The sequence below is a fragment of the Saccopteryx leptura genome, chromosome 6, assembly GCF_036850995.1.
Source record: "Saccopteryx leptura isolate mSacLep1 chromosome 6, mSacLep1_pri_phased_curated, whole genome shotgun sequence".
NCBI classification, from domain to species: Eukaryota; Metazoa; Chordata; class Mammalia; order Chiroptera; family Emballonuridae; genus Saccopteryx; species Saccopteryx leptura.
In genome coordinates, this window is record NC_089508.1 from 102,289,624 (window position 1) to 102,812,563 (window position 522,940).

The 522,940-nt window shown below is 39.5% G+C and overlaps 3 protein-coding genes, 1 non-coding gene and 3 pseudogenes across 5 annotated transcripts; 3 read left to right on the forward strand and 4 right to left on the reverse strand.

Annotated features, from left to right (window-relative positions):
• Positions 1–3,211: 3,211 nt before the first annotated feature.
• DTD2 (D-aminoacyl-tRNA deacylase 2) lies at positions 3,212–16,629 on the reverse strand. The gene is made up of 3 exons (XM_066343014.1): positions 16,445–16,629; positions 10,367–10,436; positions 3,212–5,672 (listed from the first exon to the last, which is right to left on the reverse strand). Exons 1-3 carry the CDS (start codon positions 16,553–16,555, stop codon positions 5,347–5,349), a joined length of 507 nt encoding a protein of 168 aa, XP_066199111.1. The 5' UTR covers positions 16,556–16,629; the 3' UTR covers positions 3,212–5,346.
• A 25,033-nt stretch (positions 16,630–41,662) lies between these two features.
• GPR33 (G protein-coupled receptor 33) lies at positions 41,663–48,846 on the reverse strand. The gene is made up of 2 exons (XM_066344001.1): positions 48,740–48,846; positions 41,663–42,706 (listed from the first exon to the last, which is right to left on the reverse strand). The coding sequence occupies exon 2, from the start codon at positions 42,683–42,685 to the stop codon at positions 41,663–41,665; it is 1,023 nt and encodes a 340-aa protein (XP_066200098.1). The 5' UTR covers positions 42,686–42,706; positions 48,740–48,846.
• A 64,044-nt stretch (positions 48,847–112,890) lies between these two features.
• Positions 112,891–372,994, forward strand: NUBPL (NUBP iron-sulfur cluster assembly factor, mitochondrial). Of its 2 annotated transcripts, XM_066343576.1 has the most exons (11): positions 112,891–113,033; positions 113,570–113,717; positions 117,506–117,540; positions 163,131–163,221; positions 196,477–196,516; positions 196,607–196,697; positions 307,584–307,677; positions 337,880–337,965; positions 361,468–361,588; positions 365,005–365,087; positions 371,252–372,994. In XM_066343576.1, the coding sequence occupies exons 1-11, from the start codon at positions 112,926–112,928 to the stop codon at positions 371,312–371,314; spliced, it is 960 nt and encodes a 319-aa protein (XP_066199673.1). In that variant the 5' UTR covers positions 112,891–112,925; the 3' UTR covers positions 371,315–372,994. The 2 variants fall into 2 exon arrangements, with proteins under 2 accessions (XP_066199673.1, XP_066199674.1); XM_066343577.1 differs by lacking the exons at positions 112,891–113,033; positions 163,131–163,221 and having other exon boundaries at positions 113,618–113,717.
• LOC136377806 (U6 spliceosomal RNA) lies at positions 162,802–162,908 on the forward strand. The gene has a single exon (XR_010746436.1). It is a non-coding gene; the product is annotated as a U6 spliceosomal RNA (small nuclear RNA).
• On the forward strand, positions 269,517–270,081 carry LOC136375938 (coiled-coil domain-containing protein 121-like; annotated as a pseudogene).
• Positions 283,484–284,022, reverse strand: LOC136377352 (cell division cycle-associated protein 3 pseudogene; annotated as a pseudogene).
• Positions 295,158–295,924, reverse strand: LOC136375944 (heterogeneous nuclear ribonucleoprotein A1-like; annotated as a pseudogene).
• Positions 372,995–522,940: the final 149,946 nt, after the last annotated feature.

Sequence of the window (522,940 nt, forward strand, 5' to 3'; positions counted from 1 at the left end):
TGGCTGAGAGAGCCATAAAAGACATATATTTTAAAATGTAATTCCATGAGAGCCATACAACAACCCGTGTACGTTACGCATTATCCAATAAAAATTTGGTGTTGTCCCGGAGGACAGCTGTAATTGGCTCCAGCCACTCACAACCATGAACATGAGTGGTAGGAAATGAATGAATTGTAATACATAAGAATGTTTTATATTTTTAACGTTATTATTTTTTTATTATTAAAGATTTGTCTGCGAGCCAGATGCAGCAATCAAAAGAGCCACATCTGGCTTGTGAGCCATAGGTTCCCGACCCTGGACTAAGGGATGGGTAATGTACATAGCTTAGATACGGCTGGACAAAGATGATTTATGTCCCAGGTGGAATGAAGTGGATGGCATGAAGTTTCATCATACTACTGAGAATGGCATGAATTTAAAACTTATAAATTGCTTATTTCTGAAATTTTCCATTTAATGTTTTTGGACTGCCCTTGATTGCGGGTAAGTAAAACAGTGGAAAGCTAAACTGTGGATAAGGGGACAACTGTAGTGTCCTCTGGCTTCTCATATGTTGCCCTTCCTTTATGTTTTCCCCAAATTCTGACTTTGGTCTTCTATAGTTCTCCCTGCAGGATTTCATTCACTCTTGGAGTATTGAGAAACTACATGCCAACCTCAGAAGTTTAGACTTTGCCCTGTAGATAAAAAAAAGAGTTCCAAGTTTCTGGACAGTGGAATATCACAGGGAAAGGAATGTCCTAGGACCATTATCTTAAAGAAGGTCTGCAAAAAAGGATTAGAGATAGGAGAAATAGGAGGAAGAATAATTAGGGAATTATCAAAATGGACATTTAAGGTCATCAAGGTGTGACTTCAGAATGAAAATACTACTTTTATAGTTCTTCAGAAACTACATAATCTTATTTTAATAAATAGGTAAGGCACTCCTAGATATATTATTTTCATCATGTGGGTTTTTTCGTAAGTTTAAATATAACATAACAAATCAGTTCCTCTGCAATGTTAATGATAGATAGTAAAATTTTGACATGCCATCGTTCTTTTACAACAACAATGTGAGTTCTTAATCTCCAAAACAGTGGCATGGGATTCTATACTTAATCCTTATATTTGATAAGTTTAGTTTTTTCATTATGGAGTCAATGAATCATTATACTACAAGCATTACTCATAAATGGCAAACCTTCTATTGACTGGAACTAATGAATGAATGGTAAGAGTGTGTTTGATTTTTACTTTTTATCAGTCTAGTAAAGAAAGATATGGCCCTGGCCGGTTGGCTCAGTGGTAGAGCGTCGGCCTGGCGTGCGGGGGACCCGGGTTAAATTCCCGGCCAGGGCACATAGGAGAAGCGCCCATTTGCTTCTCCACCCCCACCTCCTTCCTCTCTGTCTCTCTCTTCCCCTCTCGCAGCTGAGGCTCCATTGGAGCAAAGATGGCCTGGGCGCTGGGGATGGCTCGTTGGCCTCTGCCCCAGGCGCTAGAGTGGCTCTGGTCGCGGCAGAGCGACGCCCCGGAGGGGCAGAGCATCGCCCTCTGGTGGGCAGAGCTTCACCCCTGGTGGGCGTGCCGGGTGGATCCCGGTCGGGTGCATGCGGGAGTCTGTCTGTCTCTCCCCGTTTCCAGCTTAAAAAAAAAAAAAAAAAAAAAAAGAAAGATATAAAACCACCTCATTGGTAGTCTGTCTTATACACAGTGTTTTCTATAATGAAATCCATTAAATCTCTATATGGACAGATAAAATAGTATTTAGAAGTGAGGCCTGGCCACGTTGCTCAGTTGGTTAGATACGCCAACGCTGCGGGTTCGATCCCCCAGTCAGGGCACATACGAGAGTCAACCAATGAATGCATAAATAAGTAGAACACCAAATCCATGTTTCTCTCTCTCCCTCTTTCTCTAAAATCAATCAGTAAAAAATTAAAAAACAAGCTTGTATTCAGAAATAAATGATATTCTAATTGAAAATATCTAGAATCTTAGAAAAACAGAGGCAGAAGACATCTAAATTAAGTGCAACCCTACCATTACCTAATTTATTTTTTTTATTTTAAAATTATAGTTGACATACAGTATTATATTAGTTTCAGCTGCACAATAGTGATTGGACATTTATATACCTTAGAAAGTGTTCACCATGATTAAGTTTAGTACACACCTGACACTATACATAGTTACAGTATTATTAACTTGACTATATTCTATATGCTACAGGTTACATCCCTGTGACTTATTTCATAACTCTTACCTAATTTAGTAAATAAACCAATTTATTGACTAGTCTTTATCAAATGATCAATACAAAGAGATGCTAAACTTCTATTAAGATCAGTTTCAACAACTCTTATTACAAGAAAATTCAGGAAGATGGAAATTATTCCTTCTTACTGTGTGATCTTCGTAAAATTATTTAAGCATTGCCTTACTTTCAACAGCACTATTCTCACTATATATTGGGAAGATAAAATGAGATATTTATTGAAAATTTTTTGAGCATCTTGGACCAGAAGAGCTACAGAAAGCCAAGGTGTAGCTATTTCCACATCCCCTATTTCTCTTGCCTTTTGCTTCTTGTTTTAGTGATGAAACCAAGTTGGCCATCACTTCTTGCTTAATAACCCTTCATGTGGTTCAAATTGCCATTCTCAAGCAAGAAAAAATTTTTTTAAAGAATTGTCTGAACTATAAAATAGCAGTCAAGGGCTGTGAGTCAGCATTTCACTTACACAGGAAATCAAAATGATTTAAAATAGGAAACAGAATCTTTTTCAAAGACATACCATATAGACCTCCTTGGAAAAGCTTTGAGAAAATTGGAGTTTGCAAGCTTATGAATAATTTATTACATTTCAATAAGTGTATTATGAATCAATAAAGCAGAAATTAAGGACAAAAGCTCATCAAGCCAGTTATTGATTCTCAACTTCCAAAATATAATAGTACAGGAAGAATATAGAGAAAATAGAATTTTTTGTGTGATAAAAATTTTAAGTATCTTAGGAACACAGACCTAAAGAACTTATAAGACTTAAGCAGCTACTTAAGGTTATTCAAGTTAATTTCTTCATCTTCTTGATACTTAGAATTATTTGGTTTTTTACATTTTACTCAAATATCTTTTTAAATTACGAGAGGAGTTTGCAAAAACTGAGTACTGCATTTTATTCATTTATGCATTCATTTTCTTTTTTTTAAGTGAGAGCAGGGGAGATAGAGGGACAGACTCCCATATGTGCCACAACTGGGATCCACCTGGCAACCCCCGTCTGGGGCTGATGCTCAAACCAACCGAACTATCCTTAGGGCCAAGGGCCAATGCTAAAAACAATGGAGCCAGCAGTGCCTGACCAGGCGGTGGTGCAGTGGATAGAGCATCAGCCTGGGATGCTGAAGATCCAGGTTTGAAACCCCGAGGTCATTGGCTTAAGCGTGGGCTCATCTGTTTTGAGCGCAGGGTCACTGGCTTGAGCTTGGGATTGTAGACTTGACCCCACGGTCACTGGCTTGAGCAAGGGGTCACTGGCACAGCTAGATCCCCCTGGTCAAGGCACATATGAGAAAGCAATCAATGAACAACTAAGGTGCCACACTATGAGTTGATGCTTCTCATCTCTCTCCCTTCCTGTCTGCTCCTATCCCCCCCCACACACACACACAAAAAATTTGAGGAGAAGAGAAATAGAAGGATGGGTGCTTCTCCTGTGTGCCCTGACCAGGTATCAAACCTGGGACGTCTGCACGCCAGGCTGACGCTCTATCCACTGGCCAGGGCCTTCTTTCAGTTTCTTGTATAGCTTCCTCTCTTGCTTTTGAAAAGTCTACTTGATTAACTGCCTCTATTATGTCACTGTCTTAGCTTGAGTTATAACAAAATACTATAGACTGGGTGGCTTAAACAGAAATCTATTTCCTTACAGTTCTGTAGGTGAGCAGTAGAGATCAAGGTGGCAGCACAGTCAGTTGCTGGGAAGGGCTCTCTTCCTGGCTTCTCACTGCCTCCTCACATGGTGGGGAGACAGGAACCAGCTCTTGAGTGTCACTGCTTATGAGGGTGCTAATCCTGTCATGAAGGCTCCCCTCTCATGACCTCATTAATCCTAAGTACTCCCAAATGGCCCCATCTCCAAATACAGTACCATCATACTGGGGAACTTCAACATACACATTTTGCAGGGTGGGGAGGGGGAGAGGACAAAGACATTCATTAATAGAAAATATTACACTGGCTTCAAATCATTAAGTAGATAATATGAAAATGAACAAGTGAACTTGTTTTCAAATAATTCCAGTAAAAAGCTTCCCCTTTTTTTTTCCTTTCATAGCAATTTTAATTCAACAAGGCAGGAACTTCCTAAAACATATAAACTAACAGTAGTTCCATGAAGCAGTGACTTTTAAAAATAAAAGATAAAAAAAGACATACACTATTTTCGTAAAAAATTTGAGTATTGTTACATTAAATAAAAACCACCTCTATCTTCCCCGGTCTGCATCCCAGAAGCCCTTCTCAATCACTTCTCTGTCTCTTTTCTATCACTCTTGTTTTCTCCTCCTAAATATATATTTACTCAACTGTTTTCTTTCCTTTCCTTTTCCCTTTTTTCTCTGTCTCTCTCAGTCACCCTTAAATGCCCATGAAAAGGAATTCAGCTGTATTCTTACTGCTTGTTGAGTAGAAGAGAGTTTTAGGCTTTAGTTTTAAAAATTGTTGATCAAAAAACCTTTAATCCCCCTATCTTGTTCCTGTATCAACTAAAGACTTAAAATAACATAAAAAAACTTGGCTATTCTTGGAAATTAGTATAATACACAGTAACATTTCTATATTACATTTTTATAAATAGTAAAAGGAACAGTAAATTATAATTCTTTTATTCAAAATGTAGAAAACTGAATAGTAAAACAAATTGGCAAAATTATAATTGGTTTGTGCTGAATTCTATCCAATTTTAATATAGTTATTGTTATTACGTACTACATAAATTCGAGGATATGAGAAGTATATTTTTCTTGACTGCACAGAACTTGTCGCTGCAAAATACTTAAACACAGCTATCTAAGAACATTTCCACAATGACCAGAAAATGAATAGAAAGCATTTCTCAAAATTTCAAGTCAAGTTGCAGGGAAAGCAGAATGAAAAGTGACTGAGAGCCAGAGTTTAGGTGACTGGCAAGATCATTCCATTAGCTGTCTGCAGTGTTATGGATAGGACCTAGGATTTCCTTGTCTAAAAATGGTGCAGATTAGTATAGTCAAGAAAAAAAGGGGGGGGGATTTAATTACAGTCTAGAATTTTGTACCAGAAAACAATTGTAGTAACGAACACTTAATTTTTCAAAACTCAATCAGGTGTGTGTATGGCCCGTTGGTCTCCAGCTCTAACACCTGCCTGTTCCCGTAAGTGCCGTGTTCTACCACAACACCCGCTTCAGCACACTTGCTGTTGGCAGCTAATTCTTTTTCACACAGAGTCACAAATTGGGAATAAAGTTCTAATCCCTCTTCTTTTCCAGAGTTAGAGTGATACTGCATGCTTCTTCCTTTTACTTTCCCTCCAAGGGAGGCTTGAGGGATGATAAGAATACTGCCAGGGAGATCCAATATGGAGACGAGCTTGCCATTTTCTGTTTCACTTAATTTCACATTTAACAGTGTATTAACTGGGTGGGGAAGAAAGGGAAAACATTTCAAGTGAAAAACAAAGGAAAAAAAAATAAAGAAAACCAACAATTTTCTAGTCAGCAAATCTCATAGTTAAAACCCAGTTTGTCAGCTCATGTTTTTAACCAAAGTCTCTATTTAAATTTTGAAAACTGCTTCACTAAGCTGAATGATGGAAGTATGAAAGACAAGGCAAATTTCATGCAGAAAATGGTATAATGCTTTAAATGTGACTTGGCAGTCAAGATCTCCTAACAATAAATTCATCCAGAAAGGACTAAATTACTAAAACCTCAAAATATTTGTTGCCCAAGGGGATGCATGAGAAGAGTTTGCCTTCCGTTCTTTTTTACATTTCATAGGCAAAAACCATCATAAATCCTCCTCACACCAAATTCTGCTTTATAACAAAGAATATTAAAAAGAAATCTTAATGCATTTATTATATATTTTAAACTTAGTTGCCTAGAGTTCTAAACTGAGACAAAAGTACCAGGTTCAAGCCCATTATAAACCAGCCTATTTTACAATTTCATAATCTTATAGGCATTATTAATCACGTTACAAATACAACTCATGGGAGAAGAGTGAATGTGAAAGCAGGAATCATCAGAAATTGATACAGCTGAAAAAGTAAATTGAAAGTTTTAGAGTTACTGGCATTATCTTCATATTCATATAAGACAATAGGCTATTATTTTTATGGCACTTATGAAATTAATACTCATAGCTAAGAAGGATCAAATCACCATAAATATTGATGTGTACCAAAAAATATAAACTTAGAAAACCTTTACATCTCAACATTAGCCATTTTCAAAACAATAAACAAAAGAAATGTTTACTACAAATAGCCTTAAGGTCTCCCTACCTCTATAGATAGCTTCTGCTTATAAATAATAATCCTGAGAGGACAAATGGTAAAATAAACTTTACACTTCTGCCCAATAATTAGGCTTGAAAACATGTGCTTTCTGGTGGACTAGTCAATGGTTTCAATGATCACAGGGTTTGCAGTAAATATTAGCAAGGATTCAGTATGATTGCCCCACCCTACAGATCAGGGAATTAACTTGGTAAAAACATGCCAATGTGACCCTCTGAATGAATTCCTAAGTTATGCATTAAGCATTATCAATTTTCACTTAACTAGCACCTTTTTAAATATCTCTAATATTCTCTATTACAAATAGGACTTTGCTATAAAGCCAGCAGTTCTTACTGTTTCTAAGGAAACATTCCTCAGAGCACTTCATTCCAATGGAACTTATGATCTAGCCAACCAAGCCTCAGGCTAGTAACAAAGTATGGAGGTAATTTGGAATGACAGCCCAGAAAGGTAAGTACAATTTATTATATTTCACATACCTCCTGCTATAGGCCATAATTGAAAATTCAATTAATGCTACTGGTATACAAATATCAGTACGCAGAAGTAAATATAAATACAAATTGTCGGTAAGTAGAACTTGAAACAAGATAATGAATTAATGGCATGTTGGAAAGTCAAAGATTCTAAGACAGGTTATCAATCAATTATCTCTAATGATGTATACAGAAAGTTTTGACAGGTCCCTGGATCTCAGTTCAATTATACTGAAGATGAATTGAGGAAGATTCTGTACCTCTCTATGTTAGCCATCTATTTCAGACTTGATGGATATAACTGTTATTTTCCCAAGGGCACATGATTTGATTGGAAAGGTCTAAATTCATGTAATAAGCATGAGGTGGGGTTTAAGAGAATCCCATCACACTGGCTTACTCTGCCTCCTGGAATAGAGGGAGTACAAGCTAATGCTATCCATAATACATGGCCTTATTGTGCTTGTACCTGACACCAGCAGAATGTGATTCTTAAAAGTTCTTTACTGGAAATCACGATATATAAAACTTTGTGTTAAATTATCACAAAAAGAGTTAAGGCAAACCTCATTGTTTTAATTTTATTTATTTTTAATTTTTATTTTTTAGCAAGAGAGAGACAGACATGAAGGGAGAGATGAGATGCATCGACCAGTAGTTGTGGCACTTTAGTTGTTCACTGGTGGCTTTCTTATATGTGCCTTGACCAGGGGGCTCCAGCTCAAGCCAGCGACCTTACTCAAGCCAGAGACCATGGGGTCAGGTCTATGATCCCATGCTCAAGCCGGATGAGCCTGCGCTCAAACCAGAGACCTGGGGGTTTTGAACCTGGGTCCTCAGTGTCCCAAGTTGATACTCGAACCACTGTGCAACCACCTGGTCAGGCTCCTCATTGTTTGTTGTTATTTTTATCTATCTATTTATCTATCTATCTATCCATTTATCTATCATCTATCTATGTATCTATCTATCTACCTATCTATCTGAAGTGAGAAGTAGAGGGCAGCAGACAGACTCCCACATGTGCCCAACCAGGATCCACCCACAATGCCCACTAGGAGGCGAGGCTTGGCCCATCTGGGGTGTTGCTCCACTGCAACCGGAGCCATTCTAGCACCTGAGATGGAAGCCATCCCCAGCGCCCGGGCCAACTTGCTCCAATGGAGCCTTGGCTGTGGAAGGGGAACAGAGAGACAGAGAGGAAAGGGAGGAGGAAGGGTGGAGAAGCAGATTGACGCTTCTCCTGTGTGCCATGGCAGGGAATCGAATCTGGGACTTCCACATGCCAGGCCGACGCTCTACCACTGAGCCAACCAGCCAGGGCCTCCTCATTGTTTTTAATTCAACACAATTTATACATGTATTCAAAGTGAACTCAGGAAGACATTTTTGGAAGCACACAGGGTTTAATTCTATAAAAAAAAACAGCTTGGATGTGGTCAGTTCATTTCATCCTATGATTAAGATCCATTTGAAGATATAAAAAAAACAAATTTAGGAAGTCAATCTTATATCATAATGACAAAAATTCTTTTCCCGTTATTGATGATTTCTAGTATACCTCTTAAGGTTAATAAAGATTTAATTCGCCTGACCAGGCAGTGGTGCAATGGATAGAGCGTCGGACTGGGACACGGAAGACCCAGGTTCGAGATTCAGAGGTCACCAGCTTGAGCGCGAGCTCATCTGGTTTGAGCAAGGCTCAACAGCTTGAGCCCAAGGTCGCTGGCTTGAACAAGGCATCATTCAGTCTGCTGTAGCCCCCCAGTCAAGGCACATATGAGAAATCAATCAATGAACAACTAAGGAACCACAACGAAGAATTGATGTTTCTCATCTCTCTCCCTTCCTGTCTGTCTGTCCCTCTCTCTGACTCTCTCTGTCTCTGCCACAAAAAAACAAAAAAACAGGAGCCCTCATTTCACTTTTCTAAGCTCCTTGTTATCTTCTAGATACAAATTTTAAACCATTACAGTTACTGGCTTTCTGGCCTCACCTATCATAGGTCCCTTATTAAGTCTAATTTTTATCCTCAAATTGTCAAATATGTTCGATGTCTCAGTATTAAATGCTCTCTAGGAGTTTTAACCGTTAGTCCAAGGTGTTCTCCATTGAGCTATGCACCCTTGAGTTCCACTACTTGAAGGTCTTTGAGGTTAACCTCTGCATGCTTCAACTACTCATTTGTCTAATTTATATCTTATTAATCAAACTAATATTGTTGTCTTTTACTAATAAAGAGAATATACATATTAATAATTGGTCCCCAAACTTAGGGAGAGCACCATTATTTTAGGCTTCTTGTGGAACATAATTATTATATCAAATACTGCCATGAGACAGCTTATGATTTAATATGGTATATCTGAACCTATGTAGTCATCACAAGGAATGCGTGGTGCTAGGGACTAACAATACACGGGAAGGCTGCAGGCAGGTATGATATTATTCAGAGATGCTTGACCACTGACTCTGTTTTCTCTGCCCCTGGAAGAGGTATGGATGTGATGACACTGAGCTTGGTTCAAGAATCAGGAAGAATCTTAGATTTATACACATTCCCTACACAGAAATGCATAAAGGGTTAATGTAAATTCTTCCATAATAATGATGCCAACCTGAGCAGTTCAGATTTGAATGGGCCCACATCTGGTACATCCAGTGTCACCGCCATCCCCTGTTAGGGACTCTGGGAGATAAGGAAACATATTAAGAAATGCAGCATCTGTTTCTCCCTATGTGGCCACCCTGCTTCCAACAAGTTTCTGTATCCTTGGTTCAATTTTGGTGTGCTGTCTGTGTGTGTGTGTGTGTGTGTGTGTGTGTGTACACTCTTCTAAACCATTCTATAAGCAATCTGAAATACTGCAGACTTTTTAATTTTTTATTTATTCATTTTTAGAGAGGATAGAGAGAGGGAGAGAGAGACGCAGAGAGGGAGAGAGAGGAGAGAGAGACAGAGAGAGAGAAGGGGGGAGGAGCTGGAAGCATCAACTCCCATATGTGCCTTGACCAGGCAAGCCCAGGGTTTCGAACTGGCGACCTCAGCATTTCCAGGTCGACACTTTATCCACTGCGCCACCACAGGTCAGGCTACTGCATACTTTTTAAAAGAATTCTATCACACTTGTTTACTTTAAGATTTGGAATAGGCAAATTGCTAAAGTCAACAACAGTACAAAGTTAAGTCACTTACAACTTACTTACCAGCAAATTTAAGATTGTACCTTTAAAAAAAAAAAAAAAAGATTGTGCCTTTTGCCCCTTCTTAAAACTTACCTAGTGCTACACATTCTCACTCAAAAAAGAAACAACATCAAACACATACCCATTTTTGGAGGAAGTTCTTTATCAGCTCCTTTGAAAAAGCACACGTAGATCACTAATCCTCTCTGAACCTATGATAAAGTACCACAACAGTACATTCAGATTAAAGAAACTTCTATGTACAGATACAGAGGTAAATGAATAAAATTTCTCAACTGCTATAGATGTAAAGGCTAAAGACAATGGAAGAAAATTAAGTTTTTACAATATTATTTTCTTAAATATGTGAGAAAACAAAATCTGTTTCAATATTCAATCTCCTCAATTATTTTTTTTAAATAAAAGTTTAAAACACAGCCAACAGCAGTAAAGACAAGTTATACCTTCAAACATTTACTTCTAACAAAATCATTAGACTATGAAAACCCCTTTCCCGGTAAGTAAGGCTGACAGACTTAAGACACACTTAGTTTGCAGAGCCCCATTTATTTAACACCACATCTCATCTGGCTGATGACATCATCACTTTTTATTCTTCCTAATCCATTTACCTGGATATCATGAAAATAAGGGTTTGATTTTATTTTCATAAACTCCAAGAAACCTTCCAATTATTTCCCATTAGCCTTGAAAATTGCATTTATGATATGAGGTTCTACATCACAAGGTTGTCTGTTACCAAGAACGTAAGCATATTTATTTTATATAACGACATGGGTATTAATTTATTAGCTCTTGTAGAATAGGGACTATATGGAAAAGAGACACTTGGTAAATGAGTTTGATTTTGCTGTTGAGTAAATCATTACTTTTTTTTTTTTTTTTTTTTACAGAGGCAGAGATAGACAGGGACAGACAGACAGGAACGGAGAGAGATGAGACGCATCAATCATTAGTTTCTCGTTGCGCGTTGCGACTTCTTAGTTGTTCATTGATTGCTTTCTCATATGTGTCTTGACCGTGGGCCTTCAGCAGACCGAGTAACCCCTTGCTGGAGCCAGCGACCTTGGGCCCAAGCCGGTAAACTTGTTCAAACCAGATGAGCCCGCGCTCAAGCTGGCGACCTTGGGGTCTCGAACCTGGATCCTTCCGCATCCCAGTCCGACGCTCTATCCACTGCGCCACCGCCTGGTCAGGCAATCATTATATTTTTTATTCTGTAGATTAACCCTCTTGAATCCAAGAGCTATTATGACGATTAAATGAGTTAGTACTTGTAAGGTGCTTAAAACAGTGCCTGGTTCATAGTAAGAACTATGTAAATGTTCATTAAATGAGTATGTAAAAATAAATTTAAGGGCTGGAACACAATTTATTTTACATCTTAACTCCCAGAGCATTTTACAGACTGTTTTGTATATAATAGTTGATAGATATGTGAATTCCAAACTGTCCTCTTGATGTTCCGCTTATCTGTCAGACCTCACCCTTACTGGACTATTGCCCCTGAGACAGAGGAATTCCAAGAAGCTGGCAAGCTCCCCAAGGAGAAGCATTCTGGACATACCAGAACTTTTGCCTCAGTATCCCCTCAGGCTCTCCCAAACACTATATAACTCGCCTCTAGTCTGTAACCTGCGCTCATCACCCCCCCCCCCCAAGAAGTGCCCAGCAGGGTTCCTTTCTTCCTTTCTTTTTTTTTATTTTTTATTTATTTATTTATTTTTCCTTTCTTCCTTTCAATAAAGCCTGTTACTCTGGTCTTTCGGACTCCCATGGATTCCAACAATAGTGTTGGGCAAATGAGTTTATAAAATTTGTGTTTTTTGAGTTTGCTCTTTTATTGTTAAAAATAGCGCTGGTCTGTGAAATTGCTAACTATCTTCCTGCTTGGGAAGGACCATTGTTATGCTAATGTTTACTGGAGGAGGGGTTTTCATGCCAAAATTTTGAAAAAAGGAGGAGGAGGAGAGGAGAAGGAAGCCATATTTTTGCAGAGTTTGTGCAGAGAGAAGGAAGTGTGCTAAGAAGAAGGAAGTCAGAATGGCAGGGTGCTGAAGGAGAAGCCAGTTTGTGCATAGAAGAGAAGGGAGAAGGTGTGCAGATGGGGAACCAGAGGTGACTGAGACTGGTGGGGCCTTTGGTTCTAGGAAAAACCAGATGTGTCAGTAGTTTTGTGAGCTCTGAGTGAAAGGGTAGCATTTTCTTTCTGTGTGTTTTACTAGTTGGCTGGTGCGAGGCTAGAATAAAGGAATGGCCCATCATTTTTTGGCTCCACTGTTTCTTTGCTGTCTGCCCGAAACTAATGGGAACCTGCACGTGCCTGGCAGAGACCGCAGCGGCTACTGGCCGTACAAATAGGAACTCAGTTTATCTGTTGATTGCATTTATGTTCCACTGTATCTTACAGGATCTATGTGTTATCTAAATTGTCTTCTATGAAATATAAATGCAATTCTACTCTCACACCTGATTTATCTGGAAAAGAAGTAATTTTTTAAAAGTGCAACTTTGCTTATGGAATAAGCACAGGCCTCCAAAGCACAGTTCTAATAAGAAGCTGGCAGGTTGAATACAGTTATCTGCACCATTGTCACAGACAGTTATCTGCACCCTCTCTACTGGGATTGTTTCAGCATGAGACATAATTTCAAGCTTATTCATATTTGGACACTTGCAATGTCAGAATTAAGTACTTGATTATTTTTAGAAATACACACTTGTTCTTTCTACTCTCCACACTTCCTTATCATTAGGGTATTTTCTTTTAGTATATTCCAATAAATAGATCTTAAATGGTGACCTACAAATTCCTTTCTTCAAGTCAGAAGGGCACTTTCCTAGTACCTTCTTTTGGGGAAAAACCGTATCAAATATATAGAAATGTACAGATAATTCTCACTGTCGCTTTAAAAAGTTCACCTTCCAAGAAGAAAAATATAATCTTGTGATAGCAAAGTTCTAAATGAATAAAACTAAAACATACAAAACTGGTGTCGGGCAAATGAGTTTGTAAAATTTGTATTTTTTGAGTTTGCTCACTTTTATTGCCCAAAATGGCACATGTGTGCTTGCCCTCAGAGCAGGGCAGTTGATTGCAAATTGCAGATTGCATTCCTGCTTCGCAGGGCCATTGTTTTGCTAATATTTGCAGGAGGAGGGGTCTTTGTGGGCCCAGGTAGTTTTGCAGGAAGAGCAGAGAGAATGCGGAGTGCTGAAGAAGACGGCAGTTTTGCTGAGAGAGAGAAGGTGTGCAGATGGAGAACCAGAGGTGAGGGGCTTTGTAAGCTCCACTGAGACTGGTGAGGCCTTTGATTCTAGGAGGAACCAGAGAAGATGCTCCTGGTTGTGGAACTGAAGAATGCGTCAGGGCTTTGGAAGCTCTGAATGAAAGGGAAGCGGTTTTCCCTATGTGTTTGCTCGTCTGCCAGTGTGAGACTTGAATAAAGAAATGGCCCACCATTTTTTGGCTCCACTGTTTCTTTACCGTCTGCTGGAATCCAGCGAGAACCTGCATGGCTACAACTGAGGCCATTAACAGTTTGAAATGTACTGCTCCATGAGGCAACTATAAAAATAGGCACTTCTCTGGATAAATAGGCACTTCTCTGGCAAATATAACAAGAATAAAATTTCAATATATGGAAGAGGAATCAAGATCTCAAAAAATAAAAGGCCATAACAAATATAAGAAATAAAAAACAAATTATTGAGAAAGAAAAGGGGAGGGGAAAATACAGGAATGTGTATGCTTCTATTTCCAAGTTAGCAGGGCATAACAGATTCTGATTTAAGAATAATCACCCACATAGCATAGTATAAAGCCAGTAGCCAGGGCTACCATCACAGCAGTCCCGCCCATGCAGATTCGCATTGGATTCTTCGGACAGTTGGTCAAGAAACAATGGACGGCCCTGGCTGGTTGGCTCAGCGGTAGAGCGTCGGCCTGGCGTGCGGGGGACCCAGGTTCGATTCCTGGCCAGGGCACATAGGAGAAGAGCCCATTTGCTTCTCCACCCCACCCCCTCCTTCCTCTCTGTCTCTCTCTTCCCCTCCCGCAGAAAAGGCTCCATTGGAGCAAAGATGGCCCAGGTGCTGGGGATGGCTCCTTGGCCTCTGCCCCAGGCGCTAGAGTGGCTCTGGTCACGGCAGAGCGACGCCCCGGAGGGGCAGAGCATCGCCCCCTGGTGGGCAGAGCGTCACCCCCTGGTGGGCGTGCCAGGTGGATCCCGGTCGGGCGCATGCGGGAGTCTGTCTGACTGTCTCTCCCCGTTTCCAGCTTCAGAAAATAAAAGAAAAAAAAAAAAAAAGAAACAATGGAGCCAAAAACTGATGAGACATCATCTTTAATCCTAGCTTGCACCCAGCAGGCAAGTAAAAACACACACTGGGCTCCAAAACCAACTCACATTCAGTGCTCACAAAGCTACTGACTTATCCAAGTTTCCTAGAATCAAAGGTTTCTAACTCACCAGACTTATTCACCTCTATTCCCCATCTCCTTTCTTCTCTCTGCACAAACTCTGGCTTTCCCTTCAGCACTCCACCATCTTGGCTGCTTATCCTGGCCTTCTCCACGTGGCCTATCTCTGCTCTCCCCTCTAATGCTAATCTCAGGAACCGAGAGAGCAAGCTCCCATTCTGCCCCCATTTTATAGTACAGAAATAGAAATCAAAACCTTTAATCCAATATACAAAATAGGGAAGTCTCTACAAAGTCACTTATCTGAGGCATGATGAGATTGTATCACCCCACATCAAAAAGTGTGGAAAAGGCTTAGTCCTAAAACCAAGCCCCGGCCCTGGCCAGTTGGCTCAGTGGCAGAGCGTTGGCCTGGTGTGCAGGAGTCTCAGGTTCGATTCCTGGCCAGGGCACACAGGAGAAGCGCCCATCTGCTTCTCTACCCCTCCCCCTCTCCTTCCTCTCTGTCTCTCTCTTCCCCTCCCACAGCCAAGGCTCCATTGGAGCAAAGTTGGCCTGGGCACTGAGGATGGCTCTGTGGCCTCTGCCTCAGGTGCTAGAATGGCTCTGGTTGCAACAGAGCAACGCCCCAGATGGGCAGAGAATCACCCCCTGGTAGGCGTGCCGGGTGGATCCCGCTCCGGTGCATGCGGGAGTCTGTCTGACTGCCTCCCGGTTTCCAACTTCAGAAAAATACAAAAAAAAACAAAAAAAAATCCAAGCCCCAGGCTACAAGGATCCTGCCTGCCCACAGTCCGCCCCCAACACACATTAACATCACCTGGGTGACGGGCCTCCACGTGGGCAGCACCACCTTTAACAAACTGCGCATAATATATTTTATCTGCCAACACATAGCATATGGGTATTATTTAAATTGACTGATTATGTTAAGGAATGCTAGATCTGGGACCAAATTCAGCAGGTAAGATGAGTGAATGAGATGCTCCTACATTAAACTTTCTGAGTACTTCCTAAAGTCTTAATTATTTCCAAAAATAAGTCAGGGGCCCCAAAGTATATTTCATTTACTTTTGCAAGGAGTGCGGGCAGGCTGTCTTTAAAAAGCAAATATACAAGTAAAAGGAAATCATATTGGTGTAAATGTTTTTAATTCTCTGGATGAAATGTGCTTAATAACAAGGCACTTATAAAATTATATCATTTTATATGTAATTATATAAGTAGTAACCTTTGTTTCTATTTGAAAATAAATCAAACTTTTAAAAGTTTTGATTCTTGGAAAATCTCATTTACATGCTGACCCTGCTGCAGTCGACACAAGGAAATCAAGTCAAAACAGACCTTGAACGTGTGCAACAAATCTAACCAACAAGCTCAAACCATCCCAGGACAGCAATGCAAAGGGCGTGGCAGGGCCTTTAGGCTCTTTTACAGCAAGAGGTCTGAGGCAATTAGGTCTAAAAGTCCACCTTGCTCAGGTGGGCGGTTGGCGAGTGAGCGGTCAGATTACCGCGGTCCTAGGGAGGGGACATGCTCCCTCGGAAAGGGAAGGAGCCGGGGCAGGTGATGCGGAGGCTTATACACAGGCGAAGCAAGCCAGGCCACCGTGGGCAGTTTTGGGCACACCCACCGGAAGTTCCGGGTGACCCATAGCACGTGCTAGGCGCCACGTGGCCGGCTCCGAGGAAGCCGCGCGGGGACAAGTCACCCAGACAACACGGAAAGAACCGCCTCTGCGCGCCCGGGTAACGGGAGCCGCAGGGCCGACGTTACCTCCACCGACTGGGCCGCAGAATCCCCCTCGGCGGGGCGTACTTGCAGCCGGGCGTGCAGGCACTGCTGCAGGAGCGCGCGGGCCTGAGGAGTCCGGCCGCTTTCAGCCATGGCTGAGGCTCCCACGGCGACGCCACGGGTTCAAGCCGCGCCGCGCAAGTTCGGGCCTCTGCGCGCTGGGAAGGCGGGGCTTCGTGATCGCTCGTGGCCCCGCCCTGGGGCGGGGCCTCTGCCTGGCTCTCGGGTGGCCTGGCTCTCAGGTGACCTGGCTGAGCCCTCTTCAAAGACGAGTTCCAACACCTGTGCAGAACCTACCTACCTCTGTAGAAGGTGCTGTGTATATTTTAAACGAGTGAAAAGACATTGGATCTGCTTCCTACACACCTTTTAAAGAAACATTTTTCATCTCAGAAAGCTTAAATTTCTAGATGTCGAAAACATTTTAATCTGTTTAAGACCATATTATGCCCATTATGACTATAAGTAAATAGAATGAATCACTCGAATCACAAAATGTAAACGAAGATAAAAACAAAAGCTATAATGCTTTCAAAAATTTCTTACCCCCCAAAATAAAATAATGCTGCCTCCTCTATCACGAATGCTATAAATCATTCTGACCCTACAGTGTGGAAAGGTTTGGGTATGCTAACTGAATACACATTTGGAAATCAATCTTTTAGAAAACATCCTCGCTAAAAATATCCTTATCCATGAAAATGTGTGATTGCTAATAATCTTTTAAACCTGCTATTAATAAAAAAATAAAATGACATAACATATTATGATGCAAACGATATTAAATTCTGTGATATATTTCCTATATGTAGATACTAGAATGTAAATAAAATTAAACAAGGGCTTGATTTTTCTTTCCCACATAACATATTCCTTGAACATCCATCAGATTAGCATTATTTTTCTATGGGCTTGTAGGATTTGGATGAGGAATAATAGTGTTACCCTGATTGCATTACCCAGGTCATTGATTTGGGCTGTTTGGCACAATATGCCTATACTTTCGGATCTGTTGTTTTGGAAGATGACATCACTGACAGTGTTGCTATCCATACAAAGTAGTGTGACCAAAGAAAACAATCCATGCATAATCAACAGTCCTTTCTACACAAAATTGAAGCTGCCTGTTTGCTGGTTATCTTGCAGCTGCTTTATACTTTTTGTAAAAACGAAAAGCAAAATCTCACATTATGTCTGATTGCTGCATTGCAGGGGTTGACATTTGTAAACATGTATTGACATTTGAAATGCACAGACAAGTTGCATTGTCTGCACCTTTATGTCAGATAACTATTGAGTCTTTTTTCTTTTTCACTCCCAGACTCAAGTTTTACAGGATAGGAAGGAACTTTGACATAGAGGCCCTTAGCATTGACCTGGAATAAGAGAGGACTTTGATGTCCTTTTGTATATGGGTGCAGGAGTTAGGGAGGCCTTCTGAAAATAGGGTATATAGTTCCCAGAGATCTTTCCATAGTGAAGGGACTGTAGCAAATTGTTAAATAGTTTCTGTGAATAGAGGGAGTATGGTTGATAATGGTTAGCATATTAAAGATCGCCAACTACTTTAAATATTCCTTCCCGATAGGTAGCAATCTCCTGGATACTATTACAGGCAGTACAGTAATAAATTGTGGCTCACTTATTCTTTCCTTCTTCCTGAAGAGAGCAGTAGAGATTAGGCACTAAAGAGAAGGCATTTCTTTTCTGTATTTTATTTATTTATTTATTTATTCATTCATTCATTCATTTATATATATAGAGAGAAACAGACTGGAAAGGAGGGAGATGAGAAGCATCAACTCACAGCTGTGTCACATTAGTTGTTTATTGATTGTTTCTCATATGTGCCTGGTCAGGCATTTTATTTATCTTTTGACATCTAGCCTCATTCCACAAGAATTTAAGAAGGCAAGACATAAAAGCACTAAAATAATAAAATGTTAGGAATATACAAAATAGAATTTGGTCAATAAGTCTCAATGGGTGAGATAAAAAACAGTTAAGACTGGTTTTTTATTAGAGTGCTGAGATGATATAGTATGTAGCAAAGTTTTCACTACAAAGTTTTTACTACTATTTAAAGAAATATAACTTTAATTTTTGTTACAAAACATTGTGTCCATCATATGTAATGTCTAGATGTATTGTAAAATTTCCTTAAGTTAGAAATCAAGTTAGATGTCAAAGAAGTGGTTCACTAGAACATAGAGAGCTTTGCCTCATGAGTATACAAGAAATCTCTGGGCAGGAATAGTTCCTACAGCTCCACAATGCTGAAAGGGGACCATATGGATGTGGTTCATTATGGATGCATTCTAGGCCCTCTGAGATGGCACAATAACTTATTTAGAATTGTTTTAAGTTGTTTAATTAATTCAAGTTTGCTGTCCCAAATTTTAATATTCAAAAGTATTTCACAAATACGAAAAATTTGAGAGCCATTCTAAGGGATCCTTTACAATTGATGCTGAGCTTACCGATTGTAAAGAGGAAAGGAAAAAGGAAGGAACTATATTCTGTTTCATAGTCCCCAAAATAAGCAGAGCTTTTCCTATGATTGAGCTCTAAAATGAGCCCCTCACCTGAGACCTTATATAGGGGTATGTCTATCAGTAGAAGTACTACTGGAAGAGGTAGATGATTTATTTTAGGGAAGACTGGGAGCAATCTAGCCCCCCACTTCAAAACTCAGAGATTTATTTATTTTTTCAGTGCTTAGGGAGGTGATCAGGTTCTGAGAGATTAGTTCACACTAACTAAAATGCACATAAATTGGGATTGAACCAAAATGCTAATTTATTCATTTGTAATAAGAAATGTTGCTGTGTCTGAAGTAGAAATTCTCACATATGGTGTGATCAGCACATTTCCCCCTGTGGTTAAGCATGAAATACTAGATCATATTTAGAAGTCTCTTTACTAATTTACTATGAGAGAGAGACACTCTTTTGCCAAGGCATCCAACACTGACGTGTGAAAGACCCATGTGAATTCTGGCTTGAAGACACTTGCCACATGCATTTAGGCTGAGGAAAACCTGACTGGTGGTGACACAGTGGATAGAGCATCGACCTGGACACTGAGAGGTTGCTGGCTTGAGCATAGGCTCATCAACATAATCCTGAGGTCAATGGCTTGAGCCCAAAGGTTGTTGGCTTGAGCTCAGAGGTCGCTGGCTTGAGCCCAAAGGTCACTGGTTTGAGCAAGGGGTCACTGGCTCACCCTGAGCCTTCTGGTCAAGTATGAGAAGCAATTGATGAAAATATAAAGTGATGCAGCTACAAGTTGTTGCTTCTCATCCCTCTCCCTTCTTCTTCCTCTCCTTTCCCTTCTCTTTCCCTTCCTCTCTATCTCAAAAAGAAAAAGAATTAAGAAAAGACTGAGGGAAAAGGAAACAAGAAGATTTAAATAAGAGCCTGAAGCAAAAAGTATAAGGGCAAATGCTCAAAACCACATCCATATATTTTGTCATGAAGCCTCTTCTTATTGAGGCATAAACAGACCACAAGGCTTAATCCAGTTGAAGCCCCTTCATACAGAAGTGTGAGGTCTGGGAAGATGACAGTCTCCCCTAAGGGCTGAGTCTATCTTTAGCATGAATACTTTGTATAATATAACTAGGTAGTGGATGGAATTTGGCTTGGAACTTTGTATTGATTCTTCTTTTGTTCAATTTGCTTTTTAAAAATTCTTATTTTACTACTGCAACATTTGCTAGTGTGTTGCCTAGGTAACAATATAGCAAGTGCTTTTTACTCTAAGGCAATGATGTATATATATCTTTGGCAGACTTTAAGACTTCCTCATTTTGGCTGATGAATTATCTTGATTTTGGGGTTATTTTTCAGTTCATATTATTGTGATAACTTAGCAAAGTGTTGCACAACCTTTTGAATATTTGTCTACTTTTGTTGGCTGTTTTGTCAAGTCAGGCCATCCTGTTGTAAGAGCTTTTTATAGTTTTAACATTTGCATGCTTTGTAAGAAAATATTTTGAAATGGGCAGGAGGTTTCTAGATATACTCTTTTTTTTTTTTTTTTGTATTTTTCTGAAGTTGGAAACAGGGAGGCAGTCAGACAGACTCCCGCATGCGCCCAGCCAGGATCCACCCGGCATGCCCACCAGGGGGCGATGTTCTGCCCATCTGGAGCGTTGCTCTGTTGCAACTAGAGCCATCCTAGCGCCTGAGGCAGAGGCTATGGAGCCATCCTCAGAGCCCGGGCCAACTTTGCTCCAATGGAGCCTTGGCTGCGGGAGGGGAAGAGAGAGACAGAGAGGAAGGAGAGGGGTAGGGGTGGAGAAGCAGATGGGCGCCTCTCCTGGGTGCCCTGGCCGGGAATCAAACCCGGGACTCCTGCACGCCAGGCCAATGCTCCACCACTGAGCTAACCGGCCTGGGCCTACATATTCTTCTAATGGAATGCTAAAGACTGGGGATCACTGGGTCATATAGGGCTATATGGGATTTGCCTTTGACTAAGCTGTCTTATAACTCTGAAGAAATAGAAATTAATTTTTTTTTAAGTGAGAGGAAGGGAGATAGTGAGACAGACTCTCCCATGTGCCCTGACTGGGATTTACCCAACAACCCATCTAGGGCCAATGCTGGAATCAACTGAGCTATTTTTAGTGCCTGAGGCTGATGCACTTGGACCAGCTGAGCTATACTCAGCACCCAGGGCCAATGCTTGGACCAATTGAGCCACTGGCTGCAGGAGGGGAAGAGGGAAAGAAAGGGAAGAGAGAGGGGGAGAAAAGCAGATGGTTGCTTCTCATATGTGCCCTGACTGGGAATCAAACCAGGATGTTCATACGGTGGGCCAACACTTAATTCACTGAGCCAACCAGCCAGGGCCAGAAGTTAATTTTTTAAACACTGATAGTAAGAAACTTATTCTTGTTCATAAAAAAATGTAAAATTTGATTATTATCCAGTGCATATTGACCAGTTTTGCCAGTTTTTAATTTATTTGTAAATTCATTTCAGCATTCTTTTCTTGACTGTAAATAAACAGCACCTTGAGTTCTCTCTTTCTCTCATTTTAAATACAGTTTAAATTTTAGCTAGATTGAGATTTACAGAAAAGTTACAAAGACAGTAGAGACTTTCCATACCCCTCACCTGATTTTCCTGTTCTTACCATCTCAATCTCCTCTGGTATGTGTTTGTCACAACTAAGGAACCAACACTGGAACATTCATTAAACTCCATAATTTTTTCAGGTTTCATTAGTTTTTCTCTAAAAAAGTTTTTTTTCTGCATCCCATCCAGAATACCATATTACATTTAGTCATCGTTTTTCCTTAGACTGTGATAATTTCTCAGACTTTCCTTCTTTTTAATGACCTTGACAGTTTTGAGGAGTATTGGTCAGGTATATTTTAGGATGTCCCTTCATTGGAATTTGAGGTTTTTCTCATGATTAGCCTGAAGGGAGGAAGGGATGGGGTCTGGAATCCAGAGGTAGAGACTTATATAGACCCTTAAGAGAAGGCATCGGTTTGCCAAGAAGTACAGCCAATTCCAGGTGACCCGATAGGACGGGAGCTAGGGAAATAAACACCTGGCCCCATCCTCCATCTTCATTCCATGTTCTGCCAGAGTTCCTCATTGGCTAAAGCCAACCAGAAGCCGGGAAACATGCCCCAACCTACAGGGCAGAAAGCGGAGTGAAGAATGCTTCAGTGTGGATATGGAAGGCAACTGAAGGATATCTGGCACAGAAACTTAAAAGGTCTTCATGGTCACAGTGGGGACTCCTTTGGCATCTTTTTGTTGGAAGGTGGTAGCTGTGAAAATAAAAAGATAGCTGCAGTTAACATTTTTAATGAAAATCCTTAATTTCTCTAAGAGTTTAGAGAGGTGAAGCTGGACTTAGTGAGTTATCAGTGTAAGATGAATCAAGGTCCTTGACCCCTTCCCCCACTTTTTTCTGTCACTGTGGATATGACAAGACATCAGAGGAGAATGGTTACCGGGACCCTAGCTGTGGTAAAAATGCCCCTACACAGTTCCACTTGCATGGCAGGAAAGGATGAAGCCACTGACTTCCAGGGGACTTCCAGACTGTAATAAGAAGCATGTTGGGGTCACTAAGGACCCAAGTCCTTACAGCTCTCCTGCAATGTTTTGGATTGTGGGAGAAGAAACTTAGAATCAGATATGATTTGATACACACACAAAAAAAAATGAACAATTTTTATTGTCTTTGAGTGTTCTAAGTTCATACTGACTCCAGCAGGAAGTAAGTAAATAGAGATTTCAGTAAATGAATTGTTCATATATACGTCACTCTTCAGTTTCTTTTGCTTGAGATGGAAAAGGAAAAGTAGTACAGAAAGTCCCCAAGTACCAACATCCAACTTATGTACAACTTGTACTAATGAACTGAGCACTGTAAGGGCTCTTGGTAATCAACTGCGATTGGTCATCAGTGAAAATGATATCACAGAGTTATTCGACTCCCATGGCAAAGAACTAACCAATGAAAACCCTATGGAACTAGAGCAGCAGATAATATTTAAAGATGAAAACAGGGACCTAAAAACTCCAGAACCAAAAAAGTTTTCTGCAAAAGAGTTAGCTGATGCTTTTTGTCTCACTGAAGCAGGAATGGCAAAGGTACAGGAGCAATATCCTGATACAGAGAGGCTCTCCAAAGTTTACCATACAGTTACCAAAGGCCTGTGATGTTACAGGGCCATTTACAATGAGAAAAAGGAAAGTTTTGTACAAACCTCCCTGATGCCTACTTCAAGAAACTGACTCCAGCAGCAGACTAGAACCCTGACTCTCTAATATCAATCCCATACTCTCCAACAAGTCCATCATCTTCTGCATCATCCAAGATTGTTTAAGATTGTATTTGAAAATGTTTAAATATTTATATGTATAGAAAGGTAAAATTAAATTTATGTTAAGACAAACATCTAAGTTGCATTTAATAGGCAAATGTACCTGTTCCAACTTACATACAAATTCAGCTGAAGAACAAACCTACAGAACCTATCTCGTTTGTAACCCAGGGACTGCCTGTATCATCGGATGGCAGCCTCCTGATTCTTTGCTATTGTTGGCAAGTGAAATGAAAGAAATATAGTAATGGATCAGCAGCTTGACGAAGGTCAATCTAAAGATCTCACAAATAGAGAAAATTCCAACTCCAGAGTTAATTAATAATGGCATTCATGTACCAACATTTCTATGCTGCTCACAAAAATTAAGGGATATTTCAAAATGAATATGAAGTGATAAAATATCCCCTAATTTTTGTGAGCAGTATATATCATGCCAGACACTGAGCTAGGTGTTGGAAATATATGAGGAATAAGATGCGGTTCTTACTCTTGGGGGGTTCAGAACTTAGTGAAGAGACAAGGACAACAATGAGGAGCTTTAGAAAGACTGTTTTTCTTTCCACCATTGTGGTCTTTCCCTTCCCAGAGGGAAGAACAGGACTTGGAAGGGGAGCCACCCCCTGGGAAGCCTACCAATTGACTGGCCTTGACCTGAAGGGAAGGGAAGACCAGTGGTCCAAATCAGATTCTCAGGGCCATACCACAGCTAAGCAATTTTTTCCTAGTCGCCAACTGATTCTCTCTTCAGAATACTTCTCTGTTTTTCTCTTTTATAGCACCTCTCCATGCAGTAAGCCCCCACTTAACAGTTGATAGGTTTCCGCCACTTGAAGTGAAACGATGTCTAAAGAAACCAACTTTGCCATCAGCTAATTGACATACACAAGAATTAAATCCCCACACCATCTCATCAGTGTTGTGATGAAATGATGTTATTAGAGGACCTGCTGTACACATATTATGCTGCCTTCAGGCTCTCCAAAATTCACTTCAGGCTTGACCTCCAACTCAGGTTTCCTTCCTCAAGGCCATAATCAGAAGCAATATCCTAAATACTGTTTCACTGCACTTGGCTGGGTGTGAAGCTGATTAAAGTAATTCCCATTAACTTGTGAATGAGATTTAACCATCTTAAAAGGTGTATTTGCATTTTAATAGCAGTCCCTTAACACAAATTAATCTCTAATTGGTAGAATATGTGAGAGTTACTTTTTGTGGGAAGAAGAAGGAGGGGAAATTACTTCTTAATTCTCTAAGTTTAAAACAGTTGCTGCTCTCAGAGCCGTTGGATTCTCACCTCCTAGTTGCTCCTCACACAATGCAATTTTGCTTCTCTTCCAGGAAAGCTTGGTTAAATTCAACAGACACCATTATCCTTTGAATAGTATTTATATTTAGGGAAATTCCGGGAGTATCCTTTTGCCTCCCACGCAGAAATCAGGACTCAGATGCCCATCCTCCTTTGCAGATAGGATGCAGGCCTGCCTGTTAGATACCCTCATGCAAGATGAAACTTGGAAGTGAGCAATGTGAATAAACAAGCTCTGCATGGGGCTTCCTTTGTTTCTGATGTCGGGTGTTGGCAAAACTTTCAGACACAGGAGGGTTCAAGACCTGGTGCTGAGTGGCTTTGGTAGCAGTAGCAGTTTCATAAAACCAAATTGCTGGCATTTGGGGTTCAGTGGCAACAGCAACAGCAATTGGCACCATTTATTAAAATAGAGAACACCAGCAACAGATTCCTGATCTAGACAGTTTTGAGGAATGTCTTGGGCACTGTTCCTGGAAGTTTAGCCTTGAATACTTGTCCAGCCATCCTAATAATTCTGTGAACTACTTGATATCCTTTAGTATATCAGTTTTTGGTTAAACCAACTAGAATGAAAATCTGTTTGCAATCAACACTTCTAATTGATACAAGAGTCCTCTTAAAATCTCCCCTTTCCTCTACTTCTGAACCTACAGAACTTACAGGACAAGACACTACTTTTTTTCATCCCTTCTTCCCCTGTCTTAGTTCAGGACGCATCACCTGTTAACCAGATGACTGCAACACTGTCCAAGTTGACTGCTCACCTCCATAATAGCAGCCAGAGTGAGCTTTCTATAATGCAATTTCAATTTTATGACTCTCTGGCTTAAGACCCTGCAGGGGCTCTCTGATGCTCTCAGGATAGACTCAAGGATCAAGTCCAAACTCTTTTGCAGCGGCTTTCAGAATCTAGGCCTGGCTGACATTTCTAGCTCATCTTGGTTATGCCCGTTTCTCACACCTGTACTTCAATAACACTCTTTTTTTTTTTTTTTTTTTTTTTGCCTCTGGACCAACAGCAATGGATCCCCTGGGATCTTGTTAGAAATGCAGAATCTCAGCCCTATTCCAGAGTTATTGATTCAGAGTCAGCATTGTAACAAGCAATGACATAATTCGGATGCCTACTCAAGTTTGGGTAGTGCAGCTTTATAGGCGGTACTCTCTTCCACTCCGTGACTTTTACACGTTCTGCTTCCTCTGTTGTGCTAGTCTTCCTGTTTTTATGCATTTACACTGCTCTGTAGAACTCACCTTTGAAAACGTCTCTGACTGAAATGCAGAAACAACATATCTCTGACCATAGAACAAGTTTTGCAAGACTTGCAGATGAGTAAACGAAACGAGTTCTGTAAAGGCCATAAATGCTCCCTAATGTCTAGATTCCGGAAAGCCCTCAGGATGCTGCCTTAACAACCTCTGTAAAAGCCCAAGATAACTGAGCACATTCTTTTGCTTTTTATAAAATGCTTTGTTGAGCACTCTCTCCCTAGATGGTTCCAATGATAACCGAAAGCCTGTTTTGCTTCTGTAAAACTGCTTTGACTAGGACTCAGTGGTCGGCAAACTCATTAATCAACAGAGCCCAATATCAACAGTACAACGATTGAAATTCCTTTTGAGAGCCAAATTTTTAAAACTTAAAACTATATAGGTAGGTACATTGTTATTAACTTTTTTTTTTTTTTTTTTTTTTTTTTTTTTTTACAGAGACAGAGTCAAAGAGAGGGATAGATAGGGACAGACAGGAACGGATAGAGATGAGAAGCATCAATCATTAGTTTTTCGTTGCGACACCTTAGTTGTTCGTTGATTGCTTTCTCATATGTGCCTTGACTGTGGGGCTACAGCAGACCGAATAACCCCTTGCTCAAGCCAGCGACCTTGGGTCCAAGCTGGTGAACTTTGCTCAAACCGGATGAGCCCATGCTCAAGTGGCAACCTTGGGGTCTCGAATCTGAGTCCTCCCATCCCAGTTTGACGCTCTATACACTGTGCCACGGCCTGGTCAGGCTGTTATTAACTTAATTAGGGTACTCCTAAGCTGGCCTTTGTGCCCACACGTGGTATTTTGTGGAAGAGCCACACTCAAGGGGCCAAAGAGCCGCATGTGGCTTGTCAGCCGGGGCGTGCCGACCATTGGACTAGGTGTTCACCTCTCTTCTTTAGGCCTATAAAAGCAAACCCCTAAGTTCGTTTGAGGCTGCGAGTTTTTTAGGATGTGAATCCACTTGTGGTCCCTGGCATTAAATTAAAGACTCCTTAATTTGGCTAATTAATTGTGTGGCAAAACGTTTGTTTCCTCGTTGTCCAAAAATAACATGACTGGTGACAGCTGGGTTGGGGCTTTCATTTGTTACTCCAAACATGGCACTTACTTCTTTGTGCTGGTAATAATGTTTTTACCCCACTGAACAGGGGTTTTCTATTCCAGATGTACGTTGGAGTAAACCTGAGAACTAAAAAAAAAAAAAAACAACAACAAATTTCTGAGTCCTGCCCCTAAAGGGTTTGTGTTTAATTGGTTTGGATAAGGTCTAGAGCAGGTGTTTCCCAACGTGGGGTCCACGCCCCACAGGGGAGCAATTCGATAGTTAAGGGGGGCAATTTGAAAATGGACTCGACACGACTTTAACTCTTTCACCCCGGGCCATTTAAACGCAATGCTAGATATCGGTGCCAAATTTAACAAAAAATGCAATTCTTAAATAATTGCGGTAAATAATTATTAAGTATAATTTCGTTTGACGAGACCAAAATATCAACTGGGTGATTGGCGTCCTCAAGTAAACTTCGTCCTGGGTTCACCGCGGAGCGTGCCGTCTGCCGCGGGGAACCCGGACGTTTTAAAAACTCACTAAACAACGCAGTTATTCTCACCTAATTGGCCCATCACAACTTCTGTAGTGTTTCACATCATTCAGTTGGTGTTAATTTGAAATAAGTGTCAGTCAAAACTGTTGTAAAAGCTCGTTGATTTAATAAATATACATATATATATTGTATAGATATAATTGGTAAGTATTTGATTTTATTTTTATCAATATTAAACTCTTTATTAAGTACTTCTTGCATCGGGGCTAGAAAGCACTAATATTTTATAAATATTATTGGGGCTATAATAGTGCATGCACGACAATTTTAATTTTAGAAGCATAACTTTCCAGAAAATTTTGTCAAGTGGAAAAAATATAGATACCTTTTGATTTGCGGTGGTAGTGTAGTAAATGTGTTATATACATTTAAATAAATATGAATTTTTAGTATACGTTTACTCTATGTCACATTGAATATATTTTAACACATTTTAATATTAGTTTTTAATTGATCTTATTTTTATTTCTTATAGCCCATAGTAAAATGAGTGGTGCAAGCAAGAAAAAACTCGTCAATATTTGGAGGAATATTTAAAATTTGGGTTCATACCCGCTGTTCACGATGAGCGGATTCCTTTTTGTCTTTTATGCCAGCAATGCTTGACCAAAGAATCAATGAAACGAGGTCGTCTTGAGGCGCATTTGAAGGCGAAACATAGTGCTCATATTAATTCAGATTTGAGTTACTTTAAAACTTTAAAGAAAAATTTTGAAAAAAGAACAACATTAAAGTCTCTATTTACTGCTCATACTTCAACTAATAATCGTGTTCTTGAGGCTAGTTATCAAATTTCTTTATTCATCGCTAAAACTGGAGAAAATCACACTATAGGAGAGAATTTAATAAAACCGTCAATACCAGCATTTCTTAAAATGGTTCTTGAAAAAGATGACAAAGATGTAAAAGCTATGCCACTCAGTGACAATACTGTTAGCAGAAGAATAGACGAAATGAGTGAGGATATTGAAAAACAACTTATCGAAAAGCTGAAAACAAGAAAATTCTCCTTGCAAATGGATGAATCAACTTTGAGAGACAGTGAGGCAGTATTGATAACTTATGTAAGATATATTGATAAAGGACATTTTGCTGAAGAAATGTTGTTCTGTAAAAGATTAGAAAGCACCACTACCTCCAAAGATATATATAATAAGCTAAAAAACTACTTAGATGTCAATGATACCAATGAAAAATATAACATCTTGTGCTGCAGATGGTGCTCCCAATATGATGGGCAAGAAAAATGGCTGCTTAAAATTGATGAAAGATGCGAATCCAGAAATGATTCTTGTGCATTGTGTTATTCATAGGGAAAACTTGGTAGCTAAAAAGATCTTGCCTGTTCTGAATGAAGTATTACATACAATAATAAAGTGTGTTAATGCTATTAAAGCTAGTGCCAAATGTGAGCGTCTTTTTAAGCTATTTTGTGAAGAACAAAATGAAGACCATGTGAGACTTTTACTTCATGCTGAAGTAAGATGGCTATCTAAAGGAAACTGTTTGAAAAGATTTATGGAACTGTTTGATACTCTTAGTAATTTTTAAGTGACAAACCTGAAATGAAGTATCTGTTAACAATAGATGGTAAAGCATTTGTGAGTTATTTAGCCGATATCTTTGAAAAACTAAATATATTAAATAAGCAACTTCAAGGAACAAATAAAACTCTTGTCAATGCAAAAGCAAAGATATTTGGTTTCATTACCAATATTGAGTTATGTCAGAAACATATTAACAACAAAAACTTTAAACAGTTTCATTGGCTCCAAAAATGTGAAGTAACTGATACCCCTTTACTTGTTATTGTCAATCATTTGAATATTCTATCTGCTGATTTAAAAGAAAGATTTTCTGATTTAAAACAAATTGATTTCCTAACATGGATGATGCAGCCAATGTTAGTGGATTTGTCTGATATATCAAATATGCAGTATCAAGAAGAACTCGCAGAATTGCAAAATGATGAGTCAGTTAAAGCTTTATTTAATATCAAAGGAGTGATGGCATGGCTTTGTGAGGAAACAGAAATCAAATACCCAAATTCAACCAAATGTGCAAGAAAACTATTGCTACCGTTTCCATCTTCATTTTTAGCTGAATGTAAATTTAGTGCTGTAAATGATTTACTGGTAAAAAAAAGAAATCGGCTGGATATAACACAACGTGGAGACTTGAGACTAAAGCTAACCAAATTGGAACCTAATATAAAATCTCTGTGCAGCAAGCATCAAGTGCAAAGATCACACTAAATTAAAATAATAAATTAATATAGAAAAATCTGTATTAAAATTATTTGGAATTTAAATTTCTGTTTTTCATTATATGTTTTGAAATTTTACTTACTGTGTTTTGTTAACAATTTCATGGCGATTTCTTCCTAGAACCTATCATTTATGTTTATTAAGTGAACAAATCAATTTTTTAATGTTAAAAATTATGTATGTTACATAGGGGGGGACATAAAAATTTTAGAAAGGTTAAGGTGGGGCATGGCACAAAAAAGGTTGGGAAACACTGGTCTAGAGACTGGTATTTAAAAAAAATATATCCCAGATGATTATAATGTGGAGCCAAATTCCGAACCACCACTCTAGACTTTAAGGTCCTTGAGAACAGGAATTGTGTCTTATTCACTGTTATATTCTCAGAGCCATTCCCAGTGCCAGGTACTTAACTATGCTAGTAGATAATTGTTGCCTCCAGTTTCTCAGCAATATGGAATCAGATTTGTATGGTGCACACCATCCTACCTTTCAGCCTGTTCATCTTGTTAAAACATGGACCCATTTCTTGAGGAAAAAAACTTGAACTGGTAATTTGAAACATATCTAATCATTCTGTTCTTCAGGCAGTTTGATACTGATATAATGAAGCAGGTTTATAAAATTGGATGCTAATAGGCACATTGTTTTCAAACACTATCTCCACACACCAGTTCCAAAAAGCATAGCTACTAATTCTTGGTTTATAAATCTCTTGGGTCCTGAGAGTTCACAATAGTGAGGAGGTTGATAGATCAACACAACTATAACAAGTAGGTTTTTTAGAAGTTAACCATGGTTTTATAGAAAATTAAAAAAAAATACATTTTTGATCATTCAGAACCACCTGAAATCTAGCTAACAAAAGTCCTACAACTAGGATATAAAAAAGCCACTTCAGGAGTGGTTGGAGAAGCATAGATGTGGAATGGGCTGGTCCCACACCTACATGTGGCAGATAAAATTGGGAGGGATATCTTAGCTACCAAGGTCCCCCCTGAAAGGGAAGTGGTCCCAGCCCCATACCAGGCTTCCCCAGACCAGGGTTCCAATGCTAGGAAGAGAAGTCCCCATAACTTCTGTCTGTAAAAACCACCAGTGGGGGTTTTGGCTGAGTGAGATGGAGGTCTCCTGGAGTCCCAGGCAGTTTCTTTCCAAGAACTCACGCATGGACTTACTCAGACTTACTCCTTCTTAGTTCCAGCACTGGGACATCAGCTTGAAGGGCAGCAGAGACATATGGGGAAAAACTGAATTGTTCGGCATCAGCGCAGAAGCTGGAGGGGCAGCTCTCTCCCAAACAGAAGTGCTAGCAGAGACCATTGTTCCTTTGTAGAGCCCTCCCTCAACCACAGAGCTGGCAGGTGGGCACCATGTCTGAGTTTCCATCAGCCAGGCTATCCCTTTCCCTCCAGCCCTGGTGATTCCCTGAGACCCTTCCCCATCAACTTGCGGGTCCATCCAAGCTCTTTTTAGTGTTTTTTTCCAAATAAATGGTATGTTTTGGCTTATGCTTTAGACTTTTCTAAAAATCTCTCAAACAAGCAGCATCTGTACCTGGCCTTGGTGTGCCCCATACTTCTCATTAAGTGGCCTCAGGCTTGGCACTAGTGACAGCAGTTTGCAACTTGGCCTTTTCTGGCCAACTCCAAGCCCAGTACAACTAGCAGACCATCTGAAGATCACTTTGTAGATCATGCCAGGGGGCTCCTGGCAGAATACAGGCAATGACTGACCTTGGCCTGTACCTCCCAGGAGGCCTCAGAACCAGAACACCTGGTGGACAGATTCAGACAATGTTGAAGCACAGCCCAACCACTTTCACAAACATCACAATCAAGGGGCAGGCTCAGCAGGCACCAGAGCACTACTAAAGTTAAGTCTTGCTCTATGGGTTGGCCTCTGGCACAGCTGACCGCCATGGTGGTCACAGCCAGTCCTTGTTGTTGATTGGCCTAGTGCTAAATTTTTCCCAATTGACATGTCAACAGCAATCAAGGCTGAACTACAACAGCAGGGTGTACACAGCCAATGGGGAAGAGACTCACCTGAGTGCCCAGCTGAGGTAAACAATGAGGCTGTGCCACTGGACCTTACAGGACCCTACTACAATAAGCCATTATACAATAGCCTGGGAGACATAGCAGCTTTGCCTGACACATAGAAACAAACACGGGGAAGCTGTCAAAATGAGGAGACAAAGAAACATGACCCCCAAAAAAGAACAGAACAAAACTGGAAAAAAAAAACACTAAACAAAATAGAGGCAAGCAATGTACTAGATGCAAAATTCAAAACACTGGTTATAAGTATGCTCATGAACTTAAGGAAAACATAGATGAACCTAGAGAAAACTTAAACAGCATAAAAAATTACATGGAAACCATAAAAAGAACCAGTCAGAAGGGAAGAATACACTAACTGAAATGAAGAATAATTTACAGGGAATCAACAATAGAGTAGATAAAGGCAAGACCCAAAACAGCGATTTGGAGTATATCAAAGCAAAAAACAACCAATCAGGATATCAAAATGAAAAAAGAATCCAGAAAGATGAGGATAGTGTAAGGAACCTCTGGGACAACTTCAAGCACACCAACACTTGCATCATGGTGGTGCTGGAATGAGAAGAGAGAGAACAAGAAATTGAAAACCTATGTAAAAAAATTAATGACAGAAAACTTCCCTAAACTGGTGAAGTAAATAGACAGGAAGTAGAGCCCATAATAAGATGAACCCAAAGAGACCCATACCAAGGCACATAATAATTAAAATGCAAAAGTTTAAAGACAAAGAGAATATTAAAGTCAGGAAGAAAAAAGCAGTTAGTTATCCATAAGAGAGCTCCCATAAGACTGTCAAGTGATTTTTCAACAGAAACTGCAGGTCAAGAGGGCAAATTGGCAAGGAATATTTAAGGTGATGAATAAGAACCTACAACCAAGATTACTCTACCCAGCAAAGCTATCATTTAGAATTGAAGGACATATAAAGAGATTTCAGACAAGGAAAAGCCAAAGGAGTTCATCACCACCAAAACAAAATTACATGAAATATTAAAAAAAGATCAAAATATGAGTAAAATGGCAATAAATACATATCTATCAACAATTTAATCTAAAAAACAAAATAAACAAGCAGAACAGAAACAGACTGATAGAGAAAACATTTTGATAGTTGTCAGATAGGAGGGATGTTGGAGGGGTAAGTGAAAAAGGTGAGGGGATTAGAAGTACAAATTTGTTGTTACAGAATAGTCATGGGGATGCACAGCACAGCATAGGGAATGCAGTCAATAATATTCTAATAGCTATGTATGGTGTCAGTTGAGTATGGAATTTATTATAAAATTTCTAATCACTTGAGTGTACACCTGAAACCAATATAATTGTATGTAAATTGTAATTGAAAAATAAAAAATGGGCCCTGGCCGGTTGGCTCAGCGGTAGAGCGTCGGCCTAGCGTGCGGAGGACCCAGGTTCGATTCCCGGCCAGGGCACATAGGAGAAGCGCCCATTTGCTTCTCCACCCCTCCGCCGCGCTTTCCTCTCTGTCTCTCTCTTCCCCTCCCGCAGCCAAGGCTCCATTGGAGCAAAGATGGCCCGGGCGCTGGGGATGGCTCTGTGGCCTCTGCCTCAGGCGCTAGAGTGGCTCTGGTCGCAATATGGCGACGCCCAGGATGGGCAGAGCATCGCCCCCTGGTGGGCAGAGCGTCGCCCCATGGTGGGCGTGCCGGGTGGATCCCGGTCGGGCGCATGCGGGAGTCTGTCTGACTGTCTCTCCCTGTTTCCAGCCTCAGAAAAATGAAAAAAAAAAAAAAAAAAAAAAAAAGAAAAAAAAAAAGAAAAAAAAAGAAAAATAAAAAATGATTTAAAAACATTTTGGAAGAGTTTTTGAAGTTTACACCCTCTTTTCTTAAAATTTAAAGTACCTCTTTAGAAATGCAAATCAAAACTATAATGAGATACCACCTCACACCTGTTAGATCAGCTATTATCAACAAGACAGGTAATAGCAAATGTTGGAGAGGCTGTGGAGAAAAAGGAACCCTCATTCACTGTTGGTGGGAATGTAAAGTAGTACAACCATTATGGAAGAAAGTACGGTGATTCCTCAAAAAACTGAAAATAGGCCCTGGCCGGTTCGCTCCGTGGTAGAGCGTTTTCCTGGCATGCGGGAGTCCCGGGTTCGATTCCCGGCCAGGGCATACAGAGAAGCGCCCATCTGCTTCTCCACCCTTCCCCTTCTCCTTCCTCTCTGTCTCTCTCTTCCCCTCCCGCAGCCAAGGCTCCATTGGAGCAAAGTTTGCCCGGGCGCTGAGGATGGCTCTATGGCCTCTGCCTCAGGCGCTAGAATGGCTCTGATTGCGCCCCAGATGGGCAGAGCATCGCCCCCTGGTGGGCATGCTAGGTGGATACTGGTCGGGTGTATGCGGGAGTTTGTCTGACTGCCTCCCCGTTTCCAACTTCAGAAAAATACAAACAAACAAACAAACAAAAAACAACCCCCCCCCCCAAACTGAAAATAGAACTACCTTATGACCCAGCAATCCCTCTACTGGGTATATACCCCTAAAACTCAGAAACATTGATACGTAAAGACACATGCAGCCCCATGTTCATCGCAGCATTGTTCACAGTGGCCAAGACATGGAAACAACCAAAAAGCCCTTTATAGATGACTGGATAAAGAAGATGTGGCACATATACACTATGGAATACTACTCAGCCATAAGAAATGATGACATCGGATCATTTACAACAAAATGGTTGGATCTTGATAACATTATACTGAGTGAAATAAGTAAATCAGAAAAAACCAAGAACTGCATGATTTCATACATAGGTGGGACATAAAAATGAGATTAAGAGACATGGACAAGAGTGTGGTGGTTATGGGGGGGGAAGAGAGGGAGGGAGAGGGGAAGGGGCAGGGGGAGGGGCACAAAGAAAACTAGATAGAAGGTGAGGGAGGACAATCTGACTTTGGGTGATGGGTATGTAACATAATTGAATGACAAGATAACCTGGACATGTTTTCTTTGAACATATGTACCCTGATTTATTGATGTCACCCCACTAAAATTAATAAAAATTTATAAATAAATAAATAAAGTGACCTCTTTTAAAAAAACTCTAAATAATATCTTTTCTTTATATACTGTTTTACATTTTAGAAGTAATTTTATATCCATAGTCTTATTTAGAGATATCCCCATACAATTGATGAGGAAGCTGAGACCCAGAAAATGTGGATAACCTGCCCCAAGTAAAACACCAAGCTAGAGGCAAAGCTAGACCACCACCCAAATCTCCTGATTAAAAGTTCAATGCTTGTTTTCACTTTGCATGTGGCTCTTGAGATTTTCTAGTCACTCTTCTGTTTGATTTTTGCAGCCAAGAAGGTGACTTTTGATTAAATAAACAAACTAGGTGGATGTGGGCTGAAAGCCCCACCCCACTGCCTCTGAGCATTGACCGCCGGCAGTGAGCATAGTGGTTACAAGGATGGCTTCTAACAGCAGACTGCCTGACTACAATACTGTCTCTTGCAATTGCTTCCTGTGTGACCTTGGACAAGCACTTTGGCTTCATAGTCTGTAAAATAGGGATAATAATATGATCTACTTAATAGAATTGCTGTAGGGTAAGTGAGTTATTATTTGTAAAGCCCTTAGAATCATGCTGGGCACAAGGTAGATGCAATGTAAATCTTTGTCAAATAAAAATGTGGTTCAATCCTATTGTTTTATACCTAGTCATTTTTCAAGTCATATTATGATTACCCATATTCACTTTTTATTAAATATCTTATATTGGATATCAATTGCATATATTGTTATGGAAAAGAAATAGTGTGATTGCCAGTCTTCTTTCTGTTCTTGAGGACTTGACCGTCTAGAGCAGGGGTTGGGAACCTATGGCTCATGAGCCAGATGTGGCTCTTTTGATGGCTGCATCTGGCTCGCAAACAAATCTTTAATACAAAAAATAATAATGTTAAAAATATAAAACATTCTCAGCTCTGGCCGGTTGGCTCAGCGGAAGAGTGTTGGCCTGGCGTGCAGAAGTCCCAGGTTTGATTCCTGGCTAGGGCACACAGAAGAAGCACCCATCTGCTTCTCCACCCCTCCCACTCTCCTTCCTCTCTGTCTCTCTGTTCCCCTCCCATAGCCAAGGCTCCATTGGAGCAAAGTTGGCCCGGGCGCTGAGGATGGCTCTGTGGCCTCTGCCTCAGGTACTAGAATGGCTCTGGTTGCAACAGAGCAACGCCCCAAATGGGCAGAGCATCGCCCCCTGGTGGGCGTGCCGGGTGGATCCCTGTCAGGTGCATGCGGGAGTCTGTCTGACTGCCTCCCTGTTTCCAACTTCAGAAAAATACAAAAAAAACAACAAAAACAACAAAAAACCCAAAACAAACAAACAAATAAACAAAAAAAAACATTCTCATGTATTACATACAATCCATTCATTTCCTACCCATCATGTTCATGGTTGCGGGTGGCTGGAGCCAACACAGCTGTCCTCCGGGACAACACCAAATTTTTATTGGATAATGCGTATCGTACACGGGTCGTTGTATGGCTCTCTCAGAATTACATTTTAAAATATGTGTCGTTTATGGCTCTCTCAGCCAAAAAGGTTCCCGACCCCTGGTCTAAAGCAGTGGTAGTCAACCTGGTCCCTACCACCCACTAGTAGGCATTTCAGCTTTCATGGTGTGCGGTAGCAGAGCAACCAAAGTATAAGTAAAAAGATAGATTTAACTATAGTAAATTGTTTTATAAAGATTTATTCTGCCAAACTTAGCAACAATCTGACATAAAGTACTTGGTAAGTAATTATTATTATATGCTTTAACTTGCTGTAACTCTGCTTTATAAATTAAAGTTACTTCCCTACTTTATAAATCACCATTACTGTGGAACCAGTGGGCGGTTAGAAAATTTTACTATTAACAGAGATACAAAAGTGGGCGGTAGGTATAAGGAGGTTGACTACCCCGGTCTAGAGAGAGACTGAGCCAAGTATATAAGAAAGCCGGAGCCTGACCAGGCAGTGGCGCAGTGGATAGAGCATCGGACTGGGATGTGGAGGACCCAGGTTTGAGACCCCGAGGTAGCCAGCTTGAGCACGGGCTCATCTGGTTTGAGCAAAGTTCACCAGCTTGGACCCAAGGTCACTGGCTTAAGCAAGGGGTTACTCGGTCTGCTGAAGGCCCGCGGTCAAGGCACATATGAGAAAGCAATCAATGATCAACTAAGGTGTCAAAACGAAAAACTGATGATTGATGCTTCTCATCTCTTTTTGTTCCTGTCAGTCTGTCCCTGTCTATCCCTCTCTCTGACTCTCTCTCTGTCTCTGAAAAAAAAAAAAAGAAAAGAAAAGAAATCCGGGAAACAGAACTTTTTGCTATTGTAGCAGGTCCGAAGGACACAAAGGGCTCTCTCTGTAGCTGCTATGTTTCCAAAGCACAATCTTGTTTCAAAAAAATCTTATGTTCCATCTAGTAATGTTCTTTCTAAAGTTCTGCACCATAAGCTTTAGTAGGCTTGTCAGAAGCTGGGAGAGCATGGGGAGGGAAGAAGCACCAGGCAATCCTGCTGCTGAGACACTCAGTGATACAGCCTGGTCATCAGTCCTACTTCTCGCTCTCTGGGAAGCTCTTCAGGCTCCAAAAGCTTGAAATAGGGGCCAACAATGAACATTTTCATCTACCCACAGCTTTTTGTCCCTCATATTTAAAGGGAAAGAGCCCAAGTCCCCAGTAGTTCAGGAAAACAGTGATACCAAGACAATTTGCAGGATTTCTAGGGTATCAAACTACTATTACTTTTTTTCTCTATAAAAAGCTAGTAATGAAGGTTAATTTCCCTTTATTTCTATGACCCCTTGCAATTTATATCATCCATTTTGGGAATTTTTGAATAGAATATAGGCAGAAATATAGTTTGTGGTTTGGAATATTTTGTGCAAAGCTAGCTAGAACATTTAGAGGCTGGGTGTGCATTGTGACCACTCTCTATCAATTGAGCTATTGACTGAGAGAACGAATTGACTAACTAGAAGTAATAGGTCAGTGATACTACATGCTCCTACATAACTCAGGTGCTGTAATGTATTGTAAAAACTTGAAGCAAAACTTGAAAACTAGGAAAGACAAATTGCTATTGTCATTGCTATTCTAAAATTCAATATGCCATGACATTAGCCAGGCAGATTCTTAAACATTTATAATTGTCTTAGTCCCATATTTCTGAGACAGATTTATCTCCAGGTATTAAAAAGAGACACTTAAAGTTTCTTAATACTTAAACATTAAAGCATAAATGTCTTTATACTATAACATGAACATGAAAAGATGAGTGCCTTATCATATCTATGTTAATTTTTGTTCATATCAATTAAATAACTTAGGTCACATTTATAAAAAGAGGGATCCTTGTCCAAATGTCTATTTGTAGAAGATTCTCTGACAGAGAATTCAAATCAGTGGATATTGCTGGTATTTAGAAATTTATAGCCTTAAAAATCAGAAGTTAAGACTCACATTTACACTAATTCACAGTGATTAGGATGGCTATAAACTAAAAAAATAAAAATAATAAGTGAATAAAGAAATAAAGTAATAATAAAATAAAATATAAAACATAAGTGAAGAGGTCTTGGCTGAGTAGTTCAGTTGGTTAGAGCAGTGTTTTTCAACTGCTGGTCTGCAGGCTGGTGCTGGTCCACCCAAAATTTTGTGATTTCTATATAAAGTCTATAATCATTGGGTCTATACTTTTAATACAACATCAAAGGGGTTAACTCTTTTGTGGACTGGCATGAAATTTCTGGTGGACTGATTGGCACTAAATTTACAGTGGACTGGCACTGGCCCACAGACCGGCAGTAGAAAAACACTGAGTTAGAGTGTCATCCTGACATTCTGAGGTTGAGGGTTCAATCCCTGGTCAGAGCACATAAAAGAATCAACTAATGATGGCATGAGTGAGTGAAACAACATATTGATGTTTCTCTCTCTTCCTCTCCTCCTAGAAGTCAATTAAAAAAATAAGTAAAGAAACTGGAACTTTTGTACATTACTGGTGGGAATGTAACATGGTACAGCTGCTATGGAAAAGTTTGATGGTTCTTCAAAAAGTTAAACAGAATTACCAAATGACCCAGCAATAAAAAAGTAATTGAAAACAAGGACTTAAACAGATACTCACAGTGCACCAGTGTTCATAGTAGCATTATTCACAATAGTCAAAAGGTGGAAACAACCTTAATGACCCTCAGGAGAAAATGCATAGACAGGACATGGTATATTCATACAATGGAATATTACATAACCATAAAAACAATGAAGTTATGATACATGTTACACCATGGGTCAAGTGTCCCCAAACTAAGGCCCACGGGACGCATGCGGCCCCCTGAGGCCATTTATCTGGCCCCCACCGCACTTCCACTTCTGGAAGGGGCACCTCTTTCATTGGTGGTCAGTGAGAGGAGCACTATATGTGGCAGCCCTCCAACGGTATGAGAGGCAGTGAACTGGCCCCCTGTGTAAAAAGTTTGGGGACCCCTGCCATGGATGAACCTTGAAAACATTATGTTAAGTAATGTTAGCATAAGACACAAAGGAGAAATATTGTATGATTGAACTTATATGGAATATCTGGAATAGGCAAATTCACAGGGACATATAGTAGTAGAATGGGAGGAGTTAGGGTTATGTACGAATGAAGAGTCATTGCTTAATGGTTACAAGGTTTCTCATTTGGGGTGATACAAAATTCTGGGGATGGCTGCATTGTGAATGTAGTTTCTGACACTAAAATTTACACTTAGCCTGACCTGTGGTGGCGCAGTGGATAAAGTGTTGACCTGGAATGCTGAGGTCACCAGTTCAAAACCCTGGGCTTGCCTGGTCAAGGCACATATGGGAGTTGATGCTTCCTGCTCCTCCTTTCTCTCTCTCTCTCTCTCTCTCTCTCTCCTGTCTAAAATGAATAAATAAAGTCTTTAAAAGAAAAAAAAATTTAAAAAAAAAAAATAAAAAAAAAAAATTTACACTTAAAAATGGTGAAACCCTGGCAGAGTAGCTCGGTTGATTAAAACATTGTCCCAATACACCCAGGTTGTGGGTTCGATCCCTGGTCAGGGCACATACAAAAATCAACCAATGGATGCATAAATAATGGAACAACAAATCAATGTTTCTTTCTCTCCTTTTCTCTCTTTCTGGAATCAATTTTATTTATTTATTTTGAGATTGAGAGAGATAGATACAGGAAGGGAAAGAGTTGAGAAGCATCAATTCTTTGTTGCAACACTTTAGTTGTTCATTGATTACTTTCTTATATGTGCCTTGACCTGGGGTCGGGGGCGCTCCAGCAGAGCAAGTGACCCCTTGCTCAAGCCAGCGACCCTTGGCTCAAGTCAGTGACCTTTGGGCTCAAGCCAGCGACCATTGGGTGATGTCTATGAACCCATGCTCAAGCCAGCAACCCCATGCTCAAGCTGGTGACCCTGGGTCAAGCCAGATGAGCCTGTGCTCAAGTCAGCTACCTCAGGACCTTCAACTTGGGTCCCCAGCATCCCAGGCTGATGCTCCAGGCTGATGTGTCACTATCTAGTCAGGCTCTGGAATCAATTTTTAAAATGGTGTAAATAGCAAATTTTATATTATACAGTTGACCCTTGGACAACATGGATGTTCAAGGTTCCAATCCCTCATGCAGTCAAAAAATCATGTATAACTTTTGACTCCCCCAAAACCTGACTAATAATAGCCTACTATTGACTGGAAGCCTCACTAGTAACATAAACCATCAATTAATACATATTTGAATGTACTATGTATTATATAATATATATATTTAAAAATTTTTATTTTCCAATTATATATAGCTTACATTCAATATTATTTTGTATTAGTTTCAGGTGTATAGCATACCGGTTAGACAATTATATACTTCACAAGTGCTCCCCCTGATATTTCCAGTACCCTCCTGGCACCTAACATAGTTATTACAATATTATTGACTGTATTCCCTATGCTGTCCTTCACTATTTTGTGACTACCAATCTGTACTTTTTAATCCCATCACCTTTTCCACCAAACCTCTAAACCCCCTATATACAATAGAGTGAGCTAGAGAAAAAAAATGTTATTGAGAAAATCATAAGAGAAAATATATTGACAGTGCTGAATTTGTTTATTGAAAAAATATCTACTTGGACATGCTGTCAAAAATTGTTTTGGACCTGCAGTCCCATTCCATGCTGTTCAAAGGTCAATATTTTACCAAAATAAAAATTAAAAAGGAGATAATTAGATTTATAATATCACCTATTGCTTACTTTTTTTTTTTGTATTTTTCTGAAGTTGGAAACGAGGAGGCAGTCAGACAGACTCCCGCATGCGCCCGACCGGGATCCACCCAGCATGCCCACCAGGGGGCGACGCTCTGCCCATCTGGGGCATTGTTCTGTAGCAACCAGAGCCATTCTAGCGCCTGAGGCAGAGGCCACAGAGCCATCCTCAGCGCCCGGGCTAACTTTGCTCCAATGGAGCCTTGGCTGCAGGCGGGGAAGAGAGAGACAGAGAGGAAGGAGAAGGGGAGGGGTGGAGAAGCAGATGGGTGCTTCTCCTGTGTGCCCTGGCCAGGAATTGAACCTGGGACTCCTGCACACCAGGCCAATGCTCTACTACTGAGCCAGCTGGCTAAGGCCTATGCTTACTTTCTTATAGACCTTTTAATATTCATAACTTAACTACAGTAAGCCTAGATGTCTCTCTAATATAGAAATTATGTTATACAAATGCAGTCAGTGTATCTCTGGCTGTATAATTGACTAAGAGTTCATATTTGCTCTGGGACCCTGAATTTAAATGTAGGTTTCTGAATTTAGATTTTGTGTCCTTTCTGGAGAAGTATCCTCTCCGAATGTTGACTCAAACAGAGCAAGAATGGACTTCTTGAAAACCTTTTTGAAGTTCTCCCCAATAAATAAATAGAGTGTGGGAGAAAAGACAGTATTGAAGTAAATGGTAATCACTGTAAGTATCATAGTCAACTGTAAAAGTAGAGATTGGTTCTTAGTGAGAATTAAGCCCTGGTATACATGGTAAGGCATCCAACACACAAAGAAAGAGATAATGGCAGTCATCATGACTTTGAAGGGTTTGCTGGATTTAAATAAACTTCTCTTTTTCATCTTATTGGCTATTTTTCCATAACAAAAGGTGATGATGAAGAAAGGTAGAAGGAAGCCAAGCAAGAAGCGACCAGTGAAACAGGCTACATGAATCCATTTTTTTAGTGTTTTCATCTTTTCACTTTTCCAGTTAAGAGACAAAGCATAGTTGTTTTGGCAGGTCACCTTTCCTTCATGGTCATAATGTGTCTCCCTGAAAAGCAAGTAGGGCATGCTGAGGACTGTGGCAGAGACCCAGACGCCCAGGATGATGCTGGAGGCCCAGCGAGGGGTTCGGTGCAGCTGTGACCACACTGGGTGAAGAATGAGAAAGTAACGATCAACACTGATGGCTGACAGGAAGAAAACAGAGGCGAACATTACTGTAGACAAAACACTGTTGAAGACCTTGCACAGGGCGGTTCCGAAGCTCCAGTGGTTTCCCGGAAGGAAGGAGGTGGTTATAAACGGCACAATCAATGTTGAAATAAAATATGAGAGAATGAGATGAAAAAATAAAAGAGTATTGACAGTCTTTTTCATCTTGAATTTTAGAATCCATAGATAGAGACCATTGATGATAGTACCAATTATCGATGCCGTGTATAAAAGAAGGACAACAAATATTTTTGAGGCAGGAGTTGGAAAGTGAGTGTTGTTTCTTCCTAATGTAGAGACATTCATCTGGTGATCAGAAGAGTTGATGACATCCATAATTACTGATGGTATGAGAAACTGAAAATAAGAACAAAAAAGAAGTGAAAGAAAAGATTAAATATAGAAATTAAAACAGCAACAGACAAAATGACAGTATTTTAAAAATGACAAACATAATACTTCTATAATCAGATATATTTTCCTGAGGTCTTTGTTTTCTATGAAAAATTAAGATCAGATTAACCTGAGCCTCAAAAATGGAAATATGACAAATGATATGAAATTAATGTGAAATGGATATTTTGACTTTGTTAAGTACTAATTTAGGTAGCTGAAAATCTTCTATTTAGACATGACCACAAATCTAACCCTTCTTGATGGGCACAACTTCTTGAATAATGCAGTGCAGAATCAGTTTTTGGTTTTTTTTTTTACAGAGTCAGAGAGAGGGATAGACAGAGACAGACAGACAGGAACGGAGAGATGAGAAGCATCAATCATCAGTTTTTTGTTGCGACACCTTAGTTGTTCATTGATTGCTTTCTCATATGTGCCTTGACCATGGGCCTTCAGCAGACCGAGTAACCCCTTGCTCGAACCAGTGACCTTGAGTCCAAGCTGGTAAGATTTGCTCAAACCAGATGAGCCCTTGCTCAAGCTGGCGAACCTGAGTCCTCAGCATCCCAGTCTGACGCTCTATCCACTGCGCCACCACCTGGTCAGGCGCAGTGCAGAATCAGTTTTACTTGACTAAGACTTAGTCAGGAAAAATGTTGCTAATGAAATTGAATAACAAAAATAACAACTGCTACAAACTAGTAATCATGGACAGCTACAATTGGATTTCTCCTATGAGCTAATTATATATAAATGTTATTATCTAGTATTCTAACACTGAGCACATAACAGTAAGAGCAGATGATATTAAGCCTGACCAGGTGGTGGCGCAGTGGACTTGGATGCAGAAGACTCAGGTTCAAGACTCCAAGGTCGCCAGCCTGAGTGCAGGCTCATCTGGTTTGAACAAGGCTCACCAGCTTGAGCTCAAGGTTGCTGGCTTGAGAAAGGGGTCACTCAGTCTGCTGTAGCCCCCAGTCAAGGCACATATGAGAAAGCAATCAACGAACAACTAAGGAACCGCAACGAAGAATTGATGTTTCTCATCTCTCTGCCTTCCTATCTATCTGTCCCTCTCTCTGACTCTCTCTATCTCTGTCACTAAATAAATAAATAAAAGTAAAATGCTTAAATAAAAAAAGAGCTGATATTAATATGAGAGCCCTAGGGCACTATAAGATTGTAGTGTCTTCAGAATTATCAGTGAAAGGGGAAAGTGTCTCATAGAACAGTAGTCCCCAACCTTTTTTGGCCCATGGACCAGTTTAATGTCAGAAAATATTTTCACGGACTGGCCTTTAGGATAGAATGGATAAATATATCACGTGACCGAGACAAGCGTCAAGAGTGAGTCTTAGACGGGTTTAACAGAGGGGATCTGGTCATTTTTTTTAAAATTTATTTTAAGACTTTATTTATTCATTTTAGAGAGGAGAGAGAGAGGAGAGAGAAGGGGGAGGAGCAGGAAGCACCAACTCCCACACGTGCCCCGACCAGGCAAGCCTAGGGTCTCAAACCAGCAACCCCAGCATTCCAGGTCAAACGCTCCATCTACTGCGCCACCACAGGTCAGGCAATTTTTTAAAAATAAAACATCACTCAGACTTAAATATAAATAAAAACGGAAATAATGTAAGTTATTTACTCTTTCTCTGAGGTTTCTCTGCGGACCAGTACTGGTCCGTGGCCCGGGATTGGGGACCACTGTCGTAGAAGATAGCAACGGTGCCTGACCAGGCGGTGGTGCAGTGGATAGAGTGTCAGACTGGGACACAGAGAACCCAGGTTAGAAACCCTGAGGTTGCTGATTTGAATGTGGGCTCACCAGCTTGAGTGAGGGGTCTCTGGCTTGAGCGTAAAATCATAACATGACCCCATGGCTGGCTTGAAGCCCAAGGTTGCTGGCTTGAGCAAGCGGTCACTCACTATGCTGTAGCCCCCGCCCCCATCAAGGCACATGTGAGAAAGCAATCAATGAACAACTAAGGAGCCACAACAAAGAATTGATGCTTCTCATCTTTCCCCCTTCCTGTCTGTCTGTCCCTCTCTCTGTCTCTGTCAAAAAAAAAAAAAAAAAGAAGAAGATAGCAGTGGTTTTTTCTTGCTATGGGGAGAGAAAAGAGGGAGAGAAATCAAGTACTAATATTTATTCAATATTTGTTATATTCCAGGAGCATTATATGAAAATCATTTTTTTCCTCACAGGACAAATATTTAAACAAGATAAAGTGAGGCTTAAATGGGTTAAATTTATTTATTTATTTATTTATTTTTATTTTTTGTATTTTTCTGAAGCTGGAAACGGGGATAGACAGTCAGACAGACTCCCGCATGCGCCCGACCTGGATCCACCTGGCACGCCCACCAGGGGGCTATGCTCTGTCCCTCCGGGGGGATGCTCTGTGGGACCAGAGCCACTCTAGCGCCTGGGGCAGAGGCCAAGAAGCCATCCCCAGTGCCCGGGCCATCTTTGCTCCAATGGAGCCTCGCTGCCAGAGGGGAAGAGAGAGACAGAGAGGAAGGAGAGGGGGAGGGGTGGAGAAGCAGATGGGCGCTTCTCCTGTGTGCCCTGGCCGGGAATCGAACCCGGGACCTCTGCACGCCAGGCCGACACTCTCCCACTGAGCCAACTGGCCAGGGCCTTAAATTTATTTTTTAATTTAAATTTTCTTCTTTTTTTAATCCTTGAGCTTTTTATTATTTTGCCTGATGCATTGTTAAATATTTTATTTATTGACCTTAGAGAGAGGAGAGAGAGAGAGAGAGAGAAAGAGGGGGAGGAGCAGGAAGCATCAACTCATAGTAGTTGCTTCCCATATGTGCTTTGACTGGGCAAGCCAGGGTTTTGAACTGACGATCTTAAATTTCTTATTAATCGTTATTTTTCCACCATGCCTTCACTGTGGCAGGCTGGGAACCCTACCAGTGTTTTATGTTACTTCTTTGAAAATTGGTATTTCATGTCTAGTGTTTTGATAATGCTCCATGAATCAGAATATTTGATTATTCAAAATATCCTATTTCTTGCATAATGGCTCTTATAGTATTGAAAACATAAACCTGAGAATGTTTGGAAAATGCCTATTATAACAGAGTCATATCAGCTTATGGGTTTTTGATAAATTGCATAAATTGATGAAAATTGCTAGTGGGTTCTTTTTTCACTAAGCAAAATCATTCTAAGACTATACAGAGAGAAGAAATAAAGTAATTGTCACTAAAACCACAACTGCTTTAAGTGAATTCTGCCTTCTAAGGGAGTTGCAAAGTTTTTCTCCAGAGTAGAAAAATGGTTTTCTTCAGGAAATACCTTAGCCGTCTGCTTTGCGAATAAAAAATGAAGTCTAAGGACACGCAATGGATACATGATGGTGAGTGAGAGTGGGAGCCTGAGCGTGAGGCTGTGTGAAGGTCCTAGGACCTTAGAAGAGGGTGGAGTGAGGATGTCCTCAGAGAGGGGAGTGCAGGAAAAACATGGCAGCAGGCAGGAGGCTTGAAGAGCACAAAGGTCAATGAGATATTCAAGATGCAGAAATTACAAAGGGGATTTAAAAAGAAGAGTGTGCAATACTCAATTTTAACCCATTTGCTGTGCTTTGACATGATGTCACATCCCTTCTCGTTAATCACAACTGTCTTATGTTAGTGGTTGCTCTGGGAAATGGAAGGAATGGAGTTCGTGTTCCCTTTTTGGGATAGAGTAGGATGGACACGAGACTTGCAGCAGGAAGTAAGATGTGAATGAGGTGATGAATATGGTGGAAACTGGATAGAAATTAAGGTATAGCAGACACGGAGAAACAAAATGCCATGGAGAATTTCCAATACTGTGTGTGTGTGGCGTGTGTGTGCCTGTGGCCTGTCTGTTACCCTGTAGTGTATTTGTGTATAGTTATGGGGCTACATGGTCTCTCTGTGTGTTGCTGTGGTGTGTCTCTGTGATGTGTTTTGAATCCATGGAGTATGTGTGGAGCTGTGTGTGTGAGAGAGAGATCTGTGCATCTGTGGTGTATTTGCATGTGTGTGTGTATTTGTGTATGGTCTCCGTGTGTGCCTGCATTCTTCTGTGTATGTTTATCTGGGTAGTGTGTGTTTGGGTGGTGTTTATGTGTCTGGTGTGTGTGTGGTCTCTTTGTGTATGTATATATGAGAAAACTGGGTATCTGAATTATAGGGAAGATTTTTAAAAATATGTAACTGAGCCTGACCTGTGGTGGCGCAGTGGATAAAGCGTTGACCTGGAAATGCTGAGGTGGCCGGTTAGAAACCCTAGGCTTGCCTGGTCAAGGCGCATATGGGAGTTGATACTTTTAGCTCCTCCCCCCTTCTCTCTCTCTGTCTCTCTCCTCTCTCTCTCTCTCCTTTCTCTCTCCTCTCTAAAAATGAATAAATAAATAAAATAAAATTAAAAATTAAAAAATATATGTAGTTGAAAAAAAATATGTAGCTGAACTCTAGAAGGGGATCTGAAAGTAAAGGTTGAGCAAAATCAACATTGGTAGTGGTTCTAAATATCATACAAAATTTCCTAGGAAGTTTGATTTATTGCACATACCAGCAAACTGCATCATCATTAAACATCTTTTAAAATGGTTCAAAGTACTTGAATATAAATTAGTGGGGCAGAACTAAGGCTACGGCATCCCACAGAACTGAGTGGTGATCCTACCTTTGCCACTTACCAGCTCTGTGACTTTGGTTTTAACTCTGAACCTCTTTCACTTTCTAAATCACAATTGTGGGAAACAAGCTGCAAGCTGACAGAGTCCTTGCAGTTTAAATTTGTGGGGAACAGAGGTGTGAAGACCGGCAGTAAGCGGACAGGGTCTTTGCTGCCCACCCCCCAATCTCACTTGCTTGATTAAGTTGCTGGTTGAGATATTATGCATGGTGGGAGGTTTTTTCACTCTTGGGAGAATTCTTGGTTTACTGCAGAAATGTGACTTTGTATCTTTGTTTTGCAAATAGCTTTGCTCTCTGCACTATAAAATAAAGCTTTTGCCCTGGCTGGTTGGCTCAGCGGTAGAGCGTTGGCCTGGCGTGCAGGGGACCCCGGTTCGATTCCCGGCCAGGGCACATAGGAGAAGCGCCCATTTGCTTCTCCACCTCCCCCCCTTCCTCTCTGTCTCTCTCTTCCCCTCCCGCAGCCAAGGCTCCATTGGAGCAAAGATGGTCCGGGCGCTGGGGATGGCTCCTTGGCCTCTGCCCCAGGTGCTAGAGTGGCTCTGGTCGCAGCAGAGCGACGCCCCGGAGGGGCAAAGCATCGCCCCCTGGTGGGCAGAGCATCGCCCCTGGTGGGCGTGCCGGGTGGATCCCGGTCGGGCACATGCGGGAGTCTGTCTGACTGTCTCTCCCTGTTTCCAGCTTCAGAAAAATACAAATAAATAAATAAAAATAAAGCTTTTTTGGAGGTGCTTCTGCTCTTGTAGGATTAGCCTACAGAGAGACCTCCTGATCCCATTCTTTTTCTCTCTGTGTTTATTTCCTAATCCCACACCAGTCCCACTCAAGACCTGCACAATTATGAGTTGCGCTGGTTCGTAGCACACAATGAGTTTTTATGAGGACTAAATGAGATAATGTATATAAATCACTTAGCTCCCTTCTTGGCATATAGTCAGCACCCAATAACTTTTTACCTATTATTTTACTCAACTTGTTTTATTAAGGCTAACAAGAACCTCATTCTGTCCCTTTAATGCTGAAGGCCACATACGTTTCTTTCCTCCCCAAAGATTCTCTGCTGAATTCTCTCAGTACCATCTGGGATTTCTGAAAAAGCTAAATGTCCATCTATTGGGACAGAAGCTCTCAGATTTATAGTAGTTTTGAGGCCTTGCTATTGTGATTCCTTTGGCATAGTGGCTTGCAGAAGAACTGCCTCTGCTTGTTGGGGGGAAGCATGAGAACCTGGGGAAGCTGTTCTGGAGTAAACCTAGCTGGTCTATTCAGCTCATAGCACTAGAATAAACCTGCTGGCCCAGGGGATCTTACCTTGGAGTTATATCTTCATGTCAGACAGCCTTGGGAAGGCCAGAGTGACTCCGAGTCAGCAATCTTCTCTCCAGCTAAAGAGGCAAAAATCAGCAGCACCTTGTCTTCATTTCATCTACCTTTCCTCTTGCTGATGCTATTCCCCGACCTTGAATTTAAATATTCAGTGAGACCTTCCTGTTCTTTCTAGGTTCCTTTTTCTGTGTAATATTTGCTGTGGAGGTAGTGGTAGAGAGATGAGTACTTCTTTAAATCATTTCTCCATTTTAAGGGGAGATTTAAAAAATCCCACAAAATTCTATTTAAGGCTAATAAACTTGTCTTGGGTATTAAAATGTTGAATTAAAAACTGCCTTGTTGGCCCTGGCCGGTTGGCTCAGTGGTAGAGCAACGGCCTGGCGTGTGGAAGTCCCGGGTTCGATTCCTGGCCAGGGCACACAGGAGAAGCGCCCATCTGCTTCTCCACCCCTCCCCCTCTCCTTCCTCTCTGTCTCTCTCTTCCCCTCCCGCAGCCGAGGCAACATTGGAGCAAAGTTGGCCCCGGCGCTGGGGATGGCTCCTTGGCCTCTGCCCCAGGCGCTAGAGTGGCTCTGGTCGCGACAGAGCGACGCCCCGGAGGGGCAGAGCATCGCCCCCTGGTGGGCAGAGCGTCGCCCCTTGGTGGGCGTGCCGGGTGGATCCCGGTCAGGCACATGCAGGAGTCTGTCTGACTGTCTCTCCCCGTTTCCAGCTTCAGAAAAAACAAACAAACAAACAAACAAAAAAACTGCCTTGTTGCTTTCTCTTCCGGTCATAGGTCCTTCAGGAGCCATGGTCTTTGGTGCAGATATGGTCGAGTCTAAGAACCACACCACGCACAACCAATCCCGAAAGTGGCACAGACACGGCATTAGGAAAACCTAGCCACAAAGATACAAATCTCTTAAGGGGGTAGATCTCAAGTTTCTGAGGCATGGGCGCTTTGCTAAGAAGCACAGCAGGAAAGGCCCGAAGAAGAGGAGGGCCAACAGTGCCAAGGCCATGAGCACACATGTGGTGGCTGTCAAGGCCCTCTTAAAGCTCAAGGAGGTGAAGCCCAAGATCCCAAAGAGCAGCGGCTGCAAGCTTAATCGACTTGCCTACATCGCTCACCGCAAGCTAGGGAAACGTGCTTGCGCCCACATCTCCAAGGGTCTCAGGCTCTGCTGGCCAAAGTCCAAGGCCAAGGCTCAAACCCAGTCCCTGCTGTGGCTCAAGCTCAGGCTCCCAAAGGTGTCCAGGCCCCTCCTACGGCTCACAGTAGAGGTCTCTGTCTGTTGATGGGAAGTTGGAAGGACTGGTGTGACCCCTGGGCTGCTGTCTGCATGGAGCTGGTGTCCTCCTGTGTGATTTGAACAAATAAACCTGAGGCAGGATCTGTCAAAAAAAAAAATTACCTTTTCATATGCAGTCATCCCATAAGGCACCCACTTCTGCCTCAATTCCAGGATGTTCATTAGCATATGGATACATGATGTTGGGCATAAAGGGAGGTGGTAAATATTAGGCATGGAAAAAATAGAAGCCGCAAGTGAGCTGCTTAATCTTGCTGGAGAGAAAATTGTCAGAAAGAAAAACTTAAATTGACTTTCACATTAAAATGAGATGTCTGAGGACAGGTCAAAGATTATTATTATTTAGTTTGGAAAGACAAAGACTGACAGGAAGATCAATTTTCATTAGCACAATCGCTGAGAATGGTTGGAAAGAACACAGAGTTGGTAACCATATCTCAGAAGATGATCTCATTATAAAAAAAATTCTATTAGACAGGTAATGTATTTATGAACTGACTGAGTCCTAAATTTTCTACTTTCCTCGCTCTAATCTGACTCTGAGATTTTTGAGGATCAGCCTGTGCGCTGACTTCAGTGTCCTGATTTCTTTCCGGCTTGCTTTCCGTTTCCTCTCTTTCCTGCCAGCGGAGAAGACGCACCAGCCCCGCTGCGCGGTTTCAGTGCTGAGCTTGGGAACCAGTTGCCCAGTCTGTGTTAGATTTGGGGCTGCAAAGCTTTTTCTGCTCCTGTAGCCTTATTAAAAATAGAGTTAAATTTTTGTTCTTAATTACCTGGGGTTGTCATTGTCAACCTAAGAACTGATTTGTGCTTCAAGATAAAGATAAGTTTTCAAACTTGCTACTGCATTTTAGAAGTTACTTTTTGCCAGGTTTTCACACATTTTGGGTTAATTCACAGATCTGGAAGTAACCTGAGATTTTATTTGGTCTAAACTCACTAATTTTGAAGTTCAGCAAATTGAGACACAGAGAGGTTAAGTGAGAGATTCATAGTAGATTTTCACCTACTAAGAACCAAGAGCTCCTTCTTCTTCCTTATTCTATTTCATTAGCAATAATAATTAAAAAAAAAAAAGCATTGGACCGTGTTCTACCTCCTCCATCCTCCACTTTGTGTTTCCAAATTTTACAATCAGTAAGGTTCAAAAATATGTCAGGGACTGGTGTGTAATTCCCCTCCCCCACCCCAAACTGCACAAGGGCTAGCACCATCATTAAGTAGTTTATTTTTTTAATTCTTTTATAAACAATTACAAAGAAATTATTCCTCAGAATTACTTTTATTAGTATTTTCTTCTAATAGATAATTAAACCAACGGTATTAACTCTTGGGAAATACACAGACTGTGTTTAAGGAAGTAATTTCTGTGGCTTTGGTGATACATTCATTTCAGTTTTCATATTTCAAATTAAGTCAGGTGGTTTCAAGAAAACACCTCGCTGAAATTGAAACTATTTTATGTTGTTTTGATATAAACACAATATGAAAATACAGAAATACAGAAGCAGGTGGTATTGTAAAATCAGATGCTTGAAAATCTAAGAACTTATAAATGCATATGATTTTTAGAGCTGGAGACAACTATAGAGTTCATTTCATCTAATTCTCAGTTCTATAGGTGAAGAGACTAAAACCCATAGAGATATTTGAGAAGTTGTCTTAGGTTCTATCATTAGTGAATAAAATAGTTGGGGCAGGAATAACATACACTGAAAAATACAAATGTACTGATTGCAGGCTATAAACTGATTGCATAAGACAGTATAGGGTAGAAAACAAAACCCTAAATATAAATCCCAACTCTGGTACTTGCCATACATATAAGCTTTCTGGGCCTGTCTCCTCATTTGTAAGTTAAAATTAAAAAAAAACACCCCTCTCTTGAAGTAGTCTTTTGAGGATTAAATGAGATATTGTAAGTAAGGGCTTAGCCCAGTACCCGGCATATGGTAAATACTAAATAAATGATAGCCCATATTAATATCCTGAAAGTTGTAGCAGAGAACACCAACAAACTCAGGCGGCTGGAGCAAATCTCTGAGCAGTGCAATTCATGAAAGATTTATTGAGTATCTAGCATATGCCAGACAATGTTTGAAACTGGGGAAAGCAAATAATTCAAGCTATTGTCTTCAGTATTTATCATTATTAAAAAAGATGATACCTGAACTGAGTATGAGGAAAGCTTGTTCTAAGCCTTGGAAACTGTATGCTTAAGGCTTGGCAAAAGAGAGCAATCTTTCATTTGTCTGGTCTGGTTCTTCATTTTTTAAGATCACTCCTCACCACCCTCCACATCCTGGCACGGAAGGAACAACAGAGCAGTGATTAGCCCAAAAGGTTCCATTTTGGCCGAAGTCAGAATCATTTGGAGGTATTTAATAAAAAAAAAAAATGCAGCATATTCCTGAGATTTAGTTCATTTATCTAGTATTTGCCAAGTATTTACTGCATTTGAAAAACTGTTCTTGCCACTGGGGATATAGAGTAAATGAGAAGAGCTTTATTCTTATGGAGCTACATCCTAACGGGGGAGAGAGACACAATAAATTACTAAATAAAGAAAAAATATGCTAGCGCTACAGTACTATGCAGCATATTCAAACATGAAGATATGATGAGCAATTAAGTGGCTATTACAGATGAAGTGGTTGGAAAGGCCTTTCAGTAGGTGATATTTAATAGCATTGGAGTGACACCAAGGAGCCAACTATGCAAAATTAAGAGAAAGATCACTATGTAACCCTGTGTAACCTGGACCAAACTCACACCTTTGCTGCATGTCTATTTTTTTCCATATTAACCCCTTTCTACATTTAATCTGCTCTTGCTCTCATAATTGGGTCTCTCCATTTATTGGAATTTTGGCTCATGACTTTTCAGCTTCATTCCACGGTTCGTGGCTTGCAGTCTCCTACTTGGCAGAGTCCTTGTCATGAAAACATTCCTGGGAACAAAAATTCAGCTTTTTTTCAGGAGACTATCTCCTGGGTTCTGCTCTCAGCCTTATTGAACACATAGCCCACCACCCCAGGCCCCAGTACCTCTTCATTGTCGGGGTAGCATTCCTGGAACTGTGCGGGGAGGGGGGACACACACACATGTGTCTAGAGGAGAGGCAGAAGCTAAGGCTGGGAAGTTGGCCTAGATCTTGATTATGCAAAGAGTTGGATTCACATTCAGCCTCAGAGAAGAAAGGTTTGGGGTTTGGAGCCCAGCTGGAGAAATAGACATTCTACAGGAGTGTAAGAATTAGGCTTGGGATAGGTTTGTTTACTCTGCAAATTCAGACCTAAAGTAATTTGCTAAAAGTGAACAGAGGAAGATTTTTGTAAAGTGATGAGAGTTTACACTTTCCTATAAAAGTAGTGAGACATATAAACAGTTATTGAGTGATGTTAATGGTTTGAAATTAGGGATCTCTTCTTTGTGGGTCTATTCTCCTGAAAAGTGGGAAAACATCTCATTGTGCAAATTTTAAATTCTGAGCAGCTCACTCTGTTACATTTATTTTCAGCTTGGGTATAGAAGCAGAAGCAGATTGTTAAAATATTCCAAATATATTGACAGTTTCCATGCTAATACCACTAGGAGAGGAGGCTAGCAGAGTTGAGTGTGCGTCAGAGAGCAGTAGAAGTGATGTTGCTGGGAATTTAGGTGGAATGGGGAGTGTGCAAAGCCATGATGAGTTTGGCAGATGGGGAGAAAGGGAGGGATTGAGGGACTGGAGGTCTGCTGCTGGCAGAGTAGTAGTGTCTGAATGAGTATAGAAGACTGGGAGTGTGGGAAGCTGGACATTTTGATTTTCAAGGTGAAACAGTTCTGTGTGATGTTAAGGTTTCCAGAGTGTGGCAAAGGAACTGAAGTGGTAAAGCAGTCATTGGAACTGAAATCGAGAGACTTGAAACTAAGGTACTGGATGGTCTTTATCCTAAGAACAATGGGAAATCAATGAAAGGTTTTAGGCAAGAAGTGATATGTTCACAGTGTTAGTTTGAAAATATGGCCTGACTTTTGAGTGGAGAATGGATTAGTGGCGGGGGGTGGGGGAGAGTAGAAGTGGGAAGACCAATGATTTTAGTTTGGGTTCCCCTAGAAATAGACCCTGAGACAAGAATATTAAGGCAGGTAGTTTATTAGTAAAATGATCCTAGGAAACCCAGGTAAGGGGTGGGGAAAGGAGATGGAGAAGGACAGGAGCAAATAAAGGGTAAATTATTAAACCAAGATATAGCTGTAGGTAATTAATGCTTAATCCCACCGATGAACTCTGAACTATAGAACACATCCCTCTTGGTTGCCACACCGGAGGGATAAGGAGCTGGCTTATTTATACACCAACTCCTGTTCATTATTTATTGAGAGATGATCCCAGGAGATGCTAATATTTTGGTATTTCTGCCACATGAACAAGAGAGGGGGTCCTGTGGCTGGAGAAAGCTTTTGGGGGAAAAATAAAGTAGATGCTGCCAGAGGGAAGTCTGGTTAGCAAGCACTGACATGGTAAAGATAAGGAGTTATGAGTGGGTATCAAAGAGTATCTGCTACATCTGTTAAAAGGGGATTTTATTAGTCCAAATAGGAGACAAAGCTGGCTTAGACTATGGGAGTGGTGATGAAAACAGAGATAAGAGGTAGGATTTAAGAGATGCATATATATGACTTTTGTGCCCATTAGTTTCATGCTTTCCATTTTGTTAACCATGCAGGGGTCCCCAAACTTTTTACACAGGGGGCCAGTTCACTGTCCCTCAGACCGTTGGAGGGCCGCCACATACAGTACTCCTCTCACTGACCACCAATGAAAGAGGTGCCCCTTCCGGAAGTGTGGAGGGGGGCCGGATAAATGGCCTCAGGGGGCCACATGCGGCCCGCGGGCTGTAGTTTGGGGACGCCTGTAAAGGTTTTACATTTTTTATCCTCTTTTAAGGTAACTTGTAAGCCCAAGACATCACAAGAAGTCAAGAGTAAAGTCTGATATTCTTACTCCTGATTCAAGATACTAATTATTTAAAGGTGAAAATCTATGACAATGCTGTCCAATAGAAATATTATGCAAGCCACACTAAAAATTTTCTAGACGTCACATTAGGAAAGTAAAAAGAAATGCAGTAAGTCCTCACTTAACGTCAATAGGTTTTGCAACTTTAAGGAAAACAACATGTAACTAAACCAGTTTTACCATAGGCTGGTTGATGAAAACAGGAGTTAAGTTCCTATGGCATTTCATCAATGTTATAAAGAAATGGCCTGACCGCACCTGTGGTGCGGTAAAGTGTCAACCTGGAATGCTGAGATCACTGGTTCAAAATCCTGAGCTTGCCTGGTCAAGGCACAGGAAGCAATTACTATGAGTTGATGCTTCCCAATTGATGCTTCCTGCCCCCCCCTTCTCTCTCTTTCTTCTCTAAAAATCATTAAATAAAATCTTAAAAAATAAAAGGGGGAGAGTAATGACCTTATTTGAGGACCTGCTGTATATACAACTCATTTTCCTACTACATTTTATTTTACCCAATATACTCAAATATTGTAGTTCAATATGTAATTCAGACAAAACTTACCGATGAAGTAATTACATTCTTTTTGTGTGCTAAGTTTTTAAAGTCTGATGCGTACTTTACACTTAAATCACATCACAATTTGAACTAGCCACACTATGAGTGCTCAAAAGCTGCCATATTGAAGTGCAGGTATAAGTTTGTTTAAAAAATGTGTTCTTGCCCTGGTTGGTTGGCTCAGAGGTAGAGCGTCCAGCTGGTGTGTGGAAGTCCTGGGTTTGATTCCCAGTCAAGGCACATAGGAGAAGTCACCATCTGCTTCTCCACCCCCCTTTTCCTTTCCGCAGCCATGGCTTGAATGTTTCAAGCAAGTTGGCCCTGGGTGCTGAGGATGGCTCCATAGCCTCACCTCAGGCATTAAAATGGCTTGGTTGCTGAGCAATGGTGTAGTGGCCCCAGATGAGCAGAGCATTGCCCAGTAGGGAGCTTGCCAGGTGGATCCCAGTCAGGGTGCATGCGGGAGTCTGTCTCTGCCTCCCTGCCTCTCACTTAATAAAAAAATTTTAAAAAATTTAAAAATAAAATTGTATTTTTTTTAAAACTTTTTTTGTATTTTCCTGAAGTTAAAAGTGGAGAGGCAGTCAGACAGACTCCCGCATGCTCCTGACCAGGATCCACCTGGTATGCCCACCAGGGAGCGATGCTCTGCCCATCTGGGCATTGTTCTGCTATAATCAGAGTCATTCTAGTGCCTGACGTGGAGGCCATGGAGCCATCCTCAGCGCCGGGGCCAACTTTTGCTCCAATGGAGCCTTGGCTGTGGAAGAGAAAGAATGACAGAGAGAAAGGAGAGGGGGGAGGGTGAAGAAGCAGATGGGCGCTTCTCCTGTGTGCCCTGGCTGGGAATCAAACTCGGAACTTCCACATGCCAGGCTGACACTCTACCGCTGAGCCAACCAGCCAGGGTGAATTGTATTTTTTTATAGTGCATTATATATAGCCACTACCTAATAGAAAGAAAAAATATGTTTTTTATTTTTTCCATTAGTTTACATTTAATATTATTTTTTATTAGTTTCAGGTGTACAGCATAGTGGTTAGACAATCATATACTTTACAACGTGTTCTGCCTGAAGAAAAATATTTTGCCTTTAAATACTGAATGCTAACACTAAAATGGAAAAGGCAATATGTATATATATATATTTAAAGATTTTATTTTTTGATTTTACAGAGAGGGCAGAAATAAACAAGAAGTATAACTCACAGTTGCTTCACTTTAGTTGTTCATTGATTATTTGTTGCATGTCCCATAATCGGGAAGCCCAGGGTTTTGAACCAGCGACTTCAGGATGCTCTATCCACTACACCATCACAGGCCAGGCTGGAAAATGCAATATTAATATGGTTTATGACTTTTCTCCATATATATTATTTTGATGTTTCCAAATGAAGATGGGAGATATAAATTGGGATGACATTGGTTAATAAAATTATATAGGTTTCAGATGTGCAATTCTGTGATTCATTATCTGTGCACTGAATAACACATTCATCACCCCAAGTTGTCTCTTTCCTCATCATTTATTCTGCCTTTTTAAAATTTACTTACTCCCTTCACTTTTTCACCAAACTCTCAACCCCCTTGACCTCTGACAGCTGTCAGTCCATTCTCTGTATATCTGAGTCTGTTTCTATTTTGTTTGTTAGATTCACCATATAAGTGAAATTATATGGTATTTGTCTTTCTCTGACTGGCTTATTTCACTTAGTATAATCCCCTCCAGGTCTATTCATGCTGTCACAAAAGATAACGTTTCTTTTTTTTAAAAAAAATGATTGTGTAGTATTTCATTGTGTAAACATACCACAGCTTTTTTATTCACTCATTTCCTGATGGGCACTTGGGCTGTTTCATATCTTGGTTATTGCAAATAACACTGCAATGATCAAAGGGGTGCATATATTCTTTCAAATTAGTCTTCTCAGTTTCTGTGAATATATTCTTAGAAGAGGTATTGCTGGGTCATAAGGCAGTTCCATTTTTAATTTTTGGGGTAACTCTATAGCGCTTTCCATAGTGGCTGCATCAATTTGCATTCCCACCAATAGTGCATGAGGGTTCCCTTTTCTCCACAACCTTGCCAAAACTTGTTTGTGGGTTGATTAATGATAGTCATCTGACAGGTGTGAGGTGATATCTCATTGTGGTTTTAATTTGCATTTCTGTGATTATTAGTGACGTTGAACATTTTTCGTATGTCTGTTAGCCATCTGTATGTCCTCTTTGGAGAAGTGTCTATTCAGGTTCTTTGCCAATTTCTTATTTTTTCTTTTGAGATTTTATTTATTGACTTTAGAGAGAGAGAGAGAGAGAGAGAGAGAGAGAGGGAGCAAGATCATAGTTGCTTCACTTTAGTTGTTCATTGATTGCTTCCATATGTGCCTTGACCGGGCAAGCCTGGAGCCTTGAACTAGGAACCTCACTCAGCTCCAGGTTGAAGCTCTATCCACTGCACTACCACAGGTTAGGCATTTGTCCATTTCATAATTGGATTGTTTTTTGTTTTGTATGTGTGTAGTGTTGAGTTTTATCAGTTCTTTATAAATTTTGGATATTAAGTCCTTATCAGATGTATCTCTGAATATGGAAATATGTGAATATACTAAGTAGGAGATAGAATTTTTTATCTTAGTTTAGGTTTCTACTAATGAGAACTGGACAACTAGAATGACAACTTTTAACAAACTTTTGACCATAAAATAACTAGTCAGGGTGGTTTCCTAAAGACAAATATTTCTTACTGTTTGCCAGTCAGACAGGAAGTGCTGTTTAAGTTTTGACATCAGAGTCAGTCTTTTGACAGCTCATTTTCTTTTTCTGTTTCTTAAGCATTTCCACCCCCACTTTCTTTTTTTTATTTCAGAGACACAATTTTCAGCAGATAATATAAGCCTGGAATTCAGAGCTCATTGTCTTATGAATCATGTTCTTTTCTTTTCTTCATCTTCATAATGGAAATGAAAAATTTTTATTGCCAGGTAAGTGAAATAACTTAGGACAATATAAAAAGGTTCTTGAGATTATGATTTCATTATCAAAGGTCCAGAGATACACAGATGAATAAAATTAAATATTTTAATATAATTATAGAACTGCATCATTTAAAATATTTTTATAAAAGTCATGTCAGATATGGCTCATTTATGTTTTTGAATCTGTATAAACAGACAGTATAGAAGCTAAGGCAACTCAGGCCTATCGTGGCTTAATCAGCGTAAGGAGTCATAATCGCAATACCCAATTTTGAGATGCTGAGTTTCATTTTATGAACTCTTTAGGAAGTGTGTGGTCGATTTCCTCATATTATAAAGAAGCATTTCCCTGAGGAGCGTGGGCCATCACTTAAAGGATGACCAAGAAAGTAAAGATAACAAAGTGTAAAAAAAGTTTAAGAGTTCTGTCTTCAGCTACACCTGGAATCAAATCCTGGCTCCACTATTTTTTAAAAGGTATGACCTCAGTCCTAGTACTTAGATCCTTTAAGTTTCAGATGTTCCTGTTTATCTTAAAGAGATTTCTATTTTTATTTTATTTATTCTTTTTTTGTGTGTGTGTGTGGCAGAGACAGAGAGAGTCAGAGAGAGAGACAGATAGGGACAGACAGACAGGAAGGGAGAGAGATGAGAAACATCAATTCTTTTTTGCGGTTCCATAGTTGTTCATTGATTGATTTCTCTTATGTGCCTTGACCAGGGGGCTACAGCAGACCGAGTGACCCCTTGCTCGAGCCAGCAACCTTGGGCTCAAGCTGGTGAGCCTTGCTCAAAGCAGATGAGCCTGCACTCAAGCTGGCGACCTTGGGGTCTCGAACCTGGGTCCTCCACATCCCAGTCTGATGCTCTATCCATTGTGCCACCACCTGGTCAGGCTTAAAGAGATTTTTAAAAGTGTATAACTCACTATATGTTTTGCTGTGGTGATTAGATTTAAATATATGTGCATACTTCTATAAAAATGAGACCATATTATTCATCCTGTTTGGTAACTTCTGCCATTTAATATGTTATAAATGTTTTCTATATTAATAACCTAACATGACATTTGTCATGTTATTAGGTACTTATTATTCCATTAAAGGTTATTTTGAGGATTAAATGATATATAATATGTGAACATAACTGGCATATAGTAATTTAAAAACCACTGCAGAATATCACTGGTACTGAAATTCAGGTCTCATGTGACCAGCCTGCTGGTTGACCTTTGCACCCATCTTTGCTACCAGCCACCATCATGCGGGTAGTCTCTAGCAGCCTTAATGCCAGATGCCCCCCGCCCCAGAATGACTTCAGACATCAGGACAGCTTTATATATCAGGACCACTTGATACATCAGTGTCTCAGATGTCACTCTAGGTACCAAAACAAAGGAGGCTCAGGCACCTGCAGAGAAGATGTAGGCCCACGATAGCGAACCTTTTTAGAAAAACTGCCCACTTTTGCAGTGCTGGTCAACCTGGTCCCTCCTGCCCATTAGTGGGCAGTCCAGCTTTCATGGTGGGCCAATTGCGGCGCGTTTGGCTGCTCTGCTACTGCCCACCATCAAAGCTGGAAACGCCCACTAGTGGGCAGGAGGGACCAGGTTGACCAGCACTGCAGAAGTGGGTGGTTTTTATAAAAAGGTTCGCCATCATGGATGTAGGCCATGGAGACTTCCTCTGATGTTAGATAATACAATATTGAGGCTCTTTAGAAAGAGAAAATGTATTCTCTACTGGTTCAAGGCCTGGAAGGCCAGCAGACCCTTAGAGGAAAGAAAAACTTTTTAGAGATGGCTTCTCAGAGCAGAAAGTTAATTTTCATCTCCACGAAAATTTCCATTTCTAGCCCTGGACTTGTTTGTTCTTTTCCTTATGGAACCAAATACAGCTAATGACCTCCCACTTCAGCAAGATTATCAGAACATAAGGAACATTCCAGATTCCAATTTAAAAATGTGTGTTCCTCCTACTACATTTCTCATTTAAAAATACTCCAACATTCCAAAAATTATTTTTGCAAATGATCTTGGCTGCAATTCAAAACACTGTATATAGCATTTGCTAGGCTAGTTCATAGTCCCTCTTGGAATACCATTTTACAGAGGCGTGCTCAGATGGTCTGGGATGGAAACATCCTAGGGGCTCAGCTTGCATAATGTCTGCTAAGTCACATGGGGGCAGGGCCTAAGAGAGGAACTTTGAAGTCTATTGTTAGCCATCTGTCCTTTTTTTTTTTTTTTTTTTTGTAGTTTTCTAAAGTTGGAAACAGGGAGGCAGTCAGACAGACTCCCGCATGTGCCCGACCGGGATCCACCCGGCATGTCCACCAGGGGACGATGCTCTGCCCATCTGGGGCATCACTCTGTTGCAACCAGAGCCATTCTAGCGCCTGAGGTAGAGGCCACAGAGCCATCCTCAGTGCCCAGGCCAACTTTGCTCCAATGGAGCCTTGGCTGCGGGAGGGGAAGAGAGAGACAGAGAGGAAGGAGGGGGGAGTGGAGAAGCAGATGGGTGCTTCTCCTGTGTGCCCTGGCCGGGAATCAAACCCGGGACTCCTTCACGCCAGGTCGACGTTCTACCACTGAGCCAACCGCCAGGGCCAGCCATCTGTCCTTTATTTTATTTTATTTTTTCGCTTTTTTTTTTTTTTTTGTATTTTTCTGAAGCTGGAAACAGGGAGAGACAGTCAGACAGACTCCTGCATGCGCCCGACCGGGATCCACCCGGCACGCCCACCAGGGGCGACGCTCTGCCCACCAGGGGACGATGCTCTGCCTCTCCGGGGCGTCGCTCTGCCGCGACCAGAGCCACTCTAGCGCCTGGGGCAGAGGCCAAGGAGCCATCCCCAGCGCCCGGGCCATCTTTACTCCAAAGGAGCCTTGGCTGCGGGAGGGGAAGAGAGAGACAGAGAGGAAGGAGGGGGTGGGGGTGGAGAAGCAAATGGGCGCTTCTCCTACGTGCCCTGGCCGGGAATGGAACCCGGGTCCCCCGCACGCCAGGCCAACCGGCCAGGGCCGCCATCTGTCCTTTATACCAGTGGTTCCCAACCTTTTTTGGGCCACGGACCGGTTTAATGTCAGAAAATATTTTCACGGACCGGCCTTTAGGGTGGGACGGATAAATGTATCACGTGACTGAGACAAGTGTCAAGAGTGAGTCTTAGACGGATGTAACAGAGGGAATCTGGTCATTTTAAAAAAATAAAACATTGTTCAGACTTAAATATAAATAAAATGGAAATAATGTAAGTTATTTATTCTTTCTCTGCAGACTGGTACCAAATGGCCCACACACCAGTACTGGTCCGCGGCCTGGGGGTTGGGGACCACTGCTTTATACTACAGCTCTTGGAAAGGATACTCTGAGCTGTGAATGCTGGTAAAAATAGAGCCCACTGGGAAGGAGAGCTACATACCAACTTATGGTGCTGTCCCAATGGCCTCTCCAATTAAGCTAAATGATGTCTCAATTCCTCAAAAGAGGTAGCTGTAAATATTAAAAGAGAGCATCAATCAAATGGTCAACTAATAATTATAGAAGGCATGCTCTATGCCAAGTACTATGTTGGCATTGTAGGTAGAGAAGTGGACAAGACAGGGATGGTTCAACTATTGTGAAGCTTTTGAATTCATGGGAAAAAACAGAGATAAGAAGCAAATAATGTCAACTGTGTTTAGGGAAAATCGACCTAGACCAAGAGTCAGGGAGATTTCCTTAAGGAAGTGATATTTGAGCTGAGACTTGCAGTTGGATGGGTAATGAGTGTGGGGGACTGGCACTTCCAACCAAGGAAACACTTTGTGAGAAGGCCCCTGGTATGCCTGAGAACTGAGAGAAGTTCAGTAAGTCTAGAGGGCAGCAAGCTAGGGAAAGGGCTGGGGCAGGAGATGCTCGTAGGGCCAGATCATCTAGGACGCTAGAGCCATGTTCATTGTGCTGCATTTCATTTTAAGAGTGTTGGGAAAGGGGAAAGAGGGGATATCATATGTGTTAGTTTGCTAAGACTTGGTGGCTTAAGCAACAAAAATTTTTTTCTCTCAGTTCTGGAAGCTAGAAGTCCAAGATCAAGGTGCTGACAAAGTAGGTTTTATCTGAGGCCTCTTTTCTGCTTGCAGATGGCTCCCTTCTTGTTGCTTCTTCATAAGGTCTTTTGTCTGTGTGTATGCTTCCAGTGTATCTGTGTGTGTCAAAATTTCCTCTTCTTAAAAAACACCAGTCAGATTGAATTAGAGTCCTGCATAATGGCTTCATTTCAACTTAATTACCTCTTTAAAGGCCTCATCTCCAAATGTAGTCACATCCTGAGACACTGGAGAGTTAGGGCTTCAACATATGAATTTTAGGAGGAAACAGTTTAGCCCATGATACCATTTATGTGCGTGAAGTGTGGAGAACAGATTGCAGAGGGGCACTAGTGAAGACCCATAGGAGACTAAAGATAAAAATTATAGTGACCTGACCAATGAAGATAGTGTAGTGAAGACAGAGCAAGTGAAATGAGTTTGAGAAACTTTTTTTTTTTTTTTTTACAGAGAGAGGGACAGATAGAAACAGACAGGAAGGGAGAGAGATGAGAAGCATCAATTCTTTGTTGTGGCACCTTAGTTGTTCATTGATTGCTTTCTCATATGTGCCTTGACTAGGGGGCTCCAGCAGAATGAGTGACCCCTTGCTCAAGCCAGCAACCATGGGGTCATGTCTATGATTCCACACTCAAGCCAGTGACCCCGCGCTTATGCCGGATGAGCCCACACTCAAGCTGGTGATCTTGGGTTTGAACCTGGGTCCTCTGCATCCCAGTCTGACACTCTATCCACTGCGCCACTGCCTTGTCAGGCAGTTTGAGAAATATTTGATGGAAAATTGTGGGATCTGAGCATGAGGGAGAGGGAGAATTCAAAGATGATTCCTAAATTTCTGACTTCTGCATCTGGCTGGAGGGTGATGCAGTTACTTTATTTTGATAAAGAACAATGAGGAAGAGAACAATAGTTTGTAAGGGAAGATGATGACTTCAGTTCTGTTTATGTTGAATTTGAGGTGCCTGTCAGACATCAATTGGAGATGTTGAGTAGATTGTTTACAGGGGAATAAATTAGCTTCTATACCAGGCCAAGTTGATTTAAAAAGCTGCTTTCATTGGGCTCTTATATTTAAATTTCTATGAAAATTCATAGCCCTTTCAAAAATGTGTTCTTGCCTGACCAGTGGTGGCAGAGTGGATAGAGCATCGACCTGGGACACTGATGTCCCAGGTTTGAAACCATGAGGCTGTGGCTTGAGAGCAGGCTCATCAGCTTGAGAGCAGGGTTGCCAGCTTGAGTGAAGGATCATTGGTGTGATCCCATGGTCGCTGGCTTGAGCCCAAAGTCATTGGCTTGAACCCAAGGTTATTAGCTTAAGCAAGGGGTCACTGGTTCTGCTGGAGCCCCTTGGTCACAGCACGTATTAGAGCAATCAATGAACAACTAAAGTGACGTGATAACAAGTTGATTCTTCTCATCTCTCTCCCTTCCTGTCTGTCTGTCTGCCTCACTTGCTAAAACCCCCTAAAATGTTCTTAACATCTGTAGAAATTCATTCTCAAAATTTGCTAAACTAAGTAGGGTCCAATAGCTACTTACAGTTAACACTGCAGAATATTTTTAAAACAATTTTTCATAGTCATCTTAACTTGTGACTTAATGTGCCTGAAGAAACTGGCTAATATTATTCTGCTCTTACTGAGGGTAAAAACCACTCTTTCTATTTCCTTCCTGTATGCAAAAGCATAGTAAAGGTGAAGTCTTGTGCTGAAAGTTCATAAAATTCCAATGTAGACGGTAGAAAAGAGGGTCTGTTTGTGACAGCACAAAGTCCCAGCCAGTATGGCCCTATGGGTTCTTGGTGACACCGCAGTGGGAGCAAGAGTGTTAATGGTGGATGGGGACCAGAGAGGCAGTGTCAGGATGCAAAGTATGCTGCAGCACCAAGGTCGTGGTCTGTGGTGTCCTTGGAATGAGGACCAAGCCCTGGGGAACTTGGAGGGAGGCTGGACCTAGGTCAGGGGAGAGCTGGGTCAGTCCTGGTAAAAGGAAGGTTTACCTTGAGTGCCCTGTCCCACATTACCTCAATGGCCAAAGAGGAGATGCCACTTTGCCAAAAGGTAGCTGTAAGGAATTAGGGTAGCTAACTGTCCTGGTTTGCCTAGGGTGGGGGGTTGCTGAGACAAGAGCTTTCAGTTTTAAAACTAGGAACTAAGACCTGGGGAAACAGATTGGTTGGTTGGTTACCTTAAGAATTTTTAGTCTTGCCTGACCAGGCGGTGGCGCAGTGGATAGAGTGTCGGACTGGGATGTGGAGGACCCAGGTTCGAGACCCCAAGGTCTCCATCTTGAGTGTGGGCTCATCTGGTTTGAGCAAAGCTCACCAGCTTGCTCCCAAGGTCGCTGGCTCAAGCAAGGGGTTCCTCGTTCTGCTGTAGCCCCCCCCCCCCCACCCCGTCAAGGCATATATGAGAAAGCAATCAATGAACAACTAAGGTTTTGCAACAAAAACTGATGATTGATGCTTCTCATCTCTCTCTGTTCCTGTCTGTCTGTCCCTATCTATCCCTCTCTCTGACTCTCTCTGTCTCTGTAAAAAAAAAAAAAAAAAGAATTTTTAGTCTTTTTTTTTAATGAGAAAACCTGGTCAAATGGCAATGGTGGTTGTGGTTTTTTCTTTTTCTTTTTTAATGAAGTGAGAGGCAGGGAGGCACAGACAGATTTCTGCATGCACCCTGACCAGGATCCATCAGCGAGCCCCCTACTAGGGGGTGCTTTGCCTGTCTGGGCCACTATTCTGTTGCTTGGAAACTGAGCTATTTTAGTGCCTGAGGTGAGACCACGAAGTCATCCTCAGCACCCAGGACCAATTTGCTTGAACTCTTCAAGCCATGACTGCAGGAGAGGAAAAGATGGAGTGAGAGAAGTGGGAGGGGTGGAGAAGGAGATGGGCGCTTCTTCAGTGTGCCCTTGGCTGGCAATTAAACCCAGGATTTCCACACACTTGGCCAACACTCTACTGCTGAGCCAACTGGCCAGGCCCAGAATTTTTAGTTCTTTAGTGGTCTCAAAAGAGGTAACTTCAGCCTAAAAATCAGATATAACTGCATGACTAACATATCAGAATCTTCTTAATAAAAGGACTACTATAATTTGGTTAGTGTTTTTAATAAATTAAATAATTTAGGTTTTAATACATTAGAAATCATTACAGTGACTGAATGTTCCAGTTTGCCTGGACAGCCATAATTCACGGCTGTTGTCCCACAGTACTAGAGTGTCCTTTTCATTCTCAAAAGTGTCCTATTTGGCTGACAAATTATATGGTCACCCTATCTTTAATAAAATGGTCTTTCTAATTCTTAAACAAGAGCACTATTTTGTGGATCTTGGCAATGCAGGCCAATTTTTATAGCACAATGTTTAACAGTGTTCCTTTTAAGATGATTCACAATTTACCACCCTTAATAAATAAAATTTTAAAAATTAAAAAGTTTTATATTTAGAAGTACTTGATCATAGTTCCACCTCTGAAAGCAGAATTTATTACACAGACACATATATTCACTTTTTTTTTTAGGTGAGAGGAGGGGAGATAATGAGGCAGACTCCCACATCCACCCCAACTGGGATCCACCCAGCAGCTCCATCTTGGGCCAATGCTTGAGTACTGAGCTATTTTTAGCACCTAAGGATGATGCACTCCAACAGAGCTATCCTCAGCACCTGGGACCATACTGGAACCAATTGAGCCACTGGCTGCAGGAGAAGAAGAGGGAGGCATGGGGGAGAGGAAGGGAGGAGAAGCAGATGGTTGCCTCTCCTGTGTACCCTGACCAGGAATAGAACCCAGAATGTCCATATGTTGGGCCAATACTCTATCCACTGAGCCATTGGCTAGAGCCTATATTCACTCTTAATATTCTCTTTTAGTGTTAGTATACAATAGAAAAATCTATTTTGTATTTAAAGAAATTGTATCCTAAATAAACCTCTTCTTAGGTTACATACAAGACATAGATTTGAATACATTTCATATTTGTTTATACCAAAACTGAATGTTTATCCCTACTTTTTACTCACATTTGAGATCAACATTTTCTGTTTTTCCATTTCAACAAATGTTATTGACCACTAGAGGGAGAAACAAGAAAAGCTTTGAAAATTTTGACAAATCAGAGATTAGTTAAATACCAGTAGAAAATTGTACTAATTTTATATGGATTCAAAGAAGGCATGAATAGAAAGACATTGTTGGCTATTGGTTATCTGTCAATTTTATGAAATCCTGTAGAAATAATATAACAGAAAGATGGTTTGACTTCTCTAAAGCATGAGGAACAACATGTTCTATGGTTGACTAGATAAATTATGAAATTTTGTTCAACCTGTACCTTTCCTCAAAAAGTAAGTGCAATAAATAAACCTATCTAATAAAAATGAATGACAAAAGGATTAACTATTTCAAGTTTCAAAGATGGGAAAAGTGGCAGTAAAGGAAAAATACTAACATAAAACAACTTCTCTATACTTTGCATTAAGTGAATTTGACAATTAACACTTAAAAATTATAGTTAAATATATATAACATACTTGTCATAAAGTGACTGAAAAGTCTAACTAGCTAAAGGTGTGTTTATCTTAAACAGCTCAATATGTGGATTTATCAGGAAACAATTTCTTGTCCTGGCTGGTTTGCTCAGTGGATAGAGTGTTTGCTTGGCATATGAATGTCCCAGGTTCAATTCCAGTCAGGATACACAGGAGAAGCGACCATCTGCTTCTCTCCTTTCCCTTCTCCCATTTCTCTCACTCTTCCCCTCCTATAACCAGTGGTTTGATTGGTTTGAACATCACCCCAGGTGCTGAGGATAGCTTGGTTGTTCTAAGCCCATTAGCCTCAGGCACTAAAAATGGCTTGTGATTCCAGCATTGGCCCTAGATGTACAGGGCGGATCCTGGTTGGGGCACATGTGAGAGTATGTCTCATTATCTCTCCTCTTCTCTCTTTCACACACACACAAAGACAATTTCTTGAACTCTATTATTTTGTTAGAAAATGTCTTTAAATTATTTGTTATCCAAGAATTTACTGACACTTTTAGTTGTAAGAAAACTATATAAAATACATTAATTTAACAAATAAATGTTGAACATATATACTCAGTGTAAGATACTCAGGAGATTTAAAACTAAATGAGACAGGAATTTTTTTTTCTCAAGAAATTTATTGTCTAAATAAAAAACCTATCAAAATCTGTAAAACAAGGTAGATGTGGGACATGCCATTAGGAAAGAGTCAAGGCATTATTGCTGTTGATAAGCAAAGGTTACTTCTAATTTGATGTGTCTGTAGGGGGTGATTAGGGGTTGGGGGTGAGAAGATTTATGAAAGATTGGGACAGGGCCTGAAGATATTTAACATTTAGAAATGCGGCAATTACAGGATAAATATTCTACATGCAGGGAGCAGAATGAGCAAATGCGTGGAGGTCAAGTCCTGCTGGGCAAAAGCAAAATGTATAAACACAAAAATTAAACAGAGAAAAGGATTGATAATGTAAAAAGACATTAATCTACTCCAATGTATAAAATATATTTGGTTTAGCCTATAACTATTTATGATGATTTTATGTGTCAAATTTACTGGGCCATGAAGTGACCAGATATTTGGTCACACATTATTCTAGGTGTTTCTATCATGCTTGTAGGTGAGATATAACTGATTTAACAGTTAAATCAGCCTGACCAGGCAGTGGCACAGTAGATAGAGCATCGGACTGGGATGTGGAGGACCCAGGTTCGAGACCCCGAGCTCGCCAGCTTGAGCGCGGACTCATCTGGTTTGAGCAATAGCTCACCAGGTTGGACTCAAGGTCGCTGGCTCGAGCAAGGGGTTACTCAGTCTGCTGAAGGCACACGGTCAAGGCACATATGAGAAAGCAATCAATGAACAAGTAAGGTGCCACAACAAAAAACTAATGATTGATGCTTCTCATCTCTCTCCATTCCTGTCTGTCTGTCCCCATCTACCCCTCTCTCTGACTCTCCCTCTCTGTCTCAGTTAAAAAAAAAACACAAGAAAAAAAACCAGTTAAATCAGTAGATTTAGTATGGCAGATTGTTCCTCACAAAGTGGGTGGGTCTCATCTGATCAGTTAAAGGCCTTACTAAAAGAAAACACAGACATTCCCCTAAGTAAGAGAGAATTCTCTTGCCTGATGGTCTTTGAATTCAAATTGGGACATCAGCTCTACAGATTTTGGATTGCCAGCCTTCATATTTCATGAGCCAATTCCTTATAATAAATATCTTTCTTTCTCTGTAAATATAACCTGTTGGTTCTCTTCCTCTGGATAACTCTAATACACTGCTAATACTGCTTAAAATTCAGCATCTAATAATCTACCAATAAATGTCCATTTGGCATCACTTTGATCACAGTGTTTGGCTTAACAATGGGAGAAATATTAGAATAGTATCAATTTACAGAAAATTCTGATAAATCTGAGAGCTACTTTAAAGAAGAATAGACATATATGCCGATAAAAACAATAACCTTGAAATTAATGCTCTACTATATTATTTTTTATTAAAGTAAAGGAAATAATTAAAATTGAAACCTGAGGGAAAGAAGAAAAATAAATTATAACCCCAATAGCCTAATACAACCATTGTTAGAATTTGGGTGTATTTTCTATCAGTAATTTTTTCCTTTGAAATTTTTAATGTATTTTAAAAACTTTAGTGCATATAAAATCATCTACTCTATTTTTCTTTCATAGTCTATCATAAACATTCTTAATATTGTTTCATAGTCTTAAGAATTATAATTTTTAAAATTTGATTGATTTTAGAGAGAGAGAGGAAGAGCGAGAGAGAGAGAGAGAAGCATTTATTTGTTGCTCCACTTAGTTGTGCATTCTTTGGTTGCTTCCCATTTATGTCCTGACTGGGGATCGAACTATATACTTGGTGTTTCGGGACGAAGCTCTGACTGACTGAGCTAACTGGCCAGGGCCTGAGAACTATAATTTTTAATGACTGTACATTATATAATCTGTAAACTTACTATAATTTTCATAGTTATTCTTTATTTTTTTATTTTAAGGTTGTTATACAAAATTTTCTCTATTTTTAAGATAACTAATATAAATATTTTTGTAATTATAGCTTTTCCATATTTTGAGTTATTTCAGAATAAATTCTCAGAAGTGGTATTATTAGATCACCAAGTATGAACATTTTTTTTTTTTTTTGTATTTTTCTGAAGCTGGAAACGGGGAGAGACAGACAGACTCCCGCATGCGCCCGACCGGGATCCACCCGGCACGCCCACCAGGGGGCGATGCTCTGCCCCTCCGGGGTGTCGCTCTGCCGTGACCAGAGCCACTCTAGCGCCTGGGGCAGAGGCCAAGGAGCCATCCCCAGCGCCCGGGCCATCTTTGCTCCAATGGAGCCTTGGCTGCGGGAGGGGAAGAGAGAGACAGAGAGGAAGGGGGGGGGTGGAGAAGCAAATGGGCGCTTCTCCTATGTGCCCTGGCCGGGAATCGAACCTGGGTCCCCCGCACGCCAGGACGACGCTCTACCACTGAGCCAACTGGCCAGGGCCTGAATATTTTTATAGTTGGTCTAAATTGCTTTTCACAAATAGTGTACCAATTTACAAAGCTACTGAAATAAAATCCTGAATTTGCCTGCTCAGTATTCATTCTCATCTTCATTAGTAAAAGATTTTCTTTTATAGGAATGTGACTTGTTATAAAAAGCTCAGTCTCATAGATTCCCTTGTGGCTTGGTGTGTCCATATGACAGTTCTGGTCTATGAAGTTCTAGAAACATTTTTGTCTTACTAATTAAAAGGAAGAGCTGGCACACACCCTTTCCCCTTTTCTCTTCCTTTTTTATTCCTTACTGAAAGTAGAGCTGTCTTCTTGCAAATCGGAGCATTTTTTGAAATTCTTATTAAGTCATTAAATGAATCCATACTTAGTTAAGATACTATAGTCATATTTCTGTCACATGAAACCAAAAGGAAATATAATATATTTGCACAATTATTTCTCTATAATAATGGGTATCGTCACTAAAATTGGGGGGAACTATATTGGTATTCTTGATGACAAATAATAAAACCTAAACTAAACTAGTTTAAATAAACAAACAAACAAAGACAATTTATTGGTTCACATACCAGGGGAAAATCAGGAATAGAGGTAACTTTCGGCTTTACTAAGTAACATCAATGATACTATTAGCTCAGATCTTTCTCCCTTCCTCATTTTTCCTTTCTTCTTCCCCTTACATTATTTTTTTTTCTGCATTTCTTTAATTGTTGGCCTCTTCTTTCCATACAACTGGAAAAGATAGCCAAGAATCAATCCTTGTTGGTTCAATACCCGTGAAAAATATGAAAAGAGAGAGAGAGAACTGTCCAGTTCTGTTCAAATATCAGTCCTAGGGAAGGATTCTGATCAGGCCTGAGTCATGTGCTCATCCAAGGAGGGAAGGGCACAGGACAACTGTGATTGTCAATCCCACCAAGGTCACTGAATAGGGCAGAGACAACGTCTCAAAAAAAATGTTGGGCGTTAACATAATATGGTAGAAAGTCTAAAATAACCTGTCATCAATAATCATCTTTTATCCATAAAATGTCCTTCATTTTATTCTAATTTACCTGTCTTTGAAGTTAAATATATTTTCTGTTTATTAATTTATTTCCTTAAAAAATTTCCTCTTTTAAGATATTGTTAATTGACAAACAACAAGAATAAGTTTATACTTGACAAACTGGACAGTTGAATATTCTCTTTATTTTGAACATGATGCCAATTTTGTGCTTGTATTTTAATACTCTGTATCTGGAAATGGCATCCTTAAAGGATAGAGAATATATAGTCTTTATGATGCTTATGTAGACATTGTAAGGCCCTAAGTGTGGATAGAACAGTGGCAATGGTGTTGGACATAAATTTAATCACTAGAGGTACTTGAGTCATGTAATAGTATACTAAGTATGGAGAAATATAAAATATAGTAGGTTCCCATTTGAGAAGCTAATCGAATTGATTTTAATATATTACTTCATGAGAATGCTTCTCTAGCTATTACACTGGCATATTCCATATGGTTGTTCCCTGAAATTCTGAATTATTGAAAATAAGATTTTAAAATACATTCAGGATATAAATGTTAGATTAAAGCCTAAAAATAAAGTAAAATGGTTTTTGCAAGTACCTTAGAGGATCTTTTGGTAAACTATATTTTATTAGTTTTTAAATTTACAAAGTATGTATTCAGTTGGTACTTATGGCAATCATTTCATATCTTGTTACAGTCCACATAAGATCTTCCAAATTTGGAGAGCAGGGGCAGTAGCTGCAGATTCTCTCTCTTTTTTATTTATTTATTTATTTATTTATTTATTTATTTTTATTTATTCATTTTAGAGAGGAGAGAGAGAGAGAGAGAGAGAGAGAGGGGAGATAGAGAGAGAGAAGGGGGGAGGAGCTGGAAGCATCAACTCCCATATGTGCCTTGAACAGGCAAGCCCAGGGTTTCGAACCAGCGACCTCAACATTTCCAGGTCGACACTTTACCCACTGCGCCACCACAGGTCAGGCTCTCTAACTCTTTACTTCCGGACTTCAGTGCAGGGGTAGCTCTAGTGTATTGCGTGAGGCAAAGGAGTAAAACCAAGTCATCACTCTGCACAGCTTTCCCTACCAAACTGGATTTAAATGTCCTTCAAAAGAGGAAGGACGGAGACATAAAAGCAAGTGATGTATTGATTGTACCATGTACCCAATATATTAAATCAGTTAGATTCCCCTTTTACTTCCAGAAAAAAAGCTGGCAATAGAAATGAAAGAAAGTCTTTCCTTTGCCCTCCAGCTCTGCTGCTCTATCTGGCTGTTCCAGGCCAGCTGCCACCTGAGGTCCAGCACCCTGATATGTTATTTGTGCTGAGAAATAGATTTTTTTTTTTTTTTTTTAAGAAAAAACTTTCTTGGAGTGTAAAAGAAATAGGTAAAAACATCTGGGGCATACTAGTCTGTCCATAAATCTTAACTACATCTGGATTTATACAGTGGTTTGAACAAAAGGTTTGTTCAATGAAGTCTGCAAACTTGCCATTTAGGCAAATGCTTTATATACAGAGCCCCGAGCAACTGACATTTAGCCTCTAACAGAAGAAACCTGGGGTCTTAGTTAGGGTTAGCATCCTAAAAGCCAAGCAAGTGATTTCATGCTTCTATACCTTGTTTATATTTTGTTTCACCAGCCTGGAATTCTGTATTTTGTCCTTTGGGAGTTAGCATGAGTTTGTGTTCTCTTGGAAGTGTTTTCAGACCACTCCCACTCTTGTCTATATTCCCAGAACATTTCACACACAACCATATAATTGAGCTTTAATGTAACTGACTATTCTTACCTGCCTGCTCCACTGTAATTTCAGGGCAGGCTGCAACTATGTTTCTTTCATCTTTGAAACAAATGGCCTAGTTGGATACCTGGCCCATACTTAGAAAGAATTTGTTAAAAGGATGAAAGCAGTTGAAGTTTAGCTTTGGGGTCCCCTCCTCACCCTATTTGTTTCCCTTCTTCTCCTTTGTGGTGTTCCACTCTGCCTCCCCCATCTTGTAATTTTTATGTCTTTATTTATCCTCCTCCTGACTCACTGATGTCTCCTACTTCCAGCTCCCCTCTGGGTTTGGAAATAAGTGTACTTATGTCATAAATTACAAACCACTAGGGAGTGCGAAAAGTGTTGATCATCCATTAAAAAGTGTTGCATCCTTCAGTAATTAGCAGAGTGCTCTTCACACATGAGGTGTTTATTTAGGTTTAAACATGTATAGTTTATATTCATTTATAAAAGCAGTATAATATTCATTATAGAGAATTTTTAAAAAGTAGAGTATCAATAATACAAATCACTCATCTATCACCTAGAGATAAGTGTCATCAATACTTGGGTACATTTTTACACATAGCAGTTTCTTTTTATGAATATATACTCTTTTCCTTTTTGCATAATTGGGATCATACTGTGTAAACTCGTTTGTCTTGTTTTTACTTAACATTCTATTGTGAGCATTTTATCATGACTTTAAGTATTTTTTTTAAATGTCACTGATTTAATACTTCCCTTATTTCTGGATATTCAAATCAAGTTTTTCCTTCTATAAACAAGTCTGTGATGAAAATTCTATGTATAAATCTTCTTTTTTCTTTTCTTTTTTTTTCTTTTTTTGTATTTTTCTGAAGCTGGAAATGGGGAGAGACAGTCAGACAGACTCCCGCATGCGCCCGACCAGGATCCACCCGGCACGCCCACCAGGGGCGACGCTCTGCCCCTCCAGGGCGTCGCTCTGCCGCGACCAGAGCCACTCTAGTGCCTGGGGCAGAGGCCAAGGAGCCATCCCCAGCGCCCGGGCCATCTTTGCTCCAATGAATCCTTGGCTGCGGGAGGGGAAGAGAGAGACAGAGAGGAAGGAGGGGGGGGTGGAGAAGCAAATGGGCGCTTCTCCTATGTGCCCTGGCCGGGAATCGAACCTGGGTCCCCCGCACGCCAGGGCGACGCTCTACCGCTGAGCCAACCGGCCAGGGCTCTATGTATAAATCTTTACATTTTCAATTATTTTCTCGGGTTCCTAGAGAGCTTATTTGACCACTTTGTGTCCACATTTTAAGGTCTTTTGATACTTAAAGCCAAACCAACTTCAGAAATGTTATATTATTTTATCATTTTTTCACTTATTTAACAAATATTTATTGAGCCTTTACTATGTGCTTGATACTGCATAGGGGCTCATATTATAATGGAGAATAATATACGCAAGGTCCTTGCCCTCAAGCTCTCAGGTGGAGACAGATAACAAACAAGTGAATGAAAAAGAATAACATTGTTAATAATGCTCTGAAGAAAGCTCTGAGTACATACTTTGGTCAAAATGGTGAGGGGAAGCTTTTTTGAGAGAGCTCATTTAATTTGAAACCTGAAACACTGAAAAAGTACCGGTAATGAAAGGTGAAGTCTGCTGGGAAGAGGAGAGTGGCAGGAAACGAAGTTGAGGGGGTAGAGAGAAGCCAATGGACCAAACCATGGTTCTCTGTTAGGTGATAGGAGGCTGTTACACCAATCATGGCAATGAGTTTATAAGTATCAGCCCGTCAATGCTTTATCACTTTTACTAAACACACACATACATTTAAACAGAAGGTTCCTAGAGATAATTTTCTTAACTCAGAAGAATACCCCACTGGTGGAATTTTGGCACCATGATAGGTGGGCATTTCACTGCCTCTCAGGTCATATTTACAGTGGCCAAGATTTCCCACATTAGAAAGTTCTTTCTCTGGTTATGTCCACTTCCATCAATGATCAGGAGTCTGCACAGGCATATTGGTCACATACAACAGCTATGTACAGGCCATGTCTTATCTCTCTTCTTCAATCAAGGTTAATAAATGCTGACCAGTCATAATTCTTGGATTGATTATATCTAGATATAATCAATAGGCAATGGAATTAATATGAGCTTTAAAGTAGTGGTCCCCAACCTTTTTTGGGCCACGGACCAGTTTAATGTCAGAAAATATTTTCACGGACCAGCCTTTAGGGTGGGAAGGATAGATGCACAAAATAAAATTATGCAACTGGCGTAAAAACTGTGGTATTTTTAAATATAATTGTTGAACTTACGAGACAAGCGTCAAGAGTGAGTCTTAGACTAATGTAACAGAGGGAATCTGGTCATTTTTAAAAAATAAAACATCGTTCAGACTTAAATATAAATAAAATGGAAATAATGTAAGTTATTCTTTCTCTGCGGACTGGTACCAAATGGCCCACGGACAGGTACCGGTCCGTGGCCCGGGGGTTGGGGACCACTGCTTTAAAGTATTTAAATATTTGTCACATTTGCACCCTTTTTCTCTAAACAATATATATTAGATTTATATATAAACATATTACACATAATTAATATATTTTATATATAGATAATACTATATATATGACAGTAAGAATAATCTTTTGTAGAGAGAATTAAGGAAGAATTAATATCTCCCAAATTTTGCAGTTATATCTGAGATAGAGATTGAGATTCAACAAGAACTGTTTCAAATACTAAATCTTTGGCTTTGATTACTTTGTGTTTATTTTAGCAGTCAGGCTCTGTATTCAGCTTTCAGATTTATTGTACATATTGTACGTTGATGTTTACTGAGCACTTTCAGATTTATACATATTTATAAATGAAAAGCTTTATTTATTCTTTATGGGTCTGGATTTTACTTATTTCTTACACATCAAAAGGAAAATGATCTTCTCTTAAAATTCAGACTTTTAGAAGAACACTCCAAAATCAAGCTTTTTGTCAATTCTTTGTCTAAAACAGCAGGTCTATACAACACTATTCTGAGTGTTCAGTTTGATAAGATATATTATTATCAGTAATCAAAACAAAACTGTATTGCATAAAATCAAGTGCTAAGGGCATTAGAAGAACATAAGTAAAAATGGTAGGGAAGATATGGATTACTTACTGAGTATCTATGGCAGGGACCGGGAACCTATGGCTCGTGAGCCAGATGTGGCTCTTTTGATGGCTGCATCTGGCTTGCAGACAAATCTTTAATAAAAAAAAAAGTTAAAAATATAAAACATTCTCATGTATTATAATCCATTCATTTCCTACTGCTCATGTTCATGGTTGCAGGTGGCTGGAGCCAACACAGCTGTCCTTCGGGACAACACCAAATTTTATATTGGATAATGCATAATGTACATGGGTTGTTATATGGCTCTCATGGAATTATATTTAAAAATATATGGCTTTCATGGCTCTCTTAGCCAAAAAGGTTCCCAACCCCTGGTCTATGATAAACCGGGACCTGAGTAGTCACCGTGAAAACAATGGAGAAGTTCAGTGCGTAATCTCTGCGCCATAGGAGTTTATAGTCTAACAGAGGAGACAAAACACAGCAGACAGTGGGGGAAGCAAGGACACTGACCTGGATGGAGCACTTATTCTGGCTTAGGAATTGTGCTAGGTGCTTCCACATAAGTTTTCTTTTGTATAGCTGAGCTCATTATCATCCCCTGATTCTTTAGTATTCTCTTTTCCACTCTGCCCAGTCATACAGCCTTCAGGTCACTGTCAGTGCTCACCACCCCTGTTTGCCTCCCACATCCTGTCATCACTAAGTCCTGTTCCTGGGCCCTGCCAATGGCCTCTTGACTGGTCTTATTGCCTCTGTTCTCTTCTCTTATCAGCCTATCTTTTTTCCATATTGTGGAAAGAGAGAATTCTCTGAAATGCAAATATGATTAATCACAACTCTTTTGGGATAAAAGTCAGAATCCATTTAAGATAACCTATGCAAAAAGGATAATTTATTATTATAAATGCAGCAGTGACTCTTGGGCCTCAAGGGTAGGAGGCAGCTGGATCAGATGAAGAGAATGGACCAAGGCTATCTATCATTTGTTCATTGTCTCCTTCTTTCTTCCTTTTTTTTTTTAAAGATTTTAAAAATTATTATTGATTCTACAGAGAGAGGAGAGAGAAAGGGGTGGAACAAGAACTATCAACTAATAGTTGCTTCACTTTAGTTGTTCACTGATTGCTCATCCTGTGCCTTGATCAGGCAAGCACAGGGTTCTCACGGTGTCCTTAGCATTCCAGGTGGATGCTTTATCCACTGCACCACCGCAAGCCAGAGTTTTTCTTCCTTTCTCTCATCTCTTGTCTTCGCTCCATATATCAGCTTTATTTCTTACTGAAGATCAGCTTTTTCTTCTTTCTGGTGTACACAGTGGAAAATAACAGCCAGACTGAGCCTGAACTCTCTCAGTTTCCATTCTAAATTCCTCAGGGAAGGGACCCATTAGGCCAGGTTGGGTCAGGAGTTACCATTGATCAATCACCAAAGGTAAACAGTGTTACCGTGTGAAGACAAGAGAACTGTAACCAGGCTGGAACAGAGGAGAAGCAGTTCTCAGAAAAAAGGTTGCTGGGTAGAAAAACTAGTAGGGACCTTGGTCGGTTGACTCAGTGGTAGAGTGTCGGCCCGACATGTGGATATCCCTCATTCAATTCCAGGTCAGGGCAAACAGTAGAAGTGACCATCTGCTTCTTCACTTCTGCCTTTCCCCCCTTTCTTTCTTTCTTTCTTTCTTTCTTTCTTTCTTTCTTTCTTTCTTTCTTTCTTTCTTTCTTCCTTCCTTCCTTCCTTCCTTCCTTCCTTCCTTCCTTCCTTCCTTCCTTCCTTCCTTCCTTCCTTCCTTCCTTCCTTCCTTCCTTTCTTTCTTTCTTTCTTTCTTTCTTTCTTTCTTTCTTTCTTTCTTTCTTTCTTTCTTTCTTTCTTTCTTCCCTTTCCACAGCCATGGCTTGACTGATTCAAGCACATTGGCTCCAAGCACTGAGGATGGCTCCGTGGAGCTTGACCGTAAGCAGACCGTAAGCACTAAAAATAGCTTGGCCAGAGCATGGCTCCAAATGAGGGGTGCTGGGTGTATCCTGGTTGGTGCGCATGTGGGATTCTGTCTCAGTCTCCCTTTCTCTCACTTGGAAGAAAAAAAAGAAGAAGAATAAAAGAAAAACTAGTAGGTATTTCTTGGGAAGGCTGAGGATTTAGAGTTAACTGGAGCATATGGTTGAGTTAGGGGTAAAAATAAATGTTTTCAAAGATGAATGCTTGGGGCCAAATTTTCAACAATCTTTATGTGTAGCTAAAGAGTTTGAACTTTATCTTACAGACATTGGGAAGTTACTGCAGCTCTTTTAATGGAGTGACTTGAATAATATTTAAGATAATCTAGAAGTAGGTTAGATAGATTTAAATGGGAGATTTAAATGGAAGCAAAGCCTATTAGGAAGATGTTGCAGGAGTCAGATGTAAGATGATAATGGCATTAAAAAATATAAGTAATAATGTTAGGGAAGACATAGATTACTTAGAACTAGTGGTGGGTTTTTCAATATCTCCTTGAATTTTTTGTGATTATCATATTAATATGGAACCAAGAACAACAGAAACAGATCGTATGTTTCATAGTTCATGAGGCTGAATCTATGTAGTTCCAACAACTCTATCATGTTTCTGACAATTTTAAAATTTCTTTCCTCTAGAAGAGAACCCCCCCCCCACTCATTTCTCTCATCATCCCCACCCCAAGTCACCACATATTGGAAGGATATTATTAGAAATAAAAATATAGCTGCAAAACTCTGGGAGCTAGTTAGAAAGAGAGGCAAGGAGAAAGACAAAACAATGGTGAATTATTTGCAATTCAAGATGGAATTTTTCATAACAAGGAAAAAGTTAATATCATTAACTAATACTGGACAATTGTTTTTAAAGAAGCTCTGTCAAGGTCCCATAGCATTTTCTGTGTAAAATTCACCTTAGCATTTATCATACGGCACTATAATTATCTGTCCACATGGCCACCTCTTAATGGGCTCTCCACTTCCTTAGGGCAGAGACTCTTGCTTATTAATCTTTATATCCATGGTGGTTCGCCTAAAGCTTGACTTATCTAGCTGCTGAACAAATGTTGAGTGTCTCCCATTTGATTATAAACCATTAAAGGAGGGTCAGGGCTTCTTAATATATCTTTTTTTTTTTTTTTAAGTGAGAGGAGGGGAAATAGAGAGATAGACTCCCACATGTGCCCTGACTGGGATCTACCCAGCAACCCCTGTCTGGGGCTGATGCTTGAATCAACTGAGCTATCCTCAGCGCCCAGGGTCATACTCAAATCAATTGAGCCACTGGCTGTGGGAGGGGGAGGAGAAGGTAGAGAGGGCGGAGGAGAGAAGCAGATGGTCGCTTCTCCTGCGTGCCCTGACAGGGAATTGAACCCGGGACATCCACACGCTGGGCTAATGCTCTATCTATCGAGCAAACCACCCAGGGCCCTTCATATATCTTAAAAAGCACTTGGAAGGGGTAATGGAACAAAAATTTCTAATACATGTATTACCAGCCTTTCCTCTGTCTTGGTTCTTTTCCACGTTTATGACAAGAACTGAAACAAAAAGGAGTATGAAAAAAGAACAAGAGGTGTAGTGTTGGGTGAACTGTTTTCTAGGAGCTTGCACAAAGTGAAGTGAGGGACTACCTGAGCTGTGTGAGGACAATGGATGGGGAAAATACAGGGGATTTTAAGAAGTGTATTTGTGTTCTTGTTATTTGAACACCACAAGTAAAGGCTTGCCTTATCTTTTTGTCCTTGACTGATTCTTTTGATGACACCGTTCTGGGATAAAATTACATGGATCACAGCTATATATGTTTTATATTTATTTATAAGGATCTGTGAAAAAAAGAAGGAAAAATGAGACTTTGAGAAGACAATGAGGGCGAAAGGAAGGGTAAAAGTCCACATAAATGTCAGATTTCATAGCAGAGATCCTTGGATATAAACCATCTACCTTGATTTCCATTTTGAAACCAATACAGTTCATCTGAATTTTATATTATTATTTTCTGAAATTAGTAAAATTTCTACTCAGAAGTAAAGGCCTGATGAGTTTCAGTTAGAATAAAAAGTTTTAGAAGAAGCTCATTGGCATTAAGAAATTCAGATGACCTCTTATTATAAGTAAAATGAACACTAAATAGTAATTCTTATTTAAAAAAGGATTTACCATCTTAAAAATTCCTCAGTTATTAATTTTAAATATGAGTTCTTTTATAGTAGAGACCAAACTTTTTGTTTTCCCAAGGAAATTTCCTCGTAAAATCCAGTATTTTTGGCCTGACCTGTGGTGGCACAATGGATAAAGCATCAACCTGGAAGACTGCGGTTGCCTGTTTGAAACCCTGGGCTTGTCGGGTGAAAGCACGTATGAGAATTGATGCTTCCTGCTCCTCCCCCTGTTCTCTCTATCTCCTCCTTCTTTTTCTTTCTCCTCTCTAAAATGAATAAATAAAATCTTTTTAAAAATCCAGCATTTTTATGTAAAAGCAACATTCTTATAATCAATAAAAATACATTTTTTTCTCAGTGACATATTTAGATATTGAGATTAATATATTAAACTACACCCTAACAAAATTGGAAATGGAACATCAAAAATATTCAAAAGACAGTAGTAATAAAATAAATTTCAAGAATAAATTAGTTTTTAGGATCATATATAGTTAACACTATTGTGTAATATAATCCTGAATGAAATAATTGTAAGTTTGCATGAACAAGCTTATCTTAAAGTTTCTTAAAAAACATTTGAAAAAGTCAGACTATTGATTACAGAATCATAAAATTTTTTTTTTTAATATAATTTTATTTTTTTAATGGGGTGACATCAATAAATCAGGATACATATATTCAAAGATAACAAGTCCAGGTTATCTTGTCGTTCAATTATGTTGCATACCCACCACCCAAAGTCAGATTGTCCTCTGTCACCTTCTATCTTGTTTTCTTTGTGCCCCTCCCCACCCCCTATCCCTCTCCCATTCCCCCCTCCCCCCCGTAACCACCACACTCTTATAAATGTCTCTTAGTTTCACTATTATGTCCCACCTACGTATGGAATAATACAGTTCCTGTTTTTTTCTGATTTACTTATTTCGCTTCGTATCATGTTATCAAGATTCCACCATTTTGCTGTAAATGTTCCGATGTCATCATTTCTTATGGCTGAGTAGTATTCCATAGTGTATATGTGCCACATCTTCTTTATCCAGTCATCTATTGATGGGCTTTTTGGTTGTTTCCATGTCCTGGCCACTGTGAACAATGCTGCAATAAACATGGGGCTGCATGTGTCTTTACGTATCAATGTTTCTGAGTTTTTGGGATATATACCCAGTAGAGGGATTGCTGGGTCATAAGGTAGTTCTATTTTCAGTTTTTTGAGGAACCACCATACTTTCTTCCATAATGGTTGTACTACTTTACATTCCCACCAACAGTGTATGAGGGTTCCTTTTTCTCCACAGCCTCTCCAACATTTGCTATTACCTGACTTGCTAATAACAGCTAATCGAACAGGTGTGAGGTATAGTTAACACTATTGTGTAATATAATCCTGAATGAAATAATTGTAAGTTTGCATGAACAAGCTTATCTTAAAGTTTCTTAAAAAACATTTGAAAAAGTCAGACTATTGATTACAGAATCATAAAATTTTTAAAAAGGAGAACTTTGAGATAATCGTGCTCTCATTTTATAGATGACTAAAATGTGCTATGTAGCTAGACTAAAAAATCAAACAAAAAAATCTCTATGATGGTTCTCTATTGGGACACCATCTACTCTGGGCTAATCATTTCTTCATCAAATCACTACAACACACAACTTGGAAACATGGACAGAACAAAGCAACAGCATCCCTCAAGCCTCAAGTTTCTCTGGCATTTATAACATCCCTTCCTGCTGAGCTACAAAAACCTCAAATAGCAAGGCAGTTGTCTTTTTAAATTTATCTTGCCTTTGTAAGGATGAAAAAAGCTTAAAAAAATGAAGTAATTATTGGTAGATACGTACTTACTATGTTTTCACATACCTTTTCAATTTCTTTGCTCCTTCTCTTCCATTTCTGGCACCACCATGGTGCAGATGTTGGTAAGCTTGAAGTTGTCCCAGAGGTTCCTTTCACTATCTTCAATTTTTTGGATTCTTTTTTCTTTTTGCTGTTCTGATTGGGTATTTTTTGTGTCCTTATATTCCAAATCACTGATTTGATTCTTGACTTCATCTACTCTACTGTTGACTCATTTCAGTTAGTATATCCTTCATTTCTGTCTGGTTCTTTTTATATGATTCCTTTTTTTATGCTGTTGGAATTTTCAGTGAATTCATTGAGCATCCTTATAACCAGTGTTTTGAACTCTGCCTCTACTAGATTGCTCATCTCCATTTTGCTTAGTTATTTTTCTGGAGTTTTATTCTCTTCTTTCATTTGAGACAAGTTTTTGTCTCCTCATTTTGGCGCCTATCTCTGTTTGTTTTTATGTATTAGGTAGAAGTGCTGCATCTCCCAGGCTTGGTCTAGTGGCCTTATGTAGTAAGTAGGTGTCTCATAAGGCCCATTGACACAGCCTCCCTGAGCTGGGCACTTGAGTTGTGTCCACCGTCTGGGCTGTGTACACCATTCTATTGTAGTTGAGCCTTCGTTACTACTGTTGGCACACCAATGGGAGAGATTTACCTCTAGCTGATCAGCTGTAACCACTGACAACTGACCTCCAACCACTGAAGAATCAACCATGCAGGCGCCTACCACATAATGCAGGACTTACTTCAGCAGGGCTCTGGTGCCTGCTCAGTGCACCCCTTGAATGTGTTGCTTGTTAAAGTGATTGAATGGTGGTGCGTTGATGTGGTTTGAAGCTGTCCACTGGGTGCAATGGTTTAGGGGCCTCCAATTAGGTACAGGCCAAGGTCATTTGCCACCTGTGTTCTTTCTGGGGCTACCTGGGATGAGCTACAAAGTGATTTGCAGATGGCTACAACCCATGCTGGGCTTAGAGGTGCCCAGGTGAGGCTAAGCTATGAACCGAAGCTGGCTGCTGCTAGTGCTGGGCCTGCAGCGACTTAGCTAGAGGTACAGGGCACACTTGTTTGAAAGGTTTTAGAAAATCTAAAGCATGAACCAAGGCAGGCCATTTGTATGGAGAAGCCACTAGAAACAGCTTGGGTGGGCCTAAAATTGTGTGGGGCAGGGTTTCGGGGAATCACCAGGGTGGGACAAACAGTGTGAACTGGGCTGATGGAAACTTAAATATGGCTCTGTGGGGGTGGGGAGCTCTGCAAAGGAACAGTGGCCTCTGCCAGCACTGCTATCTGGGAGAAAGCTGCCCCTCCAACCGTCCTGATGCTGGATATTTCAGTTTCTCTCCAAATGTCTCTGGTGCCTTTTAAGCTGCCGTCCCTGCACTAGAGCTGAGAAGGAGGAAGTCTGAGCAGGTCCATGTGCAGGTTAAGAGGAACACCAGGGAATCCAGCAGCCCTCTATCTCCCTCAGACTCAATCCCTGCTGGCTTTTACAGTCAGAAGTTATGGGAAATTCTATTCCTGGCCCTGGAACCCTGGGCTGGCAGGGGATGCTAGTGTGGGGCTGGGACTCTTCACTCCTCAGGGGCAACCTCTACAGCCAAGACATCCTTTCCAATTGTTATCCACCACAGATGCCTGTGGCCCAGCCTATCCTGTCTCCTACTGGTCTTGATGTGGCTTCTCTTTTAATTCCCTCATTGTAGGACTTCCATTCAGTTCGATTTCAGGCATTTCTGAATGATGGTTGTTTTGTAGTTTAGTTGTAATTTTGTTGTGCTTATTAGAGAAAGAGAGTACCATGCTTACCTATGCCACCATCTTGACCACAAGTCAAAGTTATATATCTTGCTCACTAAAATTGTGAAGTACTCATCATAGTCACTGTACTATTATTAATAACAAAATATCCTTTATATAGGGTCTTTTTTACTCATAACTAGTAAGGGGCACATATAGTAATAATTTCAAGAAATGTATTATTTTGGATGTCAATTCTGTTCAATATGAATCAATCTAGTGTCTTAGTGAATAGAATTTTAAATTTTAAACTATTTTTTCACATTAGCATTGATTTGTTAGGAGGGAGTCTGCTGTGGATATAGTAAGGTATGTTTAATTGATTTGATGTCAGAGAAAACAATACATTTATAGAAAAGACAATCTTATTTTACACAGAAATCAATAACATTTTACCATGCAAAGGCTGTTGAAATGCTAATTGAAGATTTGAATCTTGAAATATTCCCTTTCACTATCCAAAGGAATAATTTATTCATCAGTATAATATTTAAAATGATACTTCTTTATTTTGTAGGACTGTTGTGTAATCAGAACAAGATTTCATGGAAAATGTGGACATACATTATGAATTTACTAGCAAGATAACTGGTACACTGCATTTTGTTTGTTTGTTTGTTTTATTTATCCATTTTAGAGAGGAGAGAGAGAGGGAGAGAGAGACAGAGAGAGAGACAGGGGGGAGGAGCTGGAAGCATCAACTCCCATATGTGCCTTGACCAGGCAAGCCCAGGGTTTTGAACCGGCGACCTCAGAATTTCCAGGTCGACGCTTTATCCACTGCGCCACCACAGGTCAGGCTGCATTTTAATTAAAGGAAAAATCCATCTTAGTTCTTGAATTTGGCACTAGAATTCAAAGCAAAAATACTTGAAATACTCTTTTTTTCTATTTTTTTTCAAATATTTACTCATTTTAAGAAGCCTCCTGCCCTGGTCGGTTGTCTCAGTGGTAGAGCGACAACCTGGTGTGCCGGAATCCCAGGTTCGATTCCCGGCCAGGGCACACAGAAGAAGCGCCCATCTGCTTCTCCACCCCTCTCCCTCTCCTCCCTCTCTGTCTCTCTCTTCCCATCCTGCAGCCGAGGCTCCATTGGAGCAAAGTTTGCCCGGGTGCTGAGGATGGCTCTGTGACCTCTGCCTCAGGCACTAGAATGGCTCTGGATGCAACAGAGCAGCACCCTAGATGGGCAGAGCATCGCCCCCTGGTGGGCATGTCGGGTGGATCCCGGTTGGGCGCATGCGGGAGTCTGTCTGACTGCCTCCCCGTTTCCAACTTCAGAAAAAAAAAAAAAAAAAAGGAAGCCTCCATTATCATATGTTCTTACTTCATGTCTTCTTGAAAACTTAGAATAGCATTGATATTGTGTGTTGTTTTTTACTTTAAACCAGTGGATTTTAATTCTGAATGCACATTAAAATCAACTGGGCTGCTTTTAAAAAATAACAACACCTGCCTGACCAGTGGTGCAGTGGATAGAACGTCAATCTGGGCACTGAGGTCCCAGGTTTGAAAGCCTGATGTTGCTGGCTTGAGTTTAGGCTCATTCGGCTTGAGTGCAGGGTTGCCTACTTGAGCATGGGATTGCCAGTTTAAGCATGAAATCATCAACATTATTCCAGGGTCGCTGGCTTGAGCCCAAAGGTCACTGTCTTAAGCAAGGGTGACTGGCTCAGTTTGAGCCCATTCAATCTCCAGTCAAGGCACATATGAGAAGCAATCAATGAACAACTAAAATGACGCAAAGAGTTGATGCTTCTCATCTCTCTCTCACTGTCTCCCTCTCTCTCCTTCTCTCACTAAATAATAATAATAAAAATAAAAAACACCTGGTCCATAGGCACCACTGAGAGTGGGTGTCTGTCACTATTTCTTAAAAGGAACCCAGTTATTTTAATAAATAACCTGGGTTAAGACTTGCTTTAAATGATCACTAGAACTAGTGAATTTCATAGTATGTAAATTATACCACAATCAAATTGTTGAAAACAATCACCACCAGCGGGTATGTAAAACTTTATCCAAGTAAAGTGTCACACCTATATGAATATCAGGTATTAGCAGTACCAGTTTACCCAGGACTGGGAGGCTTCCCCACATAAAGGACTTTTGGTGCTATTCAGGGAAAATCCTGAGTACACTGGGAGGGTTGATCACCTTATGACAGGGGGAGGCCCTGGCCATGTAGCTCAGTTGGTAGAGTGTCATCCCCATAAGCCAAGGTTGTGGGTTCAATCCCCAATCAGGGCAACTATGAGAATCAACCAATAAATACATAAATAAGTAGAACAACAAATTGATGTTTCTCTCTCTCTTTAAAATCAATAAATAGAAATTAAAAAAACAATAATAATATGGAAGAAATGTCCTCTTTAGATGGGAGGGCCTTTCTCCTTCCTTAGTCAAGGTTATTTGAGGGAGAAACAGAGAGCTTCCACTTTTTGCCTATCTAGCAGACACTCACTGTTACTACTTCTCTATCATATACTCATTCAATTATCATCTTGTCCTTTGGCTTCAAACTTTACCATCTCATTGAAAGTACTCTCTTAGAGAGGACCAATGACTTACCTTCAAATGTAATGTCTCACCAGTGTCTACTGCTGATGCTTTCCTTCCTTCTTCCTTGCTTTCTGTAGCATAGTATCACATTGCTTTCCCTATTTCCTAAAACTATGCCCATTTCCTTTGCTGGTTTCATTTCCTGTTTGTCTACTAGGGCAGACATTTTTCACAGTTCTGTTCTTGCCTCTCTTTTCTTGCCTATATATATTCATGATTTCATTTCTGCATATATTCCTGGTTGTCAGTAGCTGTTGTCATGAACAGGATATCTAATCCCTCTCAGTATCCATGTCCTCGTTGGGTTAACAGGAGAACAGGCATGGCTTGCAGAACCTTAGAAAATGTCACTGTCTTCATGATGAGTCCTGCATTACAGGGGCCAAGGGTGGGATGTGACATCTGAGATAGACTACAGGAATTAACTTTGACAAAGATTTATATTTTCTTCCTTAATGAAATGCAACCGCATGAGGGATTCTATTGTATCCCTAGAGTTAAGCAAAGTACTTGGTACATAGTAGGTGCTAAAAAAAACAAGTAAAGAGTAACTAATCCTGCTTATGGATATAGGGAAAAGTGAAGTGGTTACCAGGGGGAGGAGGGTTGGGGAGGGGGAGGGGCAGAGGGTGGGGGCAGGGTGTAAAGAGGGACAAATATAAGGTGACAGAAAATGATTTGACATTGAGTGATGGGTATAGAACATAATCAACAGTTCAAATACCATAGAAGGTTTACCTGAAACCTATGTACTCTTACTTGTCAATGCCACCCTGTTAATTTTATTAAAAAAAGAGAGAGTAATTAATCCTGAGATCAAAACATTTTCAGTTGCTATTTCCGCTTTGGTTTTCTTCATAGGACCTCTAGCCTTCATAACATTTATTTTATCCACCGTTTATTCTCCTCCCTAGGGGTAGGAACTTTGCTTTGTTTTGCTTCACTGCTGTATCCTTATTGCCTACAATAGGGCCTGGTGTGCATGAGTATTCAATTCATTTATTACATGAATCTTTACCCCAAACTAGCTCCTGTCCTGGATTAATGCCCTGACTGGTGTTCATTGTACCACGATTTCTCAGCTTATCCAGACTCAAATCCTCAGTCATTTTTAACTCTTCCCTATCCTCCTCTATCCATTTAGCAAAAAAATCTTTCAATGGTTTTTTCAAACATCTTTTAGGTTAGTGCCATTCTTTTCATTCTCATTATAAATTAGACACTTGAAAACTCTAACTGGGACTATGGAATAGAATCTACTGAGTCTCATGGTCTCTAGGTTTTTGTTACTTTAATTATTCAATAATTCTACATATCACTGCCAGATCACTCTTACTTTGAGCCCAGCTCTCATTATGTCACTCCTTTACTGGAAGCTCAACACTATTTAAAAACAGATCTTCAGCCTGGCATTTGGAACTGCCACAATATAACCCAAATCTGTCACTTTAGTTTTATCTTCCACTTTTCCTATATAGATTCCTTATGGTACAAACTGGGCTACTTGTTCTTTGAATACTCCTTGAACTTTCCTACCTCTGTACTTTCCTAATGCAGCTGCCTTCTTACCAGCTGTTTCTTGTGGTATTTGCTTTTGCATAGCTAAATAATATCTATATGTCATACTCTTTTAATTCATCAGTTTTAAAAGCTGACTTACTGTGGTAGATGAGCATTTAGCTCTTTTATAGTATCATATTTCACCTCTGGGCCAGATATCTCCTTATCCTTCTCGTTTCATTATTCACCTGCTCTCTGTCTCAGGAGTCTCACCTGTATGGACCACATGTTTGGGTTCCATACTCACTGGCTTCTCATTGGGTTTGGTCAGTGGGGAGCAGAGAAGAGGACTAAGGGAGGGAAATGAAAGAGTGTTGGTCAAATAAGTTTGTAAATATGATATATATGTTTGCTTGCTTATAGTTTGCATTGGGTGTGGGGGATAGGCTGTAAGCTAACAAAGTCATTATAGCCTAAGGCTTAGTTTTAAGAATAAGCTTTTCGGGCCTGACCTGTGGTGGTGCAGTGGATAAAGTGTCGACCTGAAAATGCTGAGGTCGCCGGTTCGAAACCCTGGGCTTGCCTGGTCAAGGCACATATGGGAGTTGATGCTTCCAGCTCCTCCCCCCCTTCTCTCTCTCTGTCTCTCCTCTCTCTCCCTCTCCTCTCTAAAATGAATAAATAAAAAATTAAAAAAAAAAGAATAAGCTTTTCCTCACACCCTTGACTGTTGCATGATAGGGGTGGTACACTCTCATGAGGAATCCCATTTATACCTCAGATAAGTGACTTTGTATCAGAAACTTCCTTGTTTGTATATTGGATTAAAGGTTTTGATTTCTACACTATAAAATGGGGCAGAGGAGCCAATGAGAACAGAAAAAGGCCACGTGGAGGAGAGGAGAAGCAGCCAAGATGGCAGAGTGCTGAAGGAGAAGCCAGTTTGTGCAGAGAGAAGGAGATGGGGAACAGAGGTGAATAAAGCTGGTGAGGTTAGAAACCTTTGATTCTAGGAAACTCGAATAAGTCAGTGGCTTTGGGAGCCCTGGATGGAAAGGGAAGTGTTTTCCCACTGTGTGTATTTCTTGCCCTCTGGGTACAAGCTAGGATTAAAGGTAATGGCCCACCAGTTCTTGGCTCCATTGTTTCATTACTGTCTGTCCAAATCAAATGTAAGTCTGCACGGGCCAGGTGGCTGTGATGGTGGCTGCAGCTACTGGCCATACAAAGTGCTAGGGTATTTATTACTCCAACTTCCAGTGCCCCTCAAACAAAGGTCATTGTTTTTTCATAGTGGCCTCCTCACAATTTTCTTCTGGGTTTCGGTAACTGTTGCTTTACTTCCTCCTTTATGCTGGGGCTTCATTATATAGGCATGATATAAGGCCAGTAGCCACAGCTACCAACACAGCCGCCTGGTCCATGCAGGTTCATATTTAATTTGGACAGATGGTAATGAAACAACTAAGCCAAGAACTGGTGGGCCATTACCTTTACTTCTAGCTTGCACCCAGTGGGTGAGAAATACACACAGTGGGAAAACACTTCCCTTTCCATTCAGGGCTCCCAAAGCCACTGACTTATCCAAGTTTCTTAGAAATCAAGGGCCCCACCAGCCTTATTCACCTCTGTTCCCCATCTTCTTCTCTCTGCACAAACTGGCCTCTCCTTCAGCACTCCGCCATCTTGGCTGCCTTTCCTCTGCAATGCTGATGGCAGGATCTGAGCAAGTGAGAGCCCCTGGTCTCCTTCATTTTAAAGTATAGAAATAAAAGCCTTTAAGCCAACTTACAAATAAGGAAGTCTCTGATACAAGTCTGCTTATCTGAGGCATAAATGGGATTCTTCATAAGAGTACACCACCCTACATCATGCAACAGTCAAGGGTGTGGGGAAAAGCTTAGTTTTGAGAAAAAGATCTTAGTATTAGAAAGATGTTGAAAAGATATTAGTATTGCCTGACCAGGCGGTGGCGCAGTGGATAGAGCATCGGACTGGGATGCGGAAAGACCCAGATTCGAGACCCTGAGGTCACCAGTTTGAGCACGGGCTCATCTGGTTTGAGCAAAAGCTCACCAGCATGAACCCAAGGTCGCTGGCTCGAGCAAGTGGTCACTCGGTCTAATGAAGGCCCATGGTCAAGGCACATATGAGAAAGCAATCAATGAACAACTAAGGTGTCACAACAAAAAACTGATGATTGATGCTTCTCATCTCTCTCTGTTCCTGTCTGTCTGTCCCTATCTATCCCTCTCTCTGACTCTCTCTGTCTCTGTGAAAAAAAAAAAAAAGAAAAAAGATAAAAGAAAAGATATTAGTATTAAAAAGGTGGGAAAGACTTAGTCTTAAAACTAAGCCTTGGGCTATGAGGACCTTGCCAGCTTACAGCCTGTCTCCCACATCCAATGCAAACTATAAGTAAGCAAACATATATATCATATTTACAAACTTATTTGACTAACACATGATTAATTTATTTACTGACCACATGATTAAACTCAATTTCTGGTACACCTCCCTTCCATGGAGGAGGTCATGCTGGGCTGATGTCACCTGACTCAGAGCTCCAAACCTTAAATCACATGGTTGGTTTCTTTAGCCTGGCCAGCCTCCACCCTAAATTATCTTATAAGCATAGACTCAGGTATGTTCCGAAGGGCTCATGAATAACAAAGACACTTTTAATCTTTGGGAAACTCTAAGGATTTAGTCTCCTTCTGTTGGTCAAATAAGTTTTTAAATATGATATACATTTTGCTTGCTTATAGTTTGCATTGGGTGTGGGGGACAGGCTGTAAGCAGGCGGGGTTGTTATAGCCTAAGGCTTAGTTTTAAAAACTAAGCCTTTGCCACCCTAAGTGACTGTATCAGAGACTTCCTCATTTGTAAATTGGATTAAAGGTTTTGATTTCTACACTATAAAATGGGGGCAGACCGGGAGCTTGCTCTCTCTCGGTTCCTGAGATTAGCATTAGAGGAGAGAGCAGAGAAAGGCCATGTGGAGGAGGCCAGGAGAAGCAGCCAAGATGGCAAAGTAATAAAGAAAAAGCCAGTTAGCGCAGAGTTTGTGCAGAAGGAGATGGGGAACAGAGGTGAGTAAGTCTAGTGAGTTAGAAACCTTTGATTCTAGGAAACTTAGATAAGTCAGTAGCTTTGTGAACACTGAATGAGTGGGTTTTGGAGCCCAGTGTGTGTTTTTACTTGCCCACCAGGTGCAAGCTAGGATTAAAGGTAATGGCCCACCAGTTCGTGGCTCCATTGTTTTATTACTGTCTGTCCGAATCTAATGCAAACCTGCATGGGCCAGGCGGCTGTGATGGTGGCCGTGCCTACTGGCCATACACCTTCCCAGGAACCAGGAATGAAGGCCAGTCAAATTCTTTATTATACAAAAGGTAGAAACTATCAACCTGACATCACTTTTGATGTTGACCTCAATAGCTTAGCTGGGGTAGTGTTTGTCAGGTTTCTCTGCTGTCAAGTTTGTCTCCCTCCACCCTTTGTATACTTTATTCTGTGGAAAAAAGTTACTGTTTACACTTAAGATGTGGGGAGTTATGTTTGACTTCCTTGAGGAGTGAAGTATCTTCTTATTTTTTTTTTTTTAGATTTTATTTATTCATTTTAGAGAGAGGAGACAGAGAGAGAGAAAGGGGGAGGAGCAGAAAACATCAATTACCATATGTGCCTTGACTAGGCAAGCCCAGGGTTTTGAACAGGTAACCTCAGCATTCCAGGTCAATGCTTTATCCACTGTGCCACCACAGGTCAGGCATGAAGTATCTACTTTAAATTATTTGAATTCTTTGACAAGGGAGATACAGTGGTACCTTGAGATATGAACAGACCAACATACAATTTTTTTTTAAGATATGAGCTGTGACTCGGTCTGTATTTTTGTTTGAGATCTGAGCAAAATTCTGAGATACGAGTCGTGATTTGGGAAGCTGCTGCGAGTTGGCACATTGGCCCACAGGTCCAGTATCTGCAGTTTAATATATGAGTTGACTAACTTACGAGCTCGGTTACAGAACGAATTAAATTCGTATCTCAAGGCAGTGTTTTTCTTTTTTTTCTTTTTTTTTTTTTTTTCATTTTTCTGAAGCTGGAAACAGGGAGAGACAGTCAGACAGACTCCCGCATGCGCCCGACCGGGATCCACCCGGCATGCCCACCAGGGGCGACACTCTGCCCACCAGGGGGCGATGCTCTGCCCATCCTGGGCGTGGCCATGTTGCGACCAGAGCCACTCTAGTGTCTGAGGCAGAGGCCACAGAAGGGCAGTGTTTTTCAACCAGTGTGCCGTGAGACATAGTCAGGTGTGCCGTGGGGAAATTAAACATGGGTCCCCAAACTATGGCCCGCGTGCTGGATACAGCCTGCAGAGGCTATTTATCTGGCCCGCCACCAGCCGCCTCCATTTGAACATAAACATTCCCCTCACAATCCCTCCAGTTATCAGCGACAGGAGGAGTGAAGACACAGGGAACGCTCACTGACCAATCACCTTCTAGGATTCATCCCGACCACTAGCGATAAACCAATAGTAGGCCGCCTCTCATCCACACCCAGGAACATCCCCGCTTGGGCTGCCGCGCACTTATCATTGTGTGGCCGCGAGTAGTTGAAGCTGCTACTCCTCCCCATGGTCCCGATTTCTAATCCTGGTCAGAACTGGAGGTAAGTGTTGCCACTAGATGAAGCCTCAGCCTTAGCTGGTTATGTGTATCCTGATGGTGTATATAGATATTTGACCTTTTTCTTTTTAAAAGAGGCCCCCGCAGAGGGTGATATACAATGCATCACAATGTTATCTAACTTTAAAGCTAAAGTTTGCTGATCTTCCTTTGGACAGTTTTTGGTTATCTGTTGCCAAGGAGTTCCCCATTCTGGCCAACAAAGCTATTTTGACATTGCTCCTGTTTTCAGCCACATATCTATGTGAGCTGAGCTTCTCAAGCTTGACTGCGATAAAAACTAAAAACAGAGAGAGACTGAGAACTGTTGAGGAAGAGCTTCATGTGTGTCTTTCTACCATTCCTGCCAGGATATCCCTTTTGTGTTCATCGAAACAGGCCCAGGTTTCACACTAAGTGAGTATAAATACATTTAGAAACTATATTATTAACTATATGTATAATATGTACTGTGTTAGAGTGTCATTTTGTGTCATTTTGGTAGGTGGTGTGCCCCAGGATTTTGTAAATGTAAAAAATGTGCTGCAGCTCAAAAACGGTTGAAAATTACTGTCTCAAGATACCACTGTAGTCTTTCCTCTCCATTTATTTACATATTTGTCTTTTATTTATATCAGTATAAACTCATGTGTAAAACAAGTAGCCATGGCCACCATCACAGCCGCCTGGCCCATGCAGGTTTGCATTGGATTCAAATAGATGGTAATGAAACAATGGAGCCAAGAACTGGTGGGCTATCACCTTTAATCCTAGCTTAAAGATAAGCTAGGATTTTGCCTGGTGGGCAAGTAATACACACTGTGGGAAAACACTTCCCTTCCATTCAGGACTCCCAAAGCCATTGACTTATCCAAGTTTCCTAAAATCAAAGGTTTCTAGCTCACTAGCCTTATTCACCTCTGTTCCCCATTTGCTTCTCTTTGCACAAACTATGCACAAACTGGCTTCTCCTCAGCACTCTGCCATCTTGTCTGCTTCTTCTGGCCTCCTCCACATGGCTTTTTTCTGAACTCCTACAGCATGGGCTTCTCCTAGAACATAATCACTCTTCTCTCAGAACAATATGATCTCTCTTCCTTTTAAAACCTTTTGGTGTGAAAGCCCTCCCCCAACACATATTAACATAATCACGCCCACCCCAAGCAATCACCTGAGCAACGGGCATCTACCTGGGCAGTGCCATGTTTAACAAAGTGAGCATAATATATTTTATCTGCCCAATAATGCTCACTTTAGTACCCACAATCTACACCACCAGCATCCCTGTGCAAGGAAATTAGGCACATTACACAAATTACAACAACATGACAAATCATACAATTTCAACAATTACAAAGGTACATTTCACCAGTCTCTGAGCACTTTGCCAAAAGCGCAAAATGTCCTCGGCCTTCTTTCTAGACATTTGAAAGGCTTTCTGGGGCAGGGGAAGGGCCTCCAGCAAAGCCGCCCCCCACCCCCATCAGGGTATTTCACATTGTCCAAAATCCATAAGTCAATCCAACAAAAGAGCCAGTGCTCACTCCAGTCATAGTCCAGGAATCAGTTCACGCACATGGGGCCTCAGCCATCCCCCTCATCTCTCCCTTCCTGGCAGGTCTTACACTGTTCCAAAGAGGAGAACATGGCAATGGCAGTCAGCATTTCCATCTCTGCTCTAGAGAGCATGATGGCATTCACCCCTATGTCCCCAAATTGCAGACCTACCAGGGGTATAATAGACTAGAAAGCCCGGCGGTCATACGAAATGACCACTGTTCTAGATATTATAAATTGTAATTAAAATGATTTGTGCAAAGATGTCTGCTAATTCAAACTGAATTACCCAGGGCAGGCGATGAGGACGCCCCTTTGCTTACTGCCCCACGGGGTTTCCCCCTTCTACTTGCTTAATTGCTTAAAGTAGAGTGCAATGAAAGAAACCACTGGCAGTACATTTCTTTTTTTTTCTTCTTTTTTTAAATTTTATTTATTTATTTTATTTTATTTTTTGCAGAGACAGAGAGTGAGTCAGAGAGAGGGATAGACAGGGACAGACAGACAGGAACAGAGAGAGATGAGAAGCATCAATCATTAGTTTTTCATTGCGCGTTGCAACACCTTAGTTGTTCATTGATTGCTTTCTCATATGTGCCTTGACCGCGGGCCTTCAGCAGACTGAGTAACCCCTTGCTGGAGCCAGCGACCTTGGGTTCAAGCTGGTGGGCTTTTCCTCAAACGAAATGATCCCGCACTCAAGCTGGCGACCTCGGGGTCTCGAACCTGGGTCCTCTGCATCCCAGTCCAATGCTCTATCCACTGTGCCACTGCCTGGTCAGGCGGCAGTACATTTCTTAAGAGCCACCGCTAGCTCAATAAGTAAAGGTGATTTTAATAATAAAATGTTAATTCACATGTCAAAGACTCTTTGTACACAACATTTCTTGTGTGGATCTTTCCATCATTTTAAAGCTCGCCTTGCAGAGGACCATCAATTATTTTTAATTTTACGTCCGTTCTTTCACGAACTCTTGAACAGGCAACATAAAGTTGACCGTGTCCAAATGCAGGCTCAGGTAAGAAAAATGCCAACATTCTTAAGCATTTGGCCCTGAAACTTATTGATGGTTATAGCAAAGACAAGTTTTACAGGAAATTGTCTACGTCTCAATTGAAACGGCAACCCTGTTTGAGATGGAGCCAAATCAATTCTTGGTATGATATGTATTTCACCTTTAGAGGAGCCAGTCAAAGACTTAGCTATTATGACATTATTTTTTCAATTGGAGAACCTCTAGTCTTGTACCATTGCAAAGACCCCTTCTGGTGTTAAGATTTCTTAACAGCATAATAATTGCTCCAATCTTTAACCTCAATTTGTGAGGCATGCCAGAAGGCCGGACTATTTGAATGCTGTGGCAACTTCACCCCATTGGCTAGTACAGTTACGCAAGCAACCAATAAGCTATCGGCGACAAACAGACACTTAAGCCGCATATAATAAAGATACTCCTTGCTGCTGAGCTCTCACCTTCTGGAGACTGCAAATTGCAACTCCAGATCGATTCTCCTCATTCTCCAAAGAGGAACTGGAAACACCAGCTCTCGCTGCTGGAATCGAGCCCTGGGCCGCCGCTGCCTTCTGCTTAGCAGGTCTTGCAGCCCCAGCTCCGGTCTCAGCCCAGGTCTCCCACAGCTGCTAGCTCTCCACAACATTCAGGGCATGCTGCAACTCACGAACCTGGTCGGCCTCCTCTGGTGCTTGCTTCAGCTCCAGGGTCGGCATCTTTTTCTCCCGCATTTGCTCCAGCTCTTTCCACTGCTCAGTTTGCAGGTCTTGGGCAGCCTCTTTCACAGAGCTCTCAGTTTTCTTGCACGTGCATGGCTGTAAAAGTCAAGCAGCCTACGGCCCCCAAAAGGACAGCCATGGGGAACCATAACAGCAGCCAGTCCTCTACTCCACCGCTCAAAGGTGGTGGTGGCTCCATACCGATCTGTATCAAATCCTGCCACAAACTATGCCAAATATAAAGCCAGTAGCCACGGCCACCATCACAGCTGCCTGGCCCATGCAGGTTCACACTGGATTCGAACAGATGGTAATGAAACAATGGAGCCAAGAACTGGTGGGCCATTACCTTTAATCCTAGCTTGCACCTGGTGGGCAAGTAATATACACAGTTGGAAAACACTTCCCTTTCTATTTAGGGCTCCCAAAGCCACTGACTTATCCGAGTTTCCTAAAATCAAAAGTTTCTAGGTCACTAGCCTTATTCACCTCTGTTCCCCATCTCCTTCTCTCTGCACAAATGGGCTTCTCTCTCAGCACTCCACCATCTTGGCTACTTCTCCTGGCCTCCTCCATGTGCCTTTTTTCTGCTCTCCTCCAGCATGGGCTTCTCCTAGAAGGTAATCACTCTTCTCTCAGAACAATGTGATCTTTCTTCCTTTTATTTTTTATTTTTTTTTATTTTTTTTTACAGAGACAGAGCGAGAGTCAGAAAGAGGGATAGATAGGGATAGACAGACAGGAATACAGAGAGATGAGAAGCATCAATCATCAGTTTTTCGTTGCGACACCTTAATTGTTCATTGATTGCTTTCTCATATGTGCCATGACTGTGGGCCTTCAGCAGACCGAGTAACCCCTTGCTCAAGCCAGCAACTTTGGGTCCAAGCTGGTGAGCTTTGCTCAAACCAGATGAGCCTACGCTCAAGCTAGTGACCTTGGGGTCTTGAACCTGGGTCCTCTGCATCCCAGTCCGACGCTCTATCCACTGTGCCACCGCCTGGTCAGGGTCTTTCTTCCTTTTAAAACCTTTTGGTGTGAAAGCCCCCCCCCCCCCGACACATATTAACATAATTACGCCCATCCCAAGCAATCACCTGGATGATGGGCATCCACGTGGGCAGCGCCATCTTTAACAAAGTGAGCATAATATATTTTATCTGCCCAACATCATGCATATTTTATACATATTTTATACTTTGGGTTATAATCTAACAGTACTTTATTTTATTGCTCAAGTTTTTCCAGCTTTGGTCATTGAGAGTTCTTTTAGTTGGGTTCTGTACTCCTTTGACATATCCCCATTACTGAGTTTTTTTCCTTTGATATACCCCTATTACTGAGGTTTTTTTCTTTTTTCTTTTATTTCTTTTTTTCTCTTTCTCCTCTCCTCTCCTCTCCTCTCCTCTCCTCTTGTTCTCTTTTTAAAATGCTCTTCCTTACTTTCTGGCACTACAGTATGCTATAAGCTCATCTTTAAGGTGACCAACGTTTTTACAATGAAAAGGAGGACAAAAATAAATTGAAGAACACAATATCATAAATAAAAGAAACATTTTATTCATTGAAACAATAATACACTATAATATGATAAATGCATAATAAAAAGATTTGTAATATTTTATATTGTAATTATGCTTACATGCCTATTAATTTTTAATAATAATTGTAAGAAAAAAGTACTCATTTAATAAAACTAAATATCAAACAAAACCACTAATTTGGAGTGATATTTGGGTGTATTTATTATTTTCTAATTTAAAAACATCTCTTATGCAACTATTTAATCAAAATGTGTTATTAATAAATATAGTTTGAGGTTAGATCTCCACTTTAAAACTCGAATTTCAGGAAAATACTTGTAAATAGAATTATAAGTATTTGAAAATTATTAAATAGATAATGAATTAATAAAACGTGAATTGTGCTTACCTATGATCAAATATTCACTGAGAAAGAAATAATCGTGAGTCTACAATGTCGTTTGTGCCATGTCATGTTTCAGTAAGTACACAAAGCCATTTGCATGCTCAATATATCGACTGCTCTCTCAAGGTCTCCTGTGCAGAGCACATGCATCTCATAATCACATCTCATGGGACTGTACTGATCCTTGACAAATTGTCTTGTCAAATACAAATATGTCACATCACACACAATGGATCGACTCTGCATTGATCAAATACAGACATTTACAGATTAGTCTTCCAGTATTAAAAAGGAGGACATATAGGAGGATACTTTTCGAGGGAGGACAGAACTTACAAAAGAATGACTGTCCTCCCTAAAGGAGGATGATTGGTCACCTTATCACAGGGGTCAGAAACCGATGGCTCGCGAGCCAGATGTGGCTCTTTTGATGGCTGCGTCTGGCTTGCAGACAAATCTTTAATAAAAAAAAATAACATTAAAAATATAAAACATTCTCATGTATTACAATCCATTCATTTCCTACCGCTCATGTTCATGGTTGCGGGTGGCTGGAGCCAATCACAGCTGTCCTCCAGGACAACACCAAATTTTTATTGGATAATGCCTAACATACATGGGTCGTTGTATAGCTCTCACAGAATTACATTTTAAAATATGTGGCGTTTATGGCTCTCTCAGCCAAAAAGGTTCCTGACCCCTGCCTTATCATATAAAGATCCCCCACCCCCTCAGTCCTAGAATCAGCTGTTTCTCCAAGGAATAATGGTTCCTTTCACTGGAGTATGGTATTACCTACATTTTAAAAAATTATTTTCTTTTCTTCCCAACTTCTTGTTTTAACTTCATTTTTGGAAGTAATATTACCAGTCAGTGCTCATTCCCCTTTTGATTGGATGGGATTACCAAGGTCTAAGAACTCGAAATCAGAGCCTGCCTATTCTGTCGCACAAGAGAGAAAAACAGCTTTAAGTAAAAATTGAAGTTGCAAGGACCCTGCATGTTTCCTGTTTGACAACACACAGAATTCCTGAAGGGGTAGAATTATCTAATCTAAGATAGAGAAGTGCAGCTCAGGAACCTGTAGGTGGAAGCTGTGGAAAGGAGCAAGAGAAAATATGTTTTTGACTTCATAATTTTTGCCTCAGTTTTTACTTTGGAGACTTAACACTAGAATTCTGTCCCTAGTAGGCCTAAGATATCTTTCCTTCCATCAACATTCTACTGAGAAAAATTCAAACATATAGCAAAGTCGAAAGAATTTTAGAGTAAAATAATTTTACAGGGAAAGTTCCTCATACTGCCTAGATTTTACTATTAACTTTTAATCTACTTGTTCTATTACATCATATCTGTCTATTCATCCATCTGTCTATTAATCCATCTTACTTTTGATACATTTTAAAGTTAATTGCAGATATCAACATACTTCTCCATAAATATTTCAGCATGTATATCAATAAATAAAGTTCAACACAGTTTTTAAAATGTAGAATTTACATACGAGATGTGAAAATCTTAAGCATAGATTTGCTGAGTTTTGACACATACGCCTGATTAACCCAAACCACTCTGACAATGTGGAACATTACCATCACTCCAGAAAGTGCTCTCATGTCTCTTTCCAAGTTACTCCTGCTCTTCCCTCCTTCAGATGTAATCACTGTTCTAATTTTTTCTCCACCATGGATTAGTTTTGCCTGTTCTAGAATTTCATATAAATGAAATCATACTGAATGTACTCTCATGCATTAGGTTTCTTTCACTAGCATATTTTTTTTGAGATTTATCTATGTTCTTGCATGTTTGTTTCTTTTCTTTTCTTTTTTTTTTTTTTTTAAATAAATACACAACAATTTAAAAACCTGTTCTTCTATTGATGTACCTCAGGGCTGTTTCTAATTTGGGGCTATTATGAATAAAGATGTTATGAATACTTGCATTCAAGTCTTTGTGGGACATATGTTTTCATTTCTCTAAAATAAATGCCTAGGAGTAGAATTTCTGGGTCAGATGGTATGAGTATATTTAAGCCTTATAATGGCAGATGATTTCCAATGTGGCCATACATTTAAAATTTTTATTTAAATTTAAATTTATACCACTAATATAATAAAGTTTTAGTCACCCCACAACCTTGCCAATGTTTGATTTTGTCATTTCTTTAAATTATAGCCATTCTAGTGGGTATGTAGTGACTGATATTATTTTAATTTGCATTTCCCTGTTGATTGATGATGTTGAGCAGTTTTTCAGGTATTTATTGGCTATTCATGTATCTTCACTTTTATGAAATACTTTCAAGCCTTTTGTCTATTTTTCAATTGGGTTGTATTTTTATTGAGAATTGTGGTATTTCTTTACTTTCTAGATCAGTGGTGTCCAATAGAATTTTCTGCAAAGTCCTGTATGTTTGGTGTGAAATGTGACTAGTGCAAATGAGGAAGTATATTTGTAGTTGATTTAATTAATTTAGATTGAAATAGCTACATGGGCTAATGGCTACCATATTGGACATTGCAGTTCTAGATATCAGTCCTAATTAAATACATGTTTTGTATTTTCTCCCAGCCTGTGGCTTGCCTATTCATTTTCTTAATGGTATCTCTTGCTGAAGATAAGTTTAAAATTTTAATCAGTCCAATTCTTTGTTTTTTCTTTAATGGTTATTGTGTTCTATGACCCATCTAAGAAACTTTTGACTATTTCTAAGTCTTGTTGGTGTGGGGTGGGAATCAGGATTATTTGGGTACCATTGTGGTAAAGACTTTTGGCACCTTTTTGGAAAAGCAGAAAACTGTTAGTGTGGCTCTACTTCTGTCCTCTCTCTTCTCTTTCATTTATCTATATGTTGAGCCTCATGCTATTACTAACCTGTTTTGATTAGTGTAGTTTGATTGTAGGTCTTAAAGTAAGGAGTGTGAGTCATATTTTGTTCTTTTTCAAGATTGTTTTGGATATTTTAGGTCCTTTTAATTTTCATATAAATTTATAGTCAGGTTTTTTTTTTTTGTTTTTTTTTTTCAGGGACAGAGAGAGATTTAGAGAGAGGGATAGACAGATGGGAATGGAGAGAGATGAGAAGCATCAATCATCAGTTTTTCGTTGCGACATCTTAGTTGTTCACTGATTGCTTTCTCATATGTGCCTTGACAGCGGGCCTTCAGTAGACCGAGTGACCCCTTGCTCGAGGGTCCAAGCTGGCGAGCTTTTTGTTCAAGCCAGATGAGCTTGCACTCAAGCTGGCGACCTTGGGGTCTCGAACCTGGGTCCTTCCGCATCCCAGTCTGATGCTCTATCCACTGCGCCACCACCTGGTCAGGCTATAGTCAGCTTGTTAATTGTTGGGATTATGACTGGGATTTTATTAAATTTGTAGATGTTAGATATGATGGAAGGTTTGATATTTTTAATTTGAGATTTTTAGGAATAGATGTTATATAGCTGAAATATTTTAATATTTTGTCAAGAACAACAACAGGGTTTGATCAGTCTTCTATGATTTAGGCCAGAAGAGAGTCTTTAAACATCTGTGTTCTTCCATTTTGTATTGCTAACTCAGAAGGGGCTTTTGATAATAATTTCTTTGGCAGAAACTGAGGTTAGAGTTGCAGACTCTCTGGAGCGTGAAAAGTCAAGAATCTAGGTTTCAAAGGCAGAATAAAAACCATTTCCAAGATGAAATAATGATGTTAAATGTGAAAAACCCACATATAATTCTTTATGTCTTATTTAAGGAAGGCAATATATGTGCTTTTTCAACTGTTCAGCATCTCCAAACTATTTTGTCTTGATTTTTCTTAAAGTTATTTTAGGAAAAGTGAAGCTACACAAGTTTCTTTTCTTTAGCTCTTATTTTAATTCATTATGAGCTTGGAAGGTTAATATGCAGATAATTTAATCTCTATGTTGTATAGGAAGAAATAGAAAATTATCTAGTTAGTAGCAGAATTCTGACATTATTCCAGGCTTTACAACTTCTGTACTCCACTAGATCTCCACTATGTATTTTTGTCATAATAGTTAACCCATCAGTAACTCCTGAGCCCCTACAATGTGCCTGGCTTTGTGTAGATGATATAAATTGTCATTATGATATAGCTCTGGCCCACAAATACAGAGTCCTATGTAAGAGAAGACGCAGTTAGAAAATGGTAAAAGGCAATGTTTAATAAGTTTCCAAGTTTAATAGAATTTAGGATAAAGTGCTATGAATGCATACAGAAGTAATATTGTGCCTCATTTTAAATAAACTTAAGTGTGTTATGGCAATATTGAACTGTAATTGAAAGCAGATTGTATAAGAGAGACCTGAAATAGATTTGTTAAATGTATAAAATGAAAGCAATCAAATTGTACCTTAAATTAATGCTGTTAAATAAAACATTAATAATTGTTAAGAAAGGTGAAAATTCATACTTGATGAAATCATTGGAGAAGGCTTTCTGAAAAAAGTAGGGCTTTCTGAAAAAAGTTGAGACAATTTCAAGGAATGATGGAATTAAGAAGGGCAAAAGGATTATAAACTATTGTAATTGGGACATCATAAACAATATTTTAAGGAAAATTTGAATACCTTATAAATTAAAATGTGATTTCAATGCAGTTCAAGAGAAGGCTATTAACTATGTTATGAGTCTGTGAAATAAATTGCTTTTAACTAAAGCTAATAAAGCTTACACATCTTTGAGAAGTTAGAGGTGTAAATGCCTACTGAATTAAGTAGTTGAGTAGGAATCTAGATTTCTTCCTGGAGAAGAGGTGCCATTTTGCCCATGTGCTTCTCCTATAATAGCTGGTCTAAATGGAATATGTATCCTTGTTTTGTTTTCAATAATTTGCCCTTAAACAAAACTAAACAAAACAAAAAAACTAACATCTCTGACTCTTCATTTCCTTACCTGGAAATGGGATTAATAGTAACTTCTCCAAACTCACAGCAGTTGTAAAACCTAAACAGAGCAGTATGCATAAGAATGCTTTGAAAATCTTTCAATATAAGATTTGGTAAATAATAAAAAATTGTATAAATTATAGTTCAATGAAGAGTCAATGAAGATTTTTTCTTTTTTTAATTTTTTTACAGGGACAGAGAGTGAGTCAGAGAGAGGGATAGATAGGGACAGACAGACAGGAACGGAGAGAGATGAGAAGCATCAATCATCAGTTTTTTGTTGTGACATCTTAGTTGTTCATTGATTGCTTTCTCATATGTGCCATGACCGTGGGCCTTCAGCAGACTGAGTAACCCCCTGCTCGAGCCAGTGACCTTGGTTCCATGCTAGTGAGCTTTTTTGCTCAAACCAGATGAGCCCACACTCAAGCTGGGTATTCTGGGGTCTCGAACCTGGGTCCTTCCGCATCTCAGTCTGATGCTCTATCTACTGCGCCACCGCCTGGTCAGGCAAGATTTTTTTTTAAGCAATAAATTCTGTAGAGTTCTCTGCAGCATTGACTTACATTGTCTCCATAGATGCTAATAGGCATTAATATAATTTTTCCTGGGGTGTAGATAATTATATGATATGTGTGCAGTATGATTAATTGAATGTAGCAGTTGGAATGATTTACAACTCTACAGTGGGCTGTTATTTAGTGTCATTGAAAAATTCTTGTTTGTGTTACTTATTTATACATTAAGTACAAAAAATTTTCTTCATACTTGTATTCTGTTGACACTATTGAAGAATAATGAAGAACTGCCAATGCAGACAGAGGAGGATAGAGCTGCAAATCTAGTTTCTCACATAACTAAAGAGTAGACTATTTAATTATTGAGAGAAGAGCAGAGTAGTAAAACTGTAATACTAATTTTTCTTCCACTAAGAAGTGAGTTCAGCTTGTTACCAAGGGTAGATTCAGTTGTTACTAAGAAAAACAGAGCTTGGTTTGTGAAGCAGAGTCTTCAATTTACAGCCTCTATGTCTCTATTCTCTAGTATCTAATAATATAATTTGGGGGGGGGGAAGTTAATAATATTATAAAAATGAATGAATTACCAGTACTCAATGACATTTAATAACTCAACAAAGTTTCAAAATACACAAAGGATTAAATATGTCTTAACAAAAGATGCTTATTTTTTCGCATTGCAAAAAATAATTGCTGTTTTATGACAACTGCATTTTAATTAGAAATTTGCCTACAATAAAATATACCTTGACTATATTCCATTAAAAAAAGATTTTATTTATTCATTTTAGAGAGGGGAAAGAGAGAAAGAGAGAGATAGAGAGATGGGGAAGGAGCAGGAAGCATCAACTCCCATGTGTGCCTTGACCTTGCAAGCCTGGGGTTTTGAACCTGCAACCTCAATGTTCCAGGTTGACACTTTATCCACTGTGCCATCACAGGTCAGGACATACCTTGACTATATTCTTATTAAAATCTGGTTACTGAGCATTAGTTAGTCATTGTTACAAAATCAATTACCAGAAACTTGGTAGCTTAAAACAAAACATTTACTATCTCACTGTTTCAGTGGGTCAGGAATCTGGGCTAATTTCAGTCTTTTGTTTCATCCCTCACAAGGCTGCAATCAAGGGCTCAGCCATGGTTGGAGTCTCATTTGAAAGACTAACTGGGAAATATCCACTTCCAATGTCATGTGATTGTTAGTAGAATTCACTTCTGTAGGTTGTTGGACAGAGGGTCTCAGTTCTTGCCACCTGACCTTTTCCATAGGCAGCTCAGAACATGGCAGCTTCTTCAAAGCCAGCCAGGAGGTCCCCTAGAAAGCCAAAAGTTACAATCTTTTGTAATGTAATCACAGAAGTAACATCCTCTTACCTTCATTGTATTCTATTGATTCGAGACATGTTATAAGTCCTGCTCACATTCGGGGGAGGGGTTTACACAGGGTGTGAATACCGAGAAACAAGTATCATTTTGGGCCTTCTGAGAGTCTTAGAGTCTGTTGTAAAAGAATTGATTAATTTGACATATGACATAAACTACAAAGAGAAAGATTCTAAGAAATTGTATTCAATTAATTCTATAAACCATAAGAAATTGGTGGAAATGACATAATAGAATTTCCAGTTAGCTATATAGTATCACAAACTAATAAGTTTAAACTATTAAAATAAATTATTTTCTTCTTCCACTATTCTGTTCATTCTCCAGTGCTTTCAGCTATGAAATGCGAGAGCCTTACATCAGACCTTGAAAAAGTGGTAAATAATTGCACTTCAGAAAAGCATTAAAGAAAAAGACAATCTCACATATGCATACATTTTACCAACAAATGTTGTATTTCACAAGCAAATGGTGTTGATTTTGTTTTACTGGTAACTGATATATATTAAAATGGCATTCTCAATGCACATTACCAGCATGATCCTCAAAAAAAAATACCCTTGGTTAAATAAAATTGTAATTCTTGCACATAATTAGAACTTTGCAAAAGAGATTCAAAATGGCATTAATAAGGTCATTGATTTTGAGTAATAGACAAAACTTTATCGGTAATTATAGAGCTCTTTGTATTCCTAACCAAGTCAAAACACCAGATATTGACTTGTTCAATACTTAGAACAACTATGCCTGAATAAACTTCTATGCAAGAACACTTTAATCTGTTTTGAAGACTAGCAAAGAGTGGACAACCTTAAATTGGGAGAGATTAGTAATTATTACTTCAAAAGTGTTTGGATTATTGAGTTATGATTAGTGGATGAACTCTAATAAAATTGAGAGTTAAGTTCATTAGCTTGAATCATGGGTGGTCAGGAAAATCCCATTTTATTTTTAAGTTGTAGAAGAAGAGCTGTGGACAACTGACCCAAATACAGCCTGTGAAGTTGGTTAGTATGAACCAGAGCACGTCAAGCAGCGTGGAAGGCTGAAGACAAAGACAAACTTCATACTGTTAAGTTTGCCAGTTTATCCTGGAGCAAACTGATATAACCCTTAATGTTGGTATTTCTGCTCTTTTGTTCTAAATCAAAATGTAGATGCATTTTGAGAGATTATAGTGATTTGGTAGTTCTAGTTTATATAAATAGAACAAATGTTGTGCTTGTAATATTAATGCCATATACTATATAATATCTATATGTATGGGTAATACATTCTCAATAGAAAAGGTTAATAAATGAAATGACCAGATTTGGAACCAAAACAGCAAGTAGACTAAGAAATGTAAGCTACATGATTATAGAGGATATCCTCACATTTTGGAAGCAGAATAAAACAGACCAGAATGTACCTCAGTGTTTTTCAACTGCCAGTTCACGGACTGGCCTGTGGATTGGTCTGTGGACAAGTCGATCAGAAATTTTGTCCTGGTCCATGAAAGAGTCAACAACCGTGCTGTTGTATGAAGAATATAGTCCCACAGGTCTTAGTTGAATTCGCTTATGCTCAGAGTGATTTCTGCCGTAGCGGTCTTTGAAATAATTCTCCCATTTTCACTGGTCCCGAAATGTAAAATGTTGAAAATCACTAAATTCTACATTCTCTCCTTTTCCCTGAAGAAAACAGAACTTCACATTAGCTGAAGTGAAGGTTTGATATCTTGATGGGGCTGTGTTTTGTCACTGTCCTTGCTATGTTCTCTAAAGTGCACAGGAAAATTCTCTTCTAAATACAGAATGAAATAGGTTTTAGCAAAGTCTCTTGTAGAAACTTTTCTTCTAATCTCCAGGATAGAAGAGTAGGAAGCACATGGCTAAACAAATACTTATAGGAAATGAAATAAAAAGGCAAAATCATGGGAGTAAGGCCCTGTGTGTAGAAAATATTTGCCTTAGGTGACAAATACTTTTTCTAAATTCTGATTGCACATCTTCTATTTCAGGACAGGATCTTCTTTGAAGCTTTAAACATTAAATAGAAGCTACATTCAATATAATGTGAGCACTGTGACCTTTGTCCAAGGATTCAGTTCAATCTTATAAATCAGAAATTCAAATGTCAAAATCACCCATGAACTAACCAGCTTTAAATATTGGCATTTAGAAACCATGCTGTCTCATTCTAAGGGCGGATTTTTTTGTCATTTAGAAGCATATTCTCAGAAGCCTATCCAGTCTAAGAATACACACACACACACACACACATATATATATTCACATATGTTTGCTTTAATTTTTAAAAATAAGAATGGGAGCTTCTTCAACAGGACTAGTTTATGTGAGCCTAGGTAATGTAAGGCCTTGATAGGGGAAAATCCACAAACTTCCTAAATCAGGTTTCCTATGGAGACTGACACATTAGGAAGTTATTCACCCAAGCAGAATTACTTTATATTTCAATGTGATAATTTGTATTAGATGTAGGTAAGACACCGTTTCATGTAGTCATGGGCAGAGTGTTGGAAACAAATCACACTGTGGGACAAAGTTGGGTCAATTAATGGGGTTGTCATTCTATTATGATAACCAAGTCTATAGATGAGGCGAGGTTTTCATTTCAGTGAGTCCTTTGGACAGTATGAGTGGTTCAGCTGGATAAAATAACTTTAAATTTAAGGCGCTGCCACTAGTTTCTGAACTTCATTTAGTATATTCAACAGAGACAGAAACTGTCCATAACACCCTATTTTTCCTCAATGAGTTGAGCAAAGGAGTTCAGCATGTTCTCAACTGACACTGAGACCTAAGGACAGAGAATGAAGCAGGCTCTTACTCTGTGTGGGAATCTGAACTTTCAGCGAGTCCTTGGCAACCCAAGCAGGATAGTTTTTGTTTGCTTGTTTATTAGAGAGGACAAATAATCAAGCAGGTACAAATACTTCCTTTCTAGAAAACGATACAAGATATTACCATACACACAGTTAGGAGACATTGAAAAGAATCCTTTTTGTTTTTATTTGTTTTTATTTATAAATTTCTCTTGGGGGAGAGAAATAGAAACATAATCCTGTTAAATACTGATTCCAACAGTGTTGTACCTGTGAAGTGTCCAGATGTCCACATTAATTTAACCCTCAAGGGTTAAATTTTTTATCTATTCATACTAGCATCCACTGGAATGCCACGTACTTAAAAATACATACTGTTACCCTGACCAGTGGCGGTGCAGTGTACAGAGCGTCAACCTGGGACGCTGAGGTCCCAGGTTTGATATCCCAAGGTCAGTGGCTGGAGCATGGGATCATCAACACGATCCCATAGTTGCTGGCTTAAGCTCAAAGGTCTCTGGCTTGAAGACCAAGGTCACTGGCTTGAGCAAGGGGTCACTGGCTCAGTTTCAGCCTCTCAGTCAAGGCACATATAAGAAGCAATCAATGAACAACTAAAGTGCTGCAACAATGAATGATGCTTCTCATCTCTTCCCTTCATGTTTCTGTCTCTCTCCCAGGAAAAAAAAAAAAAAAGGAAAATTGTTGCCAAATCTTCCCTTACTCTTGATCAGCTTTCTCTCAGCCACTCCTGGAGCTCCTTGCAGGGGCAAACCGTATGAGGTTGTCTCAGACTGTCTGCCTAAAGACAACACTCAATCATTTTTATTCTGTGGTCCTATTTTGAGTTCTGTCTGGGAATGGGGCATTGATTCTATTACTCTCATATCCCTGAAACTGATTTGGGACTCCATGTTTCCCCCCTCCACACCTGGGCTAAATTTTGAGTGAACAGGGTAGAGGTAGTCACAGTATATGGGATTCTTTCTAAGAAGCTACAACAGGCATAGTTCATTTTAACTTCAAATACAGAAATTGTAATCAACAGTGGTTAATACAATTATCTCACCCAACAAGAGTTCTGAAGATACAGGACAGGACTGGCATAGCAGCTTAACTATATAACTAAGAATTCATCTTCCTGCCATACTTTCACTTTGTTACCCTTAGCTGTTGGCTTTTGTCATTGTGTTTGTCACCATTGTGCTTGTCATGTTCACAAGCTGACTGCCACAGGTGTCTTCTGACATCTCCAGGTGTCACATCTGTTGTCAAGATGGGAAAAGGAGCTGCACTATGTTCCACTCTATCAGAAAAGCAAAAGCTTTCTCAGAAGCCCCTTCCCTCAAATTTTCCTAATACCACATTGGTTCAGAACTATGTCATATATGCCCAAAACTATAAGTGAGACTATGAAAGTGAGTATATGAATTTCTAGGCTCTATACAGTAGTTGAAGGTGGCAAGAAAACAGGGGTTGAGGATGTTATTGGGTTACCCAACTATCGATATCTAGAAAATAACCCATGTATATTTAAGTTCTCACTTTTCTCCTAGTCTACATTTTTTCACAATCCTAGAAAGTTTAAAATAGTCTCCCTAGAACAAAGATTTAGCTGGCTTACTCAATATCCATTTCCAATCACTTTCTCCATTGCTTTCCTCTATTCTGTAGGTTAGAGATAGCTAAATGCTGGATTTCTCAGTGCCTCTGGCTTCTAAGGATAGTCATGTGACCTGGTTCTAGTCAATGTGATGTACATGTTGCTTTGCTTTCCAAATAAAAAGTCAAAGACTCACTGGGGGGGGGGGGGAGAAGGGTTTTCTTTCTTTTTCTTTCTCTCTCTCTCCCTCCCTCCCTCCCTTCCTTCTTTCCCTCCCTCCCTCCCTTCTTTCCCTCCCTCCCTCCCTTTCTTTCCTTTCTAAGTCTTTGTAATGCCTATCTTCCTGCACAGCACATAGTCTTAAATGCCTAAAAGTGCAGCCACCATCTTGTGACTGTGAGGAGACAAAATTAAAGACACTGAGAGATGATAAATAAAAAATAATGAATTTGGGACATAATAACACAGTGGATCTACTGGATCACACATGTAGAGTCTACTGTGCACTTTTCATACGAGACTTCTTGTTCAAGACAATGGTAGAGTTTTATATTACTTGTAACCAGATGTAATTGTAACTTATATAGGCAAGAAACAATGTTTTTTATATAATTACTGAGTTCTTCCAAATCAATTGTCTTTGTCAGAGCTGTCCCCATTTTCTTAAAAGCTTACAACTTTGAAAACTCAAAAGCAATGAAACAATCTTTTTCTCTAACATTTTGTTGTGTATAAAAATGACACAACACAGTTTTTTCAAAATGAGGAAGGGCTATTAGAGGTACAAGGAATTATATGGGGAAAATCTTTGATAAATATTACAAGATCTATCTCACCATAGTTACAAGTACCCAGAAACCCACCCAAAGTAAGCCAAGGTAGATAATTTTTTTGGATGGATGTAAGTATATCTCATGGATTTAAGGAAAGAAGTATAGTTGAACCTCACAATGGACTAGAAACAGAAAAAAAGACAGCTATTATGGACCAGTGTAATTGTTACCCTTCCCTCTCTGCACACATGATCTCTTATGGTCAGCTTTCTTCTCTTTTGGCATTGGCTTTTTTTTTTTGCAAAATCTCTGGAGAAAGAATCTGTTTGGTTCAACTCTGGTTGTATGCCAATCTTTAATCCAATTAGTAACTATGTGGATGGGGTTCAAATGAGTTATGAATACTTAGAAACTAAGGTAGAATACTCTAGAGAAAGGCCTTGTTGGGTGGCAGTGGTTGTTGAAGAAACAATAGATATCTCTAGTACTCTCCTATATCCTGATATCCTAATTTGCTGAAAGGTAAATAAAATTAATGATTCATTCATTCTATAAATGATGGTATCACTTGCTCCTTTCTGTACGTGTACTATGTGTTAAGCATTCTATATGCATTATTTTAAATTCAGTCTCACAACAATCTAACAAGTAGGTATTTTCTATTTATAGATAAGCAAAGTGAAATTTAAATATGTTAAGTCAAGCCTTCAACATGCCTCTTGGATTACTGCAATAACTTCCTGTTTTCCTGCCTCTGATCTTGCCTCCCTCATCCATTTTTTTCACCCACTAATCAGGGTAGTATCTCTAAAACACTAATTTTATCATGTTACTTTCCAGCTTAAAACTCCTCTATGGTTCCCTCAGGAAAAAAATAGCCCTGGCCGGTTGGCTCAGCGGTAGAGCGTCGGCCTGGCGTGCGGGGGACCCGGGTTCGATTCCCGGCCAGGGCACATAGGAGAAGCGCCCATTTGCTTCTTCACCCCCCACCCCCTCCTTCCTCTCTGTCTCTCTCTTCCCCTCCCGCAGCCAAGGCTCCATTGGAGCAAAGATGGCCCGGGTGCTGGGGATGGCTCCTTGGCCTCTGCCCCAGGCGCTAGAGTGGCTCTGGTCGCAGCAGAGCAACGCCCCGGAGGGGCAGAGCATCGCCCCCTGTTGGGCAAAGCGTCACCCCTGGTGGGCGTGCCGGGTGGATCCCGGTCGTGCGCATGCGGGAGTCTGTCTGACTGTCTCTCCCCGTTTCCAGCTTCAGAAAAATACAAAAAAAAAATAAAAAAAAAAATTCCTTTACATGGTGTACAAAACCTTTCATGACCTGGGCAACCTTCATCTTTACCAACCTCCATCCTCATCTCTTTGAAGCCTGGACCTCACACTCTATGCTCTATAGCCACATAGATTATTTGCAGTGATTAACAATTTCTCGCTTCTGCACAACAATTCTGCAGCTGTTCTCCCAGGTGACTCCTACACATGACCCACACTTAGGAAACAGCGTAGATGTTGCCCTATTCAGAAGCATTCCTTGATTGGATTTGGTGCCCCTTTTTTTTTGTAATTCTGTATTGCTCAGTGCCTTTCACCTGTACTTATCAGATCACACTGTAATTGTATGATAACTTACTCTATCTTTCTCACTGTATTGTAAAGCTCTTGAATAGAGGGATTATTTCTGGTTCAATGTTGTAAACTCTAAGATTAGTGTAGTGCTTGGCACATAGTAGTAGTTCAATAAATATTTGTTAAATTAATCTTCAGTAGACGTCTACAAGAACTTGCAAAGCTACCTGGAAACAGATATTGAGTATTTCTTACTTTGTAATGGATTGCTGTGACAGCTATTCCCTTATCCCTAGTCTTTTGGCTTACAATTTATAAAAATTGAGCAGGTAAACATTTAAAAATTGATAGAATCAACTGAGGAAACATATCACAAGATAATTAGAAAGTGATATAAAACAATAAGCTAAACATAGTAAACCTAGTTAAAGATAAAGGAAGCTGAATGAAGCTAAATGTAAGATTAGGGAGTAAAAGCAAGGAACTGAATACTTTCCAGAGTTTACTAAATTGACTGTATTTTACTGGAAATATCTCATTTAATCCTCACCATAATTCTTGGAGGTTGATATGTTATGCCTGTATTAAAGATAAAGAAATTAAAAATCAGATTAGAACAAAATAAATGAAGTGATTATACAACAAACTCTCTATAGATAGATATTAAAATCAATCTAAGGAAATATAAGAGATATGTGAGGGTAAACCACCCTGCACCCTGCATGATCCTTTTCCTGGGTCTGGGTTCCTATACCAGCCTTTCAACTTCCTCTCCTAAAAGCTATTTCCTTTACTCTTTCATTCACTTTGGATATAGAAGTACTTCCTTCCACAAAGATAAACTGCATCTACTTTTTCAAGTTTTGACTCACCTTAAGTTCTTTCTGGAACAAAACTTGCTTCATTAAACCTGCTTTCTGAGTCAGCTAAACCTTTTCGAGCCTAGCGAAGCACCCCAACTTCGCTTTCAGGTAATTGCCAGCAACAACAGTAGTAAATATCGACACGAAGCAGACTATTATTGTAGATCACGCAGGGGAAAAAAAGAGTAAAACATTTACTAGTAGCAGTGTGTTAGTGACTGTATTCTGCGCAGTGAGAACACCTGAAACTATTTTCAAGTTGCACCATTCCTTTTTTTCAGGCGGTCAAGTCTCTAAACTTTCAATGCTTCCGTTTTCTTCCTAATGAAAACCAACCAACCAACCCAGGATTTCATTGAGTCGCCTATTTACCTACTCTAGGTAAAAATGGACTTCTGTGAGGATCAAAGGAGATGAATTATGTGCAAACGCTCCACAAACATTTGGTTATATACTGTAAAATGTTTGTACCTGGCTACGAAGGAGACTGGGCTGAAGAAACTAGGGAGAGGAAGCCGAGCGTTGCCACGTGACGTCACTACCCCGCGCCAACCGCGACAGCTTCCGGGCAGGGCTGAGGGCGGTGTTCTGTACCATGGGGTCCTGGCAGCGTTTGCGCCTTCTGGGTGGGGTGTCTCTTCGGGTTGGTGGCGGGGCCTGTTCCCCTCTTGGGGGAAGCCGAATGTTGCTTTGTCGGCGTCAGGTCCGTGGTGCCGCAGGGCAGGGGGAGGAGGGCGGGACTGGGATGCTGTGGCGGCAAGGTCGCCTCTTGCCAAAGGCTCTCCGGAGCCCCTGTGGGTGCCGCCCACGTGGCGGCTCAGTGAGATCGCAGTCGGCTAGACGCCCCCACTTTACTGTTAGGCCCCCTAGCAGGATCAGGCGGAGATGTGGAGGGACATGAAACAGATGGTTAGAACATGGATGTGTGACTTCCACGTTGTTTTCTTACTGTTGGCTTATTTAGAAAATTATTTAAGAGAAGGAAAACACATGGAGGACTTAACTCCGTAAAGAGGCACTTTCCATTTTTAACATTAGGGTGTCTTGGCAGATGAATTGTGATTAATAGTAGTATGTGAATGGCACGAAAGCCCTAACTAGTAGAGATGAGCAGAATTGTACTGGAAGAGAAAGCCCTCTTAATCACAAACTCAGAACTGTTTTTACTTGTACAGCATAAAATGGAGATGGCTCATGTTAAAACCTTTTTTTTTTTTTTTTTTTTTTTTTAAATTTAAGTTATCCGGTGCTGAGAATGAGACCCTAAAACAAAGAAGAACACAAATCAAGTCCCGAGGACTTCCAAAGCAGAAACCAATAGAAGGTGTTAAACAAGTTATAGTTGTGGCTTCTGGAAAGGGTGGAGTTGGAAAGTCTACTACAGCAGGTATTATAGAATATTAATTCTGAGTTTGGGAACTTACACCAACTAGTGAGTGCACAGTATTAAAATTATAGATTTAGTTTTTAAAAACTTAATATTTGTGAAGTTCCTAATAGCCGGTTACTTAGTATCAGGAGTTGGTAGTGATTAGGAGCTTGGATTTTGGAGTTTAACAAAACTATATAGTCAGATCTTTGACTCCTTAACCGAGGAAAAGATGGTCAGGTTTCCCATCAGATCTTTAGATTACTTAACTGTAAAATGGTATCCTTTTTCATAGGGTGGTTATGTAAATTAAACTAGACACTTAGCCCAGTGTCTCCTACATAGTAAGTGCTCAGTATTTGGTTACTGTTATTATTATTTTAAAAACATCTAGTGACTTTAGTACTAAATTATTTCTGTTCTTTGATGTCCTTTTCCATGTACATATAATTGTAAATGTAGTTGCAATGAGATTGTTTAATATTGTGACCTTTTTTGTTTAACCATAATATAGTTTTCAGCATTTATAAAGTCAGTATAGATCTAATATTTGAAAATGCTTTGAAAAGGTTTTATGTAATATTTAAGATATCATCTAATCTTTATTGGAGCAGAGAATCTTTTTTTTTTTTTTGTAGTGGCTCTTTTTAATTGGTTGTAGATTTCATTGTGACTGAAATTCTGCTTTTAGTATCCTTAAAAGAGTGCAACCAGAAATAAAGAGTTACTACCCAAGTCTAATAGTCAGATATTCCCAAGTTTTTTCAAAAGAAACCTTTTATTTCTAAAAATAAAAACAAAAACAAAACAAAAAACAAAACCACAGAAGATTACAATGTACTAATTTAAAAGGGTAATTTCCCTTCTCCTAATCCTATTTAACAGAATACTATTATTTCAGAGTCATAAAGTTCTCATGTCTTGTTGCACATTTAATTTTCAGTCACTTCAATAGGAATGGCTGCTAATTCATGTCTTATCCAACCTATCTTTTTTGCAGTTGATTTAGAAAAAATGACTACCTTATTCTATTTAATCTTGTTAATTTTGACTTGGTTTTATACTGACAAGATCTTTTAAATTTTGATTTTTGTTTTCAGATTCTTGACCTAAAGTTGGGAAATATATATACCTCAAAATTCCTTATTTTTATTGAAAGCAATGACATTTTGAAATTAGAAGGGCTGGGGACAGTTCTGTGACTGTCGCTAGAGATCTTGCGTCTTGATTTAAAGCCATATTTAGTAATTCCTTGGTTTAGTGGTTTTATAGTTTACAACTAGCTACAAATCCAACTATACAGTGTTATTAGCTCAATTATTTTCCAATTTTGATCAGAAGGTAATTGTAGAAGAGTTTTTAAGGTGTTTGAAGAAATTAAGATTTACCAAGTATTGTAATGATGATCGGCCCTTAATTTACTAATAGAAAATATACTATTAGAAATGATTAGTTAATGAATGTCCTTAATGAATTCATGCTATATCCTACACATTTTTGCTTTCCTAAGGGCTTACAATTCATTTATTTGATATTTTGTTTTTAAAATTTGGGAGCTCTTAGTCTTTGGTTCTAGAATCCGCCTCTTCTTGATTTTTAAAAATTCAGAGTTCATTTACCTGTTTTTAGTGGTGTGAATCCTTTTGCATGCCCTGTAATTACTTGGACTGTTTAAAGATGGATGGTATTTTCATGATGAGAGCTATGGTTTTGTGTGATACAATTTGTTAAGTCTGTAGTCTTGCACTTCTTTAAAACTGTTTATTTTTGGTTAGAAGATGATCTATTGTCATGGAATGTGATAGCATATAAATAGGTAAATATATGAGAAAACGTATAGGTATGTCACATACCATTTTTCCCCACATATAAGACGTACCTTTTTAAAAAAAAATTTGGGGTCTAAAAACTGGTTATGTCTTATACAGTGGTTGTAGATTTTTTTACTTGCATTTTCTGCTTTTTTCGCACTTGTTTTTGCACTCGTGGTTGAAAGCTGATTCCTCATCAGACACAGATGAGGCCAAGCTAATGGATGGGAGTTTTGACAGTGACGAGAAGTTGTATGAATGTTATGATGAATAAAACTTGAGTTCAATAACTTTATGGAATACATGATTTTTTCAAATTTCAGGCCCCCAAATGCATGGGAGCATCTTATACATGGGGAAATACGGTAGTAGGTGCTTCGGAAAATGTCCCTTCCTTGATTTTTTTCTTTGTTAAGATTATACCATCTGTCCCAAACAACTGGCCTTTACTTTTTTGTAACAGCCCTATCTGCATAGATATGCCATAGAAATAGGTTATTTCTATGTAACTCTGTTGGTATTATATTTCTTTCCCTTATATGGACTTATTCCTGTCCAAAACTATCTGCAAATACTTCCCATTTGAATGTATATGCTAGAGATATTTTGGATTACAATGATAACATTTGATAAAAAAAGAGAATGATAACATTTGATTAACACATACATGTTTTGTGATTCTATTGTATAAAAGCCAGAAGACCCTAATATTAAAATGAATTACTGTCTAAAAGATTCTGCTTAAATTTTGGCTTATATATAACCTATGATGTACCTGAAATTCAGAATTATTTTATAATTTATAAAGATTAATTTATCAAGTGACATGGCCTAGGCTAAGCATTTTACATACAGTATTTCATTTAATTCTCACAATAGTATCAAGTAGGATTATGCTTAACAGTAGGATTATGCTTAAACAGATTTAGGGGGTAAATATCCTATTCCAGGTTACACAAAAGAAGGTGGTAGAACTGGGATTTGAACCAGGCCTATGCTGAAAGCAATGCTTTTAACTACTTTAAAGGAAACAATCTTGGCACCATTTATAACATTGTTCTGTAAGTAAAGGAGATCCTAAGTATCAGGGTCTATTTATCAGTCATGGAAACATCTCTATTGCTGGCTAAATGTGGTATTTGGACTACTACTATGCTCCTCACTAGTCTTTGGAATTCACTATGAATAGGCAGTTTTTGGAATATATTCTACCATCTTACCTTTTACCTTCTCTTCCCTTTACACAGTGGTTCAGCCTTTCATAGATGTGGGTAATTGTGAGTTAGATATTTAGAAACCCTGCATTACCAGCATTTATTTTTAAAAGGCATTGGATGATACTCATTTTTATTTATTAAAAGGTAGATAATTTTTTTGCAAAAATGTTTTTGAAAATAATTAAACTGTACCATTAACATTGTTTTTAAAAACTAAGTGGATTATTTAAACAAAATTGTAACATAAATAGGTTATTTGAAATATTAATAAGCATCTATTGCTTATATTGGAATATTACTTTTTTTTTGGTCTTTTTACTTCCTGAATTCTATGTCCTTGCATCCTACCAATAAGGGAGTTTTATTAAAAATTTCTGTGCTTTGCCTGACTGATGGTGGCACAGTGGATAGAGTGTCGACTTGGAATGCTGAGGAACCAGATTGAAACCCCGAGGTTGCCAGCTTGAGCGTGGAATCATCAACATGATCCCAAGGTCTCTAGCTTGAGCAAAGGGTCACTGGCTTGGCTGGAACCCCCTGGTCAGGGCACAATGAGAAGCAATCAATGAATAACCAAAGTGACACAACTAGGAGTTGATGCTTCTCATCTCTTTTCTCTCTCTCCCTTCCACTCTGTCTCTCTGCCGATCTCTCCAGAAAACTTAAACAGAAATTTTATTTCTATGCTTTGGCAAGTTACATTGAAACTATTAAAAGGCAAAATGAATTTTAGTAGAAGGAAAGTTACTAAATTTAATTACTTTTTTCTTTCTTACAGTGAACCTTGCACTTGCACTAGCAGCGAATGATTCGGTAGGTGTTTATTAATAGAAATATTTATTAAAATGTTTTTTAAGGCAATGATAAAGTGCATAATGATATTTTTCCATTTACTCTGTCAGAAGCTACATAATGTAGCTTTGCATGTCTTTAAGGAACTCAAAATCTGCTATAAGTATTGGTTACATTTAATACTACTAATGAAAATGAGAGGAGACCACTGGTCACAGAATTTAGGCAGCTTCTAGAAGCTAAAAAAGGCAAGGAAATGGATTGTTCCCTAGAGCTTCCAAATGCTATGTAATTCTGCCCACACTCTGATATTAGCTCATTGAAACCCATTTTGGACATCTGTGATAATTTCTTACAATAGAAGTAGGAAATTAATGCAGACAGGAAGATTTCTTAATGCTTGAATTCCAAAGATGTCTTTATTTTGCTTTCATATTTTATAGTTCGACTAGATGTGGAATTCCAGGTTTAAAATAATTTCCTCTCTGAACCATGCAAACAAAATTCTGTTTTCTTCTAGCATGCTAATGGGATGTCTGATGCTAGTCTGATTCATAATGCTTTGTAGTAATATATATTTTTTTCCCCTCAAAGCTTTTGGAGTTTTCTTTATGTTTTTTAAATTTAGTAATGTCACAGATATGCATCTAGTGCTTGGCTTTAAAATATTTTTTTCTTGCTTGGAAATTGGCCATAGAGTATCAAGGCTTCATTCAGTCTTTTTCAGCTTAGGGGAAATTTCCTCATTGATTACTTTATGTGATGTGTTTGTTCTGTCTTCAGAAACCTATTAGGTAGATATTGATCCTTTATGCTGGTTAATTTTTGTCATATTCTCCATCACTTTGTCTTTTGTTCTGTTTTAAAAGGTATCTTAGATTATTTTCCACAGTGCAATGGTAGGTTTTAGTTGTTATTTAGTCCTTCTGATATTATTTTAAATTCAGAAGTTATATTTTTTCCAGTTTTTCAGAACTATTTTTTATTTTCCAATTGCTGTTTCTACCTGTTTGAAAAAAAAGGTTCTATTATTTGTTTGAATCTTTCTGAGGGATGCTAATTAGAATTAATAAAAAAAATGTTCCTTTTAATGATCTTATTTACTTAGCATGGTGATTCTCATAATGATGTCCTCAGACCAGTAGACTCAGCATCACCCGGGAACTTGTTAGACATAACGAAATCTTGAGCCTAACCCTATTCCTACTGTATCAGTACCCCTGAGGGCGGAGTGCTGCAGTCTGCTTCAGCCAGCCCTCTCGGTGCTTTTGATGCATGCTAAAGTTTGAAAGCCGTAGATCTGGAGGTTTTTAAAACTCTAAGCTGCAAGTGATCCCCCTTTTTGTTTCTAATGTGGTTATATTTTCTATTTAGTTGTAAACAATTTTTTTTCTTTTGTTTCAATGAGCATTTGGAAGAGAAGAGAGAAAATCATGTATATTTAGGTAACCTTATGGAAGTAAGAGTAAGTAATACATTAAAAAAATAATTTTTATTAGGGTACTTAGTTACCCTGGAAAGGTACCACAATCTCTTTAAAGAAGGGAGGAAACAGGGAAAATTCAATGGGTGGGAAGGTAGATAAGTTTATTGGGATCTTTATTTTGGTTAATTCAGTCAAATCTTTGAGTCTTAAGACAATGTGAAGCAACTATGTAATAAGGACTCAAAGGTTGAAAAGAATAGTTTAAAAGGGTTTGGTTCCTTCATGTTAAATGCTGCTAGTCTTGATAAGATGGTAGCTCAGAAATTTATTTTTTTCTCTTTTTATTTCTGGCCTTGTTTTCTTTCAGGGTGCAGGAATGAGGGCAGCCTCATCTTTAGTGCTTTATATGAAACTGGCAACAAGAAAGGAAAAGCAATATGACTCCCTAAGCTACATTTTCAGAAAGCATTTAGTATTCTAAAGTGTTTCTATTTATTTATTTAGAAAAAATTTTAAATTTAAAAATTAAATTTAATGTGGTGACATTGGTCCATCAGAACACATAGGTTTCAGGTATGTATCTCTGTAGCATGTGAACTGTTCATTGCATTGTGTGCCCATCACCCAAAGTCAGAACACTTTCCATCACCGTATATTTATATTTAGCCTCATTTACTTGCCTGTGTCTGGTAACCACTTCACTGTTGTGTATGTCCATGAGTCTCAGTTTTATATCTTATCTATGTGTGAAATCATATAGTTCTTAGCTTTTTATGATTTACTTATTCCACTCAAAATAATATCCTGAAGGTCTATCCATGTTGTTGCAAAAGGCCATATGTCTTCATTTCTTATGTCTGAGTAGTATTCTATTGTATGTATGTACTACATCTTCTTTATCCAATCCTTTGTCGAGGGACACTTTGGTTGTTTCCATGTCTTGGCCACTGTGAATAATGCTGTGATGAACACGGGGGTGCATATGTCTATTCTTTTTTTTTGTATTTTTCCAAAGTTAGAAGCAGGGAGGCAGTGAGACTCCCAGATGCGCCCAACTGGGATCCACCCAACATGCCCACCAGGGGGCGACTCTTGGCCCCTCTGTGGCATTGCTCCACTGCAATGGGAGCCATTATAGTGCCTAAGGTGGAGGCCATGGAACTGTCCTCAGGGCCCAAGTCAGCTTTGCTCCAATGGAGCTTTGGCTGCAGGAGAGGAAGAGAGAGACAGAGAGGAAGGAGAGGGGGAAGGGTGGAGAAGCAGATGGGTGCTTCTCCTGTGTGTCCTGACCGGGAATTGAACCCCGGACTTCCACATGCTGGGTCGACACTCTACCGCTGAGCCAACCAGCCAGGGCTGCATGTGTCTATTCTAAAGTGGATTTTTTTTGAGTGAGAGAGAGACAGGGAGAGAGATGAAATGAGAAGTATCAACTTGTAGTTGTGGCTTCTCATATGTGCCTATATGGGGGGCTCAAGCTGAGCCAGTGACCACTTGCTCAACCAGTGACTTTGGGCTTTAAGCCAGCAACCTTTGGGCTCAAACCAGCAATTTTGGGATCCTGTTGATGTTCCTGTGCTCAAACCAGTGACCTTGCGCTGGAACTGGTGCACCCACACTAGCCGATAAGCCTGTGCTCAAGGCGGTGACCTCGGGACCTCAGCATTCTGGGTTGCCGCTCTTTCTGTGGCGCCACCACCAGTCAGGCTATCCTAAAGTGTTTTAAAACATGTTTATAAAATCTTCCTTATAAATGTTTTCAGTATTCTGTGATTCTGAGGATGGTATTTTTTGTTTTTTACATCTGTATATTTTGTAGCAAAGTTAGTGTAGAAATTAAGAAGAAGAAAGTAAGGAAATTTAAGTAGAACATTGTGATATCTCAAAAGATAATCTGACATACAATATTTTATGATTGGCTACTGTCTTTTCATCTTGAGTTAATTTATATGTATTTAAGAAAGATCAATTTTATATAGTTTGCGTACTTAATTAATAGTGTTTTTGATTAGGGATTAGTTTATTTGGCCTAAACTGTGATCTGCCAGCTGACTGCCTGCAATAGAAAAGGGCTGTTCTATATGATGTATGTATATTTGGCAATAGTCTCGTGCTCTATATTTTCCAACTTAAGATCTTATTAATATTACACTTATTTAGCCTTTAGGGGAAACTCAAGGTTCCTCTCAGTCCTTCTGTTTGCCTGAGCTGATGCAGATGGCTTAGGTCCAAAGTATGTTGCTTTATGGAGTTGAAACCTCCAGTTAGGATGGTGTTTTTGTAGCCTCTAACGATTTATTGCCATGGAGTCTTAATTCCATGGAGCTTGGGTTGTCTGACCTGCTTCTCTTAGTCCAGCTTTGCTTAGGATCTTGCTAACTTGTTTCTCCTATTTTTTCCATGGGGTGGTGCTTTCTTTTTTCAGCACTGGATTGGGAAGGTGTAGTAAGATTAGGTGATAGGCGTAGGGGAAACATATTCAGGAGGTTATGCATTTTACTCTTAATGTTGGTTTACTAATCTCTAAACTGGATTGTGTAAACCCCAGGGAGGGGGGTGTATATGTCAAATAGTCCATTGGGATGTAGGAGGGAAATTTTTCTTTTCTATTTGTATTAATTTTTACCTTTTATGTTTTTATGTATGCTTTATAATTTATATTATATTAGTATGTTCTAATATAATTTATAAACAAATATATTGATACATATTGAGGATGTATGCTTAAACAATTTTTTACTGATAGAGGTGCATGATCAGAAAAGTTTAGATGTCCTGGGCCTAGGAAAAAGGAATTTCTGGGCTAGATCATATGCCCTGTTCAAAAGAAGACTACTACTTTGTAGGTTGAGTCAAAGGCCTTCTAGGAATAAGGTATAGAATCTTCCTGCCTTTTCTTTGCCTTTTGTATTTTCCTTTGGGAACATGGAAGTTAGTATTGCAGAGCAGAGTTTGGGATCGTGTATGTTATGCATCTAAATATTGCATTCAGTGGTGTGTTGGAGCTGGCTCTTTCTTCTTTTGTGTGAGGTGATTGTTAAACTTACAGGAATTTTGCAAACCAGTTGATATCATGTTGTTAGCTTGAAATAGGCCATAGTGGTAGTATTTAAACCATGGAAATTGGCAAATACTGAAAATCAGCCTCCCCTCCCCATTCTTAGCTGGTGTTAAACAATTACTGGCACACCACTGTTGTGCGTATTTTTAGTCATATTTATTGATTTTTCTTTCTTTCTTTTTTTTAATTAAGTGAGAGGTGGGGAGGTGAGGCAGAGACAGATCTCACATGTGCCCTGACCAGATCCACCCAGCAAGCCCCCTACGGGGCAATGCTCTGCCCATCTGGCACCACTGCTCCGTTGTTTGGCAACTGCTCTATTTTAGTGCCTGAGGTGAGGCTATGGAGCCATCCTCAGCACCCAGGACCAACTTGCTTGAACTGTTCAAACCATGGCTGCAGGAGAGGAAGAGAGGGATAGAGAGAAGGGGGAGGGGTGGGGAAGCAGATGCTTGCTCCTACTGTGTGCCCTGACCAGGATTCAAACCCAGGACTTCTACATGTCAGGCCAATGCTCTATCACTGAGCCAACCGACTAGGGCTTTTTTTCTGTCTTCTTAACTGCCCCTTATTATGGATTTTATTTTTCTGCAGTATAAATTTAATAAATGGTGAGAGGAACACTGAGACTGAGAAGGAAACCTAATGGTCACCATTGATAAACTCTGTGAGATTCCTAGGTTAGCTCATTTCAGTTCAACAGGTTTTTATTGAGCACCTATAACACTAATTCTTAGACACCTTGGGACTATAAAGAAAAGTGTGTGTGTGTGGTATGTATGTATATAAGTGTGTATATATCTGTGTGTACTGCATGCATGTGTATTTTGGTGGTGCATAGCTGAATTAAGTTTAATAACTTTTCTGTGAGTGAGAATTGTGCTTCATAACAGTAGGAAAATTATGCACTATTAAAGGTTTTATAATCTAATGAAGACAGAAGGATGATAAATGTCTTAAGATAATAAGATATATTCAAGGTCAAATATAGTAGTGTATCTGTCCAGGATGACTGTCCAGAGAAAGACAGTCTTTTTTTTCATTAAGCATTTTCATGAACACAATTTTATTTGATTCTCACAGAAACCTGTAATGCAGTTCATGTAATATATATCAGTTTTATAGTCTTCATTGATTCTGTCCTATCCTTGTCTTATTTCTTCAGTCAGCAAATGTTCTTGTTTTTGGCTCATTCATTCATTTATACTTCAAGTAGTTGAGTGCCTTCTCAGTCCCAAGCACTTTGTTAGTTAGAGGATACAGAAGTGAATGAGACACACAGTCCCTGCCTTTGAGGAACTTAAGAGACTGTCAGACCACTGCAGTGACCTCTTACCTGCTCATGCTGCAATCTGTTCAGTACATAATGCCAGATACTCTTACTAAAGCATTGTTGGAATTAAATTACTCACCTGTTCAAAGTCACTGCTGAATACCTTGATGGTATGTAAGACTCTGTTTGATCTGGCTCCCACCTACCTTTCTGGGTTTATCGTCAGCTCTTCTAAATGTTCCCTGTGCTCTAGCCAATCTGAATTACTTGCTGTTGCCAATTTATACTTGATAGCTTACAGCCTTTCTTCTACATTTCTATTGGAGTGTTCTCTCCACCTTTCTTCAGCTTTATATGTCCTGTCTTCCAGGCATCCATGTATGGCTGTAATGGTTATATCCTGCATAAGGGTGCTTCTTGAGGGGGTTGAGTGATGAAATCCAGGCTACCCTTTTCTTCATGTGCACCTACCTGCAGGTTGCAATCTAATTTACACAGGGGCAAGGTATGATCTAGCTTGACCCGAAGGGCAGCTTAGTGAAGTGTTCTGTCAGCCCCCCCCCCCAAGTGAGGGTCATTTTTCCATTTTGTGAAATCCAGTAGTACCCTTTATTTGTAGTATTATTGCATCCATTAGAGTAATTTTCATAATAACAAGTACTATAACCCAACTGGGTGCCCAAAGATCGCCAATCGTGGGTGCTGTTCCTCCTTGCTTCTTGGCCAATGCACCAAAAATCTGTAGCAGGAAAATGCCACCCAAAGGGGAGATAATAACCACCCAGACAACTTAACAGAGGAAGAAGAATTTATTAGTAGCCAGTGGATCATGTGGGCTAATAGCACCAAAGCACGAGCTCCCTGAAGTCCTATCTCTTACATCTTATATACCTTTTACAGTGTCCATGCAAGGGGCACGTGATTTCCTTGCCTGAGGTTCTATGTGCACCTCATGGCTCAAGGTGGGGCAGGGGAATTTTGGTGGGGCAGCAAGGGGGGGGAGGGGTTTCTGGACCCCTGGCCATATCTATTTACAGATCTTGTTTCTCTTGTAAGTACTGTAAGAGTCTCCAGGAGTTCATTTAGAGATCTTCTGTTAGAGTTAAAGATGTGGATCATCTTTAACTGGCTGAGCCAGTCATTTCGACAGGCCCCCTCTCCTGCATTCTTCTGGTTTCTCTCCTGCATAAACTCTGCACAAACTGGCTTCTCCTTCAGCACTTCACCATCTTGGCTGCTTCTCCTCTCCTCCACGTGGCCTTTCTCTGCTCTCCTCTCTAATGCTAATCCCAGGAACCGAGAGAGCAAGCCCCGGTCTGTCCCCATTTTATAGTGTAGAAATCAAACCCTTTAAGCCAATATACAAATAAGGAAGTCTCTGATACAAAGTCACTTATCTGAGGCATAATGGGATTCCTCATGAGAGTGCACCACTCCCTATCATGCAACAGTTAAGGGTGTGGGCAAAAGCTTAGTCTTAAAACTAAGCCTTAGGCTATAAGGACCCTGCCTGCTTACAGCCTGTCCCCCACACCCAATGCAAACTATAAGCAAGCAAACATATATATTATACTTACAAACTTGTTTGGCCAACATCTACTCACACACCGATCACTCAGGGGCCTCTCAGGTGTTCTCCTAGCTGCGTTCCCGGAACTTAGGCTTTGCCACCAGAGATTCCCACTTACACACCAGTCACTTGGGGGTCCTAGACAGAAACAATAAAAACAAAGAATGAGATCTGACAAACACCTGACAAACACAATGATGTCTCTGGAAGTCTGAGGCGAGATCGATCAACCTGGTTAACTCAGTCTCCACTGATGCAGTGCAATGCGAGAATGATTAATCCTGGCTAATTCAATCTCCACTATGCCTTCCTAGAGCACAAACGAAATCCCCACTAATGTCTTTTATTCAGAGCACAACTAGATGCCTCTGGAAGTCCGAGGTGGGATCTGGTCCCCACTAATGTCTTCCTAGAGCATGAATAAATGTGCAAACACAAATGGACATCTCTGGAAGCCCGAGGCAGAACCTAGTCCCCACTAATGCCCTTCCAGCAACCAGACGTCTCCCAGCAAAGCCCAAGGCGGGACCTGAAAACTCTCCACCAACATCTCAGTCTTGGAGAGCCTACCGCATGAGTAAGATTGTGTCTAATCCTCATGTGGTAGTCTAAATTGACTAGTCCAAAACAGAAAAGCAAAAGCAAGAAAGCTAGAATTCAGTAAAGCAAAGGAGTTGCTTTATTTACCTCCTTGATTTCTCTGCTGAATTATCCAAATCATCAAATTTGGGAACTGGGGCCGTGTACCAAAGAACTGTTCAAACCCCACAGGAAGATGGGGATCCTGAAAACATCTCAGGTGGCGCGCCTCTCCTCAAGATTCCAGTGGGGTTGGGCAGTCCCCCACAGAGACCAGCCAATTCAGGTGTCTCTACTGGGTGACGTGGAACACCGGCTCCTGGACAAGCCCCCAAATGTTGTAAAGTACCGTGCCTCACTAATGTTATAAAGTACCGTACCTCACTAATGTTATAAAGTACCATACCTCACTAATGTTATAAAGTACTGTACCTCACTCTACGTACTGCAGGTTTGCGTAGAGACACCAAGTCCAGATGAATTTTGAAGGGTTTTATTAAAAGGATGAGAATTTATTAATATGCCGGCCGCATATGACTAACACGGTGCATATCTGACCCAAATCATGCAGCCCCAAATGAATCTCAGAGGCTGGTTATATACCCTTTGACCACACACAGGTTGGGGGGGGGCATGACAGCATGACACAATCATTAAAAAGATTATAACATTTGTCTAGGGAATTTAAAAAAAACGTTAAAACTTTCAAGGTAACACAATGGTGATGTCATTTTACATATCAAAATACATTCATAAACCTTTTAGTGTCTATCTCTCCTTTGCCTAGAGGTACACATTAATCTCAGGATTCTAGGAAGGGAGGGAGAGCTAAAATCAGTGTAGGGTGTAAATGTAATTTACATTTATGTAAATGTTATGTAAATTTTGTCTTGTTGAAAGGGAAAGGAAGTTCTTCAGATAACCTTAATCCTTTCAGAGAACTAAAACTAAATGACCCAGTTGTCCTTGTAAGTCAGGAGACTTTCATATCTTTCTTCCTCCATTTTCCAAAGAAAGCCTGACTATTCCTCTTTAAAATGGCCTTACTAATACTAAGTTTTACAGTTCTCTGGCACCTTACCATTGAAGGAGCAGTTGCAAAATCATTATTTTTTGCTTTTTTTTTTTTTTTGTTCTTCAATTCAGAGGTAATTTTTGTTAAGTGTGCTGTATAACAAGTGCATTTAAATTCACAAATTTAGGCATTTTCTGAGGAGAAACCCAGAAAATATATTTGTAATTAGAGCAAAAGTCTTTACTTAAAGCTCAAAATTTTCTTTTAGGAAAAGAAGTGAAAATATTTATAGTAGCTGGTGAATTTTTTTGCAACTTTTTGATATCTGTGATGGAGGGTTATCAGTTCATAATCAATGAAAATAATGAATAGATTTCTGATTGTAAAGCCAGTAGTTACGGCCAAGGCTACCATCACAGCAGCCGCCCGGCTCATGCAGGTTCGCATTGGATTCGGACAGTCGGTGAAGAAACAACGGAGCCACAAACTGGTGGGCCATAGTCTTTAATCCTAGCTTGCACCCGGCGGGCAAGTAAAAATACACACTGGGCTCCAAAACCCAATCACATTCAGTGCTCACAAAGTCACTGACTTATCCGAGTTTCCTAGAATCAAAGGTTTCTAGCTCACCAGACTTATTCTCCTCAGTTCCCCATCTCCTTCCTTATCCCAGATACAAACTCTACACAAACTGGCATCTCACTCAGCACTCCGCCATCTTGGCTGCTTCTCCTGGCCTCCTCCACGTGGCCTCCTCCCGCTGCTGGCTCTATTCTCTCTGCTCTCTCATGCTAACCTCAGGAACCAAGGGCCGAGTCCCGTTCTGCCTCCCTTTTATAGTGTAGAAATCCAAACCCTTAATCCAATATACATAACAGGGAAGTCTCCAATACAAAGTCACTTCTCTGAGGCATGATAGGATTGTACCACCTCACACCAAAAAGGGTGGGACAGGCTTAATCCCAAAACCAAGCCCCAGGCTACAAGGATTCTGCCTGCCTTTAGCCCACTCCAACACACATTAATACCACCTGGGCAACTTTAACAAAGTGAGCATAATACATTCCATCCGCCCAACACTGATGAATTATTTTTTCTTTATTCCTTCATATAAAGATTTGTTCATTTTTCAAACATTGAAGGCCTGCTTTCTCCTAGGTCCGTGATGGCGAACCTTTTTATAAAAACTGCCCACTTTTGCAGTGCTGGTCAACTGGTCCCTCCTGCCCACTAGTGGGCGTTCCAGCTTTCATGGTGGGCCAATTGTGGTGTGTAAAGCCAGCAGCCAAGGCCAGGGCCACCACTATCAAAGCAGCCCGGCCCATGCAGGTTTGCATTGGATTCGGACAGTCGGTAAAGAAACAACGGAGCCACAAACTGGTGGGCCATAGTCTTTAATTCTAGCTTGCACCCGGCGGGCAAGTAAAAACACACTGGGCTCCAAAACCCAGTCACATTCAGTGCTCACAAAGCTACTGACTTATCCGAGTTTCCTAGAATCAAAGGTTTCTAGCTCACCAGACTTATTCTCCTCTGTTCCCCATCTCCTTCCTTATCCCAGATACAAACTCTACACAAACTGGCATCTCACTCAGCACTCCGCCATCTTAGCTGCTTCTCCTGGCCTCCTCCACGTGGCTTCCTTCTGCTGCTGGCTCTACTCTCTCGTGCTAATCATCCCAGGAATCAAGAGAGCAAGCTCCCGTTCTACCCCTATTTTATAGTGTAGCTTCACAACCTTTAATCCAATATACAAAATAGGGAAGTCTCTACTACAAAGTCACTGCTCTGAGGCATGATTGGATTGTACAGCCCCACATCAAAAAGGGTGGGAGAGGCTTAATCCCAAAACCAAGCCCCAGGCTACAATGATCCTGCCTGCCCCCAACACACATTAATATCACCTGGGCGACGGCATCTTTAACAAAGTGAGCATAATACATTTTATCCGCCCAACATGGTGCCATTTGGTTGCTCCGATACTGCCCAGCATGAAAGCTAGAAGCCCACTAGTGGGTGGGAGGGACCAGGTTGACCAGCACTGCAAAAGTGGGTGGTTTTTATAAAAAGGTTCACCATCATGGTCCTAGGTACTCTGCTTATTATGGGGATACAGAGTTGAAAAAGGCCTGCCTTTGTCCTCATTCTTAGTTAATTTGCAGCCCAAATGACTGGGAGATTCCATTTCCAGTTGGAGAGAGGCTTTTCATATGGATTGATGATTGTTGACATGTCTCTAGTCTACTACTCTTCCCATTTACTACAGATGCTGTTGGGCAGATAAAATATGTTATGCTTACTTTGTTAAAGATGTCGCTGCCCACATGGAAGCCCATCGCCCAGGTGATATTAATGTGTGTTGGGGGTGGGCTGTGGGCAGGCAGTATCCTTGTAGCCTGGGGCTTGGTTTTAGAACTAAGCCTTTCCCACCCTTTTTGATGTGGGGTGGTGCAATCCCATCATGCCTCAGATAAGTGACTTTGTATTAGAGACTTCCCTATTTTGTATATTGGATTAAAGGTTTTCATTTCTGCGCTATAAAGTGGGGCAAACGGGGAGCTTGCTCTCTCTCGGTTCCTGAGATTAGCATTAGAGGAGAGAGCAGAGTAAGGCCACGTGGAGGAGAGGAGAGTCAGCCAACATGGTGGAGTGCTGAGAGAGAAGCCAGTTTGTGCAGAGTTTGTGCAGAGAGAAGGTGTTGGGCAGATAAAATGTATTATGCTCACTTTGTTAAAGAGGCCGTTGCCCAGGTGGTATTAATGTGTGTTGGGGTGGGCTAAAGGCAGGCAGAATCCTTGTAGCCTGGGGCTTGGTTTTGGGATTAAGCCTTTCCTACCCTTTTTGGTGTAAGGTGGTACAATCCTATCATGCCTCAGAGAAGTGACTTTGTATTAGAGACTTCCCTGTTAGGTATATTGGATTAAAGGTTGTGAAGCTACAGTATAAAATGGGGGCAGAACGGGACTTGGCTCTTGGTTCCTGAGATTAGCAAGAGAGAGCAGAGGAGAACAGAGAAAAGCCACGTGGAGGAGGCCAGGAGAAGCAGCCAAGATGGCGGAGTGCTGAGTGAGATGCCAGTTTTTGCAGAGTTTGTATTTGGGATGAGGAAGGAGATGGGGAACAGAGGTGAATAAGTCTGGTGAGCTAGAAACCTTTGATTCTAGGAAACTCGGATAAGTCAGTGGCTCTGTGAGCACTGAATGTGACTGGGTTTTGGAGCCCAGTGTGTATTTTTACTTGCCTGCTGGGTGCAAGCTAGAATTAAAGGCTATGGCCCATCAGTTTTTGGCTCCGCTGTTTCTTTACCGACTGTCCGAATCCAATGCGAACCTGCATGGGAACCTGCATGTGAATGGCCACGATGGCGGCTCCTGGCCTTACAGAAGGAGATGGGGAACAAAGGAGAATGAGGCTGCTGAGCTAGAAACCTTTGATTTTAGGAAACTCGGTTAAGTCAGTAGCTTTCTGAGCGCTGAATGAGTGGGTTTTGGAGCCCAGTGTGTGTTTTTACTTGCCCACCGGGTGCAAGCTAAGATTAAAGATAATGGCCCACCAGTTCATGACTCTGTTGTTTTGTTATAGTCTGTCCGAATCCAATGCAAACCTGCACTGGCCAGGCAGCTGTGATGGTGGCTGTGGATACTGTCTTTACCGATGCTCTTCCAGATCTTTCCCAGTCTCAAGCCTTCTATCTCAGTCTAGTTTCTTCACTCCTAGCACATGATCTTGCCTCCTAGGACGGGAGTGCAAATACTATAAGCCCTGAATGTAGGGGATCTCCAACCTGTTCCCAGTTCTTTTGGCAATAAATTGGTGAGGATGTTAAAACCGAAAGTCCCTTCAGGAGGTCACCTGGCTTGATTATTCAGTGGGTTCTGTGGCCTGGCCACAGTGGAGAAGAACAGTTTCTTCTTTAGGGAGGGAGAGATATTGGATAAGGCAACTCCAGGAGTGTTTTTGGATTAGGTTTAGATTCCTCTGCCGCTATGGCTGCCCTCAGTCCTCGGAGTGTCGGAGATGAGAATTGGTGTCCTGTAACTCAAGCTCTGGCCACCAGATGATTAGGTAAAGTGGATGTGCTCAGGATGTCTCCACAGGCACACATGCACTTGGAGTAGAAAAGAGGTCCCTGATGCAATTGTGGTTTCAGACAGGGAGTCTTGGCAGAAAGAACTGAGGGGAGGCTGGAGGCAGGGGACTTACTGTGCGTGTACCGAAGTGGGTGGAAAGTTAGAGATCCTGGTTCTTTCTCAGAGGGGAAGGGGAGAGGAGCGGTCCCTTGCAGACTTCAACTCCCCCCCGGTTTCAGCACCAAATGTAAGGTATTTTTCCCCACTGAGCAAGAAGGAAGGGCATAGCCACGAAGTGTGGAATAATAAAAGATTTATTTAGTATAGTGCATCCCGCCCGACGAGGTTCTCTTGTCCTTGGGACAGAGGCCAGAGAAGTCACATGGATGAAACTGCATGGTGGATATTTAAAAGGTTGTCTAGTGGCCTGACCTGTGGTGGCGCAGTGGGATAAAACGTCAACCTGGAAGTGCTGAGGTCACCGGTTCGAAACCCTGGGCTTGCCTGGTCAAGGCACATATGGGAGTTAATGCTTCCAGCTCTTCCCCCCTTCTCTCTCTCTGTCTCTCCTCTCTCTCTCTCTGTCTCTCTCTCTCTCTCTCTGTGTGTCTCTCCCTCTCCTCTCTAAAATGAATAAATAAATAAAAAAATTAAAAAAATTTTAAAAAATAAAATAAAAGGTTGTCTAGGGTGGAGGCAAGTTGATATGACGTGGCGAAATCTCACTGGCTGGTAGACAGTCGCTCTGTTCCAAAGGATTCCTGGGAAGCTTCTTTTGGCATGTATGGGTGTGGGCGGTTCTAGCCAAAGTTCCCGGGTCTGGTTCCTCACATGACCTTCCCCCATTGCCCACCAACTTTACATATATCCTTCCTTGGTCTTCATATACTGCTTTTCAACATCTGTCTCTTTTCTAAAGTTCAGATCTTTATTTTCAGTAGTTTACTCAATATCTCCATGTGATGTTCTACATGTCAGATTTAAATGATCAAATGGAACCACCATAATTTTCTTCCTCTCTTTTGGGCAGATAAGTTAGTTTATGCTCACTCTGTTAAAGATGGCCACTGCTCGCATGTGGTGATGCTTTCATGTGATACAGCTATTTGCCCTTCTTGCTTGAGAAGGGGCTTGTTTATGCTAATGTGTGGTGGAGGAGGGGGTTGTCCCGGGGAAAATTTTTAAAAGGAGGTGCTAGGAGGCCATTTTGGAGAGACCACGTTATTCCAGGGGAGAGAGAGAGAGACCACATAGAGGAGAGGAGGCAGCCAAAATGGAGGCAAAGAGGTGAGAGCCTTTGATTCTAGGAAAACTCAGATGAGTCAGTGGCTTTGGGAGCCCTGAATGGAAAGGGAAGTGTTTTCCCGCTGTGTTTTACTCGCTTGCTGAGTGTGAGTCTAGAATAAAGGAAATGGACCACCAGTTTTCGGCTCCACAATTTCATTATCATCTGTCTGGATCAAATGCGAACCTGCAAGAGCCAGGCGGCTGTGTTGGTAGCAGTGGATACTGGCCTTACACTCTCCAAAATCTGTATTCCGTAATAATTCATTTATATGTTACCATTACCCATTCTGTTATCAAAGTATAACAGACTGCCCTAAAGTTAATGATAGAAAGCAGCAACTGTTTTATTATGCTCATAGATTCTATATCAAGAATTTGGACAGAGCACAGTAGGGATAGCTTTCTCTATTCTATGATGTTTAGGGATGACTCAAGTGGCTAAGGACTGGAATAACTGGAGGCTCTTCACACATGTGCTTGGTGCTTGGACTGGGATGATCTGAAGGCTGAGTTCAGCTGAGATTGTTGTTAATTGGGGTGCCTTTCCATGGTCTTCTCATACCACGTGGGTTTCCTCACAGCATGGCAGCCTCAGTGAAGTTGGGCTTTGTTGGACAAATAAGTTTGTAAAATGTGATTTTTAGGTTTGCTCACTTATATTTTGCATTGGTCTGGGCAGCACCATGTGTATGTAATCTGTGAGGGTACTTGCCCTCAATGCAGCAGATTGCAAATTGCAGATTACTTTGCTGCTTGGAAGGGACCATTGTATTGCTACTATTTGCTGGAGAAGGCATTTATTCCCCAGCCTGGGTTTTGCAGGAAGAGAGAAGGAGTGCAGATGTGGAGCCAGAGCTGAGGGACTTTGGGAGCTCCACTGAGGCTGGTGGGGGCCTTTGATTCCAGGAGGAACCAGAGAAGATTTTTCGTGTTGTAGAACTGGAGAATGTGTCAGGGCTTTGGGAGCCTTGAGTGAGAGGGGAGTGGTCTTCCCTGCCTGTTTGCTTGTCCGCCAATAAGAGACTTATTAATAAACAAAATGGCCCACCATTTTTTGGCTCCACTATTTCTTTATTGTCTGCCCGAATCCAATGAGAACCTGCATGGCCATGACACTGGCAGCCACTGGCCTTGCAGATGTCTCATATGTGGATCAGGACTCCTAGAGTTAGTGCCCCACTGAATAAGAAGGAAGCTATATGGCATTTTGTAACCTAGCCTTGGCTAAATTCTGTATTGAAGTACTCATGTGTCTTCCCAGATTTGAGGGGAGGAGACACAGATTTTACTTCTTGATAGCAGGGATTTCAAAAAATAATGTGGCCATGTTTTAAAAATACCATACCTACTGATGTCCTATTTATAAATCTTGATAACATATTTGTCTTTCATTTTGCTCATCCCACTTCATTTTTATATATCAGTCACTAAGGGCTGACCTTTTTTATTTGAGTATTATCTTCTTTTCTCTATTATCATGAACCTAGGTAAGAATTTTATTACTTTTCACTTGAAAGTTTTCTGTAACCTCCATTGGTTTATATAATCTCTGTCATCTTACTTATTTATTTCTTTTGAGAGAGAGAAGCATCAACTCGTAGTTGCTTCACATTATTCATTGGTTGCTTCTCATATGTGCCTTGACTGTGGTGGAGGAGTTCAAGCCAAGCCAGTGACCCCTTGTTCAAGCCAGTGAACTTGGGCTCAAGCCAGAAACTTTGGTCTTTAAGCCAGCAACTTTTGGGCTCAGGCCAGTGACCTTGGGATCATCTTGATGATCCTGCACTCAAGCCAGCGACCCTGCGATCAAGCCAATGAGCCTGCGCTCAAGTCAGTGACCTCAGGGTTTGAATATGGGACCTCAGTGGTTCGGGTTGATAGTCTATCTACTGTGCCACCACTGGTCAGGTGTCTCCTATCTTAAATTAAATAATGATTCTTCATATAGATTGTAGGATAGTTCTTCATGCAGGTCTCTATTTAAATTGCTTAGCTTAATTATTAAAGGTTGTCTCTACCTGAATTTCCACTCTGCATTTGATTTTGCTTCAATTGCTCATTTGTATTGACTGTCTTCCTTGCCACTTTTGCCTCGCTCCTTTTATTCTTCAGGTCTTATTTTGTTTGTCACTTCCTCTGTGAAGCTTTCTTAATGGTTTAAATAATGTCACTCCTTCTTCTATTGGTTCATATGTTTATCTCCTGCTCTTTGGAGTGACTAGCTTCCACAAGGTCATGGGTTGCATCTTAAGTCCTCTGCCACTATTGCCTGACCCATTTATATGTGCTCAGTAAATACTTGCTCGGTGATTGAAAACAGATTATACTTTGGTAGAATTCTCCAAAGATTTGAATGAGTTAGTTTAAATGAGTTTCTCAAATGTCTATAAAATGACCAAGTAGTCATTTTTTGCCTTGGGAGAATTATGCTTGGGGAAGCTTTCAAATGAGGGAGTTTATATTCTGTACTTCAATATTTTTATTTCAGTTAAAACATATACACCGAACCCAAAACTTATATTTGAAATATTATTCTTGTGTTTCAGAAAATTTGGGGAAGCGGGCACGTATTAGATTTAAAACAAGCTTTGATAAGATTAAAGGCTATGAGAATAAAGTTGAAACCAGAATAGTATTGTGTTTTTTTGTTGTGGCATTTTAAAGTTTTCAATTTGGTCTTAAATAGTTCATATTACAGACTTCCTTCCAGCCTATCTGTTTTGGGGTAGGAACATGTGATAGTTCATTTCTGGCTGTTGCCCTGTGTGAAAGGGCTTTGGGTCAGCCCAGCTGTGTGGAAACGGACCACTGAGTGTTCAGATGAAAGGGAAAAACCTTTAAAGAGCTTTTATTTATTGTTGATGTAATAGGACAAAATAGTTATAAGTTTGAACCTCTCACCATGTTCTTACTTCCTTGAACTTCATCCCTCAAATGCTTTGCCAAATTAACCACATCAACCAATTTTACAGAAAATGGATTGCTGTTTTAAATAGTTTTTTTGATATTATTCTTAAGAAGCCTTTTCAGAAAATCTTCTCTCTTTTGTCTTCCAAAAGGGCATATGTGTCCTTTGTACTTATGTGAAAGACTTAGCTCCTTTAAGAGAGCAGGCAGCTTGTTCCATCTATTTTCAGCTCAGCTAGAAGGAAGACCTCTGTCCAACTCTTGCTTTAAAAGATGATTTTATTACTGTCAGGACAGATAACAAGCTAGGATTTTCTACGACCAATCAATAACAAGTTGGTTTACTGCTTGTGACTCTTCAACAATATAACATTGTTAAATTAAGGGAGGAAAGTACTCAGGTAGGCTTTGCATACAGACTAGATCCCTTGCATGCAGATAGGATTGCTCTCTGTTTAGATTGTTCCTAAATTGAACAAGACATACAAGGTTTTTCCAAACCCTGGGACAGCCTTTAGCTCTCAAATTTGTGCTGAAATGTGATCTGGACTGTGTTGGGGCTCTCTGCCAGTCACCATGGAAACTGACCAAGGCTCTATCTAGTCCTGTTCTTCGGGCTTTTTGGGATGGCTCAAATAGAAGATGGCCAACATATTTAATCTTCTTCTCTACATATGCATTTTCTTTAAAATTGATTAAAAATATAGCTTACATAAGGGAGTACAGAGTAGAGATGTATCATATTTCTGATAGGCTATTTGAAACATTCTGTGCAGCTGAAGGGTTTTCATGCCAAGAAACATTTATGAAAATTGTCATTTTGGATGGGCATAATTCCATTGGTTTGTAATTTTGTCTGTTGGCCTCTGTGCTTATATATGCAATGGAATAACAACTGCTACATTTCCATTACCTGCTTTGTGATTGAAAGTGACTTGTCATAGAAATCAAGGCATGGGTATTTTATCATATCATTGCCAAGTGATATATGGTTTAAGTTATGGTGTCAGAGACATAAAAGTTAGAAGCATCTGTGAGCAATTAAGGTAATTAAATATTCAGATATTACAGATGTACATCTAACAGTACATCTTTCTAAATAACCAGTTGGGAGCTAAAGTTGGGAAAGGCTTTATCTTTATGGGTATCTTTAGAAATCCAAACCTTGACAATCTCTCCTGTTTCCTTGTCAGGGAACTGGTGAACAGGGAGGAAGGTCTGAGCAGAAGCTATCTGAGGAGTTGCCTGGTGCTGATAGAAATGTCTTTTTTAATTAGTTAATTTAAAAAATTGAGGTAAAAATCACATTGTTAGAAGAGCTTTGTGCTGAGAGTCACACTGGTGGCATTGTTTTGGCTTCAAGGGTTTGCCCCGTTTCCGAGGTCTCGCTCTGATAAAGAGGCCGAGTGGAGACTTGGATGATTGAGGCTTCCTTTTGGTTGTTTCAGATCACATGATTTCCTGTAATGTCCAGTAAAGCCCGTCTGTGTGAAATAAAATGAAGGGTACCACACTCAGAGCCTTGGCAAGCAAACGTACTTCCATTCATTCATTCATTCATTCAGGTATTACTAAGTACTTACCATGTGCGAGGCACTATTCTGGGTCCTAGAGGTACAGTGTTAAAAAAGCCCAAGTTCTTACTTTTTCAGGACTTAACAGTCTAGTGCAGTGATTTTCAATTTTAAACCTTTTCATCTGATGGCACACATAAACTAATTATTAAAAATTTGCAGCACCAAAAAACATTTTTTTACTAATCTGGCAAAAAATAGGTATAATTTTGATTTATTCAAACTGGACAGCTATTGGTGTGTTGGCTGTTGACATTTTTTTATTTTCAGCCTAAGAAAGGAGGTCAGTGTCCCTGACTAAATAGTCAGATATTGCATGTTTGGAAAATTCTTGTGGCACAGTGGTTGAAAATCACTGGTAGTAGTAGAGATAAAATAAATAAACATATACTTTTAGGTAGTAATAGGAATTATTAAAGCTAGTGAAGCAGTGTAAGCAGATAGAAAATGATAGGGTTGTCAGAAAGGGGCTCTCTAAAGACATTTTTTTTTTTTTTGTATTTTTTCTGAAGCTGGAAACGGGGAGAGACAGACTCCCGCATGCGCCCGACCAGGATCACCCGGCACGCCCACCAGGGGCGAAGCTCTGCCCACCAGGGGGCGATGCTCTGCCCCTCCGGGGTGTCGCTCTGCCACAACCAGAGCCACTCTAGCGCCTGGGGCAGAGGCCAAGGAGCCATTCCCAGCGCCCGGGTCATCTTTGCTCCAATGGAGCCTCGCTGTGGGAGGGGAAGAGAGAGACAGAGAGGAAGGGGAGGGGGAGGGGCGGAGAAGCAAATGGGCGCTTCTCCTGTGTGCCCTGGCTGGGAATCGAACCCGGGACTTATGCACGCCAGGCTGACGCTCTACCACTGAGCCAACCGGCCAGGGCTTCTAAAGACATTTGAGCAGAGATAGAAATGAATTGAGAAACTTGTTCAAAGAAAGAGCCTTGAGGTGGATCAACTTGAATTGTTTAAAGACTAGCAGGAAGGTCAGTGTGACTAGAGTGGACTCAGGGAGGTAGGCAGTGGCATGTCACACAGAGCCTTATAAGCCATTGTAGAAATTGGGACCGCTTTTCTAAGTACGATAATGAATTTTTGATCAGGACAGTGACATGATCTAATTTATTCCTTAAAAGATGCAGCTGCACTGTAGAGTACAGTACCATACAGGAAATAAAAATGAAAGCAGGAGACTTGCTGGTAGCTGTTGCAGAAATTTAGGCTAAAAACAATAGTTTGGACTGTCATCTACTTTGGTAAAGCTAGTGCTAAATACTTAGATTCCAAAAATATTTTGAAGAGAGAGCCAGGAGAACTTCCCGATGAGTTGGATATGGATGGTGAAGGAAAGAGACTGTTCCTTGTTTTCCTTTTTTTGTATAGTAAAATGACTTACATAACAAAATTTATGTTAACCATTTATAGTGTGTAGTTCAGTGGCATTAAGTGCATTCACACTGTTGTGCAACCATTAGCACTATCTATCTCCAGAACTAGTTTATTATTCCAAACTTTCACTGTATCCATTCAACAATAACTCCTCCTTCTCTCTATCCCCAGCCCATAGCAACCACCATTCTACCTTTGTTCTCTATGAATTTGTTTATTCTAGGTACCTTATTAAAGTAGAATCATACAATTTTTGTCCTGTTGTGTCTGGATTATATCACTTAGCATAATATTTTCAAGATTCATCCATGTTGTAGCATATATCAGAATTTAATTTCTCTTTAGGTTTCTTGGGTTTGGTTTAAGCAACTGTGTGAAGGGTAGTGATATTTTCTGAGCTGGAAAATACTTCTGAAGGAGAGGTTAGAGGTTAAAATTAATTCTGTCTCTATATGTTAAGTTTCAAATGCTTAATAGATACCTTAGTGGATATGTTGTTAAGTTCAGAGCTCAGAGAAGTTGGGGCTGAAGATTTAAATTTGGGTGTCATCAGCGTGGTATTAAAGACTGTGACGCTGAGTAAAATCACTTGGGAAATCAGAGCAGATTTGAGAAAGTGTTCTGTTAACTAGTAGTACACTTTAAAGATGTGATAAAGGAATACATATATTCTAAGACTTAATCTAAGTCTTGCTAAAACCATAGAGAATTTTAAAAGTTGACATTGGTTTTAAATGTTCTAACTAGCATAGCACATTGGTTTTAAGTGGTTGTCTGCTTGTTATTTTATTAGCCAATTTCCTTACTTTCTTTGGCTTAAAATAGTGGTAAGCTTTGTTCTTTTAGGATTTCTCTTAGGAATTAAAGAAATAATTTGTGTCAGGATGAATTGGGTACTGACTAGAATGGTTACTTCCAAAAGCTGCATAGCATAGAATTTTATCATGGTAGGGACAATTTGAGAATTAACAGATGCCATTGATAATGGGGTAGAGGGGGCTTATTTCTGAACAGAGTATTCTAGTGAGCAAACACCAGCTGTGCATGAGTAAGGATGGCACTCATCCAGGGGAAGGACGTTTGGGGGTAAATTTGTGTACTTGCCTTTTTAAATTTATTTTTTTAAAATAGCAGAGAGGCATTTTAGTTAGACTGCTGGTCTCTTTTCTTTTCCAAAGGAATAAATTTCAAAAGACGAATCAGACCACTGTGGTGGGGTGGGAGTGGAGGACATATTTGGAATAAGAGGGATGTTATCATCACCCCCACAATACTGGGGCAGAACTTTCCCAAGACACTGTGGTTCACAGGCATTTGACCAAGTATTTAAGAGCCACATCTGAATATTACTTGTTTCCCTCCATTTAATGAGACTTGCTCAGCTTAATTAGCTCCCAATTTTGTCTTACAATGATCACAACACAGAGCTTGTGAATATTAATTATTTTAAAAGAAGTTTCTCTGTTATAAATAATACATGTTTATTAATTTTTTATTTTTTAAATTTATTTTGATTTTTAAATTGAATGAATTGGATTTACATTGGTTAATAAAATTATTTAGGTTTTAGATATACAGTTCTGCAAAACATCATCTATATGTGATATTATGTGTTCACCATCCCAAGTCGAGTCTCCTTCCATCACCATTTATCTGCCCTTTCCCTCTCTGCTTCCTTCTACCCCTTCCCTCTGGCCATCACCATGCTGTTGTCTGTGTCCAGGAGTCCTTTTCTTGTTTGCTTAATCCCTTCCCCATGATCACCTAGCCCTCAACATCCCACCTCTGACAGCTGTCAGTTTGTTGTTCTCTGTGTCCATGAGTCTGTTTCTACTTTACTGGTTTAAATAATACATATTTTGAGCATCAAAAGTAGTCTGGTAGTAGCAACTAATTTTATAACGGAGGAAAAGGGGTTTGATTTCATATTACTAAAAGATGTTATAAGTAATCAAAAGCAACACAGGAATTTGAGAATCTAGCGAGTCTAACAAATGTCATTTTTAAAGGAGGAAATTGAAGTCAGGAAAGAATAAACTTGCTTGAAAACAAGTCCTATAAATAGAACTCAATAGCTAACATCTGCCTTTGACAAAATTCCCTACAAAGCTGCTACTTCTCCTTGAGGTCCTTCAGTTAGGGCTCTGCCATTTTCATATTTGCCATGGAAATGATTGCGATAATATAAATGATGTTTTATTTTTATACATGATTAGATAGGGAAGATGGAAGCAGCTGTTGTTTAAGTGTGTGTCTTCTGACACATTGCAGGGAATATGGCACAGGCAGTAGTAAATTGAAAGCGGCAGAGAGGGTACTGCTGAGGTTGCTGGAGCGGAAGTGGGACAGATAACCTCTCTGGTTTCTTTTGGTGACTCTTGGTTTTGGCCCTGGCAGAGTTGGATAGGTTAGTAGTTGATTATATCACATGGCCTGTGATTTTATGGCTCAGTTTGTGGAACTGGAGATACTATCATTACTTTCAAGTATGTTTATTAACTATCTGCTATGTGTCAGACACTTTGGTAGGAATTTTGGATATACAGTATGTCCGTAAAGTCATGGTGCACTTTTGACCGGTCACAGGAAGGCAACAAAAGACGATAGAAATGTGAAATCTGCACCAAATAAAAGGAAAACTCTCCCAGTTTCATACCTATTCAGTGCAGTTCGATATGGGCTCACACACAGATATTTTAGGGCTCCTCAGGTTGCTATCCTGTAGCAGGCGTCCCCAAACTACGGCCCGCGGGCCGCATGCAGCCCCCTGAGGCCATTTATCTGGCCCCCCACTGCACTTCCGGAAGGGCCACCTCTTTCATTGGTGGTCAGTGAGAGGAGCACTGTATGTGGCAGCCCTCCAACGGTCTGAGGGACAGTGAACTGGCCCTCTGTGTAAAAAGTTTGGGGACCCCTGCATAGCCTCTACAGACTCGTCACTGTCTGATGGCCTACCAGAACGGAGTTTCTCCATCAAACTGCCGGTTTCCTTCAACTGCTTATCCCACCGAGTAATGTTATTCCTATGTGGTGGCACTTTGTTATAAATGCGCCGATATTCACATTGCACTTTGGTCATGGATTCGAATTTATCGAGTCACAGAACACACTGAACTTTCCTCTGTGCCGTCCACATCTCGACTGGCATGGCTGTGGGCTGCTCCGCTGTATACACGGTGTTATGTCATCATCTGCGCATGCGCACATGCTACCACATCATCCTGCAGAAACTGGGAGGGTTTTCCTTTTATTTGGTGCAGATTTCACATTCTATCATCTTTTGTTGCTTTCCTGTGACCGGTCTAAAGTGCACCATGACTTTACGGACACACTGTAGTAGTGAATAAGACTGTGCAGGTTGTTTATTGACATCTGTGGTAAGTGCCGCAGAGGAGAAATCTTGTTGTCAGGAGAGTATATGACAAGATACTAATTATAATCTGAGTGTTGAAGGAAGACTTCCTTGAGGGAGTATTATTAGTCACATCTACCTTCCTACAACCCCTGTTATGCTCTGTCCAATTACTCTTTTTTGTATTTTCATGGCAATAATTATAGACCCAAATTATTTATTATCTATCTATCTCTCTATCTATCTATCTATCTATCTATCTATCTATCTATCTATCATCTAATCTTTCTATAATCTTCTCCCTCCCCCCCCCCCATTAGAACTTAAAGGAGAACAAGAACCTTGTGTCAGAAAACTCTGAATGGAAAGGAGCATGGGGAGGTGAAAGAATCTAAAGAAAGCCAGTGAGGCAGCATGTCAAGAATTTTTGAATTTTAGAATTTATCCTAATGGCAATGGGAAGCAATTTTAAGCAAGGGATAGACATGATCAGATTTGCTTAAAAATCACCTCACTGTTGCATGGAGATTAGAGGGATGTTCAAGTGCGCACAGACCAGTGTAGGCTGGTCTCCCAAGCAGGAGGAGAGCATGATGGTGCCTCAGATTAGGGTATTGGCAGTGGAAATGAAGCAGGAGATAAAAATGTGTAGGTCTTCGTGATGGATTGGTTATGGAGGGGTGGGGGAGGGGGGAGTCAGGGGTGACTTCCAGTTCAGGTTTCTTGATTGCACAACTGAGTTGATGTCAGATACACTTTCTCAATGCATTTGAAAATAATATGCATATTTTAAAGTTTGGTATACAGTAGAATTGTCCCTGGTTGTGAAAATTCAGCAAATATGTTGAACTTTTCCATTCTACTTTTGGTCAAGATAGAAAAGCACAATGCTTTTTAGTCTATACTGTTTTACCTACCAATCAGTAATCTATGTCTTTGCTTAAGACTTGCTAATTATAGCAATTGTCTTAGCAATTTTTTTAAATGGTTCTATTGAGATGTAATTCACATACCTTACAGTTCATCTATTGAAAGTATACAGTGCAGTGGTTTCTAATATAGTTACAAAATTGTGTATCCATCACCATTAATTTTAGAACATTTTCATTACCCAGAATAAATCCTGTACCTCTTAGCCATCATTCCTCAAAATCCCCATGTACCTCAGCCTTAGGCAACTACTAATTCACTTTTTGTCTCTATAGATTTGCCAATTTTGGACATTTCTTATAAATGGAATCATACAATGTACGGTCTTTTGTTGCTTCTTTCACTTAGCGTAATATTTTCAAGGTTTATCATATAGCATGTATCAGTTCTTCATTTCTTTTTATTGCTGAGTAATAGTCCATTGTATAGATATACCACAATTAATTTATCTATTTCATTAGTTGATGTACAACCCTATATTTGGGTTGTTTCCACTTTTTGGTTATTATGAATAATGCTTCTATGAATATTTGCATGTAAGTTTTTGTGTGGAGAGATATTTTCAGTTCTCTTGGGGTTATACCTAGCAGTGGAATTGCTGGGTCATGTGACATCTCTGTGTTTAATCATTTGAAGAACTGCCACATTGTTTTCCAAAGTGCCTATAACCATTTTATATTTCTATTTGGAGTGTGCGAAGACTCCAGTTTTTCCACATCCTTGCCAATACTTTTCTTCTGCGTTTTATATTTTAAAAATTTCATTGACTTTTTAGCCCTGGCTGGATAGCTTGTGTGGTTTAGAACATTGACCTGAAATGCAGAGGTTGTGGTTTGGATCCCTGGTCAGGGCACATACAGGAAGAGGTCAATGTTCTGTCCTTCTCTCTTTCCCTTCCTCTCTCTCTAAAATCAATAAAATAAATATTAAAAATGTTCTTTTATTGATTTTTAAAAATGTTTATTTTATTGCTTTTAGAGAGAGAGGAAGGGAGAGAGAGAAACAGAGAGACTGGAACAGCAATCTGCTCCTGCATGTGCCCTGACCATGGATCAAAACAGCAACCTCTGTGCTTTAGGACAATGCTCTAACCAACTGATCTATCTGGCCAGGGCTCTTTCATTGATTTTTTAGAGAGAAAGAGAAACATCAATTTATTGTTCCACCACTGGTTGATTCTTGTTTGTGCCCTGACCCGGATCAAATCCGCAACCTTAGCATACCAGATGATGCTCTAACCAACTAAGCTACATGCCAGGGCCTTTTCCTGTCTTTTTGATTATAGTCATCCCTGCTGGTGTGGAGTGGTTTCTCATTGTGTTTCCCAGCAATGTTTCCTAAGGAGTTAAAAGGATAATGAGATCGAAGCTGGGCAGTTTACTGGTTGACAGAATTTAAGAAGTCATTTTAATCATAAGACAGTAGAGATGAATTGGCATATATAAGTAAGTGTTTGAATCATTTTCTGAGGCTTTACATTGTCTTTCTTATTCTCAATTAGCAATTAACAGTTAAAACATTTTATTTTGTATCTTAAGTTAAAAAAGGTTGTGAGGTTCCATAAAAATAATTTTCACCAATACCTCAAGTATTTTTGTTATAGTTTTTCTTTCCCTTTAAAATGCCATCTTTATCTCTTTTGTGTCCTAAACAGCATATCTGAGATTGTTCAAATAATTATGGACAAATTCAATTGAGCAATCCAAGGACCATCTTATACCAGACAGTGTGTTTACTCATGGGTGCTAGCTTCACAATAACTCCAGCCTTGTGGGAGAGACAAATAGACATATTTATTTACATATTAAGGAGATATACATATTATTAGGAAGAATGTGGTAAGTGAAGAATGTGGTGGGTATAAACAGAGTATGTTAATACCAGAGTGGACAGAAATTCTAGTTTTAAGCGGAGGCAGTAATTTGAAGGCTAGGTAAAATTTGGCAGGTAGAAAAATAGCAGAAAATAAGATAATTCTAGGTTGAAGGAATTATGTGAGCAAAGTTATGTAGCAGGAAATTTATTATAAGGTGTTTGGAATGAGAAGTAGTCTGTATAGCTATAATGTATGGTACATTGGGATAAGAGGGGTTGTGGGGAATCCAGCAGAAGATAGACTAGATTCATATGTAAAGGAGTTTTGATTTTGTCTTTGATGGTAGGATACATTAGAAAGTTTTCTACTAGTGTATAATTCTTGGTAAAATCTGTGCTTTTCAAAGGTAAGATTTATAGTGATGTTGAAGGACAGATTAGAGACAGATTGGAGGCAAGGGAAGCTGTTGCAATAGCCAGAGTGAGAGTTGATTTATCAACTAAAATTGGCTTGAAAATAGTGGTTTATTATATATACATAACAAGAAATCTGGAAGTTAAAGTTGGTTATAAAGCATTCTAACTGTTACAGGGCTCAGAGTTGGCATTTCTGCATTTTTCTTGGCTTAATCCTATGGTCACAAGATGGCTGTCTCACTCAATTGCAAACAGAAAGAAAAAAGGTGTGCTTTCTTATTGTTTTTTGTTGTTGTTGTTAGGGAAGAAAACTTTCACCAGGCACTCCCTAGCTTCACTGATTACCATATCTCCCCCGGTATAAGACGCACAATTTTTTTTTCGAAAAATTTGGGGTCTAAATATTGGGTGCGTCTTATACAGTGGTTGTAGATTTTCTTACTTGCATTTCCTGCTTTTTTGCACTTGTTTTTGTGCTCATTGTTGAAGACAGTGATTTGTCATCAGACACAGATGAGGACAAGCTAATGGATGAGAGTTTTGACAGTGATGAGTTGTATAAATTTTATGATGAGTAAAACTTGAGTTCAGTAACTTTATGTGATACATTTTTTTTTCAAATTTTGGACCCCAAAATTAAGGTGAATCTTATACATGGAAGTGTCTTATACATGAGGAAATACGGTAGGATTGGATCTCATGACTGTGACTTAGCTGCAAGGGAGGCTGGGAACAGGAGGAATCTGACATTTTCCACCTTTATAGGAGGAGGTGAGCTCTGCCTGTGAAAAGAGGGGGTGGGGGTAGGGGTTCTCAGTGAGTAGCAACTAGTAATGTCCACAGATGCTAATGTGCTCTATATAGTAGTAAAAAGGCACAGGAAGAGACAAATTTAAGAGACAGAAGGGAAGGAGGAATTAAAGATGACCACATTTTGGTGGTGAATAAAAAATAGATGATGTCATATATTAAAATTAATTCCCAATTTAAAATAGAATGGGGTCCTTACTCTATTCATAACATTTATTGAATAGAAAACTTGATGCCTAGGACCCTATAATTTCACTTTCTAATCACTAAACTGACATAGAAGAGGCAGTTGGAGGTAGTATGATTTTTTAAGTGCTACTTCTAAGACCAGTGCCACCTTGCTGCATAAGAATCACCTGGGGAGCTTGTTAAATAAATCAGAATCTCTGAGAATTGACATTTTTAAGGTCTGGGATTTGACCATCAACTTTGTTGACAAGTTCCCCAGGTAACTCTGATACCCAGTTAGGTTTGGGTATATTTGGTAGGAAAAGTGTGGACTTTGGTTTCAGGCAAACCTGAATTTGAATCCCAACTCTTTACTTACTGTGAACTTGGGCAAGGCACTTGACCTCTCAGAGCTCAAGTCCCTCATCTATGAAATGTGTAATTATAAAAGCAGTTACTTTACAGAACGAATGTGAAATATAGAGCTATCTATGTAATGTTTCCAGTATAAGGTCTCACCCATAGTAAGGATTCAGTAACTGGCTATTTTTATGTGTGTTAACCTGTAGTAAGTACTGTGCATTCGATGCAGCAAAGAAGTACAGATGTCCATACAGCTAGAAATGATTTCTCTTCTTGGTTAGTATCCATTTTAATTAATAGCTGATTTCCTTTTGTCTCAGCCAAATATCTTCTAGGCTTGAGCATATAAGCCTTTGTTTATTAACTACAATTTTGGACGTGTCTGTTCTGTGTACTCTGTATAAATATGTAACTTAAAAATTGGCTAATATGCCAGAAACTCTAAATCCAATTTTTGTGAAATATGTTACTTAATATTTAGTAGAGGATGTTTTCACAGTGATGTTAAATAAAACCTCAAACTAGACATGATTCTTGCTTTTATAAAACAAAAAGCCCAGAAACTAGTATGATGTTGTATGTCAACTGTAATTGAAAAATTATTAAAGAAAAAAAAAAGCATGTTGGTATAACAATGGAAAGATGTGGATTCCAAGCTTAGTTGTCCCATCTACTTGTCTATGACCTAACTAAAGCAAGTCACTTGAATAAAACAAAAAAAATTCAGACAGTATCAGATAAAAGTAGTAAGTGCACGTTAAGGATTATTTTGTTATTCTCAAAGCTTATGTTACATAGTTGCCTGGATTAATAATTATAATGTTATTTTGAATGGTTGTCCTGTGTGATAAATAACTACTTGCTAGGAATAAATGCTTATTTTTCCTGTTTTAGTGCTTAAAGGGATCTTGGTAGAAGGAAAAAGAACACTAACATTGAGTATTTACTTTGTGCTAGGAATTTGACTTAATTTGTCTCATTGAAGAGAGGCAGCATGTTATAGTAGTTGCCTATGGACTCTGAAGGCATGCTGCCAGTGTTCCTGTCTCAGTTTCTGCACCTACAGCTTCCTGACTTCAGGACTGTTATTGACTATTATTATACATCTAACTCATAAGCTTGTTATAAGGAGTATATAAGCTAACTGTAAGGCCAGTATCCATGGTCACCATCACAGCCGCCCGGCCCATGCAGGTTTGCATTGGATTCGGACAGATGGTAATGAAACAACAGAGCCACGAACTGGTGGGCCATTATCTTTAATCCTAGCTTGCACCCGGTGGACACACACTGGGCTCCAAAACCCACTCATTCAGTGCTCACAAAACTACTGATTTATCTGAGTTTCCTAGAATCAAAGGTTTCTAGCTCACTAGCCTTATTCACCTCTGTTCCCCATCTCCGTCTCTCTGCACAAACTCTGCACTAACTGGCTTCTCCTCAGCACTCCGCCATCTTGGCTGCCTTTCCTCTGCTCCACGTGGCCTTACTCTGCTCTCTCCTCTAATGCTAATCTCAGGAACCGAGAGAGCAAGCTCCTGGTCTGCCCCCATTTTATAGTCAGAAATCAAAACCTTTAATCCAATATATAAAATAGGGAAGTCTCTAATACAAAGTCACTTATCTGAAGCATAATGGGATTGCACCACCCCACATCAAAAAGGATAGGAAAAGCTTGATCCTAAAACCACGCCCCAGGCTACAAGGATCCTGCCTGCCCACAGCCCACCCCCAACACACGTTAATATCACCTGAGCAATGGGCTTCCACTTGGGCAGTGCCATCTTTAACAAAGTGAGCATAATATATTTTATCTGCCCAACACTAACATATGTATAGTGTTTAGGAAGTGCCTGGCACATAGTACTATATAACTGTTAACTAGTCTTTAAGTTTCAAAAATTCACACTTCTCAATAACCTCACAAAAATCCTGTAAGATAGTTATCTTCCTAATTTTAATTTTATAGGTAAGAAAACTGAGGTTTGGTGACGTTTGTAATTTATCCACAACCACCCATTTATTTAGTGATGCAAATCCTAATGTTGGCGGTGATGAGAACAAAAATGGCACCAGGTGTTAGATTGGTGGAGTCAGACCAGACATTGGTTCAGCAACCTCGGTACTTGAGTTCTGGCTGGGAAAGAATTCAAGGTCAAAACTCAAACTATCAGAGAAGTTTACTTAGAAAGTCACAGAGGTAGAAGAAATAAGCTTTAGGAAACAAGTTACAGAGACAAAAGAAGGGGCCTTTGGAGCTTAGGAGAGAGAAGGGTAAAGGTACTCCTGGGCGTGATGGGGAGTGCTGAGTGTAGATTAGGTGTGGTGTGCTCCTGGGAGGGAGAGCCTGGGTCCTCCAATCTAAGAGACAAGGGTGGAGATTTTAGGGCAAGCCCCAGGGGAGGATCCCAACAGAATATTCATCAGCTCTCCAGGTTTGTTCTTTCAGGGTTGTCATCTCCACTGAATGGTCGGCCCCAGGGCAGGGGTCATTGTCAGTGTAGCTTGAGGTCAGGGGTTGGCTTGTCTGGTTTTGCTTCCTTTCTGGGCCTAGAGCTGGCTTATTGTCCTTGTCTATTGACTTTCTGGCTCATCGTCCTTGCTCTGCTCATGCCTAACTGCCTACCACACTAGTTTGCTTCTTTGTTTCTTTCTACTATGCCTTTAATGTGCTATTTGTATTTTTTTATTTTATTTTTTTACTTTATTGATTTTAATGAGATAGGAATGGGGAGGGGGGGGAGAGAGAGAGAGAGAGAGAGAGAGAGAGAGAGAGAGAGAGAGAGAGAGAGAGACAGGAACATCAATCTGTTCCTGTATGTGCCCTGACTGGGGATTGAACCTACAGCCTCTGTGCTTTGGGACGATGCTCTAACCAACTGAGCCATCTGGCCAGGGCTAATGTGCTATTTTTAAAAAAAATCCCCAAAATGGTATCACTTATGTGATTCATATGGTATTAAGTTACATTGATTTTCATTTATCAAAAAAATTTGTTACTTGGCAATAAAATTAATAAATTGTCTTTGAATTTTATGGTGTTATTATTTTTAAAAAAATCTGTTATTATCCTAAGTTTAAAATACTACATCAAGCAGTGACTGAATTGTTTAAAAGTACAATGTATATTTCAGTAGCTATTTAATTGAAATTAATTACATAAATATAATTTACCTGGGTTTAGGTTTTTCTTTGTTTAGATTAATTTTAATGTGGTGACATTGATAAATCAGGGTACATATGTTCAGAGAAAATAGCTCTAGGTTATTTTGACATTTGCTTATGCTGCATTCCCATAACCCAAAGTCCAATTGTCTTCCATCACCTTCTAACTGGTTTTCATTGTGCCCCTTCCCTCCCCCAACACCCTCCCTCTCCTCCCCCCCACCCCATAACCCCCACACTCTTATCCATGTCTCTTGAGTCTCATTTTTATGTCCCACCTATGTATGGAATCGTATAGTTCTTAGTTTTTTCTGATTTACTTATTTTGCTCAGTATAATGTTATCAAGGTTCATCCATGTTGTTGTAAATGATCCGATGCCATCATTTCTTATGGCTGAGTAGTATTCCAGTAGTATTCCATAGTAATATATGTACCAAAGCTTTTTAATCCACTTGTCCTCTGATGGACACTTGGGCTGTTTCCAGAATTTTGCTATTGTGAACAATGCTGCCATAAACATGGGGGTGCATTACTTCTTTTCAAACAGTGCTATGGTGTTCTTGGGGTATATTCCTAACAGTGGGATAGCTGGGTCAAAAGGCAGTTCGATTTTTAATTTCTTGAGGAATCTCCATACTGTTTTCCACAGTGGCTGTACCAATCTGCATTCCCACCAGCAGTGCAGGAGGGTTCCCTTTTCTCCACATCCTCGCCGGCACTTATTCTGTTTTGTTTTGATGGTGAGCGCCATTCTGACTGGTGTGAGGTGATATCTCATTGTGGTTTTAATTTGCATTTCTTTAATCATTTGTGATGTTGAGCATTTTTTCATACGCCTACTGGCCATCTGTATGTCCTCTTTGGAGAAGTGTCTATTCATTTCTTTTGCCTATTTTTGGATTGGATTGTTTGTCTTCCTGGTGTTGAGATTTACAAGTTCTTTATAAATTTTGGTTATTAAACCCTTATCAGACGCATTGTCAAATATATCCTCCCATTGTGTAGTTTGTCTTTTTATTCTATTCTTATTGTCTTTAGCTGTGCAGAAGCTTTTTAGTTTGATATAGTCACATTTGTTTATCCTGTCTTTAATTTCACTAGGCTGTGGAGACACATCGGCAAATATATTGCTGTGAGAGATGTCAGAGAGCTTACTGCCTATGTTTTCTTCTAAGATGCTTATGGTTTCACGGCTTACATTTAAGTCTTTTATCCATTTTGAGTTGATTTTTGTGAATGGTGTAAGTTGGTGGTCTAGTTTCATTTTTTTGCAGGTAGCTGTCCAATTTTCCCAACACCATTTGTTGAAGAGGCTGTCTTTACTCCAATGTATGCTCTTACCTCCTTTGTCAAATATCAATTGTCCTTAAAGGTGTGGGTTTATTTCTGGGTTCTCAGTTCTGTTCCATTGATCTAGATGCCTGTTCTTATGCCAGTACCAGGCTATTTTGAGTACAATGGCCTTATAGTATAACTTGATATCCGGAAGTGTGATACCTCCCACTTTATTCTTCCTTTTCAAGATTGCTGAGGCTATTCGTGTTCTGTTTTGGTTCCATATAAATTTTTGGAATATGTGTTCTATATCTTTGAAGTAAGACATTGGTATTTTAATCGGTATTGCATTGAATTTATAAATTGCTTTGGGTAATATAGACATTTTAATGATGTTTATTCTTCCTAACCATGAGCACAGTATATGCTTCCACTTGTTTGTATCTTCCCTGATTTCTTTTATCAATGTTTTATAATTTCCGAGTACAAGTCTTTAATCTCTTTGGTTAAATTTATTCCTAGGTACTTTATTTTTTTGGTTGCAATGGTAAAGGGAATTGATTCCTTAATTTCTCTTTCTGACAGTCCATTGTTAGTGTATAAAAATGCCTCTGACTTCTGAGTATTAATTTTATATCCTGCCACCTTGCTGAATTCATTTATCAGGTCTAGTAGTTTTTTCAGTGAGACTTTAGGGTTTTCTATATACAATATCATATCATCTGCAAATAATGATAGTTTTACTTCTTCTTTTCCAATTTGGATGCCTTTTATTTCTTTTTCTTGTCTGATTGCTGTGGCTAGGACTTCCAGAACTATGTTGAATAAGAGTGGTGAAAGGGGGCACCCCTGTCTTGTTCCTGATCTTAAAAGGGATTGCTTTTAATTTTTGCCCATTGAGTATGATGTTGGCTGTGGGTTTGTCATAGATGGCCTTTATCATGTTGAGGTGTGTTCCCTGTATTCCCACTTTGCTGAGAGTTTTGATTATGAATGGGTGCTGGATTTATCAAATGCTTTTTCTGCATCTATTGAAATTATCATGTGGTTTTTCTCCTTCCTTTTGTTTATGTGATGAATCATATTGATTGATTTGCGAAATTGTACCAGCCTTGCCTCCCAAGAATAAATCCCACTTGATCCTGGTGTATGATTTTTTTCATATATTGCTATATCCGGTTTGCTAATATTTTGTTGAGGATTTTAGCATCTAAATTCATCAGGGATATTGGCCTATTATTTTCTTTCTTTGTGTTGTCTTTGCCTGGTTTTAGAATCAGAATTATGCTCGCCCCATAAAAGGAGCTTGGAAGTCTTCCTTCCTCTTGAATTTTTTGAAATAGCTTGAGAAGGATAGGAGTTAGTTCTTCTTTGAATATCTGGTAGAATTCACTTGTGAAGCCATCAGGCCCAGGACTTTTCTTTTTTGGGAGCTTTTTGATAACTGTTTCTATCTCATTTGTTGTAATTGGTCTGTTTAGGTTTTCTGATTCTTCCAGATTAATTTTTGGAAGATTATATGTTTCAAGGAATTTGTCAATTTCATCTAGGTTGTCTAGTTTTTTGGCATACAGTTCTTCCTAGTATTTTCTTACAATATTTTGTATTTCTGTTGTGTCAGTTGTTATTTCTCCACTCTCGTTTCTAATTTTATTTTTTTGAGTCCTCTCTCTTTTTTTCTTGGTGAGTCTGGTTAAAGGTTCATTGATCTTGTTTGCCTTTTCAAAGAACCAGCTCCTGGTTTCATTGATCCTCTGTATTGTTTCTTTAGCCTCTGTCATTTATTTCTGCTCTGATCTTTATTATTTCCTTCCTTCTACTAGCTCTGGGCTTTACTTGCTCTTCTTTTTCTAGTTCTTTTAGATGTAGGGTCAAGTTGTTTATTTGAACTTTTTCTAGCTTCTTGAGATATGCCTGTAAGGCTATGAACTTTCCTCTCAAGACTGATTTTGCTGTGTCCCATAAATTTTGAGTTGATGTATGCTCATTACTGTTCGTTTCTAGTAATTTTTTAATTTTTTCTTTGGTCTCATTGTTTACCCATTTGTTATTTAATAACGTGCTATTTAGTTTCCAAGTGTTTCAGTATTTTTCAGTTTTGGTTGATTTCTAGTTTAATGCCACTGTGATCAGAGAAAGTGCTCCATATGATTTCAATCTTCTTACATTTGTTGAGACCGCTTTTGTGCCCTAACATGTGGTCTATTCTAGAGAATGTACCATAAGCACTTGAAAAGAATGTATATTCTGCTGCTTTAGGGTGAAAGGTTCTAAAGATATCTATTAAATCGAGTTGATCTAGTATGTCCTTTAAGTCTGCTGTTTCTTTGTTAATTTTCTTTCTTGAGGATCTATCTAGTGATGTTAGTGGGGTATTGAAATCCCCTACTATTATAGTATTGCTGTTGATCTTGCCCTTTATATACATCAAAGTCTGCTGTATATATTTAGGTGCTCCTATATTAGGTGCGTAGATATTTATAATGGTTATATCTTCCTGTTGGATTGTTCCCTTTATCATTATGTAGTGACTGTCTTTATCTCTTACTATAGTCTTTGTTTTAAAGTCCATTTTGTCTGATATAAGTATTACTACTCTAGCTTTTTTTTCATTTCCATTTGTGTGAAATATTTTTTTCATCCTTTTATCTTCAGTCTATGTGCATCTTTTGTTTTAAGGTGTATCTGTTTTAGACAGCATATGTATGGGTCCTGTTTTCTTATCCACGCAGCTATCCTATGTGTTTTGATCGGATCATTTAACCATTTACATTTAAGGTTATTATTGATATGTAGTTGTTTACTGCCATTTTATTTTTTAAAGCTGTATTCGTATTTTGCTATATTCTTTTTCTCCTTTGATCTGTTTACAACAGGCCCCTTAGCATTTCTTGCAGCTTTATTGGTTGTAGTGAATTCCTTGAGTTTTTTTTTGTCTGGAAAGCTTTTTATTTCTCCTTCAATTTTAAACGATAGCCTTGCTGGATAAAGTAGTCTTGGTTGTAGGCTCTTGTTCTGCATTACTTTGAATATCTCTTGCCATTCCCTTCTGGCCTCAAGTGTTTCTGTTGAGAAGTCGGATATCATCCTTATGGGGTCTCCTTTGTATGTGATAGTCTTTTTTTCTCTAGCAGCTTTTAATTGTTTCTCTTTATCACTTAGCTTTGGTATTTTAATTATGATGTGTCTTGGTGTGGAATTCTTTGTGTTTCTTTTTAATGGAGTTCTCTGTGCTTCTTGAACATGTGAGATGTTTTCCTGCCTTAATTGAGGGAAATTTTCAGCTATGATATGCTTGAACAAAGTCTCTATCCCTTGTTCTTTCTCTTCTTCTTCTTCAGGAACCCCTATCATGCGGATGTTACTTCTCTTCATGTTGTCACAGAACTCTCTTAGAGTTTCCTCAGACTTTTTGAGTCTCTTTTCTTTTTTCTGCTCTGCTTCCGTGCCTTTATTTATTGTGTCCTCTAACTCGCTGATTTGATTCTCAGCTTCCTCCATCATGCTTTTAATTCCTTCCATTGTATTCTTCATTACTGATATTGTATTTGTCATTTCTGAGTGATTCTTTTTTATTAATTCAATGTGCTTTTTTATATTTGCTATCTCTTTATTTAGGTGTTTGTAATGACCATCTATTGTTGTCCTAATATTTTTGAGCATCCTAACAATCATTATTTTAAACTTTGCATCTGGTAATTTGGTTATATCTGATTCATTCAGGTCCTTTTGGGGATTCCTCTTGATTCATTTGTGTTGCATTTCTCTGCCTTCTCATCTTCTCTGTGTAAAAGAAAGTCTTGACCACTGGAGTCCACAGGGTGTGGCCTCTGTTTCCTAGGTATGGTCTGTCTGCAGGCCCACCACCCCCTCTGCTGTTGCTGCCTAGGGCATTTGGGTATGGGTGTTACCGGTGCCTGCCCACTGGGGCTGTTGCTGTGGTTTCCACCTCTCCTTCATGGGAGTGGCTGTGATCATGTGCTCGGGTGTACAAGCCTTGGTGGCCTTGGCCTTTGCCCCACCCCCGTGGGTGGCATTATGCTCAGCCCTGAGGGCAGTGGTGAGCACCTTTGCTCAGCTGCGGATCTCCACCTGTTTTCGGGCTTTGCCCCACCCTTGAAGGAGGAGTCCGCTCGTGGGATGGCTGCAAGCCTTGGCTCCACGGGCCAGGCAGGACTGCATTCCCATGCTCAGTAGTGGGACTCTGCCTGTTCTGGGTTTTTGGCTCCACCCCCGTGGGAGCAGCTGGCTCCCAAGCCAGGCCACAAGCCTTGGTTCTGCGGGTGGGGCAAGGCTGTGCTCCTTCGCCCTTGTTCAAGGGCTGATCTCCACCCTTTCTGGGGTTCCCGCCCTTCCCCTGCAGACTGGATTACAGGTGGCCCACAGCTGGGCTTGACCACTTTTGCATGCCCCCTCCTCCCCAGCCAGGCAAGACTGAGCTCACACCTGGGTCCAGTGGTGGCCACCTGGCTTCCACCCTTGCCAACAGAACCACGCCTCCATGTCCTGCCGCCGCCCACCTTTGGGTGAGCCCTCAGCCGTGTGGGTGGGGGCACTGCAGCTCAGACCCTAAGACTCACTACTGTAGCCCCAAAAGCTTCCTCCTTCTAAGCGACTCTGCTCTGAGTGCCGTGGAAGAGCTTGTTTGGCTGGTGTCCTGCTTCCCTTTACTGGTATTGCTGTTTCCAGGGGAAATATTTGCTTCAGATTTGGGGAGTGACTCGTCCCAGAGGTTAGGGTGGCTGTCTCCCAAAATGTTTCTCCCTGTGCCTCCTAGATTACACTCTCTTCCTGTTACTCCGGTCCTGTCCTCTCTCCCTGACCCCTGGAGCCCCGGGTGAGTGGTTGTGAGAGAGGTGTTCTTCGCGGTCCCTTTAAGTAGAATCCTGGGTCTGAGAAATCAGTCTCTTTCTCAAAAACAGTATCCTGTCTTGTTTCCAGCTAAATACTGTCCATACACCTCTTCTAGGCTCTGGGGCTGCAGGCTGGGGCTTTGTTCCCTGGATTCAGGACCCTCCCCTCTCTACTAAACTCACTTCCCGCCACACGAGTCTCTCCTGGCTGCCATTCGTTCCAGGGAGCTGGGCAGCCCTCTCTGTGTTTCTGCTTTTCCTACCAGTCTTGGTGTGGCTTCTTCAGTGTTCCTTGTTTGAAGAGTCCTCTTAGTTTAGTCCAAAGTTGGTTTTTCCAGATGATAGTTCTTAAAATTAGTTTGTAATCCACTTTGGTTCTGGGAGGTGGGAGTTGGTACGTCCGCCTACTCTATTGCCATCTTGTCTTCTTCTAGGTTTGTTTATTTATTTATTTTAAATTTTTATTTATTTATTTTTTTACAGAGACAGAGAGTCAGAGAGAGGGATAGACAGGGACAGACAGAAACGGAGAGATGAGAAGCATCAATCATTAGTTTTTCGTTGCGCGTTGTGATACCTTAGTTGTTCATTGATTGCTTTCTCATATGTGCCTTGACCGTGGACCTTCAGCAGACTGAGTAACCCCTTGCTTGAGCCAGCAACCTTGGGTCCAAGCTGGTGAACTTTGCTCAAACCAGATGAGCCTGCGCTCAAGCTGGTGACCTTGGGGTCTTGAACCTGGGTCCTCTGCTTCCCAGTTCGACGCTCTATCCACTGCGCCACTGCCTGGTCAGGCTAGGTTTATTTTTATAATATCATTTTGTACATGATGATCAACGGGTACCTTGTGGGATTTTTAAATAGTTGTTGAACTTTATTTTTAATTTGTTGTATAGTTATGTATATATTTAAATATAGTACACTTTTAAAAAAATTTTAGTCATGGTCTGGATGCCATCTATGATTAAGTATATTATCCTAATACTTAAGTTTCGTACACTTTAAAGAAAATATAGTTATATTTATTAATAGATAACCACTAATGTTTGTTAGTACTATCAATTGACTTGAGATATGTGTGTCTACCTCTGTGCGTCTTTTATAAGAATAATTCTGTGTACTGAATAAGAAATTTAATGTTAAATAGTAAAGTGAAACATAAAACAGTATTTTCTTTTTAAATTAATTGTGTAACAGGGGTGGAAGTGTGTTCCAACAGATTGTAAAGCCAACCTTTTATTAAGACCTTCTCCTTACTTGCTCTTCCTCCTCCTCCATATGCACACAGACACGCACCACCCTTAGCCAGCATGATAAAATGAAAATACTGTTTTTTAAGATAATATTTTGATAGGTAAATAACCCCTCCTCTTTATTTTCTGTATGGTTTTAGGTAGAAAGCATAATGTGCAACATGCTTTAAGATTTTCAGTTAGAAGCAGTAGCAGTTTTGTTTTGAATAGCTCTAAAGAGGCTATTCGCTGAATGTTTCCTCCTCAGTACCCTTCGGCCTACCTTTTAAATTTCTTTTGGTAAAGTGCAGCTTGCTGCCAGTAATTCATTCTCTCACTTTGTTCATGGAAGCTGCTGAATTTGATTATGAGTTAGAAAGAGAACAGTTACCCTAATTTTACATTTAGTATACTCTTCCTTAGTTTTATTTTATTTATGACATATTGGTGGCAAAACTATCGCATATCCTTTGAATTTTATAATCTGATTCTGTCAATAAGTTATCCAGATCTTTCTTACAGAATAATCTATATTTTTAAATTATTCTCCCCCCTCACTCCATCCCTAACTTGGCTCTCACCAATTCATTTTCTCTCTCTCAATTTCTTTTTCTCAGTAAATTATTTCCCCCATCACATCTCTAGAGGAATGAAAAGGGCCCTTAATCCTCAGCAAGGCAGTGTTGGGAGGGTCACCAAGAGGACAAGAACAGAGGGCATATGAAGGCCTGGGTTTCAAAACAAGTTGCTTGGCTCCTTTGATTTTGAATCTGAAGTGTGGTTCAAGTACTCTTTTCACATCCGATTTCTCTGATTGCTGCACTGCTTTTATTGGGAAGAGTAGCTATCAGAATTGTAAATGCTCTTCCCTGCACTGCAGTTTAGTTGAGGAAATTCTGAAAGAATTGGTGTTGGTTTTCAGTGCTTTTATAGCCGTATTATCTGGCTTGGGAAACGTTCTTGTTTTGTTATACTTCTAGGTTTGGCCAAAAAAAGTAGCTGGTTAATGTCACAAATAAGATGGCCTTATTTTTAAGGGTTAATTGTCTATAAGTACCCTTTTCTGCATTTGATGCAGTATCGTGGTGATAGAAGGCTTTCTAGTTTCTCTTCTCCGATTTTGAAAACTTTGCTTACCAAGGTCATTAATACTTCTTTAGTAATACAGGGCAAGTGTTTAAGGTTTTATTTTCTTAATGTTAGATGTTAACTTTCGCTTTTAATTAGTAGATGAAAATGTGAGAATTAAAGGAATTGCTTCTTGTCCTGCTCATCCTGCTTTGGAAAGGGAAAGAACTAACGCAGAACAAAACTGCCATGTAGCCTTTTTATGTTTGAAACCTTATTGAACCTAATCTTGCTAGTAAGCAGGTTTAAGGTTTAAATATTGCCCTCTTTTTAACGAGCTTTTTCATATTATATTGTGGATTAGTTTCCAAAGATTTAGGTAGTGTACTCATATATTTTTAAAATGCAGCCTTCTATAGCCATTTCTTGTACTAGATTTTCTTCATAAAGTTCCATTTTTCTAGGGAAATAGTGGTGGTTAGGAATAGACTACAGGGAAATTTATGACTCTTTAACACTAGAATATTTTTTATCTTATGTACATTATCTAATTTTGATTCTTATAATTGAAAATGTTAGTATAGAAGTAGAATTTCATAAAATCATACAATAGTAAAGTTTAAGAGGGACCTTAAGGATCATATGGTAACCAATCTTGATACTCTACAGAGGAACAAATGGAGGTTTGCTCATTTATTTATCCATTTATTTATTCAGGAAATATGTATTTAATGCTCACTGTTAGCACTGTTTTGGTGTTTGGGATATCCCAACCTTTTTAGAGTTTACAATGAATAGATAGTAAACATCACAATTAAGTAATTTACATAGTATGTTAGAAAGTGATAAAAATAGTCTGGGGCCTGACTGATGGTAGCACAGTGGATACAGTGTTGATCTGGAACACTGAGGTCCCTGGTTCAAAACCCTAAGGTTGTGCTATCTTGAGCAGAGCCCCAGGTTGCTGACTGAGCACAGGATCATTGACATGATCACAAGGTTGCTGACTTGAAGCCCAAGGTCGCTGGCTTGAGCCCAGAGTTGCTAACAGTGATGAATAAAGTACTTCTTACTATTAATGCGACTTCTGGTGCTGCATGGTTTTGCTGATGGCTTTGTAGTCTGGTTGATACATGGTGAGGTTAAGCTTCATGCAGGCGTTGAGACTTCCATCTGTTAAGGGTGATCATAGGTTGGTCTTAACATTCTGTAGATGTGAGAAAAACTGCTCACATGCATACATAGAGCCAAACATTGTCAGTACAGCAATACTCACACGCTGCAGTGTGTGGTATGTGACGGGAGGTGCATTCCATGTTTTGACAATCAGCTGGTTCATGGGTTGAAGTTTTTTCTTTTCTCCCCACTTGTGTTTGCTCACCAACTCTGCTTGCTGTCATGCAAGTCTTTCTAAATCTTCATTCAGTGACTTGAACTTATTCACCCACATGTCTGAAGCCTTCAGGTCAGCAGCTTGTAGCTCAAAATCTCTGACGGAGACACCGGGGATGTAACTCAGGTAGGCGCTGCCCACTGCATACCCGTGTGGATAGGTTATGAACTTAAAAAGACAAGTGCGCTCACAAAATTTTCCAAAGTGAGCTTTGAATGACTGCAGATTAGATGTGAAGCCCGCTAGCTGCTGGAGATCAAGATGTTGAGCAGGGTCACTTGCTGTGCATGCATCTTTAAACTCTCCCAGTTTTTCAAAGTGTAGTAAATGACCTGTTTCAATGTTGGTGATGAAGAGTTCCAGCTTGTTTTCAAATGCAAACACTGCTTGTTGAAGCGATAAGACTGTATTTCCAACGCCTTGCAGTTTCACATTCAGATGTTCAGTCATGTTCACGAGATAGAACTTCAGGAACCACTCAGTGTTAGCTAACTCAGGATGCTCGACGTTTCATTTCAAGAAAAGTCTGGATTTTGCTCAGAGAAGCCGCGAAACGGCTGAGCACCTTCCCTCTTGACAACCAACGCACATTGCTGTGCAGAAACAGACCAGGATAATTATTCTGAACTTCATCCAGCAGTATTTTAAACTGGCAATCACTTAAAGCTCGGGCAGCAATAAAGTTGACCACCCGAATGACCAGTGACATCACTTCACCAAGCTGCTCACCACACATCTGAGCACAAAGTGCCTCCTGATGTAAGATGCAGTGAAAACTTAAAATGGGTCTCTTTTCATGTTCACGAAGAAGCACTACGAATCCTGTTTTTTCCCACCATGCACGGAGCACCATCAGTACACACCGAAATGTTTATCCATTGGTAGATTTTTTTCTTTAGCGAACTCAGTGAAAGACTTGAATAAATCCTCCCCCCTTGTTGTCTCTTTCATAGGCAAAACAGCAAGACTTTCTTCATGTAGTGTGTCACCGACAGCATACCTTGCAATCATGCTGAACTGGGATAAATGGCTTATGTCTGTTGACTCATCCAAAGCGAGAGAAAAGAATGGTGCTGCATTTATGTCCTTCACTTGTGTTGCCTCAATTTCATTTGCCATCATCATGGTACGATTGTGAACAGTTCTTTCCGACAGAGGCATGTCTTTTATTCGTTTGATTATCTTGTCTTTATCCGAAAAGTTGTCAAAAAGTTCATTGGCAACATCAAGCATGAATGTTTTGTCATACTCCCCATCTGTGAATGGCTTTCTGTTTCTCACAATTGCTAAAGCACCAGCAAAGCTAGCCAAATTCCAGTCACCTTGCTGGGTCCAAACACGGAGTTGCTGCTGACTAGCTTGCACTCTGCACAGTAGCTCTTGACATGCTTTTTTTCTGCTGTCCCCCACTGGATATTTTGATGCAAATGTAGTATGGCATGTGTCGAAGTGCCGCCTTATATTTGACAGTTTCATCAATGCAATTTTATCATTGCATATTAGACACACTGCAGAACCTGCTCTCTCCACAAAGGCGAATTTTTAGCAGGAATGCCTGCTGAAAAGTACGATACTCCTCATCTTTTTTTCTTTTAGCCATCTTCTTCATCAAAAGGGTTTCTGCAATTAACTAGCTGACTACTTGATTAAAAGGAGGGAAGTTTACTTCCTGACCTCACAACCACCCATGTACATTACGCATTATCCAATAAAAATTTGGTGTTGTCCCGGAGGAAGGCTGTGATTGGCTCCAGCCACCCGCAACCATGAACATGAGTGGTAGGAAATGAATGGATTGTAATACATGAGAATGTTTTATATTTTTAATGTTATTATTATTTTTTATTAAAGATTTGTCTGTGAGCCAGATGCAGCCATCAAAAGAGCCACATCTGGCTCGCGAGCCATAGGTTCCCGATGCCTGCTCCAGGTGTATGTGAAATTTACTTCTACTATAGCAAATTTTAGGATAGATCTTCATTCAGTTTTACCCTGAACCATGATGCCTAAGGGTTCACTTTTAGATAGGCATGGTTTTCTTTTAGAAGACAAGATAGAGTCTTATTTAGATTTTGAAGGAAACTTGAAGATCTAGTGATGACAAAAATGAGCCTACTAGTTTTCTATGGCAAGTATGTCTTAGCTGTTTTCTTGTTTCTTGAAAAAGCTGTTATTTTACTTGACAGGTATTTTTAGAAGGCACACAGTATTTTTAGAAGATCAATTTGAAACCTGTGACCTAATCCTTTCTAGTTATTATAAAACCAACAGTAATATAAGAGAGCAAGGAAAAAGAATCTTAGAATATTTTTTGTTTATATTGTCATTTATTATTATTTTGTGATAGTTATTAGTTTTTGTAGATATCAGGAGAAAAGATATATAAAAGGTGAAATTCTAGGTTGACAGTAATAGACTCTTCTGGATTTTTTTTGTTGTTGTTTTGTTTTTTGAGACACACACACACACACACACACACACACACACACACACAGGAACATCGAACTGCTCCTGTATGTGCCCTGACCAGGGAATCATACTGGGAATGTTTGTGCTCCGGGACGAACCAACCGAGCAATCTGGCCAGGGCTTAATTTTTATGGATTTTTTTTTTCTCAGAGAGACAGAGGAAGGGAGAGAGAGGGAAGGGGGAAGGGAAACACCCATTTGTTGTTCCACTCAGTTGTACATTCTTTTGTTGCTTCCCGTGTGTGCTGTGACTGGGAATTAAACCCGTAACCTTATTGTTTTGGGATGACGCTCTTAACCTATTGAGCTAACTGGCCAGGGCCAGACTCTTCTGTTTTAGTTCAATTAAATTCTTTTGTTTGTGGTTTCAAAGGAGTTAAAATGGGTCAGAATTTCTCATTGAATGTTTCTACATTTTTTTATTTTTATTTGTGTGTGTGTGTGTGTGTGTGTGTGAGAGAGAGAGAGAGAGAGAGAGAGAGAGAGACAGGGACAGAAAGATAGGAAAGGAGAAAGAGATGAGAAGCATCAATTCTTTATTGCGGCACCTTAGTTGTTCATTGACTGCTTTCTCATGTACCTTGACGGGGGGGGGGGGGGGCTACTGCAGAGTGAGTGACCTCTTGCTCAAGCCATTGACCTTGGGCTTCAAGCCAGTGACCTTGGGCTTCAAGCTAGTGATGTTTGGGCTCAAGCCAGCAACCATGAGGTCATGTCGATGATCCCGTGCTTAAGCCGGCAACCCTGCACTCAGCTGGTGAGCCAGTGCTTAAACTGGTGACCTCGGGGTTTCAAACCTGGATCCTCAGTTCCCAGGTTGACACTCTATCCACTGCGCCACCACCTGGTCAGGCAAATGTTCTTACCTTTTTAAAGCTAATAGTTAAATTAATGAAACCTAAATTTTATATACTACCAATCTATTAAAGGTAAGTGCCCTTTTTGTTTTCTCATTTATTTTACAATAAGCTGAGATTTTGGTAGAGGTAGATATTAATCCCTAGTCTTTTAGTCTCTGTGAGTCACACAGGGAGGGACGTTGAATGGTTTTCTTAGAACTTCATTTTAGTCAGTATAAAGTTAGGGACATAAATATTGACTGTATCTTATTTTTTGCATTTATAGGAACCAAACAGCAAGGTTTAAGAAGTAATTTTGTTTCTGGAAATAGGTAGATAACATGGAAGATGAGGATTGTTTAGTTAAAATTTTTTTTGAGAGATTAAGAGTTTTGTCTTTCCAGGCTACATGGAGGGAGGGAGGAGAGTATAAATCTTGGTGAAACAGAACTCAAAGGCATATGCTTAGTATTAGCATGCTGTTTGCTTGTATATGAGGAAAACCAATAACAGATTGATTTAATTTATCAAAGAGAAAGAGGAGGGGGGAGAAGGCAAAAAAAGACATTTGGGAATAGTGAATTTTGTTTTTCCTTTCTTTGGCTAAGCTGAACAGCTAGTGAACTGGCAGCTAGTGAAGAGAGCACTCAGGACATTCTGCCTTGGGCGGCTGTGTGGCTCACCAAAAACCAGTTTAGTTTATGAATCTCCAGACGACCTGGTTGCTTAACTGTGACTTGCACTAGGAGGTTGTCTGTATGATGTCTGCCACTATCCTTAGCATTTCCATGCCAGATCTGATTCAGAATTTCTTGCTTGCTTTAATTATGATATTGTTTCTCTGAGTTATTAAAAATTTTTGTATTCTTTGGTAAGTTAGATGCCTTTCCAAAAGTCAGCACTACATCTTCCTGGGATATTGTTATCTGTTTAGATCATTATTTTAACATTGTATGCATGTAATTTGTTCTTAGATCAAAAAATCTTAGTCTGGTGCTTGCTTTGGAAGCATATACACTGAAATTAGAACTGCACAGAGAAGATTAGCATGGCCCCTGAGCAAGGATGACACGCAAATTTGTGAAGCGTTCCATTAAAGAAAAAAGAAAAAAGTTTTAGTCTGTTTGAGACTGTATGAGAAATCTGAACTACAATGTGTATGCAGTGGATTTCTCTGGTCAGTTCTCCAGTAATCCGATGAAAAGTATTTACCTTAAGCAGTTTTGCTCTTTTACCTTACTGTAGCTTTGAAGGTTTAGGTTTTGAATTTGGAATGTTTTTCAGTTTTTTTTTATAGTCGACTTAATTCTATTTTCTTACAGTCAAAGGCGATTGGTTTGTTAGATGTGGATGTGTACGGCCCATCAATTCCAAAGATGATGAATCTGAAAGGAAATCCAGAATTATCACAGAGTAAGTAAAAAAAGAGATAAATAGTATGAAAGGCATGCTTTTATTTAGCATATAGTACCTGCTGGGTACTAAATAGAAGCCAGGCATTATACTGTGTACTCAGTGTAATGTAGTAATTTTGGAATCAGATGTGGAGCGACTGCCTGGGTTTGAATTCAAGCTCTGTCACTGACTGTGTGAGTTTGAGTGAGTTGCTTAACCTCTTTGCGTCTCACCCCCACCCATGTGTAAAATAGAGCTGGCAATTGCTGTAATTGCCCAATTACAAAATTGCTGTAAGTGTAATGCATTTAATACAGTGCCTGGCACAGAATAGTGATCAAAAGTTAGCTCATCACTATTGTCTCTTTATATTAAATATATGAATCTATGGGAGTATTTAAATAGAAAGTATATTATATGTCAGAAGATATGAAAATTATTTTCTCTAATCATTTCTCTAATCACTCTAACATATTGTGTTAAAGTGTTTAAAAACCCCCCAAAACCTTAGTTTCTTTCCCCAGCCTTCAGTGCCATCAGTAGGACAGAGTAATTTTTTTGAGTAAATCTTTAATACTTGCTATTATTATTATATTTTCTCATTCATAAAGCTATTTAATATAAAGCTTTAAGAATAAGAAAGTGCTATGATCAAAAAATGAAAAATTTTATTTAAAAACATGTATTTCCGATGGCTTTAGGCGACCCCTGTGTTTTGGTCGTTCGACCCCCGCCGGGGTCGCGATCCACAGGTTGAGAACTGCTGATCTAGAACAAAATGTCTTTACTGAAGAGTATTTATTGAATAATCTATACACATAATAGAAGTATATGTTTTTTTGTCATTAAAAGTTAAGTTATAGACATTGCTATTTAAGGGCTTTTGTTTGTATTTTATTTGTTGGAGTCAGTTACAATGTTAAATTCTGAATAATTATTCATAAGACAACAAGGATTCTTCTTAACATTTTGAAGGAAACATGAAGATCTAGTGGTGATAAAATTGATCCTAACAGTTTTGTATTATAAGCACCCACTTAGTTGTTTTCTTGTTTCATGAAAATAGAAACTTAAAAGCTAAGTTATTTTAGTTTTTTATTGTTTTTTGTCCTTTTAGTAGAATTCATACTTAGTTTGCAAATATGTGACAAGAGCTAAGATGTCAGACTTTCACAAAGAAGGAGTAATGAATTTGCATACTTTAAACAATAGACTCATTCTGTCTATTTCTTAATTAAAGTAACATGAGAACTGGCGCATGCAGCACATGAGTGAGTGCAGAATGGAGCGCTCAGTGCCAGTCTTTTCTTAAGTAGCCTGTTCAGTCTGTGCCAACATAAATACTTGAAGTGAACTTTAATTTCTTTCTTTTTGTTTTACTGAAGCTGTAAGCTTAAATTTGATGTTTGCAAATTGGCTGCCATTACATAAGCTTTCTGGTAAAGATGAGCTACTGAATCCTGGAAAGCCTGAAAAGAATACTTTGTGTGTTGACAAGCTGATTTTAAGTCCCCCAAGAAATAAACTGAATTATTAAGGCATTCATTTAAAAGAATGTGAATTCTTAAAAGCTCAACTTATAAATTATCTTTTGAATCTTAGATAAACCTGCCACTATCAAACTAATTGGCATCATTTTGACATTTCTACAATTCAACATGTTAATTTATTCTTTTGTACTCTCTATTGCAGAACATACAATGCAATGTGAAAATATCTAATTAACAATAAAGAAGCCTGACCAGGCGGTGGCACAGTGGATAGAGCGTCGGACTGGGATGTGGAGGACCCGGGTTCAAGACCCCGAGGTCGCCAGCTTGAGCACAAGTTCATCTGGTTTGAGCAAAGCTCACCAGCTTGGACCCAAGGTTGCTGGCTCAAGCAAGGGGTTGCTCAGTCTGCTGAAGGTCCATGGTCAAGGCACATATGAGAGAGCAATCAATGAACAACTAAGGTGTCGAAACGAAAGGCTGATGGTTGATGCTTCTCATCTCTCTCCGTTCCTGTCTGTCCCTATCTATCCCTCTCTGACTCTCTCTGTCTCTGTGTAAAAAACAAAACAAAACAACCCCTCCCCCCCAAAAAAAAAACAATAAAGAAAAACTGTGAAAGATTTGTTTTCTGCAGTTTAGATTTTGGGTATATAGACCAGTAAGTGGAATCTCAACTTTGTATATGTTCCTCTGTTCTTGTACTTAGCTAGACAATCTTAGGGGTATTACGACTTTAGTATTGTCCCTTTTTCATTATTTAAACACGTTTGGTAATGTGGTTTTAGTCAATTTCTTCGTTTTAAAATTCCACACTAGGGTTTGCAGATTATATACATTTACTGTACTTATATCCTCATATTTTTTTTGGGGGGGTGAGGATTGTGGAAAAACCATTTTTTGAAGTTATATTACATTTTAGCCTTGATTATCTAGAGAAATGTTTTGGTATACATATATTTTTATTATGTATAAGTATTGATATTATGTATAAGCGTATGTTATGGAAATTCTGTGAAAATCTCCAAGCGTTTACAAGATTTTGATATACTTTCATTTATAATTCTGATTGTTATTCAGATCTGTAACTGTATTTTAAGTTTATATTTATTTTTTATTTAGAAATTAAATTTAATGGGGTGACATTGATCAATAAGAGTACATAGGTTTCAGGTGAACATTCTCTACAGCATTTGAACTGTTCATTACATTGTGTGCCCATCACCCAAAGTCAGATCAATTTTTGTCACTATATTTGTTCCTCTTTACTCCCCTTCTCACCACCCCTTCCCTCTGATTTCACTCAGTATAATGTTCTCAAGGTCCATCCATATTGTTGTAAATGACACTATGTCATCATTTCTTATGGCTGAGTAGTATTCCATTGTATATATGTACCACATCTTCTTTATCCAGTCCTCTATTGTGGGACACTTTGGTTGTTTCCATGTCTTGGCCATCATGAGTAATGGTGTGATGAACATGGCAGTAAATGTCTTTGCGCACCAATGTTTTTGTTTTTTTAGTAGATACCCAGTAAAGGGATTTCTAGGTCATATAGTATGTTCTATTTTTAAATTTAAAAGAATTTTTTTTTTACAGAGACAGAGAGAGTCAGAGAGAGGGACAAATAGGGACAGACAGACAAGAAGGGAGAGAGATGAGAAGCATCAATTCTTTGTGGCAGCTCCTTAGTTGTTTACTGATTGCATTCTCATGTGTGCCTTGACTGGGGGCTACAGCAGAGTGAGTGACCCCTTGCTCAAGCCAGCGACCTTTTGCCTCAAGCTAGCAACCATGGGGTCATGTCTATGATCCCATGCTCAAGCCAGCAACATCAGGGTTTCGAGCCTGGGTCTTCTGCATCCCAGCCCTACGCTCTATCCACTGCACCACCTCCTGGTCAGGCCTGTTCTTAATTTTTTGAGGAACCACCATACTGTCTTCCATAATGGCTGTACCAGTTTATGTTCCCACCAGCAGTGAATGAGAGTTCTTTTTTTTCCATAGTCTCTCCCACACTTATTACCTGTCTTGTTGATAATAGCTAATCTAACAGGTGTGAGGTGGTATCTCATTGTAGTTTTGATTTGCCTTTCTCTAATAGCTAGTGAAGCTGAGCATGTTTTCATGTATCTGTTGGCCTATTGTATGTCTTCTTGGGAGAAGTGTCTGTTCAGGTCCTCTCCTCATTTTTAATTGGATTATTTGCTTGTTTGTTGATGAGCTTTTTGAGTTCTTTATATATTTTGGATATTAACTTCTTTCAGAGCTGTTGTTTATGAATATCATCTCCCATTTGGTTGGCTGCCTTTTTCTTTTGTTGTCAGTTTCTTTGCTGTGCAGAAGCTTTTTAGTTTGATATAGTCCCATTCATTTATTTTTGCCTTTACTTCCCTTGCCTTTGGGGTCAAATTCATAAAATGTTCTCTACAGCCAAGGTCTATACATTTAGTACCTATATTTTCTTCTAGGTGATTTATTGTTTCAGATCTTGTATTTAGGTTTTGGATACATTTTGAATTAATTTTAGTGCAAAGGAACAAACTAGTCTCATTCTTTTGCATGTGGCTTTCCAGTTTTCCCAGCACCATTTACTGAAGAGGCTTTCTTTTCTCCGTTGTGTGTTTTTGGCTCCTTTGTCAAAGATTATTTGTTCATATATATGTGGTTTTATTTTAGGGCTCTCAATTCTGTTCCTTTGGTCTGTATGTCTGTTTTTCTGCCAATACTATTCTATTTTTTTTTCTTTTTTTCTTTTTTTTAATACTGTTCTATTTTAATTATCGTGGCTCTGTAGTATAATTTGAAGTCAGGTAGTGTGATACCTCTGGCGGCTTTTTCCTCAGGATTACTTTCCACAGGATTATATTGGGGTTTTTTATGGTTCCATACAAATCTGGTGATTTAATTTTTGTTCTGTTTCTTTAAAAAATGACATTTAGTTTTTTTTTTGTTTTTGTTTTTTGTTTTTTTTTGTATTTTTCCGAAGCTAGAAACAGGGAGAGACAGTCAGACAGACTCCCGCATGCGCCCGACCGGGATCCACCCGGCATGCCCACCAGGGGGCGACGCTCTGCCCACCAGGGGGCGTTGCTCTGCCGGGACCAGAGCCACTCTAGCACCTGGGGCAGAGGCCAAGGAGCCATCCCCAGCGCCCGGGCCATCTTTGCTCCAATGGAGCCTCAGCTGCAGGAGGGGAAGAGAGAGACAGAGAGGAAGGAGAGGGGGAGGGGTGGAGAAGCTGATGGGCGCTTCTCCTATGTGCCCTGGCCGGGAATCGAACCCGGGACTTCTGCACGCCAGGCCGACACTCTACCACTGAGCCAACCGGCCAGGGCCGACATTGAGTTTTTAGTGGGGATTTTATTATATCTGTATATTGCTTTGGGTAATATGGCCATTTTAACTATGTTGATTCTTCCAATCCATGAACATGGAATATTTTTCCATTTTATTGTATCTTTTTCAATTTCTTTCAATAATGCTTTGTAGTTTTCAGTATATAGATTCTTACATATTTTGTTAAATTTATTCCTAGGTATTTTACTATCTTTTTGTTGTAATTGTAGAAGGAATTTTATTTCAGTTCATTTTATGAAAGCAGTAGGCTTTTGTAAATTGATTTTGTATACTTTGACTTTACTGTATTTGTTTATTATTTCTAATAGTTTTTTTGGTGGAGGCCTTGGGGTTTTCTATATACTGGATCATGTCATCTGTGAAAAGTGATACCTTTACATTTCTTCCCAATATAGATGCCTTCTATTTCTTTTTCTTGTCTGATTGCTATGACTAGGACTTCCAGTACTATGTTGAATAAGAGTGGAGAGCGTATGCAGCCTTGTCTTGTTCCTGATTTAGAGGAGAAACTTTCAATTTTTTACCCTTTAGTATATTGGCTGATGGTTTGTCATATATGGCCTTAATTATGTTAAGGTACTTCTATACGCATTTTATTGGGTGTTTTGAACATAAAGGTATGTTGTATCTTATTGAATGCCTTTTCTGCATCTATTGATAGGATTATATGATTTTTATGCTTTGTTCTATTGATGTGGTATATCACATTGATCTATTTGCATATGTTAAACCATCATTGTGCTCCTGAAATGAATCCCACTTGATTGTGATGTATTATTATTATTATTTTTAATTCTTTGCTTTAATTTTTTTAATTTTTCTTTTATTAATTTTTAGAGAGGAGAGAGAATGAGAGAGAGAGAGAGAGAGAGAGAGAGAGAGAAGGGGGAGGGAGGAGCAGGAAGCATCAACTCCCATATGTGCCTTGACCAGGCAAGCCTAGGGTTTTGAACGGGCGACCTCAGCATTCCAGGTCGACGCTTTATCCACTGCGCCACCACAGGTCAGGCTGTGATGTATTATTTTTTAAGTGTATTGTTGTATATGATTTGCTAGTATTTTGTTTAGGATTCTTGCATATATATTCATTAGGGATATTGGTCTATAGTTTTTTTTTTTATATTGTCTTTGGTTTTGTATCAGGGTTATGTTGGCCTAATAAAATGTGTTAAGGAGTATTGCTTCTTCTTCTATGTTTTGGAAGACTTTGAGAAGGATAGGTACCAAATTTTCTTTGAATGTTTGGTAGAATTCACTAGTCTTGGTCCTGGACTTTTATTTTGGGTGAGGTTTTGGTAGTTGTTTTTTGTTGTTTTGTTTGTTTTTGACAGAGACAGAGAGAAGGATAGGTAGGGACAGAGAGACAGGAAGGGAGAAAGTTGAGAAGCATTAGTTCTTTATTGAGGCACCTTAAGTTATTCATTGACTGCTTTCTTGTATGTGCTTTGACTGGGGGGCTATAGCAGAGTGAGTGATCCCTTGTTCAAGCCAGCAACCTTGGGCTCAAGCCAGCGTCCTTGGGCTTCAAGCCAGTGACTATGGGGTCATGTCCCTGATCCTATGCTCAAGCCAGTGACCCTGCCCTCAAACTGTTGAGCCTGCACTCAAGTGGATGAGCCCGCACTCAAGCTGGTGACCTCTGGGTTTTGAATTTGGGTCCTCTGTGTCCCAGTCTGATGCTCTGTCCACTGCGGTACCACCTGGTCAGGCTGGTAGTTGTTTTTATTTCCTTTTTGCTTATTGGTCTATTTAAGTTTTCTACTTCTTTGTGACTTAGTTCAAGGAAATTGTATAGTTCTAGGAACTAAGAAATTTAATATTTGAGTCTAAAGAAGTGAACTCAGTAATTGGAGAAAAATTTAAGTTTATAATAGTTTTGGGTTTCTTAGGCTGAAAATGTTTTTCTCAGCTTAAAATGACAGTAGTGATTTGTATATGTTTTTATGCAAAATTGTGGTAATGGAAAGTCTAGCTAGTTTGTAGAAAGAATGTTGTACAAAAACCTTAACAGGTTGATGTTGTAATGCCTGCAAATGACCAGTTGCTTTGGGCAACTAATGGAAGTAGAATGCAATCCATGTGTAGTTGGCAAAACTATCATTTAATCATGAATATACTTTTTTTTTTAAAAAAGAACAAATACCAGTTATTTGTCTTTTTTAACTTTCCAAATAACATGATATTCAAATTTCATTTTATAGTATGGCTAAATTATAGCCCTAGAAATTATTGAGTAGAAAGATTTCAGTTGTAATTGCAAGCGAGTAAGTGGTAATTGCACACAGAGATATGTTGCTGCATTTCAGTAATGTAAATATTTTTTTGTGACCTTGATAAGAATTTTTTTTATTCAGTGAGAGAAGGTGAGGCAGAGAGACAGACCCCTTCATGCACACCTGACCAGGATCCACCTGGCAAGCCTACTAGGAGGCAGTGCTTCTGTCCATCAGGGGCATTGTTCAGTTGTTCAGCAACTGAGCTCTTTTTAGCTCCTTGCTGTGGACCAGCGTGGCTCGTAATTCTAGGTCCTGAGGGAGAATGGTGTGGAATTAAGAAAATAAACTCACTGAGAAAAGAGGATGGGATTGGGAGTCCTCTTCAATGCTAATGGCAATATCTGAGAGCCCAATAGCCCCCAGTTTGCTTTATTATATAGCCATATGCAAATAAGGAAGTCTTTGATACAAAGTCACACAAATGAGGCAAAAACAGGAACTCTCTTAAGGCATAAACAGGAGTCCCCCCACCATGCATAAGTGAAATCATCCAACATCTGAACAAACAAAGGGTAAGAGGAAGGGCATGTAAATTGCTTCTAGCAACATAAGCAAGCAAGTGAAGTGGGGCTATGGGATGAGTGCAAATACTCAGCTTCATAGCCAATATGGAGGTGGGGGGAGAACTTAGCCTATTGCTAAGCCTCGAATTTACAAAGGCTTTTTGCCACTTGCAGTCTACCATAACTCCTGAGTTGGAGGCTGAGGAGCCACTCTCAGCTCCGGGGACCAACTTGCTTCAATTGAGCCATGGCTACAGGAGGGGTAGAGAGAGAATTGAGGGGAGAGTGGAGAAGCAGATGGATACTTTTCCTATGTGCTGTGACTGAGAATTGAACCCAGGACATCCACACACCAGGCTGACCCTCTACCTCTGAGCCAACCAGCCAGGGCCTATGATAAGGATTTTGACTAAGATTTCTTAAATCATCTTTTTTTTTTGAGAGATTGAAGGGTATTAGAGGGAGAGAAGACGAGAGAGGGAGAGCATAAACTAATTGTTCCACTTAGTTGAGGCATTGATTGCTTCTCATATTTGCCCTGACTAGGGTTTGAACCAGTGACCTTGGGGTTGAGCTAGTACCCTTGGGATAGAGCCAGCTTCCCTGGGCTTGAGATGGTGACCTTGGTGTTCTGGGAAGACACGCTCTTCACTGTGTACTCTCAAATGACTCTTAAAGGAAATATCTGGGTTTTTTTTCATAGTTCTGTGATGATAAATCACCTAAAGAATACTTACGAATTTATTACTATTTAGTTTTACTAAAGAATGTCTTGTAAAGCACTTAGCTAATAGTGTGGGAAAATTTAAAGGCCTGCAGAGAGAAGTCACTAAAATTGAAATGTCAAGTAATGGTGCTTATTAATGGTTATATGTGAGACTTTTTTTTATTAAATGAGAGGTGGAGAGGCAGAGAGACAGACTCCCATGTGTGCCCCTGACCAGGATCCACCTGGGAAGTCCCTTACCAAGCAGCACTCTGCCCATCTAAAATAGCAACTGAGTTATTTTAGCTCCTGAGGTGAGGCCATGGAGCCATCCGCAGTGCCTGGGGCCAACTTGCTCAAACCTTTCAAGCCATGGCTGTGGGAGGAGGAGGAGGAGGAGAAGAGAGAGAGAAGAGGAATGGGAAGTGGTAGAAAAGCAGATGGGCTCTTCTCCTGTGTGCCCTGACCAGGAATTGAACCCAAGACTTCCACATGCCAGGCCGAGCCGACACTCTACTGCTGAGCCAACTGGCCAGGGCCTAAACGTGGAGCTTATTTGAGTGGGATCCACTTGTCTTTTCTGTTGGTGGGGGGGTATACATTTTGTATTTATGACAGCATTCTACTCTGTCTTAAGGTATTAAACATTTTTCAAGTTTAGGAATTGTGTGCGGGCTTATGAGGCAGAGAAAATGTGGAAAGTCAGCTTGGAAAAATGACCTTTGTGTAGTAGCACTCATCTCCAGTAAGAACTACAAGGAAGCAACTAAGATTTCTTAAAGGTAATTTAAACATAAAGAATGCAAGTGAACTCTACTTATTTCTGAAGTCACCTTCTAATCCTATCTTCCAGGGATTAGAATTAGGGGTGTACTGAAGTTGTTGAGATAGATGATTAAATTCTGATGCAGTGGAGATCTCAAAGCTTCTAATTTATAATTTGCTTCTTCTAGTCATTGTATTCTGGACCCTTCGGTTTCATCTGATGCTGCAGTTCCTCTGATTATCTTTGGGAAAGCTTCTGGAATGTACTCCGTGATCACCATGTTACAGGAATGCTTTTTTCTTTGCTGCTTTCCTGAATTATTTTTATAACCTCTTTTATGCCTAGAATATTAAGACAAGGTGATATTCCTAACATAATCATGGGTCGAAGGAATCTTAGAAAGTTGTTTTGGTTTGCTCTGGCTTTAGGTGCTTTTATCTCTGAAATATCTCGGAGATGAGGTCTGTGTTCTGTGAAGAATCCCATCATCCTAGTTGACCAAAACTAAAGTCCAAGCATCCCTCTACTCGACTCATTGTTTCTTGCATAGGTCATTGAATTGACCTGAACTAAATACTATATTTCCCCATATATAAGATGCACCCTTTTCCAAAAATTTGGGGTCTAAAAACTGGGTACATCTTATACAGTGGTTGTAGATTTTTTTAATTTGCTTTTCTTGCTTTTTTGCGTTTGTTTTTGTGCTCATTGTTGAAGACAGTGATTTGTCATCAGACACAGATGAGGTCAAGCTAATGGATGGGAGTTTTGACAGTGATGAGGAGTTGTATGAATTTTATGATGAATAAAACTTGAGTTTAATAACTTCATGCAATACATTTTTTTTTTCAAATTTTGGGCCCCAGAATTAAGGTGCATCTTATATTGTACATGGGAGTGTCTTATACATGGGAAATACAGTATCTCTTAGTGTTGTAAAACCTTTTCCTTTTCCTTTGAGAATCCTGAGCTGAAGAATAGCCAGCTGCTTTTTTGGAGTTTTACTTGCTTTACTGCAAACCGTTATAGCCAGGGGCTAACGAAAGTGAAATCATTGAAGGATGCCTTATTCGATCATGGAACAACTAAATATATTTTAGTAGCTACTGTCTGTTATTTTTAGATTTCTTTCAGAGGATGTTATCAAATAGTGTTGACCTGGTGCATCTATATAAATGTCAAACAGGCCATACATCTTTGTGTTTATAATTAGCATTTGCAGTAAGACAAGATTGGTGATCTCCTATCTCTTTCACATTTCAACTTACATCAGAGGGCTAGCCTTAAGATGTGTAGATTAGTAGTACAGTACATTTGTAATAGGGCCATGTCTGTTAATGCTGTTTATACCTCACATTTCTCTTTTCAAGTATAGTCCCTGGTTAAAAAGCAAATTAAAAACCACTTTTTTCTTCCTTCTTATTTCCTAACTACTTGATTTTCAGTGTTTCTCAAAATTATCAACACATGTTCAGTATCTTCTCTCAGATGAGAAAAATAAAAAGATTACTATAGGTAGCTAGTGGGAGGATTAGCTTGCAATTTATTTATAATACTCTTTTTATTTGTGTCCTGCAAAATTTTTGCTTTTTAAAATAGTCCTCATTATTAGTTGATTTATAGTTACTTTAATAAATTCACTAGGTACTTTAGAAACCTTCGGTGGGTACTTTAAGAAAACCTATGCTGCTTTTTTTTTAAAGATTAGCAGAAAGTAAAGCATTTAAAAGGAAAGTAGTCTGGTGAAAGCAGCATGTCAAGTGAGTTTTGAAAATGGAAAATGTGGGGATATTCATCTATGAATTGGGAACCATATGGGAAAAGACAAGTGGCCATTAATAATGACATTATATAAAATCCAATGAAGGCATCTTTTTTACTTTCTTTTGAACTTCTGCTCTAGATTTTGTGTATTTGGTATGCATCTATACAGAGTAAAGGATTGAAATGACATCTTGTTTATCAAGATTGGATGATTTTGTCTACCCATGTTCATAGCTGTATTATTCACTATAGGTATAATATGGAAGCTACCTAAGCATCTGTGGATGAGTAGATAAATAAATGTGGTATATACATATAGTATAACATTATTCAGCCTTGAAAAGGAAATTCTGATATATCCTGCAACATGGATGAACCAAGAGGACATTACGCTAAGTGAAATAAGCCAGTCACAAAATGAGAACCTCTGATTGATTCCTCTTATATGAGATATTTTCTGTCACAAAGACAGAAAATAGAACTGTGCTTGCCAGGGACTAAGGGGGAGGGGAAATGGGGAGTTATTGCTTTAAAAGTGTGGTATTTCAGTTTTATAAGATGAAAAGAATTATAGAGATGGATGGTGGTGATACATTATTAATGTATTTAGTACCACTGAACTATGCACTTAAAATGATTAAGATGGTAAATTTTGTGAGGTGGTATATCATTCTAGTTTAATTTGCATTTCCCTGACAACTAGTGAAGATGAGCATCCTTTCATATATCTGTTGGCCATTTATATGTCTTCATGCGAGAGGTGTTTACTTCTTCTGCCCATTTTTTAAACTGTGTATATATCTGAAAAACTCAAAAACATTTGTTCCAAAGACATAATGTACCCCCATGTTCATCATAACATTATTCATGGTGGCCAAGACGTGAAAACAACCAAAGTGTCCTTCGATAGAGGATTGGATAAAGAGGATGTAGTACATATATGTAATAAAGTACTACTCAGCCATAAGAAATGATGAAATACTGCCATTTGTGACAACATGGATAGACCTTGAGAATATTATGCTAAGTGAAATAAGTCAGTCAGAAAAAGCTAAAAACTGTATAATATCATTCATACGTGGAATATAAAATGGGACTCATAGACAATGAGTTACTGGAGGGCTGGAGTGGGGAAGTGTGTGGGGGGGTAAAGAGGACCAAATATATGGTGACAAAAGATGGTTTGACTTTGGGTGATGGGTGCACAACACAGTATACAGATCATGTACCACAGGGGTATACAAGTACACCTGAAACTTACATGATCCTATTAACAATGTTACCCCATTAAATTTAATTTAAAAAATCAAATAAAGCAAAATGAAAGTTAAAAATTATATGATAAATTTGATATATTTTACTGCAATGAAAAAGAAAGGTGGGATAAATTTGCTTTCACAATATTACCAGTACAGGATTTCTTCAATATTATCTATTGTATAGACTCAGTGAATCAATCTGTTTTTTTTAAGAGAAGGAGAGATAGAGAGACAGACACCCGCATGTGCCCCAACCAGGATTCACCTGGTAACCCTGGTCTGGGGCCGAAACTTGGACCAATCAGGCCACTGGCTGCGAGAGGAGAAGAAAGAGAGAAGGGGGAGAGAAAGGGGAAGAGAAGCAGATGGTTGCTTCTCATGTGTGCCCTGATCAGGGATTGAACCTGGCATGTCTGCACACCAGGCTGATGCTATATTCACTAAGCCAACTGTCCAGGGCTCAGTCTGTTCTTTAAAACAGCAGTCATTACAGAACTGGGGGAAAACAGAAGAGTGGTATTTCATTGGGTGGGAGACTTAGTAACCTTAGCTATAAGCCTTCTCTAATTTTTAGTTTGGAAACTTCACTAGCCTACAAATTGTTTTGAATTATATTCTAAAATTATACTTTCATATCATGACAAATGATATAACTTTTATTTTTAAAATCCTTAATGTTATCATTTGCCAGTATTAGCATTTATTTATTTAAATATTTTTTTAAAAGAGAGACAGAGAGAGACAGACAAGAAGGGGGAGAGATGAGACTCATCAACTTGTAGTTGCATCACTTTAATTGTTCATTGATTGCTTCTCATATGTGCCTTGACTGGGGGGGCCTCCAGTTGAGCCAGTGACCCCTTGTTCAAGCCAGTGACCTTGGGTTTAAGCCAGCAACCTTTGGGCTCAAGCCAGTGACCATGGGGTCATGTCGATGATCCCATGCTCAAGCCGGCGACCCTGCGCTCAAGGTGGTGAGCTCGCACTCAAGCCAGATGAGCCTGTGTTCAAGCTGGTGACCTTGGGGTTTTGAGCCTGGGTCTTCAGCATCCCAGGTTGAGCCTACCCACTGCACCACCACTGGCCAGGAACTAATATTAATATTTGTAGTATAAAGGTCTATATGATCGATCTGATCTTCTCCTATTTACTTAACAGGTTACATTCCATCAAGTTTGCCTTGTTACTCAGCACCAGTTACAGTGGCCTCTTTCTCTCAAAAATGCCAGCTTTATACTGTCTCAGGACTCTCACATATTTCATTCTACTTGTGATGCCTTTCACCTCTACTGTTTTCCACTCATTCCCTACAACTAAGGTCTACTCATCAGGTCCCAGTTTTAATATTTATTTTTCTATGACACATTCCCTGACTCCTTAGTATTCTTATTGCAATGATAAGGATCAAGTTTTTGAGTTATCTGTTGAATTTTTTTCTATATATTTTTATTTTATTTTATTTTATTTATTTTTATTTTTTTTAGTGTACAAGAGAGAGACAAGGATAGACAGGAAGGGAAAGAGAAACATCAAATCATAGTTGTGGCACCTTAGTTGTTCATTGATTGTTTTCTCATATGTGCCTTGATTGGGAGGCACCAGCCAAGCCAGTGACCCCTTGCTGAAGTGACTTTGGGCTCAAACCAGCAACCTTGGACTTCAAGCCAGCGACCTTTGGAGTCATATCTATGATCCCCACGTTCAATCTGGCAACCTCATGCTCAAGCTGGTGAACCTGTGCTCAAGCCAGATGAGCATGTACTCATGCCAGAGACCTTGGGTTTTCAAACCTGGGTATTCAGCACCCCAGGCCTACACTCTATCCATGGCAACACTGCCTGGTCAGGCTTTCTATCTTTTTTATTAGACAATACAGCATTCACAGAGCCGAGGCTGTCTTACTTAGTTTGTTTCTCTAATGCTTGGTATGTAGTAGATTTGCAGTAAATTATAGTTGAATAAATGAATATGCTTCCTGCCAAATTTCTTGTATATTAGCTACACACTTTATTTCATGCCTTGTGTATATGAGTAACTTAGTTTGCAAACAATATGAATAGTAAGGAAAGTTTTAAGTCATTATCTTAGCAGTTAATCTTCATGATATATCTGAGTGGCTGTCTTATATTTCTTTTTCTATTTTTACTTTTTCCCATTTTTAGGAAATATGAAGGACCCTATATAGTTAGTAGTTTGACTTTTGAGAATTATGTAATAGAAAGTGAAATGACTGCTCACATTTTGGTATAACAGGACAGTGCCAGTCTTACTTTGTAGCGTAGCTTTGAAATGATAAGCATTGCTCTGCTTACTTATAACAGTAAGCAGAATTGAGCCATGGTAGAAAAGACAGCTCTGGGACTATGAGCAACCTGGAAAAAAAAGAAGTAGTAGCTTAGCATACCCATCACTCTTTTCCTCAGACCATTCTCATTGCCAAACCAAAATGGTGCGTGGACACTAATAGGAAGATCTCATTTGAGACTATTTATTCTGGAAATTGGTATTTGTAATGGGTTAGGAGAAGTAGTAAATGAAGAAGCAGTGACAGTGAGGTTTTGATTTCATTCTGCTATCTCTGAGGTCTTTCAATTAAGGAAAAGAAAGCAGAAACAGTAGCTTGCATTTTAATGGGCTTTGGGATTTCCCTTGCAGTATACAAACCACATACTTTTTTGAAGTGGTGGAATGACTTAAACTGGATTCTGGAGAAAGCAGAGCCCTATGCACAACTAATTAATGTATTAGGGAGTACAAAAGTAGACAGAGGAAGGAGAAAAGGGGGGAGAGCCAATGTGAAAATGAGTTGTCAAGCTGTCTGTGCTAAATGTGACAGATTACTTGACTGTATGAGACTGTATAAACTCCATCTCAATATAGTCTTTCTGGGAGGAAAGTGAGGAATTTATCTAATGGGGTTCATCTTCCATTGGCCAAAGGCTTTCTTCAGGAGGTATTAACTCTAAGTTTTGTATGAGAGATCCCTGGCAGCCTGGCAGAGTCCTGTGGTGGCTGGTGGTGTCCGTACTTGGTGTCACCATGGAAGTTTTGGGGTGGGAAATGAGAAGCACATAGTATAGGGATCCCCAAATTTTTTACATAGGGGGCCAGTTCACTGTCCCTCAGACCGTTGGAGGGCCGGACTATAAAAGAAACTATGAACAAATCCCTATGCACACTGCACATACCTTATTTTAGAGTAAAAAAACAAAACGGGAACAAATACAATATTTAAAATAAAGAACAAGTAAATTTAAATCAACAAACTGACCAGTATTTCAATGGGAACTATGGGCCGGCTTTTGGCTAATGAGATGGTCAATGTCTGGTTCCATATTTGTCACTGCTAGCCGTAACAAGTGAAATGACGTGGTGCTTCTGGAGCCATGATGCCTACGTCCCGCGTCACCGGAAGTAGTCCTGTACATGAGCGATGCCACGCTTTGCGGCGCCGCCACATACAGTACTCCTCTCACTGACCACCAATGAAAGAGGTGCCCCTTCAGGAAGTGCGGTGGGGGCCGGATAAATGGCCTCAGGGTGCCGCATGTGGCCTGCGGGCCGTAGTTTGGGGACCCCTGACATAGTATATAGGCCTGAGTGAGGTGTGTTTAGGTAGCTCCTCTGTGATACTGGCCAGAGCCCATATGGAGCTGGCTGCCACAGTGGTGGCTGAAACGAGAGATGAGTAAGGTAGGAAGATGATGCGTGTGGGGCTTCTGAGACATGGGGATGGAAGCGGGAAGCTGAGGGTTAAAGTCTGAGTCTAAAAATTTGGCTTCTTTGTGATTGAGGTTCATGGGGGACATGTAATACTGTCAGTTTTTTAAGTATAGTAGTATTGTGGGAATTGGGACTTATATAACTGATAATTATGTGAGATAAAGACAGATCCATCTGTAAGCCATATTCTTAATTACATAAATAACTGCATAATTTAATACTGCATATAGTATACTTGACCTAGAAGTCTCACAATAAGCAAAAATGTTATTATTGTCAGATTTGGGCAAGAATAGTAAATAAAAATTGAGATGTCGTAGTTATCAGGAGGACCTAAGTTCAGATGCTCTGTTTGGATATATTAATAGGCACCATAGTTATTGGAGGAACATTTAGGGCTTTTAAAAAATAAATGTTTATTACAGATTCTGTGGCTGAAAAAGGATAGACACATTCATTCAAGTAAAGCATCTTTTAAAATTTTCTTACTTGCAACTTAACTAGTTAAAGCAGGCTTAGTATAAAAATGGTTGCTGTTAAATGATGCCTTTTTAAAATTTGTTTTAAATATTGCAGTATTTTTTTTATCAAAAATGGAATATTGAGGAGCTATTATTTCCATTCATTTAGCAAACATTTATTGAGTATCTTTTATGTAGTTAATTTACATGAATAGTACTTGGCTGTTGGCTATCAGATCAAATAAGATTTTTTTTCTCATTAAACTTTGTTTTAATGGGTCTCAAAATTCTGTGACAAAATTTTGGTCAAGTTGTTCCATTAACAAGTATTGATTAAAAAAATAGCTTAAAAACTGACACACACCAAAAAACCAAATGTTCCACAAGACATCCTCCTTTTCTCTGAAGGTTTTATGCTGCATTGTAATCATTAACTTTTCTATTATTAAATTTAAATGGGCAATTGAGACAAACAGCTCTGAGACTAGTCTTCCTCCACTGATTAAGACCATAGTGACAGGCCTGACTGGTCATGGCACAGTGGATAGAATGTGAACCTAGGATGCTGAGATCCCAGGTTCGAAACCCCAAGGTTGCCGGCTTGAGCACAGGCTCATCTCAGTGTCACTGACTTGAGCATGGTACTATCGAATGGATCCCATTGTCACTGGCTTGAGCCAAAGATTGCTGGCTTGAAGCCCAAGGTCAAAAGCTTCAGCCCAAGGTTGCTGGCTTTAGCAAAGGGTCACTGACTTGGCTGAAGCCTCTGGCTAAGGCACATATGCGAAGCAATCAGTGAACAACTAAAGTGCCACAACTATGAGTTGATGCTCCTCATGTCTCTTCCTTCTTGTCTCTCTTCCTTTCTCTTGCAAAAAAAAAAAAAAAAAAGAAAAAAAAAAGAAGTGGCAAGTATTGGAGATAATATTCATTTAGTCTTCTGGGCTTTGTGGGAACACCTGATGACTGCCAGCCCCCTCTGCCTTCTTGTCCACTGTGTTGGTGACACCCACAGCAACTATCTCATGTCACAAACAGCAAAACAGCCCAGAGGATAGTCAGAGAATTTCTCAACACACATGGGCTTGCCAAGAACCATATAAAAAATGGCGGATCACCAAATTTCAGAAAATTTAGGCCATCTTGCAGCCTTTTCCTAGGATGATCATTAATCTCCTTAGCAAATTTGCAGGCAGTGTGAGCTCTGTGACAATCCAGCACAGGTGCTTATCTGGCACCGATTTGGCCTGGATGGTTCAGGATAATCACCTGAGCTGTGAAGACACTACTTCCATTGGTGAGTCATTTTTGCTGACATTAGCCACATTGCCTGGATGAACATTTTTGACAGATATGTTCTTGGCATTTAAGCCCACATTGTCCCCAGGAAGGGCTTTACTCAAAGCTTCATGGTACATTTTGACAGACTCAGATAGGATTTGATCCCTGCTCTCAAGAGGGACATACCTGCTGAGAATCATAAGCATAAGTAAATGCTGTAGTACAAGTGTAAGTATGGTTCTTCGTGAACCCAGTGATAGTGACTCTAAATCAAACTGGGAGCTTAGAGACGCCTTCATGGAGAAGGTGATTTTTGAGTCAAGTTTTGAAAAGTGGATCAGCCAGGACAGAAGTTTGTTGTAAGAAGGGGATTGAAAGTAAATAAGACAGTCCAGGCAGAGGGACTATCATGTGTTAAAAGCTTACAGAATGTAAATTGTTTGGCATGGCAGAAGAGCCTGTGGGTGAGTTACAGGAGGAAGACTAGGGCCAGAAAGGTAGGTGAAGGTCCTGTCGTAAATGCCATCTTGTGTTTGTTTGAGGCGCTGAAGTGTAATTCAAAGGCTATGAGAAGCTATGATGGATTTTAGGAAGGGGAGTGGCACTGTCAGTTTTGCAATCTAGGAAGATCTCTTCCACAGCTTTGTGGAGGAAAAGTAGAACCAGGTGGGCAGCAGGGCCAGTTAGGATGCTGTTACATTGGTCCAAGTGAGATGTGATAAAGCCAGATTTAAGTCTTCGGCAGTTAAAAATAAAGAGTAAGGGACTGATTGAGAGGTATTAAAGATACTGAATGAATAAGGTTTAGTATTTCATAGAATATGAACGAGAAAAAGGTATCTAGGAAGGCTCCTCGATTCCTGCATTGAATGACTGTGTAGAATGTTGTGTCATTCATCAAGATGGAGCAGACAGAAAAAAAGAATAAATTGAAGAAAAACAGTGATGAGTTAAGGTTTACGTTGAATTTGGTGTTCAGAGAGAGTTAGCCAGCAGTTAATTGGAATCTTGATAATTCAGGAGAGAGCTATGGGTGAAAGATAGCAATTTGAGAGTTAGCAGTATATGTATAGGTGACAGTGAAGTTAGTTTAGATCTGTGATTCTCACCTAGGAGTGATTTTGCCCCCCAGAAGACATTTGGTAATGACTAGAGACATTTTTGGTTGTCACAACTGGGGGAATCTAGTGGGTAGACATCAGAGATGCTGCTAAATATCCTGCAATGCACAAGACATCCTCCACTACAAATTATCAACTTGTGTAAAATGTCAGTTCTGCTGAGGCTGAGAAATCCTGATTTAGCTAATGTAACTAAAATGAGTGGTAAAGGGAGTCAGGCAAAGGACTGAGGATGGAGTTTGGAAAATCACCTAGGTGATCAGGGAAAGAGTGAGCAGGGGTGACCAGAGAAGTAGAAAGAAGACAAGAAAAAAACTGCACCCTGAAAACCAAGAGGGAGTTTTAGGGGAAAGTGGTCATTTTCAGAGTGGCTAAATAAGATGAAAAGTGAAAATTACATTTTAGATTTGACAATATGTCCAAGTTTTCAATTTATGAAACTACTCTTTTGAAGACACTGTGTACAACTTATATTGTACTTCTAGAAGAAATATGTTTTATGAAGTATGTTACATCTGGACTCTGGGAAATCAATTATTTGGGAATCATTTATTGAGCGTGTCTATAATGGTACTGTGCTATGCTCCAGGGAAAAAAGATGTGTAAGATGTAAACTCTGTTCTTGAGGAGCTGACATTCCAGTGGGGATTCCAGAGATAGAAAATATCAGCACAGTAAGGACCATGGGATGGTATGAACAAAGGATTATGGAAATTGAGGATTTTTAATCTTTCTGTGATATAATCCAGCTAACTCTAGACTCCATTAAGGCTTCCAACCATAGGGCACAAAAAAAGAGCCAAGAGACTTGGGCTTAAAAAAATTAATGCTTATCTTTTTTATTTAAAAAAATAACATTTAAACTATGGGTGATAGCTTGACCTGTGGTGGTGCAGTGGATAAAGTGTCGACCCGGAATGCTGAGGTCAACAGTTTGAAACCCTGCACTTGTCTGGTCAAGGCACATATGGGAGTTGATGCTTCCTGCCCCCCCCCCCCCCCCACTCTCTCTCTCCTCTCTAAAATGAATAAATTAAAAAAAACTATGGATGATATATTCTGTCATGAATGAAATATATATGTGGGATGTTTTATTTATAAATCACAATATAATCTACTTTCTACTATCTCTATACCAAAATAGTCTTTTATCTTTCTTTTGAATGTGCCTGAGGTTAGTCTCATCTCTTAACCTTCCTCCTTCCTCCCTATCCACTTTGGTTTTTTTGTACTATAGTCCCAGGCAGAGATTGGAAATGGTTTTTGTAACTGAGGGCTGTACAGAGTTGGGGGTTGTCTGGAGAATCTATGTTTATCCTAGAGTGGTTTCCTCCAAAGAAACCACACTCATCCACTATCTAATCCCAGGTTTGACCAGAAATGAAGTGGCACCCCCACAACTCTGAATGTTTTCAGGGTCCCTAATTTAGATGCTAAATCTGTTTCCTCTACTCATTTTTCAGCTTCTTCTGTTTCTTTTTAGTATGATATAGTACAGTAGTTCTCAAACTTTTTGGTCTCTGGAGCTTTTGATGCACTTAGGTTATATTAATTGATATATTTACTGAGTTAGAAATTAAAACTGAAAAATTTAAAAAACTTATTTTATTTTATTTTATTTTTTTGTATTTTTCTGAAGTTGGAAACAGGGAGGCAGTCAGACAGACTTCCACATGCGCCTGACCCGGATCCACCCGGCATGCCCACCAGGGGGCGATGCTCTGCCCATCTGGGGCGTTGCTCTGTTGCATCCAGAGCCATTCTGGCGCCTGAGGCAGAGGCCATAGAGCCATCCTCAGTGCCCGGGCCAACTTTGCTCCAATGGAGCCTTGGCTGCGGGAGGGGAAGAGAGAGACAGAGAGGAAGGAGAGGGGGAGAGGTGGAGAAGCAGATGGGCGCTTCTCCTGTGTGCCCTGGCCGGGAATTGAACCCGGGACTCCTGCACGCCAGGCTGACGCTCTACCACTGAGCCAACCAGCCAGGGCCAAAACTTATTTTTTAAAAGTAACAAAAAACATATAAACTTGTTAACATAAATAACACTTTAATGAAAAGTAACTCTTCTGAAGTAAAAAATTAGTAAGAAGATTGATTTTTTTTTAGATTTTGTAAATCATTTTAATGTTTGGTTCAATAGAAGACAGATTTTCATCTCTACTTTTGCATTCAATCTGTTGTAATATGTTGTTTTGGCTGAAAATATGAGGAAAAATCAGCCTCACACAGATATGTAAAAAAAAGGGGGGGGATATGTAAAGGGGATGTAAGTTGAAAAAAAGGGAAATATATTTTTCTAGCGATTTCATATGTGTGGATTTTCTTTTTTGATACGACACAAAATTTGACAAGTGGCAGTTTCTTAAAGAATATTTGCATGTACAGTTGGAGACTATCAGTGAACTTTTCATAATCTGTCACATTAAAATCTTGGGTCAAACTTAGACTTTTACTTGGATTTTGCAACATCATGCATTGGACAGTTAGAAAATATTCGTTCATTGATTTATGCTGGTCTTCCAAATATTAATATATTTCATTATAGAATAAAAAATCCACTTGTCAATACTGTATTATCAGATAATTCTCTAAATGTTGGGAAACTGTCAAACTCATGGTGGCCAGATACAAGTTTTCCAAAAATTCAAATCTTATGTTAAAGCTTTAATTTTGAAATAAGCAACCAAATATTATCAATTATGTTATTTCTAATGACATGCTCATTTCATTTTATATGCCAGATACCCAAATCTGAAGAGCCTTCACTGTCTGTCAGCTTGTCTTTCAATTAAAAATGGTGTTCCGTGAAACATACATCCAGTTTAGCTTGCAACTCAGTCACACAAGTGTTAACCCTTGAAATGGCTATTATAATTCAGTGTGCAGCAGAGGTGCTTTATGTGTATCTCCCCTTTTTGTCACACAGAATGTTAAAAAGATGAGTACTCAAGGGCCAAGGTTTAATAAACTAGGCCCTGGCCAGTTAGCTCAGTCAGTTAAGAGCATCGTCCCAAAATGACAAAGTTGCAGGTTCGATCCCTGGTCTGGGCATATACGGGAAGCAATGTGGAACAACGGATGAATGCTTCCCTTTTTCTCCCCTCTCTCCCTTCCTCACTCTGTCTCTTTAAAAAATCAATAAAAATTAAGCCCTGGCCAGATAGCTCAATTGGTTGGAGTGTCACCCTGGAGCACAGAGGTTGCCAGTTTTATTCCTTGGTCAGGGCACATGCAAGAGCAGCTCAATGTTCCTCTCCCTCTCTATATACAAAAAAAAAAAAAAAAAAAAAGACTTAATAAACTAATTTTTACTATTCATCCAGGACATTCTTCAAGAAACTGGCATTTAGTTCTACTGTAGTGCATGGTGGGGGAACAGGAGGTCTCCTAAGAAGTACAGCGTGGTGCCACTGCCTTGATTTGTGCTCAGGCCCAGCAGTTTTACCTGCCTTTGCTGTTGGACCTGTGTGAGTGCAAAAGTCAACCCAGTGAAAAGCCAAGTAATATCTTAGTATTTTTCTGAAAATAGTTTTACCTTCTTGGACCGTCTGAAAGGTTCTTGGGGAACTCCAGGACCAAAGACTGTCCTTGGAGAACTGCTGGTTTAATGGAAGGTTCTTTAACCAGAAGTCAGAAGTCTTGGTTTCTAGTTTAGTATTATATAATGCTTATTATGGATTTTAGGAAATTGTTGACCTCATTTTTTTCCCTTCCTTTTTAAAAGTGATGTGGAAGTGACTGCTTTAAAAATAAACAGTTTGTGTCTAATGTCTGGAAATATTATTTTATATGTAGTACTTTGTAAACAAGTCTCATAAAGATTTGAAATAGGTTTTTTTGTCATTTATTTTGTTTACTGTACTGACATTATGGTGCCTGGACTTGATAATCTGTTTTTGAAAACCTTCTAAATAATTTTTCCAAAATATAATGCTTGAAAATGACAGTTACCACACAGACACTGCAGTCAGGTTGGAACTTAAACAAACTATAAAATACAATAGTTGTCTTAAAGCTTCTTGGACTCTGATTAAGAAACAGTCAGAAATAGTAGAATAATTATTTTATGCTATCACGTAATAGGTTCAGGTGATATATAATATGGGAGACCAGAGAGGGCATGACTGAGGGTGGGGGAGTTAGAGAATGGCTCGAGGAATTTGATAGAAATTTATTTACTCATTATTTTTTTACTAGAGAGAGAGGGGGAGAGAGAGAGAGAGAGACAACAGAGGGATGAGCAGGAAGCTTCAACTCCCATATGTGCCTTGACCAGGCAAGCCTGGGGTTTTGAACTGGCAACCTCAGCATTTCAGGTCGACGCTTTATCCACTGCGCCACCACAGGTCAGGCTGATAGAAATTAACTGGACCTTAATGGAAATGGGGAAGTGATGTGAGCTGAGGTGCAAAGAGAACATATGTACCCGTCATTTAAGCTTTTCCCAACAAGTAGCTGTTCCCAGTTTCCCTCTTACATTTCTTCTTCCCTTTCTGTGATTGGGAATACAGTTTCCCTTGTACATTTTTCTATGGATCATTCTGAGGCCTGTGATTTATGCTGCTGTATAGTGAGGTGGAATGTCCTGGGCTTTGGAGTTAAACTGACCCAACCTCCAATTGTTTGGTTTTTTTTCTTTTCCTTTTTTATTAAGTGAGAGGCAGGAGGCAGGGAGACAGAGACAGACTTCTTCTTTTTCTCATTTCATATTCATTTTGAAATATCCCCTAATTTTTGTGAGCAGTGTATTTTACTGCAGTAAATGTGCCTGGATGACCAAATATAGGTTGTATAGTTTTCTTTCAATATCTATTTACTTTTGACTGGTTAGCTATTTATAAAATTGTTTTGGCCATTATATAAACATATATTTTTGAACACCATCTACACTAAGCAAGGGAAATATGGTATTTAGTCAGGGAGTCATGATAGAGGCATAAGAAAGATAAACAGTCGCATGGATAACATTTATTGTCAGATGCTGGGGGAGGTTAGTAGAGGGAAGGATTATGGAGAGCTGGTCTGGAGGCTGCTGTGGAAGACAGGAATTTAGATGAGCCAAGAGGAGGCTTGAGTAGCTTTCTAAGTTCCTCAGCTGTACTTGCCTTATAGGATTGTTGTGAGGATTCAATGAAATACAAAATCTTTAAAGTGTCTATGCAGTGCTGCATCATACAGAATGTAATGGCTCTTATTGTTACTCTTCTAGACTGAATATAGTGGTTTCTTCTGTCATCTTTCAAGTTTTTCCTTCCTAGATGCCTGACTAAATCTTTAATTCAGAGATAACACATAATTTTCCTATTAAATAACAACTGGTTACCTGGAACATAATGTTTAAAATATTCTGAGTCCATTTCTGATTTAGGCAGGAAAGAATGTGATCAATTAGTTATGTAAGGTGAGCTGGAGGCCAGGGACGGTGGTGTATGGATGGTTGGAATAACAGTATGTACAGCAAGTATAATATTTATCATCTTTACCTAAAGTCCCATTATTGCCTGTCTTTTTTGTAACCTTTCTTTCACTTCTTTCTCTTAAACTCTACAATATAAAGTGGCAAGTATTCAGAAGTAGGATGCCAAGTTTATGCTTCTAGTTACTCAATAAATATTTTCTGAGTGATTAGAGAAGAAAATGTTAGCCTCAGAGTAGAGAAGAATCTGAGATCTGATCCCTGCTGCAAAATATCCCTTATACATTCTCTCATTTATATTCTAGTGAGCAGTTTCCATTTAAAAATACTTTTATCCTCTACAACGCTTAAGTTCTCGATGTGGTTTATTTGTATTGGGTTCTTTTCCAAATGGAAACCACCCACATGAGACAGTGAGAATCTTGATTTGGGAAGAGATGGGCTGGAAAAGAAAAGGGCAGATTTTTATTGAGAAATAAGTTGTATTTTAAGAAATGTATGTCTGAATGGCTTTCAGCTTCGAGATGGGTAAGTGCCAGGGATGAGGTAGTAGAGTTTCAGGCTGGTACAAAAAGGAAAAGTGCGGTGAAGATAAGTGAAGTTTTAATATTAAAAGAGTGATAGGTGTACACCTGTAAAAACACTGAAGAATTTCCACAACAGTCTTACTGCTCCCTTCTCTAATATTCTACATCCCCCTCCTTTTTACTTCTAGATACAGTACTATAATATCGCTCCGGGTTGTCCAGGTTGGCACTTGTTTTGACCCATTTCATTCCCCCATCTCTACTCACCTTCCCTCTGAATCCTTCTTTCCTTCTAGGTGAACAAGTAGGGTATACTGAACCTTTCCTGGGTACTATAAATAGGTGGAACTATGTTGTCTCAACCCAGTCATTGATGTTCTCCTGAAAGAACAGTAGTGGATGCAGCTCCTTTCTTACATCTCATTTCTCATAAGGATCTAGGTTTCAGAAAGAAAGGAAGGAATAAGAAGTGGATGGTGAGAAAGTGAAATTATAAAATTTACACTGGCTGTCCTTTTCTATATTTTGAAAGTTCTTCACCTTGGAGTGTTTTCTCAGTATGTGGATAAAGGCTTGTTTTTATAAAACTGGTGTTTTTTTTAGTATTTATTCATTTTTTTAGAGAAGAGAGGGAGAGACAGAGAGAGAGAGAGAGAGAGAGAGAGAGAGAGAGAGAGGAGAGACAGAGAGAGAGAAGGGGGGGAGGAGCTGGAAGCATCAACTCTCATATGTGCCTTGACCAGGCAAGCCTAGGGTTTCGAACTGGCGACCTCAGCATTTCCAGGTCGACACCCTATCCACTGCACCACCACAGGTCAGACTATAAAACTGTTTTTACTTACTTTATGTTTAAATATTCCTTAAAATTCATGAAGCAAGATTGTATATGCTTGACTGCAGTCTCTATCCTCATTTTAAAAAATAGATTTAATGTCTCTAGTTATATGATTTTAATTTATAATTTTAAAAGACATATTTCTGAACCTTGATTCAACTATATTTAAAACTCTTCTTTTAGTTTTGGAGCCAGGAAACAGAGTAGAAGGTACAGAGATTTTTTAGGCTTACTACGAATACCAAGTTAATGATAATGTTGACTGCTTAGCTGATTCATTAACAATGGGATCTCTATGAAAAGAAGATCTGATTCTAAATCAGAGTTATCCTTGGAATATTTAATAATGTCAACTTGAATAGAAATATTTAAAGAAGACTTTCTTATGCCTGTTGCCTTTTTACCTAGCTTTTCAGTTTGACATGGTCACAGTATCTATTCTAGCTTTATAATTACTTTATAATATAGTCTTTTTTTATTACGCTACTGTTTGAAATATACTGATGACATACAATTCATTAATTAAATTCACACCTGTTAGGAACAATAGGTCTTTATTTTAATAGAGTGAGGAGGATGCAGCGGTGTCATTCATTCTGTGAGTGGCATTATAGCAATTGAAATAGTTTGACTTACAGTAAGAATGTTTCATGCTTCAGTATGAGCTATCACAGAAATACAGTGAAGTAGGAAAATGATCTGTGTCATGATAACTTCAGCTAATGGTGTGCTCTTCAAAAAGCTATTACTCACAATGCAGTGGATTCCAAAGTTTCTAGGTGAACTTTCAACTATTAGTACTTTGTTACTAAGTAGTACTTTGTTATTAAGTAGTACTTTTTCTTTTATGTGGAGGAATTACTGTATACATTTTTAAAAATAAAACTGAGGAAAAGAAACTAATTTATATCTGAAATAATGAGTTGTCATTTACTATTTCCCTATTAATTTAAAAGTATGTCTTCAGTTTATGCCAACATTTAATTCTGATAATTTTATTATTTAAAGTAAGATGCTTTTAGACTATTAATTTGTTTACTTAGGAGAAGATACTTTTTATTTTCTGTGTATGTTTAGGAGTTTCAGTGTATACTTTTCTCTGTTAAATTCTGAAGAAACACTTATAACAACATGGTGATGAATATGCTTATATTGCTGAGCTTTCTGTTTATAATTTTAAAAAAATATTGTATTTATTGATTTTATGGAGAAAGGAGGGGATGTGGGGTGGAGCAAGAAGTATCAACTGATAGTTGCTGCACTTTACTTATTCATTGATTGCTTCTCCTATGTGCCTTGAAAGCCAGCCCAGCCTGGGGTTTCGAACCAGTGACTTAAGCATTCCAGGTTGATGCTTTATCCACTGTGCTACCACAGGGCAGGCTGTTTATAATTTATTATTCATTAAACTACAAAAAAATTTTAAAGTACACATTTTATTTTTTTCGGGATTGGGATTTAACAAAGATTGTTCCTTTACAGTGTCAGATATTTTGATTTTCAGATTTGTAAAAAGACTGTTGACTGTCCCAGTGTTTTAGTCTGTTCAGGCTGCTTTAACAAAAATACCATACACTGGTGGCTTAAACCACAAACATTTTCTACAGTTATGGAAGCTGAGAAGTCCAAGATCAAGGTGCCAGCGAAGTTGATATCTGAAGACCTGATTTCTGGTTTATAGGCAGCCAACTTCTAGCTGCGTCCTCTTATGACAAAAGGGGCCAGAGAACACTTTGGAGTCTGTTTTATAAGAGCACTTATTCCATTCATGACAGCTCCACCCTCATGACCTAATCACTTCCCATAGACTTCACCTTCCAGTTCCATGACATTGGGGATTGGGACTTTAACATAATTTTTATTTGTTGTTATTTGAGGGCACAACACTCAGTTTATAACACTGAGTTTCAACTTTCAGTTTTAGTTTAAACTTCAAGTCATATTTTCTACAAACTCTTTAGATCATCTATTTCAAGTGGAAGAGTAAGAGAATAGATGATATACATATTCTATTTTATTTTGGTGTAAGTTTTCCCATGTTACATTAAAAACAAGATGAGGCTACCATTGCTACTGCAGGTTTTAGCCAATGCACTAAAACAAGAAAAAGAAGTAATGGTTATTAATAGAGGAAAGGAAAAGACAAAATTGTAATTAATTCCATGTAATATGTTGGTCTGTCTAGAAAATTCAAAAGAAATAATAAAAAAAACTATTAAAAAAGAGTTTTGGCAGATATCTTGGGAGATATAAGATCACTGTATAAAAAGCAGCAGTTTTCCATTTCTAGTTCTGGTGGCGTGGCGGACCAGATGTTCAGAAAAACTTTCTGTAACAGCATGCCTTATAATATTACATAAAATACTAGCAAAAATTAATTTTCAGACCTGGCTAGGTAGCCCAGTTGGTTAGAGAGTCATCCCAATATGCCAAGGTTGTGGGTTTGATCCCTGGTCAGGGCACATACAAGAATCAACCAATGAATGCATGAATGGGAGGAATAACAAATCTATGTTTCTCTCCCCATTTTCTCTCTCTAAAATGAATAAAAATTTTTAAAAGCTTTAAAAATTATTTTTTTAATGCATAACTGAGGTAGTAGGAAAGGAAGGGAATTTCTTAGAACTTAGACATAACAAGACTATGTAAACTAATTGGTGTAGATGTGCACTGGAATTGAAGTTTACTATTACTTGCTGATTGTTGGTGGCTTTGGGCCTACATTTTATTCCTTTGTATGAAGGAATGTAGACAAAGTTTGATGCTTAAGGAGGGTGGAAAATTCAGTGGAAAATCACCATGTAAAAGTTTGGACACCCAAAAGATTATATTCTTAATAATAACTGATCAATGAAATAAATCTTTCTTACATTGGTAATTATTGGGGATATGTGCTGGATATGTCCCATGCTCTGGGTAGAATGGAAGGAAATGACAGATATAATAACAAAAAGTTAGATGTGACTACAGAGGAAGTTAACTGGAATGTAGATGAATAGAAAATACATATAATATAGTACATGAAGAAGAGCTGGAAAAAAATGAAAATATGAGAGGCATGGAGGATAACATCAGAAGGTCAAACTTAGGTTTAATTAGAATTCTAGAAATAAAAAATGGAGAAAATATGGTAGAGGTAATATTTAAAGAGATAACGGCTGAGAATTTTCCAAGATAGAACAGCAATACTATATGAATTGGCCTAGGAAGGAGAATGAATGGATTTGAAGAATTCAAAGGAAAATAAGGCAAAGGTATTGATTCATTTTTCTCATATTTGTTTAAATTACTGGGTAGTCATTATAAGAATAGAAATAGATTGTATGATTTGTATTCTAAAAATGGGAAAAATGTTATGAGGAAAAGAATCTCAATCAAAATATAAGGCTACCAAAAACAAAGTGAGGTGAAAGAAAGCACAAAATAGAATAGTAAATATGAATCTAAATATCTCAGCAATATAAATATATATTATACAACTCTTCAGTTAAAATAATAATATTGTAAGCTAAAACAAAAAAAAATAAAAGCAAAATTTAAATAATTTAATGCTATTTACAACATATCTAAAACAAAAAAAATACACATGGGTTAAAAGTTAAGGGAATAGAAAAGACAGATTAGGCAAAATGAAAGTGGTTGTAATTGTTAATATCAGACAAAATAGACTTTAAAGCAAAAGTATTACTGAAGGTAAAGAATTACTACTTATAAACAAGCTTATCCTAATGACCATATACTGGGGTGGAAAAAAAGTAGGTTTACAATTGTTTGTATGGAAAAGTATATAATATAAGAATAAACTGTGTTTTGTGTACTCATAACTGTAAACCTACTTTTGCCCATCCCTATATAGAAATTCTTTTCAAGCACATGTAGAACATTTATGACAATTGACTATATACTAGGCAATGAAGCAAGTTTCCATGAATTTCAAAGATTGGTATCATTCAGACATAATTAATTTAGGTTTATTGCAAAATGATAACTAAAAACATCTACCCATCTGAAAATTAAAAACAATTCCTAGATAACTCATGGTTGAATGAAAGAAATAATAATGGAAATGAAAACATGGGATAAAGCTAAAATGATATTTAGAATTATAGGAATAATCAAATATATTTTAAAAAGAAAGAAGACTGAACATAAATGAGATATTTATTTATCTTAGGTTGGAACAATGCAGTAAACCCAAAGAAACTAAAAAGAAGGATGTGGTTACGAGGAGAAATTAATGAATTTGAAACAAATACAGTAGAGAGTAGAGAGGACTAACAAAACCAACAATTGGTATTTGAAAGATGAATAAATTAGATAAATGCCCACAAGGTAAAGTTTAAAAAAAAATGAGGGAAGGTCTGTAAATGAATTGGAAATAAAAAAGGGACTTGACAGATGGCAATCATGGATTTCAAATATAAGAAATGTTTGGGCAACTTTATGCAATACATTTGAAAATTTTGTTTAAAGCAATTTCTAGAAAAAATACATATCACCAAAACAAATTTTGTAAGAAATAGAAAATCTACATCCTTCCATACCTAGTAAAGAAATAGAATCAGTAGTTAAAAACCTTAGCTCAGAAATAGCAAGCCGTTACTCAAGAAACTATAATTATAGTTTTACACAAACTTATTCATGGAGTAGAAAAATGCATAATTCTTCCCAACTTATTTTATGAGACTAGTAAAACCTTAGAAGGATAGAATGAAAGGGAAAATTCCAGGTCACTCTTCCTAGTTAATATATGTAAAAAATCTTAAGAAAATATTAGGGCCTTGACCTGTGGTGGCGCAGTGGGTAAAGCGTTGACCTGGAATGCTGAGGTTGCTGGTTCAAAACCCCGGGCTTGCCAAGTAAAGGCACATATGGGAGTTGATGCTTCCTGCTCCTCCCTCCTTCTCTCTCTCTGTCTCTCTCTCTATCTCCTCTAAAATGAATAAATAAAATCTAAAAAAACCAAACAAACAAAGAAAATATTAGGAAATGCCAGGGTCCAGCCCCGGGGGAATCCAGGGGTCCCACGGGAAGAGACGGCGTCAGTACGAAACGAGTGAGAGAGCCGAATTCTTTAGCATTCACTGCCAGGCATCTCCGCCAATGGCTAGTACAGCTTAATTTTTATACACACACACTAAGTTACAATCACATGGTATACAGAATGCATTGATTAATAATTGTTTTTGTTTCACTATGGTTACATATCTCTAGGCCAGGGGTCCCCAAACTAGGGCCTGTGGGCCTCATGCGGCCCCCTGAGGCCATTTATCCGGCCCCCGCTGCACTTCCAGAAGGAGCACTTCTTTCATTGGTGGTCAGTGAGAGGAGCATAGTTCCCACTGAAATACTGGTCAGTGTGTTGATTTAAATTTACTTGTTCTTTATTTTAAATATTGTATTTGTCCCCGTTTTGTTTTTTTACTTTAAAATAAGATATGTGCAGTGTGCATAGGGATTTGTTCATGGTTTTTTTTATAGTCCGGCCCTCCAATGGTCTGAGGGACAGTGAACTGGCCCCCTGTGTAAAAAGTTTGGGGACCCCTGCTCTAGGCAATGGTCAGGTGATAAGTCATTCTAAGTACAGTTATACAATAACTTGAATACAGCAACAACAGTTTTTGTGCAAGCTTCTAAAAGGTCAGTATTGATTAACTCTACCTAATGTCCTATTGTCTAGTCAAATTTTATTTGTCTACTATATTCATATACCAGTTAAGTTCTTACTTTATTTTTCTTAGAGTGTTCCACCACCTGCAGATCAAGTATGCAAGAGGAAAGGAAAGATTTTCTATTCTATTATATGAAAAGGCTAGGGAGGTAAAGTAATGGATCAGGTGAAGGCTGAAAGGTGCTTTTGTGTATAGTTACTGTTTCCGACCTATTCATATGTCACAATCTATTTTTTCCTAATATGATTTATAGGAGGGCATTTTCTGCAGCTTTAGCCCTTTTGGGGGGATATCATAGCCAGCCTCCCATGTCTATGGGCCCAGGCAAGGGGGTTTATAGGCTTTTCTGTGGAATTCACACCCTCTGTCTTATTTCCAGAGAAATTACTACAAATCTGCAGGGAAAGCATGGTGCTATTATCCCTGTGCCATAAATGATAGCACACACACCCAGAAAAGGGGGATAAAAAACAAATTAATGCCTGACCTGTGATGGCGCAGTGGGATAAAGCGTCGACCTGGAACACACTGAGGTTGCCGGTTCGAAACCTTGGGCTTGCCTGGTCAAGGCATATATGGGAGTTGATGCTTCCTGCTCCTCCCCCTTCTCTCTCTCTCTTTCTCTCTCTCTCTCTCTCTCTCTCCCCTCTCTCTCTCTAAAAATCAATAAATAAAATATTTAAAAAAAACTCAAATTAATTCAAAAAGTTAAAGGGGGAAGTATTGTTGCACCTTTTCTTTGCTGTGACTGTGTCAACCAGCAGCTGTTGATCGGCTTCCGACAAGGAAACCAAGTCCAGCGCTGTATAAACCAATTATGTTGTAATTGAATTGGGTTTAATCCAGGGAAGCAAGTTTGATTTAATGATAGAAAACATTTGTATACTTTTAAAATTCTGAAAGAAAAGGAAAAAAATAGAAATAGGGAGAACTGATTAAATACATTTGTGTGTGCACATATGTGTGCAAATAATCATGTATACACATACTAGATAAGCATATATATGTAATTTTATGTATCCACCAAGAAAATTGATGGACAAGAGTAGTTACTGAGGCTATTTTTAAAAACATATTTGAAAATGGTAGATGAATTGTTCTTTTTTTTCTTTTTCCAAGTGAGAGGTGGGGAGATAGAAAAACAGATTCCCGCATGCACCCCAACTGGGATCCACCTGGCAACCCTTGTCTGGGCCGATGCTCTGCCCATCTTGGGCCATGCTCACAACCAAGCTATTTTTAGAACTTGAGGTGAAGGCTCCATGGAGCTATCCTCAGTACCTGGGGCTGATGCACTTGAACTATTCGAGCCATGGCTGTGGGAGGAGAAGAGAGAAAAAGAGAGAAGGGGAAGGGAAGGGGTGGAGAAGCAGATGGTCACTTCTCCTGTGTGTCCAGACTAGGAATGAAACTCAGGACATTCACATGCCAGGCTGATGCTCTACCACTGAACCAACTGGCCAGGGCTGATGAATTGTTCTTAACAAAACAATATCTCAACCATTTTAAGATATTACATCTATTAGAAGTATTAGTTTTGTGCTTGGTAAATGTTTAAACTGTTGCAACTTGAGTTGAATTAGCCAGAGGTTAAAAGAGCAGCAGTTTGAGTACTCTATTTTTATTTTATTTTATTTTTATTCTTTAGAGAGAAAGGGAGAGAAAGAGAGAGAGAGAGAGAGAGAAAGAGAAACATCAGGCCTGACCTGTGGTGGTGCAGTGGATAAAGCATTGACCTGGAGCCCTGAGGTCACCAGTTCAAAACCTTGCACTTACCTGGTCAAGACACTTATGGAGAGTTGATGCTTCCTGCTCCCCCCCCCCCTTTCTCTCATCTCTTTCTAAAATGAATAAATAAAAAAATCTAAAAAAAAAGAGAAACAATTAATTTGTTGTTCTACTTATTTGTGCATTCATTGGTTTATTGTTATGTGCCCTGACTGGAGATCCAACCCTCAACCTTGGCATATCGGGATGACACTAACCAACTGAGCTACCCTGGCAGGGCTGTTTGTATTTTTAATTTGATATTATTTGATGAAAAAACAAGTCAGTATGTTTATGTATAAAGAGTTTTATAAAAGTGAGATTTATTTATTTATTTTTATTTCAGGCAACCTAATGAGGCCTCTTTTGAATTACGGTATTGCTTGGTGAGCATATCTTTTTTACTTTATGTTACTTTTCAGAATACTATTGATTAATTTATGTTAATTAGTTGCAATTTTGGCTTACTGTTGTAGTATGTCCATGGGCTTCCTGGTTGAAGAGACTGCACCAGTTGTTTGGAGAGGCCTTATGGTAATGTCAGCTGTTGAGAAACTATTGAGGCAGGTAAGAAAATTGCATTAAGTATCATTTTATTATTGGCACTCTGTGGTTAATGCAGTTGCTGATTGGAGAGATGTTAAAATGTGCATTTAGATTTCGCAAAAGAATCCAGCTGATAAACTGAATGTATCATGAGTTATGTGGCGCCAAGACCAAATTTCACTGTCACATGATTTAATCTCTTCCATTACATATGAGTACTAAAAATCCAGTGTCTTATTTTATACTGTTCTGTTGCTCTGTTGAGTCTTCAGTAAGATGGGGAAATCTATTTTATAAGTAATCAGCCTTCTTTAGATTTATGGTTAATCTCATTTTGGCCAATATGAGTTATAAGGGCAGTGTAGAAAATTATTCAAATGTAGAAAATATTATATAAATTATAGATCTTTAGAACAAAATAAAATTTTGTTTTAGTCTGAGTACATATGGCTATATATTTGTTTATATAATATTTGTCCAATCAACTGTAATTTATCCTTAAGGAAGAGAACAGTTGATTGGATAATCTAAATATCAGATGGGCTATATGTTATTTATATAAATAAATTTTATTTTTTTCTTAGTAACTGTGACTTTATAGTTAGTTATATTCTAAAAAAATATGATAAGTAATTTGGATTTTCTCCATCAGTTTATAGCAATTACCTATTTATTCAGATTTTACTTTGGGCAGATACTATGCTATAGGTCGACAATTCTAGTCATATATATTTCTATTTATGTATTCAAATATATATAATTATTTCTAGTTGTGAATGTATGTAGATGAAATATGTCAAATTCTGAAACTCTTCTTTTTTTATTGTAACATTTTGTCTTCCACTGTTTGAGTTCTGATAAATGTGCCCTTCTGTCTCTGATCCCACAGTCATGCTCTTTTCCTAGTGCATTTGCTGTATTTAAGTCTTTTGGCTGCCTCTTCTCTTTTACACTAAGTTCACAGAGTAGGTTATTTTGGTTTTACTCTCAGAAATACCCTTGCTCATAAGGCAGAAAGGGAGAGAGATGAGAACATCAGCTCATAATGCAGCACTTCAGTTGTTCATTGATTGCTTTCTCATATGTGCCTTGATCTGGAGGCTCCATCTGAGCCAGTGACCCCTTGCTCAAACCAGAGACCTTGAACTCGAGCCAGCCACCTTGGGATTCAAGCAGGTGGCCATGGGGTCATGTCTATGATCCCATGCTCAAGCCAGTGACCTACACTCAAGGTAGTGAGCTTGTGATCAAGCCCGGTGACCTCGTGCTTGAGCCCGGTGACCTCGTGCTCGAGCCTGGTGACATTGTGCTCAAGCCTAGTGACATTGGGGTTTTGAACCTGGGTCCTCAGTGTCCCAGGCCAACGCTGTATCCACTGCGCCACCGCCTAGTCAGGCCCATGCCCTTATTTATGGGTGACCACGTAAGACAGAAATACTTCAGCTTTCCACAGTGATCAGAGACTTAATGACTCAGGTCAGTGATAAGAGACACTGAGATACAGGTGAGCCTTCTAGCCCAGGATGCAGAATCCCCAGTTCCCCATAGCCTGTCTGCAGCAAGATGTGTTCAAGTTCTTGCCTTTCTACCTGTCTGTGTCCTTTTTAAAGTCTTAGGGATAATTTCAGTGTGGCGATTGCTGGGGTGGGGGAGTGGGGGTTGGAGGAGGGCATAGAGAGGATGAATGGTAATGGACAAAGATGTGTTGGGGAGTTGAATACACAATACTGTGTATGGATGTGTGTGGTAGACTTGGGCGCCTGAATTCTGTATAATTTTGTTAACCAGTGTCACCTCAATAAAATTCATTTAAAATGAAAAAAAAAAAATAAAGGCAGAATCAGATATTTAAATAAAATAAAATAAGTGATTATAACACCATGAATAATTTAAAAAAATTTAAATCTCAGGGATTCATTTATTTATTTAAATTAAGTGAGAGACAGACTCCTGCACGTGCCCGGAATGGTATCCACCTGGCAAGCTCACTACAGGGCGATGTTCTACCCATCTGGGGCCTTTGCTCTGTAGCTCAGCAACTGAGCTATTTCAGCACCTAAGGCAAGGCCATGGAGCCATCCTCAGCACTTGGGGCCAAATTGCTCAAACTATTTATGCCATGGCTGTGGGAGGGGAGGAGAGAGAGAGAGAGAGAGAGAAGGGGGAGGGTTGGAGAAGCAGATGGTCAGTTCTCCTATGTGCCCTGACTGGGAATCGAGCTTGGGACTTCCACATGCCAGGCTGATGCTTTACCACTGAGCCAACTGGCCAGGGCCATCAGGAACCCTTTTAAATTTCAAATTCCAACAGGTGACAAAAGCAACTTTGCAAATCAGCCCATGAGGATGGAAGAGAGAGAGCATGTGCATGTGCCCTCAGGAGAGGGGCAAAGGGAGTTTCCCACAGAATGAGTGAGATTAAACCTGGCAATGCAAGTTAATCAGTCGGTCAAAAGGTTGTGCTCAAAGATGAAACTCATATTTAGTACCTGCTTTTATAAATGAGGAAACTGGCCCTGGCTGGGTAGCTCAGTTGATCTGGGCACATATAAGAATCAACCAATCAATGCAACAAATCAGTTTCTCTCTCTCTCTCTCTTTCTCTCTCTCTCCCTGTTTCCCTTCCTCTCTCTCTAAAATCAATCAATAAAAAACCCACCACAGCAGATATAAATGAAGAAACTGTTTTGAGACCAGAGGTGAAAGGATCAAAAGTCTGAAGTAGCTATTTATTTATTTATCCTTCCTTCCTTCCCTCCCTCCCTCCTTCCTTCCTTCCTTCCTTCCTTCCTTCCTTCCTTCCTTCCTTCCTTCCTTCCTTCCTTCCTTCCTTCCTTCCTTCCATTCTTTTTTCTTTTCTTTTCTTTTTTCTTTTCTCTCTCTCTCTCTCTCTCTCTCTCTCTCTCTCTCTTTCTATTTGTGTTTTGGTGGAGTGTTGGGAAGTCAGGAGGGGCAGAATCCCAATTCCATGTTCTCAATCAATGTCTTGCCATAACCCAGCCTCTTTTATGTACTGCAAATATTGTCAGAGCATATAGAATAATTGTGTTAATTGCCAGAATTATAAAATTTTTAATTTCCCAATTCAGCAATGGTCACCTGATTTTATTCATTATTATTCTCAATATTTAGCAAATGCTCAGTTTAAAAATATTTATGGAATTTGATAGTCTGGCAGAGGACCTACTAGAGATTTAGAACTCTGGCTGTCTGAATATAAATTATATAAAAGTCACAGATTACTCTGATAAGTGCTGAACATACATATTTAGCAAACATATTATAAAATATCAGTATGAAAGATGGGGTGAGAAAATGGATCCATAACTTATTTTATTGGAATCATCTAGGACTTTAAGATATTAGATTGCATATTTACCTTACAGTCTTTTTATAAGGTCACTTCTATCATCTGTGCCTTTTTTTTTTTTTAAGAGGGAGAGAGAGACAGGAAGGGAGAGAGATGAAAAGCATCAACTCATAGTTGCAGCATTTTAGTTGTTCACTGATTGCTTCTTGCCTTGACTGGGGGTTCAAGCTGAGCCAGTGTTCTCTTGCTCAAGCCAACTACCTTGGGCTTCAGGCCAGTGACCTTTGGGTTTAGGCCAGTGCCATGGGATTATGTCCATGATTCCATGCTCAAGCTGGCGACCCTGCACTCAAGCGGGTGAGCCTGTGCTCAAGCTGGCGACCTTGGGATTTGGAACCTGGGACCTTAGCATCCCACGTCAACCCTCTATTCACTGTGCCACCACCAGTCAGGCTATCATCTGTGCATTTTAACAGAAGCTGAAAAGCGGATATTTTTAGGCTATACGGTGACCATGCTGATTATATGAGGTATTAATTAAGGAGCATTTTGTTTTTGCTTTTGTTTTGTTTTAGAAAACAGACCAGCATTTGGTAAGTTTAATATCCTTTGTGAAAATTTAGTAGCTGTATTGATGCTGTGTACTGCAGTGTTGAGCAGACAGTGCTCTAGAAGTTTCTTTTATGTCCTTTCCCTGTTACTATTTGGGGGGGGGGGGGGGAGATAAATACTATATCAGTCTGACATCTTGAAATGGCAGTCTGGTGTGAAGTTTTTTTTCTTTCCCTGACAATATTTTATTGAGTTAAACTTATACATACAATAGGATGCACAGATCTTATATGTTTAGTTCAATGGTTTTTTGATATACTTAAGTAACCACATCCTCAAGATAGAGAACGTTTTTGCTCCCTTAGAAAGTTTCCTTGGGCTTCCTTCAATTAAATTTGCCACTCATAGGCCATAATGTTGTGATTTTTAACACCATAAGTGAGTTTTCCACGTCCTTATACTTTATATAAATGGAACCCTGCAGGATGTAGCCTTTTGTATCTTGTTTTTTTCTCTTAGCCTAATGCTTGTGAAAGTCATCCTTGCTGTTGCATGTATCAGTAGGTAAGTCCTTTCTTGGCTGAATAGTAGTATATCTTCTATATAAATAAAAATGTAAATGTTCGTTTGTTCAAAATCTTAAATCTCCAAAAGTTCTTCACCAATTGCTTTGAAATTTTGACACAACATTGCATTCGAATACGCACTCTTTTTTTATATACCTACTATTATATAGATATAGATATCACAGGTAAAAACATGCTTTTTTGGAAAAACAGCGCCATCTGTTGGGCATAAAAGCAACACACGCTATAATAAATATTTTACGATTCCATTTCAATGTTTCCGATTTATAATCCATTTACGTGCAGCCAGACTTGTGGATGCACGGTTGCGAGCACAGCAATTGTGTTCTGCAGCTTCAGATCTGCTTCATTCTCAACAGAATGAACGCGACAGGCTGACAGTGGCTGAAAGACGTCAATGGGAAATAGCAGATCAGCATCAAACATGACTCCATGCTCAGCAATCATGTGATTACAGTTGCCTTGCATTCAGGTACAACCCAGCTGATGATTATAGTTTGAACTGGAATGTTCTTATCGGCACTATGACTGAAGTGTGTCGTTATTGCAAGACTCTGAAATTTGATGGAGAAACAAAAGGAATGTGTTGTGCCACCAGAAAAATTAAACTGCCTCAACTTGGAGAACATCCAGAGCCATTAAAAACTTTGCTTGCTGGATATACCGCCAAATCAAAGCATTTCCTATCTAACGTCAGCAAATAGAACTCATGCTTCCAAATGACGTTGTTTGGCGCAGAAATCATAACAGCTCAATTCATGCCAACTTTCAAAGTGAAAGGACAAATTTAACATAAAGCCGGCTCCCTGCTTCCTTTCCTAGATGGTCAACATAAATTCCTACAAATGTATTTCATCAGTGATGGCAATGATGAATTGAATGCATGCTGTGGAATTTCTACCGGCATAAAAAGGTCCATCGTTTCCCAACTGCAAGAGCTTCTTCACGAAAAAAACAATTCAGTGTGTTGGTTCAAAACAGCAACTGACATGATGCCATCTGATACACACAAGATTGTTATTCATGCTGATAAAACGGCTGCTGGAGAACATGTGCAAAGATTCAATGCTCCAACTATAGACGAAGTGGCAATTGTTATAGTCAGAGATCAGTTCTAACCTAGAGATATTGTTCTTCATCAGAGAAACAATCAATTGACAATACTTGCAGAAACTCATCAGTGCTACAATGCCCTGCAATATCCAATCATTTTTTGAGATGGTGCCGATGGATATCACTTCAATGTTAAGATGATAAATCCAGTCAGTGGCAAAGAAACAAATATGAAATGCAGCGCAATGAACTATTATTCATACCGATTAATGATTCAAGAAAATGAAAACAATCACATTTTGAAATGCCGTCAATTATTTCACCAATGCATCGTAGATATGTATGCAAAAATCGAAACAGAATGTTTGATATTCATCCGTTTGAATCAGACCAAGCTTTGCTCTGAAGAATATGTTCATTTGCGAGATGCAGTTTTAAATGACGGTAATTCAACTAATGTTGGAAGACTAATGATTTTGCCATCTTCATATACAGGCAGTCCACATCATATGCATGAGTATGCTCAACATGCAATTGAGTATGTTCGTCACTACGGGTGTCCAGACATATTCATTACATTCACATGCAATCCAGCTTGGGACAATATACAACAGCTCTTACTTCTGGCCAATCGCTGGTGGATAGGCATGACATCACAGCACGTGTTTTCAGACAGAAGCTGAAATCGCTGATGGATTTCATAGTAAAACATGAAGTTTTTGGTCTGTGCACTGTAAAAAATTAATGAGCAACGTCATAGAAGCAACAATCTTGACAGGTCTTTCAAAGGTGAAGATGTCCTCATTCCTGTGATTCCAGTGGATATGCCATTTCAATTTAATAGATTGCAATTCCCAATTTGGTTGGCGTTTGCAATCACCATCAACAAAGCTCAGGGTCAATCTTTAGAATTGTGTGCTTTAGATCTACACACGGATTGCTTCTCACATGGACAATTATATGTTGCGTGTTCTAGATTCGGCAAACCAGGCAATCTCTATATTTGCACAGACAATGGAACAACAAAAAATACTGTATACCCACAAGCATTGTGAAATTAAACATATTAGAAATGTGCACTTTCTCTTTTCTTTTCCATTTCACCAGACTGAACCACAGCAGTGCATAGCCAGGTACAGCTAGTTGCATAAATATAACCAAATATTGTTTGTCTATTCTTTTTGTTGATGGGCATTTGGGTAGTCTTCAGCTGTTAACTATTATGAATAATGCTGCTTTAGGTACTAGCACAGGTGTTCATAAGAGTTCCAGTTGCTTCACATCTTTGTCAACATAGTGGTGTAAAATTGGTTTGTTTTTTTGAGAGATGGGTGGGTGGGGAGGATGGGAGAAAGAGACAGGAAAGGAGGGAGAGAGAAAGAGAGAGGGAGAGAGAGAGAGAGAGAGAGAGAGAGAGAGAGAGAGAGAGATTGAGAGAGGAATCAACTTGTTGTTCTACTTAGTTGTGCATTGATTGCCTCTGTATGTGCCTTGACCTGGGATCAGGCTGGCAACCTCAGGCTCAAGTTGAGCCTGCAACGCCTGCTCAAACTGGCTACCTTAGGCTCAAGCCGGTGACTTCAGGATCGTGTTGATGACTCCATGCTCAAACTGGTGACCCTGCACTCAAACTGGCAACCTTGGGTTTTGCACTGGCAACCTCAGTATCCTAAGTTTTTTTTTTTTTGTATTTTTCTGAAGCTGGAAACGGGGAGAGACAGTCAGACAGACTCCCGCATGCGCCCGACCGGGCTCCCCCCGCATGCCCACCAGGGGCTATGCTCTGCCCACCAGGGGGTGATGCTCTGCCCCTCCGGGGCATCGCTCTGCCGCTAACAGAGCCACTCTAGCGCCTGGGGCAGAGGCCAAGGAGCCATCCCCAGCGCCCAGGCCATCTTTGCTCCAATGGAGCCTTGGCTGTGGGAGGGGAATAGAGAGACAGAGAAGAAAGAGGGGAGGGGGTGGAGAAGCAAATGGGCGCTTCTCCTATGTGCCCTGGCCGGGAATCAAACCTGGGTCCCCCGCACGCCAGGCTGACGCTCTACCGCTGAGCCAACCGGCCAGGGCCAGTATCCCAAGTTGTAATACTCTGTCCCAGGCGTCCCCAAACTACAGCCCGCAGGACGCATGCGGCCTCCTGAGGCCATTTATCTGGCCTCCACCGCACTTCCGGAAGGGGCACCTCTTTCATTGGTGGTCAGTGAGAGGAGCACTATATGTGGCGGCCCTCCAACAGTCTGAGGGACAGTGAACTGGCCCCCTGTGTAAAAAGTTTGGGGACCCCTGCGTCTGTCCTCTTATGGTTTTAATTGTGCTTCCCTGATGATCAGTGATGTTGAGCCCCCTTTCATGTGCATATTTGATATTGCTGTATCTTCTGTGAAGTATCTGTTCAAGTCTTTTACTCATTTTTTTTTATTGGCTCATTTTTCTTTTTGAAATTGAATGGCAAGAGTTTTAACATATTCTGGCTAAGAGTTTATTATCAGATAAATGTATTGGGGATATTTCTCCTAGTCTGTGGCTTGCCTTTTGATGAACTGAAGTTTTAAATTTTCATGAAATCTAATTTATCAAAGAAATTTTTAATGCTTGGTGCTTTTTGTGTTCTTTCTAACACTTCTTTGCCTGTCTACCACAAGGTTGTCAAGATATTTTTATGTATTTTTATCTTAAAGCATTCTGGTTCTGGCTTGTACATCTTGAATTAATTTTTGTGTGTGAAGTGAGATAAGGGTGAAGGTTTATATTTTCTTATAGTTGTAGTATAATGGGAAATATGTTCATTCTTTGTTCTTGGGTCCTGTCACAAAACTCCTAACACTCAAACTTCCTGAATAATAGGAGTGTCTTTTGTTATTCATTAGGGACCCGCCCCTTTGTGTGTGTGTGTGTGTGTGTGTGTGTGTGTGTGTGTGTGTGTATGAGAGAGAGAGAGAGAGGCAGACAGGAAGGGAGAGAGATAAGAAGCATCTGCTTGTAGTTGTGGCACTTTAGTTGTTCATTCATTGCTTTCTCATATGTGCCTTGACTGAGGGGCACATATGTGGTTGGATCCAGCCAGTGACCCCTTGCTCAAGCCAGCAACCTTCGGCTCAAGCCAGCAACCTTGGGTTCAAGCCAGCAACCTTAGGCTTAAACCAGCAACCTTGGGCTTCAAGACAATGACTTTGGGCTCAAGCCAGAAACCATGATATTATGTTGATGATCCCACACTCAATCCAATGAGCCTGTGCTTAAAGCTGGATGAGCCTGCACTCAAGCTGGCGACCTTGGGGTTTCGAACTTGGGACTTCAGTGTTCCAGGTTTATGCTCTATCCATTATGTCACCACTGGTCAGGCTAGAGTCCCCTTTTTGAGCACACCTGAGTTCATGCTAGTGAGGTCACTTAGGGTGGGGCTCCTCGAAAGCCTCAGGATGGGGCTGGTCACCAGAAAGACCAAGTGTCCGCAGGGGTCCCCAAACTTTTTACAAAGGGGGCTAGTTCACTGTCCCTCAGACCATTGGAGGGCCGCCACATACAGTGCTCCTCTCACTGACCACCAATAAAAGAGGTGCCCCTTCTGGAAGTGCGGTGGGGGCCGGATAAATAGCCTCTGGCCCGCGGGCCGTAGTTCCGTCCCATCCACCGATCTCAGGGAAGGAGAAGGCAGATAGACTACAACTCTTGAACAACAAAATTTGATGAACTCCTGGGTTGCACTTTTGGAGTTCTTCAGCTGATGTCAGTGTGTAGAAGATATTGGGAACTGGTTTGCAATTTTAAGAATGATAGACCCATGAGAATTAGGATTGGAAAAGGGTAAGGAGATGATAGATATTAGGTAGCCATTTGTCATTCTTTAGCAGAACAGTGAATGAAAAAAGTCAGATTAAAGAGGTTTAAGAATGGATTTATAGCAAGACAATGGAGGTAGAGGTATATTTGGCTTATTAGACTAAGGCCATGCAAGGAGGTGGGGAAAAAGAAAAGAAAACAGGATGAAGCTTAATGAAAAACAGTATCAAATGAATCCCTTTTCCTTTGTTTTCTTAAAGGGATAATACTCTTCCAAGGTACAGGGTATATAGTAAAGAGGGACTAAAGATTTTAAAAAACTAGAGCATTATTGAAAGATGCAAAAAAAGAATGAGATTAAAAGCTTAATAGGTAATGGAGCAACCATGACAGATCGAGCAATTCAGTTTCATACTATTCATCACCAGAACCCTGCAGCCCTGTGTAAACAGTTTCAACTTTCTCGGGAAGCAGCACGGCAGATTGGGAAATCCTGTCCAAGGGGTCTTATACTACGATCTGCCCCTTCATTTGGAGTTAACCCTCAAGGACCCCTACCAGGACAACTTTGGCAAATGGATGTTACTCATATACCTTCATTTGGCAAACAGTCCTATGTCCACGTTACAGTGGATACATATTCTGGATTTATAGTAACCTCTGTCAGAACAGGAGAGGCTGCTAAGCATGTTATAGCTCATTGTCTGTATGCATTGTTCTATTATTGGATTTCCTAAACTGGTTAAACTGAAAATGCTCCTGCATATGGAACAAAAGCATTTACTGTATTTTGTCATTCTTACAATCTTTAAAGTTAAGGTATTATTAAAGTGTACCCAGCAAATATTTTAAGGTCAATTTAAAAAAATTTAAAAGGGGGTAGTCATATCCTGGAACTCCTACGGGTCTACCATATCATGCTTTTTACTTAAAAAAAAAATTAAATTTCTTTTGAAAGCTGATGAACAGGAGACGCCAAATCTTTTTCGCCTGCAAACTACTACCTTCTTTATTTTTTATTTATTTTTTTTTTTAGCTTCAACAATAAATTTATTTATTTATTTTTTTTTTTTTTATATAATTTTATTTTTTTAATGGGGTGACATCAATAAATCAGGATACATATATTCAAAGATAACAAGTCCAGGTTATCTTGTCGTTCAATTATGTTGCATACCCACCACCCAAAGTCAGATTGTCCTCTGTCACCTTCTATCTTGTTTTCTTTGTGCCCCTCCCCACCCCCTATCCCTCTCCCATTCCCCCCTCCCCCCCCCCCCCCCCCGTAACCACCACACTCTTGTAAATGTCTCTTAGTTTCACTATTATGTCCCACCTACGTATGGAATAATACAGTTTCTGCTTTTTTCTGATTTACTTATTTCGCTTCGTATCATGTTATCAAGATCCCACCATTTTGCTGTAAATGTTCCGATGTCATCATTTCTTATGGCTGAGTAGTATTCCATAGTGTATATGTGCCACATCTTCTTTATCCAGTCATCTATTGATGGGCTTTTTGGTTGTTTCCATGTCCTGGCCACTGTGAACAATGCTGCAATAAACATGGGGCTGCATGTGTCTTTATGTATCAATGTTTCTGAGTTTTTGGGATATATACCCAGTAGAGGGATTGCTGGGTCATAAGGTAGTTCTATTTTCAGTTTTTTGAGGAACCACCATACTTTCTTCCATAATGGTTGTACTACTTTACATTCCCACCAACAGTGTATGAGGGTTCCTTTTTCTCCACAGCCTCTCCAACATTTGCTGTTACCTGACTTGCTAATAACAGCTAATCGAACAGGTGTGAGGTGGTATCTCATTGCCGTTTTGATTTGCATTTCTCTAATAGCTAAAGAAGATGAGCATCTTTTCATATATCTGTTGGCCATTTGTATTTCTTCCTGGGAGAAGTGTCTATTCATATCCTCTTCCCATTTTTTTATTGGATTGTTTGTTTGTTTGTTGTTGAGTTTTATGAGTTCTTTGTATATTTTGGATATTAGGCCCTTATCTGAGCTGTCGTTTGAAAAAATCATTTCCCATTTAGTTGGCTTTCTGTTTATTTTGTTATCAGTTTCTCTTGCTGAGCAAAAACTTCTTAGTCTGATGTAGTCCCATTCATTAATTTTTGCCTTCACTTCTCTTGCCATTGGAGTCAAATTCATAAAATGCTCTTTAAAACCCAGGTCCCTGAGTTGAGTACCTATGTCTTCTTCTATGTACTTAATTGTTTCAGGTCTTATGTTTAGATCTTTGATCCATTTTGAGTTAATTTTTGTACAGGGGGAGAGACTGTAGTCCAGTTTCATTCTTTTGCATGTGGCTTTCCAGTTTTCCCAGCACCATTTATTGAAGAGGCTTTCTTTTCTCCATTGTGTGTTGTTGGCCCCTTTATCAAAAATTATTTGACTATATATATGTGGTTTTATTTCTGGACTTTCTATTCTGTTCCATTGGTCTGAGTGTCTATTTTTCTGCCAATACCATGCTGTTTTGATTGTCGTGGCCCTATAATAGAGTTTGAAGTCAGGTATTGAAATGCCCCCAGCTTCATTCTTTTTCTTTAGGATTGCTTTGGCTATTCGGGGTTTTTTATAGTTCCATATAAATCTGATGATTTTTTGCTCTATTTCTTTAAAAAATGTCATTGGAAGTTTGATGGGAATTGCATTAAATTTGTATATTGCTTTGGGTAATATAGCCATCTTGATTATATTTATTCTTCCTAGCCAAGAACAAGGTATATTCTTCCATCTCATTATATCTTTTTCGATTTCCCTTAACAATGGTTTATAGTTTTCATTATATAAGTCCTTTACATTCTTTGTTATGTTTATTCCTAAGTATTTTATTTTTTTTGTTGCAATCGTGAAGGGGATTGTTCTTTTGAGTTCCTTCTCAGTTGTTTCATTGTTGGCATATAGAAAGGCTATTGACTTCTGTATGTTAATTTTGTATCCTGCGACCTTACTGTATTGGCTTATTGTTTCTAGTAGTCTTTTTGTGGATTCTTTGGGGTTTTCGATGTATAGGATCATATCATCTGCAAAAAGTGATACCTTTACTTCTTCTTTTCCGATATGGATGCCTTTTATTTCTTTGTCTTGTCTGATTGCTCTGGCTAGAACCTCTAGTACCACATTAAATAAGAGTGGAGAGAGTGGACAACCCTGTCTTGTTCCTGATTTAAGGGGGAAAGCCTTCAGTTTAGTGCCATTTAATATGATGTTAGCTGATGGTTTATCATATATGGCCTTTATCATGTTGAGATATTTTCCTTCTATACCCATTTTGTTGAGAGTCTTAAACATAAAATTGTGTTGTATTTTATCAAAAGCCTTTTCTGCGTCTATTGATAAGATCATGTGGTTTTTGTTCTTTGTTTTGTTGATATGGTGTATTACATTAACCGTTTTACGTATGTTGAACCATCCTTGAGATTCTGGGATGAATCCCACTTGATCATGATGTATTATTTTTTTAATATGTTGTTGTATTCGATTTGCTAGTATTTTGTTTAGTATTTTAGCATCTGTATTCATTAGAGATATTGGTCTGTAGTTTTCTTTTTTTGTGCCATCCTTGCCTGGTTTTGGTATGAGGGTTATGTTGGCTTCGTAAAATGTGTTTGGAAGTATTGCTTCTTCTTCAATTTTTTGGAAGACTTTGAGTAGAATAGGAACCAAGTCTTCTTTGAATGTTTGATAAAATTCGCTGGTATAGCCGTCAGGGCCTGGACTTTTATTTTTGGGGAGGTTTTTAAAGGTTTTTTCTATTTCTTCTCTACTGATAGGTCTGTTTAGGCTTTCTGCTTCTTCTTGACTCAGTCTAGGAAGGTTGTATTTTTCTAGGAATTTATCCATTTCTTCTAGGTTGTTGAATTTAGTGGCATAAAGTTTTTCATAGTATTCTACAATAATTCTTTGTATATCTACGGTGTCCGTGGTGATTTCTCCTCTTTCATTTTGGATTTTGTTTATATGAGTTCTTTCTCTTTTTTCCTTGGTAAGTCTTGCCAAGGGTTTGTCAATTTTGTTGATCTTTTCAAAGAACCAGCTCCTTGTTCTATTAATTTTCTCTATAGTTTTTCTGTTCTCTAATTCATTTATTTCTGCTCTGATTTTTATTATCTCCTTTCTTCGGCTGGTTTTGGGTTGTCTTTGTTCTTCTTTTTCTAGTTCCTTAAGGTGGGAAGTTAAGTGGTTCACTTGGGCTCTCTCTTGTTTGTTCATATATGCCTGAAGTGATATGAACTTCCCTCTTATCACTGCTTTTGCTGCATCCCATAGATTCTGATATGTTGTATTGTCATTTTCATTAGTCTGTATATATCTTTTGATCTCTGCACTTATTTCTTCTTTGACCCATTCATTTTTTAAAAGTATGTTCTTTAGTTTCCACATTTTTGTGGGATTTTTTTCCTCTTTTTTGCAGTTGAATTCTAGTTTCAAGGCTTTATGATCAGAAAATATGCTTGGTACAACTTCAATTTTTCTGAATTTGCTGATGTTGTTTTTGTGGCCCAACATATGGTCAATTCTTGAGAATGATCCATGTACACTGGAGAAAAATGTATACTCAGTCACTTTGGGATGAAATGTCCTGTAGATGTCTATCATATCCAGGTGCTCTAGTGTTTTGTTTAAGGCCACTATGTCTTTGTTGATTCTCTGTTTGGATGACCGATCTAGAGCCGTCAGCGGTGTATTGAGGTCTCCAAGTATGATTGTGTTTTTGTCAGTTTTTGTTTTAAGATCAATAAGTAGCTGTCTTATATATTTTGGTGCTCCTTGGTTTGGTGCATATATATTAAGAATTGTTATGTCTTCTTGATTCAGTGTCCCCTTAGCCATTATGAAATGGCCATTTTTGTCTCTGAGTACTTTTCCTGTCTTGTAGTCAGCATTATCCGATATGAGTATTGCTACACCTGCTTTTTTTTGGATGTTATTTGCTTGGAGTATTGTTTTCCAGCCTTTCACTTTGAATTTGTTTTTATCCTTGTTACTTAGATGAGTTTCCTGTAGGCAGCATACAGTTGGATTTTCTTTTTTAATCCATTCTGCTACTCTGTGCCTTTTTATTGGTGAGTTTAATCCGTTTACATTTAGTGTAATTATTGATACTTGTGGGTTCCCTATTGCCATTTTATATCTTGCTTTCTGTTAGTTTTGTGTCTTGTTTGATCCTTCTCTTTTGTTTTTCTATCTTTTGTTTTTATTTGGTTGTATTCCATACATCTTTCCACTGTTGCTATCTTTTTTATCTCATGTACTTCTGTGGTGGTTTTTTCAATGGTGGTTACCTTTGAATAATGAAAAGGGTCCCTACCCTGTTCATTGTAGCATACTATTTTGTGAGTACTTTTGCACTCCATCGTCCTTTGCTACTGTTAATCTCCATCTTCTCCCCCTCTTTCTTTTTGTTGTTGTCACAGTTTAAATTTGGTTTTATTGTGTTCTTCTTGGAGCTTTTACTTGTGGATCTGTTTTTTTTTGTTCTTTGTATCTGATTGGAGAACCCCCTTTAGTAATTCCTGGAGTGGGGGTTTTCTGATGATAAATTCCCTCATCTTTTCTGTATCTGGGAATGTTTTTATTTCTCCTTCATATTTGAAGGATAGCTTTGATGGGTATAGTATTCGTGGCTGAAAGTTCCTCTCTTTCAGGACTTTAAATATTGGGGTCCATTCTCTTCTAGCTTGTAGAGTTTCTGCTGAGAAATCTGATGATAATCTAATGGGCCTTCCTTTATATGTTGTATTCTTCTTTTCCCTGGCTGCCTTGAGAATTTTTTCTTTGCTGTTGGTTTGTGTCAATTTCATTATGATATGCCTTGGAGTAGGTTTGTTGGGGTTAAGAAAACTTGGAGTTCTGTTTGCTTCTTGAACTTGAGGCTTTAGTTCTTTCCACAGGCTTGGGAAGTTCTCATCTATTATTTGTTTGAGTATGTTCTCCATTCCATTTTCTCTCTCTTCTCCCTCTGATATACCTATTATTCTTATGTTATTCTTTTTGATGGAGTCAGATAATTCTTGTAGGGCTATCTCATTTTTTTTAATTTTTGAGTCTCTTTCTTCTTCTCTCTGTTGTGCCTCAAGTTGCTTGTCTTCTATTTCACTAATCCTCTCTTCTATCTGACCTGTTCTATTAGCTAAGCTTGTTACTTCGTTTTTCAGCTCGTGAATTGAGTTTTTCATCTCTGTTTGATTTGTTTTTATAGTTTCAATTTCCTTGGACATATATTCTTTGTGTTCATTGAGTTGTTTTCTGAGCTCCCTAAATTGCCTTTCTGTGTTTTCTTGTATATCTCGGAGGATTTTTAGGATTTCTATCTTGAATTCTCTGTCATTTAGCTCCAAGGTTTCCAATATATTAAATTTTTTCTCCATAGATTTTTCCTCATCTAGCTGTGTTACCTCTCTTTCTTTTGTATCCATGATATTCGATTTTCTCTTCCTTAATGGCATCTGAGGGTGGTTTTGTTGATAGTATTAATGAGATTTAATAAAGAATAAAAAGTTTAAAAAAATAATAAAAAAAATCGAAAAAAGTTGTTTTTTTAAAAAAAAAATTAATAATGAAATAAAGAAAAATAAAATAAAAATTAAAAAAAAAAAAAAAATAAAAAAAGGAAATTATTCCCCCCCTCCTTTTTTCCTCTCCTCTCCTCTCCCCTCTTTCTTGATAAAATCTTGTGGTGGACTGTGAATTATAACAAACAATGCCTGTGATGGAGGGCCTGAATTGGGGAAAAGTAATAAAGGGGCAAACAAAAAAAAAAAAAAAAGAAAAAAGAAGAAAGAAAGAAAAAAAAAGAGCGTATGGACCCACAAAAAGCAAATAAGGAAAAAATTTGGGTCAAGAATAAAATGATTTGCTTTTAGGTGTTGGTTGTCTAAGAGTTATGATGAGAGGATTAAGAGGAAAACGGAAAAATGGGGGGACAAATTAAAAAATTACTATTGTATTTAGTGGAACAAGAACTAGATAATATGGAGAGCCAGGGATGGGAGCACTGCTAGTAAGTTAAAAAGGTGAAGTAAAAACCCCCCAGAATGCCACAAACATAAGTTTGAGTCCCAGATAAGATAATTTGTTTGTTATTGAGGTTTGAGTGAGAGGAGATGTAAAGGAGAAAGGAAGAAACTAATATAGAGGGAGAAAAGAAAGAGAGAGAGAGAGAAAAAAAAGAGGGAACCACTAAAAGAAGAAAAAAGAAAGGAGAGAGAGAGAGAGAGTTAAGGGTTTTGGAGTGCAACCCTCATAGAGAGAAAGGAAGAGAAGAGAAAAGATAATGGGAGATGTAACACTTATGGGTAGTGTAGTTCAAGGAGAGGAGAGAGTAAGACCGGTAGAGAGTTAATCGGCCAAATTGGAGGAGGAAAAAAAAAGTATCAAGAATGAAGATAAGAGAAACAAACGAACAAATATAATAAAATGGGATAGGTTATAAAGTCTGCAGATTATTCTTGATTTTGAGAGGTTATCTTCTTGCTTTTTCTTTTCTCTCCCTCTTCCTGGTCGGTGACTCTGTACCCCGGGTTTTGCCCCTTTGCCACGCTCAGGTGGAGGTTTGCAGTTGATAAGTCTCTATGGCAATGTCATGTATTGTGCTTTAATCTCGTTGGCAGTGTAGGCTATTAGCATTTATAGGCTCCGACAGTGAGAGAGTCCGTGTTCCTAGAGCCTTTCTCCTAGTCTTTCCTTCCTCAATTAGTAGCCTGATAATCCAGCTATGGGTTGCTGCTGCCTCTGCCTGGATAGTAAGAGGCTCAAAGAGCTGGCAACTCCCCACTCTATTTCCACTCAGCACAGGGCTCTGGGTAAGGCTCAGTCAGTCAGAGCTGCTAGCATAATCAGGCGGGCTTTCCGGCCATTCAAAGACCTCTGGCTCTGCCACTCTGTCCGGTAACACAAGCGGGTGCCCACTTCCGGGGCGCTTGGAGGAAACTCTCACTCACTGGCTGCGCGCGCAGACCAGGATATCCGGCCAGCAGTCTCACGCTCTGAGTGAAACCCCCAACCGCAGGGAAAAGTTGCAGCGTTGGAATTGAGTCTCGCTCCGTCCCCGTGCGCGGCTTTTGCAAGGCGCTGGGGCGGCCCGAGATTCCGCTTTGGCCCACACAAAGGCCCCTGACTCTGCCCCTCTGTGCGATAACACGGGTGCGCACTGCCGAGGCACTCGGAGGAATCGCTCACTCCTTATCTGCGCGCGCAAACCAGGATATGAGGCCGGCCGCTTTCCCTCTGAGTGAAAAACCCTCCGGCAAAGAAAATCTCCACCGTTGGAATTAGTTCTCACTCCCTCCCGTGCGTGGCTTTCCCAGGGCGCTGGGGCTGCCCAGAGACTCTGCCCTCGGCCCACAGAAAGGCCTCTGACCCTGCCTCTCCGTGAGGCAACACGGGCACTGACTCCCGGGGCCTAGGAAGAAATCTCTCGCCCACTAACTGCGCACCAGCCAGGAGACCGGGTAAAATGGCCGCGCCGCTTGTCTTTCTTTGTTTGGGTTTGGCGCGAGTGTTAGCTTGTATTGCCCGGGTTGCCACAGGATCAGATTTTCCTCGGCTTGGATCTCCGTGCCACAGCCTGGTTCGGCCGTTTGTTTCGCGGCCTGGATGTATTCACCCCCTTTGCCCGCCTCAGTTTCTATATTCACAGTTACCAGAGAAAGCCGCCCTGTTTAGGTTAGTGAGGAAGGCGGAGCATTTCTTACTCCCTATTTCCTTCGGGGTTTGGTTATATATTTAGCCAATTTTTCACTCAATCATACCTTTGGGTGTATTGCGAAGCATCTGGAAGCTCCAAGTATAGGTTTTTCTGTTTCTGGTTGAAGATCTTGTTGAGTTTTGGGGGAGATTTATCGGTATCGCTTCCTACCCCGCCATTACTCTGACGTCATCCTACCTTCTTTATTTGATCCGGCTAATAACACTGTTTTGTCTTTTTCCAAATAGCTCTAGATATATGGAAAAGATTTATATAGGTGATGGGGATCCTCAAACCCCTCAGCGAGATCTTCTGAGCATGGCTTTTAAGATACCTAGAGGCAGAAAAAGCCCAATAGAGATCAGGGGAACTACCAGCTTTTAGGATACACCCTTAAAGGCTCCAACGCCCCAAAGGGGTCTCATAGGATGCCATCTGGGTCCTGCTTCAATAGTGGAAAGGAAGGTCATTGAGCTAAAGCCTGCCAGACTTATATGCCTCTGCTGTGAGGAAACAGGGACACTGGAAGGTAGGCTTCCCCCTCGCTCCTCTAAGGGAGGGTTCAGGCTCTTCCAGCCCTGCTCCAGCCACCTATGACCTAACCTTGCCCAGAATGCTGGGGTTTGCCACTGAAGGCTGAAGGTGCCCAGGGCCATCAGCCCCATCTACAACACTGTGGACGAGCCTAGGGTATTTCTTCCAAGAAGCAGGTAAACGGATCTCATTTGCACAAGGGCCACTTAACTATGTCTTGCCTGAATAGTCAGGGGTTTTTTATTCTTCCCTCGAAGGTCTCTGTTGTGGGTGTTGATAGTCCTATTTTCTGCTGCTTTGTTTAATATATAGTGTTTCCTTCATTCCTCCTACCTCAATGCCCCACTCATATTTCAGGGTGGGACCTACTCCTAATTTAGAGCTCTCTTTCCCCCTTTTGCCAACTTCTATTATGAATCTACCTTTGCCACCCAGCTTAGTGTATCCCAAGGTTCTCTTTACCAAGCCACAGTCGCAGAGCTCCAGGAAAAAGCAACCTGGTCTCATCTCTCCAGGCAGAGGAGAACAGAAGCTCCATATTCACACATGCTGCAGATGGCTTTTCCAGTCTACCTGAATCATTACCAGCTAGAAGCAGTGGTCATTGGGACTTGGACGTGAGCTGCAAAGTATAGAATTGTGACAACAATTCCAGTGCCATGCGGACTTTTCCTGGATGTGAACTTTTCCTGGACTCCTGCTCCTTGTGACAGCTCTTAACAGACTGAACTGGGGTTGGGTTGCATTTTTCAGGGATTTGGCATGGTGATGGGGCCAACTTGGACTTGGTGAACATGTTAAGGACACTACTCTTTTATGGACTCTTGCTGTATTGGCCAAGAGTTTGCTTAAAGGCTTTTAATCACTGTAAAAGAAAAATAGAAGATGAGATAAAGAAGACGTGGCACATATACACCATGGTATACTATTCAGCCATAAGAAATGATGACATCAGATCACTTACAACAAAATCGTGGGATCTTGATAACATTATACGGAATGAAATAAGAAAATCAGAAAAAAACAAGAACTGCAGGATTCCATACATTGGTGGGACATAAAAACAAGACTAAGAGACATGGACAAGAGTGTGGTGGTTATGGGGGGTGGAGGGAGGGAAGGAGGGAGAGAGGGAGGGGGAGGAGGAGGGGTACAAAGAAAACTAGATAGAAGGTGACGGAGGACGATCTCTCTTTGGGTGATGGGTATGCAACAGAATTGAATGACAAGATAACCTGGACATGTTTTCTTTGAATATATGTACCCTGATTTATTGATGTCACCCCCTTAAAATAAAAATTTATTTAAAAAAAAAAGCTTAATAGGTAAGTTATTTTTGAAAAATGAGTATGTAGTTCCAAGTTGAATGGAAAGGAGCTGATGAGGAAATCTCATTATATCTAGCACTAAAAAGAGGTTAACAAAAGTAATGATTTCCTTGATCTTCACAGTGGAAAAAGATAGTGAGTTTAATTAACAGAAAATTTGGTTTACAAATTTCTGTATTCATAAAAATTATCTAGGGAGCTAGTTGAAAATTCAGCTTTATAGCCTCTCTGTTCTACTCTCCCACTTGAAGTCTTTTCTTCAGTAGGTCTAAGAGAGCGCCAAGGAGTTTGCACTTGTAATAGAGTATCCCGGTTGATGTTAGCTAATGTTCTGAAGTCAGGTTTAATCATGGTCCAGAGGCAGTGCTTTTTAACTGCTTTCAGAGCAATTAAAAAAAAAAAGAGATAAAGAGATCAACGATAAGACTCTGTGTAGCAGCAAGGGCCCAATGGATGGTGAATGTCATGATTTTTTTAGTTTTGCCAATTCTTTAGTAACTCTCTGACACTGATAGTCAACATGGGCAAATATGTGATTGATTGGATCCAGGATTGGTGCAGTCGCAAACCGTCCAAAGGGGGGAATTTCTAGGGCATTAATGAGGGAAACAGTGAAGTTAAGGCCTGGTTTCCAGGAAGACATATATTCAGGAAGGATCAGGAGACTAGGTAAAGTGGGAGGAATCAAATACTTGAAAATTACCTATGATGGGGGAGGGGGAAGAAGTGGTTAAGTAACTGAGGGTGTGAAGTTACAGATAAATTGGTTTTGTTCAGAGAAAGAGGGACATGAAAAAAGGGCCTCCCTTTTTTTAATAGATGAAATTTAGAAATTAATTATTGAGGAAAGGCAGTTTCTGTAAAAGTGAAAAAAATGTCCAGGGTCATGGTATCTCACAGTAGGGTGGTAATAAGGCAGCCTGATAAAATTCAGGATATACCTAGTGAAGTGTGAGTATCAGATAAATAGTAAATAATTTTTCATAGTATGAATATGTTCCCAATATTGCTCACACTAAAAAATTATTTGTTGTGTGTATGATATTCAAACTTAGCTAAGTGGGGGCTCTCTACTCTTATTTGCTAAATCTGGCAACCCCAAGCAAAAGTGGCAGGTGTGAGTAATTGACAAGAGGTGAGCATTAGAGTGGGAGGTGGGGCACAGAATTAGATTAAGATGTGGGAGCCCTACCAGCATCATTCTTGGTAATTTGGTGAAGGACAGTGGTTTGTCAACTTCTTTTTTGCCAACAACATCTACATCTTCTTCTGAAGGATAACTTATTTTTCTGGATACAGAAGCAGTATAGGGAGTCACATGGTTTCAACTTGCCAGTGTCTAGTAATTTATATGCATAATTTCACCCCACCTCCTTCCAACTTTATCTTCTAACAGGAAAGGAAGAGATTGATGAATAAATATGATATATGTTCATGAATGCATTTTGTGATGCATTATGAGAAAGCAAGCATAAAAAGAGAAGTTAAACTTTATGATCAATTAGGAAAAGTAGACAGATAAATGCTAGAATGTCATTTTGACATAATAGATTTATCACTATGTCTTCCTTTTCTCTTGATTTTGAAACAATTTTCTATTTGACTTGAAATAATTAAAGGTGTAAGGATCTAGTACTTTTCACTCAGTGAATAACTAATAGTTTAAATTTTTTCTGTTATTAAGATGACTTATTTTTTCTAAATTGTGTTCAACTCATTAAAATTTAAAAAAGTAAATTGTGCTTAACATAGATATAATTAGTTTAACTCAAATGAGGGCATCTTGTCTTGGAATCTTTGAGTTTGAAAATGTGGGATACTAGAAAAAATTTTAGTCACTAGAAAAAGAGCTACAGAAAGGAAAACTTCAAAGGCTAGTCTGGTCTCAGTACCTGCTGTAGTCACAATTTAAGCCTTGGAGACCAGGGATTTTGGCATCAGTTTCAGTGCTTTTAGTTCAATCTCCAGTATCCCCAAATGTGAAGCAGATGATAATTTTTTTCTCTAGGGTTCTGAAAATGGCATATAATGAGTTGGCTGTTTCCTAGCAACAAAAGAAGCAGTTTCACTTTAGCTGATCCTGCAATAGGAATGTGATATTTTCCCTTGATAGTTGGTATTAGTGATTTCCCTGACAATGGAATTTCACTTCTGAATAAGGAATGTTGTCAGCCCTTGGTTTGCTAAAGAATTTTGCTTTTGAGTGTGAGCTATAGTTGCTTAATCCTGTATAAAATGAAAAAAAAAATTTTTTTGAGCCCCCTAAGCACTCCATGGAAAGAGCCAAAGGAGATAGTTATATCATTTCTCAAATGGCAAGTGACTATACCATAAATTATTATAGCTATATTTTTCCCCAGTGTTTAACAGGTAATTAACAACCAAATTCTTTCCTGTTTTTAATGTTCAAAGTAACAGAGGTTTATTAAGTATTGGCCAATATGTTATGGAAAAATATATATGAAATTTTGTTACCAGTACTATTTTAATATAAGGTCAATATAAAAAAATTTTCCTAATCCATAACCCACTGATTTCAAACAGTATTCTATATAAAAATTATTATTACAATTACCATTATGGTTTACTTTAAATTGTTGAAAATTTTAATGTTTATCTTTCTTTTTTTTTCTAAAAAGTTTTATTGAATTTATTGGGGGTAACAACAGTTAATAAAATTGTTTTAGATGTACGATTCTCTAATACATCATCTGTATATTGTATTGTGTATTCACCCAAAGTCAAGTCTCTTTAGGCATCATTTATCCCCCCCTTTACCCTCTTCTACTTACCCCATTCCCCTTTCCCCTGCTAATCACCATACTGTTGTCTGTGTCTGTGAGTTTTGTCTTTTTATTGGTTTAATTCTTTTACCTATTACTTCAGCCCCCAAGACCCCTCCACTCTAACAGCTGTCAGTGTGTTCTCTGTAACTATGAGTCTGTTTCTATTTTTATTTTGCTCATTCGATTCCACATGTCATTGAAATCATAGCTATTGGTCTTTCTCTGACAGCTTATTTCACTTAGCTAATACTCTCCAGGTAGACCCATGTTGTTGCAAAAGGTAAGATTTCCTTATTTTTTATGTCTGAATAGTAGTCCACTGTGTAAATGTACCATAGCTTTTTGTATTTACTCATCTAATTATGGACACTTAGGTGGCTTCTAGATCATGGCAATTGTTAAGTAATGCTGATGCAGTGAACATAGGGGTGCATATATTCTTTCCAATTAGTGTTTCAGATTTCTTTGGATATATTCCCAGAAGTAGAGTTTCTGGGTCATAAGGCAGTTCCATTTTTAATTTTTAGGAAACTTTGTATTGTTTTCCACAATGATTACACCAACCTGCATTCCCACCAACAGTGCACGAGGGTTCCCTTTTCTCCACATCCTTGCCAACACTTGTTTATGGATTTGTTGATGAAAGTCATTCTGACAGGTGTGAGGTGCTATCTCATTTTGGTTTTAATTTGCATTTTTCAGATGATTAGTGATACAGAGCATCTTTTCATATGTCTATTCGCTATCTGTATGTCCTCTTTGGCAAAGTATCTGTTTGGGTCCTTTGCCCATTTTTTAATGATTTTTATTTGGTGTTGAGTTGTATGAGTTCTTTATAAATTTTGGATTTTAACTTCTTATCAGATGTATTGGCAAATATGTTCTCCCATTTAAGTAGGTTGTCTTTAATTTTATTGATGTTATTTTTTTGCTTTGCAAAACTTTTTTCTTTTTTCTTCTTCTTCTTCTTTTTTTTTTCTTTTTAAGTGAGAGGAGGGGAGATAGAGAGACAGACTCCTGCAAGCACCCTGACCAGGATCCACCCAGCGACCCTCGTCTGGAGCTGATGCTCTGCCCATCTGGGGACATGCTCACAACCGAGCTGTTGTTAGCACCTGATGTGGAGGCTACATGGAGCCATCCTCAGTGCTCAAGGCCAACACCCTTAAATCAAATGAGCTATGACCATGGGAGGGGAAGAGCAAGAAAGAGAAAAGTTAGGGGAAGGAGAGAAGAAGCAGATGGTCGCATCTCCCGTGTGCCCTGACTGGTAATGGAACATGGGACTTCCACATATTGGGTCAATGCTCTACCACTGAGCCAACCGGTGTAGTTTGGTGTAGTCCCATTTATTTATTTATTTTTTGCTTCCCTTGCCCAAGGAGATATATCAGAAAAATTATTGCAACTAGAAATGTTTGAGATTTTACTGCCTATGTTTTCTTCTAGGATTGTTATGGTTTTTGAACCTTATATTTAAGTCTTGAATGCATTTTAAGTTATTCTTAAGTATGGTATAAGAAGCTGGTCTAATTTTATTTTATTTTTTGTACATATCTGTCTGTTTTTCTCAACACAATTTATTGAATAGACTGTTTTCACCACATTCTATGTTCTTGCTTCCTTTGTCAAATATTGACCATTAAGGTGTGAGCTTATTTTGGGGCTCTCTATTCTGTTCCATGGATCTATATGTCTGATTTTTTTCAAGTACCATGCTGTTTTGATTACTATGGCCTTGTGGTATAGTTTGAGATTAGAGAGCCTGATTATTCTAATTGCTCTTCTTTCTCAAAATTGCTGTGGCTGTTTGAGATCTTTTGTGCTTCCATATATGTTTTTGGAATATTTGTTGTAGTTCGGTAAAGTATGTATCATTGGTATCTAGAAAAAATTGCATTAAGTCTATCGATTTTTTTGGGGTAGTATGGAGATTTTAATGATGTTAAGTCTTCCTATCTATGAATACAGTAGATGCTTCAACTTATTCGTATCTTCTTCAGTGTCTTATAATTTTCTGAGTACAGGTCTTTTACATTCTTGGTTAAATTTTAGGTTTTTTATTCTTTCTGAAGAAATTGTGAATGGTATTGTTTTCTTTCTGAATAGTTTCCCTTTCTGATAGTTCATTATTGGTATATAAAAATGCAACTCATTTCTAGATATTTATTTATTATGTATCCTACCACTTTACTGGATTTATTTATTAGTTCAAGTAGTTTTTTGGTAGAATATTTAGGGTCCTCTATATACAGTATCATGTTATCTGCAAATAATGACAGTTTTATATCTTCCTTTCCAATTTGGATGCCTTTTATTTCTTCTTGTCTGGTTGCTATGTGTAGAATTTTTAGTACTATATTGAATAAGAGTGGTGAAAGCAGACATTCCTGTTTTAATCCTGGTTTTAAAGGAAATGCTTGTAGTTTTTGCCCATTGAGTATGATGTTGGCTGTGGATTTGTCATATATGGCATGTATTACATTGAGGTATGTTCCCTGTATTCCCACTTTGCAAAGAATGTTTTTTTAAATCATAAATAGGTTGCTGGATTTTATCAAATACTTTTTCTGCACTTGGTGTGATCATATTGATTTTCTCCTTTTTTGTTTCTTTTTCTTTTCTTTTTTTTTTTTTTTTTAAATGAGAGGAGGGGAGACAGTGAGACAGATTCTCACATGAGGCCTGACCAGGATCCACCTGGCAGCCACTATCTGGGGATGATGCTCCAATCAACTGAGTGAGCTATTCTCAGTGCCTGGGGCCAATGCTCAAACCAAACAAGCCACTGGCTGTGAGAGGAGAAGATAGAGAAGGGGGAGAGAAAGGGAAGAGAAGTAGATGGTTGCTTCTAATGTGTGCCCTGTCTAGGGATTGAACTCAGAACTTCCGCACACCAGGCCGATGCTCTATCCACTGAGCAAGCCAGCCAGGGTCGATCATGCGGTTTTTATTCTTCATTTTATTTGGTATATCACATTTATTATTTGCAGATATTGTGCCAACCTTGCATCCATGAATAAATCCAGCCTGATCATGGTGTATGACCTTTTTTATGTGTTGCTGGATCTGGTTTGCTAATATTTTGTTGAGGATTTGTAGCATCTTTGTTCAGGGATATTGGCGTGTAAATTTCCTTCTTTGTAATACCTTTATCTGGTTGGAGTTAGGATAATACTGTCCTTATACAATGAGCTTCAGAGTCCTCCCTTCTCTTGAATTTTTTTGGAATAGTTTGAGAAAGACAGATGTTAGTTTTTCTTTAAATGATAAAATTGATCTCTGAAGCCATCTAGTCAAGGATTTTTGTTTGTTGGTAGTTTCTTGATTACTGTTTCAATTTCATTAGTTGTAATCTGTCTATTCAGATTTTCTGATTCTTCCTGATGTAGTTTTGGAAGATTGTATGTTTCTAGGAATTTATCCATTTTATCTAGATTGTCCAATTTGTTGGCATATAGTCCTTCATAGTATTTTCTTACAATGCTTTGTATTAATTTGGTGTCTGGTTATTTCTCTTTTTTCATCTCTGATTTTATATATTTGGGTCCTCTTTTTTATTTTATTTTTATATTTTTTTTATGTATCTGGTGACAGGTTTGTCAATCTTGTTTATCTTTTCAAAGAACCAGTTCTTGGTTTCATTGATCTTCTGTGGGGTTTTTTGTTTGTTTGTTTTTTAGTCTCTCCTTTTCATTTATTTCAGCTCTTATTTTTATTATTTCCATTCTGCTATTTACTTTGGGCTTTCTTTGTTCTTTTTCTAGTTCCTTTAGGTGTAAGTTTAGTTGTTCATTTGAAATTTTTCTTGTTTCTTGAAGTTGGCCTGTAGTGCTGTAAGTTTCACTTTTAATATTGTTTTCCCTGTGTCTCAGACATTTTGGGTTGTTGTGTTCTCATTGTCAGTTTTTTAAAGGTATCTTTTGATTTTTTCCTTGTTCATTGTTGACCCATTCATTGTTTAGTAACATGTATGTAGCCTCCCTGTCTTTGTGTGTTTTTCAGTTTGTTTCTTGAGGTTGATTTCTAGTTTCATACTATATGGTCAAAGATGCTTAATATGATTTCAGTGTTCATAAATTCATTGAGTCTTGTTTTGTCCATGTATATTTGAAAAGAATGTACATTCTGCTGCTTTGGGGTGAAGATATCAATTAAATCCATCTTATCTAGTGTGTCATTTAAGGAGAGTGTTTTCTTGCTGATCTTCTACCTGGAAGATCTATCCGTGAATGGTAATAGGAATTTTAACGTATCTCCTACTACGACTGTATTACTGTTAATCTCTCCCTTTGTGTTCATCAATTTTTGCTTTATATATTTAGGTCCTCCTATGTTGAGTTCATACGTGGTTACAAATGTTATATCCTCTTGTTGGATTGCTTCCTTGTCTCTAACTGCAGCTTTTATTTTAGAATCTATTTTGTCAACTACACGTATTGCTATTCCAACTTTATTTTCATTTCCATTTGCATGAAATGTATTTTTCTGTTCCTTTACTTTTAGTCTGTGTGTATCTTTCATTCTGAAGTGGGTTTCTTGTAGACAGCAAATATATTGGTCTTGTTTTCTTTCTTTTTTTGTGACAGAGACAGAGAGAGACAGAGGGACAGATGGGGACAGGCAGTAAGGGAGAGAGATGAGAAGCATCAATTCATTGTTGCAGCACCTTAGTTGTTCATTGACTACTTTCTCATTTGTGCCTTGACCTGGGGGGCTATCACAGAGCAAGTGACCCCTTGCTCAAGCCAGTGACCTTGGGCTTCAAACCAGCAACCTTTAGGCTAAAGCCAGCAACCATGAGGTCATGTCTATCATTCCACGCTCAAGCCAGCAACCCCGCACTCAAGCTGGTAAGCCTGTGCTCAAGCTGGATGATCCCGCCTCAAGCCAGTGACCTCAGGGTTTTGAACCTGGGTCCTCTGCGTCCCAGTTTGATGCTCTGTCCACTGCACCACTGCCTGGTCAGGCTGGTCTTGTTTTCTTATCTGTTCAGCTACCTTATGTCTTTTAATGGGAGCATTTAAGCTATTTACATGTAAAGTGGTTATTGATAGGTATATATTTATTGCCATTTTATTTTTTATTTTGTTCTTCTGTTTATTTTTTTTCTTTTTCTTTTTAAAGTAGACCTTTTAACATTTCTTATAATACTAAAGAAACTCCTTTAGTTTTTTTCTGTCTGTGAAGCTCTTTATTACATCTTCAATTTTAAATGATAGCCTTGCTGGGTAAAATAGTCTTGATTGTAGGTCCATGCAATTTCATGCCAACAAATGTTTCTGTTGAGGAATCAGCTGACAGTCTCATGGGAGCTCCCTTGTAGGTAACTATCTTTCTCTTGTTGCTTTTAAGGTTTTTTGTTTTTTTTTTTTAACCTTTGTCATTTTAATTATGATGTGTCTTAGTGTAGGCCTCTTTGGGTTCATCTTGTTTGGGACTTTCTGGGCTTCCTGAACTTGTGTGAATTTTTTTCACCTGTGTAGAGAAGTTTTTAGTCATTAATTCTTCCAATACATTCTTGATCCTTTCCTCTTTGTTTTCTCTTTCTGGTACACCTATGATGTGGTTATTGTTATGCTTAATGCTGTTCTGAAGGTTTTCCTTTTTTCTGCTCTGATTTTTTTTTCTTCTGCTACTTTGTCTTTCAAATTGCTCATTTAATTCTCTGCTTCATCCAACCTTATGTGCTTCTATACTTCTATTCTTCGTTTCAGGTATTGTATTCTTCATTTCTGACTGGTTTGTTTTTATGATTTTTATATTCTTTTTTATGTTTGCTATCTTTTTGTTGCATTTCTCAGTAAGTTCCTTGAGCATCCTTCTAAACATTTTGTTAAACTCCGTAGTTGGTATATTGCTTGTTTCTATTGCATTTAGCTCTTTTTCTGGAGCTTTCTCCTGTTTTCCCCATTTTGAGGACATGTTTCTTTGTCTCCCCATTTTAACTGCTTCTTTGTGTTTGTTTCTGTGTATTAGGTAGATCTAATGTCTCCCAGTCTTGGTTGGGTGTCTTTATGTAGTAAGTGTCCTGTGGGAGCCAGTGGTGCAATCTCCTTGGTCATCTTAGCTGGGTGCTCTAGGACTATCATTTGTGTGGGTTATAAGGTCCCTCCTGTTGTAAATGAGTCTTGTTTGCTATTGAACCATTCCTGGGTGGGGTCAACCCTCAGACTGGCTGATTGTGAGAATTGACCCTGACCATAGTATGAGTTGCTGTGCAGATGCTGACCACAAGAAATGAAATTTTCCTCAGTAGGGACTGCTGCCTGTTAAGATTTTTCCTTGGCTATGCTGCTTGTGAAGCTAATTTGATAATGCTCTGATATTTTCTGAAGCTGGCAATTGTATGTGTTTGTTCTGGGGCCTCTTGGGAAAGACTCTAGTGCAGGTCAATGTAAGATGCTGCCTGAGACAGGTTTCCTGGGCAACCTGTTTGGAGTTACAAAGCAATCCACTGTTTGTGGCTGTCTCTGCTGGGCCTTGACATGCATCTAAGGATAAAGCTTCTCACCAAGGTCAGCCTATATCAGCACTGAGCCCGGGTGCAGGTTAGCAAGGCCCAAGGCACTCTAAGATCCTGATCTATCTGCCTCTACCTGCTAGCTGCCTGTTGGGCTCAGTCACTGCATGAGCCTCTGGTAGTACTGGAGTTACATGAGGTAAATTCTTGTGAGTCACCAGGTGTGAGTGAGTGATGTTCACCATATTAATAAATGTTCTAGCTTGGTGCCAGTGCTGGGTCTGAGGCCACTCAGCAAAAATCTCAATATATCCCAAGTCTGTCTGCTGCCCACCAGGGTTCTGCATATCTTCCTGGTAGGGTGGGATCTCAAGGAGTTTTCAGGGTGAGGCCAGCAGGATTTATCAGGCCCAAACAGACTAAGATTTCATTGGGTGAAGTGTGGGTTTTGCTTTGGTTGGGCATGTCAGGGAAAATTGGCCCTCATCCTATAGCCACATAACCCAGTTTGTCCCATATTCTGTGGGGACCTGAGTTCAACTGGGCATGACTGCTGAGAGTCAGGAGTATGGGGCTAGTGGATCTCACATGAAGTGGAGGAGCAGGGCCAGCTTATGGGAAGGTGGCATGAATGGCTTCTACTTTGGAGCCACACAAGTCTGTCTTGGATTCTGCTCATACCTCCTGGAAAGTCTGATGTCAGCAGGGCTGGGCCACCAGGAGTTGGGTCATTGGGTTATGGAGAGCCCTGAGGATGAGGCTAGTGGATTTCCCATGTGGGGGAGGCACAAGTCAGCCTCACAGGAAGATGGGTGGAATAGCCCTTGCTCTATCACCCAAAATCTCAGTCACTGTCATGCCCTGAATCTGCCTGGGCCTCTACACACTGGTCCAGGCAGCTGACTTCTCCACAGGGCATGTCCATATGGTGGGGTGACAGGGAGTCTGAAGGGTAGGGCTCTTGCATTTTTCTAGGCTGATGGTCTATGGAGGGGAGTTCTCCACCCTAGAAAGATGTCATCTGCAGTGTGGGAAGGAGACTCAGCACAGGGACCTTGGTGGCTTTTCCTTGAGCTTTCTCTCTCTGGAGCTATAAACCATAGTCTTTTCTCATAGGATTCATGTCTGCTCTGTTCTCCCTCTGCCGAAGCCCAGGGTGAGTTGGTGCAAACAAGATTATGTATGCTGACCCTTTAAGAGGGTACTTATGTCTCTAACAGACTTCCTTCTCTTTCTGGTAGACAAAATTCTCACTGATTTTTCACAGTCAGATGTTATGTAGGTGCCTTTTCCTGACTCTTGTTTTTTGGGTTGGGGAACTTGGCATGGGGAACTCTTACTCTTTAGGGGGAACCTTTGTAGCTAAGATATCACTCCAGATTCTCAGCCATCTGTCGGAGCAGGTCCATCCCTTTTCACATCTCTGTCCTTCCTACCAGTCTCAGTGTGCTTTCTTCTGTATGTCCTTGGTTATAAGACTTCTCTTCCGTTAGTCTTCAGTTGGTTATTCAGTTTAATTGTTCTCTGTAATTCCAGTTTGGTCTTGGGAGGAGGTAAGTATGACTTCCTCCTATTCTATTTCTAGCTTGCATCCTATTTTTAAGTATTAGTGTTTGTAAGGCATTTGTGCTCAACTGAATCATATCTAAATCCTTATTTGACATGGTGCTAGATCTGGAGATCTTCTGACTCTTAAGATATATGAAGGCGCCCTGGCCGGTTGGCTCAGCGGTAGAGCGTTGGCCTGGCGTGCGGGGGACCCAGGTTCGATTCCTGGCCAGGGCACATAGGAGAAGCGCCCATTTGCTTTTCTACCCCACCCTCCTTCCTCTCTGTCTCTCTCTTCCCCTCCCGCAGCCAAGGCTCCATTGGAGCAAAGATGGCCCAGGCGCTGGGGATGGCTCCTTGGCCTCTGCCCCAGGCGCTAGAGTGGCTCTGTTCGCGGCAGAGCGACGCCCCAGAGGGGCAGAGCATCGCCCCCTGGTGGGCAGAGCATAGCCCCTGGTGGGCATGCCGGGTGGATCCCGGTGGGGCGCATGCGGGAGTCTGTCTGTCTCTCCCTGTTTCCAGCTTCAGAAATTAAAAAAAAAAAAAAAAAAAAAAAGGTATATGAAGGCAAGACCTTCTTTTAGTCATTTATCATTTAAACAGTTTCTAAGCAAATTATCCTTTTTTTCCTTTGACATTATATAACTAATATAAATTACCTTCTTCATCCTGATTTATAGTATGATCTATTAAGTTTCAGAAGTTCCCAGACACTTAGAAAAGATAAAATATTAAATGATGTTCTTAAGATAATTAAGTTAGCCAGATCTAAATATACCAAAGAAATTTATTGCCTTGCATGGAAAAAGTTCACAGACTGTTCATTAACTATATTGATGAAGTTATTGAATGTCTTTGTTGTCAGTTTTGGACATCCGACCTTATTTATTCTTCTCTATGGTTTTTGCATCATCAGCTACTTAGCAGGGCTCATATTTAAAAACACTTTAGGAGGCCTTAGTAGACATTAAGAAATGAAGAACACTACAGTGGTCCCTCATCTATCATGGGGGTTAGGTTCCAGAAATCCCCGCGGTAGGTGAAAATCAACGAAGTAGTGACCTTATATTTATTTTATTATTTATATATATTTTAAGGCTTTATAAACCCTCCCAACACTTTTATAAACCGTGCCTACACTGTTACTAACCTTTCCCACATTTACCACAAAAATAATTAAAATAATAAATCAAAATACCTATATACTGTAAAAATCCCACGATATAGTGAAAAATCTGCGATACAAAATTAGATATATACAATGTAAAAATCTGCGATACAGTGAGACCACAAAAAGTGAACTGCAATATGGTGAGGGATGACTGTAGATAACTCAATTGCACAGGACAGCTGTCTTTCAGGAACCTAAAACATGATTTTCTTTCTTTTTTTTTTTTTTTTTTTGTATTTTTCTATAGCTGGAAACGGGGAGAGACAGTCAGACAGACTCTCGCATGAGCCCGAACGGGATCCACCCGGCACGCCCACCAGGGGGCGACGCTCTGCCCACCAGGGGGCGATGCTCTGCCCATCCGGGGCGTCGCTCTGTTGCGACCAGAGCCACTCTAGCGCCTGGGGCAGAGGCCAAGGAGCCATCCCCAGTGCCCAGGCCATCTTTGCTCCAATGGAGCCTTGGCTGCAGGAGGGAAAGAGAGAGACGGAGAGGGGGAGGGGTGGAGAAGCAGATGGGCGCTTCTCCTGTGTGCCCTGGCCGGGAATCCAACCCGGGACTTCTGCACGCCAGGCCGATGCTCTACCTCTGAGCCAACCGGCCAGGGCCTCTTTCTTTTTGTAAAATTAATTAATTTATTGTGTTTACATAGATTTTACTATCTCCCCAAAAGCATCCCCCCTTCCCCGTATTCCCCTCAACATCTTCCTTACCCCCCTCCCAACAGCTTTCTCCCCCCTTCCTTTCAGGTCTAATTCCATTCCTCAGTTCACATTTTTCCTTGGATTCCTCAAATGAGTGAGGTCATATGATATTTTTTTTTCTCTGCCTGGCTTGTTTCACTCAACATAATAGTTTCCAGGTCCAAACATATTGTTGTAAAATGTAATATTTCCTCCTTTTTCATGGCCCCATAGTATTCCATGTATATATGTACCACAGATTTTTTTTTTCTTTTTTTTTTCTGAAGCTGGAAACGGGAAGAGACAGTCAGACAGACTCCCGCATGCGCCCGACCGGGATCCACCCGGCACGCCCACCAGAGGGCGACGCTCTGCCCACCAGGGGGCGATGCTCTGCCCCTCCGGGGCGTCGCTCTGCTGCGACCAGAGCCACTCTAGCGCCTGGGGCAGAGGCCAAGGAGCCATCCCCAGCGCCTGGGCCATCTTTGCTCCAATAGAGCCTTGGCTGCGGGAGGGGAAGAGAGAGACAGAGAGGAAGGAGGGCGGGGGGGGGGGGTGGAGAAGCAAATGGGCGCTTCTCCTGTGTGCCCTGGCCGGGAATCGAACCTGGGTCCCCCGCACGCCAGGCCGACGCTCTACCGCTGAGCCAACCAGCCAGGGCTGTACCACAGATTTTTAATGCACTCATCCACTGTCAGACACTTGGGCTGTTTCCAGCTCTTCGCTATTGTGAACAATGCTGCCATAAACATGGGGGTGCATTTCTTTTTTTCAGGCGGTGATATGGTGTCCTTGGGATATATTCCTATAAGTGGGATGGCTGGGTCAAAGGGCAGTTCCATTTCTAATTTTTTGAGGTATCTCCATACTGTTTTCCACAGTGCTGCACCAGTCTGCATTCCCACCAGCAGTACAGGAGGGTTCCCCTTTCTCCACATCTTCGCCAGCACCTATCGTGTGTTTTGTTAATGAGCGCCATTCTGCCTGTTTGAGGTGGTATCTCATTGTGGTTTTAATTTGCATTTCTCTAATGATTAGTGATATTGCACATTTTTTCATCTCTCTATTGGTCATCTGTATGTCCTCTTTGGAGAAGTGTCTATTCATTTCTTGTGCCCATTTTTGGATTGGATTGTTTGTCTTCCTGGTGTTCAGTTTTACAAGTTCCTTATAAATTTTGGTTATTAACCCCTTATCAGACGTATTGTCGAATATGTTCTCCCATTGTGTGGTTTGTCTTTTTATTCTGTTCATGTTATTTTTAGCTGTGCAAAAGCTTTTTAGTTTGATATAGTCCCATTTGTTTATCCTGTCTTTTATTTCACTTGCCTGTGGAGATAAATCAGCAAATATATTGCTGCGATAGATGTCGGTGAGCTTACTGCCTATGTTTTCTTCTAAGATGCTTATGGTTTCACAACTTACATTTAAGTCCTTTATCCATTTTGAGTTTATTTTTGTGCATAGTGTAAGTTGGTGGTCTAGTTTTATGTTTTTGCAGGTAGCTCCTCCAGTTTTCCCAACACCATTTGTAAAAGAGACTGTCTTTACTCCATTGTATGCTCTTACTTCCTTTGTCAAATATCAGTTGTTCATAAAGGTTTGGGTTTATTTCTGGGTTCTCTGTTCTGTTCCATTGATCTATATGCCTGTTCTTATGCCAGTACCAAGTTGTTTTGAGTACAATGGCCTTGTAGTATAACTTGATATCAGGAAGTGTGATACCTCCTGCTTTATTCTTCTTTTTCAAGATCCCTGAGGCTATTCTTGTTCTTTTTGGTTCCATATAAATTTTTGGAATTTGTGTAGATATAGATATAATATAGATATAGATATAAATCTATATCTTTGAAGTATGTCATTGTAATTTTAATTGGTATTGCATTGAATTTATAAATTGCTTTGGGTAATATAGACATTTTAATGATGTTTATTCTTCCTAACCATGAACACGCTATATGCTTCCACTTGTTTGTGTCTTCCTTGATTTCTTTTATCAATGTTTTATAATTTTCTGAGTACAAATCTTTAACCTCCTTGGTTAAATTTACTCCTAGATACTTTATGTTTTTTGTTGCAATAGTGAAGGGGATTGTTTCCTTAATATCTCTTTCTGACGTTTCATTGTTCCTGTATAAAAATGCTTCTGATTTCTGTGTATTAATTTTATATCCTGCCACCTTACTGAATTCATTTATCAGGTCCAATAGTTTTTTGACTGAGACTTTAAGTTTTTCTATATACAGTATCATATCATCTACAAATAATGATAGTTTTATTTCTTCTTTTTCAATTTGGATGCCTTTTATTTCTTCTTCTTGTCTGATTGCTGTAGCTGATTGCTGCTTCCAGAACTATGTTGAATAAGAGTGGTGAAAGGTGGTATCCCTGCCTTGTTCCTGATTTTAGGGGAATTGCTTTTAATATTTGTTCATTAATTATGATGTTGGCTGTGGGTTTGTCATAGATGGCCTTTATCATGTTGAGGTATGTTCCCTATATTCCCATTTTGCTGAGAGTTTTGATCATAAATGGGTGCTGGATTTTATCAAATGCTTTTTCTATATCTATTGAAAGTATCATCGTGTTTTTCTCCTTCCTTTTGTTTATGTGGTGAATCACATTGATTGATTTACAAATGTTGTGTCATCCTTGCCTTCCAGAATAAACCCCACTTGATCATGATGTATGATTTTTTTCATGTATTGCTGGATTCGGTTTGCTAATATTTTGTTGAGGATTTTCGCATCTAAATTCATCAGGGATATTGGCCTATAATTTTCTTTCTTTGTGTTGTCTTTGCCTGGTTTTGGAATCAGAATTATGCTCACCTCATAAAAGGAGCTTGGAAGTCTTCCTTCCTCTAGAATTTTTTGAAATAGCTTGAGATGGATAGGACTTAATTCTTCTTTGAATATTTGGTAGAATTTACCAGTGAAGCCATAGGACCCAGGACTTTTGTTTTTTGGGAGCTTTTTGAAAACTGTTTCAATCTCATTTGTTGTAATTGGTTCGTTTAGGTTTTCTGATTCTTCCAGATTGATTTTTGGAAGATTATATGTTTCAAGGAATTTGTCCATTTTACCTAGCTCCATGATGGCGAACCTTTTTATAAAAACCGACCACTTTTGTAGTGCTGGTCAATGTGGTCCCTCCTGCCCACTTGTGGGCATTTTAGCTTTCATGGTGGGCCAATCATGGCACTGTTTGGTTGCTCTGCTACTACCCACCATGAAAGCTGGAACGCCCACTAGTGGGCGGGAGGGACCAGGTTGACGAGCACTGGAAAACTGGGCAGTTTTTATAAAAAGGTTTGCCATCACGGACTTAGGTTGTTTAATTTTTTGGCATACAGTTCTTCATAGTATTTTCTTACAATATTTTGTATTTCTGTTGTGTCAGTTATTTCTTCACTCTTATTTCTAATTTTATTTATTTGATTCCTCTCCTTTTCTTGGTGAGTCTTGTTAAAGGTGCATTGATCTTGTTTACCCATTCAAAGAATCAGCTCTTGGTTTCATTGATCCTCTGTATTGTTTCTTTAGCCTTTATGTCATTTATTTCTGCTCTGATCTTTATTTTTTCCTTTCTTCTACTACCTCTGGACTTTACTTGCTGTTCTTTTTCTAGTTCTTTTAGATGCAGGGTTAATTTGTTTATTTGAGCTTTTCCAAGCTTCTTAAGGAATGCCTGTAGTGCTATGAACTTCTCTCTTAGGACTGCTTTTGATGTGTCCCATAAATTTTGAGTTGCTGTATATTCATTATTTGTTTCTAGGAATTTTTTATTTCTTCTTTGATTTCATTGTTAACCCATTTGTTATTTAATAGCGTGCTATTTTGTTTCCATGTGTTTGAGTATTTTTCAGTTTTTCTGTTGTGGTTGATTTCTAGTGTCATGCCATTGTGATCAGAGAAAATGCTTGATATGATTTCAGTCTTCTTAAATTTGTAGAGACCGCTTTTGTGTCCTAACATGTGGTTTATCCTAGAGAATGTACCATGAGCACTTCAAAAGAATTTATATTCTGCTGCTTTAGGGTGAAAGAGTCTAAAGATATCTATTAAATTGAGTTGATCTAGTGTGTCTTTTAAGTCTGCTGTTTCTTTGTTAATTTTTTTTTCTTGAGGATCTATGTAGTGATGTTAGTGGGGTATTGAAATCCCCTATTATTATAGTATTGCTGTTGATCTCGCCCTTTATATCCATCAAAGTCTGCTTTATATAGTTAGGTGCTCCTATATTAGCTGTGTAGATATTCATGGTGGTTATATCTTTTTTTTTTTTTTTTTTTTTCCATTTTTTTGAAGCTGGAAACAGGGAGAGACAGTCAGACAGACTCCCGCATGCGCCCGACCGGGATCCACCCGGCACGCCCACCATGGGGCGAAGCTCTGCCCACCAGGGGGCGATGCTCTGCCCATCCCGGGCGTCGCCATGTTGCGACCAGAGCCACTCCAGCGCCTGAGGCAGAGGCCACAGAGCCATCCCCAGCGCCCGGGCCATCTCCGCTCCAATGGAGCCCTGGCTGCGGGAGGGGAAGAGAGAGACAGAGAGGAAAGCACGGCGGAGGGGTGGAGAAGCAAATGGGCGCTTCTCCTGTGTGCCCTGGCCGGGAATCGAACCCGGGTCCTCCGCACGCTAGGCCAATGCTCTACCGCTGAGCCAACCGGCCAGGGCCAGTGGTTATATCTTCCTGTTGGATTGCTCCCTTTATCATTATGTAGTGATCTTCTTTATCTCTTACTATTGCCTTTATTTTAAAGTCCATTTTGTCTGATATAAGTATTGCTACCCCACCTTTTTATTCATTTTCATTTGTATGAAATTATTTTTTCATCCTTTCACCTTTAGTCTGTGTGTATCCTTTGTTTTGTTTGTGTCTCTTCTAGGCAGCATATGTATGGATCCTGTTTTCTTATCCATGTAGCTACTCTATGTCTTTTGATTGGATCATTTAATCCATTTACATTTACAGTTATTCTTGATATGTAGTTGTTTATTGCCATTTTGTTATTTAAAGCTATATTACTCTTTTGCTGTATTCTTTACCCCCTTTGTTCTATTTACAGCAGGCCCCTTAACATTTCTTACAGACTTGGTTTGGTTGTAATGAATTCCTTGAGGTTTATTTTTGGGGGGGAAGCTTTTTATTTCTCTTTTGATTTTAAATGATAGCCTTGCTGGATAAAGTAGTCTTGGTTGCAGTTCTTCTGCATTACTTTGAATATTTCTTGCTATTCCCTTCTGGACTCAAGTGTTTCTGTTGAGGAGTCAGATGTCATCCTTATAGGGGCTCCTTTGTAGGTGATAACCTGTTTTTCTCTAGTAGTTTTTAATATTTTCTCTTTATCTCTTAGCTTTGGTATTATAATTATGATGTGTCTTGGTGTGGATTTCTTTGTGTTTCTCTTTAATGGAGTTCTCTGTGCTTCTTGAACTTGTGTGACTTTTTCCTGTTTCAATTTAGGGAAGTTTTCAGCTATGATTTGATTGAACAAGGTTTCTAACCCTTGTTCTTTCTCTCCTTCTTCAGGAACTCCTATGATGCAGATGTTGTTTCTCTTTAGATTGCCACAGAGCTTTCTTAGAGTTTCCTCAGATTTTTTCATTCTCTTTTTGCTGCTCTGCTTCTGTGTTTTCATTTTTGTTGTCTTCTAAGTTGCTGATTTGATCCTCTGCTTCATCCAGCCTGCTTTTAATTGCTTCTAGTGTAGTCTTCATTTTAGATATTGTATTTGTCATTTCTGACTGGTTCTTCTTTATTATTTTAATGTCCTTTTTAATACTTGTTATTTATTTATTTATTTATTTATTTATTTATTTATTTATGGTCTCACTGTGACCATCCATTGTTGTTCTAAGATCTTTCAGCATTCTAATAATCATTATTCTAAACTCTGCCTCTGTTAGTTTGCTTATGTTTGTATCACTCAGCTCTTTTTCTGAGGGTTTCTTTTGTTGAGTCGTTTGGATTGTACTTCTCTGTCTTCTCATTTTGTCTGTGTTGCCCTGGACTTCCCTGATTGAGGCCTGGGGCAGGTCAGCGGAGGTCAGTCTCTGTGACTGGTTCTTATCCACTTTTTGGGAGCTACAGGTGATCCAGATCTTGTGGCTGCCTCTGCTGTGTTCAGGTGCCATTGTAAATATCAGCTGCACTCCTAGGCTTGCTTTTATCTACTCATGGCATAGGAGAAGTTACTTTAAAAGTTCAGTTCCCCTAAAACCTGCTTTCTGTTGTCTTTTATTGCTGGCTACTTGTTGGGGTCAGTACTGTAATTTAGTGATTAGGTACAGTATTAGATGTGGCCTACTTCTTTGCCTCAGGTGTTTTTCTTTGTAGACATTTTAGCTCTCGTTTTGTGGTCTCCCTACCAGGCCACTGCTGCTGTTGCTGCCCAGGGCTTTTGGGCTCAGGTGCTGCTGGCTCCAGCCCACCTCTGCTACCACTGCTTGTGCGTCACTTGGACTGCTTTGGGACTGCCTCGGCTGGCTCAGATCTCAGCGGCCACCTTGGGGTTTGCGTGCGCCCTCTCGGAAATCCGCCGCCCATGCTGACGTTACTGCTGAGGACGTGTCCGCACCTTGAGCAGCTTTGTGCACTATCTGGGTTCCTGCAGTAGCTGGCACGACTTCCACCGTTTCTGGCAGACTCGTGCATGTGCCGTGCTTCCCCACTCAGTTGCCACTGGGGCTCCGCCTCCTCTCGGATCACTGTTAAGGGCACACCCAGCCCTGGGCCGGTGTGCATGTTTGCCTGGCTTCCCGCAGCTGCCAGGCGACTTCCGCCTTTGCTGGCGGGCTCGCGCATGCCCGCGTGTTGCTCCTCTGTTGATTCTCGGGCCTCTGTGTTTGCCTAGGGCGGGCCACTCAGGGAACAGGAGTGTGTGTGAGCCCAGGCTTTCCCAGTGGCAACGGCAGTCCCAGGCTCTGTGGGCCGGCTTGTGCGTGCTCGCTTGAACCTCTGCAGCCACGCCCTGCCGCCTCTGGCTTGTCTTCCCTGGGGAGCACTCAGCAGTGAGTGGGTGGTGTAGCTTAGACCTCTGCACTCTCTATTTGTGTCCCTAACATGGTGCCTGGCATTAAGCGCCTTTGTTCTAGCTAGGGTTGGGGAGCCTCCAGTGGACGTGGCACTTTCTTTCCTTTGCTGGTAATGCTGGTTCACTTTAAATCTGGGGAGTGACTCAGCCCAGGGGTGAGGGTGTCCTCCTGGAGCCCTAGGAAAGTGGCTGTGAGTGAGGCTTTCCATGCAGTTCCTTTAATACAGAGCCTGGGTCTGAGAGTCCTGCCTCCTTCCCTCAGACTGTGTCCAGGCTTTTTTTCTCAGCCAAATATAGTCCGTCAGCCTAGTGCTCTAGGCTGGTATTCTGGTTTTGGGGATAAGGACGATAAGGACCTGCAACTCTCTGGACAGCCTTCCCCTTCGTGAAAATTTCTCCCAGGCGCCACTCCCCGGTACGGGGAGCAGGGTAGCCTTCTCTGTGTCTCCACCTCTCCTACCAGCCTCGGTGTGGGTTCTTTGGTGGTCCTTGGCTGTAGAATCCTCCTAGTTTAGTCCAAAATTTGTCTTTCATGATGAGTGTTCTCATATTTAAGTTGTAATCCACCTTGGTTCTGGGAAGTGGTAGTTGGTGCGTTTGCCTACTCTGTGGCTATCTTATACACCAAACCATGATTTTCTTAAAAACTCTTTAAACATGAAGCAAAATTTCTATGTAATATAAGTAAGTTATTGCTCTTCTATTGTTTTGGGACTTTAATCTGAGGCTAAAGAATAAGTGTGTTAAGCTTGGTCCTGAATTTTTTTTTCCCTTTTAAAGCTAGCTATATTTTAGCGAACATGGAAATAGAGATATAACTAAAGCCCAGTTCTTTGAAATATTTGTCTGAGACAATATTATCTAGTATATATCTCAGTTTGATTAACCTAGCAGAGGTTGCTTTTTAAAATTTTTTTTTGCTCATCATGCATATATGTTCATTCATTTAACCAATATTTATTGAACTGGTATCAGATAATTATTACGGTGCTATTAAAATGTTATTAGACTTTTTGTCATTGTCACCAGCAGACATTTAGTTACTACTTACTATGTTTAGGTCATTGGTTAGCTGCTGAGGACACAAGGACGTGTATGACATAGTTCAAAATTGTAACATAAAGCATTTAGTTACGTATTTTCTGTTGACTTACAAGATTTTAGATATGTTAGTAATTTTTATGATTTTTCAGATACTGTTTTCCAGTGTTTTACTTAAGGCAATCAAAGTTGAAACTTAGAGAACAAGGCTGAGTACTATAAAGTGTTGACTAATCCCTAGCCAGTTGGCCCAGTAGTAGAGCATTGGCCCAGTGTGTGGATGTCTGGAGTTCAATTCCTGGTCAGGGCACACAGGAGAAGCAACCATCTGCTTCTTCACCTTTCCTTTTTCTCTTTCTTTAGCTCTTTCTTACCATCCCACAGCTATGGCTCAGTTGGAACAAGCTGACCCCAGGTGCTGAGGATGGCTCCATGCCTCGCCTCAGGCGCTAAAGTAGCTCAGTTGCCATGCAACAGAGCAACGGCCCCAGATGGGCAGAGCATTGCACCATAGGGGCTTGCCAGATAGATCCCTGTCTGGGCACATATGGGAGTCTGTCTCTCTGCTTCCTCGCTTCTCACTTAAGAAAAAAAAGTGTTGACTATTGAAGTTGTTCAATATTGTTACAGGATGTAACAGGATTGTTACAGGTATTGTTACAGATATCAGATTTTACAGATTTATTTAGGTTTCATGTCAACAATACTGTGTCACTACGTGGGAGAAGAACAAGTTCTCACAATTAGAAAACAGCCAGTGAGTATTAATTATTGGTTATTTCTTCCTACTAAAATCCCCTTCTTTTTCTGCTGATTATAAGAAATGACTTACACTAGTACCTCCAATAACTCATTGTGATGATTAAGTACTTATGTATGCATATATATATATATGTATATATATATAGTTTCAAAACATATATAGTTTTGAATACTGCAATGTTCTTGTTTTACATGTTATTATTGTAGATATCTAAGAAGGGAACCTCTTACAGATTTTTTTAATTTGTTTATTTGTTTTTTTGTCTGGCACCAGTGGTCTCCAAACCCCTCCCACAAGTCATTTATACCAAATTTCTCAAGTGTTAGAATATCAGTGACATTACTTCATCCATTTACTCTTGTATTTGGGTCTCTGTTAACACAGGTGTAGACACTTTTTCACTTGATAAAACTACTTAGTAAGTGGAAGGTTTAAAGGGTAACTTATTAAGAAAACAATAGAAATAAAGCAACAGAAGTAGAAAAAAAGGAAAGTTATGGTTCTTCATTGTCAACCATTGATATTCTCACTTCTTGTTTTGGGTAGTTTTGTTTTAGAGCAATTTTTAAGGCTGGGAGGGCCCTGACTCTCAGAGCTTCTTTTCTAAACTGACACCCAGGGAAAGCCTCCTACTGTAGACCTGTGATCATATGTAGCTGAGTGAGGTTATCTTGTGCTCTACATTAGTAGTGATCAGCCTTCTTCAATCAGCCCTAGTCCTGTTATCTTTGGAAGATGAAGGTACTTAACCATTCTTGGCCATCAATTTCTTGAATTTTTTCCTTAGTTTTTAGACATTTGAATCCCATCTTCCTCTGCCCAGGATGCAGGAACTAGCATGCCATCTCCTCTTCTCCCATTTGGTATATCATTAGCTATTTCTTCACACTAGCTCTTTCCTTTGGCAACGTTAGGCTTCTTCACCTATTTAGTTTCATATCGTTCTTCCCTAGATCTTTTCAGTCTGGTATTAGGTTTCTCATCTCTGAACTTCCCTTTGCTTCCCAGTAAAAATTTAATTTACTTTGACTGGTTCTTTTTCTCTTGAGTGAGAAACATGTTCTCAGCCCATTTGTAGGCTAACCCTTATTCCAGGAATCATTGAAGCTGTAGGCTCAGGTTACTAGTTTTACTTCCCTATCATTTGCTTACTTAAGTACTTCCTAAGGAGAGTGGTGGGACCTTGCCCTGATTTTGTCCTTTCTTATTAATTTTTATTCTCAGCAGTGAACATAGAGAATCATTCTTACTTTCTAAACACAGATCGGGGGAGGATCACAATTTGACTACTCAGTCCAAATGGAGTATAGCATCAAATTTCAATGATTTTTCTGGCATAAGAAGTAAGAATGGTTAGAGAAAACAGCATCTAGTTTGACTTCAGGCCTGAATCTAAAAGGAAAGCAGGAAAGGAAGTAACAAGAAAAGGAAAGGAAAGGCAGGTACCACGAACTTGAAAGTCATCATTTTGGTTTAAACTTGGCCAGTGTTTCATTGATAAAGCAAAGATGCTTGGGTATTCTTTTGTGTATAAAAATACAGAGAAATGTTTTCTATTTCCTTCTTTGAGTATCTACCAGAGGGAAGTAATAGAGGCGCTAGGATTGTCTGTTTAATATATCTGCTAACCGTAGCCCTCACATAAATGGGAAGCATGCAGATAGCTGACTTGTTTATAAGAGAATTGATAAAACGGACTGTCTCATTCTGTGAAGTCAGCAATCAAAATTAGTGCAAAAGGAAGCACTAATAGAAAATGTGCCAAGCCAGTGAACTACATTGATGGAAGGGAGATAGAATGATGTCAGACATGATTCATTAGCAGCAAAAACCAGTGAGGTTAAAATTAACTTGCCTTAGAAAATGAATAAATTAAAAGGAGGCTAATTGCCAAACTTATATAATATCCTATTTCTACCTTGAATACTTCAGAAGAATTCCTAACTTTTCCATTCTTTAGTGCTGTTGGTAGAGACTTTGAAATACTATAACCTACAATGACTTGAACAGAGTCTAGGATGAGGGGTAATTATAAAAGGTAGGGTCTGATCTTCTGCAGTCCTAATTAAGGAGACTTAATAAAGGTCACATACAATTACTTATTGGGCCCTTAGGAAAGCTTCCTAGAGCTGTCGCCTTTGTCACATGGGCAGGGGCTTATATTATCTCCTCAAGTGCAGATGGGTAATCAGGAGTCAGAATCAGAGGTTAGAGGCTTGCTGGAGATGTTCAGGTTACAAGAGGATTTGAACAGATGCCAAGCAGGCTATGAGGGAGGGAGGGAGATATTACTGGAGATTTCATAGTATTCAACTATTTATTATTTAGGCAGCTACTAGATTTACATGATTTTAAAATACATATATACTGCTCATAAATGTTAGGGGTTATTTCAAAATGAATATGAAGTAATAAAAAAGAGCATTTGATTTTTTTTTTATTAAACAAGAACATCAGAAAAGCAAGCTACAAGTCAAAGAAAGTTGTTTGATTATGCAAATGAGGCAAAACCAGCCTTCATTTCATTGGTGAAAATGCACTCTACAAAAAGCTGAAAGTACTGGAGTATCTGTACTTTCCCTGATCCTCTAATGTTTGTGAGCAGTATGTTTTAAATTTTAATATCTCCAAAATTGGAGTGTATTTTCTAATCAATAATGTCTTAGCATCATGTTTAGTTATTAATAGTTTTCTCTTTGGTGGTATATAATGGTGTGTTTAATAATCTGTGGTGTTTTCTATTTAATGAGATACAGTAATTATTTTACAATTACTTTAATGCTGATTGCATTGTGTTTTTGCCTTTTTTATAATCACTGCAGATCAATTTTATGTCATTTATTTTGGTCAGATTTTTTGTTAAAAGACTGTTTTAAATAGCTGGTGGCTATTTTGGCAACCCGTTCATTCTCCTTCATCCCCTCATTACTTACTAAATGTTCCCCCTTATCATTTGCTCAGAGACTGCCAGATTATTCTTCCCGACGTGTAAGTGTCATGATGTCAGTCATTTCAAAGACTATGTGTCTCCTTAATACAGTTAAAGGCAACCTACCGTCTGGACTTTATTTGTTCTTTCAAGTAGTTAAATTTTAGAAAAATTCATAGACGTTTATATGTGTTTAATAATTGTTTTACATAATATTAGTTAATTTTATGTTGACAAAAAATCTACCAAAAGAAATGACTAATGATGAATTGAAACATCCTTTTGTCTTTTTTGTGTGTTTATGCCAAGCCTGTACATATATCTATGAAAATTAATGTTAGACTTTAATAATTAGTTTATTTTCGTAAAGTCTAAGTCTGGTGTATTAGTTATTTAAATGTAGAAAACATCAGGTTAAAAAGATTGAATTAATATATTATCCTTAGATAATTCTATACTAGTAAAAACAGCTAGCTATTGTTGAGTTTTACTATATGCTAACCCTTATACTCAGGGGTCCCCAAACTTTTTACACAGGGGGCCAGTTCACTGGCCCTCAGACCGTTGGAGGGCCGGACTAAAAAAACTATGAAAATCTCTATGCACACTGCACACATCTTATTTTAAAGTAAAAAAACAAAACAGGAACAAATATAATATTTAAAATAAAGAACAAGTAAATTTTAATCAACAAACTTACCTACATTTCAATGGAAACTATGGGCTTGCTTTTGGCTAATCAGATAGTCAATGTCCGGTTCCATATTTGTCACTGCTAGCCGCAACAAATGATGCAAGTGTTCATCGGTTAGTCTAGATCGGGTTGGACATTTAAAATTTTTCATCCTAGAAAATGTCTGTTTGCAGACATAAGTGCTGCCAAAAATTGTTGACATTTTAAGAGCATGGTTTCTGATATTAGGATATGTCTCTGATGAGAGAGAGGCATAGAAATTAGGCAAGTTGTTTGACTTGAATGCGTCTTTCAGAGAGTCACAATTCTGCAGTTCAGCCAGTTCCATTTGGTAAATTGAATCCACATTTTCAATGTCAATAGAAAATGGGTTACGGAAAAGCTGAATGTCCTGTTCATGGAGATGAAGCTCTTTAAATCTAAATTGGAACTCCTTTTGCAACTTTTCCAGTGAATCCACACATACTTCTTTTGGGAATGCAATCAAGGGTTTTTCCGCTAACAGATTTTGAGTTAAGGGGAGATGGCAGAAACTTTCCTCCTTCACTTGTTTAATAAGGAGGCCTAATTTTACTTCAAATGCTTTTACATGTGATTGCATATCACAGATGAGCTTCCCTTTTCCTTGAAGTTGCACATTGAAACTGTTGAGTAGCTCTGTTACATCTGTCAGAAAGGCGAGGTGCCATTTCCGTTCTGCATCATTGAGCTCTGGTACTTCTTTGTTTTTTGAAAGCATAAAAGCTGTAATCTGTGGAAGGAAGTCATAGAAATGTCTCAAAACTCTCTCTCGACTCAGCCAATGGACTTTGGTGTAGTACAGAACATCTTCATAGGCCACATTTAGCTCAGACAGAAATTCCTGAAATTGCCTGTGGTTTAGTGCATTAGTTCTAATGAAGTTAACACAACGTACCACAATTTTCATAACAGAGTCCCACTTCAGTGATTTACTACATAATGCTTGTTGGTGGATGAGGCAGTGTATGGCTATTGGATGAGAATGGTTAAGTTTGTCCATCTCTAGGTTAATGCGAGCAATTACTCCTTTCTTAGGCCCCACCATACTAGGCGAGGCCCCACCATACTAGGCGCACCGTCAGTTGTCACACTGGATAGTTTAGCCCAGTCCAGCTCCAAATCCTTCACAGTTTGGGAAACCTTTTCATAGATATCCTCTCCCGTAGTTGTTCCTTTGATGCTTTGCAGTGCAGCAAGCTCTTCTGTGACTTCGAAATTGTCATTCATCCCACGAATAAAAATTAGAAGTTGTGCAGAATCACGAACATCATTGCTCTCGTCGAGTGCCAAGGAAAAATAAAAAAGTTTTCTCACAGAGTTTTGCAAATGCTGATGCAAATTGTCCCCCATTTCTTCAATCCTTCGTGTTATTGTAGATCCTGAAAGACTAACTGTACTAAATAAGTCTGCCTTTTCTGGACACATCTCTTTGGCAACAGAAAGAAGCACTCTTTAACAAATTCTCCCTCCACGAATGGTCTGCCAGCGCACGCTATTAGCTTGGCAACTTGAAAACTTGCTCGCAGTGATGAAATATTTAGCTGCTTCTGCTTCACAAAAGTATTTTGCTGAGTTGACAATGAATTTTTCAGTTTTAATATTTTATCTTTTCTCACATCTCCAACCAATCATATTTATCTTTATGTTGAGTTTGATACTGTCGACGCAAATTATACTCTTTGAACACAGACACTATATTCTGACATATCAAACACACAGCTCTTTCCTTGTACTGCATGAAAAAGTAATCATAAGTCCACTGTTCTTTGAATATACACTCTGAGTCAATTTTTCTCTTTCTTGACGTCATTGTTTCCTAGGGATTCCAAATTGATAATAGTTAAATACAAATATATATATGCTCTCTGCCCCTCCATATAGGTCCATGCCCTCTGCCCCCCCCCATGTAGGTCCATGCCCTCTGCCCCACATGTAGGTCCAGGTCTCTGCCCTCATATAGATCCAGGTCTCTGCCTCCCATGTAGGTCCATGCCCTCTGCCCCTCATGTAGGTCCATGCCCTCTGCCCCCTATGTAGGTCCACGCCCTCTATCCCCATATAGGTCCAGGTCTCTGCCCCCCCCCATGTATATCTAGGTCTCTGCCCCTCATGTAGGTCCAGTTCTCTGCCTCCCATGTAGGTCCAGGTCTCTGCCTCCCATGTAGGTCCAGGTCTCTGCCCCCCATGTAGATCCAGGTCTCTGCCTCCCATGTAGGTTCAGGTCTCTGCCCACAATGTAGGTCCATTTTTAAAATCCAATTAAAAAATAAATAAAAAATATACTTACCTAGTGCCTATTGCCTAGTTTCCTTTTTCTTGTATTTTTCTGAAGCTGGAAACGGGGAGAGACAGTCAGACAGACTCCCGCATGCGCCCGACCGGGATCCACCGGCACGCCCACCAGGGGTGACGCTCCACCCACCAGAGGGCGATGCTGTGCCCCTCCCGGGCGTCGCTCTGCCCCGACCAGAGCCACTCTAGCGCCTGGGGTAGAGGCCAAGGAGCCATCCCCAGCGCCCGGGCCATCTTTGCTCCAATGGAGCCCTGGCTGCGGGAGGGGAAGAGAGAGACAGAGAGGAAGGGGGGGTGGAGAAGCAAATGGGCGCTTCTCCTATGTGCCCTGGCCGGGAATCGAACCCGGGTCCCCCGCATGCCAGGCCGACGCTCCACCGCTGAGCCAACCGGCCAGGGCTGTTTTCTAAAATAAATAAATATATATCTAAAACTAAACTTGGATTTAAAATTTTTTAAATTTTATTAATAAATTGGTTAATAAAAGTATATAGGTTTCAAGTATACATTTCTCTAATGCATCAGCTATATATTGCATTGTGTGTTTACCACCCAAAGTCAAATCTCCTTTTGTCACCATATATTTGATCCCCTCTGCCCACCCCCTTTCCATCTATTAACTACCATGCTGTTATCTGTGTCTATGAGTTTTGTTGTTTTTTCTTATTTATTCATTTATTGCTTTCAGTTTTATATCCCATATATGAATGATATTATATAGTTCTTGGCATAGAGATGAAAACATGCTCAACTTCACTAGGTATTAGGGAAATGCAAATCAAAAGTAAACCAAGATACCACTGCACACCTGTTAGGATGGCCCTTATTAATAAGACAAGTACTAACACGTGTTGGAGACAATGTAGAGAAAAAGGAACCCTCTCACTGCTGGTAGGTATATACACTGGTGGTACAGCCACTGTGGAAAGCAGTATGGAGGTTCCTCAAAAATTCAGAGTTTCCATATGACCCAGCAACTCCTCTTCTGGTATCTACCTGAAAAATCTGAAACCATTTATTCACAAAGTTATATACACTCATATTTTCATTGCAGCATTATTCACAGTGACCAAGACATAGAAACAACTGAAGTGTCCTTCAATAGATGGTTGGATAAAGAAATGTGGTATATATATACAATGGAATATTTCTCAGCCATAAGAAAAGATGAAATACTTTCATTTAAATATGGATATTAACCTAGTATGTTAGAGATACTGTTACTGAGAATTTCTAGGTATTGTAACTTAGAATGGGAACTCCTTGAAAGTACAGTTGGTCTGGGCCATACAGTTTTCCAACATGGTCCCACGCTCAAGCCATTGACCTTGCACTTGAGCTGGTGAGCCCGTACTCAAACTGGATGAGCCTGCAGTCAAGCTGGTGACCTTAGGATGTTGAATCTCGAACTTCAAGGTCCCAGGTCAACATTCTATCTACTGTGCCACCACTGGTCAGGCTATATGGCACAAACTTTCTCAAATCTCATGCAGCCCTCTTACAAACATAACCTGTATCTAAACTCATTCTTGCCCTCTTCCCTTTTGTGTCTTTAGCTTCTTTCTCTTATTAACTCTTTCGCATCAGCATTTAAACATGCATGGGGCAGACAGTGTTGGCTGCCTATATAAAAGTCATTCCCAACCCATCTCCCTTACCACTTAAAAATAGAGTTTTGAAAATCAGATAATTTCTCAACTTCCCTTATTGCTAAGAGGGCCATGTAACCCGGTTCTAACCGAGGAGATACAAGATCAAATGTGTAGTAGGGGTGGCTCTAGATAAGGTGTTTTGCTTTCTAACAACAGAGGGGCAAGGTTTGTTCTTCCCCTTTCTGTCTGATGGGAATGTGTTGTGAGAACATGATACCTGGGAGTGGATACCATTTTGTGGCAGAGCAGGAAGATAAAAAGAGCCTTGGCCTGATGACATCACTGAGATTCTGAAAAAACCCTAGAGTTGACTACTTTAAGACTTTTTGTTCAGTAAGCAACAATTGTTCTAATGGTTTAAGCAATTTTAGTTAGGTTTTCTGTTACTTGTAGATGAAAGCATAAGTTTCTTCTAATAAAAAAAAAACAAAAACAAAAAACGCAAACAAGCAACTCTTTTCTGATTCCACTTGGTACCAGTACAACTTTTCTTCTCCCTGGCAGCTAAACTTCTTAAAAGAATTTTCTAAATCTGTCTTTTACTCCCTCATCTACCATCTACTTCTATTTGTAGTCACCAGAGATGTCCTTTTTTTTAACCCTTTATATATTTTTCAGTTCTTATTTAATTGATCTTTCTGCCATATTTGATCTATTAACCTTAATCTTTAAATTCTCTTTTCCATTAGTTTCCATAATGCTACATTTTCCTGGGTGTCTATTTTTTAATCTTCTCTTTCTCATAATGCTTTATAGTTTCCACTTCCTGTGCTCAGTTTTAAAATATAATGCCATAGCACTGGTACAATTATCCTAATTTTCTTAGGCTTAAAGACCCTTTACAATTTATCTCTTGGAATCTCTTCTGATCTTGTGCTTTCCCTGGGCAATGTCATCCAGTCCTGGAGCCCAGATACATATGTTCATTCCTGAGTTGCAGGAACACCCATCACATGTGCAACAAGCTACTAGACAGCTCTACTTGACTATCTCATGGATACCTCAAAGTCATGAAGTCCAGATCAGAACTCATCATTGCCTCTCACACACACACTCCCCTCTTTGCTTGTGACAGAGATTCAGTGATTGGCATTGCCATCCATGTAGCTATTAAAGCCCAAATCCTTGGTGTCATTCTTGACTCATCCTTCTTCTTCCACTGTTCATATTTATCGATATTGTCCTCCCATCTCTACTGTTGCCCCTCCACCAGTAAAGTTCACCTGTATCTGCCCCCTTGGAAAGCTGTAACAGACTCTACATCTATATTCCTGTGTAATATGAGATAGTCTAATTTTTCTTAAATGCAGAAGCTCATCATGTTACTTTCCTGAATTAGACCATTAGTGATAACTTGTTTTCTGGATGACAGTTCAAAATCTAACTTGGGAAATAAGGCCCTTCTTGATCTGATCCCTCCCTGCTTATGTCCCCACTCCCATTCTTGGCTTCAGCTGTCCTAAATTATTTGCTACTCCTGGATTCACTTTGCTCCCTCCTGCCTCTAGGACTTCCTTCATGCTCTTCCTCTTTATGGAATACTCTCTTTGTAGCTCTATCTCCTCCTGCAGGTGTTAGCTTAGATGTCATCTCCTTAGGGAAAGCCTTCTGTGATAACCTCTTCCCCATACTAAGAGTTCTGTGTGTGCAGTGCCTTGATAGGGCCACACTCTTGTCTCAGGGCCTTTGTCTATGCCGCTTCCTCTGCTTTCTGTCTCTTTCCTGTCTCTACCCTGTTGGTGTTCCAGGAAATGTTCTGTTGTGGTCCTACATTTCCTCCTATCACAGCTAAGATATTCTATTGTTCACATTGTGAAATTTGAAGCAATTCCACTGCATTCTTATGATTTAGAAATTTAGAATCTTGAACAGTTTGCTTTTAATTTTTGTCTTCTTCCCCCTTAACTTAAATTTTTACAAACAGCCCTGGCCATTTGCTCATTGAATAGAGCATCAGCCTGGTGTATGGATGTCTGGGTTTGATGCTGGTCCAGGCATACAAGAGAAGCGACCATCTGCTTCTCTCTCCTTCCCTTCTCCCTTCTCCCCCTCTTCTTGTCCCATAGCCAACGGCTCAGTTGGTTTGAATGATGGCCTGGGCTCTGATGATGGTTGGTCTAAGTGCATCAGCCTCATGTGCTAAAGATAGCTCAGTTGATTCAAACATCATGCCTCAGACAGGGTAGCTGGTGCTTCCCAATTGAGGTGTTTGTGGGAGTCTATCTCACTATCTTCCCTGCTCTCATTTAAAGAAGAAAATCTTGCCCAACCAGGCAGTGGTGCAGTGGATAGAGTATCTGACTAGGATTCAGAGGACCCAGGTTCGAAACCCCAAGGTTGCCAGCTTGAGCATGGGCTCACCAGCTTGAGCACGGGGTCGCTGGCTTGAGCGTGAGATCATAGACATGACCCCATGGTCCCTAGCTTCAGCCCAAAGGTCACTGGCTTGAAGCCCAAGGTCACTGGCTTGAGCCCAAGGTCGCTGGCTTGAGCAAGGGGTCACTCTTTCTGCTGTAGAAACAAGGCACATATGAGAAAGCAATCAGTGAATAACTAAGGTGTCGCAAGGAAGAATTGATACTTCTTATCTCTCTCCCTTCCTGTCTGATTCTCTCTGTCTCTATCAAAACAAACAAACAAACAAAAAAACAAGAATAAAAAGAAAATCTTCACAGAAAAACAAAAGCCTAAGCCTGTACTATAGCTTTATGCTTCTCCAAGCAAGCTGACATGGCCTAATTTGAGAGTTGATTATGTGCCAGAAGTCAGCTGAAACTGTTGCAATAAATAAAATAAATAAAATGCATTTATAGCTTTCAATGCTAGCCATTGAACCTGACAAGTTCTGACATCTCTCTTCTGTTGGCTGCCTCTCACTTCTTTTTCTGTTTCCATGGAAATGGACATCAGATCACAGAAACATAGTAAGATGCTGGTGGCTAATTGCTGTTGCAGATTTCTGAATTCTCTTTGTTTGTGGAGTGATTATTTTGGTGACTCAATGTAGTATGTGGTAGTTAGCCAAAACATCTAAGGCAGTTTCTGGGTTTGAACACTATCTGATGTTCCCAAGCGTCACAGACTAGTATCCTAAGATGTATTCCCTGTTTCAGCTCTCAGGAAGAATATTTTTAAATTTAATTTTGTCAGAGAAGAGCACTAGATTTTAAGCCAGGCCCTGGTCCCAGATCTGACACTGTCTCACTGTTTGACCTTGGTCAATTTTGTTAGATATATTGAAGGATCCCATTGCTACTACTTAGCCATGGGGCTTATTTATGTGTCCCAGAGGAAAGACTGCCTTACTACCACTATGTTTTAATAGAAAACATGGAAATAAGATATGCAACTAATTTTAGTAAGGAAATAAAATAGGATTTCTAAACATCTCAAATGGAAAAATGCTTTTAATTTCAGCCCTTTATTTTCTCCTTCTGTTAAGTGATCAGAATAAGCTTTGTCATATGGCTGGGACTATTAGGTTAAAATTCTCTTTATAATGTACATGTGCTTTCTCAAGACAGATACAACCTATCTTATGGCAAAATGATTAAAATTGTAGTTGAAAAATTCTATTCATTTCCTATTTAATGAAGGAAGTTATTACATTGCTTATCTAACTTGTATTTTATTCACATCCAGGATGTAGAAGGCTCTGCCACAGCCTTATGCCTCTGTGGAAGGCTTATCAATACCAGGTCAGGATTTCCTTGTAAATCTAAATTTAGAACTTGGAAAGCCAGGTTATGTTAAGTGCAAAAAGGGACTGGCATATACATATAAAAAAGATGAGTATTTGCTGAGTCACTTCCTTAGCATAGAGTTTCTGCTCTATATCAAATGAACCTGAGTAATTGAAATTGAGTCTGAGCACAATAAATCTCTTTTTGCATGACTTCACAGAATAAAATACAGGTTTACACTGAACTATCACTTATAGCTGCATGTGTAAGAGATACACTGTACATGATAAGGTATTATAAATAAATTAAATGGGAAATAATCCATTTTATATATTTTGTAATATATGTGGTAAATTTTTTCAAAAGGAAAAAAAAAAAGCTGTGTTTATTCAATTTGCTGTGAATTTAGTTTCCTATCCCAGACCTGTGGTAGATGAGGGTTTAGTCATGTCAGATTGCCTCTGTTCATGACTCAGCTACGGCTTCAGTAGATTTAACTCAGGCCCCGGTGCTTTAAGGCAGTGGTCTCCAACCTTTTTTGGGCCACGGACCGGCCTTTAGGGTGGGACGGATAAATGTATCACGTGACCAAGACAGACATCAAGAGTGAGTCTTAGACGGATGTAACAGAGGGAATCTGGTCTTTTTTTTTTAAATAAAACATCGTTCAGACTTAAATATAAATAAAATGGAAATAATGTTAAGTTATTTATTCTTTCTCTGCGGACTTGGTACCAAATGGCCCACGGACCGGTACCGGTCCGCAGCCCGGGGGTTGGGGACCACTGCTTTAAGGCACAGCACTATAGAGTAGAAGTTTATTTTTGAACACAAAATATTTTATAGATGTAGTATAATTAGACAATCAAAAAATATTCAAGAAAGAAATTATAATGGCTCATTACCCTCTGTCAAAGCCACTGTTGACTTTTTGGCCTATTTCTTTAACTTAAAAACTTCTACCAGAATATAAAACAAAACCACATAATGCTGTAAGTTCTTCTTTGTGCCTTACTTACTTAATTTACCACATCATGAACATTTTATCCTGATAGTAAACATTTTTTAAAAGTGATTTTAATAAATAGGTAATAGGCTGTCTTAAATGATTCTATAATTTATTTAACCTTTAAGCAATTAATAGATATTTAGATTTTCTTATAAACAGCTTTGATCAGGAGCCTATAAACTTTCTGTATTCCTTAAGTCAATGTAGAAAGTGCCTAAATTATCTGTTTTTCCAGGCTGGTACCTCAGTCATACTTACTTTGATTTATTGTTGTCAACCACACACCACTAGTTTTATCTCCAAAATGTTTCCTGAATTTGTTCTTCATCTCTGTTTTCATTGTGATCGCAATAGTCTGAGCCTCATCATCTAACTGGTGGTACTGCACTAGCTCACATACAGCTGAGTCCTACCTCTGGTCTCTTCTTTCAATGTGTCAATCATTTAATGGTCAACTTGTCTTGCTAATGAATGGATATGGTAATATATTTCCTGGCTATAAAGTCTTTGATGTTTTCCCATTGTCTGCTGTATGAAGTTTTAGTCCTTAGCCTGGTATTCAAGGGCATTCTTATTTTGGGCCTGTCTAACCCATTTAACCTCATTTCTCTCTTCTCTTTTCCACATTTCACATATCCCAGGCAGCCTTCCCTGAATACTTTAAGGTGTTCTCACAGCTCTTACTGTAGTTTGTGTCCTTTCCATTGTCTAAAATGTGCTATTCTCTTCTCCTTTTAATTCCTTATTCCCTTCTTTCAAGACTTAAACTCAAATACTACCTATCCTGTAAAACTTTGCTGTCTAATACAGTAACTCAGTGTTGCAAGACAGCGAAACCTCGGAGGATTGACACTCAGATAACTGTTAAGAGGAAAAAGAGAATTTATTAAGCTGGCGGAGCACGCGGGGCTATAGCTCCAAAGACACGTCCTCCCCGAAATTAGATTTCTTACATCTTATATACCCTTTGCAGAACACAAGTTCACATTCATGGGTCTCGTGATTCCTTTGTCCTTAATCACATGATTTCAGGATGGGAGGGGGCTTACAGGATGCCAGAGGATAATCATTTGTAAATCACCCATTAAGGAGAAAAAAAGGGGAGAGGAAAGGGCTACTCAAGTCCCCCTTCCCCCTCCTACATTCCTGGCTGTTTTACCTTCTTTCACCCAGTTGTGTGTGGGGGGTCCTAGCCTCCTTCTTCCTTCTATTCAAAAACTTCTAAGTAGTATGGAAACCTCTTCATTTATATTATAACAGCCCTTCCTAAGCAGGAATATGATTGGCCATCTTGAGTTTTTGTAAATTACACAAGTACAAAATTATATTTACAAAATCTCTCTGAATGCTTGGCCTAAATTATAAAATATCCTTGATGACTCTTATTTGAAGGGAGTCTCCTTCCTTATTTCCCCCCTTTGAGACCTCCAGATCCTTATTTATTATACTCAAGTCTCAGTTTTTTCATCTGGCTGAGTAATATTGCCCTATGATAGCATATTTTAAAATTCACTGGCTGTCCTCAGAGGGGCGGGGGTTGTTACATTTGGCCTAGCCCTAGTGGGAGCTAGTTCCTTGGCTTCCCACAGCTATTTGTCCTCCATCAGAGTTCCCCCACATACATAGCAAAAGGTGACATTTAGGGAATGGGCTACCTGGCATTCATAGATACACAGTTCACAGTCCTTTGCCCTAGTACCCCCCCCCCCCCCCCCCGCACCTGGGTCCAATTAAAAGGAGTGCCCTGATGGAATCCCTCAAACTTCTGCCGTGCGTGTGTGGACCAGCCAGCTCCCGGTTTGTGGGTTTGTGCCTGAAGCAGCGCATGTTGTCCTTCTCAGGGTCAACTTACAAAGATTGGTAGGGTCAGTCTCTGCTTTCCAGGAGGGCGTTTCCTCTGGGGCTGCAGGCTTCAGCCGGCTGTGGTGAATCCAGGCGGATATGCCTTCTACCTTGACAGCAGTGGGGGTGGTCAGGATCACAGTGTAGGGTCCCTTCCACCTGGGTCGGAGGGGAGCTGGATTCCAATCCTTGACCCACTTGGTTTCCTGGAGAAAAAGAATGCACAGGGGCAAACAAACTGATCAGAGCCTTATCTAGTACCCACTTGGATATGGCACCGGCCACCTGGCCTAATGCTTCTAATTGTCTATGTAGTTCTGTTTCTACTAATTTTCAGGGAGTCCCTGGCAAATTATGTAATACTGGAGGAGGCCTATTGTATAATATCTCATAAGGTGAATACCCACTGTTCTTGGAGGGTGTACACCAAATCTTAAACAATATTAATGGCAATACTTCCACCCACTTAAGACCTGTTTCCTGACATAATTTGCTAAGCCCTAACTTCAGAGTTCTATTCATGCATCCTACCTTCCCCGAGCTCTGAGGCCTATGTGCCGTATGAAGCTTCCAGGTGACGTCCAATGCTTGAGCTGTTCCTTGTACTACCTTAGCCACAAAGGCTGGGCCGTTGTCGGAGCCTATCCAGAGTGGCAGTCCTAACCTTGGAATACTTGGTGAGGCAAGCATTAGTGAGCGAGTGGTGTCCTTTGACGTTCACTGGAGTCACTGCAGCATGTGGCACCCGTACCTTTAGGTCTTGTCCTAAAGTTAGTTTGTCTGCCTCTTGTACTAGCATAGTTGTGGCAGCTAGGGCTCTCAAGCAGGGTGGCCAGCCTTTTGCAACCCCATCTAGTTGCTTGGAGAGGTATGCCACTGGTCTAGGCCATGACCCCATATTCTGGGTTAATACACCTACTGCTTTCTTGCTTCTTTCTGAAACATACAGCACAAAAAGGCTTCGCCAGGTTAGGAAGACCTAGCATAGGGGCAGCTTGTAAGTCCTTTTTAAGAGTCCAAAAGGCACAGTCCTGTTCTGGCCCCCAGTCCATGGGCTCTTTTCCTCCCCCCTTTGTGACTTCATGGAGGGGCTTGGCCAATATTGCAAAGTTGGGGATCCACAAACAGCAGAATCCTACTGCATCCAGGAACTCTCTGACTTGTCTCCTAGTGGTGGGGAGTGGGATGTTCTGAATAACCTGTTTCCGTTCTACTCCTAGCCTCCTCTCCCCCTGCTGGAGAATGAATCTCAATTATTTACTTGCCTTTTGCAGATCTGGGCCTTCTTCCTTGATATCTTATCTCCATTCTTCTCTAGATGACGTAGAAGCACATTCGTTCGTTCCTCGAGCACATCCTTGGAGAGTCTCATGGCCTAGCAACAGGTCATCCACGTACTGAAGGAGAACACACCCAATATCCTGTGCAGGAAACCTCTGGAGGTCCCGAGCAAGGGCTTCCCCAAAGATGGGAGGGGAGTTCTTGAACCCTTGTGGGAGCCTAGTCCAAGTGTACTGTGCCTTTGCCCCTGTGGCCTGGTCCTCCCAGTGGAAGGCAAACAGCTCCCGGCTTTCAGGAGGCAATCTTATACTAAAGAAGGCATCTTCTAAGTCCCAGTGAACCGTGAGACTCAAGCAGGAGGAGGCTTAGGAGGGTGTAAAGATTTGGCACTGTTGGGTGTAGAGGCACTGCTGTCTCATTTACAACCCTTAAGTCCTGTACTGGCTGATAATCATTAGTCCCTGGTAAGCAGGCATTGCCCCAGGCTTTAACTATCTGCACTGGCACTTGGTTTATTGCCAACCCCGGGAGATTTTCTTCAGCCCAGACTCCAGCGGCTCAGCGGCTGTCCAGACTCAGTGTCAAAAATCCTCCATTCCTTCTCTCTTGGAACAGTTAGTTAAGACAAGCCTAGGCTTAGGTACCTGCAAGTCCAGCTGACCATAGTCAGTGAAGGATATAGTAGCTCTTAATTTGCTCAGCAGATCACGTCCTCGCAAGGGCACTGGACAGTCAGGCATGTATAAAATTTGATGCTTAATTTCATGACCTCCTATTGTACATTTACAGGGCAAACAGAATGCCTGCTCGGCTTGTTTTCCAGAGACTCTACACTCTCCACCTTAGAGAGAGGCACTACTGGCCGAGTCACCACCGAGTGTTCAGCCCCTGTACCAGTCAGGAAGTTCAGCTTCTGGCCCCCTACTACCATGCAGACTATAGACTCAGTGGGAGCCCCTGAGGCCAGTCACCCTCAGTCTAAGAAAGACTCCCCAGCTATGTTGAACAGTGTGCTTCCCCCTGGGAGGCAGCTGGCAGGCACGCCTCCCCCTTATCCCGATTAGGACATTGATTTTTCCAGTGACCAGTTCCCTGGCAGATGGCACAGTGATCACATCACAGGGGAGCTCTGCCTGTTTTCCTGTCCTTGCCTCTGCCACCTTGTTGATATTAGTAGCCTCTGCCCCCTTCCGCAGGCCTTGGAGGAGAGCCTCTCTAAGTCTCCTCAGCCATCCCAAGCCCTCCTCTTCGTTTGGGTCCCACTTAGGATCCTCTCCTGGCATCTGGACACCCTTGCAAATTCCTGGGGATTCTGGTGTTCCTTAGGAGCATTCTCCTCTAGCCATTTAATTGCTGCTTGTATTATTCGGCGCCTTTCCTCTGTATTGAACAGAGTGAGGAGTAATTGATAGCAATCTGCCCATGTAGGATTGTGGGTCTCCTCTCAGAGGCATCTGCATACCAGGCATTGTTTTTGAGCGTAACCTCCCGGCTAGGGGAGGAGAGCCAGGACCCAATTCTGACTGGGCAATGAGAGTTACCTCTGGCTCCGGTGAGCTTATCCTGGGACTTGATAAATCTGGCAATGACGGGCCTGATTTAGAGGCAGTCTTTGAGGTGGACAGAGAGTCCGGTACGGAAGGATAAAGCCTTGCTGGCATGTGAGGTGGGGGGCCAGAGCTTCTGCTTCTTCTGGCTCACTAGAGGTTAAAATTTCTGGCACTGGCGGCTGCCAGAAGGAAGTGGCTAGGAGGGTTAACAGTAGGGCTCAGGCGTTGGTGTACGAGGTATTGGCTGCTTCGATAATAAGGTCTTTGGAATAAAAGCCCGTTAGGAAAGGGGTGCCTGTTAGGGCAAGGCTTCGATGACTAAGGCGGTAGTGGTGAAGGGTAGGGTCTTGAATAGGCCTCCCATTTTTCGGATGTCTTGTTCATCGCCTAAGCTGTGGCTTTCTGGGTCTGGTGGAATGCTTCCCTGCCTTAGCTACCAGTACTGTAGAAGCCTGACTTCTAAGCCAAGTGGGTGGGTGCAGAACCAACGTAAGCCAACTGATCTGGGTGGCCTGGATCTCTAGTGACTACCCGCCACACCTGTACAACATACCTATTCAAGCTTTCTTCTTCCGGCCAACCTACCCCAAAAGCTGGCCACTCTATTTCACACAAGTTTCTCAATTTCCGTGGGGACATAGTAACTCCATAATCCCCTGTGAACCTCCCATGCCTCCCACGACAGACAATAATCATTCCACACGAAGGATGTGGGGAAGGGGAGGGGAAATTTGGAGGGGACATCATTTGCTTCAGTCCATCACCGGCTGCTCCCCTCACGGGAATAGTGTGTGCTCTTGGCCTACGGCAGGCTGATATAAACCGTTAGCATGCAATTCTGCCTCCTAGCCATAAGAGATACTTTATGGAACCGTGGTTGGGGACCCAGGACCCAGCACTCGCTTCAGCCCTATGGGAGAGTCGGAACCCTCTCCCAGTATCCCTCTCATTCACTCCGCAGTCTCTTCCACACAACCTCCCACACGCCAGTAGAGGGCGACAAATCACCGCTCTTAACACGTGGAGCTCCTTCTCCACACCTGTGAAGAGTACACAGTTGCCGCTCCTATCCTATGGAGGGCGATTAGCGACTCTTCGGAGGATAATCAGGCCTCCCTTTTGCCCTGTAGGGCAGGACCTCAGCAGCTTCCCTTGCCCGGTATACCTACTGTGCTTTAGATGCGTCTCCGTTCTCGTTCCTCTGTTATCTGAATCTTGCTGGGACCAGCAGATGGGAACGTCTTTCTCCACCCTGTGAGGTGTCCACACGGGGAAAATCGCCCGTGCACACTCAGTGGGCACGTCTATAGTGTTAATCCAAATTCGGAGGGACCCGTATTATGGAAGACAGGAGCAAGGTCCGTCGTTTACACATTAAAGCTTTATTGTCTAGCTTGGCCAAGCGGCGGGAACTCGGACAGAAATCTGACGGAGAGCGCGCTGGCCCTTTGTTCTACTTAGTTTTTATAGTTTTGTAAGTGGGAAGTACAGAAGCAAAAATTGCAATTAGGAGCCCCTTACCGCTATTGGTTATAGTCATATGTCCTTTAACATGATAGGACCACGTTCAATTTGCAAACCATACATCATTTTGGAGAAAACAAAATTTACAAGTCAACACAATGGTAGAAAGATAACTCTTTACATATTAAAAGGCCTTCCTATATTTTCTAGTGTTCATCCGCCATCTCTCTGTCCAGAGTCAGACGTATTAACCACATGCATTTACATAAGAGAGGTAGATTCCGTGGGGACAAATGCCCGCAAATGGCTCATAGTTATAAGAAAAGGTTTATTTTGGCTTTTCCCTTCCTGCACCTGGCTAGCCATTCACTCCTTTCCCCACAGGTGTGGTGGAATGTCAGGGAATCTATGCTTTCCTTCCCTTTTCATTTACAATACAATGGCAAGAGCCATCCTGGTTATGCTAATCACACAGTACAGAGACTATTCTCACAATTTCTCTGCACACCTTAACCCAAATTAATAAAATGTTCTCCAAGCCTCCTAAAATATTAATATTAATTCTGTAGCCTTTTGGTACTTTACAACATCTGCAGGTGAAATGGCTCAGTGGCTCCTCAACAGGACAGTTCGGAAGTCCACCAATGCGGGTGTCTTCTCCTCTACCCTTCCCAGCCAATGCACCAAAATCTGTTTCAGGAGAGCGAAACCTTGGAGGATTGACACTCAGATAACTGTTTAGAGGAAAAAGAGAATTTATTAAGCTGGCGGAGCACGCGGGGCTATAGCTCCAAAGACACGTCCTCCCCGAAATTAGATTTCTTACATCTTATATACCCTTTACAGAACACAAGTTCACATTCATGGGTCTCGTGATTCCTTTGTCCTTAATCACATGATTTCAGGATGGGAGGGGGCTTACAGGATGCCAGAGGATAAGCATTTGTAAATCGCCCATTAAGGAGAAAGAAAGGGGAGAGGAAAGGGCTACTCAAGTCTCCCTTCCCCCTCCTACATTCCTGGCTGTTTTATCTTCTTTCACCCAGGTGTGTGTGTGGGGGTCCAAGCCCTCTTCTTTCTTCTATACAAAACTTCTAAGTAGTATGGAAACCTGTTCATTTACATTATAACAGCCCTTCCTAAGCAGGAATATGATTGGCCATCTTGAGTTTTTGTAAATTATACAAGTACAAAATTATATTTACAAAATCTCTCTGAATGCTTGGCCTAAATGATAAAATATTCTTGACGCCTCTTATTTGAAGGGGTGGGGGTCTCCTTCCTCAATGGCTACTTGTAGCTATTAGAATTAATATTTATTAAAATTTATTAAACTTTAAAATTCAAGTTTCTCAGTCAAATTAGCAACATTTAAAGTGTACAATCGCCACATGTTGTTAGGGGCTATAGACAGCACATGTTAAAGAACATTTTCATCCCCAAAGGAACTTTTATTAGGTGGCACTGTGTAAAGCCGGTAGCCAGGGCCACCATCACAGCCGCCTGGCCCATGTAGGTTCGCATTGGATTCAAACAGATGGTAATGAAACAACAGAGCCACGAACTGGTGGACCATCATCTTTCATCTTAGCTTGCACCCGGCAGGCAAGTAAAAACACACATTGGGCTCCAAAACCCACTCATTCAGTGCTCACAAAGCTACTGACTTATCTGAGTTTCCTAGAATCAAAGGTTTCTTGCTCACCAGACTTATTCACCTCTGTTCCCCATCTCCTTCCTTCTCCCTGCACAAACTGCCTTGTCACTCAGCACTCCACCATCTTGGCTGCTTCTCCAGGCCTCCTCCACGTGGCCTTTCTCTGCTCTGCTCTGCTCTGCTCTGCTCTCTGCTCTCTCCTCTAATGCTAATTTCAGGAACCGAGAGCACAAGCTCTCGGTCTGCCCTACTTTATAGTGCAGAAATCAAAAACCTTTAATCCAATATACAAAATAGGGAAGTCTCTAATACAAAGTCACTTATCTGAGGCATGATGGGATTGCACCACCCCACATCAAAAAGAGTGGGAAAGGCTTAGTCCTAAAACCAAGCCCCAGGCTACAAGGATCCTGCCTGCCCACAGCCCGCCCCCAACACACATTAATATCACCTGGGCGACGAGCTTCCACGTGGGCAGCGCCATCTTTAACAAAGTGAGCACAATATATTTTATCTGCCCAACACACTGCTATAGAGCTTTTTCTAGAATAATTGATTTCTTCTTCAGAGCTTCCGTAACCCTTTAGATGAACTATTTAAAAAGTTCCTGAAATACTTTATGACTAGGAGGGGAGGGACCAAGCTTTATTCTTTTCATCTCTCGTAGAATAGTGTGCCATGTAGTTGAATTTCAAAATGTATTGACTGAATAAACAAATTAGTAAAAAAATGACATGAGTTTGGGGAATCATATGAATAATGACAATATTAAGAGTCTTTCAAGCCTAGAGAAATGTTGATTCTCCTTTGTAAAGTGTATAGTTAGCTTTAATTCACTAATAATTCACTGAGCCTTAAACAAATTGCTCAGTTTTTCTAGTCCTTTTACCATTTGAACACTGGGGAATAATGTATGTTTCTCCTACAAAATTTAACGTAAGGACAACATTTACTGAATCTATGTCGGATATTGTAGACATTACACAAAAATATAAACCATTTTCAGTGGATTGCTCACCATTGCCTGAGCTTTTATTTCATGAGTTGAGAGAGCAGACATTTAGAGTGGCTTATTTTATGCCTAGAATTCTTACCTATTTTATTGTATTTTCATAATATTTTTATGAGGCAGCCTAATTTTTTTCTGTCTTGTAGATAAGGAAATAGAAGCATAGGGAAGCTGAGTAGCTTGCATAAGGTCACATAGAGCTGGGAAGGAGCTCTTGGTTACACTTCAGCCTCCTCTCATGTAACCTCATTTGAATTGTTAATACATTCAGTGCCTTGGGTAGCTTTGGTGAGTCCTGCATTTTGTAATTATTCAAGGCCATAGTATGTCTTCGTTTTGGTTTTAAGAAAAACCAATAGCTTGAAAAAATATTAAAGAAATGACAGTGCCCCACTGTTAACATTTTGTAGTTGACTACTGTGCCTGGTGCTGCCTTGGGTTAATGGGATCTATCCAGGTCAGGTTAAAGGAAAAACATCAATTTTGTAAGGAGTGAATTCCAGAAGCCTTTCTGAGGCACTTAATTACTTTATGAGTTGCAATTATCATCTTATGCCACTGGCTGTCTCTCTCTCTCTGTCTCTTTCTCTCTCTCTGGCTCCCTAGTTTTCAAAAACTTACCAAAGCCCAACATCAGCATTTAAAAATCTATATACTACAGTGAGGAAAGATAAGACAATAGAGGATGATCAGGGAAAGCTCATCTGAGAAGGTGATATTTAAAGCAGACTTGAATGGAAGGAGAGAGAGTGAGCCACCCAGGTATTTGGGGAAGAACATTCTGAGAGGAAGAAACAAGTGCAAAAACTGAGCAAGGGAGCCAGGGACTGGATCATCTAGGATCTTGTAGGCTATAGTAGGATTTTGGGTTTTATTTCACAGGTGATGAATGCCACTGGAGGTTTTTGAGCAGTGCAGTGATATGATCTGATTTTTGTTTTACGAGGACCAATTTAGTGGTTTGTATAGGTAACAGAAGTATGTGGAGTGGGAAGGAAGGACGAGAATGAAAGAAGGGAGGCCGATTAAGAGCCTGTTACTTGTTCTCCAGCAATCCAGTGAGATAGGTCCTATTATTTTCTCTATTTTTAGGTTAGAACACAGAGGCCCAGAAAGGTTAATAGGCTGTTTAATGCTATAAATCCAGTCTGTTTTAATAATCCCTGCCATTATATTATACAACCTACTCCCAGGAATGAGTTCTAAGAATTTTTGACATTGTATACTATTCCAGTATAGCTAATATTTATATAAATTCAAATAGATATTGTCTTTTTAAGATTGTTTTCTTATTAAATAGCAACTTGTGAAAGCATATATTACATAGAATTTGTTAATGTGTCCCTAGCCAGTTGGCTCAGTGGTACAGCATCAGCTCTGCATGTGAAGTCCCAGATTTGATTACTGGTCAGGGCACATAGGAGAAGCAACCATCTACTTCTCTCCCCCTCCCCCTCCCCACTCTCTCTCTCCCTCTCCTCTTCCCACAGCCATGGCTTATTCAAGCAAGTTGGCCCTGGGTGCTGAGGATGGATCCATGGCCTTGTCTCAGGTGCTAAAATAGCTGGGTTGCCAAGCAACAGAGCAGCAGCCTCATACAGAGCATTACCCCATAGGGGGCTTGCCAGATGGATCTGGTCTGGGCGCATGTGGGAATCTGTCTCTCTGCCTCACACTTCTCAGATCATCATCATCATCATCATCACTATCATCATAATTTGTTAATGAAACTTCAGTGTATCTGTATGAAGAGTTATGTAGGTATGACAAGAATATGTATATTTTTATTAAAAGATACTTTATGTGGGAATACTTTTGTATAAGAACAGGATTCTTCTTTATGCTACCATAAACTACTCTGAGATTGAGCTTCATTCTAACACTGGTTTATGGGAATAATGAAAGCTTAATAATTGAATTAAAATGTGAAAAACAGCACAGTTTTTAGATAGCATGATAAAGTGAAAAGATTATGAGTTCAGAAAAAGAATATGATCTTTAAAAATATTTCTTTAATTTTTCTGAGACTGATTTCTTCATGTTCAAAGTAAAGATGGTATTAGCTACTTTATTGGACTATTATGATAATTAGGCATGATAATACATCTAAACTGTCAGTGATACTGCTGTATATATAAAGATTAGTAAAGGTTATATTCTTTCCTATTAAAATCAATATTGTGGGTCTGATAAGGATAGTTCAAGAAAATTTAGCAATAATTTATAGCCTAAATTCTTACAAAATTCTTATTTTTACTCATTTCCTTCCAATCTTAAGGATCCTATGTTAAGAAGAGTTGTAAAATGCACTGGTGGAATTGGTTTAGCTTTTAGGAGATAAAATTCAGAGATGCATGATAACTGTCTTTAAATGTGTAAAGAAAGGGCTGTCATGTGAAACAGATATTTGTTCTTTATGATTGAAGAGAACAGAACTATTATCAGAGGGTGAAAACTTCAGGGACAGTTATTTTGACTCATTAAAATGAAGACATTTAGAAAAATAAAATGAATGTTCTATCATTGGGAACTGTGTGCATAGCTATATCCGTTTTCCAGAATATTTCAGGCACTGAAGGTTTTTTTAATTTCATTTGAAGACTTCTTCAACTTGAGAATCATTATTAGAACACAAGCTAGATGAAAGCAGAAATCTTGTCTTTCTTTAATACCACAGTATCCCCAATGCCTAGTACTGTACTTGCTACATTTGTTGAATGAATGAATAAATCATTTGTTCTTGGTGGTCATCTGTATATATCAGTCTTCTTCTTTGCCTTAAGTTCTGATCTTTGGTTTAGTGTTTGAGTTAGAGATAAAGAAGGAAATGAATGGAATTGCTGCTTGGTGAGGAAACAGAGGATTTAGTGGAAGGTTTTTCAGTAATGACACGACTGATATTTTTGGCTGGATGACTGCTGTGGAAGGGGCTGTTCTGTACATCAGGATTTTTAGCAGCATCTCTGGCTACTAAATACTAATTAGATGCTAGTAGCATCCTTCCTCTCACTCATCACAATGAAGAATATGTCCAGACATCATCAAATATCCTTCAAGAGCAAATTATCCCTTGTCAGAACCACTGAGTTAGTGAATAACCACAGGAACACACCCTTGCAAACAGACAAATCCAATATTTCCATTAGATGAAATTAGGGAAAATGGTGTCATTTAAGAAAGCTCATTATAAATTATTTATTTTAAGATGAGCTGTGCACTGTTATCATGAGATCTAACTGAGTCTTGCATATAGAATTATAATGAAGAGGACATTTATGTGATACTTCTGGGTTTCTAACTTCACTTTGAAACATGAAGTTGAATCTTTAGTTTTAGCTTCTCAGTAAATGAAGGCTTACCATATCTTTTTTGATGGTGGTAGAATTGTTTATGCTGGGTTTTTAGCCGACTTGTTTTGACAACGATTATATGTTGCAGTGTAGGTATGGGAAATTCAAAAACTGGGGTTGATGGAAATGGTGGCTTGTAGCTATGAAAGACAAGGACAACATGATGGGTGATTGCAGAACAGGTTGGAGTAGCAGCAAGCTGAACAATCGATCAGGGATTCTAGAAGCATGAATAATAAGAAATTTTTAAAGTTATATATATTAAATTTTATATTTTGGTCTTAGTTTAGGGGTATAATCATCTTATGACAGATATGATTTCATAAGTAATTATGGTATACACCTGTCACATTGGAAGTCAATTACTTTTAGGTCATACTGAGTTTGTACTTCTTGACTTCCCTTCCTAGTGTTTATGTTGAATTTTTTCTTGCTTACATTTTTTAAATGGCAAGTTCTAATCCTCGCTTGCATTATATTTTAACTCAGTATATTTTCTTGTCACATCACACTTTCTTTATATGTTTTACTCAACTATTATTCATGGTTGTGATTTAATTATAAGCTAGCATTGTCATATTTGAATATACAGAACTTGCATACATATTGTGACATAGTCATTTTTAAAATATCGTAGTCTCACCTAGCACTATTGTAAAGAAGCATCTGTAAGCATTTCCATTATAAACTCCTAATTTATTTTTAAGGAGTTCCTGATTTGTGTATTTCTAAATTGCTTTGGGCTGAAACCTAGTTTAGAAGTTGTCAGCTAAAATCCAACTTTTATTATATTAGAGAGAGAAATACTGAAGCTAGTATTTTTTACTATTTTGTGTCACAGCATGTAAAACAATCATTTTTAGTGGATTCAGGTGCTTTTTAGTTGATATTTATTCTCCATAAACCCAAGTAAAGAAATGGAAACTGACAGCCACTTAAATCGACTTGTTTTTTTTCCTATGTCATGCTATAAAATTTTTGATAAATTTATTTGAAAAGTAGTTACTGAGTAGATGCATTAAGTATTTTGTTAGAACCTCCGTAGAACATGTAAATGCTATTATGAAGCTTGTAGGGAATCAGATTCTGGTTTACTGTGAACAGAGAAACTTGCAAAAGCTTCAGCTATAATGAGATTCTGGAGACAGCTCTGTGGTTGACAAAGTAAATAACTGCTTAGTGATCAAGAGCTGGGGTTCTTATTCCCCTATCCCTCCGGAAGTGGTATTACTTTGGATTCACTAACCTGGTTGATTTGTGCCCCTTCATCTTTTCTGTGAGATATTTTTCTTGCTATCAGTAGATTCATCTCTTATATCATTCTTTCAAATTACTTTTAAAACCATTTGAAAGCCAAAATTATTACTTATTTTGTACTTGAGATTTTGGTGTGAACTTATGGAACTGATTACCTGTAAAAAGGTGAACTTTAATTAATATAGAACTTTATACAAAATTTAAAGTATTAAGGAGTTTAAGGATCAGAAATTGAGTGAGTTTATATACTTATATTATTCAACAAATATGTATATCTTAACTTCCTATATATCAGGCACTCTGTGCAGAAGATGTAATGATAAATGAAACAGGCACAGTTCCTATTCTTTTGTATAATCTATACTGCTCACAAAAACTAGGGGATATTTCAAAATGAATATTAAGTGATAAAAAAAGAAGCATTTGATTTTTTTTATTAAACAAGAACATCAGAAAAGCAAATGATAAGTCAAAGAAAGTTGTTTGACTATGCAGATGAGATGCAAAACCAACTTTTATTCCATTGGTGAAAATGCACTATACAAAAGGTTGAAAGTACTGGTGTATCTGCACATTTCCTGATCCCCTAATTTTTGTGAGCAGTGAGTGTAGTTAGGGGGTTAGATAGGATGCAATTCATCAAACACAAAATAAATACCACTACTTATTTATTTTGGTCAAATTTTTTTTTATTTTTTTATTTATTTTTTTTCTGAAGCTGGAAACGGGGAGAGACAGTCAGACAGACTCCCGCATGCGCCCGACCGGGATCCACCCGGCACGCCCACCAGGGGGCAACGCTCTGCCCACCAGGGGGCGATGCTCTGCCCTTCTGGGGCATCGCTCGTTGCGTATTTTGGTCAAATTTAATAATATTCCAAAGGCTTATACTTCTGTAAATGATCCTTAATACAAAACCTACATTTAAGTATATATGTTTTATGTTTAGTGGGACACAAAGATTTAAACATCATATTACTTTAGCTACATCTAAACTCTAATTATTCCACTTTAATGAAATCTTTTTCCATACACACACAAATATTTTTGTGTGTGTGTGTGTATTTTTACGAAGTTAGAAGTGGGGAGGCAGTCAGATAGACTCCCACATGCACCTGACTGGGATTCACCCAGCATGTCCACCAGGGGGCAATGCTCTCCCCATCTGGGGCCTTGCTCCATTGTGGCTGGAGCCATTCTAGCACCTGAGGCAGAGGCCATGGAGCCGTCCTCAGCACCCAGGCCAACTTTGCTCCAATGGAGCCTTGGCTGTGGGAGGGTAAGAGAGAGATAGAGAGGAAGGAGAGGGGAGGGGTGGAGAAGCAGATGGGTGCATCTCCTGTGTGCCTTGGCCGGGAATTGAACCCAGGACTTCCACACACCAGGCCGATGCTCTCCCACTGAGCCACCTGAACAGGGCCCACACATATTTTTTAAATTTGTAATTGTTGCTGTCTTAGGAACTTGATTTATTTTTTGTATTTGGCCATCTTAACAGTGCTATTTATGCCAATAGCTTTTCAATTGAATTTCTAGGTAGGTGATCCTTTCTTTTATAGTGTTTATGTGTCTTAATTGTTTTACTTTTATTACTGCATTGTCTCGCATCACCAGTTGAATTTTAAAAAGGAAATGCCTTAAATAGGCATCCTAGTCTCATAAATGATATTGATGACAGTGTTTCTTCTCTTTTGCTATTAAGCGTGATGTTTACTGTACATTTCTACAGATCATTTTAGTAAGTTAAGGACATTTCCTTTTATACTCATTTTACAGAGTTAATGATTTAGAACAAACAAAATTCTGTCTATGTAATGTGCAATCCAGGTAATTTGGACCAACACTCCTGCTGAGGACAACTAAAGAAGCTGGATAAAATATGAAAAACAAATTCTTAGAAGCATCTAGAAAAAGATGAGAACTCATAGAAACGAGCCCATTTTCTCAAACCTACTTTTATTTTAAGATTTTTTTGTTTATCATAGCCTACCATTTTTTACACTGAGTTCTGCTTTTAGATGCTTTATAAGATTTAGAGGTGTAAGTCAAAACCAAGAATAGTTTGCCCCTTACTCTGAGCTGGAACCACAGAAGAGTGAGCCTTAGGAGCAGGAGTGAACTGATGTTAGCATAGCCTTCCTAAGAACTCACAGCACTGCTTTCTATCATCTGCTGGATTGGGGAATTTTTAGTCTAGAATTTAGATTAAGATGGCCTTGTATTGGTAGCTCTAAGAGAAGCAATAAAAAGTTCTCCATGAAGGATGGTGTTATCATTCCAATGCATTAGTTTATTTCTTCAAATACATTGTCCAGCATGCAGGCAATACAACTGGAAAGAGAGCGAACCAAAAGATAGGTTAGAAGAAACAATCTACAATGCAACATGAAATGTTAGAAGGTGGAAAATGAAAAAACAAGAAATGAAGAGAGCCAATTTGAATTCCAAATTCCATTCTTAGCTTATATGATAAATTTGATGTAGATTTGTTATTCTTTTTGTGCCTCTTTTGTGCCTCTGGGTTTTATCATCACTTCTAAAAGGGATACTGTTGTTAGTGTTAATTTTTATTTGTTTCACTTTGTCCATAGATTACTCAAGTTTTTTTGTTATAATTTTCCCTTCTTATGTTTTGTCATAAATTAATTTTAATTATTCAGTCATAATTAAAATATTTACTAAGTAATATTTGTGAGACCCTAAGGTAGGTGTCAAGAATGGATACAAAGAACACTCCTCACGAGAAGCTCACATGCTGTCAAATGTCAGCTTATACCTGGACTGCTGAGAGACTGAATTCCTAGAAATGCCCTGTGCTCTGAAAATCCATAGTCAGATAGCACTGTGACAACTATTCATTGTTGCAGATAACATCAGGAACAACATTCCTCCTTTTGTAGCCTTCCTCAGAAAAGAGCACCCCAGAATTTATTCTGAGTTTACCCACAACTCAGTCAAATTTATAATATGAGCTAAGAATGGAATTTGGAATCCAAGCTGACTCCATATTTCTAGTTCTTTGTGTTGAAAGGAAGCTGCATCCAGGTTCTAGTTCTCTTAATAGTTATGCTGACTTCACTCTACTTCTTTCTCCTTCAACTTTCTCCATTTCAAAAGGAGTTAGTTAGATTAGACTCTGGGCAACTCATTTAACTATTCTATATTCAGATCCTTCTTATCAAAAACAAGAGTCATTACCTCTCACAATTTTACATTCACGTGCTGCGTAATGATGTTTCAGTCAACGATAGACTGCATATACAATGGTTACCCCATAAAATTAGAATGGAGCTGAATTTCTTGTAAAAATTGGAAGGATTTTGGGGGGGGGGCTTGGCAGTAGAGTCCCTCTCACTCACAGCACCTCAATTTTCAGTGCACAGATGATATCTCATTCAGTCAGCCACTGACATGTTTCAGCACAGAGGAACCTGTCTTCCAGCACTACGTAGTCAGAGGGTCCTAGACCTAGCTTGACGGTCTTCAGAATACATTGCTGTAAATTCTTTGTTGAGGACCTAAGATCCTGTACAAGAATACAGTTCCACAGGAACTATCTTAACAAGTATTAAGTGACATTGCCAGTTTAGTAAAAGTTTTCTGTGCTAGTATAGAGCTAGCCTGTCTCTATACTTTGGAAATATTTTCAGATTGTAATGCTGTAGTACATAGAGATGTTTTAGTCCATCAATTCAAAGCCAGAGAAGAGCCCTTTGTATCAGATAGGGTCAGTGGAACCAGAAGCAAATTCTCAAATGCTATACCCTTTCCATGCTAAATACCCTCTCTTTTTTAAAAATGAATACCACAAAGTTTCTTAATCTGACCACTGCTCCAACATGTGATTGTGAAAACCACATTACCATGACAATCCCCTATGTTCCTTTATGTCTCCATCCTGATTTCTTATTCCTACTGATTGTCAGGCTACTTTTCACTTCTCTGACAGTCAGTATTATGGTGACTTATGCCTTACTTAGCCATTTTCTCCTCCATATTTCCAGTTAATCCAGTGCACATCCCAGTTCATGGAGCATCATTGACAGCCTTGGTGTTCTATTTCTGACTCTGTAGGAAGAAAGCTGGTTCTCTATGAGTCTAGGTTTTATTTTTTTTGTTTTAGATTCCACATATTAGTGAAATTGTATAGTATTTGTCTTTGTCTGACTTATTTAACTTAGCATAATATGCGTAAGGACCATCTGTGTTGTCACAAATGGCAAGATTTTGTTCTTTTTTTTTTATGGCTGAGCAGTGTTTCATTACATATGGTACAGTTGACCCTTGACTCTGGGTTAGAGCGCCAATTCTTGTGCAGTTAAAAAATGTGAGTATAACTTTTGACTCTAAAGTAACTTAACTCCAGTCTGCCTTCCACATATGTGGGTTCCCAACAGTAGATAAAAAATGTTGGCCCTTGAATAACCCAGGTTTGAACTGAATGGGTCTACTTATACACAGAAGTCTACATCTTCCTTATCTCTTTTCCATCAATGAACATTTAGGTTGTTTCCATATATTGGCTATTGTAAATATTGCCACAGTGAATCTGAGGGTGCATATGTTTTTTTTTAAATTAGTATTTTTATATTCTTTGGATAGATACCCATAAGTGGAATTGCTGTATTATATAGTTCTATTTTTAATTTTTTGAGGAAACTCCACAACTGCTTTTCATAGTGATTGCACCAATTTGCAATCCCAGCAACAGCATGAGAATCACCTTTTCTCTATACCCTCACCTACATTTGTTATTGTTATCTTTTTGATAATAGCCAATAGCCAATCTTACAGGTATGCTGTGGTATCTCACTGTGGTTTTGATTTGCATTTCCCTGATTAGTGATGGTGATATCTTTTTATGTGCCTGTTGGCCTTCTGTATATTTTCTGTAGAAAAATGTCTATCCAGCTTCCCTGCCTATGTTTAAATTGTATTCTTTGTTCTCTTTTGCTGTTGAATTGTATTAAGTTTTTAATTATTTTAGATATTAACCCCCATTGAATACATGATTTGAAGTATCTTCTTTCATTTAGTAGGTTGCCTCTTTGTTTTGTTTATGGGTTTCTTCTCTGTACTGCAGCTTTTTAGTTTGATAGTCGTACTTGTTTATTTTAGCTTTGGTTGTTCTTCTCTTTAGAGTCAGATTCAAAAAAACATCACTGAGATTGATGTCAAGGAGCCTACCGCCTATGTTTTCCTCTAGGTGTTTTATGGTTTCAGGTCTTATATTCATGTCTTTAATCTGTTGTGAGTTAATTCTGAATATAGAATAAGATAGTTGTCCAATTTCCATAGGCAATGAGACCCCCCCAACCACACCTCTCAGAGCAGGGCAGAGAGTACATTTCACCTTTGTCCCCCCAGAGCCACTGGAGAACTGGCTGCTAGGTCTTATTGGGCCAAGGAAGTTAAGCAGCGAAGTGCTGGACTGGCCAGGATTGGAGTAGCATGTGACCCTAGGGGTTGCTGGGCAGTGTGGAGATGCATTGAACCTAGAAGTGAGAAATTTGTGAAAACTTGCCGCATGGAGATACTGTTTCTACATGTCACCGGCCTCTGTAACACTAGCTTCTTGTCATCAGTCACTCTTGGTGAACTATACCAGTACCTGGAGGATGAACGCTTGGATTCCCGGAGTAGAGGATTCCAGTAGTTTCCTTACATCATACATTCATTTAAGTTTTTGAAGCCAGAGAAGCAGACAAAGACAGAGGTAGGGCTTAAATAAAAGACAGTGGACATGATGAAGCTGAAATTGCAAATAAAATAAACTAAAATCCAGTAAAAACTGCTAATGGAGAAAACCAGGCAACTAGTCCCTGAAAAGGTATTTGTCCAGGCTGAAATTAAATTCTTACTGGAATACCTGACCAATAGAACTGAGAAGGCAACTTGAGAAGCTTGGGACAAATATTTACAAAAATAGTGGGGAGATTGAACAAAGGAGACAAGAACTAGCCTCCAAATATAGGAACCAAACTTCAGAGCTTTAAACAGAGTCCTTGCAGAAGGACAGGATCCAATCTATTTGAAGAAGCAGTTGCAGGCAATGAGGGACCTTTCATAATTAAAGAAGAAAAGGAGAGAGAAATGCAGACATTACAAGAGGAGCTAAACAAATCCCAAGCTGAGACAGTTGCAAGGCACAGGTAATCAAGGCCTACTTTCTCCAAGAAAAATCATTACCAAAGAAACAACTGAGTGAGCCAGACGTGAGGCTGTTGGGAAAGAGAGAAAGGAGTTTAAAAGGAAGGCAGGCCCAGGCCTTGGAGGTAGCAGCAGGGGAGCATACTTCTGAGTTCTACTGCAGCATCTGCAGAGAAGCTGTGGTTACCAAAGAAATAACTGCAGCAGTCTAGGCAATGTTAGGAGTTGCAGGCTGCTCAAAACCTCTTAAAAATCTGAAGCAGGAACAGTGATGTATGGAGTGCTTAATCCCAGGGAGGCAGCGACTAAAACAGGCTGCTCCAAAGACCACAAGAACCCCTTCCCTAGGCCCAATATCAAGGATTAAGCCACAGTAATTCCTAAAATATCACTGATCAAATAGACTGGAGGAAGTATTCTTAGGTGCTACATAAACCCATATTGTTACGAAGGCTTTTGGATCTCATTGCTATGGTGAAATATTCATCATGATGTATTATTAGTGTGAAGGATTAGGTATTTATTTCCAACTGTACTGCTAGATATTTGTGTGACCAGCATTTCTTATTTAGGTTATTCTTTAATTAGCTTTTGTTAATAAGCAGAATGTTCCTCAAACCTCCTGATAACCTAACATATTTGCCAAACATTCATACATTCAACCAGGTCAAGAAAACCACCTTGAAAAAGTGAAAGGAACTGAGTTGTGTAATTTATTTTATCCAGCTGAGTAGGATTTCTTTATAGGAAAGGCACCCATAAGGATAACATCTTAGAAGACTTTAATATAGTTCCTTCTACTCTGTAAACAACCAGTATCAGTTTATCCTAATTCTTTTTGACCAACTTAGAGCACAAAGGCAGAGTGTTTTTTTAAAAGTTTGTGGCAGCAGGTGGTCTAGTTTAATTTTCTTTTCTTGCATGTATCTGTCAAATATTCCCAACATCATTTCTTGAATAGACTGTCTTTAACCTTTTGTATTTTCTTGCCTCCTTTGTCTTAAATTAATTGGCCATATAGGTGTGGGTTTATTTCTGGGCTCCCTATTCTGTTACATTGATCTATATGGCTGTTTTTATGCCAATTGATGCTGTTTTGGTTACTATGGCCTTGTAGGATAGTTTGATGTTTGGTAGCATGATCCCTTCAACTTTTATTTTACTCTTCAAGATGGTTGTGACTATTTTGGGTTTTTTTGTGATTCCATATACATTTTTGAATTATTTGTTCTAGTTATGTAAAAAATGCCATTGATATTTTGATAGGCATTGTATTGAATCATGGTTTGCTTTGGGTAGTATGGACATTTTAATGAGGTTAATTCTTCCTATCCATGAACATGGTATATGCTTTCACTTACTGGTATTTTTTTCAGTTTCTGAGTTCAGGTCTTTTACCTCATTGGTTAAATTTATTTCTAGGTTTGTGGGGTTTTTTTTATAGTGATTGATTTTATAGAGAGAAAAGAGAAAGAAAAAGAGAGAGAAAAACATCTATTCGTTGTTCCATATGTTCCATTTATGCTTTCATTGGTTGATTCTTGTATGTGCCCTGACTGCGGATTGAACTTGCAACCTTAGAATATCTGGATAATACTCTAATTAACTAAACTATTCACCCAGGGCCCCTAGGTTTCTGTTTGCTTGTTTTTGATGCAGTTGTAAATGGGATTGTTTTTCTAGATTACCTGATATTTCATTATTGGCATATAAAAAATGCAACTAATTTCTGGATGTTTATTTTGCATCCTACTGCTTTACTGAATTTATTTATCAGTTCTAGTAGTTTTTGGTGGAATCTTTAGGGTTCTGTATATACAGTATCATGTCATTTGAAAATGATGACAGTTTTACTTTTCTTTTTCAATTTGGATGCCTTTTATTTATTATCTGATTGCTATAGTGAGGACTTTCAGTACTTTGTTGAATAAGAGTGGTAAAAGCAGATCTCTTTCTTGTTCCTGATCTTAAGGGAAACACTTTTAGTTTTACCCATTGAATATAATGTCGGCTGTGGGTTTGTCATATATTACTGTTATTAGCAATTTTTTTTCTGATATATTTCCTTGGGCAAGGGAAAAAGAAAAAATAAACAAATCGGACTACATGAAACTAAAATATTTTTGCATAGCAAAGGAAACCATCAATAAAATTAAAAGCCAACCTACTGAATGGATAAGATATCCAACAATGATACATCCCATAAGGAGTTAATAGCCAAAATTTATAAAAAATTTATACAACTCATTGGATCAGGTGGTGGCACAGTGGATAAAGCATCAACCTGAGATGCTGAGGTCCTGGGTTTGAAACCCTGAAGTTGCCAACTTGAGCACTGAGCACAGGCTTATCCAACTTGAAGCTGGGCTCATCAGCTTGAGTGTGGGATCACCATCTTGAGCGTGGGATCATAGATATGACCCCATGGTTGCTGGCTGAGCAAAGGTCGCTGGCTTGAAGCTCAAAATCACTGGCTTAAGTCCAAAGTCACTGGCTTGGGCAAGGGGTCATTGGCTCAGCTGGAGCCCCCCACTCCATCAAGGCACATTATGAGAAAGCAGTCAACAAACAACTAAAGTGCTGCAACTATGAATTGATACTTCATTTCTCTCTCTTCCTGTGTGTCTATCTGTCCCCCCTCTCTCAAAAAATAAAAAAAGAGAGAATTCATACAACTCAATGCCAAAAAAAATAACAACAAACCAATTTAAAAATGGGCTGAGGATCTGAATAGACACTTCTCTAAAGAGGACATACTAAATGAAATAAGATGACCAAAACGTGTATGAAAAGATACTCTACATCACTAGTCATCATAGAAATGCAAATTAAAACCACAGTGAGATACTATCTCAACGACCTCACACATATCAGAATGGTTATATCATCGATAAATCAACAAACAACAAGTGTTGGTGAGGATGTGGAGAAAAGGGAACCCTCATGCACTATTGGCAGGAGTGTAGACTGGTGCAGCCACTGTGGAAAGCAGTATGGAGTTACCCTGAAAATTAAAAATGGAAATGCCTTTGTCTCAGATGTTCCACTTCTGGATATATATCCAAAGAAACCTGAAACACTAATTCAAAAGAATATATGCACTCCTATGGTCATTGCAGAGTTATTTATAATAGCCAAGATATGGAAGCAGCCCAAGTGTCTGTCAGTAGATAAGTAGATAAAAAGCTTTGGTACATTTACACAATGGAATACTACTCAGTTATTAAAAAGAAGGAAATCTGGCCCTGGCCACTTGGCTCAGTGGTAGAGCATCGGCCTGGCGTGCAGGAGTCCCGGGTTTGATTCCTGGCCAGGGCACACAGGAGAAGCGCCCATCTGCTTCTCCACCCCTCTCCCTCTCCTTCCTCTCTGTCTCTCTCTTCCCCTCCTGCAGCCAAGGCACCATTGGAGCAAAGTTGGCCCGGGCGCTGAGGATGGCTCTGTGGCCTTTGCCTCAGGCGCTAGAGTGGCTCTGGTTGCAACAGAGCAACACCCCAGATGGGCAGAGCATCGCCCCCTGGTGGACATGCCAGGTGGATCCTGGTTGGGCGCATGCGGGAGTCTGTCTGACTGCCTCCCCGTTTCCAACTCAGAAAAAAAAAAAAAGAAGGAAATCTTACCCTTTGCCAGCAGCATGAATGGACATAGAGAGCATTATGTAAAGTGAAATAAGCCAGTAAGAGAAAGACCAGTACCATATGATTTCACAGATATATGGAATCTAATGAACAAAATAAACTAACAAACAAAATCTGACCTGTGGTGGCACAGTGGGTAAAGCGTCAACCTGGAACACTGAGTTTGCTGGTTTGAAACCCTGGGCTTGCCCAGTCAAGACATGTGTGGGAGTTGATGCTTCCTCCTCCTCTCTCTCTCTCTCTCTCTCTCTTTTTCTCTCCTCTCTCTCTAAAAATGGAAAAATAAAATCTAAAACAAACAAACAAAATAAAAACAGACTCATAGAGAACAGACTTGACAGCTAACAAAGGGGAGGGGAATTTTGGGGCTGAGTGCAAAAGGTGAAGGGATTAAATAAAAAAAAAGAAAAACAACTCATAGACACAGACAACAGTATGGTGATTACTGGGAAAGGTGGGTGGGGGGAGGTAGAAGAGGCAATAGGCAGATAAATGGTGATGGAAGAGACCTGAGTTGGGATGGAATATACAAGTGATATAGAATTGTACACCTGAAACCTATATAATTTTATTACCCATTGTTACCCCAAAAATCTAATAAAAATGAAAAAAATAAGAAATGCAAATAAAAACCTCAATGAGATATCACCTCACACCTGTCAGAATGGCTATCATCAATAAATCAACAAACAAGTGCTGTTGAGAATGTGGAGAAAAGCAAACCCTTATGCTCTGTTAGTGGGAATGCAGATTGGTGCAGCCATTTTGGAAAATAATATGGATTTAAAAAACAATTAAGCATAGCCTGACCAGGCGGTGGCACAGTGGATAGAGCGTCGGACCGGGATGCCAAGGACCCAGGTTCGAGACCCCGAGGTCACCAGCTTGAGTGCGGGCTCATCTGGTTTGAGCAAAGCTCACCAGCTTGAGCCCAAGGTCACTGATTTGAGCAAGGGGTCACTCAGTCTGCTGTAGCCCCCCGGTCAAGGCACATTTGAGAAGGCAATCAAGGAACAACTAAGATGCTGCAACAAAGAATTGATGTTTCTCATCTCTCTCTCTTCCTGTCTGTCCCTTCCTGTCTGTACCTTTCTCTGTCTCTGTCTTTGTCACACACACACACAGCTTGGAGCTGCCTTATGTCCCAGCAGTTCCACTTTTGGATATGTAACCAAAGAAACCCAAGACATGAATTCAAAAGAATATATGTACTCCTTTGTTCATTGTAGTGGTATTTACAATAGCCAAGATAGAGAAGCAACCCAAGTGCCCATCAATAGACAAGTGGATAAAAAAGCAACGGTACAGATATCCAATGGAAATATTACTCAGTCACAAAAAAGGAATGAAATTTTACTTTTCACAACAGCTTGGGTGTATCTAGAGGGCATTATACTAATTGAAATAAGTCAGAGGAAGAAAAATACCATATACTTTCACTTATATGTGGAATCTAAAGAACAACAACAGAAAACAAAGTCGAAACAGACTTATAGGTACAGAGAACAGACAGATGGTTGCCAGAAGGGAGAGAGGTTGGAGGAGTGGGTGAAAAATGTACAGGGATTAGAAGTATAAATTGGTGGTTACAAAATATTGACAAGGATGTAAAGTACAGCATAGGGAATATAGTCAATAATATTGTAATAACTATGTTAGGTGGTTGGAGGGTACTGAAAATATCAGGGGGAGCACTTGTAAAATATGTGATTGTCTAACCACTATGCTGTACACCTGAAACTAATACAAAATAATATGGAGTGTAAACTGTAAAAAAAATGGTAATGCTAATGATATGGTAAAACTGGCATATTTTTGTAGAAATTATATTTTAATTTTTGGAATAATAAAATTACCTTTCCAAAAAAAATCGTTTGTGCCAGTAACCAGGTGGCTCCTTCTATAGTTTTCTTGTGAGTGAAAAAGTACTCTAGTAACAACATGATCAATAAATGCCAGGCAGAATGACCTTTTTGTGATGCCATCCTTAGAATTTTAGCTTTGAGTAAATTGGGAAGGGAAGAGATGGTAAAGGGGACGTATATTATGTCAACTCTTACTTTTGAAAATGTTTTCTGTGAAAAAATACCTCTTGAATTGATGAAGTGGCTGAATGCTTCTGTTAGTTTTAGGAATATGTATCAGAAAACACCCAAAATTGTAAGATGACAAGGTCACTTAAAGTTAAATATAGGAAACACTTTAATTTTAAGTAATCTATTACATTTTCTTACTATATGTGCACTTAGTAGTACACAAAATGCCTTTTGTGATTAGCATGACATATTTATGCCTATTTAATAGAACTGGGAATAGTATTTTAATTAGTATAGACTTTTAGGGTAATTATTTATTTTTTGTCTCTTATGACATTTTTTATTGAATTTATTGGGGCCACACTGGTTTACAAAAACCATACAGGTTTTAGCTTTATTTCTCAACAAAACATCATCTGCATACTGCATCATGCACCTGTCACCCAAAGCAAAGTCTCACATATTAATGGTTAGACCAGTGATTTAATTGAATGCTGAATCCTAGTACAGGAATATAACCTTATATTTTAATATTGCTCCTTTATGGGCAAATATAATCAACTTTATGTTTTTAGAGTTTGTCAGTAATGAAAAACTTCAAAATAATTTTCCTGAATTTTGTTTTATTCATATGCAAACTTAATTCCTTTAAACTGAATTTAAAAAGGACTCTTCCTCAATGTGCCTTTAACTTCATTTTAACAATTTTCCTGTTGAATATGTAATACTTTTATTTAACAAGTTTTGTTACTGAAAAATAACCTACTTGGCTTATTTTTCAAAAAGTATAATTGATGTAATTTAAGGTCTATGTTTAGAAATTATAAGCCATTATGAAAATATATTGAATAAAGTAAAAAGAGAAGGTATTAATGCCTTACTAAAAGGTTTGGAGAATGAAATTTTTAATGATTCTCTAGAGTGGCCTCTGACCTAAGTAATTCATTGATGGTTGTTTTATGTGGCTCTTGTAAGCAGATTAACTAAATATTCTTTAGTGCAGGTTACGGTATCCTCTGGCCACTCCTTTTCTTCAGTTTTGAATTTCCTATACAATTTAAGATTCTTACATACTTCTTATTAGTTAGAATCCCGATTTCTTGATGGAATCACTGGTTTGCTTGAAAGCATATATCTCATGGTAATATATTATCCTGGTAAAATATAATCAACCTAAAACAGCAAGACCAGTTTCCCCAGCATCAGATAATCCTTGAAATTCTGGGTCTGCAGATCTCTACTCAAAATAATTACGGTGATATTCTAACCAATCTCTTAAAAACTATATTACACTAATTCTTAAAGTTGAGTGTAGGACTAAGCAGAATATATTTGAAAGGAGGTCAAAGAAGTAGAAATCAGAAAGGTTTCATTATTATTTTTTGAAATAATAATTTTTATGAAAAATATGTACCTTGCTATTGTCAGGCTGACCATAACTGTTTCTCACCTTACCCAGGTTAAGGAGGATAAATTAGAAGGTTGATGAAGAAACAAACTGTCATTTATTTTGGGGAAGACTTAGCATCTAAATAGGGAGAGTGAAAAAGAAAAAAGGAAATATTTTATCAAAAGGGAATCAGTGGGAATGAAGTGGAAATGAGAAAATAGTGAGATCTTAAGGAGGTAGATTATTAGCAAAGGAATTTAAGGATAAGTAAGAGTCAGTCAGTCATGTCATATGCATGAATATAAAGGACCTGTTTCGTATTACAAATAATATTAGATATATTGTCTGAAATTTGTGCATTCAGTGTTTAAACAAGTAGTTTGGAAATCTTTTAACTGCATTTTTGAATAATTGATATTCAGAATACAATTTGTCATTTATGAAGATGTTTGATGTAATTGATTTGCATTAAAATATTAATGATTATTCCCAGAAAGAAAAATACACAGACGTACAAAGCACTTAATTATATTTCTTTTAGAATGTCTAGAAAAGCATTCAAAGTAGAATAAAATATAGTACTTAAATAACAATTATATCTCAGAATCCAATATATTTTATAACAGTGTTGGATAATGGAATTAATTTATGTATTTTAATGTATACATTATCTTGAAGATCTTATAGAATCTTTTTTATTTATTTATTTTTTTGTATTTTTCTGAAGTTGGAAACAGAGAGGCAGTCAGACAGACTCCCGCATGTGCCCGATCAGGATCCACCCGGCACGCCCACCAGGGGGTGATGCTCTGCCCATCTGGGGCATCGCTCTGTTGCAACCAGAGCCATTCTAGCGCCTGAGGCAGAGGTCACAGAGCCATCCTCAGCGCCCGGGCCATCTTTGCTCCAATGGAGCCTCGGCTGCGGGAGGGGAAGAAAGAGAGACAGAGAGGAAGGAGAGGGGGAGGCGTGGAGAAGCAGATGGGTGCTTCTCCTGTGTGCCCTGGCCGGGAATTGAACCCGGGACTCCTGCATGCCAGGCCAATGCTCTACCACTGAGCCAACCAGCCAGGGCTTATAGAATCTTTTTTAAAAATTCTTCATACTTAATAGCTTTTAAGCTTTTATAAATGTACTCAATATACTTTCTTTTAGCAGTTTCCTATATATAGGTCTAAGATATCTTTTTCTGAAATTATTGAGATAGTTGATCTGTATTGTAAATTTTGGAATTATATTTGCATGTATCGTATTTTCTCACTTTGTAGTCTGTTTGGTTTTTTTTTTTTAGCTGAAAGAACTGTTTATTTTACTCCTGAGTACTCCTGTCAAGTCCAGTCAACAGGGCCAGTGTCGATGCTGGGAAATATAACCCAGACCCTTTAAAAAAGAACATGCTATCTAGGAGTCCAGTTACTACTAATAAGCTATATTCACAAATAGATATAGTTGTAAGACCTAATGGAGATCAATAGCATTTTCTCAATTTATGCATGAGTGTAATATGTGTATGAATGCTTCATTACACAGGAATGATTTGTCATTTTTACCTTGTCAATCAGATATTCTGTAAATATATGTTATCAAAGTGGCCTATCATTTAAAATTTTTTATATGCAGATATGATTTGTGACAAATATGATAATCCTTTTCTGTATGAAACTTTAGGTGATATATCTTTAGAAATCTTGTCATTTAGAAAGTAATATTATTTTTGTTGCTGTTGATAATATATGAGGAGATTAGGTTCTTTATTCTCTTTTCTATTTTATTATTATTATTATTATTATTTTTAACTTTAGTGAGAGGAGGAGAGGCAGAGAGACTCCTGCATGCACCCTGACTGGGATCCACCTGGCAAGCCCACTAGGTTGTGATGCTCAGCCCATCTTGGACCGTTGCTCCGTTTTAACTGAACCATTTTTAGTGCCTGAGGCAAGGCCATGGAGCCATCCTCAGTGCCCAGGGCCAACTCACTCGAGCCAATCAATCCATGGCTGTAGGAGAAGGAGGAGGAGGAGGAGGAGAGTGAGAGAGAGAGAGAGAGAGAGAGAGAGAGAGAGAGAGAGAGAGAGGAGGCAGGAGAAGGGGAGAGAAGCAAATAGGCGCTTCTCCTGTGTGCTCTGACCGGAAATTGAACCCAGGACATCCACATGCTGGACTGATGCTCTCTACCACTGAGCCAACCAGTCAGGGCTTTTCCTTCTATTTTAAACATTCCATATTCTCCCCCTTACTTTATGGGGAGAGGCAAGGGAAACCCAACTGGATGGTTTGAATTATTATTACCTAATTAGAAATGGGAGAAGGAAAATTAGTTTTTTAAAAAAGGATGGGATTTCTCTTGTCCTCCCCCAAGGTTAATTAGTTACTATTAATTAACGGGTTAATGTTTTCCAGCTTTGTTCCTCCTTTTTTCTGTATCCTGATTGTTTGTACATCCCTTGTATTTGTGGTGATCTATCAGCTGATAAAGGAGCTTGGTAATCATTCTGGATTAAAACAATATTTATTACTATCTTTTAAAATTTTTTACCCAGCTTATCCTTTGTCAATATAGTAAGTATATGGGGGGAAATCCTGAATAATCTAAGATAAAAAGTAAAACTTTATATATAGTATTATTTTTATTTTAGCAAAAGCATTTATAGAAAAAACATAAAACTGTATTTTATTTCTATTTTTTGAGATTTTAAATTATTTTTAGTCAGGATAAAGAAAAAGAAAAACAGGAATAACAATTTTGTAAATATTGATTTAATTTTATTTACATCATTACCTATATGACTTTATTTTCTAAATCTGAGCCTCCTTTAGGGATTCCCATAAACCTAATTGCTTAGGCAAAAAATCTAAGACACATTCTTGATTTCTTTCTTTCCCTTACCCTATCCATACAATGTGTTAGTGAGTCCTCTAGACTTCACATTCGAATATATCTTAAATCTGTCAACCTCTCTTCATCTTCTATATCACCTGGTACAACCCATCATCATTCACTTAAAATACTATTAGAGCCTCCTGAGAGCTGTCTGACTTTACTCTTGTTTTTTTTTACATATTACTCTATTCTCCAAACATCTATTCTCCAAACAGTATTCTGAATGATCTTTAAAAAGTTTCCTGCTTAAAACATTCATCTTAGGCAACCAGTTTATTATTGTTTTTTTTTTTCTATACCATTAACCACATAGTTGGTGAAGGTAATTTTTTCTTTATAGAAGCATTTCAGCTATTAAAGAAGGAATGGTAGAGTTACAGTATCAATATTTTACAACTCCTATTGAATGATTATAATAGATCTAAGGCAGTCATTATCTCAGAGAGTGAGAGGGGGATAGGGAGAGAGAGAGAGAGAGAGAGAGAGAGAGAGAGAGAGAGAGAAAGAGAAAGAAAACAAGAGAACATTGCACATTACCTCCTAATTGGAGTACATAACATAAATTATGGAGTAGTCTTGCTAGAAATTTGAACCTGAATCTGATTAAACCCCCACATCTAACTACCAATTTATAGGAAATCTAGGATTCAGCAGAACATGTTAAGTGACACTATGAGGATACAGTCAGGAAATAACAGAATGTGGAAAGTCCTATAGGACAAATAACCCAGTTTTTCAACAAGTAAGTTGCAAAAGGAAAAAAGTGAAGGAATGATAATCTATAGACTAAAAAGACTAGAAAACTTATTAATTGCAATATCTGACTTCTAATTTGAACCAATAAGCTTTTTCTTTTTTTAAGTGAAAGGAGAGGAGATAGACAGACTCTCACATGTGCCCTGACTGGGCTCCACCCAGCAACCCATTTGGGGCCGATGCTTGAATCAGCTGAGCCATCCTCAGCACCCGAGGCCAATGCTCAGACCAACTGAGCCACTGGCTGCAAGAGGGGAAGAGAGAGAGAAGGGGGAGAGGGAGGGGAAGAAAAGCGGATCGTCACTTCTCATGTTTGTCCTAACTGGGAGTCAAACCCGGGATATCTGCATGCTGGGCCGATGCTATATCCACTGAGAAAACTGGCCAGGGCCTGAACCAGTAAGCTTTTGAAAAATAATACACAGGGAAATTTGAACACTGGCTATATAACTGATGATTTTTATATAAATTTTGGTGTAATGATGGTAATATTGATAGTGGTTATACTATTTAAAGCAGAGTTGTTATCTTTTAGAGCTATATACTGAAATGGTTTTAGATTAAATGATATGCTATCTGAGGGTTGGATGGGGAATGAGTAAAGGTACAGAGTAAGCAAGACTGACCATGAATTGCTATATGTTGAAACTGGATGATAAATATTGGTATCTATTTTGCTCTTTTCTCTTTTTTTCACATATGTTTAAACTTCCTATAATTAAATTTAAAACATAACAAAAAGGCATTTTTGCTTAGACTATAACCCAAACTCTTTATTTTAACACAGGTTCTACCTAATCTGACCTCAGTTTACCTCATTTCTACTATGCTCACCCTTTCTAAGAGTACACTTATTTTTTCCTTTTCCTCAGATACCCCAAGTTTATTCCCACCTTAGGGTCCTTTAACTTGCTACTATTTGAAATTTTCTTTAGATCTTTAGTGTCTGTCCCCTCTGGACATTCAGGTTTCATTTTAAATGTCACTCCATAAGAGCTGGCTGTGGCAATCATCTCATCTCGTTTTATTTTTATCAAAACACTTATTATGATTGGATCTTTTCTTTTTATTTGTTCATTGAAAGTTACTGTCCTTTAGAGTGTAAGTTACATGGGGATGGTAGTAAAATCTTGACTATCTTGCTCACTTTTAAATTTCTAGCACCTCAAACAAATAGCTGGCAAATATAGTTGGTACTTAGTAAGTTTGATAAGTGAAGCAGTTAAATGTTGTGAAGCTGATGAATTCCAAGAACATTATTAATCTTTTACATTTGGAATATTAACAGTATATACTATTGTTGCATAACAAAAGTCCTGCCCTGGCCGGTTGGCTCAGTGGTAGAGCGTCGGCCTGGCGTGCAGGAGTCCCGGGTTCGATTCCCAGCCAGGGCACACAGGAGAAGCGCCCATCTGCTTCTCCACCCCTCCCCCTCTCCTTCCTCTCTGTCTCTCTCTTCCCCTCCCGCAGCTGAGGCTCCATTGGAGCAAAGATGGCCCGGGCGCTGGGGATGGCTCTGTAGCCTCTGCCTCAGGCGCTAGAATGGCTCTGGTTGCAACAGAGCGATGCCCCAGATGGGCAGAGCATTGCCCCCTGGTGGGCGTGCCAGGTGGATCCCGGTCGGGTGCATGCGGGAGTCTGTCTGACTGCCTCCCCGTTCCCAACTTCAGAAAAATACAAAAAAAAAAAAAAGTCCTTAGAATTTAGCTGGAATTTTTATTATTACTGTTTTCAAAGGCTCACGTGTGGGAGAATTATATCTGTAGCAAAACTTCAGAAATATTTTTAAAAATTCACAAAAATGTCATTTTCCTCTTAGCATTTATTTTAAAATATTTATATCTTGGGTAATTAATGCCACATCTTGTCTAAAAGCTGTTTTTTATATCTAGATAAGTAGAGGTTAAGTTTTGTGATATGAGTTTATGTATGATATAAAAATATGGCAAACATTTCTTAGCTCATGTGAATAATTAAACACCTCTCTTCTATCAAGATGGAACTGAGAAATATTTTATATTTAAGTGCATAGAGGAGATGTGACTGTAAAATTAATAGGTCTCTTTTGAAAAAAGTTACAGAAAACAATATAGTATATTTTGTTATAAATAAGCAAACAAAAATATATATCTACAAATAAGTGTTGTCATTCAAAATAATTGCTTATGGAAGTTGTTCATAATGGTTATTGAATAAAACTGTGTTTCATTGATGAAATAATTTTCATCCTAATATTTATTAGTGAAGACTGGTGGATTGTGTCCTCAGGAAACTTTCCTTCCACAGTATAATATCCCAGGGGGGTGTATAGGCCACAGAGTTGGGCTCATTTTGCCATAGCCAAGGTCATTCTTCTTACCATCCTCCGTGTATGGCATGTGGGAGTTAGATCATGGCCTTTCCACCAGAACCATGCCACTCTCTGCTTCTCTTCTGCAGGACCAGAAACATCTTCAGATTAGGCTCTTTGCCAAGATACATTTTATTCTAAGTAGATTTACTTTTTTATTTATTCCTTCGTTTATTTCTGTATTTAGTACAGGTTTATTGTGGCCTATCATGTGGATAACACTAGCTTTGAGATTGTAGCGCATAATATAGAGATGAACATAGCATAATATACTTACTCCAGGGACATTGTCTTTGATCGTTTCACTTCTGGAATTTCTCTTTTGGAGTTGCCTTTAGAATGAGGTTTTAAGTTACATGTATGCTGTCACATTTATAGTCGTATCTTAGTTTAGGGGGAGTCAGAGAAAACAAGCCTTTATTTAGTCTCCCAAAGGAAAAGAGTGAGAGGATGCAGAAAATCATTGGGTCCTGGGTGAAGCCAGTGCTGGGGCCACGCAGGGTCTCATTCTCTACTAAGGAAGATGCTGATTTTCCTTGTCATGGCCCTTCAGTGTTTAGAAGTCATCCAGTTCCTAGAATGCTTCCTTCCTTTAGTTCCCTAATTTATCCTTAGGAGAAGCCTGCCTACCTTGTGGTATCAAGATCCCAGGAGAGCTGTCATCTTGCAGGATGGTGAGGGGAGATCTCCCTAGTACCTTCCTATTTGGTGTTCATCTATTGTGCTTGTAGCCTGAAGACTAGGGAGTCTTGGGGTCTCTCAAAAGCTTTTCTGAGCCCTGGTTGGCCACAGGGGTTTTTGTTAGCTGTTCTGTTTCCTCCTTGGAAAACACTTGCTTGGAGGGAGCTCAGTCTGACTCCAAGGCGGCATCTGGTTCTCAAGGGATAACTGAGTGCCCAGAGACACATCCCAGTTCACATGGCTGTGACTCTGAGGTCACAACAGGCTCTGGGGGAAGATTTGATTTGGGGATTTCTGTCTCAAATACTTCACTCAGTGGGGATTTTTTTTGGGGGGGGAGGGGAACTGGAAGATTTGTGCTACTGGTCTTCATAGATATCTGTGCAGTCCCAAGGGTGGGAGAGCAGAGATCTGAGTCTCAGGCCTGCTTAGGACTCTCTAGGGACTCCTCTTTTGGTGGGTTGGGATGTGGAGTTTACACCTAGACAGTAATGGGTTGGATGCTAACACTGAACAGGTTTTGCCACTCAAGCCAGACACTTGTGCACTGGAATGATTTCGATGCTCTTGGTTGAATCCATCTCAGGAGGAGAAGGGTGGGGCAGGACCTGCCCAGCCCAGTGAGGAGAGGATGCTGGGACTTAACTTCATGTTTGGGTGCACTGCAGCTCCTCCAGTTTGTTGGCTGATGATATTTTATTTAACCATTCTCCCATTAAAGGGTGAAGTCTGAATCACTTTTTATTTACAAAATCTTGTACTGAGCATCTTTTGCATGAGGTGACATTATTTTTGGAAGTATAATTTCTGTGTTTATTAATCTAATAAAGCATGGATTATGAATGTATGTGTGTGTATGTGTGTGTGTGTGTGTGTGTGTATATGTATGTATGTGTAGGGGCTAAGTGGACCAAATTCTTGTCTTTGTGAATTTGATATTTTCCTAGGTGCCTTTACATTGTATTATTTATTTTGAAAACTAGTTTTAAAATTTTTTTTAGCGAGAACATTTCTACTCTCTTAGATTTCATTTGTACAATACTATATTATCAGCTATGATCACTATGTTTTAAACTAGCTCCTCAGACCTAATTCATGTTATAGCTGAAAGTTTGCAACCTTTTACAGACCTCTTCCTATTTCCCCCAATACTGGCCCACTCTTCTACTCTGTTTCTGAGTTTGACTTAAAAAAACATTCTACATGTAACTGATAGCATGCAGTATTTGTCTTTCTCTCTGGCTTATTTCCTTTAGCATAATGCCCTCAAGGTCAATCCATATTGTGGTTAATGGCAGAATTTCATTTTTTCTAATGGCTGAATAATATTCCATTATATATATACCATATCTTCTTTCTCCATTCATCCATTGACAGATACTTAGGTTGTTTTCATATCTTGGTTATTGGGAATGATGCTGCAATAAACTTGGGAATAGAGATATCTCTTTGATATCCTGTTTTCATTTTCTTCAGATATATACCCAGAAATGGGGTTGCTGGATCATGTAGTAGTTCAAATTAAAATTTCTTGAAAAATACCATACTGTTCTCCAGTGTGGCTTTACCAGTTTACATTCCCACCAACAGTGCACAAGGTTCCCTGTCTCCACATTCTCTCCAACAGTTACTACCTGTCTTTTTGAGAATAGCCATTTAACGGGTATAAAGTGATATTTTATAATGGTTTTGATTTGCATTTCCCTGATGATTAGTGAGTGATACTGAGTACCTTTTCATGTACCTGATGGCTATTTATATGTCTTTGGAAAATGTCTTTTCTGTTCTTCTGCCCATTTATAATCAGATTTTGTTTTGTTTTGTTTTGTTTGGCTATTGAGTTGTATGAGTTCTTTATATATTTTGGATATCAACAGATATATGTTTTGTAAGTACTCCATTCAGTAGGTTGTCTTTTCATTTTCTTGATTTTCTTTTCTCTGCAGAAGCTTTTTATATTGTAGATCCACTTGTTTATTTTTGCTTTTGTTTCCTTTGCTTATGGTATTAAATCCAGAAAATTATTGCCAAAATCAATGTCAAGGAGCTTACCCCCCTGTTTTCTTCTAGGTGTTTTATGGTTTCAGGTCTATTTTCAATTCTTTAATCCATTTTGGATTGACTTTTTAAAAAAATTTTATTTTAATTTATTGGGTGTACATAGATTCTAGTGTTCCCCCGAGTACCTCCCCCCACCCTTAACCCCACCACATCCCCCTTGCACACCTCCCCGCAGTGCCCTTTTACCGGTTTTGCTTTTCTGCTCTCATCCCATCCTCTCATCCCCTTTCCCTCTGTCCGCTTTCCCTCTGGACCCTTTGATCCCACCTCTGTCTCTATTGTGTTTCTCATTTCACATTGTTCATTGGATTCCTCAAATGAATGAGGTCCTATGATATTTTTCTTTCTCTGCCTGGCTTATTTCACTTAACATAATAGTTTCCAGGTCCATCCATGTTGTTGCAAAAAGTAAGATTTTCTTCTTTTTCATGGCCCCATTATATTCCATTGTGTATGTGTACCACTGCTTTTTAATCCACTTGTCTACTGATGGACACTTGGGCTGTTTCCAGATTTTGGCTATTGTGAACAATGCTGCCATAAACATGGGAGTGCGATTCTTCTTTTGAATCACTGATATGATGTTCTTGGGATATATTCTTAAAAGTGGAATAGCTGGGTCAAAGGGCAGTTCTGTTTTTAATTTTTTGAGGAATCTCTATACTGTTTTCCACAGTGGCTGCACAAGTCTGCATTCCCACCAGCAGTGCAAGAGGGTTCCCTTTTCTTCACATCCTCACCAGCACTTATTCTGTGTTGTTTTGTTAATGAGCAACATTCTGACTGGTGTGAGGTGATATATCATTGTGGTTTTAATTTGCATTTCTTTAATGATTAGTGATGTTGAACATTTTTTCATCTGCCTATTGGTCATCTGTATGTCTTCTTTGGAGAAGTGTCTATTATTTCTTTTGTCCATTTTTTTATTGCATTGTTTATCTTCCTGGTGTTGAGTTTTACATGTTGTTTATAAATTTTGGTTATTAACTCCTTATCAGACGTTTTGTCAAATATGTTCTCCCATATTCTCCCATAGGTGATAGCCTTTTTTTCTCTAGCAGCTTTTAATATTTTCTCTTTGTCGCTTAGCTTTGGTATTTTAATTATGATGTGTCTTGGTGTAGGTTTCTTTGGGTTTCTCTTTAACGGAGTTCTCTGTGCTTCTTGAACTTGTGAGACCCTTCCTTGCATCAATTTAGAGAAGTTTTCAGTGATAATTTGATTGAATAAAGTTTTTATCCCTTGTTCTTTCTCTTCTTCTTCAGGAACCCCTATGATGCAGATGTTATTTCTCTTCATGTTGTCACAGAGCTCTCTTAGAGTTTCCTCAGACTTTTTGAGTCTTTTTTCTTTTTTCTACTCTGCTTCTGTGCCTTCGTTCATCTTGTCCTCCAACTCACTGATTCGATCCTCAGCTTTATCCATCCTGCTTTTAATTCCTTCCATTGTGGTCTTGATTTCTGATATTGTATTTGTCATCTCCAACTGATTCTTTTTTAATATTTCAATGTCCTTTCTTATACTTGCTATCTCTTTATTTAGGTTTTTGTAATGACCATCCATTGTTGTTCTAAGGTCCCTAAGCATCCTAACAATCATTATTTTAAACTCTGCATTCAGTAGTTTAGTTATTTTCATATCACTGAGTTTATTTTCTGGAGATTTCTCTTGTGGTTTCATTTGGATTGCACTTCTCTGTCTTCTCATTATGTCTGTGTGTTTGGTTGTGTTGTTTGTAGAACTGGTTGAGTCTAGGCTTGGTGTTGTCTGCCTCCAATTTTCAGTTGTTTTATTTCTAGGTCTTCTTGGGTTGGCATCAGCTGTTGTTTGTAATCTACTGTCGGATTTTGCTTTTCTAATAGAGCTGCTTTGAAGTCTTGATTTGTCTGTTTTCTTCTCAGTTTTCTTAAGTAGGTGGTAGTCTTGTTTACTGATATCAGCAGGTAGCTTATTTTAAACTGTCAGAAAGTTTCTTATTTTACTAAACTTGAATAGTTTTTAAGATGTGATAGGAAGCATAAAATTGATTATAAAAATGGACTTTGAATGAGTAGTTCTTGAAAGAAGGCAAACACCTTATAGCTTCATGGGTAATTGGTTTTTCTTTTAGTTTGATGGCCATAAATAGACAATTCTACCTCTTCTATGGTAATTGTGCTTATAGCACCTTCTAGTTTAGAACCCAGGGCCTGCAGACCACTCAATAACTTTCAGTATTGATTTTAAGTGTTTCATATTTCTATGAATTGACAGTGTCCCATGACAAATATCAGTGATTTCAGTTGTTATGAAAAACAGAGGACAAATTTAGGAGTATTTGAAAGTTTTTTGTGCAGAGCTTTGCTGCCATAATTATTTGGTGATTTAAATCTATCCAGATACAGATTTTGAGACATGTTGACCCTACAATTAGACTTCTGTAGCTCACACTGCTTAATGAGTGTGGGTTAGCCTCCATTTAGGCAAGAATATCAGTTAGACTTTTATTTTTACAACAAAGCATTTTTACATTTAAACATCTGATTTTGGAGCACATGAATTTTTGATTCACAGATATTTGTTCCTGAGTTTATATTATAATAATTTCCCAAATATCTGTCACAAGCCTCAGATGATTGCTGGTTGAAAGAACCTAGCTGAGGATTGTTAACCAGTAATTTCTGAGTTTTCTTCATAGATCACTTGTGTAGATTGTCATCATGAAACAATGAAAATGTACTCTGAGCCTTTTTTGAGAGAGCGGCAGGGAGGGAGAAGAACTGTATGTGCTCATATATGTGTTCTGACTGGGGAATCGAATTGTCAACCTCTGTGCTCCGGGACAATATTCCAACCAATCGAGCTCCCAACTAAGGCTTAATGTTTTTTAATTTATGGATTGATTTTTTTTTTAGACAGAAAGGAGAAGGGAAAGAGAGGGGGAGGGGAAGGGAAGCATTCATTTGTTGTTGCTCAGTCACACATTCACTGGTTGCTTCCCATGTGTGTCCTGACAGGGGATTAAACTCGCAACCTTGTCATTCTAGGATGATGCTCTTAACCGACTGAGTTAACTAGCCAGGGCTACTCTGGGCCTCCATCAAGTGTCTATGTAAGAAATATCTATATTTCTACTTCTTTTAGAGAATGATGAAAGAGAAATGGGATAGTGGGGATGGCAGTAACTGTTAACTGAAAGGCAGTATTGAATACATTGTATGGAAAGACTGGGCTGTGGTGCCAGAAAATTAGTAGCCTTGGTGGGTGATGTGGAAGGCCTCTTTTGATAGTGTCTCTGTTTTTCAAAAAATAAGACTTTTTTGGATCCATATGTACTTGGCACTGTGCTTGGTCTGAGGATACAAAAGTGAATAAGACTTGTCCTTTGCTCTTAAAAGAGAGGTTCACTATTTAATAGGAAGACAGCAGTGTGACTCTATTGTTAGTACATTTTCCCAATGTTTTGGTTTGTGTCCAAGTTTGAACCTTAGTTTTCTTAATGTATGTCTCTTTCCCCAAACCCCCATTTCTGTTGCTGTTTCTGATGTGTCATTAACTGGCGAGTTGGGGGGGGGGAGATGAGATATTAATTGATTGATTCAGGCCATTAACTAACTTAGATTTTATGTTGGGAATGTGCATATATTTCTTTACTTTGATTTATGGTCCTATACATGAATAGTTGAATTACTTAGAGTGTACTTGATTCAAGGTGTTAATTTCTTATATTCATGTAGTTTTGCTTTCTGATGCCAAAGTAGCTTGGTTAGAATTTCAAACTTTAATTTTATTTGTATATTCATAACTAGTTTTCTGTTTAAAATATAAACATTAAATATCAGACTACATGACTGTTTTGATACACTTTTGCAAAAGTATATATTCATAATAATAAATAAAATTATTTCTTCTACTGAGAAGAAATAAAACAATTTTCATGTTAAAATGTTACTTGAAATTTAGAATCTGATTAATATTGGTCTAGTTGATAACAAAGAGTTTTAAGTTGACAGACATGATGTTTAAAATAAAAATGATAAGGGTCTCTGGTCAAGATGGTAAAGTAGGTAAATGTGGTACTGGCATTCTCCCATAATCATATCAAAATTACAACTAAATATAGAACAACCATCATTGACAACTGCCTTAAAGTTAGCTGAATAGAAGTCCTATATCTAAGGATATATGGAAGCCATGAGGACACTTGTCAGAGGGGCTGGGACAAAGAACAGGCTGGTCCCACTCCCACATATTGTGGTTAAAAATAGGGAGGGATATCTTTGCTGCAGAGGTCTGTTCCCCCAGGAGCAAGGGGGCCCAGACCCACACCAGGCCCTTCAGCCCAGGGTTCTATTGCCAGAAAGAGGAAACCCCATAATTTATGGCTGTGAATACCAGTGGAATTTGTGGCTGAGTGAGATGGAGGGCTGCTGGAGTCACAGGCAGACCTCTTAAAGGATTGGCACATAGGCTTCCTCAAACTCACTCACTCTGAACTTTAGCACTGGGCAGCAGCTTAAAAGGTACCAGCAAAATATTGGGAGGAACTGAATTGTTGGCTTTGGGGTAAGGGCTGTCTCTCAGAAGTGCTAGCAAAGCTACTATGGATCCATCCCTGTGCAGGCATAGCCTGGCACCATATCTGAGTTTCCATCAAACTGGCTAACCTGTTTGCCTTGCCCTGGTCATTCTCTGAGATTGTACACACACCCCCTCCCCCAACTTTCAAACCCACCCAATATGTTTCCAGTAGCTTTTCCATACAAACAGCCTATCTTGGCTCATGCTACAGACTTTCCTAAAATCTCTCAAATGTTCACAAAGTGTAAACAAGCAACATCTGGCCTCAGCATGCCCCATACCTTTTGCTAAGTGGCCCCAGGCCCAGCATTAGTGGTAACTGGACTTAGTTTGTAACTTGGCCTCTTCAGGGCATATCCAAGCCCAGTACAGTTAGCAGTCATCTGAATATTGCTTTATAGCTGATGCTAGGTGTCCCCAGGCCAGGCACAGGTGACAGCTGACCTTGGTCTGCACCTTCCAGAAGGATCCAGAGCCAATGCACTCCATGACCAGCTCCTGACTATGCTGGAGAACCACCTCACCACACTCAAAGGGTGGACTTAGCTGGTACTTGAGCCCTACTGAAGTGAACTCTGTTTTTTTGGGTTGACTTTTGTAGAGAAGCTCCTATGATGTAGTCTTATCCAGTCCTCACAGCTGATCATCTTGGGATCATACCCTCCTATTGGCTTGCCAGCAGCAATCAAGGCTCAACCACAACAAAGTGGTGGACATACCCACACAGGGATGGAAGGAATTTACCTGGATCACCCAGCTCTAGTGACCAGGGAGGCTGAACCACTGAGTTCTACGGAAGGACTCTTACTATAAAAGGCCATCCTGCCAAGACTAGGAGACAAAGCATGTCAACCTAATATACAGAAAACAAACACAGAGAGGCAGCCAAAATGTGGAGACAAAGAAACATGTTCCAAATGAAATAACAGGAGAAATCTCCAGAAAATGAACCAAATTAATGGAGACAGGGAAACTACCAGTTAGAAAATTTAAAACAATGATTATAACAATGCTCAAGAAACTTAGTGAGAACTACAACATCATGAAAAAGGACATAGAAACCATAGAAAAGGATTAGTCAGACAGGAAAAATACAATATCTAAAATGAAGGCTACACTAGAAGAAATGAACAGTAGGGTGGATGAAGCAGAGGATCAAATCTGCAATTTGGAAAACAAGGTAGCAGAAAACATCCACTCAGAGCAGCAAAAAGGAAAACAAAGTTTTTTAAATGAAGGTAGTCTGAGAGACCTCTGGGCCAACATGAAGTATAACAACATCTGCATCAAAGTGGTACCAGAAGAAGAGAGAGAGCCCGGGATTGAGAACCTATTTGAAGAAACAATGACTGAAAACTTCCCTAACCTGCTGAAGGAAAAAGACATACAAGTCCAGAATGCACAGAGATTCCCAAACAAGATGAACTCAAAGAGGGCCCACACCAAGACATATTATAATTGAAATATTAAAGGTTAAAGATAAAGAGAGAATTTAAAAGCAACAAGAGAAAGCCAGTAATTACCTAAAAGGGAGCTCTCAATAAGACTGTCACTTGATTTCTCAACAGAAATTTGTATGCCAGAAAGAATAGGCACGAAATAGTCAAAGTGATAAAAAGGAAGGACCTATAGCCAGATGAGTCTACCCAGCAAAGCTATCATTTTGATTTGAAGGCCAGATAAACAGCTTCCCAGAGAAGAAAAAGCTAAAGGAGTTTGTCACTACCAACCCAGTATTAAAAGCAACGTTAAAGGGTTTTCTTTAAGAAGAAGGAGGAAAAAGAAGTATGAATAATAAGTGACAATAACTATATGTCTATCTACAATTACTTTAAATGTATATAGATTAAATGCCCTAATTAAAATACATAGGGTGGCTGTATGGATAAGAAAATAAGACCCTTACATATGCTGCCTACAGAGATTAACTTCAGATCAAAAGACACATACAGAGTGAAAGTAAAGGAATGAAAAAAGATATTTAATGAAAATGGAAATGGTGGGGGGTGGGGAACTGGCCCTGGTTGGTTGGCTCAGTGGTAAAGTGTCAGCCTGGCATGTGGATGTCCAGGGTTCAATTCCCAGTCATGGCACACAGGAGAAGCATGATCTGCTTCTCCACCCTTCCCTTTCCTCTCTCTCTCTCTCCATCTCCCTCAGCCATGGATTGATTGGTTCGAGCAAGTTGCCCCGGGTGCTGTGGATGGCTTGTGGAACCTCTGCCTCAGGCACTAAAAAAAATCTTGGTTGCTGAGCAATGGCCCTAGAGGGGCTTGCCAGGTGGATCTGTTTGGGGAACATGTGTGAGTCTGTGTTTCTGTCTCCCCTCCTCTCACTTGGAAAAGAAGAAGAAGAAAAAACTGGGGCAACCATACTTATACCAGACAAAATAGACTTTAAAACAAGGGTCCCCAAACTTTTTACACAGGGGGCCAGTTCACTGTCCCTCAGACTGTTGGAGGGCTGGACTATAAAAAAAACTATGAACAAATCCCTATGCATACTGCACATATCTTATTTTAAAGTAAAAAAACAAAATGGGAACAAATACAATATTTAAAATAAAGAACAAGTAAATTTAAAGCAACAAACTGACCAGTATTTCAATGGGAACTATGCTCCTCTCACTGACCACCAGTGAAAGAGATGCCCCTTCCGGAAGTGCTGTGGGGACCGGATAAATGGCCTCAGGGGGTTGCATGCGGCCCGTGGGCCGTAGTTTGGGGACCCCTGCTTTAAAACAAAGGCTCTAACAAGAGACACAGAAGGACCCAGCAGTTCTATGTCTGAGTATTAATCCAAAGAAACCCAAAACACTAATTCGAAAGACATGCATTCATATATTGATTGCAGCATTATTTACAATAGCTAAGATATGGAAGCAATGTAAGTGTACATCAATAGATGAATGGATAAGAAAGTCATGCATATGTATAATAGAATATGACTCAGCCATAAGAAAGAATGAAATCTTGTCATCAGCAACAACGTGGATAGGGTATATTGTTGAGTGAAATAAGTCAGACACAGAGTGACAAATAAATGCCATATGATATCACTTATATGCAGAATCTAAAGAAAATAAATGAATAGGCAGAATAGAAACAGACTCAGATACAGAGAACATTTTGACAGTTGCCTGATGGGAGCAAAGTGGGGTATAGGTGGAAAAGGGAAATGGATTAAGAAGTACAAATTGGTAGTCAGATTACTCATGAGGATGTAAAATATAGAGAATATAGTCAATAACATTGTAACAACTATGCAGGGTGTGAGATGGTATACTAGATTTATCGTTTTGGCAAAGTATTGGCCTCCACCACCATAGGCACCAGAGCTTCTGCCTTCAAAGTTTCCTCCTTTTATGGGTCCAGAATTTGAAAATTGATTGTAATTGCCAAAATCACTGTATCGAGGTGATTGCTTCATAAGTTATATAAATTTCTAATCATTAGATTGTACACCTGAAATTAATTTAATATTGTCTGTCACCTGTAATTGAATAATGAAAAACTATTTTAAGAAAAGAAAGAACAGAGTGACTACTTTTTTTTCAAGAGGATATTAAATCGTTTATTGATTACACATGAAAATGTATATTACACATACTTTATTCCCATCTATAATTTTATCTGATACCATAATTCAATTTAGATATATTACATAGGATGTACCAACAATTATTAATAACCAAATAAACCCCATGACTCTACTTGAGTGGCCTTTTTAATAGTGAACTCCAGGTTACAACACAATGTAACTGTCAGTTCAACTACAACAGGTTTCGGAAGACAATAGCTTCTGTGCCCAAGCAGGTTGTAAATAAATTTCCAGTAGAACCTGGCATCATTCTGAAGGAATGCTAACTTCACGCTATTGGGGTAATTTACCAAGATGGCTTCAGAGTAGGCTAACTTTACATAACACATTTAAAAAAAGACATTTATTCAGCGTTGATCAGACATTTAGCAATCAAAAACATGGGTGCAAAAAAAAAATCCACTTTAAAACCCTTTGTTGGAATATCTTACACTTTCCACAGAGCAGAAACTAAAATAACCTATTATACAATTAATCACAAATACAGTCCTTGAGTTTTTTGCCCACTCACATGAGTATTGTCTAAAACATGTCATTTTTGTAGCAGGTAGGCCCTGCCACCAGTGTGCTTGGCTGAGTTCACAAATCTGTTGTAACCTGTGGTGTATGGCCAGTAGCCACGGCCACTATCACAGCAGCCCGGCCCATGCAGGTTCGCATTGGATTCGGACAGTCGGTAAAGAAACAACGGAGCCAAAAACTGGTGGGCCATCATCTTTAATCCTAGTTTGCACCCAGCGGGCAAGTAAAACACACACTGGGCTCCAAAGCCCACTCACATTCAGTGCTCACAAAGCTACTGACTTATCTGAGTTTCCTAGAATCAAAGGTTTCTAGCTCACCAGACTTATTCTCCTCTGTTCCCCATCTCCTTCCTTCTCCCTGCACAAGCTCTGCACAAACTGGCTTCTCACTCAGCACTCCATCATCTTGGCTGCTTCTCCTGGCCTCCTCCACGCGGCCTTTCTCTGCTCTCTGCTCTCTCTGCTCTAATGATAATCTCAGGAACCAAGAGAGCAAGCTCCCACTCTGCCCCCATTTTATAATGTAGAAATCCAGACCTTTAATCCAATATACAAAATAGGGAAGTCTCTAATACAAAGTCACTTATCTGAGGCATGATGGGATTGTACCACCCCACATCAAAAAGGGTGGGAAAGGCTTAATCCTAAAACCAAGCCCCAGGCTACAAGGATCCTGCCTGCCCACAGCCCACCCCCAACACACATTAACATCACCTGGGCGACGGCTTCTGTGTGGGCAGCGCCATCTTTAACAAAGTAAGCATAATATATTTTATCTGCCCAATATGTGGCTTCCCTGTTGCTTCTCTGGCTATCCTTCCCTGCTGATCTTTGTTTCCTGGCAGTAATTAAAACCCCTGCCACTGTCTTAGCTCCTGCTGCAGCTGGAACCACCACAGCCACCTTGGTTTCATGGTTTGACAAAGTATTGGCCTCCACCACCATAGGGGCCAGAGCGTCTGCCTCCAAAGTTTCCTCCTTTCCTGGGTCCAAAATTTGAAGACTAATTGTTGTAATTGCCAAAATTATTGTAGCTCCTGCCACCTTTAAAATTTCTTCCATCATTACCAGATCCATTATAGCCATCCCCACTGCCACCATATGGACCACCACCACGGCTGCCACCAAAGCCACTCGACCACTGAAATTTCCTCCACAACCAAAGTTGTCATTTCCACCAAAACCAACTCCACAACCATCTCCGAAGTTTCCAGAACCACCTCGACCTCTTTGGTTGGATGAAGCACCAGCTATCTCTTGCTTATCTAGGGCTTTCCTTCACAGTTGTGGCCATTCACAGTATGGTAGTTCTGAATGACAGTCTTATCTGCAGAGTGATCCTTATCAAAGGTTACAAAAGCAAACCCTCTCTTTTTGCCACTGCCTCAGTCAGTCATGATTTCAGTCACTTCAGTTTTCCCATTCTGCTCAAAACAGTCTCTTAGGTGATTCTCTTCAGTGTCTTCTTGAATAGCACTGACAAATCTTTGACACAGTTAAATGGGTATCAAGTCTTTGAGACTCTTCTCCTGAGATAGTCCTCTGGTTCCACACCTTTTCTTGGTGGATAGAATCCATGCTGATTTTCACAGCCAGATGTTATGTGAGCTCCTCTTTCTGGCTCTGGTGTTGTAGGTGGGGAGCCCAGCTTGGGGTGAGACCCCACTCTTCTCAAGAGAAATTTTTGAAGCTGAGATATCCTTCTGGAATCTCAGCTGCTACTTGTGAGAGTGAGGCTGGAACCAGCCCATTATGTCTTCCCCCTTCCTACCAGTCTTGATGTGGCTTCTTCTGTAAATCCTTGGTTATAAGACTTATCTTCAATAAATCTTTAGTTGGTAATTCAGGTTGAATGTTCTATATTTTAGTTGTAATTCCAGTTTGGTCCTGAAGGAGGTGAATATAGCCCCCACCTACTCTGTTGCTGTCTTGTCTCCCCTTATTTGATTCCTGAGTTTTAGTTTTTTTTATCTGTAATATAAGGACATTGGGCAAGATAATCTCTAGGATCCCTTATAGCTCTAAAATTCTCCTTTCCTCCTCCTCCTCTTCTTCCTCTTCCTCCTCCTCCTCCTCCTTCTTCTTCATCTTCTCCTCTTTCTCCTCCTTCCTCCTCTTCTTCTTCTTCCTCCTCCTCTTCCTCTTCCTCCTCCTCCCCTTCTTCTTTTTCTTCTTCTTTTTCTTCTTCTTTTTCTTCTTCTTTTTCTTCTTCTTCTTCTTCTTCTTCTTCTTCTTCTTCTTCTTCTTCTTCTTCTTCTTCTTCTTCTCCTTCTCCTTCTCCTTCTCCTTCTCCTTCTCCTTCTCCTTCTTCTTCTTCTTCTTCTTCTTCTTCTTTTCAGTGAGAGGAGGGGAGATGATGAGGCAGACTCCCACATGTACCACGATCTGGATCAACCTGGCAACTCATCTGGGGCCAGTGCTCAAGTACTGAGCTATTTTTAGTGCTTGAGGCTGATGCTCTCCAGTGGAACTATCCTCAACTCCTGGGGCCATGGTCAAATCAATTGAGCCACTGGCTTTAGGAAGGAAAGAGAAAGAGAAAGTGAGGAAGTGGAGAACCAGATGGTTGCTTCTCCTGTGCGCCCTGACCAGGAATCAAACTGGGATGTCCATATACCAGGCCAATGTCCTATCCACTGAGCCACCAGCCAGGGCCTATTTTACTATTTTAAGATGCGGAAATAGAGGCATTGAAAAGTTAAGCAACTTGGTTAATTTCAAACTATGAATTAATAATAAAACTTTGATATCTGACTGATTAACCTGCTTATTGACAGTTTCACACAACCCTATGCCTACCACTGAAACAGTGTTGAATCCTTTCTTTATTAAAAACACAGATGACAAAAATTATTCAATAGATACAATCCTTTTAATTATTTTAAATACTCAAATAGATTTCTAGAGTCTCAAATCCTTATAATTTAGTAGATCCTTGTTCATATTAAAAATAGAGAGAGGTCTTATAAATAGCAATGCTTGTAGCAAACTAAAGACAAATCAGAAAACAAAGCATATTTGATATTCATAGTCTGAGTAATAAAGTCAAAAGTAAACCAATCTTATATAGCCAAAGAAAAAAAATAGAGAATATTCTTTTTTTATTTTTTGACAGAGAGAGGGGCACATAGGGACAGACAGACAGGAAGCGAGAGAGGTAAGAAACGTCAATTCTTCGTTGTGGCACCATAGTTGTTCATTGATTGTTTTCTCATATGTGCCTTGACTGCGAGGCTACAGTAGATCAAGTGACCCCTTGGTCAAGCCAGTGACCATGGGCTCAAGCCAGCAACCTTGGGCTTCAAGCCAGCGATCTTTGAGCTCAAACCAGTGACCTGGGATCATGTCGCTGATCCCACACTCAAGCCAGCAACCCCACCCTCAAGCCTGTAACCTCAGGGTTTTGAACTTGGGTCCTCTGCATCCCAGTCCGACGTTCTATCCATTGCACCACTACCTGGCCAGGTGAGAATACTCTTAAGTAACAATTTTCTTCCAAAATTCGTATTTGAGTAGATGTTAGGCATCAAACGATTTGAGCTTTCTCTTGTTGGTTGAGAATATCCCTGCTGTGAGTGTTTATAGAGTGTTTCGTAATCGTTGGAAAGTTGTATTAGAACTCTGAACCTTTAAGGGTTAGTGTTTGAATCCCCTCCCTGCTCCTCACCTCAGTGACAGTTTCCTTAACAACTTTTTCCAGAATGCATCTGTTTTGTAAATTATGATGTTTTGTAAAGACATAACACATTAAGTCCTAGATGAGCTAGAAGGAGATATTTCAGGATGGCAGTCAGAGTAGATTGTAGTTTAATGCAAATTTAAACCTAACGTTTTTGTAAAATACAGTTAAATTTACAAAGAAAATATGATCATGCTATAACATAAGTTATTAAATAGACCAAATAACTTTTAGCTTTCTTGTTCTTATATAAAGTGCTCCCCCTACCCTTAAAAAAAGAAGTTTGTTTTTTCATTTTGGTGTTTTGGGTAAAAGTGCCTTTTATTCACTTTTTTTTCTGTGAGCAAATCCCTTACAAATATTTTCCATTTTACACAAACAGATCATAGTTACACTTTAAAAAAAATAGTTGGAAGGAAAGTTAGTGATTATTTAATCTAAAACACTTTATAGATAAGAAAACTGAGGTCCAAAGAGGTTAATTAGCTGACCCATGGTAATATAGCTAGTTAGCGACACAAATGGTTGCAATTTAGATATGCCAATTTCCCAGACTAATATTCCTCTATTTAATGAATAGATATCTGAATTCCTGTCTGTATCCAGCTATAGTCTTGATTTTTGCCAGACTCCCCCTTTGCAGTGCTGGGTTTTTTAAAACCATAGTAATTAATGTCTGAATCAGAATTTAAAATCCAAAAGCTGCATTATAATAGCTCAGTCTTAAAATATAACTGCATATGGAGCTATAGTTTCACTTGGTTTCCTGTTCAATATAATTCAGATCTTAAAATTTTCAGAATAAAATCTACTGAGTCAGTTTTAAAAACGTGTTTAATAGCTCTAGGTATTTTTTTAAATCTATTTTGTTCTTAGTCTTTATAGGTTATTTATTTTGATTTAAACAGTGACTCCACATAATTTTCTTGTGTAGATGGTTGATAGCATGATACTTATTAACCTAAAACAAAACCAGAATGTCATAGTAGACTATTCAAAGTTAAAATATTCTTTAATATCACACAGTCAAGAAATTTACAGTCAACATTTCTATGATTACTAGGACACTTGCTTTATAATATAAAAGACTCTTCAATGATCATATACAAGAAGAATACTGTGTCATACCATTAAAAAAATAAACATAATTAACCATAAAAAGAAAAAATGAAAGAAAATGAATATTTCTTCTATTTCTTATTTACATTACCTAAGTAATTTTCTATAAGTCTATAGACTCTATTTTGTATAATGTTCCCACTTAGCTGTTTTTTTCTCGTGGAAATATATTCCAAGACTGCCCAGTGGGTGCCTGAAACCACAGATATTACCGAACCTATATATACTATGTTTTTTCCTATACATACATATTTATGATAAAGTTTAATTTATGAATTAAGCACAGTAAGAGAGTAACAATGAGTAAATAAAACAAAGGAGTTATAAGAATATACGGTAATAAAAATTATGTGAATGGGTCTGTCTCAGATAACTGACCTGATAACCAAGAAGGCTACTAAGAGACTAACAGCCAGGGAACGTAAATAGCATGGATACTCCGGACAAAGGGGTGGTCCACGTCCCAACCAGGACAGAGTAGGAAGGTGCAAGATTTCATCACACTACTAGAGTGGTGTGTAATTTAACACATGATTCATTATTTCTGGAATTTTTTATTTACTATATTAGGACTAATGTATTAGGACTATGGATATCTGTTGATACTGAAACCAGGGACTATGAAACCATGGATAAGGGGTGACTTCTGTGTCTCTATTTTACCATAAACTGGAAAAATAATACAGTAAAGCTCATCTGTTCTTGGAGCAGTGAAGCGGTGCCAGCAGGAGCCTTCAGGAGAATGGTGATGCTGCTCCACACTCTGGGGGAGACTGGGAGCATGACTTGAGTCACATAGACCAGGATTCATATCCCAGCTCTGTCTCTCACCAACAGCCTGACCTCAGGCGTCTTTCTTCTGTAATTCTAGATATCTGTAAAATAGAGATGAGAATGCATGTTTCACCATGTTACATAATTATGTACGGGGGTGGGGGGAGTATTAGTGCCTACCTTATAATGGGCTCTCAATAGCAAGTCATTTTCTTCAGCTCTCCTTTACCTGTTACTTATAGCCCCACGCAAGCTCTTTCCTATTAGCCCAATTCTGCCTGATGCTCAAGTTCCATCTAAGGCTCAAAATCAGGACCCCAGATTATAGGTAACTAAAATTGAAGAAATAAACTCAAGTGGGACAGCTCTTCAGCTCATCCCTAGCATGCAGTAATACGTTGAATAGACTGGTCTCCTAGAGCAGTAGTGTCACTCATGTTCTGTAACATCCTTGAGAACCATTAGAACCGGGACAATGTCTATGGGTTTTCTCATGGGGCTCCATGCAGTTTCTGTGGCAGCTCTAGTCCAACCCCTTCATTTTTTGAATGCTCCCAAGTATTATTTCTAAGTATTTTTAAAGAAAGAATATTATATTCAATAGTTTTCCTTATTAAAGAGAGTCCCAAATTAGGTTAATAAAGTGATTTGTTACTCCTACTTGAAAAAAAAATCCTGAAGCTTCAGCCTTTAGGTGTGTAGCAAGTGTTTTTATTTTTAAATTTGTTTTAGTAATGATTAAAAATAATATCTTGATTCTCAGGAAGGTTTATAATGTTTTAGGCCTTTTTAGTAGCAGTCTTGTTCTTCACTAACATCTACTTTTTAGGTTATAAACATCTGTGTAAGCAGTTGGCCTACTGCAGGACTCTGGAGAACTTTGAGTTCTGATAACTAACTGAAATATTTTTACTTTTGTTTCAGCATCATTATTTGTATAATGTAAGGTTTTACTGTTTCAGCTGTGCTGTGGATTTCCATGGGCACCTGTGGGCTGACCTGGGGGTTGGATAACTTTTTAAATATTATTTCACAGACCAGGTACAGTTACCAAAGATTGGCCCATATATCAGCTTTAGGATAGGAAGTCCTTTGTGATTACATGCTGTCTCCAGGCTGTCGGGGCTGGTCTGCTCTATATCTCTGCTAGAGCGACTTCGGAACTGGGAGATGATGATCAACTGAAAGATAAAGGATAAAGTTTCTCTTCTTTTTTCTCTCAAAACATTACTGCTATCACTTGGTTGGTAGTGTCTTTGAAGGGATTTATTTAAGCAGTCTACTTCCCCAACCTGCTGTCCCTTTTCCTATAGAAAGGAATACATTAGAGAACTTTATTATCTGAAAAAAAATATCAGGGAAGAACATTTACATCATTGCTGCAGCTTGAACGATGTATTCTCATTTTCATTTTTTTTAAGTGAGAGGAGGGGAGATAGACCGACTCCCACGTATGCCCCGACCAGGATCCACCCAGCAACCCCCGACTGGGGCCAACTCTCGAATCAACCGGGCTGTCCTCAGTGCCCAGGGCTGATGCTCTAAACCAGTCGAGCCACTGGCTGCAACAGGGGAACAGAAAGAGAAGTGAGGGGAGAGATGCAGATGGTTGCTTCTCATGTGTGCCCTGACTGGGGATCGAACCTGGGCCAATGTTCTATCCACAGAGCCAACCAGCCAGGTCCTATTCTTATTTTATTTTATAACTGGGTGAGCTCTTATCAAAAACAATCTCAAGGATAAGTTTAATATATTTTTTGCATCATTTATTTCCACAAATCAGTAGGCCATCAACTCAAGTAGAAATATTTGTTATTCAGAATTTTATTGTAGTATTTATAGTTAAATAATTTCATTTTTATAGCAATTTTCTTCTTGAAATGAAAATAAAATGTTGCATGATTTTATAATAGTCCACTGGGCAGAGCAAAAACTATGGCTCAGACTTAAAGAAAGATACTTCATGTTCTATTTTAGATTTATATTGTATATAAAAGGTGCCTCAAATGGAAAAAATTTAGTAGTATAATGCAATTGTAAGAGGCAGCTTGCCGCATAGAATCACTTGGGAGATGTGATTGAATATGGTTAGGCATTATGGAAGGACTATATGTGGAGAGAGACTCCAGAAGTGCAGAAAGAATAGCATCTTCTGTCAGGGATGTTACATTGAAGCTGGGCTGGTAAAAAAAACTACTCTAGAATTCTTAGAGCTTGGAAACCCATTCTAAACCCTGAAAGTTAGTTGATCAAAAATCTTAGGAGCTTGGTAATTTGCCTGACAAATTTGTCCATGGGTCTGAAACAAGATTAGCTGCATCTCCTATGCCAGTAGTGGCATGGTTTCATGTCGGGGATTCCAAGCAAAGCACAAGTACTGTTCTGTTTGCTATTAGTATAGCACTGTGCCTAACTGGGGTTGGAGAACCAGGAAGTCAGGAACAGATGGCAGAAATTAGATACAGGATAGACTTAGCAAGAAGTATATGGCCAGAGTCAGACACAAGGACACTGCTTTGAGATCTACTAGTTATGAGTCCAGAGAGCATAAGAGTCAAAACTGACTATTCAGTCAGTAATTAAGAGCAGACAGGAATGAAGAGGTGATGTCTGGCCCAGGCCGACTTTCCTTAAGAATCTGCTCTACACCTGTGGGTATATTCCAAGCACCGTATGAATGGGCTGCCTGGATACACCTCACTTTTTATTATTTAATCTAGATTTTTGTCCCATTTCTCCTGCTTCATACTTCTCTATTTCTTTTAGTTGCACCCTTTTCTTTTCTTTAGAAGTTTAATCCTTCCTGGCTACTACTTTGGCTCCAGCAGGCTGTAGCTCTGCCTCTCTTTCTTGGCAGCGATTTTCTTCCCTAATTCCCCAGGCCCTGGGTCCACCCCTACTGATGTCATTTCCACCTGGTTCACATTGACCTTGCTGGCTGGCCCAGGATGGTGGGGACCCTCTACCTTTGCTTTGGAGAAGTGTGTGTTAACTCTATTTAAGTTTGGCCTGTATTGTGCTGCTGAGGGAAACTGCTGCCCTGGAGCCTGACTGGCAAACTGCTCAGCCAGCCAAGAAACCAGAAACAGAACGCATCTGCGACCCTTTCTTCTCAACACTTCCCGATCAGCCTCTTTGCACTTGTGCTCCCAGCATCCTCTGGAGTGAGGCCTGATTGCTGCTGCTTTGGGCAGCTTCTTAATAGGAGTGTTCATAGAATTAAAAGGCCCATCTTCTTTTCTCATTCATAGCACCACACTCTTTATAACTGATGCCAGAAAAAGATCAATTACCATACTTGCTCAAATATCAGATATATTTTTATTTCCCAGTTATTCCTCAGAAAAGAGCTAATTGCCTTTATTTGAGTCTTTGATTTACTTTTAGATTATCAGGCATTATTTAAAATATAAAAATATGAAGTACTATTTGAAGAAAACATAATAGCCTAAATTTACCCCAGTCAGTGCTAGTTTGGAGCGTGAGAGGAGCTGAAAAGGTTTTATCAGAAGTAGGGGCCCCATGAGGCTAATGAAACTGAAGCTCAGGGTTGCACACTTGCCTGGGCTTCTACAGATGCTGGGAGTTGTAAAATGTTCCAAGCTGAGAGAGGGAACAGGTCATAGTCAGAAAGCATTTCTATGTAAACATTTTAGTTCAAGTGATCTCAGAGAAAGGAACTTGAATCACTAAGTCTCCAATATTTTATGGTTATTTCTTTTCACATTCTCAATAAATATTTACTTTTATCCCTAATTTTGCATTTCTAAATTTGTATTCTTATTCTTAGAGAGGACCACCTGCATTGTATATGCAGCAGGCCACACAAAATCTGGATTTGTGTGGGTTTTACTAAATGAGCTACCTGGGTGTTTTGCTGGTACCGTAAATGGTTCCCTACATTTAGTGACACATTTATACGAGTGGACAAACATGAGGTAGAATCTGAAGAATCCCAAATAATTCTAAAATCAATGCTTTGATGGCTTTTTAGAAGAGAAATAGAATTTCCTGGCAGCCAACATATTTCAGAGTTAGTATTGATGAATGCTATAAAACTGGAACTCAGATCCTAATGTCAATTCAGTTCAGTTCAGTTCAGTTCAAGTCAGCAAGCCTTTGTAGAATGCCTACTGTGTGTGAGGAAATTTAGGGCCAGGCTCTTCCTTTCAGATAGTTTAAATTCAGTTTAAGAGTCATCTGAAATTAACTACCTTAACAGTGAAGTATTTTTAGTTCCTTGGAGCTTTAATAACAGTTTTCTTTTCTGAAATTGGAGCCAACATAATAAATATGATTAAATACCAAGAAACAACATGATAAACTCTCAGCAGCAGTCCTTCGATGTTCTCTGAAATGGAGACTTGTCAGTCTGCCAGTGCTGGGAGTTGTAGTGCAGAGGATATAAAATGAAAAATGTCATTTATCTTTTTTTGTAGATAATTTCATACATTATGGTCATGGGTGACTTTGAGGTAGCTATTTTTCAAACCAAGAAACCCTATATTGAAAACAAACTATTTCATGTTCATCATTTCATCATTTTCTTAAAATGTGTCATTAAACCAGTATCAAGTACTTGTATTTAGGAAATATCATAGAATTCCCCTAAAACAAGTTAATGTATAATGTCTGCACTATAAATGTTTTAAGGGAAAATAAATGTTTCAAAGGAAAATGAGCTCAGAGGAGAAGAGAGACCCACGTTGGGGGCATGCTATGTTAGAAAGCCTGTACTGTCCTCTCAGTGATACCCTGAGTGTGCCGAGCACACGCCTCATCTTGGGCCGTCGCAGTTGCTGTGCTTCTGCCTGGAAGGCTTTCCTTCAGATAACCCCACCGATTAGCTTCTCACTGCGTGCAGGGCTCTGACCTCCCTGTTTCAAGAAGCGCCTACAGCGATTCCATTTTCCCTCTACTGGTCAGGAGCATTCTTCACTATCTGACTATGGCCACTGAAGAGATTTGAAGAAATTCTTTGATGAATCCTTTGCTATCTGAACTTTACTACTTGCTTTTTGAAATTCAGGAATTGAAAATAGTTTTAAAATATTTCTTGCTATTTGATTAGGATATCTGAATCAGAAACCAAATCATTTTGTACAGTAAGGGATACTTGTTTTCTTCATAGCAGTTTTTACTCTAATTTGTTTGTCTTTCTGTCTGTCTGTCTCCTATACTAAAATGTTAGTTTCATGGTGGCTGGAACCTTATTTGTTCACTTCTCTGTCCCAATGACCTGTAACAGTGCCTGGCACCTAATCAAATATGAATAAATATGTGTTGCATACATGTGTTAGTACATGAGTTAATCCATTTGAGCCAATATCATCTAACTTTTAATTTTAAAAATATATGCTTATATTCAAAAGACTTATTTCATATTATTACATTTTAAGAAGCAAGATATGGGATAATATATACACAGTGTGATTTTCACTTACGTTAAAAAAAGTATTGAACCTTTGCATGTGTTCATTTATTCATTCCGTCCTTGAATGAAAAGTTATTAAACATCTCCAGTGTGTTCATTCTGTGCCGGGCATTCTAACTCACTGATAGTTTCATGAGAAGACAGATCGTGAAACAATAGTAAATGAATGTGACCGTTTCCCTTCATCACTGCTAGAGATTTTTGTTTAGTTTCTCACATTTACTAACCTTTTTTTCTTTGCACAGGTTATTTCATTATGTGCTTAATATGTGTCTGTCTCCCTCTATATAATAAATTCTGTGAGGCTAGGGACCATGATACCATTTAATTATCAATACCTAACTCAATGCATAATATATAGTAAGTACTCAACATTTATTGAGTGAGTGAATGAATGAATGAATGAATGAATGAATAAATGAATAGGAGAAGTATATAGTAGGAACACCATATCTAATCTAATGGAAGTTAGGAGAAATAAATTTCAAGCTAGGATCTGGAGAACGAGGAGGAATTAGCAAATGAAGAAGATCAAGCAGAGTGTTCTGGAGCTTAAACTGTGACTTTATCTTAACACCAATTGAAGAGTTTTAAGCAAAAAACCCCACAAAAACAAACACTGGCATTATCAACTTGCATTTTATTAGATGGACCATTTTTCACTGGTGTTAGGAACAGACTGGATGAGCAATGCTGGAACAGAGAGATTGGTTCAAAGACTTCGCTGCAGTTGGTTGTGACCTCCATTAGGTTCTTGGCAGTGAGGAGGATACATTTGAGAGAGTTTTAGAAGGCAGAATAAGTGACTAGGACAGTGAGGGAAAGGAAAGAAATAAATTGGCAACTGAGGGGATCTTAGCACCCTCCTTTCACTGGGACTGGGGACTCAGAGGGAGGTCCTTCTGAAGAGAAAAGAGCCTGAGGTGCCCTTGAGACCTGTCCAATTGAGGCTGAACATTAAGGACTTGGTTATATAGCTGAACTTTCTAGATGTAGATACTTAGACAAATGCCTAGAAACAAATAATCAAAATATTGTAGTATTGAAACTCTAGTTATATCTCTAAAATTTTCTTATGTTTAAGTTTTGGTTTTCATTATTTTTATGTTTTATAAAAGAAAAATAATAAACTTTAAAAAATTCTATTAGGATCTGCCATAGAAAATGCTGGGGCTCTCATGCAAAAGACAAAAGCTAAGGCTTTCTGTTTTTGGGGGTTTTTTTGTGTGTGTGACAGAGACAGAAGGAGACAGAGAGAGGGACAGATAGAGACAAACAGACAGGAAGGGAGAGAGACGAGAAGCATCAATTCTTCGTTGTGGCACCTTAGTTGTTCATTGATAGTTTTCTCACATGTGCCTTGACCAGGGGCTACAGCAGAGTGAGTGGCCCCTTGCTCAAGGCAGTGACCTTAGACTCAAGCTGGTGAGCTTTGCTCAACCTAGATGAGCCTGCGCTCAAGCTGGTGAACTCGGGGCCTCGAAACTGGGTCCTCCACATTCCAGTCCGAAGCTCTATCCACTGTGCCACCGCCTGGTCAGGCAGCTTTCTGGTATTTTTCTTTTTTGTTTAGTTTTTTTAGCATTTTATTTAGAAATAATTTCAAACTTACAGAAATGTTACAAGAATCAAACTCCCATCTTTATACCCTCTACCCAGATTCACTAATTTTTAACATTTTGCTATATTTGTATTATCATTCTCTCATTTCTTTTTACACATACTTTTATTATTAATTTTCTTTTTAAAAAAATTATTTAGAAAATTAAATTTAACAGGGTGACATTGATCCACCAGAGTACATAGGTTTACTGGTAAACATTTCTACAGCATTTGAACTGTTGATTATGTTGTATGCCTATCACCCAAAGTCAAATCATTTTCTTCCCTCCTTCACTCCCTCCCTCTCTCCCTCCCTCCCTCCCTCCCTCCCTCCCTTCCTTCCTTCCTTTGGCTTTCTTAGGTAAAATATGGCTGTTCCCAAAGAAAAATAATTGGTCCTGAGTAGAAGCCTATTGTAAAATTGGTTCATCATTAGCATATGTGGATAGTGGGAGAGGAGGGCATCATTTGGAAATTTAACCTTATCATTCATATATCTATCCTTGGCACAGTCCCTGGCTTTTAATAATGGCTCTAGTGAAAACTATTATTTTATATTTGTTATTAATACATTTATTTTTATTGCAGTTATTATAAAATGATGTTTTTTCCATCATCTTGATTTTTAGGTAGACTGGGGTCACCTGGACTATTTAGTCGTTGACATGCCACCAGGAACCGGAGATGTGCAGTTGTCAGTCTCACAGAATATTCCCATTTCAGGTAAATCTTAACGTTTAAAGTAGTTTGTGCTATCTTTGGTGGTTTGCTGTTGCCATACAGAAAAACAAACTTTGTGACAGGAAAACATAATCATTTATAAATTTTCCTTTACAGATCAGATTCATAAATTGAATTTTCGAACTATTATTAGAATGATTACATTTTCAAAAACATAAAGTTGAAGAGGTGGTGATGTAAATCTGTATTCTAGAAAAGCAAAAGCAATAGCATTAAATTTTATTTAGGTAGGACTACTGTGTGGACTCACAGCTGTCCAGCACTTACAGCATAGTGCCTGATACCTGGTGGGCACTAAATAAATATTTATTTCATACACACCCCTAAATAAGAGTAAATATTAGGAAATTTTGGCTTTTGGTAAGTGTAACTATGGGAAATTTTTATATTCTGCTAATTATGTAATGTTAAAGTCAGAGCAATAAACATACCAGCTTACTTCAAATATACAATGCTTCATTACAGTTGGGTATTTTTTTTTATGATATGGAATTTCAGTATTCACAGTTAGCTTTTTATGTTAAACCTGTTTCTAAGGACTTTCCTAGATTCCACTGAAGAAATATTTGTAAATCTCTCTTATTTATAAGGACTTTTGGGAAATACTTAAATATCTTTGCAAATCAGTTATTTATTGGTAATAAATAACCAAGATGTATCACTGACATTTAATCATCAAAAGGTTGAGAATCTATGTTTTGATAAAATATAATGTTGTTTAGAAATATCAATAGCATGTGAACATGGATATTTTTAATGTTTAAATATATTTGCAAACTAATGGCTTCTGAGAATTTCTTCAGTGAGGCAAACTATAAAATATGAGATGGGAGTAAAGTGAAGTAACAGGAAAGTCATTCTTCCTCTTTATAATCAGCATACTCCAGTAAGTATACTCTAGTATGCTGATTATATATATAGCCTGCATTTTCTTTTTTTAAAGTAGCTTTGAGACTTGTATATTTCTCAACCTTAATAATACTCACTAAATGTTTATTGACTAAAATATGTTCCTGACACCTTGAAATACCTATTGCAGGTATCTAAAATGCTTACATTATTTGTGTTGATAATGCATTGATAAAATTGGACTAAATTATCATTTATTTCCTGAGTTGTGACTTGGTACCGTGAAAAAGTTTAATTTGCTTCACACAGATAAACGGAAGTCCCTAAGCAGCCTCCTTTGTTTATTCAGATAAAAGCTCCCCTGTTTGAACAGGAGTTATGATTGTATTATCCCGTTTTAATTTGTGCTTAGCCTCTCAAACCAACAACATGTATATTGGGGTTAAGATTTGCTTCTCCTTTGAGGATTTCTTTCTTATATCCTAAAATTTAACCAGTATGTTTTCTTATTCCTTTCATCTGGTGAAGAGTCTGTTTATTATAGGTGATTAATATTATATGAGAATAAAAAGCAGTATTTTTTTTTACTGTAGTAAAATATATAGTAACAGTTGAGTAGCATTAAATACATTCACATTATTATGCTCCATCACCACCATCCATCTCCTGAAGTCTCATATCTTCCCAAACTGAAACTGTGTACCCATTAAACAATAACTCTCAATTCCTCCTCCCCACAGCACCTGGTAACCACCATCCTCCTTTCAGAGACAGTCTATATCAAGATAAGGGAATGAGGAAATTGTATGAAGAAAATATTAATTTAAAATATTGCATTAAACAAAAACCTAACATAGGTTTTATGATTTAATAGTAAAATTTTAAACCAACAAATATTTATCCCTATAATGGTAGAGGCTAAGCACTGTAGAGGCTCCAGGATAGTTAAATCTCAGTCCTTCCCCTAGACTGGAGTCCCGGTACTTTTTGTGAGTCTCAGACTCTTTTTGAGAATTTGATGAAAAAATGGATTTTCTTCAGGAAAATGTATTTGTACTTACATAAACACTATTTTTATGTATAATTTTAGGTGGTTGACAATCCACAGGTTAAAAGGCCCAGCATTAGGAGACAGAACAGGGTTAAGGGCAGGAGAGGTAGTGACTGATAAGAAAAGAACATAGATAGCTATACTGCAGAGCAGAAGTGCTATATGAGAGCAATGGGGATCAGGAAAGATGAGACCATGGGTTTTAGAGGAATTGTAAAATATTTTACAAGAGACCAGCCTTATAGGATAGGATGGGATAATCCTGGAGGGAAGGGGGGAGGGCGTTGCGGGGAGGGGACAAAGGGAATGTTGAGGGGAATACCGGGAGGGGGGATGCATTTGGGAGGACACTAGAATATGTAAACACAATAAATTAAAATCAATAAAAATAAAATAAAATGTGAATTTTTAAATGTCAGCTAACCAGGAAGTTTGACTTCTCAATCTCTCCTGTTATTCTGACTCTACCAGTCTATTGTTAAGGACATTTTTAGCAGTTGATTGCTGATACTCCTAATTAAGCATTAGTTGGTGTAAATTGATTAAAGGAGACATAATTATTAAAAGTCATGTGGTAGAAAACCTGCTGGCTAATGCTTATCCCTGTCTTGGCCGAAATGCATTAAGCAGATTTGCACAAAGAAATATAATTGTAATATAGTTGGTGAAACTCCCACTGAGCCACAAATTACCTGCTCTTAAAGACCATCATTCAGGGGTTTCACAGAAGAAATCTCTGCTCTGAATGGAAAAATGGATGGGAAACCTACACAAACCAGAAAACATTTAACATTTCTCTAACTTGATGCTCTAATTCTAATGACCCTTCTCCACTGAATGTGAGCAAATCATAGTGGGCCTTCTCTTCAACTCAAGCCTTTAGATACTTTCTAAAAGAGACTCAGTTAACGGCTGCCACCACAGTCACAATAAAATTATCTACCTTGTGAACAACCTGACTCTAATTAATAATGTTGTAGCATATGGGCAGTAATCTGTCTGCTCCTCTCGTCCTCTAACCCAGTGGTCCCCAACCCCTGGGCCGCGGACCGGTACTGGTCTGCAGAGAAAGATAAATAACTTACATTATTTCCATTTTATTTATATTTAAGTCTGAACGATGTTTTATTTTTTTTTAATGACCAGATTCCCTCTGTTACATCCGTCTAAGACTCACTCTTGATGCTTGTCTCGTAAGTTCAACAATTATATTTAAAAATACCACAGTTTTTACGCCGGTCGCATAATTTTATTTTGTGCATTTATCCGTCCCACCCTAAAGGCCAGTCCGTGAAAATATTTTCTGACATTAAACTGGTCCATGGCCCAAAAAAGGTTGGGGACCACTGCTCTAATGAGACACAAACTCCCTACAAGGTATTTCTTAAGAAATCATAAACTGACTGACTCGGTGTAACACTATCACCTAATTAATAAAGTGTTACAATTCTGAAAAAAAAAAGAAAAGAAAAGAATAAGTATGATACAGTATAGAGCATTCAAGGTAGCACCACACCTAGTTTGCTTTGCTTTTTTCTCGGTGGAAGGGGAATAAAACTTCCAGCGTTCGATAATTCTATGATGGAAACTTAAAATATATCTCACTTTCCAAATATGGCTCATTAAAAAGAAATAGGCCCAAGTACTATAAATGCTTTTGAAAATGCACAGACTTACACTTATTTCTGGACTATGAAGTCAAAATGACTGTTTCTAAATGTCCTATAATAAATGTGTATTTTTATAATTTAAAAAAGTAAATAGCACTAATTATTTAAGGATAGTAGATTTCTGTGTAAATTGGTAATGATTGCTTATTATGATATTAATAAACTGCTATTTAATGATAGTCTTCCATATATTTTTATATTTATTTTTTAAGTGAGATTTTTAAAAAGATATTATTTATTGATTTTTAGAGAAGGGGGAGAGAGGGAAAGGAGAAGGGAGGAGCGGGAAGCATCAGCTCATAGTTGCTTTTCATATGTGCCTTGGCCGCACAAGCCCGGGGTTTCGACCGTTAACCTTAGCATTCCAGATTGAGGCTTTATCCACTGCACTACCTTAATTTTTGTATTTAATTATCACAGGTACTATCTCTATTTTCTTAAACCTTTTAAGGATTAAGTACCATATTTTTCCATGTGTAAGACGCACCCTTTTTCAAAAAACCTGGGGTCTAAAACTGGGTGCGTCTTGTACAGTGGTTGTAGTTTGGTTTTTTATACTTGCATTTCCCGCTTTTTCACACTTGTCGTCTTTGCACTTATTTAAGTTTCATACTTGTTGCCGGTATATTACAGTAGGTTACGTTTTGCCATGTTCTGACCAGAAATGGCTCAGAAAAGATTTTTGTACACTGCTGAATTCAAGTTAAAAGTGATCCAGTTTGCAAAAGTGAATGGAAATAGTGCTGCTGAACATAGTATGATCCTCCTCCAACTGAGAAATCAATCCTAGACTGGCTATGGGAAGAAGAAACCCTACTGAAAACATCACAGCAGAAGAAGGCCATGAGAGGTAAGTCAGCAAAATGGCCTGATTTAGAGAAGGAATTGAAGATACGGATTGAAGAGCAAAGGGCAATTGGAATTCCTGTGTCCACAAAGGTGGTTCAGCATGAGGCAAGAAGAATTGCTGATGAAAAAGAAGTTACTAATTCCAAAGGAGGACACAACTGGTGCTTCAGGTTCGTGAAACAGAATGGACTAAGCATGCATACATGCACCAGACTTGCCCAAAAGATGCCTGAAAGCTGTGAGTAGAAGGTCCTTGAATTTCATCATTTTGTCATTCAACGTTAGAAGACACATCAGTTTGAGTTGGGACTGATTGCAAATATGGACAAAGTTCCCCTTCAATTTGATGTCCCAAGTAACAGAACTGTTGATAAGAAGGGGGTGAAAACTAACTGTGAAGACAACTGGACATGAAAAGAGCCATTATACAGTTGTTCTAGCTTGTTGTGCCAATGGAACCAAGCTGCCTCCTATGCTGATTTTCAAATGCAAAATAATGCCAAAAGAAGACATTCCTTGAGGAGTGATTGTCCACGTTCATGATAAAGATTGGATGGATCAGGATGGGATGAAGATCTGGTTTGAGAAAGTTTGGCGAAGGAGACCAGGTGAGCTCTTATGCAAACCTGCCCTATTGTTGCTTGATCAGTTCAGGGCACACATAACAAAAAACACAAAGAAGATTCCTGCAGAGCAAGAAACAAAACTTGCAGCCTTACCTGGAGACTTGACATCCCAGCTCCAACCACTTGATGTCAGCATTAACAAACCCTTCAAAGCTGCCATGAAAGATGAATGGAACCAATGAATGATTTGACACCAGCAGGAAGAGTGAAGAAACCAACTATAGAAGTTTGTACCTGGGTGAAAAGATCCTGGGATAATATCAAGATTGAGATCAGTGTCAAGTCATTTAAGAAGTATGGCATTTCAAATGCCATAGATTGAAGTGAGGATGGCACAATGTATGAAGACTGATTCGTCATCAGACACAGATGAGGACAAGCTAATGGATGGAAGTTTTGACAGTGATGAGGAGTTGTATGAATTTTATGATGAATAAAACTTGAGTTCAATAACTTTATGTAATACCTTTTTTTTCAAATTTTGGGCCCCCAAATTAAGGTGCATCTTTTCCTTGGCAGCGTCTTATACATGGAGAAATATAGTAACTTTCCCAAAGTCATGTGGTTGCAGTCAGTCATAACTGAGGTTCATATCAGTTCTGATTGAGTTTATAATTCATACTCTTAATCTTTGGATCGAACTGCCCTCATACAAACCCAACAATAGGCCCTGGCCATTGGCTCTGTGGATAGAGCATTACCCAGTGTGTGGACATCTTGGTTCCATTCCTAGTCAGGGGACACAGGAGAAGTGACTATCTGCTTCTCTCCCCCACCTTTACCCCCTTCTCTCCCTCTTCCCCTCCCACACCCAATGACTCGACTGGTTCAAAAATGGTCCTGGGCACTGAGGATAGCTCCATAGGAGCATGATATCATCAGGCACTGAAAATAGCTCGGTACTCAAGCATTGGCCCCAGACCAGGTTTCCAGGTGGGTCCTGGACAAGTTACATGTGGGAATCTGCCTTATTATCTCCCTTCCTCTCACCTAAAAAACAACAACAATAATATTTGATTCATTGGTTTTACTTATTTTTTGGTTTTTTGTTTTGTTTTGCAGTGAAGGTCTTCCAAGTCTTCTATTAGACAAATTCATAAACAGCTGTAAGCACTGACCCATTGGTTTTCTGAATTTAGCTCTAGTCTGTTTAAACCCACTTAGGTTGAAATTATTCTGATCTAGGTGATCTCTGATAAAAATAAATTTGTCTATGCATATGCCTAAACCTGTGCACCTTTATATGATGAGCACCCAACCAAGGGACTGTATTAGTGTTTACTACAGTGTGTCCGTAAAGTCATGTTGCACTTTTGACCGGTCACAGGAAAGCAACAAAAGATGAGAGAAATTTGATATTTGCACCAAATAAAAGGAAAACCCTCCCAGTTTTTATAGGATGATGTGGCAGCATGTGTGCATGCGCAGATGATGATGTAACACCGTGTATACAGCAGAGCAGCCCACGGCCATACCAGTCGAGATGTGGACAGTACAGAGGAAAGTTCAGTGTGTTCTGTGGCTCGCTAAGTTTGAATTCGTGACCAAAGTGCAATGTGAATATCGGCGCGTTTATAATGAAGCACCACCACATAGGAATAACATTACCCGGTGGGATAAGCAGTTGAAGGAAACCGGCAGTTTGATGGAGAAACCCCGTTCTGGTAGGCCATCAGTCAGTGACGAGTCTGTAGGGGCTATACGGGATAGCTACCTAAGGAGCCCTAAAAAACCTGTGCGTGAGCCCACATCGAACTGCATTGAATAGGTATGAAACTGGGGAAGTTTTCCTTTTATTTGGTGCAGATTTCACATTTCTATCGTCTTTTGTTGCTTTCCTGTGACCGGTCAAAAATGCACCATGACTTTACAAACACACTGTATATTTAGGCTTTTTAAAATTATTTTTCCCCTTGATTTGAGAGAGATAGAGGAAAGGGAAGAGAGAGAGAGAAGCATTAATTCGTTCATTTAATTGTGTATTCATTGATTGCTTCTCATACATGCCCTGACTAGGTGTTGAACCCACAACCTCCGGTGTGCTGGGTTGATCCTTTTTGGGTGGCAAGGGCCTTTTTTTGATTCTTAAGAGATTCCTTTGGGCCTCTTTAACTCATACATTTCAGGAAAAGTCTGGAGGCAGTCTAGAAGCAACCTCCTTTGGCATTTTAGGGTAGAGCCTCAAATGATTCTTGGAAAGACCAAGTTATCTTTGGGTTGATTATACTGGTCTTGGGCATTTGGCTAGTTTTCAGGTACACTGTCTCTCAGTACAGAATTACAGCTGTTAGTTTACTTATTCTGTGAGGTTTTTGTTGTTGTTGTTGTTGTTTTTTATACAGAGACAGAGTCAGAGAGATGGATAGATAGGGACAGACAGACAGGAATGGAGAGAAATGAGAAGCATCAATCATCAGTTTTTTGTTGCGACACCTTAGTTCAGGGATCCCCAAACTTTTTACACAGGGGGCCAGTTCACTGTCTCTCAGACTGTTGGAGGGCCGCCACATACAGTGATCCTCTCACTGACCACCAATGAAAGAGGTGCCCCTTCCGGAAGTGTGGCAGGGGGCCAGATAAATGGCCTCAGGGGGCCGCATGCGGCCTGCGGGCTGTAGTTTGGGGACCCCTGCCTTAGTTGTTCCTTGATTGCTTTCTCATATGTGCCTTGACCGTGGGCCTTCAGCAGACTGAGTAACCTCTTGCTCAAGCCAGCGACCTTGGGTCCAAGCTGGTGAGCTTTTTGCTCAAACCAGATGAGCCTGTACTCAAACTAGCGACCTTGGGGTCTCGAACCTGGGTCCTCTGCATCCTAGTCCGACGCTCTATCCACTGCGCCACCACCTGGTCAGGCTCATACTGTGAGTTTTTATGTTCATATTAAAATTAAAATAAATTAAAAGGCTAGATACTCTACAGTAAAACATGCATTAATTTTATAATTAGGAAAAAATAGCGAAAATAAAAGTATCCTACCAAAAAGGATTTGAGGGGCAGTTGGCAGAGATGCATGTGATTGTTATCTCTGTGTGTGCTTGTTAAAGGCTTAGTTCCTGAGGTTTGCTGTTATTTAGGCCAGTGTCATTTCACAACTAAGATATCTGAGAAAATACCAAATTTAAGCCAGTTTCTAGGACTTAGAGGGAAGAGTACCAAACAAAGAGATGCTGGCCTGGTTTGAATCATGGCTTTTATCAAACTATATTACCTAGAACAACCTGTCAGAAATGTGTCTACTTTTCTAGGCCCAAGTGAATTATCTACTCTAGTTATCTACCTAATTTTTTTTCCCTCTTATCATTGACTTTAGAACTCTTCTTGATACTCTATGTTCTGTTTTTTCTTATAAGCTTTTTAGACTCCCATTTGAGATGCCCTTGATTTTACTTCCCCATCCTTCCCACTAAACTCTTCCACATAACATGGGGCCCCTCCTCCATAACTTTCTGTATTCAGTGCTCCCTCTCACTTCCCTTTACTTTCCAAAGTTATTGCCTTTATATACATTTGACCCTCACTTAGAATGTCTTTCCTCCCTAATCAGTGGGTACTCAAATCCTGCATACCTTTTATTTCAAGTGACTACTCCTTTTATTTCAAATTTCATCTTCCCCAAACCCCCAGTGAGGAATATTCCTCTTTGGAATTCACATAGAATTTTATTTGGACCTTCTCATGTTCTCTGTTCAAAACCTGCATAACTGTGTTATCTTCTGTACCAGATTGTTACTTCCTGAAGGGCCAAGTCTGTTCCATTCATTTTTTTGTACTTCTCACAGTGCCAAACTCAGTGCCTCGCTGTAAGCACTCAAGAAATGTTAAATCAATGAATTTTTTTTATCTGTGTGTATGTATTATCTTCTCAACTAGGCTGCATGCTGCTTGAATGCAAAATTTTTTTCCTATTCACCATAGTATTTCCTAGAGTACACTGGGCAATGGGTTATGCAGTTCATATTGATTGAATAATTGACAAAGCTAGTTGACTAGTTATCACTGTTTATGTGAACAGATTTGTCCCCTGTTATCTTTCTAACCATCCTGCAACTCATTCCTGTGATCTCTCTGACTGTGAGTGCTTTTACTCAGGAGTTTTTTCTATGCATAAGCTAAAGAAAGCATTTATTAAAAATATACATTTTGGCCCTGGCCGGTTGGCTCAGTGGTAGAGCATCGGCCTGGTGTGCAGGAGTCCCGGGTTCGATTCCCGGCCAGGGCACACAGGAGAAGCGCCCATCTGATTCTCCACTCCTCCCCCTCTCCTTCCTCTCTGATCTCTCTTCCCCTCCGGCAGCCAACGCTCCATTGGAGCAAAGTTGGCCCGGGCGCTGAGGATGACTCCATGGCCTCTGCCTCAGGTGCTAGGATGGCTCTGGTTGCAACAGAGCAACACCCCAGATGGGCAGAGCATTGCCCCCTGGTGGGCATTCTGGGTGGATCCTGGTTGGACACATGTGGGAGTCTGTCTGACTGCCTCCCCGTTTCCAACTTCAGGGGAAAAAAAAAGATGTATATATATACATTTTATGTCACTCTCCCTTTGAGAGGAAAATACATAATTTCAGTTTAGATTTATTTATGCTATTCTTTTTCCTATTCTGTACTATATCCTTATGGTCAGTTGATATCTTTTAGTATTAGCTTTGTTTTGGTTTCTGAAATATTTATGTATGTGAGCACTTGCTGCTGTTGGGTTTCATGCAGGCTCTGTGTTGAATTAATAGTGAGAATCACTAGCATTACCCCATTGTGAGATAATAACAAATTCTTTTATTTACTTGCAAGGATGCTTAGCCAGATACCTAGCTCTCTGACTTTTCTTTTTTTAAGATGTTATTTATTGATTGTAGAGAGAAGAGAGAGAGATAATAAAAGCAGGAAGAGGAGTGGGGAGCATCAATTTGTAGTAGTTACTTCTCATATATGCCTTGACCGGGCAAGGCTGGGGTTTCCAACTGGCAACCTCAGCGTTCCAGGTCAATGCTTTATCCACTGTACTACCACAGGTCAGGCTCTCTGGCTTTTTATCCTTACCTGTGGAACACTTGACTATTCCACAGACTTATAAGGGTCAAATGAGAAAATGAGTTTAAGAGCTTCATGTAAATATATGATATTAAAAAAAACCTATTTGAACACTTTAAGAGAGTTTTAGTGGGAGTGGTGTGGTGAATGCTATGAATTAGAAAGAGCCTTTTTTATCAACTTTGCATTTCTCTAAGCCATGTTGAGAATGAAATTAAATGTTTTATATTTGTAAAGAGAAATCCTTTTGGAAAATTTATGGAGATAGAGCTGTACAAATGAAAAGATCCTCTTTCTGAATGCTAATTAACCACTTTTTGTATGTGTTTCATTTTGTTCCATGGGATGGATGACAGGCTCATTATAGGAAGAAACTTCAAAGGAAAAAAATTATCCTCTTATTTGTGTTAAAAGTGTTATGTAGCAACAACAGTTTTAAATGTGTTGACAGCAATATTAGTGGCTAATGTTTTAAGTTTGAGCTTACATGGACTGTTGAATCATCACAGCCTGCAGATTTCCAGTAGTCACAGTAATTGCTGAGGGAAAGGACAAAGGATTGAAAATAACCAATTACAGTGCTGGGATTTGCCCTTGTCTTGTTGAATTTGTCAATGGGAAAAGGCAGAGTTGTCAGTGCTAGTTTTGTTTTATGATTTTTCTCTCTACATTTTATTTGTTGGCGATACAGTTTGCTGAGTTTTTGCTTGTTGTTTGTTTGTTTATTTAGCTTATAAATACAGGGTGGCCCTCGGGTCATGGCATAGTTCTGCTCCTACAGCAGTGACGTAATCCAAATTTTGGTGTAAGTCAAAACACACCCTAGCCTAAGTCACTTACCTATCCTGACACACTTGTAAAATCATAATATAGAACACAAAAACACAACTAAGCCACAGAGAAAGGAAAAGGACAAAAGTATACTGTACTGTACACTGTACTGCAGTAACAGAAAAAATGAGTGATGCCAACTTCCTCACTCAGATGCTGCATTACTGCATATTCTTTTGCCGAGTGCAACCAAAGTAGTGCACCCACGTAGTCAGTAAGCACTACACTAACAGTGTAAGCCGGAACACTCATGACTCAATTATTTTAAAGTTTTTATGGGCCCTGGCCAGTTGGGTCAGTGCTGGAGTGTCGGCCTGGCTTGTGGATGTCGGGTTTGAGTCTCAGTCAGGGCACACAGGAGAAGCAACCATCTGCTTCTCAACCCCTCCCCTTTTTGCTGCTCCTCTCTTTCTTTCTCTCTCTCCTCCTCCTGCAGCCATGGCTTAATTGGTGAGAGTTGGCTCTGGGTACTGAGGATGTTTCTATGGCCTTTTGCCTCAGGTGCTAAGAACAGCTCGGTTGAGGAGCAATGGAGCAACACCCCAGATGGGCAGAGCATCACCCCATAGGGGGCTTGCTATGTGGATCCCGGTCAGGGCACATGCAGGAGTCTGTCTCTGTCTCCTCTCCTTTCAAAAAAAAAATGTTTTTGTGGGAGTAAGTGCTGTAAACTGGAAACAGTATGTAGAGACTGTCCTAACCCAAGGACTCCCTGTGGCTGTTGTCTTATACTGAATTGGGTAGATCCCAGGGTTTACTTTTGATTTTCTTTTTCTTATGTATAGTGATGAACTCTTGGGAATTGCTGAATACTTACCTGCTCTCCCATAAGAGAAGAGGAATAATATTTATTTGAGGAACATTATATGTTCCTTGAAATTTTTGAAAATATATACACTATGCTTGTCTTTGAATTCTAATAGATGTTACATAATATATATATTTCTTCCTTTGCTTCAGCTGAGGTCCTCTGTCTGACTAGCTGAAGACTATCTTAATTTGATTTTAACTACTGGAATTAAGTGAAGAGTTTATGCTTTACATGAATATGAAGCATATTTTCTTTTTCGAGAGACGAGAATTATAGTAAGTTATTTATATTAAGGTGCTATATTAGTCAAGGTCCTGGCAGGTAGAGATGACACACCTTAAAAGGAATGAACAGAACAGAGTTTAATGGACTAGTTACAGAGGGTGGGCAGCCTTGAGGAAACCAACAAGAGGTGGTGAGGTGCGCAGAGACTAATGAGAGCAGGAAGTTGTTACTGCCCTTCTGCCTGAAGGGCAAGGGAGTGAACTGTGTCAGTGCAACCTGGCAACTCTGGAGCCGTGGACGAGGGCTGCCTGTTGGGATCTGTGGCCACAGAGGTCCACAGGGAAAGCCAGTCTCCTGCGGGCGTGGAGAAGCAGTGTGTGTGGCATGTAATAACACTCCAGCCTTTTTCTCCTCCCTCATCTCACATTCTGCTGATACCTCCTACTGGCAGATCCCTTTTGGAAGCCAGAGGATAAGGACACTCAGGTGATACAAGCCACGGAGGTCAGCTGCCCAGGCGCTGGTCAGGACAGAGCAAGTGCAGAATAAAGTAGAGCCTGGGAAGGAAAGGAAATGCCGTGCAGTTATGATCCGGAAAATACCCAGGACAGCTCCTCTTCTTCATGGTCATCGCTGTGAATTAGTGGCTTGCAAGAGATGAAGCAAAAAGCAAATATTTCTGCCCTCTAATTTTATAGACTAATAGAGACGCTGGTAGCACAGTCAAATTAATGAAAATCCATACTATTGCAAGGCAAAATTGTACTGTCATCAGATTTATTTATATAAATATTTATATTGAACAGAATATTTATATTGTAGATAAGCAGCAATATAAGTTTATTTTATATAGTGGGGAGTAGTGGATAAAGTGTTTATTTTGATAAGACAGAGTTTAAAAAAGAAGTTCTGCTTCACTTTATTAAGTAAAGATTGATGCAGGAATGAAACTTTTAGAAAGCATTCTTATAATAAAAGGGCAAAGGGCAAAGATTGAGCCATCGAGAGCATCATAGTCCTTTCCTGTTCTCTCGCTCTTTCTTCCAGGGAAAAGCAGAAGTAGCACAAAATAGCCAAAGTCCTCGTGTGGGTCCTGCTTTGATCTTCCTCCCAGAGAGGGAGAAGCTGCTGTACACAGCAGAGCCTCCGCTAGATAATGTGCTGACTAACCCTGGGCTCAGGAGAAGCTGCACCAGCCAGCTGTACTGCATGTGAAAACAGGTGGTGTCTTTTCTTCCTGTCTAAAGTCCTTCCTATCTGGACCCTATAGATAGAAGGAAAGCCAGAGGCCTTTTTTCCTCTTAAGAATTTTAAATTTAGCCACCTCAACATTTCAGTCATTGTCATTTATGAGAACATGGATCGACCTTGAGAACATTATACGAAGTGAAATAAGTAAATCAGAAAAAGCTAAGAACTGTATGATTTCACACATACATGGGATATAAAACTGAGACTCATGGACATAGATAAAAGTGCAGTAGTTACCAGGGGGAGGGCACTTGGAGGAGTGGGTAGGGGGAAGGGTGTAAAGATGGACAAATATAAGGTGACGGAAAATGATTTTACTTTGGGTGATGGGTATATAACATAATCAATAGTTCAAATGCTATAGAGATGTTTACCTGAAACCTATGTACTCTTACTGATTAATGTCACCCTGTTAAAGTTAATTTTCTAAAAAATTAAAATTAAAAAAACCATTTTAGTTCACTGTTTAAAGTGAAAGGCTCTTATTGCTTGTTAAGGGCATTGGGCCTATTGCTACAGTAGTTGAACTCCTATTCACTCGTCAGAGACTCTTGAGAAAAAGCTGTACAAGGCCACATTGGTATTTTCCCCTCTACCAGCAGTTTGCTTGGCCTAATCAATGATATCTTGTATGGTATTATTCTTTGACGGCCAATTTGGGCTGTTTTTATAATATGAAAACTGAGTGGGGTTTGGAGGATTAAAACTTGTTATTGGCCCTGGCCAGTGGGCTCAGTGGATAGAGTGTCGGCCCATCACATGGACATCCTAGGTTCAATTTCTGGTCAGGACAAACAGGGGAAGCGACCATCTGCTTCTCTCCCCCGCTCTCGCCCTTCTCTCTGTCTTCTCCTCTTGCAGCCAGTGGCTTGATTAGTTTGAGCATCAGCCCCAGGCACTGAGGATAGCTTAGTTGGTCTGAGGATCAGCCTCAGGTGCTGAGGATAGAATGGTTGATAAGAATATTGGCCCCAGACAGGGGTTGCCAGGTGGATCGCAGTTGCGGCAAATGTGGGACTCTGTCTCTCTATCTGCCCTTCTCTCACTTAAAAAAAAAAAAGGAAGAAACTTATTATTGCCATCATTAGACAAGTGAATGACCACATTTGAAATACAGTAAGTCCTTGAGTTACAAACATCTGACTTATGTACAACTCATACAAACAGATCACCATAAGGGTTTTTGGTATTCAACTGCAGTTGGACATTAGTGAAAATGATATCATAAAGTTACTCGACTCCCATGGCAAAGAACTAACCAGTGAAGACCTTATTGAACTAGAGCAGCAGATGACAGCATTTAGGGAAGAAACAGGTCATAGAAACTCCAGAACCAAAAAAAGTTTTCTACAAAAGAGCAGATGCTTTTAGTCTCAGTGAAGCAGGAATGGCAAAGTTAGAGGAGCAAGATCTTGAGACAGAGAGGCTCACCAAAGTGTACCATACAGTCACCTAAGGCCTGAGATACTACAGAGCCATTTGTAATGAGAAAAAGAACAGCTCTGTACAAATCTCCCTTGAGGCCTACTTCAAGAAACTGACTCCAGCAGCAGAATCAAACCTGACTCTAACATCAGTCCCGTCCTCTCCAACAAGTACATTATCTTCTGTATCATCCAAGATTGTTTTAAAGTTGTATTTGAAAATGTTTAAGTATTTTTATGCACAGAAAGGTAAAAATAGATACTATGTTAAGATGAGCATCTAAGTTGCATTTAATAGGTAAATGTACTCGTTCCAACTTACATACAGATTCAACTTAAGAACAAACTTACAGCCTGACCAGTGGTGGCAGAGGGGATTGAGCATCGGCACTGGATGCTGAGGGGCCTGGTTTGAAACCGCAAGGTCATGGGCTAGAGTGCAGGATCATCAACATCAGTGGTCCCAAACCTCCAGGCCGTGGACCGGTAGCAGTCCATTGGCCATTTGGTACCAGTCCGTAGAGAAAGAATAAATAACTTACATTATTTCCGTTTTTTTTATATTTAAGTCTGAACGATGTTTTATTTTTTAAAAATGACCAAATTCCCTCTGTTACATCCGTCTAAGATTCACTCTTGACGCTTGTCTCGGTCACGTGATACATTTATCTGTCCCACCCTAAAGGCCGGTCCGTGAAAATATTTTCTGACATTAAACTGGTCTGTGGCCCAAAAAAGGTTGGGGACCACTGATCAACATGATCCTAAGGCTAGAAACCCAAGGTCTCTGGCTTGAGCAAGGGGTCACTGGCTTGGCTTGGCCCTCTCCACCACCCCGTCAAGGTACAGATGAGAAGCAATCAATAAACAACTAAAATGAAGCAACTACAAGCTGATGCTTCTCATCTCTCTCCTTCCCACCTCTCTCCTCCCCACCTCTCTCTCTCTGCCTCTCTCAAAGCGAACATAAAACAAAACAAACCCACAGAACCTATCTTGTTCGTAACTCAGGGACTGCCTGTAATTTCCTTGATTATCTGGTATTTACTCTTTCAAAGCCAAACATAGAAGTTTCACTTAGGAAAACTAAATAAAATATTTTCTTTCAAATAACTGCTTTTTCCTTTCTTTTCAAATTCAAAAGAGTAATTCTTTAAAGATATCCAATACTAATCTTTTGGAAAACCATTAAAAACTCAAAGAAAAATACTTGGCTACTTTGGATTTTAGTGCTATATGTCTCCTATAATTTTGCAATTTATAATGACCTCAAACTATAAAGCTAGAAACATGCTTGTACCTTAAAAGTGGAAGATTTAGGTCATCGTTTTTCCTATTATTCAAAGATATTAAATCTTCATTTATGGTTTTAATTTTCAGAGTGGAATTTTAAAGAAGACAGTAAATTTTGGACTTCTTCCAAGTGCGTGTACTGTAGTTCCATGCAAATGTTAGAGTTATAAGTAATGGATATTTGGCAAGAATAGCGTGATGTAGGAAAGAATTATTGTTTTTATTCATCAAATTATAAAAATTCTTAACAAAATAAATTTGTTTTGTTGTCCCATAAAATGTAACCAAGTGTTAAAGATTAGAAATTGTATTCTAGGGCTTTATCTTTTAGGACATTTCTGCTACTCAGTCTGAAACTTTAGTCCTTGTTAGTTTGGGAGTCAATTTATAAAATTATATATAATACCATTGGTTAATAAACAGCAATATTTTCAATCTAAATATAAGAAGAAATAAACTTTTTAGGGCTTTTATATTTGGGTCAAACATTTATGGAAATTATGGTATATTAGTTAACTGTTCAAAGAAATAGAGAATTAAAAATTTTTTAACTATGACATGGAAAGACTCAGGATTTAAAAAGTTTTTCCTAAATAATTCTTATATAGTTATTGTTCAGAATCACTTTGTCTAGACAGTTTATCTCAGTGGTCGTTCAACCTTGTCCCTACCGCCCACAGTGGGCGTTCCAGCTTTCATGGTGGGTGGTAGCGGAGCAACCAAAGTATAAATAAAAAGATAGCTTTAACTATAGTAAGTTGTTTTATAAAGATTTATTCTGCCAAACTTAGTGAAAATCTGACATAAAGTACTTGGTAAGTAATTATTATATGCTTTTACTTGCTGTAACTCTGCTTTATAAATTTTATAAGGTAAAGTTACTTCCCTACTTTATAAATCACCATTACTGTGGAACTGGTGGGCAGTTAGAAAATTTTACTACTAACAGAGATACAAAAGTGGGTGGTAGGTATAGAAAGGTTGACTACCCCTGGCTTATCTGATGTTTGAATTCCTTGATGATCTGGCCTGTGTTTTTATGGGAGGCATCTAAGATAGTTCATTCAGTTTTGTCTTTTAAGAATTTCTGCGCACTTCCTTCATGATATAACTGACAGCTAAAATTTTTTAATGTCTTAAAGTTCAGTAAATAGTATAGTGGCCAATGGGCAGTCAGATTCCTATTAAAAACTTTTTTTTTGTATTTTTCTGAAGTGAGAAGTGGGGAGGCAGAGAGACAGACTCCCACATGCACTCGACCAGGATCCACCCAGCATGTCCTCCAGGGGGCGATGCTCTGCCCATCTGGGCCTTTGCTTCATTGCAACTGGAGCCATTCTAGCACCTGATGGCCATTGAGCCATCCTCAGTGCTCTGGTCAACTTTGCTCCAATGGAGCCTTGGCTGTGGGAAGGAAAGAGGAAGATAGAGAGAGAGGGGAGGGGGAAAGGTAGAAAAGCAGATGGGTGCTTTTCCTGTGTGCCCTGGCCAGGAATCAAACCTGGGACTTCCACACACTGGGCCAATGCTCTACCGCTGAACCAACTGGCCAGGGCCTTAAAAACTATTTTTAAATCCATTAAACATTTACATATAGAAAAAATATAAGTTTCACAATAGGGTATTTTAAAATGTTTGCTCTTGGTCATAGATGTTAGATATTTGATCAGAACCTGAAGTATAGCTCTGAAAAATACCTTCACATTTTAAGTATGGCAGTATTTGGAAATGAAGCAAAGCTTTTCCATATAAAGTTTCAGTCTCTATTTCCTGATATATACCTTGTTAAATAAATAAAGTTAGAGAGTTAAATAACCAAGAAGAAGCAGTTTTCCTCCCTGGAGTTTGTATTAAAGAAAGAATGTGTGTAAAAATGGGATGTGTTCTGTTAATAAACAAACAGCCTTCAGTGCTGGCTCACTGTGAGCATGGGCAGACTGAGCTATATGTGCATCTGAAAGAATTTGAAATGCAAAATATTAAATCTAAGCAAAAGAGCTTGCTGAGTTATAGAGACATACATGTACAGAAAGTAGGCTTCCCCAAGGTGTTTACTTATCAGCATAAAGATGAATTTAACACTGGAAAGATATAAAGATTTCATCTTAACTTTACTAGAAGCATTAGAAGTGGGGGAAGGATGAGAATGTGTGTGTGTGTGTGTGTGTGTGTGTGTGTGTGAGAGAGAGAGAGAGAGAGAGAGAGAGAGAGAGAGAGAGAGAATGAGAGAACAGAAGAGAGTAAATGGTGAGCATGAGAGAACTGTTTGGTTCAGCTCAAGCTCTTTAAAATCTCTGAGTTCTTTGTATATTTTGGACATTAACCCCTTATTGGAGCTGTTGTTTGTAAATATCAACTCCAATTTGCTTGGCTGCCAGTTTGTTGGTTTCTTTTGCCGTGCAGAAGCTTTTTAGTTTGATATAGTCCCATTCATTTATTTTTGCCTTTACTTCCCTTGCCTTTGGAGTCAAATTCATAAAATGTTCTCTATGACCAAGGTCCATAAGTTAGTACCTATGCTTTCTTCTATGTGACTTATTGTTTCAGATCTTATATTTAGGTCTTTGATCCATTTTGAACTAATTTTTGTGCATGGGAACAAACTGTAGTTGTTTTATTCTTTTGCATGTGGCTTTCCAATTGTACCAGCACTATTTATTGAAGAGATTTTCTTTTCTCCATTGTGTGTTTTTGGCAGTTTTGTCAAAGATTATTTGTCCATATATATGTAGTTTTATTTCTGGGATCTTGATTTTGTTCTGTCAGTCTGTATGTCTGTTTTGATTATTGTGGCTCTGTAGTATAATTTGAAGTCAGGTAGTGTGATACTTCCAGCTCCATTATTTTTTCTCAAAATTGCTTTCTTGAAGTCAAGTAGTGTGATACTTCCAGCTCCATTCTTTTTTCTCAAGATTGCTTTCATTATTTGGAGTCTTTTATGGTTCCACAACAAACAAGCAAACAATACAATTAAAAAATGGGGAGAGGACCTGAACAGACACTTCTCCTAAGAAGACATACAAGTGGCCAACAGATACAGTATGTGAAAAAATTCTCATCTTCACCAGCTATTAGAGAATGCAAATCAAAACTACAATGAAATACCACCTCACACCTGTTAGATTGGCTGTTACCTACAAGACAGGTAATAACAAGTGTTGGAGAGGCTGTGGAGAAAAAAAACCCCTCATTCACTGCTGGTGGAAATGTAAAGTAGTACAACCATTATGGAAGAAAGTATGGTGGTTTCTCAAAAAACTGAAAATAGAACTAACTATGATCCAGCAATCCCTCTACTGGGTATATACCCCAAAACTCAAAAACATTGGTATGTAAAGACACATGCACTCCCATGTTCATCTCAGCATTATTCACAGTAGTCAAGACATGAATACAACCAAAGTGTCCCTCAATAGAGGACTGGATAAAGAAGATATATATATGTGTGTATATATATATATATATATATATATATATATATATATATATACACACACGCGCACAATGGAATACTTCTCAGCCATAAGAAATGATGACATAGTGCCTTTTACAACAACATAGATGGACCTTGAGAACATTATACTGAGTGAAATAAGTAAATCAGAAAAAGTTGCCCTGGCCGGTTGGCTCAGCGGTAGAGCATCGGCCTGGCGTGCGGGGGACCCGGGTTCGATTCCCAGCCAGGGCACATAGGAGAGGCGCCCATTTGCTTCTCCCCCCCCCCCTTTCCTCTGTGTCTCTCTCTTCCCCTCCCGCAGCCAAGACTCCATAGGAGCAAAGATGGCCCGGGCGCTGGGGATGGCTCCTTGGCCTCTGCCCCAGGCGCTAGAGTGGCTCTGGTCGCGGCAGAGCATCGCCCCCTGGTGGGCGTGCCGAGTGGATCCCGGTTGGGCGCATGCGGGAGTCTGTCTGACTGTCTCTCCCCGTTTCCAGCTTCAGAAAAATACAAAAAAAAAAAAAAAAAAAGAAAAAGAAAAAGTTAAGAACTATATAATTTCACACATAGGTGGGATATAAAACTGAGACTTATTAACATAGATAAAAGTGAAATGGTTACCTAGGGGAGGGGAGAAAAGAGGGATTAATTTATGGTAACAGAAAATGATTTGATTTTGGGTGATGGGCACACAATGCAATCATCATTTTAAATGCTGTAGAGATGTACACTGGAAACCTATATACTCTTATTGATCAATGTCACCCCATTAAATTTAATTTCAAAAAAATCTCTGAAATCCTTATCCTCACTTACCCCCAGTGGTTCCTTAGTGAAAGGCCATCTGGATAGCCCTAGTGAATTCATTGCTAGCATCCTTAGGGTATCGTGATTAGAAGCCCATTGCTTGTTGACTCAATTATTGAAGAGCCAATCTTTGTTCCTAATTAACAGGTTTGCATCCAGATTCCTTTAATGAACCTGAATTCTTAAAGTTCCAAAGTACACATGCTCTCGCTCACCAGTGACTTTGAAATATGTGCTTTTCACTAATTATGTGTTATATTAATTCTTTTGGCAGCAATTGACAATTTCCTGTAACAAAATTCATTTCTAAAGTGAGCAAAATAATGATTCATCTTTGTATTAATAAAACATATCTCTTTTGTGATTATAGTCATTTCTCTGTTGGAATGGAGCATAGAGTTCAAAACAGTGACTCATGAAAGAATTATGTGTATTTCCTGTTGAAATTGTGGGTACATTTGAAGTGAATTTTTAATCATGTTTTATTTAATCTGATACTAATATTAATGGCATTTGTTAATCTTCTAGCAAATAGTGTTTATAATTCAGCACATTTGGGGGGTTTTAGAAGAGGAGGAAGAGCTAAAAAAAATACCAAAGCTAATCGACTTTAAAAAGAATGGTATATTTCGTATTATTTATATTAAGTTAACAGAAATTAGATGATTATTTTTTTGGACTGCAAGTATCTTTTTTAAAAAAGTCAAGGAGAATCAGGAGCACTAGATTTTAGAGCACTGTGAACATTAATTATATAGCAGTTAATTTGTTCTTTTAAATCTTAGTTGACTTTACCTTGATGTGCTCAGGGTTTGTAAGACAGAATTACTCGTCCAGATATAATTACAAGCAGTTTTTGTTGTACATGTTTATTAGGTTTCAACACTGAAGTTCTCAATCAAGCATGGGAATTAGATACAATTTGTGCCCAGGAGACTGAGAACAGCGTAGTGGTATAATTATGATCATCTTAACCTCTGGAATAATCACTTTTGAATGTTTAACTACTTTGAACTATGACCCAAATCCAGATATACAGTTATAAATAGACTTTACTCTGTGTGTGTGTGTGTGTGTGTGTGTGTGTGTGTGTGTGTGTGTGACAGAGCCAGAGAGAGGGACAGATAGGGACAGACAGACAGGAAGGAGGAGAGATGAGAAGCACCAATTCTTTGTTGCAACACCATAGTTGTTCATTGACTGTTTTCTCATATGTACCTTGACCAGGCGGGGGGCGGGGAGGGGGGGCTTCAGCAGACCGAGTGACCCCTTGCTCGAGCCAGCAACCTTGGGCTCCAGCTGGTGAGCCTTGCTCAAATCAGATGAGCCTGCTCTCTAGCTGGCAACCTTGGGGTTTCAAACCTGGGTCCTCCGCGTCCCAGTCCGACGCTCTATCCATTGCGCAACCACCTGGTCAGGCTAGACTTTACTCTAAATAGTCAAGAAAATTAGCATTAAGGCAATACTCTAATTATATTTTAGAATGTCTGCTTACTTTCCAGAATCCTTTTTTAGTAAGTTAACCTTTTATAATAAATCTCAGCTAATAAAAAATCTTTAAAAAATTACAACTAGGTAAATAGCAATTAAATAATACTTTCTAATTGTTTGGACTTAGACATTTACCCTAGAAAATAGAAAATTCATCTTGAGATAGGTGTTTTATGATACTGTGTTTTCCCTTAGAAAATAATCTCATTTACTGCAAACTAACCATTCTCATTGTTGCTATTGACATTTCTTATGGTCAGTAGAGAGAGCACAAGTTTTCTAACAAACCCTCCATCACAAAACCAATGTCATCATCAGTGATGGTATGAAGAGGGAAAATCTAAGCTAGTTACTATTAGTTTAAATATATTTATTCATGCTTCACGAGTTGTGAGAAAAATTAAAAATTATAAAGTAGAAAGCCAAGGACCATAAGATAAAAATATAATAACATATTTGGAGATCATATTTTAAGTTTAGAGATTTATTAAGAAAAAATTGACATAAGTCCTTTAAAATTTAAAAATCTGTGTTGTGCTGCACAGATTGATTAATCATTAAATTTAATTTTATAATGGTTTTGTTTTTTTGTTTGCTTTATTCCAGGGGTCCCCAAACTTTTTACATAGGGGGCCAATTCACTGTCTCTCAGACCGTTGGAGGGCTGGACTATAAAAAAAACTATGAACAAATCCCTATGCACACTGCACATATCTTATTTTAAAGTAAAAAAACAAAACAGGAACAAATACAATACTTAAAATAAAGAACAAGTAAATTTAAATCAACAAACTGACCAGTATTTCAATGGGAACTATGCTCCTCTCACTGACCACCAGTGAAAGAGGTATCCCTTCCAGAAGTGCGGTGGGGGCCAGATAAATGGCCTCAGGGGGCCGCAGTTTGGGGACCTCTGCTTTATTTCCTTATCATAAGTTCTGAAAGTCATTGTAGGGGCAGTCTGAAATGGTTACTTATATTATGTATTGAAATTTGGTACAATAAAAGATGTAGTGATTTATGTGTGGGTCAGTTATATTTTTGCTCTTTAAGTCTAGAAAGTTTTTTTCTTAGAACAGTGTCCTAAAGACTGATTGTGTTGTGATCAACGACAGTTATTAGTTAAGAGCATATATTTCAGCAAAAAAATAAAATAAAAGATCTTACATTAAAAATCTTTTATAGCCCTGGCCGGTTTGCTCAGTGGTAGAACATCGGCCTGGCGTGTGGGAGTCCCGGGTTTGATTCCTGGCCAGGGCACACAGGAGAAGCGCCCATCTGCTCCACCCCTCCCCCTCTCCTTCCTCTCTGTCTCTCTTTTCCCCTCCCGTAGCGAAGGCTCCATTGGAGCAAAGTTGGCCCGGGCACTGAGGATGGCTCTGTGGCCCCTGCCTCAGGCGCTAGAATGGCTCTGGTTGCAGCAGAGCGACACCCCAGATGGGCAGAGCATCGCCCCCTGGTGGGCGTGCCGGGTGGATCCCGGTCGGGCACATGCGGGAGTCTGTCTGACTGCCTCCCCATTTCCAGCTTCGGAAAAATACAAACAAACAAACAAACAAAAAATCTTTTATAAATGTAGCTGGTAGTTCCAATGGAATGTTTACATTTTTTGTGAGCATTTGATAGGACATGGAAGATGATCATTTTTCTTGTCACAAAGTTATTATTAATTGAGATATGAATGGTGCTATTTAGGTTACTCAACAAAGAAACTCAGATGGCATGGATGCTTATTTGTGGTATTGTGTTAGAGTTAAGTACTACAAAGAAAACCATATCACTTTGATTCCTCTCTCTGGGATCTTACAGCTATCAAAATAATGTCATCATATGTTTTTATAACACTTTTATATAATTTTAATGGAACAGCTCTTTAAATTAAATAGAACTGTTAGGTAGAACAGACAATTACCAGGGCAGGAAAATGGGTACGGGAGAAAAACAGGGAGTTTATTTCACCTACTGAATGAGGGAGTCCACAGTCTTAAGGTCTACCAAAAGAAAATCAGATGTCCAGACATCCTTGAAACACTGTATGTTAGTCCCAATATCAAACAATGGGAGGCTTGAAGCCCTATATGTTAGACCTAATAACAGTAAGGTGACCAATCGTCCTCCTTTAGGGAGGACAGTCCTTCTTTTGTAAGTTCCGTCCTCCCTTGAAAAGTGTCCTCCTACATGTCCTCATTTTTGATATTGGAAGACTAATCTGTAAATATCTGTATTTGATGAATGCAGAAAAGATCCATTGTGTGTGATGGACGTATTTGTATCTAATGAGTACTTTTTTTCTTACAATTATTATTAAAAATTAATAGGCATGTAAGCATAATTACAATATAAAATATTACAAATGTTTTTATTATGCATTTATCATATTATAGTGTATTATTGTTGCAATGAATAAAATGTTTCTTATATTTACGATATTGGTTTTTTTCAATTTATTTTTGTTCTTCTTTTCATTGTAAAAAAGTTGGTCACCTTGGCCCTGGCTGGTTGGCTCAGTGGTAGAGTGTCGGCCTAGCGTGCAGGAGTCCCGGGTTCGATTCCCGGCCAGGGCACACAGGAGAAGCGCCCATCTGCTTCTCCACCCCTCCCCCTCTCCTTCCTCTCTGTCTCTCTTTTCCCCTCCCGCAGCCAAGGTTCCATTGGAGCAAGGTTGGCCCGGGTGCTGAGGATGGTTCCATGGCCTCTGCCTCAGAATGGCCCTGGTTGCAACAGAGTAACGCCCCAGATGGGCAGAGCATCAACCCCTGGTGGGCATGCCGGGTGGATCCCGGTCGGGCTCATGCGGGAGTCTGACTGCCTCCCTGTTTCCAACTTCAGAAAAATACAAAAAAAAAAAGTTGGTCACCTTAAATAACAGGGAAACAAAGCCTTGAAACTAAGAGTATATTATTCTGTAAGGCCAGTGGCCGCCGCCATGGCATGCAGGTTCCCGTTGGATTCGGGAAAATGGTAAAAGAACTGCAGAGTCAGAAAATGGTGGGCCATTCTGTTTATTAAAGTCTTGTAAAGGCAGACCAGGGAACAGGCAGGGAAGACCACTTCCCTTTCTCACTCCAGACTCACAGGCTTCCACCAGCCTCAGCAATCCCCAGCCAATCAGGCCAGGCCAAAATCTCAGGGCTCCCAAGCCCTCAGCACTCTCTTTCTCTCTTTCTGGACTTTCCATCAAAACAGGTGGGAGAAAAAAACCTTCTCCAGGAAATAATAGCAGACAATGGCCCCTTTCAAGCAGGAAGGCAGTCGGCAATTTGCAGTCTGCCGCCCTGAGGGCAAGTACCCACAGCCTTTCACAGACTCTACACATATGCGCCTGCCCCATGCCAATGCAAAATACAAGGGAGCAAACCTAAATATACTTGTTTACCCAGCACACTTCTAAGACCCCCAACCAGTGGGGGGTTCAGGCTAGCTGAATTGCCCGCTTGTGCTTTGTGCCTAGTGGATAGCTTTGCTTAATAAACTGCTTGCTTTGCCTGAATTCATCCTTCCGAGCATGACAGGAACCTAGGAGGGGAAAGCCCCCTTGGACTTGGGCTTTCTCAGGTGACAGGACCACTGGAAATAGGTTCATTATACTATAAGAGTTAATTGAGATATATTGAGATTTAGTGAGCTATTTAAGACTAAATAGTACATTAGCATAGTTGACAAACTAGAATCCATACTCTTGACTCCTAGTTCAAGGATTTACTAAGAGTTTATGCAGTGGTAGTCCAGAACAGATGATTTGAAAATATAAAGACATTGTTTAAATTGCCGATCCTTTGTGAAGTGCGCATTTTGTGCAAGCTATTGTGTCATTAGTTTTGTGTGATTAAAAAATGAGAAAAATCATAACTCGTCATGAAACTATATTGTGTAGTAGTAATGCAAAAAGTAGACAAAGGATATTTTTAAAAATGAAATATTTATATCATATAAAAGCTGAAGGTACTTTTTAGGGCTAATATAATAGAAAACTCCAAATATACTTAGTATGTAGTTAAGGAGAAAATTGGGAGGAAATAGCCAAAGGGGTTTTCGTTTACATGTAAAGGGAAAGGCTCTGAGGTGGAGGGGCCATAATGCTTGGAGGAGCCTGCTTTCCAGTCACTTAGGTAAGTTTACTGAAGGAGTCAGGTTGAACAGGGATGGTTTTGGAACTATAGTGAAGAAGAAATGCTAAATCATATAATCAGAGAGGTAGCTGAGACCTTGGAGACTATGAAGTACTTGCATAAATTTTACTGCTGAGGAGACTGAGACCCAGAGTGCTTTTGAGTTCTGCCCAAGGTTAGTCACACAGCTAGGTGGGATAGAACTGGAATTAGGTCCCTTCCAAATGCTTGGATATCAAAAAACACTGAAATATATTGGTAACAGAATCTAGAAAATGGTGGATTGTGGAAATATATTGGATGTGTAGAATAGGTTTGAGTATAATTTTTGCAGAGATGTGATTTCCACCCATCTTGAAAGAATAGAAAGAGAACTTTGACTAATTTTTGGTTTCTTGGGCAGAGCAAATCAAAATAGAAGGATGTAATGATTCATGCAACAGGATTGTTAGTGTTGGTAGTTTGCTAGTTATTAATAAAGGGACTTGGAAAAGGAATTAAATATTAAAGTTTGATAAAGCTGGAAAGCCTGCTTCAGTAGGAAGTTGCAGCAATCCATTGAGCTTAATTTGCTAGGAGGCCATAGCATATGGACATTTCAGAAGGCCATTGTATCCTCAGCCCTGGACTTAATTCCCAAGCCTGTTGGGAAGAGTCTTCCCAAGGCCCTGCCAGCCTTTGTGCCAAATTGTTGTGGGGGGAGCAAGGGGACTGCTGGCCTCCACGTGCTGGATTGTCAGAGATTGGGGGGAAGAAGGGGGGCCCAGATGATGTATCAATAGTATATCTTTTGGACATGTGCAATGTAAGTCAAAATGGTGAGGGGAGGAGCTTTTACTTTGAGACAAGCATGGTAAAATCCAAAATGGTGACATGAAAGGGCAGAATCTAGCCTAGGAAAAGAGTCAGATTGGACAGGGGGCGTGAAACTCTGGGGAGTCCTGAAATGAGGTTGATTAAGGGGGAAGAACCAAAGAGTGGGTTGTAGGATTTTGAATGGCAGCTTGATTACTACTGAGAACAAAGGAAATATATGGAGGATTATCTGGAATCTTGGAGTAGTTGCTAGAGCCTCTCCCCGCCCCCCGCTTGCTCCCCAGGGTGTAGTAATTTTCCCTAATAAAATCTTGCCACTAGGTTTAAACTTCTTCACTTGTGACCTGTGAAATTCCTTTCTCACCACACTGCAAAAGGACTTATTTCACAGGCAACAGGATGAGCTATCTGATGGCAAATATGAAAATTACCTGAGCAACTTGCAAGACATTCTGTTGGTAACAATAATAAAGATGATGATGATATTATTGACAACAGCTGCCATTTATTAAATGTTTACCCTTTGTCCAGGCACCATGTCAAGCATCTTATGTACATTAGTTCATTTGATTATTTCACTTTGTGACCTAAGTATCACTATGCCATTTTTATAGAGAGAAAGGGGAGAGATGAGAAGCATCAACTTCTTAGTTGTTTCACTTTAGTTATTCATTGATTGCTTCTCATATGTGCCCTGATGGAGGGGAGGAGGGGCTTAAGCTGAGCCAGCAACCTTGCGCTTCGAGCCAGCAACCTTGAGATCATGTCAGTGGTCCTGACCTCAAGCTAGTGAGCCTGTGCTCAGGCCAGTGGCCTCTGGGTTTCAAACTTGGGATTTTAGCATCCCAGGTCAGTACACGATCCTCTGCGCCACCACTGGTCAGGCTGCACTCAAGTTATTTATTGTTAACCCTACCTCTGTTTTTATTAGCTATGATGAAGTACTTTTACTTGGAGCCAATTTGATGCTTTGGGACTCTAAAAAGTCATGGTAATGTGTATTTAGTTATAAGATGATGATTATCCAGGTGATCTTCTAGACCAGTGATTTTCAACCTTTTTTGAGCCGCAGCACATTTTTTACATTTACAAAATCCTGGGGCACCACCTACCAAAATGACACAAAATGACACTCTAACACAGTACATATTATACATATAGTTAATAATATAGTTTCTAGATGTATTTATACTCACTTAGTGTGAAACCTGGCCTGTTTCAATGAACACAAAAGGGATATCCTGGCAGGAATGGTAGAGACACGAAGCTCTTCCTCAACAGTTCTCAGTCTCTCTGTTTTTAGTTTTTATCGCAGTCAAGCTTGAGAAGCTCAGCTCACATAGATATGTGGTTGAAAATGGGAGCAATGTCAAAATAGCTTTGTTGGCCAGAATGGGGAACTCCTTGGCAACAGATAACCAAAAACTTTCCAAAGGAAGATCAGCAAACTTTAGCTTTAAAGTTAGATAACATTGTGATGCATTGTATATCACCCTCTGCAGGGGCCTCTTTTAAAAAGAAAAAGGTCAAATATCTATATACACCATCAGGATAGACATAACCAGCTGAGGCTGAGGCTTCATCTAGTGGTGGCAACATTTACCTCCAGTCCTGACCAGGATTAGAAATCGGGACCATGGGGAGGAATAGCAGTTTTAACTACTCGCCGCAGCCACACAATGACAAGTGCACGGCAGCCCGAGAGGGGACCTTCCTGGGTGTGGATGAGAGGCGGCCTACTATTGGTTCATCGCTAATGGTCGGGATGAATCCTAGAAGGTGATTGGTCAGTGAGCGTTCCCTGTACCTCCACTCTTCCTGTCGCTGATAGCTGGAGGGATTGTGAGGGGAATGTTTATGTCTGGATGGAGGCAGCTAGCCACGGGCCAGATGAATAGCCTCCGCGGGCCGTATCCGGCATGCGGGCCCTAGTTTGGGGACCCATGTTTAATTTCCCCATGGCACACCTGACCATGTCTCATGGCACACTAGTGTGCCGAGGCACACTGGTTGAAAAACACTGATCTAGACTATACTTATGTTAATTATTTTTTAAGCTATCATCTAAAAGAAACCACAAAATTTAGGAAAATTTTTTTTATTCAGTGAAGGGAGGGGAGTTACATACAGACTCCTGGATGTGCCCTGACAGGGATCCACTAGGGAGTGATGGCAAACCCACTAGGGAGTGATGTTCTGCCCATCTGGGGCATTGCTCCATTGCTCAGCAACCGAGCTCTTCTTAGTGCCTGAGTTAGAGGCCATGGAGCCATTCTCTGTGTCCAGGGCCAACTCGCTCCATTTGAGCCATGGCTACAGAAGGGAAAGAGAGAAGGAAGCGAGAGGAGGAGGAGGAGTAGAGAAGCAATGGCACTTCTCCTGTGTGCCCTGACTGGGAATTGAACCTGGGACATCCATACACCGGACCGACATTCTAAGACTGAGCCAACTGGCCAGGGCCAAATTTAGGAAGTTCACAGACTCTGAAAATCATAGCCAGGCCTCTGGGTGTTTTCACTTACAGAAAAAGTTGCTCTGCACTTTCTCTCAAAACACTGTATCATAGAGCCATCTGATTTCTGCAAGGTAATAGTGGAGACCCGGGAAGCTTCCATCTTCACCTACTTTCTCTGCTGCTTTAGTTCAGGTCTGAATGTTTGCTCAGTGTCTAGTTTTGCCCCCAATACACTATTCTTCACAGTGTGTCTACACTGGTGAATTTTTTATAATACATACTTTTAGGACTGTGCTTTGGAATCACGTCTTTCTGAAAACTTTTCTCTACTATGTCTCATTCCTGCTTTCTCACCCCATTCATTATCACCCTCTCTCTGGATTGGATTTTTATTTTTTTTATTCCTCCTTTAGAACTCCATGACACCTTAGGCATACCTCTGTTATAATGATTAGCATATTGTGTTGTAATCCTTAATTTTTTTGGTCTACTAAGTAGACTATTAGCTTCTTGAAAGTAAGCCATCCTGTGCATCTTCCAAATAGCATGTCATCTAAGTGGGAAGGAGGTTCTGATGATACTGCTGTGATCTTGAATCATTGGTCAGTCAGTTGTATTTTTAGAAGTGAGGAGTCAAAAATAGGCAAAGTAGGTATTTCCAAAGCTTCCCCATTCTTGAATGAATGTAAAATTTATAGAAATTTTAGTTTTTATCACAGTCAAGCTTGAGAAGCTCAGCTCACATAGATATGTGGTTGAAAATGGGAGCAATGTCAAAATAGCTTTGTTGGCCAGAATGGGGAACTCCTTGGCAACAGATAACCAAAAACTGTCCAAAGGAAGATCAGCAAACTTTAGCTTTAAAGTTAGATAACATTGTGATGCATTGTATATCACCCTCTGCGGGGGCCTCTTTTAAAAAGAAAAAGGTCAAATATCTATATACACCATCAGGATAGACATAACCAGCTGAGGCTGAGGCTTCATCTAGTGATGGCAACATTTACCTCCAGTCCTGACCAGGATTAGAAATCGGGACCATAACATAAATAGTTAATGTAGTTGACTTTTTTAGGTTGTAAGCAACATAACTTTGGAAGTAATTTTTCTATAAATAATTAAATAATTGCATTATTTTGCTGTCCTTTTGATTTCTTTTGGTCAGGTGCTGTGATCGTCTCCACGCCCCAGGACATTGCCTTGATGGACGCTCGCAAGGGCGCCGAGATGTTTCGGAAAGTCCACGTGCCTGTAAGCATTTATGGTTCATTGTCACAAAAATGCAAGACACTTCTAACTAAAGAAGTGAGTCACTGAGAAATACAATCCAAGTTTTAATTTAGTTCTTTGCAGAAATCTGTATGAAAATCCTACTTCATCTTTATGGTTATTTTAACAATACATATATAGGCACAAACACATATACACATTATATTAATTAAAAATTCTAAAATATCCTTCCAGTATGAGTTTTCTGAACAAGCACTACTTCTCCCAAATACTTACAGTTCTCACTGACTCTTCCCCACCAAAAATAAATAATGAAAGTATTTTAGGCTGACCAGGTGGTGGCATAGTGAATAGAGGATTGGACTGTGATGCAGCGGACCCAGGTTCGAAACCCCAAGGTCGCCATCTTGAGTGGATGCTCACCGGCTTGAGCAAGGGGTCACTAACTCTGCTGTAGCCTCCCAGTCAAGGTACATATGAGAAAGCAATTACTGAACAACTAACGAGCTGCAACAAAGAATCGATGCTTCTCATCTCTCTCCTTTCCTGTCTTTCTGTTCCTATCTGTCCCTCACTCTGACTCCCTCTCTGTCTCTGTCAAAAGAAAAAAAAAAACCTGACCAGGCGGTGGCACAGTGGATAGAGCATCGGACTGGGATGTGGGGGACCCAGGTTTGAGACCCCAAGGTCACCAGCTTGAGCGCAGGTTCATCTGGTTTAAGCAAAGCTCGCCAGCCTGGACCCAAGGTCGCTGTCTTGAGCAAGGGGTTACTTGGTCTGCTGTAGCCCCCCCCCATCAAGGCACATATGAGAAAGTAATCAATGAACAACTAAAGTGCCACAACGAAAAATTGATGCTTCTCATCTCTCTCCCTTCCTGTCTGTTCCTATCTGTCCCTCTCTCTGACACTCTCTCTATCTCTGTCAAAAAGAAAAAAAAGAAAGAAAGTATTTTAGGAAATTATTTAGGTAGATATACTTGAAAATCTAACCAGTGGAAACACAGGTATCAAAGGATTTTCTACATATATAACATGGAAAAATAGAACAGATTAAAAATATAATGAAAATAAGGCAAAGTACAATTAAAATCAAATGGAGTCAGAAGTGAAATCTGTAAACAAATTGAGTGCCATTAAGGGACTTAAATATGTGCTAGAGGTATGCCATTAATTTTCTAATAGGCATGGGAGAGAAACATAAGACTTTGATAAAACTGTTCATTTCCACAAGGTTAAGAAAAGAGCTTGATGCTCAAGAGAAGCAGAGCTGAGCCTAGAGAAGCAGAAGTCTCCGCTAGGTTCTCTGAAAAAAGGAAACCCTGTAAATATAAACACAGTCTGATCACCTTCTCAACCATAAATAGAGGCTTTCCCTCCTAGTGTGCCTCACAAAAGCAAGTGGACTTGTGGAAGTGGACAGTTTAGAATAAGCATTTCAGTACAAAGCCAGTGTGATGCTCCCATCTGTATGGTTCTCTATGGGCCTTGTGTAATTCAGGGATAGATTTTAGAGTTCATAGAGCAGAGCTTTTTAGACCTCAGCCCATGGATTAACTTCAGGGCTCTCATGATTCTCTCTCCTACCCTCCCAACCCCACTCCCCAAATTATGTGTTCACTTTGTATTTGTTTGGTATGGAGTGAATTCATAACTTTTATTAAATTATTCAGTGAGACTATAACATGGCTTAAGATCCAGTGATGTAGTAGAATGAATAGACTCTCGGGGAAGCTTTCATAAATGTTTTTCTCTCAGGAGAGCTTCTGAAAAGTAAAAATGGTAGAGTAGTGGGGGTTGAGATGATCCTCTTTGACAAGTACCTCTTCTCGCTTGTCAGTTAGTGCAGAGCTATACGCATGACCAAGACATAGAGCTCAAGATTGGAGCAGTATGCTCTTAGGAAAATTGAGGAGCCTGATAAGCCTGTACGCTTACCTTCCAGGTCATCTGAGAGTAGTCTCACTACCAGGGGTAGAGCGGTGATCAGAACGTGTTGTGTTATAGGGACAGCTTTTATATGTGGATAAATGAATGATAAAACTCCCAAGATGGTGTTCTGTGTTGTGCATTGTAGCTTAGAAAAATTTTAAAGCAATGGTAGCCAAATGCCCACCTCAGACAGAAAACTATCTCAATGAAGCACTTAGTTTGAGCAATGTGATTTCCTATTATGCCCTCCAAGATAAACTGATACAATTAATGCCTACACAGATATGGGATTTTAAAATATAAATTGACAAAGAGTTAAAGAGAAAGCTGTCTATCCAAAGTTATGAGACCAAGTAATCCATGGCCCTTCTTTCTGGCAGAAATTAGATAATAGGGCCAGTGGTCCGTTACTGCCAGTTCAAGGTCAGAATGGCAGCCATGCTATTAGCATATAAGTCAATACTTAACTTCTCATTCTTTAAGATAAGGGTGGGGCCTTTGTCCAACTCACTCAAAAGCATCTAGAAATCCTCAAGGAGAAAGTTTTAAAAAAGCAGAAGCAAGAGCTTTTTTTCCCCCTCCCACCCCCAGTAAATTATTATTATGTATAAGAAAAGACCATTTCAACTGATGCCATCCCCTGAGGCAACTACGGCTATGCCGCAAGTCCTACATGCACCTTTCTAGTTGGGAGTCTAATGACCATTGCTGCCAAATGCAGCTTATACTGTATTTCCCCATGTATAAGACACTCCCGTGTATGAAACACACCTTAATTTTGGGGTCCAAATTTGAAAAAAAATGTATTACATAGTTATTGAACCCAAGTTTTATTCATCATAAAATTCATACAACTCCTCATCACTGTCAAAACTCCCATCCATTAGCTTGTCCTCATCTGTGTCTGATGGTGAATCACTGTCTTCATAAAATGTCTCATCCTCAGTTCCATCTATGGCATTTGAAATGCCACAACCATGGTATAAGACACATCCAGTTTTTAGACCCCAAATTTTTCGAAAAAGGGTATGTCTTCTACATAGGGAAATACGGTATACCTTTCCACCCTTATGTTATTTTCACTTACACGCAGCATTTGACACTTACTGCCCTGCCCTACTAGTCAATAAGCAAATAATCTCATAATTGTTCTGGCAGATACTTCTCTAGCCTATAGGACAGAAGGTGGGACAGAGAATCCTATGGAACATAACAGTGGGGAAGAGGGATGGGTGGTCCCTAAGTCCAGGTTAGGCTATTGCTAAGTCTCAGTGCCACTGAGGGATAAGGATAAAAGTTGAGGATATCAGCAAGAAATAGTATGAAAAAGACTACAAGAGAAGGATCTCAGGCTGCATAAAGCTCATAGGACTAGTGCAGGATTATTTAGGGACTGAAGGAGTTGTTTATGATCAGAAAGCAGTGTTGGAGCCTGACCCGGCGGTGGCGCAGTGGATAGAGCATAGGACTGGGATGTGGAGGACCCAGGTTCAAGACCCCGAGCTCACCAGCTTGAGCGGGGGCTCATCTGGTTTGAGCAGGGCTCACCAGCTTGAGCCCAAGGTCGCTGGCTTGAGCAAGGGGTCACTCTGTCTGCTGTAGCCTCCCCCATCAAGACACATATGAGAAAGCAATCAATGAACAATTAAGGAGCCACAAAGAAGAATTCATGCTTCTCATCTCTCTCCCTTCCTGTCTATCTGTCCCTCGCTCTGACACTCTCTGTCTCTGTCACAAAAAAAGAAAAGAAAAGAAAGCAATGTTGGAGTTTAAATTTGCAGAGTTAGAGTAGTTCTGGTCCATGTGGTTGGTCATAGACGTGTGGGGTGGAAGTGGAGGAAATGAAAATCATTGGAAAGGCATAATCCCTTCAAACTGGCTTTTTTTTGACATTGCCATATATCTTTTTTTAACCCTTATGTTTTAATAATTTGCTTTCTAGACAGCAAAAATTTTAAATAAATATAGAATATCTTAATCATCTCTTAAACCTGCAGAACAAAAGAGAGATTTAGTAATTTTTGCAATGAGAGTGAGAACTTTGCAGCAATGAGCTCTGAAAGCAGTTGGCTAGCCATGCTGTAGGCCACATCATATACGGAATCCCAGCTATGGATGGGGTGTGGATTTGCTGACCTCACATACTTCTGGCACTTAAGACGCTTGGAGCCTACGTAATGGTAAAGCATTTGAAATAAGAAAGTGTTCCATAAGTGCAAAGGAGAAATGTTATGCTTTGTTTATACCACTTTATGCCATTTTTCCTGGTTTTTAGTTTCGCTCTATTTTTTCTTCTTTTGAAGTGCATTAGTTACCATGGAAACAGTAGTGTCATTGGAATTCATTGGTATGGACAGAGTTTAGTAATGTCGACAATAACATTCTGAAGTTAATTTAAATGCTTTCTTAAAACTCAAGGTTCTGATAGGGGAAGGAGAAAAAGAGATAAACTATTAAATTCTTTTTTCTATGCCTGAATGATATTAACTCTGCCAAATCCTTGATTATCTTAGTATTTGTAGATAGACTTTTTTTTAAATAATAAAAATTTTTAATCATACACATTTTTAATTGGGAGTACTTTATGTGTTGTGTCACTCTCACCCATTTTGTTACCTTTTTTTTACCAGGGAAGCCCAGGCACCTCAGTTTGAAGCCTGTCCCCTACTGTTGGAACTTCTGGAGTTAGAGGGGTTTCACTATCCAGCCGTCCTTCTTAGGTACCTCCCTCCCAGCTCCTGAACAGTGTGTTACAGGGTGCTTCCTCTCCTATCCATCTGTTTGTAAGGGGTCATTTAGTTCATTTTAATTCAATAAATGGTTATTTATTCCACAAATACATATTTACTGACACTGAGTGGCTTCTCTAAGCAAAGGACTGTAATAAGCCCCATTTTTAAAAAATGAGGAGGATAAAGCCTTTTTCTTCAAGTACCTTGTCATCCTGGAGACTAATTCCGTTGTGGTGCAGAGCCTTAAATTCTGAGGAAAAATAGAATACTTTCTTCTCTGGGCTATCAAGGAACTCTTTCATGGAAAAGTCATAATATTTTTCATGTCCCTCTAAGTTTACACATGCTGGTCCCGTCCCTGATCAGCCATTGTCAGCTTGGGAGCTCATTCTCATTTTTCAAACCCCTGCTCAGGCATTACTTCCTCTAGGAAGTTTCTCCCAAACTGCAGAAAAGGCTAATAATTCTCTCTCTGAAACACTTGACCATAGATCTAGTTTGACTCTTATCCCACTACAAGTTTACCTGTCAGTCTGTACTGAAAAATGTGAGCTCCTCAGGCCAAGAAAACATACCTTACCTATCCTTACATTCTCAGTTACCTGGCATAGATGAGGCAGATGATAGATTCTTATTACACTGACATTTGACCTGGACACATTGCCATCCACAATCTGCTGTTCCCTTTATGCCCAGGGCACTGGCCGCTCTGCTTCCCACTCCCTGCCACAGCCAAGTGGGTTGTCTCCCACTTCTTTGAGATTTCCAAACAATTTCTCCCCTCTCCATCTTCTGCATGTTGTTTCTCCACCTAAGAAACATTTGCCCTCACCTTTACTGTAGCAACTCTTTTGTATCCTATGGTACTTATACTAAGCATCTTTTTCTCTGGGAGACTTGCTCTGACCCCGTAGAGACTGACCCAGCAATACCCTGTTTCTCCTCCTCTGTAACCATTTTCCGTTTGTCAGTACTGTACTTTGACATCTCTGGTACCCTGCTTACTGTCAGCCCCATGAGTGCAGGGACCACTCACCTCCCTCTGTACCTAGAATAAATAGATAGCTGCTCCCTAAATATATACTCGATGAATGAGTGGAGTAGAATTTTCACAGACATACTGGGGGATGGGAGAGGATAGAATTCATTCTGAAAAGAATCAGAAAATTACAAGTTGTGTTCAGAGTTATTCAGTTTGTCTACAGTTAAAGTAATATATTTGGGCAGGCGTCCCCAAACTACAGCCTGCGGGCTGCATGTGGCCCCATGAGACCATTTATCCGGCCCCCGCCGCACTTCCGGAAGGGGCACCTCTTTCATTGGTGGTCAGTGAGAGGAGCAGAATTCCCATTGAAATACTGGTCAGTTTGTTGATTTAAATTTACTTGTTCTTTATTTTAAATATTGTATTTGTTCCTGTTTTGTTTTTTTACTTTAAAATAAGATTTGTGCAGTGTGCATAGGGATTTATTTGTTCATAATTTTTTTTATAGTCTGGCCCTCCAGCGGTCTGAGGGACAGTGAACTGGCCCCCTATGTAAAAAATTTGGGGACCCCTGTGTTTGGATGTGTCTATACTAGGCTCAGGTTTAGTCGAGACTTAAACACTGAACGAGGCTAGGAATTTGGACTTTCTTCTTCAGATTTTTAGAGGAGTCCTTTAAGAATGCAGGATAGGAGGCAAAAGTAGAATAAAGCTTTAGAATGATTTAATCTGGTGAGGGTGAATAGAAAGGATGGGAGCCAGGAGAGTGTGGAGGCAGTGAGGGAGCGTTTTCAGTGGTCCAGGTGGTCACAGGGTGTGACCCACATGAGTCATGACATCAACACAGTGAGAGATATAACCAAACCTTTTAAACAGTTTTAGGGTAAGTTGCTCTCAGGAATAGAAAGTATTATTTCCTAAAGATTTGTTCTCAGTTATAAACACTTATATGTATGTTTATATTGCATCAAGATGTAAAACACCTCTGTTTTCATAAAACAGTTTTAATAAATTGGAAAAAAACACTGGTATAGGTCATAGTAAGGGTCTAATCTAGAATAACAGACAATGGAAAGGGAAATAAATGTAACTGGAATTTCGAAAGAAGGATAAATAGGCTTGGCAATTGATTATATGGGGTAGGGTGGTAAGAAAAAACAGCAAAAATGAAAGGGATTTTGAGTTATGGTGCCATTAATAAATCTTTTGGAATCTGGTTTCTTGCTCTGGATAACAGTGAACTAGAAATTAGAGGTGAGATTCCAGTCACAAATCCTTTCCCTTATTCTCTGAGGGTTGTGATTTAAATCTGTTTGGCAAGGAAGAGACTGGTAGAGAAAATGATTTGGTGTTGGCCTTTTTAATACTATTCACATCACAAGATGTATGTGGCCATCTCTTCTCACAGAACCAGATTTATTATTTACCTATATATTTGTAGCCTCTTATATACAGATATTTTTTTAGCACTTAGAGAGCTGTGTTCTTTCATGGTTGTAATTAGATACAACCTCTTTCATGGTTGTAAATTAGATTACCCTAGAAATTTTATTATAATTTTTATGTAATGGGTTTTTGCTTACAGAGCATTTTTACATAATAGTAAAGAAGGGTAAGCTAAGGAGTCTGAATGCTAGAGCTCAAGTCCCAGCCCTGCCATTTCGTAGCTACATGGCCTGAACAAGTTATTTAGTCCACGCTTCAGTGTTCTCATTCATAGTATGGGAACTACAGTAGTATTCCCCTCAGAGAGCTGAGGGGAAAAATAAATGAAATCATGCACACAGAGGGTTTAGTACAGCGTTTGGCAGACTCTAAACACTCAATGCAATATAATGTCATATAATTAATGCCCATCACAATAACCATTTGAATATTATCACAAAACAGATAAATTTATAAGTCACAGGTATTTATGTATTTGGCGTAGATATTTCAACAAGTTTGTTTATTTGCTAATAAAAACTTTAACAAGAAAATTTAAAAACTTTAGATGACTAGTGTGAGATTTCCTTACTCCTTTAGTATATTAGTTGAACCTAAATTGTTCTCTTCATATAGATTTATTAAGTCGCTAAAGTTATTTACAATCTACAATTCTGCATTATTTAATATAGGCTAATTGCTATTACAGATGTACCTCGAAATATATAGTGATATAAATGCAACAGCAGTTTATTCCTTGCTCATGTAACAGTACTGGTAGAGGAAGTTGAGATGAGTGACCTTCTTCCATAAAATCACTTAGGCTGGTGGAACCTTTGACATTTTAAAATGTGACTTCTAAGGTCACCCTTGGGGCTATCCTCATTTGAGCCAGGCAAAACAGAAAGCACAGAAGCATGCACATGGGACATTTTTAGGACCAGGCCTGGTTGTGATGCACGTACTTCTGCTCACATTCCACTGACTAAAACTCAGCCATGAGACCACATGTCATATTTTTCAAGGAGCCCAAGAGACATGGGTTAGCTATGTGCCCAGGAAGATGAAACCATGGATTTTGTTTAGATAGCTAGCTGTCTATGCTACAGTTGACCTGGCAGCCAATACAAGGTGGGGCAAAAGTAGGTTTATGGTTACTCATATGCAAAATAATACAATTAATAAATAATAATGCAAGAATAAACTCCTTGTGTTTTGCATATGCACAACTATAAACCTACTTTTCTCAGCCCTGTATATTAAAGGCTAATGTTGGACTAAACTTTTTCCTTATAGGTAATTCTGATAATACTATAACTATTTCATCCTTGCAAATAATTATCTATTTTATGAAAGCATTAGAAATTTTGTTTTTCTTGTGGTTTGCTTTTCCTGCTGTCTAAAAACAAAAAACAAAGAAACAAAAAATCCTGCAGTGGTCTTGAACTTTTTAGCCTTTACTTGTAAGAGTTAATATTATATTGTCTTCTAAGAAAAATTACGTGATCTTAGAACCTAAAATAGATGATTCTTATCAATGTTTTCTTTCTAGTTTCCATTTTTATTACCAAAGACCCTACAAGTTGTTCTTAGTGATGAGGATCAGAACTGTGATGTATTATTTTTCTGGCTGAGGAACCGTTTATGGCGGTTGGTTATCTGTTTGGACCAGGATTTCTGCACCTTCACCCTTGAATGCTTTCAAAACACATGTGTTTGATACCAGTCTTGGAGCTTCCTCAACATCTAGTTTGTCTATTTTATCCCCCAAATCCTATTTTATTTAGTAACTCAAGCTTACCTGCCTTAAAAAATGATTTGCAAATAGGTACTCTTATGTGAAAATAGAGGCAAGTGACACATTTATTCCCTCCTTTTCATCCTTGAGCGTAGTTTTTCCTCTGTGGTCAGTAAGTAGTCTTGCTTGACCCTCTGGAAAGTTGAATACTTCTGTTGTATTTAAAGAATATTTTGGCCCTGCTGGTTGGCTCAGCAGTAGAGCATCGGCCCTGACGTGTGGAAGTCCCAGGTTCCATTCCTGGTCAGGGCACACAGGAAAAGCGCCCATCTGCTTCTCCACCCCTCCCCCTCTCCTTCCTCTCTACCTCTCTCTTCCCCTCCCGCAGCCAAGGCTCCATTGGAGCAAAGTTGGCCCCAGCGCTGAGGATGGCTCCATGGCCTCCACCTCAGGCACTAGAATGGCTCCGGCCGCAACACAGCAACACCCCAGACGGGCAGAGCATCGCTCCCTAGTAGGCGTGCTGGGTGGATCCCAGTTGGGCGCATGTGGGAGTCTTGTCTGACTGCCTCCCTGCTTTTACCTTTGGAAAAATACAAAAAAGAAAAAATTTTTTTCATTATTGGCTTTGAAGGCCTTGTAAAATACTATTTGAATTCTCTCTAGGAGTATATATTAACTGGTTTGCACATGATATATTACATGTGGCTTCTTCCTTTACAATTTGGTAATCCTTCCTATTTTTTAAAAATGACTTTTCCTCAATGATAACTTTAATAAAGACTAGGTAGGTAGCATTCTTCATCTTAGCCATAGTGACAGCTCATGAAGGTGTATGCTCCTTTGTGTCTTTCCCCAGACTCTCAGAAATCCATGCTTGTTTTAAACCAGAATACTTTTCTGCATGGTTTACATGAATTAAACTGATCTAACCCTCACAACAACCCTGTAAAGTAGAGAACATTTTTTCCATTTTGCAGATGGGGAAACTATTGTACAGACAGATTTAATAACTCACCTAAGGTGAACTCATCCATCTGGTTAATGGGCCACTGGCATCCTATCATAAGCAGTCTGATTTCTAGAACCCACATTCTTAATTGCCATTCTTGTGGATTATCCAGAGTTGAGGTTTAGTAATATGGCCATCATGGAATGTCACAGGATGAAATATACCAGGGAACAAGACGAGTCTCCCTTAAATTTGATTACCAGTGGGGTTCTGATTGTCTAGGTGGACAAGTGAAGACAGGAAAGTGGTGGGTTGAAAAATGGGAAGGAGTTAAGGGGCCCCGGATTCTATTGACAGTCAGGAGAGCTCTAATGAGGCTATTAAGGGGAAGGGGAGTTCCATGGCCGGGAGAAGGGATTGAAGTCTTAGGCTCAACTGAATCAGTAAATGGTGAAGTTGGTTTTGTTTATGTCTTTTCTTATAACTGCATTTTAATTACTATGTTCAAACACCCTCTAGTCTAAACTGTATTGATTCATCAATTGTTTCAGCCCTCCTAGTTCCATAAACAAAATCCTCTAGTTCACTTACTTCTCATCTTGTTTGGTGACTTCCATATACAAACCAGTGACCCAGCTAGTTTGAATTTTGGCTCTGTTATTTACTAATCTTGGGACCTTGAGCAAATAATTTAGCTCCAATGTTTTGTGACTCATCTTATAGGTCACTGTGGTAGTTAAATGAGATTCGATATACAGTCTTAGCATAGACTTCAGCACATGGTAACTGGGAAGTGTAACTCTGAATGTTAGTGTTATACTGGTAGTTTATAGAGATCATTATAAAGCCTCATTTTAGAATTCAGGGCATAGAGAAGTTGAGATACCCTCATAGACCCAGAGCTAGTTGATTGGTTCCTGACAGGAGCAAGTGCAAGCCTGCCCAGTCCTTGTTCTTTCCATGCCAGACTTCTTCTGAAGGAAAGAAGAGTTAAGAACACCCATGTCATTTTGCAAAATTATAAAATCTTTATACATGCTTCAAGGAATATACCAAATGGTGGTTCAAGGATAATGTAGAACTGAAAAGCACTTCTCTTCAGTTATTATTATTTGTTCTCTGTTTAACAGTGAGTTTTTCCTCTTTGTTTTTTCTTAAAGCATAGCTTTTTATCCTTGTGGCAGGTTCCAGCCAGCAAGAATTTAACCTGATTGTAACCTTCAGAAATTGGATTATATAGTAGCCTGAAAATTTTGCTTATTACTTACCTGAAACTGGGTTTAAAATGCCAAGAAGAAATTAAAATTGGGGTCTTTTGAGTCTGCTCCATTCAGTCATTTAGACACAAAAAGCCAATAGTTCAGAGCAATGTTGATATTTCAAGAGAGTCAATTTTTAAAAGTTAACAACAGAAGTACCCTTCTGAGCCAATGATGGATTCAAATAACATAAGAATAACATATAAAAGGTTTGTGGTGGCTGATGTTAAGCAGACATATAGCTTTTTTTTTTCTTTTAGTAAAACTAGCTGAGGTAAAAAGAAAAAAGGATCTTATACTTTGAGGAGACATTAAAATCTGACTGAGCATGCTTACAGCTGCAACTCGATGCTATTATGTAAATTAAGCTATGGCAAAGCATCTGTTTTCTAATGTTTCTGCTATAAAATGATACAAAATAGCTCTACACTTTACAGACAGCTTAGCAATGTATATTCACATGATATAAAACCTTTTTTATAGGGCAGGGGTAGGGGGGTGATTATGTGAAAATGAATTATTTTAACAGAAGAATTTTTATCAACAAAATAGTAATATAGATATTGTAATATTCTTTCTTATTATATTAGCTGCCCCTGTTTGAAATTCATTGATTATAGAGAACTACTCTTTAATGAAATAGAGAAGTGTTTCTAATCTTTGTAATGCTCGTCTCTCTTTTAAATTTTTTCCCAGCTAGCCCCATGTTTTGAAAAAGTTATCTGCTACATAGTCTGAATACTTTATTAATAAGTAATTTTTCCTCCTTTTTAATTAATTATGTGTGTGTTTGACTGTTGTATGAGCTTCTAAACAGAAGATAATCCACATGAGTGTTATCAGAGTAATGTAATTTCAACTAAAAGCAAAGAAACTTTACAGTTTATCCATCCTGAATAGTTCTGAAGGTAAATGTTTCTTTCTGTTCATTAAAAGAATATTCAAATCACAGACCCCAATAGTTTTTTGGGTATTGTTAGGATCTTAAAACAAGATTAGGTAGGAGAACTACCAAAGTAAGTTCTGTAGCTAGAGTTGGTCCCACAGCAGCACTGGTCAATAGAAATACAGAGGTGAAGTTAATCTTAGTAATATACTTGACTCAGTATTTTTTTAATGTTTATTTTATTAATCTTAGAGAGAGAGAGAGAGAGAGAGAGAGAGAGAGGAACATCAATCTGTTTCTGTATGTGCCCTGACTGGGGATTGAGCCAACATCTTTTGCACTTTGGGATGATGCTTTAAGCAGCTGAGCTATCTGGCCAGGGCGACTCAGTATATTCAAAATACTATAATTTCAACATGAAATCAATATAAAATTGAGACTCAACCAACAAAGGAATTGTATTTTAAAAATACTAGGAATTCTTAAAATTCAATAAGAAAAATAACATAATCAGAAAAAATGAACAAGAGACCTAAACAGATACTTTACAGAGGAGAAAATCAAAAAACATGTAAAAATATGCTCAATGTCAATAATAATCATGCCAATGCAAATTAAAACTATAATGCAAAGGAGAGCTGGGCACAGAGTTAGGAAGAATGAAGACAAGCTGTCGTGCTCCTACAGCTCTGCCTCTCTCACCACCTCTGACCAAAGGAAACCTTTAGAGCAGGGGTCGGGAACCTATGGCTCGCGAGCCAGATGTGGCTCTTTTGATGGCTGCATCTGGCTCGCAGACAAATCTTTAATAAAAAAAATAATAACATTAAAAATATAAAACATTCTCATGTATTATAATCCATTCATTTCCTACCGCTCATGTTCATGGTTGCAGGTGGCTGGAGCCAATCACAGCTGTCCTCTGGGACAACACCACATTTTTACTGGATAATGCGTAAGGTACACAGGTCGTTCGTTGTATGGATCTCATGAAATTACATTTTAAAATATGTGGCGTTTATGTCTCTGTCGGCCAAAAAGGTTCCCAACCCCTGCTTTAGAGTGTAATGCCTAAGGCAGGGGTCCCCAAACTACGGCCCCGCGGGCTGCATGTGGCCCCCTGAGGCCATTTATCCGCCCCCGCCGCACTTCCGGAAGGGGCGCACCTCTTTCATTGGTGGTCAGTGAGAGGAGCATAGTTCCCATCAAAATACTGGTCAGTTTGTTGATTTAAATTTACTTGTTCTTTATTTTAAATATTGTATTTGTTCCCATTTTGTTTTTTTACTTTAAAATAAGGTATGTGCAGTATGTTTAGGGATTTGTTCATAGTTTTTTTATAGTCTGACCCTCCAACGGTCTGAGGGACAGTGAACTGGCCTCCTGTGTAAAAAGTTTGGGGACCCCTGGCCTAAGGCCAGAGGTGGATTTAATGGCGGGTGCACCAGGTGCACACCCTGGGCCCTGACTTCTGAAGGGCCCCACAGAACCCCAACTTTACACTTTTTCTAATGACACCAATTTTGATGTCATATGTGCAATTTTAACATTAATAGTACGTCATATTTTTTACTTATTTAAAAATATGGTTAACATGTATTTTTATTTTCCCTGTCTATCTTTTTTTTAAGGGGTCCAATATTTTTTTCTGTGCCCAGGGCCTCAACCGACCTTAATTGGCCTCTGCCTAAGGCGTCACCTCCACCTCCCAAACCTCATGTCACTTTCCTTTTGGTGAACTTGAACCAGAGCCACGCAGTGCCCAGTATAAACAGACTGACAGTTGGACAGTGCAACACAGTGAGATATAATAACACACTCACCATATTTGCTAAAATGAAAGAAGACTGATGGTATCAAATGCTGGTGAAGCTGTAGCAAAACCGGAACTCTCAGGCTTTGCTGGCAGGAGTGGAAATTGGTAGAACCTCATTGAAAAACTTTGGCATTTTTTACTAAAGTTAAAAATGTATAATTTAATACTGAGCCAAAAACGACATGTACAAAAACATTAGCCCTGGCCGGTTGGTTCAGTGGATAGAGCATCGGCCCAGTGTGCCAACATCCCCCAGTCAGGGCACAGAGAAGAAGTGACCATCTGCTTCTCCTCCTCTTCCTCTCCCCCTTCTCTCTCTCTTCCCCTCTGGCAGCCAGTGGCTTGATTGGTCCATGCATCAGCCGCAGATGGGAGTTGCTGGGTGGATCTGGGTCAGGGCGCATGCAGGAGTCTGTCTCTCTATTGCCCTTCCTCTCACTTAAAAAAAAAAAAGATTCCTTATTTTCCCTATGGATGTCCAATTAAGATGCAGTGTAAGATCATCTCCACTGTAAGTTAGTGACATTCATGTAGGAGTCTGCCCTGTGCTCTCTGTTTTGTTCAATTACATTTTTAAAGCAAATTCGTATATGTGTAGAAAGTTCTTTTTTATTTTATTTTATTTTTTAATATTAATTTTAATAGGGTGACATTGATAAATCAGGGTACATATGTTCAGAGAAAACATCTCCAGGATATTTTGATATTTGATTATGCTGCATACCCATCACCCAAAGTCAAATTGTTTTCTGTCACCTTCTATCTGGTTTTCTTTGTGCCCCTCCCCTACACCCATCTCCACCCCTCCCCCACGCCCCACCCTCCGTTGTAACCACAACCCTCTTGTCCATGTCTCTGAGTCTCATTTTTATGTCCCACCTATGTATGGAATCATAAAGTTCTTAGTTTTTTCTGATTTACTTATTTCACTCAGTATAATGTTATCAAGGTCCATCCATGTTGTTGTAAATGATCCGATGTCATCATTTCTTATGGCTAAGTAGTATTCCATAGTATATATATATGTACCAAAGCTTTTTAATCCACTCGTCCACTGATGGACACTTGGGCTGTATCCAGATCTTTGCTATTGTGAACAATGCTGCCAAAACATGGGGGTGCATTTCTCCTTTTGGAACAGTGCTATGGTGTTTTTAGGGTATATTCCTAAAAGTGGGATAGCTGGGTCAAAAGGCAGTTCAATTTTTAATTTTTTGAGGAATCTCCATACTGTTTTCCACAGTGGCAGCACCAGTCTGCATTCCCACCAGCAGTGCAGGAGGGTTCCCTTTTCTCCACATCCTCGCCAGCACTTATTCTGTGTTGTTTTGTTGATGAGCGCCATTCTGACTGGTATGAGGTGATATCTCATTGTGGTTTTAATTTGCATTTCTCTAATGATTAGTGATGTTGAGCATTTTTTCATATGCCTATTGGCCATCTGTATGTCCTCTTTGGAGAAGTGTCTATTCATTTGGAGAAGTGTCTATTCATTTTTTTGCCCATTTTTGGATTAGATTGTTTGTATTCCTGGTGTTGAGTTTTAAAAGTTCTTTATAAATTTTGGTTACTAACCCCATATCAGACCTATTGTCAAATTTGTTCTCCCACTGCATAGTTTGTCTTTTTATTCTGTTCTTACTGTCTTTAGCAAAAGCTTTTTAGTTTGATATAGTCCCATTTGTTTATCCTGTCTTTTATTTCACTTGCCCATGGAAATAAATCAACAAATCTATTGCTGCAAGAGATGTGAGAGCTCACTGCCTATGTTTTCTTCTAAGATGCTGATGGTTTCAAGGCTTACAATTAAGCCTTTTATCCATTTTGAGGTTTTTTTTGTGAATGGTGTAAGTTGGTGGTCTAGTTTCTTTTCTTTCTTTTTTTTTTTTTTTTTTTTTTTTTTTTGCTGGTAGATGTCCAATTTTCCCAACACCATTTGTTAAAGAGGCTCTCTTTACTCCATTGTATGCTCTTACAACCTTTGTCAAATATCAGTTGTCCATAAAAGTGTGGGTTATTTCTGGGTTCTCTGTTCTGTTCCATTGATCTATATGTCTGTTCTTATGCCAGTACCAAGCTGTTTTGAGTACAATGGCCTTGTAGTATAACTTGATATCAGGAAGTGTGATACCTCCCGCTTTATTCTTCCTTTTCAAGATTGCTGAGGCTATTTATGTTCTTTTTTGGTTCCATATAAATTTTTGGAATATGTGTTCTATATCTTTGAAGTAAGTCATTGGTATTTTAATTGGTATTACATTGAATTTATACATTGCTTTGGGTAATATAGACATTTTAATGATGTTTATTCTTCCTAACCATGAACACGTTATATGCTTCCACTTGTTTGTATCTTCCTTGATTTCTTTTATCAGTGTTTTATAATTTTCCGAGTACAAGTCTTTAATCTCCTTGGTTAAATTTACTCCTAGGTATTTTTTTTTTGTTCCAATAGTAAAGTGGATTGTTTCCTTAATTTCTCTTTCTGACAGTTCATTATTGGTGTATAATAATGCCTCTGATTTCTGAGTATTAATTTTATATCCTGCCACCTTGCTGAGTTCATTTAACAGGTCCAATAGTTTTTTGACTGAGACTTTAGGGTTTTCTATATACAATATCATATCATCTGCAAATAATGATAGTTTTGCTTCTTCTTTTCCAATTTGAATGCCTTTTATTTCTTCTTCTTGTCTGATTGCTGTGGCTAAGACTTCCAGAACTATGTTGAATAAGAGTGGTGAAAGAGGGCACCCCTGCCTTGTTCCTTATCTTAAGGGGATTGCTTTTAATTTTTGCCCATTGAGTATGATGTTGGCTGTGGGTTTGTCATAGATGGCCTTTATCATGTTGAGATATGTCCCGGTGTTCCCACTTTGCTGAGAGTTTTGATCATGAATGGGTGCTGGGTTTTATGAAATGCTTCTTCTGCATCTATTGAAATTATCATGTGATTTTTCTTCTTCCTTTTGTTTATGTGATGAATCACATTGTTTAATTTGTGAATATTGTACCAGCCTTGCCTCTCCAGAATAAATCCCACTTGATCATGGTATATGATTTTTTTCATATATCGCTGGATCCAGTTTGCTAATATTTTGTTGAAGATTTTAGTATCTAAATTCATCAGGGATGTTGGCCTATAATTTTCATTCTTTGTGTTGTCTTTGCCTGGTTTTGGAATCAGAATTATGTTTCCCTCATAAAAGGAGCTTGGAAGTCTTCCTTCCTCTTGAATTTTTTGAAATAGCTTGAGAAAGATAGGAGTTATTTCTTCTTTGAATATTTGGTAGAATTCACTTGTGAAGGCATCAGGCCCAGGACTTTTGTTTGTTGGGAGTTTTTTGATAACTGTTTCAAGATCATTTGTTATAATTGGTCTGTTTACGTTTTCTGATTCTTCCAGATTAATTTTTGGAAGATTGTATGTTTCAAGGAATTTGACCATTTCATCTAGGTTTTCTAATTTTTTGGCATACAGTTCTTCATAGTATTTTCCTACAATATTTTATATTTCTGTTGTGTCAGTTATTTCTCCACTCTCATTTCTAATTTTATTTATTTGAGTCCTCTCCCTTTTTTTCTTGGTGAGTCTAGTTAAAGGTTTATCGATCTTGTTTACCTTTTCAAAGAACCAGATCCTGGTTTCATTGATCCTCTGTATTTATTTTTTAGCCTCTATGTCTTTATTTTTTTTTTCTCTGAAGCTGGAAACGGGGAGAGACAGTCAGACAGATTCCCACATGCGCCCAACCGGGATCCACACAGCACGCCCACCAGGGGCGAAGCTCTGCCCACCAGGGGGTGATGCTTTGCCCCTCTGGGGCGTCGCTCTGCCGCAACCAGAGCCACTCTAGTGCCTCGGGCAGAGGCCAAGGAGCCATCCCCAGCGCCCGGGCCATCTTTGCTCCAATGGAGCCTTGGCTGCGGGAGGGGAAGAGAGAGAGAAGAAGGAGGGGGCGAGGGTGGAGAAGCAAATGGGTGCTTCTCCTATGTGCCCTGGCCGGGAATCAAACCCGGGTCCCCCACACACCAGGCCGACACTCTACCGCTGAGCCAACCGGCCAGGGCCAGCCTCTATGTCTTTTATTTCCACTCCGATCTGTATTATTTCCTTCCTTCTACTACCCCTGGGCTTTACTTGCTGTTCTTTTTGTAGTTCTTTTAGATGCAGGGTCTAGTTGTTTCTTTGAGGTTTTTCTAGCTCCTTAAGGGATGCCTGTAATGCTATGAACTTCCCTCTCAGTACTGCTTTTTCTGTGTCCCATAGATTTTGAGTTGATGTATGCTCATTATCATTCATTTCTAGGAATTTTTTTATCTCTTCTTTGATCTCATTTTTAACCCATGTGTTATTTAATTACATGCTATTTAGTTTCCAAGTGTTTGAGTATTTTCTAGTTTTTCTGTTGTGGTTGATTTCTAGTTTCCTGCCATTGTGATCAGAGAAAATGCTTGATATGATTTCAATCTTCTTAAATTCGTTGAGACCACTTTGGTGCCGTAACATGTGGTTTATCCTAGAGAATGTACCATGAGCACTTTAAAAGAAATGTATATCCAGCTGTTTTAGGATGAAAGGTTCTGAAGGTATCTATTAAATCAAGTTGATCTAGTGTGTCCTTTAAGTCTGCTATTTCTTTTTTTATTTTCTTTCTTGAGGATCTATCTAGTGATGTTAATGGGGTATTGAAATCCCCTACTATTATAGTATTGCTGTTGATCTCGCCCTTTAAATCCATCAAAGTCTGCTTTATATATTTAGGTGCTCCTATATTAGGTGCGTAGATATTTATGATGGTTATATTTTTCTGTTGGATTGCTCCCTTTATCATTATGTAGTGTCCTTCTTTATCTCTTACTATAGCCTTTGTTTTAAAGTTCATTTTGTTTGGTATAAGTATTGCTACCCCAGGTTTTTTTTCATTTCCATTTATATGAAATGTTTTTTTCCATCCTTTTACCTTCAGTCTTTGTGCTTCTTTTGTTTTAAGGTATGACTCTTGTAGACAGCATATGTAAAGGTCCTGTTTTCTTATCCACCCAGCTACCCTATGTCTTTTGATTGGATCATTTAATCTATTTACATTTAAGGTTATTATTGGTATATATAGTCATTTATTGCCATTTTATTCTTTAAAGCTGTATTGCTCTTTTGCTGTATTCTTTTCCCCCCCTTTGATCTGTTTAACACAGGCCCCTTAGCATTTCTTGCAGCATTGGTGTGTCTGTAATGAATTCATTGAGGTTTTTTTTGTCTGGAAAGCTTTTTATTTCTCCTTCAATTTTAAATGATAGTCCTGCTGGATAAACTAGTCTTGGTTGTAAGTTCTTGTTCTGCATTATTTTGAATGTTTCTTGCCATTTCCTTCTTGCCTCAAGTGTTTCTGTTGAGATGTCAGTGTCATCTTTATTGGGGCTCCTTTTTAGGTGATAGCCTTTTTTTCTCTAGCAGCTTTTAATATTTTCTCTTTATCACTTAGCTTTCGTATTTTAATTATGATGTGTCTTGGTGTAGATTTCTTTGGGTTTCTCATTAATGGAGTTCTCTGTGCTTCTTGAACATGTGAAACTTTTTCCTGCCTCAATTAGGGAAGTTTTCAGCTATGATTTGATTGAAAAAAGTTTTAGTCCCTTATTCCTTCTCTTCTTCTTCAGGAACCCCTATGATGTGGATGTTATTGCTCTTCATGTTGTCACAGAGCTCTCTTAGAGTTTCCTCAGACTTTTTGAGTCTTTTTCTCTTTTCTGCTGTGCTTCCATTCCTTTTTTTTTATCTTGTCCTCTAACTTGCTGATTTGATCCTCAGCTTCATCCATCTTGCTTTTAATTCCTTCCATTGTGGTCTTCAATTCTGATATTGTATTTGTCATTTCTTATTCTTTTTTATTATTTCCATTTCCTTTTTTATATTTTTTATCTCTTTGTTTAGGTGTTCATAATGACCTTCTATTGTTGTTCTAAGATCTTTGAACATCCTAACAATCATTATTCTAAACTCTGCATCTGGAAATTTGGTTATATCTGACTTATTCAGGTCCTTCTCTGGGGATTTCTCTTGATTCATTTGGGTTACATTTTTCTGCCTGCCCATTTTGTCTGTGTATAAGAAGTGTGTGGCCACTGGAGTCCAGTGATTGTGGCCTCTTTGTTCCCTAGGTGTGGTTTGTCTGTAGGCCCACCACCCTCTGCCGCTGCCTACGGCATTCAAGTATGGGCATTGCCGGTGCCAGCCTGCTGCGGCTGTTGCTGCAGTTTCTGCTTCGCCTCCATGGGAGGGGCTGTGTTCATGTGCCTGGCTCTACAAGCCTCAGCCGGTCTCGGCCTTCGCCCCGCCCCTGCTGGTGGGGTTGCACGCTGCACAGGGTCCACAAGCCTCCGCACCAAGGGCAGGGGTGAGCATCTTTGTTCAGGTGCGGGTCTCTGCCTGGTCCCTGGCTTCCGCCCCATCGCAACGGTCAAAGCCGGCTTGCTCGGGCCGCTAGCATCGGCTCCGCAGGTTGCAGGTCAGGTGAGGCTGTGTGCCGGTGGGCCTCTGCTCAGCAGCGGATCTTGTGGGAAGTTCTTAACATGAGGGAATTCTAGAGTTAAGTGGAGTTAGTTTTCTGAAGATAATCTAGGAAGCAGGATTAAGGTATTTACCCTTAAACTAGGAGTTACATATTATTAGTAATAGAGTCAAGTTTAGTTGTCCAAACCTCTGAATTTCAAATATGTAGATGATTATTTCCAAATCTTTTTTATTGTACATCCTTATCATAAATGATGCTTGAGCATATATTTATTATTAATAAATCATATATAGTATACATATACTACTGCATTAATATGTTATTTTCATTATAAAGCACACAAAAGTGGAATTACAAAAGAAATCATTGAAACATTGAAATTTTAATATTTTTACATGTATACATATACATATATATATATATATTCAACCCCCCTCAGCACTTTTCTTATTCTGGCACTTAGATTGATAAGACAGCCTCTTGGAAGCTTGCTGGTAAGTGATAGAGGGAAGATAATGAGGAATTAGCACATAAGGCCTCTGCTGAGATGTGGCACAAGTTTTATGTGCTCACCTAATTACAAAGAAGAAAAGTCCTAAAAATCCTAACTTTGTGCCTAGGAGGAGAACTGGAATATTTTAGCACCAAAAACTGTCCCTCTTAAATAACTGATTTCAGAGACTAGAGACCTGAATTTGTCTAAGACACACAAAGACACACGTCTTCTATTTTCTTCATTCCATGTTATTTTTAAAACCCTGCCATTCTGAGAAATAAGTCTGCGACAACTACAGGATACCATGCTGACCTTCCAATTCCTTAAAGGAGACAGGTGCCCCTACTTCTGTCTTGATTGTTTTACTACCTCTCTCCTTGTTTTTACCTGCTTATTCTTTAAGTTTAATATCAAATATTTCCTCAAGGTAGTCTTCAGTGACTCCCATGGTAGATAGTCTTCTCTCTTCTGCACTCTCATAATACTCTGTTGCTTTGCTTCCAGAGCAGCTGTTCCAGTTTTTAAAGTAGATAAATCTGTTTCTCCAGTTAGTGTGCAAACTCCAAGGGGCAAAAATTGAGCCTGTTTAGCTCCCACTGTATGTGCTGCTTTTGTTTAGCCCAGTTACTGGCATAGAATAGCAACTCATTAAATATTGAGTTTGGTTATAGTTTTGTTTGTTACATTCATGTAGTCCCTAGAGAAGATGTGTTTTAGACATTTATACAGTCCTTAGAGAATAGTTCGATACTAAGAAGTTAATTACACAAACTGCAAATTCACTGTTGCTCCATGCTTTTCCCTTTCTCTTTGGATTAGAATAACCCTTACCTAGATTTCCATTTTGTTTTTCCTTTTCCGTTTTTTTTTTCTTTTTTTGTTTCTTTGTTATTTTTAGAGAGCGAGAGAGAGAGAGAGAAGAGAGAGATAAGGAGCATCACCTTGTAGTTGTGTCACTTTAGTGGTTCATTGATTGCTTTCTCATTTGTGCCTTGACTAGTGGGCTCAAGCTGAGCCAGTGACTTCTTGCTCAAGCCAGTGACCTTGGGCTCAAGCCAGTGACCTTAGGCTTTAAGCCAGTGACCTTTTGGGCTCAAGCCAGCAACTATGGGATGATGTCTCTGATTCCATGTTCAAGCCGGTAACCTTGGGTCTTCAGGAACCCTGGGATCCCAGCATCCCAGGTTAACACTCCATCCAATGTGCCACCACCAGTCAGACTCCTTTTTCCATTTCTTGAGTGATATTTTTGTGTTTAACTTGAAAGTACTACAGTCAGGGGATATATCATATTTAACATAAATGGCAGTAAAACTGTCCAAGCAATGAGTGTATTATATAGACATAATGAATAAACACATAACTTGTGTGCTATTAAGGTATGTTTTCTTTTAGCTTCTGGAGAGGATACTGAATTACCAAAACACAATGTGATTTATTTTTGTGATACTCTGCATCAGCAAAAGGACATATATTAGATACATAGAAAATGCTTACCTACATATTTTTGTCCCTCACTATTTGTCTTCATTTACATGTGTTATGGGAAACTAGTCTTTTCTATTTCTGTTTTCAGAAAGAATAATAAATTTGGTCACTTTCTTGTATATACATTCCATTGTGAACTCTTGGTGCTATTCTTGAATTAATCTACATTGTTCTAATAGAGATATCTCCTATAATGATCATCTTATAGATGGAATTGATAGGATGATACAAATATTGTTTTCTGTAAGCCTTTGATAGTTGTTCCCCAGAGGAAGACTGCTTCCTATCAATAAGGAGTGAGATTAAAAGGAACATGAGTAAGAATTATATTTGCAGAGCCTGTCTGTTTATTCAACAAATGTTTATGAAGTTACCTATTTTGTGCCAGAAGCTGGTGAAACTCAGTAAGAGAGGGACACTGTCTATAAGGTTTTAAGTTTTTGTTTCAAGTTATAGCATTCTGTTAAGAGCTGAGTTGCACTCTTTTGCCAGCTGTGTCAACTTTCTCGCCTGTAGAATGGGGATGATAAAATGCCCATCTCATAAAGTCTGTATGAGAAGTAAAGGAGATAGTGCATGTAAAGTACTATCCCCTTGCCTGTTATATACCATAGTCAGCACTCCGTAGATGTTAGCTGTTATTTACCATGAGGCTTTTTCCACAGTTTGCCACTTAACTATTTACTGTCCTGTGTTCCTTTTGCTTATTTTTCCATATTCTCATCAAAACTAAATTTCTGAAACACATCTGATTGTGCAACACTACCTCTCCAATATTGTCTTATCAACTTTTAAAAAACTTTTGCAGTTTTCTGTTGTCTCAAAAAGGAAGTCTTAAGTACAGGGAGGGCATTTAACACCTTCCCTGCACCCTGACCTTCTGTACCAAAGCAGCTTCTGCGTTAGCCCCCCACTCGGTTGTGGCCCTAAGAGGCCAAACAAGTCCTATTCCACGGGCTTGTGCTCCTCCTCTGCCTAGAATTCCTGCTGAAGACCTCAACCTCTCTTCCACCCTCAACCTAAACAAACTGTCCTTTGTGGGTAACTCACAGATTCCCTTATTCTTCCCAGACAAAATGTTTTTGATCTCTTCATTTATATCTTTTTAGCATTTATCACATTATTAAAATTAATTACATGTGTCTTGCTCTCCCACTAGCTTCTAAGTTCCTTGAGAGCAAAAACTGTAACTTATTCATCATTGTATCACTAGAACCAGTAGGCACACAGTAAAAATATTGAAATAATGGATGGAGATTTGGTTTAATTTTGTTTTGATTTTAATGTGTTTTTATTATTCTAGGTTCTGGGCCTTGTTCAAAATATGAGTGTTTTCCAGTGTCCAAAATGTAAACACAAAACTCATATTTTTGGTGCTGATGGTGCAAGGAAACTAGCACGGCTCCTTGATCTTGATGTTCTGGGTAAGATCATAGAATATTCTTTTGCAAAGGAAATGGGAAAATGGAAAATAGAGATCTGGCATGGCAATGAAGAGTGCCTCAGAAATGATGAATTGCTTTCAGCTTTATGTTTTAAATTAAGTTAGTATAGCACAGTTCTATTTGCTAACCTTTATTTGGCTTTTATAACACTTTATGAGCAGAAGGCTTTTTGAAAGGAGGTTTGTTTGGCCAATTTTGATGCCTTCTGCTATCAGTAAAAACTGCTTATGTAATAACTTGAACTTAAGAATAGTGTTTTGTGGTCTGAGTACTGTGGTTTAAAGTCCATTTTTAAATAATGGTCATCAGTTTGTTTGCTAAGTTGAGAACACATCTTAGTATAAACAATATATATGAAAATACTTGTTCATTATGTTGCATCAAGCTTTGGAAGTGTCACATCTTGGTACATGTGAAAAAATGCCTTCCTGATTAGTTCTGAATCTATCACTTCTTCTGCTCTAGAAAGACATTATTTTCTGTCCTCTGTAATCTTTTTATATGTGTTTGCCATGTGTAAAGTGCAGCACCTGAAATTTATATTATATGTACTATTCATATTATGGAATTGAGGGATTGATTAGTATTATAAGGAGAAGTGAAATCATGTGTTAGGTGAGCAAAACACAGATTTTGGATAAAATATGATTAAATAAAAAGCAACTTAATGAACCTTTTAGGAAACATATTTTGGTATTTTACTTACTGAATAAGTTTCTGTTCTGGGGAAGGCAGATGCTAGATGCTTGAGTAAGGGAGTCATGAACTTAATTATTAGTTTTAGGTAGCTTACAATTAAGATCCCTTAGCAATCAAGTAATTTCAAAACATTTTCTATTATAATTACATTTCTAAAAGTTGATGTTAAGTGTGTTATTGTTATTATACATTTGTACTATAGCAACCACCACAATATTAGGTGAATACTAATGATACATTTTGATACATTGCTATAATTATAGTCGCTAATTATATTCTGAAACTTTTTCATTTAACTAACCTAGAGAGTTTAATTTCTGAAATCTGCATAGTAATATAACAGATTGACATTCACTCATATAATAAAAAAAATGTGTAATTATAATGGCATTATTGAATTATGTTGACAATATTATAATTCCCTAATTCATAGATGGGTGATATAATTTTCTAAGTCAGTGATTCAGAATTTGAAACATATCTCCTAGAGCAGTGATTTTCAACCTTTTTTGAGCTGCAGCATGTTTTTTACATTTACAAAATCCTGGGGCGCACCACCTACCAAAATGACACAAAATGACACTCTAACACAGTACATATTATACATATAGTTAATAATATAGTTTTTAAATGTATTTATACTCACACCTGACCATGTCTCATGGCATACCCGTTGAAAAACACTGTCCTAGAGAAACAACCTCACGTATAATGGTTACTTTTTAACCAATAGCTCATCAATGTATAGTTACCCTAAAATATAATAGTATCAGCAAGACTAATTACTGATCACAGAAACTGACTAGTTCTAGCTATACATTCCTATATCAAACAGTGTTATGGGAAAGATAATATAGAGCTCCAATTCAGGGCACATCTCCTTTTAACTCAGTCCCAGGGGCCCAGAGGCAGCTCCTGTGAACTGCAGCAGGCGCTCCCATACTGAACAGGTTGGAATGGGACACTAGGAGCTGAAATAAAACAAAGGGCTCTCACAGCGATGGCCTCCTGACTGGTTGGAGCTCTCAGGCACCCTTATTTGTCTTTTACTGACTCTGGCTGCCTCAGTTTATTTCATCCGTTGGGCTGTGTTTTAAACTTGGTAGAATGGCTCTTAAGAATTTCATCCATGCAAGGACAGTTTACGTGTGGTAGTTAAGGTCTCAGATCATGTCACAGAAACTCCTACACCTCGTGTCTCTGAAATATGCCCTCCTTTCCTTCGGACTGACCCCGTTGGAGATCCTCTCCAAGGCCGGGCTGCTCCTCAGCACTCTCCATTCCTCTCCTCCTCTGTGTCCTCTGTACACAGCTCTTAGCCCACTGCTGCTCTCACTGTACCTCCTATTTTCTAACGAGGGTTTCCTCTTTTTTGGTTTACTTTGCCTATAGTAGGATTGTGAGTCTCGGAGGGCGAAAATGTCAGTAGGTGGCTGTGTAAAGGAGAAAGTTTTACTTTTCTTTTTCCCATTACTGTAATGACAGTTCATAAATCAAGAGAAATAAACTATATGGGTTTCTAAGTGTTCTCTATAACATATATTCCCTTGCTTGCCCCTGTGACAGCTTCCTACAGTCTTAAGTTGATCTGTAAAATAGACGTATCCTTAAATGGTACTGAAATATTCGTGTACTTTGTCATTTGGCTTTTGAACATATCGGAAAAACTTAAAGAGTTGGTTAAGATTTCAAAATTTGTGACAGGAGGAGCATAAAATAACTGTTTCTCCATGTACTTCATAATAATATAAATTGTAGTAGGTCTGTAACTTTATAACGTATACTTCAGCATTATTTACATTGCCTGGCATGGTGCTGAATGACTTACTTATATAAAACACACACATATACACGTTTCAATCACCTTTTCATGGATTTGAAGTGGTTCTAAGAATGCTGAGTACCATGACAAGTCAGCTCTTCTACGTAAGACTCCATGTACTGCATTTTAGACCTCAGCCTCTGAAAGGCTCCATTTGTGAAGGTGTGGCGGAAATATTTGAGTGGATGATGAATCAGAGCACTTCCCCCGGTATTGTACCACCTGATAGTAATGTATCGACAAGGAAAGACACAGATCCTCCCGCTCTAAGTCTGTGTATTGGAGATTCTCATTGTGTACGTCCTGAGATCTCATCAAATGTACAAGTTATAATGCTATAAAGATTAATATATAATAAAAGTAATTCTAACTGAGAAAGAGGCAGAGAGTTGAGATACCAGGTCTGGCCTTCTTTTCAACAGTTCTCTTAGCTTACTCATCTGCCAACATTAGGAAGATTATATTTTACTCTTTTTTTTCACTACTTTGTCTCCCCATCTTTTCCTCTTCAATCTCCTCTTATTACATAGTACGATATGTCTCTATCAGGTATTACAGGTAAAAATAATTTACAAATGCCTTCCAAGCCATTTCTTGTTGGAAGATCTCTTGCAAAGAGTAAATCAGAGGTCTTATCCTTTGACGGGTTATCATATCGTATTTATATAATTAATATATATCACTGTGCCACCCTCAAATGGAATATTTTGCTCTTAATTTTCATTTGAAATTCCTTTTTCAGAGATTTAGCAGTTTTAGTATGGTCTATCAATTTAGCTTTATATATTATTTCCTTCTGAAGTTACAATAGTGACATTTCAAATGCCGATATAAACTTCTGTAATACTAATGGTTATTTTGTGGGCTCTTTTAGGAGACATTCCCTTAAATCTTAATATAAGGGAAACTTCAGATACAGGCCAGCCGATTGTATTTTCACAGCCTGAAAGTGATGAGGTAAGTTATATTTTTAAAAATGTATTTTAATTTATTTTCAGCATATATACTTTTTGATATATGGAAAGAAGGTTGGGAAGATCAAGTTTATCTATTTTCAGTGCACATATTAAACACAGATTAACTTGCCTAGAGCATTTTAAGTTACTATTTTATATGGTAGACATACCAGTGCTAGTTCTGAATTATCAGCTGAGCAAGTTCACCTACAAAATGTCATCACCTAGCCAGTTTTCTCACAAATAGCATAAACAAGAGTCTGTAGAGTTCTTATCTTGCTGGCTATCAATATCTAACTGTCCAAGGTTATTATATTTCAAGTATCTGAAGTTCAGCTGGTTGATGGAAAAAAGAAACCTAATATTAAAAAAACAACAACGTTGAGTTGAATGTAGGGAAACTGTATAAACCATTAGAGATGGGATATTTGGTACTTCTTTTTAATAAATATGATTGGGGAGGTGAGGTGGAAAAACGAGTAGTGTTTTATTAGGGATACAGTTGGTAAATTTTCAAGTTACTAAAGTTTTTCAACATTAAGCCTAAAATATTTTTATTTTACTCTTTTTTAAAAATAGAAATAAAATCAACCATATATATCTTTTCCCTAAGTAGCACCTGCTATTAAAGTTAGAAACTGAGCCATCATTGGGTACATCAGTTTTGATATAGTTTCTGTGCTGGTTTGCTCAATAGTCCCAATCAATCTTCTAATAGTTTCTCTCTTATTTTTTTCTTAGCTAATGAATATAACTTTATAAGACTATTATTTTGTTTTTGTTCTTTTTTAAAATTACAGATGACAATCAATATTGTATTAGTTTCAAGTGTGCAGCATAGTGATTCAAAGTCTATATACCATGTGAAGTAACCACCACAGCAATCCTAGGAACTGCCAGTCACCAAAGTTATTGCAATATTATTGGTTATATTCCCTACCTGCACATTACATCCTGTGACTTATTTATTTTATAACTGTCAATTTGTTCTTATTAATCCCCTTGACCTTTATTGTCTATCCCTCAATCCTTGTCCCCTTTGGCATTTATCAGTTTGTTCTATGTGTGTATGAGTCTGTTTCTGTTTTGTTTATTTGCTAATTTGTTTTGACCTTCAGCTTCTACATGTAAGTGAAATCATACCGTATTTATCTTTCTCTCTCTGACTTATTTTTCTTAGCATAATAGCCTCAAGGTTCATTTATGTCTTTACAAATGGCAGTTTTATTCTTTTTATGGCTCAATAATATTCCATTGTATGTATATACCACATCTTTTTTTTTTTCTTTTTGTGACAGAGATAGAGAGAGGGACAGATAGGGACAGACAGACAGGAAAAGAGAGAGATAAGAATTATCAATTTTTCATTGCAACATCTTAGTTGTTCCTTGATTGCTTTCTCATATGTACCTTGACTGGGGAGCTATAGCAGAGTGAGTGACTTCTTGCTCAAGCCAGTGACCTTGGGCTCAAGCCAGAGACCTTGGGCTTCAAGCCAGTTACCTTGGGCTCAAGCCAGCGACCATGAGGTCATGTCTATGATCCCACGCTCAAGCCAGCAACCCTGTGCTCAAGCTGTCGACCTCAGGGTTTCAAACCTGGGTTCTCTAAATCCCAGTCTGATGCTCTATTAATTGCGCCACCACTTGGTCAGGCTATAGCACATCTTTTTAATCTATTCATCTGTCAGGATACCTAGGTTACTTTAATATCTTGGCTATCTGTTATGAACGTAAGGGTACATTATATCATTGCAAATTAGTGTTTTTTAGTTTTTCGGATAAATGCCCAGAAGTGGAATCACTGATTTTTAATTTTAATTTTTTTGAAGAGTCTTCATTCTGTTTTCCATATAATGGCTACACCAATGTGCAATCGTACTGACAGTATCTGAGGGTACTCTTTTCTCCACATCCTAGCCAGCACTCGTTATTTGTTGTCTTTTTGATAACAGCCATTTTGACAGGAGCTATGAGGTGATATCTCATTGTGGTTTTGATTTATAGTTCCCTGATGTTAGTAATGTTGAGTATCTTTTCATGTGTTTATTGGATATCTGTATGACTTCTTTGGAGAAATGTCTATTCAGCTCTTCTGCCCATTTTTAAATTTTTTTGATGTGAGTTATATTAATTTTTTATATTTTTTGGATATTAACCCCTTATCAGATATATTATTTGTAAATATCTTCAGTTTGTTAGATTTCCTTTTCATTTTGTTGATGTTTCCTTCACTGTGCAAAAACTTTTTAGCTTGATATAGTCCTATTTGTTTATATTTGCTTTTATTGTTCTTGCCTGAAGAGACATATCCAAAAAAATATTGCTAAGGTCTATGTTGAAGAGTTTACTGCCTATTTTTTCCCCCTAGGAGTTTTTTAATTTCAGGTCTTATATTTAGGTCTGTAATCCATTTTGAGCTTACTTTTGTATATGGTATAAGAAAGCAGTCTAGTTTCATTTTTTTGCATATGTATGTCCAGTTTTTCTATCACTATTTATTGAAGTGACTATCCTTTCCCCATTGTGTATTTTTGCCTCATCTGTCGTAGATTAATTGACTGTGTAAGTGTGGGTTTATTTTTGGTTTCTGTATTCTGTTTCATTGATATATGTGTCTCTTTTTCTGCCAGTAATATACTGTTTTATAATGCATTTTTAAAAAGATTTTATTTACTGATTTTACAGAGAGAGGAGGGTGAGGGGATGAAAAATAGTTGCTGTTCATTGGTTGCTTGTTGTATGTACCTTGACTAGGCAAGCCCAAGTTTTTGAACCAGCGACCTCAGCATTCCAGGTTGGCACTCAATCCACTGCAGCACCACTGGCCAAGCTGTCCCATATTGTTTTGATTATTATAGCTTTATGGTACAGTTTGAAGTCAGGGAACATAGTACCTCCAACTTTGTTCTTTCTCAAGATGGTTCTTTATAAAGTACTGTTATTTTGTCCACCTATAGCTAACTTTCATTTTAGTTTGCTTCCTCTAATATTCTGTGAACTGAAAAATAAAAGAGACAAACTAGATTAAAGTTGTGGAAAAGTAAGAGTAAGTTGACAGTCAAGAGTCAAGGATAAGTGAAGTAGATTTATTGTGAGTTTTCTCTTCCAGGGGCCCAAGCTCCTCTCCCTGTGTTAAGGGTTGACAGTTATGATACAGGTGATTGAGTTGCTGGGAATGTGATCTCTGAGTAAATTAGGGTAGCACTTACTGTTTTTCTTTTCCTTTTTAGATAATAAATGTTAAATTTCCTTTTCAATCTTTGCTTAGAAATCTTTCATATTAGCAGAAACTATAACCCTTTATTTCCTTCATACTTAAAGTCTGGCCATTCCAACTACCATAGGTATACTTTACTTGATGCAGTGAATGAAAACTTGTATTAAAATCGAGGGTTAAAAAATTCCACACTTTTAAATGCCTCCTTAAAACAGAATATTTAAAAACATCTAATGGTTATTATGATAAATAAGATTAATTACTTACTAGTCTATTTCAATTGAGTTTACATTTTTAAATATTTTTTATTTGTCTTTTGTTGCTTTTTTTTCTTTGAGATTTTCCAAAAGCAAGGAACATTTCAAGAAAGTTAAAGGAATGCAATATAGTAGAGGATATATAGCAACCATCAAAAGATAATATGATTTAACACTAAACAACAGTTTGTGGTGTTACATATTTTTAATCTCATTTCTATAAACATAAGACCTATTATTTTACTATTGTTGGGTGCCATTTATAGGCATGTGAACAGTGTAACCTTCTGTACTTAGAGCTAGATTTGATTTAGTGAGGTGTGCTGTAAGATATTCCTGGTAAAGACTTTCAAATAGAAGTGGAAACTTAATCATCTTATAATTTCTAAATTAGTACCTCAGAGTCTTAATATGAAATGACTGTGTATGATAAATTAGAACTTCAAATCTTTAAAAACAAAAGACAAAAGACAGAGGACCAAAGTTCTTTATGAGAAACTTCCTGCACTTTGGTTGCCATCCATTTCCATTTACTTGTTAATGAGAGAGCGGAGAAATGAGATACAGCTGTTTTATCTCCGCCTCAAAATAGCCCAATAAAAGATCTTGACTAGGTGAAAAGGGTTAGTCTATGTAGGTGTGAGTTGATGAAAAATAGATTATTAATTGTTTGAGAAATCTCAATCATATTTTTTTCACATATAATGTGTATGTGTGTGCTGTCTGCTAGTTATGGATTAAACAAAAGAGAGGGGTTTAATTTACTTGATCCTCAGTCAGGAAAAGTGCCCAAAAGAACATGTTAATGTGAGTCCTTCAATGAGATTGTGAATTACTTGAGGATAGAATAGTAATAATTATGGTCACTAATTTTATTATTTGCTTCTTCTGTGCCAGTACTTCACATACTTTGTTCTTACTTAATACTCCTCCATATCCTTTGAGGTAGATACTACTGTTATAACCATTTTACTGATGTGGAAGCTGAGTCTAGAAGGGCTAAGTAACTTGCCCAAAGTCTCAGAGCTAATAAGGGGTACAGCTTTAGATTTTCATCAGAAAATACTAGGCTTAAATACCTAGAAAAGAATTTAGGAGACTAAAACGATATTCACAAAGGTGCACAGCTGAAAATTGGTGTATTAGATTTAAGAGAAATATTCTTTATAAAGTCCATGTTCCATTTTTAAACAAAAACTATTGTTTCTGTTAGCTGTAGCAGAGACTGAAACCATTTTAGACAAAGCATTATTATAATTACTTGTATCTGGACTTACTGTTTCATATGTGGTGTGATAGAAGGAGCTGGGCTTTGGAGTCAGGTGACCCAGGTGGCAGTGGTTCCCAGCCTCCTGACTTGGTGACCTTGAGCAGACAACTTCCAGTTTCTTCAGCCAAGTTGAGCCCACGATGCTTGTTTTACATCAGTGGGATTCCTTGTGTGAAGTCCTTGGAGTAGGGGGTAGTTGGTAAAAAAAAAAACCCAACTTAAGTCCTTACGCATGTTTTGAGAGCTATTTTTCTTTAATGGACTCAAATGAAATTTTAACACTTTTCTTGTAAGATAAAGCATAATTCAGAAGTTAGATTTCAAGCATAGTTTTTTGAAACGAAGATGTGTGAGACACAAAGCATTTCAGCAGGTGAGGGCTAACAGACCTCAAAGAGTCCTTTCGCCTGCAGTCAGGGCGTTGCACAGCTGCTCTCATACTAGCTGTTGGCAGGTCTTTGCCTCTCTGGCTTTTGGCTTCCTATCCATAAGTTGAGGGTAATGACAGAATTTACCCATTAATTAGGGTAGCTGTAAGGATAAATGAAATAATGTTAGGCAAATATTAAGTTTAACTTTTAGTTATTATTAATAGTAGTTGTAGTAGTAGCAATTTACTCAAATCTAAGTATATTAATGTATAAATTAATAGTTTTAGAAAGTCTTACTATTGTGTCTTATGGTTACTTTTATAGATAAAATGGAAGAAATAAGTAGTGTTTATATTGCAATTGTTTAAAACTTTTAAAATACAAATGTCATGACCCTTTTTCTACCTGCCCTGTGGGCACCAGATTTGTCTGTGGCTCCCTCCCTGCCCGGCCGCGCTGGGTGCCCTCGCTGGGTGCCCACACTGGGACGCCAGAGGCCGAGGGCCAGCGGCTGAGCAGCTCCCAGGCCCGCCCGCCTGGAGGAGGAGCGCCGGGTGTTGGGTGCTGCTTAGGGGCCCTTATCAGGGAGCGTAGAGAAAACGCTTCCCAAAGGCAGACTGGACGGTGATAAATATTGTAAAAGTCTGCTTTACAATGCCTAACAGCTTTTATGCCAAAGAAGTTTTGTTAGTATCTAACTCAGGATATTAATTTGTCAGAACTCATGAACTGTTGAATGCCAGAAGAGGAAGGTGTAATTTCCTGCAGCTAGACTGGGTAGCTGGTTTGCTGACAGGATTTAGAGTTTGGAAAACAGTAATTGCTGGTACTACTTCCCCCCGCCCCCAGAAAGTCACCTTCCAAATAATCTCATGTCCCTTTTCCCTGCCCCGCCTGCAACATCCACAGCAGTGTCTTCTCATTCTGACTTTCTTCCACTCGCTCGCCTTTCCCCCTGTAAAGTTCAGGGAACAGTGGTGGCAGTCAGTTTCCGAGTCATCTGATGTTGCTGGGGAGGAGTAGAGAACACTTATCTGTTCTTTTCCAGGCCAGAGCCTACCTGAGCATCGCTGCAGAAGTGGTGAGACGACTGCCTCCTCCTCCGCAGTGACCCGACGTCCTGGCAGGTGGCCTGTGCATGACAGTAAGACCGCCTTTGGAAAAGCAGTGTGACCTTAAAACCTACAGAAATAATGGCCATCATAGGTTTTGTTTTTGGGTTTTTTTTTTTTTGTATTTCTGAGGAAATAATGTCTTATTATCAGGTTTGATTTGCTAAGCAATGACTCACCAATAAAGCTTTTACATATCAATGCTAACTGCTACATTTAGGACTTTTTTTGAAAGCTGATGTGTACCGGCTGCACAGAGTTGCATCTCATGTTATTGAAGAACCATGAGTTTGCATTACAAGCCAACCTTCATTCAGAGAACTGCGCTCATTTTGCAGGACTAGGAGCTAGTCATTGGAAGGGTCTATTGAATCTGTGCAAGGATGTAAGTGTGACACCCTCCATCTTGAACACATTCTTGACATAGATTAAACCTCTACTTCTTCGCCTGGACCAGACTCTACCCTCAACTTAATGACTCTGAATCTCCAGGGATGCAGCTGGACATGTGCATTTGTAATAAGACCTTAATGATTTTGATGAATCTTATGATGGTAATAATAGTAATAAGAGCTACCTTTATCAAATGTTGTGTCCTTATTATCAGTCTTCCATTCTTATGAGTTGAGTTCTGTTGCTATCTCCATTTTACAGATGAGGAAACAGGCATGGGAAAGTTAAGTGTCTTACTGATGGTAACTGTTCTAGCAAGGATAGAACTAGGAGTTAAACGTGGGCAGTTGGATACTGGATTTCTCCTTTTGCACAACAAGGGGCATTTGTTTATTTCAAAAGAGGAATGTAGTATTTAGTATTTCCTCGAACTCACTTGACTGTGAAACTTCCTACCTTCACTCCTACCTTTAGGAAGGAATTCATTTTTCAAAGAGTATAGTTTGAAAAACATGTGTCTTGTCTGGTTGAGGCTCAGAGGAGAGTTAGAGGCTTCCCAAGTCAGGTAGCAATGGAGTTATAAAGCACAAGTACTGGAAAGAGTCATTAGTTAATCCTCCATTATAAGGAGGTGCTCTGTGACCTTTGACAAATGCCTTGACATCATTTGCTCTGAAATTGGGCAGACAGAAAATTAAGCAAAAAGTTATATGTCATTCTAAAAATGTTTTCACAGACTTATGTTCACATAAAAGACTATACATGGTTGTTTATAGTAGCTGTATTTATAATAGCCAAAATAGTACAGAGTTTTTCAGTGGGTGAATAGTTACACAAACTATGGTATATTCATACCATGGAATACTATTCAGCAATAAAAAGAAGAAACTATGGATACATGTTACACCCTGGATAACTTTCAGAGAATTATACTGAAATGAAAAAGCTAATCCCAAATGGTTATGTACCATATGATTCCATTTATATAACATTCTTGAAATGATAAAATTATAGAAATGGAGAACAAATGAGGTGTGTCCAAGATTTAAGGGTGGTGGAATCGGGATTGTGTGTGTCTATAGAAGGGCAACATAAGGGATCCTATGGTGAGGAAATGTCTTGTATCCTGACTGTATTGATGTCTGTGTCTTGGTTGTAATATTGTACTATAGTTCTGCAAGATGTTATCATTGGGGAAAATTATGTAAAGGGAACCATGGAACCTCTTGTGTTATTTTTCATAACTGCATATGAATCCACAATTATTTCAAAATAAAAGTTCAATTTGAAAAACAAATGTGCTGCTCTGTCTGAACTGAATGTCCTGGAACAAATTATTCATGCCAATTAAAATCATGACTAGACTTACTTGTGGACACACAGTAATTGTCATTCATTACTCTGAGAAGGGAGTAATGACTTTAAGTTGTAGATATTTATTCATGTTTTGGGGGAGATGCCAATATAGAGCATTTTTTAAAAAAACAAGTACTTGAACCCAGCTTAACTTTACCTAGAAAAAGAATGATTTAAATAAGTTTCAGAGGCTCTTAAAGTTGTGAGCCACAATCTAATACAGCCAATGGAGAATGGGAAAGGTAGTCTTTACTCATAAATACATTAGAGGAGATCCACAGAGATAATCACCTGTCCCCTCTCCTCCCTCATCTACTAGTCACTGCAGATGGTTTCAGGAAAGCCACTGAAAAATTATGATTGGGGTAGATAATACTTCAGAAGTAGAGAAAAGACAAGTTGCTATGGGGACGAATGTTAGAATGAAGCTTGTTCTAAAAATTTGCCCATGGCAGCTTTTGTTAAGCTTCGGAGAGCTGACTTCAAAGACAGACTATTAAGCAAAGCTAATCTTCCTGTTGTTAGGGGTAGTATTTATTTTTCATTCTTCACATTTTCCATAGAATGTGGGGGATGTCCACTTCACTGTCCAGGAGGGAAAGGCAAGCTCCCAGCTCAATTTCTTCCCATCTGCATTTCTTTGATTTCAGCCAAATCCTGAGCTTTCTGAGGCAAGCTACCAGGAAACCTGAAGTTGTCTACCTCTGTCTCAGATTTGGAGTTGGGGGCAAGTCCATCTAATTTAGGGGTAGGGTATTTGGGAACCCATTATGGTCACAGATCCTCTAATCTAGCTATTTATTGATAATAAAGCTAATTTTTAAAATCTATTTATTTAAATTTTGTGTCTCTCAGTTCCAAACAGGGTAAGAATCCCCCTAACTCTACTTCATGAAAACACAAAATACCTTTCTTGAACCCTATAAAGTTAAAACCAAAGAGTATATTGGAGTTTAGTATATTTGAAGCACATTGGAGTTCAGTATATTTGAAGCACCTCTAGTAAAATATATAAGTTTACCAATGACTAGAGATATTTTGGGGGGATGTTAGGGGAGGTTATTATGAAATATACTACACATACAATAAAGCCCAGCAAACAATATACAAGTCAATTGATTATCTACAAAGTGAGCTCCCATGTAATTACCAACAAGGTTAGGAAACAACACTGACCGGTGGTAGCGCAGTAGGTGAAGCTTCAGCCTAAAATGCTGAGGTCACCAGTTCAAAACCTCGGACTTGCCTGGTGACAAGCATTAAGTTGATGCTTTCCATTCCTACCCAGCCTCTTTTTTCTCTCTCTCCTCTCTCTAAAATCTTAAAAAGAAAAAAAATAAAATAAAAGCAGAACACTGCCAGCATCCCAGAAGCCCCTGTGTTTTCCTATACAATCAACTACCTTCTCCTCCCCTTACAAAATCACATCCTGATGTTTTAACACCTAAGCCTATACTAATAACATTATAATTTTGCCTGCTTTCTGTGAAATTTATATTAAATGGAATTATACACTATTATTCATTCATATTCTTTGCTGCAGAATGTTGTATTCTTTAAACACACTACTTGTCCATTCCACTATTGAGGAATATTTGGACTTATTTTGATGTTTTGCTATTACAAATAATGGTGCTCTGAACATTCTTGTATGTATTTTTTAAATTTTTATTGATTTTAATTTATTGTGTTTACATAGATTCAAGTGTTTAACTAAATATTTCTCCCCACCCCACCCCCACATTCCGCTCCACATCCACCTTGCTCCCTACCCTCAATACCCTCCCTCCATCCCTCCAGGATTTGCTGTCCTGCTCTTTATAACGCTGTGTTATGTATATACTAGAAAGCCCGGCAGTCATACGAAATGACTGCTGTTCTAGATATTATAAATTGTAATTAAAATGATTTGTGCAAAGGTGTCTGCTAATTCAAACTGAATTACCCAGGGCAGGCGAGGACGCCCCTTTGCTTACTGCCCCACGGGGTTTCCCCCTTCTACTTGCTTAATTGCTTAAAGTGCAATGAAGGAAACCACTGGTGGTACATTTCTTAAGAGCCACCGCTAGCTCAATAAATAAAGGTGATTTAAATAATAAAATGTTAATTCACATGTCAAAGATCTCTTTGTACACAACATGTCTTGTGTAGATCTTTCCATCACTTTTAAGCTCGCCTTGCAGAGGACCATCAATTATTTTTAATTTTACGTCCGTTCTTTCATGAACTCTTGAACAGGCAACATAAAGTTGACCATGTCCAAATGCAGGCTCAGGTAAAAAAATGCCAACACGCTTAAGCGTTTGGCTCTGAGACTTATTGATGGTCATAGCAAAGGCAAGTTTTACAGGAAATTGTCTACGTCTCAATTGAAACGGCAACCCTGTTTGAGATGGAGCCAAATCAATTCTTGGAATGACATGTATTTCACCTTTAGAGGAGCCAGTCAAAGACTTAGCTATTATGACATTATTTTTCAATTGGAGAACCTCTAGTCTTGTACCATTACAAAGACCCCTTCTGGTGTTAAGATTTCTTAACAGCATAATAATTGCTCCAATCTTTAACCTCAATTTGTGAGGTGGCATGCCAGAAGGCGGGACTATTTGAATGCCGTGGCAACTTCACCCCATTGGCTAGTACAGTTACGCAAGCAACCAATAAGTTATCGGCGACAAACAGACACTTAAGCTGCATATAATAAAGATAATTTCACTAATCTCTTTCCCTTCTCTGATCCCATCCTCTCATCCCCTTTCCCTCTGTCTGCTTTCCCTCTGGTTCCTTTGATCCCACCTCTGCCTCTATTCCCTTCCTCAGTTCACATTGTTCATTGGATTCCTCAAATGAGTGAGGTTATATGATATTTTTCTTTCTCTGTCTGGCTTATTTCACTTAGCATAATAGTTTCCAGGTCCATCCATGTTATCGCAAAAGGTAAGAGTTTCTTCTTTTTCACAGCCATGTAGTATTCCATTGTGTCTATGTACCACTGCTTTTTAATCCACTTGTCCACTGATGGACACTTGGGCTTTTTCCAGGTCTTGGCTATCGTGAAAAATGCTGCAATAAACATGGGAGGGTGTTTCTTCTTTTGAATCAGTGATTTGGTATTCTTAGGATACATTCCTAAAAGTGAAATGGCTGGATCAAAAGGCAGTTTCATTTTTAATTTTTTGAGGAATCTCCATATTGTTTTCCATAGAGGCTGCACCAGTCTGCATTCCACCAGCAGTGCAGGAGGGTTCACTTTTCTCCACATCCTCGCCAGCACTTACTGTGTGTTGTTTTGTTAATTCTGACAGCTGTACGGTGGTATCTCATTGTGGTTTTAATTTACATTTCTCTAATGATTAGTGATGTTGAGCATTTTTTCATCTGCCTATTGGCCATCTGTGTGTCCTCTTTGGAGAAGTGTCTATTCGTTTCTTTTGCCAATTTTTTGATTGGATTGTTTACCTTCCTGGTATTGAGTTTTAGAAGTTCTTTATAAATTTTGGTAATTAACCCCTTATCAGACGTATTGTCGAATATGTTCTCCCATTGTGTGGTTTGTCCTTTTATGTTGTTCATATTGTCTCTAGCTGTACAAAAACTTTTCAGTTTGATATAGTCCCATTTGTTTATCCTGTCCTTTATTTCACTTGCCCATGGAGATAAATCAGCAAATATATTGCTGTGAGTGATGTTGGAAAGCTTACTGCCTATGATTTCTCCCAAGATGATTATGGTTTCTGACTTACATTTAAGTCTTTTATTCGTTTTGAGTTTATTTTTGTGAATGGTATAAGTTGGTGGTCTAGTTTCATTTTTTTTTAAATACCAGTCCACTTTTCCCAACACCATTTGTTAAAGAGACTGTCTTTACTCTGTTCTAAGCTCTTACCTCCTTTGTCAAATATCAGTTGTTCATAAATGTGTGGGTTTATTTCTAGGTTCTCTGTTCTGTTCCGTTGATCTATATGCCTGTTCTTATGCCAGTATCAACCTGTTTTGAGTACAATGGCCTTGTAGTATAACTTGATATCAGGAAGTGTGAAACCACCCACTTTATTCTTCTTTTTCAAGAGCTGAGGCTATTCATGTTCTTTTTTGGTTCCATATAAATTTTTGGAATATTTGTCCTATATCTTCGAAGTATATCATTGGTATTTTAATAGGAATTGTGATAAATTTATAGATTACTTTGGGTAATATAGACATTTTAATGATGTTTATTCTTCCTATTCATGAACAGAGTATATGCTTCCACTTGTTTGTGTCTTCCTTGATTTCTTTTTTCATATTTTACAATTTTCCAAGTACAAGTCTTTTACCTCCTTGGTTAAATTTACTCCTAAGTACTTTATTTTTGTTGTTGTTGTTGCAATAGTTAAGAGGATTGTTTCCTTAATATCTTTTTCAGACACTTTATTGTTGGTGTATAAAAATGCCTCTGATTTCTGAATATTAATTTTATAACCTGCCACCTTGCTGAATTGATTTAGCAGGTCCAGAAGTTCTTTGAGACTTTAGGGATTTCTATGTACAATATCATATCATTAGTAAATAATGATTGTTTTACTTCTTCTTTTCCAATTTGAATGCCTTTTATTTCTTCTTCTTGTCTGATTGCTGTGACTAAGACTTCCAGAACTATGTTGAATAAGAGTGGTGAAAGGGGACACCCCTCCTTGTTCCTGGTCTTAAGGGGATTGCTTTTAATTTTTGCCCATTGATTATGATGTTGGCTTTGGGTTTGTCATAGATGGCCTTTATCATGTTGAGATATGTTCCCTGTATTCCCACTTTGCTGAGAGTTTTGATCATGAATGAGTGCTGGATTTTATCAACTGCTTTTTCTACATCTATTGAAATAATCAGGTGGTTTTTCTCCTTCCTTTTGATTATGTGATGAATCACATTGATTGATTTGTAAATATTGTAACAGCCTTGCCTCCCCAGAATAAATCCCACTTGATCATGGTGTATGATTTTTTTCATATATTGCTGGATCTGGTTTGCTAATATTTTTTTGAGAATTTTAGCATCTAAATTCATCAGGGATATTGGCTTATAATTTTCTTTCTTTTTAGTGTCTTTGCCTGGTTTTGGAATGAGGAGTATGCTTGCATCATAAAAGGAGCTTGGAGGTCTTCCTTCCTCTTGAACTTTTTGAAATAGCTTGAAAACGTTAGGAGTTAGTTCTTCTTTGAATGTTTGGTAGAATTCACCTGTGAAGCCATCCAGCCCAGAGGTTTTTTTTGTTGGGAGTTTTTTGTTAACTGTTTCAATTTCATTTGTTGTGATTGGTCTGTTTATGTTTTCTGATTCTTCCAGATTGATATTTGAAAGATTATATGTTTCAAGGAATTTGTCTATTTCACCAAAGTTGTCTATAATTTTTTGGCATAAAGTTCTCCATAGTATTTTCTCACAATCCTTTGTATTTCTGCTTTGTCAGTTGTTATTTCTCCACTCTCACTTCTAATTTTATTTATTTGAGCCTTCTCTCTGTTTTTCTTGGTGATTCTGTTTAAAGTATCATTAATCTTGTTTATCTTTTCGAAGAACCAGCTCTTGGTTTCATTGATCTTCTGTATTTTTTTTAGCCTCTATGTCATTTATTTCCACATTGATCTTTATTATTTCCTTCCTTCTACCTCCTCTGGACTTTATTGCTGTTCTCTTTCTAGTTATTTGAGATGAAGGGTTGTTTATTTGAGCCTTTTCTTGCTTCTTAAGGTATGCCTGTAATGCTATGAACTCTCCTCTCAGGACTGCTTTTGCTGTGTCTCATAAATTTTGAGTTGTTGTATGTTCATTTTCATTTGTTTCAAGGAAATTTTTTATTTCTTCCTTGATCTCATTGTTAACTTATTGGTTATTTAATACCATGCTATTTAGCTTCCGAGTGTTTGAGTGTTTTCATTTTTTCTATTGTAGTTGATTTCTAGTTTCATGACATTGTGATCAGAGAAAATGCTTGATATGATTTCCATCTTCTTAAATTTATTGAGACTTGTTTTGTGTCCTAATATGTGGTCTATCCTAGAGAATATACTATGAGCACTTGAAAAGAATGTATTTTCTGCTGCTTTAGGGTGAAAGGTTCTGAAGATATCTATTAAATCCAGTTGAACTGGTGTATCCTTTAAGGCTGCTGTTTGTTTGTTAATTTTCTTTCTTGAGGATCTATCCAGTGATGTTAGTGGGATATTGAAATCCCCTACTATTATACTATTGCTGTTGATCTCGCCCTTTATGTTCATCAAAAGCTGCTTTATGTTTTTAGGTGCTCCTATATTAGGTGCATAGATATTTATAATGGTTGTATCTTCCTGTTGGATTGCTCTCTTTATCATTATGTGGTGACCTTCTTTTCCCTTTACTATATTGCCTTTATTTTGAAGTCCATTTTGTCAGATATAAGTATTTGCTACCACAGCTTTTTTTCATTTCCATTTGCATGAAATATTTTTTTCCATCCCTTCACTTTCAGTCTATGTATATCTTTTGTTTTCAGGTGTGTCACTTGTAGAGAGCATATGTATGAGTCCTGTTTTCTTATCCATTCAGCTACCCTATATCTTTTGATTGGAGCATTTAATCCATTTACATTTAAGGTTATTATTGATACGTAGTTGTTTATTGCCATTTTATTTTTTAAATCTACATTCCCCTTTTTTAATTCTTTTTCCTCTTGTTCTGTTTACAACAGGCCCCTTAACATTTTTTTTTAATTTTAATAATTTTATTTTTTTAATGGGGTGACATCAATAAATCAGGATACATATATTCAAAGATAACAAGTCCAGGTTATCTTGTCGTTCAATTATGTTGCATACCCATCACCCAAAGTCAGATTGTCTTCTGTCACCTTCTATCTTGTTTTCTTTGTGCCCATCCCCCTCCCCCTTTCCCTCTCTCATTCCCCCCTCCCCCCCGTAACCACCACACTCTTATCAATGTCTCTTAGTTTCACTTTTATGTCCCACCTACGTATGGAATAATGCAGTTCCTGGTTTTTTCTGATTTACTTATTTCGCTTCGTATCATGTTATCAAGATCCCACCATTTTGCTGTAAATGTTCCAATGTCATCATTTCTTATGGCTGACTAGTATTCCATAGTGTATATGTGCCACATCTTCTTTATCCAGTCATCTATTGAAGGGCTTTTTGGTTGTTTCCATGTCCTGGCCACTGTGAACAATGCTGCAATAAACATGGGGCTGCATGTGTCTTTACGTATCACTGTTTCTGAGTTTTTGGGGTATATACCCAGTAGAGGGATTGCTGGGTCATAAAGTAGTTCTATTTTCAGTTTTTTGAGGAACCACCATACTTTCTTCCATAATGGTTGTACTACTTTACATTCCCACCAACAGTGTATGAGGGTTCCTTTTTCTCCACAGCCTCTCCAACATTTGCTATTGCCTGTCTTGCTAATAATAGCTAATCGAACAGGTGTGAGATGGTATCTCATTGCCGTTTTGATTTACATTTCTCTAATAGCTAAAGAAGATGAGCATCTTTTCATATATCTGTTGGCCATTTGTATTTCTTCCTGAAAGAAGAGTCTGTTCATATCCTCTTCCCATTTTTTTATTGGATTGTTTGTTTGTTTGTTGTTGAGTTTTATGAGTTCTTTGTATATTTTGGATATTAGGCCCTTATCTGAGCTATTGTTTGAAAATATCATTTCCCATTTAGTTGGCTTTCTGTTTATTTTGTTATCAGTTTCTCTTGCTGAGCAAAAACTTCTTAGTCTGCTGTAGTCCCATTCATTAATTTTTGCCTTCACTTCTCTTGCCTGTGGAGTCAAATTCATAAAATGCTCTTTAAAACCCAGGTCCATGAGTTGAGTACCTATGTCTTCTTCTATGTACTTAATTGGTTCAGGTCTTATGTTTAGATCTTTGATCCATTTTGAGTTAATTTTTGTACAGGGGGAGAGACTGTAGTCCAGTTTCATTCTTTTGCATGTGGCTTTCCAGTTTTCCCAGCACCATTTATTGAAGAGGCTTTCTTTTCTCCATTGTGTGTTTTTGGCCCCTTTATCAAAAATTATTTGACTATATATATGTGGTTTTATTTCTGGACTTTCTATTCTGTTCCATTGGTCTGAGTGTCTATTTTTCTGCCAATACTATGCTGTTTTGATTGTCGTGGCCCTATAATAGAGTTTGAAGTCAGGTATTGTAATGCCCCCAGCTTCATTCTTTTTCTTTAGGATTGCTTTGGCTATTCGGGGTTTTTTATAGTTCCATATAAATCTGATGATTTTTTGCTCTATTTCTTTAAAAAACGTCATTGGAAGTTTGATGGGAATTGCATTAAATTTGTATATTGCTTTGGGTAATATAGCCATCTTGATTATATTTATTCTTCCTAGCCAAGAACAAGGTATATTCTTCCATCTCATTATATCTTTTTCGATTTCCCTTAACAATGGTTTATAGTTTTCATTATATAAGTCCTTTACATTCTTTGTTATGTTTATTCCTAAGTATTTTATTTTTTTTGTTGCAATCATGAAGGGGATTATTCTTTTGAGTTCCTTCTCAGTTGTTTCATTGTTGGCATATAGAAAGGCTATTGACTTCTGTATGTTAATTTTGTATACTGCGACCTTACTGTATTGGCTTATTGTTTCTAGTAGTCTTTTTGTGGATTCTTTGGGATTTTCGATGTATAGGATTATATCATCTGCAAAAAGTGATACCTTTACTTCTTCTTTTCCGATATGGATGCCTTTTATTTCTTTGTCTTGTCTGATTGCTCTGGCTAGAATCTCTAGTACCACATTAAATAAGAGTGGAGAGAGTGGACAACCCTGGCTTGTTCCTGATTTAAGGGGGAAAGCCTTCAGTTTAGTGCCATTTAATATGATGTTAGCTGATGGTTTATCATATATGGCGTTTATCATGTTGAGATATTCTCCTTCTATACCCATTTTGTTGAGAGTCTTAAACATAAAATTGTGTTGTATTTTATCAAAAGCCTTTTCTGCGTCTATTGATAAGATCATGTGGTTTTTGTTCTTTGTTTTGTTGATATGGTGTATAACGTTAACCGTTTTACATATGTTGAACCATCCTTGAGATTCTGGGATGAATCCCACTTGATCATGATGTATTATTTTTTTAATATGTTGTTGTATTCGATTTGCTAGTATTTTGTTTAGTATTTTAGCATCTGTATTCATTAGAGATATTGGTCTGTAGTTTTCTTTTTTTGTGCCATCCTTGCCTGGTTTTGGTATGATGGTTATGTTGGCCTCACAAAATGTGTTTGGAAGTATTGTTTCTTCTTCAATTTTTTGGAAGACTTTGAGTAGAATAGGAACCAAGTCTTCTTTGAATGTTTGATAAAATTCGCTGGTATAGCCATCAGGGCCTGGACTTTTATTTTTGGGGAGGTTTTTAATGGTTTTTTCTATTTCTTCTCTACTAATAGGTCTGTTTAGGCTTTCTGCTTCTTCTTGACTCAGTCTAGGAAGGTTGTATTGTTCTAGGAATTTATCCATTTCTTCTAGGTTGTTGAATTTAGTGGCATAAAGTTTTTCATAGTATTCTACAATAATTCTTTGTATATCTACGGTGTCCGTGGTGATTTCTCCTCTTTCATTTTGGATTTTGTTTGTATGAGTTCTTTCTCTTTTTTCCTTGGTAAGTCTTGCCAAGGGTTTGTCAATTTTGTTGATCTTTTCAAAGAACCAACTCCTTGTTCTATTAATTTTTTCTATAGTTTTTCTGTTCTCTAATTCACTTATTTCTGCTCATTTTTATTATCTCCTTTCTTCGGCTGGTTTTGGGTTTTCCTTGTTCTTCTTTTTCTAGTTCCTTAAGGTGTGAAGTTAAGTGGTTCACTTGTGCTTTCTCTTGTTTGTTCATATATGCCTGACATGATATGAACTTCCCTCTTATCACTGCTTTTGCTGCATCCGATAGATTCTGATATGTCATATTGTCATTTTCATTAGTCTGTATATATCTTTTGATCTCTGCACTTATTTCTTCTTTGACCCATTCATTTTTTTAAAAGTATGTTGATTAGTTTCCACATTTTTGTGGGATTTTTTTCCTCTTTTTTGCAGTTGAATTCTAGTTTCAAGGCTTTATGATAAAAAAATATGCTTGGTACAACTTCAATTTTTCTGAATTTGCTGATTTTGTTTTTGTGGCCCAACATATGGTCAATTCTTGAGAATGATCCATGTACACTGGAGAAAAATGTATACTCAGTCACTTTGGGATGAAATGTCCTGTAGATGTCTATCATATCCAGGTGCTCTAGTGTTTTGTTTAAGGCCACTATATCTTTGTTGATTCTCTGGATGACCGATCTAGAGCCGTCAGCGGTGTATTGAGGTCTCCAAGTATGATTGTATTTTTGTCAGTTTTTGTTTTAAGGTCAATAAGTAGCTGTCTTATATAATTTGGTGCTCCTTAGTTTGGTGCATATATATATTAAGAATTGTTATGTCTTCTTGATTCAGTGTCCCCTTAGCCATTATGAAATGGCCATTTTTGTCTCTGAGTACTTTTGCTGTCTTGTAGTCAGCATTATCAGATATGAGTATTGCTACGCCTGCTTTTTTTTGGATGCTATTTGCTTGGAGTATTGTTTTCTAACCTTTCACTTTGAATTTGTTTTTATCCTTGTTACTTAGATGAGTTTCCTGTAGGCAGCATACACTTGGATTTTCTTTTTTAATCCATTCTGCTACTCTGTGCCTTTTTATTGGTGAGTTTAATCCATTTACATTTAGTGTAATTATTAACACTTGTGGAATCCCTATTGCCATTTTATATATTGCTTTTTGTTAGTTTTGTGTCTGGTTTGATTCTTCTCTTTCGTTTTTCTATCTTTTGTTTTTATTTGGTTGTATTCCATACATCTTTCCTCTGTTTCTATCTCTTTTATCTCATGTGCTTCTGTGGTGGTTTTTTCAATGGTGGTTACCTTTGAGTAATGAAAAGGGTCCCTACCCTGTTCATTGTAGCGAACTATTTTGTGAGTACTTTTGCACTCCATCGTCCTTTGCTACAGTTAATCTCCATCTTCTTCCCCTCTTTCTTTTTGTTGTCACAGTTTAAATTTGGTTTTATTGTGTTCATCTTGGAGCTTTTACTTGTGGCTCTGTTTTTTTTTGATCTTTGTATCTGATTGGAGAACCCCCTCTAGTAATTCCTGGAGTGAGGGTTTTCTGATGATAAATTCCCTCATCTTTTCTGTATCTGTGAATGTTTTTATTTCTCCTTCATATTTGAAGGATAGCTTTTATGGGTATAGTATTCGTGGCTGAAAGTTCCTCTCTTTCAGGACTTTAAATATTGGGGTCCACTCTCTTCTAGCTTGTAGAGTTTCTGCTGAGAAATCTGATGATAATCTAATGGGCCTTCCTTTATATGTTGTATTCTTTTCCTTGGCTGCCTTGAGAATTTTTTCTTTGCTGTTGGTTTGTGTCAATTTCATTATGATATGCCTTGGAGTAGGTTTGTTGGGGTTAAGAAAACTCGGAGTTCTGTTTGCTTCTTGAACTTGAGGCTTTAGTTCTTTCCACAGGCTTGGGAAGTTCTCATCTATTATTTGTTTGAGTATGTTCTCCATTCCATTTTCTCTCTCTTCTCCCTCTGATATACCTATTATTCTTATGTTATTCTTTTTGATGGAGTCAGATAATTCTTGTAGGGCTATCTCATTTTTTTTTTATTTTTGAGTCTCTTTCTTCTTCTCTCTGTTGTGCCTCAAGTTGCTTGTCTTCTATTTCACTAAACCTCTCTTCTATCTGACCTGTTCTACTAGCTAAGCTTGTTACTTCGTTTTTCAGCTCGTGAATTGAGTTTTTCATCTCTGTTTGATTTGTTTTTATAGTTTCAATTTCCTTGGACATATATTCTTTGTGTTCATTGAGTTGTTTTCTGAGCTCCCTAAATTGCCTTTCTGTGTTTTCTTGTATATCTCAGAGGATTTTTAGGATTTCTATCTTGAATTCTCTGTCATTTAGCTCCAAGGTTTCCAATATATTAAATTTTTTCTCCATAGATTTTTCCTCATCTAGCTGTGTTACCTCTCTTTCTTTTGTATCCATGATATTCGATTTTCTCTTCCTTAATAGCATCTGAGGGTGGTTTTTTTGATAGTATTAATGAGATTTAATAAAGAATAAAAAGTTACAAAAATAAGAAATCGAAGAGTTGTTTTTTTAAAAAAAATTAATAATGAAATAAAGAAAAATAAAATAAAATAAAAATTTTAAAAAGAAATTATTCCCCCCCCCCTCCTTTTTTCCTCTCCTCTCCTCTCCCCTCTTTATTGAGAAAATCTTGTGGTGAACTGTGAATTATAACAAACAATGCCTGTAATGGAGGGCCTGAATTGGGGAAAAGTAATAAAGGGGAAAAAAAAAGAAAAAATAAAAGAAAAAATAAGGGGGTATGGGCCCACAAAAAGCAAATAAGGAAAAAATTTGGGTCAAGAATAAAATGATTTGCTTTTAGGTGTTGGTTGTCTAAGAGTTATGATGAGAGGAATAAGAGGAAAACAGAAAAATGGGGGGACAAATTAAAAAATTACTATTGTATTTAGTGGAACAAGAACTAGATATAATGGAGAGCCAGGGATGGAAGCACTGCTAGTGATTTAAAAAGGTGAAGTAAAAAAACCCCAAAATACCACAAACATAAGTTTGAGTCCCAGATAAGATAATTTGTTTGTTATTGAGGTTTGAATGAGAGGAGATGTAAAGGAGAAAGGAAGAAACTAATATAGAGGGAGAAAAGAAAGAGAGAGAGAGAGAGAAAAAAAGAGGGAACCACTAAAAGAAGAAAAAAGAAAAAAGAGGAGAGAGAGAGAGAGTTAAGAGTTTTGGAGTGCAACCCTCATAGAGAGAAAGGAAGAGGAGAGAAAAGATAATGGGAGATGTAACACTTATGGGTAGTGTAGTTCAAGGAGAGGAGAGTGTAAGACCGGCAGAGAGTTAATAGGCCAAATTGGAGGAGGAAAAAAAAATATCAAGAATGAAGATAAGAGAAACAAACGAACAAATATAATAAAATGGGATAGGTTATAAAGTCTGCAGATTATTCTTGATTTTGAGAGGTTATCTTCTTGCTTTTTCTTTTCTCTCCCTCTTCCTGGTCAGTGACTCTGTACCCCGGGTTCTGCCCCTTTGGCACGCACAGGTAGAGGTTTGCAGTTGATAATTCTCTATGGCAATGTCATGTATTGTGCTTTAGTCTCGTTGGCAGTCGAGGCTCATTAGCATTTATAGGCTCCGACAGTGAGATAGTCCGTGTTCCTGGAGCCTTTCTCCTAGTCTTTCTTTCCTCAATTAGTAGCCTGATAATCCAGCTATGGGTTTGCTGCTGCCTCTACCTGGATAGAAAGAGGCTCAAAGAGCTGGCAACTCCCCACTCTATTTCCACTCAGCACAGGGCTCTGGGTAAGGCTCAGTCAGTCAGAGCTGCTAGCATAATCAGGCGGGCTTTCCGCCCACTCAAAGACCTCTGGCTCTGCCACTCTGTCCGGTAACACAGGCGGGCGCCCACTTCCGGGGCGCTTGGAGGAAACTCTCGCTCACTATCTGTGCGTGCAGACCCGGATATCCGGCCAGCAGTCTCACGCTCTGAGTGAAACCCCCAACCGCATGGAAAAGTTGCAGCGTTGGAATTGGCTCTCACTCCGTCCCCGTGCGCGGCTTTTGCAAGGCGCTGGGGCGGCCCGAGATTCTGCTTTGGCCCACACAAAGGCCCCTGACTCTGCCCCTCTGTGCGATAACATGGGCGTGCACTGCCGAGGCACTCAGAGGAATCTCTCGCTCACTATCTGCGTGCGCAGACCAGGATATGAGGCCGGCCGCGTTTCCTTCTGAGTGCAACCCCCACCAGCATGGAAAATTTCCACCGTTGGAATTAGTTCTTGCTCCCTCCCGTGCGCGGCTTTCCCAGGGCGCTGGGGCTGCCCAGAGATTCTGCTTTCCGCCCACAGAAAGGCCTCTGACTCTGCCTCTCTGTGTGGTAACACGGGCACCCACTCCCGGGGCTTAGATAGAAATGTCTCGCCCACTAACTGCGCATGCGCTGACCAGGAGATCAGGTAAAATGGCTGCCCCGCTTGTCTTTCTTTGTTTGGGTTTGGCGCGAGTGTTAGCTTGTATTGCCCGGGTTGCCACAGGATCAGTTTTTCCTCGGCTTGGATCTCCGTGCCACAGCCTGGTTCGGCCGTTTGTGCCGCGACCTGGATCTATTCACCCCCTTTGCCCGCCTCAGTTTCTATATTCACAGTTACCAGAGAAAGCCGCCCTGTTTAGGTTAGTGAGGAAGGCGGAGCATTTCTTACTCCCTTTTTCCTTCGGTGTTTGGTTATATATTTAGCCAATTTTTCACTCGACCATATCTTCAGGTGTATTGCAAAGCATCTGGAGGCTCCAAGGATAGGTTTTTTTGTTTCTGGTTGAAGATCTTGTTGAGTTTTGGGGGAGATTCATCGGTATCGCTTCCTACCCCGCCATTACTCTGACGTCATCCCTTAACATTTTTTGCAGCATTGATTTTGTTGTAATGAATTCCTTGAATTTTTTTTTTTTTTTTTGTCTGGGAAGCTTTATTTTTCCTTCAATTTTAAACAATAGCCTTGCTGGATAAAAAAGTCTTGGTTGTAGGCTCTTGTTTTGAATTACTTTGAATATTTCTTGCCATTCCCTTCTGACCTCAAGTGTTTCTGTTGAAAAGTCAATGTCATTCTTATGGTGGCTCCTTTGTAGGTGATTGACTGCTTTTCTCTTGCAGCTTTTAGCATTCTTTCTTTATCTCTTAACTTTGGTATTTTGATTATGATGTGTCTTGGTGTAGGTCTCTTTGGATTCCTCTTTAATGGGATTCTCTGTGCTTCATGAACTGTGTGACATTTTTCTTCATCAATTTTGGGAAGTTTTCAGCTATTATTTCTTCAATCAGATTCTCTATCCTTCATTCTTTCTCTTCTCCTTCAGGAACCCCTACGATGTGGATGTTGTTTCTCTTCATATTGTCACAGAGCTCTCTTAGAGTTTCCTCAGACTTTTTGAGCCCCCCCTTTTTTTTGCTGTTCTGCTTCCGTGCTTTCGTTTATCTTGTCCTCTAAATTGCTGATTCAATCCTCTGCTTCATCCAGCCTGCTGTTAATTCCTTCTAGTGTAGTCTTCATTTCTGATATTGTATTTGTCATTTCTGTCTGATTCTTCTTTATGATTTCAATGTCCTTTTTGATGCTTGCTACCTCTTTAAGTACTGATTATGTCTGTCCATTGTTGCTCTGTGATTCTTGAGCATACTAACAATCATTATTTTAAACTCTGCATCCAGTATCTTGGTTATTTCCATCACATTCAGTTTTTTTCTGGAGATTTCTCTTGTTGATTCATTTGGATTGCATTTCTCTGTCTTCCCATTTTGTCTGTGTATAGACTGCTCTTTGGGTGTGCTGTTTGTGTAGATAGCTGAGTTTAAGTTTGGTGTTGTTTGCCTCCAGCTTCCAGTTGTGTTGTTTAGCTGTTGTTTGTAATCACTGTGGGCTACTTGTCTGCTGCTACTTCTCTTTTTGCTATTTTTGTTGGAGTTTTCTATGCCTCAGCTGGGTCAGGCATGAGGAGCCCTTCCTTAAGATACCACTCTAACTAGGGTTGTTAGTTCCTGAGCTGATGCTCTTTGTATCTGACCCCTGGATGTGCCAGCCCTGGAACTCCCTGGCTGGAACCTGGTGCAGACCAGTGGGGGTCACTGCTTATGATGCCTTTAGCCACCTTCTTGGAACTACAGGCAATCCAGAATTAGTGTCTGCTTCTGCTGGGCCCAGGTGCCCATTGTAAATATTAGCTGCACTCCTAGGCTGGTTTTTATCTACTCTTGGCCAGTGGGTGTGGCCTTTCTATTCCCGAGGTATAGTCTATCTGCTGGCCAACCACCACCACTGTCTCCTCAGGCGCTCAGGCACTGGTACTGCCGGGCTCATGGGTCCACCTTCCAGTCGCTGCCTCCTGTGGGCACATGGGCCGCCCTACCTGGTGCTGCTCTGGCTGCCTGGCCAGGCTCCACCCCCACCATCGCACAGGCTGCCTCGTGTGGCACCACCCCCACTGTCATGTGAGCTACCTCACCGGGTGCTGTTCCCACTGCCACAGGCACGTTGCTGCTGCCACTGCCACCACCACCAGGCCCGCCCACCCTTCAGAGAGTATTCAACAGCCCAGACCTCAGCACTCAAAACTTGTGTCCCTGATATGCCCCCTGCTTCTAAGCAACTCTTTGCTCTGACTGGAGTAGCAGAGCCTCCAGTGGGTGGGATAATTGCTTCCCTTTGTTAGTGTTGCTTCTCTCAGGAAAAATGGCCACTTTAGATTTGGGGAGTGACCTAGTACAGGGGTTAGGGTGGCTGTCCCCCAAAGCCTCTTTCTGTGCCTCTAAGACTACACTCTCCTCTCGCAATTCCAGTCCTCTTGGCACTCCTCGCTCCTGGAGCCCTACATAAGTGGCTGTGAAAGAGCTTTTCTGTGTGGTCCCTTTAAGATGGACATGGGTCTGAGAGTTCTGTCTCCCTCTCACAAACAGTAACCTGGCTGTTTTCAGCTAAATACTGTCCATATGCCTCCTCTAGTCTCTGGGGCTCTAGGCTAGGGCTTCAGTCCTGGGGCTGAGGACCTACAACTCTGGGTAACCCACCCTGCTGTGAGAGACCCTCCCGGCCACCGCTTGCTCCTGGGAGCAGGGAAGCCCTTTCTGCGTCTGTGCCCTTCCTACCAGTCTCAGTGTGGTTTCTTTGGTGATCCTTGGTTATAGATTCCTCTTAGTTTAGTCCAAAGTTGATTTTTCAAGATGATTGTTACTTAGTTAAGTTGTAATCCATTTTGGTTCTGGGAGGTGGGAATTGTAACATCCACCTACTCCATCACCATCTTCTGGATCCTCATAATGATACCCTTGTACATATTTTCTTGGAGTTATTTCTGGGAGTGAAGTTACTAGGAATTTAACGCTAGCTCATTGTGGTTTTTACTAGCATCTCCTGATTACAAATTAATTTGAGCATCTTTACTTATATTTGTTGGTTAATTAGATACTCTCTTTTGTGTAATGCCAAGTCAGATCACTTGCCCATCTTTCTATTGTGTTGTTAGAGAATATATATTTTCATATTGTTAATATGAATCCTGTCAGTTCTCTGTGTTGCAGACATATTTTCCACTCTATGACTTTCCTTTCACTGTCTTAATAGTATCTTTTGACAAATACCCTTAATTTTATTATGCTCAAATTTATCATTTTTTCTGTATTGATTTTTTTGCAGTGTCCTAAAGCATGAAAATATTGTCCTGTGTTAACGTCTAGAAGTTATACATTTATTTTACCTTTTACATTTAGTTCTGACGTCCACCTGGAATTGTTTTCCAGTCATTAGGCGAGGTCAGCTTTGAGTTTCTCACTTTGTCCTTGTGGATGTCTAATTGTCCAGTGCCACAAGAACTGCGCCCCCGCCCCGGCCCCATGGTGCTGCAGTACCACCTTTGTTGTAAATTAAATGTCTATGTTTCTATGTGTCTGTTTCTGAGCTTTTTATTCTGTTCCATTGGTTTACTTGTCTGTTTGTGCAACAGTAACTCACTGCCTTGTTTATAATCACCTTGTCCTTCAAAATGTTTTGGCAATTTTTGATTTTTTGCGTTTATATATAAATTGTAAGGTTAGTGTGTGAAGTTCAAGGACAACAACAGCAAACTACTAGAGAGTTTCAGTTTTGCTTAGAATGGAGAAGACTTGAAAGAATATCATACCCAATCTTACAACAAGAAAAGCTGTGTGGTCTGCAAAATTATAACTTTTCTTAAACTGACTTGAGAACCTAAGTCATAGTGCTGCCATGTAGCCAGACAGACATGTGAGGAAAGGTCAACCCCTCCAAGAAGAGAAAGGATGCAAGCATCTCCTCACCTTTGGCAGAGTCACAGAAGAGATAGGTGTCAGGCTTCCAATGAATAGGTAAAAATAATTAAGTGAAAATGTTTAACACATTTCTTAAAGCTGAATGTGGGATAACAGGAGAATCTAGAACCCCTAATGCTGCTAACAGAAGGGAAATCTGCATCCACTCGTAGGCGCTTCTACATGGACTTTACTGGGTACCTAAGAAAATAGGGAGCATGGGGGCAAGGGGCTGGGAAAAGCCTTCCTTAGTGGTGGAGGTCTGGAGGCAGAGAGCAGCTACCTCTGTGAGAAAAACGCAGAACCCTGCATGCCCCTCCTTCCCTGTGGGACAACTTCCAGAAGTCACTGGGGAAGGGTAGCAAACCTAGTTCTCAAATGAAGACCCATTTTGACTGAGGAAGAGGAAATAGAAAAACCCTCTATTCCTGAGGGAGAAACAGGGAACCATCCTGGCCCCAGGCCATTAAATATATCCTATCCAGGGGGAGGTGAGGGTGGGACCACCTGGAAAGCCCAGTTGTCTTGGTGGGACACAGGGCTTGCCTAAAGCTGAAGCTGGACCAGGACAACAGGGAACCAGACCTCCACCCCACAGCAAGCTGGCAAGCACTCCGGATCAAGCAAGAACAGTCTACTGCTGGAACAGGGAGCAAGAATGTGACTAGAAAAGGTCAAAAGCTAAGGGTGGGATGGGAGCTAAGAAAAATATATTTTGGCCAACCATTGTTTAACTTAAGCAGAAGGTAATACTAGAGTACTTGAAACCAGTAAGGTATGAATGTAACCATAACAATAAAACCTAAACAAGATAAACTCCTGACCAATTTGACTCAAACCTATACATTAAGGTTCTAGGGGGAAAAAGGTAATGCCCATATCTAGCCACAAATGCTGTTTACCTTAGTTTCTACTATCCTATTCATGATAACCAATATTTAGTTAAAGAAATTATAGAAAGCAAGAAAAATAAATCCCTTATCAAAACTCAAAACATTCGCCTGACCTGTGGTGGCGCAGTGGATAAAGTGTCAACCTGGAATGCTGAGGTCGCCAGTTCAAAACCCTGGGATTGCCTGGTCAAGGCACATATGAGAGTTGATGCTTCCTGCTCCTCCTCTCTTTTCTCTCTCTCTCTCTCTCTCTCTCTCTCTCTCTCTCTCTTCCTTCTCTCCTCTCTAAAATGAATAAAGTCTTAAAAAAAAAGTCAAAGCATTCAAGAGAACTAGACAGAAATGACTCAGATATTGGTACTATCAAGTTAGGAATTGAAAATGGCTATAATTAATACGTTAAAGGATTTAATGGAGAAGGCAGACAACATGCTTCATCAGATGAGGAACTTCACAGACAAACTATAAGAACAAGTAAAACAGGCCCTATAAATAAAATATATTAAAGTCTATAAATAAAATATATTAAACTATGAAATTCACAAAACTCAGAAAGCCTCAAGCAAGATTTTAAAAACCTAGGCATACATAATATTAGAACCAATGGAAAAACAAAAATGAGAAAATCTTGAAGGCAGTAAGTAAAAATATTCACATTACATACAGACAGCAAACATAAGAATATGACTTAAACTCTGACCTACTGTATGACTTATATACAGACCTGCTGTTTGGAAGTCATAAGACAATGGAGAACCATCTTCAAGATGATGGAATTATAAAACAAAACTGTCAATCCAGAGTTTTATACCAATGAAAATAACATTGAAAAAGGAAAAACTTTTTCATACCAAAGTTGAGAGACTCCATTAATAGTAGACTACACTACAGTATGCATTAGGAAGTTCTTCATGCAGAAGAAATAGAATACTAGAGAGAAACTTTGATCTAATCAAAAAAATTAAGATCTCTGAAAATAATTCAAATAAAGACAAATAGTATATTTGATTATTGTAAAAGGCAATTGGCTGCCTAAATACCAAGTAATAGCAATATATACTGAACTTTAGTATATATAAAAGTAAAATGTATGACAACAATAACACAAAAGAAAGATGAGGGAGACACACTGGGAGCACACTAGTGTAAGATTCTTACACTGTACTAGAAATAGTATAATATTATTTAAAAGAATATTATGATTAATTAAAACCAAACAAATTTAAAACAACTACTAACATTTTTAAAATGAAGTTAATAATAAGCCAGTAGTAGAGATAAAATGGAATCATAAATACTTAATCCAAACAAGCAGAAATAAAAGTATAAAAGAAACAAAAAAATAGATGAAATAGAAAACAGCTAGCAAGATGGAAATTTTAATTCAAACATTGATAATTACAATGAATGTAAATGTTCAAAACATACTAATTAAAACAGATTGTCAGAGTGGGTAAAAAGTAAGACCTAGTTATATACTGTCTAAAAGAAATCCATTTTAAATATTAAGGCACAAATATATTTAAAGTAAAAGAATATATACACAATGAAAAGATGAAAAGTAGAGTGGTTATAGTATAGGTACAGTAGTCTTCAAAACAAGAAACACTAAATATCAAAGTTCACTCAAAAAGAAATAAATAACGTAAATAACCATAAAACACTTAAAGAAATGTAATTTGTAGTTAAGAATTAATAAAATAAACTCCAACCCCAGATGCCGTCATGGCAAAATCTAGTCAATATTTAAGGAAGAAATAATGGCAGTTTTGCACAAACTTTACAAAAAAAAAAACCAGAAGAGGAGAGAGCGCTTACCAATTCACTTTTTAAATTTTTTAAATTGATTCTAGAGAGAGAAGAAAGAAAGAAGTGGGGGCAAGGGAGCAGGGAGCCCCAGCTCATAGTAGTTGCTTCTCGTATGTGCCATGACTCCCAAGCCCAGGGTTTTAAACCAATGACCTCAGCGTTTCAAGTCAACATTTTATCCGCTGTGCTACCACAGGTCAGGCCCAAGTCATGTTTTGAAGCCAGAATGATCCCAATACTCAAACCCAACAAAGTCAGTAAAAGAAGACTACATACCAATATCCCTATGAGCATAAATACAAAAATCTTCAGCATTTATTAAGTTGAATTATCCTGAGAACGGAAGATTGGTTCAAAATTTGAAAATAAATCAATGTAAATAGCAGTTTAAACAAGAAACAGACTGAAGAAGGACAGACTAAGGAAGAAAAACCATATGTTTATCTTAATGCAGAGAAAGCATATGACAAAATTTAACACTATGATAAAAATTCTCAGCAATCTAAGAATAAAAATTTTTTTTCAACCTGATAAAAAGCATCTGCAAAAAATCTACAGCTAATAGTGAGAAACTATTGTTATAACTAATAGTGAAAGACTGATTGCTTTCTTCCTAAAATTGGGAACAAGGCACGGTTATCCAAGCTCACCACTTTTATTCAGTATCATATTGGAGGTCTTAGTGCAATAGAAAAAAAAGCATACAGATTGGAAAGGAAGAAAAAACTGTCTTCATTCACAGGCAACAGGATTGTTTATGGAGAAAATCTGTGAACTATTTTTTAAAAAGTAACTAGAATTAATAAGTAAATTTAGTAGAGTTGCAGTATGCAAGTCAGTATACAAGAATGAATTTCATGGCCCTGGCCAGTTGGCTCGGTGGATAGAACATCAACCCAGCATGTGGATGTCCTGATTCAGTCCCCGGTCAGGACACACAGGAGAAGCGACCCACCTGCTTCTCTCCCCCTCCCTCTCCCCTTCTCTCTCTTCTCCTCTCACAGCCAGTGGCTCAGTTGATTTGAGCATTGGACCCTAATGAGGTTGCTGGGTGGATCCTGGTCAGGGCACATGCTGGAGTCTGCCTCTCTATCTCCCCTCCTCTCACTTTTCTCTTTTCAGAGAAAAAAAAATTTCATTTCTATGTACAAGCAATAAATGATTGAAAATTGAAATGAAAATAGTACAATATAGTGTAATATAAATATAATACAAATAATAGTATGATTAAAAACATGGAATATTTAAATATAAATCTAGTAATATATGTGCAAGATCTGTTTTGCTGACAAAACAATAAAATCAAAACGTGTACAAATGGGGAGAGATACCACATTTCATGGTTTGGAAAACTCAATATTGTTAAGGTATCTGTCCTCCCCAAATATATATATCCAATGCAATCTCAATTAAAATCCTAAGAGACTTTTATGATGAAATTGACAACTTGATTCTAAAACTTATATGGAAATAAAGAAGGTTTAGAATAGCCAAAATATTTTGTTTTGAAAAGAGATGAAAGTCAAAGGACTTACACAACCTGATTTTTAGACACTAAGCTACAGTAATCCAGACAGTGTGGTAAATAAAGATAGACATATAGATACATAGAAGAATAGAGAATTCAGAGATAGACACATAGAGATGTGGTAAACTTGATTTTCAGCAAGTGTCAAAATTCAATGAGAAATAGATCATGTTTTCAGCAATTGTCCTTGAACAATTAGGTATCTTTATAAAAAGAAATGAATGTCACCTTAATTAAACCTTACACATCTGCAAAAATTAAATCAAATGGATCATATACCAAAATGAAAAATCTAAAATTATGAAACTTGTACAAGGAAAACTTAGAAGAAAATCTTTATTATCTTGTTAGGCAAACATTTCTTAGCGCACAGAATATCACTATAAAAGTGTGTAAGAGAAAGTTGATAAATTGTACTTTATCACAATTAAAACAGCTGTTTCAAAAACACAATTAATAAAATTAAAAGGCAATTTACAGACTGGAGAAAACATTTGTAAAACATCTGAGAAAGAATTTGTGTCTAAACTATATAAAAAACTCTTACAACCCATTAATAAGACAAAACAACCCAATTTAAAAATGGCTTATCTTTAGTCATTAGGGAAATGCCAAAAAAATCCAAAAGCAAAAACAAAACAAGAAACCCACGTGAAATACCATTACACAGCACAAAAATGGCTACAGTGAGAGACATCGACAGCAGCAAGTGTTAGAGATAAGGTGGGCCCACTGGAACCTCGCACAGTTAGTGCAAATGTAAAATAGTAAGTACATTTACATTTTGAAAACTATCTGGCACATTCCAAACAGGTTAATGATGCACTTACCATACAATTTTATTATGCCGCTCCTAGGTACTTATTCAAGAGAAACAAAACACATGTCCACATGGAGACCTATATATTCCTAGCAGCTTAGTTTATGAAATCTAAAAGCTGGAAACAATTCAGATGTCCACCAAATGGTGAATGGATAAACCAAATTTGCTAAATCTATACAATAGAATACTTCTTAGCAATAGAATAGAATGAATTATTGACACAATACTATGACTAAATATTAATGCTGAATGAAAGAGACAGACAAAAAATGGTGCAACCTGTAAAACTTTATATACAATTCTAGAAAATGCATGTTTAACTATTTGATACAGTAGATCAGTGGCTGCCTGGAGATGCGTATTGGGGGAGAAGGGATAGGGAGAGGGAATGATTTAAAAGGAAATGAGGAAATTTTAGGAAGTGATGAAATGTTCATTAATTTGATTATGGTGAACATTTTCACAGGTATGTACATACATAAGTCAAAACTCATCAAACTCTACACTTTAAATAGTGCAGTTTATTGTGCATCAGTTATGCTTCAAGAAAGTTAAAAAAAAGAATAATGCACTAATGAATTGCTTTTTAATACTGAATTATACTTTTCAGACTAGTATTTTTTATAAGATAACCCTGGCCCTGGCTGGGTGGCTAAGTGGTAGAGCATTGGCCCGGTGTATGGATGTCCCAGGTTCGATTCCTGGCCAGGGCACACAGGAGAATTGCCCATCTGCTTCTCCATCCTTCCCCCTCTCACTTATCTCCTCTCTCTCTCTCTCTCTCTCACTTCTTTTTCTCTCTCTCTTCTCTTCCCCTCCTAGAAGCCAAGGCTTGATTAGAGCAATTGGATCCCAGGTGCTGAGGATGGCTCCATGGCCTCTGCCTCACTCACTAAAAAATGGCTCCGGTTGCAACAGAGCAAGGACCCCAGATGGGCAGAGCATCGCCCCCTAGTGGGCTTGCTGGGTGGATCCGGGTGGGGGCGCATCTAGGAGTTTGTCTTTGCCTCCTGCCTCTCACTAAAAATAAAATAAAATAAAATAAAATACCCTTTTTAAATGCCTGGAATATTACAGTTTTTCATATATGGCTGTTTTCAAATCCCTTTTGCAAGGCCTCATTTTTTAAAAAAATTAAAAATAACTTATTGAACAAGCACATGAGCATTCTTTCTTCGCTAGTTTGAGTGACTACTGACATTCGGAGATCAGGCTGAAACCTGAAGGATAATCAATTCAATTATTTGCTTTCCTTCTGCCACATCCTATTGTGTGATCTGAAGCAACAAATAGGTTCCATATTTAAAACTATTTTAAAATAATTTGGCTTAAAGTTTTCATAAAATATGGTGACAACAGAACTTGGTCACAAACCACTCTCATAATCAGAAACCCTTATTTAAATAACACTTAAATCCAATCAGCATTTTAAAACATAACAGGGAGAGACAGTCAGACAGACTCCCGCATGCACCCGACCGGGATCCACCCGGCACGCCCACCAAGGGGCGAGGCTCTGCCCACCAGGGGACGATGCTCTGCCCCTCCGGGGGGTCGCTCTGTTGCAACCAGAGCCACTCTAGCACCTGGGGCAGAGGCCAAGGAGCCATCCCCAGTGCCCGGGCCATCTTTGCTCCAATGGAGCCTCAGCTGCGGGAGGGGAAGAGAGAGACAGAGAGGAAGGAGAGGGGGAGGGGTGGAGAAGCAGATGGGCGCTTCTCCTGTGTGCCCTGGCCGGGAGTCGAACTCGGGACTTCTGCACGCCAGGCCGACGCTCTACCACTGAGCCAACCGGCCAGGGCCCATATTGATGTTTTGAAAGCCTTGTCAAACTCTGTAATTGGATGACCTTTTTAAATGTTAATCTATCATATTTTTAATTTATTAATTGAAAAGTAGCAGCCTTTTATTCCTAGAACTGTCAGGTTCATAACAACAGATAACTTCGTTAAAATATAAAGGATGTTTAATACAAAACAATATCCTTTAATTTAAAAAAGGACAAAAAAGTGGTTGTGTATTCAAAATTTTTTCAAACTACTTTCCTGTTTTTTATTTAATCTTTTTTAGATATTTCAAAGTTCTAAAGTTTTTAGTTTTTGTTTCAGCTCTTTTATGCCCTATGCCTTTGGCAATTTTTATACTGCAGGTGGCCTTTACAGTAAATATCAGTTGTCTTTTACAAATTGAATACATCAAGCAATAATTATTTTAATTTTAATTGAGACAGAAGATAGGAAAAATAAATTACCTACAACTGTGTATGTTTCCAGCATTAAGAAAACATTTTGAACGATATGGGTGTTACAGCTGTTGAACTGTTGTTTAAACATTATTTTTCACACTGCGCCTAGTGGATTTAATTATGGTTCACAATCTTGTTTCTTTATCATCCCTACAGATGGAGAACTACACAGATCCATTGTAAACCACTCTGAGAACATGTTATTAGGCTGTCTCTGCTGATAAAGGTATTTTCGAATTATGTTGTAAAAATCTCTTGCAAATAAATTCCATTAAGCACTGGCTTTTTTTTCTAGTTCACTAATCATAGTTATTCACCTAGATCAAGCATAAAAGAAAACCAACATATCCAAATTAAAAAGCCTTTTTATGACTGGATCCAAAGGTTGGCAATAGTGACTAATCTAAAATCCATTAAACATGGATTTTATATCTCTTCAAAATTATTTCTTCAGCTCATTTCTAGCCAATACTTGTCCCTATGAAGATCATAGTTAAATTGAGGACACCAATCACAAGGAAAATTTGAAAGTAATAAAAGCCAAACTCTGGCTTTAAGTACAGTAGTGGATTGCAGATGGATCTGCAATCAGGTCTGAAGAATAGGTGGTAGAAAAGAATGAAATAATATGAGCAAAGAAATAAGGGGGCATAGTAGACTGAATATGGCCTGTATGGAGGAGCGATCAGAAAACGAGCCTCCTTACAGATAGATGTAGTTTCATATTTGGAAGGAATGGGTAATAAAATGAAAAAAATAATCAGATTACAGAGAGCCTTGAATGACATGAAAGGTAATTTGACATAACAAACAGGCAGTCATAAAATTTTTTTTAATTATTTTAAAATTTATGATATATTCTTTCCAGACAAAAAGGCATTCCTGCCGAAATAATTCTCCCTTTTAATAGAGTCTGACAAACTGATTTAAAAATTTATAGGAAGAGTAAAGATCCAATAATAACTGAAAAACTGAAGAAGAAATATAAGCAGGAGGAGAGGAAGGAGGAAAAGATAACTTAAACTACCAGATATCAAGACTTTCTATAACTTTTTTCTTTTTCTTTTTTTTAGTGAAAAAGAGAAAGAGAGAGCGTGAGAGCAACAGAAAGACAGGAAGAGAGAGAGATGAGAAACATCAACTCATAGTTGCAGCACCTTAGTTATTCATTGATTGCTTTCTCACATGTGCCTTGAGTGGGGGGCTCCAGTCAAGCCAGTGACCCTTTGCTCAAGCCAGCAATCTTGGGCTCAAGCCAGCGACCTTGGACTTCAAGCAGCAACCATGTCTATGATCCCACTCTCAAACCAGTGATCCTGCGCTAAACTGGTGACTCTGCGCCCAACTGGTGAGCCCGCGCTCAAGCCAGTGACCTTAAGGTTTAAAACCTGGGTCCTCGGCATTCCAGGCCAACAATCTATCCTACTGTGCCACCACATGGTCAGGTTGACTTTCCATAAATTTATAGTGGTTAAGATGGTTTGGTGTTATTACAATGATAGAAAATGGACAAAATAGAGAGCCTAGAAATAGTCCGTGCATATTTGAACACTTGGGTTTTGACAAAAATGGGCATTGCAGATTACTGGGGAAACAGTTCTGAGACCATTGGTTCTCTGGATGGGGAAAAAACTCAGATCCCTACCTCATGCCATATAAAAAATCAATTTTAAAGGTAAAATTACAAAATCTTGAAGAAAATGTAGGCCCTTTGTGACCTTAGGAGTGAAGAATATCTTAAACAAGATACAAAAGGCACTAACCACAAATGATTGATAAATTTAGCTACATTAAACATTAAGAATGCCTCTTTAAAAGACATCATATAGAAATTGAGGAGATAAACCATAAACTGAGAGAACATATTACAGCACCTAAAAGTAGTTATTTTGAATAATTCAAGAACTACAGATCAATAAGAAAAAAAGAATATTAATTGGAAACTAGGCAATAGAAACAAACAGGTATTTCATAGAAGAGGAAACATGAATGGCCAATAAACATAAGAAAAGAAGTTCAATCTCAGCAACAGTCAGAAAAATGCAAATCAAAATTTATGAGATGCCGGCCCTGGCCGGTTGTCTCAGTGGTAGAGCGTCGGCCTGGCGTGCAGAAGTCCCGGTTTCGATTCCCAGCCAAGGCACACAGGAGAAGCGCCCATCTGCTTCTCCACCCCTCCCCCTCTCCTTCCTCTCTGTCTCTCTCTTCCCCTCCCGCAGCCGAGGCTCCGTTGGAGCAAAGATTGCCTGGGCACTGGGGATGGCTCCTTGGCCTCTGCCCCAGGCGCTAGAATGGCTCTGGTCGCAACAGAGCGACGCCCCAGAGGGGCAGAGCATCGCCCCCTGGTGGGCAGAGCGTCACCCCCTGGTGGGCGTGCTGGGTGGATCCTGGTTGGGCGCATGCGGGAGTCTGTCTGACTGTCTCTCCCCGTTTCCAGCTTCAGAAAAATACAAAATACAAAAAAAAAAAAAATTTATGAGATACCATTTACATGTACTAGATTGTAATAGTTAAGAGGTCTTATAAACCAAGTGTTGGAAGGGATGTGTCTTAGACATTGCTGGTAAATGGCAAATAACTGCTTTGGAGAAAATATCCTTATAATATTATAGTCACATAACTTACCATCTGTTCAGGGTATTTCCTAGAGGATGTCTAGAACTTGTTTACCAGTAGACATAAAGGAATGTTCATAGCAGGTCTGTTCAGAGTGGCAAAAACCTGCTAATAACTAGAGTGCCTGGAAATGGAAGAGTGGCTAAGTTTTATAGCCACACAGTAGAATATTATGCAGCAGGGATGATGAATGAACTACATCTACTTGAAAAAAAATGGATGAATCTCAAGAGCATGATGTACAAAAATGGCAAGTTATAGGAGACTGTTTCAGTAATGCCATTTTATAAATCTCAAGAACAAGCAAAGCCAACTAATCTGTGGTTTAGCCATATAAACATGATTAAAAAAATTTTAAAACCTATGGGAATGATAAACAAAATCAGGTAAGAGTTACTTCTAGGGTAAGGGATGGGGATGGGACAAGAAAGGGACATAGAGGTAAATGCAGTGTTGGCAAACTGGTGTATTTTAAGTTGGGATGGTGGAGTGGGGTCCTGGGTATTGTTCTGTTTCCTTCCTCCCTGGTACACATACCTTTGTGTGTGTGAAATATCACCTTAATTTAGAGAACTCTATTCATTTGGAGAAAAAAAAATTGTTTTTTTTCCTCCTCATCTCACTCATCCTTCCCCTCCTTTCCCTTACACAGAGGCTTGTTACATAAACTGTGAACGTCCTGCAAGAGAATATAATGCAGCTATTAAAAGAGAATAAAGTAGCTCCATATATTCTGAAATGGACTGATCACTGGGTTATATTGTTTTGGGGGGGCTATTATACTGCATGTTACCTTTTTTAAATTTTTATTAATTTTATTTTATTGTGTTAACATAGATTCAAGTGTCCCACTCAATATAACTCCCTCACCCCCACCCCCATGTCCCCCATTACACCCCCTTGTCCTCCTCCCCTTCACCTTCTCTGATCCCATCCCCTCATCCCCCTTCCTTCTGACTGCTGTCCTTCTGCTCCCTGTGACCCCACCTCTGCCTCTATTCTGTTCCTCAGTTCACTTTGTTCCTTAGATTCCACATGTAACTGAGGTCATATGATATTTATCTTTCCCTACCTGGCTTATTTCACTTAGCATAATAGTCTCCCAGTCCATCCATGCCAGCGCAAGAGGTAAGATTTCCTTCTTTTTCACGGCCACATAGTATTCCATTGTGTATACAGTGGTCCCTTGTCTATCATGGAGGTTAGATTCCAGAAATCACCCATGATAGGCGAAAATCTGCAAAGTATTGATCTTATATTTATTTTATTTTTAAGGCTTTATAAACCCTCCCCACACTCTTATAAACCTTTCCCACACTGTTATTAACCTTTCCCACACTTATTTTACCGCAAAAATAATTAAAATAAAAAACATATAAGAATACCTATATACTGCAAAATCCCACAATATAGCAAAAAATCCATGATACAAAAATAGATATATACAAATATAAAAATCTGAGATACATTGAGACCACAAAAGATGAACTGTGATATGGCAAGGGACAAATGTACCACTGCTTTTTAATCCACTCATCCACTGATGGACACTTGAACTGTTTCCAGATCTTGGGTATCGTAAACAAATGCTGCAATAAACATGAGGGTGCATATCTTCTTTGACTCAGGGATTAAGTATTCTTAGGATATATTTCTAAAAGTGGTATAGCTGAGTCAAAATTCAGCTCCATTTTTTATTTTTTGAGGAATCTCCATACTGTTTTCCACAGTGGCTGTACCAGTCTGCATTCCCACCAGCAGTGCAGGAGGGTTCCCCTTTCTCCACATCCAAAGCCAGCACTTATTATGTGTTGAATTGTTAATGAGCATCGTTCTAATAGGTGTGAGATGGTATCTCACTGTGGTTTTAATACGCATTTCTATGATGATTAGTGATGACCATTTTTTCATATTCCTATTGGCCATCTGTATGTCCTCTTTGGAGAAGTGTCTATTCAGATCTTTGGCCCATTCTTTAAATTGGATTGTTTACCTTCCTGGTGTTGAGTTTTAGAAGTTCTTTATAAGTTTTGGTAATTAATCCCTTATCAGACATATTGTCGAATATGTTCTTCCATTCTATGGGTTGTCGTTTTATTTTGTTAATGGTGTCTTTTTCTGTGCAAAGGCTTTTTAGTTTGATATAGTTTCATTTGCTTATTTAGTCCTTTCTTTCACTTGCCTGTGGAGATAAATTATCAAAAATATTGCTACGAGAGATATCGTAGTGTCTATTGCCTGTTTTTTTCTAATACGTTTATAGTTTCACGACTTAAATTTAAATATTTTATCCATTTTGAGTTTATTTTTGTGAATGGTGTAAGTTGGTGGTCTAGTTTCAATTTTTTGCATATACCTGTCCAATTTTTCCAATGCCATTTATTAAAGAGACTGTCTTTACTCTATGCTCTTACCTCCTTTGTCAAATATCATTTGACCATAAAGGTGTGGGTTTATTTCTAGGTTCTCTGTTCTGTTCCATTGATCTATATGCCTGTTCTTATGCCAGTACCAAGCTGTTTTGAGTACAATGGCCTTGTAGTATAACTTGCTATCAGGAAGTGTGATACTTCTCACTTTATTCTTCCTTTTCAAGATTGCTGAGGCTATTCTTACTCTTTTTTTGATTCTATATAAATTTTTGGAATATTCTATATCTTTAAAGTATGCCATTAGTATTTTAATAGGAATTATAATAAATTTGTAGATTGCTTTCAATAATATAGACATTTTAATGATGTTTATTCTTCCTATCCGTGAACACAGTATATGCTTCCACTTGTTTGTGTCTTCCTTGATTTCCTTTTTTCAATGTTTTATAATTTTCCAAGTACAAGTCCTTTACCTCCTCAGTTAAATTTACTCCTAGGTACTTTATTTTTTGGTTGTAATAGTGAAGGGGATTGTTTCCTTAATTTCTCTTTCTGACAGTTCATTGTTGGTGTACAAAAATGCCACTGATTTCTGAATATTAATTTTATATCCTGCCACCTTGCCAAATTCATTTATCAGGTAGTAGTTTTTGACTGAGACTTTAGGGTTTTCTATGTACAGTATCATATCATTAGCACATAATGATAGTTTTACTTCTTTTCCAATTAAGATGATTTTTATTTCTTCTCCTTGTCTGATTGCTGTGGCTAGGACTTCCAGAACTATGTTGAATAAGAGTGGTGAAAGATGGTATCCCTCTCTTGTACCTGATCTTAAAGGGATTGCTTTTAATTTTTTCCCAATGATTATGATGTTGGCTGTTGGTTTGTCATAGATGGCCTTTATTATGTTGAGGTATGTTCTCTGTATCCCCACTTTGCTGAGAGTTTTAATCATGAATAGGTACTGAATTTTATCAAATGCTTTTTCTGCATCTATTGATATAATTATGTGATTCTTATCCTTCCTTTTGTTTATGTGCTAAGTCACATTTATTGATTTGCGAATATTGTACCAGCCTTGCCACCCCAAAATAAATCCCACTTGATCATGATGTATGATTTTTTTAATGTACTGCTGAATCCAGTTTGCTAATATTTTGTTGAGAATTTTAGCATCTATGTTCATTAGGGATATTGGTCTATAGTTTTCTTTCTTTGTAGTGTCTTTACCTGGTTTTAGAATATGGATAATGCTTGCCTCATATAAAAAGCTTGAAAGTCTTCCCACCTCTTGAATTTTTTTGAAATGGATTGAGAAGGATAGCTGTTAGTTCTACTTTGAATGTTTGGTAAAATTTGCCTGTGAAGCCAACCTGTACAGGACTTTTTTTGGTTGGGTGTTTTTTGTTAACTGTTTCCATCTCATTTGTTGTAATTGGTCTGTTTAGGTTTTCTGATTCTTCCAGATTGAGCTTTGGAAGATTGTTTGTTTCTAGGAATTTATCCATTCACTTAGGTTAACCAATTTTTTGGCATATAGGTCTTCATAGTATTTTCTTACAAATCCTTTGCATTTCTGTAGTGTCAGTTGTTACTTCTCCACTTTCATTTCTAATTTTATTTATTTGAGTCCTCTCTCTTTTTCTTGATGAATCTGGTTAAAGGTTTGTCAATCATGTTTACCTTTTCAAAGAACAAACTCTTGGTTTTATTGATCTTTTGTATTTTTTTTTAGCCTCTATGTCATTTAATTCCATTCTGATCTTTATTATTTCCTTCTTTCTACTTCCTCTGTGCTTTATTTATTTATTTTATACATATATATTTTTATTAATTTTAATGGGGTGACATTGATAAATCAGGGTACATATGTTCAGAGAAAACATCTCCAGATTATTTTGACATTTGATTATGCTGCATACCCCTCACCCAAAGTCAAATTTTCTTCCGTCACCTTCTATCTGGTTTTCTTTGTGCCCCTCCCCTCCCCCACCCCTTCTACCCCCTACCCCTGATTACCATCACATTCATGTCCATGTCTCTGAGTCTCATTTTTATGTCTCATTTATGTATGGAATCATATACTTCTTAATTTTTTCTGATTTACTTATTTCACTCCGTATACAAGTATTGATCGACTTACGACCTATGCAACTTACAACCATTCGACTTTACGACCACAATCGCTAGCCACAACTGCTCCATGTCTGGCAGCGCAAGTGTTGCCCAGCTAGGTGTACGACAGTGCGAACCAGCTTCCGGCAGTACTACCATCTCCACGTGCACCATTTTAACTGTTATCTGAGACTCAGTACAGCAATTTGTGTTTTGTGTCTTGGATATTTTTCATCAAACTCCTCTCAAGATGTCTACCAAGAGAAAATTGTCTTTGTCTACACCTCAGCCTGCCAAGAAGGAAAGAAAGGCCATCGATCTCGACACGAAAATGAGCGCAGGCTCATCCGACTTGAGCATGGGTTCACCAGTTTGAGTGCGGGGGCACTGGCTTGAGCATGGGATCATAGACATAAACCCATGGTTGCTGGTTTGAGCCCAAGGTCACTGACTTGAGCAAGGGGCCACTTCTTCTGCTGTAATCCCCTGGTCAAGGCACATATGAGAAAGCAATCAATGAACAAATAGGAAGGAGGAAAGAAAGTGAATGTGATCGCACATGTTTATGAAAAAACCAACTCTGGTAACCCCAACTGCTGCCTCAAATGATGACATCAATGAACTACAGCCAAGCACCAGTGGCCAATAAAATGTTTCGTACATGTTTATATATTTTGATATGTTTTGCAATTGGGAAAATGTTTCCTAGGGTATTTTTTACACCTGTATTTTGTATGCACCTGTATTTTCTAATTTTGTATGTTTTTGCAAATATTAAACCAATTGTACTGGTAATGTAGTGTTTTACTTAAACCTGACAAATGTAAAAACAAGAAACAAAATGGTGTAGAGATGATAAAAATGGCATAAAATGAACAAAGAAAATTATGATATATAACAATAATGAAAGAAAATTATAATAAAATATGACTTAAAGATTTTTATAACAGTACTGTACATATAGCCTACTCAACTTACGACCAAATTGTGTTACTACCAGTCTGTGGGAACCAATCATGGTCGTGGTCGTAAGCCGAGCACTAGCTGTAATGTTATCAAGGTCCATTCATGTTATTGTAAATTATCCGATGTCATCATTTCTTAAGGCTGAGTAGTATTCCATAGTATATATGTACCAAAGCTTTTTAATCCACTCGTCCACTGAAGGACACTTGGGCTGTATCCAGATCTTTGCTATTGTGAACAATGCTGCCATAAACAAGGGGGTGCATTTCTCCTTTTGGAAAAGTGCTATGGTGTTCTTGGGGTATATTCCTAATAGTGGGATAGCTGGGTCAAAGGGCAGTTCCATTTCTAATTTTTTGAGGAATCTCCATACTGTTTTCCACAGTGGCAGGACCAGTCTGCATTCCCACCAGTAGTGCAGGAGGGTTCCCTTTTTTTCCACCTCATTACTAGCACTTATTCTGTGTTGTTTTGTTGATGAGTGCCATTCTGACTGGTGTGAGGTGATATCTCATTGTGGTTTTAATTTGCATTTCTCTAATGATTAGTGATATTGAGAATTTTTCATATGCCTATTGGCCATCTGCATGGCCTCATTGGAGAAGTGTCTATTCATTTCTTTTGCCCATTTTTTGATTGGATTGTTTGTATTACTGGTGTTGAGTTTTACAAGTTCTTTATAAATTTTGGTTATTAACCCCTTATCAGATGTATTGTCGAATATGTTCTCCCATTGTGTAGTTTGTCTTTTTATTCTGTTCTTATTGTCTTTAGCTGTGCAAAAGCTTTTTAGTTTGATATTGTCCCATTTGTTTATCCTGTCTTTTATTTCACTTGCCTATGGAGATAAATCGGCAAATCTATTGCTGCAAGAGATGTCGGAGAGCTTACTGCCTATGTTTTCTTCTAAGATGCTATGGTTTCATGGCTCACATTTAAGTCTTTTATCCATTTTGAGTTTATTTTTTTGAATGGTGTAAGTTGGTGGTCTAGTTTTATTTTTTTGCAGGTATATGTCCAATTTTCCCAACACCATTTATTAAAGAGGCTATCTTTACTCCATTGTATACTCTTACCTCCTGTGTCAAATATCAGTTGTCCATAAAGCTGTAGGCTTATTTCTGGGTTCTCTGTTCTGTTCCATTGATCTATATGACTGTTCTTATGCCAGTACCAAGCTGTTTTGAGTACAATGGCCTTGTAGTATAACTTGATATCACGAAGTGTGATACCTCTCACTTTATTCTGTCTTTTCAAGATTGCTGAGGCTATTCGTGTATTATATTTTGGTTCTGTATAAAATTTTGGAATATGTGTTTTATCTCTTTGAATATGTCATTGGTATTTTAATTGGTATTGCATTGAATTTATAAATTGCTTTGGGTAATATAGACATTTTAATAATGTTTATTCTTCCTAACCATGAACATGGTATATGCTTCCACTTGTTTGTATCCTTGATTTTTTTAATCAATGTTTTATAATTTTCTAAATACAAGTCTTTAGCCTCCTTGGTTAAATTTACTCCTAAGTACTTTATTTTTTTTAGTTGCAATAGTGAAGGGGATTGTTTCCTTAATTTCTCTTTCTGACAGTTCATTGTTGGTGTATAAAAATGCCTCTGATTTCTGACTATTTATTTTATATCTTGCCATCTTGCTGAATTGATTTATCAGGTCCAATAGTTTTCTGACTGAGACTTTAGGGAGATATATATATATATATATATATATATATATAATATTATATCATCTGCAAATGATGATAGTTTTAATTTTTCATTTTCAATTTGGATGCCTTTTATTTCTTCTTCTTGTCTGATTGCTGTGGCTAAGACTTCCAGAACTATGTTGAGTAAGAGTGGTGAAAGGGAGCATCCCTGCCTTGTTCCTTATCTTAAAGGGATTGCTTTTAATTTTTGCCCATTGATTATGATGTTGGCTGTAGGTTTGTCATAAATGGCCTTTATCATGTTGAGGTATGTTCTCTGTATTCCCACTTTGCTTAGAGTTTTGACCATGAGTGGTTGCTGGATTTTATCAAATGCATTTTCTGCATCTATTGAAATAATCATGTGGTTTTTTTTCTTCCTTTTGTTTATGTGATGAATCACATTGATTGATTTGCAAATATTGTACCAGTCTTGCCTCCCCAAATAAATCCCACTTGATCATGGTGTATGATTTTTTTTCATATATTGCTGTATCCGGTTTGCTAATATTTTGTTGAGGATTTTAGCATCTATATTCATCAGGGTTATAGGCCTATAATTTTCTTTCTTTCTGTTGTCTTTGCCTGGTTTTGGAATCAGAATTATGCTCGCCTCATAAAAGAAACTTGGAAGTCTTCCTTCCTCTTGAATTTTTTGAAATAGCTTGAGAAGGATCGGAGTTATTTCTTCTTTGAATATTTGGTAGAATTCAGTTGTGAAGCCATCAGGCCCAGGACTTTTCTTTGTTCGGAGTTTTTTGAAAACTGTTTCAATCTCATTTGTGTAATCGGTCTGTTTAGGTTTTCTGATTTTTCTAGATTGATTTTTGAAAAGTTGTATGTTTCAAAGAATTTGTCCATTTTATCTAGGTTGTCTAGTTTTTTGGCATACAGTTTTTCATAGTATTTTCTTAGAATATTTTGTATTTCTGTTGTGTCAGTTGTTATTTCTCTACTCTCATTTCTAAATTTATTTATTTGAGTCCTCTCTCTCTTTTTCTTGGTGTGTCTAGTTAAAGGTTCATTGATCTTCTTTACCTTTTCAAAGAACCAGCTCCTGGTTTCATTGATCCTCTGTATTGTTTCTTTAGCCTCTATGTCATTTATTTCTGCTCTGATCTTTATTATTTCCTTCATTCTACTACCTCTGGGCTTTATTTGTTGTTCTTTTTCTAGTTCTTTTAGATGCAGGGTTAAGTTGTTTATTTGAGCTTTTTCTAGCTTCGTAAAGTGTGCCTGTAGTGCTATGAACTTCCCTCTCAGTACTGCTTTTGCTGTGTCCCATAAATTTTGAGTTGTTGTATGCTCATTATCATTGATTTTTAGAAATGTTTTCATTTCTTCTTTGATCTCATTGTTAATCCATTTGTTATTTAACAACCTCCTATTTAGTTTCCATGTGTTTGAGCATTTTTGAGTTTTTCTGTTGTGGTTGATTTCTAGTTTTATGCCATTGTGATCAGAGAAAGTGCATGATTTAATTTCAATCTTCTTAAATTTGTTGAGACTACTTTTGTGCCCTAATATGTTGTCTATCCCAGTGGTCCCCAAACTTTTTTCGGCCACGGACCGGTTTAATGTTAGAAAATATTTTCACGGACCGGCCTTTAGGGTGGGATGGATAATTGTATCACATGAATGAGACAAGCATCAAGAGTGAGTCTTAGACGGACGTAACAGAGGAAATATGGTCATTTTTAAAAAATAAAACAACATTCAGACTTAAATATACATAAAACAGAAATAAATTAAGTTATTTATTCTTTCTCTGCAGACTGGTACCAAATGGCCCACAAACCGGTAACAGTCCGCAGCCCAAGGGTTGGGGACCACTAGTCTATCCTAGAGAATGTACCATGAGCACTTGAAAAGAATGTATATTCTGCTGCTTTAGGGTGAAATGTTCTGAAGATATCTATTTAATCTGGTTGATTTAGTGTATTCTTTAAGTCTGCTGTTTCTTTGTTAGTTTTCTTTCTCGAGGATCTATCTAGCAATGTTAGTGGGGTATTGAAATCCCCTACTATTATAGTATTGCTGTTGATCTCGCCCTTTATATTCATAAAAGTCAGCTTTATATATTTAGGTGCTCCTATATTAGGTGCGTAGATATTTATGATGGTTATATCTTCCTGTTGGAATGCTCCCTTTATCATTATATAGTGACCTTCTTTATCTCTTATTTTAGCCTTTGTTTTAAAGTTCATTTTGTCTGATATAAATATTGCTACCCCAGCTTTTTTTTTCATTTCCATTTGCATGAAATATTTTTTCCCATTCTTTTACCTTCAGTCTATGTGCGTCTTTTGTTTTAAGTTGTGACTCTTGTAGACAGCATATATACGGGTCCTATTTTCTTATCCATACAGCTACCATATGTCTTTTGATTGGACCATTTAATCCATTTACATTTAAGGTTATTATTAATATATAGTTGTTTACTGCCATTTTATTTTTTAAAGCTGTATTCCTCTTTTGCTATATTCTTTTTCTCCCTTTAATCTGTTTAAAACAGCCCCTTAATATTTCTTGCAGCATTGGTTTGACTGTAATGAATTCCTTGAGTTTTGGGTGTTTTTTTTGTTTTGTTTTTTGTTGTTGTTTTTTTGTCTGGGAAGCTTTTTTTTCTCCTTAAATTTTAAATGATAGCCTTACTGGATAAAGTAGTCTTGGTTTTAGGCTCTTGTTATGCATTACTTTGAATATTTCTTAGCATTCCCTTCTGGCCTCAAGTGTTTCTGTTGAAAAGTCAAATGTCATCCTTATGGGGGCTTCTTTGTAGGTGATAGCCTTTTTATCTCTAGCAGCTTTTAATATTTTCTTTTTATCATTTAGCTTTGGTATTTTAATTATGATGTGTCTTGGTGTAGATTTCTTTGGGTTTCTCTTTTATGGAGTTCTCTGTGCTTCTTGAACTTGTGATAGTTTTCCCTGCATTAATTTAGGAAAGCTTTCAGCTATGATATGATTGAACAAAGTCTCTATCCCTTGTTCTTTCTCTTCTTCTTCAGGAACCCCTATGATGTGGATGTTCTTTTTCTTCATGTTGTCACAGAGCTCTCTAAAAGTTTCCTCAGACTTTTTGAGTGTTTTTTTTCTTCTCTGCTTTCATGCCTTTGTTCATCTTGTCCTCCAACTTGCTGATTTGAACCTCAGCTTCATCCATCCTGTTTTTAATTTCTTCCATTGTGGTCTTCATTTCTGATATTGTATTTGTTATCTCCAACTGATTTTTAAAAATATTTCAATGTCCTCTTTTATACACACTATTTCTTTATTTAGGTGTTCATAATGACCATCCATTGTTGTTCTAAGATCCCTAAGTATCCTTACAATCATTATTTTAAACTTCACATTCGGAAGTTTGGTTATTTCCATATCACTGTGTTCATTTCCTGGAGGTTTCTCTTGTGGTTTCTTTTGGATTGCAGTTCTCTGTCTTCTCATTATGTCTGTGTGTTTGAGTGTATTGTTTGTAGAGCTGGTTGAGTCTAGGCTTGGTGTTGTCTTCCTCCAGTTTTTAGTTCTGTTATTTCTAGGTCTTCTTGGGTTGGCATCAGCTGTTATTTTAATCCACTGTTCGATTTTGCATTTCTAGTAGAGCCACTTTGAAGTTTTGATTTGTTTGTTTTCTTCTCAGTTTTCTTAACACCTGGTTGTTTTGTTTACTGATCTCAGCAGAGGGCTTATTTGAAACTGTATCCAGGAATGCGGTGGGTGTAACCTGAGACTCTAAAGGCCTGATCTGCCAGTTACTCTCTCTGGGGGCGGGCTGTTTTCTCAGCTTCGGTAGTGGGAGTGTATATGGGAGTGTATATCAGATCTCTATGGAGTCCTGAGTTACTGCCCCTCCTTCCCACTTCTTGTTTTCAGCTGTGTCTTGTTGCGCTGATTGGAGCTGGAAAGATATCTTGAGATGGGTGACCCAAAACCACTTTATTCTTGTGTTATGTAGAAGGATCAACCCCTCCCCCAGCTATGGTCACCTCCAGCACTGAAGGAGTCAGCTTTTCAGGTCCTCCCATGCATTCCTCTGCCCATCACTGTTTGTCTCTCTCTCTTCTTCCTTTCCTTTCGGAGGATAAGCCAGCCTTTTCAACACACCTTGTTCCCAGGTCCCCAGGCAAGTGGCTGTGAATGATATTTTCTACTCTTTTCTTTGGAATGAGAGTCCTTCTGGGTTCTCAGCCTCACTCCCTCTCCATTTCTGTAAGCAAGAGAAACCCACTGGTCCTTAGAGCTCCCTACCAGGCTTGGTGTGGCTTCTTCTTTGCTCCTTGTTTTTTGAGAGCTGTTCTTGTAGTCCATAGTTGGTTTTTCATGCTGATTGTTCCTAAATTAATTTGTAATCAAGTTTGGTGATGTGAGCTGTGAGTCTGTGCATCTGCCTACTCTGCTGCCATCTTGGAATCCCTCTGTGCTTTATTTGTTCTTTTTCCAGCTCTTTTAGGTGCAGGATTAGGTTGGTTATTTGGACGTTTTCTTGCTTCTTAAGCATTGCATGCCTGTAATGTTATGAACTTCCCTCTCAGGACTGCTTTTGCTGTGTCTCACAAATTTTGACTTGTTGTATGTTCATTTTCATTTGTTTCAAGAAAATTTTTTATTTCTTCCTTGATCTCATTGTTAACCTGGGTTATATTGTTAAAAGAAAAAGTGTGTGCAGAATGCTAAAATTTACATGAAAACACACACACACACACACACACAAACACACACACGTGTGATCTACCTCAATAAGGTTACTAAGAGGGTAAGTTCTTGACTCTGGAAATGACTTATGGAAGCTATATTTTTAAAAGTTTGATCCAGCCCTATGTAGGAAAAGTGGTGGTGGCAGTGTTGTGGTGGGGATTTAGGGAGAGACATTCAGTACCAAAATCAGCAGACCAGGAAATGAGCAGACCAGGTGGAAAACCATCACAGGAATGTAGCCATGAGAAAAGCGGGACTGAAGAAGGGTGATGGAAAAGCGTAAGAAGTGAAGTATATATTTTGACACTGTAAATGATTAAACAGTTCATTCTGTTTAGTTACTGTTGCTAATAACCAATAGTCTTAAATATTAATGTAAGGAGTGGCAAGATGATGATTGAGTAGGCAGACATACCAACTCTACCTTCCAGAACCAAAGTGGATTACAACTTAATTTTAAGAACCATCATATGGAAAAACCAACTTTGGACTAAACTAAGAGGACTCTTTAACCAAGGAACACTGAAGAAACAACACTGAGACTGGTTGGAAAATAGAAATGCAAAGAGGGCTGCCAGCTCCTGGGACCGGACGGCAGCCTGGAGGGACTCACATGGTGGGAAGCACATTTAGCAGAGAGAGGAGGGTCCTGGATCCCAGGAACAAAGCCCCAGAGCCTAGAAAAAGCATATGGACAGTGTTTAGCTCCAAAACAAGTCAGGATACTGTTTGTGAGAAAGAGACAGATTTCTCAGACCCAGGATTCTTCTTCAAGGGACAGTGCAGAAAACCTCTTTCACAACCACTAACCCAGGACTCTGGGAGACTGGGAGAGAGGAGAGGACTGGAGTAGCAGGAAGAGAGTGTAATCTAGGAGGCACTGGGAGAAACACTTTGAGGGTCAGCCACCCTAACCCCTGGGCTGAGTCACCCCCCCCCCCAAATATAAAGTGAATATTTCACCTGGAAACAGCAATACCAGCAAAGGGAAGCAGGACACCAGCCAAACAAGCTCTCCCGCGGCACTCAGAGCAGAGTTGCTTAGAAGGAGGAAGCCTTCAGGAATACAGTATGGAGTGTTAGGGTCTGAGCTGCCACGCCCCCACCCATACTGCTGAGGACTCACCGAATTGTGGGCAGCAGCGGAACACAAAAGTACGGTCCCATCAGCAGGAGGAGAAGCTGGCCGGCCACAACTGAGGCCTGGCGTGAGCTCAGTCTTGCCTGGCAAGAGTGAAAGGGGTGCACGAAAGCAGTATAACCTGGCTGCAGGTTGGGTGAGCAGGAGCAGTCCTGCCTGCAATCTCACCCACAGGGAAAAGGAGAAAGCTTCAGCTTCAGAACTGCAGAGACCCACGACTGAGCGTGGGCACACAACCCTGCACGTTGCACAGAGCCAGAATGTGCAGCCAAGACGTGAGTGCAGCTCTGCCTGCGGGGGTGGGTTAAAAACCCGGGAACAGGCAGAGACCCACGGCTGAACATAGGTGTGCAGCCCCACACGTGAAGGGTGAGAGCCAAGGCTGGCTGAGGCCTGTAGACCAGGCACGTGAACACAGCCCCTTCCATGAAGGAGAGGTGGAAATCACAGCAACTGCCGCAGCAGGCTGGCAAGGGCAATGCCCATACTCGAATGCTCAAGGCAGCGGCAGAGGGGGTGGCGAGTCTGCAGACAGACCATACCTAGGGAACACAGAGACCACACCCATTGGACTCCAGTGGCCACACACTTCTTATACACAGACAGAATGGGAAGCAGAGAAATGCAACCCAAATGAATCAAGATAAATCCCCAGTAAAGGACTTGAACGAGTCAGATATAACCAAATTACTGGATGCAGAGTTTAAAATAAAGATTGTTAGGATGCTCAAAGATCTTAGAACAACAATAGATGGACATAACAAACAACTAAATAAAGCGATAGCAAGTATAAAAAAGGACATTGAAATAATAAAGAAGAGTCAGTCAGAAATGACAGATACAATATCAGAAATGAAGACTACAGTAGAAGGAATTAAAAGCAGGATAGATGAAGCTGAGGATCGAATTAGTGAGGACAAGATAAACAAAGGCACAGAAGCAGAGCAGCAAAAAGAAAAGAAACTCAAAAAGTCTGAGGAAACTCTAAGAGAGCTCTGTGACAACCTGAAGAGAAATAACATCCACATCATAAGGGTTCCTGAAGAAGAAGAGAAAGAACAAGGGATAGAGACTTTGTTCAATCATATCATAGCTGAAAGTACCCCTAAATAGATTCAGGAAAAAGTCACACAAGTTTAAGAAGCACAGAGAATTTCATTAAAGAGAAACCCAAAGAAATCTACACCAAGACACATTATAATTAGAATAGCAAAGCTAAGAGATAAAGAGAAAATATTAAAAGCTGCTAGAGAATAAAGGCTATCACTTACAAAAGGGCCTCCATAAGGATGACATTCAACTTCTTAACAGAAACACTTGAGGCGAGAAGGAAATGGCAAGAAATATTCAAAGTAATGCATAACAAGAGCCTACAACCAAGACTACTTTATCCAGCAAGGCTATAATTTAAAATTGAAGGAGAAAAAAAAGCTTCCCAGACAAAAAAAACCCCAAAACTCAAGGAATTCATTAGAGCCAAACCAATGCTGCAAGAAATGTTAAGGGGCCTGTTGTAAACAGATTAAAGGGAGAAAAGAATATAGCAAAAGAGGAATACAGCTTTAAAAAATAAAATGGCAGTAAACAACTACATATTAATAATAACCTTAAATGTAAGTGGATTAAATGATCCAATCAAAAGACATAGGGTAGCTGCATGGATAAGAAAACAGGGCCCATACATATGCTGTCTACAAGAGTCACAACTTAAAACAAAAGACGCACATAGACTGAAGGTAAAAGAATGGGAAAAAATATTTCATGCAAATGGAAATGAAAAAAAAAGCTGGGGTAGCAATATTTATATCAGACAAAATGGACTTTAAAACAAAGGCTAAAATAAGAGATAAAGAAGGTTACTACATAATGATAAAGGGAGCATTTTAACAGGAAGATATAACCATTATAATATCTATGCACCTAATATAGGAGCACCTAAATATGTGAAGCAGACTTTGATGGATATAAAGGGCGAGATCAATAGCAATACTTTAATAGTAGGGGATTTCAATACCCCACTAACATCACTAGATAGATTCTCAAGAAAGAAAATTAACAAAGAAACAGCAGACACTAGATCAACTCGATTTAATAGATATCTTCTGAACTTTTCACCCTAAAGCAGCAGAATATACATTCTTTTTTTTTATAAATTTTTATTAATGTTAATGGGGTGACATCAATAAATCAGGGTACATATATTCAAAGAAAACATGTCCAGATTATCTTGTCATTCACTTATGTTGCATACCCATCACCCAAAGTCAGATTGTCCTCCGTCACCTTTTATCTAGTTTTCTTTGTGCCCCTCTCCCTCCCCCTCCCCCTCTCCTCCTTTCCTCCCATGCCCCCCTCCCCACCACCCCTGGTAACCACCATACTCTTGTCCATGTCTCTTAGTCTCGTTTTTATGTCCCACCAATGTATGGAATCATGTAGTTCTTGGTTTTCTCTGATTTATTAATTTCACTCCGTATAATGTTATCAAGATCCCACCATTTTGTTGTAAATGATTCGATGTCATCATTTCTTATGGCTGAGTAGTATTCCATAGTGAGAATATACATTCTTTTCAAGTGCTCATGATACATTCTCTAGGATAGACCACATGTTAGGACACAAAAGCAGTCTCAATAAATTTAAGAAGATTGAAATCATATCAAGCATTTTCTCTGATCACAATGGCAGGAAACTAGAAATCAACCACAACAGAAACACTGGAAAATACTCAAACACTTGAAAACTAAATAGCATGTTATTAAATAATGAATGGGTTAACAATGAGATCAAAGAAGAAATGAAAACATTTCTAGAAACAAATGACAATGAGCATACAACAACACAAAATTTATGGGACACAGCAAAAGCAGTCCTGAGAAGAAAGTTCATAGCATTACAGGCATACCTTAAAAAGCTAGAAAAAGCTCAAATAAACTACTTAACCCTGCATCTAAAAGAACTAGAAAAAGAACAGCAAGTAAACCCCAGAGGTAGTAGAAGGAAGGAAATAATAAAGATTAGAGTGGAAATTAATGACATAGAGGCTAAAGAAACAATACAGAGGATCAATGAAATCAGGAGCTGGTTTTTTGAAAAGGTAAACAAGATCGATGAACCTTTAGCCAGACTCAGCAAGGAAAAAGGAGAGAGGACTCAAATAAATAAAATTAGAAATGAGAGTGGAGAAATAACAACTGACACAACAGAAATACAAAATATTGTAAGAAAATACTATGAAGAACTGTATGCCAAAAAATTGGACAACCTAGATAAAATGGTCATATTTCTTGAAACATAATCTTTTAAAAATCAATCAGGAAGAATCAGAAAACCTAAACAGACTGATTTTAACAAATAAGATCGAAATAGTTATAAAAAAACTCCCAACAAACAAAAGCCTGGGGCCAGATGGCTTTACAAGTGAATTCTACCAAATATTCAAAGAAGAACTAACTTCTATCTTTCTCAAGCTATTTCAAAAAATACAAGAGAAAGGAAGATTTCCAAGTTCCTTTTATGAGGTGAGGATTATTTTGATTCCAAAACCAGGCAAAGACAGAACAAAGAAAGAAAATTATAGGCCAATATCCCTGATGAATATCGATGCTAAATTCTCAACAAAATATTAGCAAACCGGATCCAGCAGTATATGAAAAAAATCATATACCATGATCAAGTGGGATTTATTCTCAGGAGGCAAAGCTGATACAATATTTGCAAATCAATCAATGTGATTCATCACATAAACAAATGGAAGGAGAAAAACCACATGATAATTTCAATAAATGCAGAAAAAGCATTTGATAAAATCCAGCACCCATTCATGATCAAAACTCTCAGTGACGTAGGAATACAGGGATCTTACCTCAACATGATCAAGGCCATCTATGACAAACCCACAGCCAATATTATACTCAATGGGCAAAAATTAAAAAAATCCCTTTAAGATCAGAAACAAGGCAGTGGTGCCCCCTTTCACCACTCTTATTCCACATAGTTCTGGAAGTCCTAGCCACAGCAATCAGATAAGAAGAAGAAATAAAAGGCATCCAAACTGAAAAAGAAAAAATAAAACTATCATCATTTGCAGATGATATGATATTGTATATATAAATCCCTAAAGTCTCAGTCAGAAAACTACTGGACCTGATAAATCAATTCAGCAAGGTGGCAGGATATAAAATTAATACACAGAAATCAGAGGCATTTTTATACACCAACAATAAACTGTCAGAAAGAGAAATTAAGAAAACAATCCCCTTCACTATTGCAACCAAAAAGTAAAGTACCTAGGAGTAAATTTAACCAAAGAGATTAAAGACTTGTACTCAGAAAATTATAAAACATTGATAAAAGAAATCAAGGAAGATACAAACAAGTGGAAGCATATACTGTGCTCATAGTTAGGAAGAATAAACATCATTAAAATGTCTATATTATTCAAAGCAATTTGTAAATTCAATGCAATACCAATTAAAATACCAATGACATACTTCAAAGATATAGAACACATATTTCAAAAATTTATATGGAACCAAAAAAGAACATAAATAGCCTCAGCAATCTTGAAAAGAAAGAATAAAGTGGGAGGCATCACACTTCCTGATATCAAGTTATACTACAAGGTCATTGTACTCAAAACAGCCTGGTACTGGCATAAGAACAGGCATATAGATCAGTGGAACAGAACAGAGAACCCTGAAATAAACCCACATCTTTATGGACAATTGATATTTAACCGAAGAGGTTAGAGCATACAATGAAGTAAAGACAGCTTCTTCAACAAATAGTGTTGGGAAATTGGACATATACCTGCAAAAAAATGAAATTAGACCACCAACTTATACCATTCACAAAAATAAACTCAAAATAGATAAAGGACTTAAATGTAAACCATAAAACTATAAGCGTCTTAGAAGAAAACATAGGCAGTAAGCTCTCAGACATCTCTCACAGCAATACATTTGCTGATTTATCTCCATAGGCAAGTGAAATAAAAGACAGGATAAACAAATGGGACTATATCTAACAAAAAGCTTCTGCACAGCAAAAGACAATAAGAGAAGAGTAAGAAGACAAACTACACAATGGGAGAACATATTCGACAATATGTCTGATAAGGGGTTAATAACTAAAATTTATAAAGAACTTGTAAAACTCAACACCAGGAATACAAACAATCCAATCAAAAAAATGGGCAAAAGAAATGAATAGACACTTCTCCAAAGAGGACATACAGATGGCCATTAGGTATATGAAAAAATGCTCAATATCACTAATCATTAGAGAAATGCAAATTAAAACCACAATGAGATATCACCTCACACCAGTTAGAATGGCGTTCATCAACAAAACAACACAGAATAAGTGCTGGACAGGATGTGGAGAAAAGGGAACCCTCCTGCACTGCTGGTGGGAATGCAGACTGGTGCAGCCACTGTGGAAAACAGTATGGAGATTCCTCAAGAAATTAAAAATCAAACTGCCTTTTGACCCAGCTATCCCACTTAGTAATTAACCCCAAGAACACCATAGCACTGTTCCAAAAGGGAAAATGCACCCCCATGTTTATGGCAGCATTGTTCACAATAGTGAAGATCTGGAAACAGCCCAAGTGTTCGTGAATGGACGAGTGGATTAAAAAGCTGTGGGGAAAAAAAAAGCAGTGGTACATATATATAATGGAAGACTATGGGGCCATGAAAAAGAAGGAAATCTTACCTGTTGTGACAATAACAGGATTGTCACATAGATGGACCTGTAAACTATTATGTTAAGTGATATAAGCCAGGCAGAAAAAGAAAAATATCTTATGACCTCACTCATTTCAGAATCCAATAAACAATGTAAACTGAGGAATGGAATTGAGACAGAGGAGGGATCAAAGGAACCAGAGGAAAAGAGGACAGAGGGAAAGGGGATGATAGGATGGGATCATCCTGAAGGGAAGGGGGGAGGGCGCTGTTGGGAGGGGGCAAAGAAGATGTTGAGGGGAATAGGGGGAGGGGGGATGCATTTGGGGCAACACTAGAATCTATGTAAACACAATAAATTAAAATCAATAAAAAAATTAAAAGAAAAAAATTAATGTAAAATTACATTTTTAATCTACTAAATGTAATTGATTTTATTATCCTATTTATGTAATGACATCATTACATAATGACAGTGTTAAATTCAAGGTGTGGTCATGAAATGTCACAACACAGGCGGTCTTCAGAAGGCTTTGTGGAATCTCCTTTTGCATTCAGGCCAGAAAGGGAGCAATCTCTCCACAATCTGAAATTCTTTCTGATTTACTGTATATAAATTAATTTTTTTACCTTTCACTCTGAACAGGACTTAACCAATAAATCCTTGGTGGGATTATAATGCTGTTTGCCTACTGATATGCTCTATGAAGCAATGCAAAAAAAATACCCTCCTAACTGGATAGTCTAAAAAAAAATACTTTTAAGGCAGAAAATAAATATTAAAAGATTTATTCTCTTGGCACCTATAATTAAATTCAATGGAAAGTTTAAAAGGTTGTCTTCTATCAATTAAGTATGATGTGAAATTTTGCATATGTATTGTATTGTATACACAGTTAAAATAGATTTTTCTTACATTGCTCCATCATTTATTGAAAAGTTCATATTTTTTACTACGTGTTGTAGAATCTGCTTGCAATCTAAAATAAAATAGTTCTGTCCACTTTTTCTTCTTACCCTTTGTCCCTCATGTCTTCTTTCCCCCTCACTTCTTGCCATCATTACTCTTCTTGCTGCTGCTTGTTTTGCCGAAATGAGGCCAAGAGCTAGGTGTGTGCAGATGTATCGATTGTAGTGTTGTGTGTGTGACTCGCTGCTGTCCTGTTTTCCTGAACCTGGAACAGAGTCATCACTCTCACCAGTACAAATCAATTCTGTCTTGTTGAAGTACCCGAGTCTTTGAACATCTGTTGTCCTTTACGTCATTAATGGGACTCAGAAGAAAGCCACTTGATATTGTTCATTTCATACCACAGGGATTCTCTAAAACATGTGTTATTTCCTGTGGCCCAGAGATTGTTTCATTTTCCTGCAAGTGGAGGAAAAGAAGGATCTAAATGCTTCCTGAGATTGCATAAAGTTTATTTTAGTAACTGAAATCTGTTCTCTTTCCCCCTCTTCTACACTCTATTTTCCTTGCTGAAGAATTTACAGGGTGGTGTTTACTCCTTTGCACCAAGGAAATGTTTCTTTTACTGACTAGAAAGTTTTAAAATAAATATTCTGTGACAGTATAGTTCCAACTCCAGGCATTATGTGTGTTGTAGAGAGAGATCACATTGCTCTGAATTCATCTCCTTACTCTTTAATTAGCACTTAGACTGTTGCTTGAAACAGTTGATGTTATTTAGTATACCTCTACACTCACCTATTTTTATGAACAGTGTAAATAAAATCATCACTGGACAAAAATATCAAAACCTTTTACTCGTTTGTCCTTTTATGGTCAGGAGAGAAAGTTTTTACTGTCTTGAATTAGCAAGTAATTGTTTTCTGTTGAATCAGAAGGATTTCTTATCTGTTTTAGGGAGGAATTTTCATATAAACAAGCTTTTTGGATTTATCTAAGGCTCCAAATTAATAACATTTTACAACAAATATCAAAAATAAACTTTCATAACTACTTCCTATTGGTAAAGCCTAGGACACAGGAGCTATGTAGTCAACTTGCTTTTTTTTTTTTTTTTATGAAAGAGAGTATTGTAAAGATGAAGAAATATGCCATCTAAGCATCTAGGCTGAACCTGTATAATCCACTTTTATTTCTGAATGATGGCTTTATTGTCATGCTTTTTAGAATGCTTTAGTGTCCTGAGCCTTTAAAAACAAGCCAACGAAGACTTGACTTGGGGTGTGAACACACAATACGGTATATAGAGATGTGTTGTAGAATTGGGCACCTGACACCTGTATAATTATGTTAGCCAGTGTCACCCAATAAAATTGAATAAAAAATAAAAATGAGTATGTATGAGACTTGCTTGCATGTCTTCTAAGAGCATATTTTCCAAGTACGGAACAGGTGCTGCCACTTCCATTTTAGTTTTACCTCACGACTCTGTTCATAAAAATTTTTGTTGCAAACAAATTTTCTTGACAATTTATAGCAACCCTAACATGCCATTAATTTAATCAATAGGTGAAGTGTTTACCAATTCCCATGTATTGATAAATAAGAGCATTAGTCATCATCTCCAAAATTGGTTGAGGAAAGGGCTGATTTTCTGATAATATGGGAGACCAAACTGTGGCAATAATTTTTTTTTACAGAATTTTACTTACTGATTTTTTAGAGAGAGGAGAAAGAGAGAAAGGGAGGGAAGAACAGGAAGTATCAATTCATAGTAGCTGCTTCCAGTATGTGCCTTGACCAGGCAAGCCTAGGGTTTCAAACTGGCGACCTTAGCATTCCAGGTTGATGTTTCATCCACTGTGTCACACAGGCCAGGCAATAATTTCCTTTTGTGCAGCCAATATATCTGTGCTGGAAAGTACCTTACCAACACAAATTTCTTTCCCTACATTTTTTTTCGTATATTGATAAACGTAAGGTATGCATTTTTTTCAGGTGGAAGAAACAGGTTTGGAAGTTTCAATAAATTTGCCTAGGTAAGACTGTCAAAGGAAAATGCAGTTGTCCCTAGGTAACCTTGGGGGATTGGTTTTCGAATCTCACAGATACCAATGTCCATGGATGCTCAAGTTCTTTATGTAAAATGGCACAATACAATGCATACTGTTGGCCCTTTGTATCCACGGATTCTCAACTGTGGATCAAAAACAGTATTTTCAACCTGCAGTTGGTTGAATCCTCCAGTGAAAAATCTGCAGATATGAAGGGCCAACTGTATAACTCAAGAAACTCAGGAATCATGTTAAGGTTTTATTAGCTGGAACAGTCCACAGTATTAAGTGGACATCCACTAATGTGGGTAAGATTCTATTCACATTGCTCTACATTATCCATCATATTTTCTTTGCTTTACTCTCTGGAGTACTAGATGTGAATTTGAAGGGATATTGGGATCAAATAACTGTACCAGGTAAATTGGAATAAATGTAAGTGGCATTCTTATTGAATTAACTGTTAGTCAAGAGTATAATTTTGACTCACTTCTTTTTTTTTTTTTTTTTTTTTGACAGAGACAGAGAGATCAGAGAGAGGGATAGATAGGGACAGACAGACAGGAAGGGAGAAAGATGAGAAGCATCAATCCTTTGTTGCAGCTCCTTAATTGTTCATTGATTGCTTTCTCATATGTGCCTTGACCAGGGGGCTACAGCAGAGTGAGTGACCCCTTGTTCAGGCCAGTGACCTTGGGCTCAAGCCAGCAACCTTAGGCTTCAAGTCAGTGACCTTTGAGCTCAAGCCAATGACCATGCATGTGCTCTGGAGTTCACATCAACCCCGGCTTCACCACTTCTTGTTCATGTCTATGATCCCACGCTCAAGCGACCCTGCGCTCAAGCTGGTGACCTCAGGGTTTTGAACCTGGGTCCTCTGAGTCCCAGTCTGATGCTCTATCCACTGTGCCACTGCCTGGTCGGGCTTGACTCATTTCTTTTTAATACTTACTATTACCCTTCTCTGAAAGATTTATTTTATAGCTTTAAAGAAATATTTGCTTTCTCCCAACTCTGTTGCTGTGGTTTTATTTTTGTTTTTTTGTTTTGTTTTTTTAATAATGATTGGGGAAGCACTCAAGAGAGACTGGCATCTGGAAGAATAAGAACTTACCCACCATGGCAAGTAGTGGAGAGGAAGTGTGGAGTGCTTGAAGTGATTAAATTTGCTGGGCCATCTGGTCATCAGGAAAAGGCTGTGTTTTCAATTTCACAGTGAATGAGGACAAGCTTATTAAGAAAAGAGAGCACTTAATGTAAAGAAGAAAGGAATCATATTTTATTTCTGCCACTAAGCTTCAGCTTACTTAATTATAAAAATAAGGGTCACACTTGATGGTGGTGGTCTGGAACACTAAGGTCCCCAATTTGAAACTCTGAGGTTGCTGACTTGAGCGTGGTTGTGCTGACTTGAGTGCGAGATCATGGACATGATCCTAAGGTTGCTGGCTTGAAGCCCAAGGTTTCTGTATTGAGCCCAAGGTTGCTGACTTGAGCAAAAGGTCACTGGTTCAGCTTGAGTCCCCCCAGTCAAAGCACGTATGAGAAGCAATCAATGAACAACTAAAGTGCTGCAGTATAAGTTGATGATTCTCATTTTTCTCCTCCCCCTCTCTCCCCTTCCTGTCTCTCTCTCTCACACACAAATCAATAAAAGAAGAAAAAGGAGGAGGAGGAGGAGGAAGAGGAAGAAGACAAAGAAGAAGAAGAAGAAGAAGAAGAAGAAGAAGAAGAAGAAGAAGAAGAAGAAGAAGAAGAAGAAGAGGAAGAAGGAGAAGGAGAAGAGGAAGAAGAAGAAGAACAAGAAGAAGAAGAACAAGAACAAGAACAAGAAGAACAAGAAGAAGGGGCACCTGTAAGACTGACCATCAGTATGACTATATAATGTTGCTGTTGTCTGCATTACTGGCTAGGACTTGGAGACAATGGTTTGGGAAAGTGAGCAAACATGCAAAGGTGGCCACCTGAAACCACTGGAAAATGTGGGCAGGCAGCCCTTCTCCGTCCTGACATCCTGGCATGCAGTCTTCTCCCTCTGTTCCAAGCCTCATGCTTGGGCTGCGTGTGCTGCTTCAGCCTGCATGCAACAGCCCACCCAGCACCTGAACCAAAGCCATCTTCAGTCTCTGCATTCTCAGCCTCTGCTCCTCTGACTTTATTCTCATCCAGATCTACTGTGTACCTGAAATCTGGAACTCTCCTAACTCTGAGCATAGTACTTCACCACCTCTCCTGTTTCTGCATTCTATTCCGTCTCTGAACTTGCTTCTCAGGACTTTTGATGCCTGATGCCCTTCACCTGGTTCTTCTCCCTTCTCCAGACTTACCTTGTTCAGTGTGTGTGTGTGTGTGTGTGTGTGTGTGTGTGTGTGTGTGTGTGTGTGTGTGTATGTGAAGGGAAAGGGAGAAAGAGAGAGAGAGAGAGAGAAGAAAGGAGAGAAGATTTTAAAGAACTGGCTCACAGTTATGGAGACTAGCAATCTAAAGTGTGCAGGGTGGGATGGCAGCTGGAGACCCAGAAAAGATCTGATGTAATTTAAATGGAAAGGTTGGCCATTGGTAGAGTTCCTTCTCATTCAGGGAAGGTTGGTCTTGTGTTCTATTCAGACCTTCAGTCAATAGGAGGAGGCACAGTCACATTCAGAGGGCAATCTCTTTTATATAAAGTCTACTGATTTAAATGTTCATCTCATCCAAACACTCTCACAGAAATACCCAGAATAATGTTTGAACAAATATGTAGGCACTGCAGCCCAGCCAAGTTGAAACAAAATTAACTATCACACCTTCTTTTCATAACCAACTCTAAAGTGCACAGTGAATGGTTTCATTTGCCTCTCCCTCCCTCCCTTACCTTGTCATGTGACCACTATACCTGCTTTGTTAATCCCTAAATTTGTATCCCTCCTGCAGTCTGTTCCCTCTCCTCCTGCACTGCTCAGCGACACTGAACAAAACCACACACTCAAATGGAGACCGAAGGTGTGGTCACCAGCCTCAATAGGTCTGTCAGAGCTGCCAGGCACTGCTTGTGTGTCCCTGTCCACCTCCCTCTCCATTCCCACAGAGACTATCTCAGACCTCTACATTTCTGTGGAGTTCCTCACCCATCCCTCTCCCTCTCTGCAGATAACACACCTATTAGCACGTAGTGAAAATCATGAGCTGTGACCATGAGCCACCTCAACTAGCTGCTTTTCCTTCCTGTCCAAACCATTTGTTTTTATTTATTTTTATTTTTAATTAAATTTAATGGGGTGACATTGGTTAAGAAAATTATGTAGGTTTCAGGTGTACAATTCTGTAATACATTATCTGTATATTGTCTTGTGTATTTACCACCCCGAGTCAAGTCTCCTTCCATCACCACTTATCCACCTGTACCCTCTCCTACCTCTTCCCCTCCTCCTTTTCCTCTGAGGATCACCATGCTGCTGTCTGTGTCTATGAATTTATGAATATTGGGTTTTTTTGCTTAATCCCTTCACCATTTTTACCCAGTGCCTCAAACCTCCTTGCTTATCACAACTGTCAGTCTGTTCTCTATCTGTGAATCTGTTTTAATTTAGTTTGTTAGTTTATTTTGTTCATTAGAATCCACAAGAGTGAGATCATATAGTACTTTCTTGACTGGTTTATTTTACTTAGCATAATACTCTCCAGGTCCACTCATACTGTTACAAAAGGTAAGATTTTCTTTTTTTTTTTTTACAGCTGAGTAAAAAAAATGATTTCATTGTGTAAAGCATTTTTATCCACTCATTTCCTGGTAGGCACTTGGGCTGCTTCCAAATCTTGGCTATTATAAATAATGTGCAATGAATATAGGGGTGCATATATTCTTTCAAATCAGTGTTTAGGGTTTCTCTGGCTATATTTCCAGAAGTATAATTGCTGGGTCATAAGGCAAGTTCCATTTTTAATTTTTTTATGGTAATGCCATACTGTTTTCCACAGTGGCTGCACCAATCTGCATTCCCACCAGCAGTGCAGGAGGGTTCCCTTTTCTCCACATCCTTGCCAACACTTGTTTGTAGATTTATTGATGATAGCCATTCTGACAGGTGTGAAGTGATATCTCAGTGTGGTTTTAATTTGCATTTCTGTGATGATTAGTGATGTTGAACATCTTTTCATATGTCTATTGGCCATTTGTATGTCCTCTTTGGAGAAGTATCTAGTCAAGTCCTTTGCTTATTTCTTAAATGAATTGTTTGGGGGTTTTGGTGTTCAGTTTTATAAGTTCTTTATAAATTTTGGATATTAACCCCCTATCAGATATATCATTGATAAATATGCTCCCATTCAATGGGTTGTCTTTTCATTTTGTTGATGGCTTCCATTGCTGTGCAAAATCTTTTTAGTTTGATGTAGTCTCTTGTGGTTTTTTTTTTGTTTCCCTCACCTGAGGAGATGTATCAGAAAAAATATAGCTATAAGAAATGTCTGAGATTTTACTGTCTATATTCACTTCTAGGATTTTAATAGGTTTTAGTTTAACATTAAATCCTTTTTATCCCATTGTGTGTTTTTGCCTCCTTTGTCAAATATTAATTGGCCATAAAAGTGTGGATTTATTCCTGGACTCTCTATTCTGTTCCATTGATCTATATGTCTTTTTTTATGCTAGTACCATGCTGTTTTGATTACTAGGGGATTTTGCAGTACAGTTTGATATCAGGTAGCATAATTCCTGCAACTTTTTCTTCTTTCTCAAGATTGCTGCAGCTATTTGGGTTCTTTTGTGGTTCTGTATAAATTTTGGGAATATTTTCTCTAGTTCTGTAAAATACATCATTGGTATTTGGATAGGAATTGTGTTGACTCTATAGATTGCTTTGGATAGTATGCACATTTTAATTATGTTAATTTTTCCTATCTATGAACATGCTATATGCTTCCATTTATATGTTTGTCCTAACCATTTTAATGATCTGGACTTGCTCACATAAGAAAATATTGAGAGCAGATAAAGAGCCTTACAGGCATTTATACTTTTCCTGCAGAATTCATTCACAACAACTCTGGCCTCTTCTCAGTTTTGGCTTTCCTGGTGTCTTGATTTCTTACTTCATTTTTCCATGCTCTACTTTCCATTGTCCACCTTGTCTCTTTAACCAGTAGCTCAGTTTGAACTCATTGTATGGCTTTGATTTTCATATTCCTCAAGGTCACATATTCTGATGGCTATTCTACTCAGAGTGGAAGTGCGGTGGCAGTGGCCAGAGAGGCCTATATTCAATTCCTGTACCTGTGGCTCAGCTAGATAACAGGGTTTGTCAGAACTGTAGAATCCTAGAGACTATAGTGACTCCACATGCTACATGATACCCTGTAGTTTTACTACAACGCTTATAGCAATTAAAAATTCCTAAGGGGACCTCCTGATACCCTCTGGTGTACTAGAGTACCAAGAATCTGTACAAAAAGCATTTCAGTAGATTCTGGTCTCTGTGGAGTAGGAGATGTAATTTGAATTTCCTCTATATACACATGTTCCAGGCCATAAATGATTAGCCTATTCTTTGAAGGACAGAGGTCATAACCACCTGCCTTTTGACTTCACCTGTCCCCTCCATCATAGTCCATTTCATCTTTTAACTTGCCTCACTGGCTAAATGTCCACTTTCACTCCTACATCTGACCCAACAACCCAGGATGGTGAACCCAAGTAAGATTTAGAAGTGCTGGGACATGATGTCTGGATGTGGCTGGGCAGATGGTACCAGTCATGGAGAGAGGGCAATAGGAAGAGAAGCAGGGTGTTTTAGAAGAGAAACAATAAGTTTTTTTTGGCCATGTTAAGTCTCAGGTGACTGTTGTTGTGAGTCGGGGGTGCAGAGAGAAAGATCAGCAGACGAAATCATGAAGGACTAGCAAAGGATCACCGCTCACTCAGGCAAATGGCCTCGAGTTTGCACTGTGTCCTATTTTTATTCACAAGAGTTCAAAAAGCTTGTTTACTGAGATATTGGCATAACATAAAGCATAACTTTTACTTAAAGATACATGGAGTACACCTGCATGATAGCTTAATAACAATATAATATCAAAAGGCATTAATTGCTATTGCTTCTATGGTTCCCACAACATTTCTTTCTTTATCTCAAGGGATAACCTTGAAAGGAACAGAAATCTTATGAGAATGTTTTACTGAGAAAAAGCCCAGAAACTGCCTTCAGTCACATAGACCTGTTTCAGTGACCCACCTTCAAGTCATAAAACAATTCTCTTGGCAAAACATTCTTTTCTTGTTGGCTGTGTTCCCATCCAAGGCCATGCAATGGGTTATTTTACTACAGGTGACTGTAGAACATGCATAAGCACTGTGATCTCTTGGGGAGGTTTTTATTAGGCCTCATTAACATAACCTGACATACTCCCTTCTAGGCATGTGATTTTATTCTCCATTCCATAGGCTGCTAAAACAAAAGGAACAGTGCTGATCACCTCATCACAGTCATTTAAACAAGAGGGGATTTATTATGTATAACTGAAAAGACCTTGGTTACAGCAGGAATCCCTTGCACACATCAGAGATAGGCCCTAGCATGTGGCAGCATCAGCAATCTCTCAGCCTCTGTACTGTAATTACTCTCCAACTTTGCCTAATAGTTGATGGTCTGAAGTTCATCCCAAGTGAAGAGAATCACAATGATGAAACCAAATCGTGAGAGAAATACACCTCTAAGGTTACCAACCACCAGTTTTATTGTTTGGTTAAGAGTATAACTTCTACGAGAACTATTTAATATGGTTTCTCAAAAAGTCCTTTGTCTGTTTACTCATCAGTTAATCTAAGCATGTAATGTAATTGCTCCTTCAAATGTCAGCCAGCAAGAGGAGGAAGCAGCGAGGACAACTCTTAGCTGCACCACAGGTGTCTGGAATGGTCAGCTATCCTTGCCAACATTGCAGCATCAGAAGCAGGCATGGGAGAAAATGTCTGCTAAGACTCCTCCAGTGTCCATCTGGAGAACTAATAGTCGGCTCATTTTCTGCACAAAGTCCCATTCTTAAAGACTATTTCATGAGTCATGATGGCAAATGTCAAGTGTTTGTGTGTGTACACGTGCACACACACACACTGGAATGCTGAGCCTTTGAAACAAGTCTTGCAGTCCTCTGTACCTTCAGAGTGGTAACGCCAGGAAGGCCACTCAGTGTCTAGCCTGTAGCTCTAGAAGGAGGGTGGATTGTGGATTAGAGCTGTGTGGGTCACTGCATGTTGGTGAAGGTTGAAGCATCTTGTTATTTCTTAAGTATCCTTGGCATTGTCAGCTCCCAAGCACCCCAGTTTCAGTACTGGAAATTATTTTCTCCTTTACTGCATCGAGATTCAGTAGGCTTGTGACTCTTTAGGTTTTGTGATTTTTTTTCCCCTACATTATCTCACAATTGTGAACATCACTGCTATGGGGTATAAACAGCCTTGCCAGTGGAAAAATAAAGGAGAGAACATTGTGAAATTTTAAAAGAGGAACATTTTTAAAGTATTTTCATTAATTTCAGAAATATTAAATGATAAAGAGAGGTCCTCTAAATGTCTTATAAGAATTAGATCCTTGGAGAGTTTGCTATCACCAGAAAAGAGTCAATAGAATGCGTAGAAAAATGGATATGTCAATTATCCTAGTTTTTAGATAAGTACATGTAAATGTGACAGAATTACAGAGAACTAAATGAGTGAACGAATGGAAGCTTCAGTTAAGATCTCCTTGAGAGTCAGTTAAGCTCTCTGGAGTCCCTTATCTTCCTCAGCCTACTTACTGTTAATGGGCGGTGTTCCTTTAGGGTCTCCCATTACTCCTAAACCAAAAGTTAAAAATGATAGCTCCAAAATCCCTATTAATTCATTAGTTAACTCTGCATTATTTTATCAGATGCCACCAAGGAATTGCTCTCAGTCACCCAGTTTAGTTTTGTTTTCTCTAAGGTTACAGACGACTCCAGATAATATATGCTTTTCATTCATTCTCTGTGTCCCATCTCCAAGAGAGGCGGTTGTCTCTGGGCCAGGATACCAAACTTTCAAGGTTGGTGGCAATAGATCTCACACTGATGAAACCAAATATGTTTGCTAAGGATATTGATAAAATCATTTGTTTTTACTGAAAGCTATTTTCTTTGATAGATGGTTAAATATAAGAAACAAAACAAATATGGATGATCCTGACATTACTGCTTCTAATATTTTTTTATTACTTTAATATTATTTTTCTATAGTTTGTAGGTGTGAATGGGTGCCAAACTGCATTTAATTTTTCTACACTTCCTGGAATTGCAGTTGTTGGCTCTATGTACTAATTCTTAAAGGAAAGATATTTTTTCTATATGAAGGTATGGTGCTTCAACTTGATAATATGCTGCTTTCTAAATACAATTATTAAACTTTAATTAACAAGGATATGTTTTAATAATATATGCCGGTTAGCTGAAATATAGAATTATAGAAATCTTTCTAAAACAGAGTTTTATAATTCCCTTCCTTAATGCATTATATTCAGTATTTTTATCTTCCTTTGATTAATCTGGATTTTATCATGCTTTCGGATATAAACAATCATATGCTTTCACTACAATATGTATGCATATATAGAGGGAGAAAGTAATTTCCTTCTCTTTTGTTCCCCAGGATCTAGCCTCAGAATTGAATTTAAACAACAACTAAAATCTTTTCTGTCTGTTTTCTTTTGGTTACCTCTTTAACCCAAGGGCTAACTGAATCCTGCCCCAAATTCAATTTCATTGGGAATTTAGTTATTTGAGGTTTTAAAATCACCATTAATCTTTTTTTCCAATTTCAATTCAAAGTCATACATTTTAATAGATATGTTTAAGTTGCTGACTAAGCCAAGCAAATGAATGCCCCCTGAGTTTCAGAAAGCAAGCATTTAAAAATAAAATCCTAAACTACCTGAGATGTGAATTTATCTACTGGTTGAATGCTATAATCATCGTTAGCCTTTCTTCTAACTCTTCCTTCATTATTCAAACAGTGAATATTTATCAAGGTCTACAATCAGTCAGACAGGGTGTGAGAGGCTAGGGAACACATTGATGACAAATCACAATCTTTCCTTCAATGTACTTACAAGGTTAATGGAGCATCAGACAGGGATTCTCTCTTCAGCGTCACTGGCTGATAGAATTAAGGTTAGATCCCAGGTTGGTTGTTCTCCATCAATAAATAAGCAAAATTTTAGCAGCCTTCCTGAAATATTCTAGCTCTCTGCCTGTGAAAGTTTACAGGAGACTTCAACAAATGATGGTATTAGATTAGTGATTTTCAAACTCTAGCATGCTGGAAATTTATGAAAGGCTTGTTAAAATGCAAATTGATGGGCCCTACACCAGCAGTTCTGTTTAAGTAGGTCTGGGGTTGGAGACTAGCAGAGTAGGGGCACTTCTTAAAGTATTTTATTTCTTACTAACTCTCCTTTTGATGATGATGATATTAATAATAATGATGATGAGAACAGGTCACACCTAGGGAGTGCCTGTGGATGTCAGATATTTTACCCTTTATAGCCATAATTACCTTCCATCTTCACAACAACCTAATGAAATAGTTGTAATTACTATCTGTGAGGCACTTGTGTTAGGCTTGCTCACTAGTTTAATGGCATAGTCCCTTTGCTGATTGGTACGTGAGTGCGTGGCTGCGCCACGTGTGTATGGCCTTGTAAGGCTATGGTGCTTGTGCTCAGGGGGATTGCGGATGGTGGATTGCCTGCCTGCCACTGTGAGGGGCCATCTTGCTGTTCATTTGTCTGAGAGGTGGTTTCCTCTGCCTGTGTGCTTGTCCGTTGTTGTGAGACTTTATTAAACAGAATGATCCAACCCTTTCCAGCTTTGCAGGTTTTCCACCATCTGCCTGAATCCAGTGTGAACCTGCCTGGCCTTGGCCACCAACATTACATCTGGCATTGGTGGCAGGATTTGGAGCAGATTGGTATAGAGCTGCCAACACCCTTTAGGGTGGAATAAAGAAGTGGCTGTTCCTGGTGGCTCTTCTGACGGGACCGTGGGCTAGGTGCTTTTTATACTCCTGCAAGAGGAAACCAGGAGCTCTGTGCAAAAGGCTGAGTGAGGTCAAAAGCTCCAGGGTGAGCTGCAGACCTAGCAGCAATGATGGCATGAACTGGAGCAAGTGCTGGAGAAGGAAGCCGACCAGGTCTGAGAGCTGTAGTGTGAGGTGCAGGCTGAGCATCAGTGGTACTTGAAACTGAAGTGGTCTCTGAACAAGGAGTTATGGGTTTGTGAGTAGCCGTTTGCTCTGGAAGCTGAATGTTGGCAGTGATGGCTGTTGAAGAAATAACTGCGGGTTCAGGAGCTCGAGAGTCAGCTTCAGGCCAAGAACTGGCAGCCTCAGGAGCCAAAGCAGACATGGAAGACAGAGTTGCATTCCTGCCAGTGGAGTGGCTCTTAGTCAGCCAGAGCAGGCATTTCTGACTCCTCCTCTTCTGAGAGGGAGGCTCAGGCTGCAACTGCCATCTGCAGATGCAGAACCCAGCTGATGGTCACCAAGAAGGTAAAGACCCAGCAGCCAAGAGTCCCTCAGGGGCAGGCACAGCCTTCTCCACAGGTAGTGGAGCACTCTGTGGTCCAGCCCTACACCCAGGCAGAACTGATGGAGTTGGGGGGCGCAATTACCCACTGAGCCCCTGGCAGCCTTGTTGCTGCAGTTGCAGAACATAGGTGTGAATGGCATCATGCTCTCTGGAATAGAGATGGACCATAAGGCTGTAAGAGCTGCTGTCCATGCTGCCCCCACCACTAACAAGAGAAATGGGCCTGTAAAGGTTACCAGAACACAGATGTGGTTAGATTTTATTGCAGCTGGGGCAGTTAGGGAGGAATTAGATGGCAAGCCTAATAAAGTCTTGTTGGAACTTTGGCAGCAGCTTTAGTCAGAACAGAGGTTTCCCTGCTAAGAAAGTGGGTGAAGCAGATGACCCGGCATCTGCTAGGAAAATGGCTGGTGTTCATGTTCAGCTAGGAGAACTGTCAAAGCAGCATAGGCCTTGAATGTATTTGACTTGGCCAGGCCCTGTGAGCTTACTGAGGGGTTTGGATTGGACTTGGGGCAATGGACAGGGCACTTATGGAAAGCTGCTGATTTTCATTAATAAAGAGCTATATGGCTAGTTGCCTGGAATGGACCTTTACCTTGATGATTTGCACAGACAGCTGGACTGTCTATTATGGACTGATCTTGTACTGCAACCATGAGAGACCCTGATGGGGGATGTGGCACCTGTGGAGGCCCTTCTGCACTGTGAAGCTGCTCTTACTCAGTTGCAGAGACACACTGTTGGGTAAACAAATGTTTTTAAAGTTTGCTCCTTGTATTGGGCCAGCGCCAAGTGTGTACAGTCTACGGAAGGCTGCGGGTGCTTGCCCTCAGGGCGGCAGACTGAAAATTGTCGATTGCCTTCCTGCATGGGAGGGGCCATTGTTTGCTATTGTTTGCTGGAGAAGGGTTTTTTTCCCCCAGCCAGTTTGGGCTGGAGAATCCAGAGAGAGAGAGAAGTGCTCAGGGGCATGTGATCCCTGAAATTTCAGCCTGGCCTGTTTGGCTGGGAGTGCTGAGGCTTGTTGGGGCGTTTTGCACTGTGAGTCTGGGAAAGTCCGGAGAGAAAGAGGGAAGCAGTCTTCCCTGCCTTCTGCTCATCTACTGTTATGAGACTTTAATAATTGGAATGGCCCACCATTTTCTGGCTCCACAGTTCTATTACCATCTGCCTAAATCCAATGAAAACCTGCATTGCCATGGCAATGGCTACTGGCCTTACATGCACCAAGGTCACTTTATTCAAAGAACACAGCCCTGGACTATACAGGCCCTCCCACCTACCGGGGAGCGGGGAGTTAGAGGTGGGCCTCCAGGAGTTACCTAGAGTAAAGTGCTCCCTGGGTAAAGTGCTCAGGGAGACATTGTGAAGGGCACCTTTGTAATGGTCATTTTTGGTATGTATGCAATGTACCTATTGTGAGGCGAGCAACCCTAAAAGGGTGGAATGTGGGACAGCTGTGTTAGGCTTGCTGGCTGATTTACCAGCTGCAAGCACTTTGCCTGATTGGTACATGAGTGTGTGGCTGCACCACATGTGTGTGTGTGGCCTGTGTAAGGCTATGGGTGTGTGTGCTCGGGGGAGTGTGGATGGGGGATTGCCGATGGCAACTGAACATGGCAGATTGCCTGCCCACCACAGTCGAGGGGCCATTTTGCTGTTCATTTGAGAAGTGGTTTTCCCCTGCCTGCGTGCTCATCCATGGTTGTGAGACTTTATTAAACTGTAATTGTCCAATGCTTTCTGGCTCCACAGTTCTATTACCATCTGCCCGAGTCCATTATGGACCTGCCTGGCCTTGGTCCCTGGCATTACACTATCCTTATACTACAGGTGAGGAAACAAACATATGAAGAGGTTAATTAACTTGTCTAATGTCACAGAGTTAGTTAAGTGGTGAAGGCCAGGATTTGAACTTTCTGACGCATGTCTGTGTTCCACCCACTGTGTTCTTCTGCCTTCCTGGACAGTGATGGAGCAGGTGCAGTCACAATCACCTTGGGAGACATGCACAGACAGCTGATGAACCTGTCTCCACATGTGCCTGCCCTAGGGGATGCTGAATAGATGGCACTTCAGGCTCTCATGGGAAAGGGCAGCAAAATTTCCTTTAGTAATATTATTCTAATGGCCAATAAGCTCTTTATGATGGGAAACTTACTTTTTAATCTGATAAATGTTTCCATTTTGAATATTTTTAAAAGCCATTAAGTCATCAAGAATTTGATAATGGTAGCACAGTATACCCAGTTGAATAGGCCACAGCTCTAGATCAGTGATTTTCAGCTGGTGTGTCACAAGTTTTAAAACATGCAGTACCTGGGATAGCAAAAGAGGAATCTCTTAACTTAGCAAAGGTAGCCATTTTACTCTGGAACTCCCGGGGTGTGAATCAGGTCATCAGAAAGATCCTAACTTCCGACCACGACTCAAGGCTCCTGATTCCTATGTGTAAGGTATTTTTCCCTGCCGAGAAGGAAGGAAGAGGGCCGGAGCCGCAAAGTGTGGAATAATAAATGGCTTTATTGAGTACAGAGCGCACACCCCGCCCGGCAAGGTTCCCTGGCCCCGAGGAAAGAAACATGGAGGCTAGGGAAGTTGCAAAGATTAAACCGCGTGGCAGATATTTAAAGGGTCCCTCTAGGGAAGTGGAGCTACTATGACGTGGTAAAATTTCACTGGCTGGCAGACGATCGCTTCTTTCCAAATGGTTCCTGGGAAGCCTCCTTTGGCGGGCTTGATTGTGGGCGGTCCTAGCCAAAGTGGACGTGTCTGAGTCCCTACGTCACCATCCTTCCATCCACCGACCTTACACTATGTATTCTAATAGTTTTCTTATCTAATTACTCATTACCTTTTGTTGTAATTACTTATTTAATGGTTTGTGTTCCTGCCTGACCAGGCGGTGGCGCAGTGGTTGGAGCATCGGACTGGGATGTGGAGGACCCAGGTTTGAGACCCCGAGGTCACCAGCTTGAGCATGGGCTCATCTGGTTTGAGCAAAGCTCACCAGCTTGAACCCAAGGTCGCTGGCTCAAGCAAGGGGTTACTCGGTCTGCTGAAGGCCCACGGTCAAGGCATATATGAGAAAGCAATCAATGAACAACTAAAGTGCCCCAATGAAAAACTGATGATTGATACTTCTCATCTCTCCATTCCTGTCTGTCTGTCCCTATCTATCCCTCTCTCTGACTCTCTGTCTCTGTAAAAAAAATAAAAATAAAAATAATGGTTTGTGTTCCTGAAGATTTTAGAAAGGCACCATCCAATAGAAATATAATTCAAAGTATAAATGCTAGCCTCTTATAATTTAAAATTTTCTAAGTAGCCACGTTGACAAGAGCAAATAAAAACAAGTGACATTAGTTTTAATACTATATTTTATTCAACCCAACATACTATAATAAAAAAACAAAACATGCAATACCTGACGATTTAATCAAGGGCACTGACCGCTTTTTCCTTAGACTGTCATAAAAAATGACAACAGGCTCTGGCCGATTGGCTTAGCAGTAGAGCATTGGTCCGATGTGTGGAAGTCCCGGGTCCAATTCCCGATCAGGGAACACAGGAGAAGCGCCCATTTGCTTCTCCACCCTTCCCCCTCCTCTCTCTCTCTCTCTCTCTCTCTTCTCTTCCTGCAGCCATAGCTCAAATGGCTCAGTGGCCTCACCTCAGGCACTAAAAGCTCAGTTGCGGAGCAATGGAGCAGTGGCCGCAGATGGGCAGAGCATTACCCCATTGCTTGCCCGCAGGATCCTGGTTAGGATACATATGGGAGTCTGTCTCTGCCTTCCTGCCTCCCATGTAATTAAAAAAAAAAAAGACAATGGCCAACACAATAGCAGTCTGGGCAAATGAATCAAAATTATACCTATTTTTCTGGTCAGGTCAGCAAAAAATATATTTTTTGGTGTGCCACAGAATTTTAATAACTAGTTTATGTGTTCCATGAGATGAGAAAGGTTAACAATCACTGTTCTAGATGAAACAGGATTTGACAGTAAGGAGCAAGGTCTGCTGCTCTTCCCAAAAGGTCATCTACCTCCTTTCCAGCCCCCTGTACTTACAACTATCTTCCAAAGGTGTCTACAATATGTTGGAGCTTTCCTGACTTATCTGACTTAAAGTACCTTTTACATATATTCCGACATAAAAATAGTATTATCTAGTGTATTAATTCACAGTTCTCTCAGGACAATCCACTGATCTTTCCCACAAGGTGAGAAACATCAGCGAATGTACTGGAGGTTTGTCAGCGCCCTGGGAAGGACTGTCTTGCTTCCTGGGCAGACATCATCTGTTGAGAAGTTGCTCCCCTCTCCTGATCTAACACCAGATTCTTCTCCCACCCACAGCACTGGGGAGCCCTTTCAGGTGGGCTATTTGTGATAGTAATCTAATATTATTATTATTACAAAATAAAGTCCAAATACAGAAACAACACAAAACCATTGTATGATTTATTGAATTATTCTGAGTTGAACATTCTTGAAATCATTGCCAAGTCAAGAAATAGAACTTTCTCACCCATTGTGATGGTTAATTTTTGTGTCACTTTGGGCAAAGGGATTCCCAGATACCTGGTAAACCTTATCTCTGGATATGTCTTTGAGGGTGCTCCAGAGAGATTAGCGTTCAAATTAGTAGGCTGAGTAAAGAAGATCACTCCGACCAAGGCAGGTGAGTATCATCCAATCCCTTCCGAAACTGAAAAAAAGAACAGAAAAGTAGAGGAAGGGCAAATTCACTCTCTGCTTGAGCTGAGGCATCTATCTTCTCCTGCCCCCTGATACCAGTGCTCCTCCTATGTCTCAGAGTTTTGGACTCACACCAGGATTTATACCATCAGTCCCCTGATTCCCAGGCCTTCAGACCTGGACTGAACTACTATATGCTGCTGGCTTTCCAGCATGTCCAGCTTGCAGATGGCAGATCATGGAACTTGGCACCCTCTACAATCACATGAGCCAATTCCTGGAATAATCAATCTCCTCTTGTATAATCTATGTGTATTCTATTGGTTCTGTTTCTCTGGCGAACCCTGACATACATCATCCAGAAGTCCCACCTTCCCCACAAAAGGAACCACATCCTGACTTTATCACCTTGCTGCATTTTTATAGTGTTATGTTGTACATGTGCCTCTTTAGCCCTACAGTTTAGTCTTGCTTGTTTTAAAATTTTGATCTGTCTTTAAGTCTCTTTTAACTTAGATTTCCTCTCCATTCCTTTCTTTTTCTTTAAATTTATGTGGAAGAATCTGGGCCATTTGACCTCCAGGGCTTCCCAAAATCTGGATTTTGCTGATTGCCACCTCTTGATCAGTTCAACACATTCCCTTGTCCTGTATATTTCCTGAAAATTGGCAGCTGGATACAGACACTGCATCAGATTCATGTTTACTCCCTTTGGCAAGATTCTTGATGACGGCTTGGTAAGATCATAAGAGGCACATGATAGCTGTTTATCTCTCCTTTTTATGGCTTGATGCTTAATGTCTATATCTATTAATTGATTGCAGTTGCAAAGTGATACTCTTCTTAATTCTATCATTTCTTTTTTATTGTAATAAATTCATAAAGATACTTCATTTACTATTTATTAATCAGTGGTATAATTCATGTAAGGAAAAAAGGATATTTTATTCTTTTCTGTTATTTACTAATTTTCACAAATTACTTCTCTGTCATACTTCAGAGGTGACCAATTCTTTTTTTAATAGATCACTTAAGAACTCCTGGATTTAAACATATTTATAGATTTCAATATGTGTTGTTCATTATCATCACTAAAACTCAGATTATCCCAGCTTTGGCCAGTGGAAGCCTTTTCAAGTTGGCTCCAAAGTCCTTTTGACATGACCAAGCAGTCTTCATCAGTGTCCTTGCTTTCTGGTATGACAGGATGTTCCAGGCTTATCTTGTGTACTTCATGTGCCATACCTGGAATCTATCATTTCTCTAATAAACCCCACGTTCTTTTAGTGAGAAATTATGTTTTAAAACCATACCTTGTGCTAGGGTTGCTCATTGCTGCCGGATCAGTCTTTGTTCTAAGCCTTTTCAGTGAACAGATCTAGGAGAGATATGTGTGTAACATATACATACAGAAATACTTGCATATACTTTGCACCTACTCTTACCCCATTTGTCAATAGCTGTACTTTGTCTGCATTGTTTCTAAGCCCTTTGTTCCATGTTAAAGTGGATAGATTTTAGAGAGACAGAGAGGAAGGGAGAGAGGAAGTGAGAGAAGCATTCATTTGTTGTCCCACTTAGTTGTGCATTCATTGGTCGCCTCTTATATGTGCCCTGAATGAGGATGGTACCAACAACCTTGGTGTTTCGGGATGACGCTCTAACCAACTGAGCTTCCTAAGTTTAGTCTTGCTCATTTTGAACTTTGATGTGTCTTTAAGTCTCTTTTAACTTACAGTTCCCCTCTCCATCCCTTTCTTTTTCCTCAAATTTATCTGGAAGTATCTGGGCCATTTGACTATTGCCATCTCTGATCAGGGCTCACTAAATTATATATTTAATGTTCAACACCGAGGGTATGTTAATGTTGCCCTAGTCATTTTGGTTGTCTATAGCTTGTCTCTCAGGAAAGGTTATTGGGAATAATATTCCTTGAGTTCTTGCATGTTAAGTTTGTGCCTTTTGCACTTGAAGGTGAGTTTTGCTGGATATTAAGTCCTTGGTTTATACTTTCTGTGAGTATCTTAAAAGTGCATGATGTAGAAAAAAAACCTAAGGTTGGTCTAATTTTCTTTCTCTTATAATTCATATGTTCTTTTTCTCGGTGTCCAAATAATTATTTTTCTTGTCTCTTCTCTTTCCTTCTGAATATGGCCTCATATTGGTCATTCTTGGTTGATATTTTTAGTCACATAGTGTTTTTTCAGTATGTAATTTCAAATATATGTCTTTTCTATTTTAGAAAGGTTTTTTTGAGTTATAGTTTTAGTATTTGCTCTAGTCACTCATTTTGGCTTTTCTTGTATGAGGATTCATCAATACATTCAAACTCCTTTGCTTATCTTTAATATTTCTCATTTTCTCTTTAATCCATTTTTACTTTCTACATTGCTTTGTGGTTTTTAAGATGTTTCTCTTTTGCATGTGTTGTTTCTCTTAGGATATGTATATATTTGCTCTTATGCTTCTTCTAGTTTATTCTTCATTTCTGAAATAATTTTTTTCTTTTATGTATCATTTGCATGAATCCTGTCACCTCATTTCTGAGCTTTTCTAATTTTGATTTTTTTCCAAGTCACTTATCATTTTCTGTTTTTATTGTTTAGTATTTTATTATTTTTTCTATTCCATAAATTTTTTATTACAGTTTATATTCAATATTATTTAGTACTAGCTTTATGTGTACAGTACAGTGGTCAGACAAAGTGCTCCTCCTGATATTTCCAGACCCACCGGGTACCATGCATAGTTATTACAATATTATTAACTATATTTCTTATTTGTACCTCCTAATCACATGTTTCACCCAGCTCCTCAACCTTTCTCCTCTCTAGCAACCATCTGGTTATTCTCTGTACCTATAAGTCTGTTTCAATTTTGTTTGTTAGGTTTTTTTGGTTGTTCTTTCGATTCCACATATAAATAAAATTACATGGTCTTTTCTTTGTCTGGTTTATTTCATTTAGCATAGTACCTCTAGGTCCACTCATGCTGTTGCAAATGGTAAGATTTTATTCTTTTATAGCTGAGTAATATTTCATTGTATATATGTACCACTGCTTTTTTCTCCACTTGTCTATTGATGGAAACTTGGGTTGCTTCCATATCTTGGCTATTGTAAATAATCTTGCAATAAATGTAAGGGTGCATATAGTCTTTCCAATTAGTGTTTTGGATATCTTAGGATATTGACCCAGAAATGGAATTGCTGAGACATAAGACAGTTCTATTTTTAATTTTTAAATAAGCTTCCATACTGTTTTCCACAGTGGCTGCATCAATCTGCATTCCCACTAACAGTGTACAAGAGTTCTCTCTTCTTCACATCCTCACCAACACTTGTTATTTGTGGATTTATTGATGATAGCCATTCTGACATATATGAAGTGATATCCATTGTGCTTTTAATTTGTATTTGTCTGATGGTTAGTGATGTTGAGCAACTTTTCATATGTCTATTGGCCATCTGTATGTCCTCTTTGGAGAAGTATCTATTCAGGTCCTTAGCTCATTTTTCAACTGGATTGTTTGTTTTTGGTGTTGAGTTATGGGTTGTTTACAAATTTGGGGTATTAACCCCAACTAATTTCTGGATATTTATTTTGTATCCTGATACTTTACTGAATTCATTAATCAGTAATCTGGTGGAATCTTAAAGGTTCTGTATATACAGTATCATGTCATCTGCAAATAATGACAGTTTTACTTCTTCATTTCCAGTATGGGTGCCATTTTTTTTTCTTCATGTCTGACTGTTATCACTGGACTTCTGGTACTGTGTTGAAAAAGAGTGGTAGAAGTGGATATCCTTGTCTTGTTCCTGATTTTAAGGTACACATTTTTGGTTTTTCCACATTGAGTATGATGTTAGCTGTGGGTTTATCCTCTATGGCCTTTATTATGATGAGGTATGTTCTCTCTATTCCCATTTTTTTTTCTGAAGTTGGAAACGGGGAGGCAGTCAGACAGACTCCCGCATGCGCCCGACCGGGATCCACCCGGCATGCCCACCAGGGGGCGATGCTCTGCCCATCTGGGGCATTGCTCTGTTGCAACCAGAGCCACTCTAGCTCCTGAGGCAGAGGCCACAGAAGCCATCTTCAAGTGCCCGGGCCAACTTTGCTCCAATGGAGCCTTGGCTGCGGGAGGGGAAGAGAGAGACAGAGAGGAAGGAGAGGGGGAGGGGTGGAGAAGCAGATGGGTGCTTCTCCTATGTGCCCTGGCCGGGAATCAAACCCAGGACTCTGCATGCCAGGCTGATGCTCTACCACTGAGCAAACCAGCCAGGGCCTATTCCCACTTTGATGAATGTTTTTGTCATAAATAGGTGCTGGATTTTATCAAATATTTTTTTTCTATATCTATTGATAGGATCATATCATTTTTATCCTTCATTTTTTATGTGTTGTATCACGTTTATTTATATGCAAATATTATACCAACCTTGAATCCCAGGAATAAATTCAACTTGATCTTGCTGTATGATCTTTTTAATGTATCGCTACATGTTTGCTAATATTTTGTCAAGGATCTATGTTTATTATTGATATTGGTCTATGATTTTCTTACTTTGTAGTGTCTTTGTGTGATTTTGGAATTAAGATAACGCTAACCTCATAAAATGAGCTTGGAAATTTGAATTTTTTTGAAAGAGTTTGAGAAGGATAGGTGTTGGTTCTTCTTTGAATTTTTGGTAAAATTTACCCATGAAGACATCTAGTCCAGGACTTCTGTTTTTTGGGAGGTTTTTGATTACTGTTTCCATTTTGTTAGTTGTAATTGGTCTATTCAGGTTCTCTGTTCTTTCTTGATTCAGTTTTGGAAGATTTTTATTTCTAGGAATTTATTTTTTATCCAGATTGTCCAATTTGTTGGCATTCAGTTATTCACAATATTGTTTATATTCCTTTGTATTTCTATGGTGTCATTTGTTACTTCCCTTCTTTTGTTTCTAATTTTATTTATTTGAGTCTCTCTCCTTTTTACTTGATGCATCTTATTAAAGGTTTATTAATCTTGTTTATTTTTTCAAAGAACCAACTCTTGGTGTCATTGATCTTTTGTATTGTGTTTTTAGACTCTATTTCATTTGTTTCCATTCTGATCTTTATTACTATATTTCTTAAAGAAAAACTGCAGGTTATGTGGCACACCAATGCTAGGGCATGGGTTATGTGGCAGTTTTTTATTGAATGGGTAAATCTCATCTTTGGTCCTGCAGTGAAGAAATATCTTCAAGAAAATGAACTCCCGATGAAAGCATTACTAATCCTTGATAATGCTCCAGCCCACCCACCTGGTCTTGAAGATGACATTCTCGATGAGTTCAAATTCGTGAAAGTCCTCTACCTCCCACCCAACACAATTTTAATCTTGCAACCTATGGATCAGCAGATCATTTCCAACTTTAAAATGCTTTACACAAAACACTTGTTCCACCACTGCTTTGAGGTAACTGAGAAGACAATTCTAACCCTTCGAGAGTTACTGAAAGATAGCTACAACATCATGATATGTTTATGCATTATTGACTTGGCATGGTAAGAGGTTACAAGAAGAACCTTTAACTTGACATGGAAAAAGTTATGCCCTGGTGTTGTTTCAGATAGGGACTTCGAAGGATTTGAATCAGAGACCCAGACCAAGGTAGAAGTGTTAGAAGAGATTGTGTCCCTCAGAAAGTCAATGGGTCTGGAGATAGATGAGGGTGACATAAATGAGCTCGTTGAGGAACATGAGGAGGAACTCTCAACTGAGAAGTTGAAGGAGCTACAGATGATGCAACATACAGAGCTTCTACAAGAGATTAGTAGTGAGGAGGAGGTAGAGTCGGAAGAAGTGATTTCTACAAGTGAAATTAAAGACATGCTGGCAAAGTGGGAGAAGCTTTCAAGTTTCATTAAAAAGAAACACCAGAAAAAGTTTCAACTGGTCGTGTGCTTCAGTATTTTTTAATGACACTTGTTTGTCACATTTCTGTAACATTTTAAAAGGCAGGCAAAAGCAAACCTCTTTGGGAAAATTTTTATTCAAAAGTCCTGCAAGTGAAAGTGATGAAAGTGCAACCAAAAAGGCAAAAATAGGTGATGATTAAATGAAAAATACGTAATGTTAAGCTTAGGTTAAGTTTAAAGTTAAGAAAGTGCATTTCTTTTACAATTAAGTTTTTGAGATTTCATTTTAAGTAAAGAAACTGCAGTTCTAGTTTTGTTTAAAGAAAAGAAAATGCAGTTTTAGTTTACATTTAGTGTTAAGAAAGTGCAGTGTTAGTTTACGTGTCTACAATGCCTGCATCTCCTCTGCCATTCACCTCTGTTAGCCTCACTCGTCTATCTCCAAAGTAAGAATACAGTACTAAATAACAGGTTTTTCTTTTATTTCATATATTTTGTTATGCATTGGTAAAGTATACATCTGTGTTTCTTAATTAAAAACATGTCTTTTTTCATAATTTAGGATGATTTGGGGATGTTTCATAGGGCTGGAATGGATTAAATCTATTTCAATTATTTTATTTATTTATTTTTTATTTTTATTAATTTTAATGGGGTGACATCAATAAATCAGGGTACATATCTTCAAAGAAAACATGTTGATGTTATCTTGTCATTCAATTATGTTGCATACCCATCACCCAAAATAAGATTGTCCTCCATCACCTTCTATCTAGTTTTATTTTTGCCCCTTCACCTCTCCCTTCCCTTCTCCCTACCTCTCCCCCCCCCCCCACTGGGTAACCACCACCCTCTTGTCCATGTCTCTTAGTCTCATTTTTATGTCCCACCTACATATAGAATAATGCAGTTCTTGGTTTTTTCTGATTTACTTATTTCACTCCGTATAATGTTATCAAGATCCCACCATTTTGTTGTAAATGATCCGATGTCATCATTTCTTATGTCTGAGTAGTATTCCATAGTGTATATGTGCCACATCTTCTTTATCCAGTCATCTATTGATGGGCTTTTTGGTTGTTTCCATGTCTTGGCCACTGTGAACAATGCTGCAATGAACATGGGGCTGCATGTGTCTTTACGTATCAATGTTTCTGAGTTTTGGGGGTATATACCCAGGAGAGGAATTGCTGGGTCATGAGGTAGTTCTATTTTCAGTTTTTTGAGGAACCACCATAATTTCTTCCATAATGGTTGTACTATTTACATTCCCACCAACAGTGAATGAGGGTTCCTTTTTCTCCACAGCCTCTCCAACATTTGCTATTACCTGTCTTGCTAACAATAGCTAATCTAACAGGTGTGAGGTGGTATCTCATTGCAGTTTTGATTTATATTTCTCTAATAACTAATGAAGATGAACATCTTCTCATATATCTGTGGGCCATTTGTATTTCTTCCTGGGAGAAGAGTCTGTTCATGTCCTCTTCCCATTTTTTTTATTGGATTGTTTGTTTGTTTGTTGTTGAGTTTTATGAGTTCTTTGTATATTTTGGATATTAGGCCCTTATCTGAGCTGTTGTTTGAAAATATCATTTCCTATTTAGTTGGCTGTCTGTTTATTTTGTTGTCAGTTTCTCTTGATGAGCAAAAACTTCTTAGTCTGATGTAGTTCCATTCATTTATTTTTGCCTTCACTTCCCTTGCCTTTGGAGTCAAATTCATAAAATGCTCTTTAAAACCAAGGTCCATGAGTTTAGAACCTATGTCTTCTTCTATGTACTTTATTGTTTCAGGTCTTATATTTAGGTCTTTGATCCATTTTGAATTAATTTTAGTACAAGGGGACAAACTGTAGTCGAGTTTCATTCTTTTTCATGTAGCTTTCCAGTTTTCCCAGCACCATTTGTTGAAGAGGCTTTCTTTTCTCCATTGTGTGTTATTGGCCCCTTTTTTCAAAAATTATTTGACCATATATATGTAGTTTTATTTCTGGACTTTCTATTCTGTTCCATTGGAGTATCTATTTTTCTGCCAATACCATGCTGTTTTGATTGTTGTGGCCCTATAATATAGTTTGAAGTCAGGTATTATAATGCCCCCAGCTTTATTCTTTTTCTTTAGGATTGCTTTGGCTATTCGGGGTTTTTTATAGTTTTATATGAATCTGATGATTTTTTTGTTCCATTTCTTTAAAAAATGTCATTGAAATTTTGATGGGAATTGCATTAAATTTGTGTATTGCTTTGGGTAATATGGCCATTTTGATTATATTTATTCTTCCTATCCAAGAACAAGGAATATTTTTCCATCTTATTGTATCTTTTTTGATTTCCCTTAATAATACTTTGTAGTTTTCATTACATAGGTCCTTTACATTCTTTGTTATGTTTATTCCTAGGTATTTTTTTATTGTTGTTGCAAACATGAAGGGGATTATTTTTTTTTAGTTCATTCTCAAATGTTTCATTGTTAGCATATAGAAAGGCTATGGACTTTTGTATGTTAATTTTGTATCCTGCAACCTTACTGTTTTGGCTTATTGTTTCTAGTAATCTTTTTGTAGAGTTTTTGGGGTTTTCAATGTATAGGATCATATCATCTGCAAAATATGATACCTTTAGTTCTTCTTTTCCAATATGGATGACTTTTATTTCTTTATCTTGTCTGATTGCTCTGGCTAGAACCTCTAGCACCATGTTAAATAAGAGTGGAAAGAGTGGACAACCCTGTGTTGTTTCTGATTTAAGGGGGAAAGCCTTCAGTTTTATGCCATTTAATATGATGTTAGCTGATGGTTTATCATATCAATATATGGCCTTTATCATGTTGAGATATTTTCCTCCTATACCCATTTTGTTGAGTGTCTTAAACATAAAATTGTGTTCTATTTTATCAAATGCCTTTTCTGCATCTATTGATAAGATCATGTGGTTTTTGTTCTTTGTTTTGTTGATATAGTGTATTACATTAACCGTTTTACGTATGTTGAACCATCCTTGAGATTCTGGGATGAATCCCACTTGATCATGATGTATTATATTTTTAATATGTTGCTGTATTCGATTTGCTAGTATTTTGTTTAGTATTTTAGCATCTGTATTCATTAGAGATATTGGTCTGTAGTTTTCTTTTTTTGTGCCGTCCTTGCCAGGTTTTGGTATGAGGGTTATATTGGCCTCACAAAATGTGTTTGGAAGTATTGCTTCTTCAATTTTTTGGAAGACTTTGAGTAGAATAGGAACCAAGTCTTCTTTGAATGTTTGATAGAATTCACTAGTATAGCCTTCTGGGCATAGACTTTTATTTTGGGGGAGGTTTTTAATAGTTTTTTCTATTTCTTCCCTGCTAATTGGTCTGTTTAAGCTTTCTACTTCTTCTTGACTCAGTTTAGGAAGGTTGTATGGTTCTAGGAATTTATTCATTTCTTCTAGATTGTTGAATTTAGTGGCATATAGTTTTTCGTAGTATTCTACAATAATTCTTTGTATGTCTATTTTATCTGTGGTGATTTCTCCTCTTTCATTTTGGATTTTGTTTATACGAGTCCTTTCTCTCTTTTCCTTGGTGAGTCTTACCAAGAGTTTGTCAATTTTGTTGATCTTTTCAAAGAACCAGCTCCTTGTTCTATTAATTTTTTCTATAGTTTTTCTGTTCTCTATTTCATTTATTTCTGCTCTGATTTTTATTATCTCCTTTCTTCGGCTGGTTTTGGGTTTTCTTTGTTCTTCTTTTTCTAGTTTCTTAAGTTGTGAAGTTAAATGGTCCACTTGGTCTCTCTCTTGTTTGTTCATATAGGCCTGAAGTGATATGAACTTCCCTCTTATCACTGCTTTTGCTGCATCCCATAGATTCTGATATGTCGTATTGTCATTTTCATTTGTCTGTATATATCTTCTTTTTTTTAATAATAAATTTATTTTTTTAATGGGGTGACATCAATAAATCAGGATACATATATTCAAAGATAACAAGTCCAGGTTATCTTGTCGTTCAATTATGTTGCATACCCATCACCCAAAGTCAGATTGTCCTCTGTCACCTTCTATCTTGTTTTCTTTGTGCCCCTCCCCCTCCCCCTTTCCCTCTCCCATTCCCCCTCCTCCCCGTAACCACCACACTCTTATCAATGTCTCTTAGTTTCACTTTTAAGTCCCACGTACGTATGGAATAATGCAGTTCCTGGTTTTTTCTGATTTACTTATTTCGCTTCGTATCATGTTATCAAGATCCCAACATTTTGCTGTAAATGTTCCGATGTCATCATTTCTTATGGCTGAGTAGTATTCCATGGTGTATATGTGCCACATCTTCTTTATCCAGTCATCTATTGATGGGCTTTTTGGTTGTTTCCATGTCCTGGCCACTGTGAACAATGCTGCAATAAACATGGGGCTGCATGTGTCTTTACGTATCAATGTTTCTGAGTTTTTGGGGTATATACCCAGTAGAGGATTGCTGGGTCATAAGGTAGTTCTATTTTCAGTTTTTTGAGGAACCACCATACTTTCTTCCATAATGGTTGTACTACTTTACATTCCCACCAACAGTGGATGAGGGTTCCTTTTTCTCCACAGCCTCTCCAACATTTGCTATTACCTGTCTTGCTAATAATAGCTAATCGAACAGGTGTGAGGTGGTATCTCATTGCAGTTTTGATTTGCATTTCTCTAATAGCTAAAGAAGATGAGCATCTTTTCATATATCTGTTGGCCATTTGTATTTATTCCTGGGAGAAGAGTCTGTTTATATCCTCTTCCCATTTTTTTATTGGATTGTTTGTTTGTTTGTTGTTGAGTTTTATGAGTTCTTTGTATATTTTGGATATTAGGCCCTTATCTGAGCTGTTGTTTGAAAATATCATTTCCCATTTAGTTGGCTGTCTGTTTATTTTGTTATCAGTTTCTCTTGCTGAGCAAAAACTTCTTAGTCTGATGTAGTCCCATTCATTAATTTTTGCCTTCACTTCTCTTGCCTGTGGAGTCAAATTCATAAAATGCTCTTTAAAACCCAGGTCCAGGAGTTGAGTACCTATGTCTTCTTCTATGTACTTAATTGTTTCAGGGCTTACGTTTAAATCTTTGATCCATTTTGAGTTAATTTTTGTAGAGGGGGACAAACTATAGTTGAGTTTCATTCTTTTGCATGTGGCTTTCCAGTTTTCCCAGCACCATTTATTGAAGAGGCTTTCTTTTCTCCATTGTGTGTTGTTGGCCCCTTTATCAAAAATTATTTGACTATATATATGTGGTTTTATTTCTGGACTTTCTATTCTGTTCCATTGGTCTGAGTGTCTATTTTTCTGCCAATACCATGCTGTTTTGATTGTCGTGGCCCTATAATAGAGTTTGAAGTCAGGTATTGTAATGCCCCCAGCTTCATTCTTTTTCTTTAGAATTGCTTTGGCTATTCAGAGTTTTTTATAGTTCCATATAAATCTGATGATTTTTTTCTCTATATCTTTAAAAAATGTCATTGGAAGTTTGATGGGAATTGCATTAAATTTGTATATTGCTTTGGGTAATATAGCTATCTTGATTATATTTATTCTTCCTAGCCAAGAACAAGGTATATTCTTCCATCTCATTATATCTTTTTTGATTTCTCTTAACAATGGTTTATAGTTTTCATTATATAAGTCCTTTACATTCTTTGTTATGTTTATTCCTAAGTATTTTATTTTTTTTGTTGCAATCGTGAAGGGGATTATTCTTTTGAGTTCGTTCTCAATTGTTTCATTGTTGGCATATAGAAAGGCTATTGACTTCTGTATGTTAATTTTGTATCCTGCGACCTTACTGTATTGGTTTATTGTTTCTAGTAGTCTTTTTGTGGATTCTTTGGGGTTTTCGATGTATAGGATCATATCATCTGCAAAAAGTGATACCTTTAATTCTTCTTTTCCAATATGGATGCCTTTTATTTCTTTGTCTTGTCTGATTGCTCTGGCTAGAACCTCTAGTACCACATTAAATAAGAGTGGAGAGAGTGGACAACCCTATCTTGTTCCTGATTTAAGGGGGAAAGCCTTCAGTTTTATGCCATTTAATATGATGTTAGCTGATGGTTTATCATATATGGCCTTTATCATGTTGAGATATTTTTCTTCTATACCCATTTTGTTGAGAGTCTTAAACATAAAATTGTGTTGTATTTTATCAAAAGCCTTTTCTGCATCTATTGATAAGATCATGTGATTTTTGTTCTTTGTTTTGTTGATATGGTGTATTACGTTAACCGTTTTACGTATGTTGAACCATCCGTGAGATTCTGGGATGAATCCCACTTGATCATGATGTATTATATTTTTAATATGTTGTTGTATTCGATTTGCTAGTATTTTGTTTAGTATTTTAACATCTGTATTCATTAGAGATATTGGTCTGTAGTTTTTTTGTGTGTGTGCCATCCTTGCCTGGTTTTGGTATGAGGGTTATGTTGGCCTCATAAAATGTGTTTGGAAGTATTGCTTCTTCTTCAATTTTTTGGAAGACTTTGAGTAGAATAGGAACCAAGTCTTCTTTGAATGTTTGATAAAATTCGCTGGTATAGCCGTCAGGGCCTGGACTTTTATTTTTGGGGAGGTTTTTAATGGTTTTTTCTATTTCTTCTCTACTAATAGGTCTGTTTAGGCTTTCTGCTTCTTCTTGACTCAGTCTAGGAAGGTTGTATGGTTCTAGGAATTTATCCATTTCTTCTAGATTGTTAAATTTAGTGGCATAAAGTTTTTCATAGTATTCTACAATAATTCTTTGTATATCTACGGTGTCCATGGTGATTTCTTCTCTTTCATTTTGGATTTTGTTTATTTGAGTTCTTTCTCTTTTTTCCTTGGTAAGTCTTGCCAAGGGTTTGTCAATTTTGTTGATCTTTTCAAAGAACCAGCTCCTTGTTCTATTAATTTTTTCTATAGTTTTTCTGTTCTCTAATTCATTTATTTCTGCTCTAATTTTTATTATCTCCTTTCTTCGGCTGTTTTTGGGTTTTCTTTGTTCTTCTTTTTCTAGTTCCTTAAGGTGTGAAGTTAAGTGGTTCACTTGGGCTCTCTCTTGTTTGTTCATATATGCCTGAAGTGATATGAACTTCCCTCTTATCACTGCTTTTGCTGCATCCCATAGATTCTGATATGTCGTATTGTCATTTTCATTAGTCTGTATATATCTTTTGATCTCTGCACTTATTTCTTCTTTGACTCATTCATTTTTTAAAAGTATGTTGTTTAGTTTCCACATTTTTGTGGGATTTTTTTCCTCTTTTTTGCAGTTGAATTCTAGTTTCAAGGCTTTATGATCAGAAAATATGCTTGGTACAACTTCGATTTTTCTGAATTTGCTGATGTTGCTTATGTGGCCCAACATATGGCCAATTTTTGAGAATGATCCATGTACACTGGAGAAAAATGTATACTCAGTCACTTTGGGATGAAATGTCCTGTAGATGTCTATCATATCCAGGTGCTCCAGTGTTTTGTTTAAGGCCACTATGTCTTTGTTGATTCTCTGTTTGGATGACCAATCTAGAGCCGTCTGCAGTGTATTGAGGTCTCCAAGTATGATTGTATTTTTGTCAGTTTTTGTTTTAAGATCAATAAGTAGCTGTCTTATATATTTTGGTGCTCCTTGGTTTGGTGCATATATATTAAGAATTGTTATGTCTTCTTGATTCAGAGTCCCCTTAGCCATTATGAAATGGCCATTTTTGTCTCTGAGTACTTTTCCTGTCTTGTAGTCAGCATTATCCGATATGAGTATTGCTACACCTGCTTTTTTTTGGATGGTATTTGCTTGGAGTATTGTTTTCCAGGTTTTCACTTTGAATTTGTTTTTTCCTTGTTACTTAGATGAGTTTCCTGTAGGCAGCATACAGTTGGATTTTCTTTTTTAATCCATTCTGCTACTCTGTGCCTTTTTATTGGTGAGTTTAATCCGTTTACATTTAGTGTAATTATTGACACTTGTGAGTTCCCTATTGCCATTTTATATCTTGCTTTCTGTTAGTTTTGTGTCTTTTTTGATCCTTCTCTTTTGTTTTCCTATCTTTTGTTTTTATTTGGTTGTATACCATACATCTTTCCTCTGTTGCTATCTTTTTTATCTCATGGGCTTCTGTGGTGGTTTTTTCAGTGGTGGTTACCTTTGAGTAATGAAAAGGGTCCCTACCCTGTTCATTGTAGCGAACTATTTTGTGAGTACTTTTGCACTCCATCGTGCTTTGCTACTGTTAATCTCCATCTTCTCCCCCCCTTTCTTTTTGATGTTGTCACAGTTTAAATTTGGTTTTATTGTGTTCTTGAAGCTTTTACTTGTGGCTCTGTTTTTTTTTTTTTTTTTTGTTCTTTGTATCTGATTGGAGAACCCCCTTTAGTAATTCCTGGAGTGAGGGTTTTCTGATGATAAATTCCCTCATCTTTTCTGTATCTGTGAATGTTTTTATTTCTCCTTCATATTTGAAGGATAGCTTTGATGGGTATAGTATTCGTGGCTGAAAGTTCTTCTCTTTCAGGACTTTAAATATTGGGGTCCACTCTCTTCTAGCTTGTAGAATTTCTGCTGAGAAATCTGATGATAATCTAATGGGCCTTCCTTTATATGTTGTATTCTTTTTTTCCCTGGCTGCCTTGAGAATTTTTTCTTTGCTGTTGGTTTGTGTCAATTTCATTATGATATGCCTTGGAGTAGGTTTGTTGGGGTTAAGAAAACTCAGAGTTCTGTTTGCTTCTTGAACTTGAGGCTTTAGTTCTTTCCACAGGCTTGGGAAGTTCTCATCTATTATTTGTTTGAGTATGTTCTCCATTCCATTTTCTCTCTCTTCTCCCTCTGATATACCTATTATTCTTATGTTATTCTCTTTGATGGAGTCAGATAATTCTTGTAGGGGTATCTCATTTTTTTTAATTTTTGAGTCTCTTTCTTCTTCTCTCTGTTGTGCCTCAAGTTGCTTGTCTTCTATTTCACTAATCCTCTCTTCTATCTGACCTGTTCTATTAGCTAAGCTTGTTACTTCATTTTTCAGCTCGTGAATTGAGTTTTTCATCTCTGTTTGATTTGTTTTTATAGTTTCAATTTCCTTGGACATATATTCTTTGTGTTCATTGAGTTGTTTTCTGAGCTCCCTAAATTGCCTTTCTGTGTTTTCTTGTATATCTCGGAGGATTTTTAGGATTTCTATCTTGAATTCTCTGTCATTTAGCTCCAAGATTTCCAATATATTAAATTTTTTCTCCATAGATTTTTCCTCATCTAGCTGTGTTACCTCTCTTTCTTTTGTATCCATGATATTCGATTTTCTCTTCCTTAATGGCATCTGAGGGTGGTTTTGTTGATAGTATTAATGAGATTTTAAAAAGAATAAAAAGTTAAAAAATAAAAAATCGAAAAGAGTTGTTTTTTAAAAAAAAATTAATAGTGAAATAAAGAAAAATAAAATTAAATAAAAATTAAAAAAAAAGTAAATTATTCCCCCCCTCCTTTTTTCCTCTCCTCTCCTCTCCCCTCTTGAGAAAATCTTGTGGTGAACTGTGAATTATAACAAACAATGCCTGTAATGGAGGGCCTGAATTGGGGAAAAGTAATTAAGGGGCAAAAAAAAAAAAAAAGAAAAAAAAGAAAAAAGAAGTGGGTATGGACCCACAAAAAGCAAATAAGGAAAAAATTTGGGTCAAGAATAAAATGATTTGCTTTTAGGTGTTGGTTGACTAAGAGTTATGATGAGAGGAATAAGAGGAAAACAGAAAAATGGGGGACAAATTAAAAAATTACTATTGTATTTAGTGGAACAAGAACTAGATAAAATGGAGAGCCAGAGATGGGAGCACTGCTAGTGAGTTAAAAAGATGAAGTAAAAACCCCCCAAAATGCCACAAACATAAGTTTGAGTCCCAGATAAGATAATTTGTTTGTTATTGAGGTTTGAATGAGAGGAGATGTAAAGGAGAAAGGAAGAAACTAATATAGAGGGAGAAAAGAAAGAGAGAGAGAGAAAAAAAGAGGGAACCACTAAAAGAAGAAAAAAGAAAAAAGAGGAGAGAGAGAGAGAGAGAGTTAAGGGTTTTGGAGTGCAACCCTCATAGAGAGAAAGGAAGAGGAGAGAAAAGATAATGGGAGATGTAACACTTATGGGTAGTGTAGTTCAAGGAGAGGAGAGAGTAAGACCGGCAGAGAGTTAATCGTCCAAATTGGAGGAGGAAAAAAAATATCAAGAATGAAGATAAGAGAAACAAACGAACAAATATAATAAAATGGGATAGGTTATAAAGTCTGCAGATTATTCTTGATTTTGAGAGTTTATCTTCTTGCTTTTTCTTTTCTCTCCCTCTTCCTGGTCGGTGACTCTGTATCCCGGGTTCTGCCCCTTTGGCACGCTCAGGTAGAGGTTTGCAGTTGATAAGTCTCTATGGCGATGTCATGTATTGTGCTTTAGTCTCGTTGGCAGTCGAGGCTCATTAGCATTTATAGGCTCCGACAGTGAGAGAGTCTGTGTTCCTGGACCTTTCTCCTAGTCTTTCCTTCCTCAATTAGTAGCCTGATAATCCAGCTATGGGGTTGCTGCTGCCTCTGCCTGGATAGTAAGAGGCTCAAAGAGCTGGCAACTCCCCACTCTATTTCCACTCAGCACAGGGCTCTGGGTAAGGCTCAGTCAGTCAGAGCTGCTAGCATAATGAGGCGGGGTTTCTGCCCACTCAAAGATCTCTGGCTCTGCCACTCTGTCCGGTAACACAGGCGGCCGCCCACTTCCGGGGCGCTTGGAGGAAACTCTCGCTCACTATCTGCATGCACAGACCAGGATATCCGGCCAGCAGTCTCACGCTCTGAGTGAAACCCCCAACTGCATGGAAAAGTTGCAGCATTGGAATTGGCTCTCGCTCTGTCCCCGTGCACAGCTTTTGCAAGGCGCTGGGGCGGCCCGAGATTCCACTTTGGCCCACACAAAGGCCCCTGACTCTGCCCCTCTGTGCGATAACACGGGCGCGCACTGCCGAGGAACTCGGAGGAATCTCTCGCTCACTATCTGTGTGCGCAGACCAGGATATGAGGCCGGCCGCATTTCCCTCTGAGTGAATCCGCTACCAGCACGGAAAAGTTCCACCGTTGGAATTAGTTCTCACTCCCTCCCATGCGCGGCTTTCCCAGGGTGCTGGGGCTGCCCAGAGATTCCACTTTCAGCCCACAGAAAGGCCTCTGACTCTGCCTCTCTGTGGGGTAACACGGGCACCCACTCCCGGGGCTTAGGAAGAAATCTCTCGCCCACTATCTGCACACACCAACCAGAAGATCAGGTAAAATGGCTGCCCCGCTTGTCTTTCTTTGTTTGGGTTTGGTGCGAGTGTTAGCTTGTATTGCCCGGGTTGCCACAGAATCAGTTTTTCCTTGTCTTGGATCTCCGTGCCACAGCCTGGTTCGGCCGTTTGTGCCGCGGCCTGGATCTATTCACCCCCTTTGCCCGCCTCAGTTTCTATATTCACGGATCCCAGAGAAAGCCGCCCTGTTTAGGTTAGTGAGGAAGGCGGAGCATTTCTTACTCCCTATTTCCTTTGGGGTTTGGTTATATATTTAGCCAATTTTTCGCTCGACCATACCTTCGGGTGTATTGCGAAACATCTGGAGGCTCCAAGGATAGGTTTTTCTGTTTCTGGTTGAAGATCTTGTTGAGTTTTGGGGGAGATTTATCGGTATTGCTTCCTACCCCGCCATTACTCTCTATATATCTTTTGATCTCTGCACTTATTTCTTCATTGACCCATTCATTTTTTAAAAATATGTTGTTTAGTTTCCACATTTTTATGGGTTTTTTTTTCTTCTTTCTTGCAGTTGAATTCTAGTTTCAAGGCTTTATGATCAGAAAATATGCTTGGTACAATTTCAATTTTTTTTAATTTGCTGTTATTTTTGTGGTCCAACATATGGTCAATTCTTGAGAATGTTCTATGTACAGTAGAGAAAAATGTATACTCTGTCGCTTTGGGATGAAATGTCCTGTAGATGTCTATCATATCCAGGTTCTCTAGTGTTTTGTTTAAGGCCAATATATCTTTTTTTGATTTTCTGTTTAGATGAACAATCTAGAGCAGTCAGCGGTGTATTGAGGTCTCCAAGTATGATTGTATTTTTGTCAGTTTTTGTTTTAAGGTCAATAAGTAGCTGTCTTATATATTTTGGTGCTCCTTGGTTTGGTGCATATATATTAAGGATTGTTATGTCTTCTTGATTTAGTATCCCCTTAATCATTATGAAATGACTATTTTTGTCTCTGAGTACTTTTTTGTCTTGTAGTCAGCATTATTAGATATGAGTATTGCTGCACCTGCTTTTTTTTTGGATGTTATTTACTTGTTTGGAGTACTGTTTTCCAGCCTTTCACTTTGAATTTGTTTTTATCCTTGTTGCTTAGATGTGTTTCTTGTAGGCAGCATATAGTTGGATTTTCTTTTTTAATTCATTCTGCTACTCTGTGTTTTTTTATTGGTGAGTTTAATCCATGTACATTTAGTGTAATTATTGACCCTATGAATTCCCTATTGCCATTTCATATATTGCTTTCTGTTAGTTTTGTATCTTGTTTGATTCTTCTCTTTTGTTTTTCTATCCTTTGTTTTTGTTTGGTTGTATTCCATACTTCTTTTCTCTGTTGCTATCTTTTTTAAGTCATGTGTTTCTGTGGTGGTTTTTTTCAAGGGTGGTTATCATTAAGTAATGAAAAGGGTTTCTACCATTTTCATTGTAGTACACTATCTTATGAGTGCTTCTGCACTCCATCGTCCTTTGCTACTGTTAATCTCCATCCTATCCCCTTTTATTTTTACTTTTTTGTTGTTGTTGTCACAGTTTAAATTTGGTTTTATTGTGTTCTTGATTGAGCTTTTACTTGTGGTTTTGTTTTGTTTTGTTCTTTGTATCTGGTTGGAAAACCCCCTTTAGTAATTCCTGGAGTGGGGGTTTTCTGATGATAAATTCCCTCATCTTTTCTGTATCTGTGAATGTTTTTATTTCTCCTTCATATTTGAAGGATAGCTTTGATGGGTATAGTATTCTTGGCTTAAAGTTTTCTTTTTCAGGACTTTAAATATTGAGGTCCACTCTCTTCTAGCTTGTAGAGTTTCTGCTGAGAAATCTGATGATAATCTAATAGGTCTTCTTTTATATGTTGTATTCTTCTTTTCCCTGGCTGCCTTGAGAATTTTTTATTTGTTGTTGGTATGTGCCAATTTCAATATGATGTGCCTTGGAGTAGGTTTGTTGGGGTAAAGAAAACTTGGTGTTCTATTTGTTTCTTGAGTTTGAGGCTTTAGTTCTTTCCACAGGCTTGGGAAGTTCTCATTTATTATTTGTTTGAATATGTTCTCCATACCATTTTCTCTCTCTTCTCCCTATGATATACCTATTATTCTTATGTTATCCTTTTTGATGGAGTCAGACAATTCCTGTAGGGCTTTCTCATTCGTTTTAATTCTTGAGTCTCTTTCTTCTTTTCTCTGTTGTGCCTCAAGTTGTTTGTCTTATATTTCACTAATCCTACCTTCTATCTGGCCTGTTCTATTAGCTAAGTTTGTTACCTCGTTTTTCAGTTTGTGAATTGAGTTTTTCATCTCTGTTTGATTTGTTTTTATAGTTTCAATTTCCTTGATAGTATATTCTTTGTGTTCGTTGAGTTGTTTTCTGAGTTCCCTAAATTGCTTTTCTGTGGGTTTTTTTGCATATCTCCGAGTATTTTTAGGATTTCTATTTTAAATTCTCTGTCATTTAGCTCCAAGATTTCCAAAATATTAAATTTTTTCTCCATAGATTTTTCCTCATCTATCTGTGCTACATCTCTGTCTTTTGTATCCATGATATTCGATTTCCTTTTCCTTAATGGCATCTGAGTGTTTTGTTGATAGTACTAATGAGAATTAATAAAGAATAAAAAGTAAAACAAATTTTATTATTTCCCCCTTTTTTCCTCTCCTCTCCTCTCCCCTCCTTCCTGAGAAAAAAATTGTGATGAACTGTGAATTATATTGTGCTAAGTAGAAGAAAAAACTACCTATAACAGAGGGCCTGAGTTGGAGAGAGGTGATAAAGGGTCAAAAAAGGAGGTATGGACCCACAAAATGCAAAAAAGGAAAAAATTGGGTCAAGAATAAAATGATTTGCTTGTAAGTAATGGTCAACTAAGAGATATAATGAGAGGGATAAGAAGGAAACAGGAAGAGAAAAAAATTTAAAAACTACTGTTGTATTAAGTGGAGCAAATCCTAGATAGAATGGAGAGCCAGGGTTGAGAGCTCTGCTAATAAGTTAAAAAGCAAAGTAAAAAGCACCCAAAGTGCCACAAGGAAAAATTTGAGTCCCCAATAAAATAATTTGTTTGTGATTGAGGATTGAATGGGAGGAAAATAAAGGAGAAAAGGAGAAACTAATATAGAGGGAGAAAAAAAGAAAGAGGAAAAAATGAAGAGAAGAAAAAAAAAGAACAGAGAGAAAGAGAGAGAGTTAAGGGTTTTGGAGTGCAACCCTCATAGAGAGAAAGGAAGAAGAAAGGAAAGAAAATGGGAAATTTAACACTTATAGGTAGTGTAGTTCAAGAAGAGGAAAGAATAAGATGGGCAGAGAATAAAATGACCAAAGTAGAAGAAGAAGAAAATAATCAAGACAAGAAGATGAAAGAAAGAAAGAAACAAACAAAATAAAATGGAAAAGGTTATAAAGTCTGTAGATTTTTTTTTATTTTGAGAGGTTATCTTCTTGCTTTTTCTTTTCTCTCCCTCTTCCTGGTCGGTGACTCTGTACCCCAGGCTCTGCCCCTCTGGCATGCTTAAGTAGAGGTTTGTGCAGTTGATAAGTCTCTATGGCAATGTCATATATTAGGCTTTAGTCTCATTGGCAGTCGAGGCTCGTTAGCATTTGAAGGCTCCGACAATGAAAGAATCCGTTTTCCCAGAGCCTCTCTCCTAGTCTTTCCTTTCTGAATTAGCAGCCTGATGGTCCAGCTATGGGGTTGCTGCTGCCTCTGCCTGGAGAGTAAGAGGCTCAAAGAGCTGGCAAATCCCCACTCTATCCCCACTCAGTGCAGGGCTCTGGGTAAGGCTCTGTCAGTCAGAGCTGCTAGTATAATCAGGCGGGGCTGGGAGCCAATTGCTTTCAAGGTGTCTTTCTATGCACCTCAAGGCGTGTCCAGTATGCCTCAGCACTCTGTGGGACCACTTTCCCCAGGCTTTTTGCACTTTGTAACCTGTTTTGGCTGGGTAGAAGATGCCCTAGTCACTGTTTGCAAAACAGGAGGTCTTACAAGCTGCCAAATCCCTCTTTTTAACATATAGCCCTGAGTATGAAAGCTCTGCCAATCAGAAGTTGCCCCTACCCCTACGTATATAGCAAAAGGCACTAAAAAATATCACGCCTCTGTTCTTAGATCACTGAACTGAGAGAGATCTTGTCAGTTAGAGTTGCATAGGTCAGTTGGGAGGTGAGCAGACTGTGGGTTAAGCTAATCTTTCATGGGTCTGTTAGTGTGTATGGCTGGGTGAGGCGCTCCGCCCGCCTGGAGAAGTTCGAGTGTAGGGAAGTTCGCTTTCATGCACTCCCTGCATGCCGTTGTTTAGTGTGCAGGAACCACACCAAGACTCTGGCCACAGCCTATGCAAAGGCCTCTGACTCTGCCCCTCTGTCCGGGAACATGAGTGCCCACTCCTGGGGTGCTAGGAGAAACCTCTTGCACACTATCCACGCTCGCCAACCAGGATATCGGGGCTATTGGCTGCCGCCTCTCGCCTGTCTTTGTCTGGGTTTGGTGCGGGTGTTAGCTTGTGTTGGCTGGGTCGCCACAGGCTCAGCCTTTCCTCAACTTGGATGTCTGTGCCACAGCCTAGCTCAGACGTCTGTGCCACAGCCTGGCTCTATTCACCCCCTTTGCCCGCCTTAGCGCCTATTCTCTCAGTTCCAAGTGAAAGCAGCTCTTGCTTAGGTTAGTGAGGAAGGCAGAGTGTTCCTTTCTCCATCTTATTTCCTTCGGGGTTGATTATATATTTAGTCAATTTTTCGCTCAACCATACCTTCGTGTTCAGTGTGGGACTTCCAGATGCTCCAAGGATAGATTTTTCTGTCTCTGGTTGAAGAACTTGTTGAAATTTATCGGTATCGCTCCTCACGGTGCCATTTCTCTGACGTCACTTGTTTCAGTTATTTTAAATGGGAGAAATTTGTTTGATATACGTGTTGACTGACTTACGAGCTCGGTTATAGAACGAATTAAACTCGTATCTCAAGGCACCACTGTACTTACCAGGTTCATTCATACTGTCACAATAGGTAAGATTTCCTTCTTTTTTATGGCTGAGTAGCATTCCATTGTGTAAATGTACCACCACTTTCTTTATCCACTCATCTATTGAAGGAGACTTGGAGTACTTTCAAATCTTGGCTATTGTAAATGATGCTGCAGTTGTTCATAGAGGTGCATATATTCTTTTGAATTAGTGTTTTGTGTTCCTTTGGATAAAGTCCCAGAAGTGAAATCACTTCTTCTTCTTCTTCTTATTATTATTATTTTGTTGATCTGATTGGATGTTTTCTGCTACCTTGTCTTCTAAATTGCTGATTGGACCCTATGCTTCATCTAATCTACTATTGATTCCTTTTAGGGTGTTCTTAATTTTAGATATTGTATTCTCTATTTCTGATTGGTTCTTTTTTCTGCTTTCTATGTTATTTTTTTATGTTTACTATCCCTATTTTAGTTTTCACTGAGTTTATCCATTCTTACCCTAAGTTCACTGAACATCCTTATAACCATTGTCTTGAACTCTATATCTAGTAGATTGCTTGTCTTCATTTTATTTAGTTTTTCTTCTGGGGATTTCTCCTGTTTTTTCATTTGGGGCATGTTTCTTTGCCCCTGATTTTGGTTGTCTATGTATTTGTTTCTGTGTATTAGGTAGCTCTGTATGTCTCCCAATTTGCTATAGTGGTTATAGGTAGTAGATGTCTCTTGGGACTCAGTACTGCAGTCTCCTTGATCACCGGCACTAGGTCCTCCAGGAATGTCCCTTGTGTGGATTATGTGAGACTTCCTATTGTAGTTGAGTTGAGTCTTGATTGCCATTGGTGCATTCGTGGGTGGTATTGACCTTCAGGCTGGCTGAGTATGAGAACTAACCCAATCAGTGTATGAGCTGCTATGTGGGAACTAACCCTATGAAGTGGAATTTTTCCCATCAGGGTCTGGTGGCTGCCCAGATATTCCTTTGGGTATGCTGCTTGTGGAGCTAATAAGGTTGTGCTCTGATATGGTCTGAATCTTGCCACGGGGTTTATTGGTTCTGTAGCCTCTTGGGAAGGACTCTGGTGTAGATCAGTGTCAAGCACTGTTTGTAACCATCCCTGGGCTACCTGTTTTGAGCTACAAAGAAATTCATAGTTTGTGGCTGCCTCTGCTGGGCCTAGGTATGTGTGGGAGGGGCCAAGCTGCACATCAATACCAACTTCCACCAGCAATGAACCCAGAAGCAGGTTAGTGAAAGGCCCAAAGAACCCCAAGATCTGCCTCTGCATGCCACCTGCCTGTTAGGTTCAGTCACTGAAAGAGCCTCTGATGGTATGCAGGTTGGATGAGGTATGTCTTAAGTGCATCACCAAATAGGGGCCAGTTGTGTTCACCAGGCTGATACTGATGTAAATTTGGCATCAGTGCTGGTCTCAGTCTACTCAGCAAAAGTCTTAGGGTACCTCAAGGTCAGCAGCCACCTGCTGGGGGCCTGTAGACTTTTGTGGTAGCGGGAGAGGCAGCATCTCAGTGAGTCATCAGGGTGAGGCCATCAGAATTCATCAGTCTAAAGCAGACCAAGATTTGTGGAGTGAGGGCTGTGCACAGAAATGGTGGTGCTGGCATGTGAGGGACAAAAGGCCCTTGCTCTAGAGCCACACTATTTGGTTTCTGCCACCCCCTGAGTCTGCCTGGACTTCTTTTAGAGCCATTCTAGAAAGTCTGCACAATAGGCCCTGACTGGAAGCAGCCAGATGACTCTTCATTAGGTTAGAGCTCAGCTGAGCTGGATGGACCATAAGGAGTCAGGAGGATGGGGCTAGTGGATATTCTGGGGAGGAGTCAACACTGATTGGGCATGTAGAAGATAAATGTTCTTCTTCCTTGATGCATACAACTCTGTTATTTGTCTTTGACATCCCAAGTCTTCCCAGACTTCCTTAAGAGCCCTACAGGAAATTGTTCTGTGGGCCTGGGTTGGCAACTTCCAGAAGACTCCTCCATGGGGCACAAGTGGGGCAAAGCAGGGGCACAAGGAGTCCAGAGGGTGTGGCCAGTGTATTTCATTAGGCTGATGTTGTACTGAGGGGAGTGATTGTCCCACAAAAGATGGCATCTGTGTGTGTTGTGGGTGAGAGAATCAGCACAGGGAATTTGGCAGCTGTTTCTTTAGCCTTATTCACAGAACCACACAATCCTCTGACCATGTTTCCTCTACTAGAGCACAGTGTGAGTGGCTGCAAATGAGATTTTATGTGCTGGCTCTTTAAGAGGGCACATGGGTTTTTAGCAGACTCCTGTCTCTCCTTGGCAGCACAGCTAGAATTTTCACAGCTAGATAGTACGTGAGCTCCTCTTCTTGGCTCTGGTGCTCTGGGCTGGGGAACCCAGTGTGGAGTTGAGACTCTTCACTGCATGGGGGAACCTTTGCAACTGATATATCCCTGTGGTTTCTCATGTGGGTGTGGGGCCAGCCCTTTTTGTGTCTCCATTTTTCTTTCTATTCTCCATATGGCTTCTTCTGTGAATGTTTGGTTATAAGACTTTTATTTATTTAGACTTCAGTTTGTTATTCAGGTTGATGATTCTATAATTTAGTTGAAATTTCAGTTTGATCCTGGGAGGAGGTCAGTGTAACTTCCACCTACTCTGCTGCCATTTTAGATCTTCCTTCTATCATTTCTTAATGTCTTCTAACTCATTTTGAAGTATTAGATTAGAGTTTTGTTCTGTATTATGAACATGCCTTTCTGGCATGTTTTCTTTGCTTGTGGGATACTGTTCAATTCCTTGTTTTATTTGCTTTTTCTTTTTTTAGATTAGAGGAGAGGAGATAGTGAGGAAGACTTCCACATGCACCCTGACCAGGATCCACCTGGCAACCCTGTCTGGGACCAATGCTCAAGCACAGAGCTATTTTTAGCACCTGAGGCTGATGTGCTTCAACTGAGCTATCCTCAGTACGCAGGGCCATACTCAAACCAACTGAGCCACTGGCTGCAGGAGAGGAATAGGGAGAAAAGGCGGAAAGGGAGAGGGGAGTAGCAGATAGTCACTTCTGCTGTGTGCCCTGAATGGGACTCAGACCTGACTTCTACATGCTGGGCTGACACTCTATCCACTGAACCATCAGCCAGGGCTGCCATTTTATTTCTAATAATAACTTTGTATATTATCTTTATTTTTTTCTTTTGTATTTTTCTGAAGTTAGATAAAAGGAGGCAGAGAGACAGATTTTCGCATGTGCCTGATTGGGATCTACCTGGCATGCATTCCTACTAGGGGGCTATACTCTGCCCATCTGGGGTGTTGCTCCGTTGCAACTGGAGCCATTCTAGGATCTGAGGCAGAGGCCATGGAGCCATCCTCAACACCCAGGCCAACTTTGCTCCAATGGAAATTTGGCTGTGAGAGGGGAAGAGAGAGACAGAGAGGAAGGAGGGGGGGAAGGGTGGAGAAGCAGATGGGAGTTTCTCCTGTGTGCCCTGGACAGGAATCGAACCCAGGACTTCTACATGCCAGGCCACTGCTCTACCACTGAGCCAACCGGCCAGGGCCTGTATGTTATCTATCTTGATACTTTTTTTTTTCCTGAAGCTAGAAACAGGGAGAGACAGCCAGACAGACTCCCGCATGCGCCCAACCGGGATCCACCCAGCATGCCCACAAGGGGGCGATGCTCTGCCCACCAGGGGGTGATGCCCCGCCCCTCTGTGGCATCACTCTGCCGTGACCAGAGCCACTCCAGCGCCTGGGGCAGAGGCCAAGGAGCCATCCCCAGCGCCCGGGCCATCCTTGCTCCAGTGGAGCCCCGGCTGCGGGAGGGGAAGAGAGAGACAGAGAGGAAGGAGAGGGGGAGGGGCGGAGAAGCAGATGGGTGCCTCCCCTGTGTGCCCTGGCCGGAAATCGAACCTGGGACCCCCGCACGCCAGGCCGACGCTCCACCGTTGAGCCAACTGGCCAGGGCCTATCTTGATACTTTTTATAGATCATTTTTAGTGAAATAGTTTTTCCAAGCTTTAGAATGAAGTGGAGGTTCAGCAAAGCATTTCTTACTTCCTAGAGCCCCTCTTGTTTCTGTATGGTATTTAAATACAGGGAAGCTTTCTTTCTCAGCTTTCCTGGCTGTGCTTCCCCACCTCCCCTACTTTGGTTTGAACTTTATCTTCCCTTTGTTTCTGTTGTCCTTATTCTACTCAATTTTGATTGCACTTCCAGAAGCTTCTCCCTAATGCGGACCTTGTCATAGAAGAGCCGTGGTTCTACAGGGGCCCTTCAGTTCCTCTTACTGCAGGCCCTTGCACTTAACTCCTGTTGATAAGAGCTAAACCTCCAGTTTCGGTTGCTGTTCTCAAATTGGTCCTTCATAATGTCCAGTGAGACCTGTTGATTACATTGTGGTTTTTATGTTCTCAGGTCCCTAAGTCAGAAACCCCATGGCTTCCTGTTCTTTCTCCTGCACAGATGGGCTACCATCCAGGTCTTGTGAGAGTTGGCTCGTCTCCATCCATTTATATTTTGGGATTCGAGAGGATACTTTGTCATCTAGTTTTGTTATAAATGTTGTCCATTGGTTTTTGGTTTTGCTATCTTGTTCTATATTTAGTGCTGATTTGGAGAGATTGAAAAACTATACTTGCCACACTGTTGTCTTCCCGGAATCCTTCCCTACCAAGTAGGATCTTTTAATAACTGCCTCCCAGTTTTCTTCTCACTTAGAGCAGGTAGAACTATTTTATTTTAGCCTTCCTGGTGAAAACATTTAAAAGTGATTTTTTGAAGAGAACTCCTCTCTCTTCTCCTCAGCTCTCTCAGTCACTCTCGACCCTCTCCTACTCTCCCCAGGCAGGTTTATAGCAGGGTGGAGGGGAAACAGATACGCTTCAGAGCTTAACAGTGTGACAGGCTGCTTGGAACATCTTTCCCGTCTTTATCTCCATAGGACTAAAGCAAAGGTGAGTGACAGCAGACCATTTCAGAGATGAAAGCTGGTTCTGTTCCAACTGAAGCTTAAGTGATTCATTCTTAAATAGGAGGAAATCATTTAAAATACAGTTTTTCTGGAGCTGAAATTACACTTTCAGCTGGAGGCAGGCAACAACCACCAGGGGAAACCAGCACTGTGACCCAAGAAGCGCTCTTAATGCTGTGTTCACATGGCGAAAATTGGAGAGGTCTGGGATTTTAACCTATTATAAAGACCAGTTTTGTGAGAATAAACACGCAGCAGCCCACCCACAGTGTCTTTCCTCTTTATGCCCAGCTCTGGAGGAAGGCAGTCGTATGGCTGAAGCCAGCACTCCTTCGTCCCGCCTGGCAGGCCTGTGCCCTCCCTGGGCAGGGAAGGGCTGTCAACTTGCCAGGCTCTGTAGTTTTCCCGTGTAGGCGCTGGGCATCCTTGGAAATGCAAGCACTGTCCTTCTTGGGGCCTCCACTGACAGCTAGAGCTCCTTCTGAGTTTCAAAGGCGGAAGGTCCTGTTTGATTGGCAGTTTTTTTATTAGTTGGGAGCTTACAATCAGCCCTCTACTGCATGCCAGCATTTGGTGTCTGGCTCGAAAAGTGTCTCTTGGTGACTTTTATTTGCATTGGCCTGCAGAAAATAGTAAGTTTCCTTAGTGAGGAGGAGGTGGGAGGAGGTAAAGGGCACATGTGAAGCCTAAGTATTAACTGTGAGGACTTAAGTATAGGATGTGCGGCCTCTCTGGCAACCTCAGTTCCGCTGCCCTTTGCAGGGGGGACAATGCTGGATCATTAACCACCCTGGCTGAGCACCACTGCAGGGCACGTACAAGTGCAAACATTTTAGAGGTTAAACTTCCAGGGTCCTTCAGAGGTCCCTAAAACAGGAGCCCGCACCTGGTTAACTGCAGACGGGGTAAAGCTTTGCCCTATAAAAGAGGTTGCCAACTGGCAGCCTGCAGATGAATGTTGTTTGGACTTCAGAGAGTTAAAATTTTTTAAATTCTCTGAATGTTGCCAAAATTTAAATATTAGGAGACTTCTTGGCTTTTTTTAAAGGTCAATTTCTGGCTTCTCTTGAGAAATCAGAGACCTGGCAGCACTTTCTCTGCCAGCTCTCCTTCTCATTTTTTTTCTTCTCTTTTCAGCACGAACTTCTCAAAGAGTTGCTCACACCCGCAACCTCCCTTTCTTGCTCCTATTTTCTCTGACACGCTCCCAGTCGGGCTCTGCCCCTCAAGCTCCGCCACAACATGGCCCTCGAGGTCACCAGGGACGCCCCTTCTCATGTTTCCTCCAAGGTGACCTGTGAGTCCCCGTGACACTGGCCCCTGGTCCCCCTTCCCTCCCTCCTGCGCTCAGCCTTTGCTGACCTGCCCTCCGGGTTCTACACTCTGAGGCTTTCCTTCCTCTCTGGCCTCTGAGCGAGGAGATCTTCGTGTCTCTGCCCTTGGTCTTCATTTCTGCCCACAACTCTTTCATGGTCTCATGGCTTTAAGAAAGCGTCTGTGTGCTGAGTCTCAGGTGTGTATCTCCAGCTCAGGCTTTAGCCTGAACTGCAGCCAGCGACATACCTGCCCACTTAACACGTCCTCTTGCTGTCTGGTAGAACTCTTATATTTACATATCCACGCTGATCTCCTGCTCTTTCCCTCTTTGCCAGTATCTTCCCTGTGTCTCTCCATGCTCACTCCCCACCTCCCCCCTTCTCTCCAGGCTGTGCCCTGGGAGAGTGACTACTAAGGGCTGCTTTACCCTCTGGCTTCTGGTTGGGTTCTACCAATGCAGATTGCAGCAGGAGGCCAGGGGAGAGAGGAGAGTAAGGTCAGGGTGTTTATTCCTTGGGCAGGGTCTCACAGGGCTAGCTGTATCCTTCTATCAAATGTAAGTCAATACAGTCATCACCCTATTTTTCTGTCCCTTTAAGCCTGGACCTGGTCACTATTTACCATTTTCTAAACTTGGGTGTCATGCTATCTTGTCATTTCCTTACGCCCTGCCCCCACCTTTGTAAGCAGTCCCTTCATTAAACCCTCCATGAATGATCTTAAATTGAGTGTGCCATCTGTTCGCTGCTGAACCCTGATTGTACTTTACATTGCTGTCCTTTTTATTTGAGGGGGATGTGATTGAGAGTGACCATCTTTGTGTGAAGTCAGAAAGGAAGATGTGCGTCCATCATATTGATGTTAGCTTTGATGGAAGCCTTAGGGATCATTCCAATGAATATCTGTGCCTAGACCTTCACCCACAAGGATAAATAATTTGGGAACAAATGCAAATGAAATAAAAGAACATTTGCTTTAGATAGTAACGGCTGCACACGCCAAGCCACACGCAGACTCCTGCGGGCCACTCTGGCTGTGGAAATATAAAACTGTGATTCATAAAAATCTTCCAAGAAGGTTACAAAGTGCACTTCTACACATTTCCAACCATTTGCCAAAAAACATAAAGAGGAAAAATATTGCAACTTCTTAATGTGAAGAGCAGGCATTGATTTAGCCGCCAGAGACAGAGGAAGTTAGAATCATTATTAATTTATCTACAGACACTGACCCACGCCATTCAATAAACAGGGGATTTAATGCAAGGATTATGTTTCATTAATGCCAATGTTTACTCTTGTTGTTAATGCTATCTGTATGCTCAGGAAAAAACTCAATTAAGCAAGATCCTAGTTTGTTAATGCTTCACGTTCTTTTTTGCATCTGATTGACTATGAAAGGAAAAAATATAGAAACTCTTCTACTAATAATGGTTGGCACAACAGAAGAGACTTCCCTTCATGTGGAATTGTGAAATAAGCAAGAGATTTTATTTCTAATGACACTTTCACTTCCTATCCCTTTCCCCCCTCAGGACTCCTTTTACTACTAATATCTAGGATTTAGATACAGCCCTGTTTTTCTTTCTGCAAGTAAAACAGTCTGAATAATGTATTAACATGAAGCCTTTAGAGAAAAGATCTATGGACTTTTCCAAGGATATTTTTGTTTTTAAGACTATAAATAAAAAAATAGCAAAGATAAAACACAAATCAAGGTGAAATAAGTATCAGTAATATATCATTTGGGGGTTAAATTATTTTTAAGGGCTCAGATTAAGGAAATTAAAATCAGAAAGGGCAAATAATCAGAGAAGCAAAGATTTATGCACAGGAGGTTTATTCTACAATTATTTATTCTGGTTGAAGCAACAGAAAATATTACAATATAAGAATGGTTAAAGTATAATATAGTCATATAGTAGTTAAATAAGTTGTTATATGCCCATAAATACCGATCAAACATCATCTTTACAAGGTTTATTTGAACATAGAGGAAATTGTTCAACAGAAAATGATTGGCGCAAGAAGGAACTATATGTTTAATGTTATTCTTGTTTTGATTATATGTGTATGTGTTACATTTATGCACACCTATATTAATAAATAAAAGATTGGGAGGGCATATGCTAAAATACTAGCAGTGATTATCTCTGGGTGATAAGATTATAGATGATCAGTATTTGGTTCTTTGTAAGTTCTATATTTTATAGATTTATTGCAATAAATGTTAATTTTATAATTTAAGTCAGAAAATTACTTTTTTAAGGAGAGTACATTGATTTACAGAAAAATGATGAATTTCAGGCATCAAGTAATGAGCCTTCGAATGGGTGTGAGAGCCTCTATTATATATGCTAGACAACAGTAATTAACAAAAGATTTATAGAATAATAATAATAACCTTTATTGGGTACTTACCATTACGCATTAACATACTTCATACTTGTTGTTTCTCTTTTAATCCTTTTAACAGCCCTATGAAGGTAGGTACTAGTATTATCCTAACGTGGCAACTGAGGTTAGAGAAGTTAAATGCATTGGTTAGGGTAAACAAACTGTTATAACAAAACCTGAAATCTCATTGGGTTAACAAAAAAGAGGAGGATTCTTTAATCATGTAAAGCAGTGGTCCCCAACCTTTTTTGGGCCATGGACCAGTTTAATTCAGAAAATATTTTCACGAACCAGCCTTTAGGGTGGGACGGATAAATGCACAAAATAAAATTATGCAACTGGCGTAAAAACTGTGGTATTTTTAAATACGTATAATTGTCGAACGTACGATATTTATTGGGCTAAGTTAAAGGAGGAATGAGCATGTCCTCATTATTCAGGCTGTTTTTAAATTTGTTATTCTGACAATGTTTCATGTCTGACATCAATATGTAATATGATAGGTTCAGGCTCACTACCAATCATGAACCTACAACAATAAAAATAAACATGAATCCACTGTGTACTCATATGCAACTTTATTAGAAGCGTCCTCTTAACATTGCACCAACAACATAACATGAGTAACATCCACTCCGCCTCCAAACACTTTCCAGTCACTATGGTAATGTTTAAACATGCCTTAAAAATAAGATACAACACAAAAACAAATATAGAGTGCATGAAAAATATAACTCACCATTGTTATGAATATTGTAAGTTAAGGGTTATTTATTATAATGTTTATATAGAATGAGAGAGTAGTCTATCTCTCAACAACCATAATGCTAAATCAGTGGGAGCTCTGAGCTTGTTCCTCTGCAACGAGACAGTCCCATCTAGGGGTAATGGGAGACAATGACATCCAAAGTGTGTTGCATATGTCCAGTGTATTCCGTAATTTTGTTTTGGTTGCTGTCACTGCAGAAAATCCTGCTTCACACAAATAGGATGTCGGAAATGGCAACAGGGTTTTTAGTGCTTTTGTGGCGATCTCGGGGTATTCTGCCATGACTTTAATCCGGAACACCAGCCGAGTTGTAGTCTCAAACATATTTTTAAGGCCGCCGTCATTTGCGATCTCCAGAAGTTGATCCTCTTCTTGCATAGACACGCTGGATTCACCTGGTTTGTTGACAAATGAATTGTGGATCCATTCCTTGGCAATTCATGCGTCTTTTGTGGTTGGGAAGTAGCATTCAAACTCTTTTAAAAGCAAATACAGGTGATCGTGCACCAGCTGGGACAATGAAGGTTTGGGCTCAGTCTCTTCCAAAATTCCCGTGAATGTTTGAAACATGTCAAATATACCCCTGTTCACGCGTCGTCCCCACAAATCCAGTTTGGCTTTAAATGCAGCTACTTTATCTGCCAACTTGAAGACAGTTGTCATTTTCCCCTGAAGTGACCGATTGAGTTCATTGAGGAGGTTAAATATGTCGCACAAGTAAGCGAGTTTTGCGACCCATTCCTCATCACTGAAATGTGCTGCTAGTGGTGACTTTTTTTCCAAGAGAAATCTCTGCAGCAGCTCTAGTAATTCAAACACTCTGGCCAGGGACCTCCCTTGGGATAACCATCTTATTTCTGTGTATAAGAGAAGGTGTCTGTGCTCCGGGTTCATTTCCTCACAAAGCTGCTCAAACAGGCGCGAGTGAAAGGCGTGTGCTTTGATGTGGTTAATAACTTTAACGACATCATTCAATATGCTGTTAAGTTCCGGTGGTATATTTCGGCTAGCCAGCATTTCCCTGTGAATGACACAATGCGTAGACTCGTATTCAGGTGCAACCTAATCCGAGTAGTTAAACCAGACATCCTTCCAGTCATGGCAGCAGCTCCATCTGTGCATATGCCGACACAAAAAGACCATTTCAGTTTTCCTGATATATAGTCATCCAGTGATTTAAATAGTTTATAGGCTGTGGTTTTCGTTGGCAATGATAACGCACATAACAAATCCTCATGCACATCCTCTTGATAAAGATAACTCACGTAAACAAGTAGCATTGCCTTGTTGTCAATATCTGTATATTCGTCAACCTGGAGAGCGTACCATGGTGATTTATTAATCCTTTCCAACAATTGTGATTCAATGTCCTCTGCTATTTCCTCAATGCGCAGTGTGACGGTGGTAGCCGAAAGAGGCATCTGTGCTATCTTTTTAACCACAGCCTCTCCTAGAAGTTCACGACAAATGTCTTTAGTGGCTGGAAGGATCAATTCTTCACCAATGGTGAATGGCTTCTTAGCCTTAGCAATACGATTAGCCACCAAGTATGATGCTCTCAGTGCACTTGCATTTATTGATGTAGTGGCCACCAGTAATTGTTTCTGTCCTTCTTGTTCATGCTTTTTTCTTTCGAAATACTCAGAAGGCTTGTCTTTTAAAGTAGGGTGCTTGGTCTCCAAGTGGCAAAGCACTTTTGAAGGCTTCATTGCCTCATTACTTAGCTGGTCGCCACATATTATGCAGAGCGGCCTTGGTGCGCGAGAATCACCAGTTGCAATAAATCCATACTCCAAGTAGGACTCCTGGTATTGTCTGTTAAATGAAGCCTTCTTTTTCTTCGAGGTCGTACATTCTTCTTCTGTCTCCTCACTGGCCCTTTTCCACTTGGCAAAAAAACTTTCGATGGAATTTTGTTTTTCACTCATTTTGCTAGTTTATGGGTTTAATTTTAGTGGCAACGTATCATGTGACCAAGACAAGCATCAAGAGTGAGTCTTAGATGGATGTAACAGAGAGAATCTGGTCATTTTTAAAAAATAAAACATTGTTCAGACTTAAATATAAATAAAACAGAAATAACGTAAATTATTTATTCTTTCTCTGCAGCCCCGAGGTTTGGGGACCACTGATGTAAAGGATATTTCTAATTCATGTGAAATCCCATTAGCAGCACCAGAGCCGTAGTGTGGAGTTTCCACTCCATGCGTCAATGCAGGCCCTGCTGTCAGCACATGGCTTGCAAGGTTGCCCCAGGTATTTATGTCAGTACAATTGAGATAATAAATTCCCTCCCACATTTTAGTGGCTCAATCATGTCCCTCTTAACTACAAGGGAGGGTAGGAAACATAGTCCCAGGAGGGAAGGGAACAGGGCTTGGAGGCTGGCTCTCTAATTTCTGCCATATGAGATAGCTTACCAGGGATCATACATACACCACATAAACGAAGAGCAAGATCTAAATACAGTCAATCCTGTTCCAAAGCTGACATCTTAACCACAGAGCTAGACTTTACATTACAGAGGACAATAAGTTTAAAAACTGACTCCCTTAAGCTTTGGGTGATAGAGCAGCAGTCACTGTCTTTGGAGATGAACTAGCCAACCTTTTATTTTTACTTGGTTTTGGAAAAGAGAATTTACTTTGTCTTTTAAAAGCTAGATTCAAAATTAAAAGAGAAGTTGAAAGATGGCCAAGACTAGATACCCAACAGTGGGTCAGACATCTAAGAATTACAGATGGGATGAGCTGAGGTAAAGAAATGCCTTCAATGGCAATAAGACAGATTTTACTAGAGTGTAATGCAAGAAGAACAGCATGCTTAACTGATGACAAAGAAATAGGAAAATTGCTCAGCACATGTTCTATCAAGAATAGTCTTCAAATAGGAAAGAGCAGAACAAATATAATGAAGAGGGAATTGGAACTGAGATGCAAAGCAACAGTGAGTGCAATGAATTCTAGAATACTTGTTTCATGAAAATGGACGAGGGGCATACATTTGCCTTCCATTACTCCAAAAATCCAACCAGAATGAAAGTATAGACTGGGACAGGAAAGAAAATCAACCTGGGTTTCACAGAAGAATGAAAGACTTCAATGAGTTTCTGGAAAGTGGAAGGAGGTTGAGAGTAAGTTGGCAGATGAAAGGCAGGGGAAGATGATAGCTTAGCACCAGTCACAGGGAACAAAGGATTTCTCTGCCCAGTGGATGAGGCTTTGGGCTGAGAATTGACAGGTCCTGTGGAAAGCAGGTGTGAGCGGTGGGAAGCAAGAGGGGTGGGGGAAGGGAAGCAGGTGTATATGTTGAAGGTCTATCTATAGAAGAATCTATTAATGTAAAAATCATAATGTATCTGAAACAAGGTAGAATGTGGAAGGGAGTGGAGAAGGTGGGGAGTCAAGTCAGGATGTCAGTTTTTATGTAAAAAGAAAGAGGTTTGAATATTACTTAATACAGTGGTGATTGATAGAAAAACTGAAAGACATTTTTAATGAATCAGTAAGAAGAGAATAGAGCATGGAAAAGTAGAAACAAAATTCTTATCTTTTGTCAAAATTCTTATTAGGTCAAAAAGTTGCTTTAGTGATAAATTAATAAATAGTAATATTTCTTAATTTTATCCAACAAATTATCCAGAAAAGATAAGTACCTACCAAAAGAATAAAAATATTAAGAGATTGCTATTTGGGTAGTGCCACTGGAGGGTGGAGAGGGGACACTAGATTGTAAGGTCTTCTGCCCTACTTGACTTGTTCATGTATTATCTAATGTATTATCTCCATGGAAAGTAAAAATCAGTTCACCTCTCTAGATTCCCCTACTTTATCATACAACATTTTCCCAAAGAGCCTATTAGAATGGATTTATGTCCCTACTGCCAGCTATTGTAATTTAGCAGGTGGCTCTGATACACTTGATTCATGGCCTATCTGCTAGGAACTATGGCTGTAGGATGTGAGAAATTATGCCCAGTTTACTGCCAAAATCATTGATATGAGAGCTGAACCGGCATCCTCTGCTCTCATTCACAACACACTTCTTCTGAAACGTGGTCAAGTCGGGCTGCTGACTTCCTGGAAATAGAAGTATCTCCAGGGCAAAGTCTTATAACCTCTTCTCAAGACTGAGGCCGAGAAGATGGCACCACCCTTACGGCCCAGAGACAGTCTTATTTATGCCCTCAGAGAGTAACACCATTTAACATGACCACAAAGTCACTTTTGGCATTTACAATGTAAAGGTGACAGCCCCTTGGACTAGATACTTTGGACTGACTAGCATACTCTCTTCTCATGGTAAAACCATACTGAAAACTAAAATAAATTTAGAATGTTGCTTTGTAGATGTGCAATCAAAGCTCCTTGGATGAGTCAAATGTTTAATAGAATACAAACTCCGATGGCCCGCCACTCATTTCCACAGCATGGATCCACCCAGTAGACCAATGCTTCCCAACCCTAGCTACACATTCACAAAAGGTGTTCTTCCAAAGTACCAGTGGATCTACCCTAGATCAATGAATCCGAATTTCTGAAGGTGGAACCCAGGCATTGATATTTTTGTTAAACTTTCCAGGAGATTGTAACTACAGTTAGAGTTGAGACTCATGATGCACAAGAGTCACAGGGCATGTCTGCCAAGCTGTCTGAGACTTCCCTTCCCCTGACCCACATGGGAGACAAACTACATGTGCCCCTGGGAAAGGACCAAATGGCTGTGGCACCATGTTGATGACTTCCCTATGGTGCATGACCAGTTCCTTAGTGAAACAGGTCCAGAAACTCCATGTTGTCTGCAGTACAAATAAAACTTTACCTCATAGGTGTTAATTTAATCATTGTAGCAATCCTGAGGTAGGCATTATTACCTGTTTTTCATAGATTAAAACAGGTAAAGTAACTAGCCTGAAATCACATGGTTGTTAGATGGGAGAGCTGGCATGTGAACACAGATGATCTGGCTCACGATCTGGACTCTTTGCCATTCTGTTGCATCTCTTTACAATAACTGAATTCTAAGTGCTCCTATTTTGACTGATGGAGAAGACTAAAGCCATAAAAAAAAAAAAGCCTTCCACCCACTTCCACAACCACACTCACCAGCTCACTGCATGGGTGACTGTCCTCTGTGTGTGTGCAGAATTGTGGACTCAGGGACATGGTTCTAGTGTTAAATCATCTATCCCTTCATCATCAATCATCTCTTCAGTTGGCTCTTACTAGTTGTACACACAAGAGATGTTAAGCACACACTGTAACATCTTTCACAGAAAAAAAAAAAATCCCTTCCGTGATCACACATCTCCCCCAGCATGCTCCCCTATATCGCTTCTCTCTTCTCTGGCGAAGTTCCTCAGGAAAGGAAAGCACTTATCCTCCCTTCTTTTCCCATTCTACTCCAGTCAGACTTTAGAGCTTCCCCCTTCCCGATACACACACACATCTCATTAAAACAGTGCTTATTTGGTGGTTTCTACACTGCCAGCTTCAGTGGTCCACCCTGGGTCTCATCCCGCTCCCCTTATCGACTGCACTTGCTGGCATTAATAACCTCACCTGGAAACTTCCGGGACACCGCTCTGTCTCAGCTCGTTCTCCTACATTACTGGCCATCTACTCTTTCTCAGCCTCCTTTGCCAATTCCCCTCAGCCCTTTATTTTGTAAGCACTGGCTGCCGTGGGCCTGCGATCCAGATTTCCTCTCTCTCTACAGTCACCCCATAGTGGTCTTTGCAGTACACTGATTATCTTTAAATGTATATTTTTAAATCTCTCTATTACTATGAGATAGTAAAAGATTTATTAAAAAGAACATAAATTGTGCTAACCACAAAGAAGGAAATGTATAAATCAAAGTGCGTTCAAATTTAGACTATAAACAGAAAGATGCTATTCAGGGAGTAAAAAGTTAAGCCACAGAGTGGAAGGTATTTATAATGCACATATGAAAAAAGACCTGTATATTATACTATAAAAATAACTTCTACAAATAAAAAAAAGATAGACAAAGCAATAGAAAAAATGGGCAAAAGACTTGAACAGCCCAGACCTCTTTGCTACACTTCAGACTCTAATATATAACTGCATACTCACAATCTCCATTGAATAGGCATCTCAAATTTAACCCACCCAAGACAATGTATGTTTCTTCCCTTCCTTCTCAGCTGCTCCTTCTTCAGTAAATGGCAACTCCAGGGGCCAAGTGCACAGAGGAAAACCAATGGCATCATCCTCAACTATTCTCTTTCTTTTATACCCCATATCTCATCTATATTAGTTTTCTATTACTGTGCAACAAATGATCATCCTTTAGTTTTTCAGGTTGGGAATCTAAGCACAGCTTAGCTGGGTTCCCTGGCTCAGAGTATCTTACTAGGCTAGTCAAGGTGTTGGCCACGGCTGCTGTCATCTCAAGGCTGAACTATGGTGGACCACTTCCAAGCTCATTCAGGTGGCTGTTGGGAGGCCTCAGGTTCTTCCTGGCCTTTAGCTGGAAGCCACAGTTCCTTGCCATGTGGGCCTCTTCAAGAGGGTCATAGGGTGGCATCTGACTTTTTCCAGAATTAGCTGTGGGGACAGGGGGTGGGGGGCAGCTGGACAGAAGTCACATTTTGTAACCTAAACTTGAAATTGATATACCATCACTTTTACCATATTTTTTTCATTAGAAGTGAGCCACTAGGTCCTGGCCGATTGGATCAGTATACAGAGCTTCATCCCAGCATGCAGAAGTCCTGGATTTGATCCCCAGTCAGGGCACACATGAGAAATGACCAGCTGCTTCTCTATTCTTCCATCTCCCCATTCTCTCTCTCTTCCCCTCCCACAGCCAGTGGCTCAGTTGGTCTAAGCATTGGCCCTGGGCACTGAGGATAGCTTGGTTGGTATGAGCATCAGACCCAGATGGGGTTGCCCTATGGATCCTGGTCAGGGTGCATGTGGGAGTCTGTCTAACTCCCCTCCTATCACTTAAAAAGAAAAATGAGCCATTAAGTCCAGCCCTCTCACAGGGTATATGAGGATTATTGGGGGCCAACACGGTGTCTGTCAATCACACAATCCAACAGAAAATGCTGCCATTTCTATTTTTAAAATATGTGCAGAATCGAAATACTTTCCACCACCCTCACTGCTAGTACCCTGGTCCAACCCTCTATCATCTCTCACCTGGTTTATTGCTGTAGCCTCTTGAAAGGTATCCTTCCTCCCTAATCCCTACCACCCTTTGGTAGCTCACTGTGTGAGCCTTTGAAAATATCAGCCTTCAAAAATGTATGTGAAATTGCCTGCTAAAAAAAAATCTCCAAAGTTCTCTAAAAACCTATGTGCTCTGCTTCCTAAACCTTTTCTCCTACTTCTAGCCCTCTCTGCTTACCCTGCTGCAGCCACACAGGCCTCCTTGAGGTTCCGTGCCACACCAAGCATGTGCCCGCCTTAGACCGTTTGCATGGGCATGTCTTATTTTAGGTATTCGCAAGGCTGTGTCAGTGTCAGCTTTCAATGAGGCCCTCCCCAAATACCCAAGGAAAAGCAATATGTATACCCTCCCCACCCTTTACTCCGCATACCCCTTACCCAGCTTTTTTTTCTACATAGCTCTTAACATCTACCTTGTTTACTACTTTCTGTCTCCCTGTATACTTTATCAGCATGTGATTGGAGCTTCATAAGTAAAAATAACTATGTACATATGTACACACACACCCTTGATCATGTTATACCAAGTTCTGGCTAACATGGGACAATTCTGTGCATGTGTGGCCCCTTCTGCGTATTTGACCTTACTTCAGTTGTGTTGAATTCATAACCTAACTATTATAAATGGAAGGGGTGAGTGGGGACAAGGAACAGGTACAGGACAGATTGGCTAGTATGTCCTGGACCCCACAGTCCTTTCCAGCATATGATCCTTCATCCTCATAAAAACCCTTTCTCCCCTGAGCTTCAAGGTACCTGCTCATACTTCTGCTTTTTTGTTGTCATTTAGAGACCTCACATTCATCCAGGACCTTAGTCCAGCACCCTCAATTCAGACCCATGACTCTTGCTCTATCCTTGAAATTCTAAACTTCAGAGTACCACTACTTGACTCCAACTGTCCCCTTTCAGTTTAGTCTCCTCTGTTTGCCCTTACAACACCCTGAGCCCTCCACCCTGTGCTTCTCCAAGTTCAGCCAGTTGTCCCCTTTCTGCTTTCTGTCCTCTTATCTAGCCTTAAACACCTGATTGGTTGCCTCATTTGTACAGAGAAGAGGCGGTGTAGTGGTGGAAAGAATAGGCTCTGGAGACAATGACATAGGTTCGAAGCCTGGCTTCACCATTGCTAAGTCATGGGATCTTGGACAAATTAATATCTCTGAGCCTTCCTTTCCTTGACTATAAAATGAGAATAATAGCTTCCTCATATAGGGAGGTTGTGAGAACTATGTGAGATTTAAAGAAGCACGTAACTCATAGAACAATACCTGGAAATAAATACTATTTTTTATTGATTTTAATTTATTGTGTTTACATAGATTCTAGTGAATGCATCCCCTCCTCCCCATGTTCCCCTCAACATCCCCCTTACCCTTCTCCCCTCAACACCCTCTGCCCTTCCCTCCAGGATTATCCCATCCTCTCATCCCCTATCCCTCTGTCCGCGTTCCCTCTGGTTCCTTTGATCTCTCCTCTGTCTCTATTTCGTTCCTCAGTTCACATTGTTCATTGGATTCCTCAAATGAGTCAGGTCATATGATTTTTTTTTCTCTACCTGGCTTATTTCACTTAACATTCTAGTTTCCAGGTCCATCCATGTTGTTGCAAAAGGTAAGATTTCCTTCTTTTTCATGGTCCCATAGTATTCCATTGTATATATGTACCACTGCTTTTTAATCCACTCATCCACTGACTGACATTTGGGCTGTTTCCAGATCTTGGCTATTGTGAACAATGCTGCCATAAACATGGGGGTGCTTTTCTTTTTTTCAGTCAGTGATGTGTCCTGGGGATATATTCCTAAAAGTGGGATGGCTGGGTCAAAGGGCAGTTCCATTTCTAATTTTTTGAGGAATCTCCATACTGTTTTCCACAGTGGCTGCACCAGTCTGCATTCCTACCAGCAGTGCAGGAGGGTTCCCTTTTCTCCACATCCTCACCAGCACTTATTCTGTGTTGTTTTGTTAATGAGCGCCATTCTGACTGATATGAAGTGATATCTCATTGTGGATTTAATTTGCATTTCTCTAATGATTAGTGATGCTGAGCATTTTTTCATCTGCCTATTGGCCATCTGTATGTCCTCTCTGGAGAAGTATCTATTCATTTCTTTTGCCCCTGTTTTGATTGGATTGTTTATCTTTCTGGTGTTGAGTTTTACAAGTTCTTTATAAATTTTGGTTATTAACCCCTTTTCAGACGTATTGTCGAATATGTTCTCCCATTGTGTGGTTTGTCTTTTTATTTTATTCATACTGTCTTTAGCTGTGCAAAAGCTTTTTAGTTTGATAGAGTAACATTTGTTTATCCTGTCCTTTATTTCACTTACCCATAGAGTTAAATCAGCAAATATATTTCTGCGAGAGATGTCGGAGAGCTTACTGCCTAAGTTTTCTCCTAAGATGCTTATGGTCCCATGACTTACATTTAAGTCCTTTATCTATTTTGAGTTTATTTTTGTGAATGGTGTAAGTTGGTGGTCTAGTTTCATTTTTTTGCAGGTAGCTGTCCAATATTCCCAACACCATTTGTTAAAGAGACTGTCTTTACTCCATTGTATACTCTTACCTCCTTTGTCCATAAAGGTATGGGTTTATTTCAGGGTTCTCTGTTCTGTTCCATTGATCTATATGCCTGTTCTTATGCCAGTACCAGGCTGTTTTGAGTACAATGGACTTGATATCAGGAAGTGTGATAGCACCCACTTTACTCTTCTTTTTCAAGACTGCTGAGGCTATTCATGTTCTTTTTTGGTTCCATATAAATATTTGGAATATTTGGTCTATATCTTTGAAGTATGTCATTGGTATTTTAATTGGAATTACATTGAATTTATAAATTGCTTTGGGTAATATCGACATTTTAATGATGTTTAGTCTTTCTATTCACGAACACAGTATATGTTTCCACTTGTTTGTATCTTCCTTGATTTCTTTATTAAATGTTTTATAATTTTCCGAGTACAAGTCTTTAAACTCCTTGGTTAAATTTACTCCTAGATACTTTATTTTTTTTTGTTACAGTAATAAAGGAGATTGTTTTCTTAAGTTCACTTTCAGACAGTTCATTATTGGTATATAAAAGTGCCTCTGATTTCTGAGTGTTAATTTTATATCCTGCCACCTTGCTGAATTCATTTATCAGGTCCAGTAGTTTTTTGACTGAGATCTTAGGGTTTTTTTATGTACAGTATCATATTATCAGCAAATAATGATAGTTTTACTTCTTCTTTTTCAATTAGGATGCCTTTTATTTCTCCTTCTTGCCTGATAGCTGTGGCTAGGACTTCCAGAACTATATTGAATAAGAGTGGTGAAAGAGAGGCACCCCTGCCTTGTTCCTGATCTTAAGAGGATTGCTTTTAATTTTTGCCCATTGAGTATGGTGTTGGCTGTGGGTTTGTCATAGATGGCCTTTATCATGTTGAGGTATGTTCCCTGTATTCCCACTTTGCTGAGAGTTTTGATCATAAATGGGTGCTGGACTTTATCAAATGCTTTTCTGCATCTATTGATATTATCATGTGGTTTTTCTCCTTCCTTTTGTTTATATGATGAATCACATTGATTGATTTGCTGACATTGTACCAGCCTTGTCTCCCTAAAATAAATCCCACCTGATTATAATGTATGATTTTTTTTCATGTATTGCTGGATCCGGTTTGCTAGTATTTTATTGAGAATTTTAGCATCTAAATTCATCAGAGATATTTGCCTATATGTTTTTTTCTTTGTGTTGTCTTTGCCTGGTTTTGGAATCAAAATTATGCTCACCTCATAAAAGGAGCTTAGAAGTGTTCCCTCCTCTTGAATTTTATGAAATAGGTTGAGAAGGATAGGAGTTAGTTCTTCTTTGAATATTTGGTAGAATTCACCTGTGAAGCCATCTGGCCCAGGGTTTTTGTTTGTTGGGAGTGTTTTGATAACTGTTTCAATCTTATTTGTTGTAATTGGTCTGTTTAGATTTTCTGATTCTTCCAGATTGATTTTTGAAAGATTATATGTTTCAAGGAATTTGTCCATTTCGCCTAGGTTGTCTAATTTTTTGGCATATAGTTCTTCATAGTATTTTCTTACAATCTTTTGTATTTCTGCTGTCAGTTGTTATTTCTTTACTCTTGTTTCTAATTTTATTTATTTGAGTCCTCTTTCTTTTTCATTTTGGTGAGTCTGGCTAAGGGTTCATCGATCTTATTTACCTTTTCAAAGAACTAGCTCTTGGTTTCATTGATCCTCTGTATTGATATTTAGCTTCTATGCCATTTATTTCTGCTCTAATCTTTATTATTTTCTTCTTTCTACTTCCTCTGGGCTTTACTTGCTGTTCTTTTTCTACTTCTTTAATATGCAAGATTAAGTTGTTTATTTGAGCTTTTTTAGCTTCTTAAGGTATGTCTGTAATGCTATGAACTTTCCTCTCAGGACTGCTTTTGCTGTGTCCCATAGATTTTCAGTTGCTGTATGCTAATTTCCATTTGTTTCAAGGAAATTTTTTATTTCTTCCTTGATCTCATTGTTAACTTATTTGTTATTTAGTAACATGCTATTTAGTTTCCAAGTGTTTGAGTATTTTTCAGTTTTTCTAATTGTAGTTGATTTCTAGTTTCATGACATTGTGATCAAGAAGATGCTTAATTTGATTTCAATCTTCTTAAATTTGTTGAGACTTGTTTTGTGCCCTAACATGTGGTCTATCCTAGAGAATGTACCATGAGCACTTGAAAAGAATGTATATTCTGCTGCTTCAGGGTGAAAGGTTCTGAAGATATCTATTAAATCCAGTTGATCTAGTGTGTCCTTTAAGTCTGCTGTTTCTTTGTTAATTTTCTGTCTGGAGGATTTATCCAGTGATGTTAGTGGGGTATTGAAATCCCCTACTATTATAGTATTTCTGTTGATCTTTCCCTTTATGTCCATCAAAGTCTGCTTTAATTGTTTAGGTGCTCCTATATTAGGTATATAGATATTTATAATGGTTATATCTTCCTATTGGATTGCTCCTTTAATCATTATGTAGTGACCGTCTTTATCCCTTACTATAACCTTTATTTTAAAGTCTATTTTTTCAGATATAACTATTGCTACCCCAGCTTTTTTTTTCATTTCTATTTACATGTAATATATTTTTTCAAATTTTTACTTTCAGTCTATGTGTACCTTTTGTTTTGAGGTGGATCTTTTGTAGACAGCATATGCATGAGTCCTGTTTTCTTATCCACGCAGATACTACTCTATGTCTTTTGATTGGACCATTTAATCCATTTCCATTTAAGTTTATTATTGATACGTAGTGTTTATTGCCATTCTATTCTTTAATGCTATATTACTTTTTTACTAGATATTTTTCCTTCTTTGTTCTGTTTACAACAAGCCCCTTAACATTTCTTGCAGTATTGGTTGGGTTGTAATAAATTCCTTGAGGAATTTTTTTGGGTTTGTTTTTGTTTTTTGTCTGAGAAGTTTTTTTACTTCTCCTTCAATTTTAAATGATAGTCTTGCTGGATAAAGAAGTCTTGGTTGTAGGCTCTTGTTCTGCTTTACTTTGAATATTTCTTGCCATTCCCTTCTGGCCTCAAGTGTTTCTGTTGAGAAGTCAGACATTATCCTTATGGGGCTCATTTGTAGGTGATTTACTGCTTTTTCTCTTGCAGCTTTTAGTATTCTTTCTTTATCTCTAAACTTTTGTATTTTAATTATGATGTGTCTTGGTATAGGTCTCTTTGGCTTTCTCTTTAGTGGGATTCTGTGTGCTTCTTGAACTTGTGTGACTTTTTCCTGCATCAATTTAGGGAAGTTTTCAGCTATGATTTCTTCAATCAGGTTCTCTATTCCTTGTTCTTTCTCTTCTCCTTCCGGAACCCCTATGATGTGAATATTATTTCTCTTCATGTTGTCACAGAGCTCTCTTAGAGTTTCCTCAGACTTTTTGAACCTCTTTTCTTTTTGCTGCTCCATTTTTGTGTTTTTGTTTATCTTGTTTTCTAAATCGCTGATTCTGTCCTCTGCTTCATTCAGCCTGATTTTAATTTCTTCTCGTGTATTCTTCATTTCTGATATTGTATATGTCATTTCTGTCTGGTTATTTTTTATGATTTCAATGTCCTTTTTGATGCTTGTTATCTCTTTATTTAGGTGTTCATTATGTCCATTCATTGTTGCTCTAAGATCTTTGAGCTTCCTAATGATCATTATTTTAAACTCTGCATCCAGTAATTTGGTTATTTACATTTCACTCAGTTTTTTCTGGGGATTTCTCTTGTTGATTCATTTGGATTGCTTTTTTTTTTTTGTCTTCCCATTTTGTCTGTGTATACACTCTTCCTTTGGGTGTGTTGTTTGTGTAGCTAGCTGAGTCTAAGTTTGGTATTATCTGCCTCTGATTTTCAGTTGTGTTGTTTCTAGGTCTTTGTGGATTGGCATCACTCTTGTTTGTAATCTGCTGTGGGCTACTTATCTGCTATCACTATTTTTGCTATTTGTGTCAGCGTTTTCTATGTCTTAGCTGGGTCAGGTGTGAGGAGCCCTTCCTTAAGCTACAACTCTAACAAGGGTTGTTAGGTCCTGAACTGATGCTTTCCATATCTGGCCACTGGATGTGCCTGCCCTGTACCTCCCTGGCCGGATCCTGGCACAGATCAATGGGAGTCACTCCCTATGACTGGCTCTTATCAACCTTTTTGGAGCTACAGGTGATCCAGATCTTGTGGCTGGCTCTGTTGGGCCCAGGTGCCATTGTAAATATCAGCTTCACTCTTAGGCTAGCTTTTATCTTCTCTTGGCCTGGGAGAAGTTTCAATAAAATTCAAGTTTCCCTGAGATCTGCTTTCTGCTTCCTCTTATTGCTGGTTACCTGTTGGACTCAGTACTATAATTCAGTGATTAGGTATGGTATTGGATGTGGCTTGCTCTAGTTTCAAATGTCATTCTATCCAGACTTTTTATTTATTTTATTTTATTTTGTTTTGTTTTCTTCTTTTTCAGCACTTAGAAGGGTGTGGTCTCAGGGGTCCAGTGGGTGTGGACTCGATGCTCCCTGTATGTGGTCTGTCCGCCAGCCCCCTGCTGCTGCAGTTGCCACCTTGGGCATTTGGGCTTGGGCACTGCTGGTGCCAGCCCTTCTCCACAGGCTGGCCCACATGTGCTTGCTCAGACTGCCTCTGCTGTCACACGGGCCTCAGTTACTGCCAAGGGCCAGCCCATGCCGCAGGCAGGATTGCGCACTAGCTCAGACCTCTGCAGTGGCTGCCATGACCTCTGCCTTCTGCCGGCAGGCCCATGCGTGCTCACTCAGACTGCCCTGGCTCCTGCAGCCATGCCTTGCTGCTGCTAGCCCGCCCACCCTCTGTGAGCACTCAGCAGCGTGGGGGGGTGATGTAGCTCAGACCTCAGCACTCACTACCTGTGTCCCTACCGTGCTGCCTGCCTCTAAGCACCTCTTTGTCCTGACTGGAGCAGGAGAGCCTTCGGTGGGTGGGGTAATTTCTTCCCTTTGCTGGTGTTGCTGCTCTGAGGAAAAATGTTCACTTTAGATTTGGGGAGTGATTCAACCCAGGGGTTGGGGTGTCCATCCCTCAAAGCGTCTCCCCCTGTGCCTCCGAGACCACACTCTCCCTGGCAACTCCAGTCCTCCCAGCGCTCCAGGAGCCGCAGGCAGGTGGCTGTAAGCGAGGCTCTCCACGCGGTCCCTTTAATACGGAGCCTGGATCCGAGAGTTCTGTCTCCTCTCAAACAGTACCTAGGCTCCTCTCTCAGCCAAATACAGTCTGTTTGACCCTTCCAAGCTCCATGGCTCAAGGCTGGGACTCCGGTTCTGGGGCTGAGGACCCACAACTCGCCAGGCAACCCTCCCTGCCACGAGAGTCCCTCTGGGCCGTTGCTCACTTCTGGGAGTGGGGCAGCCCCTTCCGTATCTCTGCCTTTCCTACCAGTCTCAGTGTGGCTTCTCTGGTGGTCCTTGGCTATAGAATCCTCTTGGTTTAGTCCAAAGTTGATCTTTCAGGATGACTGTTCTCAAAATTAAGTTGTAATCCACTTTGGTTCTGGGATGTGGGAGTTGGAACATCTGCCTATTTCATGGCCATCTTCACTCTCACAAATACAATTATTAATGATCATCTTTCCATGAGTTAATATTTGGAAATGTTTAGAACAGTGTCTGTCATATAGTAAATACTATTTAGTGTTTGTTAAGTGAATTAATACTTCTATTTCTAATATTGTTAATTTCCTTACCTTCCCCTCGTGCTTCAAAACTGTCAGTTTTTTTTTGTTCCAACAGAAGTTCTCTGTTCAATAAGGTCACACACCAGGCAAAATGAGGACAGTAAAAATTCATGGGCTCCAGCCTCAGCTGGGACCACATGCCCCTTATTACTCCTTTGGTTGTCCCTCAAAAACCCTTTCTTTCCTTCTCCTCAGCTAGCTCAGTTCTCTGCTCAGTTCAAGAGCTCTACCTCACCATGTCCTCTCATACCTCCTAAGTGGACAGAAAATAACAGGTCTGTTTAAATAACATCTACCTTTAAACCCCCAAAGCCATACCTTTTCTTCTTTTATACTCATCTACAACTCCTGTCTCCCACCTAAGGGCTTGTCCGGGCTCCCTGGGAATGCCCCACTCCGCATTTTTAACCATTCTCTCTGCTCTGATGTTTCTGCTCACCCTACAGAGGCGGAGGCAGTAAGCCCAGTGGTTATGCACGTGCCCCTGTAGCTGGAATGCTCAGGTATGAACCCTGGTGCTGCTGCTTCCTAACTCTGTGACCCTGGACAAGCTCTTAGCCCCACCCTTGCTCTGTTCCTCTTCTGTAAAATAGGGAGAATAGTGGTACCTCTCTCACAGAGTGGTCGGACAGCTCACATGAATTGATGCACATGAGACACTTAGAGCAATGCCTGCAGTGTGGCAGGTTTCAGTTACTGTGCTATTGCGTCATTCCAATCTAAAAAGCACAAGCAGCTTTTATATTTATGTCTTTTCCTAGCAACTACCTTATCTCTCTTCCCTTCACATTGAAGTTTTTTGGGGAAAATAGTCTTTGATATTTTCTTCTTTGTTCTAGTGCTTACTTCCCCCTTCTGTCTAGTGCATTGCCCAGTTCCCCCATTAAACTGCTTTAAATTAGGCCTTGAAAGAAGCCAGTGTGTGTGTGTGTGCGTGCATGTGCACACGTGCACATATGCATGTGTATGTGCTTGTGTGTGTGTACACTTATACTGGGACATCTGGCATGGGCCTACTTCTTCCCTCTTTAACTCTCTCCCACAGCTTTTCATCTCTCTGGCCTGATCTTCCTCTCTCCGTGATTATCTCATAAATGGATTTTCTACAGGATTCTGTTATCAGCCCCACTTTCTTTGCAGGTTAAATTTTTCCCTACAGTCCTTCTGCCCAAATCTTCACATAAACGGAAAGACAATCAAACTGACCTCATCTATTCTAAATCTAACTTATAATTTTAATTAGTTGTGCTTAAATTTATTATATCCAAAATTAAACTCTTCGTTTTACTCCACAAAACACATTCTCCTTTCCTTTTTTCTTAACTGTGTAAACGGCACCATTATCCACCTGTTGCCAAAGCCAGAAAGAGGAATGTCACCCCTGACAGCACCTACTTACTCACATTACTCTCATATTCCTATGGTCTTGAATTCTCAAAGGTTCTGCTTCTTATCACTTCTAAAATCTGTGCTCACCAACCACTCCATGCCTATTGTCTGTTAGCTGTGCTCTCAACAGTCAATATTTCTGGCCAGAATTATTGCAATTCCCTCCTGATGCAATCTCCCTGCTTTTTTCACAATTCTGCAATGATGTCTTCTTAGCACACAAATCTGCTTATAGTATTCCTTTGCTTACAGTTTTCCAATAAATCTGTGAATAAAACTTGAGGCTTAGCTTAACTCGGGGCTCTCATGACTGTGCCTCTGCCCACCTGCCTGCCCTTCCAGCCTCACCTCCTAGCACCGCCCTTGGTAGTCCTGGGCACTTCCCTGAACACTTATTCTCTCTCCCCCCTACCTTCCTGGCTCTGTCTGGAATATCTCTATTTGACTGAATTACATTCACCCTTTAAGTTTTATCCAAGCATTATTTTTTTCTGGAAGCCTTCCCTGACCACCTCTAGTCTGGGTTAAGTATCTCTGTAATTTGGTTAGTTGCAGCTCAAAATCTATTCAGCTAGCTTTTAAAAAGGCAGAGGAATGAGGAACAGGTGCTCATAAAATGATTGGAAGGGTTACAGGAAGAGGCTCTAGGCTGAGTTCCTAGGAGTGACTCCCAGATTAACGCTGCAGAACTGGCCCACCAAGAGATTGCACCTCTGCTGGGATCAGGAAGCTGGAAAATAAGGGAGGTGCCGTCACAATTCTCACCTCTGGGTTTATACCACCTCTGCCAAGGTCCATGTCAGCATGGTGCCCAGGAAGCTGGGGGCTAGACACAGGCACCCTGCCACTGAGAAAGCAGAATAGCTTCCCCAGAAGAGCTTGTTGGTATAAACAATGGCAGCAATAACCTGGCCTCTAAATACCTCGGGGTGTTTACACCCATATTCTAGTCTTCCAGGCTTTGCTTCTGTTTGGCAGAGACTAATTTCGTGTGAAATAGAAGTGCAGGGGACCTGGGAAATGTAGTCCTTAGCTGTCCAGTCCCTAATGTGCGGAAAGGCAAGCCAGGAAGAGGAGGGAGCCGGCAGGGTGTCTGCCCTGCCCCTTCAAGCTCTCCTCCCATCTTCTGAGATCAGACAAGACCTGGCGCGTTCAGGGTGGTATGGCTGTAGACTCTCATCCCATCTTGTACGTCATGTACGCTGTGCTGTAGTGGCACATACCACTCCGGTTCTACTTAATTGCCTCATTACTTATCTGTCTCATCTGAATCCACAGTCACCTTCTTTTTTTTTTTTTTTTTTTTTTTTGCATTTTTCTGAAGCTGGAAACAGGGAGAGACAGTCAGACAGACTCCCGCATGCGCCCGACCGGGATCCACCCGGCACGCCCACCAGGGGCAATGCTCTGCCCACCAGGGGGCGATGCTCTGCCCATCCTGGGCGTTGCCATGTTGCGACAGAGCCATCCCCAGCGCCCGGGCCATCTTTGCTCCAATGGAGCCTTGGCTGCGGGAGGGGAAGAGAGAGACAGAGAGGAAGGTGCGGCGGAGGGGTGGAGAAGCAAATGGGCGCTTCTCCTATGTGCCCTGGCCGGGAATTGAACCCGGGTCCTCCGCACGCTAGGCCGACGCTCTACCGCTGAGCCAACCGGCCAGGGCCCCACAGTCACCTTCTTGAAGGCAAAAACCATTCCTATTCATTTCTAAATTGTGCTTGGCACTTAGTAGGTTTTCAGTAAATGCTTGTTAAATGAATGAATGAACAAGAACTTTTAGCATTGTCCTAGAATTCTTCTTTAATCCACCAGCCAGCAGCCCCTATTAATCCTCTCTCCAAAATGACTTTCCAACAAGCTCTCACCGTCTCACTTATTAAAACAGGCTCATTATTAATTTCTAGCACTCTGTTCCATTCTGTGATGTAAACTCACGGTCACCACTTAACTCTAAACACACATCTTCTCATATCATTCTCCAACCTAAGAGCTTCTGATGGCTTTTCCTTTAGGAGAAGGACAAATCCCTGAGTGTAGCGTTCCACGTCTTTTTCCCTCTGCCCACATCTATTCCTTAGCTTCAGTTCACACGGCTCTCTCACACTCTCGTGGGGCTAATGACCCCACAGCACAGCCCAAATGCTAGCTGCACAATTGCATTCACCCTTCGCCTTCTTCGGTGCCACTTAATTTAGGGAGATTTTTCATGACCTGCTTTTTAACCCTCCCCACCTCCCAACACTCCACTTCTGACCAGCAGATGACACCCTTCTCAGGAGTTCTAGGTGTTTGCACTGTGCTGCACGAGCCCTGCAGCCTCATGGGGGTGTTTCCCTGGCCTCCTGAAGAGAAGAGAGAGAGGCCGAGCAGTGAGGCTCTGAGCCCCCATCTCACTTCAGCCGGAGCAGCTCTACTCAGCCTGATTCGTGTTATATTTCATATACACTGTTATGAAAAAGTATACATTGGTATGGGAAAAGAAAAAAAAGCATTTTAAAAGATAGTTTCTAAAGGAGTTTCTACTGTGGGTATAGCAGCCATCCTAACGAATTAAGTCAGTTATGTGTGTGCGGTACTGTATCCTGCTCATTTTTCAATTCTCTGTGTTTAACCTGGTAGAAGCAGGCAATGAGCACCTGTTTGTTTGCACTGAAGAGGTCGGGCTTGCAGAAGGCATTATAGACATCAACCTCATGTGGAGAAGAGGTGTTGGGCTTCTCCTGCTTCCTCAGAAAAACAAAAGTGAGAACAGGGAATGTTACAGAGATAGGAGTTTTAGATCCATATGATCAATTGTTAATTTGACCTAAGCAGCAATGGTCCACTTTGCAAAAGCCTCCCTGAGCGTGGACTTATCTGCTATGAATGACACATATGTGATCTCAGTGGGCTGGCCGTCCCACTAAAAGGCCTTACAGGCCCCTCTGACTTCTGGGCCTCCACAATCTTCTTTTATAATTTTAAGTCCCCACTGAGATTCCAGATGGCTCAGTATCTGGATATTTTGAGACTGTAATATCAGCAGTATTTTTTTTTTTAGTTGGACATGAATTGGTTTCATACTTTATATTATGGAATTGGTTGCTGTCTTTTTTCTAACTAAGGCCGCTTTAGAAAGGCAGCCCCGGGACTGAAGTGGTGTCAGAGAGGGGAGCCAACGCTGTTACTGAAGCAATACTGTTGGCATCTTCTGGTCACAGATTTGCTGGGCAGCACAGTTAGAGGGAAATTTATAGCTTCTGCTCCTTGGTAGTAAATGGGAATTCACTTGACTAAGGTAATGGATTGTGGGGGATTCTGTAATTGTCTCTGTGGGTGGTCAGCAGCCACTTGTCAGCAGCATTAGAAGTCAAGGGTTTACTTTGCTGGCTATTTTACATTACACATTTACTGCAGTTTGATTGAGTTTTCCCACTTGAAGGTGGGTAATGGTACATTTTATTCCCAGAACAACTAACTTTTTACTAGAAAACAAGAAGATTACTTATTATTTCCAAGCCTTGGGATCTTTTGTGTGGTGTGTTTAGGAACACATTAGCAGGCAAAACTAACAATGACCCCGACTGCCACAGTTCTCAGGGAATTTAACACAGTATACATTGAAAGAATTTGTTTGCTCATATAACTGGACCAAATACTTACTTTTCTAGAAATGTTTTATAAGCTGAAGAAGTACTAGATGTAGCTTGATAGTTTTTTTATTAATATTACTCTAACTCATTTCTGAAGTCCTGGCTAATGTCTTCAGAGAAGAATGGTTACCACAATTAATTACCGTATTTTTCGCTCCATAAGATGCACCTGACCATAAGACACACCTAGGGTTTTAAGGAGGAAAACAAGAAAAAAAATATTTTTAACCAAATAGTATGTTAAAATATTTAATAAAATAACATATTTTTCACTCCATAAGACACATGGGTATTTTCCCCTCCACTTTTGTGGGAAAAAAAGTGCATCTTATGGAGCAAAAAATACGGTAATTGTACTTCTTTTCACCTTTCTATTTGAGAGGTGGTTTAATTAAAGGCTTATGGCATAATATTTTTCTTTAATAAGGAGAAATGTTTAATTTCACAAATTTCATATATTACATAAAAAGGCAAACTCAACAAATAAACTTCAAAGAACATATCTTCATATCAAGACCTGATATCCTCCTTGCTCAGTTAGCCTTGTGAACAGAAGACTAAACAAAAGTATAATTTGTAAATTATATTATAGATATCAGCTGACATTGAGATTCATACTAAATAAAGAGCTCGCCTACAGCACTACATAATTTTTGATCGTCAAAATATTTTTTTCTATAACTAAATCTGCCTTATATCTCTTAGCCTCTTGTACATATATTCATACATTCCACGTCTGCTTCCTAATTCTGTTATGTCACCTTGTTACCTCTGTTGTTAATGCAGCAAAGGAGAAATAACAGTATTTAAAATGCTAGCTCCTGGGATGGATATTCTTTCACATCTATCCTTTGTCCTAGAGCTTTGAAATTCTGGTAAAACCATTATATGTCTCATTTTCTTAAACCTGATGCTACATTGGCAAGATAGTTATTCAGCATTTGCAACATAGTGAATAAGAAAGGAATTTTTTTAACTTTTAATGGCTTAACCTAATAGCATTTAAAACCCATATAATTTGTGTTACAAGCATATGGCCCATTTTCAGGACTAATTACTTGAGGTATATAAATAGTGTCACCATAGATGCAGCAGAAGAAAATACAAAAATGTGTGCTCTAATTATGTTTTAGAGGAGGAATAACCAATTATATCACACAGGATCAGCTCTAAAAGAATCAAGAAACTTCTGGTGTGTGGCTAAGGATCACACCGTGCTTTATTTTATGAGCTCAAACAAATAACTGCAAAAGATTAAAAGCATTGTCAAAAGAGATGCAAAATGCTTAGCACAGACACAATCTTTGATGCAAATGTCACAGTTCTAAAAATCGCCTGATTTTAGAAGTAGTGCTGGACAGCCTTTGAAATTTGGTTCTCAGGTCGAGCTGTCAATATACTACCCATTCTGCCAGAGGCTTAAAGTTGGTTCTTTTCTTGATTCACTTGGGGTGGCGGTCAGAGAATGAAAAATTTGTTGCTTATTCATTATATATACAGGGCAACATCTGTTCCCTGCTCATTTTTTGTCTGCATTTCTGCCTTCAGAGAGTGGTAAATAATCATAGAAATGAACTTTGTGGTTTAAATTTGCTAACCTGAAGGTGAAAATAGATAGACACATTACCTGGGCTGTGTTCAGCTGGGATGCACCAGCTGTTAAAACACAAAGCTCTTCTATGTTGGTTGATCAATAATTGTCATCCTGACACTCCCAAGTGCTATCTGCCCTGGCTGCCCCAGCTCCTCCCCTGGGACTCTAGACCTTTCCATAATCCAGCAACTAAAGGGATAATGCCTTGTTCAGCAGGACTCCAGGTCCCTGCTGGGGCAGTATGCTAAATATTTTGAATAGCATCTCTCCATATTACCTAACTCTCTGGACGGCAGATTTCCAATAAAAGACTGGAATGTTCCTACCCCTCTGTACTGAGCAGTACAATAGTCCCTGCTATCTTTGGGTGGTACATTCTAATACCCCCAGTGAGTGCCTGAAACAATGGATTGCATTGAACCCTATATATACAATGTTTTCTTCTGTACATACATACTTATAATACATACTTATAATTAAGTTTAATTTATAAATTAAGTAATTCCATGGATAGAAGATTCATTCTTATGACAGATTCTAACAACTTCAGTATATGATTCCTTTTCTCCCCTTATTAAGTCAAGAATGGTCACCTTTTCATCTAAAGGAAGCACTTTATAGCTTCTCTTCAGCATATGTGAATTGCCAGCATAATATACTCTTGTGCTTTGGGGTTATTATTAAGTAAAATAAGGGTTACTTGAACATAAACATTGCAATATTGCCACAATCAATCTAATAACTGAGTTGATTACTACGTGACTTATGGGTGGGTCATGTGGCTGACTCGTGTCCCAGGTGGAGGGAGTGGGACGGGGCAAGATTTCTGCATACTATTCAAAATGGATTGAAACGGAAAACTTACAAATTGTTTATTTCTGGAATTTTCCTCTTAATATTTTTGAACTGCTGTTGACCACAGGGAACTGAAATCAGAGAAAGCAAAACTGTGGATAAGGGAGGACTACTGTATAACCTTATGTAGTCAGGGTCCTAACAGGAAAGCAATGACACACCCAAATTAAGATAATCTGCTGCAAGTCTATTGTTTATAAGGGAACTATTTACATACAAAGATGTGGGTGTGGGGGGAGGTGGGTAGGGAATCACAGGGTTAGTGCAGTAGCCCAGGACTAAGAGCAGCAAACTGCCCTCCCCCTGGGCCCTGGTGGATGGAGGAGGAGTGGCCGTAATAGAGAGAAGGGTGCCTTGAATGGAGTGACCTTAGATCAAGCATGTAGTTCATCTGAAGCAGTCCTAAAGGCAGGGATTCTGATTAGCCATGGATAATTAAAAATGAAGCTCATGTCCTATGAGTTCTCCATTGGCAGACCCATTGGGAACCCAGGAAACCCATTGAGAAGGTCTGTAGGCTGTGCTTCCTGGGGCAGCACTCAGAGGGAGAGGGTGGAGAACGGCAAAAGGAAGACGCTCCGCTCCCATCTAATTGCTGTCTTTCTACAGTAGTTTTCAACATAGTTCATAACCTACATGGAGTGCTCTTCACAGGAGAACATGGGAAAGATTTAGTTCATTTCTTCAAATTCATTACATTAGATTAGGAAATGGATATCTTTTTGCTTTGTTAACTAACTTCATTCTCCATGTTATGCTTAGTAACATTTCAAAGTCACAGCTCTCAAATGAATTTTTCACAATCAGTTTTACTCAGAAATCCAGTATTAGAATGACAAAAAACAAATAGGTGTGCAATTGTTCAGCAAAGATTCCTGAAAATATGGTGATAGAAACTCCAGCAGATGTAATTATGCCCAGGCAGGGCAGTGTGACTGTTTATTCTCAGTAAGATTCAGTGGAGTCCTTGTGATGTCTACAAGTGTGAAAACACAACTATCTCAGCAACTCAGGGGGTAAAAAAATACTATGTCTTAAGGAGGTCACAGTTATCTCTGACCAAACTGACTCATGTTATTTTCTCATGCAAGAACAGATGCTTATTATCTATATAATAGATCAAAAGACAGATTATAGGACAAAGAGAAACTGTGCTTTTTCTTTTTTTTTGGCATTTTTTCCCTTCCAGCTTCACCTCTAAAACATTGGTCAGAATTGGATTTGTGCTGCCTGCTACTTACCTCCAGATTTCCAGAGTTTCCTATGACCACATCCATTCTCTTGGCATCTTCAGACTTTGACAGAGCATCGAGATGGCGGAGCACTTGCATGGTTAGCCAGCAGTGCAAGAAATAGCCTCCAATGTGTGGAACAGAAAAGAATCTGATTGCTTTCATGACATAATCAACTTGGAAGTGTTTCCACTGCCTAATGTATGAGGGACACCTGCACACTAGGATGCCTGGACCAGTTACTCCCAGGAGTAACATCTTTATCCCCACAGTTGGTGACAGGGAAGAGCTGCATGCTGGATTACAATTAAGCAGATTGCTTATGATGGAGATCCTATTTGACTTCAGAAGACTTTTGTAAGGATTCTTCAGCACTGTGGCGTTGTGCCCTGGCCAGAAGGACCACTTGCTTTTAGCCAAGGTCCTGGATGACCATTTTTACTCCTTCGTCAATTATAGCTTTTACACACATGATGATGTCAGCCCTCCTTGGCACTGAACTAAGGAAATGATAACATCCTCACCTCCTAAGGATATAATCTAATGCAAAGATATACAAATAGCTCTGTGTTTGGAAAAGTGTTTCATTTAAACAGAAGAGGACAGGAAATGAGTTTTAAAAGTCTTTGAAAGTTGAGATATTTTTCTTTTTAATTATATGCCTTAAGTGGGTAGCAAGAAATGTGGGTAATGGAAAAATAACAGGTAATTCCAAGTCTAAAATTTATCAAGGGAATACTGATTGCCCGCTACGCTTCCACTGTTAAAGCAATGATAGAATATGATGTCTACCTTGGCCTAAAGAAGCCCAGGATAAGAGAGCACCTTTAGACTTAGGAGCACAGGGGTTCAGAGGAGGGTGTGTTTAGCTGCTGGTGGGAAAGTAGAAACAGGTAAGGCTTTGTAAAAGAGGTGACATCTGAGCTGGACTTTGAAGGATAAATTCTAAGGAGAGCAAACAACCTAGGCGAAGGTTTGGAGCATAAAGAGCAGCATGGGGGTCTGGAGGGGGGCAGCGACTCGTGAAGGGCCTGGTGCCAGGAGCTTGAACTCCATCCAATAGGTAATGGGAGCCACTGCAGGGCCCTAACCCAGCATGGACATGGTCAGACTGGCATTCAGAACCTTGTAACTCATGTGGGTACAAGGAATGAACTAAATATATGTCGCAAACATTTGTATTGGACCTGAACATGTATTAAATGGCTTTCCAACTTGCTTTAAATTAACAATGAAATTAACTGAATATAAGTCAGAGTCCTGTCAAGAGACAGAAATCAACCACATCAACCTGAAACTAATACAGAATAATATTAAATGTAAACTGTAATTGAAAAATAAATTTTTAAATAAAGGATTAAGGCTAAAAAACAAAAAGAACAACTGCATCAGTTATTTTAATAGATAGAATTTAATAAAAAGAATTCTTGGCTAGGTATTGAGGAACTGAAGACACAAAGGCACATTCAGGTTTCATGGTGGCAGTCACTAAAGGAAGCAGCTACCAGCTTGAAGCCTAGAGGAACAAGAGAATCATTAAAACTTAAACGTTTTTGTTTTGTTTTGTTTTGGCAGGGGGTGGGGGAGATGGTCATGCAGTATGAGCTGGTTCTGTGAATGTTGGAAGAACTGCACGCTAGAATCAAATGCTGCTCCTGGAATGGACTGCACTGCCCGGTGAAGGGGGCCTGGCGGCGTGGGGGCCAACAGTGAGGAGCAAACAGAAAGCACAGGAGAGGCAGGCCAACCTCCTTCTCCAGCCTCGCTGCCTCCATCCCGCCCTCCTTCCTGGCAGAGTCCAGGTGGGAGCAGCAGGCCATGGGGGCCCAGCCCAAAACCACCAGCCAGAGCTATTCAAGCTTAGTAACCAGCACAGGTGCCATTTCCACAGTGGGTACCAGAGGATGGGGAAAACATGCAGCAGACATCCCAGGAGCTAAAGTTTTCCAAACCATTAGCAGGTTATTAATCACCTTTTGTAATTACCTATGGGTGCTATTAGCTGTCTTTGTGACCTCTATTTCATATTTTTAAACATGTCTGAAAACTTACTGGTTTTTCTCTGACAGCCCCCACTCGCACCCCTGGTCTATTATCCTGCAGACTGTGGAACATTAAAGGCAAGGACATGTCGGCCCAGACACGTGAAAAAGATGGGCAGTGCCATCTCGGCCAACAGCCCCCTGCCTACCTTCGTAGTCATTTTGGATTAGGTGAGGCATATATGTCATTGATAGAAGAATCATGCTTCCTTTAGTCACTTCCACTTCATTAATGTCCCCACGAATGCTTTGCTTGGCGCCTTGCTCTTAGTAGGCATCTGTCCTTGTTTGTAGCATGGAATTTGGGAGTCAGTCATGTGAATTAAACACATGGTTCTGTACTGCTGGTATTTTTCTCCAGTTGATTTCTCTGTGTAAGTCTTGCCTGATTTGGTAGATGACAGTCTTCTTGAGAGCAGGTCTATGGGGCAAGAGAGCATGGATATGGAGTCAGGGGCTTAGGTTCAAATCCCAGCTCTGACACTAATTAAGTAAATTAAGGAAGTTAACTGAACCTCTCTAAGCCTTTGTGGCCTCATCTGCAAAATAGGGGATAATACCTATTTTTTACCAGGTTGTGATAGTGAAATGACATGATATCCTAGCACAGAGTCCTGTGTTTAATAAGTTACTTTCCTCTATCCGATATCTCCGTTAGCATATCTCATTATGTTAGAAACACAGTAACATAGGTGACCTGACTTAGCAAAATAGAGAAATTATGAAATCCTTTTAGGAAAGAAACCAAATGTCTTTATATAATTTCCCTCCTCCCCAGTTATCTAGAACATTAGGTACACCAATAACAATTTTAAAAACATATAATGGCTGGAAGTTATTTCTGAAGAGGAAGGTCGTCTTCAGTGTGTGTAGACAAGGGCGGCCGGATACAGTGTCAGAACAATAGCTATTCATTGTGTCAGTTTCAGAGCTGGCACTGGCGAGCTGGTGCTCCAGTGTTATTCCCACACAAACAAATCTCGAGCAAAATTTCCATGACCTGGCGGATTGGTGTAAACGACTCACTGCCAGAGCTTTTTACATCTATCCCCATGTCACTCATTTAAACACTCAATGCTTTTCAGGGAGTCTTGTAAGCACAGTTTAAGAATTAATGATTTTTAAAAAACCCAAAAAACAAAACAAAATGCTCATCAGGCCCTACTCTCAGTATTGTGTTTTGTTGCTGGTACATATGGTAAACAGCTCGATTCCTTCCACCAGAACTGTGCATGGGAGATTCAGCTGTCAGATAACACAGGCTGAAAGGAAGAGTCCTTTAAAGGCACCAAAGCACTAACAGGTTGGCCAGGGCATACGGGGGGCCAGAGGTCCCGACTCCCGGGCCAACGAATAATGATAGGCTTTTTATTTTTAAGTAGTAGCTAGCACTTGATGGTACTTAATATTTGCAGTGACCTTTACAGCTATTGTTATTAGTTATTCTTCCAGTGGTTCTTTGAATTAAATGACAAAACTATTTTTACCCAAGTCCACCAACTCCCTCCCTTTCCACGACAATCCCCAGACCAGTGGGGTTTTCTGTACACGGTGCCAAAATTCATTTAGAGGTGACTTTCATTTGCTCATGAGCAATTACTTCAGTAATAAAGAATATTTTCAAGTCAAAATAATACTAAATACAGTGCATTTTAATATACACAATGTATGTTAGATCATTTCACTTCTCTGCATTAAACCTCGCGATAGTTCTCCATCTCACTCGGTAAAAGCCAAGCCTTTACAATGGCTCACAAGACCTGCCACCCCTCGCTCAGTTTTGGAACCTCACCTGCAACTCCTCACCCTGTCTCTAACCTTGCCCCAGAAACACCTGCCTCCATGCAGCTTCTCCAGGATGATTTTGTCCCAGGCCTTTGAATTGGATGTGTCCTCTGCCTGAAATGTTTTTTTCTCCAGATACCAACATGGCTAACTCACTCATCTCCTTCAAGTTTTTGCTTAGATGTCACCTTCTCAAAAAGGTCCGCCCTGCCTGTTGAATATAAAACTGCAACTGTGATCAAGTACTTAAAGCCTTCTAATGTACTATACAGTGTGTCCGTAAAGTCATGGTGCACTTTTGACTGGTCACAGGAAAGCAACAAAAGATGATAGAAATATGAAATCTGCACCAAATAAAAGGAAAACCCTCCCAGTTTCTGTAGGATGATGTGGCAGCATGTGTGCATGCGCAAATGATGATGTAACACTGTGTATACAGCGGAGCAGCCCACAGCCATGCCAGTCGAGACGTGAACGGTACAGAGGAAAGTTCAGTGTGTTCTGTGGCTTGCTAAATTCAAATCCGTGACCACATAGGAATAACATTACTCGGTGGGATAAGCAGTTGAAGGAAACCGGCAGTTTGGTGGAGAAACCTCATTCTGGTAGGCCATCAGTCAGTGACGAGTCTGTAGAGGCTATACGGGATAGCTACCTAAGGAGCCCTAAAAAATCTGTGCATGAGCCCACATCGAACTGCACTGAATAGGTATGAAACTAGGAGAGTTTTCCTTTTTTTTGGTGTAGAATTTCACATTTCTATCGTCTTTTGTTGCTTTCCTGTGACCGGTCAAAAGTGCACCATGACTTTATGGACACACTGTATAACTACTGTTTATTTTCTCTCCCCCCACAAGACTAAAATCAATAAAGGTAAGGGTCTTTTTTCACTGCTAGATACCAAATACTTAGAACAGTGCACATAGAAAACATATAATAAAAAAAGGTAAAAAGAATACATATTTGCTGAATGAACAATTACTTCTCTGAAGGTCATTATCACAAGATTCAACTTACAGACTTAAATGTCTTTTTTCTTTTATTTTTTTTTAGCAAGAGAGAGAGAGACAGATAGGGAGAGACATGAGAAGCATTATCTCATTGTTAAGGCACTTCAGTTGTTCATTGATTACTTTCTCATACGTGCCTTGACCAGGGGGCTCCAGCTGAGCCAGTGACCCCTTGCTCAAGCCAGTGACCTTGGGCTCAAGCCAGAAACCTTGGGTTCCAGCCAGTGACCACGGGGTCATGTTTATGACTGCACGCTCAAGCTGGCGACACCATGCTCAAGCTAGTGAGTTTGTACAATGGGGTTTCGAACCTGGGTCCTCTGTGTCCCAGGTCCTCTATCCACTGCACCACCACCTGGTAAGGCTCAACTTACAGATTTAAAAAGTCTTGATATGTGGTTCATGTATCTATTCCTTAGCAATAGTTCCTATATTTATTTCCCACTTGTAACAAACAATTCATTTTGATAGTAATTCTGTAAAGGTAAATGAAACACATAGATTCTTAAGGTTGCCAAAAAACCACAAAAAGACAGTAAAATCTAAGTGTTGCAGCACAGGAAAGGACTTTGTAGGTATTCTAGTCCAAGTTCATCTATTCTAATCCCATCAACTGCATTGCCACGTTGCATTGCATCTCCCTTCCCACCTTCACAGGGAGGTGGAAGGGTGCAGTAATTAAAAGGATAGGCTTTGCAATCGGGTGACTCTACCATCTCATTCTTGTTCCATCAATGTCTACTGTGTGACCTTGCTAAGGGATTTTAGCCTATCCTGGCCTCAGTTCCCTCATTGTAAAATGAGTTGACAGAAATATAGTCCCCAGCTCATACAGTTTTGTGAGGATTTATGAGCTAAGGCATGTAAGTTTGGCAAGTAGCCAGCACTAAATAAACCTTAGCTATTATTATTATTATTGATTCTGATTTTTAGAAAGTCCTTAACATTGAGCTTAATCAAGTCTTATTAAATGTATACAACTGATTTCACCCACATCACCACCCACCCACAGCTTGAGGTTTACAAATAACTGATACATCTTTTCCTCCATATTAGTTGCCAGAACATCATCCGGCTCACATGAGTAGCAGATACAAAAATCTCTTTTAAGGTCCCCACCACCTCCCACGTCTTATAAACACCTAAGAATGCCAAGAACGCCGTAGTCTTAATTCATTTTAAAAGAATCAGTCCCAGTCCCAACTGCAAGCAAAGAAAACACCAGGATGTCTGAGAGGCCTGTTCATGTCTTGCCTCTCACCCTGTGGAGATGGTGAGAACTGTCTAGGAAGAGCCCAGCACCAATCTTAGGGCTGCAGGATTCTCTTACCACCCCAGAGCCTCCTCTGCGCAGTACACCAGTACACGTGCTTGGGCTCCAAGCCTAAACAGCTCTTTTAGTTCTAGTGCTCATTGTTTTCAAATCACACCCACATTCAGTAGGGCCTCTAGTCTCAGCCACGGGCTGTTGACCAGCTTCCTCACACCCCTTAAAGATAGCTCTATACCCCGGCTGGTCACCTAAGTCCATCAGTCCAGACTGTCCTTTTTCTCATGCTGAATTTGCCCCTGGGGGCCTTTGATGTCCTTTTCTCCCAGAGGACTTCTTGTGGGTTTGTCCTAACCCATTAGGGAAGTTCTAATAATGACTCTTCCCAGGAGGCTCCTTGACTCCCACGCAATTGTCCCGCCTCTTATCATAACAAGGGGTATTGGAGGGGCAGGCTTTGTCAGGCCACAAATAGCTCTACTAGGCTCTCCCTCTGGAGCAACAGGGCCATGAGTAAGAGTGACCACTCTTACTCCCTAAACTAGGAATATCTGTGTTCGCTTAGGCAGAAAGGTAACTGACATTACCTAGCTAACTAATATCAGGTTGCACCCCATCAGATACCCTGTTGAACTTAGGTTCACTGGGTCTGGTTCTACTTCTGGAAGTCAGTACAAGCCTCCCCCTTCTTCCACATGACAGACCGTCACTTATTAGAAAGTACTTGCCAGGGGCCCTTAGATTCTCTTCTCCCTGGTTCCCCCACATGTGCAGTGGGTGATCTTAGGCATATTTTAAAACAATAATAGCTGATGCTATTGAGCTCACTTTATGGCAGGCTATGCTAAGTGTTCCAACATATTAATTAATTTAATTTTCTAATAACCTGATTAGATAAGTGTGATAGGCTCTCTTTTATAATGAGGAAACTAAGGCTCAGGAAGACTTGATAACATGCCCAAAGTCACACAGCGGCTAGAATTTAACATAGGCTGTGTGGTCCAGAGCCCATAGTGATACTGTCCTAACCCAATTTCATAGAACCATGGTTCTTATCTCAGAAAATAGTGGTAAGGATTAAATGTGATAAAGTACAAAAAAGGTAATTATTGCAGTGGCTCCATTAGTGCTCTGAAAAACATTCTTTTGTCACCTTTTTCTTCTATTCAAATGAACATTTTAAACTGCCTGACATAGAGTGGGTGCTCCATGGATTGTAATTACTCTTGTTATTAGCTTGTATCTTTTGAAGTCCCCTCCCTATTTTGATTGTTCTCCTCTAGCTTATTTACATCTTAAGACTGTGGTGCCCAGAAAGGTGCATGATAATACCAGAGGGGTCTGAATAAAGCAAAGTGGAAGGGGACAGTCATCTCTACTGGGAGGGAAGCCCCTAGTAGAAGACCCCTAAATTCTGTCCTATTACCTGTAGTCATTACTCTTTTTAGACATTTATACTGCTAACAGGTATTGAAACTGCTGTCAGTCAAATCCTCAACATCTCTTTATTTAGGCCGTTCATTAATTGATCCACACATCACTTGGCCTGTCCCTGGATAATAGATTTTTTTTTCAAAAATGTCCTTTTCTCTTTTTTTGTCTTTTTCTATTTCTTGATTGTAGGGAGAGAAGAAGAGAAAAGAGAGACAGAGATCCAGAGAGACACAGAGAGAGAGAGTGAGAGAGAGATTTGCTGTTCCTCTTATTTTTGCATTCATGGGTTGATTCTTGTATGTGCCCTGACCAGGGATCGAGCCCACAACCTTGGCATATCTAGACAATGCTCTAACCAACTGAGCTACTGGACAGGGCCCCTAAGACTGTGTTTTGTTTGTTTGTTTGTTTGTTGTTTGTTTGTTTATAAATGGGATTGTTTTTCTTAGTTTCCCTTTCTAATAGTTCATTTTTGGTGTGCATAAATGCAACTGATTTTCAAATATTTATTTCGTATCCTACTACTTTACTGAATACATTTATTAGTTATACTAGTTTTTTTGTTTGTTTGTTTGTTTGTTTTTCCTGTACTTTTCCGAAGCCGGAAACGGGGAGAGACAGACAGACTCCCGCATGCGCCCAACCGGGATCCACCTGGCATGCCCACCAGGGGGCGATGCTCTGCCCCTCTGGGGCGTCGCTCTGTTGCGACCAGAGCCACTCTAGCGCCTGGGGCAGAGGCCGAGGAGCCATCCCCAGCACCCGGGCCATCTTTGCTCCAGTGGAGCCTCCGCTGCAGGAGGGGAAGAGAGAGACAGAGAGGAAGGAGAGGGGGAGGGGTGGAGAAGCAGATGGGCGCTTCTCCTGTGTGCCCTGGCCGGGAATTGAACCCAGGACTTCCGCATGCCAGGCCAACGCTCTACCACTGGGCCAACTGGCCAGGGCCTATACTAGTTTTTTGATGGAATGTTTATATACATTCTTATGTCATCTGCAAATAGTGACAGTTTTACTTCTTCATTTTCAATTTGGATGCCATCTTTTTCTATTTCTTGTCTGATTGCTGTCCAGTACTTCAGGTACTGTGTCGAATAACAGCGGTGAATGTGGACATTCTTGTATTGTTTCTGATCTTAAGAGAGACACTTTTAGTTTTTCCCCATTGACTGTGATGTTAGTTGTGAGTTTGTCACAGATGACTGTTATTATGTTGAATTAAATTTCATCTATTCCCACTTTGCTGAAAGTTTTTATCTTAAATAGATGCTGGATCTTTTCTAATGCTTTTGCTGCATCTATTGTTGTGATCATATGATTTTTATCCTTCATTTTGTATATGTGGTATATCATATTGTTTTGCAGATATTGTACCAACCTTACGTCCCAGGAATAAATTTGACTTGATCACGGTGTATGATCTTTTTAATGTATTGTTGGAGTCAGTTTGCTAATATTTTGTTGAGGATTTTTACATCTATGTTCATGAGGGATAATGGGCTATAATTTTCTTTCCTTGTAGTGTCTTTACCTGATTTTGGAATTATGATAATGCTGCTTCATTAAATGAGCTTGGAAGTCTTCCCTCCTCTTGAATTTTTTGGAATAGTTTGAGAAGGATAGGTGATAGTTCTTTGAATGTTTGCTGAAATTCACCTGTGAAGCCATTGGTGAAAGACTTCTGTTTGTTGAGAGTTTTTTGATTACTGCTTCAATTTCATTAGTTGTAATCAGTCTATTCAGATTTTCTGTTTCTTTCTGATGCTGTTTTGGAAGACTGTATGGTTCTAGGAGTTTATTAATTTCTTCTAAATTGTCTATTTGTTGGTATATATAGCTGTTCATAATATTTTTAAATAATCCTTTGTATTTCATTTTTTATTTTATTTATTTTGGTCTTCTGGTTGTTTTCCTTGGTGAGTCTGGTTAAAGGTTTATCAATCTTGTTTATTTTTTCAAAGAACTAGCTCTAGGTTTCATTGATCTTTATTATTATTTTATTTTTAATTAAATTTATTGAGGTTAACAAAATTATACAGGTTTCAGGTTCACAACTCTACAACACATCATTGTACATTCTATTGTGTGTTTGCCACCCCAAGTCGAGTTTCTGTCCATCACCATTTATCCCCCTACCCCTCCTTTACTTTCTCACACCCCCAGTCCCTGGCAATCACCACACTGCTGTCTGTGTCAATGAATGCTTTTTTTGTTTTCTTCCTTTTTTGTTCCATTGCTCCATCTTCCTCCCCCCAGTCTCTCCCTTGTATTGTTTTTTTAGACTCTATTTATTTTAGCTCTGATCTTCATTATTTCCTCCCTTTTACTCACTTATTCTTTGTTCTTTTAGGTGTAAAGTTAAACTGTTTATTTGAGATTTTTCTTGGTTCTTGGGTTAGGTCCATAATGCTATAAATTTCCCTCTTAGCCTGTTTTACTGTGTTCCATAGATTTGGGGTTGTTGTATTCATTTTCATTTGTCTCAAGGTATCTTCTGATCCCTTCCTTGATCGTTAACCACTCCTTGTTTAGTAGCATGCTATTTAGCCACTATGTATTTGTGTGTCTTTCAGTTTTTTTCTTGTAATTGATTTCCAGTTTCATTACATTGTGGTTGGAATCTGCTTTCAATGCTCTTAAATTTATTGAGGCTTTTGTTTCCTAAAATGTGGTCTATCCTAGAAAATGTTCCGTGTGCACTTGAAGAGAATGTATGTTCTGTTTTGGGGTGAAATGTGAAAATATCAATTAAATTCATCTGGTCTAGTATGTCATTTAAGGCCTCTGTTTCTTTGTTAATTTTCTATCTGGAAAATCTATTCATTAATGTCAATAGGGTGTTAAAATCCCATGCCATGACTATATTACTGTTGATTTCTCCTTTTACATACATAAAGATTTGCTCTTTATATTTATGTTCTTTTAAGTTGGTTACATAAATGTTTTCAAGGGTTATAGCCTCTTCCTGGATTAATCCCTTTATCCTTATGTAATGTCCTTTATTTCTTCTTATAGCCCTTGTTTTATAGTCTATTTCATCTAGAAGTATTGGAACCCCAGTTTTTTTTGTTTGTTTTCATTTGCATGAAATAACTTTTTCCATCCCTTTATTTCAGTCAGTGTGTGTCTTTTTTTTTTTTTTTTTTTTTTTTTGTATTTTTCTGAAGCTGGAAACGGGGAGAGACAGTCAGACAGACTCCCGCATGCGCCCGACCGGGATCCACCCAGCACGCCCACCAGGGGCGACGCTCTGCCCACCAGGGGGCAATGCTCTGCCCCTCCGGGGCGTCGCTCTGCTGCAACCAGAGCCACTCTAGCGCCTGGGGCAGAGGCCAAGGAGCCATCCCCAGTGCCCGGGCCATCTTTGCTCCAATGGAGCCTTGGCTGCAGGAGGGGAAGAGAGAGACAGAGAGGAAGGAGGGAGCGGGGTGGAGAAGCAAATGGGCGCTTCTCCTATGTGCCCTGGCTGGGAATCGAACCCGGGTCCCCCATACTCCAGGCCGACGCTCTACTGCTGAGCCAACCAGCCAGGGCCCAGTCAGTGTGTGTCTTCTATTCTGAAATGGTTATCCTATAGAGAGCACATATATGGGTCTTCCTTTTATTAACCATTCAGCTACCTACGTCTTTTTTTTTTTTTTTTTTTTTTTTTTTTTTTTTTTTTTTGTGAGAGGAGGAGAGATAGTGATACAGATTCCTGCATGTACCTCAACCGAGATCCACCTAGCAACCCTTGCCTGGGGCCGATGCTCCAATCCATTGAGCTATTTTTTTTTTAATAATTTTATTTTTTTAATGGGGCGACATCAATAAATCAGGATACATATATTCAAAGATAACAAGTCCAGGTTATCTTGTCGTTCAATTATGTTGCATACCCATCACCCAAAGTCAGATTGTCCTTGTCACCTTCTATCTAGTTTTCTTTGTGCCCTTCCCCCTCCCCTTTCCCTTTCTCTTTCCCTCCTCCCCCCCGTAACCACCACACTCTTATCAATGTCTCTTTGTTTTACTTTTATGTCCCACCTACGTATGGAATAATGCAGTTCCTGGTTTTTTCTGATTTACTTATTTCACTTCGTATGATGTTATCAAGATCCCACCATTTTGCTGTAAATGATCCGATGTCATTATTTCTTATGGCTGAGTAGTATTCCATAGTGTATATGTGCCACATCTTCTTTATCCAGTCATCTATTGACGGGCTTTTTGGTTGTTTCCATGTCCTGGCCACTGTGAACAATGCTGCAATGAACATGGGGCTGCATGTGTCTTTACGTATCACTGTTTCTGAGTTTTGGGGTATATACCCAGTAGAGGGATTGCTGGGTCATAAGGTAGTTCTATTTTCAGTTTTTTGAGGAACCACCATACTTTCTTCCATTGAGCTATTTTTAACACTTGCAGCAGCACACTCTGAGCTATCCTCAGAGCCCAGGGCCAACGCTTGAACCAATTGAGCCACAGGCTGTGAAAGGTGAAAAGGGAGAGAAGAATGAAAGGGTGGGAAGAGAAGCAGATGGGTGTTTCTCTTGTGTGCCCTAACTGGGAATCGAACCTGGAACATCCATATGCTGGGCCAACACTATCCACTGAGCCAACTGGCGAGGGCCTCTATGTCTTTTGATTGGTGATTTAATACATTTACATTTAAAATGATTATTTATTTATTTATTTTGCCATTTGACTTTTTCATAATTATGTTCCTCTTTTTCTTAAAGATGTTCCTTTAACATTTTTTATAATACTGGTTTGGTGATGATGAAGTCCTTTAGCTTTTTCTTGTCTGGGAAGCTCTTTCAATATCTCCTTCAATTTTAAATGTTAACCTGGCTGGGTAGAGTAGTCTTTATTGTATGCCCTTGCTTTAATCACTTTAAATATTTCGTGCCAATCCCTTCCTGCCTGAAATGTTTTTGTTGAGAAATTAGCTGACAGTCTTATGGGAGCTCCTTGCAGGTAACTAAATGTATTTCTTTCTCACTTTCTCTTTTTTTATTTATTTTTATTTTTAGGGAGACAGGAAGACAGGGAGGTAGAAAAGGAGAGAGATGAGAAATATCAACTCATAGTTGCATCACTGTAGTTGTTCATCAATTGCTTTCCATACATGCTTTGACCAGGGCGCTCCAGCCAAGCTAATGGCCCCTTGCTGAAGCCAGTGATCTTGGGCTTCAAGCCACCAACCATGGGATCATTTTAATGACCCCACACTCAAGCCAGCGAGCCTGTGCTCAAGCTGGATAAGCCTGTGCTGAACCTGGTGACCTCAGGGTTTTGGAGCCGGGACCTCAATGTACCAGGTCAATGTTCTATCCACTGCATTACCACCAGTCAGGCAAATCCTTTATATCTTTTGTTTAAGTTCTTACTAAGTTCCTTGAGTATCTTTATAACCATTGTTTTCAACTCTGTGACTGGTAGATTGCTTGCCTCTATTTTATTTAGTAGTTTTTCTGGGAATCTTCTCTTTTCTCATTTGGGGCATGTTTCTCTGTCTCCTCATTTTGGCTGCCTCTCTGTATTTGTTCATGTGCAGTAGGTGGATCTGCTATGTGTCCCTGTTTTAGTATGGTGAATTAGTGTAGTAGGTGTATTGTGGGACTCAGTGGTGCAGTTTTCCTGACCTCCTGAGTTAGGTGCTTTAAATATATCCCTTGTATGGGTTATGTGAACTCTCCTATGTGGTTGAGTCTTGGTGCCATTGCCAGTCTGTGGATCATTGACCCTTAGGCCGGTTGACTTTGAAGATTGACTGTGAACACAAGAGTATAAGCTGTGGGCACAGGCTGACTCCACAAAGCAGAATTCACTTTAGCAAGATGAGGTGCCTTTGGGTGTGTGACTTGTAGAGCTACCTGTGTTATGCTCTGATGTGATCTGAAGCCTGCTACCAGGTGTGTTTTTTCTGTGGTCTCTTGGGAGGGACTCTGGTGCATGTCAATATTAGGTGCTACCTGTGACTAGGATTGGGCTACCTGTTTGGACCTACAAAGTGACCCACAGTTTGTGGCTGCCTCTGCTGGTCCTGGATGTGCATAGGAGGGTCCAAACTGCATACTAAGGCTTGCCTTCATCAGTTGAGCTTGGGTGCAGGTCAGCAAAAGGCCCATAGCACCCTGAGATCTTCCTCTGCCTGCCTCCTCCTGCCTGCTGCCTGTTAGACTCAGTCACTGAAAGAGCCTCTGTTATGCAACATGAGTTGAACCTAAGCTAGGTTCTCAGTGAGTCTCCAGGTAGGGGCAAGTGATGTTCACTAAACTGAAATAAATTCAGACTTGATGCTAGTGCTGGGTCTGTCTGAGCCCCGTTAGCAAAAGTCTTAGGGTACATCAAGACCAGCCACCTTTTGCTGAGTGCCTGCATATCTTTGTGGTTGGGCGAGGTCTTTGGGAATTGTCAGGGGGAGGCCCTCTGAGTTCATCACACTTAAACAAACCAAGATTTAGCCATGTAAAGGGGGACTCTACACAAAAACAGTGGCACCAGTAGGGTGTGTGAGGAAAAATGGTTCTTGTGCTAGAGCCACACAACTCAGTCTCTCTCTGATTCTGAGAGGACCTTTTAGGGAACCTTCTAAGAGAGTTTGCACCATTGGGCCAGGTTGGCCACAGCCACCTGAAAATTCTTCAGGGCAAGAACTTTGAGGTGAGACAACTGGGGTTCAGGGGGGTAGGGCTATTGGATCTCCTTTAGGGGCAGTTTAAGTCAGTCACACAGGAGTAGAGGGAAAGGCCTCTGTCCCAGAGCCACACAACTCAATCTCTGACACCCCAAGTCTGCCCAGACCTCTTCATGTTCCCTTCAAGAAAATCTACACCACAGTACCAAAAACGCTGACTACTATTTGGCTTGGCAGGGTGGGCAACAGGAAGCCAGGGGGGTAGAGCCAGTGCATTTTCCGAGGCTGATGCCGTGTGGAGAAGAGTACTGAACCCAGGAAGGATGGTATCTGCATGGTGTGGGAGATGGACTCAGCACATGGACTCGGGCAGCTGTCTCTTCAGCTCTTTTCCTAGACACCAACCCAGTCTCTACTTCCATGACTCCAGTTCACTCCAAGCCACCTTCCCTCCCCTGGAGCCCAGGGTGAGTGGCTGCAAATGATTTTGTGAGTTGGCCCTGTAAGAGGGCACCTGGGCTTCTAGCAGACTCTGTTTCTCCCTGGCAGACAGAATGCCTGCTGATTTTCATAGCCAGATGTCATGTGAGCACCTCTTCCCAGGTCTGGAACTCTGGCTGGGGAGCTTGGTGTAAGGCTGATACTCCACGCTTCTTAGTGGGGACCTGTGCAGCTGAGATATCCTTCTGGATTCTCACGTGGGTGTGAGGCCAGCCCTTTTTTTATCTCCTCCCTTTCTACTAGTCTTGGTGTGGCTTCTTCTGTTAATTTTTGATTATAAGACTTCTGTTCAGCTAGTCTTCAGTTGGTTATTTAGGTTGATTGTTCTATATTTTAGTTGCAGTTCTGGTTTGGTCTTGGGAAAAGGTGAGTGTAACTTCCATCTATTCCACCACCATCTCGGGTACCCAATAGATAGAAATATGTTGTTGTTTTTTTCCCAGTAGACACAAGTATTATCTTCATTTTCCAGATTGAGAAATTGAGTCAAATAGTGTTAAGTAACTTCTTTAACATCACACAACTAATAAGAGGTGGAGCTTAGATTCAAACATAGGCTCTCTGCTTCCATAGTGGTGCTCTCGACCCCTTTATCCCCCACCAATGGACTCCTGATCTTTCTTCCAACAAATACCTGCAATCTTCTCCTGTCTTTCAAGTCAAGACTCCTGCTGTATAGAAAGCCTGAGTCCTATGCCATTAAAAGACTGATACTAACCTGTTCTCCAGTCCTCTGTGGGGATTCTAATTGAGCCACTCTGCCTATTCCTAATTATACTATCATGGAGCCTGTATTTTTCTACCTGGTTTGCAAAGAGGTTGTGTAGCCTTGTTTGTGTCCATTTTCTAACTCTGCAATGTCTGTGGAACAAAGTTACCATCTGAAGAACCCTGTGGGAGAGATGAGCTTGGTCTGACAAGCACTCATCTTTCCAAATCAACAGGTCTTCTGATCTGTATTAGAATTTTGCTAAAAGTTTCTGTTACTAAAATTGACATGTTCATCCCTGTGCATTTTTCTGGAAGTTCTACTATGCTTTACAAACTCATATGTTACCATATTGGCATTTTTTTCAGATTATATAATCATGAATACATGTCCATTAGGTTCCCAGGGCTGGCTGTTAATTTTGCAGACCTCATTGCAGTGAGGATTTGGGTGTAAGCACACACAGTGCTGAGATGTCATTCATCGAAGCCTCCCAACTTAAATGCAGCAGCCAGGTGCTCTCCTCCTATCTCCTCACTAGCTCAGACTTTAATTTCCTCTTGGCTATGTTTTTGCTCTCCTTTCCGGTCCACAGATCCTTCTTCTTGATATAGACTATGGAAACAAACTAGGAGATGAATAATTCTGTTTCACTGTATCATCTCTAAATTAACTGTATCAACTGCTCCAAGCAGAGGCCAAACCTCTCCTTTTTCTTGTCTTGTTCTGAGCATTCCCCAGTGGCTCTTGTTCTATGTGTGCATTAACCCCAAGCCCAGCCTTCTACTTCCCTGACTTGATTCTTTCATTTGATGCCATTCCTTTGTATCTGCTCTTGGCGACAAATTCCTCCTTCCTGTCTTTGTAAGTGTCCTTGTAAAATATAAGTTTACTAGAGACATAGTGATTTCTTTGGATAACTCCCTCTCTTCTACCTGTCTGGAATTAGGTACGTATAGATAGAATTATATTATGTGGAACCTATGATCTTTCTAAAATCAATTTCTATATGATTAAACCACAGTGTAATCTAATTAGAATAATTAATCTAATCTAGATTAGATCTTCAACCATAGGATCAAAGAGTGTCTAGCCAAGTGCCTTACACATAGGAGGCCTGCAATAATGGTGACAATAATAGCCAATCTTTATTGAGTGTTTACCATGATTCAGGCACTGTGCCAGGAGCTTTTTATAGATTATCTCCTTTAGTTCTCACAATCAACATGTAAGATAGGTCCTGTTATTCATGATTATAGTTGAAGCAGCTGAGATACAGGGAGGTGACATTTACATAGCTGTGAGGGCAGAGCCAGGAGCCTGACTCAGGTCTGCCCAGATTCCTGAGTGTGCACTTTAACCTCCACATGATGCTGCCCTTTGAGTTTGTTTAAGACCATGAATCATACCTTCTTTTCCCTGGACTTGTAGAGCTCAATTTTCCTATAGCTCCAGGAACACAAACTGCTCATATTTCCTTCTTTGGCTCTTATAAATCATATGATGACAAGGTCCCCTTTCTCTCCAAGTACATCACCTTCACTCTGTCATCCGTATAATTCTCCCCTATTGGCCAAAAATAGGTCCAAGTGGCAGCTCTCTTTACTGCATTTTTGTCCCTCTGTGATGTGAGCTTGTCAGCAGAGCAAGGCTTGAAAGAATTAGCTGCCCAGCTTCTGGCAGCCTGGGGCTCAGAACAGACTTCTAGCTGCCCGCCCCCACCCCTCAGCCTTCAGAGAACAGGGCCTAATGGTGGAGTGACAGTTGTGCCCAGCCAGGTGGGCCTGCGGGAAGTGGGCCCTCTGTCTCCTCACTGTGGTTTTCATGCTCTGGGAATATCACTTTGGTTCGAAGGTTTTTCTTCAACTATAATTTACATGCCATCTACTCTCAAAGAGAATGTGAAATGGTTTACAATAAAATATGTCTAAAATAGAACAGTTAAAACACATTTTAAAAAGAGACAGACAGAGAGAGGTCATAATTCACTTGGTTTGAATCTTTGACAAGAAGTTTTATAGCATGTGACTATATTTGATTAATTCCCAATACAAACATCTAGGTGTGTGGGAATGGGGAAAGGACTCTGAAGAGGAGGAGAAGCTAGAACCTCAAGAGCCTGTTCTCTCCAGGTAGTCAAAATCAAACAGCTTCATGCCTAGTGGCATCCATGAAAATACTCATTAATACTGCCCCATCTCAGGAGACCTCAGGGTGAGGCAGCACAGGGACAACGGCAAGGGTTAATCCTAAATTTAGAGCAGCTAGTCTGCACAAGGGTCATAGCTATAACTCATCATTATCATCAACAAAGGACCACAATAAATTTGTCTTTAAATTTTAATGCTCAATTCATATATTATACAGATAGAACTCACACTATCCATTTGTCTCTGTTATTATTTTTAAGCACAGAATTGGTATAAATTACAGGGGAATCTTCTAAAATTACTACAATTGCTTCAAAGAAGCTTATGCTATGGCTTATCTGCTGAACATGATTCCCAGGAAGGAAAAGCTGAGTAAGGAATGAGTGAATGAGTGCACACGTGATCCTGCAACACCCATGAGTCAGTCTCATACTGGCTATGCCATAAACAGTTCATTCATTAAGGCTGGGTGTGTCCTCTAGCAGCGCTTCCCATTGTGATGAAGCCTGGTATTTGGAGAGTTCTGAGTCAGATGGCCAGCCAGCCACATGACTCAGGACATTGTAGGGCAGGACAAGGAACACAATTACTTTGCTGACCCCATCCAGACACACACTTATAACCACCTTGATAGTTTCACATATGGCTGTGTCCATTTCACAGCCAGATGGAAAAATAGAGGAGAAACCATGGCAGTGAAAGATGGGCTTGTGAATACTTATGCCATCAGAGGTGTGACAGCACTGAGAATGACCAAGTGAATCGGAGAAAAGGTTCAGTGAGGACTCTGGTGGGCATCTTCCTGGTTCCCTGTAGTTCTAAAGGGGCATTTCTGTAGTTCACTGTATGAAATTAGAGTGCTAAGACAACTTAGACGCTAATTACTGGCCAGGTTCAGTTTAAAACAAATAGCATGCACAATGAAATACCAGGCAACAGATCTAACTAAAGCTCTCTTAGTTATTTATTTCTGTTTCCCTAATGTGAAGGTTCTAAGTATGTAGTTATTTGTGGAAGTGGTAGTAGTTATTTGTTGTAGCCAACTAGTGATATTCTCTTGGGTATAGGAAGTCATTGAAAACGGCAATGATTAGGTGAGGGGCAATGGCATTGATAAGTTTGAGCATGGCTATTTTTTGTCAGCTTGATAGAATTTGATGAGTGGTTACTTTTAAAACTTATTGTAGGGATGGATTAAAATATATAATTAACATATGGGATGATATTATAGCAAAACCCAATCTCCACAAATGATTATGTATATTCACTCAATTCACCAAGTATTTGGCATCATCTAGTTGTCTGTGCATCCACTCATTCCTATTCATCCACCCATCTTTCCATATTCACTCACTCAACACCAATTGAACCCTGTAATGAGATCATTTGTGTCCCCCCGCCACCAAAAAAAATTTATATGTTGAAACCTTAACCTTCAGTATCTAAGATCGTGACTATATTTGGAGATAGGGTCTTTAAAGAGGTAATTAAGTCAAAACGAGGTTATTAGGGTAGGCTCTAATTCAGTATGACTGGTGTCATATTGAGGAATGCAGAGGGAAGCCCATGTGAAGACACAGGGAGGAGACTGTCCTCTACAAGCAAAGGAGAGAGGCCTCAAAATAAACCAACCCTGCTGACATCTTGATCTCAGACTTCCAGCCTTCTAAATTGTGAGAAAATTAATTTCAGCTGGTTAAGCCCCAAATTATGTTGATTAGGTACAGATATTGATCAACTTACGACCTATGCAACTTACGACCATTTGACTTTATGACCACAATCGCTAGCCACGACTGCTCTGTGTCTGGCAGAGCAAGCGTTGCCCAGCTGGACGTACGACAGTGCGGACCAGCTTCTGGCAGCACTACCATCTCCGCGTGCACCATTTCAACTGTTATCCCAGACTCGGTACAGCAATTTGTGTTTTGTGTCTTGGATATTTTTCATTAAACCCCTCCCAAGATGTCTACCAAGAGGAAATTGTCTTTGTCTACGCCTCAGCCTGCCAAGAAGGAAAAAAAGGCCATTGATCTTGATAGAAAAATGAGCGCGGGCTCATTTGACTTGAGCATGGGTTCACCAGCTTGAGTGCAGGGGCGCTGGCTTGAGCACGGGATCATAGACATGACCCCTTGGTCGCTGGTTTGAGCCCAAGGTCACTGGCTTGAGCAAGGGGCCACTCGCTCTGCTGTAACTCTCTGGTAAAGGCACATATGAGAAAGCAATCAATGAACAAGTACAAAGGAGGAAAGAAAGTGAATGTGATCACACATGTTTATGAAAAAACCAACTCTGGTAACCCCAACTGCTGCCTCAGATGACAACATCAACGATCCGCAGCCAAGCACCAGCATCCAATAAAATGTTTCATACATGTTTATATTTTGATATGTTTTGCAACTGGGAAAATGTTTCCTATGGTATTTTTTACTCCTGTATTTTGTATTTTTGTATGCACCTGTATTTTGTAATTTTGTATGTTTTGCAAATATTAAACCAGTTGTACTGGTAATGCAGTGTTTTACTTAAACCTGATGAATGTAAAAATAAAAAACAAAATGGTGTAGAGATGATACAAATGGCATAAAATGAACAAAGAAAATTATAATATATAACAATAATGCAAGAAAATTATGATAAATATGACTTAAAGATTTTTATAACATCATTTCACAATACTGTACACATAGCCTACTCAACTTACGATCAAATCGTGTTACAACTGGTCTGTTGGAACCAATTGTGGTCATAAGTCAAGCACTAGCTGTACTAGTGTGTGGTATGGGTTATGGTAGCATGGTAGTACTAGCAGATTGATACAAGTATCTATAATGAACCAGGCACCGTGCTCGATATGGAGGAAATATCATCTTTGTCTTCAAAGAGCTCCCGGCCTGCTAGGCACAAAACAATGCTCAGTGTTGGGGAAACTATAAGGCTAGGATGATGAATCAAATAATTACTATTATGACTGCTAATAGTCTATAAAACCAAAACTATTTTTTATTTTTAATTAATTAATTTTTGTGACGGAGACAGTCAGAGAGAGGGATAGATAGGGACAGAAAGACAGGAAGGGAGAGAGATGAGAAGCATCAATTCTTCGTTTTGGCACCTTAGTTGTTCATTGATTGCTTTTTCATATGTGCCTTGACTGGGGGGCTACAGCAGAGCGAGTGACCCCTTGCTAAAGCCAGCAATCTTAGGCTCAAGCCAGCAACCTTGGGCTTCAAACCAGTGACCTTTGGGCTCAAGCCAGCAAGCATGGGTCATATCTATGATCCCACACTCAAGCCAGCGACCCCACGCTCAAACTGGTGGTGAGCCCACGCCTCAAGCTGGCGACCTCAGGGTTTTGAACCTGGGTCCTCTGCGGTCCAGTCCAACGCTCTACCCACTGCGCCACCACCTGGTCAGGCACCAAAAGTTTTTTTAAACGAAAACTTTTGGCCCTCTTGGTCTGCCTACTGGGTCCACTGATTGACACATGCCCTTATTTTATTTTGAAATCCAACAAAAAAAATTCCAGGATGAGGGGTTAGTTGGGAGTTCATCGAAATTTACATCAACCACAAGAAACTAAAACCTGCCGAGGTATGGGAGGTTTTCTCATTTTTTTTTTTTCCAATTCATGTGGCATCCTTTAGGTTTAATACAGTCTTCAGAGCAGTTTTGTTTCTTTAAACTCATCAGAAGTCAGAGATCTCTTTTCACAGTCAAATCTTATCTTCTGGGCAGATTCATTCCCTCCCAGCTCACGTGGCTTCAGCTGGTCCTCAGTAAACAGAAGGTACAGCAGTGACAGCTGGCATCCTGGTTCACTTGGAATCTGTTTGTGCAATTACTCTTTACCTGGAGCCACTAACGCAGGGAACAAATCATGCCTTAACCCAAGGTGGGTGACATAGCACAGGGCTTTGAGGCTTTTAGAGTAGAACATAGTCACACATCTTAGCAAACAGCATGAACCAAACTGTAGACACATGGAATTATTAGAGCCCTAAGAAACCTTAGATGTCGTAGTCTTTATAAAAAAAAAGCCTTCATTTTATAGAGTTGGAGTCAGAGACACAGGTTAAGTGTTAAATGATTTGCCTACAGTCAAAAACTAGTTAGTAGCAGAAATGGGATGATGGCCCTTGTCTCTTGCTGCAAGTCCAGGTATGTTTTCTGTCACTGTAGGTCCAGGCTTGGGAAGTCATACCTCAAAGCCAATCTGTTCACAAACACAGTGTCTGTAATTCAGTTGCACTGTTGCTGAACAGAGTGCTGTTTATTCCTTGGTTTTGGTCTGAGCAACCAGGATTCCTATTGGTTTGAGGAACAGAGTCACGTAGGCATAGCCCTCTTTTCCCTTCAAAAATAGAACTTCTTATTAACTATAACAAATGGGAAAGAAGTGGGAAGAAGAAACAAATGTTTATTAGGTACCAACTTTGTGGCAGGCACTGTGCCAGTAGCACATCACAGAAACTCATGGGCAGACATAGTAATCCTTATTTTAAGATCTCACAGTACCAATGGACAGTCCCAGGATTTGTTCTAGTCCACAACCTGGGATTCTACCGCTATATTATACTGCCTTCCTCAGCATAATCAATAGGGTTATATTATAAGGCTAACTTAAATTTATGCTGAGATGTAAGGACACACAAACATAGAATTGTGTCTTCTTTGTTAACCTTTAACTTTTCTCAATGAGTCCCTGTAAAGGCAGTGCTACTTCCGCCTCTAGGCTACATACACCACCACCCAGCTCCTGCTGACCTCCTTTGGCCAGGAATTTGCCCAGAGTTACAAACTCCGGGACAGCTGTGCATCATGAGCCGTTGCAGGAAGCTTTCACTCGCCCTTATGGGAGAGGAGATTCACCGCTCCATCAGTCCTCTTCTCTTGCTATCATGTCTGGCTTCTTTCTTAGCAGACATGTGGATACCTTCTATGAGATCATTTTTTTTTTATTCCAGAAAAGACCTTGGATCCCATGTCCTGCTCTCATAGTCAGAAATTAGAATGTTTAGGTCTACTAGATATTATTTTGTCTTTCATGAACAGATAAGAGAAAGACCACAGTGATACACAGCATGTCAGTCTGGCTCACTTAGATTCTGTTTGTGGAGTTCCCTTTTCTAGGAAGCTAATATTTGCTGAGTGCTGATGTCCCAGGCACCATATGGTGTCCCGGGCACCACACTAAGCCTTTTCTCCGGATGGTCTCCCTTAATACTCCGAGTAATCTTGTATTGCACCTACCTGTTTACAGGGCAGCAAATTCACTTCGGAAGGTCAAACAAGTCAGTCAGGTTCATATAGCCATCAAGAAGCAGGGCCCGGCTTCGAACCCAGGCTGCTGTACAAACCCCTGAGCTTTTAATCCACCGTGCATGCTGCCTCTTGACTGTTTCTTTGCCCATTTTCAGAAAGTTTTCCACCAGCTGGCCAAACATTTTCCATAATTCTTGCTCTTAGAACAGATGATTTCCAAGATTGCATCGAGTATTGAAATTCCATGACTAATTAAAGTTATAATTTATGCAGTTTGATTAATTTGCACTAATGTCCGAGTTCATTTATTACATTAATTCCTTTACTGAAGGTTCCAACAGCTTTTTAGTTTACTTACTGATCTCTTAATGTTATAGAAATCACGCTGCTTTTCCAAGAATAACATTTAAAAATCTGAATTTTAAAAATGTAAGGTTTTAAAACTCATCTGAAAGAATGTTAGCATTTGCACAACGTATCAGGTTTCCATATGGACCAAAATAGTTACTTCAAGCCGCCCCCTTGGCTTTCCCTGGTCGCAGGCACAGGGTGCAGCGTCAGGTCCTTTTCAGCAGGAGCGAACGGTTTGAGCGTCTTGGGTTTGAGCACTGCCTCTGTTGGACGTGCCAGGCCCAGACGGGTGTAGACTCGTCAGGATGCTGAATCCATGCAGACGTCAACTCCTCTGAACTTGAAGGACTTGTTGGAGAGCCTCCTGTTGTGCTCGTGTCAGAGCTGGTATGAGCCCGCGGTGTGACAGTTTGGTTCCGCAGCCTTGAGCAATGGCCTTTTTGGACCAGCTCAAGCATCTGAGTCCTTCTGCTGAACTGTGCTTGTAGAACGGTTCCAGAGGGGTTTTTGTTCACAGACCCACCAGATGGGTTCTCTCCAGTGTCTGAGTGGCTTTCCGCAGCTGAAAGCAGATTCCACTTGAGACACACCTGAAGTTCATTCTGAACAGGTTGAGAAGACAGAGAAGACCAAAAAGGAAGGAACTGACAGGATGTGATTCTGCAATCACATCTGTAATTAGGGAGCCCTGGGCAAAACTTTGAAGAGTGTCTGGACCTGGTCTTGCTCACACCCTGTCTGTAGTTCTGGTCATCGGAGTCTGGCAAGCCTGGGTTCCAACAAAGCTGTGCTATAGATGGCTTGGCGGTAATGAGAACATCAGTTGACCACTCAAACCTCAGTTTCCACATCTGTAAATTGGATGATAGTACCTCCCTCAAGGGCGTGTTCTGAGGACCTGCCCTGATGCTGTTGAAGCCTCTGGTTCCCTGTGCTCCACTGTGTGGCCAAGGCATGGTCAGCAGCTGCACAATGCTGATTTGATTCCCTTCTTCCCCTCCCCACCAGAGGACACACTCCTATAGAAAAATAAAGTTCATGCAACCTTGTATTTTAGGAGCACCCACACAGCCATGTGCCATGAAATGCATGTATTTGATGAGTTTTCAGTAAATCTAATTCTAAAATCATATTTTAAATATACTTAGGGAGATACACAAAGATGCCCCTGAATAGATTGCTTTATAAAGACAATAATAATTTTCTGAATTATTTCAATTCAGGATTTTTAGAAATTCTATTTTCACAAAATTAGGCCCCACCCCCCACCCCCACCCCATGGCTCCCTGCCTAAAGGAACAATAGCAGTGAGCAAACAGTGCTTGCCTTCTGAAGACACCTGGTCCCTCCTGCCTACGTTTCTGCTAAAGGCTGGCTCATCCAATGCAGCTGTCAGGTGCTGGCCACTCTTCCCTTGTGATGAGGAGAACCTGTCCCAGGTCCTAAGCTGGCTGGGACTTGAACTATAACGCTGAAGTTGAAGAGTCAAGGTGGGTCTCCATTGGAGAACTAGCAGAGGGGAAGGGACTGTGTCGCGATCCTGCCATGGGACCTATTACGGGGTCTTGAACGGGAAAAGGTATGGAATTGAATAAATGATAGAGACTTAAAGATATACACGTACAGATGGGTTCGGGAGGATGGCACAGAGAACAGTCTCTACTGTTCCTGAGCCGTAACATGGCTGCTCCCAAAAGCGCATCCGTCTTTATTCAGGGAAAAACATGGCCCATCAGCAAAATCAGTGGTTTCCAAGACCACTCAAAGACCACCCCCACCATACCATTCCAATCTAACTTTACACCAATAAGACACTAGCTTCCAGCCTCTTCCGGAGAACATGGGTCGGACAAGTGAGAATCAGATATAGCTCTTTGTTAACTAGGCAAGTGAGGTGGGGGGTTGGGCCCAGCACCTCTGTCCCCAAGATATCCAGATTGTAAAAATACCCTGTTTATATTTCAGTCCCCGACAGGACTGTCCTCCAGGGAACTACCTGAGGCCAACTTGGAGTGAGGGTGGTCTCTGCCTCGCTCCAGAAATCATATTCCCAGTAAACCCATGTAAAGCATTAGAATTATGCCTGGAACATAGTAAATGATGCAGGCTAACCATCATTATTACCAGTGTCATTATTATTACAGTGCGTTTCAAGATAGATTTGGCTTGGGTTGTCTTTCCAAAGTAGACTTCCATTTTATAGAACTGAGGGGTGGATTTTGGAACCAGTAGTTAAATAGCCAATGAAGGGGCAATTTGACAACCTTGGGATTGATTTCACAAGTCATTTCAGATCATCTATGTCCTCCTTACTCTCCCTAAATAGCCAGAACTAGCCAAGTCCCAGCTCGGCTGGTCCAATTTACCTGACCTATCGCTGTCTCCCGAGCCCCGAAGTAGTGATGAACGCCTTGTTGTGTATTCGTCCAATGCACTGTTGGGAGTGGGATGCAGCCAGACTGCTAAGTCCACACCACTCTGCATTTAGGCTTCAGAAGTCTGATTCCGAGAGTGTACAGCTTGTGTAGCATTCTAGATTTCCAGAGGAAAGTTTTGAACAGAATAGCCCAGACCCAGGTGTGGGTAATTTAAAGCCTGGGTAAAATGGGGCAGAAAGAGCCCAGCATATTCAGGTCTGAATCCTGGCTGGGGAGATGTGGACGGTTCAGTGCAGGTGTTTACTGACTGGCTTCCCTCCAGGTGTTTACCGCCCCGGTGCCTGGGGCTGTGGGCAGCCCAGGCTCGTTCCCCCTCCTTGTCTCCTCCCCTTATCTTCTCCCTTCTCCTCACACTTTTCATAGGCTGGAGAAACTCAGGAACCTACAGAGCCCAGGGAAGGGTAATTAGGTAGAGAGACCAAGGAGTCCATCCCTGCTCTGACTGGGACACCTTAAAATGTAAGGGCTGACGCTGGGCTTTGAACACCAGCTCTCACCCATCTCTGCCTGGATGAGGCCCTTCTACCCTGGAAATCATGGAGAGAGGATAGTATGAGGCCTGGAGTCTTATCTCCAGGAAATAGCAAGACTGGCAGCCACTGATTCAGACAGAGGCAGTGAGAACAAAAACCACTGCTTCTTCCCTCCCTCACATCCCACCTCCACCCCTCCATCCTATGTGGCCCAGGCTGCCTGTGCTGCTTGATGCCAGACCTTGGCAGGGGTCTCCTTAGAGACCTCTTAGTCTTGAAGCTGGTGAACCCTTTAGCTGGCATGTCTCTGAATTCACCTCCCAGAGGAGAAAGCATATGCTGCTGGGGCCAGTTGCAGCTCCTCACTGGGCAATAGTTGTTCTTCAGTCGGAATGGCTTTCTCTTCTTCCTAAGGCATAATGTCACATCGAGTCCTGAGGCCAGTCTAGCCTCTGGGGTAGAGGAATGTGTTCTTTTATAAACCCACCACACTGCAGGTGCTGCACCCAGAAGGGTTTCCCCAACAACGGTGCACTAAACTAGAGGAATTACCTTAAGGTGAAAGAGGGGTGTTTTGTGATCATTGTTGCTCCACTTCCTGTTGCCAGCAGCCAAGTATGCCTGTGGACAGGGGGGCGCCAGGGCCCAAGAGAGGGGTAAGCAGTAGACACAGGAAGTGATATGTGTATGCTGTGTGTGGAGAAGGAGGGCTGACCGCTCGAGGGCGCCTGCAGAGCCCCGAATTTCCTCCTGGGTACCTGGGCCCACCTGGCAGGTACTGAGAGGCTCCCAGCGCTGGCCCAGCCCCACGCTAGGCTGTGCACAGCTGCCCTGGGTCACACTTTGGACCCTTTTCCAGGGGTCCTCTTGGGCACAGGGAAGAAGGGTCTTCCATCCAGCAGTCTCACATTCACCAAAGGCTTCGAATTTGGATTTTTAAATTGTTATCCCCAAAGATATGCTAATAAGACTAAAAGAAGAAAATGATCATCAGCTTTAAACCTTGGCAAGTGTATGGTAACAGACTATGGAATTTTAAAAATAAATCCTGGTATTATATTATGAGTAGGATGATTACATTGCCTCGTGTCTATGTTTTAAATTTCACTCATGTTAGAAGTCTTAATTTATTAAATGTAAATTTCTAAAATATATCACAATTTTTGAAACTCTATTTGGTCATTTCTTTGTTTTTCACATACCTGGAGCCCCAGAGGATGAAAGTGTCCTCGGCCTCTCCTGACTCCCAAGTGGCCCAGTGGCCACTCTCCTCTTGGTGGGCGGTGGGAAGATTGCTCCCTTTCCACACTGTCATTTCAGCCTCAGAAAATCTACGCTGCCACTTATTTCATTCCAGCAGCTGACCTAATGGAAGAGGCCTCCTAGGCTTAGGCATGAGCAGTTCAAACTCTTTCTCTATTTTAAGCACTGTTTTCTCCCTTGTTGGGCAAACAAGTGTGTAACAACTGTGTTAGGCTTCCTTGCTTGCCCTTTGCCTGATTGGTGCATGAGCACCGGGCAGGACCATGTATGTATAGTCTGTGGAAGCCACGGGTGCTTGCCCTCAGGGCGGCAGATTGTAAATTGCCAATTGCCTGTCTGCTTGCAAAGGGCCATTGCTTACTATTGAATATTTGCTGGAGAAAGGGTTTTTGCCCTGGCCTGTTTTGCTTGTGAGTCCTGAGAGAGAGGGAGAAGCAGTTTGCCCTGCCTGCTTGTTTGTCCGTCATTTTGAGACTCTAATAAACGGAATGGCCCACCACCCTCCGGCTCCAGTTCCTTTACTGTCTGCCTGAATCCAGTGCGGGCCTGCGTGGCCATGGTGGCCACCTGCACTACATGCCCGGCAATAAGGCTGCCTTACTTGCTTGCTTACTTAGGCCTGTCCAGCTCGGGCAGCTATTCTTTAATTCTTTGTCCTTAAGTAATGGGGTTCAACCATGGCTGCCATTGGAATCAAGGGCAGGGGAAGTTTTCAAGAAACTGATGCCTGGATCCAACTCTCAGATACTGTGATTGACTTGACATGGGCTATGATCTGAGCACTGGGAGTTTTAAAAGATCCCCAGGTGGTTTAATAGGTAGAAGTTTCAGCAACAGTGCCCTAGGATAGTGGTTGGCACACATTAGCCTGTATCATAATGACAGAGAAGGAGCTTGTTAAAGACTGACTGCTGGGCTCCATACTCACAGCTTCTGAATCAAGGTGTCTAGATGGTACCCCATAATTTGCATTTCTAACTAGTCCCAGGTGATGAGATGTTGCTGGCCCAGGGACCGCAGTTTGAGAACCACAAACCTAAAAGGAAGCCAGGGGATGGGCTGGGGAGGGAAGTGTGAGTGAATGCACAAAGATCCAGCTGTTTCTTACTCTCGGGCTCCACCAATGGCTGCTGAGGCACCAGCGTGCCCAAGTTCCAGAGTGTGGGTTACTGTGCGGATGCTCAGCTGAGACCAGGCAGCTGGCAACTTGGGGGTTGGATAAAGCACGGGCCTGAAACAGAGAGTCTAGTCTGTGGTGTAAGGCAGTGGTCCCCAACGTTTTTTTGGCCATGGACCGGTTTAATGTCAGAAAATATTTTCACGGACCGCCCTTTAGGGTGGGACTGATAAATGTATCATGTGACCGAGACAAGCATCAAGAGTGAGTCTTAGACGGATGTAACAGAGGCAATCTGGTCATTTTTAAAAAATAAAACATCATTCAGACTTAAATATAAATAAAATGGAAATAATGTAAGTTATTTATTCTTTCTCTGCGGACCAGTACCAAATGGCCCACGGATCAGTACCGGTCCACGGCCCGGGGGTTGGGGACCACTGGTTTAAGGTACCAAGAAGCTGAAAATTGATATTGATATTGTGGGAGGAAAGGTCAGGCTTTCCTGTCCCGTCCCTCCTTTAGGGAGGGGACGGAGAGGAATGTAGAAGTTTCTGGCTTGCAAGAACAATAGGTCACTCAGTTTTAAATCTAAAATAAAGGTTAACCTAGAAACTTCTTCTCTTTCAATAGGAGGCAGCATTTACATGCTACCTTGCATTGACTGTAGTTCCTCCCCCTTCCTGGAATCTTGAGGGTGAAATACCTCTAGGCTAGTGAGGGAAGATGAACCCTGAAAGATTTGTAAACATCTTTGATTGTGTTACCTTGAAAGTCTTAATGTTTCTGTGTTTCCCCTAAACAAATGTTGCCAGCTCGTACCATGATGTCATGCTCTCCCCCTCCATGTGTGAGCAAGGGTATATAAACAGCCCCTGAACTATTTTGGGGGCTTGCACACAATTTGGGTCTGTTGCCCTGTGTCAGTCATATGCGGCCGGCATATTT

Excerpts from the sequence above, each read along its gene's own strand:
- DTD2 (XM_066343014.1), bottom strand. The coding sequence starts at position 16,555 with ATGGCTGAAAGCGGCCGGACTCCTCAGGCCCGCGCGCTCCTGCAGCAG. Across the intron at positions 10,437-16,444 it reads CTGCGGCCCAGTCGGTGGAG|GTTCAGAGAGGATTAGTGAT; the intron begins GTAACGTCGGCC and ends ACTTTATCATAG. Across the intron at positions 5,673-10,366 it reads AGAACTTCCTCCAAAAATGG|TTAATACACTGTTAAATGTG; the intron begins GTATGTGTTTGA and ends TTCCCCACCCAG.
- GPR33 (XM_066344001.1), bottom strand. The coding sequence starts at position 42,685 with ATGGATGTCATCAACTCTTCTGATCACCAGATGAATGTCTCTACATTA.
- NUBPL (XM_066343576.1), top strand. The coding sequence starts at position 112,926 with ATGGGGTCCTGGCAGCGTTTGCGCCTTCTGGGTGGGGTGTCTCTTCGG. Across the intron at positions 113,718-117,505 it reads TGGAAAGTCTACTACAGCAG|TGAACCTTGCACTTGCACTA; the intron begins GTATTATAGAAT and ends TCTTTCTTACAG. Across the intron at positions 361,589-365,004 it reads CCTTGATCTTGATGTTCTGG|GAGACATTCCCTTAAATCTT; the intron begins GTAAGATCATAG and ends GGGCTCTTTTAG.